The 576,716-nt window shown below is 40.2% G+C and overlaps 4 protein-coding genes and 2 pseudogenes across 7 annotated transcripts; 4 read left to right on the top strand and 2 right to left on the bottom strand.

The window, feature by feature from the left end:
* Positions 1-115,246: 115,246 nt before the first annotated feature.
* Positions 115,247-347,608, bottom strand: LOC139941977 (high affinity cAMP-specific and IBMX-insensitive 3',5'-cyclic phosphodiesterase 8B-like). Of its 4 annotated transcripts, XM_071938629.1 has the most exons (21): positions 347,331-347,608; positions 336,170-336,236; positions 308,115-308,698; positions 295,579-295,635; positions 281,069-281,259; positions 278,082-278,141; positions 259,521-259,667; positions 252,879-253,098; positions 252,043-252,131; positions 226,323-226,432; positions 222,305-222,372; positions 207,712-207,885; positions 200,333-200,396; positions 197,111-197,243; positions 192,465-192,663; positions 180,031-180,161; positions 176,369-176,455; positions 151,438-151,579; positions 135,348-135,515; positions 133,117-133,246; positions 115,247-129,942 (listed from the first exon to the last, which is right to left on the bottom strand). In XM_071938629.1, the coding sequence occupies exons 3-21, from the start codon at positions 308,370-308,372 to the stop codon at positions 129,800-129,802; spliced, it is 2,571 nt and encodes an 856-aa protein (XP_071794730.1). In that variant the 5' UTR covers positions 308,373-308,698; positions 336,170-336,236; positions 347,331-347,608; the 3' UTR covers positions 115,247-129,799. The 4 variants fall into 4 exon arrangements, with proteins under 4 accessions (XP_071794730.1, XP_071794729.1, XP_071794731.1 ...); XM_071938628.1 differs by lacking the exon at positions 336,170-336,236; XM_071938630.1 differs by lacking the exon at positions 336,170-336,236 and having other exon boundaries at positions 135,348-135,512.
* LOC139941760 (uncharacterized) lies at positions 183,899-184,855 on the bottom strand (annotated as a pseudogene).
* Positions 205,718-206,575, top strand: LOC139941759 (uncharacterized; annotated as a pseudogene).
* On the top strand, positions 339,905-341,745 carry LOC139941863 (uncharacterized). The gene is made up of 2 exons (XM_071938495.1): positions 339,905-340,387; positions 340,474-341,745. Exons 1-2 carry the CDS (start codon positions 339,905-339,907, stop codon positions 341,743-341,745), a joined length of 1,755 nt encoding a protein of 584 aa, XP_071794596.1.
* On the top strand, positions 341,825-343,213 carry LOC139941862 (uncharacterized). Its single transcript, XM_071938494.1, has one exon. The coding sequence runs from the start codon at positions 341,825-341,827 to the stop codon at positions 343,211-343,213; it is 1,389 nt and encodes a 462-aa protein (XP_071794595.1).
* Positions 347,609-359,166: 11,558 nt separating the features above from the next.
* On the top strand, positions 359,167-433,008 carry LOC139941509 (tubulin-specific chaperone A-like). The gene is made up of 4 exons (XM_071938043.1): positions 359,167-359,361; positions 397,744-397,849; positions 407,456-407,542; positions 429,527-433,008. The coding sequence occupies exons 1-4, from the start codon at positions 359,300-359,302 to the stop codon at positions 429,605-429,607; spliced, it is 336 nt and encodes a 111-aa protein (XP_071794144.1). The 5' UTR covers positions 359,167-359,299; the 3' UTR covers positions 429,608-433,008.
* The last annotated feature ends 143,708 nt before the right edge of the window (positions 433,009-576,716 follow it).

The raw sequence follows: 576,716 nt of genomic DNA, 5'->3' as shown, positions 1-576,716 counted from the left end.
CTGAGATGAATTCTGCACTAGAAAATACGGGTATTCTGAAGCTGTTGGTTGAGTCTAAGCAAGATCTGACACATTTTTTTTTTTTTTTCAAATTGCTCAGATTGAGCTTAGATTAATTCTGTACCAAGAAACATGGGCTTTCTGAAGTTACTGCTTGAATCTAAGCGAGATCTGAGATGAATAATTTTAAATTTACTCAGATTGAGCTTAGATTAATTCTGTACCAAGAAACATGGGTGTTCCGAAGCTACTGGGTAAATCTAAGCGAGATCTGAGACATTAATTTTTTTAAATTGCTCAGATTGGGCTGAGATGAATTCTGCACTAGAAAATATGGGTATTCTGAAGTTGTTGGGTGAGTCTTAGGAAGATCTGACACATTTTTTTTTTTTTTTTTTCAAATTGCTCAGATTGAGCTTAGATGAATTCTGTACCAAGAAACATGGGCTTTCTGAAGTTACTGGTTGAATCTAAGCGAGATCTGAGATGAATAGTTTCAAAATTGCTCAGATTGAGCTTAGATTAATTCTGTACCAAAAAACATGGGTGTTTCGAAGCTACTCGTTGAATCTAAGCGCGATCTGAGACATTTATTTTTTTTAAATTGCTCAGATTGGGCTGAGATGAATTCTGCACTAGAGAATACGGGTATTCTGAAGCTGTTGGTTGAGTCTAAGCAAGATCTGACACATTTTTTTTTTTTTTCAAATTGCTCAGATTGAGCTTAGATTAATTCTGTACCAAAAAACATGGGTGTTTCGAAGCTACTCGTTGAATCTAAGCGCGATCTGAGATATTTATTTTTTTTAAATTGCTCAGATTGGGCTGAGATGAATTCTGCACTAGAGAATACGGGTATTCTGAAGCTGTTGGTTGAGTCTAAGCAAGATCTGACACATTTTTTTTTTTTCAAATTGCTCAGATTGAGCTTAGATGAATTCTGTACCAAGAAACATGGGCTTTCTGAAGTTACTGGTTGAATCTAAGCGAGATCTGAGATGAATAGTTTCAAAATTGCTCAGATTGAGCTTAGATTAATTCTGTACCAAAAAACATGGGTGTTCCGAAGCTACTGGATAAATCTAAGCGCGATCTGAGAAATTTTTTTTTTTTTAATTGCTCAGATTGGGCTGAGATGAATTCTGCACTAGAAAATACGGGTATTCTGAAGCTGTTGGTTGAGTCTAAGCAAGATCTGACACATTTTTTTTTTTTTTTTCAAATTGCTCAGATTGAGCTTAGATTAATTCTGTACCAAAAAACATGGGTGTTTCGAAGCTACTCGTTGAATCTAAGCGCGATCTGAGATATTTATTTTTTTTAAATTGCTCAGATTGGGCTGAGATGAATTCTGCACTAGAGAATACGGGTATTCTGAAGCTGTTGGTTGAGTCTAAGCAAGATCTGACACATTTTTTTTTTTTTTCAAATTGCTCAGATTGAGCTTAGATGAATTCTGTACCAAGAAACATGGGTGTTCCGAAGCTACTGGGTAAATCTAAGCGAGATCTGAGACATTAATTTTTTTAAATTGCTCAGATTGGGCTGAGATGAATTCTGCACTAGAAAATATGGGTATTCTGAAGTTGTTGGGTGAGTCTTAGGAAGATCTGACACATTTTTTTTTTTTTTTTTCAAATTGCTCAGATTGAGCTTAGATGAATTCTGTACCAAGAAACATGGGCTTTCTGAAGTTACTGGTTGAATCTAAGCGAGATCTGAGATGAATAGTTTCAAAATTGCTCAGATTGAGCTTAGATTAATTCTGTACCAAAAAACATGGGTGTTTCGAAGCTACTCGTTGAATCTAAGCGCGATCTGAGACATTTATTTTTTTTAAATTGCTCAGATTGGGCTGAGATGAATTCTGCACTAGAGAATACGGGTATTCTGAAGCTGTTGGTTGAGTCTAAGCAAGATCTGACACATTTTTTTTTTTTCAAATTGCTCAGATTGAGCTTAGATTAATTCTGCACCAAAAAACATGGGTGTTTCGAAGCTACTCGTTGAATCTAAGCGCGATCTGAGATATTTATTCTTTTTTAAATTGCTCAGATTGGGCTGAGATGAATTCTGCACTAGAAAATACGGGTATTCTGAAGCTGTTGGTTGAGTCTAAGCAAGATCTGACACATTTTTTTTTTTTTTTTCAAATTGCTCAGATTGAGCTTAGATGAATTCTGTACCAAGAAACATGGGCTTTCTGAAGTTACTGGTTGAATCTAAGCGAGATCTGAGATGAATAGTTTCAAAGTTGCTCAGATTGAGCTTAGATTAATTCTGTACCAAAAAACATGGGTGTTCCGAAGCTACTGGATAAATCTAAGCGCGATCTGAGAAATTTTTTTTTTTTAATTGCTCAGATTGGGCTGAGATGAATTCTGCACTAGAAAATACGGGTATTCTGAAGCTGTTGGTTGAGTCTAAGCAAGATCTGACACATTTTTTTTTTTTTTTCAAATTGCTCAGATTGAGCTTAGATGAATTCTGTACCAAGAAACATGGGTGTTCCGAAGCTACTGGTTAAATCTAAACGAGATCTGAGATGAATAATTTTAAATTTACTCAAACTGAGCTGAGCTTAATTCTGTACCAAGAAACATGGGCTTTCTGAAGTTACTGGTTGAATCTAAGCGAGATCTGAGATGAATAGTTTCAAAATTGCTCAGATTGGGCTTAGATTAATTCTGTACCAAGAAACATGGGTGTTCCGAAGCTACTGGGTAAATCTAAGCGAGATCTGAGACATTAATTTTTTTAAATTGCTCAGATTGGGCTGAGATGAATTCTGCACTAGAAAATATGGGTATTCTGAAGTTGTTGGGTGAGTCTTAGGAAGATCTGACACATTTTTTTTTTTTTTTTCAAATTGCTCAGTTTGAGCTTAGATTAATTCTGTACCAAGAAACATGGGCTTTCTGAAGTTACTGGTTGAATCTAAGCGAGATCTGAGATGAATAGTTTCAAAATTGCTCAGATTGAGCTTAGATTAATTCTGTACCAAAAAACATGGGTGTTCCGAAGCTACTGGATAAATCTAAGCGCGATCTGAGAAATTTTTTTTTTTTTAATTGCTCAGATTGGGCTGAGATGAATTCTGCACTAGAAAATACGGGTATTCTGAAGCTGTTGGTTGAGTCTAAGCAAGATCTGACACATTTTTTTTTTTTTTTCAAATTGCTCAGATTGAGCTTAGATTAATTCTGTACCAAGAAACATGGGCTTTCTGAAGTTACTGCTTGAATCTAAGCGAGATCTGAGATGAATAATTTTAAATTTACTCAGATTGAGCTTAGATTAATTCTGTACCAAGAAACATGGGTGTTCCGAAGCTACTGGGTAAATCTAAGCGAGATCTGAGACATTAATTTTTTTAAATTGCTCAGATTGGGCTGAGATGAATTCTGCACTAGAAAATATGGGTATTCTGAAGTTGTTGGGTGAGTCTTAGGAAGATCTGACACATTTTTTTTTTTTTTTTTCAAATTGCTCAGATTGAGCTTAGATGAATTCTGTACCAAGAAACATGGGCTTTCTGAAGTTACTGGTTGAATCTAAGCGAGATCTGAGATGAATAGTTTCAAAATTGCTCAGATTGAGCTTAGATTAATTCTGTACCAAAAAACATGGGTGTTTCGAAGCTACTCGTTGAATCTAAGCGCGATCTGAGACATTTATTTTTTTTAAATTGCTCAGATTGGGCTGAGATGAATTCTGCACTAGAGAATACGGGTATTCTGAAGCTGTTGGTTGAGTCTAAGCAAGATCTGACACATTTTTTTTTTTTTCAAATTGCTCAGATTGAGCTTAGATTAATTCTGCACCAAAAAACATGGGTGTTTCGAAGCTACTCGTTGAATCTAAGCGCGATCTGAGATATTTATTCTTTTTTAAATTGCTCAGATTGGGCTGAGATGAATTCTGCACTAGAAAATACGGGTATTCTGAAGCTGTTGGTTGAGTCTAAGCAAGATCTGACACATTTTTTTTTTTTTTTTTAAATTGCTCAGATTGAGCTTAGATGAATTCTGTACCAAGAAACATGGGCTTTCTAAAGTTACTGGTTGAATCTAAGCGAGATCTGAGATGAATAGTTTCAAAATTGCTCAGATTGAGCTTAGATTAATTCTGTACCAAAAAACATGGGTGTTCCGAAGCTACTGGATAAATCTAAGCGCGATCTGAGAAATTTTTTTTTTTTTAATTGCTCAGATTGGGCTGAGATGAATTCTGCACTAGAAAATACGGGTATTCTGAAGCTGTTGGTTGAGTCTAAGCAAGATCTGACACATTTTTTTTTTTTTTTCAAATTGCTCAGATTGAGCTTAGATTAATTCTGTACCAAGAAACATGGGCTTTCTGAAGTTACTGCTTGAATCTAAGCGAGATCTGAGATGAATAATTTTAAATTTACTCAGATTGAGCTTAGATTAATTCTGTACCAAGAAACATGGGTGTTCCGAAGCTACTGGGTAAATCTAAGCGAGATCTGAGACATTAATTTTTTTAAATTGCTCAGATTGGGCTGAGATGAATTCTGCACTAGAAAATATGGGTATTCTGAAGTTGTTGGGTGAGTCTTAGGAAGATCTGACACATTTTTTTTTTTTTTTTTCAAATTGCTCAGATTGAGCTTAGATGAATTCTGTACCAAGAAACATGGGCTTTCTGAAGTTACTGGTTGAATCTAAGCGAGATCTGAGATGAATAGTTTCAAAATTGCTCAGATTGAGCTTAGATTAATTCTGTACCAAAAAACATGGGTGTTTCGAAGCTACTCGTTGAATCTAAGCGCGATCTGAGACATTTATTTTTTTTAAATTGCTCAGATTGGGCTGAGATGAATTCTGCACTAGAGAATACGGGTATTCTGAAGCTGTTGGTTGAGTCTAAGCAAGATCTGACACATTTTTTTTTTTTTTCAAATTGCTCAGATTGAGCTTAGATTAATTCTGTACCAAAAAACATGGGTGTTTCGAAGCTACTCGTTGAATCTAAGCGCGATCTGAGATATTTATTTTTTTTAAATTGCTCAGATTGGGCTGAGATGAATTCTGCACTAGAGAATACGGGTATTCTGAAGCTGTTGGTTGAGTCTAAGCAAGATCTGACACATTTTTTTTTTTTTCAAATTGCTCAGATTGAGCTTAGATGAATTCTGTACCAAGAAACATGGGCTTTCTGAAGTTACTGGTTGAATCTAAGCGAGATCTGAGATGAATAGTTTCAAAATTGCTCAGATTGAGCTTAGATTAATTCTGTACCAAAAAACATGGGTGTTCCGAAGCTACTGGATAAATCTAAGCGCGATCTGAGAAATTGTTTTTTTTTTAATTGCTCAGATTGGGCTGAGATGAATTCTGCACTAGAAAATACGGGTATTCTGAAGCTGTTGGTTGAGTCTAAGCAAGATCTGACACATTTTTTTTTTTTTTTTCAAATTGCTCAGATTGAGCTTAGATTAATTCTGTACCAAAAAACATGGGTGTTTCGAAGCTACTCGTTGAATCTAAGCGCGATCTGAGATATTTATTTTTTTTAAATTGCTCAGATTGGGCTGAGATGAATTCTGCACTAGAGAATACGGGTATTCTGAAGCTGTTGGTTGAGTCTAAGCAAGATCTGACACATTTTTTTTTTTTTTTCAAATTGCTCAGATTGAGCTTAGATGAATTCTGTACCAAGAAACATGGGCTTTCTGAAGTTACTGGTTGAATCTAAGCGAGATCTGAGATGAATAATTTTAAATTTACTCAGATTGAGCTTAGATTAATTCTGTACCAAGAAACATGGGTGTTCCGAAACTACTGGTTGAATCTAAGCGCGATCTGAGACATTTTTTTTTTTAAATTGCTCAGATTGGGCTGAGATGAATTCTGCACTAGAGAAACATGGGTATTCTGAAGCTGTTGGTTGAGTCTAAGCAAGATCTGACACATTTTTTTTTTTTTTTCAAATTGCTCAGATTGAGCTTAGATGAATTCTGTACCAAGGAACATGGGCGTATGAAGCTACTCGTTGAATCTAAGCAAGATCTGAGACATTTGATTTTTTTTAAATTGCTCGGATTGAGCTTAGATGAATTCTGAACCAAGGAACATGGGTGTTCCGAAGCTACTGGTTAAATCTAAACGAGATCTGAGATGAATAATTTTAAATTTACTCAAACTGAGCTGAGCTTAATTCTGTACCAAGAAACATGGGCTTTCTGAAGTTACTGGTTGAATCTAAGCGAGATCTGAGATGAATAGTTTCAAAATTGCTCAGATTGGGCTTAGATTAATTCTGTACCAAAAAACATGGGTGTTCCGAAGCTACTGGATAAATCTAAGCGCGATCTGAGAAATTTTTTTTTTTTTAATTGCTCAGATTGGGCTGAGATGAATTCTGCACTAGAAAATACGGGTATTCTGAAGCTGTTGGTTGAGTCTAAGCAAGATCTGACACATTTTTTTTTTTTTTTCAAATTGCTCAGATTGAGCTTAGATTAATTCTGTACCAAGAAACATGGGCTTTCTGAAGTTACTGCTTGAATCTAAGCGAGATCTGAGATGAATAATTTTAAATTTACTCAGATTGAGCTTAGATTAATTCTGTACCAAGAAACATGGGTGTTCCGAAGCTACTGGGTAAATCTAAGCTAGATCTGAGACATTAATTTTTTTAAATTGCTCAGATTGGGCTGAGATGAATTCTGCACTAGAGAATACGGGTATTCTGAAGCTGTTGGTTGAGTCTAAGCAAGATCTGACACATTTTTGTTTTTTTCAAATTGCTCAGATTGAGCTTAGATGAATTCTGTACCAAGAAACATGGGCTTTCTGAAGTTACTGGTTGAATCTAAGCGAGATCTGAGATGAATAGTTTCAAAATTGCTCAGATTGAGCTTAGATTAATTCTGTACCAAAAAACATGGGTGTTCCGAAGCTACTGGATAAATCTAAGCGCGATCTGAGAATTTTTTTTTTTTTTAATTGCTCAGATTGGGCTGAGATGAATTCTGCACTAGAAAATACGGGTATTCTGAAGCTGTTGGTTGAGTCTAAGCAAGATCTGACACATTTTTTTTTTTTTTTTCAAATTGCTCAGATTGAGCTTAGATGAATTCTGTACCAAGAAACATGGGCTTTCTGAAGTTACTGGTTGAATCTAAGCGAGATCTGAGATGAATAGTTTCAAAATTGCTCAGATTGAGCTTAGATTAATTCTGTACCAAAAAACATGGGTGTTCCGAAGCTACTGGATAAATCTAAGCGCGATCTGAGAAATTTTTTTTTTTTTAATTGCTCAGATTGGGCTGAGATGAATTCTGCACTAGAAAATACGGGTATTCTGAAGCTGTTGGTTGAGTCTAAGCAAGATCTGACACATTTTTTTTTTTTTTTCAAATTGCTCAGATTGAGCTTAGATTAATTCTGTACCAAGAAACATGGGCTTTCTGAAGTTACTGCTTGAATCTAAGCGAGATCTGAGATGAATAATTTTAAATTTACTCAGATTGAGCTTAGATTAATTCTGTACCAAGAAACATGGGTGTTCCGAAGCTACTGGGTAAATCTAAGCGAGATCTGAGACATTAATTTTTTTAAATTGCTCAGATTGGGCTGAGATGAATTCTGCACTAGAAAATATGGGTATTCTGAAGTTGTTGGGTGAGTCTTAGGAAGATCTGACACATTTTTTTTTTTTTTTTCAAATTGCTCAGATTGAGCTTAGATGAATTCTGTACCAAGAAACATGGGCTTTCTGAAGTTACTGGTTGAATCTAAGCGAGATCTGAGATGAATAGTTTCAAAATTGCTCAGATTGAGCTTAGATTAATTCTGTACCAAAAAACATGGGTGTTTCGAAGCTACTCGTTGAATCTAAGCGCGATCTGAGACATTTATTTTTTTTAAATTGCTCAGATTGGGCTGAGATGAATTCTGCACTAGAGAATACGGGTATTCTGAAGCTGTTGGTTGAGTCTAAGCAAGATCTGACACATTTTTTTTTTTTCAAATTGCTCAGATTGAGCTTAGATTAATTCTGCACCAAAAAACATGGGTGTTTCGAAGCTACTCGTTGAATCTAAGCGCGATCTGAGATATTTTTTTTTTTTAAATTGCTCAGATTGGGCTGAGATGAATTCTGCACTAGAAAATACGGGTATTCTGAAGCTGTTGGTTGAGTCTAAGCAAGATCTGACACATTTTTTTTTTTTTTTTCAAATTGCTCAGATTGAGCTTAGATGAATTCTGTACCAAGAAACATGGGCTTTCTGAAGTTACTGGTTGAATCTAAGCGAGATCTGAGATGAATAGTTTCAAAATTGCTCAGATTGAGCTTAGATTAATTCTGTACCAAAAAACATGGGTGTTCCGAAGCTACTGGATAAATCTAAGCGCGATCTGAGAAATTTTTTTTTTTTTAATTGCTCAGATTGGGCTGAGATGAATTCTGCACTAGAAAATACGGGTATTCTGAAGCTGTTGGTTGAGTCTAAGCAAGATCTGACACATTTTTTTTTTTTTTTCAAATTGCTCAGATTGAGCTTAGATTAATTCTGTACCAAGAAACATGGGCTTTCTGAAGTTACTGCTTGAATCTAAGCGAGATCTGAGATGAATAATTTTAAATTTACTCAGATTGAGCTTAGATTAATTCTGTACCAAGAAACATGGGTGTTCCGAAGCTACTGGGTAAATCTAAGCGAGATCTGAGACATTAATTTTTTTAAATTGCTCAGATTGGGCTGAGATGAATTCTGCACTAGAAAATATGGGTATTCTGAAGTTGTTGGGTGAGTCTTAGGAAGATCTGACACATTTTTTTTTTTTTTTTTTCAAATTGCTCAGATTGAGCTTAGATGAATTCTGTACCAAGAAACATGGGCTTTCTGAAGTTACTGGTTGAATCTAAGCGAGATCTGAGATGAATAGTTTCAAAATTGCTCAGATTGAGCTTAGATTAATTCTGTACCAAAAAACATGGGTGTTTCGAAGCTACTCGTTGAATCTAAGCGCGATCTGAGACATTTATTTTTTTTAAATTGCTCAGATTGGGCTGAGATGAATTCTGCACTAGAGAATACGGGTATTCTGAAGCTGTTGGTTGAGTCTAAGCAAGATCTGACACATTTTTTTTTTTTTTCAAATTGCTCAGATTGAGCTTAGATTAATTCTGTACCAAGAAACATGGGCTTTCTGAAGTTACTGGTTGAATCTAAGCGAGATCTGAGATGAATAGTTTCAAAATTGCTCAGATTGAGCTTAGATTAATTCTGTACCAAAAAACATGGGTGTTCCGAAGCTACTGGATAAATCTAAGCGCGATCTGAGAAATTTTTTTTTTTTTAATTGCTCAGATTGGGCTGAGATGAATTCTGCACTAGAAAATACGGGTATTCTGAAGCTGTTGGTTGAGTCTAAGCAAGATCTGACACATTTTTTTTTTTTTTTTCAAATTGCTCAGATTGAGCTTAGATTAATTCTGTACCAAAAAACATGGGTGTTTCGAAGCTACTCGTTGAATCTAAGCGCGATCTGAGATATTTATTTTTTTTAAATTGCTCAGATTGGGCTGAGATGAATTCTGCACTAGAAAATACGGGTATTCTGAAGCTGTTGGTTGAGTCTAAGCAAGATCTGACACATTTTTTTTTTTTTTTTTAAATTGCTCAGATTGAGCTTAGATGAATTCTGTACCAAGAAACATGGGCTTTCTAAAGTTACTGGTTGAATCTAAGCGAGATCTGAGATGAATAGTTTCAAAATTGCTCAGATTGAGCTTAGATTAATTCTGTACCAAAAAACATGGGTGTTCCGAAGCTACTGGATAAATCTAAGCGCGATCTGAGAAATTTTTTTTTTTTTAATTGCTCAGATTGGGCTGAGATGAATTCTGCACTAGAAAATACGGGTATTCTGAAGCTGTTGGTTGAGTCTAAGCAAGATCTGACACATTTTTTTTTTTTTTTCAAATTGCTCAGATTGAGCTTAGATTAATTCTGTACCAAGAAACATGGGCTTTCTGAAGTTACTGCTTGAATCTAAGCGAGATCTGAGATGAATAATTTTAAATTTACTCAGATTGAGCTTAGATTAATTCTGTACCAAGAAACATGGGTGTTCCGAAGCTACTGGGTAAATCTAAGCGAGATCTGAGACATTAATTTTTTTAAATTGCTCAGATTGGGCTGAGATGAATTCTGCACTAGAAAATATGGGTATTCTGAAGTTGTTGGGTGAGTCTTAGGAAGATCTGACACATTTTTTTTTTTTTTTTTCAAATTGCTCAGATTGAGCTTAGATGAATTCTGTACCAAGAAACATGGGCTTTCTGAAGTTACTGGTTGAATCTAAGCGAGATCTGAGATGAATAGTTTCAAAATTGCTCAGATTGAGCTTAGATTAATTCTGTACCAAAAAACATGGGTGTTTCGAAGCTACTCGTTGAATCTAAGCGCGATCTGAGACATTTATTTTTTTTAAATTGCTCAGATTGGGCTGAGATGAATTCTGCACTAGAGAATACGGGTATTCTGAAGCTGTTGGTTGAGTCTAAGCAAGATCTGACACATTTTTTTTTTTTTTCAAATTGCTCAGATTGAGCTTAGATTAATTCTGTACCAAAAAACATGGGTGTTTCGAAGCTACTCGTTGAATCTAAGCGCGATCTGAGATATTTATTTTTTTTAAATTGCTCAGATTGGGCTGAGATGAATTCTGCACTAGAGAATACGGGTATTCTGAAGCTGTTGGTTGAGTCTAAGCAAGATCTGACACATTTTTTTTTTTTTCAAATTGCTCAGATTGAGCTTAGATGAATTCTGTACCAAGAAACATGGGCTTTCTGAAGTTACTGGTTGAATCTAAGCGAGATCTGAGATGAATAGTTTCAAAATTGCTCAGATTGAGCTTAGATTAATTCTGTACCAAAAAACATGGGTGTTCCGAAGCTACTGGATAAATCTAAGCGCGATCTGAGAAATTGTTTTTTTTTTAATTGCTCAGATTGGGCTGAGATGAATTCTGCACTAGAAAATACGGGTATTCTGAAGCTGTTGGTTGAGTCTAAGCAAGATCTGACACATTTTTTTTTTTTTTTTCAAATTGCTCAGATTGAGCTTAGATTAATTCTGTACCAAAAAACATGGGTGTTTCGAAGCTACTCGTTGAATCTAAGCGCGATCTGAGATATTTATTTTTTTTAAATTGCTCAGATTGGGCTGAGATGAATTCTGCACTAGAGAATACGGGTATTCTGAAGCTGTTGGTTGAGTCTAAGCAAGATCTGACACATTTTTTTTTTTTTTTCAAATTGCTCAGATTGAGCTTAGATGAATTCTGTACCAAGAAACATGGGCTTTCTGAAGTTACTGGTTGAATCTAAGCGAGATCTGAGATGAATAATTTTAAATTTACTCAGATTGAGCTTAGATTAATTCTGTACCAAGAAACATGGGTGTTCCGAAACTACTGGTTGAATCTAAGCGCGATCTGAGACATTTTTTTTTTTAAATTGCTCAGATTGGGCTGAGATGAATTCTGCACTAGAGAAACATGGGTATTCTGAAGCTGTTGGTTGAGTCTAAGCAAGATCTGACACATTTTTTTTTTTTTTCAAATTGCTCAGATTGAGCTTAGATGAATTCTGTACCAAGGAACATGGGCGTATGAAGCTACTCGTTGAATCTAAGCAAGATCTGAGACATTTGATTTTTTTTAAATTGCTCGGATTGAGCTTAGATGAATTCTGAACCAAGGAACATGGGTGTTCCGAAGCTACTGGTTAAATCTAAACGAGATCTGAGATGAATAATTTTAAATTTACTCAAACTGAGCTGAGCTTAATTCTGTACCAAGAAACATGGGCTTTCTGAAGTTACTGGTTGAATCTAAGCGAGATCTGAGATGAATAGTTTCAAAATTGCTCAGATTGGGCTTAGATTAATTCTGTACCAAAAAACATGGGTGTTCCGAAGCTACTGGATAAATCTAAGCGCGATCTGAGAAATTTTTTTTTTTTTAATTGCTCAGATTGGGCTGAGATGAATTCTGCACTAGAAAATACGGGTATTCTGAAGCTGTTGGTTGAGTCTAAGCAAGATCTGACACATTTTTTTTTTTTTTTCAAATTGCTCAGATTGAGCTTAGATTAATTCTGTACCAAGAAACATGGGCTTTCTGAAGTTACTGCTTGAATCTAAGCGAGATCTGAGATGAATAATTTTAAATTTACTCAGATTGAGCTTAGATTAATTCTGTACCAAGAAACATGGGTGTTCCGAAGCTACTGGGTAAATCTAAGCTAGATCTGAGACATTAATTTTTTTAAATTGCTCAGATTGGGCTGAGATGAATTCTGCACTAGAGAATACGGGTATTCTGAAGCTGTTGGTTGAGTCTAAGCAAGATCTGACACATTTTTGTTTTTTTCAAATTGCTCAGATTGAGCTTAGATGAATTCTGTACCAAGAAACATGGGCTTTCTGAAGTTACTGGTTGAATCTAAGCGAGATCTGAGATGAATAGTTTCAAAATTGCTCAGATTGAGCTTAGATTAATTCTGTACCAAAAAACATGGGTGTTCCGAAGCTACTGGATAAATCTAAGCGCGATCTGAGAATTTTTTTTTTTTTTAATTGCTCAGATTGGGCTGAGATGAATTCTGCACTAGAAAATACGGGTATTCTGAAGCTGTTGGTTGAGTCTAAGCAAGATCTGACACATTTTTTTTTTTTTTTTCAAATTGCTCAGATTGAGCTTAGATGAATTCTGTACCAAGAAACATGGGCTTTCTGAAGTTACTGGTTGAATCTAAGCGAGATCTGAGATGAATAGTTTCAAAATTGCTCAGATTGAGCTTAGATTAATTCTGTACCAAAAAACATGGGTGTTCCGAAGCTACTGGATAAATCTAAGCGCGATCTGAGAAATTTTTTTTTTTTTAATTGCTCAGATTGGGCTGAGATGAATTCTGCACTAGAAAATACGGGTATTCTGAAGCTGTTGGTTGAGTCTAAGCAAGATCTGACACATTTTTTTTTTTTTTTCAAATTGCTCAGATTGAGCTTAGATTAATTCTGTACCAAGAAACATGGGCTTTCTGAAGTTACTGCTTGAATCTAAGCGAGATCTGAGATGAATAATTTTAAATTTACTCAGATTGAGCTTAGATTAATTCTGTACCAAGAAACATGGGTGTTCCGAAGCTACTGGGTAAATCTAAGCGAGATCTGAGACATTAATTTTTTTAAATTGCTCAGATTGGGCTGAGATGAATTCTGCACTAGAAAATATGGGTATTCTGAAGTTGTTGGGTGAGTCTTAGGAAGATCTGACACATTTTTTTTTTTTTTTTCAAATTGCTCAGATTGAGCTTAGATGAATTCTGTACCAAGAAACATGGGCTTTCTGAAGTTACTGGTTGAATCTAAGCGAGATCTGAGATGAATAGTTTCAAAATTGCTCAGATTGAGCTTAGATTAATTCTGTACCAAAAAACATGGGTGTTTCGAAGCTACTCGTTGAATCTAAGCGCGATCTGAGACATTTATTTTTTTTAAATTGCTCAGATTGGGCTGAGATGAATTCTGCACTAGAGAATACGGGTATTCTGAAGCTGTTGGTTGAGTCTAAGCAAGATCTGACACATTTTTTTTTTTTCAAATTGCTCAGATTGAGCTTAGATTAATTCTGCACCAAAAAACATGGGTGTTTCGAAGCTACTCGTTGAATCTAAGCGCGATCTGAGATATTTTTTTTTTTTAAATTGCTCAGATTGGGCTGAGATGAATTCTGCACTAGAAAATACGGGTATTCTGAAGCTGTTGGTTGAGTCTAAGCAAGATCTGACACATTTTTTTTTTTTTTTTCAAATTGCTCAGATTGAGCTTAGATGAATTCTGTACCAAGAAACATGGGCTTTCTGAAGTTACTGGTTGAATCTAAGCGAGATCTGAGATGAATAGTTTCAAAATTGCTCAGATTGAGCTTAGATTAATTCTGTACCAAAAAACATGGGTGTTCCGAAGCTACTGGATAAATCTAAGCGCGATCTGAGAAATTTTTTTTTTTTTAATTGCTCAGATTGGGCTGAGATGAATTCTGCACTAGAAAATACGGGTATTCTGAAGCTGTTGGTTGAGTCTAAGCAAGATCTGACACATTTTTTTTTTTTTTTCAAATTGCTCAGATTGAGCTTAGATTATTCTGTACCAAGAAACATGGGCTTTCTGAAGTTACTGCTTGAATCTAAGCGAGATCTGAGATGAATAATTTTAAGTTTACTCAGATTGAGCTTAGATTAATTCTGTACCAAGAAACATGGGTGTTCCGAAGCTACTGGGTAAATCTAAGCGAGATCTGAGACATTAATTTTTTTAAATTGCTCAGATTGGGCTGAGATGAATTCTGCACTAGAAAATATGGGTATTCTGAAGTTGTTGGGTGAGTCTTAGGAAGATCTGACACATTTTTTTTTTTTTTTTTTCAAATTGCTCAGATTGAGCTTAGATGAATTCTGTACCAAGAAACATGGGCTTTCTGAAGTTACTGGTTGAATCTAAGCGAGATCTGAGATGAATAGTTTCAAAATTGCTCAGATTGAGCTTAGATTAATTCTGTACCAAAAAACATGGGTGTTTCGAAGCTACTCGTTGAATCTAAGCGCGATCTGAGACATTTATTTTTTTTAAATTGCTCAGATTGGGCTGAGATGAATTCTGCACTAGAGAATACGGGTATTCTGAAGCTGTTGGTTGAGTCTAAGCAAGATCTGACACATTTTTTTTTTTTTTCAAATTGCTCAGATTGAGCTTAGATTAATTCTGTACCAAGAAACATGGGCTTTCTGAAGTTACTGGTTGAATCTAAGCGAGATCTGAGATGAATAGTTTCAAAATTGCTCAGATTGAGCTTAGATTAATTCTGTACCAAAAAACATGGGTGTTCCGAAGCTACTGGATAAATCTAAGCGCGATCTGAGAAATTTTTTTTTTTTTAATTGCTCAGATTGGGCTGAGATGAATTCTGCACTAGAAAATACGGGTATTCTGAAGCTGTTGGTTGAGTCTAAGCAAGATCTGACACATTTTTTTTTTTTTTTTCAAATTGCTCAGATTGAGCTTAGATTAATTCTGTACCAAAAAACATGGGTGTTTCGAAGCTACTCGTTGAATCTAAGCGCGATCTGAGATATTTATTTTTTTTAAATTGCTCAGATTGGGCTGAGATGAATTCTGCACTAGAGAATACGGGTATTCTGAAGCTGTTGGTTGAGTCTAAGCAAGATCTGACACATTTTTTTTTTTTTTCAAATTGCTCAGATTGAGCTTAGATGAATTCTGTACCAAGAAACATGGGCTTTCTGAAGATACTGGTTGAATCTAAGCGAGATCTGAGATGAATAATTTTAAATTTACTCAGATTGAGCTTAGATTAATTCTGTACCAAGAAACATGGGTGTTCCGAAACTACTGGTTGAATCTAAGCGCGATCTGAGACATTTTTTTTTTTAAATTGCTCAGATTGGGCTGAGATGAATTCTGCACTAGAGAAACATGGGTATTCTGAAGCTGTTGGTTGAGTCTAAGCAAGATCTGACACATTTTTTTTTTTTTTTCAAATTGCTCAGATTGAGCTTAGATGAATTCTGTACCAAGGAACATGGGCGTATGAAGCTACTCGTTGAATCTAAGCAAGATCTGAGACATTTGATTTTTTTTAAATTGCTCGGATTGAGCTTAGATGAATTCTGAACCAAGGAACATGGGTGTTCCGAAGCTACTGGTTAAATCTAAACGAGATCTGAGATGAATAATTTTAAATTTACTCAAACTGAGCTGAGCTTAATTCTGTACCAAGAAACATGGGCTTTCTGAAGTTACTGGTTGAATCTAAGCGAGATCTGAGATGAATAGTTTCAAAATTGCTCAGATTGGGCTTAGATTAATTCTGTACCAAGAAACATGGGTGTTCCGAAGCTACTGGGTAAATCTAAGCGAGATCTGAGACATTAATTTTTTTAAATTGCTCAGATTGGGCTGAGATGAATTCTGCACTAGAAAATATGGGTATTCTGAAGTTGTTGGGTGAGTCTTAGGAAGATCTGACACATTTTTTTTTTTTTTTTCAAATTGCTCAGTTTGAGCTTAGATGAATTCTGTACCAAGAAACATGGGCTTTCTGAAGTTACTGGTTGAATCTAAGCGAGATCTGAGATGAATAGTTTCAAAATTGCTCAGATTGAGCTTAGATTAATTCTGTACCAAGAAACATGGGTGTTTCGAAGCTACTCGTTGAATCTAAGCGCGATCTGAGATATTTATTTTTTTTAAATTGCTCAGATTGGGCTGAGATGAATTCTGCACTAGAGAATACGGGTATTCTGAAGCTGTTGGTTGAGTCTAAGCAAGATCTGACACATTTTTTTTTTTTTCAAATTGCTCAGATTGAGCTTAGATTAATTCTGCACCAAAAAACATGGGTGTTTCGAAGCTACTCGTTGAATCTAAGCGCGATCTGAGATATTTATTTTTTTTAAATTGCTCAGATTGGGCTGAGATGAATTCTGCACTAGAAAATACGGGTATTCTGAAGCTGTTGGTTGAGTCTAAGCAAGATCTGACACATTTTTTTTTTTTTTTCAAATTGCTCAGATTGAGCTGAGCTTAATTCTGTACCAAGAAACATGGGCTTTCTGAAGTTACTGGTTGAATCTAAGCGAGATCTGAGATGAATAGTTTCAAAATTGCTCAGATTGGGCTTAGATTAATTCTGTACCAAGAAACATGGGTGTTCCGAAGCTACTGGGTAAATCTAAGCGAGATCTGAGACATTAATTTTTTTAAATTGCTCAGATTGGGCTGAGATGAATTCTGCACTAGAAAATATGGGTATTCTTAAGTTGTTGGGTGAGTCTTAGGAAGATCTGACACATTTTTTTTTTTTTTTTTCAAATTGCTCAGATTGAGCTTAGATTAATTCTGTACCAAAAAACATGGGTGTTTCGAAGCTACTCGTTGAATCTAAGCGCGATCTGAGACATTTATTTTTTTTAAATTGCTCAGATTGGGCTGAGATGAATTCTGCACTAGAGAATATGTGTATTCTGAAGTTGTTGGTTGAGTCTAAGCAAGATCTGACACATTTATTTTTTTTTCCAAATTGCTCAGATTGAGCTTAGATGAATTCTGTACCAAGAAACATGGGCTTTCTGTAGTTACTGGTTGAATCTAAGCGAGATCTGAGATGAATAGTTTCAAAATTGCTCAGATTGGGCTTAGATTAATTCTGTACCAAGAAACATGGGTGTTCCGAAGCTACTGGGTAAATCTAAGCGAGATCTGAGACATTAATTTTTTTAAATTGCTCAGATTGGGCTGAGATGAATTCTGCACTAGAAAATATGGGTATTCTGAAGTTGTTGGGTGAGTCTTAGGAAGATCTGACACATTTTTTTTTTTTTTTTTCAAATTGCTCAGATTGAGCTTAGATGAATTCTGTACCAAGAAACATGGGCTTTCTGAAGTTACTGGTTGAATCTAAGCGAGATCTGAGATGAATAGTTTCAAAATTGCTCAGATTGAGCTTAGATTAATTCTGTACCAAAAAACATGGGTGTTTCGAAGCTACTCGTTGAATCTAAGCGCGATCTGAGACATTTATTTTTTTTAAATTGCTCAGATTGGGCTGAGATGAATTCTGCACTAGAGAATACGGGTATTCTGAAGCTGTTGGTTGAGTCTAAGCAAGATCTGACACATTTTTTTTTTTTTCAAATTGCTCAGATTGAGCTTAGATTAATTCTGCACCAAAAAACATGGGTGTTTCGAAGCTACTCGTTGAATCTAAGCGCGATCTGAGATATTTATTTTTTTTAAATTGCTCAGATTGGGCTGAGATGAATTCTGCACTAGAGAATACGGGTATTCTGAAGCTGTTGGTTGAGTCTAAGCAAGAGCTGACACATTTTTTTTTTTTTTTCAAATTGCTCAGATTGAGCTTAGATGAATTCTGTACCAAGAAACATGGGCTTTCTGAAGTTACTGGTTGAATCTAAGCGAGATCTGAGATGAATAGTTTCAAAATTGCTCAGATTGAGCTTAGATTAATTCTGTACCAAAAAACATGGGTGTTTCGAAGCTACTGGGTAAATCTAAGCGAGATCTGAGACATTAATTTTTTTAAATTGCTCAGATTGGGCTGAGATGAATTCTGCACTAGAAAATATGGGTATTCTGAAGTTGTTGGGTGAGTCTTAGGAAGATCTGACACATTTTTTTTTTTTTTTTTCAAATTGCTCAGATTGAGCTTAGATGAATTCTGTACCAAGAAACATGGGCTTTCTGAAGTTACTGGTTGAATCTAAGCGAGATCTGAGATGAATAGTTTCAAAATTGCTCAGATTGGGCTTAGATTAATTCTGCACCAAAAAACATGGGTGTTTCGAAGCTACTCGTTGAATCTAAGCGCGATCTGAGATATTTATTTTTTTTAAATTGCTCAGATTGGGCTGAGATGAATTCTGCACTAGAGAATACGGGTATTCTGAAGCTGTTGGTTGAGTCTAAGCAAGAGCTGACACATTTTTTTTTTTTTTTCAAATTGCTCAGATTGAGCTTAGATGAATTCTGTACCAAGAAACATGGGCTTTCTGAAGTTACTGGTTGAATCTAAGCGAGATCTGAGATGAATAGTTTCAAAATTGCTCAGATTGAGCTTAGATTAATTCTGTACCAAAAAACATGGGTGTTTCGAAGCTACTGGGTAAATCTAAGCGAGATCTGAGACATTAATTTTTTTAAATTGCTCAGATTGGGCTGAGATGAATTCTGCACTAGAAAATATGGGTATTCTGAAGTTGTTGGGTGAGTCTTAGGAAGATCTGACACATTTTTTTTTTTTTTTTTCAAATTGCTCAGATTGAGCTTAGATGAATTCTGTACCAAGAAACATGGGCTTTCTGAAGTTACTGGTTGAATCTAAGCGAGATCTGAGATGAATAGTTTCAAAATTGCTCAGATTGGGCTTAGATTAATTCTGTACCAAGAAACATGGGTGTTCCGAAGCTACTGGGTAAATCTAAGCGAGATCTGAGACATTAATTTTTTTAAATTGCTCAGATTGGGCTGAGATGAATTCTGCACTAGAAAATATGGGTATTCTGAAGTTGTTGGGTGAGTCTTAGGAAGATCTGACACATTTTTTTTTTTTTTTTCAAATTGCTCAGATTGAGCTTAGATGAATTCTGTACCAAGAAACATGGGCTTTTTGAAGTTACTGGTTGAATCTAAGCGAGATCTGAGATGAATAGTTTCAAAATTGCTCAGATTGGGCTTACATTAATTCTGTACCAAGAAACATGGGTGTTCCGAAGCTACTGGGTAAATCTAAGCGAGATGTGAGACATAAATTTTTTTAAATTGCTCAGATTGGGCTGAGATGAATTCTGCACTAGAAAATATGGGTATTCTGAAGTTGTTGGGTGAGTCTTAGGAAGATCTGACACATTTTTTTTTTTTTTTTTCAAATTGCTCAGATTGAGCTTAGATGAAGTTTGTACCAAGAAACATGGGCTTTCTGAAGTTACTGGTTGAATCTAAGCGAGATCTGAGATGAATAGTTTCAAAATTGCTCAGATTGGGCTTAGATTAATTCTGTACCAAGAAACATGGGTGTTCCGAAGCTACTGGGTAAATCTAAGCGAGATCTGAGACATTAATTTTTTTAAATTGCTCAGATTGGGCTGAGATGAATTCTGCACTAGAAAATATGGGTATTCTGAAGTTGTTGGGTGAGTCTTAGGAAGATCTGACACATTTTTTTTTTTTTTTTTCAAATTGCTCAGATTGAGCTTAGATGAATTCTGTACCAAGAAACATGGGCTTTCTGAAGTTACTGGTTGAATCTAAGCGAGATCTGAGATGAATAGTTTCAAAATTGCTCAGATTGAGCTTAGATTAATTCTGTACCAAAAAACATGGGTGTTTCGAAGCTACTCGTTGAATCTAAGCGCGATCTGAGACATTTATTTTTTTTAAATTGCTCAGATTGGGCTGAGATGAATTCTGCACTAGAGAATACGGGTATTCTGAAGCTGTTGGTTGAGTCTAAGCAAGATCTGACACATTTTTTTTTTTTTCAAATTGCTCAGATTGAGCTTAGATTAATTCTGCACCAAAAAACATGGGTGTTTCGAAGCTACTCGTTGAATCTAAGCGCGATCTGAGATATTTATTTTTTTTAAATTGCTCAGATTGGGCTGAGATGAATTCTGCACTAGAGAATACGGGTATTCTGAAGCTGTTGGTTGAGTCTAAGCAAGAGCTGACACATTTTTTTTTTTTTTCAAATTGCTCAGATTGAGCTTAGATGAATTCTGTACCAAGAAACATGGGCTTTCTGAAGTTACTGGTTGAATCTAAGCGAGATCTGAGATGAATAGTTTCAAAATTGCTCAGATTGAGCTTAGATTAATTCTGTACCAAAAAACATGGGTGTTCCGAAGCTACTGGGTAAATCTAAGCGAGATCTGAGACATTAATTTTTTTAAATTGCTCAGATTGGGCTGAGATGAATTCTGCACTAGAAAATATGGGTATTCTGAAGTTGTTGGGTGAGTCTTAGGAAGATCTGACACATTTTTTTTTTTTTTTTTCAAATTGCTCAGATTGAGCTTAGATGAATTCTGTACCAAGAAACATGGGCTTTCTGAAGTTACTGGTTGAATCTAAGCGAGATCTGAGATGAATAGTTTCAAAATTGCTCAGATTGGGCTTAGATTAATTCTGTACCAAGAAACATGGGTGTTCCGAAGCTACTGGGTAAATCTAAGCGAGATCTGAGACATTAATTTTTTTAAATTGCTCAGATTGGGCTGAGATGAATTCTGCACTAGAAAATATGGGTATTCTGAAGTTGTTGGGTGAGTCTTAGGAAGATCTGACACATTTTTTTTTTTTTTATTCAAATTGCTCAGATTGAGCTTAGATGAATTCTGTACCAAGAAACATGGGCTTTCTGAAGTTACTGGTTGAATCTAAGCGAGATCTGAGATGAATAGTTTCAAAATTGCTCAGATTGGGCTTAGATTAATTCTGTACCAAGAAACATGGGTGTTCCGAAGCTACTGGGTAAATCTAAGCGAGATGTGAGACATAAATTTTTTTAAATTGCTCAGATTGGGCTGAGATGAATTCTGCACTAGAAAATATGGGTATTCTGAAGTTGTTGGGTGAGTCTTAGGAAGATCTGACACATTTTTTTTTTTTTTTTTCAAATTGCTCAGATTGAGCTTAGATGAAGTTTGTACCGAGAAACATGGGCTTTCTGAAGTTACTGGTTGAATCTAAGCGAGATCTGAGATGAATAGTTTCAAAATTGCTCAGATTGGGCTTAGATTAATTCTGTACCAAGAAACATGGGTGTTCCGAAGCTACTGGGTAAATCTAAGCGAGATCTGAGACATTAATTTTTTTAAATTGCTCAGATTGGGCTGAGATGAATTCTGCACTAGAAAATATGGGTATTCTGAAGTTGTTGGGTGAGTCTTAGGAAGATCTGACACATTTTTTTTTTTTTTTTTCAAATTGCTCAGATTGAGCTTAGATGAATTCTGTACCAAGAAACATGGGCTTTCTGAAGTTACTGGTTGAATCTAAGCGAGATCTGAGATGAATAGTTTCAAAATTGCTCAGATTGAGCTTAGATTAATTCTGTACCAAAAAACATGGGTGTTTCGAAGCTACTCGTTGAATCTAAGCGCGATCTGAGACATTTATTTTTTTTAAATTGCTCAGATTGGGCTGAGATGAATTCTGCACTAGAGAATACGGGTATTCTGAAGCTGTTGGTTGAGTCTAAGCAAGATCTGACACATTTTTTTTTTTTTCAAATTGCTCAGATTGAGCTTAGATTAATTCTGCACCAAAAAACATGGGTGTTTCGAAGCTACTCGTTGAATCTAAGCGCGATCTGAGATATTTATTTTTTTTAAATTGCTCAGATTGGGCTGAGATGAATTCTGCACTAGAGAATACGGGTATTCTGAAGCTGTTGGTTGAGTCTAAGCAAGATCTGACACATTTATTTTTTTTTTCAAATTGCTCAGATTGAGCTTAGATGAATTCTGTACCAAGAAACATGGGCTTTCTGAAGTTACTGGTTGAATCTAAGCGAGATCTGAGATGAATAGTTTCAAAATTGCTCAGATTGAGCTTAGATTAATTCTGTACCAAAAAACATGGGTGTTCCGAAGCTACTGGGTAAATCTAAGCGAGATCTGAGACATTAATTTTTTTAAATTGCTCAGATTGGGCTGAGATGAATTCTGCACTAGAAAATATGGGTATTCTGAAGTTGTTGGGTGAGTCTTAGGAAGATCTGACACATTTTTTTTTTTTTTTTTCAAATTGCTCAGATTGAGCTTAGATGAATTCTGTACCAAGAAACATGGGCTTTCTGAAGTTACTGGTTGAATCTAAGCGAGATCTGAGATGAATAGTTTCAAAATTGCTCAGATTGAGCTTAGATTAATTCTGTACCAAAAAACATGGGTGTTTCGAAGCTACTCGTTGAATCTAAGCGCGATCTGAGACATTTATTTTTTTTAAATTGCTCAGATTGGGCTGAGATGAATTCTGCACTAGAGAATACGGGTATTCTGAAGCTGTTGGTTGAGTCTAAGCAAGATCTGACACATTTTTTTTTTTTTTCAAATTGCTCAGATTGAGCTTAGATTAATTCTGCACCAAAAAACATGGGTGTTTCGAAGCTACTCGTTGAATATAAGCGCGATCTGAGATATTTATTTTTTTCAAATTGCTCAGATTGAGCTTAGATGAATTCTGTACCAAGAAACATGGGCTTTCTGAAGTTACTGGTTGAATCTAAGCGAGATCTGAGATGAATAGTTTCAAAATTGCTCAGATTGAGCTTAGATTAATTCTGTACCAAAAAACATGGGTGTTCCGAAGCTACTGGATAAATCTAAGCGCGATCTGAGAATTTTTTTTTTTTTTAATTGCTCAGATTGGGCTGAGATGAATTCTGCACTAGAAAATACGGGTATTCTGAAGCTGTTGGTTGAGTCTAAGCAAGATCTGACACATTTTTTTTTTTTTTTCAAATTGCTCAGATTGAGCTTAGATTAATTCTGTACCAAGAAACATGGGCTTTCTGAAGTTACTGCTTGAATCTAAGCGAGATCTGAGATGAATAATTTTAAATTTACTCAGATTGAGCTTAGATTAATTCTGTACCAAGAAACATGGGTGTTCCGAAGCTACTGGGTAAATCTAAGCGAGATCTGAGACATTAATTTTTTTAAATTGCTCAGATTGGGCTGAGATGAATTCTGCACTAGAAAATATGGGTATTCTGAAGTTGTTGGGTGAGTCTTAGGAAGATCTGACACATTTTTTTTTTTTTTTCAAATTGCTCAGATTGAGCTTAGATGAATTCTGTACCAAGAAACATGGGCTTTCTGAAGTTACTGGTTGAATCTAAGCGAGATCTGAGATGAATAGTTTCAAAATTGCTCAGATTGAGCTTAGATTAATTCTGTACCAAAAAACATGGGTGTTTCGAAGCTACTCGTTGAATCTAAGCGCGATCTGAGACATTTATTTTTTTTAAATTGCTCAGATTGGGCTGAGATGAATTCTGCACTAGAGAATACGGGTATTCTGAAGCTGTTGGTTGAGTCTAAGCAAGATCTGACACATTTTTTTTTTTTTCAAATTGCTCAGATTGAGCTTAGATTAATTCTGCACCAAAAAACATGGGTGTTTCGAAGCTACTCGTTGAATCTATGCGCGATCTGAGATATTTATTTTTTTTAAATTGCTCAGATTGGGCTGAGATGAATTCTGCACTAGAAAATACGGGTATTCTGAAGCTGTTGGTTGAGTCTAAGCAAGATCTGACACATTTTTTTTTTTTTTTTCAAATTGCTCAGATTGAGCTTAGATGAATTCTGTACCAAGAAACATGGGCTTTCTGAAGTTACTGGTTGAATCTAAGCGAGATCTGAGATGAATAGTTTCAAAATTGCTCAGATTGAGCTTAGATTAATTCTGTACCAAAAAACATGGGTGTTCCGAAGCTACTGGATAAATCTAAGCGCGATCTGAGAATTTTTTTTTTTTTTAATTGCTCAGATTGGGCTGAGATGAATTCTGCACTAGAAAATACGGGTATTCTGAAGCTGTTGGTTGAGTCTAAGCAAGATCTGACACATTTTTCTTTTTTTTTCAAATTGCTCAGATTGAGCTTAGATTAATTCTGTACCAAGAAACATGGGCTTTCTGAAGTTACTGCTTGAATCTAAGCGAGATCTGAGATGAATAATTTTAAATTTACTCAGATTGAGCTTAGATTAATTCTGTACCAAGAAACATGGGTGTTCCGAAGCTACTGGGTAAATCTAAGCGAGATCTGAGACATTAATTTTTTTAAATTGCTCAGATTGGGCTGAGATGAATTCTGCACTAGAAAATATGGGTATTCTGAAGTTGTTGGGTGAGTCTTAGGAAGATCTGACACATTTTTTTTTTTTTTTCAAATTGCTCAGATTGAGCTTAGATGAATTCTGTACCAAGAAACATGGGCTTTCTGAAGTTACTGGTTGAATCTAAGCGAGATCTGAGATGAATAGTTTCAAAATTGCTCAGATTGAGCTTAGATTAATTCTGTACCAAAAAACATGGGTGTTTCGAAGCTACTCGTTGAATCTAAGCGCGATCTGAGACATTTATTTTTTTTAAATTGCTCAGATTGGGCTGAGATGAATTCTGCACTAGAGAATACGGGTATTCTGAAGCTGTTGGTTGAGTCTAAGCAAGATCTGACACATTTTTTTTTTTTCAAATTGCTCAGATTGAGCTTAGATTAATTCTGCACCAAAAAACATGGGTGTTTCGAAGCTACTCGTTGAATCTATGCGCGATCTGAGATATTTATTTTTTTTAAATTGCTCAGATTGGGCTGAGATGAATTCTGCACTAGAAAATACGGGTATTCTGAAGCTGTTGGTTGAGTCTAAGCAAGATCTGACACATTTTTTTTTTTTTTTCAAATTGCTCAGATTGAGCTTAGATGAATTCTGTACCAAGAAACATGGGCTTTCTGAAGTTACTGGTTGAATCTAAGCGAGATCTGAGATGAATAGTTTCAAAATTTCTCAGATTGAGCTTAGATTAATTCTGTACCAAAAAACATGGGTGTTCCGAAGCTGCTGGATAAATCTAAGCGCGATCTGAGAAATTTTTTTTTTTTTAATTGCTCAGATTGGGCTGAGATGAATTCTGCACTAGAAAATACGGGTATTCTGAAGCTGTTGGTTGAGTCTAAGCAAGATCTGACACATTTTTTTTTTTTTTTCAAATTGCTCAGATTGAGCTTAGATTAATTCTGTACCAAGAAACATGGGCTTTCTGAAGTTACTGCTTGAATCTAAGCGAGATCTGAGATGAATAATTTTAAATTTACTCAGATTGAGCTTAGATTAATTCTGTACCAAGAAACATGGGTGTTCCGAAGCTACTGGGTAAATCTAAGCGAGATCTGAGACATTAATTTTTTTAAATTGCTCAGATTGGGCTGAGATGAATTCTGCACTAGAAAATATGGGTATTCTGAAGTTGTTGGGTGAGTCTTAGGAAGATCTGACACATTTTTTTTTTTTTTTTTCAAATTGCTCAGATTGAGCTTAGATGAATTCTGTACCAAGAAACATGGGCTTTCTGAAGTTACTGGTTGAATCTAAGCGAGATCTGAGATGAATAGTTTCAAAATTGCTCAGATTGAGCTTAGATTAATTCTGTACCAAAAAACATGGGTGTTTCGAAGCTACTCGTTGAATCTAAGCGCGATCTGAGACATTAATTTTTTTTAAATTGCTCAGATTGGGCTGAGATGAATTCTGCACTAGAGAATACGGGTATTCTGAAGCTGTTGGTTGAGTCTAAGCAAGATCTGACACATTTTTTTTTTTTTTCAAATTGCTCAGATTGAGCTTAGATTAATTCTGTACCAAAAAACATGGGTGTTTCGAAGCTACTCGTTGAATCTAAGCGCGATCTGAGATATTTATTTTTTTTAAATTGCTCAGATTGGGCTGAGATGAATTCTGCACTAGAGAATACGGGTATTCTGAAGCTGTTGGTTGAGTCTAAGCAAGATCTGACACATTTTTTTTTTTTTCAAATTGCTCAGAATGAGCTTAGATGAATTCTGTACCAAGAAACATGGGCTTTCTGAAGTTACTGGTTGAATCTAAGCGAGATCTGAGATGAATAGTTTCAAAATTGCTCAGATTGAGCTTAGATTAATTCTGTACCAAAAAACATGGGTGTTCCGAAGCTACTGGATAAATCTAAGCGCGATCTGAGAAATTGTTTTTTTTTTAATTGCTCAGATTGGGCTGAGATGAATTCTGCACTAGAAAATACGGGTATTCTGAAGCTGTTGGTTGAGTCTAAGCAAGATCTGACACATTTTTTTTTTTTTTTTCAAATTGCTCAGATTGAGCTTAGATTAATTCTGTACCAAAAAACATGGGTGTTTCGAAGCTACTCGTTGAATCTAAGCGCGATCTGAGATATTTTTTTTTTTTAAATTGCTCAGATTGGGCTGAGATGAATTCTGCACTAGAGAATACGGGTATTCTGAAGCTGTTGGTTGAGTCTAAGCAAGATCTGACACATTTTTTTTTTTTTTCAAATTGCTCAGATTGAGCTTAGATGAATTCTGTACCAAGAAACATGGGCTTTCTGAAGTTACTGGTTGAATCTAAGCGAGATCTGAGATGAATAATTTTAAATTTACTCAGATTGAGCTTAGATTAATTCTGTACCAAGAAACATGGGCTTTCTGAAGTTACTGGTTGAATCTAAGCGAGATCTGAGATGAATAGTTTCAAAATTGCTCAGATTGGGCTTAGATTAATTCTGTACCAAGAAACATGGGTGTTCCGAAGTTACTGGTTGAATCTAAGCGAGATCTGAGATGAATAGTTTCAAAATTGCTCAGATTGAGCTTAGATTAATTCTGTACCAAAAAACATGGGTGTTCCGAAGCTACTGGATAAATCTAAGCGCGATCTGAGAAATTTTTTTTTTTTTAATTGCTCAGATTGGGCTGAGATGAATTCTGCACTAGAAAATACGGGTATTCTGAAGCTGTTGGTTGAGTCTAAGCAAGATCTGACACATTTTTTTTTTTTTTTCAAATTGCTCAGATTGAGCTTAGATGAATTCTGTACCAAGGAACATGGGCGTATGAAGCTACTCGTTGAATCTAAGCAAGATCTGAGACATTTGATTTTTTTTAAATTGCTCGGATTGAGCTTAGATGAATTCTGAACCAAGGAACATGGGTGTTCCGAAGCTACTGGTTAAATCTAAACGAGATCTGAGATGAATAATTTTAAATTTACTCAAACTGAGCTGAGCTTAATTCTGTACCAAGAAACATGGGCTTTCTGAAGTTACTGGTTGAATCTAAGCGAGATCTGAGATGAATAGTTTCAAAATTGCTCAGATTGGGCTTAGATTAATTCTGTACCAAGAAACATGGGTGTTCCGAAGTTACTGGTTGAATCTAAGCGAGATCTGAGATGAATAGTTTCAAAATTGCTCAGATTGAGCTTAGATTAATTCTGTACCAAAAAACATGGGTGTTCCGAAGCTACTGGATAAATCTAAGCGCGATCTGAGAAATTTTTTTTTTTTTAATTGCTCAGATTGGGCTGAGATGAATTCTGCACTAGAAAATACGGGTATTCTGAAGCTGTTGGTTGAGTCTAAGCAAGATCTGACACATTTTTTTTTTTTTTTCAAATTGCTCAGATTGAGCTTAGATTAATTCTGTACCAAGAAACATGGGCTTTCTGAAGTTACTGCTTGAATCTAAGCGAGATCTGAGATGAATAATTTTAAATTTACTCAGATTGAGCTTAGATTAATTCTGTACCAAGAAACATGGGTGTTCCGAAGCTACTGGGTAAATCTAAGCTAGATCTGAGACATTAATTTTTTTAAATTGCTCAGATTGGGCTGAGATGAATTCTGCACTAGAGAATACGGGTATTCTGAAGCTGTTGGTTGAGTCTAAGCAAGATCTGACACATTTTTGTTTTTTTCAAATTGCTCAGATTGAGCTTAGATGAATTCTGTACCAAGAAACATGGGCTTTCTGAAGTTACTGGTTGAATCTAAGCGAGATCTGAGATGAATAGTTTCAAAATTGCTCAGATTGAGCTTAGATTAATTCTGTACCAAAAAACATGGGTGTTCCGAAGCTACTGGATAAATCTAAGCGCGATCTGAGAATTTTTTTTTTTTTTAATTGCTCAGATTGGGCTGAGATGAATTCTGCACTAGAAAATACGGGTATTCTGAAGCTGTTGGTTGAGTCTAAGCAAGATCTGACACATTTTTTTTTTTTTTTCAAATTGCTCAGATTGAGCTTAGATTAATTCTGTACCAAGAAACATGGGCTTTCTGAAGTTACTGCTTGAATCTAAGCGAGATCTGAGATGAATAATTTTAAATTTACTCAGATTGAGCTTAGATTAATTCTGTACCAAGAAACATGGGTGTTCCGAAGCTACTGGGTAAATCTAAGCGAGATCTGAGACATTAATTTTTTTAAATTGCTCAGATTGGGCTGAGATGAATTCTGCACTAGAAAATATGGGTATTCTGAAGTTGTTGGGTGAGTCTTAGGAAGATCTGACACATTTTTTTTTTTTTTTCAAATTGCTCAGATTGAGCTTAGATGAATTCTGTACCAAGAAACATGGGCTTTCTGAAGTTACTGGTTGAATCTAAGCGAGATCTGAGATGAATAGTTTCAAAATTGCTCAGATTGAGCTTAGATTAATTCTGTACCAAAAAACATGGGTGTTTCGAAGCTACTCGTTGAATCTAAGCGCGATCTGAGACATTTATTTTTTTTAAATTGCTCAGATTGGGCTGAGATGAATTCTGCACTAGAGAATACGGGTATTCTGAAGCTGTTGGTTGAGTCTAAGCAAGATCTGACACATTTTTTTTTTTTCAAATTGCTCAGATTGAGCTTAGATTAATTCTGCACCAAAAAACATGGGTGTTTCGAAGCTACTCGTTGAATCTATGCGCGATCTGAGATATTTATTTTTTTTAAATTGCTCAGATTGGGCTGAGATGAATTCTGCACTAGAAAATACGGGTATTCTGAAGCTGTTGGTTGAGTCTAAGCAAGATCTGACACATTTTTTTTTTTTTTTTCAAATTGCTCAGATTGAGCTTAGATGAATTCTGTACCAAGAAACATGGGCTTTCTGAAGTTACTGGTTGAATCTAAGCGAGATCTGAGATGAATAGTTTCAAAATTGCTCAGATTGAGCTTAGATTAATTCTGTACCAAAAAACATGGGTGTTCCGAAGCTACTGGATAAATCTAAGCGCGATCTGAGAATTTTTTTTTTTTTTAATTGCTCAGATTGGGCTGAGATGAATTCTGCACTAGAAAATACGGGTATTCTGAAGCTGTTGGTTGAGTCTAAGCAAGATCTGACACATTTTTTTTTTTTTTTCAAATTGCTCAGATTGAGCTTAGATTAATTCTGTACCAAGAAACATGGGCTTTCTGAAGTTACTGCTTGAATCTAAGCGAGATCTGAGATGAATAATTTTAAATTTACTCAGATTGAGCTTAGATTAATTCTGTACCAAGAAACATGGGTGTTCCGAAGCTACTGGGTAAATCTAAGCGAGATCTGAGACATTAATTTTTTTAAATTGCTCAGATTGGGCTGAGATGAATTCTGCACTAGAAAATATGGGTATTCTGAAGTTGTTGGGTGAGTCTTAGGAAGATCTGACACATTTTTTTTTTTTTTTCAAATTGCTCAGATTGAGCTTAGATGAATTCTGTACCAAGAAACATGGGCTTTCTGAAGTTACTGGTTGAATCTAAGCGAGATCTGAGATGAATAGTTTCAAAATTGCTCAGATTGAGCTTAGATTAATTCTGTACCAAAAAACATGGGTGTTTCGAAGCTACTCGTTGAATCTAAGCGCGATCTGAGACATTTATTTTTTTTAAATTGCTCAGATTGGGCTGAGATGAATTCTGCACTAGAGAATACGGGTATTCTGAAGCTGTTGGTTGAGTCTAAGCAAGATCTGACACATTTTTTTTTTTTTCAAATTGCTCAGATTGAGCTTAGATTAATTCTGCACCAAAAAACATGGGTGTTTCGAAGCTACTCGTTGAATCTATGCGCGATCTGAGATATTTATTTTTTTTAAATTGCTCAGATTGGGCTGAGATGAATTCTGCACTAGAAAATACGGGTATTCTGAAGCTGTTGGTTGAGTCTAAGCAAGATCTGACACATTTTTTTTTTTTTTTTCAAATTGCTCAGATTGAGCTTAGATGAATTCTGTACCAAGAAACATGGGCTTTCTGAAGTTACTGGTTGAATCTAAGCGAGATCTGAGATGAATAGTTTCAAAATTTCTCAGATTGAGCTTAGATTAATTCTGTACCAAAAAACATGGGTGTTCCGAAGCTGCTGGATAAATCTAAGCGCGATCTGAGAAATTTTTTTTTTTTTAATTGCTCAGATTGGGCTGAGATGAATTCTGCACTAGAAAATACGGGTATTCTGAAGCTGTTGGTTGAGTCTAAGCAAGATCTGACACATTTTTTTTTTTTTTCAAATTGCTCAGATTGAGCTTAGATTAATTCTGTACCAAGAAACATGGGCTTTCTGAAGTTACTGCTTGAATCTAAGCGAGATCTGAGATGAATAATTTTAAATTTACTCAGATTGAGCTTAGATTAATTCTGTACCAAGAAACATGGGTGTTCCGAAGCTACTGGGTAAATCTAAGCGAGATCTGAGACATTAATTTTTTTAAATTGCTCAGATTGGGCTGAGATGAATTCTGCACTAGAAAATATGGGTATTCTGAAGTTGTTGGGTGAGTCTTAGGAAGATCTGACACATTTTTTTTTTTTTTTTTCAAATTGCTCAGATTGAGCTTAGATTAATTCTGTACCAAAAAACATGGGTGTTTCGAAGCTACTCGTTGAATCTAAGCGCGATCTGAGATATTTTTTTTTTTTAAATTGCTCAGATTGGGCTGAGATGAATTCTGCACTAGAGAATACGGGTATTCTGAAGCTGTTGGTTGAGTCTAAGCAAGATCTGACACATTTTTTTTTTTTTTCAAATTGCTCAGATTGAGCTTAGATGAATTCTGTACCAAGAAACATGGGCTTTCTGAAGTTACTGGTTGAATCTAAGCGAGATCTGAGATGAATAATTTTAAATTTACTCAGATTGAGCTTAGATTAATTCTGTACCAAGAAACATGGGCTTTCTGAAGTTACTGGTTGAATCTAAGCGAGATCTGAGATGAATAGTTTCAAAATTGCTCAGATTGGGCTTAGATTAATTCTGTACCAAGAAACATGGGTGTTCCGAAGTTACTGGTTGAATCTAAGCGAGATCTGAGATGAATAGTTTCAAAATTGCTCAGATTGAGCTTAGATTAATTCTGTACCAAAAAACATGGGTGTTCCGAAGCTACTGGATAAATCTAAGCGCGATCTGAGAAATTTTTTTTTTTTTAATTGCTCAGATTGGGCTGAGATGAATTCTGCACTAGAAAATACGGGTATTCTGAAGCTGTTGGTTGAGTCTAAGCAAGATCTGACACATTTTTTTTTTTTTTTCAAATTGCTCAGATTGAGCTTAGATGAATTCTGTACCAAGGAACATGGGCGTATGAAGCTACTCGTTGAATCTAAGCAAGATCTGAGACATTTGATTTTTTTTAAATTGCTCGGATTGAGCTTAGATGAATTCTGAACCAAGGAACATGGGTGTTCCGAAGCTACTGGTTAAATCTAAACGAGATCTGAGATGAATAATTTTAAATTTACTCAAACTGAGCTGAGCTTAATTCTGTACCAAGAAACATGGGCTTTCTGAAGTTACTGGTTGAATCTAAGCGAGATCTGAGATGAATAGTTTCAAAATTGCTCAGATTGGGCTTAGATTAATTCTGTACCAAGAAACATGGGTGTTCCGAAGTTACTGGTTGAATCTAAGCGAGATCTGAGATGAATAGTTTCAAAATTGCTCAGATTGAGCTTAGATTAATTCTGTACCAAAAAACATGGGTGTTCCGAAGCTACTGGATAAATCTAAGCGCGATCTGAGAAATTTTTTTTTTTTTAATTGCTCAGATTGGGCTGAGATGAATTCTGCACTAGAAAATACGGGTATTCTGAAGCTGTTGGTTGAGTCTAAGCAAGATCTGACACATTTTTTTTTTTTTTTCAAATTGCTCAGATTGAGCTTAGAATTAATTCTGTACCAAGAAACATGGGCTTTCTGAAGTTACTGCTTGAATCTAAGCGAGATCTGAGATGAATAATTTTAAATTTACTCAGATTGAGCTTAGATTAATTCTGTACCAAGAAACATGGGTGTTCCGAAGCTACTGGGTAAATCTAAGCTAGATCTGAGACATTAATTTTTTTAAATTGCTCAGATTGGGCTGAGATGAATTCTGCACTAGAGAATACGGGTATTCTGAAGCTGTTGGTTGAGTCTAAGCAAGATCTGACACATTTTTGTTTTTTTCAAATTGCTCAGATTGAGCTTAGATGAATTCTGTACCAAGAAACATGGGCTTTCTGAAGTTACTGGTTGAATCTAAGCGAGATCTGAGATGAATAGTTTCAAAATTGCTCAGATTGAGCTTAGATTAATTCTGTACCAAAAAACATGGGTGTTCCGAAGCTACTGGATAAATCTAAGCGCGATCTGAGAATTTTTTTTTTTTTTAATTGCTCAGATTGGGCTGAGATGAATTCTGCACTAGAAAATACGGGTATTCTGAAGCTGTTGGTTGAGTCTAAGCAAGATCTGACACATTTTTTTTTTTTTTTTTCAAATTGCTCAGATTGAGCTTAGATGAATTCTGTACCAAGAAACATGGGCTTTCTGAAGTTACTGGTTGAATCTAAGCGAGATCTGAGATGAATAGTTTCAAAATTGCTCAGATTGAGCTTAGATTAATTCTGTACCAAAAAACATGGGTGTTCCGAAGCTACTGGATAAATCTAAGCGCGATCTGAGAATTTTTTTTTTTTTTAATTGCTCAGATTGGGCTGAGATGAATTCTGCACTAGAAAATACGGGTATTCTGAAGCTGTTGGTTGAGTCTAAGCAAGATCTGACACATTTTTTCTTTTTTTTTCAAATTGCTCAGATTGAGCTTAGATGAATTCTGTACCAAGAAACATGGGCTTTCTGAAGTTACTGCTTGAATCTAAGCGAGATCTGAGATGAATAATTTTAAATTTACTCAGATTGAGCTTAGATTAATTCTGTACCAAGAAACATGGGTGTTCCGAAGCTACTGGGTAAATCTAAGCGAGATCTGAGACATTAATTTTTTTAAATTGCTCAGATTGGGCTGAGATGAATTCTGCACTAGAAAATATGGGTATTCTGAAGTTGTTGGGTGAGTCTTAGGAAGATCTGACACATTTTTTTTTTTTTTTTTCAAATTGCTCAGATTGAGCTTAGATTAATTCTGTACCAAAAAACATGGGTGTTTCGAAGCTACTCGTTGAATCTAAGCGCGATCTGAGACATTTATTTTTTTTAAATTGCTCAGATTGGGCTGAGATGAATTCTGCACTAGAGAATACGGGTATTCTGAAGCTGTTGGTTGAGTCTAAGCAAGATCTGACACATTTTTTTTTTTTTCAAATTGCTCAGATTGAGCTTAGATTAATTCTGCACCAAAAAACATGGGTGTTTCGAAGCTACTCGTTGAATCTAAGCGCGATCTGAGATATTTATTTTTTTTAAATTGCTCAGATTGGGCTGAGATGAATTCTGCACTAGAAAATACGGGTATTCTGAAGCTGTTGGTTGAGTCTAAGCAAGATCTGACACATTTTTTTTTTTTTTTCAAATTGCTCAGATTGAGCTTAGATGAATTCTGTACCAAGAAACATGGGCTTTCTGAAGTTACTGGTTGAATCTAAGCGAGATCTGAGATTAATAGTTTCAAAATTGCTCAGATTGAGCTTAGATTAATTCTGTACCAAAAAACATGGGTGTTCCGAAGCTACTGGATAAATCTAAGCGCGATCTGAGAAATTTTTTTTTTTTTAATTGCTCAGATTGGGCTGAGATGAATTCTGCACTAGAAAATACGGGTATTCTGAAGCTGTTGGTTGAGTCTAAGCAAGATCTGACACATTTTTTTTTTTTTTTCAAATTGCTCAGATTGAGCTTAGATTAATTCTGTACCAAGAAACATGGGCTTTCTGAAGTTACTGCTTGAATCTAAGCGAGATCTGAGATGAATAATTTTAAATTTACTCAGATTGAGCTTAGATTAATTCTGTACCAAGAAACATGGGTGTTCCGAAGCTACTGGGTAAATCTAAGCGAGATCTGAGACATTAATTTTTTTAAATTGCTCAGATTGGGCTGAGATGAATTCTGCACTAGAAAATATGGGTATTCTGAAGTTGTTGGGTGAGTCTTAGGAAGATCTGACACATTTTTTTTTTTTTTTTCAAATTGCTCAGATTGAGCTTAGATGAATTCTGTACCAAGAAACATGGGCTTTCTGAAGTTACTGGTTGAATCTAAGCGAGATCTGAGATGAATAGTTTCAAAATTGCTCAGATTGAGCTTAGATTAATTCTGTACCAAAAAACATGGGTGTTTCGAAGCTACTCGTTGAATCTAAGCGCGATCTGAGACATTTATTTTTTTTAAATTGCTCAGATTGGGCTGAGATGAATTCTGCACTAGAGAATATGTGTATTCTGAAGTTGTTGGTTGAGTCTAAGCAAGATCTGACACATTTATTTTTTTTTCCAAATTGCTCAGATTGAGCTTAGATGAATTCTGTACCAAGAAACATGGGCTTTCTGTAGTTACTGGTTGAATCTAAGCGAGATCTGAGATGAATAGTTTCAAAATTGCTCAGATTGGGCTTAGATTAATTCTCTACCAAGAAACATGGGTGTTCCGAAGCTACTGGGTAAATCTAAGCGAGATCTGAGACATTAATTTTTTTAAATTGCTCAGATTGGGCTGAGATGAATTCTGCACTAGAAAATATGGGTATTCTGAAGTTGTTGGGTGAGTCTTAGGAAGATCTGACACATTTTTTTTTTTTTTTTTCAAATTGCTCAGATTGAGCTTAGATGAATTCTGTACCAAGAAACATGGGCTTTCTGAAGTTACTGGTTGAATCTAAGCGAGATCTGAGATGAATAGTTTCAAAATTGCTCAGATTGAGCTTAGATTAATTCTGTACCAATAAACATGGGTGTTTCGAAGCTACTCGTTGAATCTAAGCGCGATCTGAGACATTTATTTTTTTTAAATTGCTCAGATTGGGCTGAGATGAATTCTGCACTAGAGAATACGGGTATTCTGAAGCTGTTGGTTGAGTCTAAGCAAGATCTGACACATTTTTTTTTTTTTCAAATTGCTCAGATTGAGCTTAGATTAATTCTGCACCAAAAAACATGGGTGTTTCGAAGCTACTCGTTGAATCTAAGCGCGATCTGAGATATTTATTTTTTTTAAATTGCTCAGATTGGGCTGAGATGAATTCTGCACTAGAGAATACGGGTATTCTGAAGCTGTTGGTTGAGTCTAAGCAAGAGCTGACACATTTTTTTTTTTTTTCAAATTGCTCAGATTGAGCTTAGATGAATTCTGTACCAAGAAACATGGGCTTTCTGAAGTTACTGGTTGAATCTAAGCGAGATCTGAGATGAATAGTTTCAAAATTGCTCAGATTGGGCTTAGATTAATTCTCTACCAAGAAACATGGGTGTTCCGAAGCTACTGGGTAAATCTAAGCGAGATCTGAGACATTAATTTTTTTAAATTGCTCAGATTGGGCTGAGATGAATTCTGCACTAGAAAATATGGGTATTCTGAAGTTGTTGGGTGAGTCTTAGGAAGATCTGACACATTTTTTTTTTTTTTTTTCAAATTGCTCAGATTGAGCTTAGATGAATTCTGTACCAAGAAACATGGGCTTTCTGAAGTTACTGGTTGAATCTAAGCGAGATCTGAGATGAATAGTTTCAAAATTGCTCAGATTGAGCTTAGATTAATTCTGTACCAATAAACATGGGTGTTTCGAAGCTACTCGTTGAATCTAAGCGCGATCTGAGACATTTATTTTTTTTAAATTGCTCAGATTGGGCTGAGATGAATTCTGCACTAGAGAATACGGGTATTCTGAAGCTGTTGGTTGAGTCTAAGCAAGATCTGACACATTTTTTTTTTTTTCAAATTGCTCAGATTGAGCTTAGATTAATTCTGCACCAAAAAACATGGGTGTTTCGAAGCTACTCGTTGAATCTAAGCGCGATCTGAGATATTTATTTTTTTTAAATTGCTCAGATTGGGCTGAGATGAATTCTGCACTAGAGAATACGGGTATTCTGAAGCTGTTGGTTGAGTCTAAGCAAGAGCTGACACATTTTTTTTTTTTTTCAAATTGCTCAGATTGAGCTTAGATGAATTCTGTACCAAGAAACATGGGCTTTCTGAAGTTACTGGTTGAATCTAAGCGAGATCTGAGATGAATAGTTTCAAAATTGCTCAGATTGAGCTTAGATTAATTCTGTACCAAAAAACATGGGTGTTCCGAAGCTACTGGGTAAATCTAAGCGAGATCTGAGACATTAATTTTTTTAAATTGCTCAGATTGGGCTGAGATGAATTCTGCACTAGAAAATATGGGTATTCTGAAGTTGTTGGGTGAGTCTTAGGAAGATCTGACACATTTTTTTTTTTTTTTTTCAAATTGCTCAGATTGAGCTTAGATGAATTCTGTACCAAGAAACATGGGCTTTCTGAAGTTACTGGTTGAATCTAAGCGAGATCTGAGATGAATAGTTTCAAAATTGCTCAGATTGGGCTTAGATTAATTCTGTACCAAGAAACATGGGTGTTCCGAAGCTACTGGGTAAATCTAAGCGAGATCTGAGACATTAATTTTTTTAAATTGCTCAGATTGGGCTGAGATGAATTCTGCACTAGAAAATATGGGTATTCTGAAGTTGTTGGGTGAGTCTTAGGAAGATCTGACACATTTTTTTTTTTTTTTTCAAATTGCTCAGATTGAGCTTAGATGAATTCTGTACCAAGAAACATGGGCTTTTTGAAGTTACTGGTTGAATCTAAGCGAGATCTGAGATGAATAGTTTCAAAATTGCTCAGATTGGGCTTAGATTAATTCTGTACCAAGAAACATGGGTGTTCCGAAGCTACTGGGTAAATCTAAGCGAGATCTGAGACATTAATTTTTTTAAATTGCTCAGATTGGGCTGAGATGAATTCTGCACTAGAAAATATGGGTATTCTGAAGTTGTTGGGTGAGTCTTAGGAAGATCTGACACATTTTTTTTTTTTTTTTTCAAATTGCTCAGATTGAGCTTAGATGAATTCTGTACCAAGAAACATGGGCTTTCTGAAGTTACTGGTTGAATCTAAGCGAGATCTGAGATGAATAGTTTCAAAATTGCTCAGATTGAGCTTAGATTAATTCTGTACCAAAAAACATGGGTGTTTCGAAGCTACTCGTTGAATCTAAGCGCGATCTGAGACATTTATTTTTTTTAAATTGCTCAGATTGGGCTGAGATGAATTCTGCACTAGAGAATACGGGTATTCTGAAGCTGTTGGTTGAGTCTAAGCAAGATCTGACACATTTTTTTTTTTTTCAAATTGCTCAGATTGAGCTTAGATTAATTCTGCACCAAAAAACATGGGTGTTTCGAAGCTACTCGTTGAATCTAAGCGCGATCTGAGATATTTATTTTTTTTAAATTGCTCAGATTGGGCTGAGATGAATTCTGCACTAGAGAATACGGGTATTCTGAAGCTGTTGGTTGAGTCTAAGCAAGAGCTGACACATTTTTTTTTTTTTTCAAATTGCTCAGATTGAGCTTAGATGAATTCTGTACCAAGAAACATGGGCTTTCTGAAGTTACTGGTTGAATCTAAGCGAGATCTGAGATGAATAGTTTCAAAATTGCTCAGATTGAGCTTAGATTAATTCTGTACCAAAAAACATGGGTGTTCCGAAGCTACTGGGTAAATCTAAGCGAGATCTGAGACATTAATTTTTTTAAATTGCTCAGATTGGGCTGAGATGAATTCTGCACTAGAAAATATGGGTATTCTGAAGTTGTTGGGTGAGTCTTAGGAAGATCTGACACATTTTTTTTTTTTTTTTTCAAATTGCTCAGATTGAGCTTAGATGAATTCTGTACCAAGAAACATGGGCTTTCTGAAGTTACTGGTTGAATCTAAGCGAGATCTGAGATGAATAGTTTCAAAATTGCTCAGATTGGGCTTAGATTAATTCTGTACCAAGAAACATGGGTGTTCCGAAGCTACTGGGTAAATCTAAGCGAGATCTGAGACATTAATTTTTTTAAATTGCTCAGATTGGGCTGAGATGAATTCTGCACTAGAAAATATGGGTATTCTGAAGTTGTTGGGTGAGTCTTAGGAAGATCTGACACATTTTTTTTTTTTTTTTCAAATTGCTCAGATTGAGCTTAGATGAATTCTGTACCAAGAAACATGGGCTTTCTGAAGTTACTGGTTGAATCTAAGCGAGATCTGAGATGAATAGTTTCAAAATTGCTCAGATTGGGCTTAGATTAATTCTGTACCAAGAAACATGGGTGTTCCGAAGCTACTGGGTAAATCTAAGCGAGATGTGAGACATAAATTTTTTTAAATTGCTCAGATTGGGCTGAGATGAATTCTGCACTAGAAAATATGGGTATTCTGAAGTTGTTGGGTGAGTCTTAGGAAGATCTGACACATTTTTTTTTTTTTTTTTCAAATTGCTCAGATTGAGCTTAGATGAAGTTTGTACCGAGAAACATGGGCTTTCTGAAGTTACTGGTTGAATCTAAGCGAGATCTGAGATGAATAGTTTCAAAATTGCTCAGATTGGGCTTAGATTAATTCTGTACCAAGAAACATGGGTGTTCCGAAGCTACTGGGTAAATCTAAGCGAGATCTGAGACATTAATTTTTTTAAATTGCTCAGATTGGGCTGAGATGAATTCTGCACTAGAAAATATGGGTATTCTGAAGTTGTTGGGTGAGTCTTAGGAAGATCTGACACATTTTTTTTTTTTTTTTTTCAAATTGCTCAGATTGAGCTTAGATGAATTCTGTACCAAGAAACATGGGCTTTCTGAAGTTACTGGTTGAATCTAAGCGAGATCTGAGATGAATAGTTTCAAAATTGCTCAGATTGAGCTTAGATTAATTCTGTACCAAAAAACATGGGTGTTTCGAAGCTACTCGTTGAATCTAAGCGCGATCTGAGACATTTATTTTTTTTAAATTGCTCAGATTGGGCTGAGATGAATTCTGCACTAGAGAATACGGGTATTCTGAAGCTGTTGGTTGAGTCTAAGCAAGATCTGACACATTTTTTTTTTTTTCAAATTGCTCAGATTGAGCTTAGATTAATTCTGTACCAAGAAACATGGGCTTTCTGAAGTTACTGGTTGAATCTAAGCGAGATCTGAGATGAATAGTTTCAAAATTGCTCAGATTGAGCTTAGATTAATTCTGTACCAAAAAACATGGGTGTTCCGAAGCTACTGGGTAAATCTAAGCGAGATCTGAGACATTAATTTTTTTAAATTGCTCAGATTGGGCTGAGATGAATTCTGCACTAGAAAATATGGGTATTCTGAAGTTGTTGGGTGAGTCTTAGGAAGATCTGACACATTTTTTTTTTTTTTTTTCAAATTGCTCAGATTGAGCTTAGATGAATTCTGTACCAAGAAACATGGGCTTTCTGAAGTTACTGGTTGAATCTAAGCGAGATCTGAGATGAATAGTTTCAAAATTGCTCAGATTGAGCTTAGATTAATTCTGTACCAAAAAACATGGGTGTTTCGAAGCTACTCGTTGAATCTAAGCGCGATCTGAGACATTTATTTTTTTTAAATTGCTCAGATTGGGCTGAGATGAATTCTGCACTAGAGAATACGGGTATTCTGAAGCTGTTGGTTGAGTCTAAGCAAGATCTGACACATTTTTTTTTTTTTTCAAATTGCTCAGATTGAGCTTAGATTAATTCTGCACCAAAAAACATGGGTGTTTCGAAGCTACTCGTTGAATATAAGCGCGATCTGAGATATTTATTTTTTTCAAATTGCTCAGATTGAGCTTAGATGAATTCTGTACCAAGAAACATGGGCTTTCTGAAGTTACTGGTTGAATCTAAGCGAGATCTGAGATGAATAGTTTCAAAATTGCTCAGATTGAGCTTAGATTAATTCTGTACCAAAAAACATGGGTGTTCCGAAGCTACTGGATAAATCTAAGCGCGATCTGAGAATTTTTTTTTTTTTTAATTGCTCAGATTGGGCTGAGATGAATTCTGCACTAGAAAATACGGGTATTCTGAAGCTGTTGGTTGAGTCTAAGCAAGATCTGACACATTTTTTTTTTTTTTTCAAATTGCTCAGATTGAGCTTAGATTAATTCTGTACCAAGAAACATGGGCTTTCTGAAGTTACTGCTTGAATCTAAGCGAGATCTGAGATGAATAATTTTAAATTTACTCAGATTGAGCTTAGATTAATTCTGTACCAAGAAACATGGGTGTTCCGAAGCTACTGGGTAAATCTAAGCGAGATCTGAGACATTAATTTTTTTAAATTGCTCAGATTGGGCTGAGATGAATTCTGCACTAGAAAATATGGGTATTCTGAAGTTGTTGGGTGAGTCTTAGGAAGATCTGACACATTTTTTTTTTTTTTTCAAATTGCTCAGATTGAGCTTAGATAAATTCTGTACCAAGAAACATGGGCTTTCTGAAGTTACTGGTTGAATCTAAGCGAGATCTGAGATGAATAGTTTCAAAATTGCTCAGATTGAGCTTAGATTAATTCTGTACCAAAAAACATGGGTGTTTCGAAGCTACTCGTTGAATCTAAGCGCGATCTGAGACATTTATTTTTTTTAAATTGCTCAGATTGGGCTGAGATGAATTCTGCACTAGAGAATACGGGTATTCTGAAGCTGTTGGTTGAGTCTAAGCAAGATCTGACACATTTTTTTTTTTTCAAATTGCTCAGATTGAGCTTAGATTAATTCTGCACCAAAAAACATGGGTGTTTCGAAGCTACTCGTTGAATCTATGCGCGATCTGAGATATTTATTTTTTTTAAATTGCTCAGATTGGGCTGAGATGAATTCTGCACTAGAAAATACGGGTATTCTGAAGCTGTTGGTTGAGTCTAAGCAAGATCTGACACATTTTTTTTTTTTTTTTCAAATTGCTCAGATTGAGCTTAGATGAATTCTGTACCAAGAAACATGGGCTTTCTGAAGTTACTGGTTGAATCTAAGCGAGATCTGAGATGAATAGTTTCAAAATTGCTCAGATTGAGCTTAGATTAATTCTGTACCAAAAAACATGGGTGTTCCGAAGCTACTGGATAAATCTAAGCGCGATCTGAGAATTTTTTTTTTTTTTAATTGCTCAGATTGGGCTGAGATGAATTCTGCACTAGAAAATACGGGTATTCTGAAGCTGTTGGTTGAGTCTAAGCAAGATCTGACACATTTTTTTTTTTTTTTCAAATTGCTCAGATTGAGCTTAGATTAATTCTGTACCAAGAAACATGGGCTTTCTGAAGTTACTGCTTGAATCTAAGCGAGATCTGAGATGAATAATTTTAAATTTACTCAGATTGAGCTTAGATTAATTCTGTACCAAGAAACATGGGTGTTCCGAAGCTACTGGGTAAATCTAAGCGAGATCTGAGACATTAATTTTTTTAAATTGCTCAGATTGGGCTGAGATGAATTCTGCACTAGAAAATATGGGTATTCTGAAGTTGTTGGGTGAGTCTTAGGAAGATCTGACACATTTTTTTTTTTTTTTCAAATTGCTCAGATTGAGCTTAGATGAATTCTGTACCAAGAAACATGGGCTTTCTGAAGTTACTGGTTGAATCTAAGCGAGATCTGAGATGAATAGTTTCAAAATTGCTCAGATTGAGCTTAGATTAATTCTGTACCAAAAAACATGGGTGTTTCGAAGCTACTCGTTGAATCTAAGCGCGATCTGAGACATTTATTTTTTTTAAATTGCTCAGATTGGGCTGAGATGAATTCTGCACTAGAAAATACGGGTATTCTGAAGCTGTTGGTTGAGTCTAAGCAAGATCTGACACATTTTTTTTTTTTTTTCAAATTGCTCAGATTGAGCTTAGATGAATTCTGTACCAAGGAACATGGGCGTATGAAGCTACTCGTTGAATCTAAGCAAGATCTGAGACATTTGATTTTTTTTAAATTGCTCGGATTGAGCTTAGATGAATTCTGAACCAAGGAACATGGGTGTTCCGAAGCTACTGGTTAAATCTAAACGAGATCTGAGATGAATAATTTTAAATTTACTCAAACTGAGCTGAGCTTAATTCTGTACCAAGAAACATGGGCTTTCTGAAGTTACTGGTTGAATCTAAGCGAGATCTGAGATGAATAGTTTCAAAATTGCTCAGATTGGGCTTAGATTAATTCTGTACCAAGAAACATGGGTGTTCCGAAGTTACTGGTTGAATCTAAGCGAGATCTGAGATGAATAGTTTCAGAATTGCTCAGATTGAGCTTAGATTAATTCTGTACCAAAAAACATGGGTGTTCCGAAGCTACTGGATAAATCTAAGCGCGATCTGAGAAATTTTTTTTTTTTTAATTGCTCAGATTGGGCTGAGATGAATTCTGCACTAGAAAATACGGGTATTCTGAAGCTGTTGGTTGAGTCTAAGCAAGATCTGACACATTTTTTTTTTTTTTTCAAATTGCTCAGATTGAGCTTAGATTAATTCTGTACCAAGAAACATGGGCTTTCTGAAGTTACTGCTTGAATCTAAGCGAGATCTGAGATGAATAATTTTAAATTTACTCAGATTGAGCTTAGATTAATTCTGTACCAAGAAACATGGGTGTTCCGAAGCTACTGGGTAAATCTAAGCTAGATCTGAGACATTAATTTTTTTAACTTGCTCAGATTGGGCTGAGATGAATTCTGCACTAGAGAATACGGGTATTCTGAAGCTGTTGGTTGAGTCTAAGCAAGATCTGACACATTTTTGTTTTTTTCAAATTGCTCAGATTGAGCTTAGATGAATTCTGTACCAAGAAACATGGGCTTTCTGAAGTTACTGGTTGAATCTAAGCGAGATCTGAGATGAATAGTTTCAAAATTGCTCAGATTGAGCTTAGATTAATTCTGTACCAAAAAACATGGTTGTTCCGAAGCTACTGGATAAATCTAAGCGCGATCTGAGAATTTTTTTTTTTTTTAATTGCTCAGATTGGGCTGAGATGAATTCTGCACTAGAAAATACGGGTATTCTGAAGCTGTTGGTTGAGTCTAAGCAAGATCTGACACATTTTTTTTTTTTTTTTCAAATTGCTCAGATTGAGCTTAGATGAATTCTGTACCAAGAAACATGGGCTTTCTGAAGTTACTGGTTGAATCTAAGCGAGATCTGAGATGAATAGTTTCAAAATTGCTCAGATTGAGCTTAGATTAATTCTGTACCAAAAAACATGGGTGTTCCGAAGCTACTGGATAAATCTAAGCGCGATCTGAGAAATTTTTTTTTTTTTAATTGCTCAGATTGGGCTGAGATGAATTCTGCACTAGAAAATACGGGTATTCTGAAGCTGTTGGTTGAGTCTAAGCAAGATCTGACACATTTTTTTTTTTTTTTCAAATTGCTCAGATTGAGCTTAGATTAATTCTGTACCAAGAAACATGGGCTTTCTGAAGTTACTGCTTGAATCTAAGCGAGATCTGAGATGAATAATTTTAAATTTACTCAGATTGAGCTTAGATTAATTCTGTACCAAGAAACATGGGTGTTCCGAAGCTACTGGGTAAATCTAAGCGAGATCTGAGACATTAATTTTTTTAAATTGCTCAGATTGGGCTGAGATGAATTCTGCACTAGAAAATATGGGTATTCTGAAGTTGTTGGGTGAGTCTTAGGAAGATCTGACACATTTTTTTTTTTTTTTCAAATTGCTCAGATTGAGCTTAGATGAATTCTGTACCAAGAAACATGGGCTTTCTGAAGTTACTGGTTGAATCTAAGCGAGATCTGAGATGAATAGTTTCAAAATTGCTCAGATTGAGCTTAGATTAATTCTGTACCAAAAAACATGGGTGTTTCGAAGCTACTCGTTGAATCTAAGCGCGATCTGAGACATTTATTTTTTTTAAATTGCTCAGATTGGGCTGAGATGAATTCTGCACTAGAGAATACGGGTATTCTGAAGCTGTTGGTTGAGTCTAAGCAAGATCTGACACATTTTTTTTTTTTTCAAATTGCTCAGATTGAGCTTAGATTAATTCTGCACCAAAAAACATGGGTGTTTCGAAGCTACTCGTTGAATCTAAGCGCGATCTGAGATATTTATTTTTTTTAAATTGCTCAGATTGGGCTGAGATGAATTCTGCACTAGAAAATACGGGTATTCTGAAGCTGTTGGTTGAGTCTAAGCAAGATCTGACACATTTTTTTTTTTTTTTCAAATTGCTCAGATTGAGCTTAGATGAATTCTGTACCAAGAAACATGGGCTTTCTGAAGTTACTGGTTGAATCTAAGCGAGATCTGAGATGAATAGTTTCAAAATTGCTCAGATTGAGCTTAGATTAATTCTGTACCAAAAAACATGGGTGTTCCGAAGCTACTGGATAAATCTAAGCGCGATCTGAGAAATTTTTTTTTTTTTAATTGCTCAGATTGGGCTGAGATGAATTCTGCACTAGAAAATACGGGTATTCTGAAGCTGTTGGTTGAGTCTAAGCAAGATCTGACACATTTTTTTTTTTTTTTCAAATTGCTCAGATTGAGCTTAGATTAATTCTGTACCAAGAAACATGGGCTTTCTGAAGTTACTGCTTGAATCTAAGCGAGATCTGAGATGAATAATTTTAAATTTACTCAGATTGAGCTTAGATTAATTCTGTACCAAGAAACATGGGTGTTCCGAAGCTACTGGGTAAATCTAAGCGAGATCTGAGACATTAATTTTTTTAAATTGCTCAGATTGGGCTGAGATGAATTCTGCACTAGAAAATATGGGTATTCTGAAGTTGTTGGGTGAGTCTTAGGAAGATCTGACACATTTTTTTTTTTTTTTTTCAAATTGCTCAGATTGAGCTTAGATGAATTCTGTACCAAGAAACATGGGCTTTCTGAAGTTACTGGTTGAATCTAAGCGAGATCTGAGATGAATAGTTTCAAAATTGCTCAGATTGAGCTTAGATTAATTCTGTACCAAAAAACATGGGTGTTTCGAAGCTACTCGTTGAATCTAAGCGCGATCTGAGACATTTATTTTTTTTAAATTGCTCAGATTGGGCTGAGATGAATTCTGCACTAGAGAATACGGGTATTCTGAAGCTGTTGGTTGAGTCTAAGCAAGATCTGACACATTTTTTTTTTTTTTCAAATTGCTCAGATTGAGCTTAGATTAATTCTGTACCAAGAAACATGGGCTTTCTGAAGTTACTGGTTGAATCTAAGCGAGATCTGAGATGAATAATTTTAAATTTACTCAGATTGAGCTTAGATTAATTCTGTACCAAGAAACATGGGTGTTCCGAAGCTACTGGGTAAATCTAAGCGAGATCTGAGACATTAATTTTTTTAAATTGCTCAGATTGGGCTGAGATGAATTCTGCACTAGAAAATATGGGTATTCTGAAGTTGTTGGGTGAGTCTTAGGAAGATCTGACACATTTTTTTTTTTTTTTTTCAAATTGCTCAGATTGAGCTTAGATGAATTCTGTACCAAGAAACATGGGCTTTCTGAAGTTACTGGTTGAATCTAAGCGAGATCTGAGATGAATAGTTTCAAAATTGCTCAGATTGAGCTTAGATTAATTCTGTACCAAAAAACATGGGTGTTTCGAAGCTACTCGTTGAATCTAAGCGCGATCTGAGACATTTATTTTTTTTAAATTGCTCAGATTGGGCTGAGATGAATTCTGCACTAGAGAATACGGGTATTCTGAAGCTGTTGGTTGAGTCTAAGCAAGATCTGACACATTTTTTTTTTTTTTCAAATTGCTCAGATTGAGCTTAGATTAATTCTGTACCAAGAAACATGGGCTTTCTGAAGTTACTGGTTGAATCTAAGCGAGATCTGAGATGAATAATTTTAAATTTACTCAGATTGAGCTTAGATTAATTCTGTACCAAGAAACATGGGTGTTCCGAAACTACTGGTTGAATCTAAGCGCGATCTGAGACATTTTTTTTTTTAAATTGCTCAGATTGGGCTGAGATGAATTCTGCACTAGAGAAACATGGGTATTCTGAAGCTGTTGGTTGAGTCTAAGCAAGATCTGACACATTTTTTTTTTTTTTTCAAATTGCTCAGATTGAGCTTAGATGAATTCTGTACCAAGGAACATGGGCGTATGAAGCTACTCGTTGAATCTAAGCAAGATCTGAGACATTTGATTTTTTTTAAATTGCTCGGATTGAGCTTAGATGAATTCTGAACCAAGGAACATGGGTGTTCCGAAGCTACTGGTTAAATCTAAACGAGATCTGAGATGAATAATTTTAAATTTACTCAAACTGAGCTGAGCTTAATTCTGTACCAAGAAACATGGGCTTTCTGAAGTTACTGGTTGAATCTAAGCGAGATCTGAGATGAATAGTTTCAAAATTGCTCAGATTGGGCTTAGATTAATTCTGTACCAAGAAACATGGGTGTTCCGAAGTTACTGGTTGAATCTAAGCGAGATCTGAGATGAATAGTTTCAAAATTGCTCAGATTGAGCTTAGATTAATTCTGTACCAAAAAACATGGGTGTTCCGAAGCTACTGGATAAATCTAAGCGCGATCTGAGAAATTTTTTTTTTTTTAATTGCTCAGATTGGGCTGAGATGAATTCTGCACTAGAAAATACGGGTATTCTGAAGCTGTTGGTTGAGTCTAAGCAAGATCTGACACATTTTTTTTTTTTTTTCAAATTGCTCAGATTGAGCTTAGATTAATTCTGTACCAAGAAACATGGGCTTTCTGAAGTTACTGGTTGAATCTAAGCGAGATCTGAGATGAATAGTTTCAAAATTGCTCAGATTGAGCTTAGATTAATTCTGTACCAAAAAACATGGGTGTTCCGAAGCTACTGGATAAATCTAAGCGCGATCTGAGAATTTTTTTTTTTTTTAATTGCTCAGATTGGGCTGAGATGAATTCTGCACTAGAAAATACGGGTATTCTGAAGCTGTTGGTTGAGTCTAAGCAAGATCTGACACATTTTTTTTTTTTTTTCAAATTGCTCAGATTGAGCTTAGATTAATTCTGTACCAAGAAACATGGGCTTTCTGAAGTTACTGCTTGAATCTAAGCGAGATCTGAGATGAATAATTTTAAATTTACTCAGATTGAGCTTAGATTAATTCTGTACCAAGAAACATGGGTGTTCCGAAGCTACTGGGTAAATCTAAGCGAGATCTGAGACATTAATTTTTTTAAATTGCTCAGATTGGGCTGAGATGAATTCTGCACTAGAAAATATGGGTATTCTGAAGTTGTTGGGTGAGTCTTAGGAAGATCTGACACATTTTTTTTTTTTTTTCAAATTGCTCAGATTGAGCTTAGATGAATTCTGTACCAAGAAACATGGGCTTTCTGAAGTTACTGGTTGAATCTAAGCGAGATCTGAGATGAATAGTTTCAAAATTGCTCAGATTGAGCTTAGATTAATTCTGTACCAAAAAACATGGGTGTTTCGAAGCTACTCGTTGAATCTAAGCGCGATCTGAGACATTTATTTTTTTTAAATTGCTCAGATTGGGCTGAGATGAATTCTGCACTAGAAAATACGGGTATTCTGAAGCTGTTGGTTGAGTCTAAGCAAGATCTGACACATTTTTTTTTTTTTTTCAAATTGCTCAGATTGAGCTTAGATGAATTCTGTACCAAGGAACATGGGCGTATGAAGCTACTCGTTGAATCTAAGCAAGATCTGAGACATTTGATTTTTTTTAAATTGCTCGGATTGAGCTTAGATGAATTCTGAACCAAGGAACATGGGTGTTCCGAAGCTACTGGTTAAATCTAAACGAGATCTGAGATGAATAATTTTAAATTTACTCAAACTGAGCTGAGCTTAATTCTGTACCAAGAAACATGGGCTTTCTGAAGTTACTGGTTGAATCTAAGCGAGATCTGAGATGAATAGTTTCAAAATTGCTCAGATTGGGCTTAGATTAATTCTGTACCAAGAAACATGGGTGTTCCGAAGTTACTGGTTGAATCTAAGCGAGATCTGAGATGAATAGTTTCAAAATTGCTCAGATTGAGCTTAGATTAATTCTGTACCAAAAAACATGGGTGTTCCGAAGCTACTGGATAAATCTAAGCGCGATCTGAGAAATTTTTTTTTTTTTAATTGCTCAGATTGGGCTGAGATGAATTCTGCACTAGAAAATACGGGTATTCTGAAGCTGTTGGTTGAGTCTAAGCAAGATCTGACACATTTTTTTTTTTTTTTCAAATTGCTCAGATTGAGCTTAGATTAATTCTGTACCAAGAAACATGGGCTTTCTGAAGTTACTGCTTGAATCTAAGCGAGATCTGAGATGAATAATTTTAAATTTACTCAGATTGAGCTTAGATTAATTCTGTACCAAGAAACATGGGTGTTCCGAAGCTACTGGGTAAATCTAAGCTAGATCTGAGACATTAATTTTTTTAAATTGCTCAGATTGGGCTGAGATGAATTCTGCACTAGAGAATACGGGTATTCTGAAGCTGTTGGTTGAGTCTAAGCAAGATCTGACACATTTTTGTTTTTTTCAAATTGCTCAGATTGAGCTTAGATGAATTCTGTACCAAGAAACATGGGCTTTCTGAAGTTACTGGTTGAATCTAAGCGAGATCTGAGATGAATAGTTTCAAAATTGCTCAGATTGAGCTTAGATTAATTCTGTACCAAAAAACATGGGTGTTCCGAAGCTACTGGATAAATCTAAGCGCGATCTGAGAATTTTTTTTTTTTTTAATTGCTCAGATTGGGCTGAGATGAATTCTGCACTAGAAAATACGGGTATTCTGAAGCTGTTGGTTGAGTCTAAGCAAGATCTGACACATTTTTTTTTTTTTTTTCAAATTGCTCAGATTGAGCTTAGATGAATTCTGTACCAAGAAACATGGGCTTTCTGAAGTTACTGGTTGAATCTAAGCGAGATCTGAGATGAATAGTTTCAAAATTGCTCAGATTGAGCTTAGATTAATTCTGTACCAAAAAACATGGGTGTTCCGAAGCTACTGGATAAATCTAAGCGCGATCTGAGAAATTTTTTTTTTTTTAATTGCTCAGATTGGGCTGAGATGAATTCTGCACTAGAAAATACGGGTATTCTGAAGCTGTTGGTTGAGTCTAAGCAAGATCTGACACATTTTTTTTTTTTTTTCAAATTGCTCAGATTGAGCTTAGATTAATTCTGTACCAAAAAACATGGGCTTTCTGAAGTTACTGCTTGAATCTAAGCGAGATCTGAGATGAATAATTTTAAATTTACTCAGATTGAGCTTAGATTAATTCTGTACCAAGAAACATGGGTGTTCCGAAGCTACTGGGTAAATCTAAGCGAGATCTGAGACATTAATTTTTTTAAATTGCTCAGATTGGGCTGAGATGAATTCTGCACTAGAAAATATGGGTATTCTGAAGTTGTTGGGTGAGTCTTAGGAAGATCTGACACATTTTTTTTTTTTTTTCAAATTGCTCAGATTGAGCTTAGATGAATTCTGTACCAAGAAACATGGGCTTTCTGAAGTTACTGGTTGAATCTAAGCGAGATCTGAGATGAATAGTTTCAAAATTGCTCAGATTGAGCTTAGATTAATTCTGTACCAAAAAACATGGGTGTTTCGAAGCTACTCGTTGAATCTAAGCGCGATCTGAGACATTTATTTTTTTTAAATTGCTCAGATTGGGCTGAGATGAATTCTGCACTAGAGAATACGGGTATTCTGAAGCTGTTGGTTGAGTCTAAGCAAGATCTGACACATTTTTTTTTTTTTCAAATTGCTCAGATTGAGCTTAGATTAATTCTGCACCAAAAAACATGGGTGTTTCGAAGCTACTCGTTGAATCTAAGCGCGATCTGAGATATTTATTTTTTTTAAATTGCTCAGATTGGGCTGAGATGAATTCTGCACTAGAAAATACGGGTATTCTGAAGCTGTTGGTTGAGTCTAAGCAAGATCTGACACATTTTTTTTTTTTTTTCAAATTGCTCAGATTGAGCTTAGATGAATTCTGTACCAAGAAACATGGGCTTTCTGAAGTTACTGGTTGAATCTAAGCGAGATCTGAGATGAATAGTTTCAAAATTGCTCAGATTGAGCTTAGATTAATTCTGTACCAAAAAACATGGGTGTTCCGAAGCTACTGGATAAATCTAAGCGCGATCTGAGAAATTTTTTTTTTTTTAATTGCTCAGATTGGGCTGAGATGAATTCTGCACTAGAAAATACGGGTATTCTGAAGCTGTTGGTTGAGTCTAAGCAAGATCTGACACATTTTTTTTTTTTTTTCAAATTGCTCAGATTGAGCTTAGATGAATTCTGTACCAAGAAACATGGGCTTTCTGAAGTTACTGGTTGAATCTAAGCGAGATCTGAGATGAATAGTTTCAAAATTGCTCAGATTGAGCTTAGATTAATTCTGTACCAAAAAACATGGGTGTTTCGAAGCTACTCGTTGAATCTAAGCGCGATCTGAGACATTTATTTTTTTTAAATTGCTCAGATTGGGCTGAGATGAATTCTGCACTAGAAAATACGGGTATTCTGAAGCTGTTGGTTGAGTCTAAGCAAGATCTGACACATTTTTTTTTTTTTTTCAAATTGCTCAGATTGAGCTTAGATGAATTCTGTACCAAGGAACATGGGCGTATGAAGCTACTCGTTGAATCTAAGCAAGATCTGAGACATTTGATTTTTTTTAAATTGCTCGGATTGAGCTTAGATGAATTCTGAACCAAGGAACATGGGTGTTCCGAAGCTACTGGTTAAATCTAAACGAGATCTGAGATGAATAATTTTAAATTTACTCAAACTGAGCTGAGCTTAATTCTGTACCAAGAAACATGGGCTTTCTGAAGTTACTGGTTGAATCTAAGCGAGATCTGAGATGAATAGTTTCAAAATTGCTCAGATTGGGCTTAGATTAATTCTGTACCAAGAAACATGGGTGTTCCGAAGTTACTGGTTGAATCTAAGCGAGATCTGAGATGAATAGTTTCAAAATTGCTCAGATTGAGCTTAGATTAATTCTGTACCAAAAAACATGGGTGTTCCGAAGCTACTGGATAAATCTAAGCGCGATCTGAGAAAATTTTTTTTTTTTAATTGCTCAGATTGGGCTGAGATGAATTCTGCACTAGAAAATACGGGTATTCTGAAGCTGTTGGTTGAGTCTAAGCAAGATCTGACACATTTTTTTTTTTTTTTCAAATTGCTCAGATTGAGCTTAGATTAATTCTGTACCAAGAAACATGGGCTTTCTGAAGTTACTGCTTGAATCTAAGCGAGATCTGAGATGAATAATTTTAAATTTACTCAGATTGAGCTTAGATTAATTCTGTACCAAGAAACATGGGTGTTCCGAAGCTACTGGGTAAATCTAAGCTAGATCTGAGACATTAATTTTTTTAAATTGCTCAGATTGGGCTGAGATGAATTCTGCACTAGAGAATACGGGTATTCTGAAGCTGTTGGTTGAGTCTAAGCAAGATCTGACACATTTTTGTTTTTTTCAAATTGCTCAGATTGAGCTTAGATGAATTCTGTACCAAGAAACATGGGCTTTCTGAAGTTACTGGTTGAATCTAAGCGAGATCTGAGATGAATAGTTTCAAATTTGCTCAGATTGAGCTTAGATTAATTCTGTACCAAAAAACATGGGTGTTCCGAAGCTACTGGATAAATCTAAGCGCGATCTGAGAATTTTTTTTTTTTTTAATTGCTCAGATTGGGCTGAGATGAATTCTGCACTAGAAAATACGGGTATTCTGAAGCTGTTGGTTGAGTCTAAGCAAGATCTGACACATTTTTTTTTTTTTTTTCAAATTGCTCAGATTGAGCTTAGATGAATTCTGTACCAAGAAACATGGGCTTTCTGAAGTTACTGGTTGAATCTAAGCGAGATCTGAGATGAATAGTTTCAAAATTGCTCAGATTGAGCTTAGATTAATTCTGTACCAAAAAACATGGGTGTTCCGAAGCTACTGGATAAATCTAAGCGCGATCTGAGAAATTTTTTTTTTTTTAATTGCTCAGATTGGGCTGAGATGAATTCTGCACTAGAAAATACGGGTATTCTGAAGCTGTTGGTTGAGTCTAAGCAAGATCTGACACATTTTTTTTTTTTTTTCAAATTGCTCAGATTGAGCTTAGATTAATTCTGTACCAAGAAACATGGGCTTTCTGAAGTTACTGCTTGAATCTAAGCGAGATCTGAGATGAATAATTTTAAATTTACTCAGATTGAGCTTAGATTAATTCTGTACCAAGAAACATGGGTGTTCCGAAGCTACTGGGTAAATCTAAGCGAGATCTGAGACATTAAATTTTTTTAAATTGCTCAGATTGGGCTGAGATGAATTCTGCACTAGAAAATATGGGTATTCTGAAGTTGTTGGGTGAGTCTTAGGAAGATCTGACACATTTTTTTTTTTTTTTTCAAATTGCTCAGATTGAGCTTAGATGAATTCTGTACCAAGAAACATGGGCTTTCTGAAGTTACTGGTTGAATCTAAGCGAGATCTGAGATGAATAGTTTCAAAATTGCTCAGATTGAGCTTAGATTAATTCTGTACCAAAAAACATGGGTGTTTCGAAGCTACTCGTTGAATCTAAGCGCGATCTGAGACATTTATTTTTTTTAAATTGCTCAGATTGGGCTGAGATGAATTCTGCACTAGAGAATACGGGTATTCTGAAGCTGTTGGTTGAGTCTAAGCAAGATCTGACACATTTTTTTTTTTTTCAAATTGCTCAGATTGAGCTTAGATTAATTCTGCACCAAAAAACATGGGTGTTTCGAAGCTACTCGTTGAATCTAAGCGCGATCTGAGATATTTATTTTTTTTAAATTGCTCAGATTGGGCTGAGATGAATTCTGCACTAGAAAATACGGGTATTCTGAAGCTGTTGGTTGAGTCTAAGCAAGATCTGACACATTTTTTTTTTTTTTTCAAATTGCTCAGATTGAGCTTAGATGAATTCTGTACCAAGAAACATGGGCTTTCTGAAGTTACTGGTTGAATCTAAGCGAGATCTGAGATGAATAGTTTCAAAATTGCTCAGATTGAGCTTAGATTAATTCTGTACCAAAAAACATGGGTGTTCCGAAGCTACTGGATAAATCTAAGCGCGATCTGAGAATCTTTTTTTTTTTTAATTGCTCAGATTGGGCTGAGATGAATTCTGCACTAGAAAATACGGGTATTCTGAAGCTGTTGGTTGAGTCTAAGCAAGATCTGACACATTTTTTTTTTTTTTCAAATTGCTCAGATTGAGCTTAGATTAATTCTGTACCAAGAAACATGGGCTTTCTGAAGTTACTGGTTGAATCTAAGCGAGATCTGAGATGAATAATTTTAAATTTACTCAGATTGAGCTTAGATTAATTCTGTACCAAGAAACATGGGTGTTCCGAAACTACTGGTTGAATCTAAGCGCGATCTGAGACATTTTTTTTTTTAAATTGCTCAGATTGGGCTGAGATGAATTCTGCACTAGAGAAACATGGGTATTCTGAAGCTGTTGGTTGAGTCTAAGCAAGATCTGACACATTTTTTTTTTTTTTTCAAATTGCTCAGATTGAGCTTAGATGAATTCTGTACCAAGGAACATGGGCGTATGAAGCTACTCGTTGAATCTAAGCAAGATCTGAGACATTTGATTTTTTTTAAATTGCTCGGATTGAGCTTAGATGAATTCTGAACCAAGGAACATGGGTGTTCCGAAGCTACTGGTTAAATCTAAACGAGATCTGAGATGAATAATTTTAAATTTACTCAAACTGAGCTGAGCTTAATTCTGTACCAAGAAACATGGGCTTTCTGAAGTTACTGGTTGAATCTAAGCGAGATCTGAGATGAATAGTTTCAAAATTGCTCAGATTGGGCTTAGATTAATTCTGTACCAAGAAACATGGGTGTTCCGAAGTTACTGGTTGAATCTAAGCGAGATCTGAGATGAATAGTTTCAAAATTGCTCAGATTGAGCTTAGATTAATTCTGTACCAAAAAACATGGGTGTTCCGAAGCTACTGGATAAATCTAAGCGCGATCTGAGAAATTTTTTTTTTTTTAATTGCTCAGATTGGGCTGAGATGAATTCTGCACTAGAAAATACGGGTATTCTGAAGCTGTTGGTTGAGTCTAAGCAAGATCTGACACATTTTTTTTTTTTTTCAAATTGCTCAGATTGAGCTTAGATTAATTCTGTACCAAGAAACATGGGCTTTCTGAAGTTACTGCTTGAATCTAAGCGAGATCTGAGATGAATAATTTTAAATTTACTCAGATTGAGCTTAGATTAATTCTGTACCAAGAAACATGGGTGTTCCGAAGCTACTGGGTAAATCTAAGCTAGATCTGAGACATTAATTTTTTTAAATTGCTCAGATTGGGCTGAGATGAATTCTGCACTAGAGAATACGGGTATTCTGAAGCTGTTGGTTGAGTCTAAGCAAGATCTGACACATTTTTGTTTTTTTCAAATTGCTCAGATTGAGCTTAGATGAATTCTGTACCAAGAAACATGGGCTTTCTGAAGTTACTGGTTGAATCTAAGCGAGATCTGAGATGAATAGTTTCAAAATTGCTCAGATTGAGCTTAGATTAATTCTGTACCAAAAAACATGGGTGTTCCGAAGCTACTGGATAAATCTAAGCGCGATCTGAGAATTTTTTTTTTTTTTAATTGCTCAGATTGGGCTGAGATGAATTCTGCACTAGAAAATACGGGTATTCTGAAGCTGTTGGTTGAGTCTAAGCAAGATCTGACACATTTTTTTTTTTTTTTTCAAATTGCTCAGATTGAGCTTAGATGAATTCTGTACCAAGAAACATGGGCTTTCTGAAGTTACTGGTTGAATCTAAGCGAGATCTGAGATGAATAGTTTCAAAATTGCTCAGATTGAGCTTAGATTAATTCTGTACCAAAAAACATGGGTGTTTCGAAGCTACTCGTTGAATCTAAGCGCGATCTGAGACATTTATTTTTTTTAAATTGCTCAGATTGGGCTGAGATGAATTCTGCACTAGAGAATACGGGTATTCTGAAGCTGTTGGTTGAGTCTAAGCAAGATCTGACACATTTTTTTTTTTTTCAAATTGCTCAGATTGAGCTTAGATTAATTCTGCACCAAAAAACATGGGTGTTTCGAAGCTACTCGTTGAATCTAAGCGCGATCTGAGATATTTATTTTTTTTAAATTGCTCAGATTGGGCTGAGATGAATTCTGCACTAGAGAATACGGGTATTCTGAAGCTGTTGGTTGAGTCTAAGCAAGATCTGACACATTTATTTTTTTTTTCAAATTGCTCAGATTGAGCTTAGATGAATTCTGTACCAAGAAACATGGGCTTTCTGAAGTTACTGGTTGAATCTAAGCGAGATCTGAGATGAATAGTTTCAAAATTGCTCAGATTGAGCTTAGATTAATTCTGTACCAAAAAACATGGGTGTTCCGAAGCTACTGGGTAAATCTAAGCGAGATCTGAGACATTAATTTTTTTAAATTGCTCAGATTGGGCTGAGATGAATTCTGCACTAGAAAATATGGGTATTCTGAAGTTGTTGGGTGAGTCTAAGCAAGATCTGACACATTTTTTTTTTTTTTCAAATTGCTCAGATTGAGCTTAGATTAATTCTGTACCAAGAAACATGGGCTTTCTGAAGTTACTGGTTGAATCTAAGCGAGATCTGAGATGAATAATTTTAAATTTACTCAGATTGAGCTTAGATTAATTCTGTACCAAGAAACATGGGTGTTCCGAAACTACTGGTTGAATCTAAGCGCGATCTGAGACATTTTTTTTTTTAAATTGCTCAGATTGGGCTGAGATGAATTCTGCACTAGAGAAACATGGGTATTCTGAAGCTGTTGGTTGAGTCTAAGCAAGATCTGACACATTTTTTTTTTTTTTTCAAATTGCTCAGATTGAGCTTAGATGAATTCTGTACCAAGGAACATGGGCGTATGAAGCTACTCGTTGAATCTAAGCAAGATCTGAGACATTTGATTTTTTTTAAATTGCTCGGATTGAGCTTAGATGAATTCTGAACCAAGGAACATGGGTGTTCCGAAGCTACTGGTTAAATCTAAACGAGATCTGAGATGAATAATTTTAAATTTACTCAAACTGAGCTGAGCTTAATTCTGTACCAAGAAACATGGGCTTTCTGAAGTTACTGGTTGAATCTAAGCGAGATCTGAGATGAATAGTTTCAAAATTGCTCAGATTGGGCTTAGATTAATTCTGTACCAAGAAACATGGGTGTTCCGAAGTTACTGGTTGAATCTAAGCGAGATCTGAGATGAATAGTTTCAAAATTGCTCAGATTGAGCTTAGATTAATTCTGTACCAAAAAACATGGGTGTTCCGAAGCTACTGGATAAATCTAAGCGCGATCTGAGAAATTTTTTTTTTTTTAATTGCTCAGATTGGGCTGAGATGAATTCTGCACTAGAAAATACGGGTATTCTGAAGCTGTTGGTTGAGTCTAAGCAAGATCTGACACATTTTTTTTTTTTTTCAAATTGCTCAGATTGAGCTTAGATTAATTCTGTACCAAGAAACATGGGCTTTCTGAAGTTACTGCTTGAATCTAAGCGAGATCTGAGATGAATAATTTTAAATTTACTCAGATTGAGCTTAGATTAATTCTGTACCAAGAAACATGGGTGTTCCGAAGCTACTGGGTAAATCTAAGCTAGATCTGAGACATTAATTTTTTTAAATTGCTCAGATTGGGCTGAGATGAATTCTGCACTAGAGAATACGGGTATTCTGAAGCTGTTGGTTGAGTCTAAGCAAGATCTGACACATTTTTGTTTTTTTCAAATTGCTCAGATTGAGCTTAGATGAATTCTGTACCAAGAAACATGGGCTTTCTGAAGTTACTGGTTGAATCTAAGCGAGATCTGAGATGAATAGTTTCAAAATTGCTCAGATTGAGCTTAGATTAATTCTGTACCAAAAAACATGGGTGTTCCGAAGCTACTGGATAAATCTAAGCGCGATCTGAGAATTTTTTTTTTTTTTAATTGCTCAGATTGGGCTGAGATGAATTCTGCACTAGAAAATACGGGTATTCTGAAGCTGTTGGTTGAGTCTAAGCAAGATCTGACACATTTTTTTTTTTTTTTTCAAATTGCTCAGATTGAGCTTAGATGAATTCTGTACCAAGAAACATGGGCTTTCTGAAGTTACTGGTTGAATCTAAGCGAGATCTGAGATGAATAGTTTCAAAATTGCTCAGATTGAGCTTAGATTAATTCTGTACCAAAAAACATGGGTGTTTCGAAGCTACTCGTTGAATCTAAGCGCGATCTGAGACATTTATTTTTTTTAAATTGCTCAGATTGGGCTGAGATGAATTCTGCACTAGAGAATACGGGTATTCTGAAGCTGTTGGTTGAGTCTAAGCAAGATCTGACACATTTTTTTTTTTTTTCAAATTGCTCAGATTGAGCTTAGATTAATTCTGCACCAAAAAACATGGGTGTTTCGAAGCTACTCGTTGAATATAAGCGCGATCTGAGATATTTATTTTTTTCAAATTGCTCAGATTGAGCTTAGATGAATTCTGTACCAAGAAACATGGGCTTTCTGAAGTTACTGGTTGAATCTAAGCGAGATCTGAGATGAATAGTTTCAAAATTGCTCAGATTGAGCTTAGATTAATTCTGTACCAAAAAACATGGGTGTTCCGAAGCTACTGGATAAATCTAAGCGCGATCTGAGAATTTTTTTTTTTTTAATTGCTCAGATTGGGCTGAGATGAATTCTGCACTAGAAAATACGGGTATTCTGAAGCTGTTGGTTGAGTCTAAGCAAGATCTGACACATTTTTTTTTTTTTTCAAATTGCTCAGATTGAGCTTAGATTAATTCTGTACCAAGAAACATGGGCTTTCTGAAGTTACTGCTTGAATCTAAGCGAGATCTGAGATGAATAATTTTAAATTTACTCAGATTGAGCTTAGATTAATTCTGTACCAAGAAACATGGGTGTTCCGAAGCTACTGGGTAAATCTAAGCGAGATCTGAGACATTAATTTTTTTAAATTGCTCAGATTGGGCTGAGATGAATTCTGCACTAGAAAATATGGGTATTCTGAAGTTGTTGGGTGAGTCTTAGGAAGATCTGACACATTTTTTTTTTTTTTTCAAATTGCTCAGATTGAGCTTAGATGAATTCTGTACCAAGAAACATGGGCTTTCTGAAGTTACTGGTTGAATCTAAGCGAGATCTGAGATGAATAGTTTCAAAATTGCTCAGATTGAGCTTAGATTAATTCTGTACCAAAAAACATGGGTGTTTCGAAGCTACTCGTTGAATCTAAGCGCGATCTGAGACATTTATTTTTTTTAAATTGCTCAGATTGGGCTGAGATGAATTCTGCACTAGAGAATACGGGTATTCTGAAGCTGTTGGTTGAGTCTAAGCAAGATCTGACACATTTTTTTTTTTTTCAAATTGCTCAGATTGAGCTTAGATTAATTCTGCACCAAAAAACATGGGTGTTTCGAAGCTACTCGTTGAATCTATGCGCGATCTGAGATATTTATTTTTTTTAAATTGCTCAGATTGGGCTGAGATGAATTCTGCACTAGAAAATACGGGTATTCTGAAGCTGTTGGTTGAGTCTAAGCAAGATCTGACACATTTTTTTTTTTTTTTTCAAATTGCTCAGATTGAGCTTAGATGAATTCTGTACCAAGAAACATGGGCTTTCTGAAGTTACTGGTTGAATCTAAGCGAGATCTGAGATGAATAGTTTCAAAATTGCTCAGATTGAGCTTAGATTAATTCTGTACCAAAAAACATGGGTGTTCCGAAGCTACTGGATAAATCTAAGCGCGATCTGAGAATTTTTTTTTTTTTTAATTGCTCAGATTGGGCTGAGATGAATTCTGCACTAGAAAATACGGGTATTCTGAAGCTGTTGGTTGAGTCTAAGCAAGATCTGACACATTTTTTTTTTTTTTTCAAATTGCTCAGATTGAGCTTAGATTAATTCTGTACCAAGAAACATGGGCTTTCTGAAGTTACTGCTTGAATCTAAGCGAGATCTGAGATGAATAATTTTAAATTTACTCAGATTGAGCTTAGATTAATTCTGTACAAAGAAACATGGGTGTTCCGAAGCTACTGGGTAAATCTAAGCGAGATCTGAGACATTAATTTTTTTAAATTGCTCAGATTGGGCTGAGATGAATTCTGCACTAGAAAATATGGGTATTCTGAAGTTGTTGGGTGAGTCTTAGGAAGATCTGACACATTTTTTTTTTTTTTTCAAATTGCTCAGATTGAGCTTAGATGAATTCTGTACCAAGAAACATGGGCTTTCTGAAGTTACTGGTTGAATCTAAGCGAGATCTGAGATGAATAGTTTCAAAATTGCTCAGATTGAGCTTAGATTAATTCTGTACCAAAAAACATGGGTGTTTCGAAGCTACTCGTTGAATCTAAGCGCGATCTGAGACATTTATTTTTTTTAAATTGCTCAGATTGGGCTGAGATGATTTCTGCACTAGAAAATACGGGTATTCTGAAGCTGTTGGTTGAGTCTAAGCAAGATCTGACACATTTTTTTTTTTTTTTCAAATTGCTCAGATTGAGCTTAGATGAATTCTGTACCAAGGAACATGGGCGTATGAAGCTACTCGTTGAATCTAAGCAAGATCTGAGACATTTGATTTTTTTTAAATTGCTCGGATTGAGCTTAGATGAATTCTGAACCAAGGAACATGGGTGTTCCGAAGCTACTGGTTAAATCTAAACGAGATCTGAGATGAATAATTTTAAATTTACTCAAACTGAGCTGAGCTTAATTCTGTACCAAGAAACATGGGCTTTCTGAAGTTACTGGTTGAATCTAAGCGAGATCTGAGATGAATAGTTTCAAAATTGCTCAGATTGGGCTTAGATTAATTCTGTACCAAGAAACATGGGTGTTCCGAAGTTACTGGTTGAATCTAAGCGAGATCTGAGATGAATAGTTTCAAAATTGCTCAGATTGAGCTTAGATTAATTCTGTACCAAAAAACATGGGTGTTCCGAAGCTACTGGATAAATCTAAGCGCGATCTGAGAAATTTTTTTTTTTTTAATTGCTCAGATTGGGCTGAGATGAATTCTGCACTAGAAAATACGGGTATTCTGAAGCTGTTGGTTGAGTCTAAGCAAGATCTGACACATTTTTTTTTTTTTTCAAATTGCTCAGATTGAGCTTAGATTAATTCTGTACCAAGAAACATGGGCTTTCTGAAGTTACTGCTTGAATCTAAGCGAGATCTGAGATGAATAATTTTAAATTTACTCAGATTGAGCTTAGATTAATTCTGTACCAAGAAACATGGGTGTTCCGAAGCTACTGGGTAAATCTAAGCTAGATCTGAGACATTAATTTTTTTAAATTGCTCAGATTGGGCTGAGATGAATTCTGCACTAGAGAATACGGGTATTCTGAAGCTGTTGGTTGAGTCTAAGCAAGATCTGACACATTTTTGTTTTTTTCAAATTGCTCAGATTGAGCTTAGATGAATTCTGTACCAAGAAACATGGGCTTTCTGAAGTTACTGGTTGAATCTAAGCGAGATCTGAGATGAATAGTTTCAAAATTGCTCAGATTGAGCTTAGATTAATTCTGTACCAAAAAACATGGGTGTTCCGAAGCTACTGGATAAATCTAAGCGCGATCTGAGAATTTTTTTTTTTTTTAATTGCTCAGATTGGGCTGAGATGAATTCTGCACTAGAAAATACGGGTATTCTGAAGCTGTTGGTTGAGTCTAAGCAAGATCTGACACATTTTTTTTTTTTTTTTCAAATTGCTCAGATTGAGCTTAGATGAATTCTGTACCAAGAAACATGGGCTTTCTGAAGTTACTGGTTGAATCTAAGCGAGATCTGAGATGAATAGTTTCAAAATTGCTCAGATTGAGCTTAGATTAATTCTGTACCAAAAAACATGGGTGTTTCGAAGCTACTCGTTGAATCTAAGCGCGATCTGAGACATTTATTTTTTTTAAATTGCTCAGATTGGGCTGAGATGAATTCTGCACTAGAGAATACGGGTATTCTGAAGCTGTTGGTTGAGTCTAAGCAAGATCTGACACATTTTTTTTTTTTCAAATTGCTCAGATTGAGCTTAGATTAATTCTGCACCAAAAAACATGGGTGTTTCGAAGCTACTCGTTGAATCTAAGCGCGATCTGAGATATTTATTTTTTTTAAATTGCTCAGATTGGGCTGAGATGAATTCTGCACTAGAGAATACGGGTATTCTGAAGCTGTTGGTTGAGTCTAAGCAAGATCTGACACATTTATTTTTTTTTTCAAATTGCTCAGATTGAGCTTAGATGAATTCTGTACCAAGAAACATGGGCTTTCTGAAGTTACTGGTTGAATCTAAGCGAGATCTGAGATGAATAGTTTCAAAATTGCTCAGATTGAGCTTAGATTAATTCTGTACCAAAAAACATGGGTGTTCCGAAGCTACTGGGTAAATCTAAGCGAGATCTGAGACATTAATTTTTTTAAATTGCTCAGATTGGGCTGAGATGAATTCTGCACTAGAAAATATGGGTATTCTGAAGTTGTTGGGTGAGTCTTAGGAAGATCTGACACATTTTTTTTTTTTTTTTTCAAATTGCTCAGATTGAGCTTAGATGAATTCTGTACCAAGAAACATGGGCTTTCTGAAGTTACTGGTTGAATCTAAGCGAGATCTGAGATGAATAGTTTCAAAATTGCTCAGATTGAGCTTAGATTAATTCTGTACCAAAAAACATGGGTGTTTCGAAGCTACTCGTTGAATCTAAGCGCGATCTGAGACATTTATTTTTTTTAAATTGCTCAGATTGGGCTGAGATGAATTCTGCACTAGAGAATACGGGTATTCTGAAGCTGTTGGTTGAGTCTAAGCAAGATCTGACACATTTTTTTTTTTTTTCAAATTGCTCAGATTGAGCTTAGATTAATTCTGCACCAAAAAACATGGGTGTTTCGAAGCTACTCGTTGAATATAAGCGCGATCTGAGATATTTATTTTTTTCAAATTGCTCAGATTGAGCTTAGATGAATTCTGTACCAAGAAACATGGGCTTTCTGAAGTTACTGGTTGAATCTAAGCGAGATCTGAGATGAATAGTTTCAAAATTGCTCAGATTGAGCTTAGATTAATTCTGTACCAAAAAACATGGGTGTTCCGAAGCTACTGGATAAATCTAAGCGCGATCTGAGAATTTTTTTTTTTTTTAATTGCTCAGATTGGGCTGAGATGAATTCTGCACTAGAAAATACGGGTATTCTGAAGCTGTTGGTTGAGTCTAAGCAAGATCTGACACATTTTTTTTTTTTTTTCAAATTGCTCAGATTGAGCTTAGATTAATTCTGTACCAAGAAACATGGGCTTTCTGAAGTTACTGCTTGAATCTAAGCGAGATCTGAGATGAATAATTTTAAATTTACTCAGATTGAGCTTAGATTAATTCTGTACCAAGAAACATGGGTGTTCCGAAGCTACTGGGTAAATCTAAGCGAGATCTGAGACATTAATTTTTTTAAATTGCTCAGATTGGGCTGAGATGAATTCTGCACTAGAAAATATGGGTATTCTGAAGTTGTTGGGTGAGTCTTAGGAAGATCTGACACATTTTTTTTTTTTTTTCAAATTGCTCAGATTGAGCTTAGATGAATTCTGTACCAAGAAACATGGGCTTTCTGAAGTTACTGGTTGAATCTAAGCGAGATCTGAGATGAATAGTTTCAAAATTGCTCAGATTGAGCTTAGATTAATTCTGTACCAAAAAACATGGGTGTTTCGAAGCTACTCGTTGAATCTAAGCGCGATCTGAGACATTTATTTTTTTTAAATTGCTCAGATTGGGCTGAGATGAATTCTGCACTAGAGAATACGGGTATTCTGAAGCTGTTGGTTGAGTCTAAGCAAGATCTGACACATTTTTTTTTTTTTCAAATTGCTCAGATTGAGCTTAGATTAATTCTGCACCAAAAAACATGGGTGTTTCGAAGCTACTCGTTGAATCTATGCGCGATCTGAGATATTTATTTTTTTTAAATTGCTCAGATTGGGCTGAGATGAATTCTGCACTAGAAAATACGGGTATTCTGAAGCTGTTGGTTGAGTCTAAGCAAGATCTGACACATTTTTTTTTTTTTTTCAAATTGCTCAGATTGAGCTTAGATGAATTCTGTACCAAGAAACATGGGCTTTCTGAAGTTACTGGTTGAATCTAAGCGAGATCTGAGATGAATAGTTTCAAAATTGCTCAGATTGAGCTTAGATTAATTCTGTACCAAAAAACATGGGTGTTCCGAAGCTACTGGATAAATCTAAGCGCGATCTGAGAATTTTTTTTTTTTTTAATTGCTCAGATTGGGCTGAGATGAATTCTGCACTAGAAAATACGGGTATTCTGAAGCTGTTGGTTGAGTCTAAGCAAGATCTGACACATTTTTTTTTTTTTTCAAATTGCTCAGATTGAGCTTAGATTAATTCTGTACCAAGAAACATGGGCTTTCTGAAGTTACTGCTTGAATCTAAGCGAGATCTGAGATGAATAATTTTAAATTTACTCAGATTGAGCTTAGATTAATTCTGTACCAAGAAACATGGGTGTTCCGAAGCTACTGGGTAAATCTAAGCGAGATCTGAGACATTAATTTTTTTAAATTGCTCAGATTGGGCTGAGATGAATTCTGCACTAGAAAATATGGGTATTCTGAAGTTGTTGGGTGAGTCTTAGGAAGATCTGACACATTTTTTTTTTTTTTTTCAAATTGCTCAGATTGAGCTTAGATGAATTCTGTACCAAGAAACATGGGCTTTCTGAAGTTACTGGTTGAATCTAAGCGAGATCTGAGATGAATAGTTTCAAAATTGCTCAGATTGAGCTTAGATTAATTCTGTACCAAAAAACATGGGTGTTTCGAAGCTACTCGTTGAATCTAAGCGCGATCTGAGACATTTATTTTTTTTAAATTGCTCAGATTGGGCTGAGATGAATTCTGCACTAGAGAATACGGGTATTCTGAAGCTGTTGGTTGAGTCTAAGCAAGATCTGACACATTTTTTTTTTCAAATTGCTCAGATTGAGCTTAGATTAATTCTGCACCAAAAAACATGGGTGTTTCGAAGCTACTCGTTGAATCTAAGCGCGATCTGAGATATTTATTTTTTTTAAATTGCTCAGATTGGGCTGAGATGAATTCTGCACTAGAAAATACGGGTATTCTGAAGCTGTTGGTTGAGTCTAAGCAAGATCTGACACATTTTTTTTTTTTTTCAAATTGCTCAGATTGAGCTTAGATGAATTCTGTACCAAGAAACATGGGCTTTCTGAAGTTACTGGTTGAATCTAAGCGAGATCTGAGATGAATAGTTTCAAAATTGCTCAGATTGAGCTTAGATTAATTCTGTACCAAAAAACATGGGTGTTCCGAAGCTACTGGATAAATCTAAGCGCGATCTGAGAAATTTTTTTTTTTTTAATTGCTCAGATTGGGCTGAGATGAATTCTGCACTAGAAAATACGGGTATTCTGAAGCTGTTGGTTGAGTCTAAGCAAGATCTGACACATTTTTTTTTTTTTTTTCAAATTGCTCAGATTGAGCTTAGATGAATTCTGTACCAAGAAACATGGGCTTTCTGAAGTTACTGGTTGAATCTAAGCGAGATCTGAGATGAATAGTTTCAAAATTGCTCAGATTGAGCTTAGATTAATTCTGTACCAAAAAACATGGGTGTTCCGAAGCTACTGGATAAATCTAAGCGCGATCTGAGAAATTTTTTTTTTTTTAATTGCTCAGATTGGGCTGAGATGAATTCTGCACTAGAAAATACGGGTATTCTGAAGCTGTTGGTTGAGTCTAAGCAAGATCTGACACATTTTTTTTTTTTTTTCAAATTGCTCAGATTGAGCTTAGATTAATTCTGTACCAAGAAACATGGGCTTTCTGAAGTTACTGCTTGAATCTAAGCGAGATCTGAGATGAATAATTTTAAATTTACTCAGATTGAGCTTAGATTAATTCTGTACCAAGAAACATGGGTGTTCCGAAGCTACTGGGTAAATCTAAGCGAGATCTGAGACATTAATTTTTTTAAATTGCTCAGATTGGGCTGAGATGAATTCTGCACTAGAAAATATGGGTATTCTGAAGTTGTTGGGTGAGTCTTAGGAAGATCTGACACATTTTTTTTTTTTTTTTCAAATTGCTCAGATTGAGCTTAGATGAATTCTGTACCAAGAAACATGGGCTTTCTGAAGTTACTGGTTGAATCTAAGCGAGATCTGAGATGAATAGTTTCAAAATTGCTCAGATTGAGCTTAGATTAATTCTGTACCAAAAAACATGGGTGTTTCGAAGCTACTCGTTGAATCTAAGCGCGATCTGAGACATTTATTTTTTTTAAATTGCTCAGATTGGGCTGAGATGAATTCTGCACTAGAGAATACGGGTATTCTGAAGCTGTTGGTTGAGTCTAAGCAAGATCTGACACATTTTTTTTTTCAAATTGCTCAGATTGAGCTTAGATTAATTCTGCACCAAAAAACATGGGTGTTTCGAAGCTACTCGTTGAATCTAAGCGCGATCTGAGATATTTATTTTTTTTAAATTGCTCAGATTGGGCTGAGATGAATTCTGCACTAGAAAATACGGGTATTCTGAAGCTGTTGGTTGAGTCTAAGCAAGATCTGACACATTTTTTTTTTTTTTCAAATTGCTCAGATTGAGCTTAGATGAATTCTGTACCAAGAAACATGGGCTTTCTGAAGTTACTGGTTGAATCTAAGCGAGATCTGAGATGAATAGTTTCAAAATTGCTCAGATTGAGCTTAGATTAATTCTGTACCAAAAAACATGGGTGTTCCGAAGCTACTGGATAAATCTAAGCGCGATCTGAGAAATTTTTTTTTTTTTAATTGCTCAGATTGGGCTGAGATGAATTCTGCACTAGAAAATACGGGTATTCTGAAGCTGTTGGTTGAGTCTAAGCAAGATCTGACACATTTTTTTTTTTTTTTCAAATTGCTCAGATTGAGCTTAGATTAATTCTGTACCAAGAAACATGGGCTTTCTGAAGTTACTGCTTGAATCTAAGCGAGATCTGAGATGAATAATTTTAAATTTACTCAGATTGAGCTTAGATTAATTCTGTACCAAGAAACATGGGTGTTCCGAAGCTACTGGGTAAATCTAAGCGAGATCTGAGACATTAATTTTTTTAAATTGCTCAGATTGGGCTGAGATGAATTCTGCACTAGAAAATATGGGTATTCTGAAGTTGTTGGGTGAGTCTTAGGAAGATCTGACACATTTTTTTTTTTTTTTTTCAAATTGCTCAGATTGAGCTTAGATGAATTCTGTACCAAGAAACATGGGCTTTCTGAAGTTACTGCTTGAATCTAAGCGAGATCTGAGATGAATAATTTTAAATTTACTCAGATTGAGCTTAGATTAATTCTGTACCAAGAAACATGGGTGTTCCGAAGCTACTGGGTAAATCTAAGCGAGATCTGAGACATTAATTTTTTTAAATTGCTCAGATTGGGCTGAGATGAATTCTGCACTAGAAAATATGGGTATTCTGAAGTTGTTGGGTGAGTCTTAGGAAGATCTGACACATTTTTTTTTTTTTTTTCAAATTGCTCAGATTGAGCTTAGATGAATTCTGTACCAAGAAACATGGGCTTTCTGAAGTTACTGGTTGAATCTAAGCGAGATCTGAGATGAATAGTTTCAAAATTGCTCAGATTGAGCTTAGATTAATTCTGTACCAAAAAACATGGGTGTTTCGAAGCTACTCGTTGAATCTAAGCGCGATCTGAGACATTTATTTTTTTTAAATTGCTCAGATTGGGCTGAGATGAATTCTGCACTAGAGAATACGGGTATTCTGAAGCTGTTGGTTGAGTCTAAGCAAGATCTGACACATTTTTTTTTTTTTTCAAATTGCTCAGATTGAGCTTAGATTAATTCTGCACCAAAAAACATGGGTGTTTCGAAGCTACTCGTTGAATATAAGCGCGATCTGAGATATTTATTTTTTTCAAATTGCTCAGATTGAGCTTAGATGAATTCTGTACCAAGAAACATGGGCTTTCTGAAGTTACTGGTTGAATCTAAGCGAGATCTGAGATGAATAGTTTCAAAATTGCTCAGATTGAGCTTAGATTAATTCTGTACCAAAAAACATGGGTGTTCCGAAGCTACTGGATAAATCTAAGCGCGATCTGAGAATTTTTTTTTTTTTTAATTGCTCAGATTGGGCTGAGATGAATTCTGCACTAGAAAATACGGGTATTCTGAAGCTGTTGGTTGAGTCTAAGCAAGATCTGACACATTTTTTTTTTTTTTTCAAATTGCTCAGATTGAGCTTAGATTAATTCTGTACCAAGAAACATGGGCTTTCTGAAGTTACTGCTTGAATCTAAGCGAGATCTGAGATGAATAATTTTAAATTTACTCAGATTGAGCTTAGATTAATTCTGTACCAAGAAACATGGGTGTTCCGAAGCTACTGGGTAAATCTAAGCGAGATCTGAGACATTAATTTTTTTAAATTGCTCAGATTGGGCTGAGATGAATTCTGCACTAGAAAATATGGGTATTCTGAAGTTGTTGGGTGAGTCTTAGGAAGATCTGACACATTTTTTTTTTTTTTTCAAATTGCTCAGATTGAGCTTAGATGAATTCTGTACCAAGAAACATGGGCTTTCTGAAGTTACTGGTTGAATCTAAGCGAGATCTGAGATGAATAGTTTCAAAATTGCTCAGATTGAGCTTAGATTAATTCTGTACCAAAAAACATGGGTGTTTCGAAGCTACTCGTTGAATCTAAGCGCGATCTGAGACATTTATTTTTTTTAAATTGCTCAGATTGGGCTGAGATGAATTCTGCACTAGAGAATACGGGTATTCTGAAGCTGTTGGTTGAGTCTAAGCAAGATCTGACACATTTTTTTTTTTTTCAAATTGCTCAGATTGAGCTTAGATTAATTCTGCACCAAAAAACATGGGTGTTTCGAAGCTACTCGTTGAATCTATGCGCGATCTGAGATATTTATTTTTTTTAAATTGCTCAGATTGGGCTGAGATGAATTCTGCACTAGAAAATACGGGTATTCTGAAGCTGTTGGTTGAGTCTAAGCAAGATCTGACACATTTTTTTTTTTTTTTTCAAATTGCTCAGATTGAGCTTAGATGAATTCTGTACCAAGAAACATGGGCTTTCTGAAGTTACTGGTTGAATCTAAGCGAGATCTGAGATGAATAGTTTCAAAATTGCTCAGATTGAGCTTAGATTAATTCTGTACCAAAAAACATGGGTGTTCCGAAGCTACTGGATAAATCTAAGCGCGATCTGAGAATTTTTTTTTTTTTTAATTGCTCAGATTGGGCTGAGATGAATTCTGCACTAGAAAATACGGGTATTCTGAAGCTGTTGGTTGAGTCTAAGCAAGATCTGACACATTTTTTTTTTTTTTTCAAATTGCTCAGATTGAGCTTAGATTAATTCTGTACCAAGAAACATGGGCTTTCTGAAGTTACTGCTTGAATCTAAGCGAGATCTGAGATGAATAATTTTAAATTTACTCAGATTGAGCTTAGATTAATTCTGTACAAAGAAACATGGGTGTTCCGAAGCTACTGGGTAAATCTAAGCGAGATCTGAGACATTAATTTTTTTAAATTGCTCAGATTGGGCTGAGATGAATTCTGCACTAGAAAATATGGGTATTCTGAAGTTGTTGGGTGAGTCTTAGGAAGATCTGACACATTTTTTTTTTTTTTTCAAATTGCTCAGATTGAGCTTAGATGAATTCTGTACCAAGAAACATGGGCTTTCTGAAGTTACTGGTTGAATCTAAGCGAGATCTGAGATGAATAGTTTCAAAATTGCTCAGATTGAGCTTAGATTAATTCTGTACCAAAAAACATGGGTGTTTCGAAGCTACTCGTTGAATCTAAGCGCGATCTGAGACATTTATTTTTTTTAAATTGCTCAGATTGGGCTGAGATGAATTCTGCACTAGAAAATACGGGTATTCTGAAGCTGTTGGTTGAGTCTAAGCAAGATCTGACACATTTTTTTTTTTTTTTCAAATTGCTCAGATTGAGCTTAGATGAATTCTGTACCAAGGAACATGGGCGTATGAAGCTACTCGTTGAATCTAAGCAAGATCTGAGACATTTGATTTTTTTTAAATTGCTCGGATTGAGCTTAGATGAATTCTGAACCAAGGAACATGGGTGTTCCGAAGCTACTGGTTAAATCTAAACGAGATCTGAGATGAATAATTTTAAATTTACTCAAACTGAGCTGAGCTTAATTCTGTACCAAGAAACATGGGCTTTCTGAAGTTACTGGTTGAATCTAAGCGAGATCTGAGATGAATAGTTTCAAAATTGCTCAGATTGGGCTTAGATTAATTCTGTACCAAGAAACATGGGTGTTCCGAAGTTACTGGTTGAATCTAAGCGAGATCTGAGATGAATAGTTTCAAAATTGCTCAGATTGAGCTTAGATTAATTCTGTACCAAAAAACATGGGTGTTCCGAAGCTACTGGATAAATCTAAGCGCGATCTGAGAATTTTTTTTTTTTTTAATTGCTCAGATTGGGCTGAGATGAATTCTGCACTAGAAAATACGGGTATTCTGAAGCTGTTGGTTGAGTCTAAGCAAGATCTGACACATTTTTTTTTTTTTTTTCAAATTGCTCAGATTGAGCTTAGATGAATTCTGTACCAAGAAACATGGGCTTTCTGAAGTTACTGGTTGAATCTAAGCGAGATCTGAGATGAATAGTTTCAAAATTGCTCAGATTGAGCTTAGATTAATTCTGTACCAAAAAACATGGGTGTTCCGAAGCTACTGGATAAATCTAAGCGCGATCTGAGAAATTTTTTTTTTTTTAATTGCTCAGATTGGGCTGAGATGAATTCTGCACTAGAAAATACGGGTATTCTGAAGCTGTTGGTTGAGTCTAAGCAAGATCTGACACATTTTTTTTTTTTTTTCAAATTGCTCAGATTGAGCTTAGATTAATTCTGTACCAAGAAACATGGGCTTTCTGAAGTTACTGCTTGAATCTAAGCGAGATCTGAGATGAATAATTTTAAATTTACTCAGATTGAGCTTAGATTAATTCTGTACCAAGAAACATGGGTGTTCCGAAGCTACTGGGTAAATCTAAGCGAGATCTGAGACATTAATTTTTTTAAATTGCTCAGATTGGGCTGAGATGAATTCTGCACTAGAAAATATGGGTATTCTGAAGTTGTTGGGTGAGTCTTAGGAAGATCTGACACATTTTTTTTTTTTTTTTCAAATTGCTCAGATTGAGCTTAGATGAATTCTGTACCAAGAAACATGGGCTTTCTGAAGTTACTGGTTGAATCTAAGCGAGATCTGAGATGAATAGTTTCAAAATTGCTCAGATTGAGCTTAGATTAATTCTGTACCAAAAAACATGGGTGTTTCGAAGCTACTCGTTGAATCTAAGCGCGATCTGAGACATTTATTTTTTTTAAATTGCTCAGATTGGGCTGAGATGAATTCTGCACTAGAGAATACGGGTATTCTGAAGCTGTTGGTTGAGTCTAAGCAAGATCTGACACATTTTTTTTTTCAAATTGCTCAGATTGAGCTTAGATTAATTCTGCACCAAAAAACATGGGTGTTTCGAAGCTACTCGTTGAATCTAAGCGCGATCTGAGATATTTATTTTTTTTAAATTGCTCAGATTGGGCTGAGATGAATTCTGCACTAGAAAATACGGGTATTCTGAAGCTGTTGGTTGAGTCTAAGCAAGATCTGACACATTTTTTTTTTTTTTTCAAATTGCTCAGATTGAGCTTAGATGAATTCTGTACCAAGAAACATGGGCTTTCTGAAGTTACTGGTTGAATCTAAGCGAGATCTGAGATGAATAGTTTCAAAATTGCTCAGATTGAGCTTAGATTAATTCTGTACCAAAAAACATGGGTGTTCCGAAGCTACTGGATAAATCTAAGCGCGATCTGAGAAATTTTTTTTTTTTTAATTGCTCAGATTGGGCTGAGATGAATTCTGCACTAGAAAATACGGGTATTCTGAAGCTGTTGGTTGAGTCTAAGCAAGATCTGACACATTTTTTTTTTTTTTTCAAATTGCTCAGATTGAGCTTAGATTAATTCTGTACCAAGAAACATGGGCTTTCTGAAGTTACTGCTTGAATCTAAGCGAGATCTGAGATGAATAATTTTAAATTTACTCAGATTGAGCTTAGATTAATTCTGTACCAAGAAACATGGGTGTTCCGAAGCTACTGGGTAAATCTAAGCGAGATCTGAGACATTAATTTTTTTAAATTGCTCAGATTGGGCTGAGATGAATTCTGCACTAGAAAATATGGGTATTCTGAAGTTGTTGGGTGAGTCTTAGGAAGATCTGACACATTTTTTTTTTTTTTTTTCAAATTGCTCAGATTGAGCTTAGATGAATTCTGTACCAAGAAACATGGGCTTTCTGAAGTTACTGCTTGAATCTAAGCGAGATCTGAGATGAATAATTTTAAATTTACTCAGATTGAGCTTAGATTAATTCTGTACCAAGAAACATGGGTGTTCCGAAGCTACTGGGTAAATCTAAGCGAGATCTGAGACATTAATTTTTTTAAATTGCTCAGATTGGGCTGAGATGAATTCTGCACTAGAAAATATGGGTATTCTGAAGTTGTTGGGTGAGTCTTAGGAAGATCTGACACATTTTTTTTTTTTTTTTCAAATTGCTCAGATTGAGCTTAGATGAATTCTGTACCAAGAAACATGGGCTTTCTGAAGTTACTGGTTGAATCTAAGCGAGATCTGAGATGAATAGTTTCAAAATTGCTCAGATTGAGCTTAGATTAATTCTGTACCAAAAAACATGGGTGTTTCGAAGCTACTCGTTGAATCTAAGCGCGATCTGAGACATTTATTTTTTTTAAATTGCTCAGATTGGGCTGAGATGAATTCTGCACTAGAGAATACGGGTATTCTGAAGCTGTTGGTTGAGTCTAAGCAAGATCTGACACATTTTTTTTTTCAAATTGCTCAGATTGAGCTTAGATTAATTCTGCACCAAAAAACATGGGTGTTTCGAAGCTACTCGTTGAATCTAAGCGCGATCTGAGATATTTATTTTTTTTAAATTGCTCAGATTGGGCTGAGATGAATTCTGCACTAGAAAATACGGGTATTCTGAAGCTGTTGGTTGAGTCTAAGCAAGATCTGACACATTTTTTTTTTTTTTTTCAAATTGCTCAGATTGAGCTTAGATGAATTCTGTACCAAGAAACATGGGCTTTCTGAAGTTACTGGTTGAATCTAAGCGAGATCTGAGATGAATAGTTTCAAAATTGCTCAGATTGAGCTTAGATTAATTCTGTACCAAAAAACATGGGTGTTTCGAAGCTACTCGTTGAATCTAAGCGCGATCTGAGACATTTATTTTTTTTAAATTGCTCAGATTGGGCTGAGATGAATTCTGCACTAGAGAATACGGGTATTCTGAAGCTGTTGGTTGAGTCTAAGCAAGATCTGACACATTTTTTTTTTCAAATTGCTCAGATTGAGCTTAGATTAATTCTGCACCAAAAAACATGGGTGTTTCGAAGCTACTCGTTGAATCTAAGCGCGATCTGAGATATTTATTTTTTTTAAATTGCTCAGATTGGGCTGAGATGAATTCTGCACTAGAAAATACGGGTATTCTGAAGCTGTTGGTTGAGTCTAAGCAAGATCTGACACATTTTTTTTTTTTTTTCAAATTGCTCAGATTGAGCTTAGATTAATTCTGTACCAAGAAACATGGGCTTTCTGAAGTTACTGCTTGAATCTAAGCGAGATCTGAGATGAATAATTTTAAATTTACTCAGATTGAGCTTAGATTAATTCTGTACCAAGAAACATGGGTGTTCCGAAGCTACTGGGTAAATCTAAGCGAGATCTGAGACATTAATTTTTTTAAATTGCTCAGATTGGGCTGAGATGAATTCTGCACTAGAAAATATGGGTATTCTGAAGTTGTTGGGTGAGTCTTAGGAAGATCTGACACATTTTTTTTTTTTTTTTTCAAATTGCTCAGATTGAGCTTAGATGAATTCTGTACCAAGAAACATGGGCTTTCTGAAGTTACTGCTTGAATCTAAGCGAGATCTGAGATGAATAATTTTAAATTTACTCAGATTGAGCTTAGATTAATTCTGTACCAAGAAACATGGGTGTTCCGAAGCTACTGGGTAAATCTAAGCGAGATCTGAGACATTAATTTTTTTAAATTGCTCAGATTGGGCTGAGATGAATTCTGCACTAGAAAATATGGGTATTCTGAAGTTGTTGGGTGAGTCTTAGGAAGATCTGACACATTTTTTTTTTTTTTTTCAAATTGCTCAGATTGAGCTTAGATGAATTCTGTACCAAGAAACATGGGCTTTCTGAAGTTACTGGTTGAATCTAAGCGAGATCTGAGATGAATAGTTTCAAAATTGCTCAGATTGAGCTTAGATTAATTCTGTACCAAAAAACATGGGTGTTTCGAAGCTACTCGTTGAATCTAAGCGCGATCTGAGACATTTATTTTTTTTAAATTGCTCAGATTGGGCTGAGATGAATTCTGCACTAGAGAATACGGGTATTCTGAAGCTGTTGGTTGAGTCTAAGCAAGATCTGACACATTTTTTTTTTTTTTCAAATTGCTCAGATTGAGCTTAGATTAATTCTGCACCAAAAAACATGGGTGTTTCGAAGCTACTCGTTGAATATAAGCGCGATCTGAGATATTTATTTTTTTCAAATTGCTCAGATTGAGCTTAGATGAATTCTGTACCAAGAAACATGGGCTTTCTGAAGTTACTGGTTGAATCTAAGCGAGATCTGAGATGAATAGTTTCAAAATTGCTCAGATTGAGCTTAGATTAATTCTGTACCAAAAAACATGGGTGTTCCGAAGCTACTGGATAAATCTAAGCGCGATCTGAGAATTTTTTTTTTTTTTAATTGCTCAGATTGGGCTGAGATGAATTCTGCACTAGAAAATACGGGTATTCTGAAGCTGTTGGTTGAGTCTAAGCAAGATCTGACACATTTTTTTTTTTTTTTCAAATTGCTCAGATTGAGCTTAGATTAATTCTGTACCAAGAAACATGGGCTTTCTGAAGTTACTGCTTGAATCTAAGCGAGATCTGAGATGAATAATTTTAAATTTACTCAGATTGAGCTTAGATTAATTCTGTACCAAGAAACATGGGTGTTCCGAAGCTACTGGGTAAATCTAAGCGAGATCTGAGACATTAATTTTTTTAAATTGCTCAGATTGGGCTGAGATGAATTCTGCACTAGAAAATATGGGTATTCTGAAGTTGTTGGGTGAGTCTTAGGAAGATCTGACACATTTTTTTTTTTTTTTCAAATTGCTCAGATTGAGCTTAGATGAATTCTGTACCAAGAAACATGGGCTTTCTGAAGTTACTGGTTGAATCTAAGCGAGATCTGAGATGAATAGTTTCAAAATTGCTCAGATTGAGCTTAGATTAATTCTGTACCAAAAAACATGGGTGTTTCGAAGCTACTCGTTGAATCTAAGCGCGATCTGAGACATTTATTTTTTTTAAATTGCTCAGATTGGGCTGAGATGAATTCTGCACTAGAGAATACGGGTATTCTGAAGCTGTTGGTTGAGTCTAAGCAAGATCTGACACATTTTTTTTTTTTTCAAATTGCTCAGATTGAGCTTAGATTAATTCTGCACCAAAAAACATGGGTGTTTCGAAGCTACTCGTTGAATCTATGCGCGATCTGAGATATTTATTTTTTTTAAATTGCTCAGATTGGGCTGAGATGAATTCTGCACTAGAAAATACGGGTATTCTGAAGCTGTTGGTTGAGTCTAAGCAAGATCTGACACATTTTTTTTTTTTTTTTCAAATTGCTCAGATTGAGCTTAGATGAATTCTGTACCAAGAAACATGGGCTTTCTGAAGTTACTGGTTGAATCTAAGCGAGATCTGAGATGAATAGTTTCAAAATTGCTCAGATTGAGCTTAGATTAATTCTGTACCAAAAAACATGGGTGTTCCGAAGCTACTGGATAAATCTAAGCGCGATCTGAGAATTTTTTTTTTTTTTAATTGCTCAGATTGGGCTGAGATGAATTCTGCACTAGAAAATACGGGTATTCTGAAGCTGTTGGTTGAGTCTAAGCAAGATCTGACACATTTTTTTTTTTTTTTCAAATTGCTCAGATTGAGCTTAGATTAATTCTGTACCAAGAAACATGGGCTTTCTGAAGTTACTGCTTGAATCTAAGCGAGATCTGAGATGAATAATTTTAAATTTACTCAGATTGAGCTTAGATTAATTCTGTACAAAGAAACATGGGTGTTCCGAAGCTACTGGGTAAATCTAAGCGAGATCTGAGACATTAATTTTTTTAAATTGCTCAGATTGGGCTGAGATGAATTCTGCACTAGAAAATATGGGTATTCTGAAGTTGTTGGGTGAGTCTTAGGAAGATCTGACACATTTTTTTTTTTTTTTCAAATTGCTCAGATTGAGCTTAGATGAATTCTGTACCAAGAAACATGGGCTTTCTGAAGTTACTGGTTGAATCTAAGCGAGATCTGAGATGAATAGTTTCAAAATTGCTCAGATTGAGCTTAGATTAATTCTGTACCAAAAAACATGGGTGTTTCGAAGCTACTCGTTGAATCTAAGCGCGATCTGAGACATTTATTTTTTTTAAATTGCTCAGATTGGGCTGAGATGAATTCTGCACTAGAAAATACGGGTATTCTGAAGCTGTTGGTTGAGTCTAAGCAAGATCTGACACATTTTTTTTTTTTTTTCAAATTGCTCAGATTGAGCTTAGATGAATTCTGTACCAAGGAACATGGGCGTATGAAGCTACTCGTTGAATCTAAGCAAGATCTGAGACATTTGATTTTTTTTAAATTGCTCGGATTGAGCTTAGATGAATTCTGAACCAAGGAACATGGGTGTTCCGAAGCTACTGGTTAAATCTAAACGAGATCTGAGATGAATAATTTTAAATTTACTCAAACTGAGCTGAGCTTAATTCTGTACCAAGAAACATGGGCTTTCTGAAGTTACTGGTTGAATCTAAGCGAGATCTGAGATGAATAGTTTCAAAATTGCTCAGATTGGGCTTAGATTAATTCTGTACCAAGAAACATGGGTGTTCCGAAGTTACTGGTTGAATCTAAGCGAGATCTGAGATGAATAGTTTCAAAATTGCTCAGATTGAGCTTAGATTAATTCTGTACCAAAAAACATGGGTGTTCCGAAGCTACTGGATAAATCTAAGCGCGATCTGAGAATTTTTTTTTTTTTTAATTGCTCAGATTGGGCTGAGATGAATTCTGCACTAGAAAATACGGGTATTCTGAAGCTGTTGGTTGAGTCTAAGCAAGATCTGACACATTTTTTTTTTTTTTTTCAAATTGCTCAGATTGAGCTTAGATGAATTCTGTACCAAGAAACATGGGCTTTCTGAAGTTACTGGTTGAATCTAAGCGAGATCTGAGATGAATAGTTTCAAAATTGCTCAGATTGAGCTTAGATTAATTCTGTACCAAAAAACATGGGTGTTCCGAAGCTACTGGATAAATCTAAGCGCGATCTGAGAAATTTTTTTTTTTTTAATTGCTCAGATTGGGCTGAGATGAATTCTGCACTAGAAAATACGGGTATTCTGAAGCTGTTGGTTGAGTCTAAGCAAGATCTGACACATTTTTTTTTTTTTTTCAAATTGCTCAGATTGAGCTTAGATTAATTCTGTACCAAGAAACATGGGCTTTCTGAAGTTACTGCTTGAATCTAAGCGAGATCTGAGATGAATAATTTTAAATTTACTCAGATTGAGCTTAGATTAATTCTGTACCAAGAAACATGGGTGTTCCGAAGCTACTGGGTAAATCTAAGCGAGATCTGAGACATTAATTTTTTTAAATTGCTCAGATTGGGCTGAGATGAATTCTGCACTAGAAAATATGGGTATTCTGAAGTTGTTGGGTGAGTCTTAGGAAGATCTGACACATTTTTTTTTTTTTTTTCAAATTGCTCAGATTGAGCTTAGATGAATTCTGTACCAAGAAACATGGGCTTTCTGAAGTTACTGGTTGAATCTAAGCGAGATCTGAGATGAATAGTTTCAAAATTGCTCAGATTGAGCTTAGATTAATTCTGTACCAAAAAACATGGGTGTTTCGAAGCTACTCGTTGAATCTAAGCGCGATCTGAGACATTTATTTTTTTTAAATTGCTCAGATTGGGCTGAGATGAATTCTGCACTAGAGAATACGGGTATTCTGAAGCTGTTGGTTGAGTCTAAGCAAGATCTGACACATTTTTTTTTTCAAATTGCTCAGATTGAGCTTAGATTAATTCTGCACCAAAAAACATGGGTGTTTCGAAGCTACTCGTTGAATCTAAGCGCGATCTGAGATATTTATTTTTTTTAAATTGCTCAGATTGGGCTGAGATGAATTCTGCACTAGAAAATACGGGTATTCTGAAGCTGTTGGTTGAGTCTAAGCAAGATCTGACACATTTTTTTTTTTTTTTCAAATTGCTCAGATTGAGCTTAGATGAATTCTGTACCAAGAAACATGGGCTTTCTGAAGTTACTGGTTGAATCTAAGCGAGATCTGAGATGAATAGTTTCAAAATTGCTCAGATTGAGCTTAGATTAATTCTGTACCAAAAAACATGGGTGTTCCGAAGCTACTGGATAAATCTAAGCGCGATCTGAGAAATTTTTTTTTTTTTAATTGCTCAGATTGGGCTGAGATGAATTCTGCACTAGAAAATACGGGTATTCTGAAGCTGTTGGTTGAGTCTAAGCAAGATCTGACACATTTTTTTTTTTTTTTCAAATTGCTCAGATTGAGCTTAGATTAATTCTGTACCAAGAAACATGGGCTTTCTGAAGTTACTGCTTGAATCTAAGCGAGATCTGAGATGAATAATTTTAAATTTACTCAGATTGAGCTTAGATTAATTCTGTACCAAGAAACATGGGTGTTCCGAAGCTACTGGGTAAATCTAAGCGAGATCTGAGACATTAATTTTTTTAAATTGCTCAGATTGGGCTGAGATGAATTCTGCACTAGAAAATATGGGTATTCTGAAGTTGTTGGGTGAGTCTTAGGAAGATCTGACACATTTTTTTTTTTTTTTTTCAAATTGCTCAGATTGAGCTTAGATGAATTCTGTACCAAGAAACATGGGCTTTCTGAAGTTACTGCTTGAATCTAAGCGAGATCTGAGATGAATAATTTTAAATTTACTCAGATTGAGCTTAGATTAATTCTGTACCAAGAAACATGGGTGTTCCGAAGCTACTGGGTAAATCTAAGCGAGATCTGAGACATTAATTTTTTTAAATTGCTCAGATTGGGCTGAGATGAATTCTGCACTAGAAAATATGGGTATTCTGAAGTTGTTGGGTGAGTCTTAGGAAGATCTGACACATTTTTTTTTTTTTTTTTCAAATTGCTCAGATTGAGCTTAGATGAATTCTGTACCAAGAAACATGGGCTTTCTGAAGTTACTGGTTGAATCTAAGCGAGATCTGAGATGAATAGTTTCAAAATTGCTCAGATTGAGCTTAGATTAATTCTGTACCAAAAAACATGGGTGTTTCGAAGCTACTCGTTGAATCTAAGCGCGATCTGAGACATTTATTTTTTTTAAATTGCTCAGATTGGGCTGAGATGAATTCTGCACTAGAGAATACGGGTATTCTGAAGCTGTTGGTTGAGTCTAAGCAAGATCTGACACATTTTTTTTTTCAAATTGCTCAGATTGAGCTTAGATTAATTCTGCACCAAAAAACATGGGTGTTTCGAAGCTACTCGTTGAATCTAAGCGCGATCTGAGATATTTATTTTTTTTAAATTGCTCAGATTGGGCTGAGATGAATTCTGCACTAGAAAATACGGGTATTCTGAAGCTGTTGGTTGAGTCTAAGCAAGATCTGACACATTTTTTTTTTTTTTTTCAAATTGCTCAGATTGAGCTTAGATGAATTCTGTACCAAGAAACATGGGCTTTCTGAAGTTACTGGTTGAATCTAAGCGAGATCTGAGATGAATAGTTTCAAAATTGCTCAGATTGAGCTTAGATTAATTCTGTACCAAAAAACATGGGTGTTTCGAAGCTACTCGTTGAATCTAAGCGCGATCTGAGACATTTATTTTTTTTAAATTGCTCAGATTGGGCTGAGATGAATTCTGCACTAGAGAATACGGGTATTCTGAAGCTGTTGGTTGAGTCTAAGCAAGATCTGACACATTTTTTTTTTCAAATTGCTCAGATTGAGCTTAGATTAATTCTGCACCAAAAAACATGGGTGTTTCGAAGCTACTCGTTGAATCTAAGCGCGATCTGAGATATTTATTTTTTTTAAATTGCTCAGATTGGGCTGAGATGAATTCTGCACTAGAAAATACGGGTATTCTGAAGCTGTTGGTTGAGTCTAAGCAAGATCTGACACATTTTTTTTTTTTTTTTCAAATTGCTCAGATTGAGCTTAGATGAATTCTGTACCAAGAAACATGGGCTTTCTGAAGTTACTGGTTGAATCTAAGCGAGATCTGAGATGAATAGTTTCAAAATTGCTCAGATTGAGCTTAGATTAATTCTGTACCAAAAAACATGGGTGTTCCGAAGCTACTGGATAAATCTAAGCGCGATCTGAGAAATTTTTTTTTTTTTAATTGCTCAGATTGGGCTGAGATGAATTCTGCACTAGAAAATACGGGTATTCTGAAGCTGTTGGTTGAGTCTAAGCAAGATCTGACACATTTTTTTTTTTTTTTCAAATTGCTCAGATTGAGCTTAGATTAATTCTGTACCAAGAAACATGGGCTTTCTGAAGTTACTGCTTGAATCTAAGCGAGATCTGAGATGAATAATTTTAAATTTACTCAGATTGAGCTTAGATTAATTCTGTACCAAGAAACATGGGTGTTCCGAAGCTACTGGGTAAATCTAAGCGAGATCTGAGACATTAATTTTTTTAAATTGCTCAGATTGGGCTGAGATGAATTCTGCACTAGAAAATATGGGTATTCTGAAGTTGTTGGGTGAGTCTTAGGAAGATCTGACACATTTTTTTTTTTTTTTTCAAATTGCTCAGATTGAGCTTAGATGAATTCTGTACCAAGAAACATGGGCTTTCTGAAGTTACTGGTTGAATCTAAGCGAGATCTGAGATGAATAGTTTCAAAATTGCTCAGATTGAGCTTAGATTAATTCTGTACCAAAAAACATGGGTGTTTCGAAGCTACTCGTTGAATCTAAGCGCGATCTGAGACATTTATTTTTTTTAAATTGCTCAGATTGGGCTGAGATGAATTCTGCACTAGAGAATACGGGTATTCTGAAGCTGTTGGTTGAGTCTAAGCAAGATCTGACACATTTTTTTTTTCAAATTGCTCAGATTGAGCTTAGATTAATTCTGCACCAAAAAACATGGGTGTTTCGAAGCTACTCGTTGAATCTAAGCGCGATCTGAGATATTTATTTTTTTTAAATTGCTCAGATTGGGCTGAGATGAATTCTGCACTAGAAAATACGGGTATTCTGAAGCTGTTGGTTGAGTCTAAGCAAGATCTGACACATTTTTTTTTTTTTTTCAAATTGCTCAGATTGAGCTTAGATGAATTCTGTACCAAGAAACATGGGCTTTCTGAAGTTACTGGTTGAATCTAAGCGAGATCTGAGATGAATAGTTTCAAAATTGCTCAGATTGAGCTTAGATTAATTCTGTACCAAAAAACATGGGTGTTCCGAAGCTACTGGATAAATCTAAGCGCGATCTGAGAAATTTTTTTTTTTTTAATTGCTCAGATTGGGCTGAGATGAATTCTGCACTAGAAAATACGGGTATTCTGAAGCTGTTGGTTGAGTCTAAGCAAGATCTGACACATTTTTTTTTTTTTTTCAAATTGCTCAGATTGAGCTTAGATTAATTCTGTACCAAGAAACATGGGCTTTCTGAAGTTACTGCTTGAATCTAAGCGAGATCTGAGATGAATAATTTTAAATTTACTCAGATTGAGCTTAGATTAATTCTGTACCAAGAAACATGGGTGTTCCGAAGCTACTGGGTAAATCTAAGCGAGATCTGAGACATTAATTTTTTTAAATTGCTCAGATTGGGCTGAGATGAATTCTGCACTAGAAAATATGGGTATTCTGAAGTTGTTGGGTGAGTCTTAGGAAGATCTGACACATTTTTTTTTTTTTTTTTCAAATTGCTCAGATTGAGCTTAGATGAATTCTGTACCAAGAAACATGGGCTTTCTGAAGTTACTGCTTGAATCTAAGCGAGATCTGAGATGAATAATTTTAAATTTACTCAGATTGAGCTTAGATTAATTCTGTACCAAGAAACATGGGTGTTCCGAAGCTACTGGGCTACTAAGCGAGATCTGAGACATTAATTTTTTTAAATTGCTCAGATTGGGCTGAGATGAATTCTGCACTAGAAAATATGGGTATTCTGAAGTTGTTGGGTGAGTCTTAGGAAGATCTGACACATTTTTTTTTTTTTTTTCAAATTGCTCAGATTGAGCTTAGATGAATTCTGTACCAAGAAACATGGGCTTTCTGAAGTTACTGGTTGAATCTAAGCGAGATCTGAGATGAATAGTTTCAAAATTGCTCAGATTGAGCTTAGATTAATTCTGTACCAAAAAACATGGGTGTTTCGAAGCTACTCGTTGAATCTAAGCGCGATCTGAGACATTTATTTTTTTTAAATTGCTCAGATTGGGCTGAGATGAATTCTGCACTAGAGAATACGGGTATTCTGAAGCTGTTGGTTGAGTCTAAGCAAGATCTGACACATTTTTTTTTTCAAATTGCTCAGATTGAGCTTAGATTAATTCTGCACCAAAAAACATGGGTGTTTCGAAGCTACTCGTTGAATCTAAGCGCGATCTGAGATATTTATTTTTTTTAAATTGCTCAGATTGGGCTGAGATGAATTCTGCACTAGAAAATACGGGTATTCTGAAGCTGTTGGTTGAGTCTAAGCAAGATCTGACACATTTTTTTTTTTTTTTCAAATTGCTCAGATTGAGCTTAGATGAATTCTGTACCAAGAAACATGGGCTTTCTGAAGTTACTGGTTGAATCTAAGCGAGATCTGAGATGAATAGTTTCAAAATTGCTCAGATTGAGCTTAGATTAATTCTGTACCAAAAAACATGGGTGTTCCGAAGCTACTGGATAAATCTAAGCGCGATCTGAGAAATTTTTTTTTTTTTAATTGCTCAGATTGGGCTGAGATGAATTCTGCACTAGAAAATACGGGTATTCTGAAGCTGTTGGTTGAGTCTAAGCAAGATCTGACACATTTTTTTTTTTTTTTCAAATTGCTCAGATTGAGCTTAGATTAATTCTGTACCAAGAAACATGGGCTTTCTGAAGTTACTGCTTGAATCTAAGCGAGATCTGAGATGAATAATTTTAAATTTACTCAGATTGAGCTTAGATTAATTCTGTACCAAGAAACATGGGTGTTCCGAAGCTACTGGGTAAATCTAAGCGAGATCTGAGACATTAATTTTTTTAAATTGCTCAGATTGGGCTGAGATGAATTCTGCACTAGAAAATATGGGTATTCTGAAGTTGTTGGGTGAGTCTTAGGAAGATCTGACACATTTTTTTTTTTTTTTTTCAAATTGCTCAGATTGAGCTTAGATGAATTCTGTACCAAGAAACATGGGCTTTCTGAAGTTACTGGTTGAATCTAAGCGAGATCTGAGATGAATAGTTTCAAAATTGCTCAGATTGAGCTTAGATTAATTCTGTACCAAAAAACATGGGTGTTTCGAAGCTACTCGTTGAATCTAAGCGCGATCTGAGACATTTATTTTTTTTAAATTGCTCAGATTGGGCTGAGATGAATTCTGCACTAGAGAATACGGGTATTCTGAAGCTGTTGGTTGAGTCTAAGCAAGATCTGACACATTTTTTTTTTTTTTCAAATTGCTCAGATTGAGCTTAGATTAATTCTGTACCAAGAAACATGGGCTTTCTGAAGTTACTGGTTGAATCTAAGCGAGATCTGAGATGAATAATTTTAAATTTACTCAGATTGAGCTTAGATTAATTCTGTACCAAGAAACATGGGTGTTCCGAAACTACTGGTTGAATCTAAGCGCGATCTGAGACATTTTTTTTTTTAAATTGCTCAGATTGGGCTGAGATGAATTCTGCACTAGAGAAACATGGGTATTCTGAAGCTGTTGGTTGAGTCTAAGCAAGATCTGACACATTTTTTTTTTTTTTTCAAATTGCTCAGATTGAGCTTAGATGAATTCTGTACCAAGGAACATGGGCGTATGAAGCTACTCGTTGAATCTAAGCAAGATCTGAGACATTTGATTTTTTTTAAATTGCTCGGATTGAGCTTAGATGAATTCTGAACCAAGGAACATGGGTGTTCCGAAGCTACTGGTTAAATCTAAACGAGATCTGAGATGAATAATTTTAAATTTACTCAAACTGAGCTGAGCTTAATTCTGTACCAAGAAACATGGGCTTTCTGAAGTTACTGGTTGAATCTAAGCGAGATCTGAGATGAATAGTTTCAAAATTGCTCAGATTGGGCTTAGATTAATTCTGTACCAAGAAACATGGGTGTTCCGAAGTTACTGGTTGAATCTAAGCGAGATCTGAGATGAATAGTTTCAAAATTGCTCAGATTGAGCTTAGATTAATTCTGTACCAAAAAACATGGGTGTTCCGAAGCTACTGGATAAATCTAAGCGCGATCTGAGAAATTTTTTTTTTTTTTAATTGCTCAGATTGGGCTGAGATGAATTCTGCCCTAGAAAATACGGGTATTCTGAAGCTGTTGGTTGAGTCTAAGCAAGATCTGACACATTTTTTTTTTTTTTTCAAATTGCTCAGATTGAGCTTAGATTAATTCTGTACCAAGAAACATGGGCTTTCTGAAGTTACTGCTTGAATCTAAGCGAGATCTGAGATGAATAATTTTAAATTTACTCAGATTGAGCTTAGATTAATTCTGTACCAAGAAACATGGGTGTTCCGAAGCTACTGGGTAAATCTAAGCTAGATCTGAGACATTAATTTTTTTAAATTGCTCAGATTGGGCTGAGATGAATTCTGCACTAGAGAATACGGGTATTCTGAAGCTGTTGGTTGAGTCTAAGCAAGATCTGACACATTTTTGTTTTTTTCAAATTGCTCAGATTGAGCTTAGATGAATTCTGTACCAAGAAACATGGGCTTTCTGAAGTTACTGGTTGAATCTAAGCGAGATCTGAGATGAATAGTTTCAAAATTGCTCAGATTGAGCTTAGATTAATTCTGTACCAAAAAACATGGGTGTTCCGAAGCTACTGGATAAATCTAAGCGCGATCTGAGAAATTTTTTTTTTTTTAATTGCTCAGATTGGGCTGAGATGAATTCTGCACTAGAAAATACGGGTATTCTGAAGCTGTTGGTTGAGTCTAAGCAAGATCTGACACATTTTTTTTTTTTTTTCAAATTGCTCAGATTGAGCTTAGATTAATTCTGTACCAAGAAACATGGGCTTTCTGAAGTTACTGCTTGAATCTAAGCGAGATCTGAGATGAATAATTTTAAATTTACTCAGATTGAGCTTAGATTAATTCTGTACCAAGAAACATGGGTGTTCCGAAGCTACTGGGTAAATCTAAGCGAGATCTGAGACATTAATTTTTTTAAATTGCTCAGATTGGGCTGAGATGAATTCTGCACTAGAAAATATGGGTATTCTGAAGTTGTTGGGTGAGTCTTAGGAAGATCTGACACATTTTTTTTTTTTTTTTTCAAATTGCTCAGATTGAGCTTAGATTAATTCTGTACAAAAAAACATGGGTGTTTCGAAGCTACTCGTTGAATCTAAGCGCGATCTGAGACATTTATTTTTTTTAAATTGCTCAGATTGGGCTGAGATGAATTCTGCACTAGAGAATACGGGTATTCTGAAGCTGTTGGTTGAGTCTAAGCAAGATCTGACACATTTTTTTTTTTTTCAAATTGCTCAGATTGAGCTTAGATTAATTCTGCACCAAAAAACATGGGTGTTTCGAAGCTACTCGTTGAATCTAAGCGCGATCTGAGATATTTATTTTTTTTAAATTGCTCAGATTGGGCTGAGATGAATTCTGCACTAGAGAATACGGGTATTCTGAAGCTGTTGGTTGAGTCTAAGCAAGAGCTGACACATTTTTTTTTTTTTTCAAATTGCTCAGATTGAGCTTAGATGAATTCTGTACCAAGAAACATGGGCTTTCTGAAGTTACTGGTTGAATCTAAGCGAGATCTGAGATGAATAGTTTCAAAATTGCTCAGATTGAGCTTAGATTAATTCTGTACCAAAAAACATGGGTGTTCCGAAGCTACTGGGTAAATCTAAGCGAGATCTGAGACATTAATTTTTTTAAATTGCTCAGATTGGGCTGAGATGAATTCTGCACTAGAAAATATGGGTATTCTGAAGTTGTTGGGTGAGTCTTAGGAAGATCTGACACATTTTTTTTTTTTTTTTTCAAATTGCTCAGATTGAGCTTAGATGAATTCTGTACCAAGAAACATGGGCTTTCTGAAGTTACTGGTTGAATCTAAGCGAGATCTGAGATGAATAGTTTCAAAATTGCTCAGATTGGGCTTAGATTAATTCTGTACCAAGAAACATGGGTGTTCCGAAGCTACTGGGTAAATCTAAGCGAGATCTGAGACATTAATTTTTTTAAATTGCTCAGATTGGGCTGAGATGAATTCTGCACTAGAAAATATGGGTATTCTGAAGTTGTTGGGTGAGTCTTAGGAAGATCTGACACATTTTTTTTTTTTTTTTCAAATTGCTCAGATTGAGCTTAGATGAATTCTGTACCAAGAAACATGGGCTTTTTGAAGTTACTGGTTGAATCTAAGCGAGATCTGAGATGAATAGTTTCAAAATTGCTCAGATTGGGCTTAGATTAATTCTGTACCAAGAAACATGGGTGTTCCGAAGCTACTGGGTAAATCTAAGCGAGATGTGAGACATAAATTTTTTTAAATTGCTCAGATTGGGCTGAGATGAATTCTGCACTAGAAAATATGGGTATTCTGAAGTTGTTGGGTGAGTCTTAGGAAGATCTGACACATTTTTTTTTTTTTTTTTCAAATTGCTCAGATTGAGCTTAGATGAAGTTTGTACCAAGAAACATGGGCTTTCTGAAGTTACTGGTTGAATCTAAGCGAGATCTGAGATGAATAGTTTCAAAATTGCTCAGATTGGGCTTAGATTAATTCTGTACCAAGAAACATGGGTGTTCCGAAGCTACTGGGTAAATCTAAGCGAGATCTGAGACATTAATTTTTTTAAATTGCTCAGATTGGGCTGAGATGAATTCTGCACTAGAAAATATGGGTATTCTGAAGTTGTTGGGTGAGTCTTAGGAAGATCTGACACATTTTTTTTTTTTTTTTTCAAATTGCTCAGATTGAGCTTAGATGAATTCTGTACCAAGAAACATGGGCTTTCTGAAGTTACTGGTTGAATCTAAGCGAGATCTGAGATGAATAGTTTCAAAATTGCTCAGATTGAGCTTAGATTAATTCTGTACCAAAAAACATGGGTGTTTCGAAGCTACTCGTTGAATCTAAGCGCGATCTGAGACATTTATTTTTTTTAAATTGCTCAGATTGGGCTGAGATGAATTCTGCACTAGAGAATACGGGTATTCTGAAGCTGTTGGTTGAGTCTAAGCAAGATCTGACACATTTTTTTTTTTTTCAAATTGCTCAGATTGAGCTTAGATTAATTCTGCACCAAAAAACATGGGTGTTTCGAAGCTACTCGTTGAATCTAAGCGCGATCTGAGATATTTATTTTTTTTAAATTGCTCAGATTGGGCTGAGATGAATTCTGCACTAGAGAATACGGGTATTCTGAAGCTGTTGGTTGAGTCTAAGCAAGAGCTGACACATTTTTTTTTTTTTTCAAATTGCTCAGATTGAGCTTAGATGAATTCTGTACCAAGAAACATGGGCTTTCTGAAGTTACTGGTTGAATCTAAGCGAGATCTGAGATGAATAGTTTCAAAATTGCTCAGATTGAGCTTAGATTAATTCTGTACCAAAAAACATGGGTGTTCCGAAGCTACTGGGTAAATCTAAGCGAGATGTGAGACATAAATTTTTTTAAATTGCTCAGATTGGGCTGAGATGAATTCTGCACTAGAAAATATGGGTATTCTGAAGTTGTTGGGTGAGTCTTAGGAAGATCTGACACATTTTTTTTTTTTTTTTTCAAATTGCTCAGATTGAGCTTAGATGAATTCTGTACCGAGAAACATGGGCTTTCTGAAGTTACTGGTTGAATCTAAGCGAGATCTGAGATGAATAGTTTCAAAATTGCTCAGATTGGGCTTAGATTAATTCTGTACCAAGAAACATGGGTGTTCCGAAGCTACTGGGTAAATCTAAGCGAGATCTGAGACATTAATTTTTTTAAATTGCTCAGATTGGGCTGAGATGAATTCTGCACTAGAAAATATGGGTATTCTGAAGTTGTTGGGTGAGTCTTAGGAAGATCTGACACATTTTTTTTTTTTTTTTTCAAATTGCTCAGATTGAGCTTAGATGAATTCTGTACCAAGAAACATGGGCTTTCTGAAGTTACTGGTTGAATCTAAGCGAGATCTGAGATGAATAGTTTCAAAATTGCTCAGATTGAGCTTAGATTAATTCTGTACCAAAAAACATGGGTGTTTCGAAGCTACTCGTTGAATCTAAGCGCGATCTGAGACATTTATTTTTTTTAAATTGCTCAGATTGGGCTGAGATGAATTCTGCACTAGAGAATACGGGTATTCTGAAGCTGTTGGTTGAGTCTAAGCAAAATCTGACACATTTTTTTTTTTTTCAAATTGCTCAGATTGAGCTTAGATTAATTCTGCACCAAAAAACATGGGTGTTTCGAAGCTACTCGTTGAATCTAAGCGCGATCTGAGATATTTATTTTTTTTAAATTGCTCAGATTGGGCTGAGATGAATTCTGCACTAGAGAATACGGGTATTCTGAAGCTGTTGGTTGAGTCTAAGCAAGATCTGACACATTTATTTTTTTTTTCAAATTGCTCAGATTGAGCTTAGATGAATTCTGTACCAAGAAACATGGGCTTTCTGAAGTTACTGGTTGAATCTAAGCGAGATCTGAGATGAATAGTTTCAAAATTGCTCAGATTGAGCTTAGATTAATTCTGTACCAAAAAACATGGGTGTTCCGAAGCTACTGGGTAAATCTAAGCGAGATCTGAGACATTAATTTTTTTAAATTGCTCAGATTGGGCTGAGATGAATTCTGCACTAGAAAATATGGGTATTCTGAAGTTGTTGGGTGAGTCTTAGGAAGATCTGACACATTTATTTTTTTTTTTTTCAAATTGCTCAGATTGAGCTTAGATGAATTCTGTACCAAGAAACATGGGCTTTCTGAAGTTACTGGTTGAATCTAAGCGAGATCTGAGATGAATAGTTTCAAAATTGCTCAGATTGAGCTTAGATTAATTCTGTACCAAAAAACATGGGTGTTCCGAAGCTACTGGGTAAATCTAAGCGAGATCTGAGACATTAATTTTTTTAAATTGCTCAGATTGGGCTGAGATGAATTCTGCACTAGAAAATATGGGTATTCTGAAGTTGTTGGGTGAGTCTTAGGAAGATCTGACACATTTTTTTTTTTTTTTTTCAAATTGCTCAGATTGAGCTTAGATGAATTCTGTACCAAGAAACATGGGCTTTCTGAAGTTACTGGTTGAATCTAAGCGAGATCTGAGATGAATAGTTTCAAAATTGCTCAGATTGAGCTTAGATTAATTCTGTACCAAAAAACATGGGTGTTTCGAAGCTACTCGTTGAATCTAAGCGCGATCTGAGACATTTATTTTTTTTAAATTGCTCAGATTGAGCTTAGATTAATTCTGTACCAAAAAACATGGGTGTTTCGAAGCTACTCGTTGAATCTAAGCGCGATCTGAGACATTTATTTTTTTTAAATTGCTCAGATTGGGCTGAGATGAATTCTGCACTAGAGAATACGGGTATTCTGAAGCTGTTGGTTGAGTCTAAGCAAGATCTGACACATTTTTTTTTTTTTTCAAATTGCTCAGATTGAGCTTAGATTAATTCTGTACCAAAAAACATGGGTGTTTCGAAGCTACTCGTTGAATCTAAGCGCGATCTGAGATATTTATTTTTTTTAAATTGCTCAGATTGGGCTGAGATGAATTCTGCACTAGAGAATACGGGTATTCTGAAGCTGTTGGTTGAGTCTAAGCAAGATCTGACACATTTTTTTTTTTTTCAAATTGCTCAGATTGAGCTTAGATGAATTCTGTACCAAGAAACATGGGCTTTCTGAAGTTACTGGTTGAATCTAAGCGAGATCTGAGATGAATAGTTTCAAAATTGCTCAGATTGAGCTTAGATTAATTCTGTACCAAAAAACATGGGTGTTCCGAAGCTACTGGATAAATCTAAGCGCGATCTGAGAAATTTTTTTTTTTTAATTGCTCAGATTGGGCTGAGATGAATTCTGCACTAGAAAATACGGGTATTCTGAAGCTGTTGGTTGAGTCTAAGCAAGATCTGACACATTTTTTTTTTTTTTTTTCAAATTGCTCAGATTGAGCTTAGATTAATTCTGTACCAAAAAACATGGGTGTTTCGAAGCTACTCGTTGAATCTAAGCGCGATCTGAGATATTTTTTTTTTTTAAATTGCTCAGATTGGGCTGAGATGAATTCTGCACTAGAGAATACGGGTATTCTGAAGCTGTTGGTTGAGTCTAAGCAAGATCTGACACATTTTTTTTAAATTGCTCAGATTGAGCTTAGATGAATTCTGTACCAAGAAACATGGGCTTTCTGAAGTTACTGGTTGAATCTAAGCGAGATCTGAGATGAATAATTTTAAATTTACTCAGATTGAGCTTAGATTAATTCTGTACCAAGAAACATGGGTGTTCCGAAACTACTGGTTGAATCTAAGCGCGATCTGAGACATTTTTTTTTTTAAATTGCTCGGATTGAGCTTAGATGAATTCTGAACCAAGGAACATGGGTGTTCCGAAGCTACTGGTTAAATCTAAACGAGATCTGAGATGAATAATTTTAAATTTACTCAAACTGAGCTGAGCTTAATTCTGTACCAAGAAACATGGGCTTTCTGAAGTTACTGGTTGAATCTAAGCGAGATCTGAGATGAATAGTTTCAAAATTGCTCAGATTGGGCTTAGATTAATTCTGTACCAAGAAACATGGGTGTTCCGAAGCTACTGGGTAAATCTAAGCGAGATCTGAGACATTAATTTTTTTAAATTGCTCAGATTGGGCTGAGATGAATTCTGCACTAGAAAATATGGGTATTCTGAAGTTGTTGGGTGAGTCTTAGGAAGATCTGACACATTTTTTTTTTTTTTTTCAAATTGCTCAGTTTGAGCTTAGATTAATTCTGTACCAAAAAACATGGGTGTTCCGAAGCTACTGGGTAAATCTAAGCGCGATCTGAGACATTCTTTTTTTTTTAATTGCTCAGATTGGGCTGAGATGAATTCTGCACTAGAGAATACGGGTATTCTGAAGCTGTTGGTTGAGTCTAAGCAAGATTTGACACATTTTTTTTTTTTTTTTTTTTTTTCAAATTGCTCAGATTGAGCTTAGATGAATTCTGTACCAAGAAACATGGGTGTTCCAAAACTACTGGTTGAATCAAAGCGCGATCTGAGACTTTTTTTTTTTTAAATTGCTCAGATTGGGCTGAGATGAATTCTGCACTAGAGAATATGGGTATTCTGAAGCTGTTGGTTGAGTCTAAGCCAAGATCTGACACATTTTTTTTTTTCAAATTGCTCAGATTGAGCTTTGATGAATTCTGTACCAAGGAACATGGGCGTATGAAGCTACTCGTTGAATCTAAGCAAGATCTGAGACATTTGATTTTTTTAAATTGCTCGGATTGAGCTTAGATGAATTCTGAACCAAGGAACATGGGTGTTCCGAAGCTACTGGTTGAATCTAAGCGAGATCTGAGATGAATAGTTTCAAAATTGCTCAGATTGGGCTGAGATGAATTCTGCACTAGAAAATATGGGTATTCTGAAGTTGTTGGGTGAGTCTTAGGAAGATCTGACACATTTTTTTTTTTTTTTCAAATTGCTCAGATTGAGCTTAGATGAATTCTGTACCAAGAAACATGGGCTTTCTGAAGTTACTGGTTGAATCTAAGCGAGATCTGAGATGAATAGTTTCAAAATTGCTCAGATTGAGCTTAGATTAATTCTGTACCAAAAAACATGGGTGTTTCGAAGCTACTCGTTGAATCTAAGCGCGATCTGAGACATTTATTTTTTTTAAATTGCTCAGATTGGGCTGAGATGAATTCTGCACTAGAAAATACGGGTATTCTGAAGCTGTTGGTTGAGTCTAAGCAAGATCTGACACATTTTTTTTTTTTTTTCAAATTGCTCAGATTGAGCTTAGATGAATTCTGTACCAAGGAACATGGGCGTATGAAGCTACTCGTTGAATCTAAGCAAGATCTGAGACATTTGATTTTTTTTAAATTGCTCGGATTGAGCTTAGATGAATTCTGAACCAAGGAACATGGGTGTTCCGAAGCTACTGGTTAAATCTAAACGAGATCTGAGATGAATAATTTTAAATTTACTCAAACTGAGCTGAGCTTAATTCTGTACCAAGAAACATGGGCTTTCTGAAGTTACTGGTTGAATCTAAGCGAGATCTGAGATGAATAGTTTCAAAATTGCTCAGATTGGGCTTAGATTAATTCTGTACCAAGAAACATGGGTGTTCCGAAGTTACTGGTTGAATCTAAGCGAGATCTGAGATGAATAGTTTCAAAATTGCTCAGATTGAGCTTAGATTAATTCTGTACCAAAAAACATGGGTGTTCCGAAGCTACTGGATAAATCTAAGCGCGATCTGAGAATTTTTTTTTTTTTTAATTGCTCAGATTGGGCTGAGATGAATTCTGCACTAGAAAATACGGGTATTCTGAAGCTGTTGGTTGAGTCTAAGCAAGATCTGACACATTTTTTTTTTTTTTTTCAAATTGCTCAGATTGAGCTTAGATGAATTCTGTACCAAGAAACATGGGCTTTCTGAAGTTACTGCTTGAATCTAAGCGAGATCTGAGATGAATAGTTTCAAAATTGCTCAGATTGAGCTTAGATTAATTCTGTACCAAAAAACATGGGTGTTCCGAAGCTACTGGATAAATCTAAGCGCGATCTGAGAAATTTTTTTTTTTTTAATTGCTCAGATTGGGCTGAGATGAATTCTGCACTAGAAAATACGGGTATTCTGAAGCTGTTGGTTGAGTCTAAGCAAGATCTGACACATTTTTTTTTTTTTTTCAAATTGCTCAGATTGAGCTTAGATTAATTCTGTACCAAGAAACATGGGCTTTCTGAAGTTACTGCTTGAATCTAAGCGAGATCTGAGATGAATAATTTTAAATTTACTCAGATTGAGCTTAGATTAATTCTGTACCAAGAAACATGGGTGTTCCGAAGCTACTGGGTAAATCTAAGCGAGATCTGAGACATTAATTTTTTTAAATTGCTCAGATTGGGCTGAGATGAATTCTGCACTAGAAAATATGGGTATTCTGAAGTTGTTGGGTGAGTCTTAGGAAGATCTGACACATTTTTTTTTTTTTTTTTCAAATTGCTCAGATTGAGCTTAGATGAATTCTGTACCAAGAAACATGGGCTTTCTGAAGTTACTGCTTGAATCTAAGCGAGATCTGAGATGAATAATTTTAAATTTACTCAGATTGAGCTTAGATTAATTCTGTACCAAGAAACATGGGTGTTCCGAAGCTACTGGGTAAATCTAAGCGAGATCTGAGACATTAATTTTTTTAAATTGCTCAGATTGGGCTGAGATGAATTCTGCACTAGAAAATATGGGTATTCTGAAGTTGTTGGGTGAGTCTTAGGAAGATCTGACACATTTTTTTTTTTTTTTCAAATTGCTCAGATTGAGCTTAGATGAATTCTGTACCAAGAAACATGGGCTTTCTGAAGTTACTGGTTGAATCTAAGCGAGATCTGAGATGAATAGTTTCAAAATTGCTCAGATTGAGCTTAGATTAATTCTGTACCAAAAAACATGGGTGTTTCGAAGCTACTCGTTGAATCTAAGCGCGATCTGAGACATTTATTTTTTTTAAATTGCTCAGATTGGGCTGAGATGAATTCTGCACTAGAGAATACGGGTATTCTGAAGCTGTTGGTTGAGTCTAAGCAAGATCTGACACATTTTTTTTTTCAAATTGCTCAGATTGAGCTTAGATTAATTCTGCACCAAAAAACATGGGTGTTTCGAAGCTACTCGTTGAATCTAAGCGCGATCTGAGATATTTATTTTTTTTAAATTGCTCAGATTGGGCTGAGATGAATTCTGCACTAGAAAATACGGGTATTCTGAAGCTGTTGGTTGAGTCTAAGCAAGATCTGACACATTTTTTTTTTTTTTTTCAAATTGCTCAGATTGAGCTTAGATGAATTCTGTACCAAGAAACATGGGCTTTCTGAAGTTACTGGTTGAATCTAAGCGAGATCTGAGATGAATAGTTTCAAAATTGCTCAGATTGAGCTTAGATTAATTCTGTACCAAAAAACATGGGTGTTTCGAAGCTACTCGTTGAATCTAAGCGCGATCTGAGACATTTATTTTTTTTAAATTGCTCAGATTGGGCTGAGATGAATTCTGCACTAGAGAATACGGGTATTCTGAAGCTGTTGGTTGAGTCTAAGCAAGATCTGACACATTTTTTTTTTCAAATTGCTCAGATTGAGCTTAGATTAATTCTGCACCAAAAAACATGGGTGTTTCGAAGCTACTCGTTGAATCTAAGCGCGATCTGAGATATTTATTTTTTTTAAATTGCTCAGATTGGGCTGAGATGAATTCTGCACTAGAAAATACGGGTATTCTGAAGCTGTTGGTTGAGTCTAAGCAAGATCTGACACATTTTTTTTTTTTTTTTCAAATTGCTCAGATTGAGCTTAGATGAATTCTGTACCAAGAAACATGGGCTTTCTGAAGTTACTGGTTGAATCTAAGCGAGATCTGAGATGAATAGTTTCAAAATTGCTCAGATTGAGCTTAGATTAATTCTGTACCAAAAAACATGGGTGTTCCGAAGCTACTGGATAAATCTAAGCGCGATCTGAGAAATTTTTTTTTTTTTAATTGCTCAGATTGGGCTGAGATGAATTCTGCACTAGAAAATACGGGTATTCTGAAGCTGTTGGTTGAGTCTAAGCAAGATCTGACACATTTTTTTTTTTTTTTCAAATTGCTCAGATTGAGCTTAGATTAATTCTGTACCAAGAAACATGGGCTTTCTGAAGTTACTGCTTGAATCTAAGCGAGATCTGAGATGAATAATTTTAAATTTACTCAGATTGAGCTTAGATTAATTCTGTACCAAGAAACATGGGTGTTCCGAAGCTACTGGGTAAATCTAAGCGAGATCTGAGACATTAATTTTTTTAAATTGCTCAGATTGGGCTGAGATGAATTCTGCACTAGAAAATATGGGTATTCTGAAGTTGTTGGGTGAGTCTTAGGAAGATCTGACACATTTTTTTTTTTTTTTTCAAATTGCTCAGATTGAGCTTAGATGAATTCTGTACCAAGAAACATGGGCTTTCTGAAGTTACTGGTTGAATCTAAGCGAGATCTGAGATGAATAGTTTCAAAATTGCTCAGATTGAGCTTAGATTAATTCTGTACCAAAAAACATGGGTGTTTCGAAGCTACTCGTTGAATCTAAGCGCGATCTGAGACATTTATTTTTTTTAAATTGCTCAGATTGGGCTGAGATGAATTCTGCACTAGAGAATACGGGTATTCTGAAGCTGTTGGTTGAGTCTAAGCAAGATCTGACACATTTTTTTTTTCAAATTGCTCAGATTGAGCTTAGATTAATTCTGCACCAAAAAACATGGGTGTTTCGAAGCTACTCGTTGAATCTAAGCGCGATCTGAGATATTTATTTTTTTTAAATTGCTCAGATTGGGCTGAGATGAATTCTGCACTAGAAAATACGGGTATTCTGAAGCTGTTGGTTGAGTCTAAGCAAGATCTGACACATTTTTTTTTTTTTTCAAATTGCTCAGATTGAGCTTAGATGAATTCTGTACCAAGAAACATGGGCTTTCTGAAGTTACTGGTTGAATCTAAGCGAGATCTGAGATGAATAGTTTCAAAATTGCTCAGATTGAGCTTAGATTAATTCTGTACCAAAAAACATGGGTGTTACGAAGCTACTGGATAAATCTAAGCGCGATCTGAGAAATTTTTTTTTTTTTAATTGCTCAGATTGGGCTGAGATGAATTCTGCACTAGAAAATACGGGTATTCTGAAGCTGTTGGTTGAGTCTAAGCAAGATCTGACACATTTTTTTTTTTTTTTCAAATTGCTCAGATTGAGCTTAGATTAATTCTGTACCAAGAAACATGGGCTTTCTGAAGTTACTGCTTGAATCTAAGCGAGATCTGAGATGAATAATTTTAAATTTACTCAGATTGAGCTTAGATTAATTCTGTACCAAGAAACATGGGTGTTCCGAAGCTACTGGGTAAATCTAAGCGAGATCTGAGACATTAATTTTTTTAAATTGCTCAGATTGGGCTGAGATGAATTCTGCACTAGAAAATATGGGTATTCTGAAGTTGTTGGGTGAGTCTTAGGAAGATCTGACACATTTTTTTTTTTTTTTTTCAAATTGCTCAGATTGAGCTTAGATGAATTCTGTACCAAGAAACATGGGCTTTCTGAAGTTACTGGTTGAATCTAAGCGAGATCTGAGATGAATAGTTTCAAAATTGCTCAGATTGAGCTTAGATTAATTCTGTACCAAAAAACATGGGTGTTTCGAAGCTACTCGTTGAATCTAAGCGCGATCTGAGACATTTATTTTTTTTAAATTGCTCAGATTGGGCTGAGATGAATTCTGCACTAGAGAATACGGGTATTCTGAAGCTGTTGGTTGAGTCTAAGCAAGATCTGACACATTTTTTTTTTTTTTCAAATTGCTCAGATTGAGCTTAGATTAATTCTGTACCAAGAAACATGGGCTTTCTGAAGTTACTGGTTGAATCTAAGCGAGATCTGAGATGAATAATTTTAAATTTACTCAGATTGAGCTTAGATTAATTCTGTACCAAGAAACATGGGTGTTCCGAAACTACTGGTTGAATCTAAGCGCGATCTGAGACATTTTTTTTTTTAAATTGCTCAGATTGGGCTGAGATGAATTCTGCACTAGAGAAACATGGGTATTCTGAAGCTGTTGGTTGAGTCTAAGCAAGATCTGACACATTTTTTTTTTTTTTTCAAATTGCTCAGATTGAGCTTAGATGAATTCTGTACCAAGGAACATGGGCGTATGAAGCTACTCGTTGAATCTAAGCAAGATCTGAGACATTTGATTTTTTTTAAATTGCTCGGATTGAGCTTAGATGAATTCTGAACCAAGGAACATGGGTGTTCCGAAGCTACTGGTTAAATCTAAACGAGATCTGAGATGAATAATTTTAAATTTACTCAAACTGAGCTGAGCTTAATTCTGTACCAAGAAACATGGGCTTTCTGAAGTTACTGGTTGAATCTAAGCGAGATCTGAGATGAATAGTTTCAAAATTGCTCAGATTGGGCTTAGATTAATTCTGTACCAAGAAACATGGGTGTTCCGAAGTTACTGGTTGAATCTAAGCGAGATCTGAGATGAATAGTTTCAAAATTGCTCAGATTGAGCTTAGATTAATTCTGTACCAAAAAACATGGGTGTTCCGAAGCTACTGGATAAATCTAAGCGCGATCTGAGAAATTTTTTTTTTTTTTAATTGCTCAGATTGGGCTGAGATGAATTCTGCCCTAGAAAATACGGGTATTCTGAAGCTGTTGGTTGAGTCTAAGCAAGATCTGACACATTTTTTTTTTTTTTTCAAATTGCTCAGATTGAGCTTAGATTAATTCTGTACCAAGAAACATGGGCTTTCTGAAGTTACTGCTTGAATCTAAGCGAGATCTGAGATGAATAATTTTAAATTTACTCAGATTGAGCTTAGATTAATTCTGTACCAAGAAACATGGGTGTTCCGAAGCTACTGGGTAAATCTAAGCTAGATCTGAGACATTAATTTTTTTAAATTGCTCAGATTGGGCTGAGATGAATTCTGCACTAGAGAATACGGGTATTCTGAAGCTGTTGGTTGAGTCTAAGCAAGATCTGACACATTTTTGTTTTTTTCAAATTGCTCAGATTGAGCTTAGATGAATTCTGTACCAAGAAACATGGGCTTTCTGAAGTTACTGGTTGAATCTAAGCGAGATCTGAGATGAATAGTTTCAAAATTGCTCAGATTGAGCTTAGATTAATTCTGTACCAAAAAACATGGGTGTTCCGAAGCTACTGGATAAATCTAAGCGCGATCTGAGAAATTTTTTTTTTTTTAATTGCTCAGATTGGGCTGAGATGAATTCTGCACTAGAAAATACGGGTATTCTGAAGCTGTTGGTTGAGTCTAAGCAAGATCTGACACATTTTTTTTTTTTTTTCAAATTGCTCAGATTGAGCTTAGATTAATTCTGTACCAAGAAACATGGGCTTTCTGAAGTTACTGCTTGAATCTAAGCGAGATCTGAGATGAATAATTTTAAATTTACTCAGATTGAGCTTAGATTAATTCTGTACCAAGAAACATGGGTGTTCCGAAGCTACTGGGTAAATCTAAGCGAGATCTGAGACATTAATTTTTTTAAATTGCTCAGATTGGGCTGAGATGAATTCTGCACTAGAAAATATGGGTATTCTGAAGTTGTTGGGTGAGTCTTAGGAAGATCTGACACATTTTTTTTTTTTTTTTTCAAATTGCTCAGATTGAGCTTAGATTAATTCTGTACAAAAAAACATGGGTGTTTCGAAGCTACTCGTTGAATCTAAGCGCGATCTGAGACATTTATTTTTTTTAAATTGCTCAGATTGGGCTGAGATGAATTCTGCACTAGAGAATACGGGTATTCTGAAGCTGTTGGTTGAGTCTAAGCAAGATCTGACACATTTTTTTTTTTTTCAAATTGCTCAGATTGAGCTTAGATTAATTCTGCACCAAAAAACATGGGTGTTTCGAAGCTACTCGTTGAATCTAAGCGCGATCTGAGATATTTATTTTTTTTAAATTGCTCAGATTGGGCTGAGATGAATTCTGCACTAGAGAATACGGGTATTCTGAAGCTGTTGGTTGAGTCTAAGCAAGAGCTGACACATTTTTTTTTTTTTTCAAATTGCTCAGATTGAGCTTAGATGAATTCTGTACCAAGAAACATGGGCTTTCTGAAGTTACTGGTTGAATCTAAGCGAGATCTGAGATGAATAGTTTCAAAATTGCTCAGATTGAGCTTAGATTAATTCTGTACCAAAAAACATGGGTGTTCCGAAGCTACTGGGTAAATCTAAGCGAGATCTGAGACATTAATTTTTTTAAATTGCTCAGATTGGGCTGAGATGAATTCTGCACTAGAAAATATGGGTATTCTGAAGTTGTTGGGTGAGTCTTAGGAAGATCTGACACATTTTTTTTTTTTTTTTTCAAATTGCTCAGATTGAGCTTAGATGAATTCTGTACCAAGAAACATGGGCTTTCTGAAGTTACTGGTTGAATCTAAGCGAGATCTGAGATGAATAGTTTCAAAATTGCTCAGATTGGGCTTAGATTAATTCTGTACCAAGAAACATGGGTGTTCCGAAGCTACTGGGTAAATCTAAGCGAGATCTGAGACATTAATTTTTTTAAATTGCTCAGATTGGGCTGAGATGAATTCTGCACTAGAAAATATGGGTATTCTGAAGTTGTTGGGTGAGTCTTAGGAAGATCTGACACATTTTTTTTTTTTTTTTCAAATTGCTCAGATTGAGCTTAGATGAATTCTGTACCAAGAAACATGGGCTTTTTGAAGTTACTGGTTGAATCTAAGCGAGATCTGAGATGAATAGTTTCAAAATTGCTCAGATTGGGCTTAGATTAATTCTGTACCAAGAAACATGGGTGTTCCGAAGCTACTGGGTAAATCTAAGCGAGATGTGAGACATAAATTTTTTTAAATTGCTCAGATTGGGCTGAGATGAATTCTGCACTAGAAAATATGGGTATTCTGAAGTTGTTGGGTGAGTCTTAGGAAGATCTGACACATTTTTTTTTTTTTTTTTCAAATTGCTCAGATTGAGCTTAGATGAAGTTTGTACCAAGAAACATGGGCTTTCTGAAGTTACTGGTTGAATCTAAGCGAGATCTGAGATGAATAGTTTCAAAATTGCTCAGATTGGGCTTAGATTAATTCTGTACCAAGAAACATGGGTGTTCCGAAGCTACTGGGTAAATCTAAGCGAGATCTGAGACATTAATTTTTTTAAATTGCTCAGATTGGGCTGAGATGAATTCTGCACTAGAAAATATGGGTATTCTGAAGTTGTTGGGTGAGTCTTAGGAAGATCTGACACATTTTTTTTTTTTTTTTTCAAATTGCTCAGATTGAGCTTAGATGAATTCTGTACCAAGAAACATGGGCTTTCTGAAGTTACTGGTTGAATCTAAGCGAGATCTGAGATGAATAGTTTCAAAATTGCTCAGATTGAGCTTAGATTAATTCTGTACCAAAAAACATGGGTGTTTCGAAGCTACTCGTTGAATCTAAGCGCGATCTGAGACATTTATTTTTTTTAAATTGCTCAGATTGGGCTGAGATGAATTCTGCACTAGAGAATACGGGTATTCTGAAGCTGTTGGTTGAGTCTAAGCAAGATCTGACACATTTTTTTTTTTTTCAAATTGCTCAGATTGAGCTTAGATTAATTCTGCACCAAAAAACATGGGTGTTTCGAAGCTACTCGTTGAATCTAAGCGCGATCTGAGATATTTATTTTTTTTAAATTGCTCAGATTGGGCTGAGATGAATTCTGCACTAGAGAATACGGGTATTCTGAAGCTGTTGGTTGAGTCTAAGCAAGAGCTGACACATTTTTTTTTTTTTTTCAAATTGCTCAGATTGAGCTTAGATGAATTCTGTACCAAGAAACATGGGCTTTCTGAAGTTACTGGTTGAATCTAAGCGAGATCTGAGATGAATAGTTTCAAAATTGCTCAGATTGAGCTTAGATTAATTCTGTACCAAAAAACATGGGTGTTCCGAAGCTACTGGGTAAATCTAAGCGAGATGTGAGACATAAATTTTTTTAAATTGCTCAGATTGGGCTGAGATGAATTCTGCACTAGAAAATATGGGTATTCTGAAGTTGTTGGGTGAGTCTTAGGAAGATCTGACACATTTTTTTTTTTTTTTTTCAAATTGCTCAGATTGAGCTTAGATGAATTCTGTACCGAGAAACATGGGCTTTCTGAAGTTACTGGTTGAATCTAAGCGAGATCTGAGATGAATAGTTTCAAAATTGCTCAGATTGGGCTTAGATTAATTCTGTACCAAGAAACATGGGTGTTCCGAAGCTACTGGGTAAATCTAAGCGAGATCTGAGACATTAATTTTTTTAAATTGCTCAGATTGGGCTGAGATGAATTCTGCACTAGAAAATATGGGTATTCTGAAGTTGTTGGGTGAGTCTTAGGAAGATCTGACACATTTTTTTTTTTTTTTTTCAAATTGCTCAGATTGAGCTTAGATGAATTCTGTACCAAGAAACATGGGCTTTCTGAAGTTACTGGTTGAATCTAAGCGAGATCTGAGATGAATAGTTTCAAAATTGCTCAGATTGAGCTTAGATTAATTCTGTACCAAAAAACATGGGTGTTTCGAAGCTACTCGTTGAATCTAAGCGCGATCTGAGACATTTATTTTTTTTAAATTGCTCAGATTGGGCTGAGATGAATTCTGCACTAGAGAATACGGGTATTCTGAAGCTGTTGGTTGAGTCTAAGCAAAATCTGACACATTTTTTTTTTTTTCAAATTGCTCAGATTGAGCTTAGATTAATTCTGCACCAAAAAACATGGGTGTTTCGAAGCTACTCGTTGAATCTAAGCGCGATCTGAGATATTTATTTTTTTTAAATTGCTCAGATTGGGCTGAGATGAATTCTGCACTAGAGAATACGGGTATTCTGAAGCTGTTGGTTGAGTCTAAGCAAGATCTGACACATTTATTTTTTTTTTCAAATTGCTCAGATTGAGCTTAGATGAATTCTGTACCAAGAAACATGGGCTTTCTGAAGTTACTGGTTGAATCTAAGCGAGATCTGAGATGAATAGTTTCAAAATTGCTCAGATTGAGCTTAGATTAATTCTGTACCAAAAAACATGGGTGTTCCGAAGCTACTGGGTAAATCTAAGCGAGATCTGAGACATTAATTTTTTTAAATTGCTCAGATTGGGCTGAGATGAATTCTGCACTAGAAAATATGGGTATTCTGAAGTTGTTGGGTGAGTCTTAGGAAGATCTGACACATTTATTTTTTTTTTTTTCAAATTGCTCAGATTGAGCTTAGATGAATTCTGTACCAAGAAACATGGGCTTTCTGAAGTTACTGGTTGAATCTAAGCGAGATCTGAGATGAATAGTTTCAAAATTGCTCAGATTGAGCTTAGATTAATTCTGTACCAAAAAACATGGGTGTTCCGAAGCTACTGGGTAAATCTAAGCGAGATCTGAGACATTAATTTTTTTAAATTGCTCAGATTGGGCTGAGATGAATTCTGCACTAGAAAATATGGGTATTCTGAAGTTGTTGGGTGAGTCTTAGGAAGATCTGACACATTTTTTTTTTTTTTTTTCAAATTGCTCAGATTGAGCTTAGATGAATTCTGTACCAAGAAACATGGGCTTTCTGAAGTTACTGGTTGAATCTAAGCGAGATCTGAGATGAATAGTTTCAAAATTGCTCAGATTGAGCTTAGATTAATTCTGTACCAAAAAACATGGGTGTTTCGAAGCTACTCGTTGAATCTAAGCGCGATCTGAGACATTTATTTTTTTTAAATTGCTCAGATTGAGCTTAGATTAATTCTGTACCAAAAAACATGGGTGTTTCGAAGCTACTCGTTGAATCTAAGCGCGATCTGAGACATTTATTTTTTTTAAATTGCTCAGATTGGGCTGAGATGAATTCTGCACTAGAGAATACGGGTATTCTGAAGCTGTTGGTTGAGTCTAAGCAAGATCTGACACATTTTTTTTTTTTTTCAAATTGCTCAGATTGAGCTTAGATTAATTCTGTACCAAAAAACATGGGTGTTTCGAAGCTACTCGTTGAATCTAAGCGCGATCTGAGATATTTATTTTTTTTAAATTGCTCAGATTGGGCTGAGATGAATTCTGCACTAGAGAATACGGGTATTCTGAAGCTGTTGGTTGAGTCTAAGCAAGATCTGACACATTTTTTTTTTTTTCAAATTGCTCAGATTGAGCTTAGATGAATTCTGTACCAAGAAACATGGGCTTTCTGAAGTTACTGGTTGAATCTAAGCGAGATCTGAGATGAATAGTTTCAAAATTGCTCAGATTGAGCTTAGATTAATTCTGTACCAAAAAACATGGGTGTTCCGAAGCTACTGGATAAATCTAAGCGCGATCTGAGAAATTTTTTTTTTTTAATTGCTCAGATTGGGCTGAGATGAATTCTGCACTAGAAAATACGGGTATTCTGAAGCTGTTGGTTGAGTCTAAGCAAGATCTGACACATTTTTTTTAAATTGCTCAGATTGAGCTTAGATGAATTCTGTACCAAGAAACATGGGCTTTCTGAAGTTACTGGTTGAATCTAAGCGAGATCTGAGATGAATAATTTTAAATTTACTCAGATTGAGCTTAGATTAATTCTGTACCAAGAAACATGGGTGTTCCGAAACTACTGGTTGAATCTAAGCGCGATCTGAGACATTTTTTTTTTTAAATTGCTCGGATTGAGCTTAGATGAATTCTGAACCAAGGAACATGGGTGTTCCGAAGCTACTGGTTAAATCTAAACGAGATCTGAGATGAATAATTTTAAATTTACTCAAACTGAGCTGAGCTTAATTCTGTACCAAGAAACATGGGCTTTCTGAAGTTACTGGTTGAATCTAAGCGAGATCTGAGATGAATAGTTTCAAAATTGCTCAGATTGGGCTTAGATTAATTCTGTACCAAGAAACATGGGTGTTCCGAAGCTACTGGGTAAATCTAAGCGAGATCTGAGACATTAATTTTTTTAAATTGCTCAGATTGGGCTGAGATGAATTCTGCACTAGAAAATATGGGTATTCTGAAGTTGTTGGGTGAGTCTTAGGAAGATCTGACACATTTTTTTTTTTTTTTTCAAATTGCTCAGTTTGAGCTTAGATTAATTCTGTACCAAAAAACATGGGTGTTCCGAAGCTACTGGGTAAATCTAAGCGCGATCTGAGACATTCTTTTTTTTTTAATTGCTCAGATTGGGCTGAGATGAATTCTGCACTAGAGAATACGGGTATTCTGAAGCTGTTGGTTGAGTCTAAGCAAGATTTGACACATTTTTTTTTTTTTTTTTTTTTTTCAAATTGCTCAGATTGAGCTTAGATGAATTCTGTACCAAGAAACATGGGTGTTCCAAAACTACTGGTTGAATCAAAGCGCGATCTGAGACTTTTTTTTTTTTAAATTGCTCAGATTGGGCTGAGATGAATTCTGCACTAGAGAATATGGGTATTCTGAAGCTGTTGGTTGAGTCTAAGCCAAGATCTGACACATTTTTTTTTTCAAATTGCTCAGATTGAGCTTTGATGAATTCTGTACCAAGGAACATGGGCGTATGAAGCTACTCGTTGAATCTAAGCAAGATCTGAGACATTTGATTTTTTTAAATTGCTCGGATTGAGCTTAGATGAATTCTGAACCAAGGAACATGGGTGTTCCGAAGCTACTGGTTAAATCTAAACGAGATCTGAGATGAATAATTTTAAATTTACTCAAACTGAGCTGAGCTTAATTCTGTACCAAGAAACATGGGCTTTCTGACGTTACTAGTTGAATCTAAGCGAGATCTGAGATGAATAGTTTCAAAATTGCTCAGATTGAGCTAAGATGAATTCTGTACCAAGGAACATGGGCGTCTGAAGCTACTCGTTTTTTCTAAGCAAGATCTGAGACATTTGATTTTTTTTAAATTGCTCAGATTGAGCTTAGATTAATTCTGTACCAAAAAACATGGGTGTTTCGAAGCTACTCGTTGAATCTAAGCGCGATCTGAGATATTTTTTTTTTTTAAATTGCTCAGATTGGGCTGAGATGAATTCTGCACTAGAGAATACGGGTATTCTGAAGCTGTTGGTTGTGTCTATGCAAGATCTGACACATTTATTTTTTTTTCAAATTGCTCAGATTGAGCTAAGATTAATTCTTTACCAAGGAACATGGGCGTTCTGAGCTACTGGTTGAATCTAAGCGAGATCTGAGATGAATAATTTTAAATTTACTCAGATTGAGCTTAGATTAATTCTGTACCAAGAAACATGGGTGTTCCGAAACTACTGGTTGAATCTAAGCGCGATCTGAGATGATCATTTTTTTTTCAAATTGCTCAGATCTCGCTTAGATTAATTCTATACTAACAAACATGGGTGGTTTGAAGCCACTTGTTGAATCTAAGCGAGATCTGAGAAGATCATTTTTTAAATTTGCTCAGATTGAGCTAAGATTAAATCTATACTAACAAACATGGGTGTTTTGAAGCTACTGGTTGCATATTAGCGAGATCTGAGATGGTAATTATTTTGAAAAGGCTCAGATTAAGCTGAGATAAATTCTGTACTAAGAAATGTGGATATTGTGAAGCTACTGGTTGAATCTAAGCCAGATCTGAGATGATCATTTTTTAAATTGCTCAGATTGAGCTGAGATAAATTCTGTACTAACAAACATGGGTGTTTTTAAGCTACTGGTGGAATCTAAGTGAGGTCTGAGATGATCATTTATGAAAATGCTCAGATTTAGCTTAGATTATTTCTGTACTAAGAAATGTGGATATTGTGAAGCTACTGGTTGAATCTAAGCCAGATCTGAGATGATCATTTTTTCAAATTGTTTAGATCTCGCTTAGATTAATTCTATACTAACAAACATGGGTGTTTTGAAGCTACTGGTTGCATCTTAGCGAGATTTGAGATGATAATTATTTTGAAAATGCTCAGATTTAGCTTAGATTATTTCTGTACTAAGAAATGTGGATATTGTGAAGCTACTGGTTGAATCTAAGCCAGATCTGAGATGATCATTTTTTCAAATTGCTCAGATCTCGCTTAGATTAATTCTATACTAACAAACATGGGTGTAATGAAACTACTGGTGGAATTTAAGTGAGGTCTGAGATGATCATTTTTTTGAAAATGCTCAGATTTAGCTTAGATTATTTCTGTACTAAGAAATGTGGATATTGTGAAGCTACTGGTTGAATCGAAGCCAGATCTGAGATGATCATTTTTTAAATTGCTCAGATTGGCTGAGATTAATTCTGTACTAAGAAACATGGGTGATTTGAAGCTACTGGTGGAATCTAAGCGAGATCTGAGATGATAATTTTTTAAGTTTGCTCAGATTGAGCAGAGATTAATTCTGTACTAACAAACAGGAGTGGTTTGAAGCTACTGGTTGCATCTTAGCGAGATTTGAGATGATAATTATTTTGTAAATTGCTCAGATTGAGCTGAGATTAATTCTGTACTAAGAAATGTGGATATTGTGAAGCTAATATTGGAATCAAAGCCAGATCTGAAATGATCGTTTTTTAAATTTGCTCAGATTGAGCTAAGATTAATTCTATACTAACAAACATGGGTGTTTTGAAGCTACTGGTCGCATATTAGCGAGATCTGAGGTGGTAATTATTTTGAAAAGGCTCAGATTAAGCTGAGATAAATTCTGTACTTAGAAATGTGGATATTGTGAAGCTACTGGTTGAATCGAAGCCAGATCTGAGATGATCATTTTTTAAATTGCTCAGATTGGCTGAGATTAATTCTGTACTAAGAAACATGGGTGATTTGAAGCTACTGGTGGAATCTAAGCGAGATCTGAGATGATAATTTTTTAAGTTTGCTCAGATTGAGCAGAGATTAATTCTGTACTAACAAACAGGAGTGGTTTGAAGCTACTGGTTGCATCTTAGCGAGATTTGAGATGATAATTATTTTGTAAATTGCTCAGATTGAGCTGAGATTAATTCTATACTAAGAAATGTGGATATTGTGAAGCTAATATTGGAATCAAAGCCAGATCTGAAATGATCGTTTTTTAAATTTGCTCAGATTGAGCTAAGATTAATTCTATACTAACAAACATGGGTGTTTTGAAGCTACTGGTCGCATATTAGCGAGATCTGAGGTGGTAATTATTTTGAAAAGGCTCAGATTAAGCTGAGATAAATTCTGTACTAAGAAATGTGGATATTGTGAAGCTACTGGTTGAATCTAAGCCAGATCTGAGATGATCATTTTTTTTTCAAATTGCTCAGATCTCGCTTAGATTAATTCTATACTAACAAACATGGGTGTTTTGAAGCTACTGGTGGAATCTAAGCGAGATCTGAGATGATAATTTTTTAAGTTTGCTCAGATTGAGCAGAGATTAATTCTGTACTAAGAAACATGGGTGGTTTGAAGCTACTGGTGGAATCTAAGTGAGTTCTGAGATGATCATTTATTTTGAAAATGCTCAGATTTAGCTTAGATTATTTCTGTACTAAGAAATGTGGATATTGTGAAGCTACTGGTTGAAGCCAGATCTGAGATAATTATTTTTTAAATTGCTCATATTGAGCTGAGATTAATTCTGTACTAAGAAACATGGGTGGTTTGAAGCTACTGGTGGAATCTAAGTGAGGTCTGAGATGATTATTTTTTGAAATTGCTCATTTTGAGCCGAGGTAAATTCTGTATTAAAAAAACTGTGGATATTGTGAAGCTAATATTGGAATCTAAGCGAGATCTGAGAAGATCATTTTTTAAATTTGCTCAGATTGAGCTAAGATTAATTCTATACTAACAAACATGGGTGTTTTGAAGCTACTGGTTGCATCTTAGCGAGATTTGAGATGATAATTATTTTGAAAATGCTCAGATTGAGCTTAGATTAATTCTGTACTAAGAAATGTGGATATTGTGAAGCTACTGGTTAAATCTAAGCCAGATCTGAGAAGATCATTTTTTCAAATTGCTCAGATCTCGCTTAGATTAATTCTATACTAACAAACATGGGTGTTTTGAAGCTACTGGTTGCATCTTAGCGAGATTTGAGATGATAATTAATTTGAAAATGCTCAAATTGAGCTTAGATTAATTCTGTACTAAGAAATGTGGATATTGTGAAGCTACTGGTTGAATCTGAGATCTGGCAAGATCTGAGATGATCATTTTTGAAATTGCTCAGATTGAGCTGAGACAAATTCTGTACTAACAAACATGGGTGTTTTTAAACTACTGGTGGAATCTAAGTGAGGTCTGAGATGATAATTGTTTTGAAAATGCTCAGATTTAGCTGAGATAAATTCTGTACTAAGAAATGTGGATATTGTGAAGCTACTAGTGGAATCTCAGCGAGATCTGAGGTGATCATTTTTTTGAAATTGTTCAGATTGAGCTAAGATTAATCTTGTACTAAGAACTATGTTGTCTTGAAGCTTCTGGATGAATCTAAGCGAGATCAGAGATGATAGTTGTTTTTTAATTTTTCAGTTGTATGTAAGAACTTCGGTGTACTAAAGCAACTTAGAATTATTCTTACATACATCTGAGCAAAAAAAAATATCATCTAGGATCTTTGCTTAGATAAATCCAGAAGCTTCAGAACACCATAGTTCTTAGTACACAATTAATCTTAGCTCAATCTGAACAATTTAAAAAATGATCACCTCAGATCTCGCTTCACGCTTATTTGTCTCCCGTACCTTAATGTAGCCCATAACATTTACCCTGACCTAAATGTAGCCCCAAAACTGTACCCATAATGTTGCCCGACCTTAACGTAGCCCCATGAACCTGTACCTAAATGTCGCACATACCTAAATGTAGCCCCAAAACTGAACCTATAATGTTGCCCGACCTTAATTTAGCCCTAAAACTGTACTTTAATGTCACCCGGACCTAAATGTAGCCCCAAACCAGGACCTATCTGAGCCCCAAAACTGTACATATAATGTTGCCCATGAACCTGTACCTAAATGTCGCCAGGGCCCTTACTGTAGCCCAAAAACCTGTACCTTATTCGTCGCCTGGACTTAAATGTAGCCCCCAAACCCCTTAACGTCGCCCGGACCTTAATGTAGCCCCAAACATGCACCTAAATGTCGCCTGGACCTTAATTAAGCCTCAAACCTCTACCTCAATGTCGCCCGGACCTTAATATAGCCCCAAACCTGTACCTATAATGTTGCCCTGACCTTAATATAGCCCCAAACCTTATTTGTTGCCCGCAACTTAATGTAGCCCAAAACCTGTACCTAAATGTCTCCCATACCTTAATGTAGCCCCAAACATGTACCTCAATGTCGCCTGGACCCTTACGTAGCCCAAAACTTCTACCTCAATGTCGCCCTGACCTTAATGATCCAAACATGTACCTAAATGTAGCCCTAACCTGAACCTATAATGTTGCTGGGACCTTAATGTAGCCCGAACTTGTACCTTAATGTCGCCCTGACCTTAATGAGCCCCAAACATGTACCTAAGGTCGCCCTGACCTTAATATAGCCCTAGATGTAGCCCCAAACCTGTACCTACATGTATAATGTTGCCCGGACCTTATCGTAGCCCCAAACATGTACCTAAATGTCGCCTGTACCTTAATTTAGCCCCAAACAATGTCGCCCTGACCTTAATGTACCCCCAAACCTGTTACTTAATATGGCCCCAAACCTGTTACTTAAAACATAAGCATCATCATTTTGAATAAAACATTACAAAGACTACCCTTTTATATGGCACGATTCTAATACTTTGGTTTAATGAAAACTTGATCTTACACACCACAGAGTTCATCTTGCACATGTTTACCATTGCAGTAAGCAATTTACAAGAAAATATACGTTTACATACATTTAAAACTATAGCCAAGTATATATACAACAAATAGTTGCTGTGAATATGAAGATTACAAACATTAACCCATGAATGGTAATTGGCAGCTTTATTTAAAAATACAAAATGTCTTGACAACTTTTGCAGCAACTCTAGTTGTGCAATTTGCTGCTTAAGCCCAAACACACTTTTGATTTGATCTCTATTGAGTATATAAACAAACATCATGAGTTAGACAATATATTTCAGACAGAATAGAAATAAATAAATTAGAATTTAATAATACATTTTTGTTTTGTGATCCTCTTTATATCCAATAAAATGTACTCTCACCCACAAAATGGAAGAGGTTGAACTGTTAAGTACAATTTGTTAAACATCTCAAACAGTAACTCCTCATCCAATATCTACTATAATAATGTGTTACCCTTACAGTAGGCTACATCACTGATGTGTAATGAGCACTGTATACTCAGGCAAATCCACAGGCAAATCTCTTGGGTGGGATTCAAATGGTTTGCCTGAGAATTTTTTCCACAGAATTCAGGAAAAAAATGAGCGCCCACGCTTTGCAAACATTTGTGTAAGGGTAAAAACACTTTATATTCGTTATCCCAAATGCAACAAAGCATTTATTAAATCAATGTGGTACCAGCTGCTAAAGGCCCTGTCACACTGTTGCTAATAGAGCATACTAAATTCATTCCTGAAAATTTGGCACTGGTCCAGATACGCTTAAATTCTTGGCAAGTAATCTGTTTCTTATTAGCTAGCGTCAATGTAATTAAATTTTGCTTTTGAATTTACTTCACATCTCTATGAACTTTTACTTATCTTTTGTTTTAGAGACTTCTCTGTGATTGTGATATGCACTCTACAAAAATGGTTCATTATTATTATTACTATTATGTAGTGAATGACAGTGCATATGCATATAAATATCGTCAGTCCAACGAATGCAGAATGTCTAAAACGTACAACCAACGAATGCCTAGATTTGACTCAAGTCACAATCCTGTGGGAGTCTTTTTATTTTCAGTCCCATCGCCTAACGACAGAAAACTTCCCCAACCTGTTCAACGCCGAAGGATAGGGACTTGACGATCCTGCCGTTTCCTGATATGTAAATTTGTTCACTTATTTATATATTAACAATGCTGCTAGATAGGTTTTGTCTTTGAATTTGAATTCAAGGTATAACATTGTAACATACATTTGGGTTGGTATTGTTTGCCAAGTTTTAACTTTGAATATTTGGTTAGTGCGATTCAACAAATTATTAATACCCACACCTCTTGCATACTTATGAGTTTGCCCACCCCACGAGCCTGCCATGTCAAGACGCGTGCACTTTGCACTATGATGTAACAGAATATAGTGAGTATTTTACCGATGGGGCATGGGGCAGCGATTCCACACTCCCATGGTTTTGTACACTCCACGTTTTGGGAGATTTTTCGATTACAACGTGCAGAAGTATTAAAAACGATCCCGTCAAGTTCTATCCAGACCAAACCCGTTTTACGATTTTCCTAGTTAGCTGTAACCGAACCTTCACTCTATACATTAGGCACGTTGGCTGGCAGCTGGTGAAAGTTGATGTTTGTTGATGGCCATTCATAAACCGTAATTCCATACAGGTTAAAAGTTTTTGGCTGAACAGCGGCCAAAGAATTAAGCAACCCACCCATACAGCGTGCGAAACAATCACACAGCGATGTTCAACTCATACATAGCCTATTGATTACAATGCTATCAATTTTTTAACATGTTCAAAAGCAATTGTAGACGCCAGCGAACCTCTACGAACCGCTAATGAATACAACTTCTGCCAAACAATCCACAAACGAATGACAAACCTGTCACTAACAAAGGTACACTAAACAAACACCCAAATTATTCAAAACGTTGGGCACATGTACATGTAAACTGCGCCAATAAAGTATCTAAACACTTACAAATGGTCAGATATATCGGAACCTGAAATAGTATGCCAAAAAATAATTATTCATTTCTATTCACCGTTAATTTCTGCACATTTTGACACATCTTATGTTGCGCTACGATGTTGTTTGATGGATTTATGGGCACTTGAGTGGCTTAAGGTCGAATTTCAAAAGTTGCAAAAGCCCCTATTCAAGCTAAATCGTTGTATTGTGACGAGTAAGATCAGCGTTTCTTTTGCCCGCCCTTTATAAATGATTTGTTTGTCGCGTTTTGGATAAATCGGTTGCGATGAACATCAGCAATAATTGTCAGTAACCAAGCAAAGGGGTCAAAGATGGGTGGCATACAACAAAATGGGTTAAGAGCCAGAATCCCTGATTATGGTAAGACAGGGAAAGGTGTTTCAAGATAACAGGAAAGATGGCCATAACAGGAAAGATGGCTCAACTGACCAAACAGGAAAGAGGACGGATCGTTGGTTTGATAGAAGCCGGTATGTCGATTCGAGCTGCAGCTTATCAAGTTGGAACGTCACCAGCGACGGTCAGTAAAATGGTGGAATGGCTACCAAGCTCAGGGAAATGTGGACAACCTGCCAAGGAGTGGCCGCCCGAGTGTGACTTCTGCAGCAGAAGAAAGTGAACAAGTCCATCAAGCCTGACACCACTCTCGAGGGATTGCGACGCATCCTGATCAGGAAATGGCAGGGGATTGACCAGGGACAGATCAGATGTCTCGTTTGGAGTATGAGAAGACGACTCATTGCCGTTAACAGTGATGGAGGACACACCAAGTATTGAGGACAGGATATCAGCAGTTTTAGAGTTAAAGATACGGCCATAAATTTCATGGTCAAGTAAACGAAACGAGTTTGTGTCTTTTGTCTTGATTTTGTCTGTGTGTGAGGCTTGTGTGAGTTCCCTTCTGGATCGAATTGGGGTGAATAGAGGCTTTTGCAACTTTTGAAATTCGACCTAAGCCACTCAAGTGTCCATAAATCCACCAAACAACATCATAGCGCAACACAAGATGTGTCAAAATGTGCAGAAATTAACGGTGAATAGAAATGAATAATTATTCTTTGGCATACTAATTCAGGTTCCGATAAATCTGACTTTTTGTAAGTGTTTAGATACTTTATTGGCGCAGTTTATGTTAGCTCTTTATGCAACAGTATGACAGGGTTTCAGTATGACAGATCTATGTTTGAAACTGCCTCTATAGCCACCAGGCTTTGTGGATCTGTTTCACAGGACTCGGGAAAGTACAGAGTTTAGGGTAAGGGTAAGAAAAACTTGTGTTCTTTATCCCTGACCAAAAATAAAATATTTATTTTATTTATATTTTAAAGTCTTCAATTATTCAATTTAACAAAAATTTGTTCATTACACACAAATAATAGAATAAGCTTAAAACTAAATCACCATTCAAGAAATTAATTATTTTTCTAGGAAACAACACCTACAAGAACACTGGTTACAAATACACCATTTAAAACAACAATCTTCAAGGACAATCATTCTCAACAACATAAACATTTAACCACTAATAAGTAGTATAACATTCATTGGCATTTGTTTTCATGCCACTAATTATTAACTGAATTAGAAACCTTGAGGTAATGGTTGGACGGAAATCGTATCGACCATTTTATTTTGCTAACCTACTTTAAAAAAACTACACAATATGATGAATATCGTGTTGTTTCTTACATGATTTAAATAACTTATAATTTATTTGAATATAAATGATAATGGTGTTTTATGTATAAAATTTGGTTTAGAGACAGAAATGAATGTTTGAATCTTGTAAGGACCAGTGATTCACGATCATAATGACTCTGTTTTTGTAAACATTAGAGTTATACAAATTAAACAAATGCAGTAAACACTAGACATTGTGAGTTTGTGAACAAACTGAAGGTGTTTGGTTTTCGGTAGTAAAAGCCTGGAGTAAAAAAAAAAATAAAAAAATATTGCACCTGGCTTTGTTCTCATGATCTGTAATAAATGATCAAAATTGCAAAAGTTGCCGAAGCAACATGACGTCGTTCCGAGTTCACCCAGTTGAACTCCAAGCCTGGTGGACAACAATTAAAGCGACAGATCCATGAAGTTATTAGCCTATTCAAAGCATTTTTATGAGGGGCCGTTTATGACTAAATGAGCAAAACCACATAGTAAAAGAGCAAAAAACCATATATTTATAGGAGCAAAACCACATATATAGGACCAAAACCATACATATAGGAGCAAAACCAATATATATAAAAGCAAAACCATATATAGAAGCAAAACCTAAGAGCAAACCCATATATTTAAGAGCAAAGATAAATATATAATGAGCGCCGAAAATATATATAAAAGACCACCGAAAATATATAAAGGATCAACGGCAAATATATATATAAAGGACCAAAAACTCAAATATAAAAGACAAACACAAATATATTTAACAGCGCCCTCTATATTGGACGTAGTTTCATATATATAAGACATGTGCACCCATATATATAGGACATAAAAGTCTCATACAAAGGACGTTAAAGGTTAAAATCGGGAACGAAAATCATTGAGCCGTAAATTCAGCCTTGGTCTTGGTAATCATTGCGCACGTTTCGCTGGGAAAGGGAGAGGGTGACCGATGCGTCGCGTCGCGACGGTGTGACTGACTGACGCTAGCACTCGGGCTAGCTGGAAATGGACAGCCGATCCGATCAGGGCCCAATTTCATGGTTCTGCTTACCGAAGCACAGAATCGGCGCTTACGGAAGCAGGGAATTCTGTGCTTACGGCAAGCGTATTTTGGCTTTTGCGCGTGTGTACTCAATGTTACTAGGCATTCTACGCTGACAAGGCTAGCGCAGAAATTCGGCGCTTGCACGTAAGCGGGGAATCGTGATCGTGATCGTTATCGTGAGCCCAGAATTCGGCGGTAAGCAGAGCCATGAAATTGGGCCCTGATCAGTGGGCATGCTGCACGTACACCGACAGCAATTCCTCTCTTCAATACTATAGTGTAAAAACAAATTAGGATAACAGGAACATTGTTCACAATCAAAAACTATAAATCAACTATCCAACCTTTTTACACCGTGTGTTAGAAATCTTAAAAGTTTTGGTTTTACGCTGTGAGAGATATAATCTGCCATTTACTTTGCTAATGACAATGTACATGTATGCACCAGATTGGAGCGACGTCATATGTTTTCATTACTTTCATGGGTTGGTATTTTTTTGAATATTCAGAAGCTAGTATGCCGTGCAAAGTATAAAAAAAATCTCATTCAATTATATTAATTTTTTTAAATTACAGTTAAAGTCACGCAGTCGCGACACATCAGTCACCCTCTCCCTTTCCCTTTCCCAGCGAAATGTGCGCAATGATTACCAAGTGCCAGACCAAGGCTGAATTTACGGCTCAATGATATTCGTTCCCGATTTTAACCTTTGACAGCTGTTGATATCCTTTGTATGAGACTTTTATGTCTTATATATATGGGTGCACATGTCTTATATATATATACAACTACGTCCAATATAGAGGGCGCTGTTAAACATATTTGTGTTTGTCTTATATATTTGAGTTTTTAATCCTTTATATTTATTTTTGCATCTATTATATATTTGCTGTGGATGTTTATATATATTTTTGGTGGTCTTTTATATATATAATTTTGATCATTACATATTTGTCTTTGCTCTTATATACATGGGTTTGCTCTTATATACATGGTTTTGCTCCTATATATATGGGTTTGCAAAATGTCAAGAGAAGGCCACCAACAGTGAAGTACAAAAAGCCCTTTAATATGATGTATAGATTGTCAAAATAGCTTTTGTGGTTGAGGAAATACATGTAGGACCTGATGAATAATGACAACTGGGGAAGAGACTAACTAACCGGAAGGGAAATGTTTGTTGAAAACGCCTTGAAAACAGACTATAAACAAAGCTATTAAGAAAAATTAAGGGGAATTTTCTTTTTTTTAATTAACTGACCAAGCAGTCTCCCATCTAAGTACTGACAGGGCCCGATGTTGATGCACTTCAGTGATCGGACAATAACCATACATAGTGATCAACGTAGTACTGTCGTAGTTAAAACAAAAAATGTATTTTGGACGAAAATATTGAAAAAAAATCCAATTTGAACCAGAAGACAAGGTCAAAAAGGGGTCTTGTCTGCAAGGCATTTACTGAGTTGTTGACATAGAGCTATATATATTGACTAGAGCACTAACACCCCGTTATACACACACTAAGCTTTTGAAGCCGTGTGGGCGCATCCATGTTTATGTACAAACCAATGCAAAAGCTTGAAATTTTGTACGGCAATTGTACGGCTATTTGCATGATAGTGTGTTTGTTCTTTTCTATGTGTCATCGAACCAAAAAATGCAGTAAATGTGAACGCACAATCTGCTGATGAGCGTACAATCTGCGAGCGTCATGTGCGTCATGTTTAAAAAGGTGCGTATAAGTTTTTTTTAGTATGGCAATCAAGTCGAACTCACGGTGTACGCGAATGGGCAAACGCGTAAGCACACCTGCCGAGTGTTAAGAAATCGCGGCAATGTGTGTTCTCTTAAAATTAAAATCGTTCCGTAGTCTCGCACACATCAAACATGTCTGCGCCCAGGGTGGCTTCAAAACGCAGAGCAAGTTAGCGCTCTAGTCAATATATGTAGCTCTATGGTTGTTGATGACCTTTCCAATGGTGTATCGATTGTAAGAATCCATCATGTGGATCAAACGTTATGATTTTTTTAAAATAATAAACTTTGAATTTTCATGACGTTACTTGAACTGTTTCCTCTCCTAATGAACATCCAACTATGTGCGAAGTTTCAAGTTCATATGAGCTTGGGAAAGGTGTTTTTGTTAGGGGACAAGGAAGACTCAGAAGATTCAGAAGAAGAAGAAGAACTAGACTTAAGTTTTTGTCATAACAAAAACAAAGTGTTCGGCTTCCGGTAGTACAAAAATACAACCTTGGTGGACAATTATCAAAAGAGAAAACCCATGAAATTAGGCCCTTTCAAAGCATTTTACATGCACTTCCTGTTTAGACAGGTTAAGAGGTCAAGAGAAGGTCACCAACATATCCATTTTTGTGAAGTAGGTAAAACCCTTTCATTGATGTGTAGAATGTCAAAATAGCTTTTGTGGTTGAGGAAATAGGAACTGATGAATAATGACGACCGGAGAAGAGACTAACTAACCGGCAGAGAAATGTTTGTTAAAAGTGCCTTGAATACAGACTACGTACGTAAAGCCCTTTCAAATGATGCAAGATTGTCAAAATAGCTTTTGAGGTTGAGGACATAGAAACTTATGAATAATGACGACTGGAGAAGAGACTATCTAACCGGAAGGGAAATGTTTGTTAAATACGCCTTCAAAAACAGACTTCAAAAAAATTCATCAGAAAATGTTCAACTTCAAATTATCACAAATTCTTATAGACTATAGGTTCTGTCACCACTACGTTTTAGCATAACAGACGAGACCATCAACATGTAATGTACGTTTAATTAAAAGTTTAAAACGATGATCGAAAGTACACCACCACCTACCATAATTTCTTATGGTCGACAATAAGCTGCTATACGGTATTATAACACCCCTTACAAGTATTCTGCCTGCTCATTGGTTTAGAGCGCGTCACATGACATGTCTCAGTTTTGATAGACGACGGCCGTGTGATAGTGCGTCGGTTTGCCGTGCGCTAGTCCGTGCGTGCAGTACCCAGACGTCCTTTGCGTATACGAGGATTATAAATTAATAGTCTGTAACCATTTCGGATTGCACGACACAACATGCAGCACAGTAAAAGTTTTTGCAATCTGTATTCGCGTCGTCCGTGGATTGTAGCATTCAGGTCTGTAACTTAATAATAGTAGTACAGTATTTAGAAATGGTTGGGGTGTTATAAAACAAATATTGACTGCTTTTACTCGTGCAATGGTTAAAACTACATGTATGACTCCCTCGGTGATCCCCGTAGCGTACTATTTTCCCGAGGCGAAGCCGAGGGAAAATAGTACGCTCCGGGGATCACCTCGGGAGTCATACATGTAGTTTTAACCATAGCACCCGAAGCAGTCAATATTTGTATAGTACACACACGCAAGTCTGGTTCCCCGCACAACCCATATTCCACATTACACACTTGCAGCAGGACTCCTGGCCACCATTATAATAAGCTGCTATACGGTATTATAACACCCCTTACAAGTATTCTGCCTGCTCATTGGTTTAGAGCGCGTCACATGACATGTCTCAGTTTTGATAGACGACGGCCGTGTGATAGTGCGTCGGTTTGCCGTGCGCTAGTCCGTGCGTGCAGTACCCAGACGTCCTTTGCGTATACGAGGATTATAAATTAATAGTCTGTAACCATTTCGGATTGCACGACACAACATGCAGCACAGTAAAAGTTTTTGCAATCTGTATTCGCGTCGTCCGTGGATTGTAGCATTCAGGTCTGTAACTTAATAATAGTAGTACAGTATTTAGAAATGGTTGGGGTGTTATAAAACAAATATTGACTGCTTTTACTCGTGCAATGGTTAAAACTACATGTATGACTCCCTCGGTGATCCCCGTAGCGTACTATTTTCCCGAGGCGAAGCCGAGGGAAAATAGTACGCTCCGGGGATCACCTCGGGAGTCATACATGTAGTTTTAACCATAGCACCCGAAGCAGTCAATATTTGTATAGTACACACACGCAAGTCTGGTTCCCCGCACAACCCATATTCCACATTACACACTTGCAGCAGGACTCCTGGCCACCATTATAACAATAACAAAAGAGCAAACAACCGAGCAAGCAACAAGTGAGCGAAGTTAGTGCTCGGTTCAGAATTCATGCTAAATTCATTCTCTCTAATGGGATGTTTCAGCAATTTTATAATCATAGGGGGCTGTGCCATTCCTTTTATTTTAAAGTTAAAGAAATCACTTTTAAATAAATAACTTGTTTTAAAACAGGCATTCTTTTTTTCATTTTGTATGCGCTATTTTTTCCCGCGGATTTATATTGGCAGGATGTAATTTTTTTTGTACTTGACCTGCAGAAAATAAACCATTCAGCAGGATCGTATTTGTTAGCGGCCGTCCTCTTTGTGAATACAGCCTGGTCGAACTTGAGATGGGATCACCCCGACGGATGTAATTACACTGTAGGCGTACACTTTTTAATAAAAATGCTCTCAGATGTCAGTTTAGTTGTCCCAGGAGTGCAACTTTGTGACAGACATGGCGCATACACAAGTCTACACTATAGATTGGTTTTTGTTTGTCAACAAAAACCACTGTTTTGGATATCGTTAGGTCAGTGTTTGAATCACTGAAAATGAAAATGTTGTTAAAAGCTCTTCAAAATGCAAAAAAATCTACATTAAATCAGTGTAGACAACAGCATTAAAAGCCATTAAAAGGACATGTTTGTTAAACGCCTTGAAAACAGCCTACGTACGTCATTATTCATTGAGTTCCTAGTTTCCTCGACCACAATTCAGCAATCATTTGAGCATCATAAAATAAAGTATTGTTCAAATTATTGGCAGTTGACTGTGACATTATTCTTATATTTATACAATCTATTAATTCCAAGACCGCCAAAACGTTACAATAAAAAATAACTTGTAGGCCTATGGGATAAGCTTGCATGAACTTTGGCCTATAGTGAGGTGCACCCCTCTGGCCTTTCTCAATTATTATTTTCATGTTTTGAGACAATTTTATAACATTGGGGGCTGTGTTATTGTTATAATAGGTTGTTTTTCCGTTTTTAAATCTGGATTGTTTTATTTATTTGTTTGTACTAAAGTTTTGTTTAATCCGGCAGTTTGTTTTAGCAAGACCACTCCTAACTGATTGGGCCTTATACTTTAACCATACTGTTTTCTTTGAATGTTTTGTATTGTAACATCCATGTCCGTGCATGGAGGTAAAAATAGATTAGTTTACGTAACGTCCTTTCCTACTAGAGAAAGTTCAAAAGGGCTTATGTTATTCCAGAGATTATTTTTCTTCAAAATATTGAACTCGGAATAACTTGGATGGTTGTTTTAACAAATAATCAAAACAATTGATGATTATGCTAAGTTCAAGAAGTCGTGAATTCCGTGGGTCCAAAACGCCCTTCACCCGGGGGGAGTGGCCGATCGATGTAACGTCTCTGCTTCTCGGTGTTTAACCAAAACATGACCAATGTTCGTCGTTTTGTACTGTTGTTTTCTCACATAATTAATAGTCCCATGAATCACTGAAGTAGGTGGCCATCTCAGCGAAACTTCGTCTTCAATTCCACATTGACCACTAAGCCATCAGAAGGGTAACATTTGAACAATTTGACGCCGAAGATTGAGAGGAAATCGTTTTCGCAGCGTTCTGCATAAATAGAGCTATATAGCTATATGCATATCACGCTATGGCGCAGAGTACAATAAACTTGGCCGCATGCCACCAAATATGCCTAATACACTACACGTGTACGCCACACGTGTTACGCACAACCAATGGGGAAATTTCGTAATTCTTTATACATGAATTTATGAATTTTCAAACTCGATTTTGAACCAGAAGACGAGATCAAAATGGGGTCATATCTGCGAGGCATTTACGGAGTTTTTTTACGAACTTTCCGATGATGTGTCGATTGTAACAACCCATCATGTAGATCAAAAGTTATGATTTTTTGAAATAATAAACTTTAAAAATTCATAACTCAAGAATTGATGACGTCATTGTGACGTAACTCAAACAGTTTCTTCTCCTAATAAATATCTAACTATGTGTGAAGTTAGAAGTTCATACAGGTTTGGGAAGTGTGCTTTTGTTAGAGGACAAGGGACGGAGAGAAACTGAAGAAGTAAAAAAAACCAAAAAAACAAAAACTGAACAATAACAAAAGGTGTTCGGAGCTGTGCTCTGCTCCGAACACCTAAGAAGAAGAAGAAGAAGAAGAAGTATTAAGAAGTAAAAAACTGAACAAACATAAGAGGTGTTCCGGGCTAGCTGTTGGCCCGAACACCTAAAAAGGGACCATTTTTGTGTATGTCACATCAGCAGTTTTTCAAAAGTTGTTATTTTGAAGTACCTGAAACCAGCACAAAAAATGTTTCACATCAGAATAAAAATGTAGGCTAAAAAAATAAATAGTTGAGTTAATAATTCACTATCAAATTTCCACACGAAATTGTCAGAAAAAGTTACCAGCCTTTCTTTCTATTTGTAAAATTTATGTTAAATTAACTGCAAAACTATTTTCATGTCCATTCACATAATAGCATGTATAGACATGAAGTAGGAAAGTGGTACGGTAAACTTCTGGTCATTGTATTTCTGCTGTATTCCGCCTGTAACACCGTTTTGTTTTTGTTCATCTTATTTTCTTCTTCTCAGTCCTTTGTCCCCGTTACCAATCCTAAGCTCATGAACTTGAAACTTCACTTATACTTATTATAAGGAGATGAAACCCCTACGTTAGTCATGATGACATCATCAGGTGTAAAAAATACAAGGTTTTTAATGTTAATATTTTAAGACTTTGACAATCAGTATCAAATCAATAATACAGATAAGAGACCTTGGCTTGCTTTTTGCGGTATTATGTTACAACAATAATATAGGTCTTTTTATTGTCTTTGTGACCTCGCATGACCTTGGGTGACCTATACTCTGTAATTTAAAACTGGCAATATTTTTGGAGTTGTTTCAATGGTGTTGTAGTCTGGCATGGGTCTGGTTTAAAAATATAAGACTGGTAAGGTCACCTCTAGCGGCAAGTTAAAAACAGGTAAAAAAACTTGTTTACCAGAAGTCTGTGGCAGAGTCTATTATAACTGTTTCAAAATTGGTATACATGTACAATGTACATACATGTAACATCCTCCATGGTAGCAACATATCTGTGGAGTATATGCTTGATGACGTCATCATGTGTCACGTGGTATTACTTTAAATGTGCACTTTTTGAAGCTGTGTATCTGCCAAACCAAATCTGTGACTGAGTTGAAACTTGGTGTTTTGTTATAGTAAAGGATATGACTGCTTAAGTTTGTAAGTGTCATCATGATGACATCATCTATTTTTTTTTTTTTTTTTTACATTTTTGCACTTAAGACCTTTTTTTACATAAAGCAACAAAGCAAGCTGCAATAATTATTTGTTAAGCAGGCCTGTATGTACATCGATATTTTCTACAAACATGTGTTTCTTAATAATCTTTCTTTTTTTGCACCAGCTGCTCTGCTAATTTGGACACTATTTTCACAACAAACAGCACAGCTCGTGATCACTCCAGTCACCTTTACTTGAAAACTGGTGAATCATTAATTTAGGCCAGAACACAAAACACCTCAAATTTGTTGTCAAACAAATTCTTATGTCTACAGTTTGATAATGGTTTTTTATTGATTGTACCAGAAAAATCCTTATTCCCCAAAGAAGGCGAAATTAAGAGGTGACTTAATAACCTCTTGATAGTAAAATCTGTGTAAAATGTCATTAAAGGATTAAACCTTTGGGGTCGAAAAAGAAATTTTTGGGCCTTTGTGATTGATCAAATATCCTGTGTCAACTGTTTTTATGATCTCATTTTGGGGGAAAAGTTCTGAGCAAGATTTATTTTAGCAAGATCATTATTTATTTTGGGGTTGGGAGTCATTGAATCAGTCATCATGAGTTATTAAAACAAAATGCAGGAGCCGACCTTCCCCCCCTATTTGTTGGACAGACAGTCTGAATCGCGACATGCGCATTCAACAGTGACGCACATGTTCTTTTAATACCTGTGGTGCTCAATACCTGTCCGAAAGACTACTCACAGACAAATAAAGGAATTGTGCCGTAAAAAAAAAAAAACACTCAACAAATTTCAAATACATGTAAGGGCACCTTGCCCTACCCCTCCATAGCCAACATCATGATAGGCGTGCTGGGTTTGAAAAAACAGGTTGCAGGACTAAATCCGTCTAAAACATCTGGACCGGATGAAATCTCATCCAGACTTTTGAAGACAGCCGCTCATGAGATCCCACCAGCTCTTGCTTTTCTGTATCAGCAATCCTAAGATCTAAGCATCATTCCCAAACAATAAGAACAATTGCCAGTAACTGCCATACACAAAAGGGCCCCAAATCAGACCCCTCTAACTATAGGCCAATCTCCTTAACCTGCATCTGCTGTAAGATCATTGAACATATTGTTCTCAGACATATATCGTCAAGCACCTAAATCAAATTAACATCCTCAATGATTTCAACCATGGCTTTAGAGAAAAGTTATCAACATCTACACAGCTAATTACAGCAATGTAAGACTGGGCTTACTGTCTTCACAATCATGGTCAAACTGATGTAATTTTTTGCACATCAAGCAAGGCCTTCAATAAAGTACCACAACATTATCTCTCTCCAAAACTCAAATTCTATGGCATCAAGGGACACACAGTAGATTGGATAGATGCATTCCTAAATGGCAGAGAGCAGGGAATTTCAGTCAATGACCTGCTCATCTTGGGTAAATGTTACACCAGGAGTGCCCCAGGGATCTTCCTAGGACCAGTTTTCTTCCTCTTACACATAAATGACATACAGGAAAGATAAACTCAACAATGAGACTGTTTGCTGATGATAGCATCAACTACAGAGATATTCATTTCCAGGAAGACTACCTCAAAATCCAAAGAGACCTAAAAACTCTTGCAAATTGGTCTACCAAATGGGGTATGAACTTTAAATGCAAACCTAGTAAATATCAATACAATATCAACAGTGAGGATCTAACTTCTGTAAGTCAACATGAATACTTGGGCGTGACTGTGAACGACCTCAGATGGAACACTTATCACCAAAAAATAATTAACAAGGCCAGTCACACACTCAGTCTCCTCTGAAGAACCTTGTCCTGCTGCACCAAAGATGTCAAAACTACAGCTGATCAAAAGAAACCCTAGTACGTCCCCAAATTGAATATGCCTCAGAGACATGGAATCATAAAATAATCCAAAGCCAATTTGACCAGTGACGGCACCTAGGCCCAATTTCATGGCTCTGCTTACCGTAAGCACAGAATCTGCGCTTACGGAAGCAGGGAAATCTGTGCCTACGGCAAGCTTAACAGTTAATAGTCTTGAAGCAAAAATACCAAGCAATAATACAAACCTAACAAATTAATTAGGTATAAACACAAAAAGTAGCAGAAACTTCTGAGGACTACATGTAATCAGCAGGGATTTGAACGGATTTTCAGTCTTGGGAGTTTTGATGTAGACCTACATGCAGTTGGTGAGTGTGAGAAAGAGCGATGACCATAAGTCTTTGTACATGGTGTTTGGAGTTGTGATGAAGACTGCAAAACAGCTTATGTGGGTGAGGAATATGAACTGATTTAATAATGACAAGCGACAGACTGTAGAAGAGACTTACATGTAGCTAACCGAAAGAGAAATGTATGTTGAAAACACCTTGAACACATGCAGACATACATGAAGCTAAATAGCGCGCTCCAAGTATGAGCACTGCATGAAGGGTGACTCACACACACACGTCACAGACGTCTCTTTGTTCTCCCATTGTTTGGACATAGTATATTTTTCAGACGTCCCCATTGGTTTTGTACACAAAATATACCGAGGACTGTCCTCGGTGTGACTTTTCCCTTTTGTTAAAGTCCTCGGTTATCAATAGTAGACATGCCCACACAGACTACACATTGTACGTGTAAACTCGACTGCACGACCAATGGGGGAAATATTTGAAGTTCTTGAGATATCAATGATTAAATTTTCAACTTCTGGTTGGAACCGAAAGTCAATATATGTTAGTGAAATGTTCACACAGTTTTTAATGACCTTTCCCATGAGTCCATATGAGATTGGGAAAAGTCTTTTCTTGGCGGACAAGGGATGCTGAGAAGAAGAAGAAGTATAGAAAGTATCAATAAGACAAATTAAAAAACTAACAAAAATAAGAGGTGTTCCGGGCTGAATGCCTGAACACCTATAATAACCAATCGCCATTCAAATTTCCTGTCCCTCTTTCGCAAAGCTTCATGGAAGGGTGTGTATGAGATACCCTTCTCCCATCAGATAAACCTTTATCATTAATACATTGGAAACAGGCTAGTCAAGTGTGGGGTACTACACATGTACAAATGTATAAACACCCAGATGTGTTTTTATATGGCTGGGAATATAGCACAAGTGATCCCAAATCGATAAAATTATCTGGGATGTATCACAGCACGGAGAAAATCCGAAAGGCGCTGCAAATACCAAGAGGTTGTACATGTTCAAAAAACAAATGTGTAAATAGACAATACGCTAGTATTAAAAAACAATCAATGTTGTGTTCAGGGTGTACTTGCAGAAACTGTGAGAATCTGCCTATAGTGCCTTGATCCTTAAAGCCATTGGACACTTTCAGTGTGAAAAAAAAAAAAGTTCACAGATTAACAAATAACTTGCAGGGTTTACAGAAGGTAATGGTGAAAGACTTCTCGTAATTTATTTTTGGTTATTGTCTACAAAATTATTCTCGTATTTTTTATATACCGTATTTTCCTGCGGATAAGACGCTCGGCGGACAAGGCGCAGGACGCTAAAATGACCCCAAAAAAAATCAATCGTCAGCAGACAAGGCGCACCGAAAGAAAAGACGCATCGATGTTTTTGGGGTCTAAAAAGTCAGATAAGACGTGTCTTATCCGCAGGAAAATACGGTAATACATGTATGTTTTATTTAAGTTGACAATATTATTGTACATGTATATAATGCAGCTATTTGTGTACTTGTTATAATAACTTTTGTGTGAGGAATCACATGTGCAATCATGGCAGCTTTTTTGTTGTGACATCTTGGACTACGATCAGCATCTTTTGCGACCTGACTTGATGACACAAAATTAGTCCAGAAATCAACTATTTTGTGAAACAATATGGAATTTCCTATCTAGTAATATAAGTACAGGCTTGATGGAAAATGTTTTAAAGGGATATACATGTATTGTGGTGTAATGTTGTCGGTCTACAATCAAAGTACACCACTAGAATATAAAAAGAGAAATATTTTCAAAGCAAAATGCTTACCAACCGGGGGAATATTTAGGTGAACATACGTATAAACATTCTACAAACAATTCCAGCTCATTCAATAATCAAAGAGAGGTCAGAGGCGTCTCAGCCATGCATATAACAGTGCGCCAGGGTAAGGAGATGGATGCATCCAATTTGTTGTGTATTGCAAACTGACTGCAGTAATTTCACACTTTGGCTGATGGCCTACTATTTCATGGAATCGAGTTCACTACCACAGGGTTGTACATTGTAGCTACAATTACTCCACAAGAAGGCATTGCATAATCAATGTGTTGTGCGAACTCATTAATAACTAGACATTATGTGTTTTTGAACAAACACAAAGCTGTCCGTGTTGTTTTGCATGGATTATGTGCTTCAATTAAATGCCCATGAGTCTATAACTGAAGAAAAAAAAAGGTTTTACAAATATTGTGTAGTTCTTGATATACAATCCCACTTCCAGTTTCTGATTGACCCGTAAGTAAAGGTCAACATGGGGTCACGGTTACGAAAGGCTAATTTGCAATGCCCAAGCTAGTCTATAACTGAAAGTTGAAGTTTGATTGTGTAGATCGGAGATATGGTCCCACTTACATCCGGTTGACCGAGAAGTAGAGGTTAACATGGGGTCACGGTTTTTCAAAGTTAATGTTTATAATGTCTAAAAGTGTCTATAACTGAAAAAAATTTGAACATTGACTGTGTACTTTTTGAGATAGCCTCCCACTTCCAGTTGACCCGGATGTAGAGGTCAACACGGGGTCATAGTTTTTCAAAGTTAATATTTAATGCCTATAGACCTTTATCACGCTGTCACCATCTTGGTCATGTTCCCTGTTTCCAATAACAGTAATGAATGCTAACACTCATTGCGCATGGCACCAGACTATTATTTCGTCCAGGCAGCCTCAGTTTGGTTACAATGAGCTGAAATGGAGTAAAATTAAGAGGACCACACAGTGACAAAGGTCTATTATTTTAAGGAGTCTATACCTGAAAAAGTTTGAAAATTGGTTGTACATGTAGTTCTTGAGATATTATGGTCCAATTTCCGGTTGACCCGGAAGCAAAGGTCAACTTGGGGTCACGGTTACCCAAGGCTACTCTCCTATGCCTAAGAAGTGTACTTTTTACTAAAAAAAAAGAGTTGAAATTGGCCATGATAAGTACTTCTTGAGATACATGTACATTGTACATGTATGGTGCTGCAAAAAAACACTCATGAAAGCTTTTAATTACCATAACTTGACACCTCATGACGTCGTAGTAACAAAAGTGAGTTTTTTATACTAATAAATTTGATAAGGTACAAGATGGTATGTACATGTACATGTTATACTTACCCCAATCCAATGCCTTTTACAAAACCCCTCCCTTACAAAAATTTCCTGTGGTAACTCCTGTGGTACTTGCTGTTACCACACAAAATACCACAGGAGTATTAAGTACCACAGGAATTTGTGTGGTAATGTCTACAGGCTGGCTGTGGTAAAATAATATTTCCTGTGGTACCACACAAAGTACTACAGGAATATCAAGTACCACACGAACTCCTAACTACATGTACACTCGTATATGGTAATGTCAAAAACTGCCTGTGGTAAGTAATACTTCCTGTGGTACCTGAGTGGTCCTCCAAAAATACCACAGGAATTTTAAATACCACAGGAACTTGTGTGGTAATGTCTACAGATTGGCTGTTGTAAAATGATATTTCCTGTGGTACACCTTGATGTACCGCACAAAATACTACAGGAATATAATGTACTACAGGAACCCATAACTACACTTGTGTGGTAATATCAGCGACTGGCTGTGGTAGTTAGTATTTCCTGTGGTACCTGATGTTCCCCACAGAACTACAGGCATTTACTGTACCACAGGAACTGGTGTTAGTCAACATGCTTGCTGTGGTACCTAATGCATTACCACACAAAATACTACAGGAATCAGTACCAGTCGGTCATTCTTTGGCTATTAAAACGTACGTTCGTTTTAACGAAACCCTAAACCTTCGTAGGAATCTAATGTACAATGTATTGGTTGTGTATAAATCCAATGGATTGTTATACTTTGTACATGTACAAAGTAATTGGCCCAGAACACGGTAAGAAAACAAAAATAAGCAACGCAGTTCCAACAATAACATCCCCTCAAGTAAGTCCACAACTCATTCAGGTCCACACTGTAATATGGCATTTACCATAAAGAAGGTTTAACAATAATATGAGAGTGACTACATGTACATTGTACATCCAGTTTATGAATACTACAAATGTACATGTTGTACCACTTATAATTATTCACTAATTATAGACAGAACATCTCTTATTAAAACCAGTTAATTTTTCAACACAGAATATGAAATTTAGGAAACAAACAGATAAATAATTTTGAAGTTATTGTGTTTTTGACCAGTTGTACATTTAACATTTGAAGAGCCATTGTGTTTGTGCACATACACAAACTGTGCAATACATGTACATGACGTCATGGTGACGTTTTGTCCAGAATTTAAAGCCATAGAATAGTTATACAGTACCCCAAAAGTACAAAATCGGAACAAGTTTGACGATCGGAGGTATATTTCTCGATATATGGTGGTCTAAAAAAATGGCTAATTAAATACTTGTGTCAATTAATCAACTAATTGATTATTTTAAGCTAACTATAACTGTAACTCCAATACCTAAGCTTTAATATGACATACATGTAGGATCTGACTCTTTTATACTTATAAAAAAAATCTTGACGATTTCAATAGCTTTTCCGACCACTCCATGTACATGTACGTCGGAACAGCTAATTATTTGTTGATGAGAGTTGAGGAACACTTGGCGTATTAAGTGTCATTTCAAGTAAATACTTTAAATTTTCTGGTCAAAACCAAAATCCTTCGTGCGTGGAAGGGACTTGGGGTGCAAGAAAACAATATCAACTTTTCAAATCATATAGCCTGTTGCCATTGTTACAGCTCATTTGTTTTTTGGGGTACAATTTAGGCAAATTTTGGGGTCATACAAATTTATTTTTTAGCTAATATTTATAACTCCATCCCACCAAAATGCAAAAATTATTTCATAAAACCTTTTATATCGCTACAAAGTATCATTCTAATTACTTGACACAGAAAAACTATTGCTATAAATTTTGCTGTTATCCAATTTTTAGAACATGTATTGGTGTATAGAGCATGTTTGCAGAACTTTTACCCTATTTTATGCCCTCAAAAAGTCAACTTGCCAGGGATCTCAGAGTATTTTCCTGTCAGTTGTTATTAGGGCCAACAGTCTTTTCATTATTGTGAGAAAAACCTGGTCAATTGTATCCTGTTGTTACAGTACTCAAAAATAAACTTTATCCCAAAACAGGGAAAAATGCATTTTGAAGTTTTTCCTTCAGTTTGAATTAATAACATTAATCCATCAATCCAACAACTTTTCCTAAGCACTCTGTAGGCTTATGGATAACTCAACATTGTACAGGAAGTTTTGATGACATAAATCATTTTTTACATGGTACAACAAAGTGTTGTGAAAAGCACCTCCTTTGGTGAAAGTAACATTTGGAAATTCCCCTGCACATCGTTAATAGTAAGAAAGGTTGTGCTGTCTTCAGATTCTAGGGGTCTCAGAATATTTCTCTTTCGGGTAGGGTCGTTATTGGTATTATTTTTTGTCTAGGGATAAAACACTTGTGCAAAAATTCATTTTTCCCTGTTTTGGGAATACAAACTATTTTTAAGGCAGAACTGTCACAACAGGATACAATTGCCAAATGTTTTCTCACCAGAAATGAAAAGACCAACATTGGCACTAATCACAACGGAAAGGAATATATTTTAAGACTCTTGCAAGTTGACATTTTGAGGGCCAAAAATAGGGTTAAAATGTCAATTTTGCAAGTTCTACAAACATGTTCTATACATGTTCCAAAAATAGCACAAAGGTGAAAGTTAAAGCCAAGGATGATACTTTGAAGTGATATAAACTGTTTTATGAAACGGGCTATATAATTTGTTTGAAAAGTCAATTCTGTTTACCCTTCCACCCATAAGGTACATGTATGTGGACAAAAATGTCAAGTATTTACCTGAAATGACAGTTAACTTATTAATTTACACATTTAAGAAAATAATTTTGTAAGCAAAAAGTGTTGTACTATTTTTTCCCCTTATCCTTGTATTTGTTCTCTTTCTCTCTTTCCCTCTCTTCTTTTATCCTTCGTTCATTCTCCTCCTCCATCGTCCAGTACTTGTAGTTGTAATGAAGATTTTCCATGACCTCCGGACAGTCGATAAAAGCTGCAAGAGATAACCTTTTCCAGATGAGAATGGTATCATCTTAATAAATAGGCTCACCTCACCTCAAGCTTTTCAAATGCAATTAAAATCTGAAACCAACTCCTCCTCAAAGTGCACTTATCATTAGTAATCTTTTGTGTATAACTTGCTTTTCAAAACTGAAGCAAAGTATGGCACAATACATTTTCTTAAAATGTCCAACCTGCTCATCACCTCATTTGGAATACACTGAAGGACTCTCTATAAAGTTTAAAGGACAAGGTACATGTACATGTAGAGTGTTGAAATATGAAACAAAAGTTTCCATGATTTGAAGACAGCAATGTTACATGTACCTTAAGACCTCTGTGTATTTTCTCTGTAATTTTGTTTTTCTCATTGTTCTTGTGGAACTCCACAAGTTGTTGTCAGGGCCAAATTACATAGAGGTGCTTAACCCTTTGGTGCACAAAGCGGTTGCTAGTGACCATAAACAAACATGTCAAATTGGACTTTTATAAACAGTCGTAACTTAAAAACTACACCCCAAATATATCGCCCTCATTCCATTGTTAAAGGAACATGTTGCCTTGGATCGGTCGAGTTGGTCTTTGAAAAGCGTTTGTAACCGTTATAAAATGCATATGGTTAGAAAGATGTTTTAAAAGTAGAATATAATGATCCACACAAGTATCACTCGACGAAATTTCGTGGTTTTTCATTTACCTCGTCGATTAACACGGTCGGCCATTTATGGGAGTCATATTTTTGACTCCCACAAATGGCCGACCATGCAAAGTATAAGGAAAACCACGCAATTTCGAGGAAAATTTGTGTGGATCATTGTATTCTAAACGGTTACAAACGCTTTTCAAAGACCAACTCGACCGATCCAAGGCAACGTGTTCTTTTAAGAGCAAGTGTTGAGTTTTCGTTTGATGTAATGTTCAAAAGGGGGTGCTATTGAATATTGTAGGAAGAAAAAAAACGGTTGAGCATGTTCTTTTTTTGGCTTTAAAAAAAGTTAATCTGTGCACCAAAGGGTTTAGCAGAAAGTTGCATGCAGAAATGTGTGCAGGATACCAGTCACTAATTGTGAATGCAACATGGTAGTTTGGCTGCCTTATTTGTTGTGCTGCTTTTTGAGAACGTAAAAACATGTATGTACCTATAAGGACTGCAATTGCAAATGGTAATGTTACTAATACCAGCTGATGATAGACATTTAACATCAGAGATGCGAAGTTTAAAAGCCAGCTATGCGTGATTTTTCAATGCAGACCCCCCCCCCCATAAAAAAACAACATTCATCTTGGAAGGCCTTTTTTAGACTCGAAAAACGGAACCGCCGCCAGACAAAGATTTTTCCGCAAACCACCCCCCCCCCCCCCCGAAGTTTATACAGGAACAAAAATTTCAAAATGCATCAAAAACCTCTTCAGTATACTTAAAACTCACATGAGATGCAAAAGAGGTGTACATGTACGATTGTGTCAGATTATTATTAGTTGCCCCAAAAAAGAATTTTTTTATACTAATACTTTTGATAAAAAAAATTCTGCCTGTTGGGTAGAGTGTATGCTCGTGGAGTCCATTGAACGAATTTGCTAAACGAATCAGGACAAACTTGTGCGCAATCAGCGTTTTGTGGCTCTGCTGAATTGTCAGCCTAAATCTGCTGGGAAAGCAAAAGGGTGCGCAATTATTGTTATTTCCCCCCAAAAAGTTTTTTTTTTACTAATACTTTTGATTAAAAAATTTCTTTTGCCTGTTGAGTAGAGTCTATGCTCGTGGAGTGCATTGAACGAATTTGCTAAACGAATCAGGACAAACTTGTGCGTTTTGTGCTCTGCCGAATTGTCAGCTGAATCTGCTGGGAGAGCAAAAGGGTGCGCAATCTGCAAATTTGCGCTCTGTTTATACGATAGCTCAAGTTGACGATTCTGAAAAACTGCGTGCAATTTGAAGATTGTGCAAGTTGTGAAGATTGCGTTTTCTGTTTACAAGTACGTGTGCGATATAGCAATGCATTGCGATTTAAAAAAATTGTTTTCCCGGTTTAGCCCCAAAATGCATGAGAAAATGGTTTCTGTGTGTGTGAGCTTGAGACAGACCTGTAAGGCAGTCTCACGCCTAATGCGTGAGGATTGGGTGGTCTGTAACATGGTGTGGGATTTTGAAAGAATTTCAAGGATTAAAGGCAGTGGATAATGTACTATTGGTAATTAGTCAAAATAATTATTAGCATAAAACCATACTTGGTAACGATTATTTGGGAGAGGTTGAGAGTACAAAACATTGTGAGAAACGGCTCCCTCTGAAGTGACATAGTTTTCGAGAAAGAAGTAATTTTCCACAAATTTGATTTTGAGACCTCAAGTTTAGAATTTGAGGTCTCGAAATCAAGCATCTGAAAGCACACAACTTCGTGTGACAAGGTTGTTTTTTCTTTCATTATTATCTCGCATCTGTGACGACCGATTGAGCTCAAATTTTCACAGGTTTGTGGTTTTATGCATATGTTGAGATACACAAAGTGAGAACACTGGTCTTTGACAATTACCAATAGTGTCCAGTGTCTTTAATCAAAGGAGCTATTTGTAGAACTAATAAAGGAGATATTAATATTTATCCCTGATACAAATCTATTTTATCAATGCTGCACCCAATGCTAAAATATAGGATGCGAACTGTCTCTAGCTATCAGTCAATCTTGGTGGTTTGGTAAGACGTTTGCTCTAGAATTACAAAGATCATGGGTTCGAAATTCCACCCACGTAATATGCCTGTGATTTTTGTAATAGAAATTGGAAAGTACTGTGTATTCGGTGCTTAAAGTTCACAATTATCAGCAACACAAGCATTCAAACCATACACTTTTTCAATACCCTCTCCCTCTCCACTTTCATACAAGAAAAATGTTTTGTTTTTTTACACAATATTCTAAATAGAGATACTTGAATATGAATTACATGCACACCCTGCCTAATTAGTACAAGCACTAATGATAAAAGATATATAAAAATGTACTTACATGTAAGATAATGCCAGAAGCTGTGTTTTATGGCGGCATTTACCTACTCCCTCCCAGTGTACCTTTTGTATGCTTGTGAAAATGATGATAGTTGTGAAAGGTCCCTGAACAACAATGTGTCATAAGAATTTAAAATTTTCAAATGTAAAAATAATATTTACCATCCCATGCGTCAAACATGTCCATGATGAAATACTCAGTGAAAGAAATCTGAGACTTCGGAATACTGCATGTTAAACGATCAAAGACAGGCATAACCACTGGAAGTCCTCTTCTTTTCTCCTCATCAGTCTGTTCGGCAAAGCAAACAAAACTTCATTGCAAACCATAATGAAGAAAGAAAGTTACTAAAATACAGCAATTAAAAGTTTGCAACTGGCATTTTTGGCACAATATTTCTGTGACCTCTACAATCACCTCTGTTTCTCAAAGTTTTATTTCCTTTAATCTTAATATACTTATTACAGGTTATAACATTTTATTAACAGTTATTGATAAACTTGATTCTAAATGCAACATAGGGTGCCCCATCCAACTTCAATGTTGGTGTAGTTACCATGACAAATTGACTCTACAGCTAGATTCCCCCAGACCCAAGAAATGCAACAATAGTCACAATCTTTAAGAAAGGGGACAAGTCCTGCAGCGGTAACTATCGAGGATTATATCTTCTCTCAATTGCTGGGAAAATACTTGCCCGTATCCTCCTCAACTGAATTCTCCCTCTTGCTGAGGCAGTTTTACTTGAATCACAGTGTGGCTTCAGACCAACCAGGGGTACCACTGACATGGTTTTTGTGGCTCGTCTACTGCTTGAAAAATGTCACGAACAGCACCAACAACTGTACTTTGCTTTTGTTGACCTCACTCTGTCAATCTAGTGGCCCCATGGTGCCTACTACAGCATTTCAACTGTCCACAGAAGTTCATTAACATCGTCAGGCTTCTGCATGAAGACATGACAGTCACCATCCTGCGTAATGGCTCAGAGTCAGCCCCGTTCACTATCAAATCTGGAGTCAAACCAGGCTGTGTCATTGCTACTGTAAGCCCTGAATCCAGCTTTTGTTACCAGTATTTATGTATTTACTTATTGTTCTCATAAACACAGGCTCCATCCAACCTTAACCCTGGTAACTCAATTGTTCTAAATTATCAAACTTCCATCCCACATCCTTGTGGGTACACCCAGGTCCATAAATCAGTCCTGTGGTATGTACATGTACAACCAATACCCCAATGGACCTTCACTTGACCATCACCATGAACTGGTCAAGGACCAAGCTTCCCCAATCCCATAATGTCCTTACTTTCCTAATATCAGTCTCTTCTCTATAGTTTGCTCTCATCGACAGACCCTCCTACATAGTTAGCCCAGTGCAAAGTCTTGCACTGTGAGCCTAATCCAGTGTTCTTCTCTATACTATCTTTGTTAGGCCTATACAGTAATAGTTTGAATAATATATTCTGTATACAATTAGCTCAAAGAACAGTCTTTATCACCAAGGAGACATATCGCGTCTTGATTAAATGCGAGTTTCAGGTCGAATCACATTAGATTCTGTACATAACGAATCTTGTTAAACTATACACCTTTAAGGTGACGTAATGTGACTTTTGGATGTTATACATATCCCAACTTGAATACATGCAAGTTTCAGCTTGATTGGGAATTTTTGACTTCAAATATATAAACACCTGTGAAAAGTGCACCTTTAAGGTGAGGCCATGTGACACTTGATGACGTCCTCGTGATGCGACCTCAAATTGTGGTTGTAACACATCCCGGCTTAAATACATGTAATGTTTCAGCTCGATCATGTATTATTTTTCGTATGCATGGTTTTAATAAAACTGCACCTTTAAGGTGACGCCATTTGACAATTGATGACATCATTACAACAGGACCTTAAATGTTTCATGTTATACATCCCGGCTTATAAGGTTCAATTGTCTGATGAGTTTCAACGTTAAATTTAATATCAATCTTGAGTTATGACAAAAAAATTAATTTGATAACAAAAAACATAAAGGCAGAGTTTGATCTTCCGGTACGACCGCAAGATGAGGTCATACGAGTTAAGGGAACTGTTTGTTGAAAACCCCTTGAATGAAGACTATTAGACGCGAAGCATAGCGCTCTATGGATGAGCACTGAAGCATGACTCTACACGTTTTGTATGTGTAAAATTTTTACGCACGACCACTGGTGGAATTTTGAATCGGAAGACAAGGTCAAAATGGGGTCATGTCTGTGAGGCGTTTACAGAGTTTTCAATGACGGTTCCGATGATGTGAAATTGTGAAAATTCCAAAATAAGCCAAATGGTATATTTATTTGAGCAAATGTGTGTGCTTTAAAATCATTAACAATTATCCGGACAATACTTACTTGTGCAAAGTACTCCTGTGATATCCTTCTGGCCCACACCATACACATTTCTAGGGGCCTGGTAGGATTTGACACATCAGCACACTTTATTAGCATTCGTCTAATTAATGCACGATTTTCAGGTGTAGTAAGGCTGGTGGAGTCAGGGGTACTTCTGCCAGTGCTCTGCTGTTAATTCATTGACAATGAATTATACAAAAAAATTAGTCATATAATATGGAAATATTGACTGCTATGAGGGGCACAATTAAAATTATAGGCCTACGGTGATGTGAAAACCATGGCTATGCCCGTTCGCTTAGGGCATAGCCATGATTTTGACATCATCGAGGGCCTACATGCATAACTATAACTGATCCCTGAATATTAAGCAGTCAATATTTCTTTTACATACAGTACCGAATAAAGATTCTTTTAATATATTAACAACACTCTGACTATACGGAGAAAGGTCGTCTGCGAAGAAAGGTCGCGCCGTGACACGGAACGCTAGTCGTACATTATACATATTATCATAGTTGCGTTATTTTTAGAGCGGGCATTGTCAATTGACTATTTTAACAAATCAGAATAGAGGATTCTACACATGAGGTAAATCGTTCGTCATATTTATGGAGGACGAAAAGTGGCCAGTAAAGCTAAAAAACAGATTTTATGGGACTTTTATATCAATTTTTCTACTCTTCTACTTTTCTGCTACTTGAAAAGCAGATTTTACTTAGGCGGACGGAAAGTGGCCATTTGCTTTTTTGCTTTCAAAGGACCGCCCGTGAACGTGAACCATGAAATGCGCATTGGGGAAATTTGCCGAACTGTGTTTGTGTTTGTGTTGGGGAACATCGCACACATCAGTCAGTCGGTACTGGAAGAAGTGTTTTTGTGATGACCACGCAGGCGGCGCAGCATCTCAAAGGAAATACGCCAGTAGAAGTTTCACGGCTACCATTCAATACATAGGATTCTCTTATTACAAAAAATTATGGTACACGTTCTGACGTGTTCAATAAACCAAAACGTTCACTTGTGGTCCTTTGAAAGCAAAAAAGCAAATGGCCACTTTTAGGCTGCCTAAGTAAAACTTGATTTTTCGGGCGGAATCTGAAATGAGAAAAGGAGATGGCCACTTTTTGTCCTCCATACATATTAGTCATATATGATACGATTAGTCATATATTAGCCAAATATAATTAATAGTAATAATAATAAGACATTTGTAAAGTGCCTAATGCAAAAATCCTCTAAGCGCATTGTTTGTAAAATAAACACTAAGAGAAAGATACAAGATACAAATAGGCAAATTACAAAAAAAGCAGCTTTAAACAAATGAGTTTTCAACAGGGACTTTAAAGAATTAGCTTGGCGAGTATAATGCACAGGAAGATTATTCCAAAGAAACGGTGTGGCGTAAGAAAAAGATCTGTGGCCATGAAAAATGGAAGAAGCTCTAGTAGCAGAAAGCAATGACTGTTGAGATGATCGTAAAGTCAGAGCAGGGGAACAATGATGAACAAGTTTAGATAAATAAGCAGGAGATGGACATGTTTGAGCCTTGAAAGTTACAGAAGAATTTTGTAAACTTTTCGAAACTGAACTGGGAGCCAATGCAATTGCGTTAGTACAGGTGTTATATGGTGAGAATGAGGCAGGCAAGAAACGAGGCGAGCAGGGAGTCCATACAGAAGTGAATTGCAGGAATCAAGTCTAGTAGTGACGAAGGCATGAACAAGAAGAAGGGTAGTTGCTTCATCCAGGTAGCGGCGAATTTTTGATGTTTTCCTGATAGCCATGAGAGCTCCATTGCAAACATTATTAACATGTCTATGCACAATGAAGAATCCATAATTACACCAAGGTTACCGGAAAATTCAGATGGTTCAATGCCATGACAAACTGGGCAATATGTCCTGTTGGTGAAGAAATCTTTTTTGCAAAACGAGATCTCAAATATAAGATCTCAGTTTTGGAGTAATTAAAAGCAAGTTTATTTGACAAAGCCAAAGAGTTGACATCTTGAATCTCCCAAAATCCACGGGGATTTTCTATTCTATATAAGAAAATACTCACCTCTGATACCTACAAATGCATTTACAATGCGCAGGCGCAAGCGACTCCGCTGAACAAAAACAAAGCACCCCTCCTTGCACTGCAGGTCCCGTAAGTACCGTAAGTCTTCCCTGTGTGTAAAGTCCCCTTTTTTTTCTAACCCCTTGGGAGGGAAGGTATCGGAGGTGAGTATTTTCTTATATAGAATAGAAAATCCCAGTGGATTTTGGGGGATTCTTTTACAGAAAATAGCTCACATCCGATACCTACAAATGCAGAGTAGCAGCGTTAAACCGCAAGATACAGTAGGGAGGGAACAGGACATGCAATGTAGTGCCCAGAGAGTACAAATCTTAACTAATTATGCCTGAATACAAATGAAAAACAGGAGTTGTTAAGACATACCAGTTTGCTGTGCTTGAGGTGCTCTTAAGAGGTCAAGTCGGCAGTTTTACTGTGTCTCCGGGCTGTTGACTGTGCTGCTGAGTGTAGGACTTGTTTGCCCATGCGGCCGTCTGACTGCAGCACATCTCGCAGATAGCATGAGGTGAACATTGAAGGCTTTTTCCAGCAGGCTGCCAACATAATTTCTGGAATGGCCACCCCCTGAAAAAGTGCTAAAGAGGTAGTTATACTCCTTGTTTGGTGAGCTCGGATAGGAACCTGGTTAGCCTTTGGGGTTTGGTCCTGAGCCTTTAATGCCTCTCCACTCAACTTTGGTGTACTCGGGGCTTGCAGAAAGGGTCTACCCATAGCCAGCTGAGATGTCATATGCATCTGTGGTGGCTGAGAATGAACCTGGGCAGATCTTCGTGCCGTTAACGGTTCTTCCAGAGTTGGTAGAATGGGTATGGCCATAGTAGATGCATGTTGCACCTGTGTCGGCCTATAATGAACCTGAGACGCTTTCTGCGCCGTTAACGGTTCGCCTGTCAGAGCTGATGCTGGTTGGTCTCTGTATGCTCTACTTGGAGGACCAGGCATTGACCCAGGAGGTTGAGTGGCAGCAGGCCCCGGAGTTGTTGTAAGGCTTATAGCTTCAATGATCCACCGGGAAATACAAATTGTCGAGGCCGCATGGTATGGGCGAACTGTCGTGATGAATAGCTGCGATGTGTCACCCCGCAGTCCCTTCGTCCGGTCGATGTAGAACTTCAGAATGTGGACAGGGCACCATAGCTTGTCCTCCTTGATGCTTGAAAAACATGTTAGACTTGGGACAAAGATATCTGGGGGTGAAAAATTTGGGGACTGGTTCTAAGTAAGGAAGCCGATGTGTGGAATTAGACGAACGCCCCCTGGTTCCCAGCGCAAGTGGCCTGGTTCTACGGACAGAGCGTGAAGTTCACTTCTACGACGGGCCGTGGAGGCTGCTAGCAAAAAGGCTGTTTTGACTGTCAGCAGATGAAGAGAGCAGGATCCAGCTGGTTCGAAGGGATTGGTGTTATCGTCAAATCCTCTATGTATAACCCCAATTGCGGACCTGTAGCCACGAATGGTTGAAATTTGGAGGCCCGATTGAAACAGGGAAGAAGAAAATCCCCAACCTCTGTTAAAGATGCAGAATGGGGACTGAAGCCTTTCTTGTTGCACCTTTTGATGTAATGTTGTAAGCGATTGTCATATGTTCTTCTGGTTGAAGGACGTCTACTCTTGGCTGCCAAGGCAGCAGCGTCTTCTGAAAGGCCAGCTGTTCGGAAGTGATATTTGATAGCATCCAGGCACACAGATGGAGACTGTCTGGGTCCAGATGTCGAAACTTTGTGACTGGTTGTGTCAACAGGTCGGGACGCTTCAATAGGATGATGGGAGATCGGATCAGGAGATCTAGAATCTGAGGGAACCACACCCTGCCTTGGCCAAGGAGGGGCAACCAGAATTATCTTGCAGTTCTGTCGTTTCATTTTTTGCAGTACTCGAGGTAACAGGGAGTCCGACGCCCAAGCTAGAGGATGAGCGTGACGTGTGCAAAAGGTTGGAAGCTGGTTGTTGAGATGGGATGCAAACAGGTCTATGTGAGGTGTGCCCAGAATATTGGGCCAGATAAATAAAAACTAGCAATTACTTATCAAGTTAAAGGTTCAGCATTAGCAAGAAGACTGAAAAGTAAAAGATCAGGCATGAACATTTTGCTCGCTGGATTACCTTTCACTTATAGACATATAAATAAAACCGACATTTTACTAACATACTGTAGCAATTACTTGTATTTTTACAAGCTACTGCATGAGGAGCTTGAGATTTTACTTGAACAACAGTGTTGCATATATGGCTCGGTATCGGGTCAGTATTAAAGGGTTATTTTTCCCTTGGTCTAATGATCCAACGATAAATATTACTTATAAATTTGTTGTGTACTTTAATTGCTCTAAAAGAACCAATCTCTCGAGCGCTGGCGTGGAGAGGCTGGCTGTTTCCTCATCATAGCCACTGCCGCCATCAAAAACTTGAGTAAGTGGAAACTGCCCCGCCTGCATTTCAGTTAATCGCCATTGATCAGCGAATCCATGCCTCTATTGTTATACTCCTGAATACCCCGCTATTGTGCTTTTCTCTGACCATTTACTAATCCGTTCAAGTAAATGGTGTTTTTCCAGTAAAAGGTTATTTATAGAGATTTTAGCAAATTCTCATGCCTGATCTTAAACTTGTTGACATTTTGTTAATGCTGGCCTTTACACGGCCCAGTATCTTGTAAAACTATCAGGTAATAGTAAAATGTCGGTTTTATTTACATCTCAATAAGAAGAGTCCCTCAAGCATTGATTTTACCTACTAGTTCGACCAATTACTAGCAATATTAAGGCTTACTTTTATTTATAAGGATTTAAGTAAAAGACTAGTAAAAGCAAATGCTAGTTTTTATTTATCTGGCCCATTGACTATTTGTCGGACTGTGCGACGGTGGAGGGACCACTCTGTTGGCACTGCTCGACCCTGTGAGAGTGCATCTGCGATGACGTTCTCTTTCCTGGATAGATGGTGCGCCTGTAGTAAGATCTGATGAGGAATGCACCACTTCAGAAGTTCCCATGTGTGCATGCAGAGGGAAGGAGAGTGGGTACCCCCTTGGCAATTTATGTAGGAGACCACCGTGGAATTGTCTGTCTTTATAAGCACTGTACGGTGTACAATGAATGACTCTGTTCTTTATTTGCTGAAGAGCCCTTTGGACTGCTAGAAGCTCCAGCAGGTTGATGTGAAGTAGCTTTTCCACAGGTGACCAAGTTCCCGCCACCGAAAGATCTTCCAGATGGGCACCCCAACCTGACAATGAGGCATCCGCTTTCAGTGTCACTGACGGGGTGGGTTGAGGAAATGTCGTGCCGCAGAGAAGGTTTTGATGAAGAAGCCACCATTTGAGATGGGACTGGATGAAGGAGTTGACCGGAACTGGTTTGGTTATGGCATCTGTTCGGGGTCGATAGTGAAGGAGCAGATGAAGCTGAAGAGGGCGCATGTGCATTCTGCACCACGGCACAAGGTCCACAAGGCTGGCCATGAAGCCAAGTAGGCGGAGCCAGGCTCTGGCTGGGAGCGTTGATGAAGAAAGGAAGATCTGGATGCATTCCTTTAGGGTGAGGCAACGTTCCATAGTGGGGGAGGCTTTCCCGGTCGTCAAGTTGAGGGATGCTCCTAGAAATACTGGGCATTGGGATGGAACTAGAGAAGAGTTCTCTACGTTGATGATGAACCCAAGTTCCTGTGTAAGCTTTATGGTCGTTGACAGGCTCCGAAGGGTGTCTGAGTAGGTGGGGCCCACGATCAGCCAATCTTCCAGGTACATAAAAATGTGAATCTGCTGTTGACGTAGAGCTGCCGCAACGACTTTGGTGATTCTCGTAAAGACCCTTGGAGCAGTTGAGAGGCCAAATGGGAGGCATCGGAACTGGTAGGTTTTGCATCGGTAGGTGGACTGGAGGTATCTCTGGTGGTGTGTATGGATGGGGACATGGAGGTAAGCATCCCTTAAATCGAGGGAAGTGGCCCACCAGCCCTGAGGGAGAGATTGTAGGACAGTTCTCAGTGTTTCCATCCGGAAACGCTTGGGTCGGATGATCGCATTGAGGGGCCGAAGCTTGATAATTGGTCGCATCTGGTCGAGTTTCTTGGGAGCCAGAAAGCAGATCGAGATGAAACCTGTGCAAGTGTTGTGAGGAAGAGGGAGTATAGCCTTCTTTTCTTGCAGGAGAGCGATCTCTTTCTCTAAAATGCTCCGCCGAGCAGAGTCCTTTGGGACCGGAGTGGGTCGATTGGGAAACCTGAGAGGTTGAGGTGGAGGACTTGTAAACTCGAGTCTGGGACCCGAGTCTGTTGTGATTGAAGTCCATTTCTGAGCAAAGTCTGCCAACCGACCCCCCACCGGTCCCGGAGCCGGTGGGATACTGTATGTGGTAAATGGCATGTAGAGTCATTGTTTCTAGGCCACTGCGTCTTGAAGGAGCGGGTTGAGCTAGAGGCCGTTGTGTTAGATGTAGAGGGTTGGGAGCGATAACTGGGCTTCGCTGTCGAGCGAGTGAAGTTGGTTCTGGGGCGACGAAAATTAGATTGGTTGGAGCGACGAAAAGACTCCTGGTTGCTTTTCCTGCCCTTGTCGTTGGTGCAGGAGGGCAGCGAAGAAGATTTAATAGAGGGACGTCGCAGGTTGATTTTCTTGTCAGTCATTAGACGCTTAGCCTCTTGAAGCATGACCTCGTCGAATTTATTTGCGAAGAGGTCACTCCCGAGGAGAGGTAGTTCTTCCATACGTTCTTTAGAGCCCTGTGAGGGCCAGTAGAGCTGATCAAGGATGAGCGACTTACGCATGGAAGTCGCCATAGCAGAACTGGTAGCAAAGGTCCGTAGACATGAACCGAGGCAGTCATCGAGAAATCTGAACATAACTGGGAGGAGTTCTGGATCCACTGTCCCAGGGTCATGTGAAGCCCGAGCAACAGCGTCCGACAGAAAAATAGACAGGTTGGAAACTTGGGCCCCATAACGTAAGTGGCGATCTAGATTCTCGAGAGAGCTGTTGAGGTCTTTAGTGCGTTTGTTGGGAAAGATGTTTTTCCCAGTTGGTTTATCAGACCGAAGCTTATCTTTGACTGTTGACGAAATTGTTGGCACCGTGAAAAATCTATCAGTGTCATCGGTATTTGTCTTGAAGAGAGACGCCTCACGAGGGGTTCTCATGTGCCTTTCTTCTGAAATTTTGAAAAGGCCTCTTCAATATTCTCGGAGCAGAAGCTGTCTCTGGGAATGGTAAACTTTGGTGGAGGAGTGACTTGGGCAGACTCCCTGCGAAATGACAAGCAGGGAGCCTCTTTGGGAGATGGAGGGGGAAACTAAAATATTACTCACTTCAGAGATGACAGCTTTCCCTCTGTGGAACATGGAAGTAATCCCAGGCTCCACCAAATCAGCTTCTGACTCGCCGGAGCTCCGTGGAGAGGATCCGGAACGGGAGTAGCGCCCAGGAGAGCGACGTCTGGGTGATCGAGGATCGTCCACAGGTGACCCAAAATGTGGTCGAATCGGTGAGCGGGACCGGGAACGCAACCTCTAGAGCGGCGGTGGGAAAATTCAGAACAATCCCAGATGTCCTCTTGCAAATGTCCCGAGACAAATCCGCGTGACTCGTAGGCGGGCGAACGTCTGAGCGAGAAAAACATCTGCTATCTGGAGGCCGTTCTTGTGGTGGATAGTAGCCGGCAAAATTACCAAAGTTACTGTAAGGGCCCATGGGTTGCGGCTGATACCTTCGAGGATCGTCAGGGAAAAAGGACCACGGAGAGGACCGGGGTTGGTGGGGCGTAGAGGGTAAGCTCGGAACTCTGCCGGATTTCCGTGTAGATAAGGCTGTTGTTCTGTGGAGGCGGGAATCGAACGACCCAAACCGCGACCAGAAGAAGATAACAAGTCCTCAGAGGCACCGCTGTTCGCCGAAGACGTCATCACAACCGGCGGGGGAGCTGACGAAAACATCGTTTCATTTGAGGAAGATGTTGAATCTTGAAGAAGTTTTGTTGAAATCTGGAAATGTTCCTGCTGGGTGAGTGACTGGCGTGCCGCCAGACTATCCTGCCACGCCGAAAACACCTTCCATTCGCCGGCGGACCAGCCAGAGCAAACCCCACAGGGTTTATCCTGGGAACAAATGCGACATCTCTGGCACGAAGAATGGACGTCGAAATCCAAGGTTGAAGGACGGCCATCGCAGGATCTACACTTCACTTTTCTGTAAAGTTTTTTCTTTCCTTTGGCCGATTCAGACATCGTTAACGGAGGTGTCCGGAAACTGGACTGCTTGCCTATAGTGTGATAAACGCTACATTGTTTTCTAGAGCTATGGAAAAAAACGACTTGACACTATGGGGCGCTGTAAAAAGAAGGGCGTTATTTGTGTGTACATACGGGACCTGCAGTGCAAGGAGGAGTGCTTTGTTTTTGTTCAGCGGAGTCGCTTGCGCTTACGCATTGTAAATGCATTTGTAGGTATCGGAGGTGAGCTATTTTCTGTAATAGAATGCATAATTCAACTTTTGCAATGGCAGAAGCGCAGCAGCTGGATCAAATGTAATGTAAAGCTGGTGTCGTCAAAACGCTTATTGCGCACAAGTTTTTCCCAATTCATTTGGCAAATTTGTTAAATGCGCTCCACTAGCGAAGACACAACAGGCAGAAGAAGTGAGTGGAGGATTTTGGACATCATTTTTAGTCGATTTATTTTTATTTTGGAAGGAAATAATCTGACACAATCGTACCTCCACATTAACCATCAACATCTCTTGTGTACCTAAAGTGAAGTAGAACCTACTACAGTAGGTCACCCTCCCACTGTCTCCAGCGTATCTTCCAACAAGCAGGGATCAAAGACTGCCACTTTGCCCCAAGAAATTACACATCTCTCCCTCCACACATGCAGGAGTTTACTGCATTTCCTGTTAATGCAGGGAGGTTTTCGTCTAGAACTTGGGTATCATTTTGTATTTTTGTATTCATTTTACGCAAATCAATTAATTAATGTAAAATCATAGTTCACACAAGTATTTGCAACCAATCAAAATGTCAATGTCAATCAAAACATCACAGAAGCAAATCCCAATGGCGATGGTGTATAGGATTGTAGAGATAAGAGTGGTACCTAAAATAATATGAATGAAAATGTTTGCGAATTCGCCACTACCATGCCATGTGTGCCTGGAGTTCATGCTGCCTGTTGATGACAATCGATGACGACCGACCATGGTAACTTCTGAATGCTTTTTTTTGACACTGTTTAGTTTGTGACAGCGAGATGGTACCTTTATTGTTTTATGATCATAGTTTGTGGACCTTTTAAAGGAACACGTTGCCTTGGATCGGTCGAGTTGGTCTTTGAAAAGCGTTCTATAACCGTTTGTTATAAAATCGGTATGGTTAGAAAGATGTTGTAAAAGTAGAATACAATGATCTACACAAATATGCCTCGAAATTGCGTGGTTTTCGTGTTACCTCGTCGACAAACACGGTCGGCCATTTATGGGGGTCAAAAACTTGACTCCCATAAATGGCCGACCGTGTTAGTCCGCGACGTAAAATGAAAACCGTACAATGTTGAGTGCTACTTGTGTGGATCATTGTATTCTACTTTTAAAACATCTTTCTAACCATATGCATTTCATAACAAACGGTTTCAAACGCTTTTCATAGACCAACTCGTCCGATCCAAGGCAACGTGTTCCTTTAATGATATTGCTTTTTGTGGTTAAATGATATTTTTGTTATTGTTGTAAAGCACCTTGGAGCATTTTCAATGGATTTGGCGCTATATAAATGGGTTTTATTATTGTTTTTTATTTTCAATAATTTCTATTATTTTTACCACACACAAAGAAAAGTGATATAATTTACATTATATTATAATGATTAAGGAAAACATAAGTACAATAGGATTTTATGTGAGGATGGTGGTCTCTAAGAAGCATCAGCTTATCGAGTAGAGACCCCACTCATACAATAACAAAACAAAGAACAATACAACAATATGAAAACACCATATTACAACTAAATTACAACTTAGATATTGGCATAGCTAAACTCGAGATTGGAGCAAAGAAAGTCTGTTTATAAATATTTGCTGATTAATTGAGTTTTTAGCTTCCGCTTGAATAAGAATAAACTCAAAGAGGTAGCCAAGGAATTCCACAGCTTAGGCCTTTCATGCTTGACACTTTATTGAGTTAGTGAAGTGAGCGTGAATACCTAAATTTTGAACATATAGTGTTAGGCAGTTTTTGTGTGTGAACCTGATGCATGAAGGTCCCAAGCTGTAAAAGAAGTGTTTTGTGTTTATGAAATAAGGGATTGCATGTGAGCCCAATTATCAGCATGGTTGATAATTGTAAGTGGCCTTTTTTGAAGGGTAATTATTCTATTAATTTTACCTATTTAATATTTACCCCACGCCAAGATGCCGTAACTAATGTAAGGTAAAATCCCCCCCCCACAGTAGTGTGGATGGCTCTATGAATGAATACTTACCGGTAGAGTCGAATTACTAATTTGCATATTCCCTATGCCACGAGGCAACAATGCTAAGACTTTCACACAAAATAGCACCCTACAACGCCCCACGACATGCTTACCACGTAGTCATCCTCTTTTATAAGAGCCCTACCAAATGTAAGCACCCAAGAACCGAGTATGTGGGGAAGGAGGGAGGGATACTCTACCGGAAAGTATTTTGCATAGACTCGCACTGAGGAAAGGCGGTGGGTGTACCCGGTGCTACTGCATGTTTTCAGGGGGCGTAGGACCCTGGCACGCTTCGCGGCCCAATACTGGTCCATGCCCGAATGAACGGGAGGTGTCGTCCCCACAGGTGAACAAAACATTTGTTGTTAGCACTGTAATACCGTGGAAAAATCCCCTGAACATGTGATCCCTGGCAAGGTGGAGCTTGTTCTGGCTTCGCAGCTTAGCTGGCCGCCTGTAACACCGCCGAAAAGGCTTTAAGGTTAGGGACAAAGATGTCTGGGGGTTCAAAAGAGTCGGACTGGTTCTTAGCCAGAAACCCTGCCGTAGGTATCAGGCGGACTCCTCCAACACTGTAAGGGAGTGGAGTTTGTTACGTCAGCGAGACGTAGCGACTGCTACCAAAAGGGCCACCTTAATACACAGGTGCAGCAATGTGGCCCCACTCAGCAGTTCGAAGGGGGGTTTGGTAAGGGCCGTCAGTACGCTGGGACCAGGATGGGACCAGCCTGCGCACAGGGGGACGGGTAACAAACATCCCCTAACCAGTTGCCGGATCGCCTGGTTATAACCCGTTGATCAGTTGGCAAACCCCCCGTAAATCGCTGCAATGGCGACAGGTATTCACCATGGCCGTCGCAAGCCCACCATTTAGAGATACAGGAGGAAATCCGTGACTTCCTCAACAGAAGTATCGGCTGGATGTATAGCTCGCCGTCTACACCATTTAAAGAAATGGCGTAGCTGGCAATCATACACTCTCCGAGTGGAGGCCCTCCGGGACTGGGCGGCAACTTCCGCAGCCCGTTATTAAAGACCCGCTGCTCTGAAGGATTTCGTGACAGCACCCAGCACGTCAGGTGCAGATCCCCTGGAGCCGGATGACTCACTCCGGATCCGGGCTGGTATATGAGGTCCGATCACTGGCCTGTGCACCAGGAGCCTAATCAGCCGAGGGAACCAGGACTGTCGCGGCCAGAATTGGGCAATCAAGAGAACATTGCAGTGATCCTGCTCAATCTTTGTCAGCACCTGTGGAATGAGGGAGATGTGCCGGTAGGCGTACACCAACAGCCCTTCCCAGTGCATAGTCAGTGCGTCTTTCTTCCACGCTCAGGGGTCGGGACCCCTGGCGCAGTAGATCGGCAGCTGATTGTTCGCCCAAGAGGCGAACAAGTCCACATGGGGCTGGTCGATCAGTAGAAAAAGCGACTGGGCCACCGAGGGGGGGAGGGACCACTCCATCGGGACGATCCAGCCCCGAGTGAGAGCATCGGCCCTGATAGTCTCCTTCCCGGGATGTAGACAGTCGACAGAGCTATCCCCTGCTGTATGCACCAGCCGACCGGGTGCCCCCCTGGTGGTTGATAAACGCCATATGGTGGTTGATATGTGGCGTAGTCCCAATGCACCAGGACGGCCTGCTCCACTATCTGTGCCCGGAATAGCATCTCCAGGGCGTTGATGTGGGTTGAGCGGTGTTCTCGGCCCCACACCCCTGCTATTTGGCGGGGTTGGAGGGTCGCCCCCCACCTGTACAGAGACTTATCTGTGACGATGGTCACGGACGGCCGGGGTGGGCGGAACATTCGACCACGCGTGAGGTTGGCGTCTTCCACCCACCAACGAAGCTGGGGGGTCGGCCAAGGCGTGGTAGGCAACGGGAGGTGGATCGAATGACAGCTGGGCCGGAAGTAGGAGAGGACATGGAGCTGGCTAGGCCTCATCCTCAGTGTGCAAAAATCCATCAGATCTACCATGCTGGCCATGAGGCCCAGTAATCTGGGCCATGAGGCCCAGTAATCTGAGCCAAGCCACCGCCGGCGCCACCGTAGCCCGAAGGAAAAGGGCCACGCACTGACGCAAGTTCATTACTCGGTCCGCGGGGGGTCGGGGGGGGGGGATGTCCTCGATGAACTCGATAGTCTCAAGGACCCACCTGTTGGACGTGACCTGAGCCCAGGACCCCCAAAAATCCTGAAGGCGTTTTCCGTCAGTGGGAGGTCGCCTGGAGACAGGAAAGGGGGGGGGGGAATAAAAACGAGGCCTGTTTGTGTTTCTTCGCCGCTGGTGAGGAGGCCTGTGGTTTCTTGAGGTTAATCTTGTCTTCGGCCTTAAGGTGCTGGCCATGGTCTCCATAGATTCTTGGAACTGCCCTGCCAAAAGATCCCGCCCCATAAGGGGGAGCGCATCGAGCCGCTTGCGTGCTCCTACGGGCTGGAGGAACAGAACATCCACGACGTTCACCCTACGGGCCGAAGTCGCTAGGGTTGAGACCCTTGTGAACTGATCCAGGACAGTGCGCAGCTCATTGTCTAGACAAGGGAGGGCCGCCACCATCATATCCGCCGGGACCGCCGAGTAGCATGAGGTACTCGGACGACGACGACGACGACGACGACGACGACGACAATAACAATAACAATAACAATAACAATAACAATAACAATAACAATAACAATAACAATAACAATAACAATAACAATAACAATAACAATAACAATAACAATAACAATAACAATAACAATAACAATAACAATAACAATAACAATAACAATAACAATAACAATAACAATAACAATAACAATAACAATAACAATAACAATAACAATAACAATAACAATAACATTAACATTAACATTAACAATAACAATAACAATAACAATAACAATAACAATAACAATAACAATAACAATAACAATAACAATAACAATAATAATAATAATAATAATAATAATAATAATAATAATAATAATAATAATAGGGTAGCTTCGAAGGAGATGGAAAAGATTGAGAAGTACCAGGACCTGGCTAGGGAACTTCGTAAGATTTGGCAGGTAAAGGTAAAAGTAGTCCCCGTGGTGGTTGGAGCACTTGGCACCATTCCCAAAGCACTGGGGAAACATCTAGATGAAATAGGGACAAATGTGAGGGTAGATCTGTTACAGAAGGCAGCGCTTTTGGGAACAGCGAGGATCCTGAGAAAGACTCTTGAGATCTAAGGCTACGGGACGTAGCCCGACTCGAGGAGTTACCGGCACAAAGGAATATGACATCTTTCTTTTGCATGCTGTGATAAAATGAAATAATAATAATAATAATAATATAGGTATTTATATAACGCCTTTAGCACAGATCAAAGCACTGAACAATAAACACAACAAGAACAAAGCAAGGAAAGAAATTCACCTCGGGGTACCTAATGGGACTGTCCTCGGACCGCTTATGTTTTTGGCATACATAACTGACCTCCCTAGCAAACTAATAATAATAATAATAATAATACGGACATTTATATTGCGCAGATACCTATATAAATATACTCTACTACGCATTACATGGAATACAAAAAATGCAGAAAATAAATATGAAAATAACCCAAATACACAAACAGAGCAAGAATGAATTAAATGAGTGAAGTTAACAATGGGTTTCTAACTTAGATTTAAATACATTAAGTAAAGAAGACTGTCTTATGCAAGGTGGGAGATTATTCCAAAGATTTGGAGCGGCGTATAGAAATGCCCGATCACCTAATGTAGGCCTAGATTTCCTAGATGGGTGAGATAACAATGTGGGATCTTGAGAACTCCTGAGACGGTAGGTTGATTGAGACTGAGAGAGGAATTTATGGTTATGAGTTCTTGAATGTATGTTGGAGTTAAACCATGAATGGCTTTATAAGTTAATAAAAGAACTTTAAATGCTATTCTTTGTCGAACCGGAAACCAGTGTAATTCATTTAACAATGGACTACATCAAGAGTATCTAGAGGAATTACATATCAGTCTAGCACAAGCATTCTGAACCCTGATCAAGATTGTTGGCAGATGATTGTCTTTTGTATACACCAACTTGGGGTCACAGTTACATACATGTAAGGCTAATCTCCAATGCCCAAGGAGTCTATAACTATAACAAGAAATGTAGTTCTCTATAAAAATAGAACAACTACGCTGTACATGGATGAAGATACATGTAAGAGTAAATTGAAAGTATAAAATTTGTCTTGTCATGCGAACCCCCACTGGGAATATTTAGCAGCACAGTTACATGTAGCAGCGAAGTTAGCTACTTGTGTGAATATGCCCTTAGAGATTTTAAGAGTTGGAAAGTTAGAAAAGATTCGCTTTGGAAAATTTATTCTGTCTGCTACTATTTTCTGTTCTATTTTCCGAGAGGGAAATTTCATCACAAACAAAAGACAATGAAGAGGTTGAAGAACTCAATAATAAACAATATCCTTATAAATACATGTAGCCGAATCGTGTCTTTATGTCTGTGTGAAAGTTTTAGACAGAAGAAAATAACTGACTTCAACTTGACATTTATTTTTGAAGAAAATTCGTCCAAAATTGACCGAGTTATGGGAAAAAAATAAAAAAATAGTTGTATTTTGTTTGCGCTGTTTTCATTGTGCAAGCAAAGCAAAATGCAATTCACCGTTGCTTTGGGCCGTGCATGCGCACACATCAAGCAAAGAAAGCGGGTTGGAGCATGTGGGATGAGGAGGCGAGGGAGGGTATAAATGGGTCAGGGGAAGAACCACTAGCTGGACCCGCGCGAAACTTGAAAACATTGATGGGACCGACAAAGAATATGCACTAGATTGAACAGGACAGGAAAAATATTAACGGGGCTGGAGAAATAATACGAGAACGAAAAAAGAAAAAAAAGATCCACCATATATGATACGCAGAGGAAAATAAAATAAAACTGAATGGGAAAAACAACAAAATGAAACAGGACTAATAAATGATATGGGACAGGAAAATAATAAACTAAATGGGAAAAAAACTAAACCAAACAGGATATTAACAGGTAGGGGAAAGAACCACTTGCGGGAACTTTGCACAACTGGGAAACATGGATTCAATTCAATTCAATTCATTTAGTTCAGTAAGGTTTATTATTAAGATGTCGTAGACTTAAATTGGTATGTTTACACTGTTAAAAACTACAAACGGAAAAAAATTTGAACCATTTAAACAGAAAACCTGAACAGTGATATAACCAAAAATACAAGATACTAGACTGATAAAAAGAAAATTGTAAAAAAAGGACGGGACTGACAATTAATAAGGAAAAAATGGAGGGGTACATTTCATCTTAAAGTAGGTTCATCTTAACGTACATGTACATGTAGGATGGATTTGTTGCTACACTTTGCTTAGCAATTAAGACTGATACACCAATCTTAGTGCTTTATGAAATCGGCCACAGCATGGAACTTTAGCAGGACTCGCTGCAGCACAAGTTTCCAGCTAGTAAATTAATAAATCACCAACTAATTGCACTGACTTCATACATGTAGGTAGTCATTACTTACCATTGATAACGTATCCTCACTGTCCCTAACAACAGGTTTGCTGGTACAGTTGACAAATTTAGACAGATGTTCAAAGTGTTTAGTCATTTCAGTAGCAAGAATCATGTCGATAACGGTATGTCTCATGGCGCGGTAGTCTTCTCTGTAAAGGAATAACAAACATGTATTATTAATTTAGTTTTTTTTACCCATATACCGATGTGTGTTAGCACTGTATACTCAGTACTTTCCCCAAGTACCGTGAAGAAATATCACAGGCATATTACACGGGTGGTATAGATGTTAAATTGAACATGTAATAGATGTTAAATTTGCATCGAGATAAAGAATATATATTTTTTTATTACCCATAAACACCAATGTGTGTTAGCACTGTATACTCAGTACTTACCCATTAAGTTCTGTGAAAAAATCACAGTCATATTACTTGGGTGGGATTCGAAAACACGCAAGAGACCTTTGCAATTCTAGAGCAGTGTCATACCATACCAAAAGTCATAGCTTCCTAGTTTCATAAAGTAACACAAAATGCTGTGTTGTAGCATAGGCGAGTGCAACTTTGTGAAAACGCAAAAAGACATATTACACATTTTTTGGGTTTCACAAAGTAGCACGCATCTTCTCTCGTGTCTAGTTTCATAATTAATTATGCAAATGACTCAAAATCAGATTAGTTTTTAAGTTCAAGTCATCTACTATCTACATTGAGAAAATTAAATGGAAATATACCTCAAAGTTTTGAATAATAATAATGATAATAAGACTTGTAATGCGCACGTATCCACCCTGCTTGGTGTTCAAGACGCAGTAAAACAAAAAAACAAAACAAAAACAAGAAAAACAGACACAACAAAATTAATCCTTGAAAACCTGAGACATAAGATAAGTTTTGAGAAGAGATTTAAATTTTGTGGTACAAAGACAAGATCTAAGATTAAGTGGTAGAGAGTTCCAGATGCGTGGGGCAGCTGAAGAAAAAGACCTGTCACCCCATGAGTGTCAAGACTCGGGTTCAATGAGGAGATGCATGGAACTTGATCGAAGATTCCTTGATGGAGTATAAACTTGAAGCAGTTCAAATATATAGTGCACATTGAGCGCTTTGTGGACAATGAGCATCAGCTTGAAGGTCATTCGTTGAGAAATCGGGAGCCAGTGAAGTTGTTTCAGAATGGGGGTGATAGAACAGGATTTTCTAGACAGTGTCACAATGCGGGCATGAGTATTTTGGAGATGTTGAAGACTATAGAGAAGAGCATTGCCGTTGTCAAGACGAGAAGTAATGCATGAATGACCTTTTCAGTGGCACTTTTGTCCAAGTACATGTACTTGCGAATTTTATCTATATTCCTGATGTGATATGATGACAGACGAACATTGTTGTTGATGTGTGGCTGAAGTGTCATCGATGAATAAAAAATAACCCCTAAGTTCCGAGCTTTCAGCGAGGGAGCTATCCGAGCATCACCGATGGAAATGTATGGCGCTGAAACCTTTGTTAACTGTTGGCGTGTGCCAAATAGAAGGAAAGCGGGTTTCTAAAAAGTGTTCAACTTCAGAAGCCGTTTTCTCTGATTGTTATTTTTTGCTGGTATAGCAGCATGTGCTACTTCGTGAAAACGCTGACGAAATGTAGAGGCATGTTTGGGTACGATTGTGACAGCCCAGTTTTTCTGTTGAGGGTTCTGTTTGGACTGTATCTGGGGGAAGTTTAGCCCTGCGGTACGTTGGTTTTTAGGGCGGAATAATGCAACCATGGGGACCTCGGGAATTGCTGAGTGTAACCTGGTGGAGGAGTTAAGGATAGTCATGTTATTATTGAGGATTGAGGAAAGTTTAGGTAATTTGGGGTGGAAGGTGGCAACTGTATTGGTAGGAACGTTTATTTGCTCCTGTGTTAGTCAACAGAGTACAGTGTATGGCAAGGAAAGTTGATAGCAAGTTGGACCCTGCGTTCGCTGTGACCCCTAAAAACAAGGTGTTTCATAAGCTCTGATGAGCGCCTCTTTTACAGTGTATATGTGGAACAGATTCACCTGATACGTAGATGTAAGGCCTGACTACCCAGGTCGAAATTCCAGTTGAACCTAGTTAAACTGGGTTTAACTGGAACTAGTTGAAACCAGTTGATAAACTAGTTAAACACAGTTAAAACCAGTTGGTTTAATATGGAAAATGGACAGAGACCAACTGGTTTATAATTTCAACCTTGTTGAACACAGTTAAACCTAGTCCAAACCAGTTGGTTAATATGGAAAATGGACGAGTTTGGTCACTATCCAGTTGAACCAGTTGACCCCAGTTAACTAGGTTCAACTGGAATTTTGACCTCGGTATAGGCGATTGCCTTCTTACAGTGACTAGGGTGGCAACTGTTGGAGAGAAGGTACTGGTGGGTGTCTGTGGGTTTACTGCATTCATGTACATGTACATCCGTGACAATGCCATTAGGGGATTTGGATATGGTTACATCTAAAAAATTCACACTTGTGACAGAGTATTCGGTAGTGAGCTTTATGGTGGGGTGAAATGAGTTCATATTGTTGTGTAGAATGACGCAACATAGACACGGACAGAATATTGTGGTTCAACTGGTTTAGTACTAGTCTTGGTTCCAAGACCATTGGTGTTGCGCGGTCACACACAACCAACGTTCCGATTATGCACGGCAAAAACTGTCCACGCTTGTAATGAACGAACGCTAGCGGGCGCTCTGTTTCTCTGATTCAGATCTCACCATGGTCTTGAATATTTGCAACGATGGGTCTTAACTTTTTTATTTTTTTTCGGCAAATCTCCCCCGACTTTCCGGTGGAGCCAATCAGAGGCTGCGTTGCGGTTGGCTCATGAATAATTCATCAGTGTTGTGCATGTAGTGTACAATGCATGCAGTAATTCCGTTGCATGACTTTTGCTTTACTCTGTGTGTGGGTATATATGTTTTTATCAGAGTATAATAATGTCCAGATCAGTAGGATTTGGAACTTTGACACATGGTGGAAATACGATAAAGAAAGGTTTGTGGTACCAGCACAAACATTTCTATGTATAATGTCCAGATCCAGACTACTGCATTGCCATGATATGCAGCTTGAAATGCGATCGTGGCATATGCTCCCGACGTGCCAGGGCCCACACTGATGAAGCCTGTATTGGCTAAACAATTTGCTTATAGTTAGCACAAAATAGTATTGCTTAGCAGAAACTGGTTGCCAGCCAATTTTTAATTAAATTTGAAATTTTGTAGTGCCCAAGTAAATTTTTGGATAGTAAAGAAATTTTGTACAGTATTTTCTGCCAAATAACTGGTGGGCCCTGTAGTGTTATTCACAGTGAAAGTTTTTTAATCTTGGGGGAAGGAAATCTTGAGGGATTCAAAAGCGTCTTTGTGAGAACGTATTTTGAAACGTAACCGTAGCTGCATATCTTGGAACGTAAGCGTAGCTTGACTCGGGATTGAAAGCGTACTTTTTGATATTGTAGCGTAACCTTATAGTTTCTTGGAGTGTATAAGCGTAGCTGAGTAGCTGCGTAGCTTGGAACGTAACAGTATGTTTTGGTGGAGCGTAAGCATATCTTGGAACGTAATTCGTAGCTGCGTATCTTGGAACGTAAGCGTAACTTGACATGGGATTGAAAGCGTACCTTTTGATATTATAGCGTAACTTGAAGGAACGTAAGCAGATCTGTAAGCGCAGCTGAGTAGCTGTGTAGCTTGGAACGTTGACATCTTTTGGAATGTAAGCATATCTTGGACTGAAGCGTAGCATCTTGGAACATAAACGCAGCTGCGTGTCTTTGAACGTAGGCATAGCTTGACTCGGGCTTGAAAGCGTACCTTTTGATATTATAGTGTAACTTGAAGGAACGTAGACCTAAGCGTATCTTGGAACGTAAACGTAGCCGAGTAGCTGCGTAGCTTGGAACGTAACCATATAACATTTTTTGGAATGTAGATGTAGTCGTAACAATATCTTTTGGAATAACTCATGAGAAATTTCGAATTTTGATTGCTTGTCCAGCGGCGACTACTGCTATTCAACTCCCAGTTATTTGAGGCGAATAGTTGGGTCATTAAATTCCACTAGTTGCCCAGTTTAATCATTACCTCAAAAATAATTCTTCATTCACAGAATTAAAAAATAATACTTTGTTTGACAAAATTATGCTTTGAGGGAATTTTGTTTTAGCATTATTTTTATTTAAACCTTTTATTAAAAATTCTCATATTTTTTTGAAGCTACTCACACAATAACACTGTCAATATAACAAAATGCGATATTCCTACGTTTTGACATCATCAAAATTACCTGAAAACTCATAACAAAAAGAAATTAGGGGGCCATGAAACAAAATGGAGCATATTGGAACGTTGCGATCATAAGAAACAACGGATTCGACACCCGCAAGCTGGGAGTTCATAGCGCCTGGGATTTAACACCTCCAACCCCCACGAGACACGGCATGGGCGGTACGTGATACTCCACAAGGCTTATTTCACGTTCCGATTGCTCCACGCCCTGGGGCCATACAGCGTCCGATACACGGACTCTCTGAATGCTAATTTTACGTTCGATTTTTGACCATTATTTACGATTTCAAATCGTCACGTATCCATAATCTGAATAAGTACCTATACTTAAATAGCACTGTTTTCCTTTTAATAGGCCTATAATGACCACGGAATCACTCTTTGAGCAAAGATTATTAAAAATAGACCGCCGATCATATTGACCTTTGACTCGATCTAGTTTGAATAGTCATCTTCAATTCGTCACGTGATATGAATATTGCATACATTAAAAGTAATTTACATAGTCTGGCCACGCCTTCAATTTGCAAATATCCAAGACCATGGTGAGCACAGGACATGGTGAGATCCGTAAATCAGAGAAACAGAGCGCCCGCTAGCGTTCGTTCATAACAAGCGTGAACAGTTTTTGCCGTGCATTATCGGAACGTTGGTTGTGTGTGCCCGCGCAACACCAATGGTCTTGGAACCAAGACTAGTTTAGTACCGGACAAAGGTCCGACAACTTCAGAATCCGAATGAGAACTGACAATCATAATGTTCAGCTGTCTTTTTATACATACAGCATGTTATTACTGAGAATACAGAACAAACGTTCTACAAAATGCATCCATATTGAACCATTAATTAAGGTAGCGCTTAGCGTGGAACCTGGCAAAACAACCTGCTGTAGACTACTGTAATACTGTAACGGCCACTACCACCGCCGCTACTCCCATTGAAGAAAAATGTGCGTTACAAAATGGCGACCAATCCTTTCACAAAAAGCTTGACAATATTACCAAGATATTAGAATCTGTGGTCTCTTGTCTGAATAGAGTAGAACAGAGAATTTCTTCATTTGAGGGAGAGTATGCTGTGCTGAAAAAAAAGTATGTGAAATGGATGAAGGGATGGATATGATGAATAAAACAGTTGAAGATCTACAGTCGAAACAAGCACAGTCGGCAAGTAAGGAGAATTTGGATGAGCTGAAATGGAAGTTGGATGATTTGTCAAATAGATCTCCCGTAACAACCCAGTGATATGGGGCATAACATGTACCAGAGGATAGTGACAGGGAATTCTCAGATTGCAAAGAGCTTATTCAGGATTTTCAGTCAACCCCTTCAGCTGAGCCAACTTTGACGGGACTTAATTTTGGTGGATACATGCTTTTTCCTTATGCAGATCACTGCTGTCATCCACCCTAGCCCCGTTAACTACATGGACTTGTTTGTTTGTTGCCCTTGGGGATGTACCCCTTCTCGTTAGTGTTTTTTTGATGTGTTTTTGTGTGTTCGCAACTGCCTTGCTCAAAATTGTATTTATTTCATGTACCTACGTAGTCTCTAAATGTTTTCCTGTTTTTGTTATTATGCAAATGTGTCCACTAGAGACCACTATTTGGGGAGCCTATTTATCAACTGTTATTAAGTACTGCTGCGGCATTGATTAGTTACACTGCGAGTCAAACCAAACCGGTAGTACCTGACCCAGGTGTTTATTGTTATGAGTTTAGAGGCCCCATGAATTGTGGTCCTTCAGGTATTTTCTTAAATTATGTTCCATGCCTGCGGATGATTTAAACATCTTGTCTCTTAATGTGAGAGGCTTAGGGAACTTCAGAAAACGTAGGAGTATTTTCAATTGGTGTCGTAAATCCAAAGCAGATTTAATTTTGCTCCAAGAAACCCATAGCACTAAAGAAGTCGAAGTGCAATGGCAACACAGGTGGGGTGGTAACATTTACATTTTTTTTCCCTCATGGCTCAAACAATAGTTGTTGTGTTGCCAGAATGGGAACAACATTGATGTGGACAAGATTTTTAGAGATGATTTTGGTAGAATTTCGATTATTGGTTTTATGAAGAGTGATTTGAGTTTTATCCTTGCGAATATTAGCCTTGATCAAGGCGCTACAGCCAGCCGCGACCTGCAAAATCCCAGTCCCCGTCACTGAGTTCCGCCAGCGCACCCCATACATAACACAGTGCATAATACTAATACGTGTACAGCGTATGTACACACACATACCTACTGCATGTATGTACATTACATGTACCATCTGTATGGTACACGTATGGTACATCATGAGCACTTTCTAAGTAGCGCCTTGATGGTTTTGTAACTGCCAAAATTTAGGGCGGAGCTCATTATGGTAATGTTTACTAACAACCCGTTCTCATTGGTTGTTGGTTGACCTATAAACTCTTGCTGCGATGTCAATCACAACGTTCTGCAAGCACACGCACGTGCTCCGACGTAAACAACAAGCCTTGGCTGCTGTGCAAAAAAATGCAATGGCGGCGGGCGAGAGGAAGAAATCCCTACCCTAAAACAAAGTTGTGTAAGCCTACATCGTGGCACAACTGCAGAAGCTTTCAACAAGATAAAACAACCAAGTTTAATGCACCAATCATGGATTTAGAAATAAGAAGGAAGAAAATGGGACCATACAGTGTGTGAAGTGTGTTTGAAAAAAGTTCAAAAAGTATCAAGGTGTCATGGATTTCCGGCAATGGCTACTTGGTTAGAGTTATGTTGGGCATACCCCATCCCCTTGAAGCACTTACATTTAATAAGATTCTGTTTTCCCCATTTCAGACCAGATGAGATAAGAAACCCAGCTGTTTATTTTGTCTACACATATTACGCGTTACGTTTCTCGCAGTAAATCAAAGTTGGGGATCGAAAATAAATTATGTGTTGGTCAAAAACATACCAGACGGTAGAAGATGGCGTGTGGCTGAACAACAACTACAAGTAAAGATCAATTTCATAAACTAACTCTTGCCATACTACTACACTACAACGTTACACTTATAGTAAAGCAGCTTCCCATTCAGGGACAAATCTACCAGCTACATTGTACTGATGCTAGTCCTCGTGTTATAATGAAACGCAAGACAACGGGGCCAAGGAACCCCTCCTCACTTTGAAGTTTTTTGACACCGTACCGACCGAGCGAGGCTTGTCCGGCTCACATCGGTAGCCCCTGTACCGTCCGGCAGCGCATTCAGACCCATTATACATCATAGTGACACCACGCTCATGTCCATACAGCTAGCGTACGGCGTTACACACACAAACATACACACATGGACGTGGCATGATTGCTAGCAGTAATACGTCATTCTCAATCGCGCTTGTGATTGGCCAATGTTTAGAATGACATGCCCAGATCATGCACGCCCTTTTATCGGAATTCCGATGCAAATTTAACATCTATTATATCGTTGCGGTACCCGCTGCCAAAACATAGGATTCGAACTGCCTCTAGCTGCCGGCAACCTCGGTAGTCTAGTTGGTAAGACACTGCTCTAGAATTGTAAGGGTCGTGGGTTCGAATCCCACCCGAGTAACATGCCTGTGATATTTTTTCACAGGACTCGGGAAAGTACTGAGTATACAGTGCTAACACACATCGGTGTATGGGTAAAAACCAAAATTAATATTCTTTATCCCCGATGCAAATTTAACATCTATTATATCGTTGCGGTACCCGCTGCCAAAACATAGGATTCGAACTGCCTCTAGCTGCCGGCAACCTCGGTAGTCTAGTTGGTAAGACACTGCTCTAGAATTGTAAGGGTCGTGGGTTCGAATCCCACCCGAGTAACATGCCTGTGATATTTTTTCACAGGACTCGGGAAAGTACTGAGTATACAGTGCTAACACACATCGGTGTATGGGTAAAAACCAAAATTAATATTCTTTATCCCCGATGCAAATTTAACATCTATTATATCGTTGCGGTACCCGCTGCCAAAACATAGGATTCGAACTGCCTCTAGCTGCCGGCAACCTCGGTAGTCTAGTTGGTAAGACACTGCTCTAGAATTGTAAGGGTCGTGGGTTCGAATCCCACCCGAGTAACATGCCTGTGATATTTTTTCACAGGACTCGGGAAAGTACTGAGTATACAGTGCTAACACACATTGGTGTATGGGTAAAAACCAAAATTAATATTCTTTATCCCCGATGCAAATTTAACATCTATTATATCGTTGCGGTACCCGCTGCCAAAACATAGGATTCGAACTGCCTCTAGCTGCCGGCAACCTCGGTAGTCTAGTTGGTAAGACACTGCTCTAGAATTGTAAGGGTCGTGGGTTCGAATCCCACCCGAGTAACATGCCTGTGATATTTTTTCACAGGACTCGGGAAAGTACTGAGTATACAGTGCTAACACACATCGGTGTATGGGTAAAAACCAAAATTAATATTCTTTATCCCCGATGCAAATTTAACATCTATTATATCGTTGCGGTACCCGCTGCCAAAACATAGGATTCGAACTGCCTCTAGCTGCCGGCAACCTCGGTAGTCTAGTTGGTAAGACACTGCTCTAGAATTGTAAGGGTCGTGGGTTCGAATCCCACCCGAGTAACATGCCTGTGATATTTTTTCACAGGACTCGGGAAAGTACTGAGTATACAGTGCTAACACACATCGGTGTATGGGTAAAAACCAAAATTAATATTCTTTATCCCCGATGCAAATTTAACATCTATTATATCGTTGCGGTACCCGCTGCCAAAACATAGGATTCGAACTGCCTCTAGCTGCCGGCAACCTCGGTAGTCTAGTTGGTAAGACACTGCTCTAGAATTGTAAGGGTCGTGGGTTCGAATCCCACCCGAGTAACATGCCTGTGATATTTTTTCACAGGACTCGGGAAAGTACTGAGTATACAGTGCTAACACACATCGGTGTATGGGTAAAAACCAAAATTAATATTCTTTATCCCCGATGCAAATTTAACATCTATTATATCGTTGCGGTACCCGCTGCCAAAACATAGGATTCGAACTGCCTCTAGCTGCCGGCAACCTCGGTAGTCTAGTTGGTAAGACACTGCTCTAGAATTGTAAGGGTCGTGGGTTCGAATCCCACCCGAGTAACATGCCTGTGATATTTTTTCACAGGACTCGGGAAAGTACTGAGTATACAGTGCTAACACACATCGGTGTATGGGTAAAAACCAAAATTAATATTCTTTATCCCCGATGCAAATTTAACATCTATTATATCGTTGCGGTACCCGCTGCCAAAACATAGGATTCGAACTGCCTCTAGCTGCCGGCAACCTCGGTAGTCTAGTTGGTAAGACACTGCTCTAGAATTGTAAGGGTCGTGGGTTCGAATCCCACCCGAGTAACATGCCTGTGATATTTTTTCACAGGACTCGGGAAAGTACTGAGTATACAGTGCTAACACACATCGGTGTATGGGTAAAAACCAAAATTAATATTCTTTATCCCCGATGCAAATTTAACATCTATTATATCGTTGCGGTACCCGCTGCCAAAACATAGGATTCGAACTGCCTCTAGCTGCCGGCAACCTCGGTAGTCTAGTTGGTAAGACACTGCTCTAGAATTGTAAGGGTCGTGGGTTCGAATCCCACCCGAGTAACATGCCTGTGATATTTTTTCACAGGACTCGGGAAAGTACTGAGTATACAGTGCTAACACACATCGGTGTATGGGTAAAAACCAAAATTAATATTCTTTATCCCCGATGCAAATTTAACATCTATTATATCGTTGCGGTACCCGCTGCCAAAACATAGGATTCGAACTGCCTCTAGCTGCCGGCAACCTCGGTAGTCTAGTTGGTAAGACACTGCTCTAGAATTGTAAGGGTCGTGGGTTCGAATCCCACCCGAGTAACATGCCTGTGATATTTTTTCACAGGACTCGGGAAAGTACTGAGTATACAGTGCTAACACACATCGGTGTATGGGTAAAAAAAAACCAAAATTAATATTCTTTATCCCCGATGCAAATTTAACATCTATTATATCGTTGCGGTACCCGCTGCCAAAACATAGGATTCGAACTGCCTCTAGCTGCCGGCAACCTCGGTAGTCTAGTTGGTAAGACACTGCTCTAGAATTGTAAGGGTCGTGGGTTCGAATCCCACCCGAGTAACATGCCTGTGATATTTTTTCACAGGACTCGGGAAAGTACTGAGTATACAGTGCTAACACACATCGGTGTATGGGTAAAAACCAAAATTAATATTCTTTATCCCCGATGCAAATTTAACATCTATTATATCGTTGCGGTACCCGCTGCCAAAACATAGGATTCGAACTGCCTCTAGCTGCCGGCAACCTCGGTAGTCTAGTTGGTAAGACACTGCTCTAGAATTGTAAGGGTCGTGGGTTCGAATCCCACCCGAGTAACATGCCTGTGATATTTTTTCACAGGACTCGGGAAAGTACTGAGTATACAGTGCTAACACACATCGGTGTATGGGTAAAAACCAAAATTAATATTCTTTATCCCCGATGCAAATTTAACATCTATTATATCGTTGCGGTACCCGCTGCCAAAACATAGGATTCGAACTGCCTCTAGCTGCCGGCAACCTCGGTAGTCTAGTTGGTAAGACACTGCTCTAGAATTGTAAGGGTCGTGGGTTCGAATCCCACCCGAGTAACATGCCTGTGATATTTTTTCACAGGACTCGGGAAAGCACTGAGTATACAGTGCTAACACACATCGGTGTATGGGTAAAAACCAAAATTAATATTCTTTATCCCCGATGCAAATTTAACATCTATTATATCGTTGCGGTACCCGCTGCCAAAACATAGGATTCGAACTGCCTCTAGCTGCCGGCAACCTCGGTAGTCTAGTTGGTAAGACACTGCTCTAGAATTGTAAGGGTCGTGGGTTCGAATCCCACCCGAGTAACATGCCTGTGATATTTTTTCACAGGACTCGGGAAAGTACTGAGTATACAGTGCTAACACACATCGGTGTATGGGTAAAAACCAAAATTAATATTCTTTATCCCCGATGCAAATTTAACATCTATTATATCGTTGCGGTACCCGCTGCCAAAACATAGGATTCGAACTGCCTCTAGCTGCCGGCAACCTCGGTAGTCTAGTTGGTAAGACACTGCTCTAGAATTGTAAGGGTCGTGGGTTCGAATCCCACCCGAGTAACATGCCTGTGATATTTTTTCACAGGACTCGGGAAAGTACTGAGTATACAGTGCTAACACACATCGGTGTATGGGTAAAAACCAAAATTAATATTCTTTATCCCCGATGCAAATTTAACATCTATTATATCGTTGCGGTACCCGCTGCCAAAACATAGGATTCGAACTGCCTCTAGCTGCCGGCAACCTCGGTAGTCTAGTTGGTAAGACACTGCTCTAGAATTGTAAGGGTCGTGGGTTCGAATCCCACCCGAGTAACATGCCTGTGATATTTTTTCACAGGACTCGGGAAAGTACTGAGTATACAGTGCTAACACACATCGGTGTATGGGTAAAAACCAAAATTAAAATTCCGATAAAGCTGTTACAGACCCATCAAGGCTGTTGTTTGAGCCACGTGTGCGAGGTTGAAAGTAGAAAGACACGACCGTACTCACGACTTCGCTATACTGTTCTCACTGTACAATGTACTGCACATACAATGTACTGTATACATGTACATTGTTCGTGTATGCACAGCGTGCAGACTGCCGAATCGCGCCGGGCCGGGGCACACTACGCCAACAGCCTTGAGTCAAGGCTATGCGAATATTTGTGACCCGCTCTGTGAAAATGAGTCAAATGTAGGCAATTTCAGGAATTGAGTTATAGTGTATGCATGGCTGGAAAGAACACATCAGCAGCAGTAATTTGGTATGTGTCTAAGCTTTGGGGTGTATCGCGTTGCTGAAAAACGAATTACAAGTAAAATGATATTTTAAACTACCATTGTGTGCAAAAGGGTACAAATTAGACATAAGTATGATCACACAATTGTTGTATTCATAGCTTTATTGCCTAAAAGTAAGTGTTCTATAGGTTAACCATGCAACTAAAGATCTTAAAAAGAAAAGAAAAACAGTTTTTTTTTTAATTTTTAAAAAAACATTTTCCACATTAAACTGTCCATAACTTAATATTGCATTGGGCGACATGTGACTCATTTTCACAGAGTGGGTCACATTTATGCCCCTAACATTGAGAACATGCAGTTTAGTTTTTATGATAAGCTGAATGGTTTATTTTGTGAAAAAGATTTTGAGACAAAGGAAAGGATTATCGTAGGGGGCGATTTTAACTGTGTTCTGGATTCAGTTATCGATAAAAAAGGTGGTATTGCTAAAACAAAAAAGAGTGTTGCGGATAAAATCAAGAATCTTACAGAGAATTATGATTTGGTTGACATACTGTATGGCGAGAATTATGATTTGGTTGACATATGGCGAGAATTATGATTTGGTTGACATATGGCGTTTGAAGAACTCTAGTGAGTGTACATGTAGATTTACATGGAGTCAGACTAGTCCTCTTGTTCAATGTAGGCTGGTCTATTTCATGATAAGTAATAATCTTATTGAGAATGTCAGGAACACGGACATCCGCCCAGGTACATGTATTAGGACAGACCATTCTGCAATTGTTATTACCTTTCAACTGTATAAAGAGCCTAATAGAGGCCCTGGCCATTGGAAGTTTAATACCTCTTTTTTAGAAGACGAAAATTTTTTGCAGGAGATGAATAGTAATCTTCAAGTTTGGTTAGGTGACCCATCCATTATGGATCAGCAAGTGAAATGGGAGTGGATTAAATTTAAGGTCAGAGAAAGTGCAATGAAGTTTGCTAAGGAGAAATCTCGGCTGAAGAAAGATATAGAATTGCTGATCTTACAAATAAATTAGATCAATTAGAGGCTTCTCTTGCTCACGAACACAATGAGAATATTTTGGAGGAGAATCAGGTCATCAAAGATGCATTAGAGAAGATTGACGCTAAATTAATTGAGGGTATTGTTATTCGCTCACAATTAAGATGGTCTGAGAAGGGGGAGAAAAGTAACAAATATTTTCTTGGTCTGGAAAAAAGGAACAGCAGACGGAAGCATTGTAAAAAGCTTATCACAGATGAGGGTCGGGAAATTATTAATCCCAACGATGTCCTTACTGAACAAAAGGACTTTTATCATAAGCTCTATGAGTCCAATCTTGATTGTAATACTGATATTGAGAACGTTGTTTTCTTTCAAGACAATAAGATTCCTGTGTTCATTGAGGACGATATGCTGCTTTGTGATGGACACCTTACCAATGTCGAGTGTTACGATGCTTTGAAGAAAATGCCCTGGTAATGATAGGCTGTCCTCAGAGTGGTACTTGATATTTTGGAATGTCATTGGTAATTTTCTTGTTGATGTTTTAAATATTGGTCTCACAAATGGAAGCATGTCGTCTTCGCAGAGACAGGCAGTTATCACATTGATTGAAAAAGAGGGTAAAGACAGAAGTAAATTAAAAAACTGGAGGCCAATTTCCTTGTTAAATGTAGTATATAAAGTTGCCTCTAAAGTGTTAGCTTCTAAAATTAATAAGGTTGTCCCAAATCTAATTCACAATGACCAATGTGGTTTTGTGAAGGGTCGATTCATTGGTGAATCTATTAGAACCATCCAGGATGTTATGAATTATACTAAAAGTAAGGATATTCCAGGTTTGATGATTTTCCTTGACTTCGAAAAAAGCCTTTGACTTGTTAGAATGGAAATGTTTATTTAAAGTTTTGGAGTGCATGAATTTTAGCACAGATTTTGTTAGAAATGTCAAATCTCTTTACTCAAATATAAGTAGTTGTGTAATGAACAATGGTCAATCCTCAAGTTACTTTTCAGTTGGAAGAGGGGTGAGACAGAGTGACCCACTGAGTCCGTACTTATTTATATTGGCCATTGAACTGTTGTCATGTGCTATAAGAAATGATCCGGATATTAAAGGTATTTTTGTAGAGGATGCTGAAGTTAAGATTATCCAATACGCAGATGATAGTACCTGTGTATAGTCCAAGATGAGATCTCAGCTGAATTTTTTTTTGCCCTCATGAGTAAATTTACCATGATCTCAGAATTGAAACTAAATGTGAGTAAATCAAAAGCTATGTGCCTTGGCTCTAAGCGGTTTTCCGCTGAAAAACTTTTGATATTGAATGGCCTGGAGAATAATGGAGAGACTCATATTGACACTTTTTCAACCAAGATGATTTACCAGATATTTATTCACAGATTTAGGGAAGTACCCACTTCCCAGAAGAAATATACTGAAGTTTTTAACATTGATGATGACTAGCGGGATGCTGCGGAAGCGCGGCAATCCCGCTAGAAAGCTCTACGTACATAAAATGCTAATAAAGTGTAGCGTTGTGTACAGGGGAGGGTTTAAGTGGCTGGGCAGGGTTACAATACAAATCACTGTGGCAAACCACCCATCCAAAGTTAAGACGAATCTTAGTGCTTTGTGAAATTGTGTACTTGTCTGTCTTTTTTCCGTTTCGGCATCATTTGTCGATCCCATCCATATTTTCCAGTTTCCAGCGGGTCCGGATAGTGGTTCTTTCCCAGTCCCGTTTATATCCTGTTTTGTTGATTTTGTTCCCGTTCAGTTTATTATTTACCTGTCCTGTATCGTTTTCAAGTCCCTTTTCTTTTTTCCCCCTCCCCAGCCCCGTTAATTTTTTCCCCAACTCCCTGTCCAACCGTGTGCCCTTTCCTTATCCCGTCCCATGTCTAACCCACGCCTCCATGCCTCCCGTCCCCGCGATCCCATGCATTGGCATTGTTCTTTGCTTGCCACTGTTTGCCCATAACTCCTATTTTCCAGTTTAGCGCGGGTCCCGTTTGTGGTTCTTTCCCTTTTCAAGGGATTGATTCCCCCCCCCCCATTCAGTTTAATATTTTCCTGTCCCATGTCCCATATCATGATAGTCCCTTTTCTTTTTCAATCCATACCCCAGCCCTGTTCATTTTCCCCCGTAATTTTATGTTTGCCGTTCCCCCGTCCCCCGTTCCACCACTGACGTACCACTTTGTGCCCTTTCCTCCTGTCCCCTTCCCAAATCTAACCCGTGCCTCCTTCCTGTCATCCCGCCCGTGAATTGCACTTTTTGCAGGCCCATAACTTTCCCCATTCCGCGCGGGTCCCGCCAGTCAGGTGGTTCTCTGTTTCGTATATTTTTCTTCTCCGTCCAGTTTATTTTGTCCCTGACCAATGTCATCATTAATCCCTTTTTCTTTTTCCCCTTTCCATATTATTTCTCCAGCCCTTTTAATTTGTTCCCTTCATTTTTTGCCGTTCCCCGCCCCCTTCCAACAGACGTACCACACTGCATGCCCCTTCCTTCCCCCTGTCCCACGTCGTGCTCTAATAACCCCCACCAGCCTTCGTCCTGTCGTCGTGCCTCGATCCCATGCATTGTTCTTGACTGCATGTACGCGCGAAGTTACTAGACGCTCGCTCGGACTGTGACGTCACAAAGGACGCCTGCCCTGAATCCTGAAGTTACTACACACTCGAGCTTTGACTGTGACATCACAAACAACACATGCCCCCAATCCACAGGTACCCCGAAATTTACCCCAGGACGCATCATTTTAGCAGGGTGCGGGCACCACTTGACGTGAAAACAACATGGTGGTGCTCAAAACAACAATGGCGGTGTCCAAAACAACAATGGCGGCGCCCATGCGATTTAAGCGCTATTATAGTATAGATGAGTGAAGTGGAATTTACTCTTTGCCATTGAAGGCCTGTGTCCAGGTCAGAACAAGGATTGTTCAATACAAAATCAATGTTAATTGTTTGATGACTAATAGTAGGCTTTGCAAGATGAGGACTATTTCTAATGATAAGTGTTCTTTTTGTGAAACTCACCCTGAAATAATGAGGCATATGTTTTATGATTGCACTTCTGTTAAGACTTTCTGGACGAATGCAGAGAACTGGTGGGAGAAAATATGTCACGTTGCCATCCAATTGGAGTATAAATCTATCCTTTTTGGCATTGATGTACATAACTCTGAGGTACTGTTGGAAAATTTATGGGTTTTTTTTGGCGAAGAAAGCTATCTACAATTGTAGGTCCAAGAACAAGAAACCTAATATGACCTCCTTTTTGAACTTAGTTAAGTTTCACTACACATTGGAGAAAAAAATAGCTTTGGACAATAACAACCTGTACAATTTTGATAATAAGTGGACTACTCTTAGAAATGACCTTTTTTAAATAAGATGCCAGGTTACCGGATTGTCTGTTTTCCCCCCTCTTTGTTTTTCCTTGGTATGTAATTTGTGCTTGTATGTTGTATTGTTGCATGTATGTGTAAACTTGAGCTTTGCAAAAAACAACAACAAAACTAGACATTAGGTGTTTGTGAACAAACAAAAAGCTGTTCCGTGTTGTTTTGCTTTGATAATGTGCTTCAATGACCAAGGAGTTATACTCTGAAAAAAGTTTTGAAAAATGTTTACTAGTTCTTGAGATATGGTCCCACTTCCAGTTGACCCCGAAGTAGGGGTCAACACGAGGTCACGGTTTTTCACAGTCAATATTAATGTCTTAGGAGTTTGTAACTGAAAACAATTAGAAACTCGGTTGAGTAGTTCTGGAGATACTGTATGGTCCCACTTCCGGTTCACCCCGAAGTAGTGGCAAACATGGGGTCACGAGTTTTCACAGTCAATATTATTGTCTTAGGAGTTTGTAACTGAAAAAAATGTGAAAATCGGTTGAGTAGTTCTGGAGATATGGTCCCACTTCCGATTGACCCGGAAGTAGAGGTCAACATGGGGTCACGGGTTTTCACAGTCAATATTAATGTCTTAGGAGTTTGTAACTGAAAACAATTAGAAAATCGGTTGAGTAGTTCTGGAGATATGGTCCAACTTCCGGTTGACCCGGAGGTAGAGGTCAAATTGAGGTCACGGTTTTTTCAAATTGTTCTCCTATCCCAAAGGAGTCTTAAACTACAAACAAGTTAAAAATTGGCCCTGTACTTCTTGAGATATGGTGTTTCAAAGATTTCCCAATTAAATATGCAAATGAGGGTCACGTGGTTAATGAATTAAGAATTTAAAAACAAATTTTATTAGGAATTAAGCTTAGGTTACATGAAGACAACTGATGGCTACAGAGTCATACACAGAGTCTCAAAGAACACTTGTAGTCACAGCAGATGTTTCTTCCATGTATGGCTTCACTGGTACACCATACTTCCTTGTTTGCCATGAAAACAGGAAAAACTCAAAACAAATGGGGTCAGTTGAAGTCATCGAAGATCGGTGTGTGGTGTGAACATTTCAATGTCCATCAAGTTTTAATGTATGTTTGAATACTTCATATTAACAAATGAAAATAATGAGGACATCGGTTGATATAAAATAATGATGCCATATTATGGTGTCATTATTTTTTTCCCAATTCAACGAAAAAGGCATAATACCGTGAAAACTGGTAAGAGGAGGATATACATTGTATACGTTGACATTTTTTTCACTAATTTCTCAAAAACTACAACACCACAGCAAGTAATATTTTAAGGGAAGCTTTCAACTGTCATTATCTTCAAACTGTTTAAGTTTAGTGTAAATCTGTGGACACGATGGTGTGTCGGCATCGTCACAAACCCCTATTTTTACACACGTTCGTAAAACGAAAACCCTAAACCTTCGTGTACAAAGCATATGGGTCCAGAACTCGGTTAGGAAACGAAGAAACAGAGACTGCGCTGTGGTCCAGAAACAAGAAAAAGAGACTTGAGTAGACTCCTCTCAAGAAGTCACAACTCATGATAGGTACATACTGAATTACATTTACCATAGAGAATGTTTAACAATAACATGGAAGTGACTGCATCCAGTTATATTCAAACGCGTAGACTCATCTCAAGACGTCACAACTCATGATAGTGCTACAGATGGGCTTTCTCTCCCCCTTATCCTGTTCCTTTTGTTATGACATATTTGTTGGTCTTTAAGAACATCTGTGGTATTTGGCAAAACAGGTCAGTCTGTTTCACAATGTGTATTGTTAGATGTTATGCAACGGTCATAATGTAACATTGTGTCCTTAATGTGTTGACACTCCAAACTTATTGTTACATGTAATGTGCAGTGGACACAATGTTTAGTATAATTGCCCACTGCATTGTGTGATGTTTCTAGCCTATAAAATACTGGCTATGCCTCTTGCTGGGTTACACTCGTCACTCCGCCACCACTGAGTCAGCCAGGGGCTCTGCCCAACTCAAACATTGATGGGTGTCACCACTCCAACCGTCGGCCACACCATTGTCCAGTATTGGTGTTTCAGCCATATTCCAGTTATAGAGACAGTCAGTCACAACTGTGCTCTTTCTCCTTCAAGTTGATGGCTTGAACCAACCGGTTCTTGCACAGAGACAGTCAGTCAAAACTGTGCTCTTTCTCCTTCAAGTTGATGGTTTGAACCACCCGGTTCTTGCGCTCCGATGGCCTAAAACCCACGCCTGGTTTTGAGGCTCTTCCTAGATGGCCTAAAACCCACGCCCGGTTTTGAGGCTCTTTCTAGATGGCCTAAACCCATGCCAGGTCTGAGGCTCTCCCCAGATGTACCAATCTAGTGCCAGACGTCAATATAGAAGAGACACCGTGTAACCAGCACATCAAACCCAGTCATCAAACTTCCGGTAGCTATAATCTTAGGGTCTTTTATTTGAATTGTATTAAATCTGCCATGTACATTATTAATTGTTCTATTGCTTTAAATATTGTTGTTTGAGTATAAAATAAATTATCATCGTGAATATAATCGCTGGTTAGGTTTCACTCTTCCATGTCAAATGTCTCTGTCGTGCCTTAGTTCCTTTTTGACATTGTTATGAATTAGGCGCACGTAACAATAGGTACATACTGTATGGCATTTACCAAAGAGAATATTTAACAATAACATGGAAGTGACTGCATCCACTTATATTCAAATGAAGATTACGTTGCTAATTAATTAAGATTTTTAATTTTGTTTACATTTAGAGTAAAGCTTATGTTCTAAGCTTCAATTTGGTATAATAAACTCACTCTTTCGTATTATGGTTTAGGAGATTAGGCTTAAAGAAAAAACGTGTACAAATGCAATGGGGTTTTGGCGAGAAACAAAGAACAACTAGACATTAGGTGTTTGTGAACAAACACAAAGCTGTTCCGTGTTCTTTTGCTTGGATTATGTGCTAAAATTACCAAGGAGTCTATAACTGAAAACAAGTTTGAACATGTTGAATAGTGTCTTGAGTTATGGTGCCACTTCCGGTTGACCCGGAAGTAGAGGTCGACATGGGGTAACAGTAACTGTAGGCTAATCTCCAATGCCAAAGGAGTCTCTAACTGAAAAAAGTTTGAAAATCGATATTGTCCCACTTTGGGTTGACCCAGAAGTAGAGGTCAAGTTGAGGTCAAGGTTTTTTGCAATTTATCTCCAATCCCCAAGGAGTCTATAACTACCAACAGTCTAAAAATCGGCCGTGTACTTCTTGAGATATGGTCCCTCTTCCGGTTGACCCGGAAGTAGAGGTCAACTTGAGGTCACGGTTTTTCAAAGTTTATTTTAACGCCTTAGGGGTCTAAAACTGAAAAAAGTTTGAAAATCGGTTGTACAGTACTTGAGATATGGTCCCACTTCCGGTTGACCCGGAAGTAGAGGTCAACTTGAGGTCACGGTTTTTCAAAATTAATCTCCAATCCCCAGGGAGTCTTTAACAACAAACAGTCTAAAAAACGGCAGTGTACTTCTTGAGATATGGTGCTACAAAGATTTCCCAATTAAATATGCAAATATGGGTCACGTGGTTAATTAATTACGATTTTTAACATTTTTGGGGGTCGGTGGTTTGATGTTTGATCTAGTACGATTTGATTTCACAGAACTCTTAACCACCAAACTCTGCGCTTATGATCACCATTTTCCGCTTACTGTGTTTTTCAAACATCATCGTGTCATGCATGCACACAGGTTATGTTGGGCTAACAAGTGAGAAAAGGAAAAGGCAACACTATTGATATAAAGATAAAAATCTAACTTATATATTACAAAAAGAAATATTTATTTTAGTTTTGGGGGATAAAAATGTTGTTATCGCACGGAGATTCGAATTCACAGGTATCAGAGTTGTAAGCGTGACTGATAACCACTAGGCTATAAAGGCCAATGCATAATCCGAGGGTTTACATGTATTTGTATCAACAGAGGGGATTATGATCTGGCGAAATAATTCTCGTTTCATGATTTTGCGAACATTTTCAGTAAATATGAACTGCTTACGCCTATAACTATTAAGTAGGGTTGAAATGTAGTATTAGATGCCTTTAGGGGTTTTTAACGACGGCGTTGTCGTCGTCAAAAACCCACATTTAAATTACGCACGTTCGTCCCGGACAACGCAGGTAATATTTTAAGGGAAGCTTTCAACTGTCATTATCTTCAAACTGTTTAAGTTTAGTGTAATTCTGTGGACACCATGGTATGTCGTCGTCGTCAAAAACCCCTATTTATATAAGCACGTTCGTTAAACGAAAACCCTAAACCTTCGTGTACAAAGTATATTGGTCCAGAACTCGGTTAGGAAACGAATAAAAAGAGACTGCGCTATGGTCCTGAACGTAGGTAGAAAAACAAGAAAAGGAGACTTGAGTAGACTCCTCTCAAGAAGTCACAACTCATGATAGGTACATACTGTATGGCATTTACCAAAGAGAATATTTAACAATAACATGGAAGTGACTGCATCCAGTTATACTCAAATGAAGATTACGTGGCTAATTAATTAATATTTTTAATGTTGTTTACATTTAGAGTAAAGCTTATATTCTAAGCTTCAATTTGGTTTTTGATTTCACTCTTTTGAAGTTATAAAAATCTCGACGAAAACAATAGCTGTTCCGACTGGATCGGAACAGCTAATAATAATAAAAATATTAAAAATCTCGACAAAACAATACCTGTTCAGACGGTAGGTCGGAACAGCTACATGTAATAATAATAATAATAATAATAAAAATAATAAAAATCTCGACGAAAACAATAGCTGTTCTGACTAGATTGGAACAGCTACATGTAAAAATCTCGACGAAAACAATACCTGTTCCGACGGTAGGTTGGAACTTCTAATAAAAATCTCGACGAAAACAATACCTGTTCCGACGGTACATGTAGGTGGGAACAGCCAACAACAACGTTACGACGGTACATGTAGGTCGGAACAGCTAACAACAACCCTGCTGTATTCCAACAACAGAGGGCGCTAGCGTGGCCAAACCAGCTCCATCTGTGTTCACATGCGATTCTGTTTCACACACAGCAGATGTGATCAAGTGTTAAATGCACCAGCGTTTATGTGGCGCTGATCGCGCGGATTGCAAGGCATAGTATCAGCAGGTAATGATTAACCAGATTTAAGTAATCAATAACTAACAGTCAATAAGCAATAAGTGTCATGTAACACTCTCCCCTACTAAAAGAGAACGACTTATGCTCAACTGTAGGTAAACAATACTTCAGTTTGAGTTTATATAATCAATCTTTCAATCAATTATAGGCAATTCCCAACTCGGTGCATTTTGTATGGTCATAGAGCAAGGAACAGAAGGAGTTACAACTAGTCATACTTCAAAGATTCCACGTGTGTTACCGCAATCACAAATGACCAGCGCTAATTGCAGAACATCTGCGGGCGCATTTAATAATAATAATAATAACCTTACTTATATAGCGCTTTTTACAAAAGCGATACAAAGCGCTTACGAAATACAGTAGCAACCAAACAAAAGATAAACTACATACTTTACAGACAAAACAATGCAATTAACAATGATACAATTTAGAGCAACGTAGGATAGAGGTGGGTACTCAAAAGGTACGAATGATCTCCGTTCAGCTCTTGAAAATCCACAAGTTGTATCTCAAAAACTCGGAATCGAAAAACAAATTAACAGAAATGCTGGTCCCAAATTTTTGCGTTACCCCGATTAGTCTGGTTCCCAAAACAGCCAGGCAAATTTCCCATCATTTATCACATCCAGCAAATGAGTCAGTAAACGATGGGATACCAGCTTGCTATGCAACAGTAAATAGAATACGCTACAACTGACAGTGCAGTTTCCATTTATATAATCAAACTAGGTCCGGGTTGCATACTATCAAAAGTTGACATTCAGTCGGCATTCAAAATAATACCAGTCCATCCGGAAGATCATCATCTGCTTTGTTCCAAATGGGAAGGGCAATTTTTTACGATATAACCTTACCAATGGGGTGTCGTGCAAGTTTGGCCATTTTTGAAGCTTTCAGGCTCACTAGGGTATGGTGCGATTTTCTAAAAGAATTGGTTCTTTGGAAAGTGGCCCGTAGAATGGACTACAGTACATGTAGGTATTACTTTGAAAGAACTGTATCCAATAAATGCTGCCTTTCATGTGTGAGGTAATTGTTTTGCCAACACAGGATCACAATACACACAGATAACAAAGCCCTAGTCAGCACCTTGAATTCCAAAATGTCTAAAGACGTACGTTAGTCGTTAAATCAATGAAAGGCAACTTTCAGATTAAAGCAGCCCACATACCGGGGTTGGAAAACGTTTTAGCTGACAAATTATCCCGACTGCAGGTAGAGTCAATCAAAAAGTTAGCACCATGGGCGGAGAAACAACCAATAACGCTTTCTCCCGAAATGCTACCAGAGAATTGGTTCCGGGGCTGCTACATTGTAAATCTACTAACTAACTCAATGGCACCCAAAGGGCAATTGGGTACTCATTAAGTTTCTACAGCAATATGGATTTAACAATGCATTACATTTGCCTCCAATCGTAATGGCACTGTTGGTAACACATTTTATATGAGGCAAAGTATGCATCAAGTACTATTTCAACATTTATTTCAGCTTATAGTTACGTATTATAAGTTGTACAATATGCAAGAACCAGGTCAATCATTTTTGGGATTGGGAAGGTGGCGTTCCGACGCATTCAAAAGTTATATCAGATTGTAATCAAGTTTTCAAAAGTTATAGGGGCACCGAGGCGTTTTGCCGGGAGCTGCCCCACTCAGCGTGGGCCGACTTGTGGCGGATTGCCCCACAAAAAAATGCTCTATGCTAGAAACTTTGCATAACTGGTATTTTATATCTAGGAAATATTAAAATGTGGTATTAACCGGGTAATTCATAAGAACATATCAGATTATTAAACTAAAACAGTACATGCAAGTGTTAAAGAAGCTAATTTGTGTTATAAAGATTATGGACAAGTAAGAAGCATTAATCGACAATAAAGTAGTAAAGGTTTTCATGTACAAATTTACTAAACATATATTTCAGTCTAGATAACTCTACAGTTAGAACAATAAATAAGTTACTTAATTTCATCAGCGTCTTTTAAAGTAAACCTTTAAATTTATCATAAGACAATGATGTTTATGTTATTATGGGTAACTAAGAATGTTTTGTATGACATTAAAGAAAGGACTCCTAAACCCAAAGCAAGTGCTAATTGAACAGTTATTTCGAATCAAGGACCTAAAGCCATAAACGAGGTATATCCTCCTCTTACCAGTTTTCACGGTATTATGCCTTTTTCTTTGAATTGGGAAAAAAATAATGATGCCATAATTTTTATATCAACCGATGCCCTAATTAACTTCATTTGTTAATATGAAGTATGCAAACATATATTAAAACTTGATGGGCATTGAAATGTTCACACCACACACCGATCTTCGATGACTTCAACTGGCCCCACTTGTTCTGAGTTTTTCCTGTTTTCACGACAAATGAGAAAGTATGGTTTCCCGGTGAAGCCATACATGGAAGAAACATCTGCAGTGACTACAAGTGATCTTTGAGACTCTGTGTATGACTCTATAGCCAGCAGTTGTCTTCATTTTATTCAAAATATTTTTTATTAAATTAAAAAAATTACCATGGTAACTTGCAAAAAAAAAAAAAAAAATAATAATAATAATAATAAAAAGTGTAAATAATTACTGGCTTTCAAATCTGATTTTAATTTTTTATTTTTTATATTTTTTTTCTTAATATTTATAATAAAGCGTATAAGTAACGGTGATAATTGAATCAACAAGCCGATTGTTTAAATTTTAGTATTAATAATAATATTGATATGAGGGTTAAAAAATAAAAATCTCAAAAAATATTAGAAAATGATATAAGGCACATGGCTTCTTTAATTTCTTTTCCAGAATGCTCAGCAAAATATTCAGTCACATGATTTGATCATCATGAATTGTGAATTGAAATAGTGTTTAATGAAACTTTTTGGGTGGGCAAATATTTTTTATAGGGCCTCAACATTATGACATATTTTTGTTCCTTGTAGAAATGCCTAAAATACCAAACTTTTTGCATTTACAAGTGCAATCCAACCAGTGGAGCCTTACGTGTTTCTAAGTTTTGGTCCAGGGAGAGGAGACTCTTTGCTTGGCAAATAAAACCACACAATTTTTTATCTAGGGACTGTTTACATCGTGCACAGAGAGGTAAAAAATTTGCCACGATTTTAGGAACACCTTGAAAACAGGACCTCCTACGATGTATTATGGATTACTTACCTATCTAACTCCTTGAAAATGTTGCACCTGTCTTCTCTTGTAGTCAGTTGGAATGCAAGTGCAGCATGATGACTTTCTAGTACAGCCCTAAAAAGCAAGTCACACAAAAAACACTAAGTGATGAGGTAAACATCACTTCAATTTTTTTTATCCCTTACATTTTGAAGGGCTTACATTGTAGTTTTCAAAATAGGTGACAAATTGTTGAGAAACCTAATCCTATATGGTGAGGTGTTAATAGCATTTGATTTTCTCTGGAAATAAGTTCAAGGTTCTGTCTTTTTTTAAATTTGAGGGGCTAATCATCCTACTCGCAGCTAAGAGCTGAATTGCGAAGGACGCGGATACAACGTGTTCGAGAAGCAGGAATGCAAGGCGCCTTTGGCCATGGAGCACAGCCAAGATCGAAAGTGTTTGATTTTTCCTGAGGGAGGAAAACCAGATGGTCTGGAAAACCCTTGTGGCACAGCAGAGAACCAACGCACAACTCAACTCACATCTGGCCGGGAATCGAACCGGGGTCACCTTGGTGAGAGCCGAGCGCTTTACGCACAAGCCAACCATGCCACTCTTCCTCGTGTGGGGTTTTATAAAATAATTTTTGGAGCAGAAAGAATATTAGAATTATACTTGTATATTTATTGTGTTCTATTCCCAATGTGCCCACAGCTAAAACAAGAATTGAATGTCAAAAATTACAACCCAGGCTTTGAACCTTATGTTTTAGCAGCAGGTACCGAAGCGATTTATCCCGATGCAAATTTAACATCCATTATATTGTCGCGGTATACTGACCTGCTGCAAAAACCATAGGATCTCAACTGCCTCCAGCTACAGGGCAACAGAGTTGGCAAGCTTAAAATGACTGGCATCGCGATATACCTCTTGACCGTCTGTAACTCTTCTTCACTGCTGTCAATGCAGTATTTGATGTAGAAAGCTGGTTCATATATATGCTGTACTCCATTTGTTCTTTTTGGCTTGTCTGAGTTGTACATGTACATAGTCTCCAACTACGAAGTTGTGTTGCTTTGTGTTCCTGTTTTCAGCATTCAGCTTCAATTTCTAGTTATACAGTTTGTCTCGCTCATTGATGATGTTGTCTTTGGTTTTTGGGGAGTTGTTTCTCACTTGGTGATCTAATTTGGTTCTCACCGGTCTATTCATCAATGCCTCATATGGTGTGACAATGGTTGCTGGGTGTGGATTTGATCGGTATCTGGTAAGCATATCTTGGATGGTGTTCTTTTCCTGGAGATGGGAAATTTGTTCGCTGTGATTCATCAACTTCATGAAGCTTTCGGCTTCACCGTTGGCTCTGGCATGCTCTGGCGTAACTCGATGGTGGTGAAATCCTTCTTGTTCTGCAAATTTTGCAAACTCTTTGGAATTGAAGGGTGGGCCATTGTCACTTTCTAGTTGTCTCGGTGTTCCATGAGTCGCGAACATCTCCTTAAGTTTCTCCTGTGTTGGTTTGAATGCGGTGGAGTAGGTTGTTCAAACTTCTGGGTATCTCGTTCGTTTGTCAAACTGCTTCAAGGTTGTAGTGACCGTCCGGGTATGGTCCTCTGAAGTCTACAGCAACGTTGTCCTATGGTTTCTCTGGAATGGTTGTCATCTTGATTGGCTGTTGCTTGTGGTCTTTAGTTGTCACTTGGCATTCGTAGCATTGGCCTATGATTTTCTCAACCATGCTATTCATAAAAGGAAACCAATATTTCTCTCGAAACATCTGCTTTGTCTGTGTCATTCCTAAGTGGCCCAAGCTGTGTGCTGCTTTGTGGTACAAAGACAAGATCTAAGATTAAGTGGTAGAGAGTTCCAGATGCGTTGGGCAGCTGGAGAAAAAGACCTGTCACCCCATGAGTGTCGAGACTTGGGTTCAATGAGGAGAAGCATGGAACTTGATCGAAGATTCCTTGATGGAGTGTAAACTTGAAGCAGTTCACATATATAGTGGGGAGCCTTGCCGTTGAGAGCTTTGTGAACAATGAGCATCAGCTTGAAGATGATTCGTTGAGAAATCGGGAGCCAGTGAAGTTTCAGAATGGGGGCGATAAAACAGGATTTTCAAGACAGTGTCACAATGCAGGCAGCAGTATTTTGGAGGCATTGAAGTCGGGAAATCTGGTTGTTAGGAATACTATAGAGAAGAGCATTGCCGTTGTCAAGATGAGAAGTAACAAATGCATGAATGACCTTTTTAGTGGCACTTTTGTCCAAGTACTTGCGAATCTTACCTATATTCCTGATGTGATATGATGACAGACGAACAATGTTGTTGATGTGTGGCTGAAGTGTCATCGATGAATCAAAAATAACCCTTAAGTTCCATGTTTTAACGTGAGGTAAGAGACTCGCTTTTTTCTCGTTTTGTTCTGTTTCCTATGGACTCCATCTGCTAGAATAAATGTATAACTATATATTTCTGTAGAGGTAATAGCCAGGGGGAAATATGTTACGTTTCGAGAAGATGCTCTAAAAATTTATGACCAGGCTGCCTAGGTTGTGTACATCAAAGGCAGGTTTGATGCGACATTTATTGAATGGTGAGGATGAGGCAGTTGGAGAGCCAATTGGTGCCGCCTGGGAAGACAGTACATGTTCATGTAGTTTTTAGAATCTCTACTTGACATACATGTACATGTGTAGGACTCGGTTGGGTGAGGATGGATAAGTCACTTCCCATAAAGATGGAATAAAACAAGCTGGATGATGGATTAAGTAGGCCACAGCTTATGCACTCCATCTTCCTCCATGCATGGAGTATCAGATATCCCCAGAGTAGATAGGAAGGTAGCATCTTGTACATGTATGTCCACACTGGAATTTTGGTCACCTATAGCATGCCTAGGGCCTTGATTAGTTTCCACAACTCTACTTACATGTACCTCTATTCTTATTGCAAGCAAGGACAGGGCATGCATACAAGTTATCCCAATACAGCAAATCATACATACTTGTAGTTATCAGAAACTTGCCAGCAGTAAAAAAAACATTGAGATGACAATGTAATTAAGCACTGTACATGATCAAAATGCCCATCAAATGTAAGCGGGCATAGTCTGAAGAGCGCCGTCTTGTGTTTCTGCAAGGATGCAGAATTTGGTGCACTGCATAATTTCTGGCACTGACATAGGAATATGCAAAGGAATGAATTCCACAAGAAACAAGAATAATGTTTTTAAGTCACTCTCCAAGTGTAAGGAACAGATGGTGACCAAGTAACCTTGCTAAGGTGGTGATATGTTTTGCTCAAGATCTCGCACAATCTCCAAACAGATGAAGAATATTTTGCAGGAAAGATGTAAGACGTGTGCATGGTTTCTTGCATGTGCACGGTTTCAGGCATGCCAGACAACAGGGTTCAAATATTGTTTTACACAAACACATAAATAATCATAACATAAACAAAATAATAAAAAAAAACGATGACTATAAGAAACTGAAATAAGATTTCTTTACATCGCTGAACAATATTAAAATAAAATCGAACTGACACCATCATAATATAAGTTGCATTCATGTAAAATCAAAAACCAAAAACACTTTATCAAGGCAAACATGTCTTGCTTTCATATTGTTTAAAACAAACACAGTACAGGGCAAATTACTTTAAATAAAGATATCTCAAGTAACCTATCCAAAAGTCAGTAACTTACGTGTCATTATAGAGTATTGCAAGGTCACTGCCAGCATTGCAAAGGAATGAGTTGGTTCTTCCTGGATGGTCAACATCATGTAATGTAGCAGCAATAAGTGAAGCAATATCATCAGCAGGCTCAAAGCAACCCTTGACAAATTGTAAGCAACATCAGGTAATTAAAATACAGTGGATGGTCAGTATAAATATGGAACTTGGTTAAGCTGGTGTTACTAAAGTAAATAAGTTGAGGCCGACTCTATTCAAGCGACTGATCATGAATAAGAGATGTTTGAAGCAGTTTGAGTGGTGTCAATAATTTTTACTTATTATGTTCTACTGAAAAAGTGAAAATAGGCCGACAGCCTTTTTCCACTTTTCATGTAGGACATAAGTAAATTGTTCAAAATTAATGGCCAGCCAATTTTTGAAACTTCCTTGTTCTACTTTAAATGCTAATCCTTAAATTGTCCCTTACTTTTGGCTGTATAAAATGACAATAATAACAATGATAATAATAATGCGATTAATATATAGCGCCTGATATAAAGTTATCTCTAGGTGCTTTTGACATAAATAATCTAAATAATAACTCAAATGAATAACCTATTGTCTGGAAGTTTGGTCATTAAAAGGTACGCTCACAAAATGAGTTAAATTATCCCTTTATCAAAAAATGCTAAAATAACCCTCTGTGGAACGCAAAAGATAGAGTCCATAAGGGTCAATCCGTCCCATGGAAGTGGGCTAAACTAGACCTTAAAAAAAAAGGCGGACTAGCGCAGAATAACCTAGGTTTTACGACCAACCACCCCCTACCCGAGGCCCAATAAACCAGCGGTACAACGCAACTGACCTGCCACTTGACCACAGTGGAAAAGGTGGCATGATCAAAAGTAAATGGATTACTATCGAGCACATGCAGCGTTCTATCATTCTCCTTTGCAAGTTCTAATCCATTTAAAAACAAAAATTTGCTTACGATCTTTCAAAGATAATAATTACTTGATATGCTGTGCGCAACGCTGGTCCACGATAACCAATGGGGTATGTTTTTTTCCATAAAAGTGGCTGCATATAATAATGAGATCAAGCACCAAATCCCCATCCCACAGTAGTGTGGATGGGTCTACCATAAATTTCTGCATATAAGAAGTGTCTTATCTTTCTTTTTCGACCCCAAAAACATTGTTGCGTCTTTTCTTTCTGAGCAACTTGTCTGCTAAGGATTGAATTCATTTGACGTTTGAAGTCTTACATTTATACTGTAAAATAATACCTTTATTTCGTCGAAGGTAATTTTACATGTTATCATTTTAGGCATGTTGTGCAGTTTTAACAAGCTTTGACGAACCATGGATGAACCATTGTTGAATGTACCGACCAAAGAACTAAATTACCAACCTTTACAAATCAACCTTTGAACATTAATACTCAAAATCCAAATTGTGTACATGTAAATAAACACTGTATTATCTTCAATCAGTACAATAAACTTACTACTGTGACTGGTCACTGTTACACAAAGTTCATGCAGGTCAGCAGTACATATACCGTAATTTTCAGATTACAAACCGCCCGGCTTTTAAACCGCCCTTCCCCAAAATATAGAAAAAAATATTTAAGTGTTGACGCATAAACCGCCCGGCAAATAACCCGCAGTCACTAGCGCACAAAGAGAGGGGCCGTGTGAAAGTGGGGTCCTACCTTGACGTCAACTCGCCTTAAACTCAATTGGTGCCGTCAATTCCCCGTCAACTCCTCCAATAATACATTTAAAATCCACAAAAGAGGCAAAGAAAGATAAAGTATTACCTAAAGGAGAATTTTCATGACTTTTGGGTTACATTTCAGTTTAAAATTTGATTTTTTTTCTCATTCAAAATCACCTCGAAGCAGCAAAACCGTCGGCTGCCATTTTGCTTTTTTTACAGAGCTTACACAACAGAGGGCGACTTTCTGCATGTGGATTAGTCTAGACCCAAGATGTCAATGATTGGTACCGCATAGTGTCTTATGTACTGCGCCGTGTTAATTGATAGCTGACGTCTTGGGTGAAGACTAATTCATACCTGCCATCTGCGTAGTGGTCAAGTTGAAGGCAAATAGACGGCACAAGCGAGTTGACGGCGAGTTGACGGCGCAAGTAGCAGGAACGAAAATATTAACTTCGACCGGCAGAAATTCATTTATAATGGTTAATATTTTCATTGAAATATTGTGAAAAATAAAGAAAGAACTATGTTGCATGTGTGTTTTTGTTTCTGTTGAAACAATCAAACAAGTTTATTCTCCAAATCCCGCGATTATTTGCTTACATCCATGGGTCGCTTGATGAGGGGTGAGTTGGCAGACGAGTCCGACCATCCGACGACGATCGTTTCAAAGTCTGCTCTAAATAAAAAAGAATCTCCAAAAAAACATGCACCCATTTCTACATGGCAGCCGGTGTGGCGGTTTTAGCTTTCCGGCGTGTTCAGTTTTCCGGGTGACGTAGTCAGACAAAAATACCGCCGCGAGTACCCTGGTATTGTATTGTAGTTCTCTCAGTGACCCCAATTTGTTTCTATTCTGATTCTTTTCTGTTAAGTCACATATTCTTTTGCCCCATCTTTACACGTATTCGATCATGCGTACATGTACAACTTTAAGCTGGTCATACTCTGCTTGTATAAAAAAAAATATAAAAAAAGGTAGTAAATTCTCTCATACGATCCATGCGTTTGCCACTCGTTGTACTCGACTCGTTGTACTCGACTCGTGGACGCCGCCATGACAGCTACAAGAGGGTATATAACGGATGACTCAATACAGCACTAAAAATGGACTACTTTCGCTTGCTGTGCGCAGGCATCGCATGACGTAATGTTACAGTATTTGGTCATTCGGAAAACTGAACAAGGCGGAAAGTTGAAACCGCCACACCGGAACCCAGAAGTAAGTAGTTTGGCAATGACACTTAGCATGTATTTTTTCTCTGTGTGGAAGGGCAACCCGACTATATTTATTTTGGCAGATATCCTCGTACTCACGATCTTGCCTTGCGCTCGACCCCACTATATCGTGACACATCATGGATTATTTTATGAGTCCGAGGATGACAATTATTTCCAATTCGCTACATGTATATGCAGAGTCGCTGGACTAACATCATTTTGACGTTCATCAAAGTGTTCATATATGGACAAAAATCGGTCTTGTTGGACAGATGGATTTATTATGGAGTAGAAATAGGACTTTTTGTGACCCATTCATCTAGGAATAAAATCGAGGCATGGCCTTGTAACAGCAGACAAGGTTGGTGGAGTCGTCCATGTAACAATAATTTCTTGTTAAAAGATTTTCAGAGTGAGTTTGGCGCGCTAGTGTATGATTTTTCCTGTCTGTATTGTATTTGTTTTTAAGACGTTCTTTTAAACGATGTTTCTTGTAAAAAAAAAAAATGCTGTTCTTCTTCAATATTTATAAGTCGCCATACAAGCCGCCCGGCGAATAAACCGCTGGAGTTCACTAAATGTAAAAATCAACATATCAACCCCGGTTTATAATCCAAAAATTAAGGTACAGCCTGACAATTTACCATAACATTATCAGCGGTAAATAGCCCCAAAACTGTACTTCAGCTCATTTCTTTCCCACAAACATACGAAACAGCGACATGCCATTTTGTTCTGCATTGGAACCTGCATTGGAATTACCAGTTCTACTCGAAACATCCTGCCCCCACAAGGCAATACAGTTGCTTTCAGTTAGTCATACCCTTCTACTGGATACAGAACAACAATTTTAGTCACGGGTCTACTTAGCAGGCTGTTAACGGTTTTCAACTTAATACACTTCCATTATTTTGCCAAGTTTTCATTGCCCACAAACCAGGTTATGTTCCGCTATTCATCCACCTTCACATTCCGTCTGTCTACGTCCTTCTTTCTTCTAGGAACCAGTTGGGGAAATACATCGCGAATTCATGACTTCCAGAATGCATCAACTATGCGCTGCACGAGCTCCAGTCTTTTCCTAGGATTGTTGGTCAGGCGAAATGGTCCTTGTGGAACCCTACTGGATGCCCGTCCCAACAGAATGTCATTTGGGCAAATGTATAAGTTCCATCATCAGGATCATTTGGCAGTCTTCCTATCTGTCGCTCAGTTACAAGATTTGCAATCTCTTCCAGACAGGTATGCAGTTCAAACGGAGTAAGTGGTTGTTCGCCGAGCACTTTCTTCAGAGCATATTTGCAGCTGTTTACAAGTGATTCCGCACATCTGTTTTGATGAGGAGCCAGAGGTGTGATGAATCTCCATGTGACTTGTCGCTGTGCGCAAAACTCTTGCAATTCATCATTCCTCCATCCACTCACCATTTCTTTCAGCTGTCTCTCAGCACCCACACTAGTGTACTGTTGTCGCTTTTTTATCAGCCTTGGCATCCCCTGATGGCAAAGAATCATCTCAACACTTGTAGAAATTCCATAGTAGAACAGTCAACTGCTACTTCTATGGACGGCTTTAGTGTTGAGACATGTGAATATGACCCCATAGTGCTTCGTTGTGTTATTTCCAACTTTAACATACGGACCAAAATAATTGCAGGTTGTGTAGTAAAATGGCGGTGCATCGGGGTCAATCTGTCCACTAAAAGATCTGCCATCAGTTGTGTTTTAGCTTTGTGGTCAAATGCTCTGCATTAAATTTATCTAAATTTCACCTTTTTGTGAGCTTGGTCACTCCAATTATCCAGTATTTGTTCCTGACCTTGGCAGCAGTCGTAGCGACACCATAATGACGGTGTTCATGTACATCTAATGTGATCAAGTAGGGAATGTGATGTTCTCTTGGCAACATATCATAAGAGAGCAAACCATTCCTCTCTCTTTTTCCCACATAGTGACAAGATATCCTTTAAAAAAGGACTTGTGACTTGAATGTACCTTTCTCCCTGTCAACATGCATCTTCTTCTGAGTTTCTTGGATCCAGTAGTTTTCTGCTCTTCTCGATAAACTTAACTTATTTCAGCTTTAAGGATACATTCAGGCCATTCTTCTTCTGGCAGTCGCAGAAAGTCCGGACCATTCTTCCAGTCACCTTCTAGATCTTTGACGCCAATCCCTCATGACACTTTGTCTGCAACATTGTGCTCTCCTGGTATATGTTGCCCGTCTCCTAATGGGTTGGTCTGACTCTGTGTTTCTGCAAGTCTGTTTGCAACAAATGACTTGGACTGACCTCTAATCCAGGATAAGGTGATGGTACTGTCTGACAGGAATATAGCTCGGTCAGATTGAACTGACAGTTCTTGCTTAAGAGTTGCATATAGTCCGGATGCAATGACAGCGGCTTGTAACTACAAATTGAGTTGTAGACATATTTCTCAGTGGGCCACACGTGACTTTCCAGCAATGGCTCTTCGCTATGGGTTCCATCATCCTCTTCCCACCTTGTATAAGCAACTGCATCAAATGCATCACAGAATATCGCAATCTCAGTCAACCTCTTTAGACATCTCTCCAAGGATACACCATTCAGTTGCTCCAATTCAGTAAAGAACTTTCTCCACTCTGTTTCAAAATCGGTAGGCCTACACAAGGATTCATCCCAGCCTATGCCAGTTTGCCAGAGTTTCTGCATCAAGATTTTGCCTCTGATCAGTAGTGCTCCAGTGAACGCCAATTCACTTATACATGTAACACCATACCTTTTGTCATTAATTCCTTGTCCTTTTTTGCCACTGGTTTAACTTTGTACTGCAGAAGATCTGACACAGAATTGCAAACCACTCCTCACACTTTTTGCTCTATGACGAATCGCTCTCCCTGGGTTTTTCCTCATCCTTCAACAGACCATTGGAGAACCATCCTTTCACTTTGAAGCCTCCTTTCACAACATCCATATTATTGGTAAGAATTTTGGCTTTGTCAATTGTATGGCATAGCGAGCAGATGTCAACCATGTAGGTGTCTCTGCGGCCTCTTCTAATTGACTTGCACCCTCTGCTGCCGTTCTCCTAACGTACGTTTCACGAGTCTATTTAGTTCTTTGCATAAGTGAACTTTAATGCACTGAATAAGGTCAACAGACCGTCATGAATATGCAAGAACAATGCTCTTCAAAAGCCAATCAAGTAACAATGTTGTGACCTACATGTACATGTATGCACATCAGTTAGGATGATTGAAACATACTTTTGACCTCTTTCACTTGTTATAAATCTCATTTAATGTGTGCATAGTAATTTCATAATTACAAAAAACTAATACAGTACTAAATCTGCTAAATATAGAATTGTTGAGAGATATACATGTGTATTACCAAATTGGGAGTATTCTCGGCCAAAAATGTATTCTAATTTTTTGCAGAGGCTATCCACCAACTATTTCATGCACAACAAGAAAAGCCCGGTTCATACCTGCGAATGCGAATGCGAAGCCAATGTGACGTGAATTTGACATCACAACCCTCCTTTTGCAACAATATTCGCAAGTGAGTTGAACAAAGTTGAATTGCTGCGAATTTTTCGTTGCGAATTTGTGACGTCGCATTCGCATTTGCAGGAAGTATGAACCGGGCTTAATGCTCCAAATATTTAGCTGTTCCGATCCAGTCGGAACAGCTATTGTTTTCGTCGAGATTTTTATTATTTTTATTATTATTATTATTATTATTATTATTCTTTGTTTCCGCCTAAAACCCCATAGCGTTTGTACGGCATTTTTGTTTAGGCCACTACTCCTAAAGTATTAGGATAAAATAGTTAAATCATATATCAAATTGAAGCTTAGAACCTAAGCTTTACTCTCATAAAAAAGTGTAACAATTCTTCATTAATTAACCACGTGGTCTTCATTTGAATTTTTAATTTGTAAACTTGATGCAGTCACTTTCATGTTATTGTGAAATATTCTCTTTGGTAATACAACACAGTATGTACCTCTATGAGTTGTTGACTTCTCGAGAGGAGTCTATACTATTTTGTTTCCTACCCGCGTTCTGGACACATTACTCTGTACACGCACAACGTACGGAGGTTTGGGATTTTCGTTAGAACGTGCGTTAAATTTGTCCTTGTTTTTCTAACCGCGTTCTGGACCAATTACTCTGTGCATGGGTTTTCGTTAAAACGAACGTGCGTAATTAGAAAGGGGTTTTTAACGACATCGACGTCGTCGTCAAAAAACCCTAAAGGCATCAAATACTACATTTCAACCATACTTAATAGTTATATTAATACTTAACAGTTCATATTTAGTGACAATGGTCGCAAAATCATGAAACGAGAATTATTTCGCCGAATCATAATCCCCCCTGTTGATGCACACATGTAAAAACCCACCATTTTTGCATCGTGCCCTTCTAGCCTAGTGGTCATCAGTCGCAACTACACATCAAAGAGTTGCGAGTTCGAATCTCCGTCCGATATCAAATTTTTTTTATCCCCCAAAACTAAAAATATATTTCTTTTTGTAATATTTAAGTTTGATTCTTATCTCTATATCGATAGTGTTGCCTTTTCTTTTTCTCAATTGTAAGCCCAACATAACCTGTGTGCATGCATGACATGATATGATGTTTAAAAACACAGTAAGTGAAAAATGGTGATCATTAGCGCAGAGTTTGGTGGTTAAGAGTTCTGTTAAATCAACTTGTACTGGATCAAACATCAAACCACCGACCAATTTTTTTTTTTAAATTCGTAATTAATCAACCATGTGACCCATGTTTGCATATTTAATTGGGAACTCTTTGTAGCACCATATCTCAAGAATTACACGGACGTTTAACAGACTGCTTGTAGATATAGACTCCTTGGGGATTGGAGTAACTGATTCTAATAAGAGATGTTTCAGTCCATTAAAATCAATCAAAGTACGTCTATAATTAACGATTAATTAAAAATCTTGGCATCATGGGTACAACGTACATGTAGTACCTCATAAACTGGATGCAGTCACATTCAACACATTGCAATAGCTTACCACGGTTAATGCAATACAAAATTGAGATTTTGTACAAGGCATTGGATTGGGGTAAGTTGCATACCATCATGTACCTTATGAAATTTATTAGTACGAAAAATACAATTTTAAGACTGTGACGTCATCACATGTTAATTTATGCTAATTAGAAGCTTTAATGAGTTTTTCTTTGCAGCACTATATCTCAAGAAGTGTAAGGCCGATTTCAAAGTTTTTTTCAGTATTAGACTCATTTGTCATAGGAGAATTGCCTCGGGTATCCGCGACCATATCTGAAGAGTTACACAACCGATTTAATTTTTTTCTTTATTTATAGATTCCTAAGGCATTAAATTTTGTTGGGGAAAATCCGTGACCCCATTTTGACCTCTTCTTTTGGGTCAACCGGTAGTGGGACCATTTCTCAAGAACTACACAACCGATTTTCAAACTTTTTTCAGTTATAAACTACTTAGGCATTAAATTAACTTTGAAAACTAAGACCCCATGTTGACCTTTATTTCCGGGTCAACCAGAAGTTGGACCTTATCTCAAAAACAACCCAACCGATTTTCAGACTTTTTTCAGTTATGGGCTCCTTTGGCATTGGACAATCGCATCGGGTAGGTATGACCCCATGTTGACCTTTATTTCCGGGTCAACCGGAAGTGGGACCTTATCTCAAGAACTGCACAACCAATGTTAAAGTTCTTTTCAGTTATAGACCCTTTGAGCTCTAAAGATTGAAATTGGATTACCTTGACCCCAAATTGACCTTTACTTCCGGGTCAACCGGAAGTGGGACCATATCTCAAGAACCATGCAACCAATCTTCAGTTACTATTATACAAATATTGACTGCTTCGAGTGCTATGTTTAAAACTATGACTCCCGAGGTGATCCCCGTAGCGTTCTGTTTTCCCGAGGCGAAGCCGAGGGAAAATAGAACGCTCCGGGGATCACCGAGGGAGTCATAGTTTTTAACCATTGCACGAGTAAAAGCAGTCAATATTTGTTTTATAACACCCCAAACATTTCTAAATACTGTACTATTATTATTAAGTTACAGACCTGAATGCTACAATCCACGGACGACGCGAATACAGATTGCAAACACTTTTGCTGAATGTGTTGCATGTCGTGTCGTGCAATCCGAAATGGTTACAGACTATTAATTTATCATCCTCGTACACGCAACGGACGTCTGGGTACTGCACGCCGTGTGCTAGTCTGTCGGACTAGCGCACGGCGCCATGTGCTAGTCTTCGGACTAGCGCATGGCAAACCGACGGCCGTCGTGTAGCAAAACTAAGACATGTCATGTGACGCAGGCAGAATCTTTGCAAGGGGTGTTATAATCAATTATAGACCCCTTGAACATTGAAAATTAAAAACGGAACAGCTCTGTGTTTGTTCACAAACACTTGAAGTCTAGTTGTTTTTACAGTTGCATGTCCTTGAAGTTTGACATAATTTCCCAATCCGTTTTGTGTGCTAATTATTGTCTGCTCCAAAACTCGTCATAAACCTTAAAAAAAATATTTTGAGTAAAAGGAACTAACCGATACAATAAGGTAAAAGTGTTGGTTCTTTAATTGTGCTATAAAGCTCCGTCATGCAAAATGTTGACATTTTGTCACTCCCAATTACGTATGATTAAGCACACCATAGCATCCTTAATGTCGTAAGATTTTGTCTAGCACGACAGATTTATCCAAAATCTTCTTTTTTAACAGTATTTAAATATCATTTTAAACAAAATAAATTTACCAGAATGCGTAACACTTTTGAAAAAGACTGTGAAAAATGGACTGAAAGTCTATCGTACAAGTGTGTGGCTTGCGTTGTCAAGATCAAACAGTCGTCACTCGCAGCGGTGACTGTACTTTGAATGGGGCTTGAACGTGCTTGTCCTCAGGGCAGTCAGTTCCATAGCCGGGGCCGGTTTGTCGCCAAATGTCACTACTTCCTTTACGTAAACATCAGGCTTTCTTGCCTCGTAACTCCTCGTAACTAAAAGTACTCAGACATTTATTGTAACTGAAATGTGAAATTCTTTCTAACAGTTTACCAAAGAACATAAGATAAGCAATGGGAAGGTAACTTTTTTTTAATTCAGTATCTGATGCAATTTTTAAAATTTTAAATCTACATGTAATGTACATGTATGTATGTACTACGTTATAGTGTTCTCTTTCTCCTCAAGATTTACATGCGCAAGTACATTAGAATCAACTACATGTATAGTGTGGAAGGGAGGGCGCTCTAAAGGTAATTCGGTAAAAGACCACCCACCCACACCGTTGGTGTTGTTGAATCTCAATAGGACGGCATGTCCCCTGATGCCCATCTGAAAATGCAGCAGTGTGTTGGAGACTGCTAACATTTCCAGGGCTTTGATGTGGGGCAATGTGGGACCCCACACAACCGTGAGTAGTCGTGGGTGGAGGGTCGGTGTGATTAATTAAAAAAAGAAAATAACAAAACATAAAACGACTGTAAAACAAACCAAAATAAAAACAGACAAAACAAAATGAGTCCTTGGAAACCTGTATTATACGTTTTGAAATAGATTTGAATTTTGTGGTACACAAAATGTAATTTGGGTGGTGTTAAAAAAAAAAAAAAATAACTCAATTTTTTCTAAAGAGATTTCGTATTCCAAGTTATAAAAAATGGCTGCCTAAACAAATGTATGTCCTTTTAAGCGGGGGGTGGGTGGGCATTCTGAAAAATCTCACACCTAGCTGGTGTCTTAACTTGGCATCTCTGCCACGTAACGGAGTCACGCTTGGCCAGCAGTGGCGGAACACTTTTAAAAGTTGGGGGGGGGGGGGTGCAATGTTTTTTCCCCATGTGCACAGCATGAGTGTGTAGGCACACAGGTTATGTTGGGCTCGCACATTAGACAAAGAAAAGGTAACACTATAAATTTAAATATAATAATCAAAATTTAATAATAAAATAAGAACATTTTTGTATACAGGTGTGCGTCTGGTCTTTATATCTGCTGGCGAAATGTTGCCAGGCAGTAAATATGAACTGCTTGGGCAAATCTGTTCTCAAAACTTATCTTATATCGATGTTTTAAAGAACTAATTTTGTTGTGTCTGTTTTCTTTGTTTTGTTTGTGTTTTTGGTTTTTACTGCGCCTTGAACACACAGCAGGGTAGATACGTGCACCTTACAAGTCTAATTATTAAGAGAATCAATGTGTGGTGAAGAGGTTTTCAACTAGTGGTTTAATCCCAACGAGGCCTGGTTCTTGATAATTTTACCGAGACGAAGTCGAGGTAAAATATAAAGAACCAGGCCTCGGCGAGTTTAAACCACTAGTTGAAAACCAATTCAACCCACTCAGATTCCCATTCATAAATACCTTTTCGGTCAAAAACATCATCACTTTTTGGTCAAAAAGTAAAATAAATGCAAAAATTATAATTGTTAAATGATTTCTTTCAACACAACACCCCTCAAGCTATGAAATGGTAAAGCCCTCCGCCGCCCTCGGGTAAACAACTCCTTATAAAGGAATGCTTTGCGCGTCGCGCGTATCGCGTGATGTGGCACAACTGTTTCAGCCGTTGCTCTCGACCAATAGGAATGAAGAAACTGTCTTATAAGAACAGGTGCAAGGTCGCGTGTCACGCCCATGAATTAACACTTTTTACGGGTCATAAACAAAGGTTTATACACACCCACCTGACGCGCTCTCCACCAATAGGAATAGCGAAACTGTCTGAGGTATTTATGAATATATATTATTACATGCATGGGTCGACACCTACATTGTAAATGAGGTTCGTTGAGATGATTGCGAAAACCCTGCAATATACACGTGCGCAGTGTGATGAATCGGAACCAGCAATCAGTAGTGGTTACAGTGCATGAGCCAGTAATTAACCTCAGGCCCCAGTTTAGTCCGCTGGACAAGAATAAACTTACCATGCGAACGCAATCCCGGTGTTTGGATTAAGGGTTAACTTAACTTTTCGTCTGAACGTACCCAATGCGTCACCAATTAAATAATTGAGTTCGGCGAAGTTTATCTTAATTAAGTATTTTGTCAAAGGTTGATGAAGGTAAATAACTTATAATTTAGGAATGTGGTCAAGGTCAACTCATTTAAGTTATTTGTTCAAATTCAAAGTTCTGTAGTTGTGGCATCTCTTGAAAGTGCCTTTGTGTCTGGATCAAAATTTCCAATTATGTAAATGACTTATACCCGATATAACAATTGGAATTATATGAGGACAAAGGAGGAGAGGCTGATTTGACTATGGTAAAGTTGCTGCTAAAATATACACTGATAAAAAAAATGAAGATTTACTTCACCTTTAACTCCCAACGTTCGAAATTTTGTTGTACCCAACATTACTTTTGGGCAAGGGTTGATTCTAATCAGCACAAAAGAGACACCTTTTCTCAACACTTCTTTATTCTAAATCCTAAATTTACCATCAATACAGCTTTCCCACTTAATGTGGGCACATCAAATTACCTTTAGTTTTTCCTTGCTAATGAAATAGGCTGTAGCCTGCAAGACATCTGCTGCATGTGTTGAGTTGTGATAAGGGTTCGAGCTGTGGTAGTTGGCCTCAATTACTTGCAGCCAGTTACGAAGAACAGTTTCTGAGATTCCGAGAAAACTACCAGCCTTGAAACGATTAAAAATCTTCAATCCAAGATAGATGAGTGGCCTTTATGATTGAAAGGATTTAAAAAAAAAAACCAGAAATTTATTATAAAATTTCTGAATGAAATGTATATGTAAAATGTCAAGTAGAAATAGTAGAAGAAGTGATGCAATATAAACTGTCAAATTGTTGCATGGGTTCTGCAAAGCTCGTTTTCAAAGAGCAGCTGAAATATCCCTTTGGTGGAATATAGGGATCTATTATCATTATTATTAGGAAGTAGCTTTGAATAAACGTGCAGTGGATTTGTTTTTGGGAACACAATCCCTTTTAAAATGGTCAAATGGAAGGATAGAGACCATGGGGATGAAGAACCCAGAAAACACTTACATTCAAAACATTAAATGTACAGATGAGAACAATTTAAGGAAAATAACATTTAAATATATAGCATGCTGTGCGGCATGACCATCAACACACACCGTTCCAAAATCCCCCAAAATCTGTTGGGATTTTCTATTCTATTTAGGAAAATACTCACCTCCGATACCTACATATGCATTTCTATGGCTACACACCTATATTCAGACACCCCTATGTTCCGACAACTCAGCCTATATTCCGACAACCCTATGTTTCGACAACTCAGCCAATATTCCGACACCCCTATGTTCCGACACCCCTATGTTCCGACAAGTTATTTTTCGCACATTATTACTCTGTTGATCAATAACAAAAACACAACTTGTATTACAGCCAGATTTCCCGGCAAATTTCGGCCTAAAAATTTTCGGACTAAAACTCTTCGTCTAGAAACTTGTCAGAGTCAGAGTCTGACAATATTATTTGTTTTGTTTTTCCTTATATAATAAATTGCCGTTTTGTTACATTCGCGTATTGGAAAAAATGTTGTATAAATATAAGAATGTCCGACCCGTCTGTCTAATAAATTGCCGTGGTGTAACGTTCGAGTTTTGGGGGAAAATTGCCGTTGTTTGGGGAAAAAAAAGTTTCGGGATAAAGTTGTCGAGTTTTGGGCAAAAATGTTTAAATGTTAAGATTGTCCAAACTCCGTCTGTTTAATAAATTGCCTTTTTGTAACATTTGAGTATATTGGTGAATTTTTTTTTATAATTATAAGAATGTCCGACCTGTCTGTTTAATAAATTTCCTTTGTGTAACATTCAAAGTTTTGGGGAAAATTGCCGTTGTTTTCGGAAAAAAGTTTTGGGGAAAAGTTGCCACTGTTTGTGGTAAAAACAATCGGAACTCTGAATAAATTGCCCCGTTTGAGACATTCGAGTATTGGAAAACATTTTTGTTTAAATGTTAAGACTGTCCAAACTCCGTCTGATAATAAATTGCCGTTTTGTAACATTCGAGATTGGAGAAAAAAAAAGAGTCTAAATATAAGAATGTCTGACCCGTCTGTTTAATAAATATCCGTTGTGTAACGTTCGAGTTTTTTTTTGGGAAAATTGCCGTTGTTTGGAGAAAAGGGTTTTGGGGAAAAGTTGCTGAGTTTTTGGGGAAATTTTTAAATGGTAAGATTGTCCACACTCCGTCTGTTTTATAAATTGCCCTTGTGTAACGTTCGAGTTTTGGGGAAAAATTGCCGTTGTTTGGGGAAAACAAGTTTTGGGGAAAAGTTGCGACTGTTTGGGGAACAACTTGATCAAAACTCTGAATAAATTGCCCCGTTTTAGACGTTCGAGTAATGGATTTTTTTATTTATTTAACTGTTAAAACTCTCCAAACTCCGTCTGTATAATAAATTGCCGTTTTGTGACATTCGAGTATTGGAAGAAACTACTATCTAGTGCCCCCGAAATTTGGCTTACTCCAACGCCAAAGTGGTAGTGCCGTGAAATGTGTTTCGTAATTAGAGGCCTAGTGTTTTTTAACAGATACAATTATAGTACTTTATAACACTTTGTTGCACCCACTAAAAATGTTCAGTTAGTGAAAACGCTGCGCTCGCTCATCACTATACGCTTTTTTTAAATATAAATTAGCCGGCACTCAATACTCAATCCCCTGTATGCCCTATTTGAAACGACCCTCATCCTGTATTATGGTACTCATTGGAAAAACTCCTATGGGCTGTGACTACCAGTATGATAATTTACCCTCTAGTAAACCCCACCACCAACAACTCTTCACACAAATAAAGCTGCATTCGCACCTCTTTGTGGTTTTAGCTGACTGGTCTCAAAGCCAAGTGGTGATCTCTAACAATTTAAACAATGGGGGCCCCCACCTTTGTTTAAACACCTCCTGGTGTGCATTGTCTATGTGATGCACTTGCTGTGGGTCTTATCTGGTGTTGTAATGATACAATAGCCACTACTGGTTGCCAGCTTTCCCAGCAACATCAACATTTATTGTCATATGCGGATCCGTTTTCAATGAGCCATCATTGAGAGAAGCAGAATATTACTTACAAATGCGTTTAGCGTTAAACCATCAGAGCTGACGACTCTCCCTGGTTTAAGTTTGGAATACTGATTGTGGAACAGCAACTTATTAAAGACAGAGTACGGACATTCTTACTGTTGAAATAAAAGTAAAGCCAACTGTAAATGTCCCACAACCGCAAAACTATTGAAAACATTCAGTTCGAACTGACATCTTCCCCTTAAAAAAATGTTTTCCAAGTCCCAAAAGAGCATTGTTATTCACGGCGAAGTATTGACCTTTTTACAACTTGGAAATGTCCCACAACGGCGGTTATTATTACAACACAGCTCGTCGGATATTCTACTAATCAATAACTACATTATTACGGCAACTTATTGAAGATGGAGTACGGACATTCTTACTGTTGAAATAAAATTAAAGCCAACTGCTTATCGTCCCACAACAACATTATTATTGAAAACATTCAGTTCGAACTGACGTCTTCTCCTTAAAAAATGTTCCCAAATTCTCAAAAGTCCTAAAACGGCAAGGAGTATAGACAAAAATGTTGTACATGTATATGGAAACGTCCCTTAACGGCGATTATTATTAAAAACATGGGAGTTCGTCGGAAATTCTTGGAAGTCTCAAACGGCAACAACAGACAGGAGTTTGGAGCCAGCCACTCCTAGCCTCACAGTAAGTGACAACTTCCCCTTAGATGTGCCGCAATTGTAACTACATTATAAAATTGCTACACTTTGTTGTAACTTGTTACAAAGTATAACAACGCTTCAATGTTTTGCTTTGTACGCCGCTCTGCTCTCATTATTGGTCAATACCGACACTGGTTGTGTTTACTGCATTTGTAATAACTTTCAAGAAGACGATCCCTGAAATTGTCCTTGCATTGTGCAGCGCTCGTTTCGTTTCGTGGGTACTCGATAGTTTCGCGGGTGCTCGCTCGTTTGTCTCGTATAGCTGCTTCCCAACTGAACGTGGGATCCCTCGTCTCGAGAGACGCCCTCTCTTGGTCGATCTTTGATAAGGCTCTGGGAAGGAGGGAGATGGGGGAACCCGAGGAAGCCCGACCAGTTGTTGTTTAGGGCGTCTGTGGCCCAAGCTTGCGGGTGAGCATGTTGAGCGCAAAACACTGGGAGATGGTTGTTTAGGTGAGATGCAAAGAGATCTATTGTGGAGTGTCTAGGGCGTTTAAGATCTGCTTGACCACATGGCGATGGAGGGACCATTCAGTGGGGATAGCTCTCCCTCGTGAAACATCCACTATGATGTTCTCCTTTCCGGACAAATGGTTTGCTTGTAGACAGGTTTGGTGGGGAATGCACCAAGTGAGTAGGCTCCAGGTTAGCATGCAAAGGGAAGAGGAGTGGGTAACCCCCCTGATGGTTTATGTAGGAGACTACGGTGGAGTTGTCTGTCTTCACGAGGACTAAATGGGACTTCACTCTGTTTGTAGCTGATTGGAGGGCCTTTTGAACGGCCAGGAGTTCCAGCAGATTAATAGAAGGAAGATAACACAGTGGTGTACAATATACATGGGCAGGATAAAGTAGTTCCATATCACAACACTTATAAGGGTTTACAAGGTGCTATTCAGCAGCCACTGCCAGGAACACAGGGACGAACCCCTTCTCTTTTCGATAAGTGCACTGGGTTCTTATACCTGCGTTACAAAACACATGGGACAAACGGCTTTGCGTCCCATCCAAAGGACGAAGCAATGGTTTAACCATTGCTTAAAAGTGTCTTGCTTAAGGACACAAGTGTGCGACTGGAGGTTCGAACCCAAACTCTGCTGATCAGAAATACCAGAGTTTGAATTCGGTGCTCTTAACTGCTTGGCCACGACACAACCACAGGTTGATGGGGGTACAATGTACATGTAGCTGACGAACAAAAAGAGAACCAGAAGAACTGGTTGACAACTGTGTCAAAAAGTGGACTTTTTATGAGAGACCAGGATAATTTGTTTCTGTTCATTTTCTCGTAGAATTATGTTCATATTATTACAATTTGTTTTTAAATGGAGTACTCATTGAAAGAAGAAAAAATGCAATCAACATGCAATAAAAAAAAGCAAACAACATACCGATGTAGAGTTATCCTTTCTACTTCTATGATATTAAGATCCCAGGCCAATTCTCTCTCAAGCATCTTTAAAACTTCTAACGGTGCTTGACTCATATGAGATGTTGGACTGCTTGGAGAATGTTGCGATGAGCCTGAAATACAACAAAGATCATGTAATTATTAGATCTACAAATATACTGCCCTCTGGCAGATACGTAACTCCATTATGGGATACGATTGCGCATGTGCAAAACCAGTAAACCAATTGCAGCCAGACGGTTTCCAAAAGAAGTTGTGGCACCGAAGTGCTGGAAATTTACAATTTTGTTGATGCCATTGACTCATACAAGACGCATACAAAACTGGAAAAGACAATGTCATTCCTGAGCCGAACACAGACAACAGGACAAAAAAACCCGCATATACATGTACCTGTACCTTAAAAAAGTGGCAGCACCGAGGGTGTACAAAACCCATGGACCCCAGTCACAGCGTGCAACAATTGTTTTGTTATACCTTGGTAACATTGTTATTCCTCTTCTCGAAGTTCTGTTGTTATCTTTAAACATTATTAAGATGGAGCAATGCATAGTTCAATCATGGTTTAATACGCAGACGAACAGTTCAAACAAGAAACAATTCTTCACCTGTTGATCGAACCCGCGTGTTTCGCACAGCGCTTGAAATCGATCAACGGCGGGAACGATCAAGGTGATGTACACCGGTGTACATCACTTTTCATGTTACCCAGCGCGCTGTGCATTACGCGTAGCGCGCATCATTAGCCATGATACATGCGTATTTGTTGCACGGCACGCGATTGGTTCTCGACCAATCAAACTTCACAATGTGTACAGAGGTATAACAATTTAGATTGGTGCCTGATGCACTATGCACTATACCTATGTGTGGAATTAGACACTAGATTTTCTCACCATGTTAAAGCATGTTCATGTTGAAGTAAGGCTGGAGTTTTCCCTCGATGTATAATTTTGATTCTAAAGTTTAATGAAGTTTGAATTTCAAATATATGTATTATAGATTCCCATCTAGAGATTGTTATATTAATTTTTCATTGGGAAGTGCACCATAAGATTTAGCTGTGATTTTGAGAATAATTGGACGCCAAACAGTGTTAGTTGAATTTCATTTTCTTTTGATAAATTCACATTATATTATTATTTGCAAGTTTGTGGTAAGCTTCATCTATATTTATAATATTTATTTTCTAAACCCTGTTGTATTTTTTATTTTATTTGTGCAGGTTTCAAACCCTTCCCTGAATTAAACCAAGGAGTTGGAAACTGTAAATGTGAACAATTGTGTGAAACAGGCTAATTCTTACATTTGAAACACTGGGGTGAACATCTGTGCAAGCCTTCAGAATAAAAGGATGGCAGATATTGAAGCCAAGAAGAGGAGGAGCATAGCAAAAGCGAGATTTACTAGAATCTGTCAGAGTCTTGATGCTGCAATTGAGCAATATAAACCCCAGCGTCATCTTGATATTATCAACACAGATCTTAAAGCAGCTTGGGAGACAGTGTGTGCCAAACATGATGAAGTGCTCATGCTTTCTGATGTTGACGACGCTGATCATAATAAATGGATTCTTGATCTAGAACTTGTGTACTACGAAACCAGAGAGAAGATTAGTGAGGGTCAGAGTGACGCTGTGAAAGATAAATTGAATGAACGAGAAGAAGACGAGACACAGAAAGCCCTCATCAATGCACGGACGCTTCGTAATGTCCATGGAGCTGATCTTGAGCAGCTATGCACTGAAGTTGATCAATCAATTGAGACTGGCTCGAAGGGAGCACTGCAATCCCTAAAGAAAAACCTTGACCGACTTATGGAGTTGGCAAAACTTGCGCACATAAATTACATCGGAGTGGTACCTGCTGATCAAGCCGAACATGAAACAAAATGGCTCTGCGCCATGAGAGTAATCCACAACCATACCAGTGAAAAGATTGGGAAGTTCTTGGACAGCTTTGCCACCCACGTGCCCTCAAACACCAAAGGAGAGAAGAAAGGAGAGAACTGTGACTCTAAGCGCCTTTTTCAAGTGGTTGACAAGATCAGCATGTCAACATCGTCTAAAACTCTCCCAGCCGCAACGAATTCACAACATTTTGCCATTCGCTTCCACGGTTACTTCGACACTAAAGTCCAGACTCTGAAGAACAATCTCGCCACATCGAACCTCTCCGTTTCGCACACGCCGGTTTTTGACGCTGAACCATTATGCAACTCGACTTTGGATCACCTGCAAGTTCTCTCTGTTGATGCTGTCAAGAAACTGATCATGGGATCACACTCTAAGTCTTGTCGACTTGATCCTATCCCAACATGGTTATTAAAGAGCTGTCACTGTCTGCAACAGCCTCCTCCATTGTCTTCCAATCGCTCAAATCTCAAAACTCCAACATATTCAAAATTCTGCTGCTAGACTGGTTACCCGCTCATCATCTCAACAACATATCACCCCAGTACTTCGCTCACTTCATTGGTTACCCGTCTCCAAACGCATAGAATTCAAACTTCTCCTGCTGACATACAAATCTCTTCACCAATCCGCACCTCACTATCTTCAAGATCTCCTTCATCCATATGTACCTCATCGTACCCTCCGCTCCAGCTCTACCTCTCAACTAGTCCCATACATCACTCGCACAAAGTCTTATGGCCACCGCTCGTTCTCATATACTTCACCCTCACTCTGGAACAACTTACCACATCAGAACTGCTCCGAACGAGAACATTTTCAAACATCTGCTGAAAACTTACCTGTTTACTCATTAATTTTTGTAAAGCGCTTCAGGACTGCGCTTTATAAGTGCCGTTCATGATTATTATTATTATTAGAAAAAACCGGTGGGCCTACAATTAGAGAAGTTGGGACTTCCAGTGTTTGATGGTGATGTGCGACAGTATCCAAGATTCAAGTCCGACTTTGAGAGATTTGTTCGACCAGAGATGACATCGGATCAAGCTGCATTTGTGCTTTGGAGATCATTGGGGAAGAAGCCACTTCAAATCGCTGGCGCCATTGATGAGAATGTCAGCGAGATGTGGGACCGACCGACCAAACAAAAAAGAAATCGAAACTCTAAAAAACCTACACTTTCAGCCCTTTACGAGAATGAGATTTAGGCTACTGTATCCGAGTCCAACAAGACATAATGTGGAGTGACAGAAATTTACTACAAAAATATGATGTTATTTTAAAACTTACTGTTTGTTTTGGTTAATGCAGCATCAGATCCTGATGTTCTTCTCTTGGCATTGTAGCTACCATGCTAAAAAAATATTTAAAAATAAATAAACAAGTGAACAGACAAACTAAGAAAATTTGTTGTACGTCATAAAAAAGGTGAACTGGACCTCCAAATTTTCTTTCCAATTTCGTAAAAGAATTTTTTTTATGGACATATTCACTTGTAAAATCAATTGTTTTTTCTACAGATTTGAGTGATTGTCACAATGTAATTATATAAGAGAAATGACTATTTGTATAAAGTTAAGGTTACATTTGAAGAGAAACAAGAATTTGGTTTTGATGGCCAATGGGCCTGTAAAAGGGCCTGTATTAAAGTAAGGGTGATCGTATCCCCTGTGATTGGCTGTTATGTATGAGCCCATTACTTATTCTGTTTTCAGGCTGCACCTTTTTGTGTAACCATAGATTAGAGTCACGGGGTACACCTTTTTTGCGGATTATATAATTTTGACTGTAATCAAATATTAATTGAGTGGTCACTTGTGACTTGAGGTTGCTGAGGAGAGGACATGTCAGCCTCGATGACTTGATAGAGAGAGTCATTCATTGACACCTGTGCTATAGTTTTCAAGATCAAATTCTGAAGAAGTTTATCTTTGTACGTATATGTATGAGCAGTTGAGTTCTCCTAGAGCATAAAGTAGGACCCTCAATAATACTGCAACTGATAATTTGTAGCATATGAGCGTAATTAGAAACAGGATCGACAGAACAACCTGTAAGTTATCATTTTGTTTAATAACTTAATAATCTGAGAAAGTTTTTCAGCCGAAAAAATACAGTGTTTGTTTTGGATAACAGAACAAAGTAATTTTTAAGTTTGTGTTTAAAGAAGAATTTTCCTTAAAAACAAATCAGAGAAACATTTACTTTGGTTGATTGTCAAAACGATGTGAGTTTTCATTAAACAGTTGTAGACTTGTGCTTGTAACTAAGTGTAGCATTTTATGATCAAGATGTGACCTATTGGTATATAGTTATTGTATGTATTACTACTGTGAGTACAGGTTGTCATTATGTATACTCTCCATGGTTCCATCTGGGGGAAGTAAACCAAATTATACCAGTGAAAGGGAGAGCCGTATGAGGGAAGGAATGTGTGAGGGAAGAGACATATGAGGGAAGAGCCGGGAAGAGACGTATGAGGGAAGAGACGTATGAGGGAAGAGACGTATGAGGGAAGAGCCGTATGAGGGAAGAGATGTGTGAGGAAAGAGATGTATGAGGGAAGAGACGTATGAGGGAAGAGATGTGTGAGGGAAGAGACGTATGAGGGAAGAGCTGTATGAGGGAAGAGACGTATGAGGGAAGAGACGTATGAGGGAAGAGATGTGTGAGGGAAGAGACGTATGAGGGAAGAGATGTGTGAGGAAAGAGATGTATGAGGGAAGAGACGTATGAGGGAAGAGACGTATGAGGGAAGAGCCGTATGAGGGAAGAGATGTGTGAGGAAAGAGATGTATGAGGATAGAGACGTATGAGGGAAGAGATGTGTGAGGGAAGAGACGTATGAGGGAAGAGCTGTATGAGGGAAGAGATGTGTGAGGGAAGAGATGTGTGAGGGAAGAGATGTGTGAGGGAAGAGATGTTTGTCGTGTAATTTACTATTCAGCTGATTGTGTTTTTGTCAATGCTCTTGATCAATAAATTAATTATTGTATTGTAAAACTTGTGAAATAAATGCAATAATTTCTATTGTTTACGGCCTGGGGTCCGGGCCCGCTTAAGGGCTCGGGGAAATTCTGCATTTTAGATGCTCTGTGGTGCAATCTTAGGCCAATAAGAGGCAAAAAGAATGAAACAGAACTTAAGCCTTTAAAATATGAGCAGCAGTAGAACCTTTTGAGTTACAACAGCATCAAGTTCAGGTGCGGATCTACGACACAAGTTTTAGGGGGCAAATCTGTCAAAGAGTGACCATGCGAGTGTGAAGCCTTTACGGCATGGGTTCGGGCTGCTTAGGGAGCGTCCCAAAAGTCGGAACGCTATATGCCCATGGGAACGTTCCGCCGAGAATACTCAAGCGATCCGTGGGAAAGTACAATGTTCTCAGTGGGACAGCGCGTATGCTCTGTGGATCGGTAGCCTGTTCCCAGTCAGCGATCCTGTGGGAACAGCGAAAAGCATACTGTATTCCCAGCGGAACGTTCCTACAGGAACATTCACATCTGGGTTTTGTTGTTTCAATTGGTTTGCCGTTTCACGTCAGTGCATCCTACAGCGAACTCTCTTCAGTGCTTGTCGAGATCAATCATCAACAACACTGTAGATATAAGTATTTGTTTTATTTTAAAATTAGGTTTAATTTAACATTGATATACCATGGTAAAACGATTATAACTGAACTAGGCGTAAATAAACCTAAATACATTTTGCAATATCATTCGTGGACAATCTAGGACCTCTAACGCATGCAAAATATTGTTGTTCAAATACAAATCAACATTACACACAATGGGGATATACTGAATCAACGAATCGGAAGGACCAAATTTTTGGAAAATTTTGCATTCTAGATGCTCTGTGGTGCAATCTTAGGTCATTTCGAGACCCAATGGTAAACGAAACAGAACAATAAGCCTTCAAAATTTCAGCAGTAGAATTTGGGCCTTTTCAGTTTTTGGAAATACTTGAACTTTCATTATTAACAAAATGAAAAAGATGGGTATGTGTAGTGGATTGTTTGCGATGTTTGTCTGTAAGGTTTGCGGGAAAAGAAAACAATTTCAGAACATCTCAATTGATTGTGATGTCAAATAGAACAGAGTTAATAACAACCTTGGGTGCGGAGTTACCTGGGTAAAACATTACCAATATCGCTCAAACTCGCCACAGAGTCCGCAGAACGGCAATGACAGACAGAGACAGCGCGTCACCGTAAAGTAAGCATACAGTAACTACAAGAGAACTAATCAGTATGGAGATGAAACGCATGCCCTTATAAGACACACGAGTTAACAAAACTGGGGAACATTGTGTGTCTCCCCCTCCCCCCCCCCCCAAGGATTAATGGCAATGACGGGACACAGGGTTTGGGGCACAGGGTTTGGTCTTACTCAGTGCAAAACACGATTTTCATGATAAAAGTGGTCAAAAGACATGGGGAACATTTGATATTGTGTCCCCCACTATTCCAAAATGGGGTGTGGGGGACACGTCCCTTCCACTCTTTCAAGGGGAGGTGCAAATCTGTCAACGATGGAGCATGCGTGTGAGAAGTTTTTATGGCGTGGGGTGCGCGCCCGATTAAGGGCCCGGGACTTTTTTTTGCATTTTAGATGCTCTGTGATGCAATCTAGGGCCAATTTTGAGGGGGGGGGGGACATTTGATATTGCAGTTGTCCCCCCACACTTTGAAAATGGGGTGGGGGTGGGGAACAAAGTCCCTTCCACTCTTTCAAGGGGAGGTGCAAATCTGTCAACGATGGAGCATGCGTTTGAGAAGTTTTTATGGCGTAGGGTGCGGGCCCGATACTTTTTTTTGCATTTTAGATGCTCTGTGATGCAATCTAGGGCCAATTTTTTTTTGGGGGGGACACTTGATATTGTGTCCCCAACACTTTGAAAATGGGGTGGGGGTCCAAAAAGAGTTTGCATTTAAGATGCTCTGTGATGCAATCTAGGGCCAATTTTGAGGAGGGGGGGGGGGCATTTGATATAGTGTCCCCCACCCTTCAAAAAGTTGTGTCATCTTTTGCCCCCAGGATTAATGTCCATGGTGGGACACAGGGTATACCGGTATATTGGGGGGCAGGCGCTCGGAAACCATGACCTGACTGGGTGCATGGCTGGCCAGGTTGGGTTTGTGGATAACGTGAGCCAGCCGTGTTATCGGTGCGACCACGAAACTGCCATGGGCTGCCTTTTGTGGGCGGCGGCGCGGGATGATGAAGGATGCTTGTTTCCTTGCTTTATTACCCACGGCCTTAGGCGGGGCGTTAGGCTTTTTCAGATTAGTTTTGTCCGTGGCTTTGAGGCGTTTTGCCTCAGCCTCCATGGACGTCTGAAACTGGCCGGCAAGTAAGTCACCCCTGGTGAGCGGGAGATCGTCAAGGCGTTTACGTCAAGGTGTTTATGCGCCCCGGCTGACGGCAGGAAAAGCGCATCCAGCACATTGGCGCAGTGTGTCGTCGTCACCAGGGTCGCTATCTTTGTAAACTGGTCGAGGATGGAACAAAGACCATTGTCCAAACAATGAAGGGCCGTAATCATCATGTCCGCTGGCACCATGGTATCCTCATCACACCCCTGCTCCAGATATTCTGACAGGAGCAGAAGAAAGGATGTTGCACGCATCCCCATGCGCGCTGATGAGTCCATTTTGCGGGCAACGTCCTCCAGTTTGCCACGGATCTTGTCCGCAAAGGGGAGCTTGGATGACGACGCTCCCCTGTCCGCGACCAGCTTGTCGGAGGCTGAGTACGGCAGGAAGGGAGTTGCGAAATATTTTTCAAAGTCCGCTGAGGGAAACCGATAGTATGGCTCCGTACGTCTGGAGTACGGGGTCCATTTCTTTGCTCCCCCTTACCCTGCCATTCGGTTGACGCACACCCGATCCAGGGGCATCACTGGGAAGGGTTTGGTCACGCCCGCTGTGGGGCCCGCCCTCTTCTTGAAGGATTGTCGTTCATCAGAGGGGGGCTCCGGTTCACAGGGAAGGTTCAGTACTCTGATTATATCCCTCTGGACCAGGCGTAGCTCAGTCTCCGAGATGGACATTCCTTGGATCGAACTGACCAACTCGTCCTCTTCATTGGCCGAGTCGACTGGAACGAGACGTCCTTGAGAAATGAGACTTTGAAAAAGCATCATCGTGGCGCCCATGGTCGGACTCAAAGGCCGCCGACGGGTGCAGACTGATGCATGGCGGGCCCCCTTGAGGAGGTCCCTGCTGGGCGGTAGTCACACGCCCCTGACCGTACGGGTTAGTGGGCGGGTGTAACAAACCTGGGGGGGAGTTGAGAGCACGGCTAGCTAAATTTCAACCAGGAAAAAGCCAGTCAGAGGTTGACATTCAGAAGTTTCAACATAATCACGACTCTATTATAGATGAGGTAAATGAGAAGATTATCTCACACAATAGCATTCCACAGGGTGGAGTCTTATTGAGATAATTGTCCTGGCACAACACAATACATAAAGTTGAAAAGAGAACAAGGCGTGGAAAAACTACAAGTAACAAAAGAAACCACTTTGCCCATTTGTATGACAGTTTCCATGGCGACTCCAAACTAAAACAGTGCTGGTTTTTGGAAATGTACAAGTTGTTTGATTTTGACCACACTACTTTGCAAAAATTGAAGTTATTTTCCAGATTGGCCATTTGATGTAAAGTACAACATGCCTACTGACCCACAGGTTAAAACTGAGCCACTAGTGGCTGTAAGCCTAAAATTGCCGCTATTTTGGCGAAATGACCCGACTATTTGGTTTGCTCAAGTAGAGGCTCAGTTTCAGACTTGGCAGTTGACCAAATTCTCATATGTTGTTTCATCATTGCAACCCGAAATTGCACAGGAAGTTAGGGATTTGTTAATTTCTCCACCTGCTGAAAATCCATATGATAACCTCAAGATAGAACTAGTAAGACGTACCTCAGAGTCTGAACAAAAAAGACTACACCAGCTACTAATCTCTGAAGAACTGGGAGATAAAAAAACATCCCAACTCCTACGTCGTATGAAACAGTTGATTGGCGAAAACAACTTGGATGACAAAATTCTCAGGCAGCTATTTTTTCAACATTTGCCACAAAATGTGCAACTCATTTTGGCTTCCTCTGGTGATGCTCTTGACCTAGAACAATTGGCTCTCATCGCAGACAAAATTCTAGAAGTAGCAGTTCCACATTCGGTGTCCACTGTCAATGTAGGTGCCGCAGCTACTCAACCCACGAGTGTGCTGCAGTCATTTGATTCTCGCTTAGGTGAACTTCAATCACAGGTTTCACAATTAACCTAGTTGGTTCAAAATCTAGTTACCAGTGCGTCGATCAGCCCACACTCTAGATCATACGACAATCGTGGACGTTCCCAAGAGCGCCGTTCACGAAATGCCTCTCGTTCATGCAGTAGATCAAAGCCGAACCAAGAACGAGCTAGTACAGAATGCTGGTATCATTGGTGATTTGGTAACAAGGCACATAAGAGTGTAAAACCATGTAGTTTTGTTGAGAATGCACAAACTCAGGAAAACTAGAACGCCAGCAACTTAAGGCGACAAGTGTGTCTGGCAATCCTCAAAGTCTTCTCTTTTATATCACTGATAGGATATCTGGTACTAGATTTTATTTTTGATTGACACGGGTGCCAAAGTTAGCGTGTTGCCCCCAACTACAACGGACAAAAAGAACTCAAGTCCTTGTACTTTACAAGCAGTAAACAAATCCACCTTGGTGAAAAGTCCATGACAATTGACATTGGATTAAGACGAGCATACAAATGTTTTTTTATTATTGCTGAAGTTCCATTCCCAATTATAAGTGCAGATTTTTTGAGGCAATTTTCCTTGGTTGTGGACGTAAAAAACTATAAGCTGATTGATTCACAAACCGAACTCGAAATTTCTGGTAACAAGACATCAGTTTTGTCTCCAAAACCAATGTTTTTCTCGATTTTCTCAGTCAGTTTCCAGAATTAACAAGGCAAAATTTTTATGAAACTGCTATCAAGCACACTGTTACACAACCACCGTACAACGGTCCTTTTTGTGTCATTGAAAGAAGGGACAAATATTTTATCATTGACGTTAACGGTAAACATGACTCGAACATCAACACTTCTTGGTCAAAAGGTAAAATAAATGCAAGAATTATAATTGTTCAATGATTTCTTTCAACACAACACCCCTCCAGCTATGAAATGGTAAGGCCCTCGGGTAAACAAGGAGATGATGTGCGCGTCGCGCGTATCCCGTGATGTGGCACAGCTGTTTCAGCCGTTGCTCTCAACCAATAGGAATGAAGAAACTGTCTTATAAGTGCTGGTGCAAGCTCGTGTGTCACGCCCATGTTGTAACACTTTTTACTGGTGTTATATCATCCGATCAAACAACCCCTCGTGATGCCCTCTCGACCAATGTCTTAGGTATTTATGAATGTAAAATTAAAACCACTACAGTTTAAAGTAAACATACAACTAAAGGACTCTGGTTTTGGGACTTATTTCTGTTTGCTTTGAACTTGGTTCTGACAAAGACAGACTCAAAATATCTAGTTTTATGTGTGATTCTTGTTTGCATATTGTCAATGAAAATAAACTATTTTTCAAACTTCCTAAAAGGTTAGGTTAATAGGCATTCTAAATAAAAATGATTTCTATAAATGTTGAACTTACTGTCATAAGACCGCCAACAAGATCTGAAGTCATCTGATCTTCCTCTTTCACCTGTTGTGATGTCAGCTGAGGGTTATAAAGTTCAGATGATCGCAATATCTCAAGAACACGATCTAAAGCCTGCACTACAGTTACAGGACTGTTTTCCTGGGCAGCATTTATAATGTTAATCACCTGTAGTTTAAAATTAAAATCAACAGAAAAAAAAGTTATTGTTAAAGGGAAGGTACACGTTTGGTAATTACTCAAAACAAATATTAACTTAAAAACTGACTTGGTAACAACATTGTAGAGCTGTTTGTAGTATAAAACATTGTGGGAAACGACTCCCTCTGAAGTAACGTAGTTTTTGAGAAAGAGGTAATTTCTCACTAAAATAATAAAAGACTTCTAGCCAGAAGTCTTTTATTCCTATCTGAAAGCACACAAATTCGTCCAATGTCGGTGTTTTTTCTCTCATCATTTTCTCGCAACTTTGATGACCAATTTAACTCAAATTTTCACAGGCTTGTTCTATTTTGCTTATGTTGGGATACACCAAGTGAGAAGATTGATCTTTGACAATTACCAAACATGTACCTTCCCTTTAAGCCAGATAGTTAAGGAGTTATTCAAACATCAGAAACTAAAAGCTTCAGGGGGCTTCTCTCCAAGGGCTCCGACCGCAGCTTCGCCCCTGCACCCAACCAGGCGGCGTCGGGCTAATAAATATAATAACACACCTCTTGCTCGTTCTGTATTCTGGTTGGCTGAAACACGGCCTATGGGATGAACTAATATAGGCTAGTGATCGTGCGCGTTTTGCGGGAATAGTACCAGAGAGGGCAATAGTCTTTGAATATAGTGCCCGCGGTAACAGCGCCCTCTCTTGACTTGAACCAACTACAAAACTCCTTTTTCTGTTCTTATTTGACATTTAAGACCGAGCTGTGTTATAAAACACATATTGACTGGCATAATTCGGTAACTAGTGTACGTCTATTCCCCCTCGGGCCTGTGAGTGACCAGAAGAGGGCCTATTTCCCTCGGCTTTCGGCCTCGGGAAATAGGTCGCTCTTCTGGTCACTCAAAGTCCCTTGTGGGAATAGACGTATACTAGTTACCGAATTATGCCAGTCAATGTGTACAATAATTTCAGGAGACTCCCGTAAATACGTTGTACATGTATATATGTACATGCTTAAAGGATTGCTGCAGTGAATTAAAAAAAAACTGTTAATTTTGCTGTCATTTATTTCTGATATATGTATTGAACCTCAATAAAATGTGTTTTGTTTTTTCTCCGACATATCATCCCCTACCATCGACGTCACGTCGGGAATTCAAACATATCGTCGGCAAAAAGAGTCTGGTCCCTAACTACACGCGCCTAGGTACCAGGCCACACAGTGCACACGTCTCTATATGCACACAGCCAGGGGGGCCCGACGGCTCGGGTTCCCGACATGGCGTCACGTTTATGTCCCTTTTAGGGCCGGGGTGGGTTCCCCTAATCTCTTGAAAACCATTTTTAAAATACTTGCGCATTTAATAAAAAATAATAACAAATATTTCAGGTTTAAAAAGTCATGTTTAATCGTTTAAATTATTAAAAAAAAACACTGCAGCCACCCTTTAAACTATTTTCTTTATATTGATTTACACATTTCTCAAAAACTAGCACCTCAGCTAGTAATATTTTAAGGGAAGCTTTCTACTATCATATTATTTTAATCAAGTAAGTCAAATGAAAATCTTTTGATTACCAGTATTCTCACTTGGTGTATCCCTACATACATGTATGCATAAAAGAACAAATCTTTGAAAATTTTGGCTCAATTTGTCATCGAATTTGAAAGAGAATAATGAATGAAAAAACACCATTGTTGCATTACTTTGTGAGCTGTCAGATGCATAATCTGAGTGAGTAATTTCTCAAAACTACAATACTTCAGAGAGAGCTCTTTCTCACAATGTTTTAAAGGTTTGCTGTTATACAAAGAAATGATATGAAACCTTGTCATCTTTATACAATAATTCAATAGACTGTGCAAGTCTCGCGCGCACCGGAGCGAGAAAACACGACAGACGGAAATATCAAATCAAGTCTTTGCTTTAAATTATTCTAAATATTATTAAAAAAATACTCATTAGGTCTTGTTTAATTTAGTTTTAGCTTTTTAAACATGATGCAATTAATCGGTTATAGTTTATGTATAAACAAAAGGAAAATTCCAGGACAAGGATGTTTATTTGATCTTAAATTTTTTGAAACCCCTGTTGCAAATCTACGCCCGATTGTGAAATTATCAAAAGCTGGGTTTTAAGCGGACGCACAATGTTCGCGAGGGCGATAGATTAAAGCGTGGCCCAGTTTAAAGAGGAAGCTGACGCTAAAATGACCAATGAAAAAGCTGTTCACCTCGCACGAACAAAAAAATATGCTGACATATGGCTGGATTCCCTACGTGACTATGTCATTCGAAATTGTTTATATCGTCCTTTCAGGACGACCAAACGAGAAAAGAGGTTCATACACGTATGTCTGTTCCAGTGATAGTTCGAGTTGCAATATCTTCAGACGTGGGTGGACCATCGTTTCTGTCCGCTGATTGGGTTGGACTTCATGTTAACAATGCACAGCGTTGGCTGAATGGATGGACGAATGTCTGTATCAATTACATTGGTCTTTTCTGCATGGCTCTACCAGCCCATGTGGTTACGGTTTCATTCATGCTTCAAATAGTGTGAACGCTCCAAAAGGCAACAAATAGACGTCTTTGTGTCTATTGTACTGACACCGGGTGGCCCCTGGTGTTCTTCTCTATGCGGTTAAACATGTGGCTTATGCGGTGGTGCGCCTCGTCTGTTGATGGTTGAAATTATTTTGGGGTCATTTTAGGGTCCTGCGTCTTGTCCATCGAGCATCTTATCCACAGGAAATTACGGTATGAGGTTTGCATTGATCGCAGAACTTATCCAAACACCAATATTGTGGATGCCTTTACGGGTCCTTAAACACCATTGGGATGTGAACAATGAAAAGACCCAATGGTTTGGATGGAGATAAGATATTTTCTATGCTCGTGTCAACTTTGGCATATTTTAACTCGGGCTAGCTCAAAAGCAAATTCATCCATGATGAGAGACCAAAATGCAATCATAGAAGAGCATGAATGGGTTTACAGCGCCGTTGGGAATCATCCTCAAAGATTTTCCAGGGCCTCTGCACACCATACAATTACAAGATTTCAAAAACAACAGATGCTTTACAAGTGAGACGATCAAACACAGTTCAAAGACATTGGAGGGCATGGCACCTAAGGCGCATCAGAGAGGCCATCGAGATTCAAAAGCTAGTCTTGGTTCCAAGACCATTGGTGTTGCGCGGTCACACACAACCAACGTTCCGATCTGTCTATGCACGGCAAAAACTGTACACGCTTGTAATGAACGAACGCTAGCGGGCGCTCTGTTTATTTGACTCGGGATTGAAAGCGTACTTTTTGATATTATAGCGTAACCTAAACGTATCTTGGAGTGTATAAGCGTAGCTGAGTAGCTGCGTAGCTTGGAACATAACAATATCTTTTGGAGCGTAAGCATTTCTTGGAATGTAAATGTAGCTGCGTATCTAGGAACGTAAGCGTAACTTGACATGGGATTGAAAGCTTACCTTTTGATATTGTAGAGTAACTTGAAGACGAAAGGAGATCTGTAAGCGCAGCTGAGTAGCAGCGTAGCTTGGAACGTTGACATCTTTTGGAATGTAAGCATATCTTGGAATGTAAGCGTAGCATCTTGTAACATAAACGTACATGTAGCTGCCTATCTTTGAACGTAAGCATAGCTTGACTCGGGCTTCAATATTATCTTTTGATATTATAGTGTAACTTGAAGGACGTAGACCTAAGCGTATCTTAGAACGTAAGCGTAACTTGACATGGGATTGAAAGCGTACCTTTTGATATTATAGCGTAACTTCAAGGAACGTAAGCAGATCTTGGAATGTAAGCAGAGCTGAGTAGCTGCGTAGCTTGGAACGTTGACATATCTTTTGGAACGTAAGCATAACGTAAGCGTAGCATCTTGGAACGTAAACGTAGCTGCATATCTTGGAATGTAAGCGTAGCTTGACTCGGGCTTGAAAACATACCTTTTGATATTATAGTGTAACTTGAAGGAACATAGACCTAAGCGTATCTTGGAACGTAAACGTAGCCGAGCAGCTGCGTAGCTTGAAACGTAACCATATAATATCTTTTGGAATGTAGTCGTAACCATATCTTTTGGAACAACTCATGAGAAATTGGGAATTTTGATTGCTTGTCGAGTGGCGACTATACTGCTATTCAACTCACTTGGAATAACCACTTTTGTCGCTCATGACTATTCACAAAAACTTTTTACAAAACACAACCAGACGTCAGTGACACAATCTTTCAATCATTTCAGCACAAGATTTACTTATGCGCCTTCGGCAAACAATATGTCACGATGCATCTGGGGCAATGGGAGTAAGTTTCGCGACTAGTATCGAAGTCCCAGTTATTTGAGGCGACTATAGTCGGGTCATAAATTCCACTAGTTGCCCAATTTATAATCATTACCTCAAAAAGAACTCTTCATTCACAGAATTAAAAAATAATACTTTGTTTGACAAAATTATGCTTTGAGGGAATTTTGTTTTATCATTACTTTTATTTCAACCTTTTATAAAAAATTATCATAATTTTTTAAGCTTCTCACACTATAACACTGTCAATATAACAAATTGCGGTATTCCTACGTTTTGACATCAAAATTATCTGAAAACTCATAACAAAAAGAAATTAGGGGGCCATGAAACAAAATGGAGCATATTGGAACGTTGCGATTATAAGAAACAACGGATTCGACACCCAAAAGCTGGGAGTTCATAGCGCCCGGGATTTAACACCTCCAACCCCCACGAGACACGGCATGGGCGGTACGTGATATTCCACAAGGCTTACGTTCCGATTGCTCCACGCCGTGAGGCCATATAAGCGTCCGTTACACGGACTCTCTGAATGCTAATCTTACGTTCGATTTTTGACCATTATTTACGATTTCAAATCGTTACGTATAATCTGAATAGGTAGTCTATACTGAAATTTCACTGTTTTCCTTTTAATAGGCATATTATTAATGACCACAGAATCACTTTGAGCATGCTTTGAGCAAAGATTATAAAAAATAGAGCGCCGATCATATTGACCTTTGACTCGATCTAGTTTGAATAGTCATCTTCAATTCGTCACGTGATATGAATATTGCATACATTAAAAGTCATTTACATAGTCTGGCCACGCCTTCAATTTGCAAATGTCCAAGACCTTGGTGAGCACAGACATGGTGAGATCCGGAAATCAGAGAAACAGAGCGCCCGCTAGCGTTCGTTCATTACAAGCGTGTACAGGTTTTGCCGTGCATAATCGGAACGTTGGTTGTGTGTGACCGCGCAACACCAATGGTCTTGGAACCAAGACTATTCAAAAGTATGACACCGTACCCCAAGACATCGGCTTCCACATCAGTGACATCTGGCTCACCCTCCTCCCGACCAATGGATCTTCTGTATCCACGGTCACTCCCTAGGCCCAAACCCCTAAATTTAGTTTTAGCCGCCCACTACTTTGACTGCTTTGGGTAATCTATACCCCCAGTCACCTACATGTAGGTCCCCACTCCATTATTTATTTAGACTGCTTTTGGTCTTCTACATGTACATGTGTATACCCTCAGTCCCCTAGGCCTCACACCCTCACTTTCCCCTGTGCTTGATCCTACTGACACAGTTCAGTGAGCACACACCCCCCCACACACCACCCAAGGCTCCACAGCAGGATCCAGTTTCACCACGCATCACCAAGCTCCATTTCCCGCCTCTATTTCCCGCCTTCGTGCATCACCAAGCTAATCCACCTCTGCAGTACTTAAGCAGCATGCAGCTTTCTCCAGAAGACGATCAGAGCATATACTGATCGAAACGTCGAGTTTAAACCAACAGTTCTTTCAGAACCACCCCCAACTTATTAGAGATAGTCATTACATGTTGTTAGTCATTACATGGCGTTATCGCAAACCTTTCTATATCGTATTTCCACCATGCAAAGTTTCAAATCCTACTCATACTTTAGCGCTTTTTACAAAAGTGATCCAAAGCGCTTCCGAAATACAATAGCAACCAAACAAAAAGATAAGCTACATGTTTTACAGACACAACAATGCAATTAAAAATGATACAAATTAGAGTAACTTAGGATAGAGGTGGGTTTTTAAATGGAATTTGAAGGAACTCAGGAAATTGGTTAAATGAACAGATTGAGGAAGACGATTCCAGCATTTTGGCCCAGTTGCTGCCAACGTTTTTGATCCTACATTGGTACAAGATCGTGGGGCATTCAATACAACAGCTGAAGTGGATCTTAAATTATACAAGGACTGGTGGGTGCGGAGAAGGTTGCCCAGATAAGTTGGAGTTTGGTTACAGAGTGATTTATATGTGAGTACTGCGGTGAAATTTAACAGTTCTTGAAATATTTGCCACCTGAGTATCATGAAGAAGACGATCATCAAAGATGACACCAAGGATCCGAAGGGGTTGTGAGGGTTCAAGAACATCACCAAGTGTCAACTTGACATCAGTGAGCTTCCAATGATGTTCTTGCGAGGCAAATACCAGGAATTCTGTTTTGTCTTGGTTGAGTTTCAGTTTATTGACAGTCATCCAGGTTTGAATGTCTTTGACCACATTTATCAGCTTGGAGAGTGCACCTTGGATATAGTCTTGAGAACCTGGATCACATGTTAGATATATTTGTATGTTGTCAGCATACATGTGGTAGTTATTATATTGTGTTCTTGAAAGATATTGGGAATCAATTGCAGGTACAAAGTGAACAGCAGGGGTCCTAGGACTGACCCTGTGGGACTCAATACTCAAGTTTAACCTGGGGAGAATTTGAATTGTCAATGGCAACGGAGCAAGTCCTGTTCTGAAGATAGGACACAAACCACTGTAAGGCAAATCCAGAGAGTCCAAAATGAGTGTGAAGTCTTTCCATTAGAATGGCATGGTCAAGTGTATCAAATGCTGCTGATACACGTAGGTCAATAGACAACATGAGTGTAGCCTTCTTGTCATCCGAGACCCGTAAAATATCATTCTGTAGAGATAGTAGAGCTGTTTCAGTGCTGTAGTTCTTTTTATAATTGTAACTGCTGAGGGGATGACTCAAGAAGGTTGCAATAATGAAAGAATGTTTGAATAATTTGCAAAGGTCATAAGTATGACAATGTTTAAAGTTGTACCTGATGAGCGGATGGCTCAAGGTTGCCGAAATGAAAGAAAGGTTGAATAATTTGCAAAGGTCATTAATAATGACAATGTTTTAAGCTTTACCTGCGGAGCGGATGTTGTGATAATACTTACGAAGGACTTGTACAAGTCTACACTCATGCTTTAATCTTAAATGCTAGTAAGCCCAATGTATGTCACACAACCATTTCTACAGTTGCTCAATAAACCATTGTGTCAACCTATAACAACAAGTCTCCAACCTTGTAACTATTACAACATGGTGTCAGAAGTACTAAGGACTCTCCTGGCCAGGTACTGTAACGAAAATATTGCTTAAAAACTACAGCAAAATAATTGCAAAGCGGAAGACAATCCGTTGCTGGTCTGCAAAAAATCCATGCAATATTGCATACAATATGGATGTACTGCCACCGCCGAGTGCGCCTGAACTTACCGGTAATGTTGCAGAGAACTGGAAGAGATTTAAACAACGTTTCCAGTTGTACATAAGTGCCATTGGTGTATCAAAGAAAGATGACAATAACAATTAACTTACATCAACTAAATCCGGTAGTGCTGTGCAGCGCATAGGTGCCGCTCGCACAGGCTCTCGCATTTTCTTGTTTATTTCTTCTCAAATAAGCAATGCTCTACCGGAATGTTTATACCATCTAGAAAATACTATCACATAGATTGGAACCATCTACGTTAAAAGGATGGAAGTCTCGACGTTTCCCAGCATTTTATGGTTGAATTTTGCTCTACGGCAGTTAACGGTTGTATGGCTTCTGACTGGCACCCCCCGAACAAAGATATTGACAAAATAGGGAAACCGCCAATATAGGGCTAGATAGCTCAGTTGGTAGAGCGCCGGCACGTTAATCCGGAGGTCGTTGGTTCGAATCCCACTGTAGTCAATTCTTTGTTCAACCCCAAAAATCATTTAAAAAAATATCAATCGGGTCAAGATCCGAGTAACCTGCCAAATTTGTCTTTGAACACAAATAGGTCGAAAATTATTGAAGCAATCTCTCGACATTAATTTTATCATTAGTATGAAATTCAAACAAAACCAAGTTAAAATCTTCTTGATGATCAAGATGATTAAATGAAAGAGCCTGTAAAAGACATGTCTGACAGATCTGTATATCAATGTTTATAACTTGGTGACACAATGAACAGTTATGACTCTCATCACCCTGGTAGTTACCAGAAACCGACCATCTGCTTATGTACAGTACATGCAAAAGAACAAAGATTGACGCGATTAAAGGTGTAGACAACGTGGTGGGAGCCGACTACCTCAGTCCAAATACATAGGATGTTGTTAAAGTTAAAATGCCGAGAAAATGCGAGACATTTTCTTATTTTGAGGGAGTGAAACGTCAGAGTCGATTGTTGATATTTTGTTTTTAATTGTTTTATTGTTACTTTTTCTTGATCTGACATAGTTTAAATTCCTCAAACCTGCAGTTTGTAAAAATTTCTGTCACGTCATACATGTCAAATGCGCAGGAAGCGCCCTGTTGAGCTATGTTAGGCCTAAAAAAAAAATATGTTGGATTGCCCTTTCATCCGATTTTTTGCTTGGGTCGGTCGGTCAGAATCTTTTTTTTTTTTTAGATGTCAAAGAACGCCCAAAACTGCATAAACATTTCATGAAAGATCAAGTTGTCAAGCAAGCAAGGTATTAATCATCTTATACATCTCGCTTCAATCGCTCTTTTTGCATCTTTATTTTGGCAAACTCCTTCAAAAACAATTTCCAAGAGTCATTTCATTCACCGTGTTTTTTTGTCCGTTCAATAAACCAGTGATACCATATAAGAGCATAACTGGCAACAGCGCCCTCTGCTGTTCAATAGAGTGTTCGACTGGTTTTGTGAAAGCATGACGTCGGATAAACAGGCGTGTGTTGTGATATGTGACACAGGCTCACCTTATCCGTGCGTGTGAGGGAAATCAATCTACATTTTGTATGTTGCGTTTTTGTGAATGTTGAAACCACAACTGTTGCACTGGATAATTGTTACTGCCGACCGCATTTTTTTTGTGATGATCAATGCGTGAAATAAAAAATACCTTCTTGTCCAGTTCAAATCTTCGGTCTTTGTGTGAAGAATCCTTACTCAATAATGCGGTCAAACAAGGCTATTCAGACACTGAGATCGTATTTCCGTTCGAACAATGCCGCAACCCCCTAGACGGTCCTATTTTTCCAACAATGCTGCAACATGTTTATTCCCCATGACCGTGCTTTTATTCCAACAATGCCGCAATGCGTCTAGCTTTCGGTCCAACAGACGTGGGCGTTGTACAAACGTTTTTCTGTGTGGCCGGGTATTTGTTCCGAAAAACGATTGACAGTCAATAACTTCATACAAACGTCATTCACCCAACCGCTGTTGTGTGGTAAACTTTGAGGGTTTTTAATGTAGAGAATAAAGATCTCTGAAGTGTGCTTTAGGCCGAATGTATTTTAAAAGGATGGGGTAATAATTTAGTTCTGTATTTGCCTCTTTTTAGACCTTTGTGATTGATAAGTGCTTTGGGAACTTAACTGTCATCTTTGATAGGGCAAGAGTTTTATAATATTGTTAATAAACGTTCAAATCGTATATTGCCTCTTTTTAGACGTTTGCTTTAAAAAGTATTATGGGAACGTAGCATTATCTTACTGTAATAGAAGGATTTGATTTGTATTTGTTTGTAAGGCCAAACAAAATAATACACTAGCCAAAAAAATTAGGGACGAAAACACATTTTATTTTATTGAATTATTTTGTTGCTTCAAAACTTCGGGTAGGAGCGATTGTTAAAATCATGTTTGCCCCTTGCATGTAACTTGCCTGTAAAATCAACGATGCCCAAGTCGACTCGAAAATCTCTCAAAATGACACAGAAAATAAGCCCCAAAATGCAACCGTTCCGAGGTCTGTAAATTTAATCACGCAACACAAAAGCAGATATTACGCCTGTAGTCGTTGTTTCTGTGCATGTGACAATAATACAAGAAACATTGAACGCTAGAGGGCGTTTTGGAACAATGTAATAGTGTGAGGTTAAACGCCCTCTATTGGTAAAAGTTACGCGAACCAGCAATAAATGCATTGAGACAAGACTCGACGCGTCTGGGCATGCTTCTTGGGATCCACACGGTCACGTGGGAATTTTAGTGCATTTCCAGGCAGCGCAAATGCGAGGGCGTAGCGCAACCCGTCAGCGAACATCACTTAATACGGTGCCCAAATGCCCCCAACATCTGTTGTGCAATCTCGAGATTGAGCAGCGCAATCAACAGATTGCCAGCTTTACGAACTCGCATGGTACATGTGCATAGTTATTATGTGCATGCAGCTACATCCCGGCCGGTGGATACATTACTCTGCACACGCAACGTCCGTCCATAGAGCAAGATCTGTTTGTCGTTGCAATGTATCTATATCAACAATGATCCTCGCTGTGGATGGGACGTCAGATGGTTCATGTTGCAAATAAAATTAACTTCAGACAGTGCACGCGTGGACCATGGTTTCTGCCCGCTGATTGGGCCGGACTTTATGTAATTAACAATATACAGCGTTGGCTGATTGAATGAAGGTCGGTATACGTAGGTTCTCAAAGGCAACAAAATTACGTCTTTGTGTCAATGTACCGACACCGGGTGGCGCCCGGTGTTCTTTTGTGTGCGGTTAAACATGCGGTGCGCCTTGTCTGCTGACGTTTGAATTTTTTGGGGTCATTTTAGGGTCCTGCGCCTTGTCCACCGAGCGTCTTATCCGCAGGAAAATACGGTAGTACTTTTTGGGTAGGGTGTAGATTTTGACTCAAGTCCCAATCCCATGCCAATCTCAGAAAACTGTTTCTTTGTGATGCTCTGCATTCCCAAACCTGTTCCGCACGCAGTTGCCAGATATGTAAATCTATTCACTTATGAATTTGTAAACATTGCTGTGTGATACGTGTTGTCCAATCAAATGCTTTCAAAAAGAAGACTCGTTCATTTGTTAATTGTGGGGGTTAAGTACTATAATTAAGGATTTAAAGACATTTTTGAATTATCAATTAGTTACAAAAAGCACGGATCGTTCATTGGAATTCAAGGAAGTACGTGGTAACATACATTTGGGTCGGTATTGTTTGCAAAATTTGAACCTCGAATATTTGGGAATTGCAATCCAACGACTTATGACCATTTAAGGTTTTCATTGTTTCAGCTCATTCAACTGGAACCAGTAATGCACTCTTTGAGTTTTATCTTTTCATATGCGTCTATATGTAAGAAGCAATATTTGATTTAAGACTCAAGACAGTACATCATTGCAATAAGGAGCTATGATCATTTAAGGTCTTCATTGTTTCAGCTCATTCACATGGAACCAGTGACAGAAAGATTGGTTTTTGTTTAAAACAAACCATTTCAAAACTTTCAGATTTAAGTTTGAACTTGGTTTATTAAACTCCAGATGTCTAAGTTTGAGCCTGAAAACAAACACTTTAAAAAAGAATTATTCAACAACTTTTACATTTTTGTATTCCCAAAACTTCAACACTATTGGAAAACATAGTTGAAAATTACCCAAAATGACTGGCAAGTATAACAATCTCATTTGGGCTTTTACATACCCAAAACAACTCAACTAAAAAACAAACTCAAAACAAAAATGTCAACATTTTCACTGAACGCGGCCGGCAGGCCGGACGGAAATTGGTATTATATTGGCTCACACTGCTTCGCAGCTCGCCAATAATAATAACAATAAATTGAAAAATTGTGCTGTTGTAGGCAGGTGGGTTTTGAGGGAAGTTTGAAGGACTTGAGTGTCGAAAAGATCTGTCTCCCCAAGAGATCTTGGTTTTGTCAGAATATATTGACCTGCTGAACGAAGACCAGCTCGACTGGAGTTATAAGGTATGATGAGTTCAGACAAATATGGCGGTGCAGTTCCATAGATTGAGCAATACATGTACATGTAAGTTCAGATCATGAGTTCGTAAACAATTCTTAGTTATAAAGGAAGCAATTTGCATAAAATTGAGGTAACATTTGAAAAGAGGCTCGAAAAGTCATTTTGCTTTGTTAGCATAAACTGCAGATGGTCAACTTGTTTTTGACGAAATCCATATATAAGGGAGTTGCACATGTCCAAACGAGTAGTGATGAAAGCATGAAACAGATTTTTTGTTGCTTTTCAGGAAAGACATTTTTGGATCCTGCTTAAGCTTCTGAGAGTGGTATAAACTTTAACATTCAGACTGTGTTAGTAGTCTTAGATAAGGCAAAGAAGGTGTGTCATCTTATAGACAATAGCTATGCCGGGAGATTTAAGGGTTTTTCGAAGGAGATGGTCAAGAAAGTATCAAGAACTGGCCATGCAGGGAACTTCATAAGATTTGGCAAGTGAAAGTGAAAGAAGTACCTGTGGTGGTTGGAGCGCTCGGCACCATTCCGAAAGCACTGGGGAAACATCTGAACGAAATAGGGACAAAGTTGAGAATAGATCTGTTGCAGAAGGCGGTGTTGTGGGGAACAGCAAGAATCCTAAGAAAGACCCTTGAGACCTAAGGCAACCGGACGTAGCCCGACTAGAGGAGTTACCGGCACAAATGAAAATATGATCTTTCTTTTGCATGTAATAAGATAAAATAATAACAATAATACTATTAAAAAAAGGAAGGAGGACAAGCTTTTATCTTTCATTTTTAAGATGGCCACCATTCTTTTTAAAAATTTCAAATACCCATTGTCTTTTCTACTGTTCAACACCTGCGACCAAGACAGCTTGAAGCAGGAACTTCAGCTATCAATACAAATCAGTTATCATCAAACATTCATACGAACAAGATCATCTCATCAAATGGACACAAGCCACACTCATCGCACCAGTGAAGTTCTGGCACCAACGCAGAGTAAGGGAGGCAATATAGATCAAGGCTCTCTTCATCAACAACATCTGGTCACCACTTATACCCACACTTCCAGCAGCAGCTCACCACAACACTGACATACTCAAACGCACACACACATCTAGCCAGCAACCAACTCGCATGCTTCACTGGACAAAAACAGCTTCAATCCTTCCCACCCAAATGAGCATCCCTCAAGCCATACTGTACATAAGCTCAACCACCACCAGTCGTCCAGCAAATGTCGAGACCAAACTGGCTCTGTTCAGAGCCAACACTCCCTCAAAAGAGATTTTACTTATGGTTGTAGTTGCAAGTTTAGTATTCTTATTTAAAGATACTCTTAAAAGAGTATTGACTTGTTCTTAAGCGGCCGTTTAAAACCAGCTCCGACCATTATCGCACGGCCACAACCCTGCTGGTTTTAAATGCCCAATGGGCAATTAAGAACTGGTGCTACCCTTTCATTCCCTTAATCAAAAATATATTAGCTAGTAAGCCTACTAAATAAACTGTATGAGCTAATATACATATATTGACTGGCAATGAGGTAACTAGTGCACGTCTATTCCCCCCGAGGGACTTTGAGTGACCAGAAGAGGGACCTTTTTCCTGAGGCCGAAGGCCGAGGGAAATGGGCCCCTCTTCTGGTCACTCACAGGCCTGAGGGGGAATAGACGTACACTAGTTACCGAATTATGCCAGTCAATATGTGTTTTACAACACAGCTTGGTCTTAAATGTCAAATAAGAACAGAAATCTGGAAAAGTAAGGAAGTTTTGTAGGTGCAGTTCACGGTTCAAGTCAAGAGAGGGTGCTGTAACCGGGCATTATTTTCAAAGACTAGTGCCCGCTCGGGTACTACAGTGTAGTTCCCGTAAAACACACGCGCGCGATCACTGGACTATATTAGTTCATCCCATGTGACCGTGTTTCAGCCAACCAGAATACAGAACAAGCAAGAGGTAATGAAACATAGGCCCCAGAAATGGGATTTTTTTTTCTTCTTCTTTTTAATACCTTGGTGCCCTAGATTTTTACGAAAGGTCAAGGCAAATCTGTCTTGCCCCTTTAAAGCCAAAGTAACAGGCTGTGAACATTTGTGGGATTCCATCAAAATCTTTTTGGAAAATACAGAGCACAGCATCATTATGAGAACCTGGTTCTCATAATGATATGTTGCTGATGATATGTTGCGCTCTGTATTTTCCAAAATAAATAACAAGACTAGTAAAAGGAATCACCTTTCAATCATTGTATTATCCAGAAAAAAAGACAACCACTGTTTATCAACTATTATTGAAGACTTTGGATATATCTAACAGCTTCATAAACAAATTTAATGAAATTTGCATGACTTTGCATTTCACATTTATTTTTTACCTTGGTAATGGGTGCCTCAATTGTCATCGAGTGTATTCTTGCAACTGACTGACGGCGCACAGATGCACCTAAATGAAATCAATTACAACACTAATTTTAGTCTATTAAATAATCCTGTCATAACATGGGCGTAAAAGTGGTGGCAGAATTTTGAGAACCGGAAAGCGTATCAGAGATTTTAAGCTTTCTTGGCCTGGTTGGGTTTAGTAGCAGATTCATACCAAATTGTGCTACGGTGTTCGATCCACTCAGGAAGGGTGTTCCAGGAAGGGTGTTCCATTCTAGTTTGGGACTCACCAGTAAACAGCCTTCAACACGCTAAAGGACAGCCTCGCGAACGTGATGACACTAGCGCATATGCAGAGTAAGAGGAGCTGGCAGTCGTAAGAGAAGCAATTCGGACTGGAAAGTTTGAAAAATGTAAGGCATTATGCACCAATCGCAAGAGAATTCTGGTCATTGGACAACTTATCCTACGCGGACACGCATCGTTGTACCATGAAAACTGAGACAACAAGCACTAGCTCTCGCACATGAAGGACACCTGGGTATTGTGGGAAGTAAATAAAACCCTCCTACCAAGGTATGGTGGCCAGCATGGGAAAAGGCTGCAGAGAAACTCTGCAAATCATACAATGGATGCCAAATTGTAGCACAACCTGGGGCCGGTTTCACTTAACAAACAGCCAATTTCTATCGCAAATCCCAAAGTCAGTCGCAAGTTTGCGACGGATTTAAAAAACTGATTTCACTAAAGTAGGACATTTTGAAATCCATCGCAGGCCTGTCACAAGTCGCCGCAAGTTGTGCGAATTTGCGGTTGATTTTTGTGGACGCTCTTGAGTAGACGCAAAACTCAAATCCATTGAAAAATTCAAGTGCAATGCATCTGCTGTATGTGAATAACGATTGTGCTCTGCGTGCATGGTAACGATTTTTCTGTGACAGAATATTATTGTAATGCAGACTCGTCTGTAGTTATTTATGTTGGTCCTGTTAATTATTGACTTTTAGTGAATTGCTTATTGTAACACTTTTGTCTTTGAGGATTTTGATCGCATGCACATTGTGGTGTGTGTGGTGGGGAGATGAGATTATTGGTTTGCAACAAGTTCAATTCACCATGAACTACAAGATAGCAGTGCTTTTTATGTTAACGTTATATTATTTTTCTGACGTCTTTCTATCATTGTGCATACATCACTCACAACCCAGCATAGTCCTAAGTTTTCCTTTATTTGTAATTCTCCATTTGACTGTCTTAATACAAGTTACAAATTGGCTGTATTTGCTCTTTGCTAAGCTTTGTTCGATGATTAATGTGGCTCATAATAGTTCATTATTTAACTCATGAATACCATCGTCCTGGAAGCGAACAGGCCGCACCGACAAGACCATTGCACCATGCATGTTGGGTGTGCCAGCCGACCCTCCTGCTCACGTGATAAAAGCGCACTTCATGTTTAAACATTAATGTCAACTAATGTATATCGGCGACTTTGAGACTCAACATTCTATTCCACAGGCATTCAGCAGCATTCAAGAGGCACAGAACTGGCTCATATTTTAAAAATACTTTACCTGCGATTTAATAGCTGACTTTTATCAAACATTTCTAGAGTTCACTTGTTTGGTCATGTATAACCAAGTCTTAAATAGCACACATGTATTTGGAGAAATTGCTTTAAGTTATATTTACCTCCGCCCTCACTTTTTATTTCCCGCAAAGGTGAAGCCATTTGTTAGCTATAGACCTTTCTTTTGCAACGTCACAGCCCGAGTTTTTGCCAACCCAGATTGGAAAACTATGGAAAGCCATAAGTGCAAATTAAGAAAAGATTGCTATTTTTGGTAACAATGTAACAAAATTTGTTGATTTTGTTAAAAACAAAACAGTTATGAGAGGTATTTTATTTAATTGAAAGTTTGCAGAAAATGCTGAATTTGGTTAAAACATCTGTTTTTAAGATTTAGTGTTTTACTAACATTCGGCCGACCATGCCAACCAAGGCGGTTTGTTTATCAACAAAAGAAGGGTCTATAGTAGCTCAAAATTAGCTAACTCATGGTACATTTTATAACTTCAACAACTTCATCAACTACCCACGATGATGGTGCAATGTGCACAATTTTCAACCATGGTGTTTATTTTCTTCTTTTTCAAATAGCCTTACTGAATGCTGCTGTCACTTTGATTGTTTTCCCGTTATTTTGGTTCTCATGAAACATGATCAATTCATTTATTTTGTATTTTTTTGTGAAGTTGCTAGTTTGAAAATGGGGCTTAATTATCAAATAAATCTTCATATCTCACACGTTATTTGTCTACGATTACTACTGACATCATCACCTTTAAAAATTTTTTTTTTTCTTCTTCTCATTATATATTTAGATTCAAAATCCAAGAGAGTGACCCACTAGACTGATTACATGTCAACAACACCCTTATCATAATTATGTGAAGAGTATTTATGTTGTGGCTTCTTGGTTCTTAGCCTGGTTTTCCTCCCAAATAATTCATGAAATAATTTTGACCTCCTTTGTATTGGAGGAAAGGAGGACCATTTATTCCTGAGGTGTGAAGAGCAAATAATTATTTCAATATTGTTAAATTTGTTTTATCATTAACCGGGTATGTCTCAGAACCGAGTCCCAAATTTCTGGAACCACCCAAAATTGACGGGTGATTGCGAATAATAGCAAACCTGTGGGTTTACAGCAATTTTTGTAAACATATGACAGCTTCTGAAATGTTTGTTTGAACATGTAATGTTTATTTGTATTGCTACTTAAAATTTTGTAAAAATATTTTTGCTGTGTCTTCTTATGTGTAATGTCATTTTTAGTGGTTAACTTTTTCACTGCAGAATGTCATGCGCCTTTGAACAGTGTTGGTGCAGTATAAATTGTGCAGTGTCATGCGCCTTTGAACAGTGTTGGTGCAGTATAAATTGTGCAGAATGTCATGCGCCTTTGAACAGTGTTGGTGCAGTATAAATTGTGCAGAATGTCATGCGCCTTTGAACAGTGTTGGTGCAGTATAAATTGTGCAGTATCATGCGCCTTTGAACAGTGTTGGTGCAGTATAAATTGTGCAGTGTCATGCGCCTTTGAACAGTGTTGGTGCAGTATAAATTGTGCAGAATGTCATGCGCCTTTGAACAGTGTTGGTGCAGTATAAATTGTGCAGAATGTCATGCGCCTTTGAACAGTGTTGGTGCAGTATAAATTGTGCAGTATCATGCGCCTTTGAACAGTGTTGGTGCAGTATAAATTGTGCAGTGTCATGCGCCTTTGAACAGTGTTGGTGCAGTATAAATTGTGCAGAATGTCATGCGCCTTTGAACAGTGTTGGTGCAGTATAAATTGTGCAGAATGTCATGCGCCTTTGAACAGTGTTGGTGCAGTATAAATTGTGCAGTATCATGCGCCTTTGAACAGTGTTGGTGCAGTATAAATTGTGCAGTGTCATGCGCCTTTGAACAGTGTTGGTGCAGTATAAATTGTGCAGAATGTCATGCGCCTTTGAACAGTGTTGGTGCAGTATAAATTGTGCAGAATGTCATGCGCCTTTGAACAGTGTTGGTGCAGTATAAATTGTGCAGAATGTCATGCGCCTTTGAACAGTGTTGGTGCAGTATAAATTACAATTTTTACAACTGTGCATGTGATCAAATCATTGCGTCCTCATTGTTGCATTTGCGCAAACAAATCGTCTTTCCTTTGTCCAAGTGGAGGTTTCAACGTGGCATTGGTCTTTTTAAAGTCAACTGATGACTCAAGGCTCCAAAAAGTTCAGCTCTCCTACATGTACATGTACATGCTTGATTTACATACATTTACACTGAACCTTGTAAACTTTGGTAAAATAACAATTAAACACTGTCCTCGTACAAAACTATCAGGCTTGAGGGCTATGTGGCAGTCTGGACCTGTGGTCAGGGAAGGGGTGGTTAAGGCAATGGCGGTATACATTTTGTGCAAAGTTTATGGCATTGAATTCCATGTGTTGTCTTACCATTAGATAGTTCCGATGCAAATTTGTCAATCTGTTTGAGATCTTGGCTGAATACATTCTGGTTGACTGCCATCTGATACTTTATGTTGTACACATGATGACGCACTTTTCTACAAATAAATATCATAATTAAAAATGTAAGTAATTAAATAAGCCTTTCAGCTGCATAAAGATCATCAAGTAATTTAGTGAAATTCACCTTTACATAGATGTATGTTGTAACATCGAAGAACAAGAGAGTTTGTGTTACGTAATTACAAATCCAACTCAAGACTGACCTGACAGGGTCAGTTATTTGATGAAAATAATAATAACTAGAACAGGGAAGCTGCCATGGCGAGCTGCCATGGCGAGCTGCCGATCGCCAGATAGAACCAATGACTGACAGAAAAACCAATTATTTGATTAACTGATGATCAAAGGGGTGGGGACATTAACAAGTGTGAAGTAATGACCATTTAAAGTTCTGTTTGGGCCAACAGCCCGGATTACCTCTTATTTTCCCCCGTTTTTTTCCTTCTTTTTCTTCATACTTCTTATTCTTTTTCTGTCCGTCCCTTTTCCGCTATAAACAAAACAACCTATCCGAAACTTGTATGAACCTGAAACTTCACACATCATTATATATATTCATTAGGAGAAGAAAAATGTGTAGTAACGTCATGATGTCGTCATCAATTCTTGAGTTACGAAAATTTAAAGTTTATAAACTCAAAAAATCATAACTTTTGATCTTCATGATGGATTCTTACAATGGATACACATCGGAAAGGTCGTTAATAACTCTGTAAACGCCTCGCAGACATGACCCCATTTTGATCTGGTCTTCCGGTTCAAAACCGAGGTTGAAAAAGAACTACGAAATTTACCCATTGATTGTACAGATTTTACAATTACATGTACATGTACATTGTACACCACTTGTATAAGTATGAGGTGCATTGCGGTGCATGTCACGCTCTGGTGCGCCACGTGTTGTTCGTTTTAGTCTGCGTTCGAGGCGTTCCAAACTAATGTCAGCTACATTTTCCTTTCGGTTAATGAGTCTCTTCTACAGTTGCAAAAAATGGACATGTTGGTGAACTTTTCTTGACCTTTTGACCTGTTTAAACAAAGTGATTGTAAAATTATTTGAAAAGGCGTTATTTAATATCTTTTAGGATGAAATATACATCCTTTTGTGTGCAAGTCTGGCAAATGTCTGCTTTAAAAAAAATATTACTGATGACGTCACCAAAAAACAAGTGCGCCATCTAGCGGCAGATTCAAAACATCTAAAAACACACTGTGTCAGAGTCTATGACAATTGTTTCAAAATTGGTATACATAATCTCCTTTGTAATAGCAATGTATCTGTAAAGGCTTACACTGTAGCTTGATGGCCTTGTTGTGTCACCTGGTATTGCTTTAGGGGTGCACTTTTCAAAGCTGTGCCATGAAATCTAAATGAACATAGAAATTGGACCTCTCCCATTTTGTAATTAATAAGGTTTATTTAAAACAAAAATCACTTTCTTTTATAAAATATAATTTGACAGTGAATGGCATTATATTCTTGAGTTTTTCTTTCTTATGAGTAAATTCTTGAACATGAAATGAAGTCTTCATGTTGTTTTGAAAATTTTTGCAATTTTGATCATTTATTACAAACCTTGAGAACAAAGCAAAAGCAAAGTGCAATATTTGTTTTTTTAAACAAGGCTTTTACTCCCGGAAACCGAACACCTTTTTACAAATTCTGAATTTCTAGTTTTCATTGTTTTAGCTCATTCAACTGGAACCAGTGATTAACTCTTTGAGTTTCATCATGTCATACTATCTACATGTAAGCAGCAAAACTTGTTTTCAGTTTTAAATTGATACAACATTGCAGTAAGGAGTGATAACCATTAAGGTTTTCATTGTTAAAGCTCAGTCAACTGGAACCTGTGATGCACTTTTGAGTTTTATATTTCATATGAGTTTACCTTATTTTTAAGTCAGTGCATCATTGCAAAAAGGAGTTATGACCATTGAAGGTTTTCATTGTTGTAAGCTCAATCAACTGGAACAAGTTATAAACTCTTTTGTCATGTGCTATAGTATGTAAGAAGTAACATTTGATTTAAGTTTCAAGTCAGTACATCATTGCAAAAGTCATGACCATTTAAGGTTTCATTGTTTCAGCTCATTCAACTTGAACAAGTGATGCACTTTTTGAGTTTTATCTTTTCAAATGCATCTATATGTAAAAAGCAATATGCGACTTGAGTTTCAAGTCAGTACATCATTGCAATCAGGAGTTATGACCATTTAAGGTTTCGTTGTTTCAGCTCATTCAATTGGAACCAGTGATGCACTCTTTGAGTTTCATCTTTTCATATGCATCTATATGTAAGAAGCAATCTTTGATTTAAGTTTCTAGTCAGCACATCATTGCAATAAGGAGCTATGATCATTTAAGGTCTTCATTAATTCAGCTCATTTACATGAAACCAGTGACAGAGAGATTGATTTTTGTTTAAAGAAATCATTTCAAAACTTTCAGATTTAAAGGCAGTGGACACTATTGGTAATTACTCAAACTAATTATTAGCATAAAACCTTACTTGGTAGTGGGTAATGGGGAGAGGTTGATGGTATAAAACATTGTAAGAAACGGCTCTCTATGAAGTGCCATAGTTTTCGAGAAAGAAGTAATTTTCCACGAATTTGATTTTGAGACCTCAGATTTAGAGTTTGAGGTCTTCAAATCAACCATCTAAACGCACACAACTTCGTGTGACAAGTGTTATTTTTCTTTCATTATTATCTCGCAACTCGATGACTGATTGAGCTCAAATTTTCACAGGTTTGTTATTTTATGCATATGTTGAGATACACCATCTGTGAAGGCTAGTCTTTGACATTTACCAATAGTGTCCACTGCCTTTAAGTTTGAATTTGGCTCATTCAAATCCAGATGTCAATGTTTGAGCCTGAAAACAAACTTTAACTTTTTTTTTATATTTAAAAAACACTAGGCCCCCTATTTGAAAACATAGCTGAAAATTACCAAAAATGACTGACAAGTATATATAACAATCTCACTTGGACTTGTACATACCCAAAACAACTCAACTCAAAGACCGAAACTCATAACAAAACCTTTAACATTTTCACTGAATGCGGACGGCCTGATGGATGGTCGGACGCTGGACAGAAATAAGTACTACATTGGCTCACACTGCTTCGCAGCTGGCAAATAACATAAAAAAATTATAGGAAAAAACTGTGCTGTTGTTGGCAACATCATAAGGTTGGTTTTGAGGGAAGTTTGAAGGAGTTGAGGGTTGGAAAGATCTGTCTCCCAAAAAGTGATAAGATATTGGTTTAGTCAAAATATACTGACCTGCTGAACTAAGACCAGCTCGACTAGATTTATAAGGCATGATGAGTTCAGATAAATATGACAATGCAATTCCGTAGATAGAGCAATAGGTTAAAGTCACCTGGAAATATAATTTTCCTTCTTCTTCAAACAATAGAGTATATGTTTCTGAACAATAACATAAATGTTTTGAGTAATTGTTTTAAACGATTTATATCTTAATATGTAAACAACTAGAAATTTAGAGTTTGTAAAACAAACTCAAGGTGTTCGGGAACGGATGTGTGAAAGGGGTTGTTTCACAAGTGTGTACACTAAACTAGTCACCATAAAAAATAAGTCCCAATCATAGCAAGCAATCGTAAAGCCCTTTCATATGATGTATAGATTGTCAAAATAGCTTTTGTGGTTTAGGAAATAGGAACTGATGAATAATGAGGACTGGATAAGAGACTAACTAACCGGAAGGGAAATGTTTGTTGAAAACGCCTTGAAAACAGACTGCGTATGTAAAGCCCTTTCATATGATGTATAGATTGTCAAAATAGCTTTTGTGGTTGAGGACATATGAACTTATGAATAATGACGACTGGAGAAGAGACTAACTAACAAGAAGGGAAATGTTTGTTGAAAAAGCCTTGAAAACAGGCTTAAGCAAAGCTATTTCTAGCACAAAAAAAACTTAACTTCAGTGATCGGACGAGAACCATAGTAATCAACGTAATATGGTTGTAGTCGCAACAAAAAAATTATTTTTGACGGAAATTTACACAAAATCTGATTTGAACTAGAAGACAAGGTCAAAATGGGGTCATGTCTGCAAGGCGTTTACTAAGTTTTTTAAGACCTTTCCGATGGTGTATCGATTGTAAGAATCCATCATGTAGATCAAAAGTTATGATTTTTTGAAATAATAAACTTTGAATTTTCATAACTCAAGAATGGATGACGTCATCATGACGTAACTTAAACAGTTTATTCTGATAATGAACATCTAACTATGTGTGAAGTTTCAAGTTCATTCGATCTTTGAAAAGATGTTTCTGTTAGTGGACAAGGGATGTAGAGAAGAAGAAGTATCAATAAAAAAAATACATAAAAAATACAAACAAAAATAAGAGGTGTTCCGGGCTGTTGGCCCGAACACCTAAAAAGTTGTGAGGGGGTGACTCCGCCTACCCCTTTTGTGACGTCAATCGAGGCAGACTTTGCCTCTCGTACGTGCAAGTGCATTCAAGTCCTAGTCGTGAGTTTGCACGTTTCGAAAAAGTTTTTCGCACTTTTCTGGCAATGTCGACCAGGTGTTGCTGCTGGATGCAGCGAAACAACTATTTGCTGCATCCAGCAGCAACACCTGGTCGACATTGCTGGAAAAGTGCGAAAAACTTAACCAGACAAAATTCATTTTAACCAACATGTCCATGGACGAGTCTCAGCTATACCATGGAGGAAGAAAATAGCCTCCATGGTTATACAAACCTCACTTTGTTTCAGTTGTGTATCTACCACTCAATGTGAAGGATCAAAAGATATTTACAGCACAGTGGTTTAAAACCTTATGGGACAACGACAAGTTTCAAACAAAAAATTGTCAAAATACCCTTATAATTTTTAAGGCATGTCATTGTCTCAATGTCATCTTTAGGCACATAAAACTTGGTTGTCTTTTAAAATAATACTGTGTCCTGATTCGCAAATTGTGAAAATTAAAGGTGATTTTAAAGAGCAAGGTTGCCTTCTTGCACCTAATCTTTATAAACTGTTCCAGCAAGCGCAGCTTAGCTGGCAAAAGCTATTGTTTTGTTTTGTTTTGTTAAATTTGTTCCTTTTTATTAAAGTTTTGGTAAAGTTTTTTTTAATAAGCTGTTTCAAAGCCAACGCAGCAAAACAGCTCTTGTTTTCTATTCATATTTATATTGACTCCTAGCTCTTGTTTTCATTTTTTTTCTTTTTTTTCTGTTTCAGCCTACCGGAAGTTGTTGGAATAATGTACGATTTGTTCTTCACAACCTCTTGCATAATTCCTAAAGAGCAATTACAATGAACTTTTCAGTGATGAAAGACAATGGTGCAATGATCATCAGAAAACAAGAATAACTAGACATGATTGCATTTGTGCACAAATGCATAGCTGTTTCGTTAATAACATTTTCAAGTTAATCAACTGAATTTAAATTCTTCTTGTATTCATAACAGTTATGACATATCCCATCTATTAACAACAAATCAGATTATACCATGCTTCAGTTTAGCAATTTATGACTTAAAGGTTTACAAATTAAAAGAAATCATAAAAAATCATGTGATGAAGTCATCATGACGTCATTTGACAATTCACAAGAACTTGCCAATATCCAACAACCTACTAAGTTTCAACATGATCGCATAATTACTTAGGGAGTTATATCAGTTCAAAAAGTGCACCTTTAAGGCTGCGTCACGTGACCCCCGATGACGTCATTGATCTGAAACTTCACACATATGATGGCTGCCTGACAGTTAACGTGTGTGTAAAATCTAAAGTGATTACAAAAACTTCACCACAGACATCTTCAAAAAGTCCATTTTGAAGAGTTTTCAACCTGTCGCTAGAGAGCGCTGTTGCAATTTGTGGCGTCATTAGTATTTTTTTGAACTGCCCACCCTCGACACTTACGTCCTTGGAAAGCAACTACATAACTTTTACCACTTTTGAACTACAGGGCACTTCCGTTTTTGGCCCATTACGACCGGAAGTAGAGGTCATGTGAGGTCACGCACACAAAACAAAATGTACGGTCTATTTTGGCTGATTTGATATAGATTTTCAAACATTTAACATAAAACACCTTTAAGATCACGTCACAGGACCGGTGATGATGTCACCATGACATCATGCTTAATGATCATTAATGCACTATAACCTTCCATCCTTGAAAGTTTCATTGCAATTGCTCTTTAGGAACCATGCAAACAATCACATTTACTGAACATGACAAATAAAATATAAAATAATTTAAAAAAAAACTTTACAAAAAAACAAGAGCTGTTTCGCTGCGCTACGAAACAGCTAAGTATAACCAGAACAGCGAAGCTCCAATGGCGAGCTGCCGATTACTAGATAGACTGACAGAAAAACCAATCATTTGATCAACTGATGGTCAAAGGGGATGGGGACATAAACAAATATGAAGTATGACCATTTAAGGTTTTCATTGCTTTAGCTTATTCAACTGGAACCAGTGATCTTTGAGTTTTATCTTTTCATATTATATTGGTGTAAGCAACAATATTTGATTAAAGTTTTGCGCTCTTCAGTGATATACTCTTTGAGTTTTATCGCCTCATATGCATCTTTATGTAAAAAGCAATATTTTATTTAAGTTTCAAGTCAGTACATTATGGAAATAAGGAGTTATGCCTATTCAAGTTTTCATTCTTAAAGTTTTATCTTCTACATGTATACTATAATAGCGCTTAAATCACATGGGCGCTGCCATTGTTGTTTGGGCGCCGCCATGTTGTTTTAACGTCAAGTGGTGCCCGCACCCTGCTAAAATGATGCGTCCTGGGGTAAATTTCGGGTACCCGTGGGTTGGGGGCATGAAAGCGCAAGCGTGTAGTAACTTTGCAGGGGTTTCCCTAAACTTTTTTTTTCAATCGCCCGCCGGGCGAGTCAACCACAATTCTCGATCGCCCGCAGGTTTTTTCACAAAAAAACAAAAAAAAGAAAACGAAAATGAAGCCCTTAAAATTGCTTTTTTAGGAGGATTTTAGATCTGAATTTTTACCTTAAACTATCCCTTTTCCATCAACAACAACTTTAATGACTTCATGGTTAGGGGTCGGTTGATTTGAACATGTTTTGAACTCCGTTTGCAACAAAATCTTCATGAATCAATGATCAGTCAACAACGCACATTGAGAAATAATTCAATGCACTTTGCCTCGCAACGCCCTCTGTTGGCTAAAGTTGTCCATGTTATTGGAATTCCTCCAAGGCTGTACATTGTGCACAGTCTGCAGGCATTATGCACAACGTGCAGCAATTATTTACTCCGTTCGCGAACGTGTACTGCATTGAAGTCTAGTCAAGAACATCATGAATATGGAATTATCAACAGCCATCAACGGCCAATCACAGCGTGCAGAGTGTTGGTCAGAATGGACTTTGGACGACTGTACATTGTGCACAGTCTGCAGGCATTATGCACAACGTGCGGCAATTACATGTATTTACTCCATTCGCGAACGTGTACTGCATTGAAGTCTATAGTCAAGAACATCATGAATATGGAATTATCAACAGCCATCAACGGCCAATCACAGCGTGCAGAATGTTGGTCAGAATGGACTTTGGACGACTGTGTGTGTATTGTGTACAGTATGTGCTGTGCATACTGCATGGACATGGACATACAAGTACCAGTGGGCGACCGTGTACATGTACTGTAAGGATACTCGATCGGCACCATGTGGTTTGTGCATCATGTTTTCAATTGATTGTACGTGTTTTCTGAAACGAACGACAGCATTTCCGGTCCCGATCACGGCAAAATTAAATCTAGCAAGTATCTAGAATTGTCAAACTTACTAGTTTAAAAGCTTTAGTAAAAGTTTTCTGTGGGATTTTGCCACTGAACCCTCATTTATGTATGTGAAAAGGAATAATTATTTGACTCGCCCGGCGGGCTAGTGAGAAAGGGTTTACACTCGCCCGCCGCTATTTTCACTCGCATTTGGCGACCGGGCGACCACTAATTTCGAACCCTGCTTTGGGATTGAGGGCAGCGTCCTTTGTGATCTCACAGTCACAGCGCGAGTGTCCAGTAACTTCGCGCGTACATACAGCAAAGAACAATGCTGGGATCAAAATGGGAAAGAACCACAAACGGGACCCACGCGAAACTGGAAAATATGTGTTATGGGCAAACAGTGGCAAGCAAAGAACAATGCCAATGCATGGGATCGCGGGGACGGGAGGCACGGAGGCGTGGGTTAGACATGGGACGGGATAGGGGAGGGGCACACGGTGGGACAGGGAGTTGGGGAAAAAAATTAACGGGGCTGGTGAGGGTGGGAAAAGAAAACTTAAAAACGATACAGGATAGGTAAATAATAATCTGAATGGGAACAAAATCAAGGAAACGGGATATAAACGGGACTGGGAAAGAACCACTATCAGGACCCACTGGAAACAAAAATACGACTTCACAAAGCACTAAGATTCGTCTTAACTTTTGATGGGTGGTTTGCCAAAGTGATTTGTATTGTGACCCTGCCCAGCCACTTTAAACCCTCCCCTGTACACAACGCTACACTTGCAGCTTTCTACCGGGGTTGCCGCGCGAAGCGCGGCATCCTGCTAGTTTATAATAAATCTCCAAGTAAGAAACAATATTGGACTTAAGTTTAAAGTCAAAACATCATTGCAGTTAGGAGTTATGACCATTTAAAGGCAGTGGACACTATAGGTAATTACTCAAAATAATTATTATCATCAAACCTTTCATGATTACGAGTAATGGGGAGGAATGATGGTATAAAACACTGTGAGAAACGGCTCCCTCTGAAGTAACGTAGTTTTCGAGAAAGAAGTAATTTTCCACGAATTTGATTTCGAGACCTCAAATTTAGATGAGGTCTCGAAATCAACTTGCATCTGAAAGCACACAACTTTGTGTGACAAGGTTGTCTTTTCTTTCTTTATTATCTCGCAATTTCGACGATCAATTGAGTTTAAATTTTCACAGGTTTCTTATTTTATGTATATGTTGAGACACACCAAGTGAGAAGACTGGTCTTTGACAATTACCAATAGTGTCCACTGCCGTTAAGGTTTTACTTGTTTCAGCTCATTCAACTGGAACCAGTGATGCACTCTTTGAGGTTTGTCTTTTCTAAAGAATCTTTTAAGTAAAAAGCAATAGTTTTGAGTCAGTTCATCATTGAAATAAGGAGTTATGTCTATGAAAATGATTCATCGTTTTAGCTCATTCAACTGAAACCAGTGATTAAATCTTTGAGTTTTATCTTTTCATATGAATCTACATATAAGAAGCAATATTTGACTTAAGTTTCAAGTCGGTACATGATTGCAATCAGGAGTAATCATCATTTATGTTTTTCATTGTTTCAGCTAATTCAAGTGGAACCAGTCACAGAGAGTTTGAATTTTGTTTAAACAAATTATTTTAAAAAAAATTAGATTTTAATTTGAGCTTGTTTCTTTTAAATCCAGATGTAAATGTTTTGAGTCTATCTTCTTTTTTTATTCAAAAAATTTTCACATTTTTTGTATTCCAAAAACTTCAACTTTATTTGAAAACATATCTGAAAACTAGACATTAGGTGTTAGTGAACAAACACAAAGCTGTTCCGTGTTCTTTTGCTTGGATTATGTGCTAAATGACCAAGGAGTCTATAACTGAAAAAAAGTTGGAAAAATGTTGTATAGTGTCTTGCGTTATGGTGCCCGTGTAGAGGTCAACATGGGGTCACGGTAACCTAAGGGTAATCTCCAACGCCCAGGGAGTCTCTAACTGAAAGAAAGTTTGAAAATCGGTTGTGTAGTTCTTGAGATAAGGTCCCACTTCCTGTTGACCCGGAAGTAGAGGTCAACTTGAGGTCACGCTTTTTAAATAATTAATCTCCAATCCCCAAGGAGTCTATAACTACAAACAGTCTAAAACTTTAGCCATTAACTTCTTGAGATATGGTCCCACTTCCGATTGACCCAGAAGTAGAGGTCAACTTGAGGTCGGGTTTTCCCAAATTAATCTCAAATCCCCAAGGAGTCTATAACTACAAGCATGTTAAAAATCGGCCCTGTACTTCTTGAGATATGGTGTTACGAAGATTTCCCAATTAAATATGCAAATGAGGGTCACATGGGTCAACTTGAGGTCAGGGTTTTCCCAAATTAATCTCAAATCCCCAAGGAGTCTATAACTACAAGCATGTTAAAAATGGGCCCTGTACTTCTTGAGATATGGTGTTACAAAGATTTCCCAATTAAATATGCAAATGAGGGTCATGTGGTAAATTAATTAAGAATTTTTAAAAATTTACATTAGCAATTAAGCTAGTTGCAAGCTTCAATTTGATTTTTTATGATTTAACTATTTTGACGTTATGGTTAAGGAGATTAGGCTTAAACAAAAAATGTTTATTGCATTATACATTGCAAGTTAATTGTAACTTGTCAATAGAGGGCGTTATATAAGAAGAGTGGTCTTACTATTTCAACTCCTTTTTACTAGTCAAATGTTCAGTTGAAATGTTTATCCCCAAAAGTACAAATAAAAATTTGATTTAATGTAAACAACTAATATTTGACTCAGGGATGTTTGATTTGTTGGTTTCTCGAGTTCAAGACAGTATTTTTTAGAGTCCATTGTCATGTGACAAACTACTTAAGGATAAAATCCTTGTATTTGGTCTGTGGTTTGATGTTTGATCTAGCACGAGTGGATTTCACTGAACTCTTAACCACCAAACTCTGCGCTTACGATCACCATCTTCGGCTTACTGAGCAGCAGTCTATTTTGCTTGACGTACATGTAAGCACAGAATTCACTGCTTCTGCTTAGCACTGAATCTTTGCTTCCAGAGCAGAGCATATTGGGCCCATTATCACAGGATTTTTCATCATGATACACATGTAGGCCTGGGTGACTAGTGAAATTTACGACTCGACTAGTCGCACCTCAAACCCAACTACGACACTTGTCGAGATAAATTACGGATGCACAAGATTTGTGCCGCAATGTGCCGCAATTAGCGACACATTAATTATGTTGCGATTAGTAGTAAGCAACACAACTGTTTCACCAAACAGGTAGTCGGGACTATTTTTGTAGTCAACATGTGGGCACGATTATAACGGAGTAGAGAAAAAGAGTAGTCGCAACTCTAATTTTCGCAAGTAGGCAGATACACATACAGATACCGATACGTTGACACTTTGTGTGTTCACGTGACGCGTATCCGTGACTATTGTATTTTGCATACACGTTCGTAACGAATATGGGAGCTCATACACATTGTAGATAAACGGATACTGTTTTGCAGACTTTTAGTTTCATTTTTGTCCCAGATCAAAAACATTCACATCGTGCTTGATATAGATAGAATTGTTTTAGTCATTTGCAAGTAAAACGATGAGAAAATGCAGTGTATAAAACACGGGGTCTCTAATTGGTCATGTATGTCAGGAAAACACTCATGATGAATGCGAGCACACTCAAGTGAAACATACCTATAGTTTGCGAAACGAAATTCAACACATGGCTGATGTGACAAATACGGTTATCATATCCGTATCTGTATCTGTATCCGCACGCTCGCAAAACCTCTCTAATAGTTTGTAGTCGCGACTTTAACACTTAGCACACTAGTCGCGAAGTTGCGAATGCAAATCAAATTTTTAAGTCACTGTTTTTGCAGTGAAAATTTCACAGGAGTTGAGCACAATTAGTCAATTGTAGTAAATCTTTTGTTCCGAATTGTGACGCTCAAGAACACATTCCCTGCTAAGCTGTTAAATACGCTTAAGGTACATGTAAGCACAATTCTCTGATTATGTAAGCGCATTTCTTTCCTTTAAAAGCCATTGGCCCAGGACCAGACTAAACTACATATAGCTTTTTAAACACAAAAAGCAGCTAAACACAGCAAATACCATTCCTCATTTTGTACAAGTCATGAATCCAGGTATTCTGCTCAATTTCTGCATTTTGATAACGCAAAATGTTTTGCATATTTACAGATGTATTATAACAGCTCTATAACATTGAGCCACTCAACCACCAGAGAAACGTCAGCACAATAAAATCTCTGCTTTTGTATTCCTGCCAAAGAGTTTTGGTTTGTCATGGTCTAACTTCCGAAAGTAAAGCGAAATACTGGAATTAGTTTAGGCAACTGGTCCCTGGCGCGAACAAGGTGACTTCACCCGTAAATCATTCCAAATCCCAGGTGGTCTATTTTCGTCGTCCAAGCTCGTCTCCGGAAACGAACCCGGTCCTAGACGGACGACACCACCTCAGAGTCTAAATACAAGGACATTTTTTCACACTAATTTCTCAAAAACTACAACACCACAGCAAGTAATATTTTAAGGGAAGCTTTCAACTGTCACTATCTTCAAACTATTTAAGTTACGTGTAAATCTGTGGACACCATCCTATTTATACGCACATTCGTTAAACGAAAACCCTAAACCTTTGTGTACAAAGTAATGCGTCCAGAACTCGGTTTATAGAAAACGAAGAAAAAGAGACTGCGCTGTACACTAAGTAATGGGTCCAGAACGCGGTAGAAAAACAAGAAAAAGAGACTTGAGTAGACTCCTCTCAAGAAGTCACAACTCATGATAGGTACATACTGTATTGAATTAACCAAAGAGAATATTTAACAATAACATGGAAGCGACTGCATCCAGTTATATTCAAATGAAGATTACCTGATTAATTAATTAAGATTTTTACATTTTTTTACATTTTGAGTAAAGCTTATGTTCTAATCTTCAGTTTTTTATATGATTTCACTCTTTTGAATTTATGGTTTGGAAGATTAGGCTTAAACAAAAAACTTGTACAAATTACCGAAAATGACTGGCAACAATCTCACTTGGACTTGTATACCAATAACAGCTCAACTTAAATACTTGAACTTAAACCAAAAACTTTAACATTTCCACTGAATGCGAACGACCGGACGGATGCCGGACGGAAATCGGTATTACATAGGCTTGCACTGCTCTGCAGCTCGCCAATAATAATAATATACATGTACATGTAGGTACTTATACATGTATAGACAATGTGACCTATGTTTACATTTAAACTGCCATCTGTCGACAAAACACTGTACACATCATGTTTCGCCGGGCAAAAACACGCGTAATCATGGTGAGATTGCATACACTTTCTAGCTGGCTTTATGCGCGAAAATCATGTTAAGGTTTTAGAGTGACGTCAGAGGTCACATCGTCTATAGCGCCTTTAACAAAGATCAAAGAGCTGTACAACTAAACAATGCAAAGGCACAAGAAAAACAAAATAACAAAGGATTATTGAGGAGGCTGACTGAAAAAGTAGGTTAAGAGGTTTGTCTTGAAAATGGTAGTAGATGACTCCCTGACATATGTTGTTCCATTCCTTCGGCCCAGCCAGAGAAAAATACTTAGAGCCAGTAGATCGAGAAGGCCTGTGCTCAAAGAGAAGGGGTTTATCAAAGGAGGACCGCAGACCTTCTCTGCCAGGGGTGTAAGAGGACAACAGATCAGGAAAATAATTTGGAGCAAGACCCTGGGAGCATTTATAGACATAAAGAAGTAGCTTGAAAAGAATTCAATCATGAATAGGCAGCCAGTGGAGTTGGGACAAAGGAGGCCGATATGACGTCATGACTTGACACTGACGTCATCTTGAAGCTACACTATATTAAATATTTGAAAATCTGTATCAAATCAGCCACAAGAGACCGTAGATTTCTGTGTGCGAGATTGGGTAGGGATACTTTAGGTCTTCATTTTGTTTCCTGTGAATGACCTCACATGAACTCCACTTCCGGTCGAAACATTAGAGTAAATGCTTCTGAACAATAAAATAATTTTTTTGAGTCATTGTTTTTAACGATTTATATGTAAAAAAAAAAAAAAAAAAAGTTGTGTGGGGGGTGAGTCCGCCTACCCCTTTCGTGACGTCAATCGAGGCAGACTTTGCCTCAATCGAACATCGAACACACGTACGTGCAAGTACATTCAAGTCCTAGTCCTGAGTTTGTCCGTTTCAAAAAAGGTTTTTGTTTGCATTTTTCATGTCGACCAGGTGTACTGCTGCTGGATGCAGCAAAACAACTAAAGATGTGGTCAGTTTGCAAAGTGGTCCAGTACGACATCTTTTCCAGCGCTGTGCAGCAAACACTTCGAGCCGTCATGCTTCGAGAAACCGGAATACACTACACATTTTGACATGAAGAGAAAAGTTCTTTTTTAAACATCACGCCATCCCATCAATTTTAACAGGTAGTGGGGAAGTCGAAACAAGGTACCTGAAAGACGTAACGAACCTAAAGTAACATTTGCCAACATATACATGTACAAAGGCAGGTATTGTTTCAACTTTGAGGGCAAATCTTTAGCCTGCGTCACTATTTTGTGTTGGCACTGCATGAGATTCACTGCGCTGGGTAATCCGAGTGGACCGTCCGCACAGCAGCCAGACAGTTGTGTGTGCAGTCTGCTCCGTGACCGTAGTTCTGTACGTAAGCATCATAACGATCAGGTATCCAGACATAGTGTATGGGGCCAGATTACAAATTTTCTCTTCAACTATCGCGCCTCGATTGACGTCATGAACATCACCTCTCGGGTTGGGCTTATTTTTAAATTTGTAAATAACATGGAAACTAATTTTTGTAAACCTTAGTTAATTGTTTATTCATATTCCACTCATCAAAAAGCTTTAATTTGACAAAATACCACTTCCAGGTGACTTTAAAGGTGCACTTTTTGAAGTCTTGTAACTCCCAAAGTATTGGTGCGATCATGTTGAAACTTGGTAGGTTATTTGACAGTTTCTGTTAATTATGAAGTGACGTCATGACGACATCATTAAAAAAAAAAAATTATGATTTTTTTTTCATGTTTGCACCTTTTAAGTCATAAATTGCTTTCTAAACATGGCATAATCCAAATTCTTTGTAGGTGTTCGGGCCAACAGCCTGGAACACCTCTTATTTTTGTTCGTTTCTTTAAAATATATTTCTTTTATTGATACTTCTTCTTCTTCTTCTTCAGGGTAAGTGTTGCACACTCGAGCTCTGATTGTGACCACCAATTATTAGGGTGTTAGGCCCCCTCTGTCCATATATTTTTTACCAGTCTGTTGCTATTGTTTTATAGATTGCTGTAATCACTGCTTTAAATATCTTTTTTTTGCAATTTGGTTTTTTTTTTGGGTAGGAGTTTTTCACTTCGTTGTTGGTTTTTGCCTTGGCTAGCCATCATGGCTAGTCAGGAGAGAGCTAACAATGGGGTGCCCTCCGACCCCTTTGTTGCAATGACACGCAAGAACGGAGTTGCCTTCCATACAAATCAAGAAATTCCTCTAAACAATTACTTGAAATCGCTGTCTAAATGCATGCCCGATGTTGACATTGTCTCGGCCTCACGCATTTCCAATGGGCGCATAGCAGTGTACATGAGATCCAGAGCCGATGTAGAAGAGGCCGTTATTCAAGGCCTTCACCACAAAAATCATTACATCGGAATGACACCCCTTGTTAATTCTGCCACCCGGATCGTTTTCTCCAACGTTTATCCGGAAATCCCAAACTCTGTTCTTGTTCTTGGAGACAATATTTCTGATTTTTGTAGAATAATATCTCCGATCCGACCCATTTCCCTGGGGATAAATGAGCCTAAACCATCTCATGTGGTGTCGTTCAGAAGACAGGGTTTTGTCTTAATCGACCCAAACATCACGATTCCTGACCACATTAACCTTACCAACAATGGTGTCAATTATTGTGTTTTTCTTTCGATTGAATCGGCGAAATGCTTCAACTGTGGAGAAATTGGTCATCTCAGCAAAGCCTGTAAAAAGCGCACAGGCCCCATCCAATCCAACACCAAGCCCAAATCAGGCGATAATCCTCTAGCCCCCTCCCCAGTTTTCAACCATTCCAGGGGCAAATCCGATCCGCAACACCCTGCAAAAAAATCAAAACCAAACAAAACCCCTGAAAAAATCCCCCTGTCTAGCTCACCCCGCCCTTCCTCCTCCCACTTCCCCACTGGCCCTACAGCTAATCGCCCTGCCCCTTCCTCCACCCCAACCCGTCCCCCCACCAGCCAAACCCCCCACCAAATCCAAACAGTCTTCAGACACCAGGAAACAGCCATCCTCAGCTCCAAAAATCTCATCCCAATCAGCGGAAGCAGCAACCGGTCCAGCCGGGGATAAAACCCCGATGCCCACACCCTTATGGTCCCCACCGGCCCCCTCACGTCAAAATATTCCCCCGTTTTCCACCGTTGTCTCCCAAGAGAAAAAAACCCAAACCCGCAGCGAAGGACGTGACTCCAGTTCTCACCCCACTGAGAACAAGTACGTCTTCCCGCCCCGCCCCAACAACCAACCCCTCCCCCAAAACCCGCGCCTTTTCTTCACCACGCCCCTCCCCCTCTCCCTGCCCTTCCCAAAGTCAATCCCCCACCCCGTCTACCCCGATGAAGGAGGGATCAGAACAAAGTGAACATGACTCTGTGTACTCAGACAGTAGTCAGTACTCTCAGGCTACAATGAGTTTTCTAACTTAAACGTTCGCAAAGGCCCCTTAAACAACGCTGAGATGATCAAATTCTTAAAGGCCGTCAAATCGAGCAAAAAAGCGTGCAATATCGCACGGAAATTCACTCCAGATATCCCGGGGCTTGTTCAACAGCTGAAACCCATGAGGAACAGCCCCCTCCTTCAAAAACACCAGCAGCAGAGGCTCAGGCTAATCATTGAAAGACTGGATCCCGATGAACCCCTCATCACCTGTAAAAAATGATCAGTCTCCTTGTGTTTCTCATGGCCCTTAGCATTGCTACCCTGAACACCAGAGGGTGTTATGAACAACTCAAAAATCTGAGCATCAAAACATATGTTGATTTGACTCTTGAAAACCCTGACATTGTTTTCCTGCAGGAAACCTATAAACTAAATGAAGAATCTTCGTGCTGGGATCACTGGCCTTACCACGTTCACTGCGCGCCGGGTGACTCTCGCGGGGCAGGGGTAACTACACTAGTTAAAAAAACTTGTAAATGTGATATTTTGACTTCCAACACTCTTTTCAAAAATCAGATTCTGTACAATAAAATTGTGTTGGACTCCACAACATATCATGTTTACAATGTATTAATCCCGCAAACTGACAGTGTCGCTATCCAGAGCATTGATGCTCTCCGCACCCATTGTACTCAGCACAATGACGGCCACATAATAGTGGGCGGTGACTTCAATTGTACTATTAACCCCTGTCTGGACAGATTTCACACCTCTTCTGAAAGAAGGATAGCGAGTCTGTCAAAATGGCAGTTTTGTAAAACGTATTTGTTTGTGTGTGAAAAGTAGCTGTGAATAACTCGCCAATTGATAACGTTAACCTTGTCCAAATCAAACAAGTATTCAGTTTTCCTGAAGAATAAAGAAATAAATCCATAGAAAACAAAATATCTTAGAAAAAGCTGCAGTAAAATTGTGAAAAATTAAGTTTACTTTTGCATTTTTGGGACCAGATATTGACGCGTCTAAATTTCTGAACGGCCATTTTGTCGACTGCCACAAGAAGTATATTTTCAAGAAAACTGGAGGGTGCTCTTTCTTTCGAGATAATGTGAGAAACCAAAGTACATGATGTAGAATTTTGTCAGCTTTCCAACGGTACTATTTTGAAATAATTCACGTACATAAAAATGGAATTTTTGCCAAGTTTTTTTAATACATGAAATACGGACATATTATGTCGATTTTTCTCCTGAAAATGCTTCAAAATGTCATATTTATACATGTAGGTCATTACAGTTCTTTGACAGAACTCTATTTGAAAGATTATACTCTGAACTGGGTGTCTATGCACTTTTTTTTGTTTTATTAACTATCGCAAATTTATAGAGAAGGTTCTTAAAAAAAAAACCATCAAAATCGATGACACATAGTCTTGACACATAGTCTTGGTTCCAAGACCATTGGTGTTGCCCGATCACACACAGCCAACGTTCGATCTTTGCACGCACGGCAAAAACTGTACACGCTTGTGATGAATGAACGTAGCGGGCGCACTGTTTCTCTGATTTCCGGATCCCACCGAGACTATCCGACACACCGTGTCTGCGCAAATTGCCATTTCAATGGTCGTGTCCCCTGACTTAAAAATGGCTTATCAGCAAGCGTTGCCGCGTGAGTTAGGAAACCAGTCTTTGAAAGATTGCGCAATTCGCTGATACACAAAAACCAGACCGAATAAGAAACAACGGGCGGCGACGTTCGCCCCGGGATTTATTGGTTTTAATAATTCAGAATAGGAGAGGGTTAAAATAAATTACGTTCTGATGGCCTTTTTTATCTTCATTCCATTGTTCGAGGTTACATACATGTACATGTTTTAAACTTGACTTTTATTACTATTTGTTTAATAAGATAGAAAGGAAAAAAAAAAAAAAAAAAATAAAAATAATAATAATAAGTTTCTCGTGCGGAATTTGAAGACATTATTATTTGGCAATGTTTATTTTAACTTTCCAAAATGAAAAAAGGGCTTAAAATTTGAGTCATAATAAACAGAGAAGTAAACAAATACTATTTTTAATAAAACACTTGGTAACTATTATTACAAAAAGATTTACCACACAAGTTCCCATATTTCTTTATTAGCATTTGTTTATTGGCATAAAGTGCAGTTTTCAAAGGCCAAGGTAGCGGTTAATTGTGCAGCTTATGTCTTAGAAACTGACTTGCTTGAATCTTCAAGACTTGAGGTACCTGAAATGGGAAAAAAGAGATATATTCACGCTTCATGTATTTTAATTTGTTTACCTTTTTTTAAATATATAATTAGGCTTTAAAATATGTAAACAAGACACAATTATCACCTATTTTCCCATGGATGTGAATACCAAGATCAATTTTGTCAAATTTATTATGTTTGATATATGCTCTTATGAATAAATCAGGAGCAGTTTCCACACTCTTTTAATCAGTAAGAAATTGACAGACTCAAAACGCCCTCTGCCATGTTTAAAATGAGCATAGCTTCTCCATTATACAAGCTATTGAAATAAAATAAACACCATTGGTTTGCTCTTGCCGTCCTCTTTCCAATGGTATAAAATTTGTTGAGGTTTTGTGAAAAAAGGCAAATTTTGCCTAAGAAGGATTAAAGTTGCTCAGTCGCTCCGAAACTTGCTGAGTGAGTTGAGTGTTTGTGATGTTTGGCGCAGACAAAACCCCACCAAGTGTGAGTACATGTACACCTGGTTTAGGAATGGTCCGTGTAGTGCAGACCACATGTCCAAGGCCAGACTAGACAGAATTTATTTTTCCAATAATCTTTATCCATCAATGGTCTCGAGTAAAATTATTCCCTGTGCTATTTCCGATCATAGCGCAGTGACTGTCACTTGGAAAGTATCTTCCTCCCCACGGAGAGGTAGTCCATACTGGCACTTTAATAACTCCCCCTTGGACAACATGGATTACACGAACACCATTTCTACCTTTTGGAAACAATGGCAATCCCAAAAATCCTCTTTCAGTAATACTCGTACTTGGCGGGATTTTGGCAAGAAAAAAATTAAGCAACCAACGCAGATGTTCAGCGCCAAAAACGCTGAGACCAAACGGGAATCCTTCCGGACTCTCAACGAAAGCATCCAGCAGCTTCAGTCCTTGCCTCATTTATCTGCTGACACGCAATCTGCTCTCAAAGAACAGAGAGACACCCTGACTTCTCTGTACCAGCAGGAAGCTCGGGGTGCCCTCATAAGAGCCCGTTTTAAGTACATTAACGAAGTAGACACTACCTCTAGCTACTTCTTCAGTATGGAACGACTTCACGTGCAAAAAACATCACTAAAATTCGCCTTCCATCTGGCGAAATTACTGAAAGTAGTAGTGAAATAAATGCACACATCCACCATTTTTACAGACTTGTATTGCCGCACTAACACCGATGAGGAGGCGTGCGAGCGCCTGCTTTAATCCATACCCACGCTTGACCCCGGCGACGCGGAGGACTGCGACAGGCCGATCTCAGCCGAAGAGTTAGATGTTGCAGTCAAACAACTTGGTCGTAATAAATCCCCAGGCTTGGACGGTCTTACGTCTGAATTTTATCAACATTTCTGGCCCATTCTCAAAGGTGACATTACTTCCTTGTTCAATGACTCAATTGCAACGGGCTTCTTACCGGTTTCCTGCAGGAGAGCCACAATCACCCTCCTCCCAAAAAAGGGTGATTTGTTGGATGTAGCAAACTGGCGCCCGGTCTCGTTGCTGAATACAGACTACAAACTTTTGGAAAAAATTCTTTCAAACAGGTTAAAAAATGTGATAGACCAAGTAGTACACCCAGACCAAAGCTACTCGGTGCCAGGGCGCTCTATCCACAACAATATCAATCTCATCAGGGACAGTATTATGTTTTGTAATTCCAAAAATGTGCCCCTTGCTCTTTTAAACTTGACAATGTCGACCACGGTTATCTATTCAAAACTATGAAAGCGATGGGTTTTGGTCAAAACTTCATCTCTTATGTCAAATTGATGTACACAGAAACTGAGAGTATGGTGAAAGTGGGTGGGTCACTCACTGCCCCTTTTCCTTTTGAAAAGGGAATCAGGCAGGGGTGCCCACTATCAGGCCTTTTGTTTTCGATTGCTATCGAACCTCTCTTGCATACCCTACGTAACACACTAGACGACGGTGGCCTCACACTGCCATGCCAAAGTGGTAAAAATCTTGACATCTCAGCGTACGCAGACGACGTCACCGTTTTTGTCACCAGAGACCGTGGCTTTGACATTGTCAAAGGCGTTTACGATTTGTACAGCAAAGCCTCTGCTGCTCGTTTGAATCTGATTAAATCCCAGGGACTATGGGTCGGTTCGTGGGTTGATAGGACAGAGCAACCACTTGATTTTAAATGGAACAACGAAGGCTTGGTTTTTCTTGGAGTTCATCTAGGTAATTCAAATGCGTATTGTTAAAAAAAACTGGTCTATGTGTCGCCAGAGGCTCGAACATTGTCTTTCACGTTGGAAGGGATTGTCTTATACAATGTCTTTTAGAGGACGGGTCCTGGTGGCAAATCAACTCGCCGCATCCAAATTGCTCCATGTTCTGGCAACACTTTCGCCACCCGAAGGACTCATTGATGAACTCCAAGAAAAATTGATCGATTTCGTGTGGGCCGGTAAAAGGCGCTGGCTTAAGAAGAGTATATTATTTTTGGACCAGGACAGAGGGGGTTTGGGTCTTACTTGTCTTCGGGCACGCATTCTCACTTTCTGTTTCAATTTACTTCGTACTTTCCTGTTGAAACCCAACGACATTCCATGTTTTGATTTCATTAGTTACTATTTCAGGCAGTACCGCGGGCTTGGGCTCGATTTTGAATTGTTTTCCACCGAAATTGACTCAAAGTTTTTCCCGCATCTTCCCACCTTCCACAGTGAGTTAATGCATGCCTGGTTAAAGATACATGTAGGAGCTCGAGTTGCAACACTTCCCACTGATTTCATTGCTTTTGTTAATTTACCAATTAATAGTATTTTATTAAATGAGGTAGATGGCAGAGACGGGAGCGGCCTCACTCGGCGACTTGCGACGTGTGGGATCCGCCTAATCAAGGACCTTCTTGACATGAATACCGGATCTTGGCACCCTCCGGAACACTTCAAGAAGGATGTAACACTCAGAATTTCCACCAGACGCCTGTCAAAAGCCATCATGGACCTCCAACGCCTCATCACATCATCATCAAACATCTTTGATGTCACCGGACACAACCGATCCCTGGACAGGCATGAAGAGAACAATAGCCGTCCCGCGCCTCATAACATCACTGTCATAATAATAATAACAATAATATCGAAGTCTTATATAGCGCACGTATCTACCAAACAAGGTACTCAAGGCACTGAGTATATACAAACTTTCAGAAAGATAGGTTATTGCAGTGATGAATTCTGAGACCCAATTATTTAGCACCTTATAAGGGTTTACAAGGTGCTACGGCGCATTAAGCAGCCACAACCAGGAATACCGGGGCGAACCCCTTCTCTTTTCGATAAGTGCACTGGGTTCTTTTACATGCGTTACACAACACATGGGACCAACGGCTTTACGTCCCATCCGAAGGAAGAAGCAATGGTTAAGTGTCTTGCTCAAGGACACAGTGTCACGGCTGGGGATTCGAACCCACACTCTGCTGATCAGAAACACCAGAGTTTGAATTCGGTGCTCTTAACCGCTCGGCCACGACACTTCCACATGACCGATACAGATGGACTGACAGCAACAACAAAAACCCTGTACAAATGCTTCAATGACACACTCAACAACCTGTCGAAAAAAATCACCATCCACTGGCAGAGAACAGGTCAGATTGACGAAAATGTTAACATTCAGTGGAAGAGTATACACCATCTTCCGACCTCCAAAAGGGAAGGAGATGTTCAATACAAACTTCTTCATAACATCCTTCCATCTCTTCAAGTCTTACACCACCTTCAACCCGACATATCCCGTATGTGTGGGTGGTGCGGTGAGGAGGGTACGATCACACATCTCTTCATCACCTGTCCGGCCGTCCAATCTTCTCTAAACCTTCTGCACTGCCTACTCCAAAGACTTCTACCAACATCAACACTTGATTTCACCATCTACTGGACCCTCGTTCCACATGTCAAAGGTCGCCCACGCGAGGTCGTCCGTCTCTCCAACTACCTCATCATCAGTTTCAAATCCGTTGATTATTGGTTATACCAAAAATCTAATTTCTCTGATCCCTTTGTTATCTGGCGCAGTCGCATCCAGTACAAAATAATGTCTGAATTTATGTTTTACAAGTCTCAGAACAATTTGCCTACCTTCAAAAATAAGTGGAACATAAACAACGCCATTTTCACCATTGTCAAGGACCAAATTACCTGGTTAATATAAGTTACTTTATTTCTGCGACTGCACCAGCTTCGGTTGGTTTCTTTTTAAATTTGTTTGTCTTAAGTAATTATGTGTTTGTTGTAAACTCAATGGAACAGCTCTTCTTTTGTATATTGTTTTAAGATTGTTTTAAGCAATAAAGTTCCATTTGAAAAGTCAAAGTCTTCTTCTTCTTCTTCTCTACGACCCTTGTCTGCTAACAGAAACATCTTTCCAAAGATCGTATGAACTTGAACCTACACATAGTTAGATATCCAATGGGAGAGGAGACCGTTCAAGTTACGTCATAATGACCTCATCAATTCTTGAGTTATGAAAATTCAAAGTTTATTATTTCAAATTCAAAAAAATCATAACTTTTGATTCTTACAATCAATACATCATCGGAACTGTCATCGCAAACTCCCTAAACACCTCACAGACATAACCTCATTTTGATCTTGTCTTCCGCTTCAAAATTGCGCGCATAGGCGTTTAAAACATACATACAGTTAGTTAGTCTCTTCATACTTCCACAACCACATAAGCTTTTTTGACAACCTATACATCATATGAAAGGGCTTTACTAACTTCACAAAAATGGATTTGTTAGTGACCTTTTCTTGACCTTTCAATCTGTCTAAACCGGAAGTTACAATCACATAATACAAGTCTGGCAAAGGTCTGGTTTAAAAAAATTAAGTTTACTACTTGTAGATGTCTGTGTGAGAATTTATGATAATTGTTGCAAAATTTGTATTCATAATTTCCTTCATAATAGAAACATATTGTTTCTTAGCTTGATGACATCATCATGTGTCACGTGGTAAGCTTTGAAGGTGCACTTTTCAAAGCTGTGTGTCTGCCAAACCAAAAGTTTGACAAGGTGAAACTTTGTGTATTGTTAGTTAAGGACATAAACTTCTTTAACTCAAATGACGTCATGATGACATCATCATGTTGTTTTGACAATATTTGCAATTTTTGATCATTAATTATAAATCTTGAGAGCAAAGCATGGTGCAATTATTGTTTTTTACACCAGACTTTTACACTCCCGAGTTTGTTCACAAACTCTCAAATCTAGTTTTAAATTATTGTTATTATTGTTACTATTTTTCTTTTCTTTTCTTCTCGCCAATTCTTTCTCAACGCCTAAATGCAAACTTTCTTATATTGAATCAACCTCAATGGCTATCATGTTAAGACCATCGGGTATAAAATTACATGCTACATGTACATGTACATTGTATTTAAGTTACAAATTTACATTTGCCAATCGCTGTATCTCATTGAATGTTACAGTTATCATCATCATAATTGGGTATACTTATAAAAGGAGCGATATTGACCCAAAGTACATAAAAGGAGTGGCATAGAGGAATGGCCTCGAATCAAAACAACACGCCATTTTGGGGAGTCAAGTTTACGACTCCATAAAATGGCCGGCTCTGTTAGTTCGCAAAGTAAAAAAAAAACACGCAATTTCGAGGCAAATTTGTGAATACTATTATACTTTACTTTTAAAATATCTTTCTAACCATATAGATTTCTTAACAAACGGTTTTACACACTTTTCAAAGACCAACTCGACCAATCCAATGCACTGTGTTCCTTTAGGTGGAGAAGGCTTCAGACACTATGATTTTTATCAGACAGTGGTTCAAACAACACCCCAAACCAGCATTAAAAAACCCAAACACGTTCAGCTGAAACAAATAACATATTATGGTTAGGAATTTCTGACCGATAAACTGTTCAGTGTGTAGTGAAAATACCCCCTTTTCACTATAATGGTACAACTGTATTGTTCAGTGCTCAGCTTCCTCCCCTGTGGAGGATGTGGACTAGTCCAGGTCAGTGACTGTTGAGATTGACAGCTAGTATCTTGTTAATTTGTGTTCCTTTGTCAAACTTTACATTCATGTATCCACCTGTATACTTTGTTGGCAAAACTCACTGGACCAGTTCCTTTTGTTTAGATACTTGATGTGACACTTGTAATGGCCCATTAGCACATTCTTTTCCATGAGTGATATTTCTTTAGTGTTTAACTTCACAGCCCTGGTCAGAGAATACTACACTGGGTTGAGTTAGCTTTTGGGGGACGGCCAGGCAACATCTTGTGTGTGGAGGGCTGAGGCTTGGCATACTGGGTTGATGCAAGTACAGTACATGTATGATTTGTATTGGTGCGCTGCATGCTAGCTTCGATTTCATGTAAGTTTCCTTGATTATCTAGAGGGTATTTCTAATGTTTTAGCATACCCACTTTATTTAACTAGTAGTTCTGTACCAGCCACAAATTCTCTACATTTAGTTTGCCCCACAAATTCTGTTTTATTACAAGCATTTTAGGAACATTTTCAATAGTCATTGTCTCAGTGTTGTATCAATAAAAGGGCCCAGGTCTTAACCTTAGAGTTGAAAGTAATTTTGTATGTAGGTTTTTGAGCAGTAAATAAATATTGCTACTGTGGCTGGAAGTAAAAGCCACCCCAAAAACTGTGGTTCGTTTCTTAAATTGTTTGTTGCGCCCCGTCTACGCTACAAGTGTATTCTTTTTTTTTTTTTACCGCTTATCAGTGTACAGTTTAAGATGCCTACATATGTACATGTATTTGCATGTGTGGTCTGACATACATGTAACCATTAACAAGTCTGCAGGAAAGACAACTGTACAAAAACTTACCCTCCCTGTCCAGTTATAGGGCTGATGTGAACAAGCTGGGGCACACTCTCCCCATTCTTTTTCTTGGAGTACAACATACCTTCCCAAGTCTGTAAAATACAGGATTACAACAATAGTATTTATTTTCAATTGAAAGGCCCCGTCACACTAACATCAGCAGGAATGAAGCAGAACCAGCTGGAATGAAGAATTTTAAAAATAAGTTTCATATTCAAGAGAGAATTTCAAATTGACGAAGCTTTAAAATAATGTCGTTTAAATTCACCTCAAATGCAGTCAGAACGCTCCTGGAATGGCCACTGAATATGGTTGGAATTCTAAAACACTTTGAATATTAAGAATGTACATGTACTGCGAATGGTACAATATGCTGCTGAATCTAGCATTTTGGTCAGTCTAAGCCCAACCACCACTGAGTATGGACCCCCTGGACCATGTTGCCTTTCGATTCTCCCTGGAATGCGATCAAAATGTTTTGAATGCTGTTGGAATGCCATTAGAACATTTAGAATACAGTCAGCGTTGCAGTTAGAATACACTTAGAATGCTGTTCGATATTTCTCCATTTCCATATGCACTTTTATACACTTGTACATTTAGTTTTGAGCATGAGCAAAACATTCTAGCCAGCCACAAGAATGGGACCAAATATTTGGAGTGCACTTAACATGTACAATGAATTTTCATTTTGAAGGCATTCCAAGTCATTCTGGCTATAGTGTGACTAGGGTACATTTGTATAGGGATTACATTATGGTCCAAAATGCTGTACTAACCCAGTGTGGTTTGGGTCTGCAATTTGGGTTCAAATCAACATTTCAAATGTCTTCTCCTACCTTTGCCTTTTTGAGTTGGGAGTAAATTGAATCCATAAGCTCTGGTTTGTTCTTGTCACATCGAGGGAGGTCTTCCATTTCATGGCCTACTAGTTCCTCACTGGTATATCCCATTTGCTGTTTATAGGCTGTGTTGATGAATTGGACAGTGCGATTCTCATTGGTTATTTCCACTGCATCTGAGCATTTTTCAAGTGCACTAAGTAATGCATTTACGGCCCTGGATAAGATGTGAGAGTGTGAAAGAGATTACAATAATAATAAGGGGCAATTTTCATACAGCAACTCATGCACAAAAATATAGCCCAGCACCAAACAACTGAGGTCAAGTGAAAAGGTTTAATGGCAAAATGCAATGTTATATGTATATCGTTTGTGATTAATTACAATTAAGTGGTAATAAACTGTTTTAAGAACAGTTGATTCATACCCATCGTCTGGTTTCGAATACACGCCATACAACCAGCTTGTGAAAATGTTATTTAATTGATATTGTCACGTTTTGCTAACAACATAAATCCCCTCTACCCCCCCCCCCCCCCAAAAAAAAACAACTACAAAAAACACAATAGTGTGGAATGTTTGTTTTGACTGAGCGCCTGACAGCAGCCACTCAAATCAGCTCTGTACTCAAACTCAGCAGAAGCTAGTCCAAACTCTGCAAATTCCTACTCACGGAACAAGCTTCTCAGTCTCCGCTATGCCCCATCCACACATGCTACAACTCTTCTGCCTTCCTGTATATTATCATTACAGAACCTTGGCCTTTTTGTAAATCCCAGCACTGTTTACCGACCTACACATCGTGGTAAAAAAGCTGGTCGCCGTAGAACTGTTCATAAACCCCCCGTACCCGAAGTTACACTCCCATCTGTTCCAGTACCAGTGACTCCAGCCAAATCTCAACTCAGCCTTTGTGTTCTGAACACACAGTCCATCTGTAACAAGTATGCCGATTTTGCTGATTTTGTTCTGCAAAAAGATCTGGACCTTGTTGCCGTTTCAGAAACATGGCTGAGACCAGACGACAACTTAACATGTCGTCAGTGTACCCCTGCTGGCTACTACTTTCATCACATCCCAAGACCTCACAAGACTGGTGGAGGAGTTGCAATACTGTACAGATCTACTTTATCCGTCTCTGTGAAAAGTAATGACGTCCAGTACACAACTTTTGAATCTCTTCATGCTGAACTTTCCGGAAACTCTAAATCTGTTCGCCTTGTTATTGTATACAGACCTGAGAGGGATTCAAACGGCCAACATGTGACTTTCTCAAGTTTTCTAAGGGAGTTTGAGAATTTGATTTTGGAATATCTGCTTCATCCATCGGAAATCATCATCACAGGCGACTTTAACATTCATGTTGATGACATCCACAACACCAATGCAAACCAGTTTAAGCATCTACTTCAGGCTTTTGGTCTTACCCAGCATATCAAGGAGCCGACTCATCGTCTCGGTCATTGCCTAGACCTTGTCATAACTCGTGAAATCTCCCCACCAATTGTCTCAAACTTTGTTATTCTACCTGGATTATCAGACCATTATGCAGTCATGTGTAACTTGAGTCTGTGCAAGCCCAAAGTCCCAACCGTTACTATAAAGAGCCGACAATGGAAACATGTTAATCCTACCGAAGTGTTCCGCGACATAGGCTCCCATTTAGCAAATCTAGAAGTTGATCACGACTGCTTGGATTCCTATGTCAGCCAATATGAGAGTACAGTCAGTGACATCTTGGATAAATACGCACCTTGGAAAACGAGATCAGTCAAGGTCCGAACTGAAGTCTCCTGGTTCAATGATGATATTCGTACAGCGAGAAAGATCTGTCGTCAACTGGAGCGGAAGTGGCGGAAAAAAAATGGCAAATTGGCAATTCAACGACAAGAATATCGCAACCAATGTAAAGTAGTTAGGAATTTGATCAACCAGGCAAAGATCATCCATTATTCATCTCAAGTACAAGAATCCTCAGGAGATCAAAAGAAGCTTTTCAAGATAATTGGTAAGTTGTTGCTCAAACCCAAAACCCCTGTCCTTCCATCCACTTACAATGACCAGGACTTAGCAAATGAGTTCCAGAAATTCTTTGTCACCAAGATTTCAGACATCCGCTCATCATTTTCATCAGTCCCTTACAACGTGCCGCAGACATTGCCACAACTTCAACCAGAGTGTAGACTATCTGTGTTTGAGCCTGCGACTGTTGCTGAGATTCAAAGGGTTATTATGAAATCTCCTTCAAAATCCTGTGAGCTGGATCCAGTGTCAACATCCATGATAAAGCAAAACATCGATATTTTTGTACCCTACATCACTAAGCTTGTAAACGAATCCCTCAGTTCCGGTTGTTTCCCCGATAGCCTCAAAGTTTCCTACATCAGGCCGCTCATCAAGAAACCAAACCTGGACAAGGAGATATTCAAAAACTACAGACCGGTTGCAAACTTAAAATATCTTGGAAAAGTCATCGAACGAGTAGTTTCATCACGTATTTCTGATCACATTCATACTTTCAACCTGTCCGACGTGTTCCAGTCAGCATACAAGCCTTTCCATGGGACCGAGGCTGCACTAGTCCGTGTGAGCAACGATATTCTCTCTGCAATGGACAATGGTAACCTAACAGCACTAGTCCTGCTAGACTTGAGTGCTGCTTTTGACACTGTCGATCACAACATCCTTCTCTCTCGGCTCCAGAATCACCTTGGCATAGAGGACACAGCCCTAGCATGGTGCAAATCGTATCTCTACAATAGAACTCAGCATGTATGTATTGGCACCGCGATATCCGACCCTGTTGTTTTGAACTACTCTGTGCCACAGGGGTCGGTACTCGGCCCGCAGTGGTTTACGCTATACACTTTACCGATTCGTGACATCATCCTGAAATTTAATCTGAATTACCATGTGTACGCAGACGACACTCAGCTATACATCACGTTTAAATCTTCTCAAGAAAACGCCAATGCATCTATTGCAAGACTTGAGAAATGCATCCAAGAGATTCGACGTTGGACACAACAAAACTTCCTGAAGTTAAATGATGATAAGACAGAGTTCCTTCTATTTGGGTCACGTCAACAGTTAACTAAGGTTTCAGTGCAATACATCTCCATCGGTGATGCTCGGATAGCTCCCTCGCTGAAAGCTCGGAACTTAGGGGTTATTTTTGATTCATCGATGACACTTCAGCCACACATCAACAACATTGTTCGTTTATCATCATATCACATCAGGAATATAGGTAAGATTCGCAAGTACTTGGACAAAAGTGCCACTGAAAAGGTCATTCACGCATTTGTTACTTCTCGTCTTGACAACAGCAATGCTCTTCTCTACAGTCTTCCTAACAACCAGATTTCCCGACTTCAACGGCTCCAAAATACTGCTGCCCGCATTGTGACACTGTCTAGAAAATCCTGTTCTATCACCCCCATTCTGAAACAACTACACTGGCTGCCTATCTCTCAACGAATCATCTTCAAGCTGATGCTCATTGTCCACAAAGCTCTTAATGGCAAGGCTCCCCACTATATTTCTGAACTGCTTCACGTTTACACTCCATCAAGGAATCTTCGATCAAGTTCTATGCTTCTCCTCATTGAACCCAAGTCTCGACACTCATGGGGTGACAGGTCTTTTTCTGTAGCCGCCCCACGCATCTGGAACTCTCTACCACTTAATCTTCGATCTTGTGTTTGTACTGCAAAATTCAAGTCTCTTCTCAAAACTTATCTTATGTCACAGGTTTTCAATGACTAATTTTGTTGTGTCTGTTTTTCTTTGTGTTGTGTTTTGTTTTTGTTTTGTTTTTGGTTTTACTGCGCCTTGAACACCCAGCAGGGTGGATATGTGCGCATTACAAGTCTTATTATTATTATTATTATTATTAAAGTGTCTATGAACTAATACTTAACTGTAGAGAGAATACTACACTTGCAGTGTTCCCTATACATGTTAGCAGATTTGTTCTCATGTTCGACCTGCCATTACTGAGTAATTTTGTCTTAGGAAGGGATTTTTCCAAAAAATCTTCCTTCACTTTTACTGGATGCATACCGTGCTGTTCATCAGAGAGAGCAGTTGGATATTGTTGAGGCATTTGATTGAGTCAATCATGATTTTCTTTTGTACAAACTGAATTCTCACAATATCTATCTAAATGTTTTAATTTTGTTACAAAGTTAGCGAACTGGTATCAAACATAGAGTAGTCGTGGATGGTTTTTCATCTGAATGGAAAACAGTGCCCTCTGTACTGGTAAAAACCAAAATGAATATTCTTTATCCTCGATATTAATTTAACATGTTTATTAAGTGCCCTCTGGTATATTCCAAGGGGTTCCAGTCTAGGACCTCTCATATTTTTTATATTATTTGTTAACAGTCTCCCTGAATGTTTAAGTATATATTTACTTTATGCTGATGATGGTTTTTCGGGAGATTGGTTGCACAGCCGATAAATTTGTTTGCAGGCTGATTAAGATAGAATTCTTGACTGGTCTAAAACACGGCGTCTATTTCTTAGTGTTGACAAATGTAGTATTTCAACCCCGACTCTTGAGATGAGGTCTGTCCAGTTTGATTACACTTTAGGTGATAACTTTCTTACTCAGGTTGATGTTCAACAGAAACTTTTAAACAGGTATTTTTATTCACAGCAGGCTCACTTTCATCCCTCATTCATAAATACCTAAGACAGTTTATCCATTCTGATTGATCGAGAGGGCATCACAAGCGGTCGTTTGAGCGGATGATATAACACCAGTAAAAAGTGTTGAAACATGGGCGTGACACATGAGCTTAACTTGCACCTGTGATTATAACACAGTTTCTTCATTCCTATTGGTCGAGAGCAACGGCTGAAACAGTTGTGCAACATCACGCAATACGCGCGACGCGCTTAGCATTCCCTTATTAGGAGTTGTTTACCCAAGGGCCTTACCATTTCATAGCTGGCAGGGTGTTGTGTTGAAAGAAATCATTGAACAATTATAATGTTTGCGTTTATTTTACCTTTTGACCAAAAAGTGTTTATGTTTTTTTACCGAAAAGGTATTTATGAATGGGAATCAAAGTGTGTTGAATCGGTTTTCAACTAGTGGTTTAAACCAGCCGAGGCCTGGTTCTTGATAGTTTACCTCGACTTCGTGTCGGTAAACATTGATTCCCTTATTGTGCAGCTGACTGATGATGACATTCAGTCATTCGTTTCTTTTCCCCCAAGTCAAAGTCAGGCACTAGGTTCCATTCTTGTTTGGAGGATATTTGTAGCTGGTTGAGTCTGTACTCTCTTTACTTGAATTGTGCTAAGTCTGAGTTTCTATTATTTGGTTCTAAGGTTCAATTAGATAAGATCAATGTTACTTCTTTCAAGATTGCTGATTCTGTGATTCCTCTCTCTCATTCTTGCAGAAACCTTGGTATACATTAACTTTTGATTGTACAATGTCTATGTCAGGTCATACATGTATATACAATGTGTGTAAATCTGTTCGTTACCAGTTGAGAAATGTTGGCCTGATCCGCAAATACCTGACACGTCCAGCCACTGAGAAAATAGTCCATGCTCTCATTTCTTCTTGACTGGATTTCGGTAACGGTCTTCTTTTTCACTTACCCCAAACTCAACTTTCTAAACTACAAAAATTACAAAACACAGTCGCTCGCATTGTCACTCTTACCAGGAAACACACTCACATTACACCGGTTCTGAAGTCACTTCACTGGCTACCAGTAGAATCTCGTATTACTTTCAAACTTCTGTTGCTTTTTTTTTATTGCATTAATGGTTCTGCTCCTATATATAACATTTCTTTGGTTGAAGCTTATACTCCTGTGCGATCTCTCCGATCTTCCAATACATGCATGCTACAGGTCACTAAGAGTAGCAAGTCATGAGGCGATAGGTCATTTTCCCATGCTGGACCCACCTTCTGGAATGACTTGCCTCTTCAGATCCGCAATATTTCAAGGTTAAGTTGAAAATCACACTGCTTAATCTTGCCTATGTGTAACTGGTCTGTTTGTCTTATTTTCCTAGCTGTGTGTGGTTCCCCCTCCTGTGCGCCTTGAGCACCTCATTTTGGTGGATTTTGGCGCCCTATAAATATTCTTTATTATTATTATTATTATTATGACATTCCCTTTCTAAATGCTTAGAGAACCAACATTAAACGCACTCTGTTCTCTTCTCTACATTTTTCAAATTAAGAATAAATTCACTGTAAATATAGCGGCAATTTTGTCTCCTCATGCCCCATTTAAAGACTCACTTTAACATTTTGGTGTCTAAAACTTGTCACATTTCTTGCCATGGCAATTCCCCTTTGGTTGGGTGGACCTGGCAGACTGACCGGAGACAATGGGACTGTAGGGAAAAAATGGATGCTAATGTAGTGCGCATGTCACAGGGCATCGAGGATAAGACAGCAGAGGGACTGCTTTTGTGTGTAAAACTGAAATTGCCTTTTGGAAATAGGGAACAATGCAAATTTTAGTATTCCCTCTTAAGGCAAGTAAAGTGACTTAGACACATATTTTCCTTTGAGACATTATACATATATAACTTCTATTTATTGATCAAATGATAATGTAACACTCTAAGTAAGCAAATAACCCTAACAGACAATACCTGAGTTTGATCTGTGACCTAACCTCTCCATACTCCAACTGCAAAAGCTCGTTCAGGCAGGTAGCAGTGTTGGCATTCTCAAATATGCGACGATTAAACCCAGCATTTAAAAGCGGCAAGATGGAGATCTCATCTTTGTCAACAGAACTACATGAAAGTAAAAGTTATGACACAAAATTGTAGCATTAATTCTGATAATTTAGAAACATGTATATGTAGGTCACTTCAATAGAAACCTTTTAAACAGGGGCTACAGGTCAAAAATGCACCTCGCCGTGCGTCTTTTTCAGCCAAGAGTCTATAATAGCGAATGCAATTGCCCCTTGACATCATTGGTGCAATTTCCCAATAGGGTTTGGGCCAATGGAGCTTTGGCCAATGGAGGTGGCTATTTTCCATAGCAAATAGACAGCGATATGAGTCCTTTGTTGCACGGGTTTGTTTGGAGAAACAAAACTTTTACCATGCTTTAATGTGAGGTAAGAGACTTGTTATATTTTGTTTCTGGTTCTTATGGACTCCATCTACTACAAAAAAGTAATAACTATATAATTCAGAGCATCCTGTAGCCGCCCTTTAATAAACAAACTTGTAAAGAAATAAAAGCAACCATGAACACACTAACAAGGAGGACTGAGTTTTTAAAGATTCTGTTATTAGTTAATAATGAGATATCTCAAGAGGTGGAATGGTTACTTCAAAGTGAGGGCTTCACTTAACTGATCATTCCAAATCAAATGTCGCCATAGGCAGGTTTGCCACCTACTCCTGGGCTGAAACAGTGTTACTTCGTTCACAGTCCGTAAGGGTATAGGCCTCGCTTGTATAACAGAATGCACCGCTAGTCTATTCAATCTAGGCAAAAAATGGGTTGACCTGCAACATAATTTTTTGTGTTTATTTTTCTCTTGAAACCCTCCAACAAAATATCAAGCAGGGAAAATACTGCATAGTTTGTAAAAATAAAAAAATTGCTGTTTTTAGCTTTCATTTTCACTAATATCTAAGCATCTGCCATGATCGTAGTAGAAATGATATCATTATAACACCGTGTTTGCATGCAAGTGTCTCTTGTAACCCTTCAAACAACTTAAGGTGGAAAATGGAAGAAAGGGAAATATGCATAAATTGTATAAGTTTGCCTTGTTTCACTAAAAACCTGCACATGTAAGTGAGCCCATACCACAGTGGTTTGGGAGCCAGACATGTCTTCAAAAAATATTTTTCCAGTTTTTGTTAATACTTTTACTGGACATATCTAATGATACTTTTAAAATATAAAATAAAATATTTTTAGGCTTTAATCATATGGCAAATCTGAATTTGATCGACCTGTTATAAAAAGGCTTTGTCTAAAGCCTTGACTTGGTTTTTGTAAAAATCTATTTGCCTTGCAGCTGCTTTATTACTCTTTTTATTTGATATATAATTTATTTTGAAACCTTTGCCCAAAGTCAGTTAAAAAAAATACATCGCAAAATAAACAGAAATCGAAACGTTGAATAATATTTTCTCAATTGGTCACCAACAGCCAAAATATTTCTTGTATTTTTTTCCATTAAATGATAGAGTGAATACTTGGCAATGAAAATAAACAAGTGTACAAATCCCGCAAGATCGTCTTTACTCCTAAAAATTAAGTTTTAAGAAAGCTGTTTTTAACCAAAACCATCGTTAAACACCATACATCACACACAGAGCCGTATATTGGGAGAGTTACGACATGAGGTGACCAGTCACATGGTTTATGGACGCCATGTTGTTACCAAAAAACACGGCGTAAAAATCACAACATCATCACACATACAACGCGACGTCAAACCACACACACAAAAGATTTTTGTACTTTTATGAAGGTGTTCATGTATGTCAAACTATGGGGGAATTCGTAGATTCGTAATCTCACAGGCTAAAATACGGGATGTAGTGCTTGGGGTTGCACGAATAGCTGGAAATGGCTTGACATTTTATCGATTTCCACGAGAAAAAATTAGGAGAAAAGGTCTGACGTTGAGGTCGAAGGTTGAAGGTGAAGCGGAGCAACTGGCCGCAAGTCATGAAGTGGCATCCAAACGATGGAGGTAGCAAACTCAGTCAACAAATTCAGGTAAAACTTTCAATGACTGAATAAATAAAGATTAACGATTGTTTCTGAGAGTGCTAGAATTTGATTGAGGGGAGTTCATCAACAAGAGGGAACATCGACAGGGCCTGTTATTAAACATTTTTTTTAAATAACACACTTTATGTTTTTTATCAATCATTATGCTTGGCCCTGGACAAAAAAAGGTAGTGCTTCCGCTTACTAAGGTAGGGCTTAGGTAATAACCTACTTCTACTCAAGAAACTTACTCCCCGGGAGCCTTATTATAGTTTCTAGAAGCCTCCTCATGTCATCACAACTTAAGGGCTTAGACATGTTACTGGGTCTAACTCTAAGGCCTAGCAGGTTTTAAACAATTTCATGGTCATAAAAATGTTGTATTCAAATTGTTCTGTTGTTACTCATCGTTTTGTAACATACAAAGCACCTCAGATTGACACACAGTTCTCTTGGTATAGCAGCAATTTTCTTGTACTACTACCATGAGAGCAGATGTGAATGGTTTGATTCCACTGGTGCTTAGTTCAGAATTTGTGAGTTACAAACTGGCATCATGATAAAAGAAAGGAAATTGGTGCATGACGAATGAAGAGTTCAGTTTAAGTTGGGTGACTTATGTTCTACTTTCAATGTCTTTTTTTTTGCTCTTTGTTAATATTAAGTTTGCTTGTGTTTTCTATTGTTATTAACATTTTGCAGTTTTTTTATATTTATATTTGGCTGTCTTTGATCTTCACACCTTCAAGCTACTGGTAAGTTATTTCAGTATTTTTGTAAATTGGGCTACTTCTAATTGTAATATTTGTTGTGTGCCGAATGTACTTGTTTACAGATTCTAGCAATACAATTTCAAACAAATTTCCTTAATTTTTTTTTACCTGTACGTATTTTACTAGATTCTTATCATCCTATTCCTAGTGCTGATGCCTGCTACTTGTTTATATATTGTAACGCGCTGTCGTTGTCGTAGTACGCTTTTGTTTATCCTGGCCGTCTTAGAATGGATTGTTGTCCCTTCCTCTTCCTTCCTCCACATCCCGTATCTGTCCTGTACCTTTTGTCTAATCCCGCTCCTCTAGTTACCCTGTATTTAAGTTACCTTTTTTGAAGTCTTATTATCCTTGTTTTACTTGTATAATGTATTTGTTTTTGACACTGGCCGAATAATAACAATAACAATAACAATAACGATAACGATAACGATAACGATAACGATAACGATAACGATAACGATAACGATAACGATAACGATAACGATAACGATAACGATAACGATAACGATAACGATAACGATAACGATAACGATAACGATAACGATAACGATAACGATAACGATAACGATAACGATAACGATAACGATAACGATAATAATAATAATAATAATAATAATAATAATAATAATAATAATAATAATAATAATAATAATAATAATAATAATAATAATAACTAGACATTAGATGTTTGTGAACAAACACACAGCTGTTCCGTGTTATTTTGCTTGGATTAAGTGCTAAAATGACCAAGGAGTCTGTAACTGTAAAAAAAGTTTGAAAATCGGTTGTGTACAGGTTAAATTTGGGGCACGGTTGTTCTAATTTTATTTTTGATGCCTAAGGAGTCTAAAACGGTTGTGTAGTTCTTAAGATATGGTCCCACTTCCAGTTGACCCGGAAGTAAAGGTCAACATGGGGTCACGGCCAGCCAATGCGAATTTCCAATGTCAAAGGAGTTAATAACCAAAACAAAATTGAAAATCGTTTGTGTAGTTCTTAAGATATGGTCCCACTTCCGGTTGACCCGGAAGAAAAGGTCAACATGGGGGTCATGGTTTTCAAAGTTAATATTTAATGCCTAAGGAGTCTATAACTGAAAAAGTTTGAAAATCTGTTGTGTAGTTCTTGAGAAATGATCCCACTTCCGGTTGACCCGGAAATAAAGGTAAACACAAGGTCACAGTTTTCAAAGTTAATATTTAATGTCTAAGTATTTTAAAATTGAAAGAAGTTTGAAAATCGGTTGTGTAGTTCTTGAGATATGGTCCCACTTCCGGTTGACTCGGAAGAAGAGGTCAAAATGGGGTCACGAATTTTCCCCAACAAAATTTAATGCCTAAGGAGTCTATAACTGAAGAAAATAATTAAATCGGTTGTGTAACTCTTGAGATATAGTCCCACTTCCGGTTGACCCGGAATAAGAGGTCAAATCGGGGTCACGGTTACCCAATGCAAATCTATCATGACTAAGGAGTCTATTACTGAAAAAAACTTTGAATTCGGCCGTTCACTTCTTGAGATATAGTGCTGCAAAGAAAAACTCATTAAAGCTTCTAATTATCATAAATTATCACGTGATGACGTCACAGTTTTAAAATTGTGTTTTTCGTACTAACAAATTTCATAAGGTACACGATGGTGTGTAACTTACCCCAATCCAATGCCTTTTACAAAAAAACCCTATTAGAACGTACATTCGTTTTAACGAAAACCCTGAACCATCGTAGGATTCCAATGTATGCCTATTTGTTGTGTACAAATCCAATGGAGTATGTCCATAACACGGTTAGGAAAAAAAATACAATGATGCCAACATCATGACAGCGTGGTAGACTCCCCTCAAGTAAGTCCTCAATGCAAACAGGTCCACATTGTATTGCAACCATTCATAGAGACAGTGTACAGCCACATGAAGACAACTGCACGCAGTTTAGTGACTACATCCAGAAGTACTACGTTGTACCCATGACGGCAAAATTTTAATTTATTCGTTAATGATAGACGTCCCTTGATTGGTTTTAATGAACGGAAACCATTATTTTTAGAATCAGTATATTTTTTGACACAAAATATCAAATTCAGGAAACAAACAGATAAATAATTTTGAAGTTATTAAGTTTTTGACCATTTAAATGTTGACATTTGAAGAGCCATTATGTTTGTGCACAGACACAAAACGTGCAATACATGACGTCATGGTGACGTCGTCCGGATTTTAAGGCCGTGGAATAGTTATACAGTACCCAAGAAGTACAAAATTGAAAAGAAAATTGCGATCAGACGTATATCAGACCCGGAAGTAGGGGTCAACTTGAGGTCATGGTTTTAAATTAATCTCCAATCCCCAAAGAGTCTTTAGCTACCAACAGTCTTAAAATCGGCTATATACTTCTTGAGATGTGGTGCTGCAAGGATTTTCTAATTTAATATGCAAATGAGGGTCATGTGGTTAATTAGTTACTAGTTGACATTTTTCAAAAACAAATAAAAGATGCAAACATCGCGACATCATCTTCTTAGACTCTCCCTGAGAGTCCTCAATCCATACAGGTCTGCAGTGTGTTGCAAGAGCCATAGAGAAATTTAAACATTGCAATGAAAGTGACTGCACCCAGTTTATGAAGTACTACGTTGTACCCATGATGCCAAGATTCTAATTGATTAATTAATTAATAGACGAACATTGATTGCTTTTATGGACTGAAACAAATCTTATTAGAATCAGTGTATTTTTCTACACATAATATGATATTTAGGAAACTAACAGATAAATTATTTTGAAGTTATTGTGTTTTTGACCAGTTTAAAGTATAGATTTGAAGAGCCATTGTGTTTGTGCACAGACACTTAACGTTTATTACATGACGTCATGGTGACGTCGTCCGAAATTTTATGTCAGAAATCACCTTAACAGGACCTGACTAGTGTATAGCTGAAAAAAGTTTCAGGATCGGCGGTCTACTTTTTGAGATATGGTGTTAACTAGATTTGCTAATTAAATATTCATAAGCTTAATTAAGGCTTATTAATTAACAATTTAATTTTTTTTTTACGATAAGAATTAAGCTTTTGTTCTAAGCTTCAATTTGGTATAGTAACTCACTCTTTCGTATTATGGTTTAGAAGATTAGGCTGCCGCAAAAACGTGTACAAACGCTATGGGATTAAGGGGAGAAACAAAGAATAATAATAATAAAAACAATAAAAATCTAGACGAAAACAATACCTGTTCCGACGGACGGTCGGAACAGCTAATAATAATAATAACAAATAAAAATCTTGACGATTTCAATAGCTGTTCCGACCACTACGTCGGAACAGCTAATAATAATAATAATAATAATAATAATTGCATATTTCTGCACCACGTACGCCCGTTACTCTGTCTCTTAACAGGCTTTGGGAATTCAAGCCATCAATAGCATCGGGTTGTGTACTTTAGGGCTGACGTGGCATGGATTAAAATCCACATAAGATACAAAAAATGCTGCTGAATTCATCTAGCCATCTCGGGGGTATAACCCCAGACCTGCTTTTAATTTGAGGCAATATCATTCCATAACCTTCTGTGAGGCCGAATCACCTCGCAATCTCTAGGCATTGTAATGTACTGTATTTGTATTCCATCTGTGGATGGAGCGAAACATTTTGGGGTCTTGGGGTTGCATCCCATACACAGTCCATCTGTGCGGCAGATCTGCCGCATCTCACCGTCTTGGGGCCTACCCCATATATTTCTGGTATATTTATTTACAAACACTACAATAAGACACTGGTGGCCCAAGGACCGAAACTCGTTTTAAATGCACAGGGCTTAGGGGCCCTACATTGTTTAAATTCATGTTTTTCTTTGTTCTTTTTCACATTTAATACATAATCCATCCTGTGTGGCAAATTCATCTCACCGTCTCCGGGGCTTACCCGCATTGGTTTCTTGAATATTTCTTGACCACTCTAAAATAAAACGGGTGGACCAAGGACCCAAAATTTGCTTTAGTACACAAGGCATACATTGACATTCAAATTTACAAGGTGACATAAATACATGTACATGCTCCATCTTGTGGGGGCAAGTTCATCTCACAAACTCGGGGCCCATCCCCATTTATACTTTATCTGTGAGGCAGAACCATCTCTTCTTCTCGGGGCCCTTCCCCATAAAAATAAATTATCTGTGAGGCAAGTCCTTCTAACACTCTCTGGGCCTATCCCCATAATATTTTATTTGTGAGGCCAATTATATTATACAAATTGACTATTATTATTACTATAAACTCCATTATTATTATCATTTGAATACTTTCTTTGAAGCCAGATCATCTCACCACCTCGGGGCCCATCCCCATAATAATACTTCTCTAAGGCAAATTTCATCTCACCATCTCGGGGTCCAACCCCGTAATACTTTATCTGTGAGGCCCGATCATCTCACAATCTTGGGGCCCATCCCCGTATAACTTTGTATATGTGTACATGTATGTACATGTAACTTTGTACGTATGTGAGGCCAAATCATCTCACCATCTCGAGGCCCATCTCCATACAACTAACCATAGTTAATGTGGTTTTAGTCGGTTGGATAACTTATAACCAAGGCACTCCGCGCCCGCCACGTTTATCACGTGATAGGGTGCGGCATATTCAAATCAGCTCACTTATTGTATTATCATTATTATTATCATAATTAGTACTTTTGTGAGGCCAGATCATATCATACTCTCGGGGCCCATCCCCATAGTACTTCGTGTTTGAGAACAAATTATATATATACAAACTGACTGTTATTTATATTATAAATGTCATCATTATTATCATAATTAGACTTACTGTGAGGTCAGATCAACTCACATTCTCAGGGCCCATTATTATTATTATTCATTCGTAAGGTCAAACCATCCTACTACATGTATGTCGGGACCCTGCCCCGGTTAGTACTCTTTTGGCCTACATTGTGGAAATTGGTGACGTACTTAACTTGCTAAGTTATAAAAGGGCCACAAAGCCCATTTTTCCATGGCATGTTACCACATTGTGCGGCCCCGTTTTTTATAGCCGCTTTGTTGCACTATGGAAGTAAAACAAAGCAGCCTTCAACTATCATGTCAAAATATTCCAGAAATCTTCCAGTCAGGCCCGTCCAGAGCAGGTTGTTTGTTTAAGGGATTAGAGGGATTATCACAGTTGGATGCCAGGACAGTGTGTTTACTTAAGGACCCTCCAAAAGTATGTGTGAAACCAGCAATATTTTTTAAAGGGCTGGACACGTCAGTCATGCAACCTCGGTTTACCAGAGACCAACTTCTCATTTGCGCAACCATAGAAACATAGCTAACCGGAGCCAACCGAGACAACTACGCCTTAGCTGACCTCCAAAACACGCTCCTTGACAACAAGGTATTCCACTCTGCTAGACATGTCAAAAGAGGCGATGGAATCCTCATATGCCTAAGGAAGTCATTTGACGTCAAACTACACAATTCAAACAAATGAGTCATTTGAACAAATGGACCCGACCCTGGACAACCACTCAAGCTTAACCATCCGGCTTATAGTTATTTTTATAGGCCACAACTGACATCAGAGAACGCTCAACTGTTCCTATGTTCTTTAAAGAATTTTCATCACTCCTTGAAGATGTGGTCTCGCATCCAGGATACGTAAAGATATGCGGCGATTTCAACTTTCACATGGATAGCAATGGCTTTTCATAATCTCATTAGCTCTGTTAAACTCCAACAACATGTAGAAGGTCCAGCTCATCAAGCTGGTGAAATGCTTGATCTCATCCCTTTACCTGCTTCGGAGGACTTTGTCAATGATGTCACTACTTCAAACCCACTGCCATCAGATCATGCTTTGGTGGAAGGTCACCTCAACTTAACACAACCCAAACCTACATGTAGCAAGAAACAAATTGTCTACAGGAAAACTCATGACATTGCTCTCATCCAATTCAAGAACGATATCGTCAAGTCACTGCTCCCAGCATCAGTGGGTCCTCATCTTGCTCCTACAACTCCACTGTAAAGAAGCTTCTCAACAAACACGTTCCTTTCAAAACTACAGTGGTATCATTGAGACCTCATGCGCCATGGTACACAAACGTTGTGAGAGAAGCAAAAAGACTGAGAAGGCACGCTGAACGTCGTATGATGAAATTTGATTTGGAGGTGCATCACCAAATGTATTAAGACCAATGCAAAGCCTACCATCAATCTCTTGCGGCGCCAAGTCAACATACATCAAATCAGAGACTGCAAACTGCAACGACAAGCAGCTCTTTAGATACGTCAAAAAGCTTTCCTCACCTAGTAACGACTTAGTTCTCCCCGATAACGACTCTGATCAAAATCTCGCTAATGACTTTGAAAGGTTCTTCAAGGAGAAGGACACCAAAAACACCACTGTCCTTGAAAATGTTGATGCATCACTACACGAAGCAACACCATTTCATCATGCTCCATTAACCTACTTATGTTTGAGCCCGTTCCAAAAATCAAGTGAGGAAAGTTATCGGACAGTGTGCATCAAAGTCATGCAACCTCAACCCCGTCTCAACCTGGTTCTTGAAAGCTTGTCCCGACAAACTCCTTCCTAAAATCACACACATCTTGAACTTGTCATTGTCATCAGGCTCTTTTCCAGGATCCTTCAAGTTATCACACGTGATTCCTGTGCTGAAGAAACCTCACCTTGATCGCAACATTCTCTTGACCTATAGGCCGATTGCTAACATCTCGTTTATTGGGAAGGTTCTTGAGAAAATAGTCCCTGCCCAACTGCGAGTCTACCTCAAACAACATGGACTCCTGCCAGAAATGCAATCAGCCTATCGAAAATTACACTCTACGGAAACAGCACTTGTTCCGAGTTTGCAACGACCTGCTTCTCGCAATTGATAGAGGCCTCGAAGCTATTGTTGTCCATTTAGACTACTCAACAGCATTTGACACCATTAACCACACAGGTGCCTTGGAGAAGCTCAAGCGTTCATATGGCATAGATGGTCTGGCTCTTCAGCTGTAGTTGTAAAGGTGAGTGACTCCTTCTCAAGACCAAATCCACTATCATCTGGAGTACCACAAGGATCAGTCATCGGCCATGGGACAGCTGGAATTCATCTTCTACACTGGCCCTCTGGGTGGCAACATCAGGGCACATCAAGATGTCCACCACGCAGTATACGCTGATGACACATAGCTTTACGTCATCCTCCAGCAGAGTGAGCACACGGAGTCCATGAAGCAGCTATCAGACTGTGTTGCTGATATTCAGACATGGTCAAGCCAGGACAGTCTGCAGCTAAACTCATCTAACACTGAAGTACTCCATGTCACCTCACAGTTCCGAACACCACAACCTATTGCACACATAACCTTCGTCCACGCCAACATCACCCCATCGAAGACGGTTAGAGATCTTGGAGTCACCCTTGACCACCAATTAACCAAACAACACATCAAGAACATATGTCATTCCGCAGCCTTTGGAATCCATAAGATCGGAAAGCTAAGACGGTACTTGGACCAAAGTACCACTGATTGACTGGTTCATGCTTTCACTATACTCACCTTGATACTGCAACAGTCTCTACATCAACATTCCTCAATCCCACACCCTCCTCTCCAACAAATACAAAACTCAGCGGCTCATCTAGTTTCTCGCATCAAGAAATCAGATCACATCACTCCTGTTCAGCACTCCTTACACTGGCTCCCTGTGTCTCAAAGGATCCAATTTAAAGTTCTTACTTTTGCCTACAAAGTTAAACCCTAAGCCTGGACGATATGACGATAATATCGTCACGATACGATATTGAAATCAATATCGCCAATATCGATGTTGGTTCGAAATTTATCGAAAAATTTATTAAAAACTATATTTTTTTTCATAGACGATATCTTTCAAAATATGAAGTATTTTCCCAAGGATTTCTTACAATCTCACAGGTAAATAAGATTTGTTTGGGTTTATGTCGTCAATCTTTGAACTTTTACGACTCAAAAATTAAAATAGTGGCTCAACGCATATACCTTGTATACCTCCTCATATCTAGCCGTGGTGGTCTCTCTTTGCAGCGCTGAAGCATGACAAATGTTCTTGAAACGTTTATGTGCTGTGTGAATATCCGGAGCAGAATCCATCACCTCGATCCCACGGTTATTCTGGTACTTTCTTATTAGGGGATGAACGAACCGAGTGCTGCTGTGGCCACGTGTGGGTGCGAAGCTGTAAGGGAAATTCCCTTGGCCAGAAATCACACGGAGCTTGTCGGACGCACTGAAAATACGGGTTCAACTATTTGCCGTCAACTCAAAGTCAACTCGCTTGGTGCCGTCAACTCACCATCAACACCTCCAAAAATATATTTAAAATCCACAAAAGAGTCATAGAACTGTAAAGTATTAGACAAAAGAGAATTTTTACTAGTTTTAGGTTACATTTTGATAATAAAATGAGTTTTATTTATCTGGAAAAAGTTATCTCTAGACGGCAAAGCTGTCGGCCGCCATCTTGCTTCTTCACAGAGTTTTTATTGTACATCATGGACAACAGAGAGCACTTTCCTGCATTTGGAACTGTTTTAGGCATAGAGCTAAATAAAAAAGCATTGGTCGTGTTGACGGCGAGTTGACCATAGTGATGATTGTGAACGCATTGGAATAAAAATAGCGGCACCAGATTTTTAGAGATCGCAACACTCCAATCGATTGAGGTATAAAAATGATTTAATTGCTTCAGAGCCAGTGATGTAAAAAAAAAAATTTACGTGTTCTGTTTCATGGAATATGTATGATAATTCAGTGATTTTCATCACGGGGTTTGTATAAAATTTATTTAATTTACGCGGACAATTTTGTGATATATTTTTTTATTTTTTACTATTTACATTCAACAGTCATGTCTTGTTTGTCTTCGTCCTTGCGGTAAAACTGTTTTTAGCGTGTGGTTGAGAGCCATTGTTATCCCCTTCTGAAGGGTACTTTAAATTTTCAAAAATCTTCACGATATATCGTCATATCGGCAATATTTACCTGACGATATATCGCCAGTCAAAATTTTCGATAGCCCCTGAATATATCTCAGAAATACTTATTCCCAAAAAGCAACCTACAACTCCTGTTCTCCGATCATTATCTACCACCTACCTGGAATTCAACTCTGGTCCTATCCCCTGCACTCCCCATGGACAGCTCCTTCTCAATCACCATTCCCCCTCTTTGGAACTTTCTTCCCGTTCACATCTGTGCCTCCACTACACTGGACTCATTTAAAACTGCTCTCAAAACACACTTATTGAAATCCGTCTAAGCTGTACAGCTTCTGCTATTTCATCCCACTTTTAATTGAAATTTTTTTTGTTATCATTCACTTCTTGTTCAGCGCTTAGAAACCTGTTATTAAGCGCTATATAAAGGCATGTTATTATAAGGTGTTCGGGCCAACAGCCCGGAACACCTCTTATTTTTGTTCGTTTTTTAGGTGTTCGGGGAAAAAGCCCGAACAACTCATTGTTATTGTTCGTTTGTTTTTCTTAAGTTTTTATTATTCCTCTCGACGTCGATTGTCCGCAAGAAAAAACATAGTTGCAAAGCTTGCATTAAGTTGAAACTCTGCATGCAAGTAGACAATAACCAGTAGATGATATAAAATCTCCCCCCCCCCCACAGAATTGTGGATGGGGTCTATGAACGAATACTTACCGGTAGAGTCGAATTACTAATTTGCATGTTCCCTATGCTGCGAGGCAATAATGCTAAGACTTTACACACCCACAACCCCTCCACCATCCTACCCACCTGCCCTACGACATGCCTGCCCTGGAGTCGTCCTCTTTTCGATGAGCCCTACCAAATGTAAGCACCCAAGGACCGAGTACGTGGGGAAGGAGGGAGGGATACTCTACCGGTAAGTATTTGTTCGTAGACCACATCCACATTTCTGTGGGGGGGGGGGGGGAGTCTACTTCACTCTACTTACCGGTAGAGTCAAATTACTAATTTGCATAGACTCGCACAGAGGAAAGGTGATGGGTATACGCGGTGCTACTGCATGTCTTAAGGGGACATAGGACCCCAGCGCGCTCAAAAGTTCAGAGAACGCTTCGCGGCCGCTAGGCCGGATAGTGGTCCATGCCCAAAAGGACAGGGGGTGTTGTCCCCACGGGTGAACAAAACATTAATAAGTACATGTGTATTGTTAGCACTGTAATACCGAGGAAAACTCACCTAAACCCGTGACTGACGAGGTGGAGCTTTTTCTGGCTTTGCAGCTTGGTTGGCCGCCTGTAACATCGCTCTACCCGCCCTCCAATCCACCTGCAGAACGTCCTTCAGGTAGCAGTCGAAGAACGTGGACGGGCTCTTCCAGGAGGCCGCCCTTGTTATGTCACTCATGGAGACACCTTTAAAGAAAGCCCATGAGGCCGACACTCCCCGTACTTCATGGGCATGAACCGGACCATTGGTCGATGGCCATCCGCCCAGCACCGAGAGGATGGCTGTAACTATCCAACGCGCGATCGTATCGCGGGATGCTGGTTGGAATGGCGTAACCGTGGACATGAATAGCTGTTCGTGGCTGAATCGGATTGAATTTGTGTGGTCGATGTACCACTTTAATGCCCGTACCAGGCACCAAAGTTTGTCAGCCGCAACCGCCGAAGAGGCGTTAAGGTCGGGGACAAAGATGTCTGGGGATTCGAAAGAACCAGATTGGTTCTTGGCCAGAAACCCCACTGGTCGAGGGTCGCCCCCCCCCCCCCCAACCGTACAAAGACCCGTTGATGATGACGACAGTCGCTGACGGTCGGAGCCAGCGAAACACTGGACCATTGGAGGTGGGGGGTCAGCCAAGGCGTGGTAGGCATCGGGAGGTTGACTGCATGACGGCTGGGCCGGAAGTAGGAGAGGAGATGGGGCTGGATAGACGGGGAGGTGGGGGGGGGGGTCCTCGTGAACTTGAGTGCGTAGCCACACTCGATCGTCTCGAGGACCCACCTGTCGGACGTGATCTGAGCCCAGGACCCCAAAAATTCCTGAAGGCGGCCTCCCACGGGTCCGTCGGCGGGAGGTCGCCTGGAGACAGGGAAGTCACTTCCGCCACGCCCTGGGATACCGGGGGGCGGACGCACAAAGCCGCGCCACGACTGGGCCCGCTGCTGGCCCTGGGTGGGCTTGCATGTATTTGCTGCTCCTTGGTTCCCACGAAACCCACCAAGGGCGGGTCTCTGTGGACGATGGCAGGGAATAACAAACGAGACTTGTTTGTGTTTCTTCGCCACTGGTGCTTGGGACTGCGGTTTCTTGAGGGTTGATCTTGTCAGTGGCCTTAAGGCGTCTGGCCTCGGCCTCCATAGATTCTTGGAACTGCCCCCCAAAAAGCGTGTCCTGTTAGGGGGAGCGCAACAAGCTGCTTGCGTGCCCCTACAGATGGAGGGAACAATGCATCTAGGACGTTCACCCTACAGGCCGAAGTCGCTAGGGTGCAGACTCTTGTAAATTGATCCAGGATGGTGCGCAGCCCGTTATCCAGACAATGGAGGGCCGCCACCATCATATCAGCCAGGATCGACGAGTCCTCATCGCCGGCCAGCGTGAGGTATTCGGACACGAGAAGCAACAAAGATGATGTGCGCATGCCGAAGCGAGACGCCGAGTTCATCTTCCTGATTACCTCCTCCATTTTCCCTCGCGCTTTGTCGTCAAAGGGAAGTTTGGAGGAGGTTGACCCCCTGTCCGCGGCCAGTTTGTCCGACACGAAGTCCGGCAGGACCGGGGTCAAAAAACATTTATCAAAATCCCCGGTGAGGAACCAATAATATGAATCAGCCCACTTGGGGTAAGCAATCCAAGAAGAAGCTGACATTATGCTCTCGATGCGATCAGTACATATGCGGTCGAGTGGCATAGCCGGGAAAATATTCCTGCTCCTCGGAGCAGTACCTGTCCTCCTCTTAAAGGATCGCCGTTCAACGGGAGAGTCGTCCGTTTTCTCGGCGGGAAGGTCCAGCACATGGGCCATGTCCCTCTGGACAAGGCGCAGTTCAGTCTCGGCAATTGAGAGATGTTGAACACTTGAGGCCAACTCTTCCTCTTCCGGGGACGAGTTGCCGGACACGGGAGGGTCAGACACCCTAAGTGACTGTTCATTCAACGGCAGGGCTGTGCCTAAGGCATGTTGTTCTACATCCCAATCGGAGACAAAGGACCCCTAAGGGTGTATGCTGATCCCCGTCTGGGATTGTACTCAGGCACCCGTGCATGAGCGCACATCACTATGTTCCACAACAACCCATGCAACCTCTTGTACGGCACATCGCCCCGATCCGAGTGCAACCAGCCATGACCAGAGTGGTCGGGCTGGGTGTACGGCCCTTGAATTTGGGCAAAGTCCTGGACTTCACGCCGGCCGGATATTGAGGCCGCTAAAGTCTGGAATGCCGTCAGGAATTCGTCCCGGGGTAGCGAACCGATGACGCATCCTATGGGCGTCAGCCGAAGACTCGTCAGATGACCGCAAATGACGGTCCTTTCTGGGCTTCTGCCTCTTGTTCGATACCCGGTCACGGGACGAATCCGAGGCCCTCTCAGAGGAAGCCTGAGTTACAGGGATACCCGAGCAACGGGTGAAACCCCAAAACGAGGGCGGGCCCTGTGAGTGGGGTATTCCGGGGGAATCCCAGGTACCCGACTCTGCACCATTAATCCTCTTCCCCATGGCTAGCGCCCAACAGCCTATGGCGTGGGCGGGTGCTGTTCGGGTTGGATAACCTCGTAAAAGACCGTCACCGACCGTCGTGGGGGAATCCACATGGTCGGTGCGGGCCGGGTACTCTGAGCCGTGTGGAGGGGGGATGCCCTCCCGCTTCAGAGACCCTGAGGCGGTGCTTGGAGAGCAGGCGGTGCGCTCCGGAATGGAGCCACCTTTTGCCCTGCCTCTCTTGGGCGTTGCCCTGTTACTGGTTTTCTTGGCCTTGCCGGGGCGTTTGACCTTCGATTGGGTTGACCTACGCACGATGACCGAAGAGGGGGAGCGGGAAGCATCCCCTCTTTGATCAGTGGGTACACAGGTCGACTCAGCCGACTGAGGCTGCGGGGGCCGGTTGAAGGGCTGCGAGCCAGGCGACAGAGTGTCCCCGGCGCAGCCCTCCGAGAACTCCGACTGTCCCGGGGAACGGACGTAACCCCAGTATTGACAGTCGAAGCCCTCCCCAATTTCTTTACACTACTCATAATTTAACTCAAAGAAATCAAACTATTTTATTTCTCAAACTCTCTACAACAACAATCTATAACTCTTCAACTTCTAGTCTTTATAAAAGCTCTCAGCAAAGGACAAGGCGTTTTTATTTTATCATAAAAACAGTGAACTATTCGACACAGATTTATCTCGTCCTTACCCACTCGTGGCTAAGAGAAAAGAGGACGACTCCGTGGCAGGCATGTCGCGGGGCGTTTTGGGTAGGACGGTGGAGGGCGCTATTGTGTGTGTGTGTGGAAGTCTTAGCATTATTGCCTCGCGGCATAGGGAATATTTACAAATTAGTAATTAGACTCTACCGGTAAGTAGAGTGAAGTAGACTTTGTAACGTCACGATGACGTCATCAGTTGTTGAAATATACTAATCCAAAATTTAAAAAAATCATATCTCAAGAAGTACAGAAGCTATGCAAACATTCATACCTTATCGGAAAGGTCTTGCAAAGAGCTTCAAACGCTCCACAGACATGACCCTACTTTGACCTTGTCTTCCAGTTCAAATCAGACGTTTAAAATTCAAAAACTCATATCTAAAGAACTACGCAATCCTCCATTGGTTGTGCATAAAGATTGAAGATGTGCAGCACGTGTTGTGTCAGTGTCCAGTGCTCATCCATACAGCGCCTTAAATGTAGCTTCGTGTTAAGTCAGTGATCGAGGCGTTTTCAAATTACATTTCCCCTTTCAATTAGTTAGTCTCGTCTGCAGTCGTCGGTATTTCAAAGGTTCATATTTCCTCAACCAAATAAGCTATTTTGACAATCTATACATCATATGAAAGGGCTTTACGTACTTCATTAAAATGGATATGTTGGTGACCTTCTCTTGACCTTTTGACCTGTCTACACAGGTAGTGCATGTAGAATGCTTTGAAAATGCTTGCATGGAAGTACTCTTTGCAATGCTTGAGGTATACCTATCCCAACTGAGTAAACAAGTGAATAATCAAGTACAAGAAAGGCCTTTTCACACAAGGAAAATAAGCACGGGGCCTTGGTCCTAAGAACTAAAAGTTGTTTAATCCACATCGTGTTTAAGTTACATGTACCTCTGCTTAATAAGCACGGGTCCCTCATCTTTTAAAATCATGGTGTAAACCAGCGTCTTAAAAACACAGAGATGTGTAAATTATACCACGATTGTCGGTGCCTGGTGTGTGAAAGAACACCGCTTGCGTAACATAGGACCCTGGTGTAGCTGGAGCTACTAAGCATGCGCACAAAAAGAAACACATGATGCAAGTAAATCAAGATGCTCGATCCCGTTATTCGATAACGTTGAAAAGAAACCTTTGACGTGATTATGAGAACGTATGTGCACGACTCCTTCAAGTGGTCAAGATGACATTGTCAAGATGTTTTCAAGATGTTTTGAGAAGTTCACTCTTGAAAATCATTTGTTTTTCCCTAAAATTGTTAGATGTTTTTGAATCAAAAAGGGCCACTCCTACAGAACCATGGGGTTTGAGATGATAGCGGCACAAGCATCATTATAGTTCCATGAGTATGTATTGATCATTCCATGGGTAAGTTTCAAGATCAAGAAACTTAACAAATTTTATAGAAAACTTCAGTGGGCAACCAAACAAGAATGCCAGAAATTATGACAACATTCAGCGTTAAGAATCTGCACTCCCCAGTTTATTATCGATTGTTACTGTTTCTGCTCTTGGAATTCGGTGGTTGCAATAAATGTTTAAAGCCTCATAACTACACATTCTTCGTCCAAAAAAAACCACACTTTTTTTTAGGGGCTGATTCCTGACAGTGCAGGGGAAATGATTGGTAACTAACATATATATGCACTAGCCATGTTATGCTTGGTGTGCGGATATATCCGTAACAAAACCAATAAACATTGTTGATTATAAAGGGCTGAAGAGGAAATTCTGGACTCAATAAGAACGAATGAAAATGTATCATCTCTCAATTTAATATTTTACATTTATGTATTAAAGCACTGGACACTATTGTAATTACTCATAATGAAAGCACACAACTTCGTGTAAACAGGGTAGTTTTTTCTTCCATTATTATCACGCAATTTCGATGACCAATTGAGCTCAAATTTTCACAGGTTTCTTATTTTATGCATAGTTGCAATATACCAAATGGAAGGCTAGTCTTTGACAATTACCAATAGTGTCCAGTGTCTTATATTTCTAAAGTTTTCTTAGTTTTTAAATGTTTTCTTAGGGTTTATGCCTAATTACTTTTAAGCATTCTACAATAGCAAATGGAAAGAAATTTGTTTCATGTTTTCAATGTTATCAAATAAAATTTAAATCTTGAATATTATATTAATTGTACACAGACCTGACAACTGAGGGCACACCATCAAACAGTTCAGCGATACCAAAGGGCATTAAACATGTTTAAGATGGTAAAACGGGGGGTAAAACTAAGAATGTTGAATACCAACCTTTTTCTTGTCAGAGCTACCATAACAACGTGGTCGCTGTATTTCGTAGCCTTCATTGATCTACAGGTAAAAGAAAATATATATATATATTGAAATGTAGTTTACTGTTAAACAGTATCACAAATAATGAACTTATAAAAACTGTGTTGTTGTTTTAAGGTGTTAAGTATTCAGCCAATCACCTCTTGCTCTTGTTTTTTCTAGGTGTTCGTGAACCCTCAACATCAAGATGCCATAATGATGTCATAAGGTGTTGAATTACAAGGTTTCTAGAATTGAAAAGTGGTAATTAGTTATTCACTGTATTAATTTAATTGAACTTGAAAGCTAAGAAGTTCATGGTTGGGCAATTTGACAGATAAAAACTAGAGAAACATTTGAAAAGTTAACGTCATCCCCCAATAGCTTTACTTCTGGTTGTACTGGAAGGCCAAATTTGCCTCTTTTTTTAAAAATGTTTTTCTTAAAAAAAAAAAAGATTCAGGCATAACTCAAAGTTTGTAACTGTAACCAAGGATTTAAAATAGCTGACACATGTTTTTTTTTTGCAGGCCTGTGATAATAAATAAAGAGCTGAAACACTACATGATGTAAGAATGATCAAGTGAGCGCCCGTCAAGCATTTACGTAAGTTGGTCGCATTAGGAAACCCCTTTAATCCAGTTACTCGGCTTATCACATCATTGCTTTTATAAGACATGCCAAGCTGATATAAAAAAATAATAAAAAAAATAGGGGAAACAACCCGGAAATAAACTAGAATTTAGTGTTTGTAGAAACAAATACTTCGGTGTTCGGGTACCATCGGTCAGTGTTTGAATTGATGGAAAGAATATTGTTAATAGCTCGCCAAAATGCAAAGAAATCAATATGAAAATAGATTAATTTTATACATTTAATTTTTCCTCCATGGTTTCAACGGGAACTATAAACAACCTGCATACACCAAATATTTAACAGAAAAAGCCAAGCCGTAAATCATTTGTCGCTCATGATAGGATTTTTCAAAACAATAAACTTTTGTTGTAAACAGATTTTTAAACCTATGACATTATATCTAAGTTCTTGTCAAAAGATTTTAAGTACATGTATGTACTTAGTAACTTAAACAATGTCAGCAAACGAAAGCAAAATGATATTTGTTCACATCATTATCTTTAAAGGCTGGGGTCAAACTTTATTTCATACAGTGCGAACTTGTCGGAAGTCCAGATACACATGATTCTTTGGCATTCTGATCTGGTCTGGCCAAACATGGCCCAGATCTGACAGCATCTGAACACGTGCGACTGGCCCAGACCAAGTCAGCTAGGGCATGTCACTTCTGGGCTAGATCTGGGCCAGTTTGTCAGAGTTAGCTGGGATGGACATGTTTTAAATGGATTTGTTGACCCGTAAAACTTGCGCATCCATGTATGTACATGTATGCGTCTCTATACAGACCAAGATATGTCAAACAAGCACATTTAATTGGCGGCCATTGTGAAATTCAAGATGGCTCCTTGAACCAAATGATCCAATGTTCTTATTGGGTTCATTGACTCTAACAACATGGGTAAAAAACCAACACCAAGTTTCTGTGAGAATTATAGACCGTGATACGGGCAAAAATGCATTTCATGTGGCCATTTTGAAATTCAAAATGGCCGCCTTACCCAAATGATTGTTTAATTTGGTCGTATATATAATATTGATATGTGTCTCTAGAGACATACATCAATTCGGTTAACTCTGAGGTTCTGAAGGTCCCCAGTACCCCTACTTCAAATAACCTCCCCCAAGATGAGCGACAAGCCCTTACACAACTCCGCCAATCACCAGACATAGTGGTTAAACCGGCTGACAAGGGGTCCGCAGTTGTAGTCATTAACACACATGACTGTATTGCTGAGGGCCTCAGACAGCTCAGCAACAGTGATCATTACATTGAATGTGCCACTGATCCCACTGAATCTTTCTCCCAAGATATCAGTGACACCCTGGATAGAATTTATAATGCCAATGGTATCGTGAAAGATACACTTAACTATCTTCTCCAACATGACCCCCGTACAGCAAGGTTCTACCATCTACCCAAGATACACAAGCCCAATAACCCGGGGAGACCTACATGTATTGTATCTGGGAATGGTAGCCCCACAGAGCACATTTCTGAGTTAGTTGTATAGCTTTCTCAAACCCTTAGTCTGCCGCATTCCTTCCTTCATCAAAGATACCAAAGACTTTCTCCACAAACTAGATGAGGTAAAGCACCAAATACCTGACTGCTGCTATTCTGGTTACTTTTGATGTTTCATCACTGTATACTAACATACCCCCTCAGTGAGGCATATATTAAGGAACTCATGAGACACATTCTAATGAAGAATAATTTCACATTTTCTGACAGGCATTTTCTACAGGTACAGGGTACTGCCATGGGTACCAAAATGGCACCCTCATATGCTAACCTAATTTATGTCTCAGTTTGAGGACAGACTCCTGTCCTCCGTAGTTGGAGGACAGACTTCTGTCCTCCTTCCCCAACTGACCACTAGTTTGGTGGAGATTTATTAATGATATTTTCTGTAATTATGTTCTGTTAATTTTCCTTTTTTGTTATCAACTCTAAACATGTATGTATTTAAGGCTGCATAGCAAACAAATTGTTAAAAACAGTTAATTACAAACAAACATTGTTTTGTGCTATTTTTGCTGTATGCATTATACCTTTCACTGTGCTTTTATTTCATCAATCAACATTGTTATTATTATAAAGTAAACCAATTAACCAAGTTGAGGTAAATTTTCAAGAACCAGGCCTCTGCGGGTTTAATCCAAACCCAAATCATTCTGAATAATGAAGGAGTAATCTTTCGGTTAAACTTGGTGTTGGGTGAAAAGTAACACTAAAGTCATGAAACATGCACAGGAAAATTGCGAATGAAATCTGTTCCCTGGTCTTGAAGCAGAGTCAATAAACAGTGTGAAAAACAAAACATACATACCTGCACAAACCCAAGGCATCAAAGTTTTTAGAATATCTGTGATCAATGATGATGATATCGTGCTGCTTTTCCACAAAGCATTCCAGCGCATCAGTGGGATTTCGAGCAATATTGCACTTATAACCACCCTTGTCTGCTGCCCACCAAAATGCATCACTCTGAGCATCTTCTTTAGAAAATACCAACAAAATCTGCCAAATTTAAATGAAAACAGAAAATAACCGCATTATAATAAAAACAGATTATTCTAAATTACAATTAACCACAAGGAGAACTGACTGGGTTACTTCAAAATAGTTTTGGTTTGAACAAGAAAAGTTTACTAGAGTTGGACTTGAAGCGACCACTGGCATGTTTATTCTGCTGTAGTCATGCTGTAGTCAATTTCATGTTTGTTCAACCCCTTGAGTCATTCCTAATAGCAGTGAAGTATTTTTTGAACACATTTGCATACAAATATAGATGAAGGCATATTTGAGGTACATCCAACACTATGCTGGGACAATTAAGTTCATTTATTGATCATTGCCATTAAACAGGGGTGGATTTTCCATTGTAGATACCCTTCTTATGATGAGGCACTGTTTTATGGCTCACTATGCTCAAGCAATTGGCCCTGTACATTAACTATACACCTAGAAGAACTGAGCAAATACATGTATATGGCTGAGAAGTTCCAGCCAAAACTAGCATTCTGCTAAAGCACCTCGCCAAAAATCACACATTGGAGGAAATGGCTTTTAGTTACACATCCACCTTCACTTTGCTTTTTAATCTGCAAAGGTAAAGCCATTGTTAACCACCTGCGTTCCTCGGTTAGCGATTCAGCTTGACCTCACAATAGCCGACTGGTCGCTCCGCAGAGCCGCCGGAATATTCATGTTTATTGACATTGTTAAGAATTCAAGTTTACTAGCGGGATGCCGCGCAGATGAGGAAGATTCTAGTATACAAATGTTGTAAAAGGTAATGTGGGGTAAGGGAGGTATTCTTATAGGTAATAATTGGATGAGAAATTGTATTTATAATTGGGATGGAAAATTGTCATTAATGTTGTATTTTGATAAATTGTTGGGCGTGCACAACATAGTTGTGAAACGTCGCCTCCCCTCCTCACCTTTTCTCTTACGTTCTCCAACTAAAGGACATGGTGATGGTTTCTGGAATTGAATATTGGGGAAGGGTATACTTGGCAATGATGGTACTTGGCATGATAGGGTATTTCGTGATATTTCAGAGTTGATCGAGCGGGCCAACGCATTATCCGTAGATGTGGATTATTTTTCGCCTCTTCACCGCATAGTTTTAATTCAACCAGCTTTTGTCATTGTATCAATTTTATTCAATGCACTGAGTATTTCCCAGCTAAGATGACTGTAAGGGTAATATTGCTTACATGTAGTCGACTAAAAATATAGCACGTACACTGCTATAATGACACACTTATTTTATTGTGTTGAGTACATTTGGTACAATTCAGTTACACTTGGCAAAATGTACATCCTGAGTCCTGCCCAAACTGCTTTCATTATAGTTACGAACTTTGTGAAACATTTGCCTTGTTATTTTGAGGGTTTGTACGTCCAGTTTGGTTAATTTGTATGGAGATGGGCCAATCAGACAATTGTATAACACGATGAATTTGGAATAAAGCACTGGTATTTGGTTCCCTCCGCAACACATCCATAGTCACCGATAGCCACGGATTTGAGTGGTCTAAGTCTGGTCCCCCCCCCCCTCAACAATAATCACCGCTGCTAGTAGCAGAGGACATCCAACTAAAAAGGCTTGTATGAAAGTGGTACCCTCCTTTAAAGCAAACTCATAATCACAGCCACTTATAGCCGCGGAGTTTATCTGACTGAAAAGGAAGAAGTTCTGGTAAACAGCAGATTTAAAAAAAAGCGCCAGTTGGTACATGTATATGGACTTTAACGGCAAAGTCAGTTTCTGCAAAATTATATTGAAAATAAATACATTTAATGATTGGTTGCTATAACTGTTAAATGATTCTTGCTATGTTTCCAATAACAGGTACACGATTTTAGAATCGTGATTTGTAGAGCGTACGTCCAACGACGCATAAAAAGTTGTCGGAGCACCAAATAAAGCGAGTTTTCGGAAACAGATATCTAATCAACTGTTTTACCACCGCTTTTGGGGAGTAACAGAGCGTCAGCCTCATTAATTTTTAGTTTATTTTCATATCAATTAATTATCATGTAATCTTTCTGGTCAACATCCACCGGGGCGCGCCCTCGCGTGACGAAGTCCCCTGATAAAACATCCAATTTTATATGTTATCATATCTTTCGAACCCTATACTAACTAAATAAAATAGAAACGGTAATTTAATTGGTCTTTAATAACTACTCCTACATCCTCTCACTTAACTCACTTTCAGAAAACATTTGCCTTTGCCTTGAGGGTTTGTACGTCAAGTTTGTCTAATTTTGTATATAGAAATTTGTAAAAAAGTACCCGATTCAGCCGCCGTTAACAAAACCCGACGGCTGATTGCTTAATACAAAATGGATTTGGCAAAATGTACATTTTTAGAGTTGATCCTGCCCAAACTGCTTTCATAGTAACAAACTTTGTGAAACATTTCCTTCGTTTTTTTGAGAGTTTGTATGTCCAGTTTGGTTAATTTTGTATGGAGAAATTCGTAAAAACGTAGATCCAGATTCAGCCGCACATGAGGGCTCTTTCATTAACAAAACCCAATGGCCGATTGCTTAATACAAAACGTATTTGGCAAAATGTACATCCTGAGTCCTGACCAAACTGCGTTCTAACAATTTTGTTGCTTCAGAACTTTGACCAATGGAATGTTCGTTTACAGCTTCAAAACAGCCATTGATGTTTCACTAAGTTCGTAATTGTGAAAGCATACTATTCTTAAACGGTATTTTCATGTACTTTTTTATAGGTTTAACTGGCAAAACCTATATATAAAAAGAATCAGTAAATGTATTCACTTTCTTTTTGAAAATGTTTCAACTTTTGCGTGTATACGTTCTGTGTGGGGGGAATTACATATGGACTGTACCACCAATGGTACATGTACAGGGTTAAATGGAACAAATAAAGTTATTCACAACAATGGGTTGCTGTTTGATGCGTTTAAAAAATGCTGGAAAGTTGTGTAAGCCTACATGAGTGACTTAATTGTAACAAACACATCTGTAACAGACGCATGTATTTTTGTTTCTCATAAAGCCTTTTAAGGCTTTTTTATTTAACACGCAAAATTAACCCCCCATGCACAAAATGGTATATCCACAATGCCATTTACCCCTCAATGCGAGTCACTCTGGAATGTTAACTGGAGTGCGAGGTCGCCACCCACTTCAAACCTACAGGTGGCTCTGTGTGCAGCCTACGGCTTCCCCCTTAGACCAACAGGTGGCCCATATCAAAACCAGACAACCACACATGTAAGGAGATATCGCTCGTGACTCCAGCCAATCAGACAACTCGTAAGAGGGAGTTCGGACGGTCAGGGTTTTGTAGACTTGTAACCCGACGTCTGAAACGACACAACCGTGTTGAATTCCACAAGGATACCATGCCACTGGACTTTCTAATTTCAATCCAAGATGGCGCAGGTTACGGCTTTAATAGTATAGATTGTATTAAGTATTTGGGTTTATAGTTGTTTATGCAACCTTAGGTATAAGTCCCATCATGTTAACCGGTGGTCGCGATTCTCGTCTTGATGACTCATTGTCCCCAACCGCAGAACACTGGAATTCCACACGAAATCGGTGTTTAAAAGGCATACAATACTCGCGACTCAGCAGATTCTAAGTTTCAGTTTCCAGAGACGTACGGTGAAAACTCCAACTGCCAGGCTAGCAGCCGTGTGGCGTGGCCCTGATGACTTTGAACATCTGGCTGACTGAGCTGGGTCCTTGCCGATGTTTGAGCTTCAATGACCGGGCTAGCAGCCGTGAGGCAGTAGCCCGGTGACTTCTAACTTTCTCCTGCTAACCATACTGAGTCCTTGCCGGTACACCGCCGAGTAACAACTCCAGTAGAACACCTCAAGGATCCGCCCACCACTGGACCATGGCAGCGACGAACCCCAACTTAGAGTTTCAACAGAGGTAAAACTTCTCCCCTATTTATAACTTCACGCATTCCATTACCACCGCCCTGCTATTTTCATGTATTTAATTCTCTTCATTGACTTCAATTATTTTCTGCAGTTAAAACAGAAGTAAACAGTGAAGATTGTATCCTGCAGGGTCCTTTATTAAAGTGTCTATGTAACTTTTGTAGGACAAAAAACACAACGTCCACAGATTTACACTAAACTTACACAATTTGAAGATAATGATAGTAGAAAGCTTCCCTGAAAATACTATGTGCTGAGGTGCTGTAGTTTGGGGAAAATGAGTAAAACAACGTCATAAAAATAATTTTCGTCTCATGAGACGAAAATTATTTTAATCATTTACAAACGTATTTTCATGACATTGTTTTACTCATTTCTCAAAAACTACAGCACCTCAGTAAGTAAGATTTGAAGGAAAGCTTTCAACTATCATTATCTTCAAACCCTGTAAGTTTAATGTAAATCTATGGACATTTTGAAAAAGTACCCAAATCCTTTAAAGCCGGTCACAATTGTATTAAATTCCTCATTGTATGTAATAAATGTTCATTGAATTGAATTGAATTAATTCAACTTCCCCTTTATGCTTGTATATTTTGAAGTGCTGAATATTAATTTCATTAAATGTCTTATATTTTGTTGTTCTAAACCTTGACTCCCATTCACATTTATTCAAGTGCGGTCTTTCCCTTAATAATTTCTGTTAAGTTGTTTATTTGGATCTGCGACTTCGTAACAGAAAATGGGGGCTTGTCCGGGAAATGACCGCTAGCTCCACTGAAATATTTCCACTTTGTGGTTGTTTGTTATAGTGTTATTTCTTTTTGGAAAACGTCCGAAAATGGCGGACGCCAAAACATCTAAATCGAGTTTCACTTCTGCTGAAGAATTTTTAAGCAGAGCCGATTTAAAAGTCAAAATTATTGATGAAATAACCAAAGATCAGTTGTGTGCTGTGGCACAAACACTTGGAGTCAAGGTATTTGGAGGAGAAAAAAAGAGCTTTTTAAATCGTACTGTTTGTAATGCCTCATTTCAATATGGTTTAATTGAGAGTGATGTAAGCATGACAGATCCAAACAAGCTCAAGCTGAAATCCCCCCCCCCCCCCACAGAAGTGTGGATGGGGTCTACGAACGAATACTTACCGGTAGAGTCGAATTACTAATTAGCATATTCCCTATGCCGCCAGGCAATATTGCTAAGACTTTACACACAATAGCGCCCTCCACCGTCCTACCCACAATGCCCCATGACATGCCCTGCCACGAAGTCGTCCTCTTTTCTATGAACCCTACCAAAATGTAAGCACCCAAGAACCGAGTATGTGGGGAAGGAGGGAGGGATACTCTACCGGTAAGTATTCGTCTGTAGACCCCATCCACACTTCTGTGGGGGGGAGTCTACTTCACTCTACTTACCGGTAGAGTCAAATTACTAATTTGCATAGACTTGCACCGAGGAAAGGCGGTGGGTATACGCCGTGCTACTGCATGTCTTTAGGGGCGTAGGACCCAGGCGCGCTCCAAAGTTCAGAGAACGCCTCGCGGACCCTAGGCCAGATAAAGGTCCATACCCGAATGAATGGAGGTTTCGTCTCCATGGGTGAACAAAACTTATTGTAATGTTAGCCCTCTATTATATGGGAAAATCACATACAAGCGTGATCCCTAACGAGGTTCTTCAGGCTTCACAGCTCTGCTGGCCGCCTGCAACACGGCTCGACCTGCTCCTCCATCCACCTGCAGACCGTCCTTCAGGTAGCAGTCGGAGAACATGTCCTTGTGATATCCTTCATGGGGTTTTAAAGAAAATCCATGAGGAATACACCCCCGCATCTCGCGGGCATGAACCGGACCAACGGCCGCAGGCCACCCGCCCGGCACCAAACGAATAGCTGTGACTATCCAACATGCGATCGTATCGCGACACGCCGGTTGGAATGGTGGAACCGTGGACACAAACGGTCGTTTGTGGCCGGTTCTGATTGACTTTGTGCGGTCGACATACCACCTAATGCCCGTACAGGGCACCAAAGTCCGTCCACCACGACCGCCAAAAAAGGGACAAAGGTGTCTGCGGGTTCTAAAGAATCGGACTGAATCTTAGCCAAGAGCCCCGCAGAAGGTATAAGGCGAACTCCTCCGAGTTCCCCCCGGATGTGTCCAGCCAACACTGTAAGGTAGTGGAGTTTGCTACATCGGCAAGACGTAGCCACTGCCACCAGAAAGCCACCTTGATAGACAAGTGCAACAATGTGGCCCCACAATAGCGGTTCGAAGGGGGTTTGGTTAGAACTTACAATATAGCCAAGAACCCCGAAGAAGGTATAAGGCGGACTCCTCCGAGTTCCCCCCGGATGTGTCCAGCCAACACTGTAAGATAGTGGAGTTTGCTACATCGGCAAGACGTAGCCACTGCCACCAGAAAGCCACCTTGATAGACATGTGCAACAATGTGGCCCCACAATAGCGGTTCGAAGGGGGTTTGGTTAGAACTGACAATACGCTGAAGAGGTCCAAGGGTTGGACCATCTTGCACACAGGGGGACGGGTTAATCCCCCTAGTCAGCTGCCGGATTGCCTGGTTATCGCAAAACCGTCGATCCACCTGCAAACCCCGCGTGAAACGCTGTGATGGCTGACCAGTAATCCTTCACCGTGGCCGTCGCCAGCCCGCTTTCAAAGGTACCAGAGGAAATCCCTGATGTATTGGCGGGATGTATAGCTCGCCGTCTACACTTTTTAAAGAAATGGTGTAGTCGGCATTCATATAATCTCCGAATGGAGGCCCTCCAGGATTGGGCGGCGACCTCCGCAGCCCTTCTCGAGAGGCCCACTGCTCTGAGGGGTCCTCTGACTGCGCCCAGCATGTCAGGTGCAGGGCCCCCAAAGCCGGATGAATCACTATGGGTCCGGGCTGGTATATAAGGTCCGGTCGCTGCGGAAGGACCATCGGCCTGTGTACCAGGAGCCTGACCAGCCCAGGGAACCAGGGCTGTGGTGGCCAGATTGGGGCGATCAAAGAACCTTGCAGCAATCCTGCTCGATCTCGGTCCGCACCCCCGTAATGAGGGAGATGGCGTAGGCGTACGTTGGCAGCCCGTCTCAGTGCATGGCCAGTGCGTCGGTCTGCCAAGCCTCTGGCACAGTAGATCGGCAGCTGCTTATTCGCCAGAGGGGCAAACAAGTCCACTGAAGGCCAGTCAATCAGCAGAAAGAGCGACTGGGCCACCCAGGCAGAGGGACGGAGTGTATCGGAGTGACCACTCTGTCGAAATAATCCGACCCTGGGAGAGGGCGTCGGCTGTACCATTCTCCTTCATTGGGATGGAGACCGTCGACAGAGAAGTCCCCTACTGTAAGCACCAGTGGAGTTAAACGACCGGGTGCCCCCCTGGTGGTTGAAAACGCCACGACTGTAGCGTTGTCGGAACGCACCAGGACGGCTTGCCCCGTCAACTGCGCCAGGAAATGCTGAAGGGCATTGCGGTCCACCAGCATTTCCAGGTTTGAGAGATGTTCTGGGCCCCATACCCCTGCTATCTGGCGAGGGTAAAGGGTCGCCCCCAGCCGTACAGAGACGCATCAGTGACGATGGTCAAGGATGGACGGGGCGGACAGAACGCTCGACTCTGCATGAGGTTGGCCATCCACCAACATAGGTGGGGGTCAGCCAAGGCATGGTAGGCACCGGGGGGGGGGGGGGGGGGGGGTGGATCTAATGGCGGCTAGGCCAGAAGTAGGTGAGGAGACGAAGCTGAATAGGCCTCATCCCTCTCCTGCAAAAGTTGATTAAATCCACCATGCTGGCTATAAGGCCCACGAAACTGAGCCAGGCCAGCTTCAGTGCCACCGTTGCCCGAGGAAAAAAAGGGGGGGGGGGACACCACGCATTGACGCAAGTTCAACACCTGGTCCACCCATGGGCGGGCCAGCTCCTTCTGAAAGTCGAGGGCCGCACCGATGAAGGTGGGCACCTGGAGGGGATTGGGTACGACTTCTCGTCTGTCACCAAGAACCCCAGGTTATCTTGAGCGCGGCTGTCGTCGCCTCCCTGGACCGACCCACAATTAACCAATCGTCGAGGTAATGGAAAATCATCACCACTCGTCTCCAAAGTGCTGCCTAATCAACCCCAGCTACTTCGCCTGTGGCGTGGAGGCCTGTGGTTTCCTCAGCTCCATCTCGTCCGTGGCCTTAAGGCATTTAGCCTCGGACTCCATGGACTCCTGAAAATTACCCGCAAACAGGACTTTCCCCATCAGAGGGAGCGCGTCGATATGCTTGTCATGCCCCGCGGACGGGAGACAAAAAGCGCATCTTAGACGTGCAGCCGTTAGGCCGATGTTGCTAGGGTCAAAACCCTTGCAAACTGGTCCAGATCGGTATGCAGCCTGCTGTCAGACAATGGATGGAAGCTACCAACATGTCTGCCGGAACCGCCGAGTCCTCAACACCAGCTAGTGTGAGGTACTCGGATAGAAGGAGTCGGAAGGACGACGTGCGCATGCCAAAGCGTGACGCTGAGTCCCTCTTCCCGACTACCTCTTCCATTTTCCCGTGGGCTTTGTCTGCAAAGGGAAACTTGGAAGGAGCTGTCCCCCTATCGGCGGCAAGTCTATCTGACGCCGAGTCTGGTAGAACTGGGTTCGGAAAATATATATCGAAGTCCACCGTGGGGAATCGATAATAAGTCTCCGCCCACTTGGAGTAAGTATTCCAAATGGTCGCCAACATATTGCCCTCGATACGGTCACTGCAGACACGATCGAGTGGCATAGCTGGAAAATTATTTCCGCTCCGCAGAGTCGGGCCTGTCCTCCACTTGAACGATTGTCGTTCAGCAGGAGGATCCTCAGATTTCTCGACGAGAAGGCCCGGCATCCGAGTCCTGTCCCGCTTGACAAGGCGCAATTTAGTTTCGGAAATTGACGACCGCTGAATGCTAGTAGCCAACTCGTCCTTTTCCAGGGACGAGTAGCTAGCCGGACTCAAAAAAGGGTCAGGGGCATCCAGCAAAGGCGTGCCACCAAATGGCAGAGCTGTGCCCAAACCATGATGGTCCGACCCCTATTGGACACGAAGGACCTCGAAGGGTGCAGGCTGATCCCCGGCGGGGATGGTGCCCTTGTACCCAAGTGCGTGACTGTCCATCCTGCCCCGCGCCACCCCTCATAAGATCGTGTGTGGTAGGTGCGGAGCAGTGCACCCAGTCGTGACCGGAATGGTCGGGCTGGATGTACAGGCCCGGTGGGGCAAAATTCTTAACCTCATGTTGGCCGGAAATGTGGCCATGAGGGTCTGAAAAGCTGTCATGAAATCGTCTCGGGATACTGACTCGTTATCCCGGAGACGCCTGGGAAATGTCGAGCGTGATGTCTTTTTTTAAATTTTTTTTATTTTTTATTTATTTATTTATAATTATTTCACCTGGGTGAACGGGGCGCCCGAACAACGGGTAAACCCGAAGACGAGGGCGGGCCCAGTGAGCGGGGTTTGCCGGGGGACTCCCAGCTACCCTGCTCCATGTAAACAATCCTTCAACCCATTACATTGCAAGCGCCCCACAGCCCATGGCGTGGGCGGGTGTTAATCGGGTAAGGCGGCCCTCCAAAAGCCCGTCAACAACCGTCGTGGGGGAACCCTCGTGGTCAGCGAGGGCCGGGTAAGCCGAGCCGTGTGGAGAGGGGGATGCCCTCCGGCTGCAGCAACCCCGAGACCGGGTCGAGAGAGGGCACGGTGCGCTCCGGATAGGAGCCACCCCTAGCCCTACTTCTTCTAGTTACCGCCCCAGCACCAGCTTTCTTTGTCTTGCTTGGGCGTTTAACCTTCGATTGGGTAGACCATGGAGGAATATTTAGGAATTAATCTTTCTCCATGGGTAGACCCACGCATACTGCTGACCAGAGAAGTGGAACGAAAGTCTCCCTTCCTTTGGAGGTCCGCCAGCCGGCGCAGCCGACTGAGGCTACGGGGGCCGGTTGAAGGGCTTGCCTTTCTGGGAGCCAGACATAGACGCTTCAGATCGCTTGACGGTGAATGTCGGGCGTGACGGTCTTTCTTGGTATTCTGTCTCTTGTGCAAATATCGGTCCCGGGTCGAATCTGAGGCCCTCTCGGAGGAAATCTGGGCGCCCGGGACGCCCGAGTAACGGGTAAAACCCGAAGAGGAGGGCGGGCCCTGTGAGCGGGGTGTGCCAGGGGACTCCCAGCTACCCCACTCCACGTCACCAATCCTTCTACCCATTGCAAGCGCACCACCGCCTATGGTGTGGGCGGGTGTCGATCGGGTAGGGTGGCCTCGCAAAGGCCCATCAACGACCGTCGTGGGGGAACCCACGTGGTCGGCGAGGGCCGGGTTCACTGAGCCGTGTGGAGGGGGGGAATCCCTCCGGCTGCAGTGACCCCGAGGCTCGAGAGAGGGCGCGGTGCGCTCCGGAACGGAGTTACCTTTAGCCCTTCCTCTCTTGGTCGCCGCCCCGGCACTAGTTTTCTTGGACTTGCCGGGGCGCTTGACCTTAGATTGGGTGGACCCACGTACGCTGATTGAAGAGGGGGAGCGGGAAGGCTCCCTCCTTGGTCAGTGGGTCCCCCAGCCGACGCAGCCGACTGAGGCTGCGGGGGCCGGTTGAAGGGCGAGCCCAGTGACAGAGTGTCACCGGCGCAGCCCTCCGAGGGCTCCGACTGTCCCGGGGGAATGGACGTACCCCCAGTTCCGACAGTCGGAGCCCTCCCCAATTTCCATTTCCTTGAACTACTCATTTATAACGATCTTTATCTAAAACACTTCAACTAAACAACAACTCTACTATCTTCAATCTCAGTCTTTATTTCAAATCTCAGCAATAAAGGTAAGGTGTTTTTATTTCATTTTAAAAACGGTAAACTGTTGGACACAGAATTATTTACGTCCTCACCCAACTGTGGCTAAGAGAAAAGAGGACGACTTCGTGGCAAGCATGTCATGGGGCATTGTGGGTAGGATGGTGGAGGGCGCTATTGTGTGTAAAGTCTTAGCAATATTGCCTGGCGGCATAGGGAATATGCAAATTAGTAATTCGACTCTACCGGTAAGTAGAGTGAAGTAGACTCTTGTAATTGCAGTTGAAACTTAAAGACAAAGATACTGAACTAAAGGAAATAGAAATGGCTTCTGACAAAATACTAAACGACAAAGAATTTGAACTTGGAGAAATGGAAATGGCTCATGAGCTTAAACTAAAAGAGTTGGACCTCAAAGGCTCAGTTAACACGCCATATTCATCCAAGGCCCATAATAGGTTTTGACTTTGGGAAAAACATCAGACTTGTTCCAAAATTTGATGGCAAGGAAGTTACTCGATACTTCAGATCATTTGAAGATCTCGCAAAGAAATTAGAGTGGCCAAAGATTACATACAGCGTACATACATATCATAATGAATAGGGTAGATGGCCTTAGCTTTCGATCCAAACCGGACCTTCTTCAGAGGCATAAAACAAGTACAGACAGATACATATCCATTTTATAGAAAAAGAGAAGGGAGAGGGATTAAGGGAAGGATCCAGAAAGAAGCAGGAAAATAAACAATCAAAGTTACTATTTCAGAAACAATTGGTGGCTATGAACCAATAGGAGTAAAGTGGCGAGGACAAAGGATGTTTAGTATGAAAGGATGGATTGCTGGACCATAAAAGTGGTAAATGCATTGTTCGATAACAATGCAGGGAAAGGGTAGAATTAGAGAGCAAGTTGCATCATGATGCAACTAGCAATGGTCAATTAATAAAGAATAGCAAGATCAAAGGTAGGATGGTTTTAAAAATAGGTATGAGGAACCTGTGGAAAAAAGGAGGGGGGGGGTTACTTACATGAGACAGTTGTAGTTACAAATTTATGAGAACAACTTAAAAAAATTAATTTAAACTTTATTTACAGAATATATACAGCATATAAGTTCTCAGGCAGAAGTGAAGTGGAGGTTAATGGGAAGTTTTTTAACACCAGTGTTTATGTTTAGTCCAAAGGGTTTGACTGTCTTGAGTTGGTGAATCCAGTGTAATTCTCTATGCTACGCGATGTGTGTCATCACCATTGCAAGCTTCAGTCACCAGAAGTTCAACATCATTGACACTATGATTGGGGCTGTTGAAGTGGATAGAGACTGGGTACGGTTTCTTGGTATTTATGGAAGAGACATGATTCGCAAAGCGAAGACTAAGTTTGGTCTTAGTCTCTCCCACATATTGTAGCCCACATCTCTTACATGATATGACATAGACTACGTTAGACGTGCTACATTCGGAGTCGGTCTTAATGTTATATGAAGAGCCACTGGTATGACTCTTCACCTTAAGTGAGGGCTTAATGTACAGACACGTTTTGCATTTGGAACGTGTACATTTGTGACAGCCCAGTATATCTGTCGAGGGTTTTGTTCGGACTGTACCTGGGGGAAGTTTGGCCCTGACTAGGATGTCACTGAGGTTCTTAGAGCGGCGGAATGCAACCATTGGAACCTCAGGGATTGCTGAGTGTAACCTGTTGGAGGAGTGAAGGATAGTCATATTATAAAAGAGTTTGCGGTAACACCATGTAATAACAATCTCTAAATGAGTTGGGGTGGTTCTGAAAAGAACCGTTGGATTAACTCGACATTTCGATCAGTATGCTCTGATCGTCTTCTGAAGAATGCTGGACTCTGATGCTGCATGCTGCTTAAGTACTGGGCGGCGGATCAACGGTGATGCACGAAGGTGGGAAATAGAGGCGGGAAGTGAACTCGATGATGCGTGGAGAAACCTGTTGTGGAGCCTTGGGTGGTGTGTGGGGGGTGTGTGCTCACTGAACCGTGTCAGTAGGAACAAGCACAGGGTATAGATGACCCAAAGCAGTCTAATGGTTGGGGGCCTCGGGGGTGACCGTGGATATAGAAGATCCATTGGTCGGGAGGAGGGGGAGCCAGATGTCGCTGATGTGGAAGCCGATGTCTTGGGGTACGGTGTCATGCTTGTGGATCTAGATGGCCTCTCTGATGCGTCTAGGGTGCCACGCCTGGATTGGAGCGATGATTTCTGCTGCTTCCCAGTTCACTCGGTGGTCAGTGATGTGGGAATGCTTGACGATGGCGGATTTATCGAAGTCCCCCCTCCTTCCGTGTGCTCGATGTTCCTTAAGTCTAGTGGGAAGGTTACGCCCGGTTTCCCCGACATAAACCTTACCACATTCGCATGGAATGCGATAGACTCCGGCACGGGTGGAGGGGTCCTTCTTGTCCTTGTGCGATCGGAGAGAGCCATGGAGTTTTGTTTGGGGCGGAGTGATACACCTTGATTCCTGCTTGCTTGAAGATGTGTTGGAGGCGATGAGAGGGGGGACCTACTAACTATGGGTGTGTGTGTTTGACCTTGGGTATAGGAGACCCTTTGGTCGGGGGGGACGGGCTTGCTTGTCTTGACTTGCTTGGCGTTGTATCCATTCCGCTGTAGAGAAGTGGTGATGTGCTGCAACTCATGCTGGAGGCTATCCGGCTCACAAATGGTATAAGCCCGTTGAACCAGCGCACTGTTGACTGACGACTTGATAGCTGGATGATGGAAAGACCGCTGATGTTGGAAACGGTCGGTGTGGGTGGGTTTCCGTTAAATGCTGGGGTGGAGGGTGCCGTCTTGGTTTCTTGTGATGAGAACATCCAGAAAGGGTAACTTTCCGGAATGTTCTTGCTCCATAGTGAATTTGATACTTGAGTGTTGTTGGTTGAGGTACTGCAGAAATTTATGGAGAGAGTCCTGACCGTGGGGCCACACGACAAAGGTGTCGCCCACGTAGCGGAGCCAAAGGCTGGGTCGGAGGTCAGCGGATAGTCATGTTATTATTGAGGATTGAGGAAAGTTTGGGTAGTTCGGGGTGGAAGGTGGTGACCAAGGCAACTCTATTGGTAGGAGCTTTTTTGGCTCCCGTGTTGGTCAACAGAGTATGACGAGGTACGTTGAAAGCCCTGTTGATTGCAAGTTGGACCCTGCGTTCGCTGTGTCCCCTAGATACAAGGTGTTTCCTTAGCTCTGATGAGCGCCTCTTGTACAGGAACAGATACGTCTGATAAGTAAGGCCTGACTGTAAGCAATTGCCTTCTTACAGTGACTGGGGTGACAACTGTTGGAGAGAAGGTACTGTGTCGGTGGGTTTACTGTAAACATCTGTGACAATGCCATTAGGGGATTTGGTTATTGTAACATCTAGAAAATTAACACTGGTGAGAGAGTATTCGATAGTGAACTTTATGGTGGGTGAAATGAGTTTATATGGTACATACATCATAGTTGCGTTATTTTCAGGGCGGGGGCATAGTCAATTGACTAATGCACCGGGCATAGTACATAATTTATACCAATGCCTTAATGGCTTACCTGCATTGCACGCTGACAGAGCTTAATGGGCCCAAACGACACTTCACTTGCCATTCCCTAAAGAGGTAAAAAAAAAAGAACATTATGGGTTAATCCAAGAATTTGAAAATTATACATGTTTCTACAATAATAAAACTTCATAAAAGATGTTAAATTTGCATCGGGGACCAATACACTATTTTAGGTTTTAACCCATGATACATTGTGTACACCAATGTGTGTTGAACAAAATCATGTGAAACTAGAACAGCAAAGCTGCCATGGCAAGCTGCCGATCGCAAGATGGAACCAATGACTGACAGAAAAAAACAGTCATTTCGGTCAAAGGGGTGGAGACATTGACAAATATAAAGTAATAACCATTGAAGATTTTCATTGTTTTAGCTCATTCAACTGGAAGTAGTGATAAACACTTTTTCATCTTTTCATACACGTATTATCTACTTGTTTTCATTTGGTTTTCATTGATGTAGCTTAAATTCAACTGGAACAAAGTGATTAACTATTCAAATTTTATCTTTTCATATGAAGCTACATGCAAGAATCAAAATTTGATTGAAGTTTCAAGTCAGAACATTCTTGCAATAAGGAGTTATGGTTATAACTCAAATGCACAATGGTTTATTGAACTGTACTGCTTATTATTCCAATGAAACTTAATGAAACAGATCTCGGTTAAAAGCTCGGTTTAAAAAAACCCAAGAAAAGTCATGTATAAAAACACAAAAATAAGCCCTGCAAGCCAGTCCTTTTCTTGACATTTGACACGTATGTAGAACAGTGTGCTTTTTTCCCCACAAATAATCTTAGCCAGTGTTTGCAATGTTATGCTGCGGATTATTAAAAAAGACGGGAGTTCGGACATTCCAAATAACACATTTTGTTGACATATCGAAAGTCTCAGAACGGTATTTTTATTAAAAAGACAGAGTACAGACGACGTTCCTCCCCATGTTACCAAAACTAATTCAGACATTCTCAAAATAAATATAAAAAATTTTGTAAACAATACTCGACAGTCTCAGAACGGACATTCTTAAAATTTAAACCAAAAATTGCAAATGTCCCACCACGACATCTATGATTGAGAAAGACAGGAGTTCGATCATTCTCTATATAAAACATTTTGTTTAATCGAACGTCTCAGAACGGGACTATTATTTTAAAGACAGAGACCTGCATTCTGTTTTCAATTTTTAAAATTATTGTCCAAGTATTATTAATAAGACAGGAGTTCGGACATTCCCTACATATAATTTTTTTTTTAAATCAACAATATGCACAAGTCTCTGAACGGGATTATTATTTATAAGACTAAGTACAGACGTTCTTACCACTAATTACATAAAAAAAGGCGGGGTAGGCCTATCCGGACGTTCCTTTTTTCCGTTTAACAAAATTATTGTCCAACTGCAAATGTCTCACAAAAAAATAACGAAAGTTATCATTAAAAAGACATTATTAAAAGACGGAAGTTCACACATTTTCTATTATAAAACATTTGATAACAATACTCAAAAGTCTTTGAACGGGATTATTTTTTAAAAGACGGGAGTACGGACGTTTTTGTTTTCATTTTAATTAAGTTATTACCCAAATGCAAATGTCTCGACAAAAATTATTTTAAAAAAATGTGAGTTTAGACATTTTCTATATAAAACATTTTGTTAACAATACCCGAAAGTCTCAGAACGGGATTATTATTTAAAAGACGGAGTTATTACTAAATGACGGAGTACAGACGTTCTTTTTTCCATATATTCAAAAAATTATTGTGCAAATTTCCCACAATGACAATTATTATAAATAAGACGAGAGTTCGGACATTCCCTATAATATAAAACATTTTGTCAACAATACTCAAAAGTCTCTCAATGGGATTATTGTTTAAAAGAGGGAGTACAGACGTTTTGGCCACTAATTAAATAAAAGGCGGGGTAGGCCTATCCGGACGTTCTTTTTTCTGTTTAAAAAATTATTGTCCAAGTTGCACATGTCCCGACCACAATTATTATGAACTAGACATTGAGAGTTTGTGAACAAACTCTAGGTGTTCGGTTTCCAGGAGTAAAAAGCCTGGTGTAAAAAACAAATATTGCAACTTGCTTCGTCTCAAGATTTGTAACAAACAAAAAATGTCGAAACAACACGATGACGTCATCATGACGTCTTTTCGAGTTCAAGAAGTTAATGTCCTTGACTAACAAAACAACAAGTTTCACCTCAGTCGAACTTTTGGTTTGGCATACACACAGCTTTGAAAAGTGCACCTTCAAAGCAATGATGACGTCATCAAGCTAAGACTCTACATATAAGTTGCTATTGTGAGGGAGGTTATGTATCATACCAATTTTGAAACAATTATCAAAAACTCTACCACAGACATAGCAGAAGGTCACGAGAAGGTCACCAACATATCCGTTTTTGTAAAGTACGTAAAGCCCTTCAAAATGATGTATAGATTGTCAAAATAGCTTCTGTGGTTGAGGAAATATGAACTTATGAAATATTGACGACTGTACAGAACAGACTAAGTAATTGTAAGGGAACTGTATGTTGAAAACGCCTTGAACGAAGACTATTATACGCGAAGCATTGCGCTCTATGGATGAGCACTGAAGCGTGACTCAACACGTGTTGTATGTGTAAAATCTTTACGCACGGCCAATGGTGGAATATTTCAACATAAATTTTGAACCGGAAGACAAGGTCAAAATGGGGTTTACAGAGTTTTTAATGACCTTTCCGATGATGTGTTGATTGTAAGAATCCATTGTGTAGATCAAGAGTTATGATTTTTTGAAATAATAAACTTTGAATTTTCATAACTCAAGAATGGATGACGTCATCATGACGTAACTACACGTTTTTCTTCTCCTAATGAATATCCAACTATGTGTGAAGTTTCAAGTTCATACGATCTTTGGAAAGATGTTTCTGTTAACGGACAAGGGACGTAGAGAAGAAGAAGAAGAAGAAGAAGTATCAATAAACTAGACTTAAGTTTTTGTCATAACAAAAACAAGGTGTTCGGCATCCGGGAGTACAAAAATACAACCCTAGTGGAAATTACAAAGCGACAATTCCAAGAAGTAACGCATATTCAAAGCATTTTACATGCACTTCCGGTTTAGACAGGTCAAAAGGTCAAGAGAAGGTCACCAACATACCCATTTTTGTGAAGTACGTAAAGCCCTTTCATATGATGTATAGATTGTCAAAATAGCTTTTGCGGTTAAGGAAATAGGAGCTGATGAGTAACGACGACTGGAGAAGAGACTAACTAACCAAAAGAGAAATGTTTGTTGAATGTTGAAACGCCTTGAAAACAGACAACGTACGAAAAGCCCTTTCATATGATGTAGGCCTATAGATTGTATAAATAGCTATTGTGGTTGAGGACATAAGAACTTGTGAATAATGACGACTGGAGAAGAGACTAACTAACCGGAAGGGAAATGTTTGTTGAAAACGCCTTGAAAACATACTATAAACGAAGCTATTTATATAAAAAAATAAGTAAGTAAAAAAGAAAGAAAAAAACATTAACTGACCAAGCGGATCTCCCATCCAAGTACTGACTGGGCCCGATGTTGCTTAACTTCAATGATCGGACGTGAATCATAGTAATCAACACAGTATGGTCATAGTCAAAACAAACAATGTATTTTTTATGAAAATATTCAAAAAAATCCAATTTGAACCAGAAGAAGACAAGGTAAAAATGGGGTCATGTCTGCGAGGCGTTTACAGAGTTTTTTAAGACCTTTTCGATGATGCATCGATTGTAAGAATCCATCATGTAGATCAAAAGTTATGATTTTTTGAATTAATAAACTTTGAATTTTTATAACTCAAGAATGGATGACGTCATCATGACGTAACTAAAACAGTATTCCACTCCTAATGCACATCTAACTATGTGCAAAGTTTCAAGTTCATACGAGTTTTGAAAGTGTGCTTTTGTTCGAGGACAAGGGACGGAGAGAAGAAGATGAAGAAGTAAAAAAAAAAAAAAACGAACAATACAAAAGGTGTGCAGAGCTATGCTCTGCTCCGAACACCTAAAAAAAATATTAAAAAACGAACAAAAATAAGAGGTGTTCCGGGCTGTTGGCCCGAACACCTAAAAAGGTGGGAGTTCAGACACTTTCTATATAAAACATTTCGTTAACAATACTCAAAAGTCTCAGAATGGGATTGTAATTTTAAAGACAGGGTACGGACATCCTTACACTTTAAATGAAAGTATTTTCCAACTGCAAATGTCCCACAACGCCCAAGTATATAAAAAAAAAAATAGTATTTCCGACATTCTCTATTTAAAACATGAGCAAAGTACACTTATACTCCAACGGTCTCCAAGTCTCTGACCCAACCGTCTCTGAACGGGATCATCATGTAAAAGACGGAGTATACGTATGGGTGTTCTTTTTTCCACTTAAACAAAATTGTTGTCCAACTGCAAATGTCCCTCAACGACAATTATTATTAACAATAAGATGGACAAAAGTTTGGACATTCTCTGCATAAAACATTTTGTTAACAGTACTATTATATTAATATTATTATAAAGATGGATAAGATGGCCATACTGCTGGAACCGTCGCCAGACCACAAAGGATTTTCTGACAGTGCTGTGTGCGGTCGGCACAAGTCAGTTGTGCTTTGTGTGGTCGGCAGAAGACTTTATGGACCATGTTTACACAGTAACTACTAGGCCTGGGCGAATTATTCGAATATCCGGTTAATGGCGAATAGGTTTTCCTATCCGTAACCGCGAATGCCTTTTTTTTCTTAACCGGATATCCGCATAGGGCGCGAATAGCTATTTATACACCGGATAGTTTTGTAATTACAACCAAGTAACTGGATATTCTTTAATATCCGAATATCCGCGGACGGCGGGCGACAACTGATATGAATGTTTTGTCTGAATCCTAATGAAACTTCTATTAAGACAGCATAAAACAGCATAAATTAAGTATTTAACTATGCTCACCTCCGTGAAGAGTTAAAACAATGACATTTCTGACGTTTCTAATTTATTCAAAGATTACAAAAGTTATTTATGAATGAACCAAGTGTCACTGTCTAAAACTAATATCAATCCGCCCAGAAGATCTCATTCACAAATGAACAGCGCCCTCTAGCGACAAAGAAACAATATTTTTTTAAATATTTATTTATTTATTTTTTTTTAATAGCGCCCTCTAGCGGCGAAAAAACTATTCGAATATCCGGTTAATTTCGGATAGTTGGCCAGCGGTATCCGAATAACAAAATTTCACTATTCGCCCAGCATTAGACTAGTAACTACACTCAGATCCGCCCGCAAACGGGCACCGCTGAAGAATTCTCTTCAGGTCATTATTTACGCATGAATGCTCCACGTTAGCCCTCGTTCAACATGGTAAACGGGGTACTCCCCCAACCCACTCGCTCCCGCTTGTAATCACATGCTATCGCTCGAACCCGCTCGAACTTGGCCCAGAAAATGTATGTCCAGCACTTAAAATTAAAGCTCTAAGTCGTTTAGAAGCAGAGATTATTGGAAATATCTGTTTATAGCTGCCATTTAGGAAAATGGCCGCCATTTTTTCTTTTTTGGCCAGGTTTAGCTTTACGAAATGCGTTTCATTTGATTCCTGGTCAGTGAAAATGTATGTTTAGCACTTAAAATTAATAAAGCCTTAAGTCATTTAGAAGCTGAGATATTGGGGAAAAATCCGGTTTTTGGTGGCCACTTTGAAAAATGGCCGCCATGACACTTTCGATATCAGTTTTGATATGTTATAGAGGACAAAATTCTGAGTATGAAACAGTTACCAGACTTTCTGTTGCAATTTGTTCGAGGTCATATCAAATAATGCCTGGACAACTAACCTGTGAAAATTTGAGCTCAATCGGTCATCAAAGTTGCGAGATAATAATGAAAGAAAAAAACACCCTTGTCACACGAAGTTGTGTGCATTTAGATGGTTGATTTCGAGACCTCAAGTTCTAAATCTGAGGTCTCGAAATCAAATTCATGGAAAATTACTTCTTTCTCAAAAACTATGGCACTTCAGAGGGAGCCGTTTCTCACAATGTTTTATACCATTAACCTCTCCCTATTACTCGTCACCAAGAAAAGTTTAATGCTAAAATAATAATTTTGAGTAATTACTAATAATAGTGTCCACTGCCTTTAAGGAAATAGGAACTGATGAATAATGACGACTGGAGAAGAGACTATAACTACTGGAAGGGAATTTATTTTTCGAAAACGTCTTGAAAACAGACTACGTACGTAAAGCCCTTTCGTATGATGTATAGATTGTCAAAATAGCTTTTGTGGTTGAGGACCTGACCTTATGAATAATGATGACTGGAGAAGAGACTAACTAACCGAAAAGGAAATATTTGTTGAAAACACCTTGAAAATTAGACTAGTCTCCCAATCAAGTACTGACCAGGCCCGACGTTACTTAACTTCAGTGATCGGTCGAGAACCATACTAATCAACGTAGTATGATCATAGTCAAAACCAAAAATGTATTTTTTACCAAAATATGCAAACAATTCGATTTGAACCGGTAAGACAAGGTCAAAATGGGGTCTTGTCTGCAAGGCATTTACTTAGTTTTTAACAACCTTTCCATGGTGTATGGATTGTAAGAATCCATTGCGTGGATCAAAAGTTGTGATTTTTTTGAAATAATTTACTTTAAATGTTCACACATGTAACTCTTCTAGTGAATATCTAACTATTTGCGAAGTTTCAAGTTCATATGAGTTTGGGAAGTGTGCTTTTGTTCGAGGACAATTTGACAGAGAGTAAGATGAAGAAGTAAAAAAAAACGGAAAAAACCCTGAACAATAACAATAAGTTGTTCGGGCTGTTGCCTGAACACCTAAAAACCGAACAAAAATAAGAGGTGTACGGGCCTTTGCCTCAAACACCTAAAAAAAAATATAAAAAAATAAGAGGTGTTCCGGGCTGTTGGCCCGAACACCTAATAAAAAAACAAACAAAAAGTAGAGACTATTCCAGGCTGTTGGCCCGAACACCTTATACAAAAACTGATGACGTGAGGGCAAATAGAAAGAACAATGAAAAATTAGTCTATGAGGGGAGCATGCAAATAAAAGAAGTTAATCTGGGGAGGGACACAGAAAAACTACTCAACAAAAACTTGTGGGAACTAGTATATTTCGATGGCTTCGCCTCCGCAGGGCAAAAAAATTCAGAAATTCAATAAGAAGTACATGTACATGTACACTCGATATTGTTGATTATTTTGTGCCAACTATTTCTCCCGCAGCGGCGGCTGCTTTTATCTACGGCGACGTTTTGTGATGTTATGTGTAGGTTCGCCATGGCAGTCACTAAAGAACATCACCAACCAGGCAACAGGTAGAATACAATCCTATGAGTGTCAACCTTTTGCGCCATTCTGGCCTAGACCGGATGTTCACAATGTGGAGATTGCATGCACACAGTAGTAACCTACGTATCACGCCAGACCTTGCGGGATCTGATCCTCCTTTGGTCACGCAATAAAGGGAAATCAAAAAAGAAAGATCTGTTCCTGATTGCTCGTGCATGTGCACTAAATGTATACTAGCTGTTGATCATCCTTTGATCGCCCATGCAGGATCGGATCCCCTTTGATGGCCCTTGCAGGTATAACATCCTTATACTCAAATAATCAATACTTTTTGGAGATCTATATTGCTGTCACTTTTTTAAAATCATATCGAAATACTGAAAACTTCTATGTAGCAAAAATATTCATTCCTGAATGATATTGAAAACAACGAAAGGATGTCGTTATAACATCGTTATTCTCAAATAATCAATACTTTTTGGACATCTATATTGCTGATGTCACTTTTTAAAAACCATATCGAAATACTGAAAATTTCTATGTAGCAAAAATATTCGTTCCTGAATGATATTGAAAACAACGAAAGGATGTCATTTATCCAGAAAATCTCAGGGTTTTAGCATTAAAGCAATTATACACTTTCGGAACAGAAAAAATAATAAAAGTTCACAGATTTACAAATAACTTACAGGGTTTACAGAAGGTATTGGTGAAAGACTTCTCTTGAAATATTATTCTTTGAAATGCTTAAATACTTTTTGAGAAAACATTAAAACAATTATCAATTCTCGATATCGAGAATTACGGATTTATTTTAAACATATGTGTCATGACACGGCGAAACATGCAGAAGCAAGGGTTGGTTTTCCCATTGTTTTCTCCCAACTTCGATGACCGATTGAGCCTAAATTTTCACAGGTTTGTTATTTTATATTTAAGTTGTGATACACAAAGTGTGGGCCTTTAGACAATACTGTTTACCGAAAGTGTCCAATGGCTTTAAAAACAGAATTTAGCTGCATGTTCTTTTTCTCTATGGGATGTGACTGACCTCAGCTCTGTAAACATGATTACAGCTCGATGTTACAAGGCGCAACTTATTTTTACTTGATGGTGGAGTTGCAGGTAGGCCCACATATTTTTCTACTTAATGTGGCGCTGAAATTAGTTCCCCCCCCCCCACAGTAGTGTGGATGAGGTCTACGAACGAATACTTACCAGTAGAGTCGAATTACTAATTTGCATGTTCCCTATGCCGCGAGGCAAAAATGCTAAGACTTTCACACACGATAGCGCCCTCCACCGTCCTACCCATAACGCCCCGCGACATGCCCGTCACGGAGTCGTCCTCTTTTTCGATGAGCCCTACTAAATGTAAGCACCCAAGGACCGAGTCTGTGGGGAAGGAGGGAGGGATACTCTACCGGTAAGTATTCGTTCATAGACCCCATCCACACTACTGTGGGGGGGGGGGGGAGTCTACTTCACTCTACTTACCGGTAGAGTCGAATTACTAATTTGCATAGACTCGCACCGAGGAAAGGTGATGGGTATACGCGGTGCTACTGCATGTCTTAAGGGGGGCGTAGGACCCCGGTCACTCAAAATTCAGAGAACGCTTCGCGGCCACTAGGCCAGATAGTGGTCCATGCCCAAAACGTACAGGGGGTGTCGTCCCACGGGTGAGCAAAACATTATAAGTATTGTTAGCACTGTATTACCGTGGAAAAACTCACCTAAACACGTGACTGACGAGGTGGAGCTTGTTCTGGCTTTGCAGCTTGGCTGGCCGCCTGTAACACGGCTCTACCCGCTCTCCCATCCACCTGTAGAACGTCCTTCAGGTAGCAGTCAGAGAACGTGGACGGGCTCTTCCAGGAGGCCGCCCTTGTTATGTCACTCAAGGAGACCCCTTTAAAGAAAGCCCATGAGGCCGACACTCCCCGTACCTCGAGGGCATGAACTGGACCATCGGTCGCTGGCCATCCGCCCGGCACCGAGCGGATGGCTGTAACTATCCAACGCGCGATTGTATCGCGGGATGCTGGCCGGAATGGTGGAACCGTGGACATGAACAGCTGTTCGTGGCCGGTTCGGAGTGACTTTGTGCGATCGATGTACCACTTAAGCGCCCGTACCGGGCACCAAAGTTTGTCCGCCGCAACCGCCGAAAAGGCTTTAAGGTCGGGAACAAAAATATCTGGGGGTTCGAAAGAACCGGATTGATTTTTGGCCAAAAACCCCGCCGTAGGGATCAGGCGGACTCCTCCGGGTTCCCACCGGATGTGCCCCGCCGCCACTGTAAGGGAATGGAGCTCGCTACGTCGGCGAGATGTAGTGACCGCTACCAAAAAGGCCACTTTGACCATTAGATGTAGCAACGTGGCCCCACTCAGTGGTTCGAAAGGGGGTTTTGTTTGTGCTGACAGCACGCTAAAGAGGTCCCAGGATGGGACCAGTTTGCGCACAGGGGGACGGGTGACAAACATCCCCTTAGTCAGCTGCCCAATCGCCCGGTTATCCGAGACTGTTGTGCCGTCGGCGAATCCTCCGTGGACTGCTGCAATGGCCGATCGGTAATTTTTCACCGTGGCCGCTGCCAGTCCGCTATCAAAAAGATATAGGAGGAAATCCCGACTTCCTCTACAGAAGTATCGGCGGGATGAATAGCTCGCCGCCTACACCATTTAAAGAAATGGCGTAGTCGGCAGTCATAAACTCTTCGGGTTGAGGCCCTTCGAGACTGGGCGGCAACTTCCGCAGCCCGTCTCGAAAGGCCAGCTGCTCTGAGGGATCTTGTGACAGCACCCAGCACGTCAGGTGCAGGTCCCTCGGAGTCGGATGAACCACTCCGGACCCGGGCTGGTAAATGAGGTCCGGGCGTTGTGGGAGAACTACCGGCCTGTGCACCAGGAGCCTGACCAGCCGAGGGAACCAGGGCTGTCGGGGCCAAAAAGGGGCGATCAAGAGAACTTTGCAATGATCCTGCTCGATCTTTGTCAGCACCCGTGAAATGAGGGAGATGGGCGGGTAGGCGTATGCCAACAGCCCCTCCCATCGCATAGTCAGAGCAGCGATCCGCCATGCCCCGGGGTCGGGACCCCTGGCGCAGTAGATCGGCAGTTGATTGTTCGTCCGAGAGGCGAACAGATCCACATGAGGTTGGTCGATAAGCAGGAAGAGCGACTGGGCCACACAGGGGCGGAGGGACCACTCTGTCGGGACGATCCAGCCCCGGGAAAGAGCGTCGTCCGTGACATTCTCTTTCCCCGGGATGTACACCGCCGACAGGGCAATCCCCTGCTGTATGCACCAGTGGATTAGGTCCCAGGCTAGTGCACACAGCCGGGCCGACCGGGTGCCCCCCTGGTGGTTGATATACGCTACCACTGTAGCGTTGTTGGAGCGCACCAGGACGGCCTGCCCCACTAACTGTGCCCAGAAGTGCTGGAGGGCATTCCGGACCGCCAGCATTTCCAGGACGTTGATGTGGGTCGAGTGGTGTTCCGGGCCCCACATACCCCGCTACCTGGCGGGGGTCGAGGGTCGCCCCCCAGCCGTACAGAGACGCGTCGGGGCGGGCGGGTTTTCTTGGCCTTGCCGGGGCGTTTGACCTTCGACTGGGTCGATCCACGCACACTGACCGAGGAGGGGGAGCGGGAAGCAACCCCTCTTTGATCGGTGGGTATTCCGGCCGACGCAGCCGACAGAGGCTGCGTAGGCCGGCTGGAGGACTGCAAGCCGGGCGACGGAGTGTCGCCGGCGCAGCCCCCCGAGAGCTCCGACTGTCCCGGGGAAACGGACGTAACCCCAGTAGTGACAGCCGAAGCCCTCCCCAGTTTCTTTACGCTACTCATTATTTTATCAACGAAATCAAACTATAGTTTATTTCACAACTCACTACAACAACAACTACAACTCTACAATTTTTCTAGTCGTTTAAGCACTCTTAGCGAGGATAGAGTTTAGACAACGGTTGAACTGTGGAACAGATTTAAAACACAACCTCACCCACTCGCGGCTAAGAGAAAAGAGGACGACTCCGTGACGGGCATGTCGCGGGGCGTTATGGGTAGGACGGTGGAGGGCGCTATTGTGTGTGAAAGTCTTAGCATTTTTGCCTCGCGGCATAGGGAATATGCAAATTAGTAATTCGACTCTACCGGTAAGTAGAGTGAAGTAGACATTAATTTTACAACAGGCATGTAAGCGGGTCATGGGGAAAATAGCTGAAAACTTATCCAGATTTTGGCGCCATTGGAAAACATGTCCAGAATTTGGGCCACCACTACCAGCTGACCAGTGTTAACAGGCTTTAAACTGCAGCGTAGACAAAACAGAAACAGAAACATACCGATACTCTTACATGGTAATTACGTGTTGTTCATCCTCATTTTCAAAATGATTTTATGACATTCCTTAGACAGGTCCTCGACGACTGACATATTTATTTTTTCTGGTCGCATCCGGCACAACGTGTATTAAAAATACACAACAAACACACACACACATAACGGACGTTGAGGGCCATGTAGGCCTCCCCTAGTCTTGGCTCAAAGTGTTGGCTTCGAGTAAAGCATGGGACAAGGACATCGCGCTTCTAAATGAACAACGCAACCAATTTAACCAAAGACTAACATAGAGCATTTTACAGGGTCTAGCTCCCGACTCATGTACATGTTTGTATGTATGTATTACCTATTTGGTGAAAAAGTCTGTCATGAGCCAATATCAGGCCGGTTTTCTTGGCATTAAATGAATGAGAATATTTATGTTCCCTCTGAACTGAATGCCAGTCAAACACAGGTTACTCTTTAGCTTTCCCCAACACCCATTTCAATTCTTGGATGGGAAGAAGTAATTATGATATAGTGCCTTGCTCAATCACACAAGTGTCGTGACTGACCAGGCCTGGATTCAAACCCACATTCTGTAAATTACAGAACTTGAGTCCCCCGCCCTAGACCACGACACCCCACGGTGTAGCGCCGCCTGCGCCATGTGTACTGTACATGATCCATAATCTTTTAGAGAAAATTTGCAATGGCCAATTATATACCACTGAAGTTAACATTATCAGCAGGAAAGTATTTCATAAGAAACCATTGTTTCCCTTTAAAACAACTTTATATACTGTACACAAGTACAGTCCATAAAACTTACCTTCATACTGACAGTTGATTTACTGGTTTGTGTTTCAGCTTCAATACTTATAGTTCCTCTTCGCTCTTTCCTATGAAAAACTGCAACTGTTGTACCTGCGGCAGATAGTCCAGTGTCTGACAACTCAGCTGTATTACTTTTCCTTATATGTACAATTTGTTGCTGACTGAATGAGGGCTTTGGAGAGTTTGAATCATCTGAATCTCGACAGTACACAACACCACTTTGAGATACTGTAATGCTTGGAGCACAGCCCATATCGGAAATAGACTAGAATAAAAAGGGCATCCCTTACTAATATATCAAACAAACCATATCAATCCATGGACTTGCATGCATGGCTAACATGATACAGAGGAAGTTTCCACAGGGACAGTTTGTTTTAACACCATCCTTGACAATCTTATCCCCAGGTTCACCTCCATAAGTAAGCTACAGTGTAGCTGATTGTTTCTGTTCGTTCATCCACGTGGAACCTCATTTATAATATTGTAGAGCTTAACCAGCAATCAGAAATAGCTGTTGAGAATACAGTGACACAAACCGTCTTTAAAATTCTCACGATAAGCTGTGTTCACAGGCATCTGAAAATGACAAAAGTTACAGAAAACCAGCATTATCATTTTATAAATAGAACAACTTTAAACATTAAACAAATACTTTAGCAGATCATGTTAATATCGTCAACACTGTCAAAAACTACTTGTACATTGTACTTCATGAAAAACATCAATAATTATGGCAACATCAGTGTTTTTAAACAATTTGGTTGTATCATTCACACTAGCAAATCATATAAAGTTTCAAGTCATAAAACTAGAGAGTTTGTCTTGACCATTGACACAAACTCTTGGTGTTCGTAAACAGCTGACAGAAATATGTTTGCAATTACAGAATTACAGTACAAAAACACCCTTTATTGATAAAGAAATTTGTACTCAATTGTGCTCAATATTGAGTTTATTAATGTAAAAGATATGCTTTAATTTCAGCATAAAAAAACAAATAAAAATAATAATAATAATAACACCAGATCATTTCACCATTGCATGATCAAGGATGGAACGAACCCACAATGTAGGATCTGCAAAAAATATGAAGAAACCGTAGACCACATTGTCCTAAGTTGGCGAAGACGGAATATATTCATAGACACAATAACTTATAAGGCAGCAGTCAAGTCTAATAGCACTAGAAATACTACATTAGACCATGGAGGAAGGAATTGGCATTCCTCAAAGCGCTTAACAGCAAAATAAAAAAGCATTACAAGAAAACAAAAATTTATGGGCCTATATTCCCCAATTAAATCCCAAAACAAATAATTATAAAATTAGGCCAGACCAGATGTTACCTTAATGAAACCAACAAAAATACTACAAACAACTAAAGGATCTGAAAAATTACTCTTTACACTAAAAAGTTACATGTATTATTATAAGTATACACCAACACTCTACTTTAGGAGTCACCACAGCCAGACATTTGACACTAGCAGAGTAAGCGGAGAAAGGTAATTGTCAGTGCGAAATTTTGCGGATAAACTATCCTGGGGCCCTATTTCATGTTTATATACATTGTACGTTGGGTTTACTTTGCCTTATAAATAATGTACGTCAGCTCGGTTCATACTTGGGGAATACCATGCGAGGACCCGGTCTTCATTGCGTGGTAATGACCGGGTTGGTGGCTGGCGCAATTAATGGACTGAGCCCGAAGCGAGGCCCCTTAACAGCGCCAGCCACCAACTAGCCTTGATCAAGGCGCTAGAGCAAGCCGCGATCTGCAAAATCCCAGTCCCCATCACTGAATTCCGCCAGCGCACCCCCCCCCCCCAACATACATGTACATAGCACAGTGCATATATAATACGTGTACAGCGTATGTTCACATACGTACTGTACATGTACCATCTGTATACGGTACACGTACGGTACATGAGTACATGTACTTGTAGGTAGCGCCTAGATGGTTTTGCAACTGCCAAAACTTAGGGCGGAGCTCATTATGCTAATCTCTTTATAAATAGCCGATTTGTGTGTGTGTGTGTGGGCATGTCTACGCATTCAAACCGAGGACTTTAACAAAAGGGGATCCGGGAAAAGTCACACCGAGGACGTCCTCAATTTGATTTCATGTACAAAATCAATGGGGACGTCTGAAAAATAAACCAAACAATGGTAGAACAAAGAGAAGTCCTCGGTTTACACCATAAACACAGCTGTGTGTGCGTGTGTTTGTGTATGTTATGGGATCTCCTCCCTGGATACCGCATCAAACCTCGCAATATTTACAGGGAAGAAAGACGCTGACTTCGTATTGACACTCATCTATTTTTGAACAAAATCCGTTGAGAATTGACAGATTTATGAGCAAAAAACCACCAAAATTGGTGGGGTTTTGCGCGCCGTTTTAACTGTTGCTATGGGCAGCGCGCGCGTACAATACAAGCGCGCGTACAGTACATCATAAGCATTATGACGTCTTGCATAAATATTAAGAGAGGCGTATATGGGACGGGATCATGGAGAACGGAGGCAGGCTTTAGAGCATGTGGGACGGGGAGAGGGAAGGGGGGGGGGGGCGGCGGGGGAACTGCGCCTTTTATTTAATAATTTAATAATAATAACATGCATTTTTATAGCGCTTAATACCAGGTTTCTAAGCGCTGAACAAGAAGTGTATGGTAACAAAAAATGACAATTAAAAGTGGGATGAAATAGCAGAAACTGAACAGGCTAGATGGATTTAAATAAGTGTGTTTTTAGAGCGGTTTTAAATGAGTCCAGTTTATGAGATCATGGAGAACGGAGGCAGGCTTTAGAGCACGCGGGACGGGGAGAGGGAAGGGGAAGGGGGGCGGGGAAACGGCACCTTTTATTTAACTGTTGCTATGGGACAGGATCATGGAGAATGGAGTCAGACATTAGAGCATGTGGGACGGGGAGAGCAAGTAGGGAAACAGGGGAACGGCACCTTTTATTTAACTGGGACGAGGAGAGGAAGGGGCAGGGGGACGGGGGAACGGCACCTTTTATTTAACTGTTGCTATGGGACGGGATCATGGAGAATCATTTTCTTTCATTAGAGCACGTGGGACGGGGAGAGGCAGGGGGACGGGGGAATGGCACCTTTATAGCACGTGGGACGGAGAGAGGGAGGGGCAGTGGGACGGAGAAACGGCACCTTTTGTTTAACTGTTGCTATGGGACGGGATCATGGAGAACGGAGGCAGGCTTTAGAGCACGCGGGACGGGGAGAGGGAAGGGGACGGGGGAACGGCACCTTTTATTAAACTTTTGCTACAGGACGGGATTATGGAGATCGGAAGCGGGCTTTAGAGCACTTGGGACAGGGAGAGGCAGGGGAACGGGGGAACGGCACCTATCACGCAGCTCCATTTTTTCAGGACACATGCATCCGTCCTCAAGCAAACTGAATAGAACACACCTTACATTAAAAGTTTACACATGGGGACATTCATTTTTATTTTAACACTCGCGACATCTACACCCCCTCCCCCCTCCAAAAACACACAATTTTTTTGGTAGTAAAACATGCCTTCAAAGTTTACGCATTATTGACATTCATTGCACATGACAAATTATTTTTAAGCTTTGGTTAACAAAATTAATTCGACTGACAAATAACACAAAACGGAAAAAAAAAAATGACGATAAAATAAAAACCAGGATGCAGGCCGAAAACAAAATTATGGGGCTGGGGAATTAATACGGGAAAGGAAAACAGAAAATGGACTAATAAATGATACGGGACAGGAACAAAAATAAATTGAACGGGAAAAAATAAACGAAACAGAGTACAACCAAGGAAAGGGTAATGGGTATTGTGACGGCACTCTTTGCTTAGCAATTAAGATTGATACAAAGTTAAGATCAATCTAAGTGCTTTGTGAAATTGAAAAAGCGCGGAAATCTAGCGGGACCCGCGCGTAGCGGGTTTTCCGCTAGTGTTTACTAACAACCCGTTCTCATTGGTTGTCGGTTGACCTATAAACTCTCACTGCGATGTCAATCACAACATTCTGCAAGCACTCGCACACATGTGCTCGTCGACGGTAGTTGCAATCATACCTCTATGTTGCAATGAAATCCCTACTAGTAAAACTATGGAGGTAGAAATAGGGTAAAACAAAGTTGTTTTCCAGCGACTTACAGTTAAAACTGTAAGTCGCTGGAAAATTTGCAATACAACTACAGAAGCTTCCAACAAAATAAAACAACCGCGTTTAAAGCATCAATCATGGGTTTAGAAATAGAAGAAAGAAAATTAGACCATACAGTGTGTGAATAGTATCCAGGTGTCATGGGTTTCCGGCAAGATGGCTACTTGGTAAGAATTCTTAGGTGTTGGGCATATGACAGTACAACACACCCCATTCCCTTGAAGCACAAACACAGACCAGATGAGATAAGAAACCCTGCTGTTTATTTTGTCTTAATGTAGACATATTATTCATTATGTTTCTCGCGGTAAATCAAAGATGGGGATCGAAAATATATGTTGGTCGAAAAGATACCAGACAGTAGAAGATGGCGTGTGGCTGAACAACAACTACAAGTAAAGATCAATTTCATAAACTAACTCTTGCCATACTACTAGTAGGTACTTTTTTTAAAAAATTTTATATTGTTATTATTATTATTATTTTTTTTTTTCATGCAAGTCGCCCAAAACAAGGCTAAAAGCCACTCTTGGTTAAGGGCTACAAGGAAGAAAACATAGACATGCAGAAACTCAGTGGAGCTGAAGGTAGGAATTTACATTCCTCTTAAAAGATGGAAGATTATCGAATGAAGGGAAACATGCACCAGGCAAGGAGTTCGAAAGAGATGCAGTACGAGGGAAAAACTACTGGAGTAGCTCTTTGTTCTACATCTTGGCACAGCCACAGTATAAGGATGAGAACAAGCAGAAAGCCTGGTGTTGTGCTCAAACACCCTGACATGAGGAACAAGGTTGGATAGACTGGTGGAACGATTACCATGGAAATATCTGTAAAACAGGCAACGGCTGGCTACAGACCAGTAAAGATAAAAGGCAGGCAGTAGCTCCAGCCCAATAATGGCAACAGTACTCCATGAGGGGACGTATAGTTGTCTTGTACAGGTAGAGAGTAGCCTCAGAAGGTAAGAACTTTCGAGCTCGAAACAGACAACCCACTCGCATGGAAGCACTCATGGCGATACCCGAGATATACACCTCCCAACCTGTACTACACTACAGCGTTACACTTACAGCAGCTTCCAATTCAGGGACAAATCTACCAGCTACGTTGTAATTATGATGCTAGTCCTCGTATTATAATGAAACGCAAGACAACGGCCCAAGGAACCCCTCTCTTTGAAGCTGTTCAACACCATACCGACCGGTAGGTAATAAAATACACCGCGCTCCTGACAATGCTATAAAAAGCATGTAGCATGTCCATACAGCTCGTGTACAGCGTACACACATACACACATGGACGTGGCTAGCCCTGGCGGCCTTACACTTTCGTTTTGTACTACAGTAACGTCCTGGACATCAGGGTACATTTCTGGGGCGGAAAATTTTCACAGCTTCATAACTTAAATCTTACCTGCAAGAAAGCACCAATTTCAACAGATTCACATTCCATGGCAGCATATGTTTTTCCGCGGTGGGTTTTGATCGTCATATATTCTTCACAAATCCGTCATTTTCATGAAATAATGCAGCTCCCAACGTTAAGGAATTCCCATTTTTGTTCGTACTCTCACAGTCTGCCATGTGTACGCAAGTCGCACGACGCGCAAATTTTGAATTGTGTTGTTAACGCTGTGCAGTCAAGATACGATGACCAAGAATTCATGCGTCTAAGCTTGCATCATGCGTCTTGCACGCGAATGTTTACGCGTACGCACGGCAGCAGACAACAGTGTGAGAAAACGATCGAAACGGGAATTTTTTTACGTTGGAAGCTGCATTATTTCACGAAAATGACGGATTTGTGAGGAAATATGAGGACCAAAACCCACCGCAGAAAACGATCGAAACGGGAATTTTTTAACGTTGGAAGCTGCATTATTTCACGAAAATGACAGATTTGTGAGGAAAATATGAGGACCAAAACCCACCGCAGAAAAATGTATGCCGCCATGGAATGTGAATCTGTTGAAATTAGTGGCTTGTTGCAGGTAAGATTTAAGTTATGAAGCTGTGAAATTTTTCCGCCCCAGAAACGGGCCTCAATAGTTAGGACTCTGTTCCTGTGTACAGAGAAAGAGTCCTATATATAAAAATCTTAGGTCAGGTACCACCTACGGTTAAAAATAGAGCATGACGCAACTTGTCAGGGTCGGGGGTCATCTCCAGGGAAACCATGTATGCACGTACTAGTTGCGATCGTAACCCTCCTCCCAATGGCCACCAGGCCGGCGGGTTAAGAGATTATTTTGATCGTCAATTAATGACAATCTGGTTCAACACGTATAATTTCGACAGCTAGTCACCAGATTTGCCCCATTTTTACCACTTTTAAAAATCATGAAACTTAATCCTCAATCAATCAATGTCTAATGAACACTCGAGTCAATTAAAACACCTTTGAAAAAATATTTGTTAAGAAAAAGGACAAAAACTTACAAGATCCCGGAGCGATTTCCCATGTTTATATATTTTGAACTTGTCGCATCGCTTTGCAAACGCTTTATTTAGGCACAACGCCTGCATTGACAATAGCTGGCATAAAAACTCCTGGATCTACGGCCGACAGGACGGACATTACGATTCCATACCGAACATCAAGATACTGTCCGAATGTTGAAGACAACACGTTCGGAACATTTCGGATAACTTCTTTTGGTCACGTGATTTTGGGTGATACCGAACCCTAAATTCGACAGAGCCTAGGCGGAGATTTTTGGGTCTGGGAACCAGACTAGCAGTAATACGTCATTCTCAATCGCGCCTGTGATTGGCCAATGTTTAGAATGACACGCCCACATCATGAATGCCCTTTTATCGGAATTCCGATAAAAGCTTTACAAACCCATCAAGGCTGTTGTTTGAGCCATGTGTACAAGGTTGAAAGTACAAAGACATGACCGTACTCACAACTACGCTATATACTGTTCTCGCTGTACAATGTATGGTAATGTACATTTGTGTATGCAATGCATGCGTAAGCCGCGAACCGGGCCGCCGCGGAACAGTACGTCAACAGCCTTGATCAAGGCTAGCCACCAACACACTGAAGATCGAGTTCGAACACTGTTATTCCTATTAATAAATACCTTTTTAACAAAATGAACCAATAAAATTGTCACAATTTTGTGATTTTCTCTCAGTGATACTTCCAGACATAATCAGGGGCCACATTTTTGCTTTCAAAGGTTCCCCTCTCTTTCGTGCATTAATCACAATACTGATACTTTGAGACCACTGACTCTAAAGAAATGGTCTGTTAAGCGCCTTCACTGGGGTCAAAGGAGGTAAATGATTCATCGATAGCTGTTTGTGCATTAAATCGCGAGCATGAGCTCAGCGTCCTTGTAGCATGTCGCTGTAAACAAGACCATATGGACAGATGAGTTTATATAGTCCAGGAGAACCGGACATGAACCGTGACATTGAGTACAACTAACATTTTTCTGCTGAAATAAGTCCACCAGGGGGTACCTTTTAAGAATCTGATGCATGCCCAACTGGCAGGGTTGAGCATTTTTTGTTATTGCAAAAAATCACTTTTCCCATATGTTTGTGTACAAATGCTCATCAATTGTTTTACATGTTGGTGGTCCCCCTACACTAGTTATCTTTGTTTGGGTGCCAGTAGTCGGAATTTTTGCCTAACAATGTATGTGCATGGTGTTTCTTTATTCTCTAAAATTGCAACTTTAAATTTAGTGTACGAGGATTGTGTACTCGCTAATCGCTCGAAGCAACTCGTTTACCACACTCGAGTTATTCGCGCATCGAGCATGCGAGTGCGAGCGAGGATCAGGCCAGTTTCGAGGGGTGTCGAGGGCTATCATTTTATCCCAAAAATTCCACACAATCAATGCCTTGCAAGGAGCATTGATGCATAAGTTCTTACATCTTGATTCAGTGTCAATACCCAATTGTAGTTGCCTGACTGGGAAATCAGAACTTCAGCGCAGCCAGCACATAATAACAAGGCTGATGATAGGGAGTCTCAGTCACTACAGGGAGCAGTGCCTACAAAGCAAAAATGTTAAAGTATTGTTATACTTTGTATCAAGTTACAACATAGTATAACAATTTTGTATCTTTTGCGGTTGTACTACAAGTGCTGCTGCAGGGAATTTTGTCCCTGGCTGTTATAGGCCTGGAGTGGCTGGCTTTGGGGGCATTACGTTTTTGTATAAATCCATGGCAATTGTTTAAATGGGTTGGAGGTCCGGCTGTTATCATGTCCCACGGTCCATTTTTAAAGAGCAAAATCAGCGCATGGTGACGTCCGATAAACATCACGATATGGAAAACGTTTTGAAAGGAAAATTTTGAATGAAATAAATATTACAGGGGTATCCTTAGTAATTTGTATTCACTGTATATCAGACTAATATAAGAAGGAAGCGAATTCAATAAAAACAGTAAACAACTTTTTTTTAAATTAAGAATATCGGTATTTTAATATTGCCGTCATTCGAGTATTGGGGATTTTATTTTTAAACAAGTTGATACTTCTTTGTTATGTTTTTGCCGTTGTGTGATAAATGCATTTAAAAACTTTTTTTTTTAATTACAGAACAATTTGTATTCCGTCTTTTAATACAACGAGAAGGTCCGTATTGTGTCTTTTAATAATGCCTGCATTCGAGTACTTGTTAACAAGTTGACCTCCCCTCTGGTATATTTTTGCCGTTGTGGGATAAATGCAGTTAGACACTTTTTTTGTTTTAATTACAAAAGAATGTCCGTATTCAATCTTTAATGCCGGCATTCGAGTTTAATGGAACATTTGGTATTAAGTTGACCTCCTCTCTAGAACATTTTTGCCGTTGTGGGATGAATTCAGTTGAAACATTTTTTTTATAAATTACAAAAATGTCCGTTTCCCTTCTTTGAGTATACCGGCCGAGTATTGGGGAACATTTTTTAAAACAATTGACCTCCCCTCTGGTATATTTTTGCCAGTGTGTGGGATAAATGCAGTTACAATTTTTCAAAACAAATTATACAAGAATGTCCATATTCCGACTTTTAATAATGGCAGCATTTGAGTTTAATGGAACTTGTTATTGAGTTGACTTCCCCTCTGGTAAATTTTTGCCATTGTGGGATAAATGCAGTTAATTTTTTTTTTTATAAATTTGTTATTAAACAATAATTTCGACATTCTGTCTTTAAATAATAACGGCATCAGTATTGGTGAACATTTTTTTTTACAAGTTGAGAATTAATGTCGGACCTCCCCTCTTTGTTATATGTTTGCCTGTGGGATAAATGCAGTTTAAAACTGTTTGTTTAAAATTACAAGAAGGTTGGTGTTCCGTCTTTTAAGTCTTTTAATAATGCCGGCATTCGAGTATTGGGAACATTTTTTCAACAAGTTGACTACCCTTATATATTTGCCGTTGTGGGATAATGCAGTTAAAAACGTTTTAATGCAGTTTAAAAACGTAAATGTTTTATTAAATACAATGTCCGTATTCTGTCTTTCAAAAATGAACACGCTAGAATGTCCGACCTCCCCTCTCGTTATATATTTTACCGCTGTGGGATAAATGCAGTTAAAAACTTTTTGTTATTACAAAAATTTCAGTATTTCGTATCTGTCAAAAATGCTGCTAACATTTTAAATCTAACTCTCAATCAAATTGGCCCAAACCAGCTGTAGTTTACCCAACAACAACTGGTCTTAAAAGCTTGTGTGGTATTTTTACGTTTTCGAAAACATTTCCATGAACCATGAACTGACTATAGCAAGGGCCCTGCAGGAGCATACTAAAATCGATTACAGGATCCTGGAGTGATCGTGGCTGTTTTATGTATAAATAATCGATTAATAAAAACAGATTTCAAATATTCTAATTTTCAAATATTAAGTAAGGATGGTACTAGCCTCTGAGCATTGCTTCAGCATTGCTTCAAAACATTTACTTCAGTTGACTAATTGTGCTTCAGTTGACTAATTGACTAACTCCAGCGAAACTTTCACTGCGAAAACAGTGACTAAAAAATTGGATTTGCATATTGCACAATAACCGTGCTACTTGTGCAAAAGTAGGCCGAGGCGACTAGTATGTTTTAGTGTTAAAGTTGCAACTACATACTGGGTGCGTTCGTTTAGCTCCCCTGGGTCGACCCCGGTGTGTGGCGTGTTTTTTTCCCAGGACAAACGTGTGCAGGTAATTACCCACGTTCGCCCTGGAGAAAAAAAACGCCACACACCGGGGTTGACCCAGGGAAGCTAAACGAACGCACCCATTATATTAGAGTCGCGACTACTTAATCAGGCCCACACGTTGACTACAAACAAAGTCCCGACTACTTGTTTGGTGAAACAGTTGTGTTGCTTACTACTACATGTAATTGCAACATAATAAATGTGTAATTTGCGGCACATTGCGGTACAAATCTTGAGAATCCGTAATTTATCTTGACAATTGGGTTTGAGGTGCGACTAGTCGAGTAGTAAATTTCACTAGTCACCCAGGCCTATCATGATGGGAACTTGCACATGATGACAAATCCTGTGTGAATGGGCCCAATGTCATGCTCTGCTCTGGAAGCAAAGATTCAGTGCTTTGCAGAAGCAGTGAATTCTGTGCTTACGTCAAGCGAAATAGACTGCTTAGCAGGGATTTCTTTTGTTTGTGTGCTTCCAAGCTCGCACATTATATTCCGCGCTTGCACATAACAGTAAGCAGGAAATGGTGATCGTAAGCGCAAAGTTTGGTGGTTAAGAATTCAGTGAAATCCACTCGTGCTAGATCAAACATCAACCCACCGACCAAATACAAGGATTTTATCCTTAAGTAGTTTGTCTCATGACAATGGACTCTAAAAATACTGTTATGAACTCAAGAAACCAACAAATCAAACAATCCTGAGTCAAATATTAGTTTTTTTTAACTTTTATTCAACTTTTTAATTGAACTTATGGAGATAAAAGGAGCTGTGGATAGTAAGACCACTCATCTTATATACCGTCCTCTATTGACAAGTTACAATGTATAAATATGTTGCAACAAACCCATAGATTTGAACACGTTTTTTGTTTAAGCCTAATCTCCTAAACCATAACGTCAAAAGAGTTAAATCATGTATCAAATTGAAGCTTAGAACTAAAGCTTAATTCCTAATTTTTAAAATGCTAAAACTCTTAATTGTTTAACCACGTGACCCTCATTTGCATATTAACTTGGGAAATCTTTGTACACACCAATATCTCAAGTACACGGCCGAATTTTGCACTGTTTTTAGATATAGACTCCTTGGGGATTGGAGATTAGTTTCGAAAAATCGTGACCTCAAGTTGACCTCTACTTCTGGGTCAACCGGAAGTGGGACAATTTCTCAAGGAATACACGACCAATTTTTAAACTGTTTAAAGTTATAGACTCCTTGGGGATTGGAGATTAATTTTAAAAACACAATGACCTCAAGTTGACCTCTACTTCCGGTTCAACCGGAAGTGGGACCATATCTCAAGATTTATACAACAGATTTTCAAACTTTTTTCAGTTAGAGACTCCTTGGGTGTTGGAGATTAGCCTTAGGTTACCATGACCCCAGGTTGACCTCTACTTCCAAGTCAACCGGAAGTGGCACCATAACTCAAGACACTCTACACTAATTGCGCTGACCTCGAGCTGTGGCACGTCACATTCTGCTCTTGTTTTATACTCCCTTTTCAGTGTTTTGTACGTTTTTCGTCTCTTTAAATATGTTCCTGTGACAAGTAATAAGTTAAAGTCTACACAGAACTGTGTTCTACCGCGTTTCGCTGGAGATTTCGCCCTGTTTTGAGAGTTTTTATCTTCTCAATTTTTGCCCTGGATTGGCACTGCATGTTACTGAACTAACCACCCAGCTTGCTGATGCATGCAACGTAAGCTGACACTGTCACCGATTCTTAGTACTTTGTACGTGCTCACTGAGTCTTTGTTCTGCCAACCATGTCTCCATTGTGCTACAATAAAGCAACCCTTCATGCACTTGTAACCGAGTTGGAAGGAAGGCTACTCACAGGCAGTGACAAACAGACATATGTTGGAGTTCTTAGAGTACTTTATTCATGTTTATTTACAGTTGAAGTGTTGTGTTCATATATACACAAAAAAACGACAGTCAGAACGGTTCTATCTGGAAGTTAAAAGAAAGAACCAGAATTGAGTAAATTTAAATTACACAACTGTGTACATTATTATCTTCCCAAGAATCAATATAATAATAATTTAACGACAGTGAAGTTAGGCAACTTGAAATATCTGCCCAAAATTCAATCAGACAAAACTCCGTTTCAATCAGCAAAATAACATAAAATGCGGCAGGTTTACGTTTCCATAAAAATGGAACATGTTTCTCGGCCTGAATAAATAGAACTGAACCGGAGCTCTTCTTTACTCTTAGTATATATAATTTTAGGGATAAGTTATAGCATCAGCGAGCCACTCATTATCCCTTGCAAATGTTTAAATTGGCACAAAGGAGTGGAAAATAACATTAAAGCTTGACTGAGAGAAAATTACAACAACTGAGTTCTGCGGTATTCTTGATTCCATTCGCAATGCCTGGATGCATGAACTCGACAATAACTATTCTCAAAACTTCTCAAAGCCTTAGTTTAATCATAAAAATCAATGAATAGATCTTAAGCCAAGTTATATATCACTTTAAGACTTCCCAAGGTCTTAGCTAATTCCAAAGAACAAATCTTGAACCAAGATATATGTCCGGTAATGAACCGATTTGGAATATTGCCAATGGGGGTCTAAAGATCAAATGTCGTCATAAAATATACCGGAGTGTGCAAGTAAAACCTAGAGTAGTACATAATAAATAATAAATAAATTTAAGCTAAAAGTACTTACGGGGGGCGTGTTTCCTCTCACTCTTGCCTCCAATGTTGGGGTTATCTACCCAAGGCTCAATGAATATAATTTGCTTATAGCAGCCCGGCGACAAATATAGGTGTGGCATCAACGTACCAAAATGAGAAAGTGTGGTTCTGCTACTACTTGCTATCCCTCATGTACTAATTTGATATTTGTGGAACGTCTTCCCATGAATACCCAAACTGAATAAATTCGGCAAATTATTTACAAAGCGCAAAGCAAACTAAAGAGGCCTGAAATTATGCAAATTGAATATGCGCGTAAACAAACAACTAGGGCGCTATAGTGAGAGCAATGACGCGTGGCAGCGCTGTAAAATAATGTAAACATTTATGACTCGCCTGGTGCGTCGCGATCGCATATGCATCGCCGTGCTATATTATGTACATATGGAAAATAAGACAATAGTAATGTATTAACCAATGCCTGGCAGCGTAGATTAACAAGTCTGACTGGTCACACACTGAAAGGAGCAGGTAATCACCACCATCCTCTACCTGATCCATTATGGCACCTACTTTCGCACCTTGGTATTCTGACTAAAAAACTCTACGAGAAGAGGTTGTCATGCTGGCATCCACAAAAACGTAAGATCATGTCAATATCTATGAAACGTCAAACTGTTTGGAACTTACCTGTGCGCAGGGGTGTGGTTGACATTAATCTGACCTGTGTTCCTATCAATCACAATCAGCGGCAGAATCTGATATATGTTCCAGTAATAAGGAAACAACCACTACAACAAGGGACGCTGTTGACCAAGTTTGCTTTGTGGAATGCTTATTAATAACAAGGTTGCACCAATTTGTGATTTTGTGTCGGATCATGACACTGATAAATTTGCCCTGCACACTAGCCTCCATTAAACAATCGCTGCCCAACTATGACATCATTCACAAACCCAGAACATCACAGCGTGGTGGTGGTTTCATCTTTAAACGTGGTTTCACTACTACCAATAGCAAAGATTTGCGCATGCGTTGTACCTGGCAACACGATTTTTGTTTCTTGTGTCAAAATCAGATTTAGAATCACACATTTCTAGGTTTATACTGCTGTTGAAATTTCTTCATCAACTCAAGTGAACTGTTGCCTCTGGAATCTTATAGTGGTCGATTTCATCACCAAGTCTAGCTACAGTATTTGGTGACATTTTCCTCGCTACTTTTTGCCCTCAACTGAACTGATTGATGTGTTACCACCTTCATGTAGGCTTCAATGTGAAAGGACCCTAATTCCGACACCATGCTTGTGGAAGCTGGCACCAGCGTGAACTGACAAGGTATCATCATTGGTCTTGCCCCTTGCCTATAATTCCCCCTGTGCTACATGTACTTGTTTTTTGATTCACATCCTCAAGAACCACTTGTCATTGCTTATTATGTTTTCTATCAATTTGACTTGTGAAAAAGTGTCACTCATCCATCCTCATCCATCATGGGCCCAGTGATCATACCCTACCATGATTATTAGTTATACTACCAACATAAACAATCGCTACAAACTCCAACAACTCCTGCTTGCTGGGGATGTAGAGCCAAACCCTGGACCACGCCCGCCAAAGTTCCCGTGCGGCGAGTGCAACAGGGCTTGTACCAGCTACAAAGGTGCCAAAGTCAGCATCCTGTGTGAATAATGTGATGAATGGTTCCACTCCGACTGCGTTGGCCTAACCGACTCTGCCCTCAACATCTTGGGCCGCTCAGATCTCCCATGGGAATGTCATAAGTGTGGGCTACCCAAGTTTTCTTCGGGTCTTTTTGACTCAACACTCCTAGATGACTCAGATAGCAGTGCATCATACCATGGGTCCCATTCTTCTACGAGCTCAATCAGTTCAAGCCACCTTGGCTCCCCTCTTGCCAAATCATCACCCAACAAGGGAAACAACCACCATCCCTTCAAGAATCTCCGACTACTCGAGGTGAATTTCCAAAGTATTTTCGCCAAGCGTGTTGAATTCTGGAGTGTACTGGATGCAACCAAACCTGACGTTGTCTTCGAGTGCGAAACATGGCTGAAATCTAGCATTGCCACCAGCGAAGTTTTCCCACCAGGAAACGATGTTTACAGAAGCAACCGAAGGGACGGCTATGGTGGAGCTCTACTTGCTGTGCACAGCAGTCTTAGCAGCCACCAGATCAACCTCATGTCTGAGACAGACATAGTTGTGGCCAAAATCATCAATGGCAACCAGTCTATTATCTTAGCATCTCTGTACAGACCTACCAACAACGATATGACGTACATACAGGCGGAAACCAGTCCGGCGCAAAATACTGCTGTGGAAAAGGGCTGATCTTGACACCATCCGCTCAAGAGTCAACAAGATGGCAGTTGAATACACAGCCATTTTCACTACCTCCACACCAGTGAATCACCTCGCCGACACACTGCAACAGGAATTACAAAACATCATCAACGAATGCATCCCTTCCAATACAAGTTCATCAAGAGTCAATCAACCTTGGTTTAACGCAAATACTAAGCGCATCTTGAGACAGAATCAGAGACTGGTCACGCTTCAAACACATCAAGAAGAAGGCCCAACAAGTCTGCCGCAACACCTACAACAAATACATCCACGACATCATCAACAGCAAACCTGCAGGTGGTAGAAATAAGAGGTTAGGCGCCTTGGTGAAATCTAAGCGATGTGACCACTCGGGAGTTGCACCATTGAAAGCCAGAGGATTTCTTCATTCCGATCCTCAAGCTAAGGCCAATATCCTGAACAAGCAATTCTCATCAGTCTTCTCAACTGACAACGGCGCCCCACTTCCTGACCTGGGCCACAGCAACCATCCTACTCCGAAAAAAGCCCGCCGCTGTATAAAAACCCACACGTATTCACTGTGCGTAACATCGCACGACACGATGCCCCCATACACTATCCGCATGCGGAGGCCGTCAGGCCGACAGCCTTGTAGGGTCTGTGTTGAAGCCACTGACCTCTACAATAAGCGAAGAGATCCCACGGTCAGCTTATTACCATAATGCCCGCGAAAGACGAGACATGTTTACATCACACACCACCACCACGGACGCTCAGCGAACATGATAAGGGATGTGCGTGATTGGACGTCAAAATGAATAATTCATTTGCCTCACATCCTGTGTTGTCTGATAGGTCTGACGAACGATATACATATTCATGAGCTGCATACTAGCATATCCGAGAGCCCCCCAATTTTTTCCACAAGTGGAAATTTTTCAATACAACACATTAAACCCGGAAGTTACAGACCCGACAAGGCTGTCGGCCTGACGGCCTCCGCATGCGATTAGTGGTACGAGTGCGGATGACTTGTGTGCACAGTAGTCGTACGATGTGACAGTGTGTATACGAGTTGGTCATGCGGTGTGATCGCACACACCACGCAGAGGGTATACGGATGGGTTTACAGCGTCGTCTTTTGGAGCGAATAATGCGACTGCCTTGAGCAAGGCTAGTTGCCTAAGTCAACACATGCGCTCACACGCAGTGCGTACATCTTCAACCATTTGAAGGCTGCACTTTATAAGGAAGAAAAAGAAGAAGAAAACCAGCTCATTCAAATCTTTTGAATGTATGGACGTCACAGTGTCAAAGAAAACTTCCAGCATAAGGATGTTAAACATTTACCGTCACCTAAATCATCCAAGAACAGGTCATCTCCCGGTATGTTTTTAGAGGAATTTTCTACACTTCTAGAGTCAACTGTTCCTGTACCGGGAGAGGTTGTACTATTTGGTGACTTCAACTTACATGTCAACTCACCTGAAGATAGCTACGGTAAGAACCTTCTACATCTTACAGAAATCGCTGGGTTCCAGCAACACATCATGGCTGCCACTCACCGCTCCGGTCACACACTTGACTTGATGTTTTCACGCATAAGGTCAACCGTGAATTCTGATCCAAACGTCACCCAAGGTCTTCCATCTGATCATTATGCCCTGGGCTGTTACCTTAACCTTCAACGTCCAGCCCCTCTTTTGAGAACACTGCGGTATAGGAAGCTGCGGGAAACTGACCTTGATAGCTTCAAGAGTGACATTGAGTCATCTGTACTACTCTCTCAACCTGCTGTCGATCTCGTCAAATTAACCGACCAGTTTGATGCAGTTCTGCAAGAGCTCTTAGATAAGCACGCGCCAGAGGTGAGCAAATCTATCATCATCACACCCAATTGTTTCTGGTACTCTGACGAAACTGAAACAACTGAAACGACGCGCTGAGCGCCATAATAGGAACTCTGGCCTAGAGGTTGCCCGACAGATTTATGCTGAACATTGCAAGGAATACAAACGGTGCCTTGAGACATCTAAACGTGACTATCATAAATCCTGTATTGTAAATAGCAGCACGAAGGAGCTATTTCAGATTGTTACCTCATTGAGTGCTCCTGACGAGAGGATGAAGTTACCTTCTCACCGTTCCACAAATGCTCTTGCCAACGATTTTGCAGATTACTTTGTGGAAAAAGTATGCACACTCAGAAGTGAACTGGACTCCACAAGTCTGCCAGGTCTGCAATTACATTCACAACAGCAATGCGCATCCTTGTTCTCAACATTCGATGAAGTGTCTGCCGATACAGTTCAGAAAATGACAATGAACTCGCCCTCAAAAAGCTGTCCACTCGATCCTATCCCTACCACACTCCTCAAAAAGTGCATGGACGGTTTGTTGCCAGTTATGGTTCAGATAATCAATCATCACTTTCAACTGGGGTCATTCCACTGAGCTTCAAATCAAAACGGATAATCTACAAAACTCTCATTCTTACCTTCAAAGCACTCCACAACCTTGCCCCTTCCTACATACATGTACAGGACCTCGTTCATCCTCATCAACCCACACACCCCCTTCATCCTCTTAACCTCTTGCAACAACCCTCACCTCCTCGGACATCATCCTATGGTGGCAGAGCCTTCATTATCGCTGCCCCCTCCTTATGAAATAAGCTTCCATCACATCTTCTGTTCATGTATTGACATTTTTAAGCGTCATCTGAAGACATACCTTTTTAGACAATATTATTTTAATCAATTGTATTTTGTTTCCTTTTTAACTGTTTTTGCAGAGTTGTTTCTAATTTTTCACTGGCTGGTCCAGATTTTGGGGTTTTCTTAAACTGCCTTGTAGTATTTTTTGTAATTGTCATTTTAAATTCTTCGAAAACCCTCTGTGTAACGTTGTATTTTGGAAATTGCTTTTTACTTTTGTATCTAGCGCTCCGAGGTTTTTTTTGGCAATTTGGCGGTTTATAAATATATTTTTATTATTATTATTAGCTATTCCGAACTTCAGTCGGAACAGCTATTGTAATCGTCGATAATTTTTTATTACTATTATTATTATTATTATTATTATTATTCTTTCTTTCCTCAAAATCGTATTGACTTAACACTTGACTTTTAAAATTGTCAATGTCAAATTATAATTATCAGAAAGTGACAAATCATATATCATATGAAAGTTTATGGCCTAACTTAATTTTTAGATTTAATTATATTAAAATTCTTAATTAATTATCCAAGTTACAGCTGTGTGAATATTTAATTAGGCAATATTGCTCCATCATATCTCAAGAATTAAACATCCAATCCAAATTTTTTTTTCGGTTATGGACTTGTCTGGAAGTGTAGATAAGACTTCCACCCTAACGCTTTCAGTCACGTCATCATGACGTCATACGTTTGCACGTTTTATTTTCTGTGTACAAAACATAGGGAGCTAAAAGTGGAAACGTTTTACAGGTCAAAAACACAATAATTGACAATAACTTCAAAATAATTTATCTGTTTGTTTTCAAAATTTCATATTCTGTGTTGTAAAATTTACTGATTCTAATAAGAGATGTTTCAGTATATTAAAATCAGTCAAAGTACGTCAATAATTAATGATTAATTAAAAATCTTGGCATCATGGGTACAATGTGATATGCATTGATCATTGCATTCATACATCTTTCCTATGGTTAGTGCAATACACAATTGGGTTTTTGTAGAAGTCATTGGATTGGGGTAAGTTACATACCATCTTGTACCTTATGAAATTTATTAGTACGAAAAACACAATTTAAAGACTGTGACGTCATCACGTGTTAATTTATGCTAATTAGAAGCTTTAATGAGTTTTTCTTTGCAGCACTATATCTCAAGAAGTGTACAGCCGATTTCAAAGTTTTTTTCAGTGATAGACTCCTTAGGCATAGGAGATTTGCTTCGGGTAACCGTGACCCCGATTTGACCTCTACTTCCGGGTCAACCGGAAGTGGGACCATATCTCAAGAGTTACACAACATGTTTAATTTTTTTCTTCAGTTATAGACTCCCTAGGCATTAAATTTTGTTGAAAATCCGTGACCCCATTTTGACCTCTTTTTCCGGGTCTACCGGAAGTTGGACCATTTCTCAAGAACTACACAACCGATTTTCAAACTTCTTTCAGTTATAGACTACTTAGGCATTAAATATTAACTTTGAAAACTAAGACCCCCCATTCTGACCTTTATTTCCGGGTCAACCGGAAGTTGGACCTTATCTCAAAACCAACACAACCGATTTTCATTCTTTTTTTCAGTTATGGGCTCCTTTGGCATTGGATAATCGCATCGGGTTGGTATGGCCCCATGTTGACCTTTATTTCCGGGTCAACCGGAAGTGGGACCTTATTTCAAGAACTACATGTACAGTGATGATTTCGAGGAAGTACCCATACGAGGAACGAGTACTCGCAAATCACTCGAAGCAACTCGTTTACCACACTCGAGTTTTGCGTGCGTGGAGCGAGCGAGTGCGAGCGAGGAACGGGGGAGTTCGAGGGAGATTCGAGGGCTATCATTTTGTCCCATAGATTCCACTCAATCTTTGCCTTGCGAGGAGCGTTCATGCGTAAAATCTGACCTCGGATTCAGCGTAGTTGCCTGACTGGGAACTCAGAACGTCCGCTCAGCCAGCACATAATAAAAAGGCTGACGATAAGGAATCTCCATCAATACAGGGAGCAGTGGCGGCGTACAAAGCAAAAATGTTGAAGTAGTGTTATACTTTGTATCAAGTTACAACATAGTATAACAATTTTGTATCTTTTGCGATTGTAGCTACAAGTGCGGCACATCTAAGGAAATTTTGATGCCTGGAGTGGCTGGCTTTGGGAGCATCAAGTTTTTTTTTTTTTTTAAATCCATGGCAATTATTTAAATGGGTTGGAGGTCCGGCTGTTATCATGTCCCACAGTCCATATTTTTTAAAGAGCAAAATCAGCACATGGTGACGACCGGTAAACATCACGATGTGGTAAACGTTTTGAAAGGAACATTTTGAATAAAATAAATATTACAGGGGTATATTCTTAATAATTTGGATTCACTGTATATCAGACTAATAATATAAGAAGGAAGCGAATTCGAAAAAGAACTTTTTTTTAAATATAAGTTCAGAATGTCTGACCTCCCCTCTGGTATATTTTTGCCGTTGTTGGACACATATTATTAAGAATATCGGTATTTTAATATTGGCCGGCATTCGATCCTTTTGTTATATTTTTGCCGTTGTGTGATAAATGCATTTAAAAGACCCTTAAAAGTCCGTATTCGTCTTTTAATAATGCCGGAATTTGAGTATTGGTGAACATTTGTAAACAAGTTAAGAATGTCCGACCTCCCCTATGTTTTATATTTTTTTTCCCCTTTTTTAATTACAAGACGGTCCGTATTTTAATAATGCCTGCACTCGAGTATTAGGGAACATTTGTTAACAAATTGACCCCCTCCCCCTCTGGTATATTTTTGCCGTTGTGGGATAAACGCAGTTTAATAAACATTTTTCTTGTTTTAATTACAAAAGAATGTCCGTAACCCGTCTTTTTATAATGCCGGCATTCGAGTTTAATGGAACATTAATGGTATTAAGTTGACCTCCCCGTTGTGGGATAAATGCAGTAAAAAAATCTTTGTTATTAATTACAAAAATGTCCGTTTTCCTTCTTTGAATAATGCCGGCCGAGTATTGGGGAACATTTTTTAACAAATTGATCGCCCTCTGGTATATTTTTGCCGTTCTGGGATAAATGCAATTACAAACTTTTTCAAAAAAATAATACAAGAATACCGTATCCGTCTTTTAATAATGCCAGCGTTTGAGTTTAATGGAACATTTGTTATTAAGTTGACCTCCCCTCTGGTAATATGTTTGCCGTTGTGGGATAAATGCAGTTCGAACCATTTTTTGTCCGCATTCCGTCTTTAAATAATAACGGCATCAGTATTGGTGAATTTTTTTTTACAAGTTGATGATTAATGTCGGACATCCCCTCTTTGTTATGTTTGCCGTTGTGGGATAAATGCAGTTTAAAACGGTGTGTTTTAAATTACAAGAAAGTCCAAATTCCGTCTTTAATGCCGGCATTCGAGTATTGGGGAATTTTTTTCAACAACCTCTCTTTGTTATATTTTTGCCGTTGTGGGATATTGCAGTTACAAACTTTTCTATTAAATACAACCATGGAGCATACAATGTCCGTATTCTGTCTTTTAAAAATGAACACGTTAGAATGTCCGACCTCCCCTCTGTTATATATTTTTCCGTTGTGGGATAAATGCATTAAACACTTTTTTTATTACAAAAAATTCCGTGTTCCGTAATCTGTTAAAAATGCTGCTTACAGTAAATCTAACTCTCAATCAAATTGGCCCAAACCAGCTGTAGTTTACCCAACAACAACTGGTCTTAAAAGCTTGTGTGGTATTTTTACGTTTTCGAACATATTTCCAAGAACCATGAACTGAAAACCAGCAAGGGCCCTGATGATGGGAGCATACTAAAATCGACTACAGGATCCTGGATTGGTCGTGGCTGTTTTATGTATAAATAATCGATTAGTAAAAACAGATTTCAAATATTCAACTTTTCAAATATGAAGTTAGGATGGTCCTATAGCCTCTGAGCATTGCTTTTTATTTTGTACATAAGGTATCAAAACTTCGCTGTTTTGAAAGCACTTGCAAACGTAAAGGAGTTTGAGTTAGTTGGTGCGTTGGTGCTAGTTTCTTCCACTATTGGCTCACTTTAAACCCCAACAGCAAAACCGTCTTCACAAAAGCTGCATTCGCACCTCTGTTGTGGTTTGTTATAATTAGCTGACTCATCCAAACAAGCCTGATCTCTACGTTTTCAACATTGCCAAACAATGGCGGACCAACGCCTCACTTAACATCTCCTCATGTGTGCATTGTCTGCGATGCTCCTTGCTGGGTCTGACATTGTAAAAGAGCACACAAGCAGAAAGGTTTTATATAAGACACTTCCAGGTACTGGTTGCCAGCGTTCTGGTAATGTCTCTCTGCTTTCAAATACCAAATAAAGTACTAACAACAACGCAGTTCTGATGATCAAATAATAAAAAAAATCCCGATCGTGGAAACTTCTTCAATTGTTAACTGCATTTATCCCTAAACGGCAAAAATACAACATAGGGAAGGTCGGACATTTTTAACTTGTAAAAACAAATGTTCCCCAATACTCAAATGCCGGCATTCTTATAAGACGAAATACGGAATTTTTTTAAACAAAACAAAAGTTTTGAACTGCATTTATCCCACAACGGCAACAATATTACGAAAGAGGGGAGTTCAACTTCCCCAATGTTAAAAAAATTATCCCAATACTCGAATGCCGACATTATTAAAAGACGGAATCCGAATAAACGGACATGTTTTTTGTTTGGAAAAAAAAAGGTTTTGAACTGTATTTATCCCATGACGGCAAAATATACAGAGGGAAGATCAACTTGTTAAAAAATGTTCCCCAAAACTCGAATGCCGGCTGGCATTATTAAAATACGGAATACATCACACAACGGGAAAAAATAAAACAGAGGGGAGGTCAACTTGTTAAATATAATGTCGACATTATTAAAATACAGAATATACGGACAATTTTGTAAATAAAAAAGAGCTCCTTTCCCCTCCCAGGTGTATTTTTTCTTCCCATTTACGCTCAGTCGATTAATATTTTCCCTGTCCTTTAATATTTCCTCGTCCATGTTCATTTCCCCGTCCCATGTTTTATTTGTTCTTCCCATGTTTTTCTCAGTCGATTAATATCCCCCATGCCTCCCCACCCCAAGGGTTATTTCCCCTTCCCAGTTTTTTGTTTTCCCATCCTGGGTTGTTTCAATCTATTTATCTACCCAAAATACACCAAAATGCCCCATGCAACAACTCCTGAGTGACATCAAATGGAAAAAAAAAAAATCCCCTTAGATGTGCTGCAATTATACTGGGGTTCTTACACAACATGTTACATTTGTTGTAACTTGATACAAAGTATAACAACACTTCGACATTTTTTGCTTTGTACGCGCCTGCCCACATTTTTTGACCACACTTATTGCTGAGACTCTGCTAGTTGGGATGGTGCAATACTAGGGGAGAAAAAAAACAGGAAGGGGAAATAAACCATAGGACGGGGAATAAACCTGGGACGGGGAAATTAACCTGGTACTGTGAAATAAACCTAGGACGGGAATAAACTTGGAGACGGGGAAATATACCTGGGACGGGGGAATATTAAGGCACAAAGAAAACACGGGAAACAACCCAGGACGGCGAAATAATTATTACGGGACCGAGAAAAAAAAACTGGAAGTGGAAATAAACCTGGGACGGGGAAATGTTTAGGGAGAAAAAAAGGAAGGGGAAATAAACCTAGGACGGGGAATAAACCTGGGACGGAAATAAACTTGGGATGGGGAAATAATTAAACCTAGGACGGGAATAAACTTGAGACTGGGAAAACCTGGGACAGGGATATTAAGGGACAGAAAACAGTGAAACAACCCAGGACAGCGAAATAATTATTACGGGACCGAGAAAAAAACGGGAAGGGGAAATAAACCTGGGACGAAGGGGAAATAAAGCTGGGACGGGGAAATAAACCTAGGACGGGAAATAAACATAGGACGGGAAATAAACCTATTAAAGGACGGGAATAAACCTTGGACGGAAATAAACCTGGGACGGAAATAAACCTAGGACGGGAAATAAACCTAGGACGGGAAATAAACCTAGGACGGGAAATAAACCTAGGACGGGAAATAAACCTAGGACGGGAAATAAACCTAGGACGGGAAATAAACCTAGGACGGGAATAAACCCGAGACAGGAAATAAACAAGGGACATGGAAATATTAAGGGACAGAAAAAAGAAAAAACAACCCAGGACGGCGAAATAATTATTACGGGACCAAAAAAAAAACCGAAGTGGAAATAAACCTAGGACGGGAAATAAACCTAGGACGGGAATAAACCTTGGACGGAAATAAACCTGGGACGGAAATAAACCTTGGACGGCAATAAACCTAGGACGGGAAATAAACCTGGGACGGGAAATAAACCTAGGACGGGAAATAAACCTAGGACGGGAAATAAACCTAGGACGGGAAATAAACCTAGGACGGGAAATAAACCTCGGACGGGAATAAACCCGAGACGGGAAATAAACCCGGGACATGGAATTATTAAGGGACAGAAAAAAAGGGAAAACAAACCAGGACGGCGAAATAATTATTACGGGACCGAGAAAAAAAACGAAGTGGAAATAAACTGGGTCGGGGAAATAAACTTGGTACGGGGAAATGCTAAGGGATAAAAAAAAAGGAAGGGAAATAAACCTAGGAAGGGAATAAACCTGGGACGGGAATAAACCCGGGACGGAAAATAAACCCAGGACGGGAACAAACCTGGGACGGGAAATAAACCTAGGACGGGAAATAAACCTGTTCTGTCAATATGGAAATGTAATACATTCGTTTTTGTAACAAAGATGTGTTACACATTTCAAAACCCTTTCTGTGTAGCCCCCCTAGAGAAGCTGTATGGCACCGTCTTCAATTGGGCGTTATTTTTCAATCAGAAATCAACGTTTGTCTTCACGGGTCAGTGATCCTCGAAGACCCCTCGAAACCCCTCGCTTCCCAGTAGTTTCTACAGCTATGTGGATCGTGTGGCTTGCGTGCGTTTGCGAGCGAGGGATTTGACTTTTCGAGGGGTAAAATTTGCCCTTGTTAAAACTCGATAAAACTCGACCTCGCTCGTCTCGCTCGAATGTTTTTGGGGTACTGCCTCGAGATCACCACTGTACACAGCAGATTTTCAAACTTTTTTCAGTTATGGACTCTTTGGGCATTGAAAATCAAGCATGGCTTTCCGTGACCCAGTATTGACCTTTACTTCCGGGTTAACCGGAAGTGGGATCCTATCTCAAGAACTACACAATCAATTTTTGAACTTGTGTTAAATTTATTCAGCACAAAGACCATGGCGCCATGTTGACTTTTATTTTTTGTGTTAAAGCTCCTTTTGATTTAGTATCAGATACAAGACCAGGTAATCACATGTCATAGAGTTGTAATGTGTGTGTTTTTTGTAGCATAGAGAACTTTTATTAACAAAACATCCGGGAACAGCTGTGTGATTGTTTACAATCACTATCTTTATTATTATTATTATTATTACAACATTTTCCAAACTTTTTTCAATTATGGACTCCTTGGTCATTTTAACACATAATCCAAGCCAAAGAACACGGAACAGCTTTGTGTTTGTTCACAAACACCTAATGGGCAATTCCACGCAAGTGCGACACGAGGGTCAAAATTTCAAAATGCTTTTTGCTCAAACATCTTTTGCAAAATTGATATAGAGTATATTTTGAAGTTTCTAGAAATGAAAAAAAAATGATCCAGACCAAATATTTTGAAAGTTACAGCACTCTGAAGTTGACGCTACGTTAAATGGGACCAATCATAGGTAAGAACACAAAATTTATTTCTTTTTGTAGTTTTCATTAATCTAAAGGCACTCATTTTATTTTGTTTGGTAAAAATAACAACTCTCAGTTTCTCTCTTTAGGAAAACAACTTTAATTAATATAAAACTAATGTTAGATACCTAGTATTTGCCGTCAAATGAACGCTTTTGTTAGGCTTAGTGTAATGTCAGTCACAAAAAATGAAGATTTTTGTCATGAAAGTATACATGGTAGCAATTAAAATCTGCCCTCCATTATTTTCTTAGTAGGGGGTCAGGGTAGAGCAACAATGTTATCAAACAGGTAAATAATTGTCGTTTAAATTTGTTTATTGATTAAACAAAAGTGTAATGTCAGTCACGTTTAATGTCAGTCACGACAATGTAATGTCAGTCACGTTATTACACAAGCTAATGAAAAAAAAATTGAAAATTTGATGGACTATTAAGTTGTCTTTTACTCAGAATGCAACTTAAATGAAGCTATATAATCGTGAAACACTGCTCTTGGATCTGTTTATTTGTATTTTTAGTCCAATTCATCCATATTTTACAGGTAAGTGAATAACAAATTTGTAAGGTGAACTCACTCAAATCCATGTACACATAAGGCGCATTATTCATTGTGAATATTTGTCCTTGACCGAAGTAAAAGTAATACAATTGTTTTCTTTTTAAATAGGGTCAACATTATTACTAAGAGTCTCACACAACACAAGTTTTACAAGAAAGTAAGGAGGATACTACAAGACAGCAGCAGAGATGGGCTGCCGGGTGCATGAAAACAAAGGAAGCAAAAGGACAAAAAGCTATAAGACTGATTAGAAGAAATTCTGAACAGAGAGATGTAAATCGAAATAGAGAGAGGGTATCCAGATGTCATAATCTTAAGAAGCAGAGAGCAGCTCAATCAGCTGATCCATCTCCTTCAGAGCTTAGGATACTTTAACAGCTCCTACATACACTAGATTGACTTGATGGATACGAAGTGCTATTTCGATGGGAAGGACAAGACTGTTTTGTTGAATATTTTACTTAAAAGTGTGCAAAGTAAATGCAAACTGGTCTGCTACTCCACCAAGGTGGAGAATACAAAGTGGTGTTGGTTGGTTGATTCAACCTTAAATTATGTCAAGATTTAACAATACAGGTCTCAAAATACCCACTCCACCCACAGCAATTGCCGCAGTGCCCGTTGCTTTGCATTGGTGCCCTAGTTTCTTCAAAGTTCAGTACAAATTTACAATTTTGTCGCAGAGTGCCCTTTACATGAGGAAAATTGCAGTGCCCCTTTAAGAGCCATGTTCAAGGCCTGGTAACAATGTAGCCAATACCTTGGAACCTGACCACCCTCTGACAATGTTAGTGTTCAATTTTTGTGTGCTTACATATGGTATCTATTTTGATCTAAGTACATTTTATAGATTGGCTCGTTAACTACACAATTTTCTTAGCAATAGTTAAAGTACTGTAGATTAAGGTATTGCAAATTGAACCAATAAGATAAATATAATCTTACAGATTATTGCTTACTGGCTAGGATGTAAGAGTCCATGTAAATGTTTTGATTACAATAAAGTAGGCGTGTGTTTTTAGCAGACATATCCCAAAGCTTGAAAATTCGGAAATAGCTGAAATAGCAGTTTTTTCTTCTCTCAGTTTTCTCATGCATGTGAAAAGCTACATTTACAAAATTGTTATTATACTGATAGAGTTTATTTCACTAAAAAAGGGAGCACCCATCTCTTCCTTCATGTTTCATTTTTTTTCAATAGAAACTTCATCCCAATTCCCAAATTCCAAATAGCAGCTTATGTTTTAGCTCTTTTATAATACATTTTATCACAATTAATGCATGTTTCAACCTTTAAACATCTAAAAAATTATAGTTATTCCTTTAATATAGAATTAAACAGTTCATTGATACTCTCTTGTGGACAGAATTTTTAATTTTGTTTTGCTAAATTGTTGTTACTGATATTCCAGCAGATGTTTGAGCGCGTAATGTCAGTCACGGTAATGTCAGTCACGGAGGTTAATTTGCATAATTATCAAAAAATTCATGAATAATTGTTCCCGTCTAACTTCAAGTTTTGGTTACCCTATCAGATAAAATGTTAATATGGATTTAGATCTGTAGCACTTTTAACTTGAAGAGAAATTTAAAAAACATATCAACACTTACACTTTTTGGTTGCGTCGCTTTTTGTAATGTCAGTCACGGCAGTTAACGACCCCCCTAGTCGGAAAAGCTGAACATGAAATTGAAAAGTTTCAAAGCTGCATTGTGTATTCAGGTCCTAGTATCCTCCATGCCAAACATTGTTAAGATGGCTGTCATTGTTTAGACATGAGAGCTGATTAGATATTCAAAATTAGTAAAAAATGTTATGTCAGTCATGCTGTAATTGCCCTAATGTCTATTTTTATTTTTTTTAAATAACAAATAACCAAAAAATCGGTGCGGCCACTAAATTTGTTGTGTATTCAAAGCAATTAGCCCAAAGTGGCATAAATAAAGAAATAATTTGGATTATACCATGTTCAGATAGCAATTGATGTGTTTAAGGTGTAAAAATGGAGAAAAAAATCATTAAAAATCATGTGATGACGTCATCATAACGTCATTCCACAATTCACGAGAACTTGCCAATATCTAACAATATAGTTTCAATATAATGGCGTCGTAACTTCGAGAGTTATACGACTTTAAAAAGTGCACCTTTAATGCCGTGTCACGTGACCCCCGATGCCGTCATTGATCTGAAACTCCACACATATGATGCCTGCCTGACAGTAAATGTGTGTGTAAATTTTAAAGTGATTACAAAAAACTTCGCCACAGACATCTTCAAAAAGTCCGTTTCGAAGAAATTTCAACCTGCCATTAGAGGGTGCTGTTGCAATTTATGACGTCATCAATACTTTTTTTGAACTGCCCATCCTTGCTAGACACTTCCGTCCATGGGAAAGCAACTTCAAACTGTTACCACTTTTGAGTTACAGGGCACTTCCGTTTTTGGCCCATTTCGATCGGAAGTAGAGGTCATGTGAGGTCAAGCACAGGAAATAAAATGAAGACAAAAACAACAGCTGTTAGCTGCACTTCGCTACGAAACAGCTAAAAAAACTTTAACCAAAACAAGAGCTGTTTCGCTACGAAACAGCTAATAAATTCCAGTGCCACCCCGGTAAAATGGGTGTTCCGCATAAAATTTTACGTAACATTTTATATAAAGTACAAAACCAGGCACCACACAGTTTGTCTTTAATTTAAATTTGTATTGGCTGCGCTGGTGTGATAATTACACGTACAATGTCAATGTCAATATGACATGAACTTGATGTGGATTCCCCGGGGAGCTTTATGCCCTATGTTGTACCTCTTTCTTGAAAAAATAAAAGTTGTATTGTAATTTTAAAAATTAAGTTTGGCCTTGTTTGGCCTTGTGTTTTGCTGTCGTTTGCAAATTCTTTAGAGTGAAACACAGTGTTTGTTAATTTTTTAAAGGCACAGATGGCATTTAAAGTTTAACTTCAAGGCCGTTATTTTTTGTTCATAGGGTTGGTGTCTGGATCCAGCAGTGATTGGACATGATAGATTATAAGATGGCCACTTTGCAGATGTTGTTGAACCTGGCATGCACTGACTCGCCTCCCCTTTCGCCATGGAAACCAAGCCCTACTTTCCACCGTGGGATCCAAGGTATATATTTTTTGGGCCATGCAAAAATAAAAAAGAACACTATTCATATAATATTATTTTTTATATCTTTATAAATATTAACCATTGTTGAGAACCAATTTTTTCAATATAAACTCAACCTTTTTAGCTCTCTGCTTTTTTCCAGCTGATACCTAAATCGGCCTTCATTGACAAGAGGCTACCATCAGGAATATGGATTATCTGTTGAAGGTTCATCTTCTGTAAGAGGTTCTAATGAGCAGAAGACTGGCTTTGATGTATATGTAGTTTGACTAGGTCAGTCAACTGTGCCTCAACCACCCCTCCACTCGCAATACGTCTGGCATTCATGAGAGCATGAGTACGCCATCAGTTTGCAGACTCGGGATGCATTGTCACTAGTAGCGGCATTTAAACCAAAGAATTACGATTGCTTTTAGGCCCTTTACGTTTCGACTACTCACCCCTCAAATAGTCGCGACTATGGCATTAGTCGCGACTAATGTCTAATTCTCAAGATGCATTGTGACAATGTGTGCCAGAAGCGCAATATAGTAAAATTCAAGCTGAAAGGATTCAAGGATTGTGTCACTGATGTCTGAATGTGTTTTGTTAGTAAATTGAGTTGTCGCAAATTGTCATGAGAGACACAGTTGGTTGACCAAATAGGTAGTGGCGACCCCTTTTGAAGTAGTTGCAACTAAACTGCCCACACAAAGTAAGGAAACTTTTTTCAATCCAGTATATTTGTTATTATTTAATACTCTCTTTGTATATGGTATATATTAATGCAAAGCTGAACTGTTCCTCTTTAAAATGATACCACAGTTGCAATGATTACATGTTGCTGGACTTAACCACGTTAATGAGAATGAGACAAAGTCACAAATCAAATGTGCCAAAATTAGCAATTTTGTGTTACTGTGTGAACAATCAAATTGACACTGTAATTCAAACAAGCAAGACAACTTACTGATCTTATTCCACTTTATTGAAAGAAGTTTGGTATAGAGCAAGACAACTTACTGATCTTAATACACTTTATTGATACAAAAAGTTCAGTAACAAGTGAATGATCCGAAGGCGTTGATGACAGCCTGGCACCTTCTTCTCATGCTGCACACAAGTCTTGTGATGCGCTTATGATGAGGGATGGCGTTCCATTCTTTATTAAGGTACCTGGTTAGGTGAGCCACAGTTGATGTGTTGGTGGTTCTGGCGCGGATAGCAAGGCCAAGCTGGTCCCACAGATGTTCCATGGGATTCAGGTCTGGACTGTTAGCAGGCCAATCCATCCGGTGCACCCCAACATTTTTCAGGTAGTCAGTCACCAGTCGGGATCGATGGGGGCGAGCATTGTCATCTTAAAATATGGCATTTGGTCCAAGAGTCTGCAAGTATGGGACTGCATTCTGCTGTAGAATGTCGTCTTGCAAATACCCATCAAACAAGGTGTTTTTCATGAGATGAGTGTTAGCTCAGTATGCCAAGTTATTATTACATTCTTAATTGGAGCGTTTTGGGTCAACAGAGGGCGCTATTCTAGAGTCAGTGAACTTTATTTGCTTCAGTCACATGTATTGTCGCCATTTTACTTGTCATCTTTGTCGGTGTTGATAAATTGTTTTGTCGGAAGCCCAATGTCGTACATGTAAGTAGCATCTAATTCATAATATAATAATCATTTAATAGTATAAGATATACAGTTATTATTTAAGGGCATTCTGGATCAGATTAGTGTATTTTTTGTTGTCATTAATTGTCACGAATCATCAAAGAATAATTTGGTTGGGTTTAATTTTGCTGTCTTTATTATGCATTCATGCGATTTACACATTGCATTCTCTGTAGTAGAAGACCCATTTCCATTGTGAATTCAGTACTGTTGTCAAATGTTATTGTGCTTACAATCAGTATTTGTTATTTCCCTTTGTGTTTGTAGATTAAACCGTGTTCATGGAGTTTTAAGAAAGTCAACCAAGTGTCAAGAATGAGTCAGTCTTTTAAGAAGAATTAAGACTAAATCTAGTTATTAATCGTCACCCGCCACATGAGTTTAACACTCCCTTCGCACTGAGAACACAGCTTGGCTGGACCCTAAATGGACCCCTTGGAAAGACGATCAAGCACGAAGCCATCTCAAACTTTATTGAGACAGATGTAGAATTAGAATGTCAGCTTCAAAGGTTCTGGAAGTTGGACACAAGCGAATCACTTCACGACGACACTAAAAGGATGTCAATAAAGGACAAGCAAGCCATAGCCATATGGGAGGAGAGTATCCAGATGAAGGACGGTCACTATGAACTTGCAATCCCATTCAGAAATCGGCCACCAGACTTGGTTAATAACCGTTGTATGGCAGAACGACGCCTCCAGTCGCTAGGTAAACGGCTCCAAGGAGACACACAGTTGAAGTTGAAGTACAGTGAAGGTATGAAAGACCTTGTCGCCAAGAAGTATGCAGAAATAGTAAATGAAGACGAGCTAGCTCATAATGGCACAGTGTGGTACCTACCACACCATCCAGTATACCACCCGATGAAACCTGAGAAGTTGAGAATAGTATTTGATTGTGCATCCATGCATCATGGGATGTCCTTGAACAAACAAGTACTGAGTGGACCAGACTTAACCAACAAGTTGCTTGGGGTACTTTTGAGGTTCAGGCAAGAAACAGTGGCCCTCATGGCCGATGTTCAAGCCATGTTTCATCAGGTGAGGGTTTCCCCGGAAGACCATGATGTATTGAGGTACTTATGGTGGCCCGACGGGGACATGTCAAAACAACTGTCTGTTCACAGGATGAATGTACAGTACATCTTTTTGGTGGCACATGGAGTCCCAGTTGTTGCAACTTTGCACTGCGGCACACGGCTTTGGATAACTGCAGCGACTTCCATCCAGACACAGTTGATACTGTGTTACGTAATTTCTACGTCGACGACTGTCTCAAGTCAGTAAGCACTGAAGAAAAGGGAATAGAGATTGCTCGAGAATTGTGTAGTCTTCTAGCAAGAGGCGGTTTTAAGTTGACAAAGTGGATAAGCAACAACACAAAGGTTCTAGCATCAATTCCAGTGGAAGAAAGAGCCAAGGATGTTAAGGAGCTTGACCTGAATTATGAAGCATTGCCAACAGAGAGAGCACTTGGGATGCAGTGGGATGTTGAGCATGACTGCATCGGTTACAAGATTAGTCCAAAGGACAAACCTTTGACACAAAGAGGAATACTTAGTGTGGTTAGTTCCATCTACGGTCCACATGGATTTGTAAGTCCATTCACCCTCAAAGCTAAGTTGATAATACAAGACCTTAGTCAGAAAAAGCTTGGCTGGGATGAGGCACTGGAACCAGAACCCCTTCGTAGATGGCTAAAGTGGAAGCAAGATCTACCCAAGATCGAGGAATACAAGATTAATCGTTGTTTGAAACCCAACGATTTCGGAGAAATAGACAGTTACCAGCTCCATCACTTTTCTGATGCATCTGAGTTAGCCTATGGAGCGGTGAGTTATCTACGTATGACTAGCAAAGAGCACAGCCATTGCTGCCTTCTTCTGGCAAAGGGGCATCTTGCTCCAATCAAGAAGGTTACTATACCCAGACTAGAGCTAATGGGAGCGACACTCTCCGTCAAGCTTGACGCAATGATGCGAAGAGAACTAGAATTGGATTTCCCCATAGACGGATTTTGGATGGATAGTACAATTGTACTACAGTACGTGAAGAATGAAGAAAAGCGTTTTCACACATTTGTGGCCAACAGGATTTCACTCATACACAGTGGATCATCACCGAGTCAATGGCGTCATGTTGATTCAAAGTCAAATCCTGCTGATGATGTCTCCAGGGGATTGTCAGCAACAGAAATGATAGACAACGAGCGTTGGTTACATGGACCGAGCTTCCTATGGCTCGACAAAGAGGACTGGCCGAAGTCACCACTCCTAAGACAACTTAAGGACGAGGATCCGGAAATCAAACCAAACAAAGAAGTGGTCACTATATGCTACATACAGTCCTGCTCAGAACTTAATAGACAAGCTGTTGGAACGACGCTCATCGTGGCATAATCTGAAGAAAGATGTTGCATGGTTACTATGGGTGAAGGAGTACTTAGGCTGCAAGGCAAAGAAGCTTCATACGCCAGACATGCAGAAGCAGTTAACAGTAGATGAGATGTCGAGAGCAGAAGATGCGATCATAAGATACATCCAGCAGCGTTCATTCAGTAGTGAATTAAAGTGTCTCCAGATGAACAAGGGTATTGGGAAAACCAGCTCTGTCTTCAAACTTGATCCTGTATTGTCGGTTGATGGCATAATGAGAGTCGATGGTCGTTTGAAAAATTCCCCTGTTGATGAACAAGTTAAGAGTCCAGTCATCTTGCCGAAGAATCATCATGTGGTGTTTCTTATTGTGAGACATTTCCATCAAGTATCGGGACATTCAGGAAGAGAGCATGTACTTTCACTTTTGCGACAACGATTTTGGTTGATAGCAGCAAGATCTACAGTCCCCAGAGCACTGCGTGATTGTTTTGTATGCAAACGGTTGTCAGCCACGCCTATCGAGCAGAAGATGGCAGATCTACCTCAAAACAGAGTCACTCCAAACAAGCCACCATTTAGTTATGTTGGTGTAGATTGCTTTGGCCCCTTCATGGTGAAACAGGGTCGGAGCTTAGTGAAGCGCTATGGATGTATTTTCACATGTTTGGTAGTCAGAGCCGTGCATATTGAAGTTTTGCATTCACTTGATGCCGATTCATTTATCAATGGGTTACAGAGGTTTATGTGTCGCAGAGGGCAACCGGAGGAGATGAGGTCTGATAATGGCTCTAACTTTGTTGGAGCAGAGCGAGAGCTCAGAGAGTCAATGGAGAATTGGAACAAGCATATCAATGAATATCTTCTTCAGAAAGGAGTTCGCTGGTTGTTTAACCCACCCACAGCATCGCATATGGGAGGTGCATGGGAAAGGCAGATTAGGACTACACGCAAACTGATGAATAGCCTCACGAAAGAGCAAACGATGCCAGATGAGAGTTTATCCACACTTATGTGTCTTGTTGAGTCTATAATCAACGGTCGACCGATAACCTCGGTTTCAGATGATGTAAATGACATGGAGCCACTCACACCTAGCCACTTGCTTTTGCTACGTGCAGGAGTAGTCTTGCCTCCTGGTATTTTTGACAAGAAGAATCTGTATGGACGAAGAAGATGGCGGCAAGTGCAGTACATGTACATGGCAGATGTTTTCTGGAGAAGATGGATTGGAGAATACTTGCCTGCACTTCCAGTAAGACAGAAATGGTCTAAACCACAGAGAAATGTGCAAGTTGATGATATGGTTCTAGTTGTTGACAATGATTTGCCAATGAACAAATGGCTGTTGGGGCGAGTAGTTGAAACTTATCCGGGAAAGGATCAGTTAGTCCGAGCAGTCAAAGTAAAGACAAAGTCATCTACCTTGACAAGACCTGTACAGAAACTCTGTCTGTTGGAAGCAGTTGAAGGGATGGAGAGCGCAAACTAGTCATGAGTTGTTTGAAATTTAAGCCCCTTTTGTGCTGGGTGAACCTCACCATGTTGATAAAGCCCGTAAACTAAACGTTTACATCCAGTGTTAGAGTTAAAGGTGCATTTTGGGGGATTGTCATTTTTTCAAGTTCCAGTTTTTAAAGGCATTCTTCCCTTATTGTTGTATTAAGTAAATGGTATGTTTGTGTAGACATTCATTTAGGGGTCGGGATGTAATCTCAGTATGCCAAGTTATTATTACATTCTTAATTGGAGCGTTTTGGGTCAACATAGGGCGCTATTCTAGAGTCAGTGAACTTTATTTGCTTCAGTCACATGTATTCGTCGCCATTTTACTTGTCATCTTTGTCAGTGTTGATTAATTGTTTTGTCGGAAGCCCAATGTCGTACATGTAAGTAGCATCTAATTCATAATATAATAATCATTTAATAGTATAAGATATACAGTTATTATTTAAGGGCATTCTGGATCAGATTAGTGTATTTTTTGTTGTCAATAATTGTCACGAATCATCAAAGAATAATTTAGTTGGGTTTAATTTTGCTGTCTTTATTATGCATTCATGCGATTTACACATTGCATTCTCTGTAGTAATAGACCCATTTCCATTGTGAATTCAGTACTGTTGTCAAATGTTATTGTGCTTACAATCAGTATTTGTTATTTCCCTTTGTGTTTGTAGATCAAACCGTGTTCATGGAGTTTTAAGAAAGTCAACCAAGTGTCAAGAATGAGTCAGTCTTTTAAGAAGAATTAAGACTAAATTTAGTTATTAATCGTCACCCGCCACAATGAGGGTTAATTGTGTCCGATGAGCTTACTGGTGCTAATCATTGTGTAAACCATTAATGGTTCTGAAAAGCTTGATCGGTTCGATTATTGAGCATTACCTATTGACCATTCACAGACAACGGTAATTTTGGCACATTTAATTTGTGACTTTGCCTCATTGTTATTCGTGTAGCCAAGTTCAGCAACATGTTATCATTGCAAATGTGGTATCATTTTAAAGAGGAACAGTTCAGCTTTCCATATACAAAGAGAGTATTAAATAATAACAAATATACTGTATTGAAAAAAGTTTCCTTACTTTTTGTGAGCAGCTTATATTTGTAATAGTCGTGGCAGCGCGATTTAACAAAGTAGTTGAAAAACGGTTGCCGCAACTCGACTAATGATTTAATAGTTGTGACTATGACACATGTCGTACTAGACACCCTGCCCCCGATTTCACGAAGCGCTGCGACGCGTCGCAAGTGCAGGTTGCGACCGGTTACATGTCGTAAGTTGCGATGCGTATGAAATCGATTTCATCAAAGTTACGATGCGTTGGATGCGTCGCAAGTTCCTTGACAACGAGGAAGAACACGTCGTAAGTTACGACGACCCATAGGGTCGTCGTAAGAATGCTATGTTTCATTTGTTTATGCACAAAATGCATGAAAGGACATAACATTTACCACACGTAACTTCCGTGAACCAATCGGGAAGACACTAGACAACAAAATGGAAATTTACCCTCCCCCCCCCAAAAAAAAAAGGATGGGTAAAAGAAAACAAACACACGCATAACAAACGAACACACACAAACTAAAACAACTAAACAAATCAATAATTATAACCCCCCCCCCAAAAAAAAAAATACCTAAACACTAGTCCGAAACGGTGTAGTGTCTGCCATCTTGAATGAACTATAATACACGACTGTTTCATGACCAAGTTGTACACAACATAAAACAGCCGCAGAACTTTAGCAGTTCATCCTCGTCCAAAGGGTTGTTTTTATTAAGAGTGAAAATAGTTTGTATTGCGACTCGTCGCGCTTCGACGTGTTTGGTGAAATGTATTGTGGAACTCGTCGCAGCTGCGACGTGTCTTAGGTCTGCGACGCATCGCAAACCCTACGATGCGTCGCTACTTGCGATGAGTTTCGTGAAATCGGGGGCAGGCCAAATTGCTTTAAAGGAACACGTTGCCTTGGATCGGACGAGTTGGTCAAAACAAAAGCGTTTGTAACCGTTTTTTTATAAAATGCATATGGTTGGAAAGCTGTTTTAAAAGTAGAATACAATGATCCACACAAGTTTGCCTCGAAATTGCGTGGTTTTCCTTCTACTGTGCGAACTAACATGGTCGGCCATTTATGGGAGTCAAAATTTTGACCCCCATAAATGGCCGACGTGTTAGTCGACGAGGTAAAAGGAAAACCACGCAATTTCGAGGCATGTTTGTGTAGATCATTGTATTCTACTTTTACAACATCTTTCTACCCATATGCATTTTATAAAAAAACGGTTACAAACGCTTTTCAAAGACCAACTCGACCGATCCAAGGCAACGTGTTCCTTTAACACTGGGGTCTAAGACTGGAGGCATTGGCACACTTGTGTGTTTGGGGGTGGTACCATTGCAGGTGCAATTTTTCTTGTTTGAATGACTATTTTTTATTCGTACTTGCCTTGTGTTTTTTAAGATGCAACGTTTAGAGTACATTTCAATTGTTTTTTAAAGTGAAAATTTGTGATGAAAAATTTACCCTTAAAGCCATTGGACCCTTTCGGTTTAGAGAAAATAAAAAAAAGTTCACAGATTTACAAATAACTTACAGGGTTTACAGAAGGCAATGGTGAACGACTTCTCTTGAAATATTATTCCATGAAATGCTTTACTTTTTGAGAAAACAGCAAAACAGCAAAACAATATAAATTCTTGTTAACGAGAATTACAGATTTATTTTAAACACATGTCATGACACGGCGAAACGCGGAAACAAGGGTGGTTTTTCCCGTTGTTTTCTCCCATCTCCGATGACTGATTGAGCCTAAATTTTCACAGGTTTGTTATTTGATATAGAAGTTGTGGTACACAAAGTGTGGGCCTTGGACAACACTGTTTACCGAAAGGGTCCAGTGGCTTAAAGGTTTTCTTCACTTAGTCTTAAAGGCAGTGGACACTACTCAAAATAGTTATTAGCATAAATCCTTTCTTGGTGACGAGCAATGGGGAGAGGTTGATGGTTTAAAACATTGTGAGAAACGGCTCCCTCTGAAGTGACATAGTTTTCGAGAAAGAAGTAATTTTCCATGAATTTCATTTCGAAACCTCAAATTTAGAACTTGAGGTCTCGAAATCAACCATCTAAATGCACACAACTTCGTGTGACAAGGGTGTTTTTTTCTTCCATTGTTATCACGCAAGTTCGATGACCGATTGAGCTCAAATCTTCAAAGGTTTGTTATTTTATGCATTGTTGCGATACACCAACTGTGAAGGCTAGTCTTTGACAATTACCAATAGTGTCCACTGGTTTTAAAGACAATATTTAAAAAAGGTTTATAAAACTAGAGTTTTTTTGTATTCAATGCATTGTATTAATTTTGTTTTTTACCCATACACCGATGTGTGTTAGCACTGTATACTCAGTACTTTCCCGAGTCCTGTGAAAAAATATCACAGGCATGTTACTCGGGTGGGATTCGAACCCACGACCCTTGCAATTCTAGAGCAGTGTCTTACCAACTAATCTACCGAGGTTGCCCGGTAGCTAGAGGCAGTTCGAATCCTATGTTTTGGCAGCGGGTACCGCTACGATATATGTTAAGTTTGCATCGGGGATAAAGAATATTATTTTTATTTTTTTTACCCATACACCGATGTGTGTTAGCACTGTATACTCTCAGTACTTTCCCGAGTCCTGTGAAAAAATATCACAGGCATGTTACTCGGGTGGGATTCGAACACACGACCCTTGCAATTCTAGAGCAATTCTAAAAAAAACAAAATTAATATTCTTTATCCACGATGCAAATTTAACATAATTCAGCTATCCTTGACCACACAAGTGGGGCTAGAGTCACGGGGGAGCCTTATATTTATAATAATAGTTTCTATTAGGCCCTATCATGCTAATTCAAGGATCACCTACTTAAAATTGAGTTGGCTGATCTACATACAATTACAAAAACATGTAACACAAATTTATGTGAACCGACTCCTTGTGAGGTCCTTGCATTGCGCGACAGCAGGACAGACCAAACCAAATGGCATTGCATTATTGTGTTGACAAGTCGACAAGTCAACAATAATGATAAAAATGAGCATTAAAACTTACAATTTGGCGTAATTTGGAGAGGTCATTTCTTCATATAGTCACATAGTAATAATTACGTAGCCATGGACCATGAAATGGTTGGCGATGCTCTGAAATCTGAAGCAAAAAGGGATCAATCATTACATCCAGAAGTGGACTTTCCTGAGTACACCACCACCAGCGTAGTACAATACTGTAATGTACAGTATGTAATGCAGATGATGTATGGACCCGATTATGTAGATGAGGTAAACAAACGTCGAGCAAGCACACCGCAGCTGTGCTGCCTTGAGACACACGGCTAGGCTGCAGACCGTATAAGTATCGTAAGAGGTCCTGTTTCCGAGGTATCCCTAAAATCGTGGCAAATCTTTTACCTCTCTGTCTGTGCGCAATGTAAACAGTCCCTAGATACAATTGTGTGGTTTTATTTGCCAAGCAAAGAGTCTCCTTTTGTCCTTTCCCTTGACCAAAACTTAGAAACACGTTAGGCTCCACTGGTTATTTGCACTTGTAAATGCAAAAAGTTTGGTATTTTAGGCCATACATTTCTACATGGTACAACAATATCATAATGTTGAGACCATATAAAAATATTTGCCCACCGAAAAAGTTTCATCAAACACTGTTTCAATTCACAACTTCATGGTGATCCAGAATGCATTCTGGAAAAAAATACGGAGGCTTATAGTTGCGATAACGTAACCCTCCTGCCGACGGCAGGAGGGTTACGTTATCGCAACTAGTAGGAGGCTTAAAGAAGCCATGTGCCTTATATCATTTTCTAATATTTTTTGAGATTTTTATTTTTTAACCCTCATATCAACATTATATATTAAAATTTAAACATTAGCTTGTTGATTCAATTATCACTGTTATTTATACGCTTTATTTTTAATATTAATTATATATAAAAAAAAAATCAGATTTGAAAGCCAGTAGTTATTCACACTTTTTATTATTTATTATTATTATTATTTTTTTGCAAGTTACCATGGTAATTTTTAAATTGTAATTAAAAAATATTTTGAATAAAATGAAGACAACTGCTGGCCATAGAGCTAGAGTCATACACAGAATCTCAAAGAACACTTGCAGTCACTGCAGATGTTTCTCCCATGTATGGCTTCACCCGGGAAACCATACTTTCTCGTTTGCCGTGAAAACAGGAAAAACTCAAAACAAATGGGGCCAGTTGAAGTCATCGAAGATCGGTGTGTGGTACATGGTGGTGTAAACATTTCTATGTCCATCAAGTATGTTAGCATTGTTATCCCTTTATAAATAGCCGATTTGTGTGTGTGTGCGTGTGTATGTTATTGGATCTCCTCCCTGGACCGCATCAAACCTCGCGAAATTTACACGAAAGACTAGATGCTGACTTAGCTGTTTTAACTGTTGCTATGGGCACCGCGCGCGTACAATGCAAGCAAAGAACTGTTGCTATGGGCCGCGCGCGCGTACAGTACTGTGGCTGCGCCAACCATTAGCCTTTTTGAGGTATGGCGGACGTGATACGCGCGCGTAACACGCCGCGACTGATGCCACGCTCACCATGTTGGTCATTTAGGTTTACGTGTAAACGCCGCGTCGACTAAAATGCGCACTTCACTGAATAACAATAACATACATTCTATTTCTATGGTCAATTACAAGACCTTTTCGCAAATACTGGGGCGCGCGCGTAAAGCTTGGAATTAGGTGCATTGTGGTCTAGCTGGTAGCAAAATTTGATTCATATCTATCCCAAAATGCACCTCATTCAACAGTCTGCGCTTGCGCATTGGTGTTTGCGATAAGGTCTCATTATATATAAGAACTAGAGGGCGCACGAGTGATGCTTCGTGCACGAACGCCACGGGACCGCAAGGTGACAAGCGCGTCATTCTGCACGCGCGTTGAATATGAAATACACGTTTGATTTTGTTTTTATTGAAAGCTGTTTTGTCAACTTAGAAAATGGCCGCCTGCGTGCATGCCGGGGCGCGTATATATAGGCCAGTGCGCCCTCTAGTTCTTATATATACGCACAAATTTACCACAACTTTACAGTGTTGAAGCATTGTGTCCGCCATGCATACGCCTCTCTTAATATTTATGCATGACGTCATAGCTCTTACCAAAAATGAGGCTATGGGCGCACGTTCCCCATCACTTGCAGTGGCTGCGCCCATTGCCTCGTTTTGGATTAGCATTGTGACGTACCTCATGCATAAATATTAAGAAAGGCGTATACCTCATAAGGCTACATGCATGAGGTACGTCACAATGCGAACTCAAAACGAGGCGATGGGCGCAGCCACTGCAAGTGAGGGGAACGTGCGCCCATAGCCTCATTTTGGGTACGAGTTATGACGTCATGCATAAATATTAAGAGAGGCGTACGTATGGGACGGGATCATGCATGGAGAGAACGGAGGCATGTTTTAGAGCACGTTCGGACGGGGAGAGGGAAGGGGCAGGGGACGGGTGAACAGCACCTTTTATTTAAAGGAAGTGGATCACACTATTGGTAATTGCCAAAGACCGGTCTTCTCACTTGGTGTATCTCAACATTATGCATAAAATAGCAAACCTGTGAAAATTTGAGCTCAATTTGTCTCGGAGTTGCGAGATAATAATGAATGGGAAAAAACCCACCCTTGTCACACGTTGAAAGTTGTGCGCTTTCAGATGCTTGATTTCGAGACTTCAAATTCTAAACTTGAGGTCTCGAAATCAAATTTGAAGAAAATTACTTCTTTCTCGAAAAGTACATCACTTCAGAGGGAGGCGTTTCTCACAATGTTTTGTACTATCAACCTCTCCATATGAGGTTTTACGATAATAATTTTTTTTGAGTAATTACCAATAGTGTCCACTGCCTGCTGCTATAATAAATAGGACGGGATCATGGAGCACGGAGGCAGGCTTTAGAGCACGTGGGGCGGGGAGAGGGAAGGGACATCAGGGGACGCCGGGGGAACAGCACCTTTTATTTACCTGTTGCATGGGACGGGGATCATGGAGAACGGAGGCAGACTTTAGAGCACGTGGGGCGGGGTGGGGAAGGGGATAGGGGAACGGCACCATTTATTTAACTGTGTTGCTATTGGTGGGACGGGATCATGGAGATCGGAAGCAGCACTTAGGGCGGGGAGAGGGAAGGGACGGGGGAACAGCACCTTTTATTTGAAGCTGTTGCTATACGGGACGGGATCATGGAGAATGGAGGCAGGCTTTTTAGAGCACGTGGGGAGGGGAGAGGGAAGGGGCAGAGTAACGGGGGAACGGGACCTTTTATTTACCTGTTGCATGGGACGGGGATCATGGAGAACAGAGGGAGGCTTTAGAGCACGTGGGACGGGGGTAGGGAAGGGGGATGGGGGAACGGCACCTTCGGAGAACGGAGGCAGGTTTTAGAGCACGTGCATGGGGCGGGGAGAGGGAAGGGGCAGGGTGGCGGGGGAACGGCTCCTATCGCGCAGTTCACTTTTTTAAGACCGAGCATCCGTCCTCAATCATAATCAGATCATCAACAGTGCACATTGATATTTACTAGCGGGATGCCGCGCTTCGCGCGGCGCCCCGCTAGAGGATAAAGCTCCTTTACATAAATGTTTTGAATTGTAATGTGGGTGAGGGTGCTATACGCCTCTCTTAATATTTATGCATGACGTCATAATTCTACCCCAAAATGATCAGCTGTGGCGCACGTCCGCCACTACTTGCAGTGGCTGCGCCCATAGCTCTGTTTTGTGTAGATTGACGACGTACCTTATGCATACATATTAAGAGAGGCGTATTTGGAGGGACAGAGGTTATACTACTTTGTATAATGGATTGGGAATTGTCTTTAAAATGAATGAGGATCTTGCTCCAAAGATTCATAACATTTATAAGATTCTATACTTTTATTATTTGGTTTGTTTTTTCTTTGAGTCTTTACTTGTTTTTTCTCCTTTTATTTGTGTCTCAATTTTTTTATATATCTGTGTTTTGCCATTAATTTGTTTCTTTTTGTTCATGCCCTTTAAACTTCTTTTAAGTGTAATTATTTCGACTTGTTTGTTTGTTGATGTTTTGGTGTATAGTTTGGTAATTCCCCATAAGGGAGCGAATTATCTATACTATTAAAAGCGTAACCTGCGCCATCTTGGATTGGAAATTAGAAGGTCCAGTGGTATGGCATCCTTGTGGAATCCAACACGGTTGTTTGTGTGGAATTCAATACGTTTGTGTGGTTTCAGACGTCGGGTTGCAAGTCTGCAAAACCCGGATCCAAACTCGCACTTACAAGTCATGTGATTGGAGGAAGTTTGGGCGGCGACCGTGCGTCAACCACTGGTCGATGTTGTTACCAGACTTCCTAGAAATCTTTCTGACAGGCGACTCATTGGACAGTGTTTCGCAGATGGTGCTCCGGATTGGTTCATTCAATGCCCCTTGCCCGCCCACCCGCCATTCGATCCGCCCTTTTTGGTCAGGTTACTTTCGTGTTGTACTAAGCATGGTTCTCCGGATTGGTTCATTCATTGCCGCGCAGGGTCGAAAGGGTCGAAGAGGCTGGGTGCCAGGACAAAACCGAAACCAATCTCACGAATTTGACCGAATTTGCATTGAATGGATGAAGTACCGTAGATTGATGTTTAGCAGGTGACCATGTGTCAACCACTGGTCGACGTTGTTATCAGACTTCCTAGAAATCCTTCTGCGGGTGACTCATTTGTTGAAAAGATTAAATGGAGAATATTTATAAAAAAGCATTCACTTCCAAACGGCATGAAAATTATCATGATGAACAAGGATGGGATCAAACGGAAGCTTAATGATTTGGAAACATTGGGTAGGGCCGGCTATAGGTTGGAAGGTGTCTAAGGGAACTTTACAATTAATAACATTTTGGGGGTGGGGGGGGGGGGCCTTACACAAAGAGCCATTCTGGTCAGTGTATTGTGAGTGGTGTGTTGTCTGGTTTGAGACAGGCCACCTGTTGCTTGGTGAAGAAGGTCGCCGTGGGACCACTTTAGGTTGACAGTGGGTGGCGACCTTGGACCTTTTGCCAGTAAACTCAAATGGGTACATGAATACCGTTTTAGATTACGGTCTGTTCATGGAGGTATAATGTTGCAGTTTCAGAGTTTAACCATGGAGGGAGAATTGTGAAACCATTCCTTACTCTATGGTGAAACTTATACACACACGTCAAAGGCTGTTTTGAAGCTGTAAAAAAAGAACTTTGCTTTGCATTTGGTCAAAGTTGTTAAGCAAAACGACATTAAGTTTCCTTTTGAATAAGTCCATTCACAAAATTGGTTAGAGCAGTGTGTCGGTCAGGTCTCAGAATGTACATTTTGCCAAATCCATTTTGAAGCCTAATTTAGCCATCGGCCCACCGGGTTGGTTACTGATGGAGATAATATTAACAAAAGAGACCTCGTGCGGCTGAATAGGGTACATTTTTAGGAGTTTGTCTATTGACCCAAACTGGACGTAACAAACCCTAAACATGACTTGACATGCTTTCTGAAAGTGAAATAAGTTAGAGAAAATTAAGGAGTGGGGACGAGTTTATCGTTTTTATTTAGTTTGTACGATATAGGGTTCCAGAGATATGGGATGTATGGAGGTTTGTTCCTAGAGCAGCGTGAACATGAACGCGGTCAGAAATTGTGTCGTTTGTCGTTCAAATTTCGCGAGATGCAATAAGCCCAAAGTGACAATAAAACAAAACCAGACCTGCCAAGTCTCACGCATTAGGCGTGAGACTCACGCATTTGGGCTCTGTCTCACGCTCACAGGCACATCAACCATTATTGGGGCGAGATCGGGAAAAAAAAATTAACGACATTTTTTGTACAAAATTTGTACAAACAGAGCGCAAATTTGCAGATTGCGCACGCTTTTGCTCATCCAGTAGGTTCAGCTCAAATTCGGCAGAGCGCAAAACGCTTATTGCGCACAAGTTTGTTCCGATTCTTTTAGCAAATTCGTTGAAATGCGCTCCACTAGCGAAGACACAACAGGCAGAAGAAGTGAGCGATTGATATTGGACATCATTTTGAGTCTATTTTTTTCAAGTTTAGAAGGATATAATCTGACACAATCGAACCTCCACATTAACCATCAACATCTCCTGTGTACCTCAAGTGAGTTTTAAGTATTCTGAGGAGGCTTCTGATGCATTTTGAAACACTTTTTGTCCACAATTAAATTTCACATTGTTTTATTTATTTATAAAAAAAAAAAAAAAAAGGTTGGGCGGCGATTTAAAAAGGCCTTCTTAAACTGGCAATTTTTTTCCGGGGGGATGGGGGTTGAGCTTTGAAAAATCTCACACAAAGCTAGCCTCTGGACTTGGCATCTCTGCCTGCAAAACACTTTTTTGACGTTCACGTTAAGTGCTCCTGTTATACATGCAGCCTATTGACCAGAACGTTTACAAGACCAATTCAGATGACAATAAACTAAAAAGAGGCCTACGCTCTTACCGCCCCCCCCCCGAAAAAAACAGTAGATAAATTAGATTTGTGGCACACAGCATGTTCCAAAAACTCGCTTTACTTATAGTGCTGTAGCAACGCTATGTATCGTGGGACGTAAAAATGTCATTTTTGACGATGTTTTTTAAAAAGGAAATGCAAGAATTATGAATGTATATTGAGTGTGTGGAGAAGTGGAGAAAGTTTTGGTAGTGTAGTACAAAAGAAACTTTAGTTATTGCTGGCTAACGGTCAGTTTCACCTATCAACGCTGATTTGAAAAACGTGTAACGTTAGGGAGGCCCAACATATTAGACCCCTATAAGGATCACGGGGGAGCCTTATAGTTTCTAGATGCATAAGGTACGTTGTCTAACCCAAAACGAGGTGGGTACAGCCACTGCAAGTAGTGGTGGACGTGCGAAATAGCTTCATTTTGGGTTAGAATTATGACGCCATGCATAAATATTGAGAGAGGCGTAAAACACCCTCACCCACATTTCGAAATATTTGTGTAAAGGATTTTTATATCCTAGCGGGGTGCCGCGCGAAGCGCGGCATCCCGCTAGTTGATATAATGTATGTTTCTTGGTATCGATGTTAAAGTTTAGTTGTGGATGTAGTGTTGTAGGCCCATATTATTCAATTTAGTGGTATTTGGTTCCCTTCTCAACAAATCAGGTACCTCCACGAACAATGGCTCGTAAGAGGCTCAGCGTGGTATAATATCCTCCTCAACAATAATCATCGGTACTAAATAGCAGAGGAGATATCCGACTAAAAAGGCTTGAATAGTCTCAGCCAATATTTTAGAGTTTATCCGACTGGAAAAGGAATTGAAAGTAAACAGCTTTGCTTTTTTGAATTATTTGTTGCTTTGTTTCCAATAACGCTACGGTTTTAGAATCTTGGACCCTTTATAATATACTTATTAATCGCGATTTATGGAGCGTCACGTCCCACGATACATATGGTTGTTGTAGCACTAAATAAAGCGAGTTTTCGGAACATGCTGTGTGCCACAAATCTATCTACTTTTGTTTAACCACCGCTTTTTTTCGGGGGGGGGGGTAAGAGCGTCGGCCTCTTTTTAGATTTATTGGAAGTACGAGGTCGCAACCCACTTTCAACCTAAAGTGGTCCCACGGCGACCTCCTTCACCAAGCAACAGGTGGCCTGTCTCCACCACTCATACACTGACCAGAATGTATGAGAGGCATGGACTCGATTTCACATGCTTTATACAGCACGGTGACTTACTTCATTCAATGCAAATTTGTTTCGGTTTTGTCCTGGCACCCAGCCTCTTCGACCCTGCGCGGCAATGAATGAACCGATCCGGAGAACCATGCTTAAGTACAACACGAAAGTAACCCGACCAAAAAGGGCGGATCGAATGGCGGGTGGGCAAACAAGGGGCAATGAGTGAACCAATCCGGAGAACCATCTGCGAAACACTGTCCATGTCTGTGCTCACCAGATAAACAGAGCGCCCGCTAGCATTCGTTCATTACAAGCGTGTACAGTTTTAGCCGTGCATAGATCGGAACATTGGTTGTGTGTGACCGCGCAACACCAATGGTCTTGGAACCAAGACTAGAATAGTACCAGAGCGGGCACTAGTCTTTGCAAATAGACCTTATCGCAAATACCAATGCGCAAGCGCATACTGTTGAATGAGGTGCATTGTGGGATATATATGGATCAAATTTGGATACCAGCAAGACCAAATGCACCTAATTCCAAGCTTTACGCGCGCGCCCCGGTATTTGCGAAAAGGTCTATTTCCCTCGGCCTCGGGAAATAGGTCGCTCTGGTCACTCAAAGTCCCTCGTGGGAATAGACGTATACTAGTTACCTCGTTGCCAGTCAATATGTGTATACTATAGTGATCACGCGCGCGTGCTTTGCGGGAACCAGTACCCGAGCAGGCACTAGTCTTTGAAAATAGTGCCCGGTTAATTTACAGCGCCCTCTCTTGACTTGAACCGTGAACAGCAACTACAAAACTTCCTTTCTTTTCCAGATTTCTGTTCTTATTTGACAATTAAGACCGAGCTGTGTTATAAAACACAAATTGACTGGCATAATTCGGTAACTATAGTGTATGTCTATTCCCCCTCGGGCATATGAGTGACCAGAAGAGGGGCCTATTTCCCTCGGCCTGCCCCCGGGAAATAGGTCTCTCCTGGTCAGTCAAAGTCCCTCGGGGGAATGGACGTACACTAGTTACCTTATTGCAAGTCAAAATGTGTAAAATATTTTTCCATGAAATGCTTTACTTTTGAGAAAACATTAAAACAATACCAATTCTCGATAGCGAGAATTACGGATTTATTTGAAACACATGTCATGACACGGCGAAACGTGGGTTTTCCCGTTATTTTCTTCCGACTCCGATGACCGATTGAGCCTAAATTTAGGTTTGTTAATTTTATATATAAGTTGTGATACACGAAGTGTGGGCCTTGGACAATATTGTTTACCGAAAGTGTCCAATGGCTTTAAAAACAAAAAAAACATTCTTTAAGACGAAAGACATGCGTGCGGGCGTAGAAAAGATTGAATAATGGATATGAACGCTCATTTATGGCTCATTTATAGCATGTAGCACATTTAAATTTGCCAATCCAGGAGTGCGTTTTGGCGACCCCAACCAAAAACTGCTTCGGTTGTTGGTCGTTGGTCCTGCTGTTCAGACTGAACGATAACCGAGTTGTGAGCTCGGTTACCGTTTTGGTCATGATGTCAGAAACAACATTGGTTAAGGTTACAGCCGCAAAAACGCACCCCTGGCGGTTGTATAATGGGGTTATGATCGAGCGAGGCATGCAGGAAAAAAATGGCGCGGTGAGATTGATCACCCCTGAGAACGAGGTTGCCATGGCAGGGACATAGAGTTATATATAAGAACTAGAGGGCGCACTGGCCTATATACACGCTCCGGCATGCGCGCAGGCGGCCATTTTCTAAGTTGACAAAACTGGCATCTCACAGTGTGTGTTTGTGCGGCCATTTTGTAAGTTGAACAAACAGCATCGCGTGAGCGTTCAATAAAAAAAACCTCAAACGTGTATTTCATATTCAACGCGCGTGCAGAATGACACGCTTGTCATCTTGCGGTCCCGTGGCGTTTGTGCACGAAGCATCACTCGTGCGCCCTCTAGTTCTTATATATAACTCTATGGGCAGGGACCATATCCTAGTCTGGTTCCCAGAAAAAAATCTCCGACTAGGCTCTGTCGATTTTAACAAGGAATATTTGGTCAGGGAACCAGACTATCTTTATCCTTAAAGACAGGGTGCCAAATCTAGGCGCATGGGGGCGTTTTTTCGTGGCTGAGAGATGCAGCAGAAGAATAACCGCTATGTATCTAAGGGTGCGTTCGTTTAACTTCCCTGGGTCGACCCCGGTGTGTGACGTTTTTTTTCCAGGACAAACGTGGGTAATTATCTACACATGTTCGTCCTGGAAAAAGAAAATGCCACACACCGGGGTCGCCCCAGGGAAGCTAAACGAACGCACCCTAAGACTTGAATCAAGTCTTGATAACTAGTAGGTGCGTTCGTTTAGCTTCCCTGGGTCGACCCCGGTGTGTGGTGTTTTTTTTTTCCAGGACGAACGTGGGTTATTATCTGCACACCTTTGTCCTGGAAAAAAAAAACCGCCACACACCGGGTCGACCCGGGGAAGTTAACCGAACGCACCCAGTATTAGTTTGTTTAGCTTCCCTGGGTCATCCCCGGTCTGCCCCGGTGCGTTCGAATAGCTTTTGACGTCATTCCAGGGGCTCACTCAGGTCAGCCCCCAGTGCCCTGCTTGTGGAGTGGGTCACTTGGCTGGCCCCATCAGGTAAACGAATCTGTCACTACGAGAGTGGTGAGTGGTCTTGGTCTTCACACCGAATTCTCTCATATGATCCACGCGTTCGCCGCTCGTTGTACTCGTGGACGCCGCCATGACAGCTACTGGACAGTAACCAAATGACTCAATACGGCACTAAAAATTGACTACTTTCGCTTGCTGTGCGCAGGCATTGCATGACATCATGTTACCGTATTTGGTCATTTGGAAAACTGAACACGGCGGAAAGGTGAATCTGCCACTGTACCTGGCTCAAATTGCAAAACCGCGTGTAGTTTGACCTCTGACCTCTGTCGTTTCACATATAGATACGCAGTCCAATTCCATTGCGGACTTGAGAGCAGTGACTATTTGGGCATCTATGTCACTGCACGTGCATTGTATCCAATGGGAATCACTGGATCTAGCGGCAGCGACCTGTCTTTATGATCCTTGCGGATAAAGACATGATCCTTGCGGATAAAGACAGGGGCCCAGTCTAGGTCCGGTATCACTCACAATCACGTGACCAAAAAGGAGGAATTCCTCCTTTTTCGAAGTTATCCGAAATGTTCCGAACGTGTTGTCGTCAACATTCGGACAGTATCGTTGATGTTCGGTATGGAATCGTAATGTCAGTCCTGTCGGCCGTAGATCCAGGAGTTTTTATGCCAGCTATTGCCAATGCAGGCGTTGTGCCTATAAATAAAGCCCGGTTCATACTTCCTGCGAATGCGAATGCTAAGCGAATTTGACGTGAATGCGATGTCACAACTATCCTTTCGCAGCGATATTCGCAAGTGAGTTGAACGGAGCTGAATTGCTGCGAATATTCGTTGTGATTTTTGTGACGTCAACATTCGCTTCGCATTCGCATTCACAGGAAGTAATATAAGAACCGGGCTTGAAGCGTTTACAATGGACCGATCCGGCCTGTCAATCAAACTGTGCGCGTTCACCCATTTTGACTTGACCAATCACAGCAATAATTGTGGTCGGACAAACTTGGTCATGCGTGCGCGTATATTTGGCACGCGCGGCAGAATCGTGCAGAATGTCATTGGGAGTGCTTGTACACGTGTCTTGCTCACGTGCGCGGTGGGCGGAGCTTAGTTGAAAGCCGGAACGGTCCATTAATCGATGCGACAAGTTAAAAATATATAGACCTGGGAAATCGCTCCGAGATCTTTTGTCCTTTTTCTTCAAACATATTTTTTCAAAGGTGTTTTGACTTGAGTGTTCATTAGACATTGATTGAGGATTAAGTTTCATGATTTTTGAAAGTGGTAAAAATGGGGCAAATCTGATGGTGACTAGCTGTCGAAATTAAACGTGTTGAACCAGATTGTCATTAATTGCCGATCAAAATAATCTCGTAACCCTCCGGCCTGGCCGGCCGGCCGTCGGGAGGAGGGGGTTACGTTATCGCAACTAGTGCAGACATGGTTTCCCTGGAGATGACCCCCGACCCTGGCAAGTTGCGTCATGCTCTATTTTTAACCGTGGGCGATACCTGACCATTGATCTCCATTATTATCTAAGCTTTTTAACAAGAGACGTCAAGGAATCTTTGGTCAGGGGACCAGACTACACTTAGTGTGCTATCCCTCCCCCTTTGTGTCGTCTCCGAGATATAAATAGTCATAGTGTTCAAACATTTCTGACTTCCTTCATGATATCGCAACATGGCACAACAGCAAGATCCACGTGTTCGAAACATAAAAATTAAGACTGGAGTTCTGAAAAGGTGAGACATTTAAGTACGAAATCCACTGACCCACTAGTGTAATGTCCGGAATGTCCCCAATCCACTCCCGCGTAAATAAAACGAATAAATTGATGCACCGGTCCAATCCGTGTCGTAGGAGGTCCTGTTTTCGAGGTGTCCCTAAAATCGTGGCAAATCTTTTACCTCTCTGTGCGCTATGTATTAAAACAGTCCCTAGAAAAAAATGTGTGGTTTTATTTGCCAAGAAAAGTATCTCCTCTCCCTTGACCAACACTTAGAAAAACGTTTGGCTCCACTGGTTATTTGCACTTGTAAATGCTAAAAGTTTGGTATTTTTTTTAGGCATTTCTCCAATTATCGTAGAAAAAAAAAATAGGAGGTCCTGTTTTCGGTTACACACCTATATTCCGACACCCCTATGTTCCGACACCCCTATGTTCCGACAACTCGGCCTATATTCCGACACCCCTACATGTTCCGACACCCCTATATTCCGACACCTCTATTTTCCGACACCCCTATGTTCCGACAACTCAACCTAGATATTCCGACACCCCTATGTTCCGACACCCCTATATTCCGACACCCCTATGTTCCGACACCCCTATGTTCCGACAAGTTATTTTCGCAAATTATTACTCTGTTGATCAATAACAAAAACACAACTTGCATTATTACAGCCAGGTTTCCCAGCGCATTTCTGCCGGGAATAGGTTTGAATAGAAGTTTAATTTGTACTGTTTTTAAAAGTGATGGGATCAAATTAGGATAAACGATTCACACTTGATTTTGTTGCTTGTTGAGGCATGCATTTCTTTCTTTTTTGTGGTTATTAGTTATGGCTCCCCGAGTTAGCTGGCAATAAATTACTCGGTACTTTGCTAGTGTTAGATGCGTGTCCATGTTTATAAAATTTCATGAGCCTTCAATTTATTGCGCCGATGTGTGATTTCTTGCATTTGCCTCCGCAAATAAAAGAAATGTTAACAATAATAATAATAATAATAATAAATAATTAAGTCCTACCACCCCTCCATAACTCAGTCCTTTTCTAAATAAACCAAAGTTTCTATTTTTTAATAGCAGAATAACACTTTTCAAACATACACATTAAACTCCTCTGGGTGACTACATAAAGATAGGTTACCGGTACGACTAAATTACTGTCAGGTGTAGTTTCTCTAAGTCGCACCGTTTTTGTTTTTTTGGTTTTTTTAATGGCTAACACAAAATATTTGTGCAGGTTGTCGGGGTGTTTTGGTCGTTGGAATATAAGGGTGTCGGATAGTGCTGGGCGAATAGTGAAATTTTGTTATTCGGATACCGCTGGCCAACTATCCGAAATTAACCGGATATTCGAATAGTTTTTTTCGCCGCTAGAGGGCGCTATAAAAAAAATAAAAATAAAAAAATATTTAGAAAAAAAATTTTTTGTCGCTAGAGGGCGCTGTTCGTTCGTGAATGAGATCTTCTGGGCGGATTGATATTAGTTTTAGACAGTGTCACTCGGTTCATTCATAAAAATGACCGGATCTAATTTAAAGATGGCGATTTGCTTTTTCTTTTGATCGTGGATGACTCTACGTGAAGGAAAACTTTTGTAATCTTTGAACAAATTACGTCAGAAATGTCATTGTTTTGACTCTTCACGGAGGTGAGCATAGTTAAATACTTAATTTATGCTGTTTTATGCTGTCTTAATAGAAGTTTCATTAGGATTCAGACAAAACATTCATGTCAGTTGTCGCCCGACGTCCGCGGATATTCGGATATTAAAGAATATCCGGTTACTTGGTTGTAATTACAGAACTATCCGGTTTATAAATAGCTATTCGCGCCCTATGCGGATATCCGGTTAAGAAAAAAAAGGCATTCGCGGTTACGGATAGGAAAACCTATTCGCCATTAACCGGATATTCAAATTATTCGCCCAGGCCTAGTGTCGGAACATAGGGGTGTCGGAATATAGGGGTGTCGTAGGGGTGTCGGAATATAGGTTGAGTTGTCGGAATATAGGGGTGTCGGAACATAGGGGTGTCGGAACATAGGGGTGTCGAAACATAAGGGTGTCAGAACATAGGGGTGTTGGAATATAGAGCAGTCACCCTGTTTTCGAGGTGGCCCTAAAATTGTGGCAAATCTTTGACCTCTCTGTGTGCGATGTAAACAGTCCCTAGATAAAAATGCTGGATGGTTTTATTTGCCAAGCAAAGAGTCTCCTCTCCCTTGACCATGAAACTTAGAAACACTTAAATTTTAAAGGCTAACACAAAATATTTGTGCAGGTTGTCGGAACATAGGGGTGTTTTGGTCGTTGGAATATAAGGGTGTCGGAACATAGGGGTGTCGGAATATAGGGGTGTCGGAACATAGGGGTGTCGGAATATAGGTTGAGTTGTCGGAATATAGGGGTGTCGGAACATAGGGGTGTCTAGTCTTGGTCCCAAGACCATTGGTGTTGCGCGGTCACACACAACCAACGTTCCGATTATGCACGGCAAAAACTGTCCACGCTTGTAATGAACGAACGCTAGCGGGCGCTCTGTTTCTCTGATTTAGATCTCACCATGGTGAGCACAGGACATGGTGAGATCCGTAAATCAGAGAAACAGCGCCCGCTAGCGTTCGTTCATTACAAGCGTGGACAGTTTTTGCCGTGCATAATCGGAACGTTGGTTGTGTGTGACCGCGCAACACCAATGGTCTTGGAACCAAGACTAAGGGGTGTCTAGTCTTGGTCCCAAGACCATTGGTGTTGCGCGGTCACACACAACCAACGTTCCGATTATGCACGGCAAAAACTGTCCACGCTTGTAATGAACGAACGCTAGCGGGCGCTCTGTTTCTCTGATTTAGATCTCACCATGGTCTTGAATATTTGCAACGACGGGTCTTAACTTTTTTATTGTTTTTCGGCAAATCTCCCCCGACTTTCCGGTGGAGCCAATCAGAGGCTGCGTTGCGGTTGGCTCATGAATAATTCATCAGTGTTGTGCATGTAGTGTACAATGCATGCAGTAATTCCATTGCATGACTTTTGCTTTACTCTGTGTGTGGGTATATATGTTTTTATCGGAGTATAATAATGTCCAGATCAGTAGGATTTGAAACTTTGACACAGGGTGGAAATACGATAAAGAAAGGTTTGTGGTACCAGCACAAACATTTCTGTGTATAATGTCCAGATCCAGACACCTGCATTGCCATGATATGCAGCTTGAAATGCGATCGTGGCGTTATGCTCCCGACGTGCCAGGGCCCACACTGATGAAGCCTCTGTATTGGCTAAACAATTTGCTTATAGTTAGCACAAAATAGTATTGCTTAGCAGAAACTGGTTGCCAGCCAATTTTTAATTAAATTTGAAATTTTGTAGTGCCCAAGTAAATTTTTGGATAGTAAAGAAATTGTGTACAGTATTTTCTGCCAAACAGATATTAACTGGTGGGCCCTGTAGTGTTATTCACAGTGAAAGTTTTTTAATCTTGGGGGAAGGAAATCTTGAGGGATTCAAAAGCATCTTTGTGAGAACGTATTTTGAAACGTAACCGTAACTGCATATCTTGGAACGTAAGCGTAGCTTGACTTGGGATTGAAAGCGTACTTTTTGATATTGTAGCGTAACCTATTAGTATCTTGGAGTGTATAAGCGTAGCTGAGTAGCTGCGTAGCTTGGAACGTAACAGTATCTTTTGGTGGAGCGTAAGCATATCTTGGAACATAATTCATAGCTGCGTATCTTGGAACGTAAGCGTAACTTGACATGGGATTGAAAGCGTACCTTTTGATATTATGGCGTAACTTGAAGGAACGTAAGCAGATCTGTAAGCGCAGCTGAGTAGCTGTGTAGCTTGGAACGTTGACATCTTTTGGAACGTAAGCATATCTTGGACTGAAGCGTAGCATCTTGGAACATAAACGCAGCTGCGTATCTTTGAACGTAGGCATAGCTTGACTCGGGCTTGGAAGCGTACTTTTTGATATTATAGTGTAACTTGAAGGAACGTAGACCTAAGCGTATCTTGGAACGTAAACGTAGCTGCGTATCTTGGAATGTAAGCGTAGCTTGACTCGGGCTTGAAAACATACCTTTTGATATTATAGTGTAACTTGAAGGAACGTAGACCTAAGCGTATCTTGGAACGTAAACGTAGCCGAGTAGCTGCGTAGCTTGGAACGTAACCAAATAACATTTTTTGGGAATGTAGTCGTAACAATATCTTTTGGAATAACTCATGAGAAATTTCGAGTTTTGATTGCTTGTCCAGCGGCGACTACTGCTATTCAACTCCCAGTTATTTGAGGCGAATAGACGGGTCATTAAATTCCACTAGTTGCCCAGTTTAATCATTACCTCAAAAATAACTCTTCATTCACAGAATTAAAAAAATAATACTTTGTTTGACAAAATTATGCTTTGAGGGAATTTTGTTTTAGCATTGTTTTTATTTAAACCTTTTATAAAAAATTCTCATAATTTTGTTAAGCTACTCACACAATAACACTGTCAATATAACAATATGCGATATTCCTAGGTTTTGACATCATCAAAATTACCTGAAAACTCATAACAAAAAGAAATTAGGGGCCATGAATTAAAATGGAGCATATTGGAACGTTGCGATCATAAGAAACAACGGATTCGACACCCGCAAGCTGGGAGTTCATAGCGCCTGGGATTTAACACCTTCAACCCCACGAGACACGGCATGGGCGGTACGTGATATTCCACAAGGCTTATTTCACGTTCCGATTGCTCCACGCCGTGGGCCCATACAGCGTCCGATACACGGACTCTCTGAATGCTAATTTTACGTTCGATTTTTGACCATTATTTACGATTTCAAATCGTCACGTATCCATAATCTGAATAGGTACCTATACTTAAAATTTCACTGTTTTCCTTTTAATAGGCCTATAATGACCACGGAATCACTCTTTGAGCAAAGATTATTAAAAAAAGACCGCCGATCATATTGACCTTTGACTCGATCTAGTTTGAATAGTCATCTTCAATTCGTCACGTGATATGAATATTGCATACATTAAAAGTAATTTACATAGTCTGGCCACGCCTTCAATTTGCAAATATCCAAGACCATGGTGAGCACAGGACATGGTGAGATCCGTAAATCAGAGAAACAGCGCCCGCTAGCGTTCGTTCATTACAAGCGTGGACAGTTTTTGCCGTGCATAATCGGAACGTTGGTTGTGTGTGACCGCGCAACACCAATGGTCTTGGAACCAAGACTAAGGGGTGTCGGAATATAGGGGTGTCGGAACATAGGGGTGTCGGAATATAGAGCAGTCACCCTGTTTTCGAGGTGGCCCTAAAATTGTGGCAAATCTTTGACCTCTCTGTGCGCGATGTAAACAGTCCCTAGATAAAAATGCTGGATGGTTTTATTTGCCAAGCAAAGAGTCTCCTCTCCCTTGACCAAAACTTAGAAACACTTAAATTTTAAAGGCAGTGGACACTGGTAATTACTCAAAATAATTATTAGCATAAAACCTTTCTTGGTGACGAGTAATAATGGGGAGAGGTTGATGGTATAAAACATTGTGGGAAACGGCTCCCTCTGAAGTGCCATAGTTTTCGAGAAAGAAGTAATTTTCCGGCTCCAAGTTTAGAACTTGAGGTCTCGAAATTGACCATCTAAACGCACACAACTTCGTGTGACAAGGGTGTTTTTTTCTTTCATTATTATCTCGCAAGTTCGAAGACCGATTGAGCTCAAATTTTCAATGAAGAAGGCTAGTCATTGACAATGATAGTGTCCACTGCCTTTAAGGCTCCACTAGTTATTTGCACTTGTAAATGCAAAAAGTATGGTATTTTAGGCATTTAAAAATATTTGCCCACCCATAAAGTTTTATCAAACACTATGTCAATTCACAATTCATGATAATCAAATCATGTGACTGAATATTTTGCTGAGCATTCTGGAAAAAAATTTAAAATTTCAATTTCAATTTCAAATTTCAATTTCAATTCACTTTATTATCCACGATGGGAAATTCATTTCGACCTTTTAAACAACAATTTTACAAAATTTACATAAGATTATTTAAAATATTATATAAAACAAAACAAAAAACACTACAAGCCACAAAAGTCTATAGAAATATATATAATATACTACATGAAAAAAACTGGAAGTAAAAGATTGATTTTACAAAAATATTTTAACGTTGCAATTGTTCATTAAAAATTCGGACACCTGAGGGGACAAATGAATTAGCATATCGTTTTGTATTAATTCTGAGCTGTAACAGGCGGTTGCTTCTAGCACTTCGATTGAACTGTACATTTAGGGGGTGGGTTTCATCTGAAACATACATGTACAGAGGCGTAAAGAAGCCATGTGCCTCATATCATTTTCTAATATGTTTGAAGATTTGTATTTGTTAACCCTCATATTAATATTATTATTAATATTAAAATTTAAACATCAGCTTGTTGATTCAATTATCACTGTTTATTTATAAGCTTTACTATAAATATTAAGAGAAAAAAAAATTAAAAAAGAAAAACAAATCAAATTTGAAAGCCAATAATTATTCACACTTTTTATTATTTTTTTAATTTTTTTATTTTTTGCAAGTTACCATGATAATTTTTAAAATTTAATAAAAACATATTTTGAATAATATGAAGACAACTGCTGGCTATAAAGTCATACACATAGTCCCAAAGAACACTTGTAGCCACTGCAGATGTTTCTGTCAATTTGTTTCTGGATCAATGGTTTATGTGCAGTGATGATCTTGAATCATGGTGCACCTTGAAGATAGATTTGGAATCTGTTCTTTGCCCACTGAATAGATAGTGCATCTTCTCTGTCTGGCTGTATCTCTTCTCTGCATCAGTCATTGTACGGCTGATGAAGTGTACTGGTTGGAGTCTTTGGGAGTCGCTTGGAATAGTCCAGCGGATAATCCTTCATGGAAACTTGCCTCAGCTCGTACTACGATGGGTCGCTTGGGGTCAAAGTAGGCCATAGTGTTTACATTTGTGATGCTCTCTTTGAGTTTCTTGAATGCTGCATGTTCTGGTGGTCCCCACTTGAACTTTGTATCTTTATGGGTCAGCTCTCTCAGGGGCGCCGTTATTGATGAATATCTGGGGGATTAACTTTGCAAGGTATCCAATACGGCTCGAACTTTGTCAGGGGTTGGCTGTTCGTCTTTCGTGAATTTGTAGCCGTAGAATTCAAGTTCTTCAACACCAAATTGGCACTTGATTGGGTTGAAAGTGATGCCAAAGTCTGCAGCTCTATTCAAGACTTGTTCTAGCGTCTGATTGTGTTCTTCCTTGTTACGTCCTCCCAGTAAGATATCATCACGTTGGTTTAGGCAGTTGGGAATGTCACCAAAGATGCTGTAGATCATCTCATCAAATAGATCTTATGTGATGATTTTGCACCAAAAACTAGCCTTCCCGGACCGCGTTGCCCCATGGGGTGCTGAAAGTGGCAACTGCTCTCAATTCAGGGTCTAACAAGAGTTGATGATAGCCCTGTTTCACATCTAGCTTAAAGAATACTTTGCATTCATTAAATTTATACATGAAATCTTCAACCACTGGCCCTGATCATGTGTGGTTCAAGCTGGTCCCGATGTTGTTCCAAATCTGGGTTCTGGTTGGACAACATCTTTCTTGTCTAAAGCAGTTATTCTGAAGTATCTGAATTCCCGTTTCAATCCCTTCTATCCATTCCTTCCATGCTTTCCCGGTTGTTATTTGGACATCAAGGTGTACGAAGGGTTGTGTCTTTAGATTTCTCGTCTCTGTGACAACGGTTACTGCTATTGGTTGGTCACCCTTGCTTCTACACTGTATTCTACGTTAAGTTGATACAGGGTACTGACTATTTTAATATAACGATCACTGGTATTTCTTTCTAGCTCCTTCTTTTTGAACTGATTGTTTCCGTTTTGCTCTGGAAAATACAGCTATATTTGACAAGAGATTGCTTACCAGATGTCAGTGATTCTTTAGCTTTTCATCCTCGTCACCAATGTACATAATGATCTGACCGGTACTTTAGGACGCATAAGGGCGATTCCATGAAAAGGTGGAATTTTCTTAGAAAAATGAAATTGCTCCCAGAATTACATTTTTAGCTTTATATCATTCCAAACACATCCAAGTGTCAGGGGATTTTTTTATTCTGTTTGGATATTGTTAAATGTGAAAAAAAAATTGTTTTCCAATAGTGCACTTTGGTGGGAAAAAAAGTAATGTTTTTTATGGTTTTATCAATTTGACCTATTTTTATAGTCGGTATCAATTTTCTTTAAAAAGTATAAATGAGAGCAATGTACACTTGTGTCAACACTTGGTTTGAGGTACTCTCAGAGAGCGTAACGCGTGTTACCAAAACATACCCTTTTAAATATAATTACTAAACAACCTGGTTTCAAATGTTGCAACTTTAAATTTTCCTCCTACTAATAAGGGCTCATGTAAAAACAGTAAAAACTTAGATGAATTCTTAACCACCGCTTCAAAATGAGCCTCCGAAAACTGTAACGCGTGTTACCATGTAACGCGTGTTACCAAGCCCAATACACTGTATACAATGGTCAGATGAGCACAGCACACAGTTTAAAAACAAAAATATTCCTGCCACATTCCATGGCCTGGTAGGCAAGCACAATGTGAATGAGGTGAAATTACTTTTCAACATCACATGGCAAAGGACATGTCGATGGAATGAGGGGGTCAACTTAACGATTCTAAGCGTGGGGAGTTGTTTTTTGTGGTTAATGATTGGGATTATTTCCATGGTGAAGTAATGCAAGTAAGTGAAGAAAATGACTTCAGTGTTTTAGGGATGGCCCCTGCTTGAAAGAATTTGAAGTTGGCAAGTCCTAAAGATGACAAGACATTTTATTTTAGTAAACAATCGCATGCACTACAAATTTTGGGATATGTAGAGCAACTAAAAAAATAAATGAATAAAAAGGTCTATAGCTACTGTTTTGCTCTTCAAATATGATGTGCAACTGATATTGGTTGATAAATTTGAGAAATTGTAACTCAACAATTGAAATAACATCAATAATGTAGCAAAACAAATTGTAACGCGTGCTACCGTAACGCGTGTTACCGACTATTTTGCAATTTACTAAAAAATGTACACTTGGATTATTGTTATTATACCGGTATAATAAACCTTAGCATAGTACTTGATGACAATATAAACAAATTTGTAGTAGACTGGTAAGTTTTAGGACAAAGTTGAAATGAAGTTCAGTACTTTTTTGGTCTTTCCATTCAGCGTAACTATGGAGGACGAAAAGTGGCCATCTGCTTTTCTGGTATCAGAATAGCAGAAAAGCAGATTTTATGTTTTTTAAATAAGAAATTTTCTCCTTTTCTACGTTTCTGCTACCTGACAAAAATGCCTGAAAAGCTGATTGAACGTTTTGTGAAATTGCATTTTGTACTTTTCTACTTTTCTGTTACCAGAAAAGCATGTTTTACTTTTTCTCCTAATGCTGGCGGCCGAAAAGTGGTCATTTGCTTTTCTGCTACCAGAATAGTAGAAAAGCAGATTTAACGTTTTGTGAAAATGCAATTTTCTATTTCTCTGCTTTTCAGCCACCTGAAAAGCAGATTTTAACTTGGGCGGCCGAAAAGTTGCCATCTCCTTTTCTTCTTTCAGATACCGGAAAATCATATTTTACCTAGGCAGTAGGTGGCCGAAAAAAGGCCATTTGCTTTTTCGCTTTCAAAGGACGGCCCGTGAACGTGAACCATAAAATGCGCACAATGCACGTGCGCCGAACTGTGTTTGTGTTTGTGTTGGGGAACCAATCACGTCAGTCAGTCGATACTGGAAGAAGTATGGCCTACTTTTGTGATGACCGCGCGGTATCTCAAAGGAAATACTCTGGCGGAGGTTTCACGGCTACCATCCATAATATAGACTTTAAGGATTCTTTCCTTACAAAAAAACACGTTAAGTCATACAGTTTCCCAAGTGGTTTATTTCAAATGACACGGGTGACACGGGCGGTCCTTTGAACGAAAAAAGCAAATGGCCACTTTTCGGCGACCTACTGCCTAGGTAAAATATGATTTTTCGGTATCTGAAAGGAGAAAAGGAGATGGCCACTTTTCAGCAGCCCAAGAAAATCTGCTTCGCAGGTGGCGGAAAAGCAAAAAAAAAGAAAATTGCATTTTCACAAAACGTTAAATCTGCTTTTCTAATATTCTGATAGCAGAAAGCAAATGGCCACTTTTCGTCCGCCAGAGTAAAATCTGCTTTTCAGGTGGCAGAAAAGCAAAGAAATAGAAAATGGCATTTTCACATAACGTTAAATCTGCTTTTCTACTATTCTGGTATTATACTAAATCTGCTTTTCTACTATTCTGGTAGCAGACATGCAAATGGCCACTTTTCGTCCGCCAGCATCAGGAGACAGAGTAAAACCTGCTTTTCTGGTAACAGAAAAGTAGAAACGTAGAACATGCATTTTCACAAAACGTTCAATCTGATTTTCTGGTAGCAGAAAAGTAGAAAAGGAGAAAAACTCATGTAAATCAACCATAAAATCTGCTTTTCTGCTTTTCTGAAACCAGAAAAGCAGATGGCCACTTTTCGTCCTGCATAGCGTAATGCGTGTTACCGATTTTCGCAGAGCTCCCTCAACTAAACCAGTTGATCTTTCATTTTTGTGTGAACATGGGGATCTAGCCTAGATATTCAGATTTTAAAATACAAAAGATCAACACTTAATCAAAGTAGTCTTGCAGCCAGAGAATGGAGAATAATGAAGGACCCTCAAAAGCGTAACGCATGTTACCGAGGAATCGCCCATAAGGGAAATGACACGGACAATATTCAAACGTCATGTGTGTGCTTTCATGTTAGATTCTCACATGTGCGTTAAAGCACTTAACATCAATAACAAACAGTAGTGTTGAAGCATTGTATAATAATAACACGCATAGTGGATATTACACGAGGGTTAAACAAAAATCTCAAAAAATATTAGAAAATAATATAAGGCACATGGCTTCTTTAAGGCTCTGTATTTTTTTCCCAGAATGCTCAGCAGAATGTTCAGTCACATGATTTGATCGTCGTGAATTTTGAATTGAAATAGTGTTTGATGAAACTTTTTCGGTGGGCAATTTTTTTTTATATGGCCTCAACATTTTTTTGACATTTGTACCTTGTGGAAATGCCTAAAATACCAAACTTTTTGCATTATAAGTGCAAATAACCAGTGGAGCCTTTATACGTGTTTCTAAGTTTTGGTCAAGGGAGAGGAGACTCTTTGCTTGGCAAATAAAACCAACATTTTTGTATCTAAGGACTGTTCACATCGCGCACAGAGAGGTAAAAGATTTGCCACGATTTTAGGGACACCTTGAAAACAGGACCTCCCACGATATAGTCATGGGGTGGATTGGAGCAATTTATTGGGATATTGTTTGTATGTAGTTGCGATAGCGTTACTTTATCGCAACTAATTTATGTGGTGCTGCAAATAAAAAAATCATTATTAAAGCTTTTAATTATCGTAATTTCCGCATAATTTGACACCTGATGTCTTGATGACGTCACAGTTAAACAGATATTCGTACATGTGTTTTTCATAGTCGCACTAATAAATTTAATATACTGTACAAGTTGCCTTGGAGCTACTAGAGAGGTTTCGTAAGCGTGTGGATACAGATACAGATACGGACATGATAACCGTGTCCGTTCATGTCAGCCGCGTGTTGGATTTTGTTTCGCAAAATAATAGGTATGTATCACTTGAGTGCGCTCGCATTCACCATGAGTGTTTTCCCCGACAAGCATGTATAGAGACCTTGGTTTTATATACTGTACTGCATTTTCTCATCGTTTTGCTTGCAAATGATGAACAATTTTCTATCTACATATTATGTAGCAATTCCGTGGGGATTGTGAAATCACAACAAATTTCAAATTCAGTTGAGAAATTTGAAAATTTTATTGACGAAACAGCTCTGCATTTGTGCACAAATGCAATCATGTCTAGTTTTTATTTCTCATCTTCAGTACTCGCATTTTTTGCATGGTTCCTAAAGAGCAATGCATTGAAACTTTAAGGGTTGAAGGGCATTGGTGCAAGGAGGGTCCTAAAAGAAACTCGTCATGATGACGTCATCACCAGTCACGTGACGTCATCTTAAAGGTGTTTTATTTAAATGTTTGAAAATCTATATCAAATTAACCACAAGAGACCGATGATTTTTGTTTACGGGATTGGGTAGGGATAAATTGGGTCTTCATTTTATTTTGTGTGCTTGACCTCACACGACCTCTACTTCCGTTCGAAATGGGCCAAAAATCAAAGTGCCCTGTAACTCAAAAGTAGTAAAAGTTATGAAGTAGCTTTCCAAGGACGTGAGTGTCTAGCAAGGATGGGCAGTTCAAAAAAAATATTGATGACGTCACAAATTGCAACAGCGCCCTCTAGCGGCAGGTTGAAAAGTCTTCAAAATGGACTTTTTGAAGATGTCCGTGGTGAAGTTTTTTGTAATCACTTTCAATTTTACACACAAGGACTTTCAGGCAGGCATCATATGTGTGAAGTTTCAGATCAATGACATCATCGGGGGTCACATGATGCGGCATTAAAGGTGCACTTTTTGTAGCCGTATAACTCTCGAAGTAATGATGCGATTATGTTGAAACTTTGTTAGATATTGGCAAGTTCTCGGACTTATGAACGCAAATATAGAAAGTCACTTTCTGAGACTGATCGTGTATCCTATTTTCAAGCACAGAGAAATCTCTGTGATGTTATAAATGAGTCTAAGGCTGAATTCTATTATAACAAATTGTCTAACTGTACCTCTAAAGAGATGTTTAAGACCGTAAATAAACTACTTAATAAAAGCAATAATAACTTACCTGATTGTACTTCACCTTCGGATCTTGCTGGTAGTTTTTCTGATATCTTCACAAGGAAGATTAACAGAATCCGTGATGAGGTGGATAATATACATGTACATGTACCTCCTTATGATGCGAGTTTTTCACTTACTGAAAAACCCTATTGTTCAATGTCTAGTTTCCAGGCTATAGCAGCTGATAAACTCAGCAAGATTATCATGAAATCATCCTCTAAGAGTTGTGTCCTCCACCCACTCCTGGGTAATTAAAGAACACTTGCCCATCATTATTCCAATCCTGTGCCGCATTGTTAATGTTTCTCTCACTACGGGTCAGTTTCCCTCTGAGCTCCGTAAAGCAATCATCACCCCTGTCCTGAAAAAAACATCTCTGGACCATCAACAACTCAGCAGTTATTGTCCTATATCAAATTTGCCCTTTCTGAGTAAGTTGATTGAAAGAACTGTATCCACCCAAGTAGCTGCCTTTATCAACTCTAATAATTTGGGGGAGTCATTGCAGTCTGCTTACCGTTCTGCACATATAGCACTGAGACTGCTCTTCTCACTGTGCAGGATACTTTTCTTAGAGCTATTGACCGACAAGAAGCTGTTTTTCTAGTGCTTTTAGACATGTCAGCTGCCTTTGATACATTTGATCATCCCATTCTCTTGCAGCGTCTCAATGATGACTTTGGTATTCGCGGTGCTGTTCATCAATGGTTCGGGTCATACTTAAGTGGAAGATCAAGCCAAGTTAGTGTCGAAGGATCTGTTTCGTCAGAAACTCCACTGAAATATGGCGTCCCACAAGGATCAGTCATTGGACCCCAAGTCTTCACATACTATACCCACTCCATTGGTCATATTGTCCGGCAGCATGCTATCCAATATCACATCTATGTATGCTGATGATGTGCAGTTATTTTTGTGTTTTAATCCAACTGTTGCTGGGGACGCAGCTTGTGCTCTGTTCAGACTTGCGAAGTGTGTTAAGGAGCTGCAGGCATGGATGATCAGCAACAAACTGATGATGAACTGCGCAGAAAACTGAGTTCTTCATCGCCTCTTCACCTAACCATTTTAAGCGCCTTCAACACCTCACACTCCAGCTAGATGAAGTTAAAATATCCCCATCTCCTTCCATCAAGAACTTGGGTGCTGTTTTCGACCATGACCTGAAAATGACTAGTCACGTAACCCAACTTTGTCGATCCCTCAATTTTTTGTTGCGGAACCTTAACAGAATCAGACGTTTCCTAAATGCTGATGCATGCCATAACACAGTTCGATCCCCTATTCTATCAAAGTTGGACTACTGTAGCTGTCTTCTGAATAGTGTGTCTCAGAAAAACATCTCTCATCTTAAAAAAATCCAGAACACTCAGGTGTGCTAGGCATATTTTCAAGAAACCCAAATTTGTCCATGTTTCTCCTCTTCTTCGTGACCTCGATCCAAAACAGGTGTGCTAGGCTTATTTTCAAGAAACCCAAATTTGTCCATATTTCTCCTCTTCTTCGTGACCTCCACTGGCTTTTAGTTGCTAAACGCATTCAATTCCGCACTCTTGTTCAACAACTTGTCTCCGAGTTACCTCTCATCTCTACTTCATACCCAGAAGACTTCTTCGTACTGTCTTCGCTCCTCTGTAGGAGGATGTCTTCAAGTTTCCAAATCTCGTTAACAGGCTGGTGACCGTGCTTTTTCTGTCTCTGCCCCTAGGCTATGGAATAACCTTCCTGCTCATGTTAGAAATTCAACTGGTCTCACCCCTTTTAAAAGGCCGTCAAGACTCGTCTCTGTTCATTTCTTTTTCCAGCGCTTTGCATCCTCTGGTAAAAGGCACTATATAAATGTCATGTTTATTATTTTTATCTGAACATGGTATTTAATCAAAACTCAACAAAATGGCAGACCACGCCAGTTCACGACGCATAAGGAAAACCATACAACCGCAAGGCGTGCCTGCACGGACCACCATATTCCACTCCCAAACCAACCATCCAACCGCGAACCGCAATGCAATCCATAACAAACAGGTCTCAAATGCCCGCCTAAGACCAACCCGCTAGATCCGAGCACAAAAAAAAACACATTAAAAAGAGCAAAAAAACATTTTGATAAGAATAAGAAACCTACATATTGTACCATCGCTCATTTAGTAAATCCAATATTATTGTCATTAAAGTTACAGTAATTTAAATAAACACCTATTGCATTACATAAAATATAATTACATAAATTTGTGGTTGACCACAAAAAATCCCAACTGAAAGTGTGGGGAGAGCATGTACCCCCCCATGCCACCTGGATCCGTCCCCTGAAAGGTAATAATATGAATAACACAAGCGGTTGCTTTTAAATGAAATCTTTGGTATCATAATGTAAACTAATTCTGTTATAAACCTACGCTTGCTCTAAAATTTTTAAGTTTTGTATTGTTTAACACAGTGTTAAGAGGAAATAGTGTGAGTGATGGTTCCATCTCTGGGGTGCGTGCGCAAACGAATCGCAACTGTTCGTACAACTGTTGTTTGTGTTTGGAACGATTGGTGCTTATTACGCGATGTCAATATGGCGGCGCCCTGAAATGAAGATGGCCTGCACCATATGTAGTTTTTTGTAAAACTTTGTTTTTGCTGTAATATTCCTCTTTTTGACATCATTACATCAACTAATTTACTTTGTTATTTAAAATCTGCATTATCATCCACCGAAAATACAATGTTATAATGTTTGTGACAATGACATATTACTGATGCTTGTCCGCCATTTTAAAAACCACTCGCCAACACCTCAGAAGTATGTTTGCGTAAGATTGCCAACGTTCGCCAACAGTGGCGGCACACAACTCGTTCGACTTGAAATTGTTGGCGAACGTGCGCAACTGTTGGCAACGTTTGCGCGAGTGGAAGGCAACCCTGGTTTTATTCCCCTCACATGAAGAATAATGTATGTACGGAGCCCCTAAAGGGACATTCCAAAAATAAATTGCGCAGAACATATTATCTCGTGTATCTAGAGTAGTACGTAGTAGCATAGTGTAGTCATGGAGGTAGAACTACCTCCATGATGCAGCAGAGTAGAGGGGGCCTGGGGACGCTAGAGCACAGTACGAGGCCACTCTGCCTGCCCCGAAATTTTCACTTGTTTTTACTGAATTGGTAATTATTTGGCATTTCAACCTGCCGCTTTGTAGGGGGGCTATGACCCCATTTCCAAAAAGTAAGGGTAAATACACCCCATTCTCATCTCTGATAATACAGGTACTAGTAATGCTAGTAATAGTGGTCTCTGTATTTGAAGTAGTGAGAGGCTAAAGCAGCCTCCCAGTGGATAAATGTACATGTACAGTGTAATGTGTGTGACGGTGGAATTGCATCCAGTTTAGTGACTGCATCCAGAAGTACTACGTTGTACCAATTACGCCAATATTTTAATTTGATTTTTGGGGTTGAACAAAGAATTGACTCGAGTGGGATTCGAACCACAATCTACCAAAGATATTGACAAACATAGGGACACTGCAATATAGGGCTAGATAGCTCAGTTGGCAGAGCGCCAGCACGTTAATCCAAGGTCGTTTGTTCAAATCACACTCTAGTCAATTCTTTGTTCAACCCCAAAAATCATTTCAAAATTTACCCAGTCAGTTTCCCTTGTGGTTTATATACATGTAGATAATATTTTAATTTATTTGTTAATTATAGATGTACCTTGATTGTTTTTAATGGACTGAAACATCTATATGAAATCAGTATATTTTTCAACACAGAATATTAAATTTAAGAAACGAACAGATGAATTATTTTGAAGTTATTAATTGTTTTTGACCAGTTAAACATTTACATTTGAAGAGCCATTGTGTTTGTGCACAGACACAAAACGTGCAATACATGACATCATGGTGACATCGTCCGGATTTGTAGGCCATCAAATTGTTATACAGTACCACACAAGTATAAAATCTGGAAAAGTTTGTCGATCAGACGTTTAGATTGGCTAATTAAAGGCAGTGGACACTTGGTAAATTACTCAAAATAACTACTAGCACAAAACCTTACTTGGTAACAAGTACACATGTAATGGAGAGCTGTTGATAGTATAAAACATTGTGAGAAACGGCTCCCTCTGAAGTGATCAATGTAGTTTTTGAAAAAAGTAAATTCCATCAAATTTGATTTTGAGACCTCAAATTTAGAATTTGAGGTCTCGAAATCAAGCATCTGAAAGCTCACAACTCCATGTGACAAGGGTGTTTTTTCTTTTATAATTATCTCCAACTTTGATGACCAATTTAGCTCAAATTTTCACAGTTTTTTTTGTATGCACATGTTGAGATACAGCAAGTGAGAAGACTGCATGGTCTTTGACAATTAACAATAGTGTCAAGTGTCTTTAAATATTCATGTCATTAGAACTTAATTTAAGTTACTAGATGATTTGAGCGCTGCTCGGTTGCAAGGCCGCTCTACCGTCTTGTAAATTGTTTCGTCTTGTTTATGTCTCCTGTTGATTTTTAACCTCCAAGATTTGTGTGTGCTGATTGCGTGAGTACTTGTGTATATGCTAGACTTTTTGGTGCAATTTGAACTTATAATTCTGCACATCCAACACTATTTTGCTTCCAACTTCACTTGATCTGGACTAGAAGATTGACCACCATTCATTACACGCAGTATATACATGCATGCATGTACATGTACACGCCTGCTTGAGTGATGCACTACTACTTCACTGTACCATAGCTTTGCATACATCAGTGAGTGACAATCAGACAATGTACAGCTATACAAAAGAGGCTCTTTTGAACATATGCGATTCCAGTGTGCCTGTTAGAACAAAGAGTACTATTGTGCCAGCAGTGTGGAACTTGATGAAAGAACTAAAGATAGCCAAAGTCACTCGTCGTGGTTGTCGCTCTGGCAAAAGAAAATATAGACGAATAACTATCCGTATTACAACTCGTCCTCAAAACAACTATCAAAAACGAAGTGGAGCTTGCCATGCAAACCTAGCTGCTATACCGGCAGCTGTAACAAAACCTAAAGCACGTTTACTGCCCAAAGTCTACCTCTGCAACCCCCGGTCCTTAAACAACAAGTTTGACGAATTCAGTACAATGTTGAAAGACTTGAATATTGATATTGCTGGAGTATGTGAGTCATGGTTCTCTACTGGAAACCCAATGGAACATTTCCAAATCAAAGAATACACCCTCATGACAAAGAACCGTTCAAAGAAACGTGGAGGTGGGGTAGCCATTTATGCTCGTGAGAACTTTGGGGTTCAAAGATTTGATGCTATTACAGTACCAGACCATCTTGAAGTATTGTGGGTGAAAGCCAGACCGCAAAGACTACCTCGTGATATTGCTGTGCTGTTTTATGCAATTATTTATCACCCACCTAACTGTACCCATGAACGTGAACTTATTGATCATTTATTGGATGGTTTCGATTATATTCACACCAACTACCCGCATGCTGGTGTGACTTTGTTCGGCGACCTTAACCACCTTGAAACCAGTCAGATTTGCTGTGGGAATGGGCTGTCCCAAGTGGTGAACCAACCTACACGTAAAGACGCAATCCTTGACCAAATCATCACCAACCTGGCATGTTACTACAATGTCCCTGAAATATGTTCCCCGGTTGGCACAAGCGACCATTCTTCAGTTCTTTGGTCGCCTCTGAACAGCAACCTCACAAAGATCAACACAACGCGATCCCGAGTTGTACGACCTATGAGAGACTCAGACATCAGAGCGTTTGGAGTTTGGATTGTGGATCATGACTGGCCAGAAGTTCATGAACAAACAAGTGCTATCGAGAAATGTGATGCGTTTTATGACACCTTGCAATCCAAAATAGGCTACTACTTCCCTACAAAAACCATGACACTCCATAATACCGACAAACCTTGGATGACCACCTACGTCAAACGTCTTATCCGGAAGCGCCAACACGTTTTCCACCACGAGCATCGTTCTTGCAAATGGAAACGACTACGAAACAAGGTCTGTCGTGAAATCGCCAAGGCCAAAGAAGAACATTTCAAAACGAGAGTCCAACGACACAAAAAAGCTGACCCAGCAGAGTGCTATAAGCAGATTAAGCTGATGGTATATCTGCACGGTTAATCAGAGAGTTCGCGTACGAACTTAGCAAACCCCTCACGAGCATCCTCAATCAATCCTACCATGAAAATATTGTCCCACCTCGATGGAAGAGAGCTGTGGTCGTCCCTATTCCCAAATCTAAACCAGCGACTTGGGACAAGTTAAGACCAATATCCCTGACTGACCACTTTGCGAAAGTTGCGGAAGGCTTCATGGCTAAGTGGCTGCGCAAGGACTTGGATAAATCTATTGACCCCAACCAGTACGGTAATTGTAGGGGAGTCTCTACCACTCATTACCTGGCGAAACTTATGGACACTTTGCTCATGAATTCTGATAAGCCTGGTCACGTAAGCTCTGTTGTTATCACTGATTTTAGCAAGGCCTTCGATCTAGTTGACCATAATGTTCTCCTGAGAAAACTCATCTCCCTCGACGTTCGGCCATCGGTTGTTATGTGGGTTGCCAGTTTTCTCACCGAAAGAGAACAATGTGTTCGCTACCAAGGTGAAACCAGCGATTGGATCAAGTTAAATGGTGGAGTACCCCAAGGCACTCGCATTGGCCCACTTGGTTTTGTAACCATGGTGAATGATGCAGCCTCTGATACCTCCCTTACATCCCTGAAGTACGTTGATGATCTAACATTGATTGAGACAAGAGCGCATAAAGAACCATCTGTCATGCAAGATCATCTGGATGAACTTGAAAACTGGGCCGCAGTGAACCATATGAAACTTAATCCTGAGAAATGTGCTTCCATGCAAGTATCTTTCATGAAACACAGCCCCGTTCAACAATCTCCCAAAATTGCCAACGTTACTTTACAGACTGTGGAAGTTGCAAAAATTCTAGGTGTTCACATACGGTCTGATTTAAAATGGGATAGTCAGATTGCAGAAATGCTTAAAAAGGCTAATGGCAGATTGTATCTACTGAAACTTCTTAAGCGCTTCAAATTGCCAATGGATGATCTTATCACCATCTTCTCTGGTTTCGTACGTCCCCTGGCAAAATATGCTGCCCCTGTGTGGCATCCTGGTCTTACTGCCAAGGAGAGCGCTGCACTGGAACGAGTTCAGAGAAGGGCTTGTAAGATCATCCTTGGCAATCAGTACACACAGTATGATGAGGCACTTGAACTCTGTAAGTTATCCACATTGTTTGATAGACGAGAACAGCTTTGCCTTAATTTCTTCAAATCACTAATGAAATCAGAGCGTTTCCATAGTTGGGTCCCTCCAAAGAAGAGTACCATCCACAATAGAGACCTAAGGAACTCAAACAAACTGTCCGTTCCTAGATGTAGAACAACTCGCTGTCAGAAAAACCCTCTCATATGAATGGCTAATATGTGGAACAACAGTTCTGTTTGACTTTGATTTATTTTTCAAATGTTTTTTTTTCCCCATCCGGACCCCATAATTATCCGGCCTGTGCTTATGACTCATGGCTTGTTGTATTTTGTTACCTGGTTCGATTTGTACAATATTAATTATTTTTTTATTGTATTCCGTTTTATAAAGCTCTTTTGGTCTTGTTTGTGCTGCAGAGTTCTTGTAAAATGCTGTTTTTGTTTAGTCCAAGTGTGAACATGCGTTTTTGTTCCTTTTTGTGTGTGCTGGTGTGGTGTGTGTCTTGCCGAAGGTGTGTGGTTGCTGTTTAATTTTATTCCCCTTTTTGCTTGTGTATTTTATATAATTATTTATGTATATAAATTGTTGTTATCTTAATGATGTCCTTTTAATCTTTTTAAAATATTGTATCATAGTTGCAATTCAGTTTTTATGCTGTGATGGCTATTGTCAATAAACCTTTTATCTATCTATCTATCTATAAAATCTATCTATCTAAGCTTACAACATTTCGCCAGTACGTCAAGACCTATACGCTTTAATATGATATATACATGTAGGATTTGACTCTTTAATACCAAGCCAAGTATGACTTTTGCTAGAAACAAATTGCCCTGGGTAAACCTATGGGCTTTTGGGAGAAGGAAAGAATAACAACAATAATAATAATAACTAGAAATTGAGAGTTTGTGTACAAACTCAGGGTGTTCGGGTGAATGGTCAAATGAGGTCACGTTGTGTACAACATTTGTAGAACATTACAAGAGGTTTCATGTAGTGAAAGAATCTTGTACGTAGCGTTTGTGGTTCTCAAGATATGAATTTTTCAATTATTTACCGTTTATTTAACCTAATGACGTCATCAATGACGTCATCATTCCAAAAAAGTTGCGAGTTCATCTACTCATGAAGGTTCATGTTTATGATAAGTTTCAAGTTCATAGTAGTTTAACATTTTGTTCAAAATCGCACGAAGAAAGATGAGGCGAATCCCAGCGTAGTGGAATTTGAATTACGCGCGCCTTCAACGGAGTCTGCATGTGTATACACAACCCGTAATGCCCACAGCCACGCAGTGCTGTTTTGTCGTAGAGCATGGATACAATGTAGGCCTACATGAACTACACGCACACACACCCACACACCCACAATACAATAGTAGCATTCACATACATGAATGGCGATACTATCTGGTTTCTACGCGTAATGAATGGAGGTCAACACAAACGCGCGCTTTTACGACCAGAAGGCAAAATTCAACTGGCATTATGTTTGTGCAAAAGTTTGAGCAGGATAACTGATCTTCAAACTGATATTCAAATTTTGCGAATATGATATATAGTTCTTGAGATATGAACTTTTGAAATTTTGAACTTCCGGTTTCAACCAGAAGTAAAAGTCACATGAGGTCACGTTGTGCACGACTTTTGTAGCTAATTACAAGACCTTTTATATGCACCAAATATCTTGTGTGTGGCATTTGTAGTTCTCAAGATATGAACTCTCCAATTTTTAGCGTTTTTTTGAACGTAATGACGTCATCAATGACGTCATCATTCCAAAAATGTTGCTGTTTCGTCTACTCATTAAGATCAATATATATGGTAAGTTTCAGGTTCATACAAGCTTTAGTTTTTGCGAAAATCGCGCGAGAACGTTCGAGGAGAAGAACACGCAGAAAAAAAAACAAAAAAACAAAAAAACAGAACAATAACAATAGTTGTTCGGCTGGTGGCCGAACACCTAAAAACAATAAAAACTAGAAATTTAGAGTTTGTTTGGTTTCCGGGAGTAAAAACCTGGTGTAAAAAAATATTTGACCTTGCTTTGTTCTCAAGATTTGTACTCAAGGTTCACCTCAGTCGAACATTGGTTTGGCATGTATATAGTTCAGGTGCAGTGAGTTGGAAGGCACGTTGACCATATGATTTGGTGAGAACTGGATGCGGAGTGAGAAGATCTTTGTTGCTGGAGCGAAGAGTCCTTGATGGATGATATTTGCTGATTAATTCTTGGAGGTAAACCGGGGCCATTTCATATGTGCATTTGTAGATCAAAACCAATATTTTAAAATTTATCCGGGATTTTACTGGTAGCCAATGAAGCTGATGTAAGACTGGGGAAATTGGTTCATATAAGCCTGTTTTAATGATCATCCTGGCTGCCGCATTTTGTATGCGTTGAAGTTTATTGAGTTGTGAGTCTGGTAATCCATTGAGAAGGCTATTACAGTTGTCAATGCGGCTCATCACGAATGCATGGATCAACCGTTCTGTGGTTGGTTGATCCAAAAACTGTCTAATTTTTCCTATTTTGTGTAAACCGAAGGAAGAGGCACGACATATGTTACTGATGTGCTTTGTCATAGTTAGATGCTGATCCAGGATAACCCCGAGGTTCCGTGCACTTTGAATTGGTTGAATAGATGAATTATCGAAGGTGATGGGAGGAATAGAGAACTTGTTTCTAAAACGAGATGAAATGTGGAGCATTTTTGTCTTTTCCTCATTAAGTTTCATCCCATTTGCTGAAGACCATGCTTTGATGTCATTCAAGCAGGATTCAAGATTTTAGATGACATCAGACTGATCAGTTTGTTCAAAAATGGAGTACAATTGGGTGTCGTCTGCGTATATGGCATGGTGAACTCCATGTGACTTGATGATATCCTCAAGTGGTGAAGAATATAAGTTGAATACAATGGGCCCGATTACTGAACCCTGTGGGACACCTCGTTGGGGAGAGTAACTGGTTGATATTTGGTCGCCTGTGATAACTGATTGACTTTGATTGGTAAAATAGGTCCGAAACCAATTCAGTGCTTTTTCTCGGAAGCCAAATCTCTGCTCTAGACGTTCAAATAATATGGTATGCCTTATCGTGTCAAAAGCTGCCGAATAGTCTAATAGCAGCAAGACTGCTTCTCGGCCGCCATCCAGTGCAAGCAGGAGATCAATGAACACACAAAGTAAGGTTGTTTCACAACTGTGATTTGTGCGATATGCTGACTGCTTCGTGGCGTTCAAGACATTTGTCGACAGGTATAAGTGTTGTATTTGGCAGGCAGCTGCGCGTTCAACAGTTTTTGACAAGAACTTTAGGTTGGATACTGGCCGGTAATTCTTTAAGTCTTCGGGGTCCAGCTTGGGATTTTTTATTAGCGGTGTAATGCGAGCACTTTTTAAGTTGTCAGGAAAATGTCCACTGATGAGGGATTCGTTGACAATGCGAGCAATAACTGGTGCAAGTTCTGTTACACATCGTTTCAGTAGACCGGTTGGAATAGGATCAAGGCCACATACAGCTCGACGTTGGAGAATTGGCTATGAGTCTCTTGACTTGTTGTATGGAAATCGGCTCAAACTTACTGAAGACTTTGTCACAATTGCGGAATTGGATGTGTGAAATGTCATGGTTGGCTGTCTGGAGCTCTCTTGCTATCCGCTCGATTTTCTCCGCAAAGAAAAACGAGAAAACGAAAGGTCCTTGAGAGCTGTCCACGGACGGGGTGACTTTCATTGAAGACGCATTGCACATTTTGTTGACTTTATGAAAGAGATCACGAGAATTACATTTTTCAAGCAGATTTGTGTGGTAATCTTTCTTAGCTTTGAGAATTAACTGATTGTACTGGTGACTCTCGGATCTGAATATTTGGCGATCAACCTCAAGTTTTGATGATCGCCAATGACGTTCTAGGCACCTGAGATTTCGCTTAACCTTTCGTAGGTCATCGTTGTACCAAGGTGCATTCGGGCGACATGTGATCGTTCGAGAGATGAGGGAAGCGTGTTTGTCCAGGAGGTTACTTAGTACAGTCTCGTACAGATTGATCAACTGATCTACATCAGTCAAAGGAGATATGTGCAGGTCTAACTCGAGAATATCTTGACGAAATGCATCAATGTCAATGTCACGTATTTTGCGCGTCTTGATGTTCATTTTAACGCTGCCCGGTCTACCAATGCTTAGCAGACAGGTGACAGCAGCATGGTCTGAAGGCAGGTACTGGGTGGTTGAAATGTTAGAAATAAAGTCATCTGATGTACATGAGAGAACCAGGTCCAATGTATGTCCAAGACGATGTGTGGAAACGAGGACGTGTTGTTTCAGATTAAATGAATCGGTAAGTTCAGAAAATATTACTGCTTCTCCTTTGGATGGGTTGTCTGTGTGAATGTTAAAATCCCCTGCAATCATCAGACGATTTGGTTTCAACACCAGCTGTTCTAAAAGGGTTGAAAAATCATTCATGAATGTGGGAAATGTTTGCTGTCCGGTCTTAGTCCTTTGCGGCCTGTAAACCAATATTAGACGTAAAGGTGTTTTTTGCTGAGCTGTTACAAGGAGGTCGATATATTCTAAAGAGTTCCATGGTCTGCAATCTTTTTGACGCACTCTGAATGATTTCCGTATGCACACACCTACTCCTCCACCAGTTCTGTTTTTTCGAGGAATGTGGTGCAGTTCATGGGTTGGTACATGTAAGATGGACAAGAGCTCTGCAATTGGTCGGCTATCTCGTTCATCCCTATTTAGCCACGTTTCAGTTATAGCCAAAATGTCTATTTGGTTTGAGATGATGAGATCACATATTATTGGGATCTTAGATCTGACGGATCTAGCATTCCAATGTGCGAACTTGGAATTCAGAGGTGGTTCTCCTGTTGTGAGTCAATTTGGGGGCGAGTTTGATTCAGATTTCGTCGCCGTTTTCCGCCTTTACAGCCTCTCCGTGTTTTGGGTTTCCTGTTCAATTTCAGTGATTTAATGATGGTCCATACTGAGCTTTGTAAATGGTCATTGAAGTCCTGAAACTTGAGAAGTGTATAGTTCTATCATAAAATATGCGACCATTCAGTTGATGCTGAGACAGACCCACTATCGAGTAGAAATGTTTGAAGAGATGTCGTTTTTATTTTCAGTGGTGGTCCAGGGTTTGGGTTGATATCTCCAGCATTCAGTAGGGATAGTTGAAATGTACACACTGAATTACTGTAGTAAGTGATTCTCCTGCCTTGATACTTAATGTTGTTACTCTGGCAGTTCTTCACAATGGGTCCAAACAAGTGCACAAATGGTCCATTGTGCTGTGACTGAATGATGAAAAGGAAAATCCCCAGGGAGGGTAGAAGTCCATGAAAAGCTGTCATTGTGAAAGCAATTAGCCCAAATCATGCATGGATGAGCGACCAGCTATCTGGTATGTACCAAATGTCTTCAGACTGAGTTCACTCCTGAGAATCCAGATTTCCACTTTTGCAACATGCTCCAAAATACTGCAAGAGTTTGAAGTAGAATTTGTCCAGTGGATGCTATATTGCTGAACACAATATCTGGTAGCAAATCAAGATACAAAGAAGATCAAATTTGGAAGAGAGGGTCTAAGCTGCTGTTAAGCGCTCAGGACCCATGTAGATCAAAAGTTGTGATTTTTTTAAATAATAAACTTTGAATTTTCATAACTCAAGAATTAATGACGTCATCATGACGTAACTTGTACATTTTTCTTCTCCTAGTGAATATCTACCTATGTGCGAAGTTTCAACCTTATACCGAGTTTGGGAAAGTTGTTTTTGTTAGCGGACAAGGGACGCTGAGAAGAAGAAGAAGAAGACGTATGAAGAACAAAAAAAGAGAAGAAAAAAAAAAAAAAACGAAAATAATAGGTGTTCCGGGCCGTTGCCCCGAACACCTAACAAATACAAGATTAAGATTAAAGATTAAAATATTTTATTGTCATGATAAAAAACATGAAATTTGTCTTCCCTGTGTAAAGGAGACTATGTTACAAGAAAGGCATAGCAAAAATAGACAACAAGAATAAAATTACAATTTACAATTTACAGATATATATAAATATAGAGATAAAAATATGTGGGGAGCTTGAGAGTGAACCAAATTATCTCGACCATCTACTGTTAAAAAGCTGAATTGCACTGGGGAGAAAAGAATCCTTAAACCTGTTGGTCTTTAAGCATAGTTGTCGGATCCTGCCTGAGTGGTTTTGGATAATGTGAGGGTGCAGAGGGTGGCTGCTGGGGTCGCAAATGATCTTATTGATTTGAGAAATGATACATTCATCCATAATCTCCCGCATGCCTTTAACGTCAGCTCCAATAATCCTGCTAGCTCGTTTAGTAATACGTTGGAGCTTCTTAGAGTTAAAGTGGGAGAGGGAATTAAACCAACAGACACAACAAAAGCTTAAAATAGATTGAATTGTACTTTGATAAAAAAGCTTAAGAACATTCGTGTTTACGTTAAACGATTTCAATTTCCTTAAAAAGTAAAGCCGTTGATTAGATCTTTTATAAACATGGGTAGTATTTGCATTCCAGTTTAGTTTGCTATCAATAAATGTACCCAAATACTTCAACTCTTTGACAATCTCAACAGATTCTTCCTTGATTGTAACAGGTTCAATAGTGTTTGCAGTTTTACGGATATCAAACACAATTTCTTTAGTTTTGTTGACATTCAGAACTAGATAATTGTTTTCGCACCAAACAAGAAACTAGTTATTTCATTTCTGTACCCAACTTCATCATTATTTGTAATGAGCCCTGTTAGGGCTGTGTCGTCTGCATATTTGGTAAGAACACACTTATTATTATCTAAATGGAAGTCACTGGTATACATAGAAAATAACAATGGTGACAAAACACAACCTTGGGGAACACCTGTGCTAATGTGACTGGTGTTGGAAAACGTGTTAGCAAATTTGACCCTTTGTGTCCTAAAATTAAAAAAAATCAGCAATCCAGAGGGCAAGATGTGGATTAATATTCATATTTAGCAATTTACTTAGAAGAATATGTGGTTTAATGGTGTTAAAAGCTGATGAAAAATCAATGAACAAGGTACGCACATAGGTTTTAGGTTTGTCAAGATGTTCGTAAGTATTATGCAATAATGTAGCTAAGGCATCCGATACACCACGGTTTGCCCGGTAGGCAAACTGAAAAGGGTCCAACAAGTTATTAGTTTCATCTAAAAGTACATCTTTAATAATATGTTCGAAACATTTCATCACGGTGGCTGTGAGAGCAATTGGTCTAAAGTCATTTAACTCATTTGGCTTTGACATCTTGGGGACAGGAGTGATGGTTGATGCTTTCCAAATCCTAGGGACGATATGGCAGTCAAGGGACCATTGGAAAAGTTGTCTAAAGATTTCAGCCAGTTCTTTACAGCAGGTTTTAAGGATCCTCCTAGAGATCCCGTCTGGTCCTGCAGCTTTATTGGGTTTGATATTTTTGAAAGACTTTTCAACTTGGGCAGTTGTCAGCAGAGTTCTATTGTTATCATTGATGTTTGAAGCAAATGTAGCACACAGTTGATCTTTAGCTAGGTCATGGAGAGGGCTATTGTTATCAAACCGCCGGTAGAATTGGTTCAAGTCGTTCAGGTATTCTTTTGGATCTCCTTGAGGACCAGCCCATTTGTTACGATTTCCATAACCTGTGATGTCTTTCATGGCATTCCATCTACTTTTGGGGTCACCATCATTAAACTTTCTTTCAAGTTTCTCGCCATACTGTTTCTTGCAGAGACGGATTTGTTCTTTGATTCCCGAATAATATTTACTGGCTAATGAGTCTATGTAATTGAAAAAGTTTGAAAATCGATTGTGTAGTTCTTGAGAAATGCCCCACTTCCAGTTGAGTTCTTGACATAAGGCCCCACTTCCGGTTGACTTAGAGGAAGAGGTCAACATGGGGTCACGGTTTTTCAAAAAACACAGAAAAAAACACTTTTTTCTTTTCTTTTTAAGATCTTTAGTTGCATGGTTAACCTTTAGAACACTTCCCAGCAGGCACACGACGTCTTTCTGATGTCATATTATGGTTGATTTTGAGTCGCGACGTCAGATTATCAAAAAGTGACTAAAATACAACGTCAGATTGGCGACAAGTATCAAACGAAAATTAATAACGTCGTATGGACGTCGTAAGATGGTCGTGACTAAAATGTAATAGTCTAGGCGATTGGTGAAAAAATTGCTCAGAATGTGATAAAAGTATGAAACTTGGCACAAATGATCATAACAACATTCTCAACCTTTTCAGGGGTGGAGCCACCGAGAATTGTATCCAGCATAGCAACGGTTGCTATGTTACATATTTCCCATAGCAACTAACACAAAACATGCCCACAGGCAATTTGAAAATACAAATTTAATTTGTTTATTCATGTTTATCAATTTCCTTAGCAACCAGTACATAGGATGTGCAACCAGTACATAGGATGTCTATACATACTATTTTTTCACAACGATTATGCAATAAGCATTTTCAATATTAAAAAAAAAATTCCTTAGATGCTTACTTCACTCATGATAAAAATGTTACTATAGATTGCTTCATTATTTGACTATGCAACATGTACATGTTGGTATCAACACGCCAGTCTAATAGCAGACATCATCCATTGACACTATGCCGCCCCTTTTTGCTGAGGCGACCACACCCTTCAATGACGGGTCACTGCTTTGAATTTGTTCAAGCAGCTGTGCATACAATTGTCAACCCTAAGCCAGATTCCAGTTATAACTGTATAAACGGTCATATCAAGTCCTCTGCATCCTCCTGCCCTCGTTTCTTCGGTCAACTCAAGATACACAATGCTGATGTTTCTCTCTGCCCCAACGTTACATCCAGGGAGGGGGTTCACCAACCTATAACATAGCCAGTTGTCTCACCACTGTCTCACCAACATCAGACGTCTCAAGTCTCACCCTTAGTGGGCCTCACACATCACCATATCACCAACTGGCAGATCGTCAACACCATAAGGACACTCAACTCAGTCAACCCGACATTCTTGTAAGTTTTGAGGAAGTCTCTCTCTTCACCAACATACGAGAGAAGCTATATATAGGCTGTCACTCGCTAACGAGTAAGACTATCGGGGGGTTGAGTTTCGAAGTTTGAGTTGGCAAGACTTCTCATGCGAGTATAGGCCAATCCTGGCAGATGTTTGGCGGCCACAGTATCTGCATTGGAGGGATGTGTCCTCGGGATAAACCGCTCTCTCGTGACGCCGCATCCTCCTAGTCTCTGCAGCTTCTGCCCTGGCATCCTCAGCTGACGCAGCCCTACTCTTGGTGAGTGAACACCATGTGAGCCTCTCCTTGGCCATGTCTTCCCAGGTGTTGGTTGGAATGCCAGCTGCTTGGAGATGACGTTTCAGACAGTCCTTCCACGAGTCCTCCGTAGAATGTCTGCTTTGGTAGTCGGGAGTCATCCATACGAACGAGGTGACCACTCCAACGTAGCTGTCTGGCAAGCAGCTGATGATCTGTCTGACACTCTGCACCCCGCATGGCACGGGTGATGCATATGTCATGAAGGTCACCTCTCCTAGTTAAAACATAATCTAGAAGGTGCCAGGATTTAGAACGTGGGTGTTTCCAGGAGTAGAACCATTTGTCTGGCATATTGAAGAATGTGTTGGTGACTGCCATAGGTGGAACTCTTTGCAAAAGGAAAGAAGCATCACACCGTTAGAGTTGATATTTCCTCTCCCAAAACTGCCAAGTGCTCCCGCCTAGGAAGTGTTATCAGAGCCAACCCGTGCGTTGAAATCACCCAAACAGATGACTTTGTCGTGGAGTGGGATGCTTTGCAACAACCGAGAGAGATCTTCATAGAACTGCTGTTTAGAGTCCTCGCTGCTGGGAAGTGTTGGGGCATAGGCACTAATAATATGAAGATGAAGGGGAGTTTTGTCGTTTATTTTGATCTTTGAAATCATCAGCCTGTCTGAGATTGCCTTTGGGAAGGTAGTTAGGTTTCTGGCTATGCTGTTTGCGATTGCAAGACCAACACCTGCTTCTCGCCTCATTCCAACTTCTCTTCCCGACCAGAACAAAGTATAGTTGTTTTCTTTGAGCTCGCCTGACCCAGCTAGACGAGTTTCCTGAAGTGCTGCAATGTCTATGGAGTACCGAGAGAGCTCTCTGTTGAGAAGGGCTGTACGTCTCTCGGGTCTAGTTTCAGAATCTAAGAGAGTTCGAACATTCCAGGTTCCTAGGATTAGTTGTTTAGTTAAAACTTGATTTCGTTTTCCTTTCTGTGTATTCTTCCCACAAGTTGGAGTCCCGCTGGCCGTGGGCTGCCAGCCAGGAAAAAGGGCAGACAAGCTTTTTTTACCCCGCCTTTTATTGGGCGTTCCCTGATTGGGGCAGGCGGTGCCTGGTCAATTGGGAAAGACCTCACACACACGTCGTCCTCCAGATGCGTACGGCCATCACTCCAAAGCCGCTCATGTGTATTATAAGGTAAACACTTCTTTTCAGTATTAGAATAAATGAGTTAAGTGAAAGTGAAACCTGTGTTCACAGGCAGTCTTCTTTGTGTACTCGGATGGTTGCTATGGTAAATATGTTACTAAGCAACTAAATATTAAATTTTTTGTTTTGTATAACAATTATGACAACCTTGAAAATTATTTTACCCATTAATTGTTCTCTTCTCTAGACCAAGAGGCAATGTGAAATAGAAGCAACATTCTAACAAACAGTGGATAGACTATTTGTTCTGTTTATCCATTCCCTAGCAACAATACAATTGTTTCTTTTGTTTTCTGGTGACACTTACAGTATTGTTTTGTCTCCTGATGACACTGACTGTCTTTGAAACATGTCCACTGATAGTTCTGATGTTCTGGAACATAACGTCCGTCGATATCGGTTTTTTAAATTAAATATCGAGTATACTCGATATATCGAGTATTTCCCGCGCGCAAGATGAAGCCTAAAAACAGCACTTGGTATACTCATGTTTGTAGTTGAAAAATCTCAAATTGCGTAGTCCCGCGCCCCGATTTTTTCTGGTTTTACAACAAAGTATGATCACCGCTACCGCTGGCTTGGCCAATCGGTGAACGCTCACCACAATTCTCGATTCGTGATTGGCCATGATTGACCGTCTCAAAATGACACAGAGCCTTTGTGAGTTGCGTGACCCGCCGACATTAAGGTGTCAGTTGCCTATGCATTGACGTAGAAGTGTCAATCAAGTTGTCCGACGGGCACGCGGGCGGGCGGATTTGAGTTGAGATCTTCGGTAGGATGTGGAAAAAAAAATTGGTGCGACAGGCCCGCTGTTGTGGAGAGTGAAGTGTATTAGGGGAGCGCGGCGCTTCAAACTTTGTCAACACTAAATGAATTAGTTACTAAACTTTTTGAGAGTCTAATGCCCTTCAAAATAACGACAATTCACGGCAATATTGTTAGATACATAACAAATGTCCGCTGGTATGTTACACTACCTTTACGGTTGAAAATGGTTGAGATAATCATCCAAAAAAATCACGAGAAAGTCCCGCAAAACACAGACCTACCACTCCGCGCTCACAATATACAACGCAAGCAGCATGATGCAGTCACATAGTCTCCAATAAAGGCTTGTAGCACTTAGCATTCTATAGTAAAGGCATTAAAATTGAATGCGAGAAAGCCCTCTATTGTCGAAATAACGCAGTGCATCACGCGATACCGCCTTGAAAAAAGACTGCACGTGTCTGTGCATGCTTGGGCAAACGGGTTTTCCCCCCGAATTGCAATAACCACACACGCTGGTGTGCACGCTTAAACCGTACAAAATACAAAATATTTTTGACCAAAATGACGCCATTATGATACCTTGGATTGATAGAAAGATTATTTTACTGTATAACGTAAGATTGTTTTCTTCCTTGTTTTGTTACGTCTTGTTGATTCGGGGAAGTTTTTGCGGGGTATTTTTGCAAACCAGCGTCGGTTTCTTGTGAGGTTTTACCTTGCGCTCGCCGCGGAGTTGTGAACTTCTGCGACGGGCCAGCGGCTGATGGCGAAAACACAAAGAACAAGCAGACATACTTGGTTGTAAAACATATTTTATTTAATAGAGCAACTCGAAATGATGAAACTACATAACGACGACGGCTTTTCTAATACTCAAACACAGATTTCTTTTAAATAATCGGACACTCTTTTGGTATTTTCGATATCATTTAGGAACATCGAATTTTTCAAAACATCGAAATTTTTCGATATATCGAAAATCCGATATTACGATATGATTATAAAAGTGACATCGGCGATTTCGATGTCAAAAAAATATCGAGTTTTTGAGTATTTTCGATATATCGACGGACGTTACTGGAACATAGGACAAGGCTATCTTGGTGCACTAGGGAGGCTTAAAAGCGCCCTTGCTAGGGTAAATGAGTTACCTAGCAACCGTTGCTAAGGAAAATGCATTTTTCAATGGCTCCACCCCTAAAAATAATCAGTATGGGTTGAAGAATACTTGTGCCAAGTTTCATGCTTTTATCACTTTCTGAGCAATTCTTACAGTTATTTTGCACCCATCGTCTAGACTATAACCGAAAATGAACGTTACATTTTAGGTAGATTTATAACTAAATAGAAACGTCATTGACCAGACGTTGCTTAGACGTAATTTTATTGCCATAGTTTAACCATCGTTTGACCATAATAAGACGTCGCATTAATGTTTGTATTTTAACCAGATAGTAACCTCAATGAGTAGATGTTGCAGAGACGTCTTTTGTATGTCCCTTTGTAACCATAATTGTATTACCATAAGCCGACCATAAACAATTATTGTTTGTATTACAACCAGTTAGTAGCGTCATTATATTTTGGTCAACCTGTGACGTCAGTAGGACGTCATAATATGTACATCAGTATTTCGTCATATTATGGTCAGCTTGAGTCGGCAATTTACCGTCACGACCGACATCATTTGCATATTATGCAAATTTTGAGGTCAGGCTTAGATGTGGTTGCATACTGCAACAATTATACATCAAATTAATCGGTAATTAGATACTACAAACACATGCTTTGTTTTGTTTGTGTTAAATATCAATAGATTTTGTGATAAATTAAATGTGTGAACTAAATTTGATAGCTTACTTCCAAAATATTAATTAAAACTACAAAGTTTTAATTTCAATCTAAAACCCATGACTGGAAAATTCTTGAAACCGATCGGTATATATACACATGCTGTACCATTGAATAGGTGCGGTGACTAGAGGTCAACGTGGTCAACGAAGGGAGATCAAGTGGATTGTATGTGTGCATTGTATTAGTTGATAATGTTAATAATTAAAAATTAACTAATAAATAATAAACGTAGATAATGTTGATGTAACGTCAGGTTTGGGGTATTCTAATGACGTCTAAACGATGGCATTAATTGACAATATGCCGACATCGGTGTGTGTGGTCGGAAAAATTACGTTGTATCATGGTCGATAACAGACGTCCTACAAACTTTCACATAGAACCATGATCCGACCATCACCCGACGTCGGGATTTGACGTCGATTTAACGTTACTATGACCATCTTGTGCCTGCTGGGTTACTTTTAGGCAATAAAGCTATGAATACAACAATTTTGTGATCATACTTATGTCTAATTTGTATCCTTTAATAATAATAATAATAATAATAAGACTTGTAATGCGCACATATCCACCCTGCTGGGTGTTCAAGGCGCAGTAAACCAAAACAAAACAAAACAAAAACACAACACAAAGAAAAACAGACACAACAAAATTAGTCATTGAAAACCTGTGACATAAGATAAGTTTTGAGAAGAGACTTGAATTTTGCGGTACAAAAACAAGATCGAAGATTAAGTGGTAGAGAGTTCCAGATGCGTGGCGCGGCTACAGAAAAAGACCTGTAACCCCATGAGTGTCGAGACTTGGGTTCAATGAGGAGAAGCATGGAACTTGATCGGAGATTCCTTGATGGAGTGTAAACTTGAAGCAGTTCAGAAATATAGTGGGGAGCCTTGCCATTTAGAGCTTTGTGGACAATGAGCATCAGCTTGAAGATGATTCGTTGAGAGATAGGGAGTTAGTGTAGTTGTTTCAGAATGGGGGTGATAGATCAGGATTTTCTAGACAGTGTCACAATGCGGGCAGCAGTATTTTGGAGCCGTTGAAGTCAGGAAATCTGGTTGTTAGGAAGACTGTAGAGAAGAGCATTGCCGTTGTCAAGACGAGAAGTAACAAATGCGTGAATGACCTTTTCAGTGGCACTTTTGTCCAAGTACTTGCGAATCTTACCTATATTCCTGATGTGATATGATGATAAACGAACAATGTTGTTGATGTGTGGCTGAAGTGTCATCGATGAATCAAAAATAACCCCTAAGTTCCGAGCTTTCAGCGAGGGAGCTATCCGAGCATCACCGATGGAGATGTATGGCACTGAAACCTTAGTTAACTGTTGACGTGACCCAAATAAAAGGAACTCTGTCTTATCATCATTTAACTTCAGGAAGTTTTGTTGTGTCCAACGTCGAATCTCTTGGATGCATTTCTAAAGTCTTGCAATAGATGCATTGGCGTTTTCTTGAGAAGATTTAAACGTGATGTGTAGCTGAGTGTCGTCTGCGTACTCATGGTAATTCAGATTAAATTTGAGGATGATGTCACGAATCGGTAAAGTGTACAGCGTAAACCACTGCGGGCCGAGTACCGACCCCTGTGGCACAGAGTAGTTCAAAACAACAGGGTCGGATATCGCAGTGCCAATACATACATGCTGAGTTCTGTTGTGGAGATACGATTTGCACCATGCTAGGGCTGTGTCCTCTATGCCAAGGTGATTCTGGAGCCGAGAGAGAAGGATGTTGTGATCAACAGTGTCAAAAGCAGCACTCAAGTCTAGCAGGACTAGTGCTGTAAGGTTACCATTGTCCATAGAAGAGAGAATATCGTTGCTCACACGGACTAGTGCAGCCTCGGTCCCATGGAAAGGCTTGTATGCCGACTGGAACACGTCGGACAGGTTGAAAGTATGAATGTGATCAGAAATACGTGATGACACTACTCGTTCCTTTTGCACACAATGGTAGTTTAAAATATCATTTTAGGGCCAAAGCCAAAAGTGGTCATCCTGAGCTCTAAATTTTCAAGTCTTTCTTTCGGGTGAAATAAGTATGTAACTATGTAGAGTAATATCTAAAGTTTCAGGATTAAAAAAGGAAAATGAGATTTGGTCTCCTATAATGCTAATTATGAAGTGATTTAAACGAGAAACGAGCGCTTAGAGTGCAACAGGACAGAATTAAAATTAAAGCTATAATAACTTAATTAACAGATTTATCAGTTTTGTTATTTTTGTATATAGACTAGCTGGTCATGGAGCACATGTATCTAAACCAAATACTTAAAATAATTTTTTTAATTTTTTTAATTTATGCGAATATGCAGATCTAAAGGTATCAATTCCGTCCTGTCGCATTTTTTAATCTATTAATTAATATTCAAATGCTTTTATTTTGTATTTATTTGTATGAATTCTTCCAAACTATCAATGACAAGGGTGTTTGACACTTTAGGCATATTTGCTTTCAATTAATTCCTCCAATTAACTTAAAGAGGCAATCCGTAGTGTTCAAAACAGGACAAAAACAAGTGCAATAGGACGGAAATAGGTGCGACAGGACAGAAAACAAGTGCGACAGGACAGAATTATTTAGTCAGTTTCCCATTTTATATTAAGTTTTTTTTATGGTTATTCATACACTGGCTTAAAATGGATTAAAAACATTTAATTAGACCCATTTTTATAATGGTTATAGTTGATTAAAACCATGTGAACGAAATTCCATCCTGTCACATTTCTGCCTGTCGCATGTATATCATAATTAATCCTCCAGTAATTGAAAGAAAGAAACATGCAAAAACTTTTGTTTTTCTGTAGGTTAGAGTATATGAGGGTACATGTATACTTGATTATAAAATAAAACAATGTATTTAGTTGCATTCAATTTGATAAAAATTTAAAGCCATTGGACCCTTTCGGTAAACAGTATTGTCCAAGGCCCACACTTCGTGTATCACAATTTCTGTATCAAATAACAAACCTGTGAAAATTTGGGCTTAATCGGTCATGGGAGTCGGGAGAAAATAACGGGAAAACCCACCCTTGTATCCGCGCGTTTCGCCGTGTCATGACATGTGTTTAAAATAAATCGGTAATTCTCGTTAACGAGAATTGATATTGTTTTACTGTTTTCTCAAAAAGTAAAGCATTTCATGGACTAATATTTCAAGAGAAGTATTTCACCACTACCTTCTGTAAACCCTGTAAGTTATTTGTAAATCTGTGAATTTTTTTTATTTTTTCTGTATCGAAAGGGTCCAATGGCTTTAAAAGATAATTGAATGTTTCAAACACATGTTTCTATCGATCCGTCCTGTCGCGCGAATAAATTTGTGTTACTATGGCAACAAACTAAATACTATTCAATTTTTTTTTGGAGCTTGCTTGGGTCAGTTGGTTTCTTGTATACACACCATAAATTAATTTGTGTTTTAATGGTTCTATTATTAAATGCACTGAAAATACTACATCAAATTCCATCCTGTCACACAAACAATACTTTTGGCTTTGGCCCTAATTTACTTGTAATTTGTATAATTAAAAAAAAATGGTGTAGTGGCTAATTTCAAACGGGAGTAACTCAGCAACGCGATACACCCCAAAGCTTAGACACATACCAATTACTGCTGCTGATGTGTTCTTTCCAGCTATGCATATAACTCAATTCCTGAAATTGCCTACATCTGACTCATTTTCACAGAGCGGGTCACATTTGACACCTGATGATGTCACAGTGACAAAAACATGTTTTTCATACTAAGTAATTTGATAAGGTACACGATGGTATGCAACATAGCCAAATCCAATGCCTTTTACAAAAACCCTATACAAGCGTTTATTTGTTTTAACGAAAACCCTTAGCCTACGTAGGACTCTAATGTAGGCCTGTTGGTTGTGTGCAAATCCAAATACATGTATGTACAAAGTAATGGGTCCAGAACGAAGCGGTTAGTAAACAAATAAAAAATATGCCAACTTCAGGACAGCTTCGTGGACTCCCTCAAGTAAGTCCTCAACCCCGTAAAGGTCCACATTGTATTGCAACAACCATCGAAAAGGTGTAACAATGCCATGAAAGTGACTGCATCCAGTTTAGTGACTGCATCCATAAGATCCGTTGTACCCATTACGCCAAGATTTCAATTTATTCGTGAATTATAAACGTACCTTGATTGCCTTTTAATGGACGGAAACATTTATTTTTAGAATCAGTATATTTCAACACAGAATATCAAGTTTAGGAAACATACAGATAAATTATTTTAAAGTTATTGTGTTTTTGACCATTTAAATGTTGACATTTGAAGAGCCATTATGTTTGTGCACAGACACAAAACGTGCAATACATGTACATGAGGTCATGGTGTGTCATCCGGAAGATTAGGCCATTATCTTGTTACATGTATACTGTACCACACAAGTATAAAATCGTAAAAAAGTTTGACGATCGGATGTTTACTTTTTGAGATATGGTGGTCTAAAGATTGGCTAGTGAAATATTCACGTCACTATAACTTAGTTAATTAAATAATTAATTCAAGCTTATTATTTCGCCATTACTTCAAGACCTAAGCTTTAATATGATATAGAATCTGACTCTTTAATACTAAGCCAAGTATGACTTTTGCTAGAAACAAAATGCCCTGGTTAAACCTAGGGGCTTTTAGGAGGAGGAAAGAATAATAATATTAATCATAATAAAAGCAAATAAAAAATCTTGATGGTTTCAATAGCTGTTCCGACCACTACATCTGAACAACTAAAGATACTAGCTTCACGTCGTTGTCGTAGACTCTCCTTACATTAAGTAAGTTCTCAACCCATAAAGGTACACACTGTATTGCAATAACCATAGAAGATGTAAAAATGCCATGAAAGAGACTGCATCCAGTTTATGACGTACTATGTTGCACCCATGTCGCCAAGATTTTAACGTATTTGTTAATCATAGACGTACCTTGATTGCTTTTAATGGACTGAAACATCTCTTATTTTCAGAAACATTTAAGAATAAACTAATACTACAAACAGTATATATTTGCCACGATTACTCAAGCTATACAAATGCACTCCCTGTCTCTTAAAAAGTTGTACTGTGATTAATTTAACAGGCTCATAAAGGAGAAGGCCATGTATGAAAAGGAAGTCATTGAACAGACTGCTAAAGTAGAGAAGATGAAAACAAACAATGAAGATCAATATGACATCAGAAAACAGGTACATAGGTGACCCCACCCCTATACCCAATGCCTTGAAAAGTTTTGCCATAGTCTTTTGTCCAACAGTTTTCACCAGAAAGTTGTGGTTCCTTTTTGTAGGACGCATTTAAAATGTGTATATGTCGGTGTTTAAGCTGAGGAGCATATTGAAGGCCTACAAATCAGTTCATTTAGCTGCGGCTTACGGTCCAAATTATGTTTTTTATTTTTTTATTTATGAGTCAATCAATTTTGACAGAATTTTCACTGCTTTTTGAGCTGTATGTTACTTGTCATTACAAGGACTGTTCTAGTGCGTAACACTTAAGCCCTGGTGTCTCTGTCTGTCAGAACCAAGTTTAAAAAACTCAGAAATAATTCCCCAAACCAGAATCCTTTAGTTGTCTTATTCACTTAAACTGTACAAGTTATATTAAACATTCAAATTTATTCACAGGCATTTTGAACATTATATCAAAACAAAATTATGTAATGTTTGGTTATAAATACAATATTATTTCATTGTTTGAATTCAAGAAGCTTCTTATGAAATCACGGTTTTCTGAGAACTCTCTTCCTTGAACGCTTTGTTCATTTTACAATTCTGTCCCTGTGGACTTGTCAAAATACCAATTCAATTCAGTGGCTGTATTTCAGTCTGCTTGCAGGTAAGTTACTACAGTATTTGGTTTCGGTTTATTTTCAAACTTGTTTTAATATTAACAAATTACTTGATGTAATAAATTAAAACAAACTGATACTGATACTAGTTTGGCCGTCACTGTCAGCTACATGTACATGTAGGTTTGGGATACTTTAAAGTCTTAACTCTGGCCCTTCCGACGTTCTCTCTGGACTCTGTACTGGCTTCAGTAGCCTTGTCTACAGTCCTTCAATGTCACTCAACAATATCTCAATATCTTCAGTTTAAATTTCAATCCTCACTCAAAGCCATCTATTAATATACATGCACATGAGCGCAAAGATGTTCAATGCAACCATTGTGACGTATGGTTTCTTGCAAACTGTTGTGACATTGATGACCAAACAAATGAAACATTAATTAAACTCTTCATGCTCATGGGCATGCCAAGGGTGTGACTGGTATAATTTTTTAGATTCATTTTTCCACACCGGTGATCAACCCATAACCTGTAACTCTTTTTCCTTACTATATGTAGATAATAACACGTCTTGCAAAGTGATGTACGTAGGCGATCATCAAATTGTTCTACGAAAAGAGATCTTTTTAGTTTGTTCTTATCAACTGCCAAAGCATCCGGGAAAATCGCAGAAGTTTTGTGAGGCAAGAAAAATCGCCCACAAGAGTCTCAAATCTGCTCACTCCACCTTGTATGTACATTGTACATCAGTGAAGAATTCTTGACAACGACCTTTTTGAGAAAAACTGAAGTCATTTTGGAACTTCATCTCCAAATTTCGACAAGATAACCAAGGCATTGGTGAAATGATTCTAAAAAGTCAGTTCCAAAGTATCTTCACTGAAGAGGGAACCTCTCCCGTGCCAGACATGGGAGAAAGCCCATGGATCAACCAGGGAAACTCATCATCTCACTAAATGGGGTCAGAGAACAAGAACTTAAGGTAAACCCATCCAAATCACAAGGATGGTATCCCACCTTGGTTCCTAAAAACATTTGCAGATCAACTAGCACAAATTCTTAAGGATTTGTTTCAGTTGTCAACAGACTCTGAGCAGGTCTCCAAGGTTGGAAGGGGTGTTACTGCACTAGTCAAAAAGGGAAGTAGAACCCATCCAGCGGATTAAAGACCAGTTTCATTAACACCAGTTTCATTGTAACTCCCTGTGAGCTGACATCACCAAAGCAAAGCAAAAACAAAGCACCCCTCCTAGGACTGCAGGTCCAGTGTGTACACACAAATAAGTCCTTCTTTTTACAGCGCCCATAGTGTCAAGTGTTTTTTTTCCCAAGCTTTAGAAACGTCGCATGTAGCGTTAGACACACTATAGGCAAGCAGTCCAGTTTCCGGACACCTCCGTTTACGATTTCCAACCTGTCTATTTTTCTGTCAGACACTCTTGCTCGGGCTTCAGAGGACCCTGCAAAATCAATCTGCATAGTCCCCCTTAAAATCTTCTTCGCTGCCCTCCCGCACCAACGACAAGGGCAGGAAAATCAACCAGGGGTCTTTTTGTCGCTCCAACCAATCTAATTTTTGTCGCCCCCAGAACCAACTTTACTCGCTCGTCAGTCAAGCCCAGTTATCGCTCCCAACCCTCTGCATTTAACACTACAGCCTCTGGCTCAACCCACTCCTTCAAGAGGCAGTGGCCTAGAGGACCCAAGAAACAATGACTTTACATGCCATTTACCACATATCCCACTGGCTCTGGGACCGGTAGGGGGTCGGTTGTCAGACTTTGCTCAGAAATGGACTTCAATCACAACAGATTATTGGGTCCTTCAAACCCTTTCCTCAGGTTACCAACTCGAGTTTACAAGTCCTCCACCTCAACCTCTCAGGTTTCCCAACCGACCCACTCCCGTCCCAAAGGACTCTGCTCAGCGGAGCATTTTAGAGAAAGAGATCGCTCTCCTGCAAGAAAAGAAGGCTATTCTCCCTCTTCCTCACAATACTGGTCCAGATTTTATATTGACCTTCTTTCTGGCTCCCAAGAAACTCAACCAGTGGCGACCGATCATCAACCTATGGCCCCTCAATGCCTTCATTCGACCCAAGCGTTTCCCGATGGAAACACTAAGAACTGTCCTACAATCTCTCCCCCAGGGTTGGTGGGCAACTTCCTTCGACTTAAGGGATGTTTACCTCCATGTACCCATCCATACACATCACCAGAGAAAAACCCAGTTCACCTACTGACGCAAAACCTACCAGTTCCGATGCCTCCCATTTGGCCTCTCAACTGCTCCAAGGGTCTTGACAAGAATCACCAAAGTCGTTGCAGCAGCTCTATGTCAACAGCAGATTCACATTTTTATGTACCTGGAGGATTGGCTGATCGTGGGCCCCACTTACCCTGACACTTTTCGAAGCTTGACAACGTCCATTAGCTTACACAGGAACTTGGGTTCATCATCAACGTAGAGAAGTCTTCTCTAGTTCCATCCCAAAGCCCAGTATTTCTAGTAGCATCCCTCAACTTGACGACCGGGAAAGCCTCCCCCACTATGGAACGTTGCCTCACCCCAAAGGAATACATTCAAATCTTCCTTTCTTCGTCAATGCTCCCAGCCAGAGCCTGGCTCCACCTACTCAAACAGATGCCATAACCAAACCAGTTCCAGTCAACTCTTTCATCCATTCCATCTCAAAAGGTGGCTTCTTCATCAAAACCTTCATGCGGGACAACATTTCCTCAACCCACTCCATCAGTGACACTGACAACGGATGCCTCACTTTCAGGTTTGGGTGCCCACCTGGATGATCTTTCAGTGGCGGGAACTTGGTCACCTGTGGAAAAGCTACTTCACATCAACCTGCTGACACTTCTAGCAGTCCAAAGGGCTCTTCAGCAAATGAAGAACAGAGTCATACACCGTACAGTGCTTATAAAGACGGACAATTCCACGGTGGTCTCCTACATAAATCGCCAAGGGGGTACCCACTCACCTTCCCTCTGCATGCACACGTGGGAACTTCTGAAGTGGTGCATTCCTCATCAGATATGACTACAGGCGCACCATCTATCCAGGAAAGAGAACGTCATCGCAGATGCACTCTCACGGGGTCGAGAAGTGCCAACAGAGTGATCCCTCCACCGTCCCACAGTCCGACAAATAATAAATATTCTGGGCACACCTCACATAGACCTGTTTGCATCCCATCTCAACCACCAGCTTCCAACCGTTTGCACACGTCATGCTCATCCTCTAGCTTGGGCGTCGGACTCCCTGAGCCTTGACTGGACAGGCCTCCTGTGGTACGCTTTTTCCCAATTTCCCTGTTACCTCAAGTACTGCAAAAGATGAAACGACAGAACTGCAAGATAACTCTGGTTGCCCCTCTTTGGCCAAGGCAGGTGTGGTACCCTCAGATTCTCGATCTCCTAATCCAATCTTCCATCATCCTACCGAAGCGTCCTGACCTATTGACACAACCAGTCACAAAGTTCCTACATCCGGACCCGGACAGTCTCCATCTGTGTCCTGGATGCTATAAAATCTAACTTCCGAACAGCTGGCCTTTCAGAAGATGCTGCAGCCTTGGCAGCCAAGAGTAGACATCAACTAGAAGAACATCTGACAATCCCTTACAATATAACATCAAATGGTGCAACAAGAAAGGCTTCAGTCCCCATTCTGCATCTTTAACAGAGGTTGGGGATTTTCGTCTTCACCTGTTTCAATCAGGCCTCCAAATTACAACCATTCGTGGCTACAGGTCTTTAATTGGTGTTAATACACGTACATAGAGGGTTTGACGATAACACCAATCGTTCTAACATCACTTCCATTTCACATCTTCTGTAGGGCATGTTTGTTGACAGACCACCCACTAAAAGGCCAACTCCTTCCTGTGACCTTGGAAGCGTACTTCTCCATTTGTCAAATTCTCCCTTTGAACCAGCTGGAACCTGCTCTCTTCATCTGACAACAGTCAAAAGAGCCTTTTTGCTAGCAGCCTCAACGCCCCGTCATAGAAGTGAACTTCACGCACTGTCCTTAGAACCAGGCCACTTGCGCTGGGAACCAGGGGCGTTCATCTAATTCCACACATTGGCTTCCTTACTAAGAGCCAGTCCCCAAATTTTTCATCCCCAGTTTTCTTTGTTCCAAGTCTAACATGTTTTTCAAGCATCAAGGAGGACAAGCTATGGTGTTCTGTCAGTATTTTGAAATTCTACATCGATCAGACGAAGGGACTGCGGGTAGACACAACGCAGCTAATCATCACGAAAGTTCGGCCATACCATGCAGCCTCGACAACTTCGATTTCCCGGTGGATTGTTGAAGCTATAAGCCTACCAACAACTCCAGAGCCTGCTGCCATTCAACCTCCTGGGTCAATGCCTGGTCCTCCAAGTAGCACATGACCAACCAGCATCAGCTCTGCCAGGTGAACCGTTACTGGCGTGGAAAGGTGCGACATGCATACTACTATGGCCATGCCCATTCTACCGACTCTGGAAGAACTGTTACTCTCAGCCACCACAGATGCAAATGACATCTCAGCTGGCTATGGGTAGACCTTCTCTGCAAGCCTCGAGTACGCCAAAGACATTAAGGCTCGGAACCAAACGCCGGAGGCTAACCAGGTTCCAATCCGAGCTCACCGAACAAGGAGTATAACTACCTCTTAAGCTCTTTTTCAGGGGGTGGCCAATCCAGAGATTATACAGGCAGCCTGCTGAAAAATCCATCAACATTCACCTCATGCTACCTGCAAGATGTGCTTTTAAGAGCACCTCAAGCACAGAAAACTGGTTTGTCTGAACAACTCCTGTTTTTCATTCAACTCCTGTTTCAGGCATAATTAGTTAAGATTTGTACTCTCTGGTCACTACACTGCATGTCCTGTTCCCTCCCTATCGTACGGTTTAAAGGAACACGTTGCCTTCAAACTTCACAAAATCTCACGTTTGGGGGTGTTCCTTATACATATTAAGAGTTGTTCTTGCAATAAAACACATTTAATGTGTTATAATTAGCGAATAAAAAAAACACACTGACCTCTGACCCCACATACATGTCCCGCGAAATGTATACGTATTTCAAGCCGGCAATACGATCGTCCTTTTATGCGTGATGAACTGATGAACAGCAGTTAGGCTGGCGCCGATGCCGATGGCCTGGTAATTAAACCTACCAGAAGAACGCAAGGTAACATACCATTCTTAACCTCACGACATTGTGTGAAATGTAAACACATGACAAACACACCGTGTTGTTGCTGTCAAAATGGATCGCAAAAAACCCACAGATTCTGCTCCTTGCTCTACACACAAAGATGAAGACACGTCCAAAAAGAAGGACGGACACCTCATCAATCAGGGTAAGAATAATGTCATGGGACTAACCGAGAGAAAGGACCATGGTTGTTTATCAATGTTAGTTATTATCATGTTATTGTGGACATGACACGTAAATTCACAGCCATGTCAGCAGCACTGTCAAACCAATATAGTTTGGCATGTGAGTTGTGAGAGTACGTACATGTACTACGACGAGCATGTAATTTTGTAACTCTATTTACTCGGTACATTTTAATTGAGTGTCCAGCATCCTAATGATGCTACAATTAAAAACAGGTGTTTATCTGGCTGGGAGGAGGAGGGCTTTTGTAAAAATCGTAAAAGTTCATTTTAAAATTAAAAATAGTACAGATTTATTACATGTTTTTAATGTTCCAAATTCTTTCAAAGAAGTGTGACCTTTCAAACAATAAAAAATAACATTGTTGAGAACTAATAATTTATATGATGGTTATCAATTTCTCAGATACTGACTGAAGATCTAGGGGAAGAAGCCCGGAAGGACTTATTGAAGGTACTCTGTAAGCAGATGCCAGGACTTGGCGTAACCATCTTGGAGACCTCAAACCCGGCACCTCCACATCATCCACCTGCGCAAAGCTCATGCCAAGCTGGTGTGTTTGTACAAACTGTAGGGAGATGCCAACACAACAGGAGAGATTACATGTATGTAAAGGCCAGATTAATGCTTCTCAAACATTGCAGTAAGAGACTGATTATTTCATACTGTCAATCAATGGCATACTTGTTCAGTACCTACACATGTACATACATGTATGTGTCAGGCATGTGAGACTTCCTCTTTTCAGCTGATTTCCTCTTTTTTGGTTTTGATTTTCCTCTTTTTTCCTTCACTTTCTGTGTACAAAAGTATTGGAATATAATCTTTTCCTCTTTTTTTTCTTGCCCGGTTTTCTCTTTTCCTATTTTGTTAATTGTTTCAAAATTGTTTGTGTTTATATTTGAACAGATCTTCAGGCACCTTGTTCTGGACCACCATTAGAGTTGGCACGACATCACCAGAATGACCTGGGCCCAATTTCATAGCGCTGCTTAACGGTAAGCAAATTTGCGTGCTTACTGCAGCAAAAAAATTTGCTTAAACCTTAGCGTATTTCACAGGTTAGCAAAAAAATTGGGCGGCCATATTGCGTGTTTATCGTAGATTTGCATTGTGATGTCATTTATTTTTGTGTGGTAAGCACCGGAAGGTTAGCATGCCTTTTCGTGTGCTTACGGTTAGCAGCGCTATGAAAAAGAAATTGCACAGTAAGCACAAAATCGGTCACTAAGCAGCGCTATGAAATTGGGCCATGTACACCAGGGGAGCATGATGTACACAACAGATGACTTTGCCACCCAGCCAGCCTACAGACAACATGTGTTGTGTCAGAATGGTGCTGGAAATAGAGTAACAGTACCTAGTTGCTGTGTTTGTAGAATCAATCACTTTCATGTACACGTGATTTATGCAAAACATGTTTGACAAATGGCAATATTTCCTGTTGTCAACAAGTAAATATGTGTACTAAATTCTTATTCCTAAGTTAACACATGATGTAAATATTCAAACTGGTTTTTTTTTGCACATTACTTATGCCAACAAATCATTGGATGTGATGTGAGCAGATTTTGTGTTTTCATCTCAATGGACAAAGTTTGGTATTATGGTTTTGCAATATTATAACATGTGATTAAGTTTAATTTGAAGTACACGGCCAATTGTTTATAATGTATACAACCATCATATTTAAAGTATTATTTATTAGAGATTTTGATATGTTTGTAACACAAAACACACTAAGACAACAAAATGCAAAAACCCAAACAATCTGTATTCAAATAAATTTATCTGAAATATCTTTATTCTGTATTAATCGAGACATATGTAGATCATAGATGCAACAAGTTTGATAAACACGGTGCCATTCCAATTTTTAACCTTAACCATTGCAAGTATATTTTGATAACACCACATGCCTGTTATGAAACGCATGGTCAGAATGATGTTTTAGAACTAGTCAAATTGTTGACTTGTAGACCATGTTAGTTCGATTAAGTAAAAGGAAAACCACCCAATTTCAAGCCATACTTGTGTCGCTCATTCTATTCTACTTTTAAAACATCTTTTCTACCCATATGCATTTTAATAATTAACTAGACATTAAGTGTTTGTGAACAAACACGAAGCTGTTCCATGTTGTTTTGCTTGGATTATGTGCTTCATTGCCCAAGGAATCTATAACTGAAAAAAGGTTTCAAAAAAGTTGTGTAGCTCTTGATATAAGGTCACACTTCCTGGTTGACCCGTAAGTAAAGGTCAACATTGGCCCACAGCTACCAAAGACTAATCTGCAATGCCAAGGAGTCTATAACTGAAAAAGTAAAAAAGAAAATCGGTTGTGTAGTTCTTGATATACAGTCCCACTTCGTTTTCCAAAGCTAATATTTATTGCCTAAGATTTTGTAACTGAACTTTGAACATTGGCTTTGTACTTTTTGAGATACATGTATGGGCTCACTTCTGGTTGACCCGGAAGTAAAGGTCAACATGGGGTCAATGTTATTTCAAACTAATCTTGAATGCCCAAGGAGTCTATAACTTAACAAAAATTGATAATCGGTTGTGTAGTTCTTGAGATGGTCCCACTTCCGGTTGACCCGGAAGTAGAGGTGAACTTGGGGTCACGGGGTTTTTCATAGTTTATTTTTAATGCAGATGAGTCTAAAACTGAAAAAAAGTTGAAAATCTTTTGTATAGTACTTGAGATATGGTTCCACTTCCGGTTGACCAGGAAGTAGGGGTCAACTTGAGGTCACGGTTTTTCAAAGTTAATATTTTATGCTTAAGGAGTTTATAACTGAAAAGAGTTTGAAAATCTGCTGTATAGTTCTTGAGATATGGTCCCACTTCCGGTTGACGCGGAAGTAGAGGTCAACTTGAGGTCACAGTTTTTTTCAAATTAATCTCCAACCTCCAAGGAGTCTTTAACAACAAACAGTTGAAAAATCGGCTGTGAAGTTCTTGAGATATGATGCTGCAAAGATTTCCTAATTAAATATGCAAATGAGAGTCACATGGTTCATTAATAAAGAATTTTAATATTTTTTATGATAGGAATTAAGCTAAACATCCTAAAGCTTTCATTTGATATTATTATACGTGTTTAAAAACACATAATTTTGTAGGATACTCCTTTCCTACTTATGAAACATTTCAATGGCACGATTTCTGCATTGAATGTCTGTATCTGACTCTGTATTTGTATGTGTACGTCGCAGAGACCAAAACTGTCATAAAATGTCAAGCTATAACTTCCCCTATAGAACACGGCCCAGTTTTATGGCTCCGTCTGCTACAACCAAACTCTGCCCATTTATTATACAACCACCATTCTCCGCTTAGAGCAAGCGCTGAAATATCTGTGCAAGTTCAAAGCAAAGATTACATATGATAAGTTTCCCCGCGCACAAGCAAAAATATCCCTGCTAAGCTGTGAAATATGCTTTATGTAAGCAGAATATACGCGCTTTTGAAGTGTCAATTCTTTGCTTACGCATCGAAGCAAAGTCAAATTGGACCAGTCTTACAAGATTTCCCCTCAGTACTAACAATCTTTTTTGTCTTATTTTTGTTTCATTGTACAGCAAGAGGTCCTTGAGGAGTCCAAAATGATGATCCCAGATTCTACCAAAAGAATCAGAACGGCGTATGCTGATTTGAAAAACTGTTTGGTAGGTATGACTGCATGCATGATGCAAAAACTGTAAACAAATGGATGCTATCTCAGATAGCATTGACTCTACAATTTCTTATCACCCTTCCACATCTACAGGGGTTCTCTTCAAAGCTTGCTCAGCATCTAGATGCTCAGGTTAAGGTATTTGGTGAATTCCACAATAACCACATATGTAGAATGGCTGACAAATTCTAGATTGTCATTGTAATGGACCCTTCCCATGAAATATGCTAATTACATTCACGCATGCGTACAGACCCTGTTGGTTGGCGAACGCCATAGAGTTGTGCACTAAGCAGACGCGCAATCGCGTCTGCATCACGCACCCATTAGCCGTGTACAAAACAGCGCGGTGTTCCCTCATTTTGTCAACCAAAATGTTAGTGCGCACGAGCTACGTGCAATTTACATCATTCATGGGAAGGGATTATTGCAACACACAATTTGCCCACTTGCCAGGATCTGACTCAGATTGTTTCATCTATTCCTGATATTGGTTGTAGGTACCTGCTGAAACTTTTCTTATGTTATAATTCTGATGACTGTGCTAGCAACTTTCTGCCTTCAATTGGTACTGACCTGAAGTTCTTAGGGCGTTAGCTCTGTTATCACTCCACCCCCATACACCACAAACCGAGTCAAAACTACTTCTTGATATTTTTGTGTGGACCCTATATTGTTGAAAATGCAGTAGGGGGTTCCTTGTTTTTATAATTATCAATATCTGAATGAAATAAAATAAACAAGTACATTTCATTTACAACTTTCTCTGCATGTGATTAATTGCAGGCTCACAATATTCACAGCAAATTTTCTATGTTCGTTCAAGCTTCAAGCTTGGTATGCGATGATATACAAATATTGACTGCTTCGAGTGCTATGGTTATAACTACGACTCCCTGGGTGATCCCCGGAGCGTTCTATTTTCCCAAGGCGAAGGCGAGGGAAAATGGAACGGTCTGGGGATCACCGAGGGAGTCGGAGCTTTGTAATACCACAACAGACTATTTATCATCCTTGTACACGTAACGTTCGTAAGCGCGTTTCATATACACAGATGCACAACTGATTGGGTTTGAGGTGGGTAAAAAGATGTCTGGGTATACTGCATGCAGTGTGATAGGTATGGACTATCACACGGCAAATGATGCACTATCACATGGCCGCGTTTCTAGTAAAACTAAGACATATCATGTATCATGTGACGCGCTCTAAATCAATGAAAAGGCAGAATGTTTGTAAAGGTGTTATAATATCAACTATTTACAATGATTTGAGAAATATTTTCAAGTACATTATTGACATATTGACTACATATAAAAGAAAATGAAGTATCAATACCAAACTAAAACGCGCATAAAAGATATTGAAGTATTATTAGCATTATTAGCTGTTTCGACCTACCGTCGGAATAGGTATTGTTTTCATCGAGATTTTGTTATATATTATATTATTATTATTCTTTGTTTCCGCCTAAAGCATTTGTACACGTTGTTTGTTTGTTCCTAATCTCCTAAATCATAAGGTCAAAAGAGTTAAATCATAACATCAAATTGAAGCTTAGAACATAAGCTTTACTCTAAATGTAAAAAATTTTAACATTCTTAATTAATTAACCAAGTGGTCTTCATTTGAATTTTGAATTTGTAAACTTGATGCAGTCACTTTCATGTTATTGTGAAACATTCTCTATGGTAATACAATACAGTATGTTCCTCTATGAGTTGTTGACTTCTTGAGATTAGTCTATGCTACTTTCTTGTGAACTGCGCAGCCCTTATTTTTTGTTCTACCCGCGTTCTGGACCCATTACTTTGTGCAGCGCAGTCTTTTTTTCTTGGTTTTCTAATTGAGTTCTGGACCCATTACTTTGTGCAGCAAAGTCTTTTTTCCTTGGTTTTCTAATCGAGTTCTGGACCCATTACTTTGTACACGTACAAAGTTCGAAGGTTTAGGGTTTTCATTTAACGAATGTGCTTATAAATAGGGGTTTTTGACAACGACATACCATTGTGTCCACAGATTTACACTAAACTTACACAGTTTTAAGATAATGATTGTTGAAAGCTTCCCTTAAAATATTACTTGCTGTAGTGTTGTAGTTTTTGAGAAATGAGTGAAACAAAATGTCAATGTATTAGACTCTAAACATGGCGTCAGCCGTGGACCGGGTTCTTTTCAGGCGACTAGCGTGGACAACGGAAATAGACCACCTGGGATTTGGAATGATTTACGGGTGAAGTCACCTTGTTCGGACGGGGACCATTTGCCTAAACTAATTCCAGTATTTACTTTCAGAAATTATACCATGACAAACAAAAACTCTTTGACAGGAATACAAAAGCAGAGATTTTATTATGCTGATGTTTCTCTGGTGGTTGAGTGGCTCAATTTTATAGGGCAGCTTATGATTTAAAAGGCAAAACTTTTTGCTTTATAAAAATGCAGAAATTGAGCAGAATATTTTGCTGTGTTTAGCTTTTTTGTGTTTAAAAAGCTATATAGTGTGGTCCTGGGCCAATGGCTTTTGAAGGAAAGAATCGAAGCGCTTACGTAATCAGGGAATTGTGCTTACGCTAAGCGTATTTAACAGCTTAACAGGGAATATGTTCTTGAGCGTCACAATTCGCAACTAAAAATTTGCTACAGTTGACTAATTGTGCTCAACTCCTGCGAAACTTTCACTGCCAAAACAGTGACTTAAAAACTTGATTTGCATTCGCAGGATACCATGCTTTTCTTGTGCAAAAGTAGGCCGGGCCACTAGTGTGCTTTAGTGTTAAAGTTGCGACTACAAATTATTATTTTTTCTCTACCCTGTTTGGTGAAACAGTTGTCCTGCTTACTCCTAATCGCAACATAATTAATGTGTCGCTTGCGGCACATTGCGGCACAAATCTTGAAAATCCATAATTTATCTTGACATGTGTCATAGTTTAGTTTGAGGTGCGACTAGTCTAGTAGTAAATTTCACCCAAGCCTATCATGATGGGAACTTGCATAATGAAAAATCCTGTGCGAATGGGCCCAATATGCTGCTCTGCTCTGGAAGCAAAGATTCAGTGCTTAGCAGAAGCAGTGAATTCTGCGCTTACGTCAAGCAAAATAGACTGCTAAGCAGGGATTTCTTTCGTTTGTGTGCTTCCAAGCTCGCACATTATATTCCGCGCTTGCCCAGTAAGCGGAAAATGGTGATCGTAAGCGCAGAGTTTTGTGGTTAAGAGTTCAGTGAAATCCACTCGTTCTAGATCTAACATCAAACCACCGACCAAATACAAGGATTTTATCCTTAAGTAGTTTGTCACATGGCAATGGACTCTAAAGATACTGTCATGACCTCAAGAAACCAACAAATCAAACAATCCTGAGTCAAATACCGGTATTAGTTTTTTACATTTATTCAATTTTTTAATTGAACTTTTTGAGACATTTCAACCGAATATTTGATAGTAAAAAGGAGATGTTGAAATGGTAAGAACTAAGAGTCAGAATTCTTAAGATTATTGTTCTTTGTATTTGGCAGCCACTCTATGCTTGGTTGAAGCATGAAGGCAGGAGCGAATTACCAAAGTTCAAAGAGCTGTTCAAGTCTTCCAGTTAGGGGCGGAATGTTAGGCACCACACAAATAGCTGCCTAAGGTTTAAATTCACAAAATTCCAAGTAAGCATGATACAGAATGCCTTCCATTGAATTTTTCAAGGTATTCTCTTTGGACCACAAAACCAGGCAGGTGAGGCCTATTCAAGAATTGGCCAAACATATTACAAATACACTGATCTCAAGTCATTAACAGGAATGTTACATCGTTTAAAGTCACCTGGAAGTGGTATTTTGTCAAAATAAAGCTTTTGTCACTAAAACATGTGTTTTGATGAGTGGAATGTTAATGAACAATTACTAAGGTTTAAACAAATTAGTTTCCATGTTATTTACACATTTGAAAATAAACCCGACCAGAGAGGGCGCTGTTCGTTACGTCAATCCAGGCACTATGAATCGCATGCAGTGCCAACACAAGATAGTGACGCTTGGCGCAAGCTAAAAACATGCCCTCAAAGTTGAAACAATACCTGATTTTTTTCACGTTAGGCAAATGCTCCTTTAGCTTCGTTACGTCTTTCAGTTAATAATAATAATATCGAAGTCTTATATAGTGCACGTATCTACCAAACAAGGTACTCAAGGCACTGGGTATATACAAACTTTCAGAAAGATGGGTAATTGCAGTGATGAGTTTTGAGACCCAATTATTTAGCACCTTACATGTATAAGGGTTTATAAGGTGCTACGGCGCATACAGCAGCCACAGCCAGGAACACCAGGGCAAACCCCTTCTCTTTTCGAAAAGTGCACTGGGTTCTGTTACATGCGTTACACAACACATGGGACCAACGGCTTTACGTCCCATCTGAAGGACGAAGCAATGGTTAAGTGTCTTGCTTAAGGACACAAGTTTCACGGCTGGGGATTCGAACCCACACTCTGCTGATCAGAAACACCAGGGTTTGAATTCGGTGCTCTTAACCGCTCAGCCACGACACTTCCACTAGCCTGAAAAATTGTTGGGATGGCGTCATGTTTTAGAAAACAACTTTTCTCTTCATGTCAAAATGTGTAGTGTATTCCGGATTCTCAGAGCACGACGGCTCGAAGTGTTTGCTGCACAGCGCTGGAAAAGACTTGCAAACTGACCCCATCTTTTGCTGCATCCAGCAGCAATACACCTGGTCGACACTGCCGGAAAAATGCAAGAAAAAAACTTTTTTTAGAAACGAACAAACTCTCGACTAGAACTTGAATTTACTTGCACGTATGTGTGTTCGATGTTCGATCGAGGCAAAGTCTGTCTCGATTGACGTCACAAAAAGGGGTAGGCGGAGTCACCCCCACACAACTGTATTTGTTTTTTTAAACATATAAATCGTTCAAAACAATTACTCAAAAAATTATTTTAGTGTCCAAAAACATATACTCTAATGTTTGAGGGAAAAAAAAAATCTATTTCCAGGTGACTTTAAGTTGATGAAAGGTTTTCTTGTATATGAATGCCCAGAAGCTTAACACAGTTGATTTGATTGATGACATTATTACCAATTTGAAAAATGGGCTGAACAGGTTGGTGTCTTTGGAAGCAAGAAATCATGACTTGACATTTTTGGGGATTGAATCACATGTGTTTTAACAAAAATAAAGTCTATCAGCCATTAAAACAAAGGCTACCGCAAAATAAATGGGGAATGATGTTGTTCCATTCACACTGAAGGGAGTGGAAAAACGAATACAGAAAATTATTACATACAAACTCTCTTAGTTCGTCAATCAAAAGAATGCATTTTGATTAAATGAAATTGTCACTTCAAGAACCGTTACAGTTAGAGACGATAACGCTCGTCAATTACACAAATATTCAACATGTCTGTTGCGGCGCATAGCCTAACTGTATGGAGACATTTTTATATTAAAACAGTTTAAAAAGAACACAATGAATATTACTCGTACCTCAACAAGTTGTAGGGACGGGTTTAACTAGCCAGAGGATTAGACTCAGTGAGAGACATCAAAAGGGATTTATACCAGCTGGAAATTAACGTAACGTTATCATTATTAAATAATACTACATTTCGTTGATGGATAATTAATTAATGACCGTGCTTCACATTAATTCCAAAAATGTTTAACCAGAAATATCTCAAGGAACCAATAGAGTCAACTTGGCGCATAGTTCAATTAAACACAATAGTAAATTTTACAGCCCAATCTTAAGTTGCTGTCTCGGCAAAAAATCCGGTAACGTGTGGGAGTGTTAACGGTGGTATAAAGACCGGGTTTGGAAAATAGCGAGTAAGTGCCCCAAAATCAGCATACATTGTGTAAACCTTGTGCGTTGCACTGTATTGCATGCTTATTTATATCCATGTTAGTTTAATTGCAACTTCGCGCACTTGGGCGTGCGCGCGCTGAAAATGTATCAATTTTGAGTGCGCGCCTGTAACAGGTGCGTGCGTACAAACTGACGCTGAGCTCATGGGCGCGTTTTAATGCACACAGAACAGCTTTTGTCCAATCATTTGCCTCCTTTGACCCCAGTGAAGGCGCTGAACAGATCATTATTTAAAAGAGTCACTGGTCTCAAAGATCAGTAATGTGATTAACGAACGAAAGAGATGGGAACCATCAAAAGCTCAAATATGGCCCCTGAACATGTCTGGAAGTACCGCCGAGAGAAAAGTCACAAAACTTGGACAATTTTTGCCGTTTAATTCGCTAAAAAAGATTATTATTATTATTATTATTATTATTATTATTATTATTATTTATTCGACCAGTACAAGGTACAACAAACAAGTTACAATAGCACAAGACAGAACATTAACGGGAAAAAAAAGCAAGAAATAAGGAAATAAATACATAATTAAATTAAATAAAAGAATAAATAAGGTTAAATTAAATTAACTTAAATAAATTATTTGAAAAAAGAAAACAAAAGCAAAAAATAAACCCAATAAGAGGGCGGCTGAGGGCGGAGCATGCAGGAGGAAAACAGAACCAAATGGGAACAACAACCAGAAGGGATAAAAAACAAGGACAAATCATGCGGGTCAGGGGTAACAAAAGTAAACCAAACTAGACATTAAATGTTTGTGAACAAACACGAAGCTGTTCCGTGTTGTTTTGCTTGGATTATGTGCTTCATTGCCCAAGGAATATATAACTGAAAAAAAGGTTTCAAAAAAGTTGTGTAGCTCTTGTTATAAGGTCTTACTTCCCGATTGACCCGTAAGTTAAGGTCAACGTGGGCCCACAGCTACCAAAGATTAATTTGCAATGCCAAGGAGTCTATAAAAAATCGGTTGTGTAGATCTTGATATATAGTCCCACTTCCGGCTGACCCAGAAGTAGAGGTCAACTTAGGGTCACAGTTTTCCAAAGCTAATATTTATTGCCTAAGAGTCTATAAATGAAGTTTGAACATTAGCTTTGTACTTTTCTAGATATGGGCTCAGTTCCGGTTGACATTTACTTCCTTTACGGCCCAAGGAGTCTATAACTGAACAAAAATTGATAATCTGTTGTATAGTTCTTGAGATATGGTCCTACTTCCGGTTGACCAGGAAGTAGGGGTCAACTTGGGGTCACTGTTTTTCAAAGTTAATATTTTATGCCTAAGGAGTTTATAACTCCTAAAAAAAATTGAAAATCTGCTGTATAGTTCTTGAGATATGGTCCCACTTCCGGTTGACGCGGAAGTAGAGGTCAACTTGAGGTCACAGTTTTTTCAAATTAATCTCCAACCCCCAAGGAGTCTTTAAGAACAAACAGTTGAAAAGTCGGCCGTGAAGTTCTTGAGATATGATGCTGCAAAGATTTCCTAATTAATATGCAAATGAGGGTCACTGGTGGTTAATTAATAAAGAATTTTAATATGTTTTATGATAGGAATTAAGCTAAACATCCTAAAGCTTCAATTTGATATTATTTTACGTGTTTAAAAACACATAATTAATCTGTAGGATACTCCTTTATTTTCCTACTCCTGCCGATAGGGGGCGCTCTTATGAGACATTTCAATTGCACGATTTCTGCACCGTAATGTCTGTATCTGACTCTGTATTTGTACATGTATGTGTACGTCGCAGAGACCAAAACTGTCATAAAATGTCAAGCTATAACTTCCCCTATAGAACACGGCCCAGTTTTATGGCTCTGTCTGCTTCAACCAAACTCTGCCCATTTATTGTACCGACAACCATTCTCTGCTTACTGTGCAAGCGCTGAAATATCTGTGCTTGTTCAAAGCAAAGATTACATATGTGAGTTTCCCTGCCCACAAGCAAAAACATCCCTGCTATGCTGTGAAATATGCCTTATGTAAGCGATATTATCTGCACTTCTGATCTGTCAATTCTTTGTTTACGCAGTGAAGCAGAGTCAAATTGGACCAGTTTCACAAGATTTCCCCTCATGTACTAACAATCTTTTTTGACTTTACATGTTTGAAATGTAGGCCTTAACAAACCTATACTTACATGTACAGGGCAAAATTACATGGTACTCATTACCACCAAAGTCTGCGCTTACGATCACCATTTTCCGCTTACTGTGCAAGCTTGGAAAATAATTTGGGAGCTTGGAAGCACACAAACAAAAGAAATTCCTGCTATAAGCAGTCTTTTTGCTTTACGTAAGCGCAGAATTCACTGCTTCTGCTGAGCACTGAATCTTTTTCATTAAGCGAGTTCCCATCATGCCTCGACTAGTCGCACGTCAAACGTAACTACGACACTTGTCGAGGTAAAATACAGATTCTCAAGATTTGTACCGCTATGTGCTGCAAGGGCAATATTAATTATGTTGCGAATGGGTGTGACTAGTGGAATTTACTACTTGACTGTCGCACTTCAAACCTAACTTCGACACTTGACGAGATAAAATACGGATTCTCAAGATTTGTGCCGCTATGTGCCGCAAGGGCAATATTAATTATGTTGCGAATAGTAGTAAGCAACACAACTGGTTCACCAAACAGGTAGTCGGACAAATTTTGTAGGCAATGTGTGGCAGGATTAAAACGGAGTAGAGAAAAACAGTAGTCGCGACTCAAATAATAGAGAGGTTTCGCAGAGTCACCGATACTCTTACGTGAACGGATACGTCATAATACGTCATCACTTTTGAGGTCCATGTGACGTTTAACCATTGTATACAAGTTAGAAAAATTGCGCAAAACGGGAATCTGTCGCCATACACGTAAGTAAACAACGAGTATATTTTGTTCATGTTTTTGTAGCGGATTGTTATTTTTTAATGTACCAGGTTTTCACCATATCTATTAGAGGTATCATACATGAATGTAGTTGGACATTTGTTGACCACCATGCTTCAGAAAAAGAGAAATGGCGATTGTCCATGGGTGCAACCACTTGGTTAATAGCGCCCTCTTGAGCCTCAAGTTGAGGGTATTCGTTAGAATTTTGCGAAACAAAACTACACATCACTTGACGCGAACGCATACGGTTCGATATCTGTATGCGTTATAATTTGTAGTTGCGACTTTAACACTAAAGCACACTAGTCGCCCCGGCCTACTTTTGTCACAAGTAAAGCATGATTCCTGCGAATGCAAATCAAATTTTTAAGTCACTGTTTTCGCAGTGAAATTTTCGCTGAAGTTGAGCACAATAGTCAACTGTAGCAAATTTTTTGATGCGAATTGTGACGCTCAAGAACACATTCCCTGCTAAGCTGTTAAATACGCTTAGCAAAAGCACAATTCCCTGTATACGTAAGTGCTGCGATTCTTTCTTTAAAAAGCCATTGGCCCAGGACCAAACTACATATAGCTTTTTAAACACAAAAAGCAGCTTAATCATGTTCAAGTTGTGAATCCAGGTATTCTGCTCAATTTCTGCAATTTTGTAAAGCAAAAATTTATGTTTTGCCTGTTTATTATAAGCAGCTCTACAAAACTGAGCCACTCAACCACCAGAGAAACGATCAGCATAATCAAATCTCTGCTTTTGTATTCCTGTCAAAGAGTTTTTTTTGTCGATCATGGTCTAATTTCCGAAAGTAACGCGAAACTCTGGAATTAGTTTAGGCAATTGGTCCCCGGCGCAAACAAGGTGACTTTACCCGTAAATCATTCCAAACTCCGGGCGGTCTGTTTTCGTCGTCTACGCTCGTCGCCTGAAACCTATGGCGTTTTGAAAAAAAAACGTTTCTAAAACGTTGAAAAAATCTCGACGAAAACAATACCTGTTCCGACAGACGGTCGGAACAGCTAATTACTGTTGCTCGGAAGCATGCTGCCCCACGCATGACCAACAAACACAATGAACTCAGAAACAACAATAGTGTTCCTGCCGAATTCCAGATTCACAACATTCATGTCGCCATTTTGAAAAGCGCCCTCTGTAATCGGTGTTGTATGGCGAGACGGTGATACGAGAAAAGAGTTCCCAACACTCAACAAATAAACACGCTAGAGTCAGTTTTTACTTTCTGGTGATTCAAGACCCTTATTATTTTCAGAAATTATGCCTTGCCTACTATATTCACCTTTTATAACTTTAAAACAATAAATTATGCTTTACCTTAGCGAAACTGAGAATAGAAGTGTCAATCGCTACGGAGAGAGGTTGAAAAACTGTATTTCACTACGGTCTCGACATCCGGGATACTTTCCTTGTCAAGAGGGGGCGCTATACACAAATAGGGGGTGATTTTGGCACTAACATTCCGGCCCCTTAATTGTACAAACTCCAGTGTAGGACAATTACCACTTAAACCAAAACCAAAACCTTAAACAATAAACAGCTGTAAATTTAAACAACAACATGACTTAATGTCAACTAACTCCTTCTGATTAAACAAGCTTATCAGTACAACACTGTTCCCTTAAACCCTGTGCAAACCAACCTGTATCACTAACACCTGGTACTGTTGTGGTTAATAACTACCTTGTACACAACTGGGAAAATCTTAATAAAAAACTCTGGAAAAAATAAAAAATGTTGACTAGTGTCTATGTGTGTGTCAACCTCAGCACTTACTCACAAAACAAAACAATACCTTTTTGAGCTTTCCTGCATGTAAACTGACAATGTCTCAAAAAAACAAACTTTTGTTTATATCTGACAACTTCTTTTCCACCGGTACTAAACCAATGCATAGTTCGAGCACAACTTCAGTAAAATTTGACCTTCTGACTCATTCATGTAATCTTTGATACACACTTCCAAAAAATACTCCCTTGATCTCAATACAACTTGGTTAAACTTTATACAATGGAAAGTTACTGAAGGCTCACAAAAGGACATAAATAAACAATAAATAACCAACCAATGCAAAATGTTCTACTTGCACCTGCAGACTTCTGACAAATATGAATTTAGCCACTTTTTAACAAAAACCTTTACTGTGCCTTGATCCTTTGTTCCACATACACTGTTCTGTATTCCTGTAGAACTTACACTAGCACTGGAAATTTTATGACTTCTCTGTACCAAAAAAAAAGAATAAAAACTTTATCTATGCACTCTGAAAAATACTCTTACATGAATAACGAGGGAACTTGCCATCTCTGTTTTTTTCTTAAGACCAGCTTGTGTGAATAAACCACAAAATCTTAACTCCAAACTAGTGTTTCTAGGAAAGGCTGGGAATAGAAACCTCTGCAATCATACTCATTGTCCATTATGCTGTAAAATTTTAACCTTTGATCTCACAGGTAAAAACAAAACAGAAACAATTCACCCGAGCAAAATTAATATTGTCCTAATGCCTCAGATGATGTCCCAAAGGTTGTCTGGTTAACATTCCACTAATGTTCAATATAACTAGGCACATGTGTCAATTCTCCTATTAATGACAATCATCCGCTGTGCATGTAATTACATGCAAGACTCCTACTGTAATAGTCAACATAAAACATAAAGCGTCACAACTTGTGACTACAAAAAGGGTTCGATCAGTCACTGAATCAGTTAATGTCTGTTCATTTGAAGATTCATCTAGTCAATGGTCTAGAGTCCATTCTTGAGTGGCTTTACTTTCCTACGACATCTTGGATCCACAGACAAAATTCCATTTGTATGGCAAACAAAAATGCACAGTGCTCTTATTATGCACGAATGCAGAGAGGCGGTGCTTGGCTCACACCCCATTATCAGATCGTAATACTCAACAAGGAAAACTTTGAAACTAATTAGACCGTACATGTATGCTGATCCTTGGCTGAACAATTGGAATATTTCTGCTCCAAACAAAGTTACAATGACCAAAACTTATAAACATTGATGAGGCGGCGCTTGGCTCACACCTCTATCAAAAATGCAAAATTTTTACAAACGAAGCAAAACTTTCACTTGGAATCCAGATATTGTACTCCTTGCATGGCTTGTCTGCTCGCTCAATTGTCAGCTTCCAATAACACACACAACTTGGAAATCGGTCTGGTGTACACATCCACGCTGGTTCTCACCTCCACACGTCGCACAAATCCATCCTTATCCGGCATAGTACGCATGACTCTACCAAGTGGCCGGGAATTCCTTGAAGTAGATGTATCCACTACCAGCACCAAATCTCCAACCTTGATGTTCAACTTGGGACGAATCCACTTCTGTCTCTCCTGAAGCTGTGGTAAGTATTCCTTTACCCATCTCCGCCAAAACACATCCGCGAGATACTGGACCTGCCTCCATCTTCGCCGAGCATAGATGTCCGTATCCCGGGTGACTACTGGGGGTAGCTGATTGGTTGACCTCAAAGTAAGCAAGTGGTTTGGGGTCAATGCTTCCAGGTCGTTCACATCATCCGAAACTTTTGTGATAGGTCTACTGTTGATTATACTCTCTACTTCACAGAGTAGCGTGTACAAACTCTCGTCAGACAATGTTTGCTGATTCATCAGGGAGAAGAGCACTTTTCTCATGGTTCTTATCTGCCTTTCCCATATGCCGCCATGATGGGACCCCGCGGGTGGGTTGAAGGTCCACTTAATGCTCCTTTGCAGCAAGGCGTTGTTAAGTTGGGTTTTATTCCAACCTTCTATTTCTTTTCTGAGTTCCTTTTCTGCGCCAACCAAATTGGTTCCATTGTCTGACCTCATCTCTTTCACATTTCCTCTGCGGGCAATGAACCTCCGTATTGCATCAATGCATGAATCGGTGTCCAGAGAATCTGCTTTTTCAATGTGTACTGCTCGTGAGGCTAGACAGGTAAACATGACGCCATACCGCTTCACTACACTTCTTCCTCTCTTTACATCAAATGGGCCAAAATAGTCCATTCCTACTCTGGTGAAGGGGGGCTCGTCTGGTCTAAGCCTATCACAGGGCAGATCAGCCATCTTTTGTTCCATTACTCTGGCTCTCTGCTTCCTGCATGTCACACATTTTCCAATTATCCGCCTAACTGACGAATTGGCACCTGGCATCCAGTATTTCTGCTGTAGACTGGAAAGTACATGGTTCCTTCCACTATGCCCACACATCTTGTGAACATGTCTCAAGATCAAGGTGGAAACATGACCAGTTTTGGGAAGGATAATGGGATGCTTTGCATTATCCGATAACATTGCTCTGCTCAGTCTTCCTCCTACTCGTAACAGTCCGTCTTTCAGGATTGGATCCATTTTGTAGATGGGGCTTGTCTTTTTTACACCCTATGAATGTGTATTCCCATCTCCATCTTCATCATCCCTGCTCCTTAGCACTTTAATCTCATCTGCATATGTCGTACTTTGAACATATTGCAAAATTTTGCTCTCAGCCATTTGTAGTTCCATCAAAGTGAGTGCACCCTTCAAATCTTGTGGGAGTTGGCCCGACTTGCGCTTTACTTTCATCCATCTTCCAAATCTTAGCATCCAGCAAACTGCTTTCTTCAATCTGAACCCAGTCCGAATAGTGCAGAATGATTTTTTCAGTACCACTTTTTTCTGTATTGCTTGGTACCAGATTAGTTGCGAGAACAACTCTTTTCACTTCAGGGTCTTGTGGTGCATCAAACTTATTGAGCTCTATTCTTGAGGGCCATTCATCTTCCTGCTGATGTAGAAACTTTGGGCCATTTTCCACTCTTCCATCTGGAGAAATTGCCCAACATTTTTTCCTCTAGAGCAAACATCAGCAGGGTTGAGTGCTGACTCAACATGGCGCCACTGAGTTGGGTTGGAACCATCAAGGATAACTGCTAATCTGTTAGCTACAAATGTCTTAAAGCGTGTTGTTCCGCTGTTGATATACCACAGCACTGATGTACTGTCGGTCCAAAAGTAGGTTTCATCCACTTTAATTGCAAGTTCCCTTTTGATCATGTGATCAACTCGAACTGCTACTGTTGCAGCTGTCAGCTCCATTCTTGGGATTGTTACTTGCTTAAGTGGGGCGACTCTTGATTTACTCATTAAGAACGAGCACTTAACTTCTCTAACATCATTCTCCAATCTCAAGTACGAAACGGTGCCGTAGCCTGACTCACTAGCATCAGCAAAGTGATGAGCGCTGACTGACTTGAGTCGCTCATCCTCAAACCCTTCTGGTTTCATGCATCTGTCCATCTTGAATTCTGCTAGCTTTGGCATTTCTGTCTGCAAAGTCTGCCACTTCTCTTCTAGATTTGCTGGGATTTTTTCGTCCCATTCTAACTTTAATCGGCACATGGCTTGCAGAAGTTGTTTAGCTGGGAGCACAGCTGGAGAGACGCATCCAATGGGATCATAGACGGAGCTCACTATGGATAAAATTTCTCTTCTTGTTGGGGGTTTGTCCTTCATTTGAATTCTGAATCCAAACTCATCGTCTTCTATGGACCACATCATGCCGAGTGCTCTCTCTGTGGGTAACTTCTCAATATCGATGTTCAAATCTTTGACACCCTTAGCACGCTCATCTTCTGGGATGTTCTCCAAAACTTTCCTTTCATTGCTCACCCACTTTGTTAGATGGAAGCCTCCTCTTCTACAACTTTCCGTTAAATCTTCCACCATCTTCACTGCCTCTGGCACTGTGGGTGTTGAACACAAGCAATCATCGACGTAGAAGTTGTGGTGAATTACTTGGGCTACTTCTTTGCCAAAGTTTTTTGCTTGGTCATCTGCCGTTCTCTTCAAGGCGTAGTTTGCACATGAAGGAGAAGAAACTGCTCTAAAGACATGTACTTTCATGCGGTAATCTGTCAGTGGGTTAGTCACATCACCATCTTGCCACCACAAGAGCCTCAGCAGGTCTCTGTCTTCTCTTGGCACAAGGACTTGAGAAAACATGCCCTCAATATCAGCCATGATATCGCAACCTTGTCCTGTCGAAATCTTGTCAGCACACCAACCAAGCTATTTGTTAAATCCTGCCCCTGTAACAACTGTTTATTGAGGGAGACACCTTTGTAGCTGGCTGTACAATCATACACCACCCTTGGCTTGTTTTTTGTGGATGTACGACACCATGGTGAGGAAGATACCACAATCTCCCATCATCCCTTTTTGTTTCCTCTTCTGGGACCTTTTCCATGTGGCCCTTGTTTAACATTGACTTCATGTAGCTGGTGTATTCACTCTGGAGTTGTGGTTGTCTCAGGAATTTTCTTTGCAAATGGGCTGCTCTTTGCTCTGCCTGCAGTCTGTTAATTGGCATTTTCACTTCTTCATTTTTCAGTGGAAGAGCAATCTCATAATGCCCATCAACGACTCTGATAGAATTTTCCACCTTCTTGGTGAAAAGCAAATCTTCCTTTGATTTCTCTGGCTGATCATCAATGAGCCTTTCATTGAAGTCATAGTTGAACAGCTTCTCCAACTTTTCTTCAACATCATCTCTGACTTTAACTTTTACTCTATGGGAGATGACTCTGTTATGTTCTTGATTTTTTGTTGACCCATAAACCTGCCAACCAAGGACTGATCGACAAGCGAAAGGGCCGCCGTTCCTACTGTTGATAACTTCGAGTGGTTCTACCGCTTTCGGGACATTGTTTCCAATTAACAGTCCCACTTCTGCATCTATGGATGGCAATTCAACACGATGTAGATATGGCCATTTCTTCAAGTCATCGTTGGTCATGATGTCTTTCGCAGCAACTGGTATGTGCGCCTGGGTATAAACGTCTGGTAGGCTGATGACTGTATGAGTATGCAGGTCCATAATCTCCAAATGTTTCACAACACGACCTGTCACAACTTTCTCATCAGTCAAAGTCTGTATTTGGATATTGATGGCTTTTCCTTTTTCTTTTAGCCTGTCCATCACTGCATCAGCACAAAATACTGCATTACTTCCGGAGTCCAAAAAGGCGTATGTCTTTGTCTGTATGCCTGTCCTCCGTGACCTCAAGATTACTGGTACCACTCCTGGGAGGGACTCTGCTGACATATTGTGGTTGTCCGAGTTTGTCAATCCACATTTGACGTTGTCTGTTACTTCATGTTTTTCCTCGTGGGATTTTGCACAACCAGTATTTTCTGTGCTCTTTTTTGGGTCCATTTGTTGTTGGGCAGACTTGTCTTCCCACTCTCTGTGTAACACAGTCGGATGCCATCTGTTGCATTTGTTACATTTCTGCCTCTTTCTGCAATTCTTTGCAAAGTGTGTTGATCCTCTTAAGCAGCCAAAACACAAGCCTTTGGAGCGACAGAACTCAAATCTTTCTTCATATGGCTTGCTTGCAAGTGACTGGCATTTACTCAAGTAATGGCTGGCATCACTGCAAAACATGCATGCATCTTTGGCTTGATCAGCAGCATCACCACTTGTGGCTGTGTAGAGACTGGTACTTGATGGTGTCTTGGTAGGTCTCGAATTGGGCTTGACATTACTTCCTTTGTCACTAACTCTACCACCGCCTATGTCTCCATACACAGGGTTGCACACGATGCGTGCTTGCTTATTGACGAAGACGACGACGTCATAAAAAATGACACTTCTATTTTGTTCTTCTTGAATGTCGTCGGCTTTGTTCCTCCATCTATCTCTTAGCTTGTATGGCAATCTTGATGTTATCATCCGAATATTCTGCGAATGATTAATTTCTTGCTCCATTTCAAGATCCTTTGCCAGATTATGCAGCTCAGTGATAAATACTGCATAGTGGTGAAGCTCGTCTTTGTCTTCCGGTTTGATGTCCGGCCAGTTAACAACTTTCGAAACCATGCTGTCCATGATGCGATGTTTATCACCAAACTTCTTTTGCAGCAGATATTTTGCCTTAGAGAGTGCTTGTGCAGAATCATCACCATACATACAACTCTTCACGATGGCATTCGCTTCCCCTTTGGTATACTGCTCTAAATAATACAGTTTGTCCTTGTCATTGTTGGTCTTTGACTCAATGGTATGCTCAAATGCCCGTACAAAAGCATGCCACTCTAGCGGGTTGCCACTGAAAGGTTGTATTTGTCTTTGTGGGAGAGATGACCTCATGTGACATTCAACCAGCAATTTCATGAGCTGATTTTGTTGTGTCATTGACTCCCCTTGTTGTTGAAGAAAAGATGAAAGGAGATTTCCTTCTTCACTTACATGTACGTGATCTGCAGCAGCAGCAGCTGCTTCTCCTACTGGACTTGCACCAGGTTGTGATAGCCATGGATCCTGATCTTCCATTTTACTTAATTCTGATGAAACTCAATCTCTTAATGAATAGTTTTTCAACTAATGTTCCTGCCGAATTCCAGATTCACAACATTCATGTCGCCATTTTGAAAGGCGCCCTCTGTAATCGGTGTTGTATGGCGAGACAGTGATACGAGAAAAGAGTTCCCAACACTCAACAAATAAACACGCTAGAGTCAGTTTTTACTTTCTGGTGATTCAAGACCCTTATTATTTTCAGAAATTATGCCTATTGCCTACTATATTCACCTTTTATAACTTTAAAACAATAAACTATGCTTTACCTTAGCGAAACTGAGAATAGAAGTGTCAATCGCTACGGAGAGAGGTTGAAAAACTGTATTTCACTACGGTCTCGACATCCGGGATACTTTCCTTGTCAAGAGGGGGCGCTATACACAAATAGGGGGTGATTTTGGCACCAACAAATAGGGAAGGGAAACCAAACAGGGGATCGTTCACGACCTGCATGCAAACAAATTGAACATCTATTACGCTGTGTGGTTTAAACAATGATCCTTAAGGAGGCGGAGAAATGTCTTAAGAGGACAAATTACAGCAGCTTCGCGAATGATGGGTGGTATCGTGTCCCACAATCTGGGAAATCGATGGGAGGGTGAATGGAACAATGAGTCGGTACGAGCTGAAAGATGGCAGAATGTGAGTGTGTCAAGATGACGAGGATTAATGGAAACCCCTGTAAGAATGGATTCGCAGTGAGCAGTGCCATGTAAAACCTTGAACACAAAGGCACTGAGCAAGTAATTACGCCTGTTAGTTAGAGGGTGCCAGTGAAGATGCTGCAATCTGTCCTCATAAGACATTACTCCGCGCCTTTGTTTAAGAGCAAGCCAGATGGCAGTTCTTTGGACCCTTTCAAGCTGATTTTGTTGTGATAATGTAAACGGATGCCGTGCTGGGAGACCATACTCTAAAATTGGGAGAACAAGAGATTTGTACAGTGAGAAAATTGGGTTAGTGGAGGACCCTCTAGCAACTGTTCTGATTAAACCTAACATGCGGTTGGCTCTGGCAACTACTGAGGAGGTATGAGTAGCCCATGAGAGTTTGGAATCAAGTGTAAGCCCTAGGTACTGAAACGACTTGGTAGATTCTATTGGAAGAGTACCTAGGTTGTACAATATTGGGTCAAGGTTCCTGCATCTTGTGATATGCATGACCTTGGTTTTACTAATGTTGAATGTCATTTTATTGACATTGGACCAGTTAGCAAGCTTATCTAAGTCAGATTGGAGCACAAGTTCGTCATTTGCGGTACAGAAGAATGTCATCGGCAAATAACACACAACTGGATGAAGTTGAATGAGATATGTCATTAACAACTAGATTGAATAGTAACGGCCCTAATACACTGCCTTGAGGTACACCAGAAGTAATGTTAACCCATGAGGAGACTCCGCCCCTAAAGAGAACCCGTTGCTTGCGGTCTGTCAGGAAAGACCGAACCCAACACCACAACTTGCCCCGAACATTGAAAGAGGTAGCAAGTTTTCAAGTAGGATGTGGTGTGGCATTGTGTCAAAGGCTTTTGACATGTCCAAGAAAACGGCATCTACTCTAGGGGGGCGGCGTCTATCAAGGGTGGATGACCAAGATTGAATAATGTTCACCAGTTGGGTAACACAACTCCTGTGTTTTACAAAGCCGTGCTGATAGGGATTTAGGAGAGCAAAGGTGTTTAGGTGATTATTTAATACAACAGTTATAATGCGTTGAAGAACCTTACATAACACAGAAGTCAGAGCAACAGGCCTATAATTAGTTAACAATACCTTATCCCCTTTCTTGTGAACTGGTGTAATGTTAGCACACCGCCAAGCATCAGGCAGTTGACCGACGCTCAGCGATGCGTTAAACAATAAGCCAAGAGGATGAGCTATTTTGGAGGAGATTTTGTTCAGAACATTAGGCAAGATACAATACAAGGTATTTATTAATGGGAATAACAGTGTTCGGACCCGGTCTTTACTGTGTGGTTATGACCTTGGTTGGTCATTACCCTGCAGTGAAGACCGGGTACTCGCACTATTATCCCCTAATTAAAGCTTAGGTCTTGAAGTACCTGCAAAATGTGTTAAGCGTAAATTAATTAATTAATTAACTATTAGTTAACTATTAGACGAATTACAGTAATTAAAAGCTTCAATCAGTTTTTCTTTGCAGCACCATATCTCAAGAAGTGTATAGGCCATTTTCAAATCTTTTTTTCAGTGATAGATTTCTTAGGCATAGGAGATTAGCCTTGGGTAACCGTGACCCTGAGTTGACCTTTACTTCCGGGTCAACCGGAAGTTGCACCATATCTCAAGACAAGAGTTACACAACCGATTAAAATTTTTACATCAGTTATAGACTCCTTAGGCATTAATTTTGTTGTTGAAAACCATGACCCCATGTTGACCTCTTCTTCCGGGTCAACCAGAAGTGGGACCATTTTTCAAGAGCTGCACAACCAATTTAAAAAAAAATCAGTTACAGTTTCCTTAGGCAGTGAATTTTAACTTTGAAAAAACGTGACCCCCATGTTGACCTCTACTTCCGGGTCAACTGTAAGTAGGACCATATCTCAAGAACTACACCACTGATTTTGAAACTTTTTTCATTTAAAGACTCCTTTGGACTTGCAGATTAGCCTCTAATCTTTCCCCCATGTTGACCTTTACTTTACGGTCAACAGGGAGTGGGACCATATCTCGAAAAGGACACAGCAAATTTTTTATAGTTAAAAGACTCTTTAGGCATTAAATATTAACTTTGAAAAAATGTGACCCCATGTTGACCTCTACTTCTGGGTCAGCCGGAAGTGGGATCATCATTCAAAATCTACGCAACATTTTTCAAACCCTTTTTCAATTATAGATTCCTTGGGCAATTATCTTATAATCTCTCCTTGAAGAACACAGTGCACGCAACTCTTGGGGAGAGCGTTCGTTTCTAGTCGCAGCAGCAAAGATATGGAATGGTCTTCCACATTACGTCCGGGCAGCTGTCACAACTGATACATTCAAATCAGCACTCAAAACACATCTGTTCAACATCCACAAATAATAATTGCCTTTGACGAGCATAATGACTATAACTTTTTTTTTTGAGATATCGCGACGCAGTGCACCTGGAGCTAAGCTGACTAGGGTGCAGATTTTTATTAATCCGAGCAAAACAACATGGAACAGCTTTGTGTTTATTCACAAACAGCTAATGTCTAGTTATAATTTGGAATCTCCAATCATGTTTGGAACCCATTTTAAATTAACATGCAAATATTAAAGACAGTGGACACTATTGGTAATTGTCAAAGACTAGCCTTCACAGTTGGTGTATCTCAACATATGCATAAAATAACAAACCTGTGAAAATTTGAGCTCAATCGGTCATCGAACTTGCGAGATAATAATGAAAGAAAAAAGCACCCTTGTCACACGAAGTTGTGTGCGTTTAGATGGTTGATTTCGAGACCTCAAGTCCTAAATCTGAGGTCTCGAAATCAAATTCATGGAAAATTACTTTTTTTCTCGAAAACTATGGCACTTCAGAGGGAGCCGTTTCTCACAATGTTTTATACCATCAACACCTCCCCATTACTCGTCACCAAGAAAGGTTTTATGCAAATAATTATTTTGAGTAATTACTAATAGTGTCCACTGCCTTTAAGCATTATATGGCAAAATAAAAGCTATTAAACGGAATATTGGGCGGCCGTTTTGAAATTTTGCTGCCATTTTGATCTGGATACTTTTCAGACCTGCCCCCCCCCCCCCCCCCTCTATATGCGTCTGTGGGACCCCTAGAACAAGTGTGCAATTAGTTTGGTGCTTTAGTCTGGCGGGTCACGATTTTTTCACTCGAAAGCAACTGGTCTAATATGGTTAAATTGTACCGGGTGCCTACATAATTTACAAGCCATGCAGCCAGTCCAAGGTTTAAACGATTTGATCCCGCCCACTTCATTCATGAAAAGTGACAACTGAAACTGTTGTCCAATGAGGGTCCATGACGTTGTGCACGTGTTTCTCAAAAAGGTTGCTCAGCCTGGGATTTCCCTCGACGACGTTATCACACTCGTTCCCAACATTTACCTAAATGCTATTGAGTGTGGATTCCTGACCTGTGGGAACGAGCTTGGCATGGTTGTATTGCAATCCTTCCTCCATTCTCGAACTCCCAATTCTTTAATAATTTTTCGTTTTGGGATATTCGTATTACACACAAATCAATTAGTTGGTAGAATGTCCATAGGCCTATCAGTCTTTTCAATATTATGCCGTTTTGAGACTTTCCAGCAGTGAAAAAATTTTTTAAGAGGAAGAACGTCCTGCCGTTACACAATTAACAGATATTATTAGTAGACAAAATGAACGTAAACATTTGGTTTCAACACTTATAATGTTTCCTATTGCCGCCGATCGATCGTCCCTAAGTGCCGTTATGGTTGATTATGGCATTCTGATGCTTAACCATATTTTATTACACATTTTCATTTTTGATTTCTTTGCATTTTGACGATTTATAACCACACTCTTTTCTTTTTCTAATAAACTTTAATATTTGCAAGGGGGATAAAGAATGTTTTTTATTATATCAAACACCGATTTGTGATAAGCTTTTTTAAACTTATTGCTTTCCTTGTCCTGCTAAAAATAAACAAAAATACGCATTTCATTTGGCTAGGATTAACACCTTGTTTTTTTCTGTGCTTCCCTTTCCCGTGTAAGTGACAAGAGGGAGCAATCTGACTATGTGCTCGAGCAGACTCTGGCAGACTCTTGCAATTGTTATTACCATTTTAAAATATCTTGTTTTTTCTGTTAAACTCATAGTTTGTGTGTTTTTCATATTTTCTGGTTAGGAGTCGTCAAAGGAGGAACAAGAACACGAAGAATATACAGTTGCTGCTGCTTTGATAGAGGTAGTGAGCCCTAATGTATAGTTGTGTCTGTTCCCATACCAAAAATTGTTCATGTAAAGGGAAGGTACCTCATGGATTCTTTATTATTTCGATCTTAAATTTGTGCAGATTGTGAGTGACTGTGACACAAGTAGGCTTGTCGAAGTACATGGAAACCAGGGGTGGATTGCAATAAAACGGTCTTAGTCAGCGGTCTAAGACCAGTCAGTTATAGCCGGCTATCTGCCTTAGACGGTCTTAGCTTAGTCAGTCATTAAGCCTGTTAAAATCATCGGATATCCAATCATTTTCATTTTTGGAAACATATATTTACGATACAATGTATCATCATCATAATGCCTCTCATGGGTGTAATCTCTTATTATTCGGTCTCGTCGTAGAGCTTGTCGCATCAAATCGTCTACAACTAACAAATGCAGCGCCATCTTTAAAAAACAAAACTAAGACCCATTATAGCCAGCTAATAGCAGACTTAAGATTTAAGACTGGCTATAATTATAGACTGCGCTGTTGCAATCGGTCTATAATTAAAGACTGTCTGAGCGCGTCTCAAGTTAGCCGGCTATAGCACATAGACCAGTTTAAGACCGCTTGGTGCAATCCGCCCCAGTACATGCTTTGTTGAACTATACGTGATAGCATTCTTTCATTACCTTAAAGTCACTTGGAAATACAATTTGTTTTTCTTCCAATATTAGAGTGTATGTTCCTGAACAATAAAATATTTTTTTGAGAAATTGTTTTTAACGATTTATACATAAAAAACACACAACAATAAGTTGTGTGGGGGTGACTCCGCCTACCCCTTTCGTGACGTCAATCGAGGCAGACTTTGCCTGGATTGAACATCAAACACATGTACGTGCAAGTAAAGTTATTATAAGTTATTATTATTCAAGTCCTAGTCGTGAGTTTGTGCGTTTCAAAAAAGGTTTTTTCTTGCATATTTCGGCAATGTCGACCAGGTGTATTGCTGCTGGATGCAGCAAACAACTAAAGATGGGGTCAGTTGCAATGTGGTCCGGTCCGACGTATTTTCCATCGCTGTGCAGCAAACACTTCCGGAATACACTACACACTTTGACATGAAGAGAAAAGTTCTTTTCTAAAACCTGATGCCATCCCAGCAAATTTCCAGCCAAGACAATAGGTTTAATGACTTTATCATTTGAATGCGGTGAATATTTTTTCCACCTCACAAAAAACTAGTCTATGCTTTCTGATATGATTGCACCCAGTACTGATTGCACCCAAACATGCGGACAAGCAACTTTGCAGCTGACCCTAAACAAAATAGAAAAAAGCAACCGCCCCACGCCAAATTTTTTTTTCTTTTTTTTGAGACAGGATTTTTTAGAAAAGACTTGTTTTCTCTATATTCAAAAGAAATGCTCTGCTGATATTTAAGAGAATGTCGGACTGCTGATGATGTTGAGGTTTATAATGCACATAATTAGGCAGGAAGGATCTTCTTTACCAATGATGCAAGGGGAAGGGTTGTTGCTGGTCACAGGTGCGCCGATCATGTCAGAGCTATTGGCCTGTATAAATAAAAACAAGCAATAACTTATCAAGTAAAAGGTCCAGCGTTAGCAAAAGACCGATAAGTAAAAGATCAGGCATGAGCTTAAATCTCTATAAATAATCTTTTACTTGACTTTGATAAGTAAATGGTCTAACTACTACGAAAAGGCAATTACTTGGAGTTATAAATAAATGCTCGCGGGATTACCTTTTACTTGTAGACATTTAAATAAAAACGACCTTTTACTAATATTCTGTAGCAATTACTTGTATTTTTACAAGCTACTGCATGATGAGCTTGAGCTTTTACTTAAAGACAGTGGACACTATTGGTAATTGTCAAAATCCAATCTTCTCACTCGGTGTATCTCAACATATGCATAAAATAATACACCTGTGAACATTTGAGCTGGATTGGTCGTCGGAGTTGCGAGATAACTATGAAAGAAAAAAACAGCCTTGTCACATGAAGTTGTGTGCTTTCAGATGCTTGATTTCGAGACCTCAAAACTTGAGGTCTTGAAATCAAATTGGTGGAAAATTACTTCTTTTTCGATAACTACGTCACTTCAGAGGGAGCCGTTTCTCACAATGGTTTAAACTATCATCCTCTCCCCATTACTCGTTACCAAGTAAGGTTTTAAGTTAATATTTATTTTGAGTAATTACCAATAGTGTCCACTGTCTTTAAACAATAGTGTTGCATACGTGTATATGGCTCGGTATTGGGTCAGTATTAAAGTTTTTTTTTCTCCCTTGGCCTATTGATCCAACCATAATGTTACTTATAAATTTGTTGTGTACTTTAATTGCTTTAAAAGTACCAATCTCTGGAGCTCTCTGGAGCGTGGAGAGGCTGGCTGTTTCCTCATCATAGCCACTACCACCATAAAAAAACTTGACTAAGTGGGAACTGCTGCTTGCATTTCAGTTAATCGCTAATGATCTTATGGGTCCATGCCCGCTATTGTTATACTCCTGAATACCCCGCTATTGTGCTTGTCTCTGACCATTTACTATAATCCGTTCATGGTTCAAGTAAATGGTGTTCAGTCCAGTAAAAGGTTATTTATAGAGATTTGAGCAAATGCTCATGCCTGACTTTTACTATGGACCTTTTGCTATTGCTGGCCTTTATACAGCCCAGTATCTTGTAAAACTACTAGTAAATGCTACAAGACAATAGTAAAAGGTCGGTTTTATTTACATCTCAATAAGAAGAGTCCCTCAACCAATTGCTTTTACTTACTAGTTCGACCAATTACTAGCAAGTTATAGGCTTACTTTTATTTATAAGGATTTAAGTAAATAGTAAAAGCAAATGCTAGTTTTGATTTATCCGGCCCATTGTGAACAGTGATGTTGTTGTGAACGGTGGTGACCAGATGTCTTTAGTACAATAGTTTCACAGCCAACACTCCTGGAAACAGAATTACACCATGTTTTACCCACAGACATGATGGTAATAGTTACTTCAAAAGGACCACATTAATGCAAATTCTAAACAAGTGTTCTTTGCAAGGCATTTATTTTTTGCCTCTACATCTTTACAACTTGGAAATCTAATATAGGCCTATGTTTAGATAAGTTAGAATTTTTCTGTTAGTTTTTGTTACACTATTAAAGGAACACGTTGCCTTGGATCGGTCGAGTTGGTCGTTGAAAAGCGTTTGAAACCGTTTTTTTATTGTGTGGATCATTATATTCTAGTTTAAAAATATTTCTCTAATCATATGCATTTTATAACAAACGGTTTCAAATGCTTTTCAAAGACCTACTCGACCGATCCAAGGCAACGTGTTCCTTTAAAAAGATTGGTCATTACTATTATAATTAAGTCATATCTTAACTATTTCTCTTTCATAACTTGCTTGATTAAACAAAGAATATCCTTACAATGCTTTGAAGATCCTTTGTACAATTTATTTTAGACTTTCGTCTCGTTTAAGTTTCTATGTGTGATGTGATTGGCCAGAAAAGGTTGTCTGCCAGTGCAAAGGCAATCCCACCTAATTTACACGTAGTCTAGACCAGATTTCCAAAAAGGGCTCTAGTTAAGGAAGTGAGCGGCATTTTTGAGTAAAAGTTGGTAACATACCTGATTTAACTAATTTGGGGGTGCTGAATCCGAAAATGGTGGATACCAAGAGCTTTTTTTAGTCCTTCACCCTGAAAAATCAAATTTAAAACAATACAGAAAACCTAGCAGACGACGGACTTCTCACGTGAAAAATAGTCAGGTTCTGCTGTGGTTCCATATTTTTAAATTTTCGAGCCACCCCGAAAAGCCGAATTGGCGTGATTACTTCTTGCGGATACCCCATCCGAGCGTGCCCCTGCAAATTTGAACTCCGTCACTGTTATATTTTGCCGGTAATCGACGACTTTTGGTAAAATTATGACGTCACGTTTGCACCAAAAAGTTGGAATTCCCAAGATTTTGCGAATTTTGCATGACTCCACACAGGAAAATTGTTCAGGATGCTCAACTTGGTCGATTTGCACAAGAAAAACAAGATGGCCGCTCTTCCCTTTTCCCTGCCCGGGGAATAAACTTTTTAATTTTCGAGCCATCCTGAAAAGCCGAATTAGCGTGATTACTTCTAGCGGATACCCCGCTCGAGTGTGGCGGTGCAAGTTTGAACTCAGTCACTGTTATATTTTTACGGTAATCAACGATTTTTGGTCAAATTATGACGTCACTTTTGCACCAAAAAGTTGTAATTCCCAAGGTTCACCGAATTTTGCATGACTCCAAACAGGAAAGTTGTTCAGGATGCCCAACTTGGTCGATGTGCACCGTCAAAACGCGATTTCCAGAGTTGACTATTAGAAAAACAAGATGGCCGCTCTTCCCTTTTCCCTGCCCGGGGAATAAACTTTTTAATTTTCGAACCACCCCGAAAAACCGAATTAGCGTGATTACTTCTTGCGGATACCCCAGCCGAGTGTGCCGGTGCAACTTTGAACTCCGTCACTGTTATATTTTGGTGGTAATCGACGATTTTTGGTAAAATTATGACGTCACTTTTGCACCAAAAAGTTGTAATTCCCAAGGTTTTGCGAAATTTGCATGACTCCACACAGGAAAGTTGTTCAGGATGCTCAACTTGGTCGTCTTTGAACCGTTAAAACGCGATTTCCAGAGTTGGCTATTAGAAAAACAAGATGGCCGCTCTTCCCTTTTCCCTGCCCAGGGTATAAACTTTTCAATTTTCGAGCCACCCCGAAAAGCCGAATAAGCGTGATTACTTCTTGCGGATACCCCACCCGAGTGTGCCGGTGCAAAATTTAACTCCGTCACTGTTATATTTTGGCGGTAATCGACGATTTTTTGGTCAAATTATGACGTCACTTTTAAACCAAAAAGTTGTAATTCCCAAGATATTGCGAATTGTGCATGACTCCACACAGGAAAGTTGTTGAAGATGCTCAACTTGGTCGATTTGCACCGTCAAAACGCGATTTCCAGAGTTGACTTTTAGAAAAACAAGATGGCCGCTCTTCCCTTTTCCCTGCCCGGGGAATAAACTTTTTATTTTTCGAGCCACCCCAAAAAGCCGAATAAGCGTGATTACTTCTTTCGTATACCCCACTCGAGTGTGCCGGTGCAAATTTGAACTCCGTCACTGTTATATTTTGGAGGGTAATCGACGATTTTCGGTCAAATTAATGACGTCACTTTTGCACCAAAACGTTGTAATTCCCAAGGTTTTGCGAATTTTGCATGACTCCACACAGGTAGGTTGTTCAGGATGCTCAACTTGGTCGATTTGCACCCTCAAAACGCGATTTTCAGAGTTGACTCTTAAAAACAAGATAGCCGCTCTTCCCTTTTCCCTGCCCGGGGAATAAACCTTTTAATTTTCGAACCACCCTGAGAAGCTGAAATAGCGTGATGACTTCTTGCGGATACCCCACCCGAGTGTGCCGGTGCAAATTTGAACTTGACGCCACTTTTGCACCAAAAAGTTGTTACTCCCAAGTTTTTTTTAGCTGTTTCGTAGCGTAGCGCATCGAAACAGCTATTGTTTTTGTTTTCGGTTTTTTATTTTGTTGTTTCAGGATTATTCAGTACTCGCATGTTTTTGCATGGTTCCTAAAGAGCAATTGCAATGAAACTTTCAATGATGAAGGGCATTTGTGCAAGGAGGATCCTAAACGATAGTCGTCATGATGACGTCATCACCGGTCACGTGACGTCATCTTAAAGGTGTTTTATTTAAATCTTTGAAAATCTATATCAAATCAACCACAAGAGACCGTAGATTTCTGTTAACGGGATTGGGTAGGAATAAGTTAGGTCTTCGTTTTATTTCGTGTGCGTGACCTCACATGACCTCTACTTCCGGTCGAAACGGGCCAAAAACGAAAGTGCCCTGTAACTCAAAAGTGGTAAAAGTTATTAAAGAAAAATTCTGCGATAAAAGTGTCTAGCAAGGGTGGGCAATTCAAACAAAGTATTGATGGCGTCATAAATTGCAACAGCGCCCTCTAGTGGCAAGTTGAAAATTCTTCAAAATGGACTTTTTGAAGATGTCTGTGGCGAAGTTTTTTGTAATCACTTTAAATTTTACACACACGTTTACTGTCTGGCAGGCATCATGTGTGTGTGAAGTTTCAGATCAATGACGTCATCGGGAATCACGTGACGATGCATTAAATAAAAACTTTGTAGATTGTTAGATATTGGCAAGTTCTCGTGAATTGTGAAATGACGTTATGATGACGTCATCACACGATTTGTTATGATTTCTTCTATTTTTGCACCTTTAACACATAAATTGCTATCCCAACATGGTATAATCCAAATTATTTTTTAAATAGCCTGGATTGGTCATAACTGCTGTGAAAAAAATGAATAAATTTAAAATTCAGTTGAATTTTTTTTAAATGTTATTGACGAAACAGCTCTGCATTTGTGCACAAATGCAATTATGTCTAGTTTCTCTTTGCAACTGTTGTCGGGGCTGTCCATATTTGTCCTTCAGTGCAGACTTGGCATCGGTGTATGGTTTATTGGAGTACATGAATGCCTTAGCTAGTTTCTGAGCTTGGCCACCCAGTCGGTCAATCATCACCTGGAACTTGTAGTCGGAGAACTTGGGCAGAGTCGGCTTTGGAAGACCATGTGATGCGGTAACAAGGAGATCCATGACTGTGGGTACTGGTGGTTCAGATGGAGAGGGTGCGGTGATTGGTGAAGATGGTATGGGGGAGAGTCTTCTGCCGAACGAGGAAGATCTTGCTTTGGTGAGATGTGACTGGTTGTCTCGGGAGTCAGTATGGGTGCACTGGCTTGGGTGTAAATGGCTTGACTTCCTTCCAGTGGTTTGGAAGTATCATCTACTAGGAACTGATAGCCTTTGCTTCCACCATCCTTTGCCGAGTATCCTCCATCTTCTTTGGCGGGACAATTTCTTTGTCAGGTTTTTACGGCATTTCTTTCTATTTCTTTAGCCTGGAAACGGGCCTTCCGGGCTTGGTCATCTATTCTGCAATCTTTATCAGCAGCCTCATCTTCCTCCAACTGACGTTGCAACTCCTCATACTCAATCTTCTTTACAAAGAGCTTAAAATTTGGCAGAACTGGCATCACTCAGGGCTGATGTGTGTGTGTGGTTCTGGAATAGTCGGAATGATTTGAGCCAAAACTTCGTCTCGAAGAAGACCGGCTTGGTTGGCTGTATTTGGAGCTGAGATGTTGACTTTGATTAGAGGATTGTCGAGTTTGATTGCTAGATTCTGTGCTTGAACGATGACTTCGGTAATAGGGAATGCTGGCTTGAGTGGATTGACTCTGCTTTGACCTTTGTTGACTTCGTTTGGAGGAATGATGACTGGATGTAGATTCACTTCCAGCATGGCTGTCGGAAAGGCTGCCCATCACGAACTCCTGCAGGTGTTGACGGGTCGAGATTTTCTGGATGGGCGGACTCGGTTTTTATCCATGTCGCTGGTTTGAGTCCGGCTCGAAGGACCATGAAAAATGCAAAAGCCAGACCGGTGGTGAATTACTTTGGATTGTCTTTTATCATCAGTGAGCTTTGTGAGCTTTACCCGTGTTTTTTTTTATACTGCACGCACAGGGCTGAAAAGAACTGGTTGATGGATGAAGATTAATCTGTGATTTTAGTTGATTTTCGTGGAATTAGTGAAGAACTTTGATGAAGAACATGCCAATTTATAAAGTTATTGGAATCGTATGGAATTAGGCTGTCAACAGGGGGCGCTGTATACATTTCCGTTAGAGACTTTTGCACAGTATTACCAAATATTTTTTTTGCTAACAATTATTTTGAGTAATTACCAATAGTTTCCAGTGCCTTTAAGGAATTATTTTGAGGTTAGCCGACAGATGATCATGATTTTGAATACTAGGAAAAATCATAACTCTGAACCATAGGCCTACATTGTATTAATATTCTATACGCCGTCAAAATATCTTGCCAAAATCTACACTACATATGACCATGACAGTGACATAAGTTTAATATTTGAAAACAAAAATCTGTTAATCACACACTTTATAGCAATTTTATACATCGTTGTTAAAGGAACACGTTGCCTTGGATCGGTCGTGTTGGTCTTTGAAAAGCGTTCTATAACCGTTCGTTATAAAATGCATATGGGTAGAAAGATGTTGTAAAAGAAGAATACAATAATCTACACAAATAAGTCTCGAAATTGCGTGATTTGCTTTTTACCTCGTCGACTAACACGGTCGGCCATTTGTTAATGGGAGTCCAAATAAATGGCCGACCGTGTTAGTTCGCAACGTAAAAGGAAAATCGTGCAATTTTCGACTGATACTTGGATCATCTTTCAAACCATATGCATTTCATAACAAACGTTTTCAAATGCTTTTTATAGATCCAAGGCAACGTGTTCCTTTGAGGTAATGGTATTATATGTGGGAGACAGCTGCCCCAGTTACAAGAATGCACGTTAGTCTAGACCAGATTTTAAAAAAAAAACGACTTCGAGCGGCATTTTTGAGTAAAAGTTGGTTACATACCTGATTTAACTAATTTGGGGGTGCTGAATCCGAAAATGACGGATACCAAGGCTAATTTTTAGTCCTTCACCCTGAAAAATATAATTTAAAAGAATACAGAAAACCTAGCAGACGACGGACTTCTCACGTGAAAAAATAGTCAGGTTCTGCTGTGGTTCCATATTGATGTTGTCAGGATACCATACAGGGCAGGTACCCGGGTGTTGGTCAGGTATCCGTAACAAACTTTTGAGTGTACTGGATAGATCTGCAATCAAATTGCACTTTCAGAGGGACCATGTGTTTTCAATGTCAATTTGAAAGTGTTTTAGTTGGGGTTTTTTTGTAATAAAGAGTTATTTATTATTTGAACATAATTTCTCTGTTGTTAAAAGCACAAACCGTTATTCATTATTACCGCTTAATCCACAAGTATAGACTCCTACTTTATTTTTGTTTGTCAGCTTTTTTTTGTTAGAATAGTTCAAGATACTTAGAGTGCGAAAATCAAGCGATATTTTGAAGTGTTTCAGTTTGATGTCACTTAATATTATGTCCAATAAATAACCCAATGTATATAAATTATAAACATTATACAATGTTTTGTAGTATTTGGGCTCCCATCCCTGTCCTTCAGAGACATTTCTATAAAAGAAAATACAGAATTAATAGTACACAACACATTGCAATTCGATTGAATAATGGCTTGCGAAAAAAACACAAATCATCATGCAGATGGACTATCATTCCACCGGTGATCATTCAGGAAACTGATAAGCAAACATATAATTTTGTAAACATGCAAATTTCCTTTGGGGAGATACAGTTACATGACATTACAAAAATGCCTCTATGGAATCGACGCATCAAAGCATTCCATTCAAGCTGATATTTCCCAAAATCCAATAGTGTAATTTTCCTAAAATTAACCTGATTTTATGTTATGCTATGATATAAGTATACCGGAGAAGGTGGTACTGAAACAACACTGAAACACATACAACAGCTTGATGCAAGGAGGCATCTTCTTTTCAGTGTATGTCATCCTTTCCAGCATCAATTTAAACCCTATACTATAACATGTACAGAGTCATCGAAATCAAAAATCATATACTATCACATTGCAAAGAAGTCCACTGGGTATTAGACATTTTTACGATTAGGTTCATTTTTAACCTACTATTTTCATTTTTGGGGGGTTTGAGACTTTTCTTGAAGTTAGTTTTAAAAGTTTAAACTCCTGTTGTTTTTTCCAAATAAAATATTGTTAAAAAAGCAAAGTAAGAGTCTGGTGTACTTAGCTTAAACTAAAACAGTCTTTTGACTTAAGCTTTTTTGTTTAGCAAAACAATTTGCCACAGTTTGTACTCCAAACTATGATTGCTAATAGTATCGAAGATACGCACACCTTTCATGAATGATTCATTGCTGGGAACCGTCCTAGCTGACATACAAAAATAAAGTATAGGCGTCTATACTTGTGGATTGAGCGGTGATAATGAATAAAGATATATTTTGTTGTTTCCTTGTTTTTCACACCCAGCTGAAAAGAGAGGGGTGGATTGTTTTATCAATGGAGGGGATACATATTCTGTGTCCTTTGTTTTGGAATCTTTAACTATCGTCTTCTTATGTGCAATTTGTCCGTGTGTCAGACACGACTAACAATGCGTTATACTGCCAACAAACAAACAAACAAACAAACAAACAAACAAACAAACAAACAAACAAACAAACAAACAAACAAACAAACAAACAAACAAACAAACAAACAAACTGGAACTTATTTTTTCAATTGTTAGCCTACAACAGTCAGATTGGTTCGTCAACTGTGGTGAATACTTTCTAAAACGGGGGAGAATTGTAATCGAAAAATGAGTTACTTTAAAATCCACTAAAATCAAATTTTTTGACTGGTAAAATAATGTAAAGCCATGAGTGTGAACACTAAAAGCTAACCTATTCAAAAACAGGGAGCACTGAAAAGTTGATATACAGTACAATTTTCTGTATCATTGTTGAGTCTAGACTATACCTGGTAGGCCTACCTGTTTAAGTAGTGTAGGCCTACATTATAAGAGAAAACAATCAACGGTTTGTGCTTTTAACAACTGAGAAATTATGTTCTAATAATAAATATTCGAAAATTTAAAAGTTTATTCTCTGTGAAAAGGGAAGAACGGCCATCATGTTTTTCTAAAAGTAAACTCTGCAAATCGTGTTTTGACGGTGCAAAAGAGCGGCAATCTTGTTTTTCTGATAGTCAACTCTGAAAATCGCGTTTTGACGCTGCAAATCGACCAAGTTGAGCATCCTGAACAACGTTCCTGTGTGGAGTCATGCAAAATTCGCAAAACCTTGGGAATTACAACTTTTTGGTGCAAAAGTGACGTCATAATTTTACCAAAAATCGTCGATTACCACCAAAATATAACAGTGACGGTGTTCAAGTTTGCACCGGCACACTCGGCTGGGGTATCCGCAAGAAGTAATCACGCTAATTCGGCTTTTCGGGGTGGTTCGAAAATTAAAAAGTTTATTCCCCGGTCTGGGAAAAGGGAAGAGCGGCCATCTTGTTTTTCTAATAGTCAACTCTGGAAATCGCGTTTTGACGGCGCACATCGACCAAGTTGGGCATCCTCAACAACTTTCCTGTTTTGAGTCATGCAAAATTCGGTGAACCATGGGAATTAAAACTTTTTGGTGCAAAAGTGACGTCATAATTTGACCAAAAATCGTTGATTACCGTCAAAATATAACAGTGACTGAGTTCAAATTTGCACCGGCACACTCGGGCGGGGTATCCGCAAGAAGTAATCACGCTTATTCGGCGTTTCAGGATGGCTCGAAAACTAAAAAGTTTATTCCCCGAGCAGGGAAAAGGGAAGAGCGGCCATCTTGTTTTTCTAATAGTCAACTCTGGAAATCGCGTTTTGAGGGTGCAAATCGACCAAGTTGAGCATCCTGAACAACTTTCCTGTGTGGAGTCATGCAAAATTCGCAAAACCTTGGGATTTACAACTTTCTGGTACAAAAGTGACGTCATAATTTGACCAAAAATCGTCGACTTTCCTGTGTGGAGTCATGCAATATTCGCAAAACCTTGGGAATTACAACTTTTTGGTACAAAAGTGACGTCATAATTTGACCAAAAATCGTCGATTACCGCCAAAATATAACAGTGACGAAGTTCAAATTTGTACCGGCACACTCGGGTGGGGTATCCGCAAGAAGTAATCACGCTAATTCGGCTTTTCGGGGTGGCTCGAAAGTTAAAAAGTTTATTCCCCGGGTAGGGAAAAGGGAAGAGCGGCCATCTTGTTGTTCTAATAGTCAACTCTGAAAATCGCGTTTTGACGGTACAAATCGACCAAATTGGGCATCCTGAACAACTTTCCTGTGTGGAGTCATGCAAAATTCGGTGAACCTTGGAAATTACAACTTTTTGGTGCAAAAGTGACGTCATAATTTGACCAAAAATATTGTCGATTACCGCCAAAATATAACAGTGACGGAGTTCAAATTTACACCGGCACACTCGGGTGAGGTGTCCGCTAGAAGTAATCACGCTAATTCGGCTTTTCAGGATGGCTCGATCATTAAAAAGTTTATTCCCCACGCAGGGAAAAGGGAAGAGCGGCCATCTTGTTTTTCTAATAGTCAACTCTGGAAATCGCGTTTTGACGGTGCAAATCGACCAAGTTGAGCATCCTGAACAACTTTCCTGTGTGGAGTCATGCAAAATTCGCAAAATCTTGGGAATTCCAACTTTTTGGTGCAAAAGTGACGTCATAATTTGACCAAAAATCGTCGATTACCGCCAAAATATAAAAGGGCAGAGTACAAAGTTGCACCGGCACACTCGGCTGGGGTATCCGCAAGAAGTAATCACGCTAATTCGGTTTTTCGGGGTGGTTCGAAAATTAAAAAGTTTATTCCCCGGTCTGGGAAAAGGGAAGAGCGGCCATCTTGTTTTTCTAATAGTCAACTCTGGAAATCGCGTTTTGACGGTGCACATCGACCAAGTTGGGCATCCTCAACAACTTTCCTAATTTGACCAAAAATCGTTGATTACCGTAAAAATATAACAGTGACTGAGTTCAAACTTGCACCGGCACACTCGGGCGGGGTATCCGCTAGAAGTAGTCACGCTGATTCAGCTTTTCAGGATGGCTCGAAAATTAAAAAGTTTATTCCCCGGGCAGGGAAAAGGGAAGAGCGGCCATCTTGTTTTTCTAATAGTCAACTCTGGAAATCGCGTTTTGACGGTGCAAATCGACCAAGTTGAGCATCCTGAACAATTTTCCTGTGTGGAGTCATGCAAAATTCGCAAAATCTTGAGAATTCCAACTTTTTGGTGCAAACGTGACGTCATAATTTTACCTAAAGTCGTCGATTACCGGCAAAATATAACAGTGACGGAGTTCAAATTTGCAGGGGCACGCTCGGATGGGGTATCCGCAAGAAGTAATCACGCCAATTCGGCTTTTCGGGGTGGCTCGAAAATTTAAAAGTTTATTCTCTGTGAAAAGGGAAGAACGGCCATCATGTTTTTCTAAAAGTCAACTCTGGAAATCGTGTTTTGACGGTGTAAAAGAGCGGCAATCTTGTTTTTCTGATAGTCAACTCTGAAAGTCGCGTTTTGACGCTGGAAATCGACCAAGTTGAGCATCCTGAAAAACGTTCCTGTGTGGAGTCATGCAAAATTCACAAAACCTTGGGAATTACAACTTTTTGGTGCAAAAGTGACGTCATAATTTTACCAAAAATCGTCGATTACCACCAAAATATAACAGTGACGGTGTTCAAGTTTGCACCGGCACACTCGGCTGGGGTATCCGCAAGAAGTAATCACGCTAATTCGGTTTTTCGGGGTGGTTCGAAAATTAAAAAGTTTATTCCCCGGTCTGGGAAAAGGGAAGAGCGGCCATCTTGTTTTTCTAATAGTCAACTCTGGAAATCGCGTTTTGACGGTGCACATCGACCAAGTTGGGCATCCTGAACAACTTTCCTGTTTGGAGTCATGCAAAATTCGGTGAACCATGGGAATTACAACTTTTTGGTGCAAAAGTGACGTCATAATTTGACCAAAAATCGTTGATAACCGTCAAAATATAACAGTGACGGAGTTCAAATTTGTACCGGCACACTCGGGCGGGGTATCCGCAAGAAGTAATCACGCTAATTCGGCTTTTTTGGGTCGCTCGAAAACTAAAAAGTTTATTCCCCGGGCAGGGAAAAGGGAAGAGCGGCCATCTTGTTTTTCTAATAGTCAACTCTGGAAATCGCGTTTTGAGGGTGCAAATCGACCAAGTTGAGCATCCTGAACAACTTTCCTGTGTGGAGTCATGCAAAATTCGCAAAACCTTGGGATTTACAACTTTTTGGTACAAAAGTGACGTCATAATTTGACCAAAAATCGTCGATTACCACCAAAATATAACAGTGACGGAGTTCAAATTTGCACCGGCACACTCGGGTGGGGTATCCGCAAGAAGTAATCACGCTAATTCGGCTTTTCGGTGTTGCACGAAAATTAAAAAGTTTATTCCCCGGGCAGGGAAAAGGGAAGAGCGGCCATCTTGTTTTTCTAGTAGTCATCTCTGGAAATCGCGTTTTGACGGTACAAATCGACCAAGTTGAGCATCCTGAACAACTTTCCTGTGTGGAGTCATGCAAAATTCGGAAAACCTTGGGAATTACAACTTTTTGGTTCAAAAGTGACGTCATAATTTGACCAAAAATCGTCGATTACCGCCATAATATAAAAGAAACGGAGTTCAATTTTGCACCGGCACACTCGGGTGGAGTATCCGCAAGAAGTAATCACGCTAATTCGGCTTTTCGGGGTGGCTCGAATATTAAAAAGTTTATTCCCCGGTTAGGGAAAAGGGAAGAGCGGCCATCTTGTTTTTCTAATAGTCAACTCTGGAAATCACGTGTTGACGGTGCAAATCGACCAAGTTGAGCATCCTGAACAACTTTCCTGTGTGGAGTCATGCAAAATTCGGAAAACCTTGGGAATTACAACTTTTTGGTTAAAAAGTGACGTCATAATTTGACCAAAATTCGTCGATTACCGCCAAAATATAACAGTGACGGAGTTCAAGTTTGCAACGGCACACTCGAGTGGGGTATCCGCAAGAAGTAATCACGCTAATTCGGCTTTTCAGGTTGGCTCAAAAATTTAAATTTTATTCCCCGTTAAGGGAAAAGGGAAGAGCGGCCATCTTGTTTTTCTCAAAGTCAACTCGGGAAATCGCGTTTTGACGGTGCAAATCGACCAAGTTGAGCATCCTGAACAACTTTCCTGTGTGGAGTCATGCAATATTCGCAAAACTTTGGGAATTATAACTTTTTGGCGCAAAAGTGACGTCATAATTTGACAAAAAATCGTCGATTACCGCCAAAATATAACAGTGACAGAGTTCAAAATTGCACCGGCACACTCGGGCGGGGTATCCGCAAGAAGTAATCACGCTAATTCGGCTTTTCGGTGTGGCACGAAAATTAAAAAGTTTATTTCCCGGGCATGGGAAAGGGAAGAGCGGCCATCTTGTTTTTCTAATAGTCAACTCTGGAAATCGCGTTTTGACGGTGCAAATCGACCAAGTTGGGCATCCTGAATAACTTTCCTGTGTGGAGTCATGCAAAATTCGCAAAACCTTGGGAATTACAACTTTTTGGTTCAAAAGAGACGTCATAATTTGACCAAAAATCGTCGATTACCGCCAAAATATAACAGTGACGGAGTTCAAGTTTGCACCGGCACACTCGGGTGGGGTATCCGCAAGAAGTAATCACGCTAATTCTGCTTTTCGGGTTTGCTCAAAAATTTAAATTTTATTCCCCGGTTAGGGAAAAGGGAAGAGCGGCCATCTTGTTTTTCTAATAGTGAACTCTGGAAATCGTGTTTTGACGGTACAAATTGACCAAGTTGAGCAACCTGAACAACTTTCCTGTGTTGAGTCTTGCAAAATTCGCAAAACCTTGGGAATTACAACTTTTTGGTGCAAAAGTGACGTCATAATTTAACCAAAAATCGTCGATTACCACCAAAGTAAAACATTGATGGGGTTCAAATTTGCACAGGCACACTCGGGTGGGGTATCCGCTAGAAGTAATCACGCTAATTCGGCTTTTCGGGGTGGCTCGAAAACTAAAAAGTTTATTCCCCGAGCAGGGAAAAGGGAAGAGCGGCCATCTTGTTTTTCTAATAGTCAACTCTGGAAATCGCGTTTTGACGGTACAAATCGACCAAGTTGAGCATCCTGAACAACTTTCCTGTGTGGAGTCATGCAAAATTCGCAAAACCTTGGGAATTACAAATTTTTGGTGCAAAAGTGACGTCATAATTTGACCAAAAATCGTCGATTACCGCCAAAATATAACAGTGACGGAGTTCAAGTTTGCACCGGCACACTCGGGTGGGGTATCCGCAAGCAGTAATCACGCTATTTCGGCTTTTCGGGGTAGCTCGAAAGTTAAAATGTTTATTCCCCGAGGGAAAAGGGAAGAGCGGCCATCTTGTTTTTCTAATAGTCAACTCTGGAAATCGTGTTTTGACGGTACAAATCGACCAAGTTGAGCATCCTGAACAACTTTCCTGTGTGGAGTCATGCAAAATTCGCAAAACCTTGGGAATTATAACTTTTTGGTTCAAAAGTGACGTCATAATTTGACAAAAAATCGTCGATTACCGCCAAAATATAAAAGAGACGTAGTTCAAATTTGCACCGGCACACTCGGGAGGGGTATCCGCAAGAAGTAATCACGCTAATTCGGCTTTTCGGGGTAGCTCGAAAGTTAAAATGTTTATTCCCCGAGGGAAAAGGGAAGAGCGGCCATCTTGTTTTTCTAATAGTCAACTCTGGAAATCGCGTTTTGACGGTACAAATCGACCAAGTTGAGCACTCTGAACAACTTTCGTGTGTGGAGTCATGCAAAATTCGCAAAACCTTGGGAATTACAACTTTTTGGTGCAAAAGTGACGTCATAATTTGACCAAAAATCGTCGATTACCGCCAAAATATAACAGTGACGGAGTTCAAATTTGCACCGGCACACTCGGGTGGGGTATCCGCAAGAAGTAATCACGCTATTTCGGCTTTTCGGGGTGGCTCGAAAATTTAAATGTTTATTCCCCGGGTAGGGAAAAGGGAAGAGCGGCCATCTTGTTTTTCCAATAGTCAACTCTGGAAATCGCGTTTTGACGGTGCAAATCGACCAAGTTGAGCATCCAGAACAACTTTCCTGTGTGGAGTCTTGCAAAATTCGCAAAACCTTGAAAATTACAAATTTTTGGTGCAAAAGTGACGTCATAATTTGACCAAAAACCGTCGATTACCGCCAAAATATAACAGTGACAGAGTTCAAATTTGCACCGGCACACTCGGGTGGGGTATCCGCAAGAAGTAATCACGCTAATTCGGCTTTTCGGGGTGGCTCGAAAACTAAAAAGTTTATTCCCCGGGTAGGGAAAAGGGAAGAGCGGCCATCTTGTTGTTCTAACAATCAATTCTGGAAATCGCGTTTTGACGGTACAAATCGACCAAGTTGAGCATCCTGAACAACTTTCCCGTGTGGAGTCATGCAAATACGCAAAACCTTGGGAATTACAACTTTTTTTTTGCAAAAGTGACGTCATAATTTGACCAAAAATCGTCGATTACTGCCAAAATATAATAGTGACAGAGTTCAAATTTGCACCGGCACACTCGGGCGTGGTATCCGCAAGAAGTAATCACGCTAATTCGGCTTTTTGGGGTGGCTCGAAAACTAAAAAGTTTATTCCCCGGGCAGGGAAAAGGGAAGAGCGGCCATATTGTTTTTCTAATAGTCAACTCTGGAAATCGCGTTTTGACGGTGCAAATCGACCAAGTTGAGCATCCTGAACAACTTTCCTGTGTGGAGTCATGCAAAATTCGCAAAACCTTGGGAATTACAACTTTTTTTTGCAAAAGTGACGTCATAATTTGACCAAAAATCGTCGATTACCGCCAAAATATAACAGTGACGGAGTTCAAGTTTGCACCGGCACACTCGGTTGGGGTATCCGCAAGAAGTCATGACGCTAATTCGGCTTTTCGGGGTGGCACGAAAATTAAAAAGTTTATTCCTCGGGCAGGGAAAAGGGAAGAGCGGCCATCTTGTTTTTCTAATAGTCAACTCTGGAAATCGCGTTTTGACGGTACAAATCGACCAAGTTGAGCATCCTGAACAACTTTCCTGTTTGGAGTCATGCAAAATTCGCAAAACCTTGGGAATTACAACTTTTTGTTTCAAAAGTGACGTCATAATTTGACAAAAAATCGTCGATTACCGCCAAAATATAACAGTGACGGAGTTCAAATTTGCACCGGCACACTCGGGTGGGGTATCCGCAAGAAGTAATCACGCTAGTTCGGCTTTTCGGGGTGGCTCGAGAATTAAAATGTTTATTCCCCGAGGGAAAAGGGAAGAGCGGCCATCTTGTTTTTCCAATAGTCAACTCTGGAAATCGCGTTTTGACGGTGCAAATCGACCAAGTTGAGCATCCAGAACAACTTTCCTGTGTGGAGTCTTGCAAAACTCGCAAAACCTTGAAAATTACAAATTTTTGGTGCAAAAGTGACGTCATAATTTGACCAAAAACCGTCGATTACCGCCAAAATATAACAGTGACAGAGTTCAAATTTGCACCGGCACACTCGGGTGGGGTATCCGCAAGAAGTAATCACGCTAATTCGGCTTTTCGGGGTGGCTCGAAAACTAAAAAGTTTATTCCCCGGGTAGGGAAAAGGGAAGAGCGGCCATCTTGTTGTTCTAACAATCAATTCTAGAAATCGCGTTTTGACGGTACAAATCGACCAAGTTGAGCATCCTGAACAACTTTCCCGTGTGGAGTCATGCAAATTCGCAAAACCTTGGGAATTACCTCTTTTTTTTTTGCAAAAGTGACGTCATAATTTGACCAAAAATCGTCGATTACTGCCAAAATATAATAGTGACAGAGTTCAAATTTGCACCGGCACACTCGGGCGTGGTATCCGCAAGAAGTAATCACGCTAATTCGGCTTTTTGGGGTGGCTCGAAAACTAAAAAGTTTATTCCCCGGGCAGGGAAAAGGGAAGAGCGGCCATCTTGTTTTTCTAATAGTCAACTCTGGAAATCGCGTTTTGACGGTGCAAATCGACCAAGTTGAGCACCCTGAACAACTTTCCTGTGTGGAGTCATGCAAAATTCGCAAAACCTTGGGAATTACAACTTTTTTTTGCAAAAGTGACGTCATAATTTGACCAAAAATCGTCGATTACCGCCAAAATATAACAGTGACGGAGTTCAAGTTGCACCGGCACACTCGGGTGGGGTATCCGCAGGAAGTCATGACGCTAATTCGGCTTTTCGGGGTGGCACGAAAATTAAAAAGTTTATTCCCCGGGCAGGGAAAAGGGAAGAGCGGCCATCTTGTTATTCTAGTAGTCAACTCTGGAAATCGCGTTTTGACGGTGCAAATCGACCAAGTTGAGCATCCCGAACAATTTTCCTGTTTGGAGTCATACAAAATTCGCAAAACCTTGGGAATTACAACTTTTTGTTTCAAAAGTAACGTCATAATTTGACAAAAAATCGTCGATTACCGCCAAAATATAAAAGAGACGTAGTTCAAATTTGCACCGGCACACTCGGGAGGGGTATCCGCAAGAAGTAATCACGCTAATTCGGCTTTTCGGGGTAGCTCGAAAGTTAAAATGTTTATTCCCCGAGGGAAAAGGGAAGAGCGGCCATCTTGTTTTTCTAATAGTCAACTCTGGAAATCGTGTTTTGACGGTACAAATCGACCAAGTTGAGCACCCTGAACAACTTTCCTGTGTGGAGTCATGCAAAATTCGCAAAACCTTGGGAATTACAACTTTTTGGTTCAAAAGTGACGTCATAATTTGACCAAAAATCGTCGATTACCGCCAAAATATAACAGTGACGGAGTTCAAATTTGCACCGGCACACTCGGGTGGGGTATCCGCAAGAAGTAATCACGCTAATTCTGCTTTTCGGGTTTGCTCAAAAATTTAAATTTTTTCCCCCGGTTAGGGAAAAGGGAAGAGCGGCCATCTTGTTTTTCTAATAGTGAACTCTGGAAATCGTGTTTTGACGGTACAAATCGACCAAGTTGAGCAACCTGAACAACTTTCCTGTGTGGAATCTTGCAAAATTCGCAAAACCTTGGGAATTACAACTTTTTGGTGCAAAAGTGACGTCATAATTTGACCAAAAATCGTCGATTACCGCCAAAATATAAAAGGGACAGAGTTCAAATTTGCACCGGCACACTCGGGTGGGGTATCCGCAAGAAGTAATCATGCTAATTCGGCTTTTCGGGATGGCTCGAAAATTAAAATGTTTATTCCCCGAGAGAAAAGAGAAGAGCGGCCATCTTGTTTTTCTAATAGTCAACTCTGGAAATCGTGTTTTGACGGTACAAATCGACCAAGTTGAGCATCCTGAACAACTTTCGTGTGTGGACTCATGCAAAATTCCCAAAACCTTGGGAATTACAAATTTTTGCTGCAAAAGTGACGTCATAATTTGACCAAAAATCGTCGATTACCGCCAAAATATAACAGTGACGGAGTTCAAATTTGCACCGGCACACTCGGGTGGGGTATCCGCAAGAAGTAATCACGCTAATTCGGCTTTTCGGGTTTGCTCAAAAATTTAAATTTTATTCCCCGAGCAGGGAAAAGGGAAGAGCGGCCATCTTGTTTTTCTAATAGTCAACTCTGGAAATCGCGTTTTGACGGTACAAATCGACCAAGTTGAGCAACCTGAACAACTTTCCTGTGTGGAGTCTTGCAAAATTCGCAAAACCTTGGGAATTACAACTTTTTGGTGCAAAAGTGACGTCATAATTTGACCAAAAATCGTCGATTACCGCCAAAATATAACAGTGACGGAGTTCAAATTTGCACCGGCACACTCGGGTGGGGTATCCGCAAGAAGTAATCACGCTATTTCGGCTTTTCGGGGTGGCTCGAAAATTAAAATGTTTATTCCCCGAGGGAAAAGGGAAGAGCGGCCATCTTGTTTTTCTAATAGTCAACTCTGGAAATCGTGTTTTGACGGTACAAATCGACCAAGTTGAGCACCCTGAACAACTTTCGTGTGTGGAGTCATGCAAAATTCGCAAAACCTTGGTTCAAAAGTGACGTCATAATTTGACCAAAAATCGTCGATTACCGCCAAAATATAACAGTGACGGAGTTCAAATTTGCACCGGCACACTCGGGTGGGGTATCCGCAAGAAGTAATCACGCTAATTCTGCTTTTTGGGTCTGCTCAAAAATTTAAATTTTATTCCCCGAGCAAGGAAAAGGGAAGAGCGGCCATCTTGTTTTTCTAATAGTCAACTCTGGAAATCGCGTTTTGACGGTACAAATCGACCAAGTTGAGCATCCAGAACAACTTTCCTGTGTGGAGTCTTGCAAAATTCGCAAAACCTTGGGAATTACAACTTTTTGGTGCAAAAGTGACGTCATAATTTGACCAAAAATCGTCGATTACCGCCAAAATATAAAAGGGACAGAGTTCAAATTTGCACCGGCACACTCGGGTGGGGTATCCGCAAGAAGTAATCATGCTAATTCGGCTTTTCGGGATGGCTCGAAAATTAAAATGTTTATTCCCCGAGGGAAAAGGAGAGCGGTCATCTTGTTTTTCTAATAGTCAACTCTGGAAATCGCGTTTTGACGGTACAAATTGACCAAGTTGAGCACTCTGAACAACTTTCCTGTGTAGAATCATGCAAAATTCGCAAAACCTTGGGAATTACAAATTTTTGGTGCAAAAGTGACGTCATAATTTGACCAAAAATCGTCGATTACCGCCAAAATATAACAGTGACGGAGTTCAAATTTGCACCGGCACACTCGGGTGGGGTATCCGCAAGAAGTAATCACGCTATTTCGGCTTTTCGGGGTGGCTCGAAAATTAAAATGTTTATTCCCCGAGGGAAAAGGGAAGAGCGGCCATCTTGTTTTTCTAATAGTCAACTCTGGAAATCGTGTTTTGACGGTACAAATCGACCAAGTTGAGCACCCTGAACAACTTTCCTGTGTGGAGTCATGCAAAATTCGCAAAACCTTGGGAATTATAACTTTTTGGTTCAAAAGTGACGTCATAATTTGACCAAAAATCGTCGATTACCGCCAAAATATAACAGTGACGGAGTTCAAATTTGCACCGGCACACTCGGGTGGGGTATCCGCAAGAAGTAATCACGCTAATTCGGCTTTTCGGGATGGCTCGAAAATTAAAATGTTTATTCCCCGAGGGAAAAGGAGAGCGGCCATCTTGTTTTTCTAATAGTCAACTCTGGAAATCGTGTTTTGACGGTACAAATCGACCAAGTTGAGCAACCTGAACAACTTTCCTGTGTGGAGTCTTGCAAAATTCGCAAAACCTTGGGAATTACAACTTTTTGGTGCAAAAGTGACGTCATAATTTGACCAAAAATCGTCGATTACCGCCAAAATATAAAAGGGACAGAGTTCAAATTTGCACCGGCACACTCGGGTGGGGTATCCCCAAGAAGTAATCATGCTAATTCGGCTTTTCGGGATGGCTCGAAAATTAAAATGTTTATTCCCCGAGGGAAAAGGAGAGCGGCCATCTTGTTTTTCTAATAGTCAACTCTGGAAATCACGTTTTGACGGTACAATCGACCAAGTTGAGCACTCTGAACAACTTTCGTGTGTGGAGTCATGCAAAATTCGCAAAACCTTGGGAATTACAAATTTTTGGTGCAAAAGTGACGTCATAATTTGACCAAAAATCGTCGATTACCGCCAAAATATAACAGTGACGGAGTTCAAATTTGCACCGGCACACTCGGGTGGGGTATCCGCAAGTAGTAATCACGCTGGTTCGGCTTTTCGGGGTAGCTCGAAAGTTAAAATGTTTATTCCCCGAGGGAAAAGGGAAGAGCGGCCACCTTGTTTTTCTAATAGTCAACTCTGGAAATCGTGTTTTGACGGTACAAATCGACCAAGTTGAGCATCCTGAACAACTTTCCTGTTTGGAGTCATGCAAAATTCGCAAAACCTTGGGAATTACAACTTTTTGTTTCAAAAGTGACGTCATAATTTGACAAAAAATCGTCGATTACCGCCAAAATATAACAGTGACGGAGTTCAAATTTGCACCGGCACACTCGGGTGGGGTATCCGCAAGAAGTAATCACGCTAGTTCGGCTTTTCGGGGTGGCTCGAGAATTAAAATGTTTATTCCCCGAGGGAAAAGGGAAGAGCGGCCATCTTGTTTTTCCAATAGTCAACTCTGGAAATCGCGTTTTGACGGTGCAAATCGACCAAGTTGAGCATCCAGAACAACTTTCCTGTGTGGAGTCTTGCAAAACTCGCAAAACCTTGAAAATTACAAATTTTTGGTGCAAAAGTGACGTCATAATTTGACCAAAAACCGTCGATTACCGCCAAAATATAACAGTGACAGAGTTCAAATTTGCACCGGCACACTCGGGTGGGGTATCCGCAAGAAGTAATCACGCTCATTCGGCTTTTCGGGGTGGCTCGAAAACTAAAAAGTTTATTCCCCGGGTAGGGAAAAGGGAAGAGCGGCCATCTTGTTGTTCTAACAATCAATTCTAGAAATCGCGTTTTGACGGTACAAATCGACCAAGTTGAGCATCCTGAACAACTTTCCCGTGTGGAGTCATGCAAATTCGCAAAACCTTGGGAATTACCTCTTTTTTTTTTGCAAAAGTGACGTCATAATTTGACCAAAAATCGTCGATTACTGCCAAAATATAATAGTGACAGAGTTCAAATTTGCACCGGCACACTCGGGCGTGGTATCCGCAAGAAGTAATCACGCTAATTCGGCTTTTTGGGGTGGCTCGAAAACTAAAAAGTTTATTCCCCGGGCAGGGAAAAGGGAAGAGCGGCCATCTTGTTTTTCTAATAGTCAACTCTGGAAATCGCGTTTTGACGGTGCAAATCGACCAAGTTGAGCACCCTGAACAACTTTCCTGTGTGGAGTCATGCAAAATTCGCAAAACCTTGGGAATTACAACTTTTTTTTGCAAAAGTGACGTCATAATTTGACCAAAAATCGTCGATTACCGCCAAAATATAACAGTTACGGAGTTCAAGTTGCACCGGCACACTCGGGTGGGGTATCCGCAGGAAGTCATGACGCTAATTCGGCTTTTCGGGGTGGCACGAAAATTAAAAAGTTTATTCCCCGGGCAGGGAAAAGGGAAGAGCGGCCATCTTGTTATTCTAGTAGTCAACTCTGGAAATCGCGTTTTGACGGTGCAAATCGACCAAGTTGAGCATCCCGAACAATTTTCCTGTTTGGAGTCATACAAAATTCGCAAAACCTTGGGAATTACAACTTTTTGTTTCAAAAGTAACGTCATAATTTGACAAAAAATCGTCGATTACCGCCAAAATATAAAAGAGACGTAGTTCAAATTTGCACCGGCACACTCGGGAGGGGTATCCGCAAGAAGTAATCACGCTAATTCGGCTTTTCGGGGTAGCTCGAAAGTTAAAATGTTTATTCCCCGAGGGAAAAGGGAAGAGCGGCCATCTTGTTTTTCTAATAGTCAACTCTGGAAATCGTGTTTTGACGGTACAAATCGACCAAGTTGAGCACCCTGAACAACTTTCCTGTGTGGAGTCATGCAAAATTCGCAAAACCTTGGGAATTACAACTTTTTGGTTCAAAAGTGACGTCATAATTTGACCAAAAATCGTCGATTACCGCCAAAATATAACAGTGACGGAGTTCAAATTTGCACCGGCACACTCGGGTGGGGTATCCGCAAGAAGTAATCACGCTAATTCTGCTTTTCGGGTTTGCTCAAAAATTTAAATTTTTTCCCCCGGTTAGGGAAAAGGGAAGAGCGGCCATCTTGTTTTTCTAATAGTGAACTCTGGAAATCGTGTTTTGACGGTACAAATCGACCAAGTTGAGCAACCTGAACAACTTTCCTGTGTGGAATCTTGCAAAATTCGCAAAACCTTGGGAATTACAACTTTTTGGTGCAAAAGTGACGTCATAATTTGACCAAAAATCGTCGATTACCGCCAAAATATAAAAGGGACAGAGTTCAAATTTGCACCGGCACACTCGGGTGGGGTATCCGCAAGAAGTAATCATGCTAATTCGGCTTTTCGGGATGGCTCGAAAATTAAAATGTTTATTCCCCGAGAGAAAAGAGAAGAGCGGCCATCTTGTTTTTCTAATAGTCAACTCTGGAAATCGTGTTTTGACGGTACAAATCGACCAAGTTGAGCATCCTGAACAACTTTCGTGTGTGGACTCATGCAAAATTCCCAAAACCTTGGGAATTACAAATTTTTGCTGCAAAAGTGACGTCATAATTTGACCAAAAATCGTCGATTACCGCCAAAATATAACAGTGACGGAGTTCAAATTTGCACCGGCACACTCGGGTGGGGTATCCGCAAGAAGTAATCACGCTAATTCGGCTTTTCGGGTTTGCTCAAAAATTTAAATTTTATTCCCCGAGCAGGGAAAAGGGAAGAGCGGCCATCTTGTTTTTCTAATAGTCAACTCTGGAAATCGCGTTTTGACGGTACAAATCGACCAAGTTGAGCAACCTGAACAACTTTCCTGGGTGGAGTCTTGCAAAATTCGCAAAACCTTGGGAATTACAACTTTTTGGTGCAAAAGTGACGTCATAATTTGACCAAAAATCGTCGATTACCGCCAAAATATAACAGTGACGGAGTTCAAATTTGCACCGGCACACTCGGGTGGGGTATCCGCAAGAAGTAATCACGCTATTTCGGCTTTTCGGGGTGGCTCGAAAATTAAAATGTTTATTCCCCGAGGGAAAAGGGAAGAGCGGCCATCTTGTTTTTCTAATAGTCAACTCTGGAAATCGTGTTTTGACGGTACAAATCGACCAAGTTGAGCACCCTGAACAACTTTCGTGTGTGGAGTCATGCAAAATTCGCAAAACCTTGGGAATTATAACTTTTTGGTTCAAAAGTGACGTCATAATTTGACCAAAAATCGTCGATTACCGCCAAAATATAACAGTGACGGAGTTCAAATTTGCACCGGCACACTCGGGTGGGGTATCCGCAAGAAGTAATCACGCTAATTCTGCTTTTTGGGTCTGCTCAAAAAATTAAATTTTATTCCCCGAGCAAGGAAAAGGGAAGAGCGGCCATCTTGTTTTTCTAATAGTCAACTCTGGAAATCGCGTTTTGACGGTACAAATCGACCAAGTTGAGCATCCAGAACAACTTTCCTGTGTGGAGTCTTGCAAAATTCGCAAAACCTTGGGAATTACAACTTTTTGGTGCAAAAGTGACGTCATAATTTGACCAAAAATCGTCGATTACCGCCAAAATATAAAAGGGACAGAGTTCAAATTTGCACCGGCACACTCGGGTGGGGTATCCGCAAGAAGTAATCATGCTAATTCGGCTTTTCGGGATGGCTCAAAAATTAAAATGTTTATTCCCCGAGGGAAAAGGAGAGCGGTCATCTTGTTTTTCTAATAGTCAACTCTGGAAATCGCGTTTTGACGGTACAAATTGACCAAGTTGAGCACTCTGAACAACTTTCCTGTGTAGAGTCATGCAAAATTCGCAAAACCTTGGGAATTACAAATTTTTGGTGCAAAAGTGACGTCATAATTTGACCAAAAATCGTCGATTACCGCCAAAATATAACAGTGACGGAGTTCAAATTTGCACCGGCACACTCGGGTGGGGTATCCGCAAGAAGTAATCACGCTATTTCGGCTTTTCGGGGTGGCTCGAAAATTAAAATGTTTATTCCCCGAGGGAAAAGGGAAGAGCGGCCATCTTGTTTTTCTAATAGTCAACTCTGGAAATCGTGTTTTGACGGTACAAATCGACCAAGTTGAGCACCCTGAACAACTTTCCTGTGTGGAGTCATGCAAAATTCGCAAAACCTTGGGAATTATAACTTTTTGGTTCAAAAGTGACGTCATAATTTGACCAAAAATCGTCGATTACCGCCAAAATATAACAGTGACGGAGTTCAAATTTGCACCGGCACACTCGGGTGGGGTATCCGCAAGAAGTAATCACGCTAATTCGGCTTTTCGGGATGGCTCGAAAATTAAAATGTTTATTCCCCGAGGGAAAAGGAGAGCGGCCATCTTGTTTTTCTAATAGTCAACTCTGGAAATCACGTTTTGACGGTACAATCGACCAAGTTGAGCACTCTGAACAACTTTCGTGTGTGGAGTCATGCAAAATTCGCAAAACCTTGGGAATTACAAATTTTTGGTGCAAAAGTGACGTCATAATTTGACCAAAAATCGTCGATTACCGCCAAAATATAACAGTGACGGAGTTCAAATTTGCACCGGCACACTCGGGTGGGGTATCCGCAAGTAGTAATCACGCTGGTTCGGCTTTTCGGGGTAGCTCGAAAGTTAAAATGTTTATTCCCCGAGGGAAAAGGGGAGAGCGGCCATCTTGTTTTTCTAATAGTCAACTCTGGAAATCGTGTTTTGACGGTACAAATCGACCAAGTTGAGCAACCTGAACAACTTTCCTGTGTGGAGTCTTGCAAAATTCGCAAAACCTTGGGAATTACAACTTTTTGGTGCAAAAGTGACGTCATAATTTGACCAAAAATCGTCGATTACCGCCAAAATATAAAAGGGACAGAGTTCAAATTTGCACCGGCACACTCGGGTGGGGTATCCCCAAGAAGTAATCATGCTAATTCGGCTTTTCGGGATGGCTCGAAAATTAAAATGTTTATTCCCCGAGGGAAAAGGAGAGCGGCCATCTTGTTTTTCTAATAGTCAACTCTGGAAATCACGTTTTGACGGTACAATCGACCAAGTTGAGCACTCTGAACAACTTTCGTGTGTGGAGTCATGCAAAATTCGCAAAACCTTGGGAATTACAAATTTTTGGTGCAAAAGTGACGTCATAATTTGACCAAAAATCGTCGATTACCGCCAAAATATAACAGTGACGGAGTTCAAATTTGCACCGGCACACTCGGGTGGGGTATCCGCAAGTAGTAATCACGCTGGTTCGGCTTTTCGGGGTAGCTCGAAAGTTAAAATGTTTATTCCCCGAGGGAAAAGGGAAGAGCGGCCATCTTGTTTTTCTAATAGTCAACTCTGGAAATCGTGTTTTGACGGTACAAATCGACCAAGTTGAGCATCCTGAACAACTTTCGTGTGTGGACTCATGCAAAATTCGCAAAACCTTGGGAATTACAACTTTTTGGTGCAAAAGTGACGTCATAATTTGACCAAAAATCGTCGATTACCGCCAAAATATAACAGTGACGGAGTTCAAATTTGCACCGGCACACTCGGGTGGGGTATCCGCAAGAAGTAATCACGCTAATTCTGCTTTTTGGGTCTGCTCAAAAATTTAAATTTTATTCCCCGAGCAAGGAAAAGGGAAGAGCGGCCATCTTGTTTTTCTAATAGTCAACTCTGGAAATCGCGTTTTGACGGTGCAAATCGACCAAGTTGAGCATCCAGAACAACTTTCCTGTGTGGAGTCTTGCAAAATTCGCAAAACCTTGGGAATTACAACTTTTTGGTGCAAAAGTGACGTCATAATTTGACCAAAAATCGTCGATTACCGCCAAAATATAAAAGGGACAGAGTTCAAATTTGCACCGGCACACTCGGGTGGGGTATCCGCAAGAAGTAATCATGCTAATTCGGCTTTTCGGGATGGCTCGAAAATTAAAATGTTTATTCCCCGAGGGAAAAGGAGAGCGGTCATCTTGTTTTTCTAATAGTCAACTCTGGAAATCGCGTTTTGACGGTACAAATCGACCAAGTTGAGCACTCTGAACAACTTTCCTGTGTGGAGTCATGCAAAATTCGCAAAACCTTGGGAATTACAAATTTTTGGTGCAAAAGTGACGTCATAATTTGACCAAAAATCGTCGATTACCGCCAAAATATAACAGTGACGGAGTTCAAATTTGCACCGGCACACTCGGGTGGGGTATCCGCAAGAAGTAATCACGCTATTTCGGCTTTTCGGGGTGGCTCGAAAATTAAAATGTTTATTCCCCGAGGGAAAAGGGAAGAGCGGCCATCTTGTTTTTCTAATAGTCAACTCTGGAAATCGTGTTTTGACGGTACAAATCGACCAAGTTGAGCACCCTGAACAACTTTCCTGTGTGGAGTCATGCAAAATTCGCAAAACCTTGGGAATTATAACTTTTTGGTTCAAAAGTGACGTCATAATTTGACCAAAAATCGTCGATTACCGCCAAAATATAACAGTGACGGAGTTCAAATTTGCACCGGCACACTCGGGTGGGGTATCCGCAAGAAGTAATCACGCTAATTCGGCTTTTCGGGATGGCTCGAAAATTAAAATGTTTATTCCCCGAGGGAAAAGGAGAGCGGCCATCTTGTTTTTCTAATAGTCAACTCTGGAAATCGTGTTTTGACGGTACAAATCGACCAAGTTGAGCAACCTGAACAACTTTCCTGTGTGGAGTCTTGCAAAATTCGCAAAACCTTGGGAATTACAACTTTTTGGTGCAAAAGTGACGTCATAATTTGACCAAAAATCGTCGATTACCGCCAAAATATAAAAGGGACAGAGTTCAAATTTGCACCGGCACACTCGGGTGGGGTATCCCCAAGAAGTAATCATGCTAATTCGGCTTTTCGGGGTAGCTCGAAAGTTAAAATGTTTATTCCCCGAGGGAAAAGGGAAGAGCGGCCATCTTGTTTTTCTAATAGTCAACTCTGGAAATCGTGTTTTGACGGTACAAATCGACCAAGTTGAGCATCCTGAACAACTTTCGTGTGTGGACTCATGCAAAATTCGCAAAACCTTGGGAATTACAACTTTTTGGTGCAAAAGTGACGTCATAATTTGACCAAAAATCGTCGATTACCGCCAAAATATAACAGTGACGGAGTTCAAATTTGCACCGGCACACTCGGGTGGGGTATCCGCAAGTAGTAATCACGCTGGTTCGGCTTTTCGGGGTAGCTCGAAAGTTAAAATGTTTATTCCCCGAGGGAAAAGGGAAGAGCGGCCATCTTGTTTTTCTAATAGTCAACTCTGGAAATCGTGTTTTGACGGTACTAATCGACCAAGTTGAGCATCCTGAACAACTTTCGTGTGTGGACTCATGCAAAATTCGCAAAACCTTGGGAATTACAACTTTTTGGTGCAAAAGTGACGTCATAATTTGACCAAAAATCGTCTATTACCGCCAAAATATAACAGTGACGGAGTTCAAATTTGCACCGGCACACTCGGGTGGGGTATCCGCAAGAAGTAATCACGCTATTTCGGCTTTTCGGGGTGGCTCGAAAATTAAAATGTTTATTCCCCGAGGGAAAAGGGAAGAGCGGCCATCTTGTTTTTCCAATAGTCAACTCTGGAAATCGCGTTTTGACGGTGCAAATCGACCAAGTTGAGCATCCTGAACAACTTTCCTGTGTGGAGTCTTGCAAAATTCGCAAAACCTTGAAAATTACAAATTTTTGGTGCAAAAGTGACGTCATAATTTGACCAAAAACCGTCGATTACCGCCAAAATATAACAGTGACAGAGTTCAAATTTGCACCGGCACACTCGGGTGGGGTATCCGCAAGAAGTAATCACGCTAATTCGGCTTTTCGGGGTTGCTCGAAAACTAAAAAGTTTATTCCCCGGGTAGGGAAAAGGGAAGAGCGGCCATCTTGTTTTTCTAATAGTCAACTCTGGAAATCGTGTTTTGACGGTACAAATCGACCAAGTTGAGCAACCTGAACAACTTTCCTGTGTGGAGTCTTGCAAAATTCGCAAAACCTTGGGAATTACAACTTTTTGGTGCAAAAGTGACGTCATAATTTGACCAAAAATCGTCGATTACCGCCAAAATATAAAAGGGACAGAGTTCAAATTTGCACCGGCACACTCGGGTGGGGTATCCCCAAGAAGTAATCATGCTAATTCGGCTTTTCGGGGTAGCTCGAAAGTTAAAATGTTTATTCCCCGAGGGAAAAGGGAAGAGCGGCCATCTTGTTTTTCTAATAGTCAACTCTGGAAATCGTGTTTTGACGGTACAAATCGACCAAGTTGAGCATCCTGAACAACTTTCGTGTGTGGACTCATGCAAAATTCGCAAAACCTTGGGAATTACAACTTTTTGGTGCAAAAGTGACGTCATAATTTGACCAAAAATCGTCGATTACCGCCAAAATATAACAGTGACGGAGTTCAAATTTGCACCGGCACACTCGGGTGGGGTATCCGCAAGTAGTAATCACGCTGGTTCGGCTTTTCGGGGTAGCTCGAAAGTTAAAATGTTTATTCCCCGAGGGAAAAGGGAAGAGCGGCCATCTTGTTTTTCTAATAGTCAACTCTGGAAATCGTGTTTTGACGGTACTAATCGACCAAGTTGAGCATCCTGAACAACTTTCGTGTGTGGACTCATGCAAAATTCGCAAAACCTTGGGAATTACAACTTTTTGGTGCAAAAGTGACGTCATAATTTGACCAAAAATCGTCTATTACCGCCAAAATATAACAGTGACGGAGTTCAAATTTGCACCGGCACACTCGGGTGGGGTATCCGCAAGAAGTAATCACGCTATTTCGGCTTTTCGGGGTGGCTCGAAAATTAAAATGTTTATTCCCCGAGGGAAAAGGGAAGAGCGGCCATCTTGTTTTTCCAATAGTCAACTCTGGAAATCGCGTTTTGACGGTGCAAATCGACCAAGTTGAGCATCCTGAACAACTTTCCTGTGTGGAGTCTTGCAAAATTCGCAAAACCTTGAAAATTACAAATTTTTGGTGCAAAAGTGACGTCATAATTTGACCAAAAACCGTCGATTACCGCCAAAATATAACAGTGACAGAGTTCAAATTTGCACCGGCACACTCGGGTGGGGTATCCGCAAGAAGTAATCACGCTAATTCGGCTTTTCGGGGTTGCTCGAAAACTAAAAAGTTTATTCCCCGGGTAGGGAAAAGGGAAGAGCGGCCATCTTGTTTTTCTAATAGTCAACTCTGGAAATCGTGTTTTGACGGTACAAATCGACCAAGTTGAGCATCCTGAACAACTTTCGTGTGTGGACTCATGCAAAATTCCCAAAACCTTTGGAATTACAAATTTTTGGTGCAAAAGTGACGTCATAATTTGACCAAAAATCGTCGATTACCGCCAAAATATAACAGTGACGGAGTTCAAATTTGCACCGGCACACTCGGGTGGGGTATCCGCAAGAAGTAATCACGCTAATTCTGCTTTTCGGGTGTGCTCAAAAATTTAAATTTTATTCCCCGAGCAGGGAAAAGGGAAGAGCGGCCATCTTGTTTTTCTAATAGTCAACTCTGGAAATCGCGTTTTGACGGTGCAAATCGACCAAGTTGAGCATCCAGAACAACTTTCCTGTGTGGAGTCTTGCAAAATTCGCAAAACCTTGGGAATTACAACTTTTTGGTGCAAAAGTGACGTCATAATTTGACCAAAAATCGTCGATTACCGCCAAAATATAACAGTGACGGAGTTCAAATTTGCACCGGCACACTCGGGTGGGGTATTCGCAAGAAGTAATCACGCTATTTCGGCTTTTCGGGGTGGCTCGAAAATTAAAATGTTTATTACCCGAGGGAAAAGGGAAGAGCGGCCATCTTGTTTTTCTAATAGTCAACTCTGGAAGTCGTGTTTTGACGGTACAAATCGACCAAGTTGAGCACCCTGAACAACTTTCCTGTGTGGAGTCATGCAAAATTCGCAAAACCTTGGGAATTATAACTTTTTGGTTCAAAAGTGACGTCATAATTTGACCAAAAATCGTCGATTACCGCCAAAATATAACAGTGACGGAGTTCAAATTTGCACCGGCACACTCGGGTGGGGTATCCGCAAGAAGTAATCACGCTAATTCTGCTTTTCGGGTTTGCTCAAAAATTTAAATTTTATTCCCCGGTTAGGGAAAAGGGAAGAGCGGCCATCTTGTTTTTCTAATAGTCAACTCTGGAAATCGTGTTTTGACGGTACAAATCGACCAAGTTGAGCAACCTGAACAACTTTCCTGTGTGGAGTCTTGCAAAATTCGCAAAACCTTGGGAATTACAACTTTTTGGTGCAAAAGTGACGTCATAATTTGACCAAAAATCGTCGCTTACCGCCAAAATATAAAAGAGACAGATTTCAAATTTGCACCGGCACACTCGGGTGGGGTATCCGCAAGAAGTAATCATGCTAATTCGGCTTTTCGGGATGGCTCGAAAATTAAAATGTTTATTCCCCGAGGGAAAAGGAGAGCGGCCATCTTGTTTTTCTAATAGTCAACTCTGGAAATCACGTTTTGACGGTACAAATCGACCAATTGAGCACTCTGAACAACTTTCGTGTGTGGAGTCATGCAAAATTCGCAAAACCTTGGGAATTACAAATTTTTGGTGCAAAAGTGACGTCATAATTTGACAAAAAATCGTCGATTAACGCCAAAATATAACAGTGACGGAGTTCAAATTTGCACCGGCACACTCGGGTGGGGTATCCGCAAGCAGTAATCACGCTATTTCGGCTTTTCGGGGTAGCTCGAAAGTTAAAATGTTTATTCCCCGAGGGAAAAGGGAAGAGCGGCCATCTTGTTTTTCTAATAGTCAACTCTGGAAATCGTGTTTTGACGATACAAATCGACCAAGTTGAGCATCCTGAACAACTTTCGTGTGTGGACTCGTGCAAAATTCGCAAAACCTTGGGAATTACAACTTTTTGGTGCAAAAGTGACGTCATAATTTGACCAAAAATCGTCTATTACCGCCAAAATATAACAGTGACGGAGTTCAAATTTGCACCGGCACACTCGGGTGGGGTATCCGCAAGAAGTAATCACGCTATTTCGGCTTTTCGGGGTGGCTCGAAAATTAAAATGTTTATTCCCCGAGGGAAAAGGGAAGAGCGGCCATCTTGTTTTTCTAATAGTCAACTCTGGAAATCGCGTTTTGACGGTACAAATCGACCAAGTTGAGCACTCTGAACAACTTTCGTGTGTGGAGTCATGCAAAATTCGCAAAACCTTGGGAATTACAACTTTTTGGTGCAAAAGTGACGTCATAATTTGACCAAAAACCGTCGATTACCGCCAAAATATAACAGTGACAGAGTTCAAATTTGCACCGGCACACTCGGGTGGGGTATCCGCAAGAAGTAATCACGCTAATTCGGCTTTTCGGGGTGGCTCGAAAACTAAAAAGTTTATTCCCCGGGTAGGGAAAAGGGAAGAGCGGCCATCTTGTTTTTCTAATAGTCAACTCTGGAAATCGTGTTTTGACGGTACAAATCGACCAAGTTGAGCATCCTGAACAACTTTCGTGTGTGGACTCATGCAAAATTCCCAAAACCTTGGGAATTACAAATTTTTGGTGCAAAAGTGACGTCATAATTTGACCAAAAATCGTCGATTACCGCCAAAATATAACAGTGACGGAGTTCAAATTTGCACCGGCACACTCGGGTGGGGTATCCGCAAGAAGTAATCACGCTAATTCTGCTTTTCGGGTTTGCTCAAAAATTTAAATTTTATTCCCCGGTTAGGGAAAAGGGAAGAGCGGCCATCTTGTTTTTCTAATAGTCAACTCTGGAAATCGTGTTTTGACGGTACAAATCGACCAAGTTGAGCAACCTGAACAACTTTCCTGTGTGGAGTCTTGCAAAATTCGCAAAACCTTGGGAATTACAACTTTTTGGTGCAAAAGTGACGTCATAATTTGACCAAAAATCGTCGCTTACCGCCAAAATATAAAAGAGACAGATTTCAAATTTGCACGGGCACACTCGGGTGGGGTATCCGCAAGAAGTAATCATGCTAATTCGGCTTTTCGGGATGGCTCGAAAATTAAAATGTTTATTCCCCGAGGGAAAAGGAGAGCGGCCATCTTGTTTTTCTAATAGTCAACTCTGGAAATCACGTTTTGACGGTACAAATCGACCAATTGAGCACTCTGAACAACTTTCGTGTGTGGAGTCATGCAAAATTCGCAAAACCTTGGGAATTACAAATTTTTGGTGCAAAAGTGACGTCATAATTTGACAAAAAATCGTCGATTAACGCCAAAATATAACAGTGACGGAGTTCAAATTTGCACCGGCACACTCGGGTGGGGTATCCGCAAGCAGTAATCACGCTATTTCGGCTTTTCGGGGTAGCTCGAAAGTTAAAATGTTTATTCCCCGAGGGAAAAGGGAAGAGCGGCCATCTTGTTTTTCTAATAGTCAACTCTGGAAATCGTGTTTTGACGATACAAATCGACCAAGTTGAGCATCCTGAACAACTTTCGTGTGTGGACTCGTGCAAAATTCGCAAAACCTTGGGAATTACAACTTTTTGGTGCAAAAGTGACGTCATAATTTGACCAAAAATCGTCTATTACCGCCAAAATATAACAGTGACGGAGTTCAAATTTGCACCGGCACACTCGGGTGGGGTATCCGCAAGAAGTAATCACGCTATTTCGGCTTTTCGGGGTGGCTCGAAAATTAAAATGTTTATTCCCCGAGGGAAAAGGGAAGAGCGGCCATCTTGTTTTTCTAATAGTCAACTCTGGAAATCGCGTTTTGACGGTACAAATCGACCAAGTTGAGCACTCTGAACAACTTTCGTGTGTGGAGTCATGCAAAATTCGCAAAACCTTGGGAATTACAACTTTTTGGTGCAAAAGTGACGTCATAATTTGACCAAAAACCGTCGATTACCGCCAAAATATAACAGTGACAGAGTTCAAATTTGCACCGGCACACTCGGGTGGGGTATCCGCAAGAAGTAATCACGCTAATTCGGCTTTTCGGGGTGGCTCGAAAACTAAAAAGTTTATTCCCCGGGTAGGGAAAAGGGAAGAGCGGCCATCTTGTTTTTCTAATAGTCAACTCTGGAAATCGTGTTTTGACGGTACAAATCGACCAAGTTGAGCATCCTGAACAACTTTCGTGTGTGGACTCATGCAAAATTCCCAAAACCTTGGGAATTACAAATTTTTGGTGCAAAAGTGACGTCATAATTTGACCAAAAATCGTCGATTACCGCCAAAATATAACAGTGACGGAGTTCAAATTTGCACCGGCACACTCGGGTGGGGTATCCGCAAGAAGTAATCACGCTAATTCTGCTTTTCGGGTTTGCTCAAAAATTTAAATTTTATTCCCCGAGCAGGGAAAAGGGAAGAGCGGCCATCTTGTTTTTCTAATAGTCAACTCTGGAAATCGCGTTTTGACGGTGCAAATCGACCAAGTTGAGCATCCAGAACAACTTTCCTGTGTGGAGTCTTGCAAAATTCGCAAAACCTTGGGAATTACAACTTTTTGGTGCAAAAGTGACGTCATAATTTGACCAAAAATCGTCGATTACCGCCAAAATATAACAGTGACGGAGTTCAAATTTGCACCGGCACACTCGGGTGGGGTATTCGCAAGAAGTAATCACGCTATTTCGGCTTTTCGGGGTGGCTCGAAAATTAAAATGTTTATTACCCGAGGGAAAAGGGAAGAGCGGCCATCTTGTTTTTCTAATAGTCAACTCTGGAAGTCGTGTTTTGACGGCACAAATCGACCAAGTTGAGCACCCTGAACAACTGTCCTGTGTGGAGTCATGCAAAATTCGCAAAACCTTGGGAATTATAACTTTTTGGTTCAAAAGTGACGTCATAATTTGACCAAAAATCGTCGATTACCGCCAAAATATAACAGTGACGGAGTTCAAATTTGCACCGGCACACTCGGGTGGGGTATCCGCAAGCAGTAATCACGCTATTTCGGCTTTTCGGGGTAGCTCGAAAGTTAAAATGTTTATTCCCCGAGGGAAAAGGGAAGAGCGGCCATCTTGTTTTTCTAATAGTCAACTCTGGAAATCGTGTTTTGACGATACAAATCGACCAAGTTGAGCATCCTGAACAACTTTCGTGTGTGGACTCGTGCAAAATTCGCAAAACCTTGGGAATTACAACTTTTTGGTGCAAAAGTGACGTCATAATTTGACCAAAAATCGTCTATTACCGCCAAAATATAACAGTGACGGAGTTCAAATTTGCACCGGCACACTCGGGTGGGGTATCCGCAAGAAGTAATCACGCTATTTCGGCTTTTCGGGGTGGCTCGAAAATTAAAATGTTTATTCCCCGAGGGAAAAGGGAAGAGCGGCCATCTTGTTTTTCTAATAGTCAACTCTGGAAATTGCGTTTTGACGGTACAAATCGACCAAGTTGAGCACTCTGAACAACTTTCGTGTGTGGAGTCATGCAAAATTCGCAAAACCTTGGGAATTACAACTTTTTGGTGCAAAAGTGACGTCATAATTTGACCAAAAACCGTCGATTACCGCCAAAATATAACAGTGACAGAGTTCAAATTTGCACCGGCACACTCGGGTGGGGTATCCGCAAGAAGTAATCACGCTAATTCGGCTTTTCGGGGTGGCTCGAAAACTAAAAAGTTTATTCCCCGGGTAGGGAAAAGGGAAGAGCGGCCATCTTGTTTTTCTAATAGTCAACTCTGGAAATCGTGTTTTGACGGTACAAATCGACCAAGTTGAGCATCCTGAACAACTTTCGTGTGTGGACTCATGCAAAATTCCCAAAACCTTGGGAGTTACAAATTTTTGGTGCAAAAGTGACGTCATAATTTGACCAAAAATCGTCGATTACCGCCAAAATATAACAGTGACGGAGTTCAAATTTGCACCGGCACACTCGGGTGGGGTATCCGCAAGAAGTAATCACGCTAATTCTGCTTTTCGGGTTTGCTCAAAAATTTAAATTTTATTCCCCGAGCAGGGAAAAGGGAAGAGCGGCCATCTTGTTTTTCTAATAGTCAACTCTGGAAATCGCGTTTTGACGGTGCAAATCGACCAAGTTGAGCATCCAGAACAACTTTCCTGTGTGGAGTCTTGCAAAATTCGCAAAACCTTGGGAATTACAACTTTTTGGTGCAAAAGTGACGTCATAATTTGACCAAAAATCGGCGATTACCGCCAAAATATAAAAGGGACAGAGTTCAAATTTGCACCGGCACACTCGGGCGTGGTAACCGCAAGAAGTAATCACGCTAATTCGGCTTTTTGGGGTGGCTCGAAAACTAAAAAGTTTATTCCCCGGGCAGGGAAAAGGGAAGAGCGGCCATCTTGTTTTTCTAATAGTCAACTCTGGAAATCGCGTTTTGACGGTGCAAATCGACCAAGTTGAGCACCCTGAACAACTTTCCTGTGTGGAGTCATGCAAAATTCGCAAAACCTTGGGAATTACAACTGTTTGTTTCAAAAGTGACGTCATAATTTGACCAAAAATCGTCGATTACCGCCAAAATATAACAGTGACGGAGTTCAAGTTGCACCGGCACACTCGGGTGGGGTATCCGCAAGAAGTCATGACGCTAATTCGGCTTTTCGGGGTGGCACGAAAATTAAAAAGTTTATTCCCCGGGCAGGGAAAAGGGAAGAGCGGCCATCTTGTTATTCTAGTAGTCAACTCTGGAAATCGCGTTTTGACGGTGCAAATCGACCAAGTTGAGCATCCCGAACAACTTTCCTGTTTGGAGTCATACAAAATTCGCAAAACCTTGGGAATTACAACTTTTTGTTTCAAAAGTAACGTCATAATTTGACAAAAAATCGTCGATTACCGCCAAAATATAAAAGAGACGTAGTTCAAATTTGCACCGGCACACTCGGGAGGGGTATCCGCAAGAAGTAATCACGCTAATTCGGCTTTTCGGGGTAGCTCGAAAGTTAAAATGTTTATTCCCCGAGGGAAAAGGGAAGAGCGGCCATCTTGTTTTTCTAATAGTCAACTCTGGAAATCGTGTTTTGACGGTACAAATCGACCAAGTTGAGCACCCTGAACAACTTTCCTGTGTGGAGTCATGCAAAATTCGCAAAACCTTGGGAATTACAACTTTTTGGTTGAAAAGTGACGTCATAATTTGACCAAAAATCGTCGATTACCGCCAAAATATAACAGTGACGGAGTTCAAATTTGCACCGGCACACTCGGGTGGGGTATCCGCAAGAAGTAATCACGCTAATTCTGCTTTTCGGGTTTGCTCAAAAATTTAAATTTTTTCCCCCGGTTAGGGAAAAGGGAAGAGCGGCCATCTTGTTTTTCTAATAGTGAACTCTGGAAATCGTGTTTTGACGGTACAAATCGACCAAGTTGAGCAACCTGAACAACTTTCCTGTGTGGAGTCTTGCAAAATTCGCAAAACCTTGGGAATTACAACTTTTTGGTGCAAAAGTGACGTCATAATTTGACCAAAAATCGTCGATTACCGCCAAAATATAAAAGGGACAGAGTTCAAATTTGCACCGGCACACTCGGGTGGGGTATCCGCAAGAAGTAATCATGCTAATTCGGCTTTTCGGGATGGCTCGAAAATTAAAATGTTTATTCCCCGAGAGAAAAGAGAAGAGCGGCCATCTTGTTTTTCTAATAGTCAACTCTGGAAATCGTGTTTTGACGGTACAAATCGACCAAGTTGAGCATCCTGAACAACTTTCGTGTGTGGACTCATGCAAAATTCCCAAAACCTTGGGAATTACAAATTTTTGGTGCAAAAGTGACGTCATAATTTGACCAAAAATCGTCGATTACCGCCAAAATATAACAGTGACGGAGTTCAAATTTGCACCGGCACACTCGGGTGGGGTATCCGCAAGAAGTAATCACGCTAATTCGGCTTTTCGGGTTTGCTCAAAAATTTAAATTTTATTCCCCGAGCAGGGAAAAGGGAAGAGCGGCCATCTTGTTTTTCTAATAGTCAACTCTGGAAATCGCGTTTTGACGGTACAAATCGACCAAGTTGAGCAACCTGAACAACTTTCCTGTGTGGAGTCTTGCAAAATTCGCAAAACCTTGGGAATTACAACTTTTTGGTGCAAAAGTGACGTCATAATTTGACCAAAAATCGTCGATTACCGCCAAAATATAACAGTGACGGAGTTCAAATTTGCACCGGCACACTCGGGTGGGGTATCCGCAAGAAGTAATCACGCTATTTCGGCTTTTCGGGGTGGCTCGAAAATTAAAATGTTTATTCCCCGAGGGAAAAGGGAAGAGCGGCCATCTTGTTTTTCTAATAGTCAACTCTGGAAATCGTGTTTTGACGGTACAAATCGACCAAGTTGAGCACCCTGAACAACTTTCGTGTGTGGAGTCATGCAAAATTCGCAAAACCTTGGGAATTATAACTTTTTGGTTCAAAAGTGACGTCATAATTTGACCAAAAATCGTCGATTACCGCCAAAATATAACAGTGACGGAGTTCAAATTTGCACCGGCACACTCGGGTGGGGTATCCGCAAGAAGTAATCACGCTAATTCTGCTTTTCGGGGTGGCTCGAAAACTAAAAAGTTTAGTCCCCGGGTAGGGAAAAGGGAAGAGCGGCCATCTTGTTTTTCTAATAGTCAACTCTGGAAATCGTGTTTTGACGGTACAAATCGAACAAGTTGAGCATCCTGAACAACTTTCGTGTGTGGACTCATGCAAAATTCCCAAAACCTTGGGAATTACAAATTTTTGGTGCAAAAGTGACGTCATAATTTGACCAAAAATCGTCGATTACCGCCAAAATATAACAGTGACGGAGTTCAAATTTGCACCGGCACACTCGGGTGGGGTATCCGCAAGAAGTAATCACGCTAATTCTGCTTTTTGGGTCTGCTCAAAAATTTAAGTTTTATTCCCCGAGCAAGGAAAAGGGAAGAGCGGCCATCTTGTTTTTCTAATAGTCAACTCTGGAAATCGCGTTTTGACGGTGCAAATCGACCAAGTTGAGCAACCAGAACAACTTTCCTGTGTGGAGTCTTGCAAAATTCGCAAAACCTTGGGAATTACAACTTTTTGGTGCAGAAGTGACGTCATAATTTGACCAAAAATCGTCGATTACCGCCAAAATATAACAGTGACGGAGTTCAAATTTGCACCGGCACACTCGGGTGGGGTATCCGCAAGAAGTAATCATGCTAATTCGGCTTTTCGGGATGGCTCGAAAATTAAAATGTTTATTCCCCGAGGGAAAAGGAGAGCGGTCATCTTGTTTTTCTAATAGTCAACTCTGGAAATCGCGTTTTGACGGTACAAATCGACCAAGTTGAGCACTCTGAACAACTTTCCTGTGTGGAGTCATGCAAAATTCGCAAAACCTTGGGAATTACAAATTTTTGGTGCAAAAGTGACGTCATAATTTGACCAAAAATCGTCGATTACCGCCAAAATATAACAGTGACGGAGTTCAAATTTGCACCGGCACACTCGGGTGGGGTATCCGCAAGAAGTAATCACGCTATTTCGGCTTTTCGGGGTGGCTCGAAAATTAAAATGTTTATTCCCCGAGGGAAAAGGGAAGAGCGGCCATCTTGTTTTTCTAATAGTCAACTCTGGAAATCGTGTTTTGACGGTACAAATCGACCAAGTTGAGCACCCTGAACAACTTTCCTGTGTGGAGTCATGCAATATTCGCAAAACCTTGGGAATTATAACTTTTTGGCGCAAAAGTGACGTCATAATTTGACAAAAAATCGTCGATTACCGCCAAAATATAACAGTGACGGAGTTCAAATTTGCACCGGCACACTCGGGTGGGGTATCCGCAAGAAGTAATCACGCTATTTCGGCTTTTCGGGGTGGCTCGAAAATTAAAATGTTTATTCCCCGAGGGAAAAGGGAAGAGCGGCCATCTTGTTTTTCTAATAGTCAACTCTGGAAATCGTGTTTTGACGGTACAAATCGACCAAGTTGAGCACCCTGAACAACTTTCCTGTGTGGAGTCATGCAAAATTCGCAAAACCTTGGGAATTATAACTTTTTGGTTCAAAAGTGACGTCATAATTTGACCAAAAATCGTCGATTACCGCCAAAATATAACAGTGACGGAGTTCAAATTTGCACCGGCACACTCGGGTGGGGTATCCGCAAGAAGTAATCATGCTAATTCGGCTTTTCGGGATGGCTCGAAAATTAAAATGTTTATTCCCCGAGAGAAAAGAGAAGAGCGGCCATCTTGTTTTTCTAATAGTCAACTCTGGAAATCGTGTTTTGACGGTACAAATCGACCAAGTTGAGCATCCTGAACAACTTTCGTGTGTGGACTCATGCAAAATTCCCAAAACCTTGGGAATTACAAATTTTTGGTGCAAAAGTGACGTCATAATTTGACCAAAAATCGTCGATTACCGCCAAAATATAACAGTGACGGAGTTCAAATTTGCACCGGCACACTCGGGTGGGGTATCCGCAAGAAGTAATCACGCTAATTCGGCTTTTCGGGTTTGCTCAAAAATTTAAATTTTATTCCCCGAGCAGGGAAAAGGGAAGAGCGGCCATCTTGTTTTTCTAATAGTCAACTCTGGAAATCGCGTTTTGACGGTACAAATCGACCAAGTTGAGCAACCTGAACAACTTTCCTGTGTGGAGTCTTGCAAAATTCGCAAAACCTTGGGAATTACAACTTTTTGGTGCAAAAGTGACGTCATAATTTGACCAAAAATCGTCGATTACCGCCAAAATATAACAGTGACGGAGTTCAAATTTGCACCGGCACACTCGGGTGGGGTATCCGCAAGAAGTAATCACGCTATTTCGGCTTTTCGGGGTGGCTCGAAAATTAAAATGTTTATTCCCCGAGGGAAAAGGGAAGAGCGGCCATCTTGTTTTTCTAATAGTCAACTCTGGAAATCGTGTTTTGACGGTACAAATCGACCAAGTTGAGCACCCTGAACAACTTTCGTGTGTGGAGTCATGCAAAATTCGCAAAACCTTGGGAATTATAACTTTTTGGTTCAAAAGTGACGTCATAATTTGACCAAAAATCGTCGATTACCGCCAAAATATAACAGTGACGGAGTTCAAATTTGCACCGGCACACTCGGGTGGGGTATCCGCAAGAAGTAATCACGCTAATTCTGCTTTTCGGGGTGGCTCGAAAACTAAAAAGTTTATTCCCCGGGTAGGGAAAAGGGAAGAGCGGCCATCTTGTTTTTCTAATAGTCAACTCTGGAAATCGTGTTTTGACGGTACAAATCGAACAAGTTGAGCATCCTGAACAACTTTCGTGTGTGGACTCATGCAAAATTCCCAAAACCTTGGGAATTACAAATTTTTGGTGCAAAAGTGACGTCATAATTTGACCAAAAATCGTCGATTACCGCCAAAATATAACAGTGACGGAGTTCAAATTTGCACCGGCACACTCGGGTGGGGTATCCGCAAGAAGTAATCACGCTAATTCTGCTTTTTGGGTCTGCTCAAAAATTTAAGTTGTATTCCCCGAGCAAGGAAAAGGGAAGAGCGGCCATCTTGTTTTTCTAATAGTCAACTCTGGAAATCGCGTTTTGACGGTGCAAATCGACCAAGTTGAGCAACCAGAACAACTTTCCTGTGTGGAGTCTTGCAAAATTCGCAAAACCTTGGGAATTACAACTTTTTGGTGCAGAAGTGACGTCATAATTTGACCAAAAATCGTCGATTACCGCCAAAATATAACAGTGACGGAGTTCAAATTTGCACCGGCACACTCGGGTGGGGTATCCGCAAGAAGTAATCATGCTAATTCGGCTTTTCGGGATGGCTCGAAAATTAAAATGTTTATTCCCCGAGGGAAAAGGAGAGCGGTCATCTTGTTTTTCTAATAGTCAACTCTGGAAATCGCGTTTTGACGGTACAAATCGACCAAGTTGAGCACTCTGAACAACTTTCCTGTGTGGAGTCATGCAAAATTCGCAAAACCTTGGGAATTACAAATTTTTGGTGCAAAAGTGACGTCATAATTTGACCAAAAATCGTCGATTACCGCCAAAATATAACAGTGACGGAGTTCAAATTTGCACCGGCACACTCGGGTGGGGTATCCGCAAGAAGTAATCACGCTATTTCGGCTTTTCGGGGTGGCTCGAAAATTAAAATGTTTATTCCCCGAGGGAAAAGGGAAGAGCGGCCATCTTGTTTTTCTAATAGTCAACTCTGGAAATCGTGTTTTGACGGTACAAATCGACCAAGTTGAGCACCCTGAACAACTTTCCTGTGTGGAGTCATGCAATATTCGCAAAACCTTGGGAATTATAACTTTTTGGCGCAAAAGTGACGTCATAATTTGACAAAAAATCGTCGATTACCGCCAAAATATAACAGTGACGGAGTTCAAATTTGCACCGGCACACTCGGGTGGGGTATCCGCAAGAAGTAATCACGCTATTTCGGCTTTTCGGGGTGGCTCGAAAATTAAAATGTTTATTCCCCGAGGGAAAAGGGAAGAGCGGCCATCTTGTTTTTCTAATAGTCAACTCTGGAAATCGTGTTTTGACGGTACAAATCGACCAAGTTGAGCACCCTGAACAACTTTCCTGTGTGGAGTCATGCAAAATTCGCAAAACCTTGGGAATTATAACTTTTTGGTTCAAAAGTGACGTCATAATTTGACCAAAAATCGTCGATTACCGCCAAAATATAACAGTGACGGAGTTCAAATTTGCACCGGCACACTCGGGTGGGGTATCCGCAAGAAGTAATCACGCTAATTCTGCTTTTCGGGTTTGCTCAAAAATTTAAATTTTATTCCCCGGTTAGGGAAAAGGGAAGAGCGGCCATCTTGTTTTTCTAATAGTCAACTCTGGAAATCGTGTTTTGACGGTACAAATCGACCAAGTTGAGCAACCTGAAGAACTTTCCTGTGTGGAGTCTTGCAAAATTCGCAAAACCTTGGGAATTACAACTTTTTGGTGCAAAAGTGACGTCATAATTTGACCAAAAATCGTCGATTACCGCCAAAATATAAAAGGGACAGAGTACAAATTTGCACCGGCACACTCGGGTGGGGTATCCGCAAGAAGTAATCATGCTAATTCGGCTTTTCGGGATGGCTCGAAAATTAAAATGTTTATTCCCCGAGGGAAAAGGAGAGCGGCCATCTTGTTTTTCTAATAGTCAACTCTGGAAATCACGTTTTGACGGTACAAATCGACCAAGTTGAGCACTCTGAACAACTTTCCTGTGTGGAGTCATGCAAAATTCGCAAAACCTTGGGAATTACAAATTTTTGGTGCAAAAGTGACGTCATAATTTGACCAAAAATCGTCGATTACCGCCAAAATATAACAGTGACGGAGTTCAAATTTGCACCGGCACACTCGGGTGGGGTATTCGCAAGCAGTAATCACGCTATTTCGGCTTTTCGGGGTAGCTCGAAAGTTAAAATGTTTATTCCCCGAGGGAAAAGGGAAGAGCGGCCATCTTGTTTTTCTAATAGTCAACTCTGGAAATCGTGTTTTGACGGTACAAATCGACCAAGTTGAGCATCCTGAACAACTTTCGTGTGTGGACTCATGCAAAATTCGCAAAACCTTGGGAATTACAACTTTTTGGTGCAAAAGTGACGTCATAATTTGACCAAAAATCGTCGATTACCGCCAAAATATAAAAGGGACAGAGTTCAAATTTGCACCGGCACACTCGGGTGGGGTATCCGCAAGAAGTAATCATGCTAATTCGGCTTTTCGGGATGGCTCGAAAATTAAAATGTTTATTCCCCGAGGGAAAAGGAGATCGGCCATCTTGTTTTTCTAATAGTCAACTCTGGAAATCGCGTTTGGACGGTACAAATCGACCAAGTTGAGCACTCTGAACAACTTTCGTGTGTGGAGTCATGCAAAATTCGCAAAACCTTGGGAATTACAACTTTTTGGTGCAAAAGTGACGTCATAATTTGACCAAAAATCGTCGATTACCGCCAAAATATAACAGTGACGGAGTTCAAATTTGCACCGGCACACTCGGGTGGGGTATCCGCAAGAAGTAATCACGCTATTTCGGCTTTTCGGGGTGGCTCGAAAATTAAAATGTTTATTCCCCGAGGGAAAAGGGAAGAGCGGCCATCTTGTTTTTCCAATAGTCAACTCTGGAAATCGCGTTTTGACGGTGCAAATCGACCAAGTTGAGCATCCAGAACAACTTTCCTGTGTGGAGTCTTGCAAAATTCGCAAAACCTTGAAAATTACAAATTTTTGGTGCAAAAGTGACGTCATAATTTGACCAAAAACCGTCGATTACCGCCAAAATATAACAGTGACAGAGTTCAAATTTGCACCGGCACACTCGGGTGGGGTATCCGCAAGAAGTAATCACGCTAATTCGGCTTTTCGGGGTGGCTCGAAAACTAAAAATTTTATTCCCCGGGTAGGGAAAAGGGAAGAGCGGCCATCTTGTTGTTCTAACAGTCAATTCTGGAAATCGCGTTTTGACGGTACAAATCGACCAAGTTGAGCATCCTGAACAACTTTCCTGTGTGGAGTCATGCAAAATTCGGAAAATCTTGGGAATTACAACTTTTTGGTTCAAAAGTGACGTCATAATTTGACCAAAATTCGTCGATTACCGCCAAAATATAACAGTGACGGAGTTCAAGTTTGCAACGGCACACTCGAGTGGGGTATCCGCAAGAAGTAATCACGCTAATTCGGCTTTTCGGTGTGGCACGAAAATTAAAAAGTTTATTCCCCGGGCATGGAAAAGGGAAGAGCGGCCATCTTGTTTTTCTAGTAGTCAACTCTGGTAATCGCGTTTTGACGGTGCAAATCGACCAAGTTGGGCATCCTGAACAACGTTCCTGTTTGGAGTCATGCAAAATTCGGAAAACCTTGGGAATTACAACTTTTTGGTTAAAAAGTGACGTCATTATTTTACCAAAAATCGTCGACTTCCGCCAAAATATAACAGTGACAGAGTTCAAATTTGCACCGGCACACTCGGGTGGGGTATCCGCAAGAAGTAATCACGCTAATTCGGCTTTTCGGGGTGGCTCGAAAATTAAAAGTTTATTCCCCGGGTAGGGAAAAGGGAAGAGCGGCCATCTTGTTTTTCTAATAGTCAACTCTGGAAATCGCGTTTTGACGGTACAAATCGACCAAGTTGAGCATCCTGAACAATTTTCCTGTGTGGAGTCATGCAAAATTCGCAAAACCTTGGGAATTACAACTTTTTGTTGCAAAAGTGACGTCATAATTTGACAAAAATCGTAGATCACCGCCAAAATATAACAGTGACGGAGTTCAAATTTGCACCGGCACACTCGGGTGGGGTATCCGCAAGAAGTAATCACGCTAATTCGGCTTTTTGGGGTGGCACGAAAATTAAAAAGTTTATTCCCCGGGCAGGGAAAAGGGAAGAGCGGCCATCTTGTTATTCTAGTAGTCAACTCTGGAAATCGCGTTTTGACGGTGCAAATCGACCAAGTTGGGAATCCTGAACAACTTTCCTGTTTGGAGTCATGCAAAATTCGCAAAACCTTGGGAATTACAACTGTTTGTTTCAAAAGTGACGTCATAATTTGACAAAAAAATCTTCGATTACCGCCAAAATATAAAAGGGACGGAGTTTAAATTTGCACCGGCACACTCGGGTAGGGTATCCGCAAGAAGTAATCACGCTAATTCGGCTTTTCGGGGTGGCTCGAAAATTAAAAAGTTTATTCCTCGGGTAGGGAAAAGGGAAGAGCGGCTATCTTGTTTTTCTAGTAGTCAATTCTGGAAATCGCGTTTTGAAGGTACAAATCGACCAAGTTGGGCATCCTGAACAACTTTCTAGTTTGGAGTCATGCAAAATTCGCAAAACCTTGGGAATTACAACTTTTTGTTGCAAAAGTGACGTCATAATTTGACAAAAATCGTCGATCACCGCCAAAATATAACAGTGACGGAGTTCAAATTTGCACCGGCACACTCGGGTGGGGTATCCGCAAGAAGTAATCACGCTAATTCGGCTTTTTGGGGTGGCACGAAAATTAAAAAGTTTATTCCCCGGGCAGGGAAAAGGGAAGAGCGGCCATCTTGTTATTCTAGTAGTCAACTCTGGAAATCGCGTTTTGACGGTGCAAATCGACCAAGTTGGGCATCCTGAACAACTTTCCTGTTTGGAGTCATGCAAAATTCGCAAAACCTTGGGAATTACAACTGTTTGTTTCAAAAGTGACGTCATAATTTGACAAAAAAATCTTCGATTACCGCCAAAATATAAAAGGGACGGAGTTTAAATTTGAACCGGCACACTCGGGTAGGGTATCCGCTAGAAGTAATCACGCTAATTCGGCTTTTCGGGGTGGCTCGAAAATTAAAAAGTTTATTCCCCGGGTAGGGAAAAGGGAAGAGCGGCTATCTTGTTTTTGTAGTAGTCAACTCTGGAAATCGCGTTTTGAAGGTACAAATCGACCAAGTTGGGCATCCTGAACAACTTTCCTGTTTGGAGTCATGGAAAATTCGCAAAACCTTGGGAATTACAACTGTTTGTTTCAAAAGTGACGTCATAATTTGACAAAAATCGTCGATTACCGCCAAAATGTAAAAGGGACGTAGTTCAAATTTGCACCGGCACACTCTGGAGGGGTGTCCGCAAGAAGTAATCACGCTATTTCGGCTTTTCGGGGTAGCTCGAAAGTTAAAATGTTTATTCCCCGAGGGAAAAGGGAAGAGCGGCCATCTTGTTTTTCTAATAGTCAACTGTGGAAATCGTGTTTTGACGGTACAAATCGACCAAGTTGAGCACCCTGAACAACTTTCCTGTGTGGAGTCATGCAAAATTCGCAAAACCTTGGGAATTACAACTTTTTGGTTCAAAAGTGACGTCATAATTTGACCAAAATTCGTCGATTACCGCCAAAATATAACAGTGACAGAGTTCAAATTTGCACCGGCACACTCGAGTGGGGTATCCGCAAGAAGTAACGCTTATTCGGCTTTTCGGGTTTTCTCAAAAATTTAAATTTTATTCCCCGTTTAGGGAAAAGGGAAGAGCGGCCATCTTGTTTTTCTAATAGTCAACTCTGGAAATCGCGTTTTGACGGTACAAATCGACCAAGTTGAGCATCCTGAACAACTTTCCTGTTTGGAGTCATGCAAAATTCGCAAAACCTTGGGAATTACAACTGTTTGTTTCAAAAGTGACGTCATAATTTGACAAAAAATCGTCGACTACCGCCAAAATATAAAAGGGACGTAGTTCAAATTTGCACCGGCACACTCGGGAGGGGTATCCGCAAGAAGTAAACACGCTAATTCGGCTTTTCGGGGTAGCTCGAAAGTTAAAATGTTTATTCCCCGAGGGAAAAGGGAAGAGCGGCCATCTTGTTTTTCTAATAGTCAACTCTGGAAATCGTGTTTTGACGGTACAAATCGACCAAGTTGAGCACCCTGAACAACTTTCCTGTGTGGAGTCATGCAAAATTCGCAAAACCTTGGGAATTACAACTTTTTGGTGCAAAAGTGACGTCAAAATTTGACCAAAATTCGTCGATTACCGCCAAAATATAACAGTGACGGAGTTCAAATTTGCACCGGCACACTCGAGTGGGCTATCCGCAAGAAGTAATCACGCTAATTCGGCTTTTCGGGATGGCTCGAAAATTAAAATGTTTATTCCCCGAGGGAAAAGGAGAGCGGCCATCTTGTTTTTCTAATAGTCAACTCTGGAAATCGCGTTTTGACGGTACAAATCGACCAAGTTGAGCACTCTGAACAACTTTCGTGTGTGGAGTCATGCAAAATTCGCAAAACCTTGGGAATTACAACTTTTTGGTTCAAAAGTGACGTCATAATTTGACCAAAATTCGTCGATTACCGCCAAAATATAACAGTGACAGAGTTCAAATTTGCACCGGCACACTCGAGTGGGGTATCCGCAAGAAGTAACGCTTATTCGGCTTTTCGGGTTTTCTCAAAAATTTAAATTTTATTCCCCGTTTAGGGAAAAGGGAAGAGCGGCCATCTTGTTTTTCTAATAGTCAACTCTGGAAATCGCGTTTTGACGGTACAAATCGACCAAGTTGAGCATCCTGAACAACTTTCCTGTGTGGAGTCATGCAAAATTCGCAAAACCTTGGGAATTACAACTGTTTGTTTCAAAAGTGACGTCATAATTTGACAAAAAATCGTCGACTACCGCCAAAATATAAAAGGGACGTAGTTCAAATTTGCACCGGCACACTCGGGAGGGGTATCCGCAAGAAGTAATCACGCTAATTCGGCTTTTCGGGGTAGCTCGAAAGTTAAAATGTTTATTCCCCGAGGGAAAAGCGAAGAGCGGCCATCTTGCTTTTCTAATAGTCAACTCTGGAAATCGTGTTTTGACGGTACAGATCGACCAAGTTGAGCACCCTGAACAACTTTCCTGTGTGGAGTCATGCAAAATTCGCAAAACCTTGGGAATTACAACTTTTTGGTGCAAAAGTGACGTCATAATTTGACCAAAATTCGTCGATTACCGCCAAATTATAACAGTGACAGAGTTCAAATTTGCACCGGCACACTCGAGTGGGGTATCCGCAAGAAGTAATCACGCTAATTCGGCTTTTCGGGTTTGCTCAAAAAATTAAATTTTATTCCCCGTTTAGGGAAAAGGGAAGAGCGGCCATCTTGTTTTTCTAATAGTCAACTCTGGAAATCGCGTTTTGACGGTACAAATCGACCAAGTTGAGCATCCTGAACAACTTTCCTGTTTGGAGTCATGCAAAATTCGCAAAACCTTGGGAATTACAACTGTTTGTTGCAAAAGTGACGTCATAATTTGACCAAAATTCGTCGATTATCGCCAAAATATAACAGTGACGGAGTTCAAATTTGTACCGGCACACTCGGGCGGGGTATCCGCAAGAAGTAATCACGCTAATTCGGCTTTTGGGGATGGCTCGAAAACTAAAAAGTTTAGTCCCCGGGCAGGGAAAAGGGAAGAGCGGCCATCTTGTTTTTCTAATAGTCAACTCTGGAAATCGCGTTTTGACAGTGCAAATCGACCAAGTTGAGCATCCTGAACAACTTTTCTGTGTGGAGTCATGCAAAATTCGCAAAACCTTGGGAATTACAACTTTTTGTTGCAAAAGTGACGTCATAATTTGACAAAAATCGTCGATTACCGCCAAAATATAACAGTGACGGAGTTCAAATTTGCACCGGCACACTCGGGCGGGGTATCCGCAAGAAGTAATCACGCTAATTCGGCTTTTTGGGGTCGCTCGAAAACTAAAAAGTTTATTCCCCGGGCAGGGAAAAGGGAAGAGCGGCCATCTTGTTTTTCTAATAGTCAACTCTGGAAATCGTGTTTTGACGGTCCAAATCGACCAAGTTGAGCATCCTGAACAACTTTCCTGTGTGGAGTCATGCAAAATTCGCAAAACCTTGGGAATTACAACTTTTTGGTTCAAAAGTGACGTCATAATTTGACCAAAATTCGTCGATTACCGCCAAAATATAACAGTGACGGAGTTCAAGTTTGCAACGGCACACTCGAGTGGGGTATCCGCAAGAAGTAATCATGCTAATTCGGCTTTTCGGTGTGGCACGAAAATTAAAAAGTTTATTCCCCGGGCATGGAAAAGGGAAGAGCGGCCATATTGTTTTTCTAGTATTCAACTCTGGAAATCGCGTTTTGACGGTGCAAATCGACCAAGTTGGGCATCCTGAACAACTTTCCTGTTTGGAGTCATGCAATATTCGGAAAACCTTGGGAATTACAACTTTTTGGTTCAAAAGTGACGTCATTATTTTACCAAAAATCGTCGACTTCCGCCAAAATATAATAGTGACAGAGTTCAAATTTGCACCGGCACACTCGGGTGGGGTATCCGCAAGAAGTAATCACGCTAATTCGGCTTTTCGGGGTGGCTCGAAAATTAAAAAGTTTATTCCCCGGGTAGGGAAAAGGGAAGAGCGGCCATCTTGTTTTTCTAATAGTCAACTCTGGAAATCGTGTTTTGACGGTACAAATCGACCAAGTTGAGCATCCTGAACAACTTTCCTGTTTGGAGTCATGCAAAATTCGCAAAACCTTGGGAATTACAACTGTTTGTTTCAAAAGTGACGTCATAATTTGACAAAAAATCGTCGATTACCGCCAAAATGTAAAAGGGACGTAGTTCAAATTTGCACCGGCACACTCGGGAGGGGTATCCGCAAGAAGTAATCACGCTAATTCGGCTTTTCGGGGTAGCTCGAAAGTTAAAATGTTTATTCCCCGAGGGAAAAGGGAAGAGCGGCCATCTTGTTTTTCTAATAGTCAACTCTGGAAATCGTGTTTTGACGGTACAAATCGACCAAGTTGAGCACCCTGAACAACTTTCCTGTGTGGAGTCATGCAAAATTCGCAAAACCTTGGGAATTACAACTTTTTGGTGCAAAAGTGACGTCATAATTTGACCAAAATTCGTCGATAACCGCCAAAATATAACAATGACAGAGTTCAAATTTTCACCGGCACACTCGAGTGGGGTATCCGCAAGAAGTAATCACGCTAATTCGGCTTTTCGGGTTTGCTCAAAAATTTAAATTTTATTCCCCGTTTAGGGAAAAGGGAAGAGCGGCCATCTTGTTTTTCTAATAGTCAACTCTGGAAATCGCGTTTTGACGGTACAAATCGACCAAGTTGAGCATCCTGAACAACTTTCCTGTTTGGAGTCATGCAAAATTCGCAAAACCTTGGGAATTACAACTGTTTGTTTCAAAAGTGACGTCATAATTTGACAAAAAAATCGTCGATTACCGCCAAAATATAAAAGGGACGTAGTTCAAATTTGCACCGGCACACTCGAGTGGGGTATCCGCAAGAAGTAATCACGCTAATTCGGCTTTTTGGGGTGGCACGAAAATTAAAAAGTTTATTCCCCGGGCAGGGAAAAGGGAAGAGCGGCCATCTTGTTATTCTAGTAGTCAACTCTGGAAATCGCGTTTTGACGGTGCAAATCGACCAAGTTGGGCATCCTGAACAACTTTCCTGTTTGGAGTCATGCAAAATTCGCAAAACCTTGGGAATTACAACTGTTTGTTTCAAAAGTGACGTCATAATTTGACAAAAAAATCGTCGATTACCGCCAAAATATAAAAGGGACGTAGTTCAAATTTGCACCGGCACACTCGAGTGGGGTATCCGCAAGAAGTAATCACGCTAATTCGGCTTTTTGGGGTGGCACGAAAATTAAAAAGTTTATTCCCCGGGCAGGGAAAAGGGAAGAGCGGCCATCTTGTTATTCTAGTAGTCAACTCTGGAAATCGCGTTTTGACGGTGCAAATCGACCAAGTTGGGCATCCTGAACAACTTTCCTGTTTGGAGTCATGCAAAATTCGCAAAACCTTGGGAATTACAACTGTTTGTTTCAAAAGTGACGTCATAATTTGACAAAAAATCGTCGATTACCGCCAAAATGTAAAAGGGACGTAGTTCAAATTTGCACCGGCACACTCGGGAGGGGTATCCGCAAGAAGTAATCACGCTAATTCGGCTTTTGGGGATGGCTCGAAAACTAAAAAGTTTAGTCCCCGGGCAGGGAAAAGGGAAGAGCGGCTATCTTGTTTTTCTAATAGTCAACTCTGGAAATCGCGTTTTGACAGTGCAAATCGACCAAGTTGAGCATCCTGAACAACTTTCCTGTGTGGAGTCATGCAAAATTCGCAAAACCTTGGGAATTACAACTTTTTGGTGCAAAAGTGACGTCATAATTTGACCAAAATTCGTCGATTACCGCCAAAATATAACAATGACAGAGTTCAAATTAGCACCGGCACACTCGAGTGGGGTATCCGCAAGAAGTAATCACGCTAATTCGGCTTTTTGGGGTGGCACGAAAATTAAAAAGTTTATTCCCCCGGCAGGGAAAAGGGAAGAGCGGCCATCTTGTTATTCTAGTAGTCAACTCTGGAAATCGCGTTTTGACGGTGCAAATCGACCAAGTTGGGCATCCTGAACAACTTTCCTGTTTGGAGTCATGCAAAATTCGCAAAACCTTGGGAATTACAACTGTTTGTTTCAAAAGTGACGTCATAATTTGACAAAAAAATCTTCGATTACCGCCAAAATATAAAAGGGACGGAGTTCAAATTTGCACCGGCACACTCGGGTAGGGTATCCGCAAGAAGTAATCACGCTAATTCAGCTTTTCGGGGTGGCTCGAAAATTAAAAAGTTTATTCCCCGGGTAGGGAAAAGGGAAGAGCGGCTATCTTGTTTTTCTAATAGTCAACTCTGGAAATCGCGTTTTGAAGGTACAAATCGACCAAGTTGAGCATCCTGAACAACTTTCCTGTTTGGAGTCATGCAAAATTCGCAAAACCTTGGGAATTACAACTGTTTGTTTCAAAAGTGACGTCATAATTTGACAAAAAATCGTCGATTACCGCCAAAATGTAAAAGGGACGTAGTTCAAATTTGCACAGGCACACTCGGGAGGGGTATCCGCAAGAAGTAATCACGCTAATTCGGCTTTTCGGGGTAGCTCGAAAGTTAAAATGTTTATTCCCCGAGGGAAAAGGGAAGAGCGGCCATCTTGTTTTTCTAATAGTCAACTCTGGAAATCGTGTTTTGACGGTACAAATCGACCAAGTTGAGCACCCTGAACAACTTTCCTGTGTTTAGTCATGCAAAATTCGCAAAACCTTGGGAATTACAACTTTTTGGTGCAAAAGTGACGTCATAATTTGACCAAAATTCGTCGATTACCGCCAAAATATAACAATGACAGAGTTCAAATTTGCACCGGCACACTCGAGTGGGGTATCCGCAAGAAGTAATCACGCTAATTCGGCTTTTCGGGTTTGCTCAAAAATTTAAATTTTATTCCCCGTTTAGGGAAAAGGGAAGAGCGGCCATCTTGTTTTTCTAATAGTCAACTCTGGAAATCGCGTTTTGACGGTGAGAATCGATCAAGTTGAGCATCCTGAACAACTTTCCTGTGTGGAGTCATGCAAAATTCGCAAAACCTTGGGAATTACAACTTTTTGGTGCAAAAGTAACGTCATAATTTGACCACAAATCGTCGATTACCGCCAAAGTAAAACATTGGCGTGCTTCAAATTTGCACCGGCACACTCGGGTGGGGTATCCGCAAGAAGTAATCACGCTCATTCGGCTTGTCGGGGTGCCTCGAAAATTAAAAAGGTTATTCCCCGGGCAAGGAAAAGGGAAGAGCGGCCATCTTGTTTTTCTAATAGTCAACTCTGGAAATCGCGTTTTGACGGTGAGAATCGATCAAGTTGAGCATCCTGAACAACTTTCCTGTGTGGAGTCATGCAAAATTCGCAAAACCTTGGGAATTACAACTTTTTGGTGCAAAAGTAACGTCATAATTTGACCACAAATCGTCGATTACCGCCAAAGTAAAACATTGACAGAGTTCAAATTTGCACCGGCACACTCGGGTGGGGTATCCGCAAGAAGTAATCACGCTCATTCGGCTTGTCGGGGTGCCTCGAAAATTAAAAAGGTTATTCCCCGGGCAAGGAAAAGGGAAGAGCGGCCATCTTGTTTTTCTAATAGTCAACTCTGGAAATCGCGTTTTGACGGTGAGAATCGATCAAGTTGAGCATCCTGAACAACTTTCCTGTGTGGAGTCTTGCAAAATTCGCAAAACCTTGGGAATTACAACTTTTTGGTGCAAAAGTAACGTCATAATTTGACCACAAATCGTCGATTACCGCCAAAGTAAAACATTGGCGTGCTTCAAATTTGCACCGGCACACTCGGGTGGGGTATCCGCAAGAAGTAATCACGCTCATTCGGCTTGTCGGGGTGCCTCGAAAATTAAAAAGGTTATTCCCCGGGCAAGGAAAAGGGAAGAGCGGCCATCTTGTTTTTCTAATAGTCAACTCTGGAAATCGCGTTTTGACGGTGAGAATCGATCAAGTTGAGCATCCTGAACAACTTTCCTGTGTGGAGTCATGCAAAATTCGCAAAACCTAGGGAATAACAATTTTTTGGTTCAAAAGTGACGTCATAATTTGACCCAAAATCGTCGATTACCGCCAAAGTAAAACATTGGCGTGGTTCAAATTTGCACCGGCACACTCGAGTGGGGTATCCGCACGAAGTAAATCACGCTAGTTTGGCTTTTCGGGGTGCCTCGAAAATTAAAAAGGTTATTCCCCGGGCAGGGAAAAAGGAAGAGCGGCCATCTTGTTTTTCTAATAGTCAACTCTGGAAATCGCGTTTTGACAGTGAGAATCGATCAAGTTGAGCATCCTGAACAATTTTCCTGTGTGGAGTCATGCAAAATTCGCAAAACCTAGGGAATTACAACTTTTTGGTTCAAAAGTGACGTCATAATTTGACCAAAAATCGTCGATTACCGCCAAAGTAAAACATTGGCGTGGTTCAAATTTGCACCGGCACACTCGGGTGGGGTATCCGCAAAAAGTAATCACGCTAGTTTGGCTTTTCGGGGTGCCACGAAAATTAAAAAAGGTTATTCCCCGGGCAGGAAAAAGGGAAGAGCGGCCATCTTGTTTTTGTAATAGTCAACTCTGGAAATCGCGTTTTGACGGTGCAAATCGACCAAGTTGAGCATCCTGAACAACTTTCCTGTGTGGAGTCATGCAAAATTCGCAAAACCTTGGGAATTACAACTTTTTGGTGCAAAAGTGACGTCATAATTTGACCAAAAAACGTCGATTACCGCCAAAGTAAAACATTGACGGGGTTCAAATTTGCACCGGCACACTCGGGTGGGGTATCCGCAAGAAGTAATCACGCTACTTCGGTTTTTCGGGGTGCCCCGAAAATTAAAAAGTTTGTTCCCAGGGCTGGGAAACGGGAAGAGCGGCCATCTTGTTTTTCTAATAGTCAACTTTGGAAATCGCGTTTTGACGGTGCAAATCGACCAAGTTGAGCATCCTGAATAACTTTCCTGTGTGGAGTCATGCAAAATTCGCAAAACCTTGGGAATTACAACTTTTTGGTGCAAAAGTGACGTCATAATTTGACCAAAAATCGTCGATTACAGCCAAAGTAAAACATTGAAGGGGTTCAAATTTGCACCGGCACACTCAGGTGGGGTATCCGCAAGAAGTAACCACGCTAGTTCGGTTTTTTGGGGTGCCCCGAAAATTAAAAAGTTTATTCCCCGGGCTGGGAAAAGGGAAGAGCGGCCATCTTGTTTTTCTAATAGTCAACTCTGGAAATCGTGTTTTGACGGTACAAATCGACCAAGTTGAGCACCCTGAACAACTTTCCTGTGTGGAGTCATGCAAAATTCGCAAAACCTTGGGAATTACAACTTTTTGGTGCAAAAGTGACGTCATAATTTGACCAAAATTCGTCGATTACCGCCAAAATATAACAATGACAGAGTTCAAATTTGCACCGGCACACTCGAGTGGGGTATCCGCAAGAAGTAATCACGCTAATTCGGCTTTTCGGGATGGCTCGAAAATTAAAATGTTTATTCCCCGAGGGAAAAGGAGAGCGGCCATCTTGTTTTTCTAATAGTCAACTCTGGAAATCGCGTTTTGACGGTACAAATCGACCAAGTTGAGCACTCTGAACAACTTTCGTGTGTGGAGTCATGCAAAATTCGCAAAACCTTGGGAATTACAACTTTTTGGTTCAAAAGTGACGTCATAATTTGACCAAAATTCGTCGATTACCGCCAAAATATAACAGTGACAGAGTTCAAATTTGCACCGGCACACTCGAGTGGGGTATCCGCAAGAAGTAACGCTTATTCGGCTTTTCGGGTTTTCTCAAAAATTTAAATTTTATTCCCCGTTTAGGGAAAAGGGAAGAGCGGCCATCTTGTTTTTCTAATAGTCAACTCTGGAAATCGCGTTTGGACGGTACAAATCGACCAAGTTGAGCACTCTGAACAACTTTCGTGTGTGGAGTCATGCAAAATTCGCAAAACCTTGGGAATTACAACTTTTTGGTGCAAAAGTGACGTCATAATTTGACCAAAAATCGTCGATTACCGCCAAAATATAACAGTGACGGAGTTCAAATTTGCACCGGCACACTCGGGTGGGGTATCCGCAAGAAGTAATCACGCTATTTCGGCTTTTCGGGGTGGCTCGAAAATTAAAATGTTTATTCCCCGAGGGAAAAGGGAAGAGCGGCCATCTTGTTTTTCCAATAGTCAACTCTGGAAATCGCGTTTTGACGGTGCAAATCGACCAAGTTGAGCATCCAGAACAACTTTCCTGTGTGGAGTCTTGCAAAATTCGCAAAACCTTGAAAATTACAAATTTTTGGTGCAAAAGTGACGTCATAATTTGACCAAAAACCGTCGATTACCGCCAAAATATAACAGTGACAGAGTTCAAATTTGCACCGGCACACTCGGGTGGGGTATCCGCAAGAAGTAATCACGCTAATTCGGCTTTTCGGGGTGGCTCGAAAACTAAAAATTTTATTCCCCGGGTAGGGAAAAGGGAAGAGCGGCCATCTTGTTGTTCTAACAGTCAATTCTGGAAATCGCGTTTTGACGGTACAAATCGACCAAGTTGAGCATCCTGAACAACTTTCCTGTGTGGAGTCATGCAAAATTCGGAAAATCTTGGGAATTACAACTTTTTGGTTCAAAAGTGACGTCATAATTTGACCAAAATTCGTCGATTACCGCCAAAATATAACAGTGACGGAGTTCAAGTTTGCAACGGCACACTCGAGTGGGGTATCCGCAAGAAGTAATCACGCTAATTCGGCTTTTCGGTGTGGCACGAAAATTAAAAAGTTTATTCCCAGGGCATGGAAAAGGGAAGAGCGGCCATCTTGTTTTTCTAGTAGTCAACTCTGGAAATCGCGTTTTGACGGTGCAAATCGACCAAGTTGGGCATCCTGAACAACTTTCCTGTTTGGAGTCATGCAAAATTCGGAAAACCTTGGGAATTACAACTTTTTGGTTAAAAAGTGACGTCATTATTTTACCAAAAATCGTCGACTTCCGCCAAAATATAACAGTGACAGAGTTCAAATTTGCACCGGCACACTCGGGTGGGGTATCCGCAAGAAGTAATCACGCTAATTCGGCTTTTCGGGGTGGCTCGAAAATTAAAAGTTTATTCCCCGGGTAGGGAAAAGGGAAGAGCGGCCATCTTGTTTTTCTAATAGTCAACTCTGGAAATCGCGTTTTGACGGTACAAATCGACCAAGTTGAGCATCCTGAACAATTTTCCTGTGTGGAGTCATGCAAAATTCGCAAAACCTTGGGAATTACAACTTTTTGTTGCAAAAGTGACGTCATAATTTGACAAAAATCGTAGATCACCGCCAAAATATAACAGTGACGGAGTTCAAATTTGCACCGGCACACTCGGGTGGGGTATCCGCAAGAAGTAATCACGCTAATTCGGCTTTTTGGGGTGGCACGAAAATTAAAAAGTTTATTCCCCGGGCAGGGAAAAGGGAAGAGCGGCCATCTTGTTATTCTAGTAGTCAACTCTGGAAATCGCGTTTTGACGGTGCAAATCGACCAAGTTGGGCATCCTGAACAACTTTCCTGTTTGGAGTCATGCAAAATTCGCAAAACCTTGGGAATTACAACTGTTTGTTTCAAAAGTGACGTCATAATTTGACAAAAAATCGTCGATTACCGCCAAAATGTAAAAGGGACGTAGTTCAAATTTGCACCGGCACACTCGGGAGGGGTATCCGCAAGAAGTAATCACGCTAATTCGGCTTTTCGGGGTAGCTCGAAAGTTAAAATGTTTATTCCCCGAGGGAAAAGGGAAGAGCGGCCATCTTGTTTTTCTAATAGTCAACTCTGGAAATCGTGTTTTGACGGTACAAATCGACCAAGTTGAGCACCCTGAACAACTTTCCTGTGTAGAGTCATGCAAAATTCGCAAAACCTTGGGAATTACAACTGTTTGTTTCAAAAGTGACGTCATAATTTGACAAAAAATCGTCGATTACCGCCAAAATGTAAAAGGGACGTAGTTCAAATTTGCACCGGCACACTCGAGTGGGGTATCCGCAAGAAGTAATCACGCTAATTCGGCTTTTCGGGTTTGCTCAAAAATTTAAATTCTATTCCCCGTTTAGGGAAAAGGGAACAGCGGCCATCTTGTTTTTCTAATAGTCAACTCTGGAAATCGCGTTTTGACGGTACAAATCGACCAAGTTGAGCATCCTGAACAACTTTCCTGTTTGGAGTCATGCAAAATTTGCAAAACCTTGGGAATTACAACTGTTTGTTTCAAAAGTGACGTCATGATTTGACAAAAAATCGTCGATTACCGCCAAAATATAAAAGGGACGTAGTTCAAATTTGCACCGGCACACTCGGGAGGGGTATCCGCAAGAAGTAATCACGCTAATTCGGCTTTTCGGGGTAGCTCAAAAGTTAAAATTCTATTCCCCGTTTAGGGAAAAGGGAACAGCGGCCATCTTGTTTTTCTAATAGTCAACTCTGGAAATCGCGTTTTGACGGTACAAATCGACCAAGTTGAGCATCCTGAACAACTTTCCTGTTTGGAGTCATGCAAAATTTGCAAAACCTTGGGAATTACAACTGTTTGTTTCAAAAGTGACGTCATGATTTGACAAAAAATCGTCGATTACCGCCAAAATATAAAAGGGACGTAGTTCAAATTTGCACCGGCACACTCGGGAGGGGTATCCGCAAGAAGTAATCACGCTAATTCGGCTTTTCGGGGTAGCTCGAAAGTTAAAATGTTTATTCCCCGAGGGAAAAGGGAAGAGCGGCCATCTTGTTTTTCTAATAGTCAACTCTGGAAATCGTGTTTTGACGGTACAAATCGACCAAGTTGAGCACCCTGAACAACTTTCCTGTGTGGAGTCATGCAAAATTCGCAAAACCTTGGGAATTACAACTTTTTGGTGCAAAAGTGACGTCAAAATTTGACCAAAATTCGTCGATTACCGCCAAAATATAACAGTGACGGAGTTCAAATTTGCACCGGCACACTCGAGTGGGGTATCCGCAAGAAGTAATCACGCTAATTCGGCTTTTCGGGATGGCTCGAAAATTAAAATGTTTATTCCCCGAGGGAAAAGGAGAGCGGCCATCTTGTTTTTCTAATAGTCAACTCTGGAAATCGCGTTTTGACGGTACAAATCGACCAAGTTGAGCACTCTGAACAACTTTCGTGTGTGGAGTCATGCAAAATTCGCAAAACCTTGGGAATTACAACTTTTTGGTGCAAAAGTGACGTCATAATTTGACCAAACTTCGTCGATTACCGCCAAAATATAACAGTGACGGAGTTCAAAGTTGTACCGGCACACTCGGGCGGGGTATCCGCAAGAAGTAATCACGCTAATTCGGCTTTTGGGGATGGCTCGAAAACTAAAAAGTTTAGTCCCCGGGCAGGGAAAAGGGAAGAGCGGCTATCTTGTTTTTCTAATAGTCAACTCTGGAAATCGCGTTTTGACAGTGCAAATCGACCAAGTTGAGCATCCTGAACAACTTTCCTGTGTGGAGTCATGCAAAATTCGCAAAACCTTGGGAATTACAACTTTTTGGTGCAAAAGTGACGTCATAATTTGACCAAAATTCGTCGATTACCGCCAAAATATAACAATGACAGAGTTCAAATTAGCACCGGCACACTCGAGTGGGGTATCCGCAAGAAGTAATCACGCTAATTCGGCTTTTTGGGGTGGCACGAAAATTAAAAAGTTTATTCCCCCGGCAGGGAAAAGGGAAGAGCGGCCATCTTGTTATTCTAGTAGTCAACTCTGGAAATCGCGTTTTGACGGTGCAAATCGACCAAGTTGGGCATCCTGAACAACTTTCCTGTTTGGAGTCATGCAAAATTCGCAAAACCTTGGGAATTACAACTGTTTGTTTCAAAAGTGACGTCATAATTTGACAAAAAAATCTTCGATTACCGCCAAAATATAAAAGGGACGGAGTTCAAATTTGCACCGGCACACTCGGGTAGGGTATCCGCAAGAAGTAATCACGCTAATTCAGCTTTTCGGGGTGGCTCGAAAATTAAAAAGTTTATTCCCCGGGTAGGGAAAAGGGAAGAGCGGCTATCTTGTTTTTCTAATAGTCAACTCTGGAAATCGCGTTTTGACGGTACAAATCGACCAAGTTGAGCATCCTGAACAACTTTCCTGTTTGGAGTCATGCAAAATTCGCAAAACCTTGGGAATTACAACTGTTTGTTTCAAAAGTGACGTCATAATTTGACAAAAAATCGTCGATTACCGCCAAAATGTAAAAGGGACGTAGTTCAAATTTGCACAGGCACACTCGGGAGGGGTATCCGCAAGAAGTAATCACGCTAATTCGGCTTTTCGGGGTAGCTCGAAAGTTAAAATGTTTATTCCCCGAGGGAAAAGGGAAGAGCGGCCATCTTGTTTTTCTAATAGTCAACTCTGGAAATCGTGTTTTGACGGTACAAATCGACCAAGTTGAGCACCCTGAACAACTTTCCTGTGTTTAGTCATGCAAAATTCGCAAAACCTTGGGAATTACAACTTTTTGGTGTAAAAGTGACGTCATAATTTGACCAAAATTCGTCGATTACCGCCAAAATATAACAATGACAGAGTTCAAATTTGCACCGGCACACTCGAGTGGGGTATCCGCAAGAAGTAATCACGCTAATTCGGCTTTTCGGGTTTGCTCAAAAATTTAAATTTTATTCCCCGTTTAGGGAAAAGGGAAGAGCGGCCATCTTGTTTTTCTAATAGTCAACTCTGGAAATCGCGTTTTGACGGTGAGAATCGATCAAGTTGAGCATCCTGAACAACTTTCCTGTGTGGAGTCATGCAAAATTCGCAAAACCTTGGGAATTACAACTTTTTGGTGCAAAAGTAACGTCATAATTTGACCACAAATCGTCGATTACCGCCAAAGTAAAACATTGGCGTGCTTCAAATTTGCACCGGCACACTCGGGTGGGGTATCCGCAAGAAGTAATCACGCTCATTCGGCTTGTCGGGGTGCCTCGAAAATTAAAAAGGTTATTCCCCGGGCAAGGAAAAGGGAAGAGCGGCCATCTTGTTTTTCTAATAGTCAACTCTGGAAATCGCGTTTTGACGGTGAGAATCGATCAAGTTGAGCATCCTGAACAACTTTCCTGTGTGGAGTCATGCAAAATTCGCAAAACCTTGGGAATTACAACTTTTTGGTGCAAAAGTAACGTCATAATTTGACCACAAATCGTCGATTACCGCCAAAGTAAAACATTGGCGTGCTTCAAATTTGCACCGGCACACTCGGGTGGGGTATCCGCAAGAAGTAATCACGCTCATTCGGCTTGTCGGGGTGCCTCGAAAATTAAAAAGGTTATTCCCCGGGCAAGGAAAAGGGAAGAGCGGCCATCTTGTTTTTCTAATAGTCAACTCTGGAAATCGCGTTTTGACGGTGAGAATCGATCAAGTTGAGCATCCTGAACAACTTTCCTGTGTGGAGTCATGCAAAATTCGCAAAACCTTGGGAATTACAACTTTTTGGTGCAAAAGTAACGTCATAATTTGACCACAAATCGTCGATTACCGCCAAAGTAAAACATTGGCGTGCTTCAAATTTGCACCGGCACACTCGGGTGGGGTATCCGCAAGAAGTAATCACGCTCATTCGGCTTGTCGGGGTGCCTCGAAAATTAAAAAGGTTATTCCCCGGGCAAGGAAAAGGGAAGAGCGGCCATCTTGTTTTTCTAATAGTCAACTCTGGAAATCGCGTTTTGACGGTGAGAATCGATCAAGTTGAGCATCCTGAACAACTTTCCTGTGTGGAGTCATGCAAAATTCGCAAAACCTAGGGAATAACAATTTTTTGGTTCAAAAGTGACGTCATAATTTGACCCAAAATCGTCGATTACCGCCAAAGTAAAACATTGGCGTGGTTCAAATTTGCACTGGCACACTCGGGTGGGGTACCCGCAAAAAGTAATCACGCTAGTTTGGCTTTTCGGGGTGCCACGAAAATTAAAAAGGTTATTCCCCGGGCAGGAAAAAGGGAAGAGCGGCCATCTTGTTTTTCTAATAGTCAACTCTGGAAATCGCGTTTTGACGGTGCAAATCGACCAAGTTGAGCATCCTGAACAACTTTCCTGTGTGGAGTCAAGCAAAATTCGCAAAACCTTGGGAATTACAACTTTTTGGTGCAAAAGCGACGTCATATATTGACCAAAAATCGTCGATTACAGCCAAAGTAAAACATTGGCGTGGTTCAAATTTGCACCGGCACACTCGAGTGGGGTATCCGCACGAAGTAAATCACGCTAGTTTGGCTTTTCGGGGTGCCTCGAAAATTAAAAAGGTTATTCCCCGGGCAGGGAAAAAGGAAGAGCGGCCATCTTGTTTTTCTAATAGTCAACTCTGGAAATCGCGTTTTGACGGTGAGAATCGATCAAGTTGAGCATCCTGAACAATTTTCCTGTGTGGAGTCATGCAAAATTCGCAAAACCTAGGGAATTACAACTTTTTGGTTCAAAAGTGACGTCATAATTTGACCAAAAATCGTCGATTACCGCCAAAGTAAAACATTGGCGTGGTTCAAATTTGCACCGGCACACTCGGGTGGGGTATCCGCAAAAAGTAATCACGCTAGTTTGGCTTTTCGGGGTGCCACGAAAATTAAAAAAGGTTATTCCCCGGGCAGGAAAAAGGGAAGAGCGGCCATCTTGTTTTTGTAATAGTCAACTCTGGAAATCGCGTTTTGACGGTGCAAATCGACCAAGTTGAGCATCCTGAACAACTTTCCTGTGTGGAGTCATGCAAAATTCGCAAAACCTAGGGAATTACAACTTTTTGGTGCAAAAGTGACGTCATAATTTGACCAAAAAACGTCGATTACCGCCAAAGTAAAACATTGACGGGGTTCAAATTTGCACCGGCACACTCGGGTGGGGTATCCGCAAGAAGTAATCACGCTACTTCGGCTTTTCGGGATGGCTCGAAAATTAAAATGTTTATTCCCCGAGGGAAAAGGAGAGCGGCCATCTTGTTTTTCTAATAGTCAACTCTGGAAATCGCGTTTTGACGGTACAAATCGACCAAGTTGAGCACTCTGAACAACTTTCGTGTGTGGAGTCATGCAAAATTCGCAAAACCTTGGGAATTACAACTTTTTGGTGCAAAAGTGACGTCATAATTTGACCAAACTTCGTCGATTACCGCCAAAATATAACAGTGACGGAGTTCAAAGTTGTACCGGCACACTCGGGCGGGGTATCCGCAAGAAGTAATCACGCTAATTCGGCTTTTGGGGATGGCTCGAAAACTAAAAAGTTTAGTCCCCGGGCAGGGAAAAGGGAAGAGCGGCTATCTTGTTTTTCTAATAGTCAACTCTGGAAATCGCGTTTTGACAGTGCAAATCGACCAAGTTGAGCATCCTGAACAACTTTCCTGTGTGGAGTCATGCAAAATTCGCAAAACCTTGGGAATTACAACTTTTTGGTGCAAAAGTGACGTCATAATTTGACCAAAATTCGTCGATTACCGCCAAAATATAACAATGACAGAGTTCAAATTAGCACCGGCACACTCGAGTGGGGTATCCGCAAGAAGTAATCACGCTAATTCGGCTTTTTGGGGTGGCACGAAAATTAAAAAGTTTATTCCCCCGGCAGGGAAAAGGGAAGAGCGGCCATCTTGTTATTCTAGTAGTCAACTCTGGAAATCGCGTTTTGACGGTGCAAATCGACCAAGTTGGGCATCCTGAACAACTTTCCTGTTTGGAGTCATGCAAAATTCGCAAAACCTTGGGAATTACAACTGTTTGTTTCAAAAGTGACGTCATAATTTGACAAAAAAATCTTCGATTACCGCCAAAATATAAAAGGGACGGAGTTCAAATTTGCACCGGCACACTCGGGTAGGGTATCCGCAAGAAGTAATCACGCTAATTCAGCTTTTCGGGGTGGCTCGAAAATTAAAAAGTTTATTCCCCGGGTAGGGAAAAGGGAAGAGCGGCTATCTTGTTTTTCTAATAGTCAACTCTGGAAATCGCGTTTTGACGGTACAAATCGACCAAGTTGAGCATCCTGAACAACTTTCCTGTTTGGAGTCATGCAAAATTCGCAAAACCTTGGGAATTACAACTGTTTGTTTCAAAAGTGACGTCATAATTTGACAAAAAATCGTCGATTACCGCCAAAATGTAAAAGGGACGTAGTTCAAATTTGCACAGGCACACTCGGGAGGGGTATCCGCAAGAAGTAATCACGCTAATTCGGCTTTTCGGGGTAGCTCGAAAGTTAAAATGTTTATTCCCCGAGGGAAAAGGGAAGAGCGGCCATCTTGTTTTTCTAATAGTCAACTCTGGAAATCGTGTTTTGACGGTACAAATCGACCAAGTTGAGCACCCTGAACAACTTTCCTGTGTGTAGTCATGCAAAATTCGCAAAACCTTGGGAATTACAACTTTTTGGTGCAAAAGTGACGTCATAATTTGACCAAAATTCGTCGATTACCGCCAAAATATAACAATGACAGAGTTCAAATTTGCACCGGCACACTCGAGTGGGGTATCCGCAAGAAGTAATCACGCTAATTCGGCTTTTCGGGTTTGCTCAAAAATTTAAATTTTATTCCCCGTTTAGGGAAAAGGGAAGAGCGGCCATCTTGTTTTTCTAATAGTCAACTCTGGAAATCGCGTTTTGACGGTGAGAATCGATCAAGTTGAGCATCCTGAACAACTTTCCTGTGTGGAGTCATGCAAAATTCGCAAAACCTTGGGAATTACAACTTTTTGGTGCAAAAGTAACGTCATAATTTGACCACAAATCGTCGATTACCGCCAAAGTAAAACATTGGCGTGCTTCAAATTTGCACCGGCACACTCGGGTGGGGTATCCGCAAGAAGTAATCACGCTCATTCGGCTTGTCGGGGTGCCTCGAAAATTAAAAAGGTTATTCCCCGGGCAAGGAAAAGGGAAGAGCGGCCATCTTGTTTTTCTAATAGTCAACTCTGGAAATCGCGTTTTGACGGTGAGAATCGATCAAGTTGAGCATCCTGAACAACTTTCCTGTGTGGAGTCATGCAAAATTCGCAAAACCTTGGGAATTACAACTTTTTGGTGCAAAAGTAACGTCATAATTTGACCACAAATCGTCGATTACCGCCAAAGTAAAACATTGGCGTGCTTCAAATTTGCACCGGCACACTCGGGTGGGGTATCCGCAAGAAGTAATCACGCTCATTCGGCTTGTCGGGGTGCCTCGAAAATTAAAAAGGTTATTCCCCGGGCAAGGAAAAGGGAAGAGCGGCCATCTTGTTTTTCTAATAGTCAACTCTGGAAATCGCGTTTTGACGGTGAGAATCGATCAAGTTGAGCATCCTGAACAACTTTCCTGTGTGGAGTCATGCAAAATTCGCAAAACCTTGGGAATTACAACTTTTTGGTGCAAAAGTAACGTCATAATTTGACCACAAATCGTCGATTACCGCCAAAGTAAAACATTGGCGTGCTTCAAATTTGCACCGGCACACTCGGGTGGGGTATCCGCAAGAAGTAATCACGCTCATTCGGCTTGTCGGGGTGCCTCGAAAATTAAAAAGGTTATTCCCCGGGCAGGAAAAAGGGAAGAGCGGCCATCTTGTTTTTCTAATAGTCAACTCTGGAAATCGCGTTTTGACGGTGCAAATCGACCAAGTTGAGCATCCTGAACAACTTTCCTGTGTGGAGTCAAGCAAAATTCGCAAAACCTTGGGAATTACAACTTTTTGGTGCAAAAGTGACGTCATATATTGACCAAAAATCGTCGATTACAGCCAAAGTAAAACATTGGCGTGGTTCAAATTTGCACCGGCACACTCGAGTGGGGTATCCGCACGAAGTAAATCACGCTAGTTTGGCTTTTCGGGGTGCCTCGAAAATTAAAAAGGTTATTCCCCGGGCAGGGAAAAAGGAAGAGCGGCCATCTTGTTTTTCTAATAGTCAACTCTGGAAATCGCGTTTTGACGGTGAGAATCGATCAAGTTGAGCATCCTGAACAATTTTCCTGTGTGGAGTCATGCAAAATTCGCAAAACCTAGGGAATTACAACTTTTTGGTTCAAAAGTGACGTCATAATTTGACCAAAAATCGTCGATTACCGCCAAAGTAAAACATTGGCGTGGTTCAAATTTGCACCGGCACACTCGGGTGGGGTATCCGCAAAAAGTAATCACGCTAGTTTGGCTTTTCGGGGTGCCACGAAAATTAAAAAAGGTTATTCCCCGGGCAGGAAAAAGGGAAGAGCGGCCATCTTGTTTTTGTAATAGTCAACTCTGGAAATCGCGTTTTGACGGTGCAAATCGACCAAGTTGAGCATCCTGAACAACTTTCCTGTGTGGAGTCATGCAAAATTCGCAAAACCTAGGGAATTACAACTTTTTGGTGCAAAAGTGACGTCATAATTTGACCAAAAAACGTCGATTACCGCCAAAGTAAAACATTGACGGGGTTCAAATTTGCACCGGCACACTCGGGTGGGGTATCCGCAAGAAGTAATCACGCTACTTCGGTTTTTCGGGGTGCCCCGAAAATTAAAAAGTTTGTTCCCAGGGCTGGGAAACGGGAAGAGCGGCCGTCTTGTTTTTCTAATAGTCAACTTTGGAAATCGCGTTTTGACGGTGCAAATCGACCAAGTTGAGCATCCTGAATAACTTTCCTGTGTGGAGTCATGCAAAATTCGCAAAACCTTGGGAATTACAACTTTTTGGTGCAAAAGTGACGTCATAATTTGACCAAAAATCGTCGATTACCGCCAAAGTAAAACATTGACGGGGTTCAAATTTGCACCGACACACTCGGGTGGGGTTTCCGCAAGAGGTAATCACGCTCATTCGGCTTTTCGGGTTGCCTCGAAAATTAAAAAGGTTATTCCCCGGGCAGGGAAAAGGGAAGAGCGGCCATCTTGTTTTTCTAATAGTCAACTCTGGAAATCGCGTTTTGACGGTGCAAATCGACCAAGTTGAGCATCCTGAACAACTTTCCTGTGTGGAGTCATGCAAAATTCGGAAAACCTTGGGAATTACAACTTTTTTGTGCAAAAGTGACGTCATATATTGACCAAAAATCGTCGATTACAGCCAAAGTAAAACATTGGCGTGGTTCAAATTTGCACCGGCACACACGGGTGGGGTATACGCAAGAAGTAATCACAATCATTCGGCTTTTCGGGGTGCCTCGAAAATTAAAAAGGTTATTCCCCGGGCAGGGAAAAAGGAAGAGCGGCCATCTTGTTTATCTAATAGTCAACTCTGGAAATCGCGTTTTGACGGTCAGAATCGATCAAGTTGAGCATCCTGAACAACTTTCCTGTGTGGAGTCATGCAAAATTCGCAAAACCTTGGGAATTACAACTTTTTGGTGCAAAAGTGACGTCATAATTTGACCCAAAATCGTCGATTACAGCCAAAGTAAAACATTGAAGGGGTTCAAATTTGCACCGGCACACTCAGGTGGGGTATCCGCAAGAAGTAACCACGCTAGTTCGGTTTTTTGGGGTGCCCCGAAAATTAAAAAGTTTATTCCCCGGGCTGGGAAAAGGGAAGAGCGGCCATCTTGTTTTTCTAATAGTCAACTCTGGAAATCGTGTTTTGACGGTACAAATCGACCAAGTTGAGCACCCTGAACAACTTTCCTGTGTGGAGTCATGCAAAATTCGCAAAACCTTGGGAATTACAACTTTTTGGTGCAAAAGTGACGTCAAAATTTGACCAAAATTCGTCGATTACCGCCAAAATATAACAGTGACGGAGTTCAAATTTGCACCGGCACACTCGAGTGGGCTATCCGCAAGAAGTAATCACGCTAATTCGGCTTTTCGGGATGGCTCGAAAATTAAAATGTTTATTCCCCGAGGGAAAAGGAGAGCGGCCATCTTGTTTTTCTAATAGTCAACTCTGGAAATCGCGTTTTGACGGTACAAATCGACCAAGTTGAGCACTCTGAACAACTTTCGTGTGTGGAGTCATGCAAAATTCGCAAAACCTTGGGAATTACAACTTTTTGGTTCAAAAGTGACGTCATAATTTGACCAAAATTCGTCGATTACCGCCAAAATATAACAGTGACAGAGTTCAAATTTGCACCGGCACACTCGGGTGGGGTATCCGCAAGAAGTAATCACGCTATTTCGGCTTTTCGGGGTGGCTCGAAAATTAAAATGTTTATTCCCCGAGGGAAAAGGGAAGAGCGGCCATCTTGTTTTTCCAATAGTCAACTCTGGAAATCGCGTTTTGACGGTGCAAATCGACCAAGTTGAGCATCCAGAACAACTTTCCTGTGTGGAGTCTTGCAAAATTCGCAAAACCTTGAAAATTACAAATTTTTGGTGCAAAAGTGACGTCATAATTTGACCAAAAACCGTCGATTACCGCCAAAATATAACAGTGACAGAGTTCAAATTTGCACCGGCACACTCGGGTGGGGTATCCGCAAGAAGTAATCACGCTAATTCGGCTTTTCGGGGTGGCTCGAAAACTAAAAATTTTATTCCCCGGGTAGGGAAAAGGGAAGAGCGGCCATCTTGTTGTTCTAACAGTCAATTCTGGAAATCGCGTTTTGACGGTACAAATCGACCAAGTTGAGCATCCTGAACAACTTTCCTGTGTGGAGTCATGCAAAATTCGGAAAATCTTGGGAATTACAACTTTTTGGTTCAAAAGTGACGTCATAATTTGACCAAAATTCGTCGATTACCGCCAAAATATAACAGTGACGGAGTTCAAGTTTGCAACGGCACACTCGAGTGGGGTATCCGCAAGAAGTAATCACGCTAATTCGGCTTTTCGGTGTGGCACGAAAATTAAAAAGTTTATTCCCCGGGCATGGAAAAGGGAAGAGCGGCCATCTTGCTTTTCTAATAGTCAACTCTGGAAATCGTGTTTTGACGGTACAGATCGACCAAGTTGAGCACCCTGAACAACTTTCCTGTGTGGAGTCATGCAAAATTCGCAAAACCTTGGGAATTACAACTTTTTGGTGCAAAAGTGACGTCATAATTTGACCAAAATTCGTCGATTACCGCCAAATTATAACAGTGACAGAGTTCAAATTTGCACCGGCACACTCGAGTGGGGTATCCGCAAGAAGTAATCACGCTAATTCGGCTTTTCGGGTTTGCTCAAAAAATTAAATTTTATTCCCCGTTTAGGGAAAAGGGAAGAGCGGCCATCTTGTTTTTCTAATAGTCAACTCTGGAAATCGCGTTTTGACGGTACAAATCGACCAAGTTGAGCATCCTGAACAACTTTCCTGTTTGGAGTCATGCAAAATTCGCAAAACCTTGGGAATTACAACTGTTTGTTGCAAAAGTGACGTCATAATTTGACCAAAATTCGTCGATTATCGCCAAAATATAACAGTGACGGAGTTCAAATTTGTACCGGCACACTCGGGCGGGGTATCCGCAAGAAGTAATCACGCTAATTCGGCTTTTGGGGATGGCTCGAAAACTAAAAAGTTTAGTCCCCGGGCAGGGAAAAGGGAAGAGCGGCCATCTTGTTTTTCTAATAGTCAACTCTGGAAATCGCGTTTTGACAGTGCAAATCGACCAAGTTGAGCATCCTGAACAACTTTTCTGTGTGGAGTCATGCAAAATTCGCAAAACCTTGGGAATTACAACTTTTTGTTGCAAAAGTGACGTCATAATTTGACAAAAATCGTCGATTACCGCCAAAATATAACAGTGACGGAGTTCAAATTTGCACCGGCACACTCGGGCGGGGTATCCGCAAGAAGTAATCACGCTAATTCGGCTTTTTGGGGTCGCTCGAAAACTAAAAAGTTTATTCCCCGGGCAGGGAAAAGGGAAGAGCGGCCATCTTGTTTTTCTAATAGTCAACTCTGGAAATCGTGTTTTGACGGTCCAAATCGACCAAGTTGAGCATCCTGAACAACTTTCCTGTGTGGAGTCATGCAAAATTCGCAAAACCTTGGGAATTACAACTTTTTGGTTCAAAAGTGACGTCATAATTTGACCAAAATTCGTCGATTACCGCCAAAATATAACAGTGACGGAGTTCAAGTTTGCAACGGCACACTCGAGTGGGGTATCCGCAAGAAGTAATCATGCTAATTCGGCTTTTCGGTGTGGCACGAAAATTAAAAAGTTTATTCCCCGGGCATGGAAAAGGGAAGAGCGGCCATATTGTTTTTCTAGTATTCAACTCTGGAAATCGCGTTTTGACGGTGCAAATCGACCAAGTTGGGCATCCTGAACAACTTTCCTGTTTGGAGTCATGCAATATTCGGAAAACCTTGGGAATTACAACTTTTTGGTTCAAAAGTGACGTCATTATTTTACCAAAAATCGTCGACTTCCGCCAAAATATAATAGTGACAGAGTTCAAATTTGCACCGGCACACTCGGGTGGGGTATCCGCAAGAAGTAATCACGCTAATTCGGCTTTTCGGGGTGGCTCGAAAATTAAAAAGTTTATTCCCCGGGTAGGGAAAAGGGAAGAGCGGCCATCTTGTTTTTCTAATAGTCAACTCTGGAAATCGTGTTTTGACGGTACAAATCGACCAAGTTGAGCATCCTGAACAACTTTCCTGTTTGGAGTCATGCAAAATTCGCAAAACCTTGGGAATTACAACTGTTTGTTTCAAAAGTGACGTCATAATTTGACAAAAAATCGTCGATTACCGCCAAAATGTAAAAGGGACGTAGTTCAAATTTGCACCGGCACACTCGGGAGGGGTATCCGCAAGAAGTAATCACGCTAATTCGGCTTTTCGGGGTAGCTCGAAAGTTAAAATGTTTATTCCCCGAGGGAAAAGGGAAGAGCGGCCATCTTGTTTTTCTAATAGTCAACTCTGGAAATCGTGTTTTGACGGTACAAATCGACCAAGTTGAGCACCCTGAACAACTTTCCTGTGTGGAGTCATGCAAAATTCGCAAAACCTTGGGAATTACAACTTTTTGGTGCAAAAGTGACGTCATAATTTGACCAAAATTCGTCGATAACCGCCAAAATATAACAATGACAGAGTTCAAATTTGCACCGGCACACTCGGGTGGGGTATCCGCAAGAAGTAATCACGCTAATTCGGCTTTTCGGGGTAGCTCGAAAGTTAAAATGTTTATTCCCCGAGGGAAAAGGGAAGAGCGGCCATCTTGTTTTTCTAATAGTCAACTCTGGAAATCGTGTTTTGACGGTACAAATCGACCAAGTTGAGCACCCTGAACAACTTTCCTGTGTGGAGTCATGCAAAATTCGCAAAACCTTGGGAATTACAACTTTTTGGTGCAAAAGTGACGTCAAAATTTGACCAAAATTCGTCGATTACCGCCAAAATATAACAGTGACGGAGTTCAAATTTGCACCGGCACACTCGAGTGGGGTATCCACAAGAAGTAATCACGCTAATTCGGCTTTTCGGGATGGCTCGAAAATTAAAATGTTTATTCCCCGAGGGAAAAGGAGAGCGGCCATCTTGTTTTTCTAATAGTCAACTCTGGAAATCGCGTTTTGACGGTACAAATCGACCAAGTTGAGCACTCTGAACAACTTTCGTGTGTGGAGTCATGCAAAATTCGCAAAACCTTGGGAATTACAACTTTTTGGTGCAAAAGTGACGTCATAATTTGACCAAACTTCGTCGATTACCGCCAAAATATAACAGTGACGGAGTTCAAAGTTGTACCGGCACACTCGGGCGGGGTATCCGCAAGAAGTAATCACGCTAATTCGGCTTTTGGGGATGGCTCGAAAACTAAAAAGTTTAGTCCCCGGGCAGGGAAAAGGGAAGAGCGGCTATCTTGTTTTTCTAATAGTCAACTCTGGAAATCGCGTTTTGACAGTGCAAATCGACCAAGTTGAGCATCCTGAACAACTTTCCTGTGTGGAGTCATGCAAAATTCGCAAAACCTTGGGAATTACAACTTTTTGGTGCAAAAGTGACGTCATAATTTGACCAAAATTCGTCGATTACCGCCAAAATATAACAATGACAGAGTTCAAATTTGCACCGGCACACTCGAGTGGGGTATCCGCAAGAAGTAATCACGCTAATTCGGCTTTTTGGGGTGGCACGAAAATTAAAAAGTTTATTCCCCCGGCAGGGAAAAGGGAAGAGCGGCCATCTTGTTATTCTAGTAGTCAACTCTGGAAATCGCGTTTTGACGGTGCAAATCGACCAAGTTGGGCATCCTGAACAACTTTCCTGTTTGGAGTCATGCAAAATTCGCAAAACCTTGGGAATTACAACTGTTTGTTTCAAAAGTGACGTCATAATTTGACAAAAAAATCTTCGATTACCGCCAAAATATGAAAGGGACGGAGTTCAAATTTGCACCGGCACACTCGGGTAGGGTATCCGCAAGAAGTAATCACGCTAATTCAGCTTTTCGGGGTGGCTCGAAAATTAAAAAGTTTATTCCCCGGGTAGGGAAAAGGGAAGAGCGGCTATCTTGTTTTTCTAATAGTCAACTCTGGAAATCGCGTTTTGACGGTACAAATCGACCAAGTTGAGCATCCTGAACAACTTTCCTGTTTGGAGTCATGCAAATTTCGCAAAACCTTGGGAATTACAACTGTTTGTTTCAAAAGTGACGTCATAATTTGACAAAAAATCGTCGATTACCGCCAAAATGTAAAAGGGACGTAGTTCAAATTTGCACAGGCACACTCGGGAGGGGTATCCGCAAGAAGTAATCACGCTAATTCGGCTTTTCGGGGTAGCTCGAAAGTTAAAATGTTTATTCCCCGAGGGAAAAGGGAAGAGCGGCCATCTTGTTTTTCTAATAGTCAACTCTGGAAATCGTGTTTTGACGGTACAAATCGACCAAGTTGAGCACCCTGAACAACTTTCCTGTGTTTAGTCATGCAAAATTCGCAAAACCTTGGGAATTACAACTTTTTGGTGCAAAAGTGACGTCATAATTTGACCAAAATTCGTCGATTACCGCCAAAATATAACAATGACAGAGTTCAAATTTGCACCGGCACACTCGAGTGGGGTATCCGCAAGAAGTAATCACGCTAATTCGGCTTTTCGGGTTTGCTCAAAAATTTAAATTTTATTCCCCGTTTAGGGAAAAGGGAAGAGCGGCCATCTTGTTTTTCTAATAGTCAACTCTGGAAATCGCGTTTTGACGGTGAGAATCGATCAAGTTGAGCATCCTGAACAACTTTCCTGTGTGGAGTCATGCAAAATTCGCAAAACCTTGGGAATTACAACTTTTTGGTGCAAAAGTAACGTCATAATTTGACCACAAATCGTCGATTACCGCTAAAGTAAAACATTGGCGTGCTTCAAATTTGCACCGGCACACTCGGGTGGGGTATCCGCAAGAAGTAATCACGCTCATTCGGCTTGTCGGGGTGCCTCGAAAATTAAAAAGGTTATTCCCCGGGCAAGGAAAAGGGAAGAGCGGCCATCTTGTTTTTCTAATAGTCAACTCTGGAAATCGCGTTTTGACGGTGAGAGTCGATCAAGTTGAGCATCCTGAACAACTTTCCTGTGTGGAGTCATGCAAAATTCGCAAAACCTTGGGAATTACAACTTTTTGGTGCAAAAGTAACGTCATAATTTGACCACAAATCGTCGATTACCGCCAAAGTAAAACATTGGCGTGCTTCAAATTTGCACCGGCACACTCGGGTGGGGTATCCGCAAGAAGTAATCACGCTCATTCGGCTTGTCGGGGTGCCTCGAAAATTAAAAAGGTTATTCCCCGGGCAAGGAAAAGGGAAGAGCGGCCATCTTGTTTTTCTAATAGTCAACTCTGGAAATCGCGTTTTGACGGTGCAAATCGACCAAGTTGAGCATCCTGAACAAATTTCCTGTGTGGAGTCATGCAAAATTCGCAAAACCTTGGGAATTACAACTTTTTTGTGCAAAAGTGACGTCATATATTGACCAACAAATCGTCGATTACCGGCAAAGTAAAACATTGGCGTGGTTCAAATTTGCACCGGCACACTAGAGTGGGGTATCCGCAAGAAGTAAATCACGCTAGTTCGGCTTTTCGGGGTGCCACGAAAATTAAAAAGGTTATTCCCCGGGCAGGGAAAAAGGAAGAGCGGCCATCTTGTTTTTCTAATAGTCAACTCTGGAAATCGCGTTTTGACGGTGAGAATCGATCAAGTTGAGCATCCTGAACAACTTTCCTGTGTGGAGTCATGCAAAATTCGCAAAACCTAGGGAATAACAATTTTTTGGTTCAAAAGTGACGTCATAATTTGACCCAAAATCGTCGATTACCGCCAAAGTAAAACATTGGCGTGGTTCAAATTTGCACTGGCACACTCGGGTGGGGTACCCGCAAAAAGTAATCACGCTAGTTTGGCTTTTCGGGGTGCCACGAAAATTAAAAAGGTTATTCCCCGGGCAGGAAAAAGGGAAGAGCGGCCATCTTGTTTTTCTAATAGTCAACTCTGGAAATCGCGTTTTGACGGTGCAAATCGACCAAGTTGAGCATCCTGAACAACTTTCCTGTGTGGAGTCAAGCAAAATTCGCAAAACCTTGGGAATTACAACTTTTTGGTGCAAAAGCGACGTCATATATTGACCAAAAATCGTCGATTACAGCCAAAGTAAAACATTGGCGTGGTTCAAATTTGCACCGGCACACTCGAGTGGGGTATCCGCACGAAGTAAATCACGCTAGTTTGGCTTTTCGGGGTGCCTCGAAAATTAAAAAGGTTATTCCCCGGGCAGGGAAAAAGGAAGAGCGGCCATCTTGTTTTTCTAATAGTCAACTCTGGAAATCGCGTTTTGACGGTGAGAATCGATCAAGTTGAGCATCCTGAACAATTTTCCTGTGTGGAGTCATGCAAAATTCGCAAAACCTAGGGAATTACAACTTTTTGGTTCAAAAGTGACGTCATAATTTGACCAAAAATCGTCGATTACCGCCAAAGTAAAACATTGGCGTGGTTCAAATTTGCACCGGCACACTCGGGTGGGGTATCCGCAAAAAGTAATCACGCTAGTTTGGCTTTTCGGGGTGCCACGAAAATTAAAAAAGGTTATTCCCCGGGCAGGAAAAAGGGAAGAGCGGCCATCTTGTTTTTGTAATAGTCAACTCTGGAAATCGCGTTTTGACGGTGCAAATCGACCAAGTTGAGCATCCTGAACAACTTTCCTGTGTGGAGTCATGCAAAATTCGCCAAACCTTGGGAATTACAACTTTTTGGTGCAAAAGTGACGTCATAATTTGACCAAAAAACGTCGATTACCGCCAAAGTAAAACATTGACGGGGTTCAAATTTGCACCGGCACACTCGGGTGGGGTATCCGCAAGAAGTAATCACGCTACTTCGGTTTTTCGGGGTGCCCCGAAAATTAAAAAGTTTGTTCCCAGGGCTGGGAAACGGGAAGAGCGGCCATCTTGTTTTTCTAATAGTCAACTTTGGAAATCGCGTTTTGACGGTGCAAATCGACCAAGTTGAGCATCCTGAACAACTTTCCTGTGTGGAGTCATGCAAAATTCGCAAAACCTTGGGAATTACAACTTTTTGGTGCAAAAGTGACGTCATAATTTGACCAAAAATCGTCGATTACCGCCAAAGTAAAACATTGACGGGGTTCAAATTTGCACCGACACACTCGGGTGGGGTTTCCGCAAGAGGTAATCACGCTCATTCGGCTTTTCGGGTTGCCTCGAAAATTAAAAAGGTTATTCCCCGGGCAGGGAAAAGGGAAGAGCGGCCATCTTGTTTTTCTAATAGTCAACTCTGGAAATCGCGTTTTGACGGTGCAAATCGATCAAGTTGAGCATCCTGAACAACTTTCCTGTGTGGAGTCATGCAAAATTCGGAAAACCTTGGAAATTACAACTTTTTTGTGCAAAAGTGACGTCATATATTGACCAAAAATCGTCGATTACAGCCAAAGTAAAACATTGGCGTGGTTCAAATTTGCACCGGCACACACGGGTGGGGTATACGCAAGAAGTAATCACGATCATTCGGCTTTTCGGGGTGCCTCGAAAATTAAAAAGGTTATTCCCCGGGCAGGGAAAAAGGAAGAGCGGCCATCTTGTTTATCTAATAGTCAACTCTGGAAATCGCGTTTTGACGGTGAGAATCGATCAAGTTGAGCATCCTGAACAACTTTCCTGTGTGGAGTCATGCAAAATTCGCAAAACCTTGGGAATTACAACTTTTTGGTGCAAAAGTGACGTCATAATTTGACCAAAAATCGTCGATTACAGCCAAAGTAAAACATTGAAGGGGTTCAAATTTGCACCGGCACACTCAGGTGGGGTATCCGCAAGAAGTAACCACGCTAGTTCGGTTTTTTGGGGTGCCCCGAAAATTAAAAAGTTTATTCCCCGGGCTGGGAAAAGGGAAGAGCGGCCATCTTGTTTTTCTAATAGTCAACTCTGGAAATCGCGTTTTGACGGTGCAAATCGACCAAGTTGAGCATCCTGAACAACTTTCCTGTGTGTAGTCTTGCAAAATTCGCAAAACCTTGGGAATTACAACTTTTTGGTGCAAAAGTGACGTCATATATTGACCAAAAATCGTCGATTACGGCCAAAGTAAAACATTGGCGTGGTTCAAATTTGCACCGGCACACTCGGGTGGGGTATCCGCAAGAAGTAATCACGCTCATTCGGCTTTTCGGGGTGCCTCGAAAATTAAAAAGGTTATTCCCCGGGCAGGGAAAAAGGAAGAGCGGCCATCTTGTTTTTCTAATAGTCAACTCTGGAAATCGCGTTTTGACGGTGAGAATCGATCAAGTTGAGCATCCTGAACAACTTTCCTGTGTGGAGTCATGCAAAATTCGCAAAACCTTGGGAATTACAACTTTTTGGTGCAAAAGTGACGTCATAATTTGACCCAAAATCGTCGATTACCGCCAAAGTAAAACATTGACGGGGTTCAAATTTGCACCGGCACACTCGGGTGGGGTATCCGCAAGAAGTAATCACGCTACTTCGGTTTTTCGGGGTGCCCCGAAAATTAAAAAGTTTGTTCCCAGGGCTGGGAAACGGGAAGAGCGGCCATCTTGTTTTTCTAATAGTCAACTCTGGAAATCGCGTTTTGACGGTGCAAATCGACCAAGTTGAGCATCCTGAACAACTTTCCTGTGTGGAGTCATGCAAAATTCGCAAAACCTTGGGAATTACAACTTTTTGGTGCAAACGTGACGTCATAATTTGACCAAAAATCGTCGATTACCGCCAAAGTAAAACATTGACGGGGTTCAAATTTGCACCGACACACTCGGGTGGGGTTTCCGCAAGAGGTAATCACGCTCATTCGGCTTTTCGGGTTGCCTCGAAAATTAAAAAGGTTATTCCCCGGGCAGGGAAAAGGGAAGAGCGGCCATCTTGTTTTTCTAATAGTCAACTCTGGAAATCGCGTTTTGACGGTGCAAATCGACCAAGTTGAGCATCCTGAACAACTTTCCTATGTGGAGTCATGCAAAATTCGCAAAACCTTGGGAATTACAACTTTTTTGTGCAAAAGTGACGTCATATATTGACCAAAAATCGTCGATTACAGCCAAAGTAAAACATTGGCGTTGTTCAAATTTGCACCGGCACACTCGGGTGGGGTATCCGCAAGAAGTAATCACGATCATTCGGCTTTTCGGGGTGCCTCGAAAATGAAAAAGGTTATTCCCCGGGCAGGGAAAAAGGAAGAGCGGCAATCTTGTTTATCTAATAGTCAACTCTGGAAATCGCGTTTTGACGGTGAGAATCGATCAAGTTGAGCATCCTGAACAACTTTCCTGTGTGGAGTCATGCAAAATTCGCAAAACCGAGGGAATTACAACTTTTTGGTGCAAAAGTGACGTCATAATTTGACCCAAAATCGTCGATTACCGCCAAAGTAAAACATTGAAGGGGTTCAAATTTGCACCGGCACACTCAGGTGGGGTATCCGCAAGAAGTAACCACGCTAGTTCGGTTTTTCGGGGTGCCCCGAAAATTAAAAAGTTTATTCCCCGGGCTGGGAAAAGGGAAGAGCGGCCATCTTGTTTTTCTAATAGTCAAATCTGGAAATCGCGTTTTGACGGTGCAAATCGACCAAGTTGAGCATCCTGAACAACTTTCCTGTGTGGAGTAATGCAAAATTCGCAAAACCTTGGGAATTACAACTTTTTGGTGCAAAAGTGACGTCATATATTGACCAAAAATCGTCGATTACGGCCAAAGTAAAATATTGGCGTGGTTCAAATTTGCACCGGCACACTCGGGTGGGGTATCCGCAAGAAGTAATCACGCTCATTCGGCTTTTCGGGGTGCCTCGAAAATTAAAAAAGTTATTCCCCGGGCAGGGAAAAAGGAAGAGCGGCCATCTTGTTTTTCTAATAGTCAACTCTGGAAATCGCGTTTTGACGGTGAGAATCGATCAAGTTGAGCATCCTGAACAACTTTCCTGTGTGGAGTCATGCAAAATTCGCAAAACCTTGGGAATTACAACTTTTTGGTGCAAAAGTGACGTCATAATTTGACCAAAAATCGTCGATTACCGCCAAAGTAAAACATTGGCGTGCTTCAAATTTGCACCGGCACACTCGGGTGGGGTATCCGCAAGAAGTAATCACGCTCATTCGGCTTTTCGGGGTGCCTCGAAAATTAAAAAGGTTATTCCCCGGGCAGGGAAAAGGGAAGAGCGGCCATCTTGTTTTTCTAATAGTCAACTCTGGAAATCGCGTTTTGACGGTGCAAATCGACCAAGTTGAGCATCCTGAACAACTTTCCTGTGTGGAGTCATGCAAAATTCGCAAAACCTTGGGAATTACAACTTTTTTGTGCAAAAGTGACGTCATATATTGACCAAAAAATCGTCGATTACCGCCAAAGTAAAACATTGGCGTGGTTCAAATTTGCACCGGCACACTAGAGTGGGGTATCCGCAAGAAGTAAATCACGCTAGTTCGGCTTTTCGGGGTGCCACGAAAATTAAAAAGGTTATTCCCCGGGCAGGGAAAAAGGAAGAGCGGCCATCTTGTTTTTCTAATAGTCAACTCTGGAAATCGCGTTTTGACGGTGAGAATCGATCAAGTTGAGCATCCTGAACAACTTTCCTGTGTGGAGTCATGCAAAATTCGCAAAACCTAGGGAATAACAATTTTTTGGTTCAAAAGTGACGTCATAATTTGACCCAAAATCGTCGATTACCGCCAAAGTAAAACATTGGCGTGGTTCAAATTTGCACCGGCACACTCGGGTGGGGTATCCGCAAAAAGTAATCACGCTAGTTTGGCTTTTCGGGGTGCCACGAAAATTAAAAAGGTTATTCCCCGGGCAGGAAAAAGGGAAGAGCGGCCATCTTGTTTTTCTAATAGTCAACTCTGGAAATCGCGTTTTGACGGTGCAAATCGACCAAGTTGAGCATCCTGAACAACTTTCCTGTGTGGAGTCATGCAAAATTCGCAAAACCTTGGGAATTACAACTTTTTGGTGCAAAAGTGACGTCATAATTTGACCAAAAATCGTCGATTACCGCCAAAGTAAAACATTGACAGGGTTCAAATTTGCACCGGCACACTCGGGTGGGGTATCCGCAAGAAGTAATCACGCTACTTCGGTTTTTCGGGGTGCCCCGAAAATTAAAAAGTTTGTTCCCCGGGCTGGGAAAAGGGAAGAGCGGCCATCTTGTTTTTCTAATAGTCAACTCTGGAAATCGCGTTTTGACGGTGCAAATCGACCAAGTTGAGCATCCTGAACAACTTTCCTGTGTGGAGTCATGCAAAATTCGCAAAACCTTGGGAATTACAACTTTTTGGTGCAAAAGTGACGTCATATATTGACCAAAAATCGTCGATTACAGCCAAAGTAAAACATTGGCGTGGTTCAAATTTGCATCGGCACACTCGGGTGGGGTATCCGCAAGAAGTAATCACGCTCATTCGGCTTTTCGGGTGCCTCGAAAATTAAAAAGGTTATTCCCCGGGCAGGGAAAAAGGAAGAGCGGCCATCTTGTTTTTCTAATAGTCAACTCTGGAAATCGCGTTTTGACGGTGAGAATCGATCAAGTTGAGCATCCTGAACAACTTTCCTGTGTGGAGTCATGCAAAATTCGCAAAACCTTGGGAATTACAACTTTTTGGTGCAAAAGTGACGTCATAATTTGACCAAAAATCGTCGATTACCGCCAAAGTAAAACATTGACGGGGTTCAAATTTGCACCGGCACACTCGGGTGGGGTATCCGCAAGAAGTAATCACGCTACTTCGGTTTTTCGGGGTGCCCCGAAAATTAAAAAGTTTGTTCCTAGGGCTGGGAAAAGGGAAGAGCGGCCATCTTGTTTTTCTAATAGTCAACTCTGGAAATCGCGTTTTGACGGTGCAAATCGATCAAGTTGAGCATCCTGAACAACTTTCCTGTGTGGAGTCATGCAAAATTCGCAAAACCTTGGGAATTACAACTTTTTGGTGCAAAAGTGACGTCATATATTGACCAAAAATCGTCGATTACAGCCAAAGTAAAACATTGGCGTGGTTCAAATTTGCACCGGCACACTCGGGTGGGGTATCCGCAAGAAGTAATCACGCTCATTCGGCTTTTCGGGGTGCCTCGAAAATTAAAAAGGTTATTCCCCGGGCAGGGAAAAAGGAAGAGCGGCCATCTTGTTTTTCTAATAGTCAACTCTGGAAATCGCGTTTTGACGGATACCCCACTCGAGTGTGCCGGTGCAAATTTGAACCACGCCAATGTTTTACTTTGGCGGTAATCGACGATTTTTGGTCAATATATGACGTCACCTTTGCACAAAAAAGTTGTAATTCCCAAGGTTTTGCGAATTTTGCATGACTCCACACAGGAAAGTTGTTCAGGATGCTCAACTTGGTCGATTTGCACCGACAAAACGCGATTTCCAGAGTTGACTATTAGAAAAACAAGACGGCCGATCTTCCCTTTTTCCTGCCCGGGGAATAAACTTTTTAATTTTCGTGGCACCCCGAAAAGCCGAACTAGCGTGATTACTTCTTGCGGATACCCCACCCGAGTGTGCCGGTGCAAATTTGAACCACGCCAATGTTTTACTTTGGCGGTAATCGACGATTTTTGGTCAATATATGACGTCACTTTTGCACCAAAAAGTTGTAATTCCCAAGGTTTTGCGAATTTTGCATGACTCCACACAGGAAAGTTGTTCAGGATGCTCAACTTGGTCGATTTGCACCGTCAAAACGCGATTTCCAGAGTTGACTATTAGAAAAACAAGATGGCCGCTCTTCCCTTTTACCTGCCCGGGGAATAAACCGTTTTAATTTTCGAGCTCCCGAAAAGCCGAATTAGCGTGATTACTTCTTGCGGATACCCCACCCGATGGTGCCGGTGCAAATTTGAACCCCGTCAATGTTTTACTTTGGCGGTAATCGCAATTTTTGGTCAAATGATGACGTCACTTTTGCACAAAAAAGTTGTAATTCCCAAGATTTTGCGAATTTTGTATGACTCCACACAGGAAAGTTGTTCAGGATGCTCAACTTGGTCGATTTGCACCGTCAAAACGCGACTTCCAGAGTTGACTATTAAAAAAAAAACAAGATGGCCGCTCTTCCCTTTTCCCTGCCCGGGGAATAAACTTTTTAATTTTCGAGCTCCCGAAAAGCCGAATTAGCGTGATTACTTCTTGCGGATACCCCACCCGAATGTGCCGGTAAAAATTTGAACCCCGTCAATGTTTTACTTTGGCGGTATTCGACGATTTTGGGTCAAATATGACGTCACTTTTGCACAAAAACGTTGTAATTCCCTAGGTTTTGCGAATTTTGCATGACTCTACACAGGAAAGTTGTTCAGGATGCTCAACTTGATCGATTTGCACCGTCAAAACGCGATTTCCAGAGTTGACTATTAGAAAAACAAGATGGCCGCTCTTCCCTTTTCCCTGCCCGGGGAATAACCTTTTTAATTTTCGAGGCACCCCGAAATGCCGAATTAGCGTGATTACTTCTTGCGGATACCCCACCCGAGTGTGCCGGTGCAAATTTGAAGCACACCAATGTTTTACTTTGGCGGTAATCGACGATTTTTGGTCAAATTATGACGTCACTTTTGCACCAAAAAGTTGTAATTCCCTAGGTTTTGCGAATTTTGCATGACTCCACACAGGAAAGTTGTTCAGGATGCTCAACTTTGTCGATTTGCACCGTCAAAACGCGATTTCCAGAGTTGACTATTAGAAAAACATGATGGCCGCTCTTCCCTTTTACCTGGCCGGGAATAAACTTTTTAATTTTCGTGGCACCCCGAAAAACCGAATTAGCGTGATTACTTCTTGCGGATACCCCACCCGAGTGTGCCGGTGCAAATTTGAACCCCGTCAATGTTTTACTTGGGCGGTAATCGAAGATTTTTGGTCAAATTATGACGTCACTTTTGCACCAAAAAGTTGTAATTCCCAAGGTTTTGCGTAATTTGCATGACTCCACACAGGAAAGTTGTTCAGGATGCTCAACTTGGTCGATTTGCACCGTCAAAACGCGATTTCCAGAGTTGACTATTAGAAAAACAAGATGGCCGCTCTGCCCTTTTCCCTGCCCGGGGAATAACCTTTTTAATTTTCGTGGCACACCGAAAAACCGAATTAGCGTGATTACTTCTTGCGGATACCCCACCCGAGTGTGCCGGTGCAAATTTGAACCACGCCAATGTTTTACTTTGGCGGTAATCGACGATTTTTGGGTCAAATTATGTCGTCACTTTTGCACCAAAAAGTTGTAATTCCCAAGGTTTTGCGAATTTTGCATGACTCCACACAGGAAAGTTGTTCAGGATGCTCAACTTGGTCGATTTGCACCGTCAAAACGCGATTTCCAGAGTTGACTATTAGAAAAACAAGATGGCCGCTCTTCCCTTTTCCCTGCCCGGGGAATAACCTTTTTAATTTTCGTGGCACCCCGAAAAGCCGAATTAGCGTGATTACTTCTTGCGGATACCCCACCCGAGTGTGCCGGTGCAAATTTGAACCACGCCAATGTTACTTTGGCGGTAATCGACGATTTTTGGTCAATATATGACGTCACTTTTGCACAAAAAAGTTGTAATTCCCAAGGTTTTGCGAATTTTGCATGACTCCACACAGGAAAGTTGTTCAGGATGCTCAACTTGGTCAATTTGCACCGTCAAAACGCGATTTCCAGAGTTGACTATTAGAAAAACAAGATGGCCGCTCTTCCCTTTTACTTGGCCGGGGAATAAACTTTTTAATTTTCGTGGCACCCCGAAAAGCCGAATTAGCGTGATTACTTCTTGCGGATACCCCACCCGAGTGTGCCGGTGCAAATTTGAACCACGCCAATGTTTTACTTTGGCGGTAATCGACGATTTTTGCTCAAATTATTACGTCACTTTTGCACCAAAAAGTTGTAATTCCCAAGGTTTTGCGAATTTTGCATGACTCCACACAGGAAAGTTGTTCAGGATGCTCAACTTGGTCGATTTGCACCGTCAAAACGCGATTTCCAGAGTTGACTATTAGAAAAACATGATGGCCGCTCTTCCCTTTTACCTGGCCGGGGAATAAACTTTTTAATTTTCGAGCTCCCGAACAGCCGAATGAGCGTGATTACTTCTTGCGGATACCCCACCCGAGTTTGCCGGTGCAAATTTGAACCCAATCAATGTTTTACTTTGGCGGTAATCGAGAATTTTTGGTCAAATTATGACGTCACTTTTGCACCAAAAAGTTGTAATTCCCAAGGTTTTGCGAATTTTGTATGACTCCACACAGGAAAGTTGTTCAGGATGCTCAACTTGGTCGATTTGCACCGTCAAAACGCGATTTCCAGAGTTGACTATTAGAAAAACAAGATGGCCGCTCTTCCCTTTTCCCTGCCCGGGGAATAACCTTTTTAATTTTCGTGGCACCCCGAAAAGCCGAATTAGCGTGATTACTTGTTGCGGATACCCCACCCGAGTGTGCCGGTGCAAATTCGAACCACGCCAATGTTTTACTTTGGCGGTAATCGACGATTTTTGCTCAAATTATGACGTAACTTTTGCACCAAAATGTTGTAATTCCCAAGGTTTTGCGAATTTTGCATGACTCCACACAGGAAAGTTGTTCAGGATGCTCAACTTGGTCGATTTGCACCGTCAAAACGCGACTTCCAGAGTTGACTATTAGAAAAACAAGATGGCCGCTCTTCCCTTTTACCTGGCCGGGGAATAAACTTTTTAATTTTCGTGGCACCCCGAAAAACCGAATTAGCGTGATTACTTCTTGCGGATACCCCACCCGAGTGTGCCGGTGCAAATTTGAACCCCGTCAATGTTTTACTTTGGCGGTAATCGAAGATTTTTGGTCAAATTATGACGTCACTTTTGCACCAAAAAGTTGTAATTCCCAAGGTTTTGCGAATTTTACATGACTCCACACAGGAAAGTTGTTCAGGATGCTCAACTTGGTCGATTTGCACCGTCAAAACGCGATTTCCAGAGTTGACTATTAGAAAAACAAGATGGCCGCTATTCCCTTTTCCCTGGCCGGGGAATAACCTTTTTAATTTTCGTGTCACACCGAAAAGCCGAATTAGCGTGATTACTTCTTGCGGATACCCCACCCGAGTGTGCCGGTGCAAATTTGAACCACGCCAATGTTTTACTTTGGCGGTAATCGAAGATTTTTGGTCAAATTATGACGTCACTTTTGCACCAAAAAGTTGTAATTCCCAAGGTTTTGCGAATTTTGCATGACTCCACACAGGAAAGTTGTCCAGGATGCTCAACTTGGTCGATTTGCACCGTCAAAACGCGATTTCCAGAGTTGACTATTAGAAAAACAAGATGGCCGCTCTTCCCTTTTACTTGGCCGGGGAATAAACTTTTTAATTTTCGTGGCACCCCGAAAAGCAGAATTAGCGTGATTACTTCTTGCGGATACCCCACCCGAGTGTGCCGGTGCAAATTTGAACCACGCCAATGTTTTACTTCGGCGGTAATCGACGATTTTTGCTCAAATTATGACGTCACTTTTGCACCAAAAAGTTGTAATTCCCAAGGTTTTGCGAATTTTGCATGACTCCACACAGGAAAGTTGTTCAGGATGCTCAACTTGGTCGATTTGCACCGTCAAAACGCGATTTCCAGAGTTGACTATTAGAAAAACAAGATGGCCGCTCTTCCCTTTTCCCTGCCCGGGGAATAACCTTTTTAATTTTCGTGTCACACCGAAAAGCCGAATTAGCGTGATTACTTGTTGCGGATACCCCACCCGAGTGTGCCGGTGCAAATTTGAACCCCGTCAATGTTTTACTTTGGCGGTAATCGAAGATTTTTGGTCAAATTATGACGTCACTTTTGCACCAAAAAGTTGTAATTCCCAAGGTTTTGCGAATTTTACATGACTCCACACAGGAAAGTTGTTCAGGATGCTCAACTTGGTCGATTTGCACCGTCAAAACGCGATTTCCAGAGTTGACTATTAGAAAAACAAGATGGCCGCTCTTCCCTTTTCCCAGCCCGGGGAATAACCTTTTTAATTTTCGTGGCACCCCGAAAAGCCGAATTAGCGTGATTACTTCTTGCGGATACCCCACCCGAGTGTGCCGGTGCAAATTTGAACCACGCCAATGTTTTACTTTGGCGGTAATCGACGATTTTTGCTCAAATTATGACGTCACTTTTACACCAAAAAGTTGTAATTCCAAGGTTTTGCGAATTTTGCATGACTCCACACAGGAAAGTTGTTCAGGATGCTCAACTTGGTCGATTTGCACTGTCAAAACGCGATTTCCAGAGTTGACTATTAGAAAAACAAGATGGCCGCTCTTCCCTTTCCCCTGCCCGGGGAATAACCTTTTTAATTTTCGTGGCACCCCGAAAAGTCGAATTAGCGTGATTACTTCTTGCGGATACCCCACCCGAGTGTGCCGGTGCAAATTTGAACCACGCCAATGTTTTACTTTGGCGGTAATCGACGATTTTTGCTCAAATTATGACATCACTTTTACACCAAAAAGTTGTAATTCCCAAGGTTTTGCGAATTTTGCATGACTCCACACAGGAAAGTTGTTCAGGATGCTCAACTTGGTCGATTTGCACCGTCAAACGCGACTTCCAGAGTTGACTATTAGAAAAACAAGAAGGCCGCTTTTCCCTTTTACCTGGCCGGGGAATAAACTTTTTAATTTTCGTGGCACCCCGAAAAACCGAATTAGCGTGATTACTTCTTGCGGATACCCCACCCGAGTGTGCCGGTGCAAATTTGAACCCCGTCAATGTTTTACTTTGGCGGTAATCGAAGATTTTTGGTCAAATTATGACGTCAATTTTGCACCAAAAAGTTGTAATTCCCAAGGTTTTGCGAATTTTACATGACTCCACACAGGAAAGTTGTTCAGGATGCTCAACTTGGTCGATTTGCACCGTCAAAACGCGATTTCCAGAGTTGACTATTAGAAAAACAAGATGGCCGCTCTTCCCTTTTCCCTTCCCGGGGAATAACCTTTTTAATTTTCGTGGCACCCCGAAAAGCCGAATTAGCGTGATTACTTGTTGCGGATACCCCACCCGAGTGTGCCGGTGCAAATTTGAACCCCGTCAATGTTTTACTTTGGCGGTAATCGAAGATTTTTGGTCAAATTATGACGTCACTTTTGCACCAAAAAGTTGTAATTCCCAAGGTTTTGCGAATTTTACATGACTCCACACAGGAAAGTTGTTCAGGATGCTCAACTTGGTCGATTTGCATCGTCAAAACGCGATTTCCAGAGTTGACTATTAGAAAAACAAGATGGCCGCTCTTCCCTTTTCCCTGCCCGGGGAATAAACTTTTTAATTTTCGTGGCACCCCGAAAAGCCGAATTAGCGTGATTACTTTTTGCGGATACCCCACCCGAGTGTGCCGGTGCAAATTTGAACCCCGTCAATGTTTTACTTTGGCGGTAATCGACGATTTTTGCTCAAATTATGACGTCACTTTTACACCAAAAAGTTGTAATTCCCAAGGTTTTGCGAATTTTGCATGACTCCACACAGGAAAGTTGTTCAGGATGCTCAACTTGGTCGATTTGCACCGTCAAAACGCGATTTCCAGAGTTGACTATTAGAAAAACGAGATGGCCGCTATTCCCTTCTACCTGGCCGGGGAATAAACTTTTTAATTTTCGTGGCACACCGAAAAACCGAATTAGCGTGATTACTTTTTGCGGATACCCCACCCGAGTGTGCCGGTGCAAATTTGAACCCCGTCAATGTTTTACTTTGGCGGTAATCGAAGTCTTTTGGTCAAATTATGACGTCAATTTTGCACCAAAAAATTGTAATTCCCAAGGTTTTGCGAATTTTACATGACTCCACACAGGAAAGTTGTTCAGGATGCTCAACTTGGTCGATTTGCACCGTCAAAACGCGATTTCCAGAGTTGACTATTAGAAAAACAAGATGGCCGCTCTTCCCTTTTCCCTTCCCGGGGAATAACCTTTTTGATTTTCGTGGCACCCCGAAAAGCCGAATTAGCGTGATTACTTGTTGCGGATACCCCACCCGAGTGTGCCGGTGCAAATTTGAACCCAGTCAATGTTTTACTTTGGCGGTAATCAGAAGATTTTTGGTCAAATTATGACGTCACTTTTGCACCAAAAAGTTGTAATTCCCAAGGTTTTGCGAATTTTACATGACTCCACACAGGAAAGTTGTTCAGGATGCTCAACTTGGTCGATTTGCACCGTCAAAACGCGATTTCCAGAGTTGACTATTAGAAAAACAAGATGGCCGCTCTTCCCTTTTCCCTGCCCGGGGAATAACCTTTTTAATTTTCGTGGCACCCCGAAAAGCCGAATTAGCGTGATTACTTCTTGCGGATACCCCACCCGAGTGTGCCGGTGCAAATTTGAACCATGCCAATGTTTTACTTTGGCGGTAATCGACGATTTTTGCTCAAATTATGACTTCACTTTTACACCAAAAAGTTGTAATTCCCAAGGTTTTGCGAATTTTGCATGACTCCACACAGGAAAGTTGTTCAGGATGCTCAACTTGGTCGATTTGCACCGTCAAAACGCGATTTCCAGAGTTGACTATTAGAAAAACGAGATGGCCGCTCTTCCCTTCTACCTGGCCGGGGAATAAACTTTTTAATTTTCGTGGCACACCGAAAAACCGAATTAGCGTGATTACTTCTTGCGGATACCCCACCCGAGTGTGCCGGTGCAAATTTGAACCCCGTCAATGTTTTACTTTGGCGGTAATCGAAGATTTTTGGTCAAATTATGACGTCACTTTTGCACCAAAAAGTTGTAATTCCCAAGGTTTTGCGAATTTTACATGACTCCACACAGGAAAGTTGTTCAGGATGCTCAACTTGGTCGATTTGCACCGTCAAAACGCGATTTCCAGAGTTGACTATTAGAAAAACAAGATGGCCGCTCTTCCCTTTTCCCTTCCCGGGGAATAACCTTTTTGATTTTCGTGGCACCCCGAAAAGCCGAATTAGCGTGATTACTTGTTGCGGATACCCCACCCGAGTGTGCCGGTGCAAATTTGAACCCAGTCAATGTTTTACTTTGGCGGTAATCAGAAGATTTTTGGTCAAATTATGACGTCACTTTTGCACCAAAAAGTTGTAATTCCCAAGGTTTTGCGAATTTTACACGACTCCACACAGGAAAGTTGTTCAGGATGCTCAACTTGGTCGATTTGCACCGTCAAAACGCGATTTCCAGAGTTGACTATTAGAAAAACAAGATGGCCGCTCTTCCCTTTTCCCTGCCCGGGGAATAACCTTTTTAATTTTCGTGGCACCCCGAAAAGCCGAATTAGCGTGATTACTTCTTGCGGATACCCCACCCGAGTGTGCCGGTGCAAATTTGAACCATGCCAATGTTTTACTTTGGCGGTAATCGACGATTTTTGCTCAAATTATGACGTCACTTTTACACCAAAAAGTTGTAATTCCCAAGGTTTTGCGAATTTTGCATGACTCCACACAGGAAAGTTGTTCAGGATGCTCAACTTGGTCGATTTGCACCGTCAAAACGCGATTTCCAGAGTTGACTATTAGAAAAACGAGATGGCCGCTCTTCCCTTCTACCTGGCCGGGGAATAAACTTTTTAATTTTCGTGGCACACCGAAAAACCGAATTAGCGTGATTACTTCTTGCGGATACCCCACCCGAGTGTGCCGGTGCAAATTTGAACCCCGTCAATGTTTTACTTTGGCGGTAATCGAAGATTTTTGGTCAAATTATGACGTCACTTTTGCACCAAAAAGTTGTAATTCCCAAGGTTTTGCGAATTTTACATGACTCCACACAGGAAAGTTGTTCAGGATGCTCAACTTGGTCGATTTGCACCGTCAAAACGCGATTTCCAGAGTTGACTATTAGAAAAACAAGATGGCCGCTCTTCCATTTTCCCTGCCCGGGGAATAAACTTTTTAATTTTCGAGCCACCCCGAAAAGCCAAATTAGCGTGATTACTTCTTGCGGATACCCCAACCGAGTGTGCCGGTGCAAATTTGAACCACGCCAATGTTTTACTTTGGCGGTAATCGACGAATGTTGGTCAAATTATGACGTAACTTTTGCACCAAAAAGTTGTAATTCCCAAGGTTTTGCGAATTTTGTATGACTCCACACAGGAAAGTTGTTCAGGATGCTCAACTTGGTCGATTTGCACCGTCAAAACGCGATTTCCAGAGTTGACTATTAGAAAAACAAGATGGCCGCTCTTCCCTTTTCCCTGGCCGGGAATAACCTTTTTAATTTTCGTGGCACCCCGAAAAACCGAATAAGCGTGATTACTTCTTGCGGATACCCCACCCGAGTGTGCCAGTGCAAATTTGAACCCCGTCAATGTTTTACTTTGGCGGTAATCGAAGATTTTTGGTCAAATTATGACGTCACTTTTGCACCAAAAAGTTGTAATTCCCAAGGTTTTGCGAATTTTGCATGACTCCACACAGGAAAGTTGTTCAGGATGCTCAACTTGGTCGATTTGTACCATCAAAACGCGATTTCCAGAGTTGACTCTTAGAAAAACAAGATGGCCGCTCTTCCCTTTTACCTGGCCGGGGAATAAACTTTTTAATTTTCGTGGCACCCCGAAAATCCGAAGTAGCGTGACTACTTCTTGCGGATACCCCACCCGAGTGTGCCGGTGCAAATTTGAACCCCGTCAATGTTTTACTTTGGCGGTAATCGAAGATTTTTGGTCAAATTATGACGTCACTTTTGCACCAAACAGTTGTAATTCCCAAGGTTTTGCGAATTTTACATGACTCCACACAGGAAAGTTGTTCAGGATGCTCAACTTGGTCGATTTGCACCGTCAAAACGCGATTTCCAGAGTTGACTATTAGAAAAACAAGATGGCCGCTCTTCCCTTTTCCCTGCCCGGGGAATAACCTTTTTAATTTTCGTGGCACCCCGAAAAGCCGAATTAGCGTGATTACTTGTTGCGGATACCCCACCCGAGTGTGCCGGTGCAAATTTGAACCCAGTCAATGTTTTACTTTGGCGGTAATCAGAAGATTTTTGGTCAAATTATGACGTCAGTTTTGCACCAAAAAGTTGTAATTCCCAAGGTTTTGCGAATTTTACATGACTCCACACAGGAAAGTTGTTCAGGATGCTCAACTTGGTCGATTTGCACCGTCAAAACGCGATTTCCAGAGTTGACTATTAGAAAAACAAGATGGCCGCTCTTCCCTTTTCCCTGCCCGGGGAATAACCTTTTTAATTTTCGTGGCACCCCGAAAAGCCGAATTACCGTGATTACTTCTTGCGGATACCCCACCCGAGTGTGCCGGTGCAAATTTGAACCATGCCAATGTTTTACTTTGGCGGTAATCGACGATTTTTGCTCAAATTATGACGTCACTTTTACACCAAAAAGTTGTAATTCCCAAGGTTTTGCGAATTTTGCATGACTCCACACAGGAAAGTTGTTCAGGATGCTCAACTTGGTCGATTTGCACCGTCAAAACGCGATTTCCAGAGTTGACTATTAGAAAAACGAGATGGCCGCTCTTCCCTTCTACCTGGCCGGGGAATAAACTTTTTAATTTTCGTGGCACACCGAAAAACCGAATTAGCGTGATTACTTCTTGCGGATACCCCACCCGAGTGTGCCGGTGCAAATTTGAACCCCGTCAATGTTTTACTTTGGCGGTAATCGAAGATTTTTGGTCAAATTATGACGTCACTTTTGCACCAAAAAGTTGTAATTCCCAAGGTTTTGCGAATTTTACATGACTCCACACAGGAAAGTTGTTCAGGATGCTCAACTTGGTCGATTTGCACCGTCAAAACGCGATTTCCAGAGTTGACTATTAGAAAAACAAGATGGCCGCTCTTCCATTTTCCCTGCCCGGGGAATAAACTTTTTTAATTTTCGAGCCACCCCGAAAAGCCAAATTAGCGTGATTACTTCTTGCGGATACCCCAACCGAGTGTGCCGGTGCAAATTTGAACCACGCCAATGTTTTACTTTGGCGGTAATCGACGAATTTTGGTCAAATTATGACGTCACTTTTGCACCAAAAAGTTGTAATTCCCAAGGTTTTGCGAATTTTGTATGACTCCACACAGGAAAGTTGTTCAGGATGCTCAACTTGGTCGATTTGCACCGTCAAAACGCGATTTCCAGAGTTGACTATTAGAAAAACAAGATGGCCGCTCTTCCCTTTTCCCTGGCCGGGAATAACCTTTTTAATTTTCGTGGCACCCCGAAAAACCGAATAAGCGTGATTACTTCTTGCGGATACCCCACCCGAGTGTGCCAGTGCAAATTTGAACCCCGTCAATGTTTTACTTTGGCGGTAATCGAAGATTTTTGGTCAAATTATGACGTCACTTTTGCACCAAAAAGTTGTAATTCCCAAGGTTTTGCGAATTTTGCATGACTCCACACAGGAAAGTTGTTCAGGATGCTCAACTTGGTCGATTTGTACCATCAAAACGCGATTTCCAGAGTTGACTCTTAGAAAAACAAGATGGCCGCTCTTCCCTTTTACCTGGCCGGGGAATAAACTTTTTAATTTTCGTGGCACCCCGAAAATCCGAAGTAGCGTGACTACTTCTTGCGGATACCCCACCCGAGTGTGCCGGTGCAAATTTGAACCCCGTCAATGTTTTACTTTGGCGGTAATCGAAGATTTTTGGTCAAATTATGACGTCACTTTTGCACCAAACAGTTGTAATTCCCAAGGTTTTGCGAATTTTACATGACTCCACACAGGAAAGTTGTTCAGGATGCTCAACTTGGTCGATTTGCACCGTCAAAACGCGATTTCCAGAGTTGACTATTAGAAAAACAAGATGGCCGCTCTTCCCTTTTCCCTGCCCGGGGAATAACCTTTTTAATTTTCGTGGCACCCCGAAAAGCCGAATTAGCGTGATTACTTGTTGCGGATACCCCACCCGAGTGTGCCGGTGCAAATTTGAACCCAGTCAATGTTTTACTTTGGCGGTAATCAGAAGATTTTTGGTCAAATTATGACGTCACTTTTGCACCAAAAAGTTGTAATTCCCAAGGTTTTGCGAATTTTACATGACTCCACACAGGAAAGTTGTTCAGGATGCTCAACTTGGTCGATTTGCACCGTCAAAACGCGATTTCCAGAGTTGACTATTAGAAAAACAAGATGGCCGCTCTTCCCTTTTCCCTGCCCGGGGAATAACCTTTTTAATTTTCGTGGCACCCCGAAAAGCCGAATTACCGTGATTACTTCTTGCGGATACCCCACCCGAGTGTGCCGGTGCAAATTTGAACCATGCCAATGTTTTACTTTGGCGGTAATCGACGATTTTTGCTCAAACTATGACGTCACTTTTACACCAAAAAGTTGTAATTCGCAAGGTTTTGCGAATTTTGCATGACTCCACACAGGAAAGTTGTTCAGGATGCTCAACTTGGTCGATTTGCACCGTCAAAACGCGATTTCCAGAGTTGACTATGAGAAAAACAAGATGGCCGCTCTTCCCTTTTCCCTATACGGGGAATAAAATTTAAATTTTTGAGCAAACCCGAAAAGCCGAATTAGCGTGATTACTTCTTGCGGATACCCCACTCGAGTGTGCCGGTGCAAACTTGAACTCTGTCATTGTTATATTTTGGCGGTAATCGACGAATTTTGGTCAAATTATGACGTCACTTTTGCACCAAAAAGTTGTAATTCCCAAGGTTTTGCGAATTTTGCATGACTAAACACAGGAAAGTTGTTCAGGGTGCTCAACTTGGTCGATTTGCACCGTCAAAACGCGATTTCCAGAGTTGACTATTAGAAAAACAAGATGGCCGCTCTTCCATTTTCCCTGCCCGGGGAATAAACTTTTTAATTTTCGTGGCACCCCGAAAAGCCGAATTAGCGTGATTACTTGTTGCGGATACCCCACCCGAGTGTGCCGGTGCAAATTTGAACCCCGTCAATGTTTTACTTTGGCGGTAATCGAAGATTTTTGGTCAAATTATGACGTCACTTTTGCACCAAAAAGTTGTAATTCCCAAGGTTTTGCGAATTTTACATGACTCCACACAGGAAAGTTGTTCAGGATGCTCAACTTGGTCGATTTGCATCGTCAAAACGCGATTTCCAGAGTTGACTATTAGAAAAACAAGATGGCCGCTCTTCCCTTTTCCCTGCCCGGGGAATAACCTTTTTAATTTTCGTGGCACCCCGAAAAGCCGAATTAGCGTGATTACTTTTTGCGGATACCCCACCCGAGTGTGCCGGTGCAAATTTGAACCCCGTCAATGTTTTACTTTGGCGGTAATCGACGATTTTTGCTCAAATTATGACGTCACTTTTACACCAAAAAGTTGTAATTCCCAAGGTTTTGCGAATTTTGCATGACTCCACACAGGAAAGTTGTTCAGGATGCTCAACTTGGTCGATTTGCACCGTCAAAACGCGATTTCCAGAGTTGACTATTAGAAAAACGAGATGGCCGCTATTCCCTTCTACCTGGCCGGGGAATAAACTTTTTAATTTTCGTGGCACACCGAAAAACCGAATTAGCGTGATTACTTTTTGCGGATACCCCACCCGAGTGTGCCGGTGCAAATTTGAACCCCGTCAATGTTTTACTTTGGCGGTAATCGAAGTCTTTTGGTCAAATTATGACGTCAATTTTGCACCAAAAAATTGTAATTCCCAAGGTTTTGCGAATTTTACATGACTCCACACAGGAAAGTTGTTCAGGATGCTCAACTTGGTCGATTTGCACCGTCAAAACGCGATTTCCAGAGTTGACTATTAGAAAAACAAGATGGCCGCTCTTCCCTTTTCCCTTCCCGGGGAATAACCTTTTTGATTTTCGTGGCACCCCGAAAAGCCGAATTAGCGTGATTACTTGTTGCGGATACCCCACCCGAGTGTGCCGGTGCAAATTTGAACCCAGTCAATGTTTTACTTTGGCGGTAATCAGAAGATTTTTGGTCAAATTATGACGTCACTTTTGCACCAAAAAGTTGTAATTCCCAAGGTTTTGCGAATTTTACATGACTCCACACAGGAAAGTTGTTCAGGATGCTCAACTTGGTCGATTTGCACCGTCAAAACGCGATTTCCAGAGTTGACTATTAGAAAAACAAGATGGCCGCTCTTCCCTTTTCCCTGCCCGGGGAATAACCTTTTTAATTTTCGTGGCACCCCGAAAAGCCGAATTAGCGTGATTACTTCTTGCGGATACCCCACCCGAGTGTGCCGGTGCAAATTTGAACCATGCCAATGTTTTACTTTGGCGGTAATCGACGATTTTTGCTCAAATTATGACTTCACTTTTACACCAAAAAGTTGTAATTCCCAAGGTTTTGCGAATTTTGCATGACTCCACACAGGAAAGTTGTTCAGGATGCTCAACTTGGTCGATTTGCACCGTCAAAACGCGATTTCCAGAGTTGACTATTAGAAAAACGAGATGGCCGCTCTTCCCTTCTACCTGGCCGGGGAATAAACTTTTTAATTTTCGTGGCACACCGAAAAACCGAATTAGCGTGATTACTTCTTGCGGATACCCCACCCGAGTGTGCCGGTGCAAATTTGAACCCCGTCAATGTTTTACTTTGGCGGTAATCGAAGATTTTTGGTCAAATTATGACGTCACTTTTGCACCAAAAAGTTGTAATTCCCAAGGTTTTGCGAATTTTACATGACTCCACACAGGAAAGTTGTTCAGGATGCTCAACTTGGTCGATTTGCACCGTCAAAACGCGATTTCCAGAGTTGACTATTAGAAAAACAAGATGGCCGCTCTTCCCTTTTCCCTTCCCGGGGAATAACCTTTTTGATTTTCGTGGCACCCCGAAAAGCCGAATTAGCGTGATTACTTGTTGCGGATACCCCACCCGAGTGTGCCGGTGCAAATTTGAACCCAGTCAATGTTTTACTTTGGCGGTAATCAGAAGATTTTTGGTCAAATTATGACGTCACTTTTGCACCAAAAAGTTGTAATTCCCAAGGTTTTGCGAATTTTACACGACTCCACACAGGAAAGTTGTTCAGGATGCTCAACTTGGTCGATTTGCACCGTCAAAACGCGATTTCCAGAGTTGACTATTAGAAAAACAAGATGGCCGCTCTTCCCTTTTCCCTGCCCGGGGAATAACCTTTTTAATTTTCGTGGCACCCCGAAAAGCCGAATTAGCGTGATTACTTCTTGCGGATACCCCACCCGAGTGTGCCGGTGCAAATTTGAACCATGCCAATGTTTTACTTTGGCGGTAATCGACGATTTTTGCTCAAATTATGACGTCACTTTTACACCAAAAAGTTGTAATTCCCAAGGTTTTGCGAATTTTGCATGACTCCACACAGGAAAGTTGTTCAGGATGCTCAACTTGGTCGATTTGCACCGTCAAAACGCGATTTCCAGAGTTGACTATTAGAAAAACGAGATGGCCGCTCTTCCCTTCTACCTGGCCGGGGAATAAACTTTTTAATTTTCGTGGCACACCGAAAAACCGAATTAGCGTGATTACTTCTTGCGGATACCCCACCCGAGTGTGCCGGTGCAAATTTGAACCCCGTCAATGTTTTACTTTGGCGGTAATCGAAGATTTTTGGTCAAATTATGACGTCACTTTTGCACCAAAAAGTTGTAATTCCCAAGGTTTTGCGAATTTTACATGACTCCACACAGGAAAGTTGTTCAGGATGCTCAACTTGGTCGATTTGCACCGTCAAAACGCGATTTCCAGAGTTGACTATTAGAAAAACAAGATGGCCGCTCTTCCATTTTCCCTGCCCGGGGAATAAACTTTTTAATTTTCGAGCCACCCCGAAAAGCCAAATTAGCGTGATTACTTCTTGCGGATACCCCAACCGAGTGTGCCGGTGCAAATTTGAACCACGCCAATGTTTTACTTTGGCGGTAATCGACGAATGTTGGTCAAATTATGACGTAACTTTTGCACCAAAAAGTTGTAATTCCCAAGGTTTTGCGAATTTTGTATGACTCCACACAGGAAAGTTGTTCAGGATGCTCAACTTGGTCGATTTGCACCGTCAAAACGCGATTTCCAGAGTTGACTATTAGAAAAACAAGATGGCCGCTCTTCCCTTTTCCCTGGCCGGGAATAACCTTTTTAATTTTCGTGGCACCCCGAAAAACCGAATAAGCGTGATTACTTCTTGCGGATACCCCACCCGAGTGTGCCAGTGCAAATTTGAACCCCGTCAATGTTTTACTTTGGCGGTAATCGAAGATTTTTGGTCAAATTATGACGTCACTTTTGCACCAAAAAGTTGTAATTCCCAAGGTTTTGCGAATTTTGCATGACTCCACACAGGAAAGTTGTTCAGGATGCTCAACTTGGTCGATTTGTACCATCAAAACGCGATTTCCAGAGTTGACTCTTAGAAAAACAAGATGGCCGCTCTTCCCTTTTACCTGGCCGGGGAATAAACTTTTTAATTTTCGTGGCACCCCGAAAATCCGAAGTAGCGTGACTACTTCTTGCGGATACCCCACCCGAGTGTGCCGGTGCAAATTTGAACCCCGTCAATGTTTTACTTTGGCGGTAATCGAAGATTTTTGGTCAAATTATGACGTCACTTTTGCACCAAACAGTTGTAATTCCCAAGGTTTTGCGAATTTTACATGACTCCACACAGGAAAGTTGTTCAGGATGCTCAACTTGGTCGATTTGCACCGTCAAAACGCGATTTCCAGAGTTGACTATTAGAAAAACAAGATGGCCGCTCTTCCCTTTTCCCTGCCCGGGGAATAACCTTTTTAATTTTCGTGGCACCCCGAAAAGCCGAATTAGCGTGATTACTTGTTGCGGATACCCCACCCGAGTGTGCCGGTGCAAATTTGAACCCAGTCAATGTTTTACTTTGGCGGTAATCAGAAGATTTTTGGTCAAATTATGACGTCAGTTTTGCACCAAAAAGTTGTAATTCCCAAGGTTTTGCGAATTTTACATGACTCCACACAGGAAAGTTGTTCAGGATGCTCAACTTGGTCGATTTGCACCGTCAAAACGCGATTTCCAGAGTTGACTATTAGAAAAACAAGATGGCCGCTCTTCCCTTTTCCCTGCCCGGGGAATAACCTTTTTAATTTTCGTGGCACCCCGAAAAGCCGAATTACCGTGATTACTTCTTGCGGATACCCCACCCGAGTGTGCCGGTGCAAATTTGAACCATGCCAATGTTTTACTTTGGCGGTAATCGACGATTTTTGCTCAAATTATGACGTCACTTTTACACCAAAAAGTTGTAATTCCCAAGGTTTTGCGAATTTTGCATGACTCCACACAGGAAAGTTGTTCAGGATGCTCAACTTGGTCGATTTGCACCGTCAAAACGCGATTTCCAGAGTTGACTATTAGAAAAACGAGATGGCCGCTCTTCCCTTCTACCTGGCCGGGGAATAAACTTTTTAATTTTCGTGGCACACCGAAAAACCGAATTAGCGTGATTACTTCTTGCGGATACCCCACCCGAGTGTGCCGGTGCAAATTTGAACCCCGTCAATGTTTTACTTTGGCGGTAATCGAAGATTTTTGGTCAAATTATGACGTCACTTTTGCACCAAAAAGTTGTAATTCCCAAGGTTTTGCGAATTTTACATGACTCCACACAGGAAAGTTGTTCAGGATGCTCAACTTGGTCGATTTGCACCGTCAAAACGCGATTTCCAGAGTTGACTATTAGAAAAACAAGATGGCCGCTCTTCCATTTTCCCTGCCCGGGGAATAAACTTTTTTAATTTTCGAGCCACCCCGAAAAGCCAAATTAGCGTGATTACTTCTTGCGGATACCCCAACCGAGTGTGCCGGTGCAAATTTGAACCACGCCAATGTTTTACTTTGGCGGTAATCGACGAATTTTGGTCAAATTATGACGTCACTTTTGCACCAAAAAGTTGTAATTCCCAAGGTTTTGCGAATTTTGTATGACTCCACACAGGAAAGTTGTTCAGGATGCTCAACTTGGTCGATTTGCACCGTCAAAACGCGATTTCCAGAGTTGACTATTAGAAAAACAAGATGGCCGCTCTTCCCTTTTCCCTGGCCGGGAATAACCTTTTTAATTTTCGTGGCACCCCGAAAAACCGAATAAGCGTGATTACTTCTTGCGGATACCCCACCCGAGTGTGCCAGTGCAAATTTGAACCCCGTCAATGTTTTACTTTGGCGGTAATCGAAGATTTTTGGTCAAATTATGACGTCACTTTTGCACCAAAAAGTTGTAATTCCCAAGGTTTTGCGAATTTTGCATGACTCCACACAGGAAAGTTGTTCAGGATGCTCAACTTGGTCGATTTGTACCATCAAAACGCGATTTCCAGAGTTGACTCTTAGAAAAACAAGATGGCCGCTCTTCCCTTTTACCTGGCCGGGGAATAAACTTTTTAATTTTCGTGGCACCCCGAAAATCCGAAGTAGCGTGACTACTTCTTGCGGATACCCCACCCGAGTGTGCCGGTGCAAATTTGAACCCCGTCAATGTTTTACTTTGGCGGTAATCGAAGATTTTTGGTCAAATTATGACGTCACTTTTGCACCAAACAGTTGTAATTCCCAAGGTTTTGCGAATTTTACATGACTCCACACAGGAAAGTTGTTCAGGATGCTCAACTTGGTCGATTTGCACCGTCAAAACGCGATTTCCAGAGTTGACTATTAGAAAAACAAGATGGCCGCTCTTCCCTTTTCCCTGCCCGGGGAATAACCTTTTTAATTTTCGTGGCACCCCGAAAAGCCGAATTAGCGTGATTACTTGTTGCGGATACCCCACCCGAGTGTGCCGGTGCAAATTTGAACCCAGTCAATGTTTTACTTTGGCGGTAATCAGAAGATTTTTGGTCAAATTATGACGTCACTTTTGCACCAAAAAGTTGTAATTCCCAAGGTTTTGCGAATTTTACATGACTCCACACAGGAAAGTTGTTCAGGATGCTCAACTTGGTCGATTTGCACCGTCAAAACGCGATTTCCAGAGTTGACTATTAGAAAAACAAGATGGCCGCTCTTCCCTTTTCCCTGCCCGGGGAATAACCTTTTTAATTTTCGTGGCACCCCGAAAAGCCGAATTACCGTGATTACTTCTTGCGGATACCCCACCCGAGTGTGCCGGTGCAAATTTGAACCATGCCAATGTTTTACTTTGGCGGTAATCGACGATTTTTGCTCAAACTATGACGTCACTTTTACACCAAAAAGTTGTAATTCGCAAGGTTTTGCGAATTTTGCATGACTCCACACAGGAAAGTTGTTCAGGATGCTCAACTTGGTCGATTTGCACCGTCAAAACGCGATTTCCAGAGTTGACTATGAGAAAAACAAGATGGCCGCTCTTCCCTTTTCCCTATACGGGGAATAAAATTTAAATTTTTGAGCAAACCCGAAAAGCCGAATTAGCGTGATTACTTCTTGCGGATACCCCACTCGAGTGTGCCGGTGCAAACTTGAACTCTGTCATTGTTATATTTTGGCGGTAATCGACGAATTTTGGTCAAATTATGACGTCACTTTTGCACCAAAAAGTTGTAATTCCCAAGGTTTTGCGAATTTTGCATGACTAAACACAGGAAAGTTGTTCAGGGTGCTCAACTTGGTCGATTTGCACCGTCAAAACGCGATTTCCAGAGTTGACTATTAGAAAAACAAGATGGCCGCTCTTCCATTTTCCCTGCCCGGGGAATAAACTTTTTAATTTTCGAGCCACCCCGAAAAGCCAAATTAGCGTGATTACTTCTTGCGGATACCCCAACCGAGTGTGCCCGTGCAAATTTGAACCACGCCAATGTTTTACTTTGGCGGTAATCGACGAATTTTGGTCAAATTATGACGTCACTTTTGCACCAAAAAGTTGTAATTCCCAAGGTTTTGCGAATTTTGTATGACTCCACACAGGAAAGTTGTTCAGGATGCTCAACTTGGTCGATTTGCACCGTCAAAACGCGATTTCCAGAGTTGACTATTAGAAAAACAAGATGGCCGCTCTTCCCTTTTCCCTGGCCGGGAATCAACTTTTTAATTTTCGTGGCACACCGAAAAACCGAATTAGCGTGATTACTTCTTGCGGATACCCCACCCGAGTGTGCCAGTGCAAATTTGAACCCCGTCAATGTTTTACTTTGGCGGTAATCGAAGATTTTTGGTCAAATTATGACGTCACTTTTGCACCAAAAAGTTGTAATTCCCAAGGTTTTGCGAATTTTGCATGACTCCACACAGGAAAGTTGTTCAGGATGCTCAACTTGGTCGATTTGCACCGTCAAAACGCGATTTCCAGAGTTGACTATTAGAAAAACAAGATGGCCGCTCTTCCCTTTTCCCTGCCCGGGGAATAACCTTTTTAATTTTCGTGGCACCCCGAAAAGCCGAATTAGCGTGATTTCTTCTTGCGGATACCCCACCCGAGTGTGCCGGTGCAAATTTGAACCACGCCAATGTTTTACTTTGGCGGTAATCGACGATTTTTGCTCAAATTATGACGTCACTTTTACACCAAAAAGTTGTAATTCCCAAGGTTTTGCGAATTTTGCATGACTCCACACAGGAAAGTTGTTCAGGATGCTCAACTTGGTCGATTTGCACCGTCAAAACGCGATTTCCAGAGTTGACTATTAGAAAAACAAGATGGCCGATCTTCCATTTTCCCTGCCCGGGGAATAAACTTTTTAATTTTCGTGGCACACCGAAAAACCGAATTAGCGTGATTACTTCTTGCGGATACTCCACCCGAGTGTGCCGGTGCAAATTTGAACCCCGTCAATGTTTTACTTTGGCGGTAATCGAAGATTTTTTGTCAAATTATGACGTCACTTTTGCACCAAAAAGTTGTAATTCCCAAGGTTTTGCGAATTTTACATGACTCCACACAGGAAAGTTGTTCAGGATGCTCAACTTGGTCGATTTGCACCGTCAAAACGCGATTTCCAGAGTTGACTATTAGAAAAACAAGATGGCCGATCTTCCATTTTCCCTGCCCGGGGAATAAACTTTTTAATTTTCGAGCCACCCCGAAAAGACGAATTAGCGTGATTACTTCTTGCGGATACCCCAACCGAGTGTGCCGGTGCAAATTTGAACCACGCCAATGTTTTACTTTGGCGGTAATCGACGATTTTTGGTCAAATTATGACGTCACTTTTGCACCAAAAAGTTGTAATTCCCAAGGTTTTGCGAATTTTGTATGACTCCACACAGGAAAGTTGTTCAGGATGGTCAACTTGGTCGATTTGCACCGTCAAAACGCGATTTCCAGAGTTGACTATTAGAAAAACAAGATGGCCGCTCTTCCCTTTTCCCTGGCCGGGGAATAAACTTTTTAATTTTCGTGGCACCCCGAAAAGCCGAATTAGCGTGAATACTTCTTGCGGATACCCCACCCGAGTGTGCCGGTGCAAATTTGAACCACGCCAATGTTTTACTTTGGCGGTAATCGACGATTTTTGGCCAAATTATGACGTCACTTTTACACCAAAAAGTTGTAATTCCCAAGGTTTTGCGAATTTTGCATGACTCCACACAGGAAAGTTGTTCAGGATGCTCAACTTGGTCGATTTGTACCATCAAAACGCGATTTCCAGAGTTGACTCTTAGAAAAACAAGATGGCCGCTCTTCCCTTTTACCTGGCCGGGGAATAAACTTTTTAATTTTCGTGGCACCCCGAAAAACCGAATTAGCGTGATTACTTCTTGCGGATACCCCACCCGAGTGTGCCGGTGCAAATTTGAACCACGCCAATGTTTTACTTTGGCGGTAATCGACGATTTTTGCTCAAATTATGACGTCACTTTTACACGAAAAAGTTGTAATTCCCAAGGTTTTGCGAATTTTGCATGACTCCACACAGGAAAGTTGTTCAGGATGCTCAACTTGGTCGATTTGCACCGTCAAAACGCGATTTCCAGAGTTGACTATTAGAAAAACAAGATGGCCGCTCTTCCCTTTTAACTGGCCGGGGAATAAACTTTTTAATTTTCGTGGCACCCCGAAAAACCGAATTAGCGTGATTACTTCTTGCGGATACCACACCCGATTGTGCCGGTGCAAATTTGAACCCCGTCAATGTTTTACTTTGGCGGTAATCGAAGATTTTTGGTCAAATTATGACGTCACTTTTGCACCAAAAAGTTGTAATTCCCAAGGTTTTGCGAATTTTGCATGACTCCACACAGGAAAGTTGTTCAGGATGCTCAACTTGGTCGATTTGCACCGTCAAAACGCGATTTCCAGAGTTGACTATTAGAAAAACAAGATGGCCGCTCTTCCCTTTTCCCTGGCCGGGGAATAAACTTTTTAATTTTCGTGGCACCCCGAAAAGCCGAATTAGCGTGAATACTTCTTGCGGATACCCCACCCGAGTGTGCCGGTGCAAATTTGAACCACGCCAATGTTTTACTTTGGCGGTAATCGACGATTTTTGGCCAAATTATGACGTCACTTTTACACCAAAAAGTTGTAATTCCCAAGGTTTTGCGAATTTTGCATGACTCCACACAGGAAAGTTGTTCAGGATGCTCAACTTGGTCGATTTGTACCATCAAAACGCGATTTCCAGAGTTGACTCTTAGAAAAACAAGATGGCCGCTCTTCCCTTTTACCTGGCCGGGGAATAAACTTTTTAATTTTCGTGGCACCCCGAAAAACCGAATTAGCGTGATTACTTCTTGCGGATACCCCACCCGAGTGTGCCGGTGCAAATTTGAACCACGCCAATGTTTTACTTTGGCGGTAATCGACGATTTTTGCTCAAATTATGACGTCACTTTTACACGAAAAAGTTGTAATTCCCAAGGTTTTGCGAATTTTGCATGACTCCACACAGGAAAGTTGTTCAGGATGCTCAACTTGGTCGATTTGCACCGTCAAAACGCGATTTCCAGAGTTGACTATTAGAAAAACAAGATGGCCGCTCTTCCCTTTTAACTGGCCGGGGAATAAACTTTTTAATTTTCGTGGCACCCCGAAAAACCGAATTAGCGTGATTACTTCTTGCGGATACCACACCCGATTGTGCCGGTGCAAATTTGAACCCCGTCAATGTTTTACTTTGGCGGTAATCGAAGATTTTTGGTCAAATTATGACGTCACTTTTGCACCAAAAAGTTGTAATTCCCAAGGTTATGCGAATTTTACATGACTCCACACAGGAAAGTTGTTCAGGATGCTCAACTTAGTCGATTTGCACCGTCAACACGCGATTTCCAAAGTTGACTATTAGAAAAACAAGATGGCCGCTCTTCCCTTTTCCCTGCCCGGGGAATAACCTTTTAAATTTTCGTGGCACCCCGAAAAGCCGAATTACCGTGACTACTTCTTGCGGATACCCCAACCGAGTGTGCCGCTGCAAATTTGAACCACGCCAATGTTTTACTTTGGCGGTAATCGACGATTTTTGCTCAAATTATGACGTCACTTTTGCACCAAAAAGTTGTAATTCCCAAGGTTTTGCGAATTTTGATTGACTCCACACAGGAAAGTTGTTCAAGATGCTCAACTTGGTCGATTTGCACCGTCAAAACGCGATTTCCAGAGTTGACTATTAGAAAAACAAGATGGCCGCTCTTCCATTTTCCCTGCCCGGGGAATAAACTTTTTAATTTTTGAGCCACCCCGAAAAGCCAAATTAGCGTGATTACTTCTTGCGGATACCCCACTCGAGTGTGCAGGTGCAAATTTGAACCACGCCAATGTTTTACTTAGGCGGTAATCGACGATTTTTGGTCAATATATGACGTCACTTTTGCACAAAAAAGTTGTAATTCCCAAGGTTTTGCGAATTTTGCATGACTCCACACAGGAAAGTTGTTCAGGATGCTCAACTTGGTCGATTTGTACCGTCAAAACGCGATTTCCAGAGTTGACTATTAGAAAAACAAGATGGCCGCTCTTCCCTTTTACCTGGCCGGGGAATAAACTTTTTAATTTTCGTGGCACCCCGAAAAACCGAATTAGCGTGACTACTTCTTGCGGATACCCCACCCGAGTGTGCCGGTGCAAATTTGAACCCCATCAATGTTTTACTTTGGCGGTAATCGACGATTTTTGGTCAAATTATGACGTCACTTTTGCACCAAAAAGTTGTAATTCCCAAGGTTTTGCGAATTTTGTATGACTCCACACAGGAAAGTTGTTCAGGATGCTCAACTTGGTCGATTTGCACCGTCAAAACGCGATTTCCAGAGTTGACTATTAGAAAAACAAGATGGCCGCTCTTCCATTTTCCCTGCCCGGGGAATAAACTTTTTAATTTTCGTGGCACCCCGAAAAGCCGAATGAGCGTGATTACTTCTTGCGGATACCCCACCCGAGTGTGCCGGTGCAAATTTGAACCACGCCAATGTTTTACTTTGGCGGTAATCGACGATTTTTGCTCAAATTATGACGTCACTTTTACACCAAAAAGTTGTAATTCCCAAGGTTTTGCGAATTTTGCAAGACTCCACACAGGAAAGTTGTTCAGGATGCTCAACTTGGTCGATTTGCACCGTCAAAACGCGATTTCCAGAGTTGACTATTAGAAAAACAAGATGGCCGCTCTTCCCTTTTCCCTGCCCGGGGAATAACCTTTTTAATTTTCGAGGCACCCCGAAAAGCCGAATTAGCGTGATTACTTCTTGCGGATACCCCACCCGAGTGTGCCGGTGCAAATTTGAACCATGCCAATGTTTTACTTTGGCGGTAATCGACGATTTTTGGTCAATATATGACGTCACTTTTGCACCAAAAAGTTGTAATTCCCAAGGTTTTGCGAATTTTGATTGACTCCACACAGGAAAGTTGTTCAGGATGCTCAACTTGGTCGATTTGCACCGTCAAAACGCGATTTCCAGAGTTGACTATTAGAAAAACAAGAAGGCCGCTCTTCCCTTTTACCTAGCCGGGGAATAAACTTTTTAATTGTCGTGGCACCCCGAAAAACCGAATTAGCGTGACTACTTCTTGCGGATACCCCACCCGAGTGTGCCGGTGCAAATTTGAACCCCATCAATGTTTTACTTTGGCGGTAATCGACGATTTTTGCTCAAATTATGACGTCACTTTTACACCAAAAAGTTGTAATTCCCAAGGTTTTGCGAATTTTGCAAGACTCCACACAGGAAAGTTGTTCAGGATGCTCAACTTGGTCGATTTGCACCGTCAAAACGCGATTTCCAGAGTTGACTATTAGAAAAACAAGATGGCCGCTCTTCCCTTTTCCCTGCCCGGGGAATAACCTTTTTAATTTTCGAGGCACCCCGAAAAGCCGAATTAGCGTGATTACTTCTTGCGGATACCCCACCCGAGTGTGCCGGTGCAAATTTGAACCACGCCAATGTTTTACTTTGGCGGTAATCGACGATTTTTGCTCAAATTATGACGTCACTTTTACACCAAAAAGTTGTAATTCCCAAGGTTTTGCGAATTTTGCAAGACTCCACACAGAAAAGTTGTTCAGGATGCTCAACTTGGTCGATTTGCACCGTCAAAACGCGATTTCCAGAGTTGACTATTAGAAAAACAAGATGGCCGCTCTTCTCTTTTCCCTGCCCGGGGAATAACCTTTTTAAATTTCGAGGCACCCCGAAAAGCCGAATTAGCGTGATTACTTCTTGCGGATACCCCACCCGAGTGTGCCGGTGCAAATTTGAACCACGCCAATGTTTTACTTTGGCGGTAATCGACGATTTTTGGTCAATATATGACGTCACTTTTGCACAAAAAAGTTGTAATTCCCAAGGTTTTGCGAATTTTGCATGACTCCACACAGGAAAGTTGTTCAGGATGCTCAACTTGGTCGATTTGCACCGTCAAAACGCGATTTCCAGAGTTGACTATTAGAAAAACAAGATGGCCGCTCTTCCCTTTTCCCTGCCCGGGGAATAAACTTTTTAATTTTCGTGGCACCCCGAAAAGCCGAATTAGCGTGATTACCTCTTGCGGATACCCCACCCGAGTGTGCCGGTGCAAATTTGAACCACGCCAATATTTTACTTTGGCGGTAATCGACGATTTTTGCTCAAATTATGACGTCACTTTTACACCAAAAAGTTGTAATTCCCAAGGTTTTGCGAATTTTGCATGACTCCACACAGGAAAGTTGTTCAGGATGGTCAACTTGGTCGATTTGCACCGTCAAAACGCGATTTCCAGAGTTGACGATTAGAAAAACAAGATGGCCGCTCTTCCCTTTTCCCTGCCCGGGGAATAACCTTTTTAATTTTCGAGGCACCCCGAAAAGCCGAATTAGCGTGATTACTTCTTGCGGATACCCCACCCGAGTGTGCCGGTGCAAATTTGAACCACGCCAATGTTTTACTTTGGCGGTAATCGACGATTTTTGGTCAATATATGACGTCACTTTTGCACAAAAAAGTTGTAATTCCCAAGGTTTTGCGAATTTTGCATGACTCCACACAGGAAAGTTGTTCAGGATGGTCAACTTGGTCGATTTGCACCGTCAAAACGCGATTTCCAAAGTTGACTATTAGAAAAACAAGATGGCCGCTCTTCCCTTTTCCCTGCCCGAAGAATAACCTTTTAAATTTTCTTGGCACCCCGAAAAGCCGAATTAGCGTGATTACTTCTTGCGGATACCCCAACCGAGTGTGCCGGTGCAAATTTGAACCACGCCAATGTTTTACTTTGGCGGTAATCGACGATTTTTGGTCAATATATGACGTCACTTTTGCACAAAAAAGTTGTAATTCCCAAGGTTTTGCGAATTATGCATGAGTCCACACAGGAAAGTTGTTCAGGATGCTCAACTTGGTCGATTTGCACCGTCAAAACGCGATTTCCAGAGTTGACTATTAGAAAAACAAGATGGCCGCTCTTCCCTTTTACCTGGCCGGGGAATAAACTTTTTAATTTTCGTGGCACCCCGAAAAACCGAATTAGCGTGACTACTTCTTGCGGATACCCCACCCGAGTGTGCCGGTGCAAATTTGAACACCATCAATGTTTTACTTTGGCGGTAATCGACGATTTTTGGTCAAATTATGACGTCACTTTTGCACAAAAAAGTTGTAATTCCCAAGGTTTTGCGAATTTTGTATGACTCCACACAGGAAAGTTGTTCAGGATGCTCAACTTGGTCGATTTGCACCGTCAAAACGCGATTTCCAGAGTTGACTATTAGAAAAACAAGATGGCCGCTCTTCCATTTTCCCTGCCCGGGGAATAAACTTTTTAACTTTCGTGGCACCCCGAAAAGCCGAATGAGCGTGATTACTTCTTGCGGATACCCCACCCGAGTGTGCCGGTGCAAATTTGAACCACGCCAATGTTTTACTTTGGCGGTAATCGACGATTTTTGCTCAAATTATGACGTCACTTTTACACCAAAAAGTTGTAATTCCCAAGGTTTTGCGAATTTTGCAAGACTCCACACAGGAAAGTTGTTCAGGATGCTCAACTTGGTCGATTTGCACCGTCAAAACGCGATTTCCAGAGTTGACTATTAGAAAAACAAGATGGCCGCTCTTCCCTTTTCCCTGCCCGGGGAATAACCTTTTTAATTTTCGAGGCACCCCGAAAAGCCGAATTAGCGTGATTACTTCTTGCGGATACCCCACCCGAGTGTGCCGGTGCAAATTTGAACCACGCCAATGTTTTACTTTGACGGTAATCGACGATTTTTGGTCAATATATGACGTCACTTTTGCACAAAAAAGTTGTAATTCCCAAGGTTTTGCGAATTTTGCATGACTCCACACAGGAAAGTTGTTCAGGATGCTCAACTTGGTCGATTTGCACCGTCAAAACGCGATTTCCAAAGTTGACTATTAGAAAAACAAGATGGCCGCTCTTCCCTTTTACCTGGCCGGGGAATAAACTTTTTAATTTTCGTGGCACCCCGAAAAACCGAATTAGCATGATTACTTCTTGCGGATACCCCACCCGAGTGTGCCGGTGCAAATTTAAACCACGCCAATGTTTTACTTTGGCGGTAATCGACGATTTTTGGTCAATATATGACGTCACTTTTGCACAAAAAAGTTGTAATTCCCAAGGTTTTGCGAATTTTGCATGACTCCACACAGGAAAGTTGTTCAGGATGGTCAACTTGGTCGATTTGCACCGTCAAAACGCGATTTCCAGAGTTGACTATTAGAAAAACAAGATGGCCGCTCTTCCCTTTTCCCTGCCCGGGGAATAACCTTTTAAATTTTCGTGGCACCCCGAAAAGCCGAATTACCGTGATTACTTCTTGCGGATACCCCAACCGAGTGTGCCGGTGCAAATTTGAACCACGCCAATGTTTTACTTTGGCGGTAATCGACGATTTTTGGTCAACTTATGACGTCACTTTTGCACCAAAAAGTTGTAATTCCAAAGGTTTTTCGAATTTTGCATGACTCCACACAGGAAAGTTGTTCAGGATGCTCAACTTGGTCGATTTGCACCGTCAAAACGCGATTTCCAGAGTTGACTATTAGAAAAACAAGATGGCCGCTCTTCCATTTTCCCTGCCCGGGGAATAAACTTTTTAATTTTCGAGCCACCCCGAAAAGCCAAATTAGCGTGATTACTTCTTGCGGATACCCCACCCGAGTGTGCCGGTGCAAATTTGAACCACGCCAATGTTTTACTTTGACGGTAATCGACGATTTTTGGTCAATATATGACGTCACTTTTGCACCAAAAAGTTGTAATTCCCAAGGTTTTGCGAATTTTGCATGACTCCACACAGGAAAGTTGTTCAGGATGCTCAACTTGGTCGATTTGCACCGTCAAAACGCGATTTCCAAAGTTGACTTTTAGAAAAACAAGATGGCCGCTCTTCTCTTTTCCCTGCCCGGGGAATAACCTTTTAAATTTTCGTGGCACCCCGAAAAGCCGAATTACCGTGATTACTTCTTGCGGATACCCCAACCGAGTGTGCCGGTGCAAATTTGAACCACGCCAATGTTTTACTTTGGCGGTAATCGACGTTTTTTGGTCAAATTATGAAGTCACTTTTGCACCAAAAAGTTGTAATTCCCAAGGTTTTGCGAATTTTGCATGACTCCACACAGGAAAGTTGTTCAGGATGCTCAACTTGGTCGATTTGCACCGTCAAAACGCGATTTCCAAAGTTGACTTTTAGAAAAACAAGATGGCCGCTCTTCTCTTTCCCTGCCCGGGGAATAACCTTTTAAATTTTCGTGGCACCCCGAAAAGCCGAATTACCGTGATTACTTCTTGCGGATACCCCAACCGAGTGTGCCGGTGCAAATTTGAACCACGCCAATGTTTTACTTTGGCGGTAATCGACGATTTTTGCTCAAATTATGACGTCACTTTTGCACCAAAAAGTTGTAATTCCCAAGGTTTTGCGAATTTTGATTGACTCCACACAGGAAAGTTGTTCAAGATGCTCAACTTGGTCGATTTGCACCGTCAAAACGCGATTTCCAGAGTTGACTATTAGAAAAACAAGATGGCCGCTATTCCCTTTTCCCTGCCCGGGGAATAACCTTTTTAATTTTCGAGGCACCCCGAAAAGCCGAATTAGCGTGATTACTTCTTGCGGATACCCCACCCGAGTGTGCCGGTGCAAATTTGAACCACGCCAATGTTTTACTTTGGCGGTAATCGACGATTTTTGGTCAATATATGACGTCACTTTTGCACAAAAAAGTTGTAATTCCCAAGGTTTTGCGAATTTTGCATGACTCCACACAGGAAAGTTGTTCAGGATGCTCAACTTGGTCGATTTGCACCGTCAAAACGCGATTTCCAGAGTTGACTATTAGAAAAACAAGATGGCCGCTCTTCCATTTTCCCTGCCCGGGGAATTAACTTTTTAATTTTCGAGCCACCCCGAAAAGCCAAATTAGCGTGATTACTTCTTGCGGATACCCCACTCGAGTGTGCCGGTGCAAATTTGAACCACGCCAATATTTTACTTAGGCGGTAATCGACGATTTTTGGTCAATATATGACGTCACTTTTGCACAAAAAAGTTGTAATTCCCAAGGTTTTGCGAATTTTGCATGACTCCACACAGGAAAGTTGTTCAGGATGCTCAACTTGGTCGATTTGCACCGTCAAAACGCGATTTCCAGAGTTGACTATTAGAAAAACAAGATGGCCGCTCTTCCCTTTTACCTGGCCGGGGAATAAACTTTTTAATTTTCGTGGCACCCCGAAAAACCGAATTAGCGTGACTACTTCTTGCGGATACCCCACCCGAGTGTGCCGGTGCAAATTTGAACCCCATCAATGTTTTACTTTGGCGGTAATCGACGATTTTTGGTCAAATTATGACGTCACTTTTGCACCAAAAAGTTGTAATTCCCAAGGTTTTGCGAATTTTGTATGACTCCACACAGGAAAGTTGTTCAGGATGCTCAACTTGGTCGATTTGCACCGTCAAAACGCGATTTCCAGAGTTGACTATTAGAAAAACAAGATGGCCGCTCTTCCATTTTCCCTGCCCGGGGAATAAACTTTTTAATTTTCGTGGCACCCCGAAAAGCCGAATTAGCGTGATTACTTCTTGCGGATACCCCACCCGAGTGTGCCGGTGCAAATTTGAACCCCATCAATGTTTTACTTTGGCGGTAATCGACGATTTTTGGTCAAATTATGACGTCACTTTTGCACCAAAAAGTTGTAATTCCCAAGGTTTTGCGAATTTTGTATGACTCCACACAGGAAAGTTGTTCAGGATGCTCAACTTGGTCGATTTGCACCGTCAAAACGCGATTTCCAGAGTTGACTATTAGAAAAACAAGATGGCCGCTCTTCCATTTTCCCTGCCCGGGGATTAAACTTTTTAATTTTCGTGGCACCCCGAAAAGCCGAATTAGCGTGATTACTTCTTGCGGATACCCCACCCGAGTGTGCCGGTGCAAATTTGAACCACGCCAATGTTTTACTTTGGCGGTAATCGACGTTTTTTGCTCAAATTATGACGTCACTTTTACACCAAAAAGTTGTAATTCCCAAGGTTTTGCGAATTTTGCATGACTCCACACAGGAAAGTTGTTCAGGATGCTCAACTTGGTCGATTTGCACCGTCAAAACGCGATTTCCAGAGTTGACTATTAGAAAAACAAGATGGCCGCTATTCCCTTTTCCCTGCCCGGGGAATAACCTTTTTAATTTTCGAGGCACCCCGAAAAGCCGAATTAGCGTGATTACTTCTTGCGGATACCCCACCCGAGTGTGCCGGTGCAAATTTGAACCACGCCAATGTTTTACTTTGGCGGTAATCGACGATTTTTGGTCAATATATGACGTCACTTTTGCACAAAAAAGTTGTAATTCCCAAGGTTTTGCGAATTTTGCATGACTCCACACAGGAAAGTTGTTCAGGATGCTCAACTTGGTCGATTTGCACCGTCAAAACGCGATTTCCAGAGTTGACTATTAGAAAAACAAGATGGCCGCTCTTCCATTTTCCCTGCCCGGGGAATTAACTTTTTAATTTTCGAGCCACCCCGAAAAGCCAAATTAGCGTGATTACTTCTTGCGGATACCCCACTCGAGTGTGCCGGTGCAAATTTGAACCACGCCATTGTTTTACTTAGGCGGTAATCGACGATTTTTGGTCAATATATGACGTCACTTTTGCACAAAAAAGTTGTAATTCCCAAGGTTTTGCGAATTTTGCATGACTCCACACAGGAAAGTTGTTCAGGATGCTCAACTTGGTCGATTTGCACCGTCAAAACGCGATTTCCAAAGTTGACTTTTAGAAAAACAAGATGGCCGCTCTTCTCTTTCCCTGCCCGGGGAATAACCTTTTTAATTTTCGAGGCACCCCGAAAAGCCGAATTAGCGTGATTACTTCTTGCGGATACCCCACCCGAGTGTGCCGGTGCAAATTTGAACCACGCCAATGTTTTACTTTGGCGGTAATCGACGATTTTTGGTCAATATATGACGTCACTTTTGCACAAAAAAGTTGTAATTCCCAAGGTTTTGCGAATTTTGCATGACTCCACACAGGAAAGTTGTTCAGGATGCTCAACTTGGTCGATTTGCACCGTCAAAACGCGATTTCCAGAGTTGACTATTAGAAAAACAAGATGGCCGCTCTTCCATTTTCCCTGCCCGGGGAATTAACTTTTTAATTTTCGAGCCACCCCGAAAAGCCAAATTAGCGTGATTACTTCTTGCGGATACCCCACTCGAGTGTGCCGGTGCAAATTTGAACCACGCCAATGTTTTACTTAGGCGGTAATCGACGATTTTTGGTCAATATATGACGTCACTTTTGCACAAAAAAGTTGTAATTCCCAAGGTTTTGCGAATTTTGCATGACTCCACACAGGAAAGTTGTTCAGGATGCTCAACTTGGTCGATTTGCACCGTCAAAACGCGATTTCCAGAGTTGACTATTAGAAAAACAAGATGGCCGCTCTTCCCTTTTACCTGGCCGGGAATAAACTTTTTAATTTTCGTGGCACCCCGAAAAACCGAATTAGCGTGACTACTTCTTGCGGATACCCCACCCGAGTGTGCCGGTGCAAATTTGAACCCCATCAATGTTTTACTTTGGCGGTAATCGACGATTTTTGGTCAAATTATGACGTCACTTTTGCACCAAAAAGTTGTAATTCCCAAGGTTTTGCGAATTTTGTATGACTCCACACAGGAAAGTTGTTCAGGATGCTCAACTTGGTCGATTTGCACCGTCAAGTTGCGATTTCCAGAGTTGACTATTAGAAAAACAAGATGGCCGCTCTTCCATTTTCCCTGCCCGGGGAATAAACTTTTTAATTTTCGTGGCACCCCGAAAAGCCGAATTAGCGTGATTACTTCTTGCGGATACCCCACCCGAGTGTGCCGGTGCAAATTTGAACCACGCCAATGTTTTACTTTGGCGGTAATCGACGATTTTTGCTCAAATTATGACGTCACTTTTACACAAAAAAAGTTGTAATTCCCAAGGTTTTGCGAATTTTGCAAGACTCCACACAGGAAAGTTGTTCAGGATGCTCAACTTGGTCGATTTGCACCGTCAAAACGCGATTTCCAGAGTTGACTATTAGAAAAACAAGATGGCCGCTCTTCCCTTTTCCCTGCCCGGGGAATAACCTTTTTAATTTTCGAGGCACCCCGAAAAGCCGAATTAGCGTGATTACTTCTTGCGGATACCCCACCCGAGTGTGCCGGTGCAAATTTGAACCACGCCAATGTTTTACTTTGACGGTAATCGACGATTTTTGGTCAATATATGACGTCACTTTTGCACCAAAAAGTTGTAATTCCCAAGGTTTTGCGAATTTTGCATGACTCCACACAGGAAAGTTGTTCAGGATGCTCAACTTGGTCGATTTGCACCGTCAAAACGCGATTTCCAAAGTTGACTTTTAGAAAAACAAGATGGCCGCTCTTCTCTTTCCCTGCCCGGGGAATAACCTTTTAAATTTTCGTGGCACCCCGAAAAGCCGAATTACCGTGATTACTTCTTGCGGATACCCCAACCGAGTGTGCCGGTGCAAATTTGAACCACGCCAATGTTTTACTTTGGCGGTAATCGACGATTTTTGCTCAAATTATGACGTCACTTTTGCACCAAAAAGTTGTAATTCCCAAGGTTTTGCGAATTTTGATTGACTCCACACAGGAAAGTTGTTCAAGATGCTCAACTTGGTCGATTTGCACCGTCAAAACGCGATTTCCAGAGTTGACTATTAGAAAAACAAGATGGCCGCTATTCCCTTTTCCCTGCCCGGGGAATAACCTTTTTAATTTTCGAGGCACCCCGAAAAGCCGAATTAGCGTGATTACTTCTTGCGGATACCCCACCCGAGTGTGCCGGTGCAAATTTGAACCACGCCAATGTTTTACTTTGGCGGTAATCGACGATTTTTGGTCAATATATGACGTCACTTTTGCACAAAAAAGTTGTAATTCCCAAGGTTTTGCGAATTTTGCATGACTCCACACAGGAAAGTTGTTCAGGATGCTCAACTTGGTCGATTTGCACCGTCAAAACGCGATTTCCAGAGTTGACTATTAGAAAAACAAGATGGCCGCTCTTCCCTTTTACCTGGCCGGGAATAAACTTTTTAATTTTCGTGGCACCCCGAAAAACCGAATTAGCGTGACTACTTCTTGCGGATACCCCACCCGAGTGTGCCGGTGCAAATTTGAACCCCATCAATGTTTTACTTTGGCGGTAATCGACGATTTTTGGTCAAATTATGACGTCACTTTTGCACCAAAAAGTTGTAATTCCCAAGGTTTTGCGAATTTTGTATGACTCCACACAGGAAAGTTGTTCAGGATGCTCAACTTGGTCGATTTGCACCGTCAAGTTGCGATTTCCAGAGTTGACTATTAGAAAAACAAGATGGCCGCTCTTCCATTTTCCCTGCCCGGGGAATAAACTTTTTAATTTTCGTGGCACCCCGAAAAGCCGAATTAGCGTGATTACTTCTTGCGGATACCCCACCCGAGTGTGCCGGTGCAAATTTGAACCACGCCAATGTTTTACTTTGGCGGTAATCGACGATTTTTGCTCAAATTATGACGTCACTTTTACACCAAAAAGTTGTAATTCCCAAGGTTTTGCGAATTTTGCAAGACTCCACACAGGAAAGTTGTTCAGGATGCTCAACTTGGTCGATTTGCACCGTCAAAACGCGATTTCCAGAGTTGACTATTAGAAAAACAAGATGGCCGCTCTTCCCTTTTCCCTGCCCGGGGAATAACCTTTTTAATTTTCGAGGCACCCCGAAAAGCCGAATTAGCGTGATTACTTCTTGCGGATACCCCACCCGAGTGTGCCGGTGCAAATTTGAACCACGCCAATGTTTTACTTTGACGGTAATCGACGATTTTTGGTCAATATATGACGTCACTTTTGCACCAAAAAGTTGTAATTCCCAAGGTTTTGCGAATTTTGCATGACTCCACACAGGAAAGTTGTTCAGGATGCTCAACTTGGTCGATTTGCACCGTCAAAACGCGATTTCCAAAGTTGACTTTTAGAAAAACAAGATGGCCGCTCTTCTCTTTCCCTGCCCGGGGAATAACCTTTTAAATTTTCGTGGCACCCCGAAAAGCCGAATTACCGTGATTACTTCTTGCGGATACCCCAACCGAGTGTGCCGGTGCAAATTTGAACCACGCCAATGTTTTACTTTGGCGGTAATCGACGATTTTTGCTCAAATTATGACGTCACTTTTGCACAAAAAAGTTGTAATTCCCAAGGTTTTGCGAATTTTGCATGACTCCACACAGGAAAGTTGTTCAGGATGCTCAACTTGGTCGATTTGCACCGTCAAAACGCGATTTCCAGAGTTGACTATTAGAAAAACAAGATGGCCGCTCTTCCATTTTCCCTGCCCGGGGAATTAACTTTTTAATTTTCGAGCCACCCCGAAAAGCCAAATTAGCGTGATTACTTCTTGCGGATACCCCACTCGAGTGTGCCGGTGCAAATTTGAACCACGCCAATATTTTACTTAGGCGGTAATCGACGATTTTTGGTCAATATATGACGTCACTTTTGCACAAAAAAGTTGTAATTCCCAAGGTTTTGCGAATTTTGCATGACTCCACACAGGAAAGTTGTTCAGGATGCTCAACTTGGTCGATTTGCACCGTCAAAACGCGATTTCCAGAGTTGACTATTAGAAAAACAAGATGGCCGCTCTTCCCTTTTACCTGGCCGGGGAATAAACTTTTTAATTTTCGTGGCACCCCGAAAAACCGAATTAGCGTGACTACTTCTTGCGGATACCCCACCCGAGTGTGCCGGTGCAAATTTGAACCCCATCAATGTTTTACTTTGGCGGTAATCGACGATTTTTGGTCAAATTATGACGTCACTTTTGCACCAAAAAGTTGTAATTCCCAAGGTTTTGCGAATTTTGTATGACTCCACACAGGAAAGTTGTTCAGGATGCTCAACTTGGTCGATTTGCACCGTCAAAACGCGATTTCCAGAGTTGACTATTAGAAAAACAAGATGGCCGCTCTTCCATTTTCCCTGCCCGGGGAATAAACTTTTTAATTTTCGTGGCACCCCGAAAAGCCGAATTAGCGTGATTACTTCTTGCGGATACCCCACCCGAGTGTGCCGGTGCAAATTTGAACCACGCCAATGTTTTACTTTGGCGGTAATCGACGATTTTTGCTCAAATTATGACGTCACTTTTACACCAAAAAGTTGTAATTCCCAAGGTTTTGCGAATTTTGCAAGACTCCACACAGGAAAGTTGTTCAGGATGCTCAACTTGGTCGATTTGCACCGTCAAAACGCGATTTCCAGAGTTGACTATTAGAAAAACAAGATGGCCGCTCTTCCCTTTTCCCTGCCCGGGGAATAACCTTTTTAATTTTCGAGGCACCCCGAAAAGCCGAATTAGCGTGATTACTTCTTGCGGATACCCCACCCGAGTGTGCCGGTGCAAATTTGAACCACGCCAATGTTTTACTTTGACGGTAATCGACGATTTTTGGTCAATATATGACGTCACTTTTGCACCAAAAAGTTGTAATTCCCAAGGTTTTGCGAATTTTGCATGACTCCACACAGGAAAGTTGTTCAGGATGCTCAACTTGGTCGATTTGCACCGTCAAAACGCGATTTCCAAAGTTGACTTTTAGAAAAACAAGATGGCCGCTCTTCTCTTTCCCTGCCCGGGGAATAACCTTTTTAATTTTCGAGGCACCCCGAAAAGCCGAATTAGCGTGATTACTTCTTGCGGATACCCCACCCGAGTGTGCCGGTGCAAATTTGAACCACGCCAATGTTTTACTTTGGCGGTAATCGACGATTTTTGGTCAATATATGACGTCACTTTTGCACCAAAAAGTTGTAATTCCCAAGGTTTTGCGAATTTTGCATGACTCCACACAGGAAAGTTGTTCAGGATGGTCAACTTGGTCGATTTGCACCGTCAAAACGCGATTTCCAGAGTTGACTATTAGAAAAACAAGAAGGCCGCTCTTCCCTTTTACCTAGCCAGGGAATAAACTTTTTAATTGTCGTGGCACCCCCAAAAACCGAATTAGCGTGACTACTTCTTGCGGATACCCCACCCGAGTGTGCCGGTGCAAATTTGAACCCCATCAATGTTTTACTTTGGCGGTAATCGACGATTTTTGCTCAAATTATGACGTCACTTTTACACCAAAAAGTTGTAATTCCCAAGGTTTTGCGAATTTTGCAAGACTCCACACAGGAAAGTTGTTCAGGATGCTCAACTTGGTCGATTTGCACCGTCAAAACGCGATTTCCAGAGTTGACTATTAGAAAAACAAGATGGCCGCTCTTCCCATTTCTCTGCCCGGGGAATAACCTTTTTAATTTTCGAGGCACCCCGAAAAGCCGAATTAGCGTGATTACTTCTTGCGGATACCCCACCCGAGTGTGCCGGTGCAAATTTGAACCACGCCAATGTTTTACTTTGGCGGTAATCGACGATTTTTGGTCAATATATGACGTCACTTTTGCACCAAAAAGTTGTAATTCCCAAGGTTTTGCGAATTTTGCATGACTCCACACAGGAAAGTTGTTCAGGATGGTCAACTTGGTCGATTTGCACCGTCAAAACGCGATTTCCAGAGTTGACTATTAGAAAAACAAGAAGGCCGCTCTTCCCTTTTACCTAGCCAGGGAATAAACTTTTTAATTGTCGTGGCACCCCGAAAAACCGAATTAGCGTGACTACTTCTTGCGGATACCCCACCCGAGTGTGCCGGTGCAAATTTGAACCCCATCAATGTTTTACTTTGGCGGTAATCGACGATTTTTGCTCAAATTATGACGTCACTTTTACACCAAAAAGTTGTAATTCCCAAGGTTTTGCGAATTTTGCAAGACTCCACACAGGAAAGTTGTTCAGGATGCTCAACTTGGTCGATTTGCACCGTCAAAACGCGATTTCCAGAGTTGACTATTAGAAAAACAAGATGGCCGCTCTTCCCATTTCTCTGCCCGGGGAATAACCTTTTTAATTTTCGAGGCACCCCGAAAAGCCGAATTAGCGTGATTACTTCTTGCGGATACCCCACCCGAGTGTGCCGGTGCAAATTTGAACCACGCCAATGTTTTACTTTGGCGGTAATCGACGATTTTTGCTCAAATTATGACGTCACTTTTACACCAAAAAGTTGTAATTCCCAAGGTTTTGCGAATTTTGCAAGACTCCACACAGAAAAGTTGTTCAGGATGCTCAACTTGGTCGATTTGCACCGTCAAAACGCGATTTCCAGAGTTGACTATTAGAAAAACAAGATGGCCGCTCTTCTCTTTTCCCTGCCCGGGGAATAACCTTTTTAATTTTCGAGGCACCCCGAAAAGCCGAATTAGCGTGATTACTTCTTGCGGATACCCCACCCGAGTGTGCCGGTGCAAATTTGAACCACGCCAATGTTTTACTTTGGCGGTAATCGACGATTTTTGGTCAATATATGACGTCACTTTTGCACAAAAAAGTTGTAATTCCCAAGGTTTTGCGAATTTTGCATGACTCCACACAGGAAAGTTGTTCAGGATGCTCAACTTGGTCGATTTGCACCGTCAAAACGCGATTTCCAGAGTTGACTATTAGAAAAACAAGATGGCCGCTCTTCCCTTTTCCCTGCCCGGGGAATAAACTTTTTAATTTTCGTGGCACCCCGAAAAGCCGAATTAGCGTGATTACCTCTTGCGGATACCCCACCCGAGTGTGCCGGTGCAAATTTGAACCACGCCAATATTTTACTTTGGCGGTAATCGACGATTTTTGCTCAAATTATGACGTCACTTTTACACCAAAAAGTTGTAATTCCCAAGGTTTTGCGAATTTTGCATGACTCCACACAGGAAAGTTGTTCAGGATGGTCAACTTGGTCGATTTGCACCGTCAAAACGCGATTTCCAGAGTTGACTATTAGAAAAACAAGATGGCCGCTCTTCCCTTTTCCCTGCCCGGGGAATAACCTTTTTAATTTTCGAGGCACCCCGAAAAGCCGAATTAGCGTGATTACTTCTTGCGGATACCCCACCCGAGTGTGCCGGTGCAAATTTGAACCACGCCAATGTTTTACTTTGGCGGTAATCGACGATTTTTGGTCAATATATGACGTCACTTTTGCACAAAAAAGTTGTAATTCCCAAGGTTTTGCGAATTTTGCATGACTCCACACAGGAAAGTTGTTCAGGATGGTCAACTTGGTCGATTTGCACCGTCAAAACGCGATTTCCAAAGTTGACTATTAGAAAAACAAGATGGCCGCTCTTCCCTTTTCCCTGCCCGGGGAATAACCTTTTAAATTTTCTTGGCACCCCGAAAAGCCGAATTACCGTGATTACTTCTTGCGGATACCCCAACCGAGTGTGCCGGTGCAAATTTGAACCACGCCAATGTTTTACTTTGGCGGTAATCGACGATTTTTGGTCAATATATGACGTCACTTTTGCACAAAAAAGTTGTAATTCCCAAGGTTTTGCGAATTATGCATGAGTCCACACAGGAAAGTTGTTCAGGATGCTCAACTTGGTCGATTTGCACCGTCAAAACGCGATTTCCAGAGTTGACTATTAGAAAAACAAGATGGCCGCTCTTCCCTTTTACCTGGCCGGGGAATAAACTTTTTAATTTTCGTGGCACCCCGAAAAACCGAATTAGCGTGACTACTTCTTGCGGATACCCCACCCGAGTGTGCCGGTGCAAATTTGAACCCCATCAATGTTTTACTTTGGCGGTAATCGACGATTTTTGGTCAAATTATGACGTCACTTTTGCACCAAAAAGTTGTAATTCCCAAGGTTTTGCGAATTTTGTATGACTCCACACAGGAAAGTTGTTCAGGATGCTCAACTTGGTCGATTTGCACCGTCAAAACGCGATTTCCAGAGTTGACTATTAGAAAAACAAGATGGCCGCTCTTCCATTTTCCCTGCCCGGGGAATAAACTTTTTAACTTTCGTGGCACCCCGAAAAGCCGAATGAGCGTGATTACTTCTTGCGGATACCCCACCCGAGTGTGCCGGTGCAAATTTGAACCACGCCAATGTTTTACTTTGGCGGTAATCGACGATTTTTGCTCAAATTATGACGTCACTTTTACACCAAAAAGTTGTAATTCCCAAGGTTTTGCGAATTTTGCAAGACTCCACACAGGAAAGTTGTTCAGGATGCTCAACTTGGTCGATTTGCACCGTCAAAACGCGATTTCCAGAGTTGACTATTAGAAAAACAAGATGGCCGCTCTTCCCTTTTCCCTGCCCGGGGAATAACCTTTTTAATTTTCGAGGCACCCCGAAAAGCCGAATTAGCGTGATTACTTCTTGCGGATACCCCACCCGAGTGTGCCGGTGCAAATTTGAACCACGCCAATGTTTTACTTTGACGGTAATCGACGATTTTTGGTCAATATATGACGTCACTTTTGCACAAAAAAGTTGTAATTCCCAAGGTTTTGCGAATTTTGCATGACTCCACACAGGAAAGTTGTTCAGGATGCTCAACTTGGTCGATTTGCACCGTCAAAACGCGATTTCCAGAGTTGACTATTAGAAAAACAAGATGGCCGCTCTTCCCTTTTACCTGGCCGGGGAATAAACTTTTTAATTTTCGTGGCACCCCGAAAAACCGAATTAGCATGATTACTTCTTGCGGATACCCCACCCGAGTGTGCCGGTGCAAATTTAAACCACGCCAATGTTTTACTTTGGCGGTAATCGACGATTTTTGGTCAATATATGACGTCACTTTTGCACAAAAAAGTTGTAATTCCCAAGGTTTTGCGAATTTTGCATGACTCCACACAGGAAAGTTGTTCAGGATGGTCAACTTGGTCGATTTGCACCGTCAAAACGCGATTTCCAGAGTTGACTATTAGAAAAACAAGATGGCCGCTCTTCCCTTTTCCCTGCCCGGGGAATAACCTTTTAAATTTTCGTGGCACCCCGAAAAGCCGAATTACCGTGATTACTTCTTGCGGATACCCCAACCGAGTGTGCCGGTGCAAATTTGAACCACGCCAATGTTTTACTTTGGCGGTAATCGACGATTTTTGGTCAAATTATGAAGTCACTTTTGCACCAAAAAGTTGTAATTCCCAAGGTTTTGCGAATTTTGCATGACTCCACACAGGAAAGTTGTTCAGGATGCTCAACTTGGTCGATTTGCACCGTCAAAACGCGATTTCCAGAGTTGACTATTAGAAAAACAAGATGGCCGCTCTTCCCTTTTCCCTGCCCGGGGAATACCCTTTTTAATTTTCGAGGCACCCCGAAAAGCCGAATTAGCGTGATTACTTCTTGCGGATACCCCACCCGAGTGTGCCGGTGCAAATTTGAACCACGCCAATGTTTTACTTTGACGGTAATCGACGATTTTTGGTCAATATATGACGTCACTTTTGCACCAAAAAGTTGTAATTCCCAAGGTTTTGCGAATTTTGCATGACTCCACACAGGAAAGTTGTTCAGGATGCTCAACTTGGTCGATTTGCACCGTCAAAACGCGATTTCCAAAGTTGACTATTAGAAAAACAAGATGGCCGCTCTTCCCTTTTACCTGGCCGGGGAATAAACTTTTTAATTTTCGTGGCACCCCGAAAAACCGAATTAGCATGATTACTTCTTGCGGATACCCCACCCGAGTGTGCCGGTGCAAATTTGAACCACGCCAATGTTTTACTTTGGCGGTAATCGACGATTTTTGCTCAATATATGACGTCGACGTCACTTTTGCACAAAAAAGTTGTAATTCCCAAGGTTTTGCGAATTTTGCATGACTCCACACAGGAAAGTTGTTCAGGATGGTCAACTTGGTCGATTTGCACCGTCAAAACGCGATTTCCAGAGTTGACTATTAGAAAAACAAGATGGCCGCTCTTCCCTTTTCCCTGCCCGGGGAATAACCTTTTAAATTTTCGTGGCACCCCGAAAAGCCGAATTACCGTGATTACTTCTTGCGGATACCCCAACCGAGTGTGCCGGTGCAAATTTGAACCACGCCAATGTTTTACTTTGGCGGTAATCGACGATTTTTGGTCAACTTATGACGTCACTTATGCACCAAAAAGTTGTAATTCCCAAGGTTTTGCGAATTTTGCATGACTCCACACAGGAAAGTTGTTCAGGATGCTCAACTTGGTCGATTTGCACCGTCAAAACGCGATTTCCAGAGTTGACTATTAGAAAAACAAGATGGCCGCTCTTCCCTTTTCCCTGCCCGGGGAATAACCTTTTAAATTTTCGTGGCACCCCAAAAAGCCGAATTACCGTGATTACTTCTTGCGGATACCCCAACCGAGTGTGCCGGTGCAAATTTGAACCACGCCAATGTTTTACTTTGGCGGTAATCGACGATTTTTGGTCAACTTATGACGTCACTTATGCACCAAAAAGTTGTAATTCCAAAGGTTTTTCGAATTTTGCATGACTCCACACAGGAAAGTTGTTCAGGATGCTCAACTTGGTCGATTTGCACCGTCAAAACGCGATTTCCAGAGTTGACTATTAGAAAAACAAGATGGCCGCTCTTCCATTTTCCCTGCCCGGGGAATAAACTTTTTAATTTTCGAGCCACCCCGAAAAGCCAAATTAGCGTGATTACTTCTTGCGGATACCCCACTCGAGTGTGCCGGTGCAAATTTGAACCACGCCAATGTTTTACTTAGGCGGTAATCGACGATTTTTGGTCAATATATGACGTCACTTTTGCACAAAAAAGTTGTAATTCCCAAGGTTTTGCGAATTTTGCATGACTCCAAACAGGAAAGTTGTTCAGGATGCTCAACTTGGTCGTTTTGCACCGTCAAAACGCGATTTCCAGAGTTGACTATTAGAAAAACAAGATGGCCGCTCTTCCCTTTTACCTGGCCGGGGAATAAACTTTTTAATTTTCGTGGCACCCCGAAAAACCGAATTACCGTGACTACTTCTTGCGGATACCCCACCCGAGTGTGCCGGTGCAAATTTGAACCCCATCAATGTTTTACTTTGGCGGTAATCGACGATTTTTGGTCAAATTATGACGTCACTTTTGCACCAAAAAGTTGTAATTCCCAAGGTTTTGCGAATTTTGTATGACTCCACACAGGAAAGTTGTTCAGGATGCTCAACTTGGTCGATTTGCACCGTCAAAACGCGATTTCCAGAGTTGACTATTAGAAAAACAAGATGGCCGCTCTTCCATTTTCCCTGCCCGGGGAATAAACTTTTTAATTTTCGTGGCACCCCGAAAAGCCGAATTAGCGTGATTACTTCTTGCGGATACCCCACCCGAGTGTGCCGGTGCAAATTTGAACCACGCCAATGTTTTACTTTGGCGGTAATCGACGATTTTTGCTCAAATTATGACGTCACTTTTACACCAAAAAGTTGTAATTCCCAAGGTTTTGCGAATTTTGCATGACTCCACACAGGAAAGTTGTTCAGGATGGTCAACTTGGTCGATTTGCACCGTCAAAACGCGATTTCCAGAGTTGACTATTAGAAAAACAAGATGGCCGCTATTCCCTTTTCCCTGCCCGGGGAATAACCTTTTTAATTTTCGAGGCACCCCGAAAAGCCGAATTAGCGTGATTACTTCTTGCGGATACCCCACCCGAGTGTGCCGGTGCAAATTTGAACCACGCCAATGTTTTACTTTGGCGGTAATCGACGAATTTTGGTCAAATTATGAAGTCACTTTTGCACCAAAAAGTTGTAATTCCCAAGGTTTTGCGAATTTTGCATGACTCCACACAGGAAAGTTGTTCAGGATGCTCAACTTGGTCGATTTGCACCGTCAAAACGCGATTTCCAGAGTTGACTATTAGAAAAACAAGATGGCCGCTCTTCCAATTTCCCTGCCCGGGGAATAAACTTTTTAATTTTCGAGCCACCCCGAAAAGCCAAATTAGCGTGATTACTTCTTGCGGATACCCCACTCGAGTGTGCCGGTGCAAATTTGAACCACGCCAATGTTTTACTTAGGCGGTAATCGACGATTTTTGGTCAATATATGACGTCACTTTTGCACAAAAAAGTTGTAATTCCCAAGGTTTTGCGAATTTTGCATGACTCCACACAGGAAAGTTGTTCAGGATGCTCAACTTGGTCGATTTGCACCGTCAAAACGCGATTTCCAGAGTTGACTATTAGAAAAACAAGATGGCCGCTCTTCCATTTTCCCTGCCCGGGGAATAAACTTTTTAATTTTCGTGGCACCCGGAAAAGCCGAATTAGCGTGATTACTTCTTGCGGATACCCCAACCGAGTGTGCCGGTGCAAATTTGAACCACGCCAATGTTTTACTTTGGCGGTAATCGACGATTTTTGCTCAAATTATGACGTCACTTTTACACCAAAAAGTTGTAATTCCCAAGGTTTTGCGAATTTTGCATGACTCCACACAGGAAAGTTGTTCAGGATGCTCAACTTGGTCGATTTGCACCGTCAAAACGCGATTTCCAGAGTTGACTATTAGAAAAACAAGATGGCCGCTCTTCCCTTTTACCTGGCCGGGGAATAAACTTTTTAATTTTCGTGGCACCCCGAAAAACCGAATTAGCGTGATTACTTCTTGCGGATACCCCACCCGAGTGTGCCGGTGCAAATTTGAACCACGCCAATGTTTTACTTTGGCGGTAATCGACGATTTTTGGTCAAATTATGAAGTCACTTTTGCACCAAAAAGTTGTAATTCCCAAGGTTTTGCGAATTTTGCATGACTCCACACAGGAAAGTTGTTCAGGATGCTCAACTTGGTCGATTTGCACCGTCAAAACGCGATTTCCAGAGTTGACTATTAGAAAAACAAGATGGCCGCTCTTCCATTTTCCCTGCCCGGGGAATAAACTTTTTAATTTTCGTGGCACCCCGAAAAGCCGAATTAGCGTGATTACTTCTTGCGGATACCCCACCCGAGTGTGCCGGTGCAAATTTGAACCACGCCAATGTTTTACTTTGGCGGTAATCGACGATTTTTGCTCAAATTATGACGTCACTTTTACACCAAAAAGTTGTAATTCCCAAGGTTTTGCGAATTTTGCATGACTCCACACAGGAAAGTTGTTCAGGATGCTCAACTTGGTCGATTTGCACCGTCAAAACGCGATTTCCAAAGTTGACTATTAGAAAAACAAGATGGCCGCTCTTCCCTTTTACCTGGCCGGGGAATAAACTTTTTAATTTTCGTGGCACCCCGAAAAACCGAATTAGCGTGATTACTTCTTGCGGATACCCCACCCGAGTGTGCCGGTGCAAATTTGAACCACGCCAATGTTTTACTTTGGCGGTAATCGACGGTTTTTGGTCAATATATGACGTCACTTTTGCACCAAAAAGTTGTAATTCCCAAGGTTTTGCGAATTTTGTATGACTCCACACAGGAAGGTTGTTCAGGATGGTCAACTTGGTCGATTTGCACCGTCAAAACGCGATTTCCAGAGTTGACTATTAGAAAAACAAGATGGCCGCTCTTCCCTTTTCCTAGTCTTGGTTCCAAGACCATTGGTGTTGCGCGGTCACACACAACCAACGTTCCGATTATTCACGGCAAAAACTGTCCACGCTTGTAATGAACGAACGCTAGCGGGCGCTCTGTTTTTCTGCTTTAGATCTCACCATGTCCTGTGCTCACCATGTCTTGGTTCCAAGACCATTGGTGTTGCGCGGTCACACACAACCAATGTTCCGATTATGCACGGCAAAAACTGTCCACGCTTGTAATGAACGAACGCTAGCGGGCGCTCTGTTTCTCTGCTTTAGATCTCACCATGTCCTGTGCTCACCATGGTCTTGGATATTTGCAAATTGAAGGCGTGGCCAGACTATGTAAATTACTTTTAATGTATGCAATATTCATATCACGTGACGAATCGAAGATGACTATTCAAACTAGTTCGAGTCAAAGGTCAATATGATCGGCGGTCTATTTTTAATAATCTTTGCTCAAAGAGTGATTCCGTGGTCATTATAGGCCTATTAAAAGGAAAACAGTGAAATTTTAAGTACAGGTACCTATTCAGATTATGGATACGTGACGATTTGAAATCGTAAATAATGGTCAAAAATCGAACGTAAAATTAGCATTCAGAGAGTCCGTGTATCGGACGCTGTATGGCCCCACGGCGTGGAGCAATCGGAACGTGAAACTGAAATAAGCCTTGTGGAGTATCACGTACCGCCCATGCCGTGTCTCGTGGGGGTTGGAGGTGTTAAATCCCAGGCGCTATGAACTCCCAGCTTGCGGGTGTCGAATCCGTTGTTTCTTATGATCGCAACGTTCCAATATGCTCCATTTTGATTCATGGCCCCCTAATTTCTTTTTGTTATGAGTTTTCAGGTAATTTTGATGATGTCAAAACGTAGGAATATCGCATTTTGTTATATTGACAGTGTTATTGTGTGAGTAGCTTACAAAAATTATGAGAATTTTGTATAAAAGGTTTAAATAAAAATAATGCTAAAACAAAATTCCCTCAAAGCATAATTTTGTCAAACAAAGTATTATTTTTTAATTCTGTGAATGAAGAGTTATTTTTGAGGTAATGATTAAACTGGGCAACTAGTGGAATTTAATGACCCGACTATTCGCCTCAAATAACTGGGAGTTGAATAGCAGTAGTCGCCGCTGGACAAGCAATCAAAATTCCAAATTTCTCATGAGTTATTCCAAAAGATATTGTTACGACTACATTCCAAAAAAATGTTATATGGTTACGTTCCAAGCTACGCAGCTACTCGGCTACGTTTACGTTCCAAGATACGCTTAGGTCTACGGTTCTTCAAGTAACACTATAATATCAAAAGGTATGTTTTCAAGCCCGAGTCAAGTTACGCTTACATTCCAAGATACGCAGCTACGTTTACGTTCCAAGATACGCTTAGGTCTACGTTCCTTCAAGTTACACTATAATATCAAAAAGTACGCTTTCAAGCCCGAGTCAAGCTATATAGTTCAAAGATACGCAGCTGCGTTTATGTTCCAAGATGCTACGCTTCAGTCCAAGATATGCTTACGTTCCAAAAGATGTCAACGTTCCAAGCTACACAGCTACTCAGCTGCGCTACAGATCTGCTTACGTTCCTTCAAGTTACGCTATAATATCAAAAGGTACGCTTTCAATCCCATGTCAAGTTACGCTTACGTTCCAAGATACGCAGCTACGAATTACGTTCCAAGATATGCTTACGCTCCACCAAAAGATACTGTTACGTTCAAGCTACGTAGCTACTCAGCTACGCTTATACACTCCAAGATACTATTAGGTTACGCTACAATATCAAAAAGTACGCTTTCAATCCCGAGTCAAGCTACGCTTACGTTCCAAGAAATGCAGCTACGGTTACGTTTCAAAATACGTTCTCCCAAAGACGCTTTTGAATCCCTCAAGATTTCCTTCCCCCAAGATTAAAAAACTTTCACTGTGAATAACACTACAGTGCCCACCAGTTAATATAATACTGTACAAAATTTCTTTACGATCCAAAAATTTACTTGGCACTACATTAACTTGGGCACTACAAAATTTCAAATTTAATTAAAAATTGGCTGGCAACCAGTTTCTGCTAAGCAATACTATTTTGTGCTAACTATAAGCAAATTGTTTAGCCAATACAGGCTTCATCAGTGTGGGCCCTGGCACGTCGGGAGCATAACGCCACGATCGCATTTCAAGCTGCATATCATGGCAATGCAGTAGTCTGGATCTGGACATTATACATAAAAATGTTTGTGCTGGTACCACAAACCTTTCTTTATCGTATTTCCACCCTGTGTCAAAGTTTCAAATCCTACTGATCTGGACATTATTATACTCCGATAAAAACATATATACCAAAGATACTATAGTATCTTTGTATATACCCACAAACAGAGTAAAGCAAAAGTCATGCAACGGAATTACTGCATGCATTGTACACTACATGCACAACACTGATGAATTATTCATGAGCCAACCGCAACGCAGCCTCTGATTGGCTCCACCGGAAAGTCGGGGGAGATTTGCCGAAAAACAATAAAAAAGTTAAGACCCGTCGTTGCAAATATTCAAGACCATTGTGAGATCTAAATCAGAGAAACAGAGCGCCCGCTAGCGTTCGTTCATTACAAGCGTGGACAGTTTTTGGTCTTGGAACCAAGACTACCCTTTTCCCTGCCCGGGGAATAACCTTTTAAATTTTCGTGGCACCCCGAAAAGCCGAATTACCGTGATTACTTCTTGCGGATACCCCAACCGAGTGTGCCGGTGCAAATTTGAACCACGCCAATGTTTTACTTTGGCGGTAATCGACGATTTTTGGTCAAATTATGACGTCACTTTTGCACCAAAAAGTTGTAATTCCCAAGGTTTTGCGAATGTTGCATGACTCCACACAGGAAAGTTGTTCAGGATGCTCAACTTGGTCGATTTGCACCGTCAAAACGCGATTTCCAGAGTTGACTATTAAAAAACAAGATGGCCCCTCTTCCATTTTCCCTGCCCGGGGAATAAACTTTTTAATTTTCGAGCCACCCCGAAAAGCCAAATTAGCGTGATTACTTCTTGCGGATACCCCACTCGAGTGTGCCGGTGCAAATTTGAACCACGCCAATGTTTTACTTAGGCGGTAATCGACGATTTTTGGTCAATATATGACGTCACTTTTGCACAAAAAAGTTGTAATTCCCAAGGTTTTGCGAATTTTGCATGACTCCACACAGGAAAGTTGTTCAGGATGCTCAACTTGGTCGATTTGCACCGTCAAAACGCGATTTCCAGAGTTGACTATTAGAAAAACAAGATGGCCGCTCTTCCATTTTCCCTGCCCGGGGAATAAACTTTTTAATTTTCGTGGCACCCCGAAAAGCCGAATTAGCGTGATTACTTCTTGCGGATACCCCAACCGAGTGTGCCGGTGCAAATTTGAACCACGCCAATGTTTTACTTTGGCGGTAATCGACGATTTTTGCTCAAATTATGACGTCACTTTTACACCAAAAAGTTGTAATTCCCAAGGTTTTGCGAATTTTGCATGACTCCACACAGGAAAGTTGTTCAGGATGCTCAACTTGGTCGATTTGCACCGTCAAAACGCGATTTCCAAAGTTGACTATTAGAAAAACAAGATGGCCGCTCTTCCCTTTTCCCTGCCCGGGGAATAACCTTTTAAATTTTCGTGGCACCCCGAAAAGCCGAATTAGCGTGATTACTTCTTGCGGATACCCCACCCGAGTGTGCCGGTGCAAATTTGAACCACGCCAATGTTTTACTTTGGCGGTAATCGACGATTTTTGCTCAAATTATGACGTCACTTTTACACCAAAAAGTTGTAATTCCCAAGGTTTTGCGAATTTTGCATGACTCCACACAGGAAAGTTGTTCAGGATGCTCAACTTGGTCGATTTGCACCGTCAAAACGCGATTTCCAGAGTTGACTATTAGAAAAAACAAGATGGTCGCTCTTCCCTTTTACCTGGCCGGGGAATAAACTTTTCAATTTTCGTGGCACCCCGAAAAACCGAATTAGCGTGATTACTTCTTGCGGATACCCCACCCGAGTGTGCCGGAGCAAATTTGAACCACGCCAATGTTTTACTTTGGCGGTAATCGACGATTTTTGGTCAATATATGACGTCACTTTTGCACCAAAAAGTTGTAATTCCCAAGGTTTTGCGAATTTTGCATGACTCCACACAGGAAAGTTGTTCAGGATGGTCAACTTGGTCGATTTGCACCGTCAAAACGCGATTTCCAGAGTTGACTATTAGAAAAACAAGATGGCCGCTCTTCCATTTTCCCTGCCCGGGGAATAAACTTTTTAATTTTCGTGGCACCCCGAAAAGCCGAATTAGCGTGATTACTTCTTGCGGATACCCCACCCGAGTGTGCCGGTGCAAATTTGAACCACGCCAATGTTTTACTTTGGCGGTAATCGACGATTTTTGCTCAAATTATGACGTCACTTTTACACCGAAAAGTTGTAATTCCCAAGGTTTTGCGAATTTTGCAAGACTCCACACAGGAAAGTTGTTCAGGATGCTCAACTTGGTCGATTTGCACCGTCAAAACGCGATTTCCAGAGTTGACTATTAGAAAAACAAGATGGCCGCTATTCCCTTTTCCCTGCCCGGGGAATAACCTTTTTAATTTTCGAGGCACCCCGAAAAGCCGAATTAGCGTGATTACTTCTTGCGGATACCCCACCCGAGTGTGCCGGTGCAAATTTGAACCACGCCAATGTTTTACTTTGGCGGTAATCGACGATTTTTGGTCAATATATGACGTCACTTTTGCACAAAAAAGTTGTAATTCCCAAGGTTTTGCGAATTTTGCATGACTCCACACAGGAAAGTTGTTCAGGATGCTCAACTTGGTCGATTTGCACCGTCAAAACGCGATTTCCAAAGTTGACTATTAGAAAAACAAGATGGCCGCTCTTCCCTTTTCCCTGCCCGGGGAATAACCTTTTAAATTTTCGTGGCACCCCGAAAAGCCGAATTACCGTGATTACTTCTTGCGGATACCCGAACCGAGTGTGCCGGTGTAAATTTGAACCACGCCAATGTTTTACTTTGGCGGTAATCGACGATTTTTGCTCAAATTATGACGTCACTTTTGCACCAAAAAGTTGTAATTCCCAAGGTTTTGCGAATTTTGTATGACTCCACACAGGAAAGTTGTTCAGGATGCTCAACTTGGTCGATTTGCACCGTCAAAACGCGATTTCCAGAGTTGACTATTAGAAAAACAAGATGGCCGCTCTTCCCTTTTCCCTGGCCGGGGAATAAACTTTTTAATTTTCGTGGCACCCCGAAAAGCCGAATTACCGTGATTACTTCTTGCGGATACCCCAACCGAGTGTGCCGTTGCAAATTTGAACCACGCCAATGTTTTACTTTGGCGGTAATCGACGATTTTTGGTCAATATATGAAGTCACTTTTGCACAAAAAAGTTGTAATTCCCAAGGTTTTGCGAATTTTGCATGACTCCACAAAGGAAAGTTGTTCAGGATGCTCAACTTGGTCGATTTGCACCGTCAAAACGCGATTTCCAAAGTTGACTATTAGAAAAACAAGATGGCCGCTCTTCCTTTTTCCCTGCCCGGGGAATAACCTTTTAAATTTTCGTGGCACCCCGAAAAGCCGAATTACCGTGATTACTTCTTGCGGATACCCCAACCGAGTGTGCCGGTGCAAATTTGAACCACGCCAATGTTTTAATTTGGCGGTAATCGACGATTTTTGGTCAAATTATTACGTCACTTTTGCACCAAAAAGTTGTAATTCCCAAGGTTTTGCGAATTTTGTATGACTCCACACAGGAAAGTTGTTCAGGATGCTCAACTTGGTCGATTTGCACCGTCAAAACGCGATTTCCAGAGTTGACTATTAGAAAAACAAGATGGCCGCTATTCCATTTTCCCTGCCCGGGGAATAAACTTTTTAATTTTCGTGGCACCCCGAAAAGCCGAATTAGCGTGATTACTTCTTGCGGATACCCCACCCGAGTGTGCCGGTGCAAATTTGAACCACGCCAATGTTTTACTTTGGCGGTAATCGACGATTTTTGCTCAAATTATGACGTCACTTTTACACCAAAAAGTTGTAATTCCCAAGGTTTTGCGAATTTTGCATGACTCCACACAGGAAAGTTGTTCAGGATGCTCAACTTGGTCGATTTGCACCGTCAAAACGCGATTTCCAAAGTTGACTATTAGAAAAACAAGATGGCCGCTCTTCCCTTTTCCTCGCCGGGGAATAACCTTTTAAATTTTCGTGGCACCCCGAAAAGCCGAATTACCGTGATTACTTCTTGCGGATACCCCAACCGAGTGTGCCGGTGCAAATTTGAACCACGCCAATGTTTTACTTTGGCGGTAATCGACGATTTTTGGTCAAATTATGACGTCACTTTTGCACCAAAAAGTTGTAATTCCCAAGGTTTTGCGAATTTTGTATGACTCCACACAGGAAAGTTGTTCAGGATGCTCAACTTGGTCGATTTGCACCGTCAAAACGCGATTTCCAGAGTTGACTATTAGAAAAACAAGATGGCCGCTCTTCCCTTTTCCCTGGCCGGGGAATAAACTTTTTAATTTTCGTGGCACCCCGAAAAGCCGAATTACCGTGATTACTTCTTGCGGATACCCCAACCGAGTGTGCCGGTGCAAATTTGAACCACGCCAATGTTTTACTTTGGCGGTAATCGACGATTTTTGGTCAAATTATGACGTCACTTTTGCACCAAAAAGTTGTAATTCCCAAGGTTTTGCGAATTTTGTATGACTCCACACAGGAAAGTTGTTCAGGATGCTCAACTTGGTCGATTTGCACCGTCAAAACGCGATTTCCAGAGTTGACTATTAGAAAAACAAGATGGCCGCTCTTCCCTTTTCCCTGGCCGGGGAATAAACTTTTTAATTTTCGTGGCACCCCGAAAAGCCGAATTACCGTGATTACTTCTTGCGGATACCCCAACCGAGTGTGCCGGTGCAAATTTGAACCACGCCAATGTTTTACTTTGGCGGTAATCGACGATTTTTGGTCAATATATGAAGTCACTTTTGCACCAAAAAGTTGTAATTCCCAAGGTTTTGCGAATTTTGCATGACTCCACACAGGAAAGTTGTTCAGGATGCTCAACTTGGTCGATTTGCACCGTCAAAACGCGATTTCCAAAGTTGACTATTAGAAAAACAAGATGGCCGCTCTTCCCTTTTCCCTGCCCGGGGAATAACCTTTTAAATTTTCGTGGCACCCCGAAAAGCCGAATTACCGTGATTACTTCTTGCGGATACCCCAACCGAGTGTGCCGGTGCAAATTTGAACCACGCCAATGTTTTACTATGGCGGTAATCGACGATTTTTGGTCAAATTATGAAGTCACTTTTGCACAAAAAAGTTGTAATTCCCAAGGTTTTGCGAATTTTGCATGACTCCACACAGGAAAGTTGTTCAGGATGCTCAACTTGGCCGATTTGCACCGTCAAAACGCGATTTCCAGAGTTGACTATTAGAAAAACAAGATGGCCGCTATTCCATTTTCCCTGCCCGGGGAATAAACTTTTTAATTTTCGTGGCACCCCGAAAAGCCGAATTACCGTGATTACTTCTTGCGGATACCCCAACCGAGTGTGCCGGTGCAAATTTGAACCACGCCAATGTTTTACTTTGGCGGTAATCGACGATTTTTGGTCAAATTATGAAGTCACTTTTGCACAAAAAAGTTGTAATTCCCAAGGTTTTGCGAATTTTGCATGACTCCACACAGGAAAGTTGTTCAGGATGCTCAACTTGGTCGATTTGCACCGTCAAAACGCGATTTCCAGAGTTGACTATTAGAAAAACAAGATGGCCGCTCTTCCAATTTCCCTGCCCGGGGAATAAACTTTTTAATTTTCGAGCCACCCCGAAAAGCCAAATTAGCGTGATTACTTCTTGCGGATACCCCACTCGAGTGTGCCGGTGCAAATTTGAACCACGCCAATGTTTTACTTAGGCGGTAATCGACGTTTTTTGGTCAATATATGACGTCACTTTTTCACAAAAAAGTTGTAATTCCCAAGGTTTTGCGAATTTTGCATGACTCCACACAGGAAAGTTGTTCAGGATGCTCAACTTGGTCGATTTGCACCGTCAAAACGCGATTTCCAGAGTTGACTATTAGAAAAACAAGATGGCCGCTCTTCCCTTTTACCTGGCCGGGGAATAAACTTTTTAATTTTCGTGGCACCCCGAAAAACCGAATTAGCGTGACTACTTCTTGCGGATACCCCACCCTAGTGTGCCGGTGCAAATTTGAACCCCATCAATGTTTTACTTTGGCGGTAATCGACGATTTTTGGTCAAATTATGACGTCACTTTTGCACCAAAAAGTTGTAATTCCCAAGGTTTTGCGAATTTTGTATGACTCCACACAGGAAAGTTGTTCAGGATGCTCAACTTGGTCGATTTGCACCGTCAAAACGCGATTTCCAGAGTTGACTATTAGAAAAACAAGATGGCCGCTATTCCATTTTCCCTGCCCGGGGAATAAACTTTTTAATTTTCGTGGCACCCCGAAAAGCCGAATTAGCGTGATTACTTCTTGCGGATACCCCACCCGAGTGTGCCGGTGCAAATTTGAACCACGCCAATGTTTTACTTTGGCGGTAATCGACGATTTTTGCTCAAATTATGACGTCACTTTTACACCAAAAAGTTGTAATTCCCAAGGTTTTGCGAATTTTGCATGACTCCACACAGGAAAGTTGTTCAGGATGCTCAACTTGGTCGATTTGCACCGTCAAAACGCGATTTCCAAAGTTGACTATTAGAAAAACAAGATGGCCGCTCTTCCCTTTTCCCTGCCCGGGGAATAACCTTTTAAATTTTCGTGGCACCCCGAAAAGCCGAATTACCGTGATTACTTCTTGCGGATACCCCACCCGAGTGTGCCGGTGCAAATTTGAACCACGCCAATGTTTTACTTTGGCGGTAATCGACGATTTTTGCTCAAATTATGACGTCACTTTTACACCAAAAAGTTGTAATTCCCAAGGTTTTGCGAATTTTGCATGACTCCACACAGGAAAGTTGTTCAGGATGCTCAACTTGGTCGATTTGCACCGTCAAAACGCGATTTCCAGAGTTGACTACTAGAAAAACAAGATGGCCGCTCTTCCCTTTTACCTGGCCGGGGAATAAACTTTTTAATTTTCGTGGCACCCCGAAAAACCGAATTAGCGTGATTACTTCTTGCGGATACCCCACCCGAGTGTGCCGGTGCAAATTTGAACCACGCCAATGTTTTACTTTGGCGGTAATCGACGATTTTTGCTCAAATTATGACGTCACTTTTACACCAAAAAGTTGTAATTCCCAAGAAGGTTTTGCGAATTTTGCATGACTCCACACAGGAAAGTTGTTCAGGATGCTCAACTTGGTCGATTTGCACCGTCAAAACGCGATTTCCCAAGTTGACTATTAGAAAAACAAGATGGCCGCTCTTCCCTTTTCCCTGCCCGGGGAATAACCTTTTAAATTTTCGTGGCACCCCGAAAAGCCGAATTACCGTGATTACTTCTTGCGGATACCCCACCCGAGTGTGCCGGTGCAAATTTGAACCACGCCAATGTTTTACTTTGGCGGTAATCGACGATTTTTGCTCAAATTATGACGTCACTTTTACACCAAAAAGTTGTAATTCCCAAGGTTTTGCGAATTTTGCATGACTCCACACAGGAAAGTTGTTCAGGATGCTCAACTTGGTCGATTTGCACCGTCAAAACGCGATTTCCAGAGTTGACTACTAGAAAAACAAGATGGCCGCTCTTCCCTTTTACCTGGCCGGGGAATAAACTTTTTAATTTTCGTGGCACCCCGAAAAACCGAATTAGCGTGATTACTTCTTGCGGATACCCCACCCGAGTGTGCCGGTGCAAATTTGAACCACGCCAATGTTTTACTTTGGCGGTAATCGACGATTTTTGGTCAATATATGACGTCACTTTTGCACCAAAAAAATGTAATTCCCAAGGTTTTGCGAATTTTGCATGACTCCACACAGGAAAGTTGCTCAGGATGGTCAACTTGGTCGATTTGCACCGTCAAAACGCGATTTCCAGAGTTGACTATTAGAAAAACAAGATGGCCGCTCTTCCCTTTTCCCTGCCCGGGGAATAACCTTTTAAATTTTCGTGGCACCCCGAAAAGCCGAATTACCGTGATTACTTCTTGCGGATACCCCAACCGAGTGTGCCGGTGCAAATTTAAACCACGCCAATGTTTTACTTTGGCGGTAATCGACGATTTTTGGTCAAATTATGACGTCACTTTTGCACCAAAAAGTTGTAATTCCCAAGGTTTTGCGAATTTTGCATGACTCCACACAGGAAAGTTGTTCAGGATGCTCAACTTGGTCGATTTGCACCGTCAAAACGCGATTTTCAGAGTTGACTATTAGAAAAACAAGATGGCCGCTAATCCATTTTCCCTGGCCGGGGAATAAACTTTTTAATTTTCGTGGCACCCCGAAAAGCCGAATTAGCGTGATTACTTCTTGCGGATACCCCACCCGAGTGTGCCGGTGCAAATTTGAACCACGCCAATGTTTTACTTTGGCGGTAATCGACGATTTTTGCTCAAATTATGACGTCACTTTTACACCAAAAAGTTGTAATTCCCAAGGTTTTGCGAATTTTGCAAGACTCCACACAGGAAAGTTGTTCAGGATGCTCAACTTGGTCGATTTGCACCGTCAAAACGCGATTTCCAGAGTTGACTATTAGAAAAACAAGATGGCCGCTCTTCCATTTTCCCTGCCCGGGGAATAAACTTTTTAATTTTCGTGGCACCCCGAAAAGCCGAATTAGCGTGATTACTTCTTGCGGATACCCCACCCGAGTGTGCCGGTGCAAATTTGAACCACGCCAATGTTTTACTTTGGCGGTAATCGACGATTTTTGCTCAAATTATGACGTCACTTTTACACCAAAAAGTTGTAATTCCTAAGGTTTTGCGAATTTTGCAAGACTCCACACAGGAAAGTTGTTCAGGATGCTCAACTTGGTCGATTTGCACCGTCAAAACGCGATTTCCAGAGTTGACTATTAGAAAAACAAGATGGCCGCTATTCCCTTTTCCCTGCCCGGGGAATAACCTTTTTAATTTTCGAGGCACCCCGAAAAGCCGAATTAGCGTGATTACTTCTTGCGGATACCCCACCCGAGTGTGCCGGTGCAAATTTGAACCACGCCAATGTTTTACTTTGGCGGTAATCGACGATTTTTGGTCAAATTATGACGTCACTTTTGCACCAAAAAGTTGTAATTCCCAAGGTTTTGCGAATTTTGTATGACTCCACACAGGAAAGTTGTTCAGGATGCTCAACTTGGTCGATTTGCACCGTCAAAACGCGATTTCCAGAGTTGACTATTAGAAAAACAAGATGGCCGCTCTTCCCTTTTCCCTGGCCGGGGAATAAACTTTTTAATTTTCGTGGCACCCCGAAAAGCCGAATTAGCGTGATTACTTCTTGCGGATACCCCACCCGAGTGTGCCGGTGCAAATTTGAACCACGCCAATGTTTTACTTTGGCGGTAATCGACGATTTTTGCTCAAATTATGACGTCACTTTTACACCAAAAAGTTGTAATTCCCAAGGTTTTGCGAATTTTGCAAGACTCCACACAGGAAAGTTGTTCAGGATGCTCAACTTGGTCGATTTGCACCGTCAAAACGCGATTTCCAGAGTTGACTATTAGAAAAACAAGATGGCCGCTCTTCCATTTTCCCTGCCCGGGGAATAAACTTTTTAATTTTCGTGGCACCCCGAAAAGCCGAATTAGCGTGATTACTTCTTGCGGATACCCCACCCGAGTGTGCCGGTGCAAATTTGAACCACGCCAATGTTTTACTTTGGCGGTAATCGACGATTTTTGCTCAAATTATGACGTCACTTTTACACCAAAAAGTTGTAATTCCTAAGGTTTTGCGAATTTTGCAAGACTCCACACAGGAAAGTTGTTCAGGATGCTCAACTTGGTCGATTTGCACCGTCAAAACGCGATTTCCAAAGTTGACTATTAGAAAAACAAGATGGCCGCTATTCCCTTTTCCCTGCCCGGGGAATAACCTTTTTAATTTTCGAGGCACCCCGAAAAGCCGAATTAGCGTGATTACTTCTTGCGGATACCCCACCCGAGTGTGCCGGTGCAAATTTGAACCACGCCAATGTTTTACTTTGGCGGTAATCGACGATTTTTGGTCAAATTATGACGTCACTTTTGCACCAAAAAGTTGTAATTCCCAAGGTTTTGCGAATTTTGCATGACTCCACACAGGAAAGTTGTTCAGGATGCTCAACTTGGTCGATTTGCACCGTCAAAACGCGATTTCCAGAGTTGACTATTAGAAAAACAAGATGGCCGCTCTTCCATTTTCCCTGCCCGGGGAATAAACTTTTTAATTTTCGAGCCACCCCGAAAAGCCAAATTAGCGTGATTACTTCTTGCGGATACCCCACTCGAGTGTGCCGGTGCAAATTTGAACCACGCCAATGTTTTACTTAGGCGGTAATCGACGATTTTTGGTCAATATATGACGTCACTTTTGCACAAAAAAGTTGTAATTCCCAAGGTTTTGCGAATTTTGCACGACTCCACACAGGAAAGTTGTTCAGGATGCTCAACTTGGTCGATTTGCACCGTCAAAACGCGATTTCCAGAGTTGACTATTAGAAAAACAAGATGGCCGCTCTTCCCTTTTACCTGGCCGGGGAATAAACTTTTTAATTTTCGTGGCACCCCGAAAAACCGAATTAGCGTGACTACTTCTTGCGGATACCCCACCCGAGTGTGCCGGTGCAAATTTGAACCCCATCAATGTTTTACTTTGGCGGTAATCGACGATTTTTGGTCAAATTATGACGTCACTTTTGCACCAAAAAGTTGTAATTCCCAAGGTTTTGCGAATTTTGTATGACTCCACACAGGAAAGTTGTTCAGGATGCTCAACTTGGTCGATTTGCACCGTCAAAACGCGATTTCCAGAGTTGACTATTAGAAAAACAAGATGGCCGCTCTTCCATTTTCCCTGCCCGGGGAATAAACTTTTTAATTTTCGTGGCACCCCGAAAAGCCGAATTAGCGTGATTACTTCTTGCGGATACCCCACCCGAGTGTGCCGGTGCAAATTTGAACCACGCCAATGTTTTACTTTGGCGGTAATCGACGATTTTTGCTCAAATTATGACGTCACTTTTACACCAAAAAGTTGTAATTCCCAAGGTTTTGCGAATTTTGCAAGACTCCACACAGGAAAGTTGTTCAGGATGCTCAACTTGGTCGATTTGCACCGTCAAAACGCGATTTCCAGAGTTGACTATTAGAAAAACAAGATGGCCGCTCTTCCCTTTTCCCTGGCCGGGGAATAAACTTTTTAATTTTCGTGGCACCCCGAAAAGCCGAATTAGCGTGATTACTTCTTGCGGATACCCCACCCGAGTGTGCCGGTGCAAATTTGAACCACGCCAATGTTTTACTTTGGCGGTAATCGACGATTTTTGCTCAAATTATGACGTCACTTTTACACCAAAAAGTTGTAATTCCAAGGTTTTGCGAATTTTGCAAGACTCCACACAGGAAAGTTGTTCAGGATGCTCAACTTGGTCGATTTGCACCGTCAAAACGCGATTTCCAGAGTTGACTATTAGAAAAACAAGATGGCCGCTCTTCCATTTTCCCTGCCCGGGGAATAAACTTTTTAATTTTCGTGGCACCCCGAAAAGCCGAATTAGCGTGATTACTTCTTGCGGATACCCCACCCGAGTGTGCCGGTGCAAATTTGAACCACGCCAATGTTTTACTTTGGCGGTAATCGACGATTTTTGCTCAAATTATGACGTCACTTTTACACCAAAAAGTTGTAATTCCTAAGGTTTTGCGAATTTTGCAAGACTCCACACAGGAAAGTTGTTCAGGATGCTCAACTTGGTCGATTTGCACCGTCAAAACGCGATTTCCAGAATTGACTATTAGAAAAACAAGATGGCCGCTATTCCCTTTTCCCTGCCCGGGGAATAACCTTTTTAATTTTCGAGGCACCCCGAAAAGCCGAATTAGCGTGATTACTTCTTGCGGATACCCCACCCGAGTGTGCCGGTGCAAATTTGAACCACGCCAATGTTTTACTTTGGCGGTAATCGACGATTTTTGGTCAAATTATGACGTCACTTTTGCACCAAAAAGTTGTAATTCCCAAGGTTTTGCGAATTTTGTACGACTCCACACAGGAAAGTTGTTCAGGATGCTCAACTTGGTCGATTTGCACCGTCAAAACGCGATTTCCAGAGTTGACTATTAGAAAAACAAGATGGCCGCTCTTCCCTTTTCCCTGGCCGGGGAATAAACTTTTTAATTTTCGTGGCACCCCGAAAAGCCGAATTAGCGTGATTACTTCTTGCGGATACCCCACCCGAGTGTGCCGGTGCAAATTTGAACCACGCCAATGTTTTACTTTGGCGGTAATCGACGATTTTTGCTCAAATTATGACGTCACTTTTACACCAAAAAGTTGTAATTCCCAAGGTTTTGCGAATTTTGCAAGACTCCACACAGGAAAGTTGTTCAGGATGCTCAACTTGGTCGATTTGCACCGTCAAAACGCGATTTCCAGAGTTGACTATTAGAAAAACAAGATGGCCGCTCTTCCATTTTCCCTGCCCGGGGAATAAACTTTTTAATTTTCGTGGCACCCCGAAAAGCCGAATTAGCGTGATTACTTCTTGCGGATACCCCACCCGAGTGTGCCGGTGCAAATTTGAACCACGCCAATGTTTTACTTTGGCGGTAATCGACGATTTTTGCTCAAATTATGACGTCACTTTTACACCAAAAAGTTGTAATTCCTAAGGTTTTGCGAATTTTGCAAGACTCCACACAGGAAAGTTGTTCAGGATGCTCAACTTGGTCGATTTGCACCGTCAAAACGCGATTTCCAAAGTTGACTATTAGAAAAACAAGATGGCCGCTATTCCCTTTTCCCTGCCCGGGGAATAACCTTTTTAATTTTCGAGGCACCCCGAAAAGCCGAATTAGCGTGATTACTTCTTGCGGATACCCCACCCGAGTGTGCCGGTGCAAATTTGAACCACGCCAATGTTTTACTTTGGCGGTAATCGACGATTTTTGGTCAAATTATGACGTCACTTTTGCACCAAAAAGTTGTAATTCCCAAGGTTTTGCGAATTTTGTATGACTCCACACAGGAAAGTTGTTCAGGATGGTCAACTTGGTCGATTTGCACCGTCAAAACGCGATTTCCAGAGTTGACTATTAGAAAAACAAGATGGCCGCTCTTCCCTTTTCCCTGGCCGGGGAATAAACTTTTTAATTTTCGTGGCACCCCGAAAAGCCGAATTAGCGTGATTACTTCTTGCGGAAACCCCACCCGAGTGTGCCGGTGCAAATTTGAACCACGCCAATGTTTTACTTTGGCGGTAATCGACGATTTTTGCTCAAATTATGACGTCACTTTTACACCAAAAAGTTGTAATTCCCAAGGTTTTGCGAATTTTGCAAGACTCCACACAGGAAAGTTGTTCAGGATGCTCAACTTGGTCGATTTGCACCGTCAAAACGCGATTTCCAGAGTTGACTATTAGAAAAACAAGATGGCCGCTATTCCCTTTTCCCTGCCCGGGGAATAACCTTTTTAATTTTCGAGGCACCCCGAAAAGCCGAATTAGCGTGATTACTTCTTGCGGATACCCCACCCGAGTGTGCCGGTGCAAATTTGAACCACGCCAATGTTTTACTTTGGCGGTAATCGACGATTTTTGGTCAAATTATGACGTCACTTTTGCACCAAAAAGTTGTAATTCCCAAGGTTTTGCGAATTTTACATGACTCCACACAGGAAAGTTGTTCAGGATGCTCAACTTGGTCGATTTGCACCGTCAAAACGCGATTTCCAGAGTTGACTATTAGAAAAACAAGATGGCCGCTCTTCCCTTTTACCTGGCCGGGGAATAAACTTTTTAATTTTCGTGGCATCCCGAAAAGCCAAATTAGCGTGACTACTTCTTGCGGATACGCCACCCGAGTGTGCCGGTGCAAATTTGAACCCCATCAATGTTTTACTTTGGCGGTAATCGACGATTTTTGGTCAAATTATGACGTCACTTTTGCACCAAAAAGTTGTAATTCCCAAGGTTTTGCGAATTTTGTATGACTCCACACAGGAAAGTTGTTCAGGATGCTCAACTTGGTCGATTTGCACCGTCAAAACGCGATTTCCAGAGTTGACTATTAGAAAAACAAGATGGCCGCTATTCCATTTTCCCTGCCCGGGAATAAACTTTTTAATTTTCGTGGCACCCCGAAAAGCCGAATTAGCGTGATTACTTCTTGCGGATACCCCACCCGAGTGTGCCGGTGCAAATTTGAACCACGCCAATGTTTTACTTTGGCGGTAATCGACGATTTTTGCTCAAATTATGACGTCACTTTTACACCAAAAAGTTGTAATTCCCAAGGTTTTGCGAATTTTGCATGACTCCACACAGGAAAGTTGTTCAGGATGCTCAACTTGGTCGATTTGCACCGTCAAAACGCGATTTCCAAAGTTGACTATTAGAAAAACAAGATGGCCGCTCTTCCCTTTTCCCTGCCCGGGGAATAACCTTTTAAATTTTCGTGGCACCCCGAAAAGCCGAATTAGCGTGATTACTTCTTGCGGATACCCCACCCGAGTGTGCCGGTGCAAATTTGAACCACGCCAATGTTTTACTTTGGCGGTAATCGACGATTTTTGCTCAAATTATGACGTCACTTTTACACCAAAAAGTTGTAATTCCCAAGGTTTTGCGAATTTTGCATGACTCCACACAGGAAAGTTGTTCAGGATGCTCAACTTGGTCGATTTGCACCGTCAAAACGCGATTTCCAGAGTTGACTATTAGAAAAACAAGATGGCCGCTCTTCCCTTTTACCTGGCCGGGGAATAAACTTTTTAATTTTCGTGGCACCCCGAAAAACCGAATTAGCGTGATTACTTCTTGCGGATACCCCACCCGAGTGTGCCGGTGCAAATTTGAACCACGCCAATGTTTTACTTTGGCGGTAATCGACGATTTTTGGTCAATATATGACGTCACTTTTGCACCAAAAAGTTGTAATTCCCAAGGTTTTGCGAATTTTGCATGACTCCACACAGGAAAGTTGTTCAGGATGGTCAACTTAGTCGATTTGCACCGTCAAAACACGATTTCCAGAGTTGACTATTAGAAAAACAAGATGGCCGCTCTTCCCTTTTCCCTGCCCGGGGAATAACCTTTTAAATTTTCGTGGCACCCCTGAAAGCCGAATTACCGTGATTACTTCTTGCGGATACCCCACCCGAGTGTGCCGGTGCAAATTTGAACCACGCCAATGTTTTACTTTGGCGGTAATCGACGATTTTTGGTCAATATATGACGTCACTTTTGCACCAAAAAGTTGTAATTCCCAAGGTTTTGCGAATTTTGCATGACTCCACACAGGAAAGTTGTTCAGGATGGTCAACTTGGTCGATTTGCACCGTCAAAACGCGATTTCCAGAGTTGACTATTAGAAAAACAAGATGGCCGCTCTTCCCTTTTCCCTGCCCGGGGAATAACCTTTTAAATTTTCGTGGCACCCCGAAAAGCCGAATTACCGTGATTACTTCTTGCGGATACCCCAACCGAGTGTGCCGGTGCAAATTTGAACCACGCCAATGTTTTACTTTGGCGGTAATCGACGATTTTTGCTCAAATTATGACGTCACTTTTGCACCAAAAAGTTGTAATTCCCAAGGTTTTGCGAATTTTGCATGACTCCACACAGGAAAGTTGTTCAGGATGCTCAACTTGGTCGATTTGCACCGTCAAAACGCGATTTCCAGAGTTGACTATTAGAAAAAACAAGATGGCCGCTCTTCCATTTTCCCTGCCCGGGGAATAAACTTTTTAATTTTCGAGCCACCCCGAAAAGCCAAATTAGCGTGATTACTTCTTGCGGATACCCCACTCGAGTGTGCCGGTGCAAATTTGAACCACGCCAATGTTTTACTTAGGCGGTAATCGACGATTTTTGGTCAATATATGACGTCACTTTTGCACAAAAAAGTTGTAATTCCCAAGGTTTTGCGAATTTTGCATGACTCCACACAGGAAAGTTGTTCAGGATGCTCAACTTGGTCGATTTGCACCGTCAAAACGCGATTTCCAGAGTTGACTATTAGAAAAACAAGATGGCCGCTCTTCCCTTTTACCTGGCCGGGGAATAAACTTTTTAATTTTCGTGGCACCCCGAAAAACCGAATTAGCGTGACTACTTCTTGCGGATACCCCACCCGAGTGTGCCGGTGCAAATTTGAACCCCATCAATGTTTTACTTTGGCGGTAATCGACGATTTTTGGTCAAATTATGACGTCACTTTTGCACCAAAAAGTTGTAATTCCCAAGGTTTTGCGAATTTTGTATGACTCCACACAGGAAAGTTGTTCAGGATGCTCAACTTGGTCGATTTGCACCGTCAAAACGCGATTTCCAGAGTTGAATATTAGAAAAACAAGATGGCCGCTCTTCCATTTTCCCTGCCCGGGGAATAAATTTTTTAATTTTCGAGGCACCCCGAAAAGCCGAATTAGCGTGATTACTTCTTGCGGATACCCCACCCGAGTGTGCCGGTGCAAATTTGAACCACGCCAATGTTTTACTTTGGCGGTAATCGACGATTTTTGGTCAAATTATGACGTCACTTTTGCACAAAAAAGTTGTAATTCCCAAGGTTTTGCGAATTTTGTATGACTCCACACAGGAAAGTTGTTCAGGATGCTCAACTTGGTCGATTTGCACCGTCAAAACGCGATTTCCAGAGTTGACTATTAGAAAAACAAGATGGCCGCTCGTCCCTTTTCCCTGGCCGGGGAATAAACTTTTTAATTTTCGTGGCACCCCGAAAAGCCGAATTAGCGTGATTACTTCTTGCGGATACCCCACCCGAGTGTGCCGGTGCAAATTTGAACCACGCCAATGTTTTACTTTGGCGGTAATCGACGATTTTTGCTCAAATTATGACGTCACTTTTACACCAAAAAGTTGTAATTCCCAAGGTTTTGCGAATTTTGCATGACTCCACACAGGAAAGTTGTTCAGGATGCTCAACTTGGTCGATTTGCACCGTCAAAACGCGATTTCCAGAGTTGACTATTAGAAAAACAAGATGGCCGCTCTTCCCTTTTCCCTGCCCGGGGAATAACCTTTTTAATTTTCGTGGCACCCCGAAAAGCCGAATTAGCGTGATTACTTCTTGCGGATACCCCACCCGAGTGTGCCGGTGCAAATTTGAACCACGCCAATGTTTTACTTTGGCGGTAATCGACGATTTTTGGCCAAATTATGACGTCACATTTGCACCAAAAAGTTGTAATTCCCAAGGTTTTGCGAATTTTGCATGACTCCAGACAGGAAAGTTGTTCAGGATGCTCAACTTGGTCGATTTGCACCGTCAAAACGCGATTTCCAGAGTTGACTATTAGAAAAACAAGATGGCCGCTCTTCCCTTTTCCCTGCCCGGGGAATAAACTTTTTAATTTTCGTGGCACCCCGAAAAGCCGAATTAGCGTGATTACCTCTTGCGGATACCCCACCCGAGTGTGCCGGTGCAAATTTGAACCACGCCAATATTTTACTTTGGCGGTAAACGACGACTTTTGCTCAAATTATGACGTCACTTTTACACCAAAAAGTTGTAATTCCCAAGGTTTTGCGAATTTTGCATGACTCCACACAGGAAAGTTGTTCAGGATGCTCAACTTGGTCGATTTGCACCGTCAAAACGCGATTTCCAGAGTTGACTATTAGAAAAACAAGATGGCCGCTCTTCCCTTTTCCCTGTCCGGGGAATAACCTTTTTAATTTTCGAGGCACCCCGAAAAGCCGAATTAGCGTGATTACTTCTTGCGGATACCCCACCCGAGTGTGCCGGTGCAAATTTGAACCACGCCAATGTTTTACTTTGGCGGTAGTCGAAGATTTTTGGTCAATATATGACGTCACTTTTGCACAAAAAAGTTGTAATTCCCAAGGTTTTGCGAATTTTGCATGACTCCACACAGGAAAGTTGTTCAGGATGCTCAACTTGGTCGATTTGCACCGTCAAAACGCGATTTCCAGAGTTGACTATTAGAAAAACAAGATGGCCGCTCTTCCCTTTTACCTGGCCGGGGAATAAACTTTTTAATTTTCGTGGCACCCCGAAAAACCGAATTAGCGTGATT

This window comes from Asterias amurensis, chromosome 9 (genome assembly GCF_032118995.1).
Source record: "Asterias amurensis chromosome 9, ASM3211899v1".
Taxonomy (NCBI): Eukaryota; Metazoa; Echinodermata; class Asteroidea; order Forcipulatida; family Asteriidae; genus Asterias; species Asterias amurensis.
Note: the sequence above shows the minus strand (reverse complement) of the source record. Positions and strands in the feature narration are given on the sequence as shown.

What these genes read in the sequence shown, in the direction of transcription:
- LOC139941862 (XM_071938494.1), top strand. Translation starts at nt 341,825, where the DNA reads ATGCAGAAGCAGTTAACAGTAGATGAGATGTCGAGAGCAGAAGATGCG.
- LOC139941977 (XM_071938629.1), bottom strand. Translation starts at nt 308,372, where the DNA reads ATGGGCTGTGCTCCAAGCATTACAGTATCTCAAAGTGGTGTTGTGTAC. An exon ending in TGCATTAACCAAAACAAACA is followed by an intron (nt 197,244 to 200,332) that starts GTAAGTTTTAAA and finishes GTTGTATTTCAG; the next exon opens with GCTCATCGCAACATTCTCCA. An exon ending in CACAGGAGTACTTTGCACAA is followed by an intron (nt 133,247 to 135,347) that starts GTAAGTATTGTC and finishes TTTGCCGAACAG; the next exon opens with ACTGATGAGGAGAAAAGAAG.
- LOC139941509 (XM_071938043.1), top strand. Translation starts at nt 359,300, where the DNA reads ATGGCACAACAGCAAGATCCACGTGTTCGAAACATAAAAATTAAGACT. An exon ending in AAGACTGGAGTTCTGAAAAG is followed by an intron (nt 359,362 to 397,743) that starts GTGAGACATTTA and finishes TTAATTTAACAG; the next exon opens with GCTCATAAAGGAGAAGGCCA. An exon ending in CTGATTTGAAAAACTGTTTG is followed by an intron (nt 407,543 to 429,526) that starts GTAGGTATGACT and finishes TTTTCTGGTTAG; the next exon opens with GAGTCGTCAAAGGAGGAACA.
- LOC139941863 (XM_071938495.1), top strand. Translation starts at nt 339,905, where the DNA reads ATGTCAATAAAGGACAAGCAAGCCATAGCCATATGGGAGGAGAGTATC. An exon ending in TTCAAGCCATGTTTCATCAG is followed by an intron (nt 340,388 to 340,473) that starts GTGAGGGTTTCC and finishes GTCTGTTCACAG; the next exon opens with GATGAATGTACAGTACATCT.